Genomic DNA, 574,145 nt, shown 5'->3' with positions numbered 1-574,145 from the left:
AGCGGCCCTCCGCCCGAAATAACTGGTCTACAGAGCACAGGTTGCACCCCGCATGGTGAATTAGTGTCCGGTGCCCGCTCTGGCTCCACGGCACGACGCGCCCGGCCCAGTGCTGCAAGGCCGCACGTCGATCAGCCGCGGCAGGAAGTGCCTGCCCCTGGGCCTGAGCATCAGAAGCAAGCCTGGGCAACGATGAGCTCTGCCTGATCCTTCCTAGCACCTGTTGTGACCAAGCCAGGAGCCTGACCCCGGCGGCCAGGCACGGAGGGGTAGGAGAATAGCGAGGGGACCCCGGGGACGGATGCCACTAACCCAGGCCGCATGGGATGCTCGTGGCCTGCCTTGCATCCCACTGCCCGAGCGACAGGACGGGGGCAGAGGAGAGGGGGCGACCCGGGGGCAGAACATCTCCCGCATCCGGTGCAAGCGTGAGGCACTCACCTCCCCGCCCCGGGCCCGGCGGCTGCACGGAGGAAGCCGGCCCGCCAGAGGTGACGGAACCGGAAGTGCTCCCTCCTGCCCCGCCCCGCGCACACGGAAGTAAACCCCGGGCCGTAGTGGGGGCCGGGGAGGTGGTGGTTTGTGGGAGTTGTTCGCCTCGGGGCTTTTGCAAGCTGGCGGTGCACGCGTTAGGGGGCTCCAAAGTGTCGCAACAGATTGGGGTTTGCAAGGAAGCGGCTTTATTTACGTTTCAGCACTCGGCTATTTATCTAATCCCGCCAGGCAAGAGGAAAAACTGCGGTGGGTTCATATTTACCCAAGTACCTGCAGCGACTCTCCGGTGGGATCGTCCCCGTCCAAGCCAGACTTCCTCACGGTGAGGGCGGCCAAAGTCTGGGGCGGGCTGCCAAGGGACGTGGTGCTCCTCCCACCTTGGGGACCTTCACTGGACGAGTGCCCAGCCGGAGTCATCTGACCCCAGTGCGCTTTCCTGCCCAGGGCAGGGGTCGGACTCGATGGTCTGTTGAGGTCCCTCGCACCTATGAAAACTGTCCTGCAGCTTCTGTCATCCACACTCAACGCAAGACTGCTGTCAGCCCTGGCACGACATAGACCCGACACCTGAATCTGGCAGGGGGAAAGCAGGGCAACCCCAGCAGCCAACGTCCTGCTTCTGTGAAATGTTGTCAGTATATAACCAAGAGGTCCAAGACAGAGGGCCCACGCTGCAGAGGCAGGCAAAACCCACAGAGTTCAGACCAATCTGATGGTGGGGTAAAAGTCCTTCTTGACCCCAAATGTGGTGATCGGTTTGACCCCGAGTGGAGGGGCAAGACCCGCTAGCCAGGGATCTCCACTTTTGGTCCCAGCAGGACTGGCACAGCCCAGTCAAAATCCCCAATCTTGGAGAATGGATCATGATGATGAGCCATGAAGTCAACTGACCCCTCAGCACTGCCCGAGTAGAAATGCTGCTGCCATCGTCAGGCAGTTGGTTTTAAACTTTGGTGGAGCAGAAATCCAAGGGGTGTGCAAGGGCACCAGAGCAGTGGTTCTCAACCTGTTTTGTAGCAGGACCCATTTCTAAACATTGATGGCCAGCCCTGACCCACTGCCCCTCACTGGTCCCAGGGCCCAATGTGCTGCCCCCCACCTCCAGGCCTCAGCCCCCAGTGTACGGGCAGGGGGTGGGTGTGTGGGGTAGGGGATGGCCCAAAGTACCCCCTTGCAAACTGGAACTCTGCCAGTCTGCAAGGGAAAAGCCATGTTTTTCCCTCTTAAAGGAGAATACATTTTTAAAGCTTGTTCATGGCCCTTTCATATATTCTTGCCACCCAGTTTTGAGTCTTGACCCATGGTCTGAGAAACACTGCACCAGAGCACTTCCCCTGGACCTGCCACAGTCCAGCTAGGTCTGTGCTGATCTCTGTACATTCCCCAAGTCCAGTGAGTTCCCTCCTTAGGGGATGGATTTTTTTTCCTCCCTGTCTGTCTGTGCTTTGCATAACCAGCTGCTGTCTGCCTGGTCTGGGCTGCTTCTCAGGACTCCTAGGAGCAGCCTGATATTTCTCAGAGGCCCATTGCTAGCATATTGCTCTGAGTCCCAGTGCCAGGGGCCGGTGAGGTGCTTGTCACATGATGACATTGTGATTCCACCTGGCCACCTCTGCACACCAACCAGTGCTGCAGGGGCACAGGATCCTGCATTATGCTGGTGGCAGTGTTGAGGGCAGACTTTGTGATGCAGCAGGAAATGTCAGGCTAGTGCTCACCCCTGGTTTGTCCCATCATATAAACTCCAGCACACAGTAACCGTCACAACCCAAGGCTTTGGGGGTCTCCAGCTTTGACCTCCTAAGGGGGCTCTGCTGCCCAGTCACTGGGTAGGGCATCAGGGCCTTGTGAGCAGCACCATACCTAGACTCCTGGCAGCCCCAGGTGAACTTTTAGTATTGGGCCCCCCTTTGCCAGAGATAATGATAATAATAATTATTATTTTCACCATTTTCGGGTCTCCTTTCTGTCCAGCCATCCAGTTTGCCCATGCCTGTGTCCAGCCCTGCCTGTGAGTGGGTGACTTGCAGCAGCTCCCCATCAAGCAGCCTGTACAAACATGCGCATGTTACTAAAATGTACTGTAACAAATCCAGGGGCAGCTGGGACCTCACAAATGTCACTGCTCTACACAGCACAGCTGCTCAGAACTGCCAGGAACCAGCAGGGATGGGACGCTGTTCCTAAAAGCAAAGTCCCTTGCAGAATATCCACACAGCCCTATACCACTGAGCTCAGGACACACAGCTGAGCCCTTCTAATTCAGTCCAGCAAAGGGAAGTCAGCCTGAAGAATGGATAGCCAACACTAACACTGTGCTTTTCATTGCATGACCTATTGTTACCAAAGTGGGTACATAGTATTAAACCTGTTTTCCAGTCACCCAGTGACAGAGCAGAGAACAAGAGCTCTTCTCATGCCTATCCCAGTGCTCACATCACTACACACTACTGTAGTGTACTGTAATTGCAGCACGTTTCTTGAGGCATGTTATTTGCCTCCATTTTTCAGTTCTCTGGCTTTCCCACAGACAGCTTGACCCTCTTTTCATGAAATCCTTTAGGGCATCTTAAGAGGAGGCAGAGCATGGAGCATCTGAGTAAAAAGGTGCAGGGAGTTTTTCAGTGTCTTCCATGGCAGGCCTAACTTTTACTGCAGAGAGCACAGGTCCCAGCAGCAAATGCTCCATCCTGCATGTTGGCACCTCTCCTCCTCTGCAGGATGCACTTCTGTACTCGGGCAGGGGGAAGGATGCTGTGGTTGCCTGTTTTACATTAGGCATGGCTGTCAGATTCCTAGCATGCTGCTGCTAATGCAGCCCAGCACTGGGGAATGGAAGAACGCTGCCAGTGGAGACTGCATCTGACATCAGGAAGGGTGTGGATCACAATCCAAATGATGAAAATTCACAAACTGAACTTGGTGACAGGGTAGATAACTAATTTGTAAAAGTGCCAGCTGGACAGACTAACCCAGCTCCCAGATCCTTCCCCACCCCCTCTTAGGGACATTACTACACAGAGTGTTTAGCAAGAGATTTACAGGAATCCTTGATCTCTGAAACTACTGCCCTTAACCCATAGCTGCCTGGTGCTCAGATCTGTTTTGCCCGCACAAATGGATCTGGGTGGGTCGGTTCTCACTTGGGACTCCTCCAGCTTCAAGTGGGAAATGGAGGTTCCCCGCCCATGGCCAGGTTAGGAGCTCTGAGAGGCAGCTGGAGTTTGGGAGTGGGAGCAGCAGCAGGGCCTGTGCAGTTTCCCCAGTGTAGTAGTCGCAGACACAGTGTTGTTGAGACAGAGTCCAGAGGAGAGCCACACACATGATCAGAGGTCAGGAAAGCAGACCTCATGATGACAGGCTGAGAGCCATGGGACTCTTCAGCCTGGAAAAGCATAGGCTCAGGGGTGATCTGGTGGCTGCCTGTAAGTTTATCAGGGGTGCTCATCAGGATCTGGGGCAGGGGGCTGGACTCGATGATCTTCCAAGGTCCCTTCCAGCCCTATTGTCTATGTCTATGAAACAAATGTACAGCCAGGGACCTTGTCAGATGAGGTTATTACAAAGGAAGGTGGGAGTTTGGACTGCAGTTTTCTATGCGGGGTGTCTGCTTCTGGCTGATTTTTTTCAGAATGGCTCAGGAAATAGAAAATGTGGTTTAAGCCATTCTAAGAAAATGACTGAGAAAAAAAAAAGTGCTGTTGTGGTAACAAAAAATAGACATTTTCCTGAGAAGCTCTAGCATCTCTATGAGTAGGAGGAAGGAGGGACTTGAGATTTGGCAGGTGACTACCCTAGTGTCGTGGGTATGCCTTTGCTGTCCCATCATAGGGTGACTGGCTCCTTTAAGGGAAAAGGGTCTTGTGTAATAAAGTAGATGTCTCCCACCTGGACCTAGTGAGAGGCACCCAAGAGCAATAAGCCAGGAAGGGCAGGTGACTAGTGGAGGGTCTGAACAGGTAGGAATAAAAGGGCATGTTGTAGACATGAGCAAAAGCTTTATAGGTTCTTTGTGAGAAGAGAGAAGTTGCTTGGAGGTTTTTGTATGGGGTTCCTGAGTTTAGAGAGAGACTATGATTGGAGGAGCTGTTAAGTAACCAGCAGAAAGTTGCTGTGTCTGGATTAAAGTGGACTACAGGGGGTCTGCCTGGAGTCCCTGCACAGAGCGAAGTAGCTGGGAGATGCCTATACTTCACCTTCACGGCATGAGCTGAGAACCCTTGAATAGCTGCACTATGATTCCTCCGGGGAAGGTAATGTATGGGCAAAGACTGTTTATTTCCCCTGCTTGTTCTTCCTCCATTTGGAGAAATAAGGTGCCTGAAGAATGAATTTGCAGCTGGATGTGAGGCTGAGTGTCTGCTCTTCTGAAACTGGGAGATGGGAATAGCCTGTGTAAGAGGATTAGAGGTAGAGTGGAGCTTCCAGTGTCCTGTTGCTCCAGGGTGGTGAGTCAACACAGCCTTAGAAAAATCTGCCCAAGTTGCAAGCCCCTGCAAAACAACAGTTCATGCAGCCTTTATCTGGCAGCATCACTCACAAAAACCTCTCTGCAGTGAGCATAAGCTACTTTCCTACAGCCATTACTATATTGTACAGTATGTACTACCCTAAGGCTAGAGAGGATGAGCAGGGCTCTCCCTGCATGCTGGGGTGCCAGGCATCAGAAGAAAGAGCAGAGAGCTGTTTCTTCTTCTGTCCTTCTATTGCCTGTATGCCAGCAACAGGGAGAAAGAAGAGGGGAGTGAGTCACCAGTTCCCAGAGAGAATCTGCATGGAGGGCACAGAGAGCCTTGATTCTAACGTGCCCTGGATCTTGGTGGTTTGACTTTGCAAGATGAGTTGTTGTTTTTTTTTTGTTTTTTTTAAGTGGATTTCTAAGTGAGTATTAAAATAGTATCTGAATGCCCTTAGAGATCAGGGTGTTGCTTTTTAGCTGATGTGCAACTCAGTATGTAATAATCCAATATTAAAAGTTGGTCTTTGATATAAAAAAAATGATCTAAGCAGATAAAGGATGGGACAGAAAGCTGAGGCAAAGGTGAAATTACTTGTTCAAGAGTTCAAGCAGGCCATTATCAGAGCTGAGATTAAGAAACTGGGTCTTCCGAGTCCCAGTCCAGTGTCTTGCCTACTGGCTCATGCTTCCCCTCAAAGATCAAACCCATGTTCTGAACCTCGCTATGATTTTTTTGGAAAGTCTTGCCTCAGCTTTGAGGGTCAGTTGCATCTGTATGTGATGTGCAAGTGTCCTCTTACACTTACAGTTTAGCAATAAGATCATCTTAAAACGAGGCCTTTCACTGGAGCCCTCTGCAAGTGTACATGCATAGGAGAAATGAGAACAACGCTACTGAGCAAGTAGCAATGCAGAAACTGGTCTGGGGAAGCAAGAGGAATGCAGCGCTGTCTAGAGCTTAGGACAGGAGCCAGGACAACTGGGTTCCAAGCCATGCTCTGCTACATCCTCCCTATGTAACCTTAGCCAAGTCCCTTCTACCTTCTAGATCCACAGATGGATCTCTTTCAGAGGCTCTCCAAGCACTTTCCAAAGGCATACCGATATTATTCTTCTCCACTTCAGGGTCTGCAAGTGCAGCATGTTGTCCAGCTTAATAATGCATTTGTTAAAGCCTTGTACTTGACACACAGATTTAGGAAATCTAAAGAGACCAAACCATGCATGTAACAAATCCAAACTTGACCCTGAAACCCCCCAATTCTCCTGCACCCCTGGTAACTTTGTGGTGTTTTTACTCTAAAAGCAGGTCTGGGTGCCCAGGGCAGGATATGTGCAGAGGAGCTCCATGCAGCTGTGCTTACTCCCATCACAAACTGCACAGGCACATGGAAGTCAAAATGAAGCATGTGCATAAAACCTTGTAGTTCAAAGTATTCCTTCATAAGTTCCTCAGGGAAGGACCTTTTTGCAAAAGCACTTACTTGAATGATGGGGAGAGAAGTCCCCCCTGGCATCTGATCTTGAATTTGGGAAATGTCGCCCTCTTATTTATGTTAAGCCCCTAGCTGCTGGTTAGGAAGAGTTGAGAACTAATTAAACTGAACTCTGGGTTAGAATAGGAGTCTCGGTAATGATTGGTTACCTTTTAAGCCCAGTGGGTAGATAAATCCCCATCATGAAAAACAATATAGTTGTTATATAGCACCAGTAACTGCTCTGCCACTGATTCTAACTTGACTGCAATCGGACAATTTTTATGCCTGAAGTTAGGTGCATGCTTCAGTACGTGGCTGAATCGGGCACTTAAGGGTGGAGGTCCCCAAAGCTATGATCAGAAAGAAATCTGCCCTCCCCAAGTATTGTTTTCTTTAACGCATGGGAGTGCCAGGTTATTTTGCGTGTTGCATGGTGTTTTAGACCAGGTATTCATTGTCAGAGGAAGGTGATGCTTATTGGGAGAGGAAAGTATTGGGAAATGCAGACTATTAGAGCCTAGGTGGGGGCTGCGCTGGGTGTCCCATCCCTCTTCCACTTCAGCAGTCATCTTTCCCAACACTGAAAAAGGAAGAACAACACTTTCCAGGGATGAAAGCACAAGGCTGCAAGTGATGGCTCCCTGTCCAGCTCTGACACTAGGTCCCTGTGGAAATGGGAAAATGGCTTAACCTTCTGGGGGCCCACTTCTCCCACACGGAAAGATGGGAGAATAATACTGACCTACTGCCCAAGGGACTGCAAGGCTTATTCCATTAAGGCTGTGGAGTGCTGTGAGATGCTAGGATTAAAAACAAAAAAACCCCCAAAACTGCAGCATTGTGCAGCAAGAGCACCAGGAAAGGCTTGCTTGTCCCAAGCAGTGGTATGGGGGCAGCAGTCTGGGGCAAGCACTTGTCTTTTACCACATGGATTAAGTGAACTGAAGCAAGAAATTATTTATGAATCGGGTTAGCTGCACCTGGAGCCACACTGACATTTCTTGCCTCTGGCTTGGAGAGACAGAAGCTTTCTGGTGGCTTGGTCAGCAAACGAAAACAAAAGATAAAAGTATTGGCATCGGCCCCAGAATCTCCTGCATCAGGATAAGTGACATCTTACCCTCTCAGCCAACCTAGGTCCAAAGCTGAGAGGCTCAGAGGAAGGGGGACCTTTTAAAATGTAGACCCTCCCAGAAAAAAGGCAAAAAAAGAGCATTGTGAGATCTCCAGTGCTTGGGAGGGGGAAAGGGGTGGGGGGTGGAAATGTTCTTCCTGTATCAAGTCATTATTGCCTTATTTAGTACCCAAAAAGCATGTGAACTGAAAGCCTGAGCTAAGCGTGCAAGTTCAAGCAAAACCCTCACTCCAGGTGTGTGCTTGCTTTCTGATACCTGGCTGTCACCCTTGTGTATGCCCCTTGTTATCCTGGCGGAGCTGCCAGTGTGTGCCCATAAAGTACACCAAGCGCCCATGTATGCAACAAGGAGGGGGAAGCTGGCAAAATGCATGTGCTGCATTTTTCTTTCTAAAGCTTGGTAGTTTGCCTAGCTATTGCTAGCATCTGAGCTCTTTAAACATTGCTACCAAACCCCTTATGATGCAGAGAAGTCTTGTAAATGGTGGGAAGACGAGCACCTCAGTCAGGTTCAGGACCTTCCTTGGGCACAAGGATATAGTAGCAGATGTAGGGAGAACCCTGGCTTGTGCATTAACCAGCACACAATGCTCACCCTTCCCAAGCATTATTAATGTTACAGTAGCATCAGGAAGCCCCACTGTGCTAGATTCTGTATGTACTAGGAAATGGCTTCTGTCCTTGCTACAATCCAAATACAGGGGATGGGCAAAAGAGATGATCGTGGCCAGGTGAAGTGAATTTCCCATGGGCATGGGGCAAGTCAGGGGTGGAGCGGGAAAGGGAGCCCAGCTCTTTTGACTTCCAAGTCCAGTGCTTTCTCCATTAGACCATGCTGTTCGCTCTCGGACTTGTTTAGAGTTTGGTAGCTGAGGGAGATGCTACTTTTCTCAGCTAGGAAGATGAGACAGGCAGAAGACAAGCAGGCAAGGAGTATCATAATACTATAGTCCAAGTTCTCCCATGCATTTCTGATTGAGATTTAATAAGACGGTTATTATATGTTAAATAAATATTGATTGATTGCTGCTGCCCTGCATTATTGAAGGCTTATGTGCTCAGTAATGGATGCAAACCTATATAAATATCAGAATATTTTAATTAACTGAAATTTTCAATGCAATGCGTGTCTGCTGTGGCTCTCGTGGAACCCTGTGCAGCCTCAGCTGCTGGAAAAAAACTTGGTTATCAAACTTGTCCACATGGGAGGAACAGACTGATGCAGCTGTGGTAGACTAACTATTCTACTTAACGTTGGTATAGACATTCTGAAATGCTTCCCCTATTTTGGAAGCAGAAAATTTATTCAGGAATAGGCTATCTTCATGGTGGAGTAGACCCCACACAGTGGAATTATACCAGTGGAAGCTAGTCTGCTATATCTATGTGAGGGAATTGCCCCCCATATAGATGAGCGTCAAGTAAAGCTAACATGGAAACGTCATGGCCTTGCTTCGGAGGGTAGCTGAGTTCCATGATGATTCATGACTAGCAGTAGGCTTCTTGATCAATGGTATGGGAAATGTGAGGTTCTGCATAAGCAGACCTGGTTTCTGGACTCGGTATGTGACCTCGCTTGCTTGGGCCTCGGTTTTGATGCTGATGTTGACTGGATGATTATGATTCTGCGTGCACAGGGGTGCGTGACACCTTGGGATCAGCTCTCTTCCTGTTTGTCTGTAGGAGCTCTGCTTCCTCCGGGCTGGACTCCAGGTCTTGCTTTGGAAAAGGTGGCAGTTGGGGTACCTGTCATCACTTGCAAAATGGTTCTCAAATCCACTGCCCTCAGACATCAGCAAGGGAGATGGTGCTTTTTTGTTAAAACAGCTTTTATTCACTCGTGTGTAATGGCTTTTACTTTCATGTCAACATGGCTTGATAAGTGGTGGCTGCTTCTGAGTTCTGGCGACTGGTTTTTAAAGGGTTTGTTAATAGGGCTTTGTTCTGAACCCTTTTTTTTTTTCTTCTCCCCCCCCCCCCCCATAGGTTGTAGTTTCTCTTGTGTTTTGTTTTGAATAAAGAGCTGTACAGATGCTTTTAGTACAACCTTCCCCCCCACTCCCAATGGAAGACTTTCTCTCTTTTTTCAGAATCAGAATATAAAAAAAGAAATAGGAACTCGCTCTCTGGCCTTAGTGTCTCCTTTTAAATTAAGATTTTTTTTTTTTTTAAATTATTTTTACGTAGGTAGTGCATCTTTGAATCCCAGCTTCTGCTTCTGTATTGATTTCAGTTTGACTGATACGGGTTTAACAATTGCAGTAGCTTTTGTTTGTGGTGTCCAAGAAGTTTTGCTGATTGGTGTCTTGCAGACAAAGATGGAATATGAAGGAAGCATCTTGATAGCTTAGCACAAAGCCAGGGGGCCAGAATGTCCCCACTGTGCTAGCACAGTGCTGCAGGGAGCTGCATTGCACTGCACGTCAGAACTTGGAGCAGAGGAGGACTGCTGCACTTGGAAAAAGCTGAACTGCATGAAGATATAGCTGAGGAAAGTCGATGGCTTTTTCTGAGCATGTGACAACTTTTAATGCAACCCCCCTCCCCTCCCACCCCCCAGGATATTGTAAGATTAAGGGCAAGACTGAGTGTACTTCCAAATTGGAGTGGCTAAATTCCTTGCAATAACGCTACCTTGACTGAACTCCCTGCTTTTAACTGAGCTGTATTGCAGCGGCACATTGCGCTGCCCCGTGCCCTGAGTGCAGACCCCGAAGTACTGCGTGTTGGCACCAGCTGAGCTCCAGCGCTCCAGGCTGCTCTTCAGCTTCTGTGAACCAGAAGTGTTGTGCTGTTCAGGGGTGGGTAAGGTGGGGTGCGGGTATTTGTGACTTGTTTAGCTGGTGTGTTAGCACCTGGAGGCTGTCAAGAAGTGATAGGGAGGCAGTGCCATTGCAATTACTTTATTTGTCTTACAGGAGTGTCTTGAGGCCACATTGTGCTGGGTGCTGTACATACAGGGTAGGAGACGGTGCCTGCCCCCAAAGTTGTACAAGCTAAATGGACAAGCTAGACAGAGAAGGAGGGAGGAAGTCATGTCGCAAGTGCTCCTCCCAGTGGATTACAGAGCTGTTTTAAATGAGCAGTGTGGTATTGGCCCAGATCCCAGCAGACACAAGTGCACCTCCATGGGATGTAGCCCCTTGCGGTGCAGCATGCCCTAGGCTCCTATGTGATGCGGAGAGGAGTTGGTGCCTTGTAGGACTGGAGCCAGTCTCTGCCATGGAGGACTGCAATCCCCACCATGAGTGTGCACAGCACAGCCTGGGAAAAGCCTGCACTGCTGGACTGAGCCCTCCCCTCTCCAGGATGTCCATCTAGTGAGTGCCACACAGGCTCACTTCCATTAAGAAAATGACAGCCCTTTGGACCAATATTCAAGTAGATGCTTCCTCTGTTTGCAGATACTGCATCGCTCCCCTAGCTTCTCCCTGCTGAGTTAGGTCAATGTAGCACTAGGTACTGGAGCAAGCCAGCAGGCTGTGCTAATCGACCCCTTCCCTGGCACCCTGCCCTGGGGAGCTGGATCCACTTACAGCTGGTGGCAGGGGGTTGGCTGGGAGCTGTCCCCTGTGTTGCCGCTGCCCAGCCACTGGAGAAGCAAGAGACCTACTGGGGGACTGGTTCTCTGCGATGCACCACAGGCCCCCACAGCTCTTGCTGCCAGCTGCTAATGCTCTGCATCACAGCTGCTTTCTGCCCAGAAGTGGTCACTGCAAACCGAGTCCCAAGGCTTTTTTTTTTGGGGGGGGGGGGGAGGGGAGATCTGCCTTCTCAGACTCACTTCTAGGCTCTGAGCCTCCAAAAAGAAGCTCCCTAGTGTAGGGACTGTCTCCTACTGCTGTCCTGTGCCTGTGTGCACCATTTTAACACAGATGCAAACACAATTGGTCTGATCTAGTCGCACTTTACACCCACCCCTTGCAGTGTTGTGCCCCATCCCAGGAGGTAAAGGTCAACACTGAATTTGGCCTCTAAGCTTGTGCACTGTGCAGCGTGCTAGGGCTTGATCTGCACCTGCTCTTACAAGTGATAACGCTGGGCAGCTAGGAAGTGGCTTACCATTGAGTTGTAATGTCCTGCCAGTGCAGAGCAGCAGTGAGATGGGGGAGAGGATGCACAAGGAAGCCTCCAGATGGGCCCAACGAGGCCAATGCCTTGCTTTTTGCCAAAGGCAGTTTAGGATAAGGGCTCTGTGCATGTGGACCTGTTTGGTCTAGCCGATGTCCAGGGAGCGCGCCTGCAGTGGTCCTGAACGGCGGCTACCGCTGGACCCTCCTCGCTGGCTGGCGCTGCAGCAGGCTGCAAAACTGCCCTGGTGCCGCCTCGGAGGCGAAGCGGGGCCGCCCCCGGGGCCGGGGCGCGCTGTCCCCGCGCTCCCAGACCCGGCACCCGGGGGCGCGGCGTGGCCCCTGCCCTCCTGCCCCGGCGGCCGCAGGAGTCGGAAACAGCCCGGGCGGCGGGGCTGCAGCCGAGCCGGGCCCTGCAGATGCCGGCGGGAGGAGGGAGCGGGAGGATCTTGCAGTGTCAGGGCTTTGATCCGCGGTACTCCCCCCCGCCGCACTACTTATGCCAGGTCCTGCCTCCCCGGCGGCGGCAAGTTTCGCGGAGCTCCGCGGGCATCGCAGGTAACTCGGCCGCCTTCCCCCCCCCCCCCCCCCCCCCCCCCCCCGGGGCTTCCCCTCCTGCCCCCGCCTGGTGCAGCCCTACCGCAGTCCCGGCCCCGTGCAAGCCGGCGTGCATGCACGCGCACACGCGCTGGGCACGGGGGCTGGCTCCGCGCCCCGCCCGGCCCGGGCTGTGCAGGCCGGGGGGGGAGAAGTTGGCCGCCTCGGCCGTAAGTGCCGTAGTGCGAAAGCTTTTCTCCTTCAAGCGAGCTGCAGAGCAGCCCCGGCCCCAGCCCCGCGGTCCCCTGCCCCGCGGCCAGCGCCGCCAGTTTGGGGCTTGCAGCTTCCTCCCCCCCCCCCCCCGCCCATCTCTTACCCTGGTCCTGCTTTCCTCCCAGCGCCAGGCCCTTGGCAGGCTCCCGGCTGCCAGGAGGGTCGTGCAGGGGGGCAAGCAGCTGCCTGCCTGGGACTTGATGAGCGGGCAGTGCCAAGCCCGCCGCAGGGGCAGGGGAGCTTGTCCTTAGCTAATGGCTGGGTTTTTTTTGGGGGGGGGGGGGAGTCCCCCAGTGCTAAAATGCCCCTCTAACTGCACTCAGATCTGGAGAGGAGTAACATAGGAGTCAGCTGGGCCACCCCCCTCCCCCATCCCCAGTACACAATTGCGGCATGCATCTGCGGGGTGGGGGAGGGGGAAATATCATCAAAAATTGGGTTTCATAGTACACCCCAAGCAAGCTGCTGCGGTAGAAAGAAGGGCTTGGTGACGCTTAGGCTGAAGTGTCCCCATTTTTGTCTGATGTTTTGGCGATGTGCTTTGATGCCAATAGTGGCATTTTCGGGACGCGTCCTGCCGAGGTCGGAGTGCCTGCACTTGTGTTGGATCAGTGATGGTAGCAATGGCTGAGCCTCCCCTCCTGCCCAGTGATGCGTGCAAGCCCTGTCCTGGAGAAAGAAACTGAAGATCAGAGGCAGGATTCCCAAGGTCACACACAGCCAGTCTGTGGCAGGACACAGGGAGGCCTCTCTCTCATCAGGGCGTCCCGAGCTGCACGCTCCAGGAGGTCACAACTGCAGACATGGTTGCACCAGGAATGGAGCTGTCTGCCGTACATCTCTGGACGGGTCCCAGACTGGGCGTCACGAATAAAGGGTAAGTTCTGGGCAAGGCGTCCCCAAGCCAAAGGTAAAATTGTTAAATTATGGCCAAAAAAAAAAAAAAAATCGGAGGGCGACCGGCCAACACTGCATACCTTCTCATGTCAGCACATTGTTATGCAGTTACTGGTGGAACTAAGCCTTGTCGCTTAGAAAATACATGGGGTTCCTTATTAAAGACTTTTGTAATTCATGGAAAGAGAGCATTACTGGCATGCACTGAGGAATATGCATGGCGAATGGAAGGGCTGTCGTATATTATGCCGGGAGCAGTGACTTTTCTAATGTGGCAGACGTGCTGCACGGTTGTGGAGTGCGGGCTGAGGGTGAAATGCGTAGGGCCGGTGTCTGTGCACGGCTGTCACTGCTTCCTTAACCGAGTTGTGGGGGAAAGAGGATTGCACCAGGAGGAAGAGAAAAGGGCTGCCCGTTACATTAGGAGAATATGAGATGTGCGCTGTATGGAGAGCTAAGAAGCAGGCAAACCTCGAGGAGTCCAGCTTTCTAGACAGACTGCAGCAAATTCACTGGGAGCTGTTCTCTGTGCCTCCCAGCAACACTGGCAAGATGACTCGGCATCAGATGCTGGGGGAAAAGATGGGAGGTCTGCAGAGGACAAAATTGGGCCAAAATCAGAACTGGGGTAAGCAGGTGCAATTTGATTAGAAATCTATCAAAACTGAGGGGATGACACAAGTTGCAGGTGGCGTGCGAGCGATTAAATGCAACTTGCCCCTTCCCCTGCATTGTAACTAACCTTCCCATACCAGGGCAGCAGACAAACGAGCAGAATTGTCAGATTATGTAGGAGAAGCTGCTTTACCTTACACCCTCTGCTGCTGCTTTTTCCCCCATCTGCCCCCTAAAGGAAGAAGAACAATTTGCTTCTAGGTGTCAGTGCAACTGAGGTCTCACAATCAATTGTACTCCATCCTCATGCAGGCACAGCATCCTTTGAGTCACCTTGGATTTTGGCCTGCCACAGGCATTACACAAGATGTTGCGTACACGATTGGCATGAATGCAAGGCCAGCCCAGGTACTGAATTTCATCGGCGCAAGCATAAATTCTGTGCCTCCCTCCAAAAACTGTTGACCTAAAGTTGCTACTAGCTTAAGACACAAGTACAGCTGATCCCAGTCCTTAATGCCGTGGTCTAGTGAGCGACGCTATTGTCGAAATGTTGCAAGATGCTCTCATGAGCTGCATTATTTCAGAGGCTGATGTTATGTACCCATGGTGTAGCCTCTCTATCAAAAAGCAATGACTGATTTACTCCCGGGTGCTAGCGAGGTACGGGGTCCATGCTTGTAGCTGATGCTTCTGCACGTAGCGCAGTGATTCTCAACCAGGGTACATCACACTCTGGGGTGCCCTGAGATCTTTTTAAGGCTGCTGTTCGAGGTACACACACGATTCACAAGATTAACCCAGAGATTTTTACATGGCAATCCACAGTGCCGAAAACACGCTGACCGTTGTGATGTTTCTGAATTCTTTGCAACAGGAGAATTGCTCTAGTATTTTCCTGTAGTCAAAAAACAAGTGAAAACCTAAGAGCTGGCACTTTTCTGAGGGGGTGTCTTGAGTATATCAAGGGGTGCCTCACATTTAAAGAAGGCTGAGAACCACTGGTGTAGAGAGACCAGAACCAGAGCTGAATGATGGCCTGCTGGTATGTTGCAAGATGCTCTGGTTTAATGAGGGCCACTTGCAGCAGGTCTGCTCCTGCATCCTGGCTCCTAGGTGTCTCCACCTCTATGAGCTGATGTGGAAATGGTTAAGGGTGACTGGTTCAGGTAGGAGCAGCCTGCATCACTTTTGGAGCAAAAGGTCATCGGATCTGTTCCCCGTGAAGGCAGATCCCCTTAAGTATTCTGATGCATCTCTGGTTTATGAACTCTCAGCCTAGAGTTGCTGCAGAGACAAGGCCTGCATGGCATGTGTGCGGGCTGTGCACCAGGCTTAAGGGATCCCATTTATTTCTATGTTACTTCTTCCTCCCCTCCCCCATTTTTGACACCTTTCTCCCTCTCCCCAGTACTGTCCAGCCCGATGGTACATGTATATCTCTGCAAATTAAGCATTTCTCAGGAGTGCTGTTGTAAAAGGGGAGGAGATAGCGGCAAACAAGGTGAGGGGGGTCCATGCTGGCAGTGCAGGGGAGGGGATCTTTAAACGTGTCCCCCAAAGCAGAGGGCTATTGGGAATCTCCCTTCCCAGGAGAAACTGCATGGTCAGTTTGGCCCTCCTGACTGCCTGTGCATTCACTGCTTGAAGTCTTGTCTGAAATTCCTGGAGTGGGGCTTGGGGTGGGGTGGAGGGAGATGCCTTTAGTGCCGTTGCTCTCCAGAACCAGTGCAGGTCCCTCCAATTGGCTGCTTCACTGCAAAATCCTGAGCAGCCCTACATGTAAGGGAGCAGGCAGGATATATTGACTGTCTCCACTGCGTGATGTGATGCACCAGTGTTTGGGGAAAAAAAAAAAAATCTTTAGCTGCTGCTATAAATTGCTTTCCATCCTTCTCCACCTGACACAAGCACAAGAATTCCCATGTGTCACGAATCTTAATGGTTTCTCTCTTAATTCCTGGGCTGAATGTAAATATTTGTAAAATGTAGCTTTTCCAGCCCTGGGATCTCTGCTTGCACTGGGGGTAGGCACCTGTGCCGGGCTGAACATCCAAGCTCTGGCTTTGACCCTCTGGATCTGCTGCCAGTGACCGGTTTCCTCACTCTGTGATCAAGAGCTAAGGTTTGCTGAATTGTGGTGAGTTTCCATCTGTAGTATGTCCTGAGCACATGTGTGTGAATGGAAAGCAGGGGTGTTCTAGCTGAATGTGCACTTTGCTGTCGTGAGTGTGACGTTCTCTGCTGCTCTGCTCGCTTGTTCTGTAGCTCTCTCCAGCAGAGATGTTCTTGGAGCGTGCTGCAGAGCTTGCCCTTTGCATTCTGCTATATTACAATGGCAAGCTGCCTCCCCCCACCACAGTTTTTTGGATGTTGGAGAGACGGAATAGAAACTGCTGCTTGCTCCATCGAGCTTGCAAATAGGTAGAGATAAACCACTTAATTGTTTGATGGAAGCGCAGACCAGGACTGTGATACACCTTCTGTGTTTCATAACTGTTGGTGAGAAGTAGCTCTCGATTTTAGAATCCAGTTTAATCGAAGAAACTCTGGCTTCAAGATTGCCCTCTTGACAGTCTCTTTTAAAGTCAGGGTAGCAACCCCAGAGCCCAGTTTAGTTGTGAATGCTTACTCTGCACCATTTTGAAACATGGTCCTTGACTCTGAGAGCTGTTACTAGGTTTGGGTCCCCTAAGATTGAGAAGGGCTTTACATTAAAAGGTGAGTTGCATCTTAGTTCCCAGGGGCTTGGTGATCATGCACACAGGATAATTGGTGCATCTCATACCCTCTTGCTTGAGAGTAGAGACTACATCCTGCATTATAGACAGAGTAGCTGATTCTGATCTGCTAGTACATCAGGGTTGCCCATGCCAGACCAGGAAATGAGGTGAAAGCTTCCTTGTACAGCTCCTGGAAACAAACAGCGCAAGTGCCCTGATTGCTCCAGTGCTCTGGAGGGACTCTGCTCCCAGCTCAGGGAGATGCCTGAAGCAAGCCTTCCCTCCCACTACCCTTGGACCTGAGGGGCAAGAGGGTGTTGGTTGCTGAAGTCAGGCTCCAAAACTCCTTGTGCTGTTGCAGCAGTTGTAAATCAGAGCCAGGATGCAGTCGAGAAGAGTTGGCCCTACGTTGAACACTGGGGAGGGGCACAGGAATGCTAACCCTGAGCTCTGTCTGCCTCTATGCTTGGGGGGCAGGGGGGGATTCAAGACCCCAGGGAAACGGCCAGAAAAGACTAGACCAAAAAAAAATCCTGTTTAGGCAAAGGCTCCTTACCACTCAGTAGATAGTGGGAGTGCAAGTGTGCTCTGGTAGTTTTTGCATAGCCAGAGAAGTGGAAAGAAGGCTTAGTCTCTGAGAACTGGGCCTGTAGTACAGCATTTGTGTGTGAATCTAATAAGTCTCTTCTGTCCTGAACTACTATCCATCACCAGGCAGCACGTGGCGAGGAGGGAACAGGGGAAGAGATGATTAAGAACCAGCGCAGTCCACGTCCATAACTAGCCAGCAGTGTAAGCTCCCTTTGCCCTGCACTGCAGCAGACGGCCCATCTGAAAACCCTTCAGAAAGGCTGCAGGGAGGAGGGGAGGGGGGGGGAGGGGGAGCAGGAGGGCTGGTGAGGGTGGGAGCTGCCTGCAGCACGGCTGAGCCAACCTTCTCCCATGCTTCCCGAGCAGCAGAGTTGGCACGAGGTGGTGCCGGTCTGGTGCCGAGTGTCCTTGATGCGAGTGGTGTGTCCTCTCTGTAGGTGCATCTGCACTGACCAGGAGATGGGACTGCAGCATATATAGGTGTCCCTGTCCTGGCTTTGGAGCTAGCTAGCTCGGGTACCAGTCCCTATGTAAAAGGGGCAGCATGGGCTGTGGCTAGTGTTGCTGTCCCTTCACTGCAGTGATTGCGTCAGCATGGGCTCAAGTTCCTGCATGGGTCTGCTCAGGGGCTGCAGTCACTTTGGTTTGCCTTGCGCCAGGGCAGGCGAGCTGCTGAAGAGCAGAAGCAGTGCTGCCCACAAAGAGGATGCGGGCCACAGCTGCAGGGATGATGACTGCTGCAGCATTGAAGTCATCTTCTATGTCCTGTGACTGCAGAATGCATGAGGTCCCTGCACCTACTGCAAGACAAGTGCCATTCAGCTGAGCCTGGTGCAAGCTTCATGGCCGCAACAGAGGCCACTTCTGCCCTTTCTGATACCTCTTTCACCCCCTTGCTCGCTGAAGCATAGGCTGCTGCTCCCTAGGGGGGATTCTGCCACCTCTTAATGAAATGACATTGGCCTTCTCTGTTCCTGAGCCCCTCCAACCGAGCTGAGGTCTGGATGTGGAGCATCCCGGCATCAGCATACCCCACACTGTCAGCTGTTCTCTGCTCCTGTAACTCTCCTTGCTGGAGCCAGGAGGCTGGGTCCTCTGGAAGCAAGAGAGTCCTTTGATCCCTAGGTCGGGGGCAGCGCAGAGCACGCCGGCTGCACTTGCCAAGAATTTGGGGAGAACATCCTCGCTAGGGGATGTCCTAGTGTGCTGATTCCAAGCTGGACCTCTTGGCAGCGCTGCCTGCTAGCTGAGCACAATCCTCCTTGCTGGCTTTGCTGGGGGGAGGAGGGAGGGAAATGTGCTAAGAGGTTCATGCTTGTTTCTCAGGGTAACTTCATCCCTCAACCCTGAGCTCCAGAGGCTGATGCTCACCTGGCAGGCGAGGTACCACGATGATGGTTTTGGCTCAGGTGGTTTTACATCCCCATCTCCTTGGCCTTGACTCAGTGTAGTTAGAGCAGGGGTGGGCAAAATGTGGCCCGAGGGCTGGATGCAGCCTGCCAGGCCATTTTTTCTGGCCTGCGGGGTCCCTAAAAATTTAGAAAATGAATATTTATCTGCCCTGGGCTGCCTGTCATGCAGCCCTCGATGGCTTGCCAAAACTCGGTAAACAGCCCTCTGCCCAAAATAATTGCCTGCCCCTGAGTTAGAGGGTGAAAGCCTGTCCCTTGCGCTGTGGGCAGGCTGAACCCTCTGAGACTACGGTACCTCCAATGTGAGGATCTCCATCTGCACGTAATTTATGGTGAGGTGGGTATTGCTCTTGGGCTTTCCCTTTTGCTGGCTCCTTTGGCCTTCTGGCTAGGTGCAAGTGAGGCTAGAGGGCCTGAAAGAAGGCAAGGCACACGGTGACTGTAGGTGTCATGATCTCAGGCCAGGAGCCTAGATACTTGTCAGAGGATCTAATATGAGCTGGGGCCAGCCATATGCCCTGTCTGGGGGGGTCAGGATCGAGGTGAGACACTGGAAGGGGAAGGAGCCAGGCTGCATGTTTGCTATCTTGACCTGGCGGTTCTAGAGCAGGCAGCCAGGCTTCCCCGTGTCCCTGAGGCTGGAAGCACCACGTGCAGCTGAGAAGAGGCAATTTTTTCATGTTGCAGCAGTATGGACGTTTTCAGCAGCATCCGGTCCTCACCTCTCAGCTGGAACCAGGGGTGCGGAGGAGGGTTGTACTGATTGGTGCATGTGCCTGGGGGACACGCACAGGGCTCTGAACCTTGGGGCGCATGCCTGTAGCCAGCAATGGGGGGGCTTGGCATAGTGCTGTAAGGCCTGTTACTGGCTGGCTATAATAAAATCCACAAAAGTGTTTCCACTATAGGAATAGGGAGAGAATTCCCCTGGAGTGACATGTGCCCACCTGTCCATTACCTGCGACACCAGGCACCTTTCTAGCTCCCACCCTCCACTGAAATGCCTGCCATGTACTTGTTCACAGTTCCTGGATTTAAATACAGATGGTGAAAATCCTGCAGGCAGCCTGTGGCTCTGAAGTAGTTAATCTTGCAACGGTGCTTGTGTCGCTTCCCGCTCAAAGTCTGGGTAAGTGCCGCAAACGCAGCCAAGATGCTGTATACCAGAGGGCTATGGCCAGTGGGGTGTGTATGTGCCAGCTCTGGATGGCACGCATGGTATTACCACAGAGCTGGCATTTTTTGGGTAACTTTCTATTTCAAGGATTTGACCTAGAGCTGCATGTGATAAGGATGTTTCTGGGAAGCAAAGACTTGATCAGATAGAGGCCTGGAGATGGTCCAGGGTTTTTGGCTGTATAAATTTGCAGGGCATGGCATTTGAAGCCAGCTACTTCAGCTGTGTACACAGGGCTGCGAGCTGCATGCTTTGGTGGCTGGGTTGAGAACTAGGCTCCTTGTGTCCCACACTGGCGGTTGCTTTCTTCTGCTTTCCTGCAGACTCGATGTGACAGCAGATGAGACACTTCTGGAAAGTGGCAGTGTCAGCCTTTTGGGCTCATGGTTTCTGCAGGCCAGGTGGGATGGGAGTATGGGGGAGGTAGCATGTGTGGCTGTTGCTCAGGAGTGACTTTCTGGCTGTCCTGTGAGGGGGAGGGTAGGTGCTAGAGACCAGAGCAGGGGGGTGGTCAGGATGCAGGGGTATCCAGGAGGGGTTAGAAGTGGAAAGGTGGATAGAGTGCTGGAAACCCTCCTGCCTGACTCCCTCTCTATCGTTGTCTCTCCTGAACTAGCCTGGCTCCCTCCATAGTTCATAGACACCTGCATGCACTTGCTGGTGTGCACATCTCTGCCCCATAACCAAGGAAACTGCGCCTGTCTGCCTCTTCCTTTGAAAACGCCTCTGCTGCTCCAGATGTGAAACATGTGGCGGAGCAGAAACACCTGCATCCCCTTGGGAAGCTAGGGTCTGGTAGCCCTCCCTCCAGCACCTGGCGCAGAGCAAGCCTTGGAGAGGAGACCAGGCAGAGGTGTCAGACTTGCAGCAGGGGCTGTGCCAGGAAAGCAGCCAGCAGCCGGAAGAAGAGAAGAAAAGGGGGAAGATTCAAAAGAGCCTTTTTCTCTCCCCTCTGCTGGTGCCACAGGTTTTGTCTGACTCTGTCCTTCCTGCAGCAGCCCTGTGACTTTGTGCAAGGCGCTCACCAGAGCAAGAGGACTGGGTGTAATGCCAGCTGGAGAGAGGGGAGAGTCCAGGTTTCTTGTTCAGGAGAAGTTCAGGCATCCCCCAGCAGAGGGAGGCAGCAGCACACAGGAAGGTAAAGGCTCCCCTGGACCTTGTCTGCTGGGGGTGGGAAATAAAAGTGAAGGCAAGAGGTGTAGGTTGTAGCCAAAGGACAAGGTTCTTTGGGTAAATCCGATATCTTCTATTAGGCCAACTCCAAATGGTTTGGAAAAATTCTTGGTAAGGTTTCGGGCCTGACAGAGGGTGTTTTCTGCCCAAAAGGTTGCTAAGAAGAATTTTTCCAACTATTCGAGTTGGTCTAATAGAAGATATTGGATCTACCCAAAAAATTCTTTACAGTGAGGGCTGCCAAAATATGGAGTATGCTTCCAAGGGAGGTGGTGCCGTCCCCTTCCTTAGAGCTCTTTAAGAAGAGACTGGACATGCATCTGCCTGGGATCATCTGACCCCAGCAGTCTTTCCTGCCCAGGGCAGGGGGTTGGACTCAATGATCTAATACAGAGGCAGCCAATTATTTTGGGCAGAGGGCCACTTACTGAGTTTTGGCAAGCCATCGAGGGTTGCGTGATAGGCAGCCAGGGACAGATAAATATTAATTTTCTACATTTTTTTTTTTTTTTTAGGGGCCCCACAGGCTGGATAGCATGGTCTGGTGGGCTGCATCTGGCTCCCAGGCCACATTTTGCCTGCCCCGATCTAATAGCTCCCTTCCAGCTGGAAAATCTATTAAATCTATGAACCTTGTCTGCCAGTGAAGGAAAGGGGCATCGTTCTTCCTCTTTCAATGAGACGGCCCCTGCTTTCCTCCAAAGGCTGGGGTTTGCTCTCTGATCCTTTAGTCAGTTCTCAGGTAACCCTGCTAACCAGCTTGCCCTTCACCTTTGCTGCTCTTATAGATCCCAGTCCATGCTTTAAGAAATAAAAATAAAATGAAGTCCCTGCCCCTGAGGAGATTAGTCGCATGCATCTGATTAGAAGCCCTCTGCTCAAGGTGGGTAGGAAGGCAGGACTTCCATCGACCTCCCCGCTGCTGCTTCTCCATTACGGTTGATGTCTGGTTGAACAGTGGAATTTCCCTCCTAAGGGAAGGGACAAGTCTGGCTGCTTTGGGGTGTGGGGAGACTTCAGTCATGGATGCATCAGCCTCATTTTGGATGAACAAACCTGCACCCACCATGGGATGGGCTGGTGGCCAAGACCCAGGTCTCCTGTCTCGCAGTCTCCACGCTGTCTGGTGCAGTGGTTCTCAACCTTTTTTGTACCAGGACTCAATTGTAAGCATCAATGACCACTCCAGACCTGCTGCCCTATACCCCAGGCCTCCGCCCCCCAGTGTGGGGAATGGGGGTTCCCAAGCAGCCCCTTGCAGGCTGGAAGTCCACCAACCTGCGAGGGAAAAGCAGTTTCTCACCTTTCTCTCCTTTAAAGGAGAATCTATTTTTAAAGTTTGTCCATGACCCTTTCATATATTCTTGTGACCCACTTGGGTCACAACCCACAGATTAAGAAATGCTAATCTGCTGCATGCGTCTATCTTGTGTCCGCTTGCTTGTCAAGATAAGCTGGGTTTGGGTCTCCTATCGGCTTCCCCCCACCTGCTTCGTCAGCTAATAGCCAGTACCCCTGCCTGTCTGAGCCTTGTCCTTGTGAGTGGCTGTGGCTGTGGCTGGGAAGTGGATCAATGCATTCCTCCAGAACAGCAGAATTAAGATGGTTACAAAGGCTCTGTCCTTCCACAGAGAGAACAGGACTGTTATGCCCTTTCTTCCTTGAGACTGCAAGGTCAGAGTCCTGTACTGCAGGGATCAGGGGAGTGCAGCCAGGGAGTAGTATGCCTACTGTCTTCTGTGTCTGGCTGGCATATCGCTCTGGCTATTTTTTTTTTTCTGTCTAGAAAGTCTTTTTATATCCATCCTGGCAAGTGAGTTGTTCCTTAGCAAAAGCACCGAGCCCTGGCAATTCCAGCTAGGGTCTAGTTTGTGTTGCTGACCCTGGCGCTACCGCAGAACTCTAATTCCTGGGTGAGTCATTTACCACCTTTGCACCTCTGTTTTCCCATCTGTAAAGTGGGAGAGATATGTAATAGGTTACTGGGAGGCCTAATTAGCTGCATATCTATTTTGGTTGGAAAGTTCTGCAGACCCGAAGCCTTGGAGACCCAGAGCTTACAGAGAAACAACTCTTCCCTTTTTGTAATATTAATCAGGCTTGTTGGATATGAAAAAAGGCAGTGAAGCCCTGACCTGGGCTATGCATGTCTGTGGGGTTTAACTACAGTACGGCAAAGGGAAGCGAGTTGTTGCAGTTATCTGCGAGATGCTGTGTTTCCATGTATCGTAAGATGCTTTCCTATTCTCTGTGATCACCATGTGGCTTACCCAGCCAGGAAGGGTAGTGTGATCCTCTTCCACTATCCTCTCCCTTGACTTTTTTATATATCTATTTTTAGTCCTTTGTGCTAAGCTACAAGGGGCGTGTGTTTCTTAACTGCCTACAGAAAGGCAATGAAACATCTGCCAGCGGTGCTTGGATCTAGTGGGGCTGGCGGATAATTCTGTCAGGCATCGGACCAGCAGGCAGGGATCTGAGCGAGCGCACAGGCCACCACCGCTGCCAGCAGAGCAGTTTCATCCAGGGCCTGATTCTTTCCGAGACCACGTCTTGCAGACTGATTTGAAGCTTCCCCTGTTACCTGGTGAGCTGAGAGAAGGACGGGTTGAGAAGGGCAGGAAGCTTTTTGCAGCTGAAGCCTCATGTTCTGGATCTTGTGCATGTTCTTGTCCATCTTGTTCCAGCAGGTCTGACAGGCAGGCAGGTTGATCTGTGGTATAAGACCCCTGAGTGTAAATGGAAGCCAGCCAGGGCTGCCTTTAGGCCAGGAAGCTCAAAGCACTTTCCTTGTGCTGACTCATGCCTCCCGGGTTGAGACTTTTCACAGCCTGCCAGGCTGTGGCTTGTGAAATCAAGTACTAGGTGCTGAGCTCCAAGGCTGGGAATGAGGGGTGGGTATAACCAGGGCTGCCCCAATTGCAAAAGGGAGAGAGGCAGATCTCTTTGGTTATTGCTTTAAATGCAGTGAACCGCTGTCATCCCTGGCACAATCTTGTTGGATTCGGCATGCTAGGCCAGTAAGGGGAGTGGAAGAGAAGCTGTAACCACATGTCACTTGCCCCACATTTGGCATCTGAGCACAAGGCTGGAAATCAAAGCCTGCCCTCCCATGAAATGTGCAGCTTCGCATCACGAGCCTTAGTTCAGCATAACAGAATGAGGACAGTGTAGGGGATATGTTGAGAGCTCACCCCTTGGGGCCTTGACCTGCACTCTGGCCCCTCCTGCTGCTTTCCATTTCACTTGTGATTAGTGCATCAAACCTCCTTTGGATGCGCAGCAGCAACACAGAGTTATGCATGCCTATACATACGAACGTGTCCAGGCTGCAGGTGCGGATCCGCTTTCCTCCGGGGACCCTGGGCAGATAGATGGAAGTGCTCCATAGGCCAGGACAGCTTTAATGCAGGGCTTAGCTCAGCTCCCAAACCATCTCAAGAATGCGTATTTCCCACTCGCCCACATCCTGATATCATTCCTATATCCTCTGTGCACACAGAGCGGCAGTAGCCATGCCCAGATTCCTGGAAGGAAGCATGCTTTCATGTGGCTGTCCACCCAACAGCCTTGTGGCTAAGACTCTTCACAGCCAAGCTCCCACGCACCCCGAGAGCTGCAGAGATGATGTCCTTGCCCCTGAGAGGAACGGCTTATTCTGTGGCCAGTACACGGGTCAAGTGGAGCTTCAAGCTCCAAAGATGGCCTGACCCAGCACTCGCTGCCTTGAGCAAAGATAGCTGTGACATTAAGCCCCCAAGAAATCGGGTGGAGACAAAATTGGAAGGACTAGCCATTTACAGCTGCAAAAAATGCCCCCTTACACCATGCAGCCCTGCGCTAGGCTGGGTTTATGCCCTTGAGCATGTTCTAGCACTCCAGGCAAAGCCCATGGAGAAGCTAAATTAAGCAGTGGGGCTTTCTTCTCTTCCCTGGGGCGAGATGACTCCCTCGTTGTGGCAAGCTGGTGTGTATTTCCTGGAAGAAAGAGGGAAGTCCAAGCTAAAGACAAAATGCCATTTGTCTGAGCGGCGTTAAAGACTCAATCAGGTCTGCGTTACCCTAGGTGAACCCACTGACTCGAGTTTGTCAGTGTAATTGAGAAGGATCCATCCCACTCTGTCTCTCTGGGCTGCAGTCACTGAAGAGCATCAGTCGGGTAGACCACACTCCTTCACCCGCCAGCTTTTTGGCACGTTCGAGACTTATTGCAAGAATAAACTGGTCTCTCCAGGTGAGGAGGCATGTGAACGAGAAGAGGGTGGGAATGGGAGGGGTTAATCTAGAGTTATTACTGAAGTTTTTGCAGTTGTCTAGTTGTTTTTGCCCTTCCTGGCTTGTGTTATACTGGAGGGGCCTGTTTTATCAGGCAGTATAACAGGGCTTCTCAAATCCATTTCCCAAGGAAGCAGAGGACTCTGAAATAGTGCTGTTAGAGCTAAGACCTCATGGGCAGTCTAGGATTTTACTCTTTACCCCCAAGTCCACGTGCAGGAGGGAAAATCCAGAATTATGCTGAGTTTTAGTATTAAAATCTGACTCCAGGAGTCCAGCTGGAGATGCTGTTGACCCCAGGTGCCCAGCATCTATACAGCCAAGGTTGAACGTGAATGTAGGGCAGAAATCTCCTCTGCTCTGCAGATCCTTTTTTATCATTATGCTTTTTTAAGCTCCCTGTGGTTGGTGGGTTCCCCAGCCCTGGTTCCTTTTCCACCAGTAAGAAGCTGGAGCAGGGGACTAGTTGTGAGACTGATGTAGTGACATGCTAAATGGGACTCTGGTTTTTGCATTTCCCTGCTAATGTCCTGATGGGCATTCCTGTTGCACCAGAAGAGACGCACCAAGATACTGAGGTCTATCTGGTTTATGCAAAGGGTTTCTGAGCTCTGTAGTTCCACCTTCCTCGAGGGAGAGTCTTGCTGGTGATCACTGGACCTGTTCAGCATTGGGATGCTTGCCTCCAGTGTCACCAACAGGCAGTGTTACCCCAGCCATGGCAGGGACCATGCCTGCTGGTGGAAGCAAAGCCATGCTGGGTGCCTGGCTTCCTGGCCCCATCCGCTATTGCAGACCACGCCAGCCACTGTTATCTGGTTTGGCTTCCTTTGGGAAGAATCCTGTCAGCTGGATTTATAATGCAGAATGGTTCTCCTGTCTGTCAGGAGATGACCTTAATATGGTGGGGGAAAGGAGCTGCGTGAGGGGAAGCTATTTCTCAGTGGCTGATTTGCAGTTTCTTTACTTGCCCCTTAATTCTTCACATAGGACAAGGCCAGTGTGGACCTATCAAGGGATGCAGGGGCATCTGATCTCCAACGCGTCTCTGTTTTTCTGATGGAAGGCGTGAGAGCTGCTGGTCCCTCTGATAGGTGCAATGTGACCGTTCTTTTTGATTCCTGGTAGGTGGAGTTGCCCCTTGCTTCAACGTGAAGTCTCCCTGCAGGACAAGGGGACAGGGAGTGCTTGCAGCACATATTAGGGGTGGCAGGTAACTTCCCTTTATTACTCTTTCTGTCATTCAGTCTTCCTTTGGTCTTGACTCCCATTGCACATTTCGAGTGTGAACACAGATGCGTGTGAACCATAAATGCATTCAGTAGCAGCAGAAGTTGCTAACTCCGAGCTGGCTGTAAAGACAAAGTACCTAGGCCTGGTCTGCTTCACGGTACTACCTATTTTGATGCGATTCATAGCGTTTTGAGGTCAGAAGGGGTCAATGAACCTGCAACCAGACCTCCTGCATATCACAAGCCGCTACATGTCACCCACCTACCCCTAGAGCGAGTCTGATAACATGGCTTAAATGAGACATTTCCAGACAGATCTCTGGTCCTGATTTGAAGATGCCTAGAGACAGAGGATTCGCCACTTCCCTTGGTGCCAAACTGGAGTTTGTCTGGCTTCAGCTCCCAGTGGCTAGTTTCCTGGCAGTTAACCCAGGGCCAGGTCTTGATGTCCAGACTCTTTGATTCTGGTGAAAATCCAGGTAGAACCTGAAACTTTCACTTGACAGCCTATACGGTTTCTGACCTCTCCTGTCTGCAGACGTGAAGCCAAGTGAACCAGGGGAGGCCTGGACACTTGGGTGGGCAGATGGCATAAGTGAGCGGGGAGGTGTTGCCCTCTTGCCTGTGCAGGCAGCCGGTTTGCACCCATGAGGGTGGGCTTAGGCAAGCCAAAATACCATTGCATTTAGGCCAGGAGCAAATGGATTTGCTCCTCAAAAGAGCATGGCCCACATGGTTGTTTGCAGTGACTTGCTACTGGGCACCAGGGGACCGCCTCTGACTAAACCGGGCAGCTAACCTGCAGTGAAAATACTTTGGCTGCCAAATGCTGCTGTCAGACTTGAGGGGTTTCCCAGGCTGAGCTCCGCAGAGCCAGCGGGGCTGGGACTGTGGTGGTGATACTGTCCTGAAGGCTTAAAGGCATCTGTTGCCCTTAGGAAGGCTGGCGCACTGCCAGACCTCGGGGAATATGCTCTCCGATGCCAGCATGCCCGTAGGGAGGCTCCCTCGCTAAAACATACACAGTTCAAAGAGGTCATTCAGCTGAATTTCCTCTCGGCTGCAAAATATAGTGCTGTGGTTCTAGCAAATCCCTGGGCACTGACCAGAGTCATCGTGTCCCTGGCTGGGGACTGGCATTCGCTGCTCTGCTCTTGAAACTGGTTTGTGTGGGTCTTTGGCTGCTTCCCGCAGACACCTGCTTGACCTCCGGGCTCTCGGGATCCGAGGGAATAGTTTCAGGCCTGCCTGCAAATTTGGCTGATCCGTGGTGATGCCACAGGGGTTGCCCAGGGGACTTTACATGCACTGTCAACGGTGACCGTGGAAGTGAGTGCAGCCGTCCGCTGATCACGCTGGGCCCACGTGCTGGAATCGTCCTTGGCTTGTCTAGCAGCAGCGTTGCACGAGGATGTGCATCTGTGCTGGGGCAGAGACGGGCACGGGGCATCGCAGCACCGTGGGGATGAAAGGAAGAGGGCAGGCAGGACTGCTGACACCTTGGTACTGGCTCAGGGATGCAGGGATTGCAATGGCCCACCACGGGGCTGTGTTTAATCCCTTTTATTACTCTTTTTTTTTTTTATTCCGTATGGGACCCGTGCTTGTTTTTTCCCCAGCCTTGTCCGTTCTTTGGAGGCAGAGCAGGATTAAGGATCAGCCCACGCTCTGCTCCACGCAGAGCAGAAAGCGGCTCCCGGGGGAGCCATGGGAGGAGGTGGATGTGCCTGGGAGCTAAGGTATGCTCTTGAAACATTCAGGGCACCACGTCTCTCTTGAAGGAGCGCTCTGCTCGAAGGCTGCGGGGGTGGAGGCTCTTGTGAGCCAGGGGCACTGCTTCCATTCTCCCGGTCTCTGGAAGATGGAGCATCCCGCGTGAAGTCCAAGCTTATTGATCCTTGGGAAGGAGAAGGGAATCGTGTCTGCCTACGTAGTACTCCAAGGGTGAATACTTGAGGGCTTGTCCCCCTTCAGGCCTCTTCACAGCATCAGCCTGACCCAGGCCTGGAAAACTTCTGAAAATTGTCCCTGACCACACTGGGCTGATGTGGTCCATGTCTTGCCACTGAAGTCAGTTGAATGGCAGTAGGGGTGCATGTAGCCCAGGAGGATTTAGACACCACTTTCTGTGGCCTAAAGATTCGGAAGTGGTGAGACGTTTGGACACCTCTGTAGGTTTTTTGTTTGTGTTTTGGACCCCCAAATTAAGATCCGACCCTTTTTCAGGGAACAAATGCTCTGGATGTCCTGAAAACCTGGCTCCTTTTTTGAAAGTCATCCCCAATCAGGCACCCAGCATCAGTATCCAAGCCTGTTCCCTTGCTCTTTCACACGCTTGCATACTAGTTGGCTTTGCAGCTGGGACATGAATTCTTTTTTTTCTACTTCGCCCCCGCAAACAGGCAGTTAAGTCATCGGCTACTCATCCCCCTTCTCAGTTCCCCTTCTGAACCTCAACTCCTTTCCTTCCGCTGCCCCGCAGCCCACATGCCTCGGGCTTCATCCTGAGAGGCCAGCAGGCACCCTTGAAATCTGACTAAATCTGTGACTAATGGGCGGTTGGCCTGGCTTCTCCAGAGGACCACTGCACGTAGACTGGTGTGTGGCTCTTGCACTGGTGTGGCCGAGTGAGGAGCAGTGTCATGCTGTCAATGGCAATTGCAAAATGTTTTCTTTTGTGGTCGGGTCTAGGGGCTGTGAATGGTGAGTTAAGTTCCAGATTTGTTGAAAATCTGGTGTGCGAGTGTGCGCGGCTAGAATTGAAATCTGTAGTTTGGCAGCCACTGGCCTGTTGCGTTCTGCCTGCAAATATAAGGGAGGTACCTGGGGGTTTGACATAGCTATCATAACTTGGCAGAAAGGCACGGTGCTCCCCAAGCTACTTGCAGGTAAGCTTCCTTGTTCAGACATCCCTAGGCTGTCCCTCTTGGCTTCCAACCCAGAGGCGTCTCTCCCCTATCATCCTCAGCTGGTGGCCAGTGTCTGCGTGTCTCCGTATGGGTAGTATAACTAGAACACCCCGGTGAGTCAGGACAAGAGGAAATGAAAATATGGAAAGTAAAGGGGAAAGAAAGAAGAAAAGAAAAAAAAAAAAAAAGGTGAACCTGCTGAATTGTTTTCTCCAAGTGGCTGTGGTCACGGAGAAAGACCAGGAGCATTGGGGAAAACAGAAGTCGCTGCTAGGTCCGAGTAGTCCTGGTGGCTGATCTTGGCCAATCTCTACTCTGATGAGAGCGGGGAAGTTTTCCTGGGTTTCGTGTAACGCGTTTAAAATGGCCTGTATGCCTGAGAGGAGTTAGGGGCGAGAGCGGGGAATTTTTATCTGGAGGACTCAAAAAATAATGGAGGGTTTCAAAGTGGGGGCTGAGGTAGGGGGGATTTAAACGTTATAAAGTCCTTTCTGCAAATGCTGGTAAATGCTGTGCTTTCTGAAAAATGAGGACATCAGTGGAAACATCACTTGCCCTCTGACTCGATGTGTTGTGGGCACTTTTCACTGAAATGCAGAGGAAGGGGATGTTAGCTCTGCTTCCAGCGTAAGCTGCAGTGCAGCCTGAACTGTGACACTCACTATGCGCACGCGGTGGATAGCGTCGTCTTCCACTTCCATTGAAACTCTAAAGCAGATTAGAAAATAGGGTGTTCATTTCCCAGTAGAGAACTTAGACTGTCAGTCTTGGAATTTTTTTTTTAAATAATCTTTTGGTTTTCAGCAGCTGAAACCTCCCCCGCGTGCTTGATTTCTGGATGAAAATTCACAGGAGCTTGCAGACTTCATGTTCATTGTGTCTGCAGTGAAGCCTTGGCTAGCCCTAACCCCCAGCACATGGGGCTCCTAGCAGAAACAGAGTGTATGACAAGCACTGTCTCAGACCTGACTGGGCTCAGTGGAGACCAGCAGGCTTGTCCGCTCACCCTGTGTACCCTTGGGCTTGATCAAACTATATAAATTTTTCCCACCGGCCTCCAGTAGCGTCCCTCTTTTTTCCTATGATGCCCATCTCAAGCCAGGGAGGCCCCGGTTGATGCGACGGGGCACAATTTTGTTTCTAACCTGTCCTTTGCTCTCTGCAGCTGAGGTGCTGCCTCTTCACCCTTGAGATCCTGCCTTGCTGCAGTATTGCTCTGACTTGTAAGAGCCGTCCTAATGTCTCACCCAAACTTCTCCTGTCTCACCTGCAAGCATTACTGCTTGTCCAGCCTCTTCAGAGACTGAATATTCCCATCTTTCATTTAGTTTGTTACCTTGACAGTATTTATAGACTCTGATCATGTCTGTGTGTCTCTGTCCTGCAGTCTCATCTCCTTCCTGGGGCGCGTGACAGTGTAAGCGCATAAATATTCCAGACCTCGGGCTTGCAGACTGTGCTCTCCTTGGCGGTGTGCTCTGTGTTGTAAACGGGGCTTTCCGCGGTGAGCTTTGGTTTTGGATTTTTATCTGTTCAGTAGCTTAGTGTTGAGCAAACTAGGGCTCCTTCCTTCTGGGAGTTGAACTATATTCCTCATTGGATATGTGCGGGCATTGTTTTTTTTCTTTCAAACTGGAGGCTTAAAATATATATATATATTTTTTTTTTTCTTGAACTTATATCAAGTCACTTCTTCCAAGGGGCAAACTCCCCAGGCACAGGTTGGAGGGGGAGAGGGATCCTAGTGAGATCCTTCAGTGTGACTAAGATCTAATAGTGCAAAACCCATGCATGTCAGGTCATTTGCAAATAAATCGAGCTCTCGAGTATATAATTCTACAGGGCTTTATCTGGGTTTCCCATAAAATGGGAACCGCCAGTATCCTCTCGCTCTACGAGGCTGGAGGTAGGACAGTTCTGTGGGGTTGGCAAATGGGACTACCCCAAATGCAAAGAAACCTGCATTGTGCAAGGGGTTGCTATGGAGGAGGAAGGTTTGTGTCTGGGAAGGCTTGATTTCTAGTCGGCCTGTGGAATTGTACCTGTTGGGGGAAGGAAGAGGAAACCTTTGTTTGTCGAGATGATGAATTGCGTGTGGGGAAGGGGTCTTCATCATTTCGGGGACTTCGGTCACATTTTTATAAGAAGGGGGAAACCCAGGCCCCATCAAGTCATACGGGCCAGTGTAGGACTGGCCCCTGTTGTATCTCAGCTCCAGGAGAGGACTGCCTCTGCTCAAAATCCTTCTCTATGCGCCCAGTGAGGGGGTAGCGCAGGGCAGGTCTGTGCCCTTGAGTTCACAGCTCGGAGAGGAATCCATTTGCTTCCTTTTCAAATAGAAATTCTCAAAACGAAGCCCCGTGGAAACTGTACGTGGTTCCCCTTGTCCCTGTCCTAGCGCTGCTCCCCAAATTGCCCCTGCCGTCAGAGGCTGGTGGGGGTGGGGAGATGACCTTGGCAATCCCTCCCTCGTGCCCTTGAGGTTCTGAACACCAGCAGTTCTTAAGCTGCCTTTCCCCCTGCACGCACGCCTGCACACCCCACGAGGTTGTATTCCCCTTTAAAAGTCCCAGCACATGCTAATATGCAGAGCTCCTGCAGGCTGTGTTGCGGCACTGGGGAACTCTGCTGAGCTGTGCAGTTTGAGCTGCCAGAGATCCCGAACAATGTCATTGTGTTCAGAAGGCACTGCAGCACTCAACTTTCACCGGCGAGCTCCTCGCTCTCCGGCGCGCCAGCGTTTCCAGGGCACAAGGCAAGGAGCAAAGCAAGTAAGTGCTGCAGTCCCTCCATTAAACTCCTTCTTCCCTGAGCCCTGGGATGCAGGTTTAGCTGATGCAGGGCTTAAGCTTTCCAATTCCTGTGGAAGTCGGGGCTTGTCTCTGTGGGCTCTGGGAATGGATGCATCGGGCACTGGCTTCAGCAGCAAATTTGTTCCTGCAAACTTCGGTCCACTGTCACCAGCCAACCCCAAAGGAATCCTAATTCTCCGCATCGTGGCCGGTAAGACGAGAGTGCGCAGAAGGTGGTAATTTCGGTGCATCACCATTTGAGTGTTTTCTCTCCCCAGGTGCACACAAGTGCTGTGGATGACACCTCCTGTGAAAGTGTAAAGGCTTCCCTCCCACCCCAGTCCAATCTCTTACTACCAGTACAGCCCATTGACGAGCCATCTGGTTAGCTAGGGCTGGTTCTGTGCGTCGTGCATGCATGCCGGGAGCTCGGGGTGAAGCAGCCCTTGCTGCAGGAAGGGCTGGCGTCAGAATAAGTTAAGGTGATTCCTGCAGACGCTGAACTTTGCGGGGAGGGGGGTTGTTATCTGTGGCTGCCTGGAAACTCACTTAGGGATGCTGCATGCGGAATTGAATTTAAAAGGCAATGTCTTATGGATTGAGTGGCTGGGCCAGGCTGTGCTCTGGTACGCAGGTGTGTAACAAGGGTGTTACTTGGTGAAGTCGCTGCTCTGAGATCAGGATTTGGCCCTGCAGCTTTATTGGGAAAGAAAAGTTAAATTTAAACACCCACTGATCTGGATGGGAGGGAAATATCTGCATTATGTGCAAGCAGAGGGGGAGGCTGCTGCAGATCCGTCTCTGACGGGCTCCCTATTAATTGGCTGCGCGCACAGCCAGCGCTTCCCCCTGAGGAAGAATGAGGTGCGGGGTGCTTGGCCCCAGGGATCCTCTCTCCTTAGCTTTCCTTCTCCCACTCCTTTTGCACCGGTAGTGAAGCCTGTGTTAGGGTGGGCGAGCTAGCACTGGAGGGCAGGAGGAAGGGATCCCACAGTACCCGACAGATCAGTTGTTCGTGTGTGCGCGTGCGTGTGTGTGTGTGTGTCGGTGTTCAGCTTGGGTCCCCTGCACTGTTGGGTCTGTGATGTCATTGCTGCAGTATGTCTCGCAGTTGCCAGTTTGCTTTTTCCAATCACTCAAGCCTCCGACATGACTGCAAAGTTGTGGGTTCTGCTCCTTTGCCAGGAAGGATCTGCCGTGGACTCCTTTCCGCAAAATGGATCAAATCCGATCGGTGGAGTTGCGCCAAGCGGGAGCACGTAGCCTTCTTGGTGCATGTCACTTCCATTGAAATCGGGTGCTGCCCCTGGAAGGAATTTGGCCCTCTGATTGTATGTAGCGTGATGCATCCCCCCCCCGGTCTGCACGGTCTATCCGCCTCATGGCTGGGGGAGGCTGGCTTTGGTACCTAGCTTTGATATGCTGCAGCTTGGTCTTTCCTCTAACCCGGCAGGCTCAGGAAGTGGCTTTACTTGGGCTTGTCTGGGCTTGTTCAGGCCTGGGCCAGCCTCCCTCAGTGATCAGAGGGATCAGGGTTGATCTAAAGAGAACTTGCCTGGGAGCTTTGCAGCTACAGTGCTGGCTGGGAGGCTCTGGAGAGCCCAGCAGCACAAATCAGACTCTTCTGATCCTTCCTTTCTCTTCAGGTAAATGGCATTTATGCATGAATCTATGGAGGTGGGTGCCTGTATTTTTTGTGCATGTGCTGTCCTGCATAATGGGGGTATGTGCCTGCATGCAGCATGTACTGCCCTGCACTCGGGGAGTGTGTGCAGGGCTGCATGGAAATGGGCTGGCTAGTAGCTGGGCAAAGGTCTGTAAGTCACCCAGGAAGGAGTTACAGTATCACAGATCTAGCCTGTCTTTTATGTCAGGGTAAGGGTCTCCTTTGAGGGTCTAGATCTACCCCCTCACCTTTTTCCCCGCTTCAGATCCACCAAAAAAAGCACATGGGGGTGGGTGATGGAGAGCAGCCATCTTCAGAGGTGGTGAGAATATCCCTGTGGGAAGGCTGACCAGCTTGAAAGCTGTCTTTTTGCCCTTCTCTTTACAACCGGTCCAGTGTGATTTTTGATTGTAGTTGCAGTGGGGGCTGGGGCTGGGGAAGGGAACTTCCCTGCAGTTGTCGAAGTGGAGTAGGAGAGCAGCAGCTCCTCCGCAGTTAGTGCTCTTACCCAGGGCTTCTGGGAGCTAAGGGTGCTCTGATTGCTTGTCCTGTGGTATTTGCCCCTGGGGTCCCATTTACTGCATTTACCTGGGTTAGTGGCATATGTGGAACCGTGCTCGGCCTCTTGCCCATTGCAGGGAGCTGCGTGCTATCCCACCGGCCTTCCAGCAACACACTCCCCTCCCTCCTTCCCTTCCATCCCTGGGGTGTTATCTGCTCTGTACGCTTGCCTCTGTGTGGGACCAGATCCATGGTAATCCCAGCTGTTGCCCCCGAACAAGTGTTGCTGGGCTGTCCCCTTGTTCTGAACCCCGGCACAGCAAAGCTGGTTGTGCTGTCCAGCGGCGGGGTACCCACGCACTGTGCGCTGGGTTGTTGGGAGGTCTTGGGTATCTCCGCAAATCTTCTATAGTCTGGTTGGGTATCTGGGTAGCTATATGCTATATAGGAAGGAAAGGTTTAGCTCAGAGAAGGACTCGAAGAGCAGCAGAAGCCATGTCGGACTGGGGTAAGTGAGTCTTACTCCATTAAAGCTCTTTTTGGTATTAACCAGCTTATGCTAGCACTAGACCTGGTTTGATAGATGCCTCTCCTGCACTTCCCTGCCCCTCTCGGAGACTTGCTTATTGGAATTGGCTACGTGGTTCTTTTCTCTGGTATAGAAGGCATCCCCAAATTTGCTGTCTGCTCACCCCCAAACCACCCTGATTCATCTCCTTTCCAGAGGTCTATCGGGAGGATTTTTTTTTTTTTTTTCCTCACTGTTTATTTTTAATGCCATCTTGGATTTAAAATCACTGCCTCTTAAGGCAAATGCCCACCCTGTCCTTTCATTGCGCACGCAAGCTGGCTGATGCTGGTGGGCCCCTTTGAAGTGCTGTGCTGTGCACCCTCATGGTTTTTTCCCAGGAGAAATCTACCATTATAGGGGTTTGTGACTGCAGGACTTGGGTGCTTGTGGTTTCCTGCAGGGTAGGCTGGGGAGGGCATATGTGTGTGTTCACAAATAGGAAATAAGTGTGCTGGAGCATTTGTTTAGCAAAGGAAAGAAATGCTTATTAACACTCAATATATGACTGGTCTGCCAGCACAAAGCACCCTATGGTGGCTACGTTCATCAAAGGGCAACATTAGCAGTAGCCCTCTGTGCTGCGCAGGAGATCCCAGATTCAGACTCTCCATGTATGCCAAATGGTTTGTGCTTGCACAGACACTTAAACATTTGCAGACCAGCTAAAGAGCTCTTAATTTTGGGCCATGAAGGCTTTATTACCGCTCTTAGGGCTGGCTGCATTCAAGTTGTTGGGTAAACTTATCCCAGCTCTCTTCCCTGGAGAGCTGATGTTGATAGAAAGGCATGGCAAGTGTTTTCCCTGAAGCACAGCATTGGGGTTGGAATTGGGGCTTTGGGGCAGGCCTCGCTATGAAAAGCCCTGTTCTCCAAAGAGCCCTGCTAGCATAGTGGTATGGGAAGAGATGGCCCATTTCAAGGACATTAACCCTAAGGATGCTGCTAAAGTAATGAGGTCTGACCTCTCTTTGCCTCCCGTCCAGAAGTGCAGGGTGCATGCTGTTCCAGGGCCCAGGTCCTCTGAAAAATCAGCCTCCTGCTGGGTTGTGGATGAGGGGTAGGAGTTTAGGTGACCCATTTAAATAGCTACTGAATATCTGGGCAAAAAAAAAAAAAAAAGGGTGAGAGGTGAACACAGAGCCTCTGCAGCAGTAATTTATTAGGCCAAATTCAGCTCTTGTGTAACTAGACTGACTTTGGAGTTACACGAGGGATGCTTTTCTGCTTGTCCTTTTGACTCCTGACTCAAATTCCCTTGTACTGGTTCTGTGGGTTTGTGGTGGTGGTTTTTACGTTCCTCCTGCACACACACACACGCGCGCACACAATCCCTGCGTAGCAAAAATATCCATCTATGGAGATTTTCAAGTATGGGGGTAGGCACTTAGGAGGGGGCCTCACCATGGCTAGCTGGGAAATTGGGCAGGAAAGGAAGTTGTCAGGATACTAGCTGAGAACAATAGTTGATGAATAAACTGTTGTATGGGCTGCTACATTGCTCAGCTTCCACTGCATACTGCCTGCATGCAGCTCATGCTGATAATGGAGGTGAGATAATAGTAGCTTTTGTGGCATTAATGAGATGAATACAATCTAAATTGCCCCCACTATACCTTATCTGCGGGCATCTTATGAAAGAGAATTGTCCCGCTCATCAGCCTTGAAGCAGGAGAGATTGAAGACTTTCTGCCTCTTCCAGTGCAGTGAAATAGTGAAGAGCAAAAAGGATGTTTTTCTTGTAATGTCTTGTCAGCCTTCACCCTCGGTTGCACCTTTAATCTTGCTTAAGAAGTTGCAGGGCTCAGTTGTACCTGCTGGCCTTTGAACCCATGTCTATGGAAAACCTAGGTTTTGTATGTTCTAGGGGAAAATTGAAAAGTACTTGGGTCATATAGGAATCGCGGTTCCATTTTTAAAGTGACAGGCATTGAAGAGCTTGCATCTTGGTGAAAGTCAGCGGGCCTAAGCTATCTTAAGAAATTGCAGTGCTCTTGAAGATGCTGCCTTCTGTGCTTAAGCCAGATCAAGGGGAATTTCTTGAAGACTTCTCTTTTAGTTCCTAGGCAATTACATGCTGACACCCCACCTGGTATCTGAAAGCATTTATACACGGGCTGGGGTAGGGAGGTGCATTTTAATTAGAGGGGCTCTGAGACCTGCTCTAATGAAAGTGCCAGGAGTGTCATGTGTATCGGTGTCCCCATGCTGAAAAATGACAGCGAGGGCACTTTAACTAAAGCTCGTTGAATGGGCTTTAGTTAAAAGTGCCCCTGCTCCATTTTTCAGCAAGGGGATGCTGATGCACGTGATGCTGGAGTGTGCTCTGCACGTCAGAGTAGACCTGCTGCATGTGTATAGGCGCCAGGAGCATCTTCTCCCAGCAAAGGACTGCGAAGTGCAACTACAGTGCTCTGTAATCAGAAGGCTTCAAAGTGGTGGTGGGTGGGTGTGTGTTCGAGTAATAAAAAAAAATTTAAAAAATGGGTTCTTCCTTGTTCCTCAAAACCCAGAGTTGTTATGAGACTCTATAGCGCCCATTTCTAGCAGAGGAACTCATTGGGTTGAGTATTAAACTGCTGTGTCCCGCATACAAGGGATACAGTTGGATCCAAGTCCATGAAATACCAGTTGAGGAGGGGGTTGTATTCTGAAGGTAGAATAAGTCACGTACTGGTGACTAGCAGGGACCATCTCCTCAAGCAGCTGGAAGGAGAGTTAAAAACACGGAAGCCATTGTCTTGTTTCCTGTGTGAGTATTTTGGGTGAAAGGGCTCTCAGAGCTGTGCGACTCATGCGAGGCATTTTTTTCCCCCCATCCTAATGTATTTTAGGAGCAGAGACCCGCACTCCCAATGATGCCCAGCTAGTCTGAAGCAACCTGTTCCCTGAGCTTTGGATCCCTCCCTCCACTGAGAGCAGGAGACCATGGTAAGAAAAGTCCTGTTGTAAGATAAAGCCAACATGTAAGGGGTTTCTCTCTGTTTTGGTTCCTCTCTTATAAGCATTCTCCCCTGCTGGGGTCAGTATTATCCCCATTTTTCCACATAACGGGGATTACAAAGTTCTTGGGTCTTGCTCAGCATTATGCATTGAACAAGTGGCCATAAATAGAGCCCAGGGGTTCCTTGTTCCATCAGCTAGGTACATTTGAGAGGATCAATAAAGTTTTCAGGTCCCATGAGAAGGGGAAAATGAGACAGCCTGTCTCTCTCATGTGCTGCAGTTCCAGTGGTATTTCCTTGAGACCTCCATCCCTTCAGAAATACAGCTAGCCCATTCATTCTCCTCCCTTGCTTGTGCCTGACAATCCTCCTCTTGTCTCTTGAGCCCATTTTCTTCTGATTCTTACCTATGTGACCATGTGTGCATGGAGATGGGAGAATAGCCAGTTTCCTGCACTCTAACCTCATACCATAGCTCCCAGCACAAACCCTCTGATTTTTCTCACTCTGAAGGGTCACACTAAACACTTAGCTGCTATATTGTCCCCTCTTCTCATCCAGTGGCCGTTGGTTGCTGCTGCTATGTGTGATCCTGGTTTAACTTGCAGCATCTGCTAGGATGCCAGCATACTCTGCTGCTGTTCGTGGTTGGAGGGGAGCATTTTTGCTGTCCCCTGTCCTCCAGCTGCTGATGTCTGTGTCCCAGATAGTGCTGCAGTATTGATCCAGGTGACTACCGAAGCGGGGTGCTGGGTGCAGGAGCACCGTGTTTGGTTTGGCATAGGGAGGACGTTAGTGGAAGGGGCATCCACAGGGTGACTTACCCAGCAAGTCCTGAAACAGTTCTTGCCCTGCTGCACTGGGCGCTTTCTGCCAGCATGTCGTATGCTCCTCTGCACATGTGCGGGGGCCAGGCCAAGCATGGGGGGCCCGTGTGCTTCCTGTGGCAGTGTGTGATGGGCACTTCCCAGCAAAGATGCTCTGAAACTGGGGCCCAGCTGGGGCCCGCTCTTGCTGTCTTCTGAAACCCTTTTGTTGCGAGAGAGTGGCTGGCAAAGCTGCAGGGCAGGTGGCTTCTAATGCAGCCCATCCCAAAGGCAAGGGGAGAAGCAAAGTGGAGGGTGGGCCCTGTGGCCACAGCTGCATCTTGACTAGAGAATGGGCCAAATGAGTTACTCTGAGGTGGGTTAGCTTGGGAGGAGAGCTCCGGAGAGACCCCTTCATGCATAAGTACAGCAGCAAGGATGTAACCCAGGCAAACCCAGCGCGGGTGGCTCTGACCAAATGGAGCTTGTGCTGTGGGTTTGCGTGGTGGCTCACTCCAGCCCCAGCCCTGGCAGCATGAGTCAGCAGGGATGTGGGTGGTGAATTCATTGACTCAGATACAGTCACACATCCTGGGGTCCCAAGTCTGCCGCAAGGCTGGGACGGAGGTGAGGCTGCCGACAGCTATTGACTTTGGGCTTATTGCCTGATGATAACTCCCTTGCAGATTGCTTGGTTAATAAGTCACAGAGGCTGAAAGTCCTCACTTGAAAATCTGTAGCATGCTGGCCTTGGTCCAGGCCTCTCCGGGGATTCGGAGTTGCCGCAGGACCCCTGAACAGACTGGCACTCGCTGCGCGCTTGGCAGTTGGAAGAGGCCGTAGAGCCAAGCCAGCTAGGAGAAGGGATGAGCCTGCTTCCAGGGGACTGGGCAGGGTTACGTCCCCAGCCAGCAAGCATCTGCTCTGTGGTGGGAGTTTGCAGGGGCTTCTCTAGCACATCCCCATCGGTCAGGTCTGCTTCTGCTATGTCTGTGCTGCAGACAGACCCTTTAAACGACCGACCTTGACATTGCTGATAGCGTGCTGTCGCGGCACAGAGCTCTGTGTGGGATTCAAACCCACTGGCTTTCCTAAGGTGGGTTTTGCAGCCCGCACCAAGCTCTGCTGCTTTGAGACTTTTCTAGACGGAGCTGAGCGAGCTAGTGCTCGGGCAGCGTGTGCCTACATTGCAGTCAGGTGTGATGTACCATTACTTCCCCATAGCCTGTGTCGGTCAAGATTGCCGGTACCTGCGTGCATGCACACACCTCCCCTTGGGTGAGTGTGCCAGCCCCGTGCTTAGGACCTCCTGGGTTTTCTTCACCTTAGAAGGGGGTCTAGAGCAGTCCTGCTCAGATATGCCAATTTTGGCCATCGTTGGCACTGAGATGAGGCCTGCGTGAATACCCAAATGGATGAGAAGATGGCCATCCTGGCCAGTGGACTAGTTCAGATAAATGGGCAGGTATATGTTAGGGCCTCAGCTGCACTGTAAGGCTGCTCTAGTGGTGGTCCCCAGCCTTCCCTGCAGGATGCAAGGGAAGCAAGTTGCCAGATGCTTGATGGTGCCATGCAAGGTATGCCGAGTCCTAACTTCAGTCCCTTTGTTCTTGGTACTCCGGGGCTGAGACTGGGCTGACCGATGTCATTCCAGGGAGAGATGGCTCTGAACTGCGGGTACTGCCTGAGCAGGTGAAGGCACCTTGCTCACGGTTGGTAGGGCAGGGGTGTACTCTCCTGGGGACTCAGGTGTGCTGCTGGGGACTTAGTGCCCCATCAAGCAAAGTGAGTAGTCATGAGCAGACTGGGCTGTAGGTGGGAGTGCAGCCTACCCAGGACAGCCAAGGAGAGCACTGCTCTGTGGGCCCTGTCCTTCCCCCTCCTGCCCTATGGGCTGCTGGCTGGTTCTTCACATCTGCCTGCTCTGTTTCCTCTCTGATTGCCTGCTCATGTGACCTCTGCCTGCAGCACTGATCTAGCCAGTCTGGAAAGCACCAAAGGGTGAGGCTTGCTGCAAAGGAAGCAAGCTCTGCAGCTCAGGAGCGGGTGCAGCTGGCTCCATAGGCACTTGGACTACTGAATGGAAGCCAGCACTAAACTTGCTCTACTCCCACAGGCTTCTGGTCCAGGCTCTGTCTCTTGGGCTCAGCAACAGGGATACTTACTGACCTGCTGTCACCTCTGACCCCTAGAGTCACCTGGGGCATTGGGTCACTGGGATTCTTGCACTCCAGACTGCATGAGGTCATCGGAGAATTTGGCTTTCTTGGGATAATGCAGCCCATGACAGCATGTGGTTTTTTTCTTTCCCCTGTTTATCTGGTTTTCTATGCCCAAAGCATTTACTTTGGCCTGACTCTAAGCCTTGTGTCCCTCCATGTGCTCACGGAATAATAATTGGCATGTCTGCAGAGTTTCTGCTTTCTAAGCATTTTGCAAATTTATTCCTGCCTCCAATTCCTCCATGAGGTAGGTCATAATGATTCCTCTTTTTTTTTTTTTTTTAACAGATGGGGAAATTGAGGCACGGCCAGGGTGATTAACTAGCCTAGGGCTGCAGGGGGTGAGTGTTGGCATAGAAATGGCTTCAAAGTGTGGTGCGTGGCACATGAGACCCCAGTCCGCTGTGAGCAAAGATTGAAATTCTCTCTTGGGAGCTGTCAGATGTCTAATGTTGGCTGGAGGCCAGTCTGCCTCTTGTGGGGCAGGGGTGGAGGGAGGTAGCTTATCTTGACGGACTTTTCATTTAAATTTCACAAGTAAACAACCAGTTAAGCCTTCTTAAAATGAGAGATCATTGACTTGTCTTAATTTACACAGTCGGTATCATACAGGGCCTGATCAGTTGATCTCAGTGGGGTCTGGGGATCTTTTCCCCGCTGATTTGCAACAGAGTTTGGATCAGGCTATTGGTGCCAATGCAATGTAGCTGCTATGGCAAATAAAGGCTCAATGAGTGTTTAAACAGACTCAGCACCAGGTGCAGCAGTATGAAATCCTGCGCACGTACCCCGCCCCCCCCCCCCCCCGGTTTCCACACTGTCTCAACCTTGACCGTAGAGCAATGTCATTTCTGGGGTGAGTGGTTTGGTTCAGCATCCATAGCCCATTCGAGCCTTGGTGCCTTTACCAATTAGTTTCAGCTCTGGTGGGAATTGTAATGATGTAGGCACCCTGGGGATTGGCCCGAGATAAAATAGAAAATTTAGTTTCATCTAATTTCAGAGCTTTGTCATCATTTTGGAGTTTATGCTTGTTTTTAATAGATATCGCTATAAAACATCCCATTTGGAGAACAAATGTTTCTGGTATCTTGTAAATAAAGAGTTGATTTCATGCAGGGGTTTTGCTGAAACTACGTTGTTCTTCAAGAGTCTGTGCATGTGAATGGAATTGCCAGTGGATCTTGGGGTGGTGGTCGGGTGGGAGGCTTTGAGGCACCTAAAAGTAGTAAATCTGGTTATTCAAGCGTGCCAAGTAGTGTTCGGACAATAAGATGACAGACTTGCAGTCTGAAGTCAAGACATGACAAGGTGAGATTCAGAGTGGAGGAAAAGTGTATCCAGGGAGCATGCAACAGTGGGAAGTGTATGCAGATGCACTGGCTAGTAATCATGCACCTTAAGGATTATGTTAAATACATAAGGTATAAGGCTTATTATTAGTGGAAGATGAGGGATATTCTGTTTTTTAGGAGACACTTGAAAGACAGGCCTGGGCATGTCAGGTCTGGTAAAGAAGGAAGGGATCCGGTCGTCCAGACATAGAAGTAGCATCGTGGCAGGCAGCACACGTTTGCAAAAGGGCTGGGTGCGGAGCCGAGTTGTGCAGCCTGTGGAGGCAAGCAGCTATGGAAAAAGCATTTTCATGAGAGTTACAGCTGTGCACATGAAACCTCAGCCTTGTCTTGCTTTGATGTGGAAATATGATTGCTGCCTCAGCCAGTGATGTCAGAGGTACTGGGGCACTGGCTGGCCCTTTACAGTGGATGCTTTCTGTGCTGTGTATGCGGCAGACTTTAAATATAAAGCACCTGTTAACAAGTGGAGGATGCAGCCAGTCTGGTTAGTCTCTTTGGTATCCTTTTCAGAGAGAGCTTTATTGGGTATCTTGGAAAGGACAGGCCCCTGGACTAGCTGAGCAGGGCATGTCTGTGTTGCTGGGTTAACCTGGGTGCTACGCCCCTTGGTCTGAGCGCCTGCCACGAGCAGCCACAGTGCAGACTCGTGCTTCAGTTGGGATCCTTGCTGGCACTGTACCTCCCCAGCTGTCAGGACTATGAGGGTCCTTACTGGGGCATTACATTTTACCAGTGAACTGTGTGAGCACTTCTCTGTACTTGGGGGCACGTGATGGGAATTGTGGGAAGACGCTGAAGTGCCTGCAGGAAAAGTGGATGGGGGCGAGTTGCTAATGGGGGATGAACTGACTGCCCCTGGGGTGTGGCCAGCATGATCCTGGAGCTGCCCTTGGCTCCTTTTTACCACTGTGCCTTCTCCCCCTGATGCCCGCTGCCAGGCTGGGACAACTGCACCTCCTCTGAACTGCAGTGCCCATGTGGGCCAGCTGGCTGAGACGTGCTGGCATGAGATGGCCTTCCTCAAATAGCCACGTGTGGGCAGAAATGCCAGCAGAGATTGTGGGGCCAGGACCCTGCTTCACACTCTGCTGTAGTCTCCCTTCTGGGCTGCCTTTCTCCTGTTCCTACGTAGGTCCCTCCTTCACCTTGCGCCCTGCTTTGCCCGCTTCTGCCTCCCCTTTCTTTAAGTGCAATCAGACTGGTGCTGTCCGTCTCCTTTCCCTCTGGTTCCGCTTTATTTTAGGCAGTCAGTGACTCACTGCAAAGGTATCTTCCCTGTTTGCATATCGGCTGAGAGCTCTCCCTACAGGAGTGGCAGCTGGGCAGGGTGAGGCTGTTGCCGGAGCGGGAATGCGGACAGCCCCGGCGCAGCAGGCGGAGACAGAGCTGTGCAGCAGGTGGATGCAACTCTTGCGAGCTACCGGTGAGCGTTTGAGTCCCAGAGGTAGGAGAGTAGAGATTAGGTGGGAGTCCAGAAAGACTTTGCTCAGCAGCTCCCAACAGGAGAGAAACCAACCTGAAGAGCCCGAGGAAATGGGTAATTCTCTTCTAAGCAGGGCCCCAAGAAAGCAGGTGCCTCATGGTGGGACAGTCCTGCTGTGGGGTTTAAACGAGCGGTGGAGGGGATGTGGAAGTTTTAGCTTATTTGTTGGGAGTCATCATTTGTCTTGTCTTTTTTAGTAGGCCTGTTATTTGAACATGCAGCTGGGGGAGAGCGCTGGGAGTCTTGTATCGCGTATACCCACTGCTCGCAAAGCCTGTCTCTTTGTGGCTGTTGTAAGAAGCCCAGGAAAAGCTTTTTCCTCCTGCCTGCCTGTCTGGTATATGGGACTGAACTGCCAACCTCTTGGTGCATGTGGAGGGAGGAGATTACAGGGAACTTGCCTTATCTCATGCCTTTCTTTAACGAGGGAGTTTTGTCTTGAAATTATTTTCAAGCACAGTGTACCTTTATAGGATCTCTGGTGCTGGAGTAAAAAAAAAAAAAAGGGTGGCTTAAAATGGTGAGGTCACTACTGTTTCGGTGAGTCTGATTCTGGGTTTCAACCCACAGACTGGGCTGAGGTAAGTGGCTTAAGATTGGTGACTTAACTGGAAATGGGGAAGTACTTGGAGACGCTTGAGCTCTTATTAAGCTTCCCACAGGACCTGGTTGTATCTTTGGAGAAGCACCTGCACTTGATTGCCTTGGAAACCACGGAGCCTCACGCATCGCTGCAACAGGTCTGGAATTCCCCCGTCACTAAACCGGTGCTGGTTTAGTCATATATGATGCCCCAGATCAGTGGTTCCCAACCTTTTTAGACCGTGGACCGGAAGTGACTGTGGACCGGCAGAACGGCGGGCCAGCATGCTGCAGACCAGAACTAACTGACATCAGCCACCCCTCTTTTATACTCGGTATAAAAAAGGGTTGGCTGCCAGTCCGCAGTATACCAGTCACTTCTGGACTTCTGGTCCGGAAGCCAACCCTCCCACAGACCGGCTGCCAGCCCTTTGCGGCCCGGCACTGTGCCGTGGCCCAGAATTTGGGAACCTCTGCCCCAGATCATCCCCATCCTGGCTTCAGTTGAATGACATGACCCTGGGAATGCATTGTTTGGTTAAGCAGAAGTTTACACCCATAGAGGTATATTCCTGGTTGGCAAAATGCCATTACTGCAGATCTTGTCTGAGCAGGTTCCCCGCCGCCTCCCCCCCCCCCCAGCTTCATTGGAATATGTTCTCGCTAACAGAAGCATCTTTTGGTAATAGCGAGTCATAATTAACCTGCTCCTTGGGGATTAATCTGTTGTTGTGACCCGATTGTTCAGGTAGCTCCCTTCTGCTTGCTGTACCACTAGACATACAGTTTGGGCATGGTCAGAACCCCTCATCTCCCATCCAGTATTTCAGCTGGGTAGGCAGAGTACAACAAAGACAGCAATACACTGGAAACAGGATTCAGAAGCAGCATGAGCTGGTGTAATTTGAACCCACAGGGCTCTTTCATCTTGCTCTGTCTTGCGTGTCCTCCCCCCACTGCAAGTCTTGGTGGGCTGCTTTTCCTGATATAAGTGCTACCTTCCTGCTCCTCTGGGTTTGCAGGTTCCACTGGTTCATGTGCACAGTTTAACTGTGTGCAGCTGTCGCCAGCACGGGTTGCCTCTGTCGGTGCCGGGATGCTGATGGGCAAGATGCTGAAATTCTTGCTGCCCTTGGTTGCAATGCAAAGTATGCACCAAAGCGCAAAACTTTCCATCCGTGTGTGACCATGGAAAATGTGGACTAGCGAGAAGCGAAACTACTGCTAGACAAGGCGCCAAAGGGAAAAGCCTCTAAAATTACTCTCAGGGAGCACCGTCTCCAAGCAAGTCTCTTCCAACTGTTACTAATTCCGTCAGATCTTTCTTTTCCCCTTAAGACTTGAAAGCTGCTCCTGAGTGGCCCGCCAGAGATAACCTCCGTCTGGCTGGAAATGAAAGAGCAAACAAATGCTTCTCAAGAGCCAGACCCCTTTTTAAGCGTCACAAATGCCTGCCTTTTTCTGCAGCTGCACCAGGGACTAATCTGTCTTAAATGAGCCTGGCTGTCTGCAGAGAAGATGCTTTTCCTTCACCCTGTCAGATAGCATTTTAAATCTCCATTGCAAAGCTTAACGGCTTCCCTGAGTGACTGTTAACCTGGTTAGGCCCCATTTTTGCAGTGGTAAATCCAATCCAGGGTCCTTGGAGGCATGTGTGAGGAATCCAGCTGTCCTAGTCTCATGCAGCTAAAATCTTTGTGCCACAAGATATGATTGTGTATTCTCTGAAGATATAGATGTGTGTGTGTGTGTACTCATTAGTAGCCTGTGGCAAGGTTCCATTAATAGCTGATAATGGAGATTGTGGGTCCAGCTTTTATAGACATTAAATCCTAATGGTCTGAGAGAAGAGTCGACATGCAATTGTGTGCAGAATGTCTTGAGTATTGATATTCATTTGGAGATTTAGCTTGCAAACTCTTTGGGCAGGAACGCTATCCAACTACATCACTGAATGGTGCTTGAGCTGATTGTGCCCAAGCTGGGTTGATGCAGTTAGGTGCTACCATCAAACAACTGTACTGTAACTTGAAACAGTTGGCCTTTTCTGTCTCTAATGGTGGAAGCGTGTTTGTTTGTTTGTTTGTTTGTTTGTTTGTTTCCCTGTATTTATAAAACTTGCTCACCAAACGTGGTATTTTTACGTGCTTTTCCTTTGGATGAAGGGACTTGTACTCCCCAAAAACTGATTTTCCTTCTTCCTGCCCTGTAGCTCTCTGCAGTCTCCACCTACATGTAATTGCAAGCCTGTGTTGTCTCTGTTCTATGTGGAACACTTTTATGGCTAGTTCCCATTTTATGGCACCCTAAATAGGGTGCGGATGTCGGACCTCTTCCATTTCTGCTGTGATGAAGGTGTTAATTAGGGCTCTGAAGCGGTACCGTTCCATTTTGCCTTGTTTCAATGGTTCGACAAAACAGTGTTTCGTCTTGAATTTCATTTAGAGTCAGAATAGCTGTTCTGTTCCCTCCTGTCAAAACAGAAAGGCTGTTCTGACACTGTTTCGAGTTTCGTTGGGGATGGGGAGGCAGCCCAGCTGGACTGACTTCCCATCCCCAGCCTATGGTTGAAAGGTTTTGACCAGCCTCGTTCTGTTTTCGAGGCCATTTCAACAGCCTTTGTTTCATTCCAGTTTTGCTGTTTCAACCTCAAAATTGGTCGAAATAATGTTGGAATGAAATGGCTGGTGAAATTTCGCACAGCCCCAGTGTTAATCATGGCACGTGTAATACGTCTGGGGGGGTGGAGTCCAACATGTTTAAGCAGACTGGTTTTGCCAACACTAGGTCCAGGCAGGATAGGGGTTTTCCCTTCAAAGGTGTAAGGGTGTTTGGTTATCTGTTGCTTTCAGTTTTTCCTGGCTGCATTATATATAAACTATTTGCTTCCAGTGCTCTTGGCAACAGCACAGCACAACCCCCAGCAGAGATCCCTGTCTGACTGCCAGGAGCTGGACTCTGACTGGTTAGACCTGATTGAGGGAGTAAACTGGGGATAAGTTACAGTCAATTTGCAGAGGGCTACTAGCACTTCAGTACTAAACAGCTGAGTAACATTACGCACGAACAAACATGCATGTAAACCATGCATGCAAGACCTTGACTGGGCTGCCCTTCTGGTGAGGGTTGAGTAAAACGGGCTTTGGGGGCCTGTTAGGTCAGCTAATGCTTTTCTAGGGCAATAGCAGGACTGTCTCAGCTGGATGTTTGTACCATCTTGTGGCAGAGAACCTTGAGCTTTGCAGATGAAGAGTATTGTAGGGGAGCTGAAGTGTTTGGAGAAGTAAAAGATCATTATACTGTGAAGACAGGAGATGCAGTGCATCTGTTAGCTTGCCTTGTTTCCCCATCACTGTCAAATTGTCTCTACGCTGTCTTCTCCAGAGCTTTGTCCTGTCTAGCTTTCAGTGGGACCTTGCCATTGCCCCAGCAAGGCTACTGTAGAGTCCCTTGGCTCTTGCAGCTGGGAACAAAAGCAGAATGTGCTTTGAGGACATATCAGTACCCTTTTCTGTGTTTGACTGTTTGACTCCCCTTTGGTCCTGTCCCTGAACTATTTATTGCTTCTGAGATAACCTGACTTGCTCTGATACCACAGGGGAATATTGCAGTACTGGTTAGGTCATTGTTTAAACAAGGCAGCCGGGTCTACAGCCTGGCTCATCTCTGTTTGGGGAAGGTTTGATCCTTGGATTGCTTTTTTTTTTCTCTCTAGACCAATATGGTTACAACCTGGATACTTTCTAGCCAAGGAGGGGCACCAGGAAGGAAAAAAGCGAGGATCAATACCAATGAGAAGTTCACTTCCTCCATCCTGGGGAAAAAGGCAACAATTGTCCACTAACCAATCCTTTCTTTGTGCAGCCTGTTCTCCAGCAAGCAATGGGGGCTCATGGTAAGTGATATCTTTTATTTGACCAACAAGATTTTTGCAAAAAAAAAATAATTGCACGTTTTCGGACACAAACACCCTTATCAGGCATCGGAGAAGAGATTTATAAAAGTCCTCCTGTGTAGAAATGAAAGAATACACTTGGCTAGAATTCACTCGCAGCCCCTTATTTCTTTTTCTAGGCAGCCTCCTCAGACGCTTCCTAGCGTTTAAGGCTTAAAAGGGCCATTTATAATAATCTGGTCAGGGCTCCTGCATAATCTAAGCCCCAGCATTTCCTTCAGTGACTCTTGCATCAAGCCTAGCCCCTTATTGAACTACAGCACATCACTTAGAACCAACCCAGTCTTGAAGGGAAGAGCCCCAAGCGTGGCAAATACAGCTCAGCTGGGCTGATCTGGTCCAAATACTAATTACATCTGCTGTGCTTATAAAAGGTCTTATTTTTGGCTTGGATTTTTTCTTTTATTCTAGCTTTCAGTTCATGGATCTTGTTCTCCTTCTGTCTGTCAGGCTAAAGGCACCACTGGCACTTGCCCAAAGACGAAATCCAGTTTTACAGGGAACAAAACTGGGTCAGGAAAAAAGGAATCCAAGTTTTTATTCTGATATTTCCCCTAACCTGCCCTCTGTTCATATTCACGCTCACTTTGGCTTGACAATACTTTTTTACCCGGTCTGGTATAGAACGGATGGGAAACTTGCACATCTCAGAAATGTCTGACTACCCTCCGAAAAAAAAAAAGACAAACATTTTTTTAGATCCAAATATGAGCCTCTATATTTAAAAAAAAAAAAAAAAAAAAAAAAGGCAGCACCCCATTGTGCTCAAAAGATCCATGAGTAGATTCTCTGCCTTACAGGGCTAAAACCAGGAGGGTTAGACCTACATTTTAACTGAAAGTTGGCCTACCACATTCATGTGACTCTGGGAGCCAGGACTTTAAGACTGATATCACAAGAACTAGCAGTACTGCCTCCCTGAGGCGCTCTCTGGCTGTGTAAAAGTATGTAAAAGTAGCCTGATCATAAATCAGAATTGGAGTGCTTTTGCTGTTGTCTGCAGGTGGATCCGTTCCCAGCGAGTTCTCCTCCGCTCCTATGCGGAGCTTGGGAGTCGCACTGTGCATACAAGCAAAACCGCCAGGAGTTTGAACAAACTTGCCTCAAACTATTTATGGGGCATCTGGAAATGCTTTGTCATCCCACTATCTGTCTGAGCAGGGCTGTTTGGACCTGGAGGAGCAATTTAGATAAATACGGAATCCAGACAAGTAAGCTGGCTTCTTTCTTAATATTAATTATCTGTAAAGTTTAGAGGCCTTAAGTTGGATTGGAGGAGGGGGGAGGTGCATGGGAGGGCAGGGGAAAGGGTGTCTGTTGATGTATAGTTGGAAATCTCCACCTTGAGAGCTGATCTCTTATTCTTATGGCTGTTTGTTGACTGTTGCTTTTGTTCCCTAGACCCTCTTGCTTCCTGTAGATCAGATGGAGGAGGAAGATGGAACCAACCTCTCATCAGTGGATGCCAGCTGTGAGTGTTTCTTTGGCAGTGTCTTAGCTGGTTGTTGTGAACAATAGACAAGGAAGCAATCAGCAAGTATACTGCCCTAGAAGTGCTGCACATTGTTGGGCCTTCATCGCACCTCGTCTGGTTGCCAAGTAAGCTTCTAGGTTGGAGCCCTGCCCTGGCAGTCCCTTCCCATTCCCTGTTCTGAATTGGAGGTCAGGGCAGCGAGCGCTTTTGCTGGAGGAAGGGACAAAAGGCAGAGAAAATGAGGGAAGCTGTCGGGCCTGGATGACACAGTGACTTGCTTCATGCGAACAGATGAGAGAGAAGCCAAGCAAGCTGCTGCTCACTCCCTCCACTTCCACCCACCTGTGCACTTGTGGATGCAGGAAAATAACATTTCCAGCCATTGACCATAAATGTCAGGCATGTCAGTAGCACTTTTACCCATGAGGGGTTATCTGGGCTGGAGCCTTGGGCTGGTAACAAGGAAACGCTGCTTGTGTTTTTGGCCATAGGGCCCTGGAGCGGGGCAGCAAGAAGCTTTCTCCTGTGGCCGCTGCTTCTTCTAGGCTCTGTTCAGCAGGGGAAACACACGACTGTGCAGCAAGGAAGGTGCTGCCAGAAGTCCCCAGACTTGACTCTGCTGCCCAACCCACCAAACCTGTTGAGCTGCAGGGCTGTGCAAGGGACCTGGTGCGTAAGAGCAGGCTGTGTGGAGACGGGCTGACACAAACTGCCCCCTGCCTTCCTTGGGCTTTTAGCACTGGATTTCGGGAGTGGAAGCTGGACAGCTGTGGCCATGCCATGTTACTCCCTGGCTGTGTAGGTGGGAGGCTGCTCCTCAACCTGGCAGTCTCTGGTACTAAACCTCCCCCCTTGCATAGTAGTTTTAGGGTGTTAGCCATCCACTTTTCCCCAGCACTTTGGGCATTGATCCTTCTGGGGATGTTTGTGGGGTTCTCGTGACATACTGAGGTGGGTGATTGTTCTCCCACCTGCCTATGAGGGATGTGGAGAGGCTTTAGGAAGAGTAAAATCTAAGGTGTGGGCTGAGTAGGCCTGAGAAGAGGAGCCCTCAGAGCAGCCACTTCTATACCTGGATTTAAGCTGAATAAGATAAAGATCTTGTTACATTTCTGTGACTTTTAAGCCCAGCAAGGGGGTGAGAGTGCAGGTTGGGAAAAGCTCTGGCTCCTGCTCCTGTTCAGTGGCTCTGTCTCTGTGATCTGCTGAGTCCTTGGTATCTTCTGGAGATGCCTGCAGGGTTCTTGGATCCATGCTCTCCACAACAGCGCTAGCATTATAACCTTGAGCAAATGACTCAACGTCCCCAAAACTCATTTTCACTCATCTTGACAAGGAGGATAATTGCACCAAACTGTCTAGCAGAGAGGCCTATGAGGCTACATGCCCTGATGGTGGGGAAGCACCCTGTGTTCAGGATGGTCTGTAGAGTTCAAAAGCAGCAGAGAGCATCTCTGCAGATCCTCTTAAGCTTGGACTCTGCCTCCTTAGGGATTGAGAAGGCTGGAGACTGGTATTTTGGGCTGGCACATCACCTCTTTATTAGCAAACTGCCCAGAATTCTGCTTCTCTGAGTCCTTTCCTATTGGCAGAGCAAAACTTGCATTAAAACTCGTAACAAAGTGACAGTGGAAGCAAAGTCATTTTACAGGAACTTGCTGGGGAATGAGGCTTGCTGTATTTCAGTGCTCCCCTTCTCCCCCCCCACCAGCACGCTCTCCCCATAGCCCTGCTGTTCTCTCTCCCGAGTCCCACCAGGCAGGGTGTAGGCCGAATGGAACTGATGAAATGTCTGGAATGTGGGTTGGGGTAAGAGTCAAACACTTTGTCTGACTCTGTGTGTACTGCAGATCCCTAGTAATTCCACACGCTCGAATGGGGTTGCACAGATCCTTATACACTAATAAGTGAGATGGCTGTTGCTCCTCTGTGTTATCTTCCCGCTGTAACATAGGACCTGTGCCCACATGCGGCTGCTTTGTAGGAAGAATGCAGCGGAAGTAAAATGGCATTGTAAATTGGCTCCTTCTACGTTGGAACATCTGGGAAAGCAAAGGACACTGCTCCTTCTAGGCACAGTGTGGGCGAGAGTGTCATGGGCAGGTGCAAACGTGGGTGGATCCGAGCTGTGCAGGGTCCGTCCTATGTGCTGGTACAGCTGAATGCTCACTAGCCATCCCAGATTGGAGAAGTGTTAGTGGAGACTTGGGTCAAGTCATCTCTTTCCCCACATCCCTGAACTCGGACACATACTGTGATGTCTCATTTAGAGGAGAATAAGGGGAGTTGGGAAGCCATTCAGGAATTCAGCACACCAGCAAATGTTAAGGGCAGACATGGGATTTGCATCTTTAAAACCAGTCGCTATGCGAGTTCTGCACTTGCGTCCCATGCAACTGCTCTTTCTAGCTTAGCACTTCCTCATCAGTTTGAAATAACCCTGCTGCCAGGCAGTGCTCCTCAGAAGCCAGCAAAGCTGACATTGCGCGACAAGTCATTTTTCCTATGCTGGTGTCATCGCTGCATAATTCATTCTTTGCCGCCTTTTGTGCTCCTATTTCATCTGTGTTTAAACTGTACAGGAGCCAGACAGTGGAAAAGTACCATCAACAGCTAGTGCTGTAGAGAGTAAAAGCTGCACAAGAAGTTGCCTCTTAAGATACTGCATTCTCCTACATCAAAAGGGAGCAGTATTGCACTTAGAACATTTTATCAGGTGGCTGGATCTCTCGGGCCGTCTTTCTCTACTGCTTTTGTACGTTTTGCTGTAAATGCATAATGATAGCATCATTCTGTTACTCCATAACTGCAGCAGGAAGGGATATCCCTTACCAATCTCCTCTTTTAAATTTGAAATGGAAACTGTTGCAACACTGGGAACATAGTTTAATTTGCTGATTGTGCTGGCCTAATTCCAATGGCGGAACTAATTACATTCTGTTGGCATAAAATTCCCTTTGTTGCTGATGGGCTTTTTGTCACTTGCTGCTCAGATCGGTTGTGTCGTCTTGCTGCAGCCTTGCGATGTGCGTTTGCTAATGGAAACCTCCCTAAAAATGATCAAGCATCTCTGCTTGAGCTGTGCTCACTGGTCAGACTTAATTCAGTGCTGGGCCCATTAGAGAGCCTGTATCTTGCATTCAGCGGACATATACACCTATCCACCCAGGCTTGGGTTGTAAACTAGATTTCATGCAGAAAGTGAGAAGTTTTGCTGTGGGATGACTGAGTTTCCACAGTAAAGATCAGGTCATGTGTCCTAATAACTTGGAACACTCCCTAAATGTAACATCTTGCAATATGATATATTTAAGTGATCACACACAAGTGGCCAAATGGAAAGGACCGACACCTAGAATAGTGGCAGGGGCCTGACCCTGAGAGCTGTGCCTGCTGGGCGGAAGGGGCTTGCAGATACTGAACACAAAAGTGTGCTGTCCCAGGAGAAACCTGTCCGATCCATCCACAAGATAATACAGGCCCTGGAGTGGCTAATTAAAGCAGTTTGTTCACCTGTGTTGGAGATGGATTAGACTGATGCAGAGTCTTCTGGTGGTTGGAGAAGGAAAGTGTAGGAAACTTTTATTCACTGGTTGTCATGAGAGTTGGCTGGAGCCCTTTGTTTGTGCAGCCACTGTATTCAGTTAAATACTGAACAAAGCTGATCTCTGCCCAGTCCTTGGCCTTAGACCTGCCCTCCAGGCGCTGGAGCTGGACTCAGGGTTTTCTTTCAAAGTGCCTGAGCCTACCCGGTGGACAGAGTGCCTGCATCCCCTGTGTTAACCCTTTTCCTTCCAGCAAAGTGGTGCTGCTGGCATCCGTGTGCTGTGGGACTTTTAACGTGCACCCTGGTGGGCAGGCCCATTTTTCCCCCCCCCCCCCTTATCTTATCTGAAAGGTGCTGCTTCTAGCAGGATGGTGCCTTGACCTCCTTACCTGCTTCTTTCTGCAGAGGAGGCTCTTCAGGTCAGATGCAGCAGGAGGACCTGTGCCTCCTGGATCATAGCCTACCACTCCCTGAAGTCCTGGGGGTTTCCTTTTCAGTTTCCATCCGAGGGCAAGCCATGTATACTTTATCGGATTAAACACAGAACTGCAAACACTGGAAAGAATACAGACTCTTTACAACTTGTTGCCCTGGTATGATGCTTCCTTGTTCCTTTGGAAGGAGAAATACAAGCCTCTTGTCTCTGCAGGTAGCACAGACGCATGTGTGACATGCAAAGCTTCTAGCATGACCCTTTGCCTCGTACTCGTGTCTCACCTGCAGTTTTGACCCCAGTCTTGCCAAATCGGCTTGTTCACACTTAGAAGTACATCTTTGTCTTCTAACTAAATACCATACGTGAACTGGCTGTGACATCCCCTCCCTGTATCTTTTGGCTGCTGCTCACGACAAAGAACAAATAATAATGTTTCTCCGCTTCAGAAGGGGAACATGCCTAAGACTCTTCATGGTCATTAAGAGCTTCAATCTAAGGGTTGAGGTGTTTTTGTGTTTCACCCCCTATTCAGAGAGCCAGACTGAGGCTCTACTCATGACATTCTCTTCATAGAGCCTGCAATGTTTATAGCCTTAGCCGGAGCTAGGACTACTGCAAGGGCAGACTGCAGTGCGCACGCTGCAGAAACTAACACCTACCACAATAGCAGAAGAGGCACAAATGCTGGAATTGCCATCCAGCACAGTGCCTGGCCTAGCCTGACCTGTGACTAATCAGCTGCCTCTCAGCTGATGCTGTAAAGCCAGGGATCAGGTGACAGCTTGAAGATCACCTGGTTCTCATAAAAGCCAGTTGCTGGGAAGTGGCTGTCTTCCTCCTGCTAGAGTTCCTGGGCCAAGGGGAGAGAATCCTGTTTACTTGCAACATCCAGACAGCTGGCCTGCATAGCATAATCCTGGAGGGTGGAGACAGACCCTGCAGAAGACCTTGGGTCAGGTTGCAAGGCTGTGAATGATGGGAAAATATGTGGTGTTCTGCAGGGGTAAAACCGAGTCCTTGAAGCCAATGGACTTAATTGGAGGGGGGCTGGAGGAGGGGATGCTTTGTGTACAGATCTGACTTCCTGGCAAAGAGCACAGCAGCGCTGATCAGCAGTCAGCCTCTTCTGTTAACCACCAGAAGGGGTGAACTAACTTTTAAAGGGTGGTTTCCATAACTCCTGCATGGAGGACCTGTCTTGCTAACACCAAGAAGGCTACGATTTGGAGTATGCCTCATGGTACTTTATCAGTGGATTGGGAAGTTACAACACAAGCGGAACATGCAGGCTGTCAAGTGTAGGCATCTTAATAGGCCATCCAGCTCCTTTGGCTAGAAGGTGGCACTCTGGCATGCAAATACTTATTTAATGCACTTACCTGAGGCCCAAAGCTGGAAGGCACTGGGGCATGGGCTCGCTGGCAAATGCTTCACTGCTGTCCTGGAAAGGGATGCTTTTCTGAATGAAAGTTGGTGACCATCGTGGCAACTGGTTGTCTTCTGTTGCTGTCTAGGTTTGTAGACTGGGCTCCATAAGGCTGTGAGTAAATGCAGATGCATAAATGTTACTGAGAGTAAGTGACAAAGATTGTAAAGTAACATTCATGTTAGGATTCAAGTTAGGTCAAGTCCTCTAACAGCAAAAACATGCATATGAAGTCTCACATTTGCACCCCCTTCCCATCTGTATTGGATTCTGCTTTTTCCCTGAAGAACTTCTCCACACCTCTGCAAAAAGTCAACTGCATGCTTTATTCAGCTTCTGCATGTAGCAGAGCTGGACAAAGATGATTGGTTTAAGAATTTCTTCATTGTGAAAACACTTTTGACTTAATCAAAATTAGCAGCAGGGTGAGGCCTTTGTTTTGCAGTCATCCATCAAGGCTATTTATCAGTATTTGAAAAAGGATACGTCTTGGGACAGACTATAATTGCACTCTCAGGTGAAATAGTAGTGACATCTTGGGGCCAGGGAGAGAATTACTGATCTGAGTTCTAACTAGGCACAAGGAAAAATCTTCAAAATAATTGCAACAGAATGATTTGTGGTCTATGAGAGGCAGGCAGCATCCTGAGTCCTGTTCCTGATAGTCAGGTACCTGCATCACAGAAGTTTACTAGTGTGATCTGTGCTAATTCTAATGTCTTCCATTATCTCGCATGCTTAGGATTTAATGAGCTGGGTGGGCAGGCACACTCCCCTTCTGAATAAGCTTTGAGCCTCTCAGTATAGCAGCGTGGGATGAAGTGAAGCTCAGATTTTCTCCTTCATGTCATCACCAGCTAAAAATAGAAGCCAACTGCTCCTTCACGTCCTATCTGGCAATTTTGGTTAAGGTCACACGGGTGGTAGGACTCCCAAACGGACCCATCTTTTCATCATAAAATCAGCAAATAGACTTTTGAACTATGACTTGCAGTGGCCCTGGGTCTCCTCCAGTGCCTTTGAAAATGGCAATATAAAAGCTCTTTTATTGTGAGCGTAGCTGTCATTAAAATAAAGAGAAAATTGGAAGAAATGCTATTGCAGTAGCTAACGCGTCATACTGTTTTTTCTCTGCTTTACTGTATGTATAGATCTCTGAAGGGGGAGGCTTTCAAGGGGAAGTTTGACCTAATCTGCTGATTTATAGCAGATTACCCCATCTGTCTGAACACAACTAAATAGAATGATGCCTGTCACTTACTTTTAATCAGGTTCCAAATATTTCTACTTATCTGAGGACTGCAGCATTTCTTATGCCTGAGAGTAGAAGTGTGTAGTTTGGTCAAAATAGCTGCACATCTCCTGCGGGTCAGAAGATAACAACATCAAAGAATGAAAACCTGCCACCTGGATATGAAATTTTGCTAGCTGGGAGACTCGGGTAAGAAAGGATATTAATAATCCTTTTCGAACCTGATTGTCAGGCCCGGAGGGGAAAGATGAGATTGTCCCAGCCCAAATAATGTAAAAACACCACAATCTTTGAGGGGAAAAATCCTTGGGAGACTCTTAGCTTAGTTTGACATTTGTAGCCCACAGGAATGGGTGGGAAGATGAGCAGAGAGAGGGTTTTCTAGCAGTAAATGCGAGAGTCTGAGCTTTGGTGTTGGAGAAAGGACTTTAATTGGCAATGGATCAATGGACTCAGCATGACTTGGACTTGCAGATCAAGATCAGCAAGAAGAGGTGATGGAATTGGCTGTGGGGCTTGAATCTTTTCTTGTACAGTGCACCGCGAGAGGAACCAGCTGCTCTGTAAGTGCTGCCCCGTGTCTGATAAGCAGGGTGGGAAGGGGAAGTCTGATCTGATGTGTGACATTTTGGAGTGATTAGAAGAAGGGATGAATTTGGTTTGTTAAAAAAACAACTGGCAGCAACGCACGTGTGAAGTGAAGCGGTTCAACTAAATGCTAGTACGGTGAGGGGGGATTGTCCATTAAAAGGGCTGTTATACACACAAGGCTTGCTAAGGTAGGCCACACAAATATCATCTGATTTCCCCTCTTCTGGTCAGAAAATGGGGACACACCAAAGCAAAGGGGCCAGGCTTGGAGGTACAAGGTCACCTCACAATGTTTGATGAGATCTGGGTAATAATCATGAATCTCTGGCTCTTGAATATGTATAATAAGGGATGCTGGCTCCCTTGGAGTGGCTAATAGAGCCGATGTAGGGGAAAGGCTGGGCCAGTGAGGAACCAACCTGACTATCCTGACTGGTCCCCAGTGCACACGGGGACAGGGACCCAGCCAAAAAGCTGGAAAACTGGGTTAGCAAATCAGGCCTCTGGAACAGAAAGTCAGAAATTTGGGTACCTGAGAGAAGGGATTTCTGGGAAACCGGAGTTCACTAAACAAATTGTCTTGCATCCAGGGGCAGAAAGCACAAAAAACAGCTTCTCCATGTTCCTAGGAAAGGAAAGAAGGGGAAGCTTGTTGTGAAGACGAGTCCCAAGGAAATGTGTCCTGCTTCCATATGTGCTGTTCTGAATCGGGAACAGATTCCTGCTCGTTGCTCAATGTTTCCAGCAAACAAATAGTAGGAAAGGCAACCACAGCCCAGACAGTGTGGTTCTAGTAAGTGCTGATGGAGAAGAAAATTACAAAGGAGAAGACGGATTAGGTGAACTCCTGGAGCTTCAAATGGAGTTGTTGGGGCATCAAGCTGTATGCTTAAATGAGGAGGCTGAATGATCTGGAGAGGCACACGGATAAGCATCAGAAGGTGCTATGCTGGTCCCTGAAGGCTTGGTGCTGCAGGGAAACCTATTAAAGAGTCATTCTGTTCTACAGGTAGCAAAGGAGCACTGTTCATGCCATCCAGGAAGAGCACACACCAATGGCTGAAACTGCCTTAGCCTGATGAAGGGCTTTTGAACCCGAAAGCTTGCTTAAAAGTTGTTTCCCAACTATTTAAGTTGGTCTAATAAAAGATATCAGATTCAACCAAAAAACCTTGTCTGCAGAGGAGTAAAAAGGCATTGAGGAAGTGAATTGGGGAAGAATGACTGAGTCTTCAACCAGTGCTTGGGCCTCCGGATCTGGTTGAAAACTCACCAGCACCACCGCACTGGCAGATTTTGTGTAGACTCCAGAACATTAACTGAAGTTAGTTTAGGGTATGCAATTATCTAGCGCACAGATTGCTACAGCAGCCAGCACAGAAGCTGTTTATCATCACTATAATAACTTGTGTTGCTATAGATCTAGGAGCCCTAGTTATGGCCTTTGTGCCACTTGCTGTATAAACAAAGGACAAAAAAATGGTCCCTGCCCCAGAAAGGTTTCCATTAAAGTGAGACGACAAGAGATTGCACATGGATATGGGGGACCAGAAGGAAAGGGTGGTATGGACTGGTTTTGCACTGGAAGTCTTAAGAGTGGGTGCTGGCAAGTGGAAGTAGAGCCAAAGGGCAGGAGAGCAGCTGCTTCTACATCAGGACTAGGTGTATGGCAATTTCCAGAGGTAACTTTCAGTCTGGGCAAGGCACTAGCCATGTTTGAGAGACTAATGGAGACAGCATTGCTTGGCATGTCTGTCTCAACATGTGCACTGTGCCCACATGTTGTCCTGGGGCACTGAACAAGAACTGATTTGGTTACAAGTGCCCTGGGAAACCCTCCGTGCCGTCAACCTGAAACTGAAATCGGAGAAACACAAATTGTTTCCAAAGGAGGTGATTTGAGCTTGGTTGCAGTCAGCCAGTGTGTGGGGGGGGAAGCAAAACAGCACTGCCTGGGCTGGGTGAGAGAGGAATGATTTTAGTCTCAGCAAAGTGTAATTTAGCCTTTTTAAAGTTGGGGGAGAGACTTGTGACTGTAGCTGTGTTGGCATCCTTGTGCTTCAGGGCACAGAAGTGAGATGTGAGCGCTTATGGGTTTGGGGACAATCTTGGGACAAGAACACAAACACTAGGAAAGGGTAGGGCCTAATTACAGCAGAAGTCTGGATTCTCCAGACGGAGGATTGTATCGCCCCAGAACAATTCTGGGTAGTGCCTAACTTGGAAGATTTTTTTCACCCCCTTCATATGGAAGGAGGCTTGTGTTCAGGTCAGACCATAAATCCCTGTGGTCTTGGTTAGGAGAAACCATGCATCTTGAGATTCAGGGGTCCTTAATGGCAGTTCTTCATTTAGTTGGACCAGTTGCCAGTGCTTGGCAAGACAGCAGCGAATTTGCTGCTCAAGAGGAGGGCTGCTCTAGGGAACACATGCCTGTCTTCACTCTGCTCCGAAGTTGCAGAAGTATAAATGTTGTCTGGTTCATCTATTGAAACGATGGATGTGGGGTCATGGCAATGATTCCAGAGCAGCTGGAAGGAGAGAGGATCTTGGTGTCAGCATAGTGGATAAATGGGGAATTGCTTGGTCAGTGCAGCTGCTTTGAAAGGTGGCCTCACCTCAAGCGACTTCAGTAAAAGCTTTCTGGTCACAGTGTGAAAGCTTATAGTTTCATAGCTGGTAGGGTTGGAAAGGACCTGAACAGATCATCAAGTCCAACCCCCTGCCATGACAGGAAAGGATGCTAGGGTCAAACGACCCCGGCTAGGTGATTATCTAGCCTCCTTTTGAAGACCCCCAGGGTAGGAGCCAGCACCACTTCTCTTGGAAGTTGGTTCCAGCTCCTAGCCGCCCTGACAGTGAAGTAGTGCCTCCTGATGTCTAGCCTGAACCTACTATCAGTCAACTTATGGCCGTTATTCCTCGTTACTCCTGGCGGTGCTCGGGGGAACAGGGACTCCCCCAGTGCCTGCTGGTCCCCTTTGACCAGTTTATAGATGGCCACCATATCCCCCCTCAGCCTTCTCTTGTGGAGGCTGAACAGGTTCAGGTCCCGTCGCCTCTCCTCGTAGGGCCTGCCCTGCTGCCCCCTGACCATGTGGGTGGCCTCCTCTGGACCCTCTCCGTGCTGTCCACATCCCTCCTGAAGTGCAGCGCCAGAACTGGACGCAGTACTCCAGCTGCAGCCTGACCAGTGCCGCATAGAGGGGGAGGATCACCTCCCTGGCCCTGCCCGAGATGCATCTGTGGATGCAGGACAAGGTGCGGTCGGCCTTCTTGACTGCGTCCCCACACTGCCGGCCCGTGTTCATTCTGGCATCAATGATGACTCCAAGATCCTTTTCTGCCTCTGTGCTGACAACAAGGGAGTTCCCCAGCCTGTAGGGATGGTGCCGGTTCTCTCTCCCCAGGTGCAGCACCTTGCACTTGTCAGTGTTGAAAACTACCTATTCTCATCCACCCACCCCTGTAACCTGTCCAGATCCAATTGCAGCCTTTCCCTCTCCTCCAGCATCCCCACTTCTCCCCACATCTTAGTGTCATCCATGAATTTGAACAGAGTGCTTTCCCTCATCCAAGTCGCTGATGAAGATGTTGAACAGTGCGGGCCCGAGGACTGAGCCCTGGGGGACCCCACTGCCCACATCCCTCCAGGTCGAAAATGACCCGTCCACCGCCACTCTCTGGGTGTGGCCCTCCAACCAATTTGTGACCCATCTGACTCTGGAGCATCGATGCCACAGTCGCCTAATTTTTAACGAGAACGGGGTGAGAGACGGTGTTGAAGACCTTCCTAAAGCCCAGACAGACTGTGTCCACTGTGGCACCTGCATCTAAAGATTTGGTGACCTGGTCGTAGAAGGCCGCCAGGTTGGTCTGACATGACCTGCCTCAAATGAACCCGTGTTGGTTGCCTCTAAGCATAATCTCCCCCGCTGGCCCCTCGCAGATGTGCTCCTGGATAACTTTCTCAAAGAGCTTCCCCAGGAACAGGGTAAAACTAACAGGCCTGTAGTTTCCTGGGTCCTCCTTCCTCCCTATTTTGAAATAAGGACTGGTGTAAGCTTGGAGTTTACAAATGAACTATTGCCTGAGAGATGGGAGAAACTAGGAAGGGATTAATTCAGAAAACACTACTCCTACATGGTTCACGTGGCAGGACAAGGGACTGTTGCTTCATTTCAGCTAGAGTAACAAGGCTCAGGTTTCGCACAGTTGCTCTTCACAAAGCGCATGCAATCTGAAAGCAAGAGTGAGATGGGCTCCTTTGCACTTCCGAAGGTAAGGAAAAACTAAGGCTGATCCATCTGCCTTTTCCCTTTGTGCTGAGCATGGCTCGGACGTTTGTTTTCAGGATGTTGCTGCCTTGTGGGATTTGGGGCACTACAACAGGCAGTTTTGGTGTGTAAAAAAAGAAATATATGTGAGGACAATTAGGAATTTTAGGATGATGAGTGACTAGGGGAAGTTGGCTGGAGAAATAGTGGTTACGCTGTATTTTACCCATTCGTTTAGGGGGATTCACGTCAATTATGCATCAAGGGGGTGGGGAAAATCCAGCCGACTCCCCTCCAGCCTTTCCTGTGTTGTGTTTTTAACCGGGCTTTCACAATCAGATTTCTATAGTCACTTCAAAGGTGACACCCTCCTCGAAGTCCGAGTCTGCAGCACCTTGGATGTTCGGGGAGGGGTTGGGACGGATCTGACACTGGTTTGGGCTTTTTGCAGATGAGTTTCTAACCGTCTGAGCCCTGAAAATGATCTCGAGCAGCTAAATGGATCGCTTTTTGGACACCATATGATTTTTTTTCTTTGTTTTTGTCTCCGAAGGGGACCGATTTCAGCACTCCTCTGCATTTCTGAACGTACAAATGTAGAGGGAGGCTGCAAGCGCGGGTGGTCTCTCGGGCTTCCTCAATACCCGTTTCTGACCGCTCCCTTTGGGCAGCCGGTACCCGGTGGACTGCCAAACTTCGCGCTCTTAGTAAAAAGCGGAGGGAAAGGGCTGGCTGAGCTGCTGAATCCAAACCGACGGGGGGGGGGGATTATTTCTTTATTTCTAGCCTCCTTTTCGGCTAAAGCCCCGCGCTGCGGGCGCCTCCGGACGGTTTGGTGCCCGCGGGGCCAGGCTGCGCCCTGCTCGCCTCAGGGCCTGGGGGCGGGGCGAGGCGGGGCGGCCGTTGCGGCGGCGGGCCGGCGGCCGGGGGCAGCCGGGGCGCGGAGCTCACGTGATGCAGCGAGGGGCCGGGCCGGGCCGGGCCGGCGGGCAGCGCGGTCCTCCTGCCCGCCCTGCGGAGCCGGCAGTGCGTGCCCCGCGGCCCGGCAGCATGCCGCCCATGCCGCCGCCGACGGAGCTGTACCCCTGGGAGCGCGTCACGGTGCTGGGCTCCTGCGCGCTGTCCTTCCTGGGCTCCGGCCTGCTGGTGTGCACCCACGCGCTGTGGCCCGAGCTGCGCACGCGGCCCCGCCAGCTCCTGCTCTACCTGTCCCTGGCCGACCTGCTGTCGGCCGCCTCCTACTTCTACGGCGTGCTGCAGGACTTCGGCGCCACGTCGTGGGACTGCGTGCTGCAGGGCGCCCTCTCCACCTTCTCCAACACCAGCTCCTTCTTCTGGACCATGGCCATCGCCATCTACCTCTACATCACCATCGTCAGGGGCTCGCCCACGGGCACCGGCCTGCTCTGCTTCTTCCACGCCGTGAGGTGGGTGAGGGCCTGGAAAGCCACCCAGCCGGAGGACCGGTGGGGAGAGCAAAGCTGGGAACCCACCCGGGCTTTCTGGAGCATCCTTGGCATTTCTGTAGCTTTGCTCTTCTTTGGTCCTTGCTCCCCTCTTCCCCCCCCGCCCCCCATATCCCTGTAGGGGGAAATGTAGTGGGCTAACCTCAGGAGAATGCCGCTTGAAAGCCAGGAGGTTGCTAGAAAGACCGCCGGACGGCTGCTTGGCATATTTAACAGGAAGCGAGACAAAGCAGCCCACAGTGCGGCCGGTGTCTGAGTTTTGACAATTTAGCAAGCTGATTTTCCACATCATGTTTAATAAAAGCCTTCATTATGCAACTCAAGCTTGTATAATCATGTGCCACCTCCGAGCTGAGAATAACAGAGTGATCTTTTAGCTCCGTGCGTTGCCAGGTTTTCGTAATCGCTTATGTGGAGACTAATCTAGTTTGGGGGGAATTAGAGAAAAAAAAAAAAAAAAAAAAAAAAAAAGGCCCCTCTGGGTAGGCTAAATCATGGCTTTTCAGGTCTTTTTCCTTGCCAAATGCTCCAAACTGTCATCTCTCATTTTCAAGCAGCATCATTTGGAAGACGACTGAAATGCTGTGTTGTGTCAAAGTAAAACACAGGCCAGAGAAGGCATCACGCCTAGGTGGGAAGCAAGAGAAAAAGTGTTTTTTTGCCCCAGTTCTTAATGAGTTGGAGGGCTTGGACAGAGTCCTGGTGGCTCCAAGAACGGCGGTGGATCTCTGCTGTTCGTATGCTGCAGTGTTTTGGGGTCTCTTTCTTTCTCTTTTTTTTTTTTTTCATTTCCTCTTCAGGCAAAAAGCACAAAGCGAGATGGGGATATGGGAACTGCAGAGAGTGGGTTCCCAGGCCGTAGCAGTCACCTACTGGTTAGGAAATGGGAATAGCAGCCAAAATTCACAGAGCCGGATGCCGCACGGAGCCGCGCTCCTTCCAAGTGCCATGAGAACGTACAAGTCACTGCAGGCTCTGTCCCCTTCTTTTTTTCCCCCCCGTCTTTTTTAGTGACTTACTATGTGGCCTCAGTTTCTCCACGTGCTTAATAACGTCTTACCTCACAAGGCCATGGAAGAGGGATGGGGAGGTTGTGAGGATCAGTTAATGTTTGCAGAGGACCATGCAGAGCTATAAACTAGTTAAGCATTACAGGCACCCCTTCCCCTTGTGAGGTGTGCAGAAGGAGTGTACAGAAGCTGAACTTCCTCTCTCAGCTGGCCCTTGCTGGGTTTTGTTTTCAGGCACCGTATAGTCAAAATCTTGTACTACGCTCTCTCTGCCCTGTTAACAGTCACCAAGGGGGCTTGGTCTGGGTGTAAATGAACTGACTGCTTCCCTGTTGCCGCAGTGGCAGGACCCTGTCTTGACCGGTGGCATGTTCTCGGGCAGTCTTGATGTTTTGGATGTTGTTCCTTGTAGCTGGGGGCAAGGAATTGAAGTGGTAATTTTGGGGATTTCTTGGGGGATGCTGGTGAATACAGGTTTTCAGCTCCAAATTCGCTGGATTCAGGTTTTGATTCTTTTCACCCCAACTCTGCTTTTAGCTTCAGCTTTTTAGAGGACTTGGCCTCTGTGCGCAGCCCGTGTAGTGCTTGTGCTAGCCTTAAAAATCTTGAAAATCCACAGAGGAAGCCTGTGCTGCAGACACACTGGCAGGGACTTGTTGTCTGCCCTTCTCGAGAGACCTCACCCTTTTCTCCTTCTCCTCCTGCCTGCATTCCTTATTGTGGCTTGGGAACCCGATGGTAAAAGCCAAACTAAAGAACTCGTGGTGGGAGACACTGTTTTGGGGGTTATTTTTCAGCACTATTACCCATGCTGAATTATCTTCAGAGCATCTCATCCAAGAGGACAGGTCAAATCTGGAGTAGCTACAGCTATCCACAGGGACACAAGGGCACATAGTTAAACTAAATGGACAAGAGGACACAAAAAGGCCTAGATAAAAGTTAAGTGATACAATCGGGATTTAAAGAGAAGATGAAGTCATTGGGATCTTTGTTGTACAACAGGGGGTACATGTAGATTAGATAGCAGCTAAGGAATCTTTGCTTCTCTAGTGAGACGCCTTGATCTTGCAGAGAGCTCCCACTGTGAAGACTATGAGGCTTTCTGTGGTGGGTGGGATGGGTCTTAGTGCAGGCTTGATTAAGCCCAGTCCTGACCTGATTTGTGGTTAATTAATCCTGATACAATGACATGTGTTTAATAAAACAAATGGTCCTTCCTGTGCTGGTCATATCCTTCTTGATGGAACAGATAGGGACTGAAATTCTCTTCTGACATTAAAATGAATCACTATGAGCCTTGGTTACTTTTTTTAAGGCATGGCAGGCTTGGAAGTTTGTGCCTTGGGTTATCCTCTTAGGTAAATCAGAATGTGTCAAGCTTTTCTTTTTTTAAGGTGAAACCTGCCCAACTGGTTTGCTTCATAGGGATTCAAGTGGTAACGTGCTTTTGTTTTAAGAACCGTTCTGGGGAGTTGCATTGGGCCTGTTCAGTTTTACTTTTATATATGACTATACTGGGCCTTGAAGTGATGGTGTTAGTTTTGAGAGTCTTTGAATACTTGTCCTGGGTACAAGTCCCTGTAGCCTGAACACAAAAATCCAAGTTCATTTTGGATCTCTAAGCACAAGGGGATACAGTTTGCTTCCTGTCCTAAACTGTTAAACACAAGCAGCCACCTTTCAGTGATAAGTGATGCAGTTAGGGGCATGTAGGCATGCATGGGTTTGCTCTCTGTGTGGACATGTCTGCAGACTGCTCTATGCTCCTTCCAAAAACAGTCATTTGTACGTTGGTAGATACATTTGTGGAAGGGCTCTTCTGTTAGTGTGAAGGGGCTCTTCTATTCATGTAAAAGCAAGTGTGAGTGTTGAGATTTATCTATAAGCTCCCACATGCGACTCAGAAAAGGCAAGAATCTCTTGCAGTTTGGTGTGGCTTTATGACGCATAGTTTACAAAAGGCTGTTCGGGGCAGCTTAAGCAAAGTGCAAACACTTGGTGGTTGGTTCACTAGCTTGTAAATATGGTACTTGCAAGCCAGGGAGGGTGTCTACTGGTAGTGACGCCTAGCATAGCTGGACTCGGAGACTTTGCTATATTATTGTCCCCTGCGATTGCTAGAAGGGATGCCTATGGAGTGGCCCTGTCAAATAGACCACGTTTCACTAATATACGTGCATGCATGCATATAAAATAAATAACTAAATCTTCTCATGCAAGGTAAAGGAATGCAGCTGTCATCATTTTAAGAAGGTGGCAGCTGAGGAAGAGAGCAACTGAGCATTGTTTTCACAGGGCCCAGCCAAACCCAGTCTCCATTGGTTTTCATTTAGAACTACGCTGGCCTTTTTGAAGATTGGCTCCTCCGTCATTGCTTCCCTGAAGGCTCTGGGTGAGGGAAAGGGAGTGTCCAAGCAGAATTAGCACCTGGGAATTGCTGGCTCTGAGGCCTGTCCTCTGATCCTCTTGTTTCTACTTTATTAGTGCACACCTTAGCCCATGACAAACTCATCAACTGCCTGAGTTGAGGGGCATCCCTGTAGCCTATGAAACAGGCTGCATGAGCAAGTCACTTAAGCATGGGTCAGCAAGCCACCAGACTTCCTATCTGAGAGCTCCAGCCTTGCTCAGCCTTCCGTGTTCGTTTGCCATTGAGTACCAGGGAAGCTTAGGAGAGTGGAATAATACTATGCTGGACATTTGAATTGAGCCAGATTTGTAGTCGGAGCTGGCAGAGCTATTAATTGTGGGGATACTCATGAATTCACCCTGTTCCCCGCCCCCCCACATGTTCATGAACCCATCTTGATTTAAAATTTTTTTTTTGCATAAGTATTTTCTTATTTTTGAGGCCAAACAACTAGTCAGTCGATGGGGTGTTTTGTGAGCTGTGCGGTGAAGGTCCATACTCCTGGAACGTGTTAGGCTGCCAAAGTCATGTGGGGCTGCATTCACTTCTTGTTTGAGTGATTTAAAAAATGACAGAATGATGAGCAACAAGTGACAGCCTGTGCCAAAATGTGTTTAAACTTTGGAGATTTGCAAACATTTTTGTGGCTTCTTGGCCCTGGTCTGCATATTTTTGAGAAGCTAGTTTGGTGGGCCCCCGCTGGGATAATAGCAAGGAAAACATTCCCAAATGGCAGCCTCGAACCAGCTCAGCGAGTACCAATGCTGATTTGAATTTCTTACTGAAATGTCCTGAATCTGGCATCTGATGTTAGTATTTGAATATAGACTTGTTTGAGAGACGAGCTGAACATTTACGCAGTAGGGAGTGAGCCCAAGCCTGGTTTGTGGGTGGCAGGTGAGGTCCTCTGAGACTTTGCAACACAATACTATCTTGAATTATATCTGGAAAGGAAAATGGATTGGGTGGGAGGGTAGAGAAATGCTCTGTGCTTAATACCCTAAATTTGAGACTGAAACGATTTGGGTTCAAGGTCCTAGCTCTCCCACGGGTACCATGGACAAATCTCTTAATCTTTCTGTATTTCAGTTTGCTAAAACTGAATGACAGCACAGGAGCTTTGTGATAGGCATCAGGCACTTGGCTGCTACTGTCATATGCTCCAGAGAAAACTATATGTTGGAAACATTGCTTTATTCGCTCAGATGCACATGGTAGTTATTATCCCTGCCCCCAACAGCTGTATAAAATGCAGGCTGGCTCACTCAGAAGGACGAGGGGCGTGCGATTGATTTTCAAGAGTGGCATCCCTTGTGTATCCTCTGCTGACTGCAGCTGATCCTGAGCAGCTGCAATGGGGGAGTATGGACCTGGGAAGATAAATAAGGGGGCTTGATTTTTTGCTTTGTTTTCTTATCATCTGGAGGGGCCTGGGGTTGGGGCTTGGTCTGGGCTTGCTTTGGGTTGTTGTGGTTATTTCTTGAAGGATGTTTCCTAAGCTAACTTCATGGAAAGGGCAGATTTTGTTTCAATGTAGGATGGTATTCTAGCACCTGGGCAGTCCAAAGCCAGCTGGAGCAAGAGCTAGGATGGGGTCCCTGGGTGGGAGGTAAAGGCTGTGATGGGCAAGGTGCTTTTGTTGTCTGCGGAGTCTGATGATTCGCACTCCTGGATTTGTGTGTCCTGGCTGTTTCCTCCCTTTTTTTCTGTCCACTTTCTGTTACTTCTGTGTTAATGGCTTTTCCACCGTTGCCTTTACCAAAGACAAGCCCGAATCAATGATGTGCTGGCTCTGGACACCCCAAGCTTAATTTGGACTCGGGTTGGAATTTTCTGCAATTTTGGGCTCATCTCTGCTTCTTCACTATTCCTTCTGTTTGCCCCTAATATTTTTCCCTTGAAGAAACGAGATGATTGGAGCCCTGAGAACTGCACACCTTTCCGAAATGAGTGCTTTGTGTCCAGTTTTTCGTAGGCCTTGCCCAGATAAGCAGTGGGAGGTGTGGATCCTTTCCAGCATGGGTGCTTATGTGCTAAATACCAAGTGGGAACCTAACCATAGGATTCAAGTGCTCGTGTCTGCATGCTGGGTCCCAGCTGACTTGGTTCTGAATTGTCCGTCTCAGAAGTCTTCAGACCAACAGACTGCAGGCAGGCACTTATACGTGGCATGGAGAAAACAGGGAGGATGATACAGCTCACTGCCATTTGCCTGTGAAGAACCAAGGGTGTGTCTGCAAAACTATTGAGTTTGGGCTGGAAGAGAAATAGAGCATGAAAGGTTATACTGCTGATCCCCTGCAGCATGGTATCAGCAAAGGACAGGTTTCTGCATATGACCATCTTCCTATTTATAACTTGAGCAGGGTGAGTGTGTGACATGGCACATGGCCTTCAAGTAGCCAATGCTACCAACTCGGAGCAGTAGAAAACTTAAGGGTATGACTACATTGTGTAGCTTTAAATGAGCTAGCTCTGGTCCTGGGAGCAGTGTCACTGTGGCAGTATAAGCTCATTGTAGGCTGCACAATCTACCCAGGAAATTAAGTACTTAGGTAGTTAGTCTGAGCTGGGCTTGGTGCTGTGGTAGCCCCCTTCTACCATTATCTAGTTAACTTAAAGCTGGCTTGGAAAAACTGCACTATGCTTGTGGCTAGACTGTAACTTTAAACTGAGCTTTCCTTGTCCAAGCGTCTTTGGCTTGGTCCCTGAATACTAGAGTACTGAATGGAGAGATAGCGGTAAGCGTGGTCTACCCTCCCACATAATGTGGTTCTGTGGCCATTATGGTTGTAGCCTGCTTTTTGCGCTATTGTTTTCTTATCCACACTTGGATTTCCTTCCTTCAGATTAGGGATGTGCTGGCTGGACTCGGTGAATCATAATTCAGTAGTCTCTAAGGAAAAGTGGAAGCATCGGGGCGTGGTCACTGCTCCATCGCTGCTCTGTGACACAGTGTGCAGCATTGCTTCTTGGCATTCAGAACTGAAGGGGTAAATCACAGGGTGGCAAGTCTTGCATATGCCTTGTGTCTTCCAGAGCAGAGGGAACCCTGCTCCTAGACTGGATTTGCCGGGAGGTCACCACCTGGTCTGCAAGGGCAGAGCTGGAGTTCAACTGGAAACGGTTGTGTTGTTTACCCTGCTGCCTCTCAGGGTTCGCGGGTGCCGTGATGGCAGTTCCCAACCAGCCCTGTGCTGGAGTCACCAGCTGGTCATCCCAGGAGACGTCCAGTGTCCTCACGATGAGGACTTTCTCACTGCCTGACTTGTTCCCTGCAGCCTGCCTTTGGCTATGTGGCATCCTGCCTTGCCTGAATCTCCCCTCTTGTTCTTTCTCCTCAGCTGGGGAATCCCACTTGGCATCACAGTGGCTGCTGTTGCCTTGAAAAAGATCGGTTATGATGCATCAGATGTGTCTGTGGGATGGTGCTGGATCAACCTGGAAGCAGAGGATCGGGTCCTTTGGATGCTGTTGGCGGGGAAGATCTGGGAGATTCTGGCCTACCTCATCTTGCCAGTTCTCTACATCCTCATCAAGAAACACATCAACAGAGCGGTAGGTACCCTGGCTGCTTTCATTTTGCAAGGATTTATTACAACTGCATCTTTGCATGCTTAGAGGACCTCAGGAAGCTAGATAGACAGGAGCCCCTTCACTTGTTGCTGAAAATGTAGCCGTCTTTGGGGAGCAACGGTGCAGCTGATTTAACAGCACACAGCAGTGCCATACAGTAATTCAGCCTGGGACGAGTGCAATAGCCATCTATAAGCTCTAGAGGATCCAGGACAGAGACAGGTAGAACATAAGTATTGCAATAGGAATTGATCGGGACTTTGAGGGCAAAATCTGATCTTGGCCTAACTGGATCCTGTCTACCCCTGGACAGGCAGAAGTTGGGATGCTTCTCCCAACTATTTGTAAACTGGATGCCCCCTCTGCTTTCAAGAAGGCAGCTTTCCTGGCGTAAGCCAGGCATCGCCTGGTAATGTCTGTGTTGGAAATACTGGGGAATAGGTTTCCAAGGCCGAGAGAGAAAGAGACAAGGAATCAAAATGGGTTTGCTGCCGCCAATCACTAGTCGCCCATCTGTAAACTAGAAGGGACTCTGTGTTCCAACAGCTGTCAGATGCCGGCGTGACCGTCTGGAAACCCAATCCGCACCACCGCCCCCAGGCCCTCACCCCTGTGCTCTGTGCCAGAGATTTTCAGCCACTCTCCCCCTTTCACGCTCTGGGCTCTGATTCCTCTGCAGGGACAGAGCTGAATGGAGGCAATTGTCATCTTGGTAACTGGGTTCAGAGAGCCCACACAGAGCCAGCTGGACTGTATGCTTGCTCCTTTCCCCTCCAGAGCCTTTTCCAGTTGCATTGCACCTTTGAGCTGTATTGAGGCTTGAGCCCTTTTATGGAAGCCCTTCCCTAAAGGGTGCTTGGAAATGGTGGTGAATGCCTGTGCTGGGCCCGGAGCTGTTTGGAAGCCAGCGTGGGTTTACCAGGCAGCTCCCTCCTGGTGTGTGGTGCAGGTGGCATTGTGGGGGCAGCTTGGTTGTGGCAGAAGGCTTACTGGGTGCTTTCCTCCTCACCCCAGTCCTTTCCCACCTCCTACCCCCTTGAGGTGGCAGGAGCTGTACAGGTGGCTCCCCAAGGGGGTCTGACTCCTCGGTGCCATGTCATCTCGGCTGCACAGAACTTTCCCAGGGCAATGACCTGATGCGGGCAGGGCTGCGACTGTGGAGGTGAGCAGAGCAAGCTGTAATGATAAAACTGTGTGCTCTGCAGGATGGGGCAGGCAGGCCTAGGTTACAAGGGAAAAAGTCTTTTGGGGTATTCAGTACCACTGCCCATGTTAGCTCATCAGAGTGGTCTGCAGGCCAGATCCAGGTTCCCTGTGTTCAGTGGGTAGAGGGATGAAAGAAGGGTTGAGCAGATGCCTGGATGCAAGAAGGGTTGAGCAGATGCCTACACCTACAGAAAGTACCTGCCTCTGACCTGGAGGTAGGCAGCAGGTATTGTTTACGTGGTGCTTTGGACACTTGTAGGTACTGAAAAAACAGAGATTGTTTTAAAAGCCTGGGGGTTCTTGCTGCCTCTCACATGCTGAGGGTTACTGGCTCAGGCCTTTCTTGCTGCCAGTTTGTCTAGGCAAGTACCAGAAGCAGTCTGGCTGTTTTAGTTTGGAGCTCTGTCCAGAGTAATTAGCCCCCTTTAGAAAGAAGGTAGATTAGTTTCGAACAAACACTGTGATGTGTGTCTACTGTTTCTGGCACCTGAGCCACTGCAGGTGTCTCTCCATAGTGCTGCACCCAGAGAGAGCAGTGGTGTGAGACGCACATAATGTGGCTAAAAGTATTTCTCCTGCCAGAAACCAGAGCACCGGAGGTGCGGCAGGAGAAAGGGCCAGGCGTGGGTGTGTGGAGCAGTGGGAAGTGTGGATCAGGGTAGAAGCTAGGGAGGATTCAGATGAGTTTAACCAGGGTTAGAGACACTTCAGGATAAAGAGAGGAAGGGCAGTGGTTGCAGCTTGCCCTTGCTTGTTGACTCAGGCAGGTACTTGATTAAATCAAAGTGATTCCTTTGACTTGATTTTCAGTGGGCTTTCCATGGACATGGGAGGAGGGGGCACAGAAAGGCTGAAGCCCTCCCATTCTCAAATAGTGGGGGAAGGGCACTTGGTAATTATGGCTCTAGACTGGGTTTCAAGAGGCCTGGATTCAGTTTCTGGCTGTGCTGTACAGTTCCCAAAGCAGCCCAACCCCCTGGAAGATGGCATGGGCTGTGTTAACAGTGCTCAGAGAAGGTCTGGCTTCCAGCTGCCATGTGACGTCAGTGTACGATCACGCAGAGCTTTTCCAGGGTAATGACCTGATGCTGGCAGGGCTGCAGGTCGCTTCAGGCCAGACTTTCTGGTACAAATCTGCTTATGTCCACTGGCTTTCGTGGATCAGTGCAATTTACACTGGGTGAGAATTTTGGCCCTTAATATCTCTGGCTGCTTGCAGATGTTTAAAAAAACTCCACAAAAAACACTGTGCTTTACTGGAAGCAGAACCATGTTAGTTCAACGTGGCTCCACAGCAACTGTAGTCAATCAGTTATTAGGTAGAAGCAGCAAAGAAGCCCCACCAAAGCACTCGATCTGTACAGACGTCAGACAGGCTGGGTCCATCTAACATAGTACCTCTGCTGGGCACGTGTCGGGCTCTGCTCAGGAGCGCATGGAATTAAACCCACCCCCATTTACCCATCTGCAAAAGGGGAGTAATGCTTGCTGGCAGCACGTGGGATGTGTTTAGGGTTCTTGTGCTCCAGTGGTGGTGGTCAAAAGCATTTGGATAGACAAACAGCCCTTTGGCAATGGTGTAGGCAGTAACATAATGCTTTGCCCTTACCATGTGCTCTTACCTGTAGGTATTGGCTTCACCAGAATGGGTTAATATTACCTGTTTCACAGGGTAAACTGAGGCCTCCCTCTATGCATTACATTCATGCCACAATTTACCTGTACATTGCGGAGCTCTGACTGGCTGGGTCTGAGGACTGCACCCATTTTGAGATCCTGGTGAAATACCCAGACCCAGCTGACTGTGGCCCCAGCTGGAACCATACCAGGGCTGAGCTGACAATCAGCTGATTATCAGGCACCCAGTTTTCAACTCACCAGTGCAGGTATTGTGATCCCAGGCTCACCTTATACTGGCCAGTATGGTACGATTGTTGGGACAGGGTATCGGATCCCATCACACCTTTAAGTGAATTCAGTTTCTGGCTGTGCTGTACAATTCCCAGAGCAGCTCAGCCCAGCCCCCTGGAAGATGGCATGGGCTGTGTTAACAGCTCTTGGAGGTCAGGGGCAATGAGGCTTGTGGAAATGAAAGGTCTTGATCTAAGGCCATGCAACACCTTGGTGGCAAAGTTGGTCCTGGAACCCAGGTTTCTCGGCTGCCAGCAAATCTTTATGGAAAGCATTGCCTATGTTTACACGGCTCTAGCAATGACCTACTTAATCATGTAGCGCCATAGGTATATGCATGCTCTTCCTGCAAAAGACCATGTATCCCATTTTGTGCCTCCTTCACCTGGGAAGCTCCCTTCAGTTGCTTGTGTCCACGAGGGCTGAATTTGGCATTCCCTCTCTCTGCTCTCAGGAGCACAGAGGTAGCTCAGCTGGAGTTACTATGCCTTTCCAACCATCCTGAGCATGCCTTTTGACTGATGGTCAATGCATGGCAGATTGCAAGGAGTTAGTTTGGTTTGGAAAGAAGGCACTGGTTTAAGTATGCACAAGCAACTGGCTAGTAACTAGATATTGGACCTTTTTGACTTTCCATTGCATTCCGCTTTGTTCACTTGTGGCTGCTTCTTTCCTTTGAAGCATGCGGCACTATCTGAATATCGTCCCATCCTAGCGAGAACACCTGCCTTTCAGCCCAGGACGTCCATTGCAGATAAGAAGCTGATCCTCATCCCTATCATCTTCATCTTCCTCCGCATCTGGAGCACCGTGCGGTTCTTCCTGACCCTCTGCAGCTCCCCTGCTGTGCAGAATTCCCTCCTGGTGGTCCTGCATGTGAGTGCCCAGCTGGTGCTTTTAGTGGTTGGGGCGTAGAAGCTGAATAAATTAGAGGTGGTAGCTTTGGGCAGGGTGGCAGAGGGAGCTGTGTGACTGACTGGTTAAGCTTTTTGAAATGGGTGAGACTGTCCTGCCCTGAGCAGTGTTTTTCCTGTAATGCAGCATACAGGATTTGCACCATTCTGAGAAGCTTGGAAAGGGCTTGCCATGAATGAGCAAAGCCTTCTCCTGTCCCATGGGAGCATGGAGCAGCCGCTCTGAGGATCTGTTGGCTAATCCCTTTAATTCAGGTGGCTGCACCACTGGTAGGCACAAGGACTTGGGAGACCTGTTGTGAATTGCTCAAGTCAGTGATCTGAGGAAGCAAAGCAGCAAACTTGACTGACACTAGAAGCTGGTGCCCTGCTCAGGATGAAGTGATTCTGGTGTCTACTGGCCAGAGGAAAGAGCTGAAAACACCATTGTGTTCCTTAGTCCCAGTATCAAAGAGGAAAAAAGATCTGTCAGGGGTCAAGAAGCTGTGAAGTATCGCACTCAAACTAGAATAGTTGGCATGTGACATGAGGCACTGAAGAGGACAGATCTTTTAGGAAATATGACTCGTATCACTCCTTTAGCTTGCCCTTCCCATGGGAGTCCATGGTGCCCACTTATCTGGGGGAGAGAGTGGTTCCCTTCTGTCTCATCAGGCTATAGTAGAAGCTGCTCTCATCTGGAGCTGATGAGTGATCCCCAGGATGGAGCAGCTTCTGCTGCTTTGGTTCCCTTTGTCACGAGTCTTCCTGATCTTCCCTTTTAGGTAATCGCAAACCCCTACCATGGCCTGTCTGCCTGACGACAAAGTCAGAGATCTCCCTCCACCTTCATAAACCAGCTCTCCTGGTTAGAGAAGGAGATGGATGGTTTTTCAGGAACTTCATCGGGGTGGAATAGCTTTGCATTGAAATGCATCATAGGTGGCACTGGCTCTGACCCTTGAGTTCTTTCAGGTTCAGGAACAATAGCTTACCTGCCCTGCCAGTGCAGCAGTTGCCTTGATGGCCTAGGTCAGTGTCTGACTTTGGGGCTAGGGAGAGATGTGTCCGGGATTCATTTGTGGCTAATGCTCTCTGCCTGCCCCTGGCAGGGAATTGGGAACACGTTCCAGGGAGGCGCCAACTGCATCATGTTTGTGCTCTGCACCCGGGTAGTACGGACGCGGCTGCTCTCCTACCTCTGCTGCTGTCGCTACAATGCCTCTGATCAGCCTCCGCAGAACTCGGATGGGCATTACCAGCAGACCGAGCCCCACAAGAACAGAGAAGTGCAAGAGATCGACCGGAGGAAGGCCGTGTTCTCCAGTACCTGAGTCATGGGTCTCCGAACCACAATGGTAGCATCAGTCTTCCTTGGTAAACATCTAATTGTGAGTCCTCTCTATTGCCTGGCCATTGAACACCCTGGCTACTGTGCTTGGGATGACAAGGCCCTGGCAACGTGGAGGCAGAGCAGGGTGAATCCAACTGCTGGTGTAGGAGAGGAAATTCTGCTCCGGCTGCTTCTGCAGGAACCCCATTTCACAGCTTTCCTGCAAGGTTGCAGCGTGTGGTCCAGTATTAACAAATTGAACCACACTGTGCCCCTGTAGGCTGGGAGGCCATGGTATTCCCCTCTGTAAAATGAGGAAGCTGAGGCAGAAATAGACCCCATATCTCCTTGCTCCCAGACCTGTACTCTGGACACTTGGTTGTGCTTTTCCTTAGACCGGGTGTATACACAACCACATGTAAAGAGGGGTCTGTGGTGGGTGCCAGTGTCTGCTGATGTTGGACACTTTTGTAGCCCTGTGACTGGTAGTGGTGAGCCTCGCAATTCTTAGTCTCTTCATCCTCACAGCACCCTTCAAAGTTAGGCACATCTTGTTTTCTTCAGTTTGCAGTAGGGAAACTGAGGCATAGTGGAACTAAATGATTTGCTCAAGGGTATACAGGAAGTCTAGGGCAGAGCAGGAACTTGTACCTAGGTTTTGGGGCTCTAGGCTGGTACCTGAACAGCTGAACCACTAAACTCTCCTCTCTCCTGACTGTCAGGTTTTTCATGTTCAGCCAGGCTTACATAGCCTTATTTAAGAATCCAGTGCAGAGCAGGCAGGGGCTGAGACTTTGCCCATCTAGGAGTCCAGTGGGCTGGAGACGGAGCAGCATCCAATGTGAGGTGGAACAGATCACAAGAGCTTTCTGCCTTTACCAGGGCGATGCTCACTAGGGAGACACTAACGTGCCATGGTCCTAATGGCCAGATTGAGGTGAACTGCCACAGACTGGGAGCTCTAGTCTCTATGCGGGGACAGGACATAGTATATCTTAGCCTGCACCTCTGCCATATGTTTCTACTTCTCATTCTGCCCTGATGAACAGAGAAACCAAAGGGGGATTTTTTTTTCTTCCTCTCCACAATTTTTTTTTCTTTGCATACTCAGCTTTTGCACAAATTAGTTCCTCAGGTGCTGTCTGGGGGCAGAGGGCAGCAGGCTGGCATCTCTTAGTCCATGCCCACAGCTGTTCAAAGGCACCTCTCATTAGTATGACTAATATTAATACTAAGGACATGCTGGGGTCGAATGATGTAATGGACTCGGCATGGGACTGGGAATAAGCAAGTTCTGATGCTAGTCTGAGCATCTCACCTTTAGGCCCTGTGGATATTCCCTTTGTTGTCTCTCCATTGGCATTTAAAAAAAGAAATTGGGGAGGGACTTGGAGATGGGGTTATTTGGTATTCCTGTGGCACAGTGAGACTGCCTTCCTACATGTTTGCAAGAGCCCATATGCTAAGGTCCAGGGAGCTGCCCATCTTGCAGGGTCAGCCATTATGGGCAAAGCACCTGGAAGGCAAGTGCTGAGTTTTATGTAGATGTTATTTGCTGATGGCTTTGGGAGCTTTCTTCTATTGCACATGTCAGCTAGCTTGCTAAGAAGCCAGCACCATAGCCATGCGCGGACCTAGGATTTTGAAAAGCGGGGTGTAGATGGCGTGACGCATCATCACATATAACCCAACATACATTTTTCTCCAGTTAAACAGAAACCAGAAAGTTCCCTAATAAGCTAGGAGGCTAGTGCCGTATTACTCAGTTTGCAAACAAAGCAAAAACAAATATAACTATTGGGATGTCCACTACTTTGCTAGATTATACATAAATTTAAAAAAAAAACACACAGAAAACTAGGCAGAAGAGTCAAAATTATTTGTCATTAATGCCATGTTCATTGTAGTTAAATGTACGTTCCTTATTCGGATTCATAAAACAAAACCTAGCCCTCTTGGGTGCCTGGCCAGTGCCTCCAGTACTTCACTGTCAACCTTTTCTACAGATTGAGTTAATATTATCACACCTGAGGTAAGGTTTTTATAAGAGCTAGAACTCAAAACAGTCTGCAGGGCTGGGAAGTAGAAGAGAGATGTTACCAGGAATGGCTAACAGTCAGCAAAATAGCAGAAGAAAAGATGGCATGGATAGTGCCAAGACTATTAAATGGACAGAGGGTTGTTAACACCTGTGGAGCGAAGGGGGGTTATTAGGAATCAGGGAGGCAATAAAGAGCCATGAAGTCAATTAGCACTGCCTGAATAGAAATGCCACTGCCCCTCCCTGGCAGTTGGTTTTAATGTTTGAGTAGAACAGGAATCGGAGGGGTGCAGCTGCCCTGGATTCACCCCAACCATACTTGAACCTCACATTGTTCATAGTGAATGTTGCATGTGGGTTGGTTAGTGGAAGCTGTGGTATCAAAAGCTTTTCTCCCTTTGTAGGGGAGGAAAGCATAAAGGTGAAGTCAAAGCTGTGCGTAGCCCCCACCCTGAGAAGAGGAAGTAAGCATTTTGATGGCTGCCTCCGAGATGCTTAAATAATGGAACAGCCCTAAGCCCCTTGCTTTCAGTTCCCCTTTCCTTGTGACACCAGAGTTGAGAGAGACGCCTAGCTTTCTGCCATGCAGGGTTTGGGGAGTGCTACTCCTGCTCAGAGCTGGTTTGAAGGACATGGCAACTTAAAAAGATACTGGGTGTCATGTACACTGTGGATCTCCCTCGACAGGCTGCACCAGCACCGACACAAGTGAAAAACCCACACTAGAAATCCCTTGTGTGGGGAGGCCAGAGAAAGGAAAATGGCTCCAGAGAAGCTGGTGCAAGCAGCTTTAGTTCCTTTTGCTGCAGCCAAGCAGGACTTAAAAATAAGCAGCTGGGTGGCTATGTGAGAGGCCAAGGAAGAGGAAAGTGCTGAACTAGCATGCAGACAGGTTGCCCGCTGCTAGTGCTTGGTGCTTCCGCTCAGGGACTTCAGTGGAAGTGGGGCAGTTGCTGATGGCAATGCTCTGTGAAGCCCATGTTGTCTCGGTAAAGAGGGACTTGGACCACTGTCTTTCTGAGCTCATGTAAATGTGGGAAGATACAAAGGGAACCACAGAAAGAGCTGGGGTGGCATAAGTCCATGCTGGGGCACATGGCCACCTGCTCCAAAGTTTGATTCAGTAGATTGGGACATTTAGTAGGAGCAATGTCATGATGGAAAATGCTTGCATCTCTGCCAGCATCGGGTGACTTCACTTTGTACACAGCAGCCCCCGTGCTTCAGGGTCCACAGCATTTTGGATTTTAACTGCGTGCTTTTGTTTCAAACAGGTATTTGACTTGCCACCACGTGCCTATAGAGGGAGCTAAAGACTGGAAGAAAAGGAACTTCAAACACAGGCCATGTCGCAGGACAAGCCCCCGGCTGGAAGTCCTATCCCAGCTGTGGCTGCCTTGGCTCCTTTCTCAGGATGTCCTGGAAGATGTTACTACATCATGCTTCAACTTCGTCCGTCCTTCTCGTCTCATAGGAACTTAGACATTATTCTTGGGGTTTGATTTCCCTTTTTTAGGAGGTGGATTTCTCACTGTATATCCAGGGAGGATGAAAACCATGATGACCTGAAAATGCTGAAGCTTCTGAGTGGACCTGTCTTGGGCATGTGATAGATTTAACTCATGGTGCACAGGGTCTTGAAAGGCACCTTGTCCAGGTCCTGGTCCTCCTCCCTGGGTGGATGGGGACACTGACTTAGCAATGCCTTCTGTTTTAAAATCCTTGGGTGTTTTCCTTTGGTGTTTTTGTCCCTCCCGCAGGGCAGGCAGCAACTCGTCTGCCCTCCTAGATTTGAGGTGTCGTGAGTTTGTATGGCCTCTTGGGGAAATTCACGGCTGTGTGGGCAGTTTGTTGTTGAGGGTCACTAACTTGGGGCGATTACCGAACATGCTCCTTCCAATGGGAACAGCCTGTGAATGGACATATAGATGTGTTGTGTTGTGTATCCTCCAAATCCAGGGTTTATTGCTTCTAAAGTATGATCTGGTTTTTTGTTTAATGCTTCCCTTTCCCTAACTGGCATTTTAAAATCACAGCTTGAGTTTTTAGAGACACTATCCTTTTAAGAATGTCCTGTTTACAGCTCCTCTTTCTATGCACTTTCTAAACTTTTGTCATTTTAACAAAATCTTCTCCTTCCTACCATTTTTTATACACAGATGTTGTCATTCACTGTTGTAATAACAGACAAATGAGCCTGTTGACCTCTCTCTGCAGCTAAGAGTGGGGTGGAGCAGAGAGAGAGAAACTGTGTGACAGTGTTTTTACAAATGACTGGGGTGTCTGTAATTTAACAAATGACTGACATTTTAAGGAAGACAAGTCACCCATGCTGTCTGTATGTGGGTTGCTCTTCCCTATTTTTCTACGGGACTATAAAGCTCTCATCACTGTTGTGAGAGAACCTCCTCGGCTCTCTGCGTGTTTGTGTCACTTGAAATGCCAGCCACCCCCCCAGCACAAAACTGAAGGGCCTGTATGAGCTGAGTGGGTAGCATGCAGTCCGGTCCCTAGCAGGCAGGTGCACACACCATGGAGCTATTCCCACAGCTGGTGCAGCTACTCAGGTAGGAGGCCAGCCCTCCGGCACACCTGCTGCTATTTCTATCAGTTAACCTATTAGCAACAGTGGCAGAGATCTGTTCGGTGGATCAAAAGCTTCCAACCCTGTGAATGAATCTCAGGGGTGTCAATGCAATGCCCTGTGATGGAATTGGCTGTCAAAACCTTAACTCAGCCCACTCGCACAGATGCATTATAAGATTTTTTTTTTAATATAAGCACATTGTTTTTTTCCATAGAAACCTGTGGGGGGCTAGGGTGTCGTGAATATTGGCAGTGCCTACAAGGCATCTGCATCATCTGCTGTGCAGCTTTGAAGATGACAGAGGGAGGGTTTACAGGAAGAGAGGAGGACATTCTCCTGGTGAAGGCAGCTAAATGCTGCTGCAGCAATCTGAACTCTATCCATGCTTTTACCTGCTGCCACCTCTTGGATCCATCTTCCTATGAGGGAGAACTGGTCAGATGAGCTCTCTAAGCTCATGGGTGCCAGCACTGATTTGCTTGGAGAGGTCCTGGCTGGTGATACTGGGCACTCCCCTCCAGAGATATTTGGCATCTCCGTCTGCTGTGTTGAATTCCATGTGACGTCTGATCCTATGTAGTTCTGGAGTGAACTGCAGAAATCAACGCTGTGTTGCAGTGCAAACACGCACTCCCCTTCCTGGGTTCCAGGCACCTGCCAGGCAGAGAGACTGCACCGAGCTTGGCAAAATCCACACAGGGGCCAGACGGGCAGATAAACCCACCAGGGTCCAAGAGGACAGTGTAGGCAGTTGGGCAATCAAGTGCTTGTTCAGAACAAAGTGCAGGGGGAACTTTAATGTTCTGTAGTGCCCTGTCTCCTTGCTGTTTTTTGTCATACCGTCTCGGCTGGATCGTGCAGCCATGCCAGTGAAAGAGGAGGCAGAGGGGTCACGGGGCAGCATACCCAGGAATGGGGTAAGTTTGCAAGGCTGAGAAAATGCTCTTTCTGCTATATTGAAAGGCATACATATGGAGTCTTCTCTGAAGGATGAGGGTTGACGGCTTCTTGATGGTAAGCCCTGCTGTCGTACGAGGTCCTGGTCTAACCTCCCTTTTCTTCCACTGCTCCAGTACTGCTATTACTGTAATAATACCTTTTGGGCTGATTTTGCCCCAGAGTGGGTTCCCTTCACCGTAAATATTACATTCTCCTTGGCTCCCAGCTTTGTGGCCATGGCAGCGGGATTAAATGCAAATAGCTCCCCAAACATGCATCTCCCACCACAGGCTGTTTAGAGGGTGTGGGAATGCTATTGGCAGCTGTAGCAAGTGTCTCCAGAGAAGTTCTCCGCTTTGGATTTGAAAGCAAGGGTAGAGCATGAACACAGTGAGCTTTGATAGACTGATGTGCATATTGGCTGAAATACCTATTATGCAGACGTCTCTGCTGGTAGATCAGTATTAAGCTATATGCAGTTCGTAAAGGGAATGAATACTGAAACCACAGAGGTAATAGTGGTACCTGAGTACTTGTGCCAGGATGGTATCTACCACTCTCGAGCAAAACCAGGACTCTCTGGGACTAGGGGCTGGTAATTGCAAAGGACCTAGGGACTAATAATTGTAGAGTCCCTGCCCCAGGGATTTTTGCAGCTTAAAATTTAAACAGCTGTCTTCTGTAGTCTGTGAATGTCCTTCCTGCAGTAAATGGCTCGCATGCGTGTGTGCGCGCACGTGCAATGCATGTGTGTGTATGAATAGATTCCCTGTGGGGGGAGTTAGTGCTGCTCACGTGCGAGTCCTCGGCACTCTCCTGCTCCTAGTCAAGGGATCAAGGGAGTCTTTCCTTTCAGTCCTTGTGGACAATGTTTTGTGTTGCTGAAACAGGGGGCTGAGAGGCCCATCTGCTGAGAGGCTGTGAAGCACCAGGTGAGATGGCAGGGAGTGAAGTCCTAGGCTGTTGTAAGTGGTGCTATAATAGCGTACCTGGATGCACCCACAGGAAGCCGCAAATAGCAATAAGCTTCTAAAATGTGTGGGCATCCTGAGAGAAGAGAGGTGGTATGATGTTATCAGCCAAGGAAGAGGCTGGGTGCTAAGCTATGACACGTTTGGGTCACTGTCGCGCAGCCCTCCCTGCATCCGTGCGTTCAAAGTTCCTTTGCCTACTGCTTTCTACTGCGCTGCCTTATGGCTGTTCTTCTTTGGCTGCTGATAGGCAAATCTTTGAGAAACTGTTCTGATAAGCAAATATTTGCTGTTTCTTGAAGGACTCCTGATTGCATCTGACCTCATTGCACTGGTTTTTTTTTTTTTTGGTTATATAACATGGTTACGGGTTTTTTTTTTCCTTTGATTGACAGGAAGGACATGAGGTCCCTCTGATAACTCTGATCTCCCTCCTCCCTTTCTTATCCTGTATCTCATTGACTTAAAGGACAAGAGATCTCATTTTTTGAATGGTGTGCAGCAGCAACTCTTTTCATTCCCAGCCCACACAGTGAATGAACAGTCTCTGCCCAGACTTTCTCTGAATCCAGGAACTAGGAATCAAACTCAGAGTGTACTCTCAGGCAGGTCAGGGCATGTCATGGTGGCAATGGGATGGCTTGTGGGCTTTCTGCCCAATGTAAAGCCAGCATCTAAAGGGGTTAATTAGCCTGGAATTTGTTCTATTGCATATGGACTCTCTCTAGTGGTTAGAGAGCCAAGAAATGCTCAGAAGATTGTTGCAACTAATGTTCTGGTTTGTATCTCTGTCTTAATTAATGCTGGTAATAGCTGGCAAAAGCTCTAGGCTCTCCTTGAGAGACGCTGTCGAGTTCTGGGCACTAAACTTTTTGGAATCATCTTTCTTTAAGGAAAGATAAAGCATTATCACACCCGGGTTTGCCTTAAAACAAGGTTTTTAAACTGAAGATTGTTCAGATCAAAGGACCATCCTCTGTTGTTTGAATTGAAGTAGCACTTAATCTCTCTAAGGGCCTGGACAGACTGTCACGTGTTACATTGGTTTTGTAAGCCGATTAAATTCGACCACCAAAAAAGTACAGTCAAAAAGCCCAAGGCTGAATCAATTCAGTCTTTGCAGGTTAGTTTAAATTGCAGAGATTAAACTGAGAAACACCTGAACACACATTCACTTTTGATTTGGGAAATGCAGCCATATACCTGCAGTGGCCCAGGCCAGAAGTCTGGGGGTGTTACAGCACAGCTGTCTGGCACACAGCCAGCACGGGCTGTGCTTTGCTGCTTCTTCCTTCTGCCCCCGAGGTCTCTGGGCTTTGAAGTCCAGACTTAGAGTAACATGACTCTGCAGGGTTGCTCATCAATCATTTCCTCTTCCTGCTTCCAGGTGCCTTTGGGATTTGTAGTCCATAGTGGCAGCCAGCAGTAAGTTTTTAGTAAGGCAGCTCTGTACTGGGGGTGGGGGGAGTTTAACCCCCCTCCCTGACCCCAGAACCCAGCTGGGGTTTGCCTGGTAGGGGGGGCAGGCCCCCCCCCCCCCGCACAGCAAGATTTCTCTGCTTGAGCAGAGACCACAGCCCAGCCCAGGGCTGGAAAGCATGCCAGGATACTGGGGAACTGTGATTTAACTTGAACCAGGAGGGGGTCTGGGATAGAAGTTTCATAAACTGGTTTGACCCAAATAAGTTAAGTCTGAATACTACATTCAACCAGGTTTATCTGAAACCAGTTTCAGCTATTTTGAAACTAGTTTATGTGCATGACCGTCTGGTCTGTTACAGATTTAAGCCAGTTTCTAATGACTTAAACCAGTTTATGTGCAACTTCTGTCCCTATCCCAGATGTGTACGTACCATGGTTACCCCAGGATGGAGGTAGACAGATGAAACCTAAACTGTTATAACTGATGCCAGTTGAGTTTTAACCGGGATTTGTTCAGGGACAATTTTCCATGGGGTTGTGCAAAATTGTCTCGATGTCGTAGGGGTTTCCATCCTCTGTCTGCTACGTTGTTTGTGAATGTGTTGTCTTTCTGTGTACTAATTCTGCTACACCCGAGAGCTGCTAGCACTTGAAGACTGTTCTCCAGCAGCTCAGCTATTGCAGTGGGACACTGCATGTTGTTTCCAGTGTTTGCGTGTACAAGGTAATTTCCAACGCTGATCTGTTTTTGCTGTTGGAAGGAATTCAGCCTGGCAAATCAGCTTTTCTGCTTACAGGGAATGAAACTTGTCAGGAATTTGTCTGTGATTATGAACCAATTAATCCCCTTCCCCAACCCTTTGGTGCTGGGCACTTTCCTGTATCGTTTGTTCCCTGAGATTTCATAGATTTCATAGACATTAAGGCTGGAAGGGACCTCAGGAGATCATCGAGTCCAGCCCCCCACCCAAAGGGCAGGAAGTCAGCTGGGGTCATAGGATCCCAGCAAGATAAGCATCCAATTTACTCTTGAAGGTGTTCAATGTAGGTGCTTGAACCACCTCCGCTGGCAGACTGTTCCAGACCTTGGGGGCTCGGACAGTAAAGAAATTCTTCCTTATGTCCAGCCTGAAACGTCTTGCAGGAGTTTGTGACCGTTCGACCTCGTCATCCCTTGGGGCGCTCTGGTGAACAGACGTTCCCCCAGATCCTGGTGGTCACCCCGATAAACTTATAGGTGGCCATCAGATCACCCCTGAGCCTGCGCTTTTCCAGGCTAAAGAGTCCCATGGCTCTCAGCCTGTCATCGTAAGATCTGTTTTCCTGACCTCTGATCATGCGCGTGGCTCTCCTCTGGACTCTCTCAAGCTTCTCCACATCCTTTGTGAATTGTGGAGCCCAAAACTGGACGCAGTACTCCAGCTGCGGCCTCACCAAGGCCGAGTACAAGGGGAGAATGACATCCCGGGATTTGCTCGAGAAGCATCTCTGGATGCACGCCAGCGTTTTGGTCGCTTTACTAGCTGCAGCATCGCATTGCAGGCTCATGTTCATCTTGTGGTCAATGATGACCCCCAAGTCTCTTTCTTCTGTAGTGCTAACCACCGTAGCACTGCCGAGCCTATAAGGGTGCTGCAGGTTTTTCCTCCCAAGGTGGAGAACCTTACATTTATCGGTGTTAAAACACCATGAGGTTCTCGTCTGCCCATTTGCTGAGCTTGTCCAGGTCAGCCTGGATCGCCCGCCTGTCCTCTGGCGTGGATGCTTTGCCCCAAAGTTTGGTGTCATCGGCGAACTTGGCCAGTCCACTCCTGACTCCAATGTCCGCATCGTTAATGAACATGTTGAACAGGATGGGTCCCAGGACAGAGCCTTGAGGGACCCCACTGGTCACGGGGCACCACGATGAGTGACTGCCATCAATCACAACCCTCTGGGTCCGACCACGGAGCCAATTTCCCAGCCAGCGGATCGTGGTGGAGCCAAGGCCGCAACCGGCCAGTTTGGCCAAGAGGTGATCATGGGATACCAGATCAAAAGCTTTTTTGAAGTCAAGATATATGATGTTCCTCTTCCCTCCTTATCTCTTTTCCAGTTGTCTTGTTTGCCTTGCGTGTTGTGGCTTGTATTCCCTTCAGTGCACCCCCAGTAGCAAGTAGTATGTTGAGCACCCTTTATATCAGGTCTGTCCAATTTTTCTAAGCAGCCCTGGGGCTGACTGCCAAATGCCAGAAGCTGAATGCCCCGGGCACCCTGACCTGCACTATGTGTGGATGCCCTCCCCTCCCACTGCAGCACTGTGCATGTCCCCATGCCCCTCGCCCCCACTGATGCACTGCATACTCCCTCCCTGCACCCCCTGCCTCCATAAACCTGGCCTTACCCTCAGTTCCCCCTTCCTTGCTTAGCTGCACAGGGGAAGGCAGAGCAAGCAGAGGCAGCACAAAGACTCCTGTTGCTGTTACAGCTGGAACAATGGGAGAGCACTGATCAGGCAGGAGCCTGGGCTGCCAATTAGCTCTATTTTTTGTATCATTAGACCCTCTGCTTGCAAAAAGCTCTTGCATCCGTCACATGCACTGTGCAGAATCCCCTGAGTTCCTGGAGTTTGAAATGGACTTTAAGTGAACAGTGACACAGGTAGCAGTTGGTAAATCAGCTGTGTCCAGAACAAACGCTGAGTGGTGCGTGCATGGGGGACAGCCTGGCTCCAATCATCATCTTGTTCGCATGACTTCAATTTGAATGCCGTGTGAATACTTTTACAAGCTGCAGAACAACTCTCAAGTAGAACCACTGGCAGGTGCCAAAAATTGTCAAGGACAGGGAATGGCGAGTGTAAATCGGCGATTCTTAACTCTGGCGGGCGATGTCATCACGGATATGTGTGCAAGCATGATTCATGAAACAACCCCAGAGATTTCTAATAGGAATCCATAGTGCTAAAAACATTCTGAGCTGCTGATCTTGGCAACAGAAGAATTGCTCTAGTATCTTTTCAGTCAAAAAATGAGTGAAAACTAAGAGCTTTCATTTCCCAAGGGGGGCCCTTGAGTCTAAAAGGTTGAGAACTGCTGATGTAATCCTTGCGCTAAGCACCTTACACAGGCAACCGTAAAGCAGTCACTTGGGCAGTCGGTTGGAGGGTCCAGGAGGACAATTTTAGTTCATTAATGCAGAGCAATAAAAGGAGCATGGACAAGAATAATAGTGGTTGTTAATCTAGTCCAGTTATGGGCTATATCTATGAACTTTGCATATCTCTGTTTAACTTGAAGGGGATCTTAGTTAACTAGTAACCAAGTGCTTTGAGAGCCAGACTAGAGAGTAGAGAGCTCACCCCCTGCCCACCACAGGTGACTTGAGCCTCACGCGTGGTGGCAAAAGATCCAAGGAGCGAAGAGGTTAATCTGTTGGGGTGTTTAAGCAACAGGCCAAAGACTCGAGCAGGAGCAGCGAGTTTCCCTGAGTTGCTGTGATCTGTAGGAGGGCCCTGAGCCATCTGCTCTGTGCTCTGGATTCGATTCCTGATAGGGGAGCAGGGAGGCAGGGTGCTGCCCTGACAGTGTTTAAACCACATCCAGGTCCCGTCCCCACCAGGCCTGGTGATACCTGCGCTGGAACAGTTGGGACCTGCCCCTGCCCTCCCTGAAGTGGGTCGTTGCGGGATGAGGCTGTCGGGAACGTTTTGTAGCCTACGCGGCCCTGAAGAGATGCTGCCAGACACTCACTAGGCCCCACGCCAATCCTGTAACCCCTGGCCATGCTGCTGTCTGAGCCCTGCCAACAGCTATTATGTTAACACATAGCAGCTCCTTCCATTGTTTCCCTGGGCAGCCCAAAGAAAGGCTTTCTCCTGGCTGAAGTATTCAGACAAACTAGAGCTGACTAATAACGCCGCCTGCTTGGCTAAGATGCCCAGCCTGCTGCTTGGCATATGGAAAGCCTAGTCTTTAGAGGTGCTGAGCAACAGGAGTTTCCCTTGCAATGATTGGGGGCACCAGGCTTCAAGCAGGGCTGGCATAACTGGCCAACCCTCGCAGGCAGCAGCCCGGGGTGGCAAACTGAAGGGGGCGGCAGGAACGGTGTGCTCACATGCACCACCACGTGCTCCCTTGGGGCCACCCCAGGAGTGTGGGCACGCAAAGAAGTGAGCAGAGCAGCTCCAGTGCAGTTATGCTGCTGCTCCAGGGCTCTGTCTGGTGCCCACCCTCATCCGGTCCCAGGTACGTTACAAGGTTGGGTGACAAAAAATCCTTGCGCCGCTCCTGGCTCCAGAGCATGATGCGCTTTTCTCAGTGCCCTACCAGCATTGGCTGGTGCCCACCAATGACTCCTGTGTCCAGCTGAGCCCTATCGCATCCTCCAGGAGCAGTGGCACTATTGCTCCATGTGAGCTGAGGATCCATTGGCAACGCGTAGGGGGTGCACAAGCACCCCCTGAGATCAGCCACGCACCCCGTGGAAGCACCAGTCACCAAACTGGAACTTCTGGAGATCGGCTGCGGGGTGACCCCCCCCCCCAGCCAGTGATCTGGTGTCCCCCTGGTCTTGGAAGGTACCAGCCGCTCATGCTAGCATCCCTGGGTAAGAAGGGCTGATGGCGAGTGCCAATAGCCCTACTTGCAAGTAGGGAAGCTGAGTCCCAAAGAAGTGAGATGAAATTGCGCCAGGCCAGAAGCAGTCCAGGAGCTCCCAGCTCTGTGCTCCAGTCTCCAGACCAGTGAGAAGCCACGTGCTTTACCCCTCAACATGATCTCCATCTGCAGGGTCTGGGCACTGTGGCATAGGCTCTCTGGCAGCACCAGCCTGCTGCCGTGGGCACATTGCAGCCGTGGCGAAACCTTGGGAAAAGTCTGCTTTGGCCCAGGGTGTCCTGACCATCCTTGACCAAGGGAAGGAAAAGCACGGGCATGAGGGAGCCAGGCAGAGTCCTGCCAAGTTTCTTCGCTGAGCCTAGGAGGGTTCAGAGGACGGATCACATATGGGGCAATAAATAGCACTACTCTGTGCCCTTGGGCACACCCTGGCTGTAGCGGTGGGGGGGGTCCTTTCCTCCGCTCCTCCTCTGCTTTAAAAGCCCAGACTCTGCTTTGTGCCCCGCACGTCACCATGAAGCCAGAAAAGGAGACACAGGAGAGTCCCAACCTGTATGAGAGCAGAGAGGGGGTGAGTTTGCCTGGCTCCTCGGAGCCATGCACGGGGGCAGCAATGCCTTGAGCAGCACCGAGGGATTGTAGCACCTTTTCAGTGAGGCATCACAGGCTGGGCACAGAGCTGGGAGCCTCGCTCAGGCTGACCGACTCCCTGACCTTGGGCAGTCACTGGACCGCTCCGGGCCTGTCCGAGTGGGCAGTTAAAATCTCCGAGTAAGCTTGAATGAATATTGGGTGAACCAGAGGTCACTCTGAAAGATCTTCTCATGAAAGAGCCTGTGTCCTCACAGATGGCCTAGGGGAACTGGGGAACATAAAGGCTCCAAGACAGCGAGGTTAATGACAGCTGGAGGAAACAATGTGCTTGTGAATGAGCATGGGATTTGATTGCAACCAGCACTCATTTATTGTCAGGCTGAGCGGATGGGGAAGTTCTTGATGGAGTGGGCCAGTGGGTTGCTCGTTCCTCAAATGCAGATGATAACCGAGTAAAAATGGAGCAAGCAAGAAGGGAGGAGACTTTTGGTTTTTCTACCAAAGCTTTTTTTCCTTTATGTAAGGTGCTGCTGTGTTTCAGTGGCCAGTTGGAGAAAAGAGGGTTGCGTTAAAGATCAGGTTCAGGGACCGTCATTCAGAACTCAGATGTGCCACAAAGTGCCAGAAGACCCAAGCTAACCACTGACATTTCCAAGGGGAAATCCAGAGGAAGTGGTGCCTACCTTTCTTCATAAGTAAAGGAGGGCAGGAGTCCTATATTTTAAAGCATCTTCTGGAGGTCCCCTCTAATGACAGCCTGAAAACCGTTCCCGACAATGTAACTCATCTTCTTCCCCGCAGAAACTGACCATTTTGCTCACCTTGGTGACACTGGTGTCCACCTTTGGATCGTCCTTCCAGTACGGTTACAACGTCTCCGTGATCAACTCTCCCGCTCCGGTAGGTAGCAAGTAACAGCCGAGAGAGAGCAGATAAAGAGAAGCAGACCCCTACCAGCGAAGGGCACGTGGGTGTGCATGTGTGCAATGCACCTTGCTATGTGAACAAAGTCTAAGCTTGATAAGGACGAGTCCTCCAAAGGAGGCGAGGCATGTGTTAACTCTGGTCTCTGCCTCATGTTTACTGCGTGCAGTGATTTCAGCGGATTAGGCTGAAACACGATCACAGAATTGCACTGAACTGGGCTCTGGCGGTAATCCTCCCCCTCTTCCTTTTTTGCCAGTATGTCTCTTTGTGCCCTTTCTCTTCCCTGCTCCACCATCCACCACAGCTCTGTACTGAGGCTCTCCTTATCTTCAGGAACAAATTGTTACCCTCCGGCAAGGACCACAACTCTCTGCATCTACTTTTGACCCCAAATTCCTATTTTCCTCCACTATCTTTATGCCCGTCTGTCCAATGAATGCCATTATTTCCAGGATATTGCCAAAATTCATCCCCTGATGGCCCTGCCCTCCCCATAATGAATTCCTGCTCTTGCACAAGAAGTTACTACCACCTGTCTTGGCCAGGGGTGCTCAGACCCTGCCCTATGGGTCAAATCTGGCCCTCGGTGCCAGGTCATCTGGTCTGCAGGGCTCCCCTGGTGCCAAATTTCTGGACCTGTGGGGAGCCCCGCAGGCCAGATAGCGTGGCCCTGCACACAGAAGCAGGCGCACAGGGCCTGACCCTGGCGCGTGTGGACAGAGCAACGCCTGATCCTGGCACACAGGGCCTGCACCAGGTGTTGCTGGGCCAGGCAGGGGTGGTGCAAGACCTGATCCAGGCGCAGAAGGCCTGATGGTGCCAAAAGATTGAGTACTGCTGGTCTTGACTCGAGCTTGTCCTCCTGACGCTGCCTGCCGAGGCCCAAGAGGCGCAGAGCCCCAAAGCTAAGCCAGGCACCCGGAAGAGCCAGTCTGTCCCTGGCTTCCTGTCCATTTCCTCCCTAGACGCTGTGTGCCTCAACTTGAAGAAAATATAGGGAATTTGTGCAGAGCATTACTCTCTTCCTGTTGGGCTTTTATAGCAGGAATGAAGGTTTCCATCATGTTTTCTTGCTCCTGAGCCTCTCTTGGATCTTTTCTAGTTCATGCAAAACTTCTACAACCAAACCTACATGGACAGGTATGGCACCTACATGGACAGCAACTTCCAGACGCTGCTCTGGTCTCTCACCGTGTCCATGTTCCCACTTGGAGGCTTCTTTGGGTCCCTGCTGGTTGGCCCTCTGGTGAACAATTGTGGCAGGTAAGTAGCAAAGGCTCTTCGGTGTCATCTGACCGCAGTCAGCAAAGGAGCCTGTTTACCCTGTTTTGAATCAAAGCGGTCCTGCAGGTCTGCCCAGCTCCTGGCCACATCCACTCTGCCGCAATACAACCAGACTAATAGTTACTGAACAGACCAGGAAGGGCTACACCTCCTTTTCCCTGGGTGGTTGCTGGTCAGATGGGCTGGGTGCAGAGGGCCGGTAGGGGACTTGGCTACATGGGCCATCTGGTCGGGACTATTAGACCCTGCTCTCTCACGCCTGTATGACCCCTCATCTTAATAATAATCCTTTCAGTTCCATCTATGTGGGGAGCAGCTTAATTTGTCAGAGTCCCATGTGGTTCAGTTCCACCCTTTGCATTTTATGTCCTTGGCATTCACCATCGCCACTTCTCTCTCCTCAGCCATGTGCTCTTGTGTGTGAAATGATAATCAAGAAGCCTTCAGGAGGGCAACAAAGAAGGGGAGGGTCACAGGAAACACTGGGCTGGCCCCTAGGTTTGATAACCCTGGGTTAGATGCTTCGCCTCTCTATGCCTTTGCCCCATACCTGTAAAACTGGATCATAACGCGTCCTTTCTTGATCTCGTCTGTTTAAAAGATAAGATTTCCCTTGGGCTGGGGCCACCTCTATGTTTGTACAGCCCCCAACACAGCTAGACCCCAAACTCAGTTGGGGCCTTTAGATACCATTGTAGTAAAAATGGTAGTGACCTATAATTGTCACCCGCTTGGTCTCTTCGCAGAAAGGGCACTTTACTGATAAATAATCTCTTCTCCATTGTCCCCGCAATCCTCATGGGGACCTCGGAAGTGGCAAAGACCTTTGAGGGGATTATCCTCTCCCGAATCATCATTGGAATAAATGCAGGTGGGTGAAAAGCTGTATGGACACATAGGACAAATGGTAGGTTTCTCTGGGCCGGGGAGGGGGGGACGTCACATCAGGTGGGTACACGAGCAGCGAATTAGAGTGATATTGTTCATGGTAGTGCTAGGCTTGCTTGTGGTAAAATACTCTATTCAATATTTGACTCTGTGCACAACAGACAGTATTGATGAAGGTGATCCCTGGTGAACAGAAGCGACGAGGCTGGAGCTTGAGTTGTGTGGCAGCATCTCTGTACATGTTCTTCAATAATAGTCTCCTTTTTAAGATGGGCTATTAGTCAACAGCTCATACAACCTGCTACCCTCTGAGTGATGGTCCATTTCCTCATATTTTAGGCCAAATTTATATTCCCTTTTGGATTAAACTAGCAACAGAACACCTCTTCCAGTCTGAAGTCATTAGAGACATGGCCATATGCAGATGTCCATCCCAGGAACTACCTATTTCGACTACATTGAAACTGGTCCTGTTATCAATGCAGGGCCGCTGGGCTCTATTATAGCGGATAGCTATACTTCAGGCACTTCAGTGTAGTGTAGGCTAACCCAGGTTGGCTTTAAATGTGCACCAGCAGGAGTGTGATGATGGTGGTATGGAGCTTGTAGTAAGTGCTTAATATTTAGCCAGCTTCTCAGATGGGTTTTGGTACTGTGAGAAGCTCAGTGCTCCTGAAGTTTTCCTGTTATTTATAACTCTAAGGCAGAGCAGAGTTAAAATCTAACCTGTGTTCCTCTGCCCACCTGACCTGGCCTGAACTATGGAGTCTGCCCTGAGGATGTGACCAGGTCTGGGCTGGATTTGATTAATGTCGTGCCTTTGCAAACATTAAACCAGCTTCACTGGATGGTAGCAGCAGTACAAGCCGTAGTGTAGACAGGACTTCAGGGGCCTGAAGGTATCCACAGCTTTGGGTAGTCACATGGCTCCTGGAGTTGGGGTTTTATCACAAGATGAAAAATACAATGGTAAGAGCTGGCAACACTGGGTTTATGCTGATGATGCCACTCAGTGTGACATACCCAAATGGCAGCCGAGTGCCCCCTGTGACTCAGTACCTACTCTGGCCTGCCACTGGCAGAGATGCATCCCAAGCTGTAAAGGCACAGCCCAGACTGTTTGGGGGCAGCTGGCGGTTCAGAAGTTTTATCAGGGAGGGAATGCCCGCAATCAGATGCACACTCTTTCAGGTCAGGGCTTAGTTTCAGAGCATCTTGCCCTCCAGAGGGTGGAGGAGGAAACTGTATCTTGGATTTGGTTTGGAAGTATTGTGCTGCCCGCTGCTGGCCACTGTCCTGCTAGGAGACAGGTGGTTGTTGCATTTGAGAATGTTGCTGTTAGATACCCAGAGCCACCTGCCAGGAATGCATCAGATGCAGGGTTGCCATGCCAAGATGTGTATGTGTAACTGAGGGCTGGCAGCAGGGCAGGGCATGGCAGAAGAGTTGCATTTACATATATGAGTTAAATAATGGCTGTCAGTGAAAAATCTTGTAGAGCATCAGTAAATATTTATATATATATAAATAAAATCTTGTTAGACTGTCAGTAAATAATATAGTTTTATACATAATATTTACTGATGAGCTACAAGATTTTTCACTGATAGCCATTATTTAACTGATATATGTAAATGCAGCTCTTCTGCTATGGCCTGCCCTGCTGCCAGGCCTCAGTTAGAAGGGATTTAACATCAGCCTTAGTAAAAATAAAACTTTGGTTGTCAGTAAAAAGTTTGCAGTAATAAAATATTTCTTAGGTTGGCAACCCTGCTTGACTACAGTGATGGTTTTACACTGTGCTGAGCTGCCCCTGACTGCACCCTGAATCATTCTGTCTGCTTCAGGCTATTCTCCCCATCCTGGCACAGACACCCAAAGAAGCCTATGTGTAAAGTTTTATAGGCAGCCTGGGACACTGCAGCAGCACATGGCTGAGAGAACACTCCCTGCAGGGTGCTGTGTTGTCACTTGGACACCACCGTGTGCTGCTGTGCTCTGAGCATCAATCAAGCTGCACCTGCTTAGTGTTTTTACTGATAGCTAAAGTTTATTTTTGCAGACTTTTTGCTGACCATTATTTTTAGCCTGACATTTTATTGACAGTTGGCAACCCTGATTGCAGGTTTGACTTGTCTCCATCCTGCTCTGACTCTGAAGAACAGCTTTAGTATTGAAAAGATGGTGGGCCCAAAGCAAGCCCCTCAAAACTTAAGACCCAAATTTTTCTGCTTGAGCCCACTCTAGTGGTTCTAAATGCCCACAGGAAGCATCAAACTCCTCAACTTTATTGCCTTTTTTGCTTTTCAACTGGAACCCATCTGCACAGCAGAGAGACCTGGAAACAGCAGGGTAAAAAGCCTATGCAGACAAGACAAAACTATTGTGCCTGTCAAGGAACTAATCCAAGTCTGGACACACAGTTAGTTAGACCCCATCTACACTATGATTTGAAATCCAGAGTGGAACCAGGCCTCTTGACTCAGTTTGAAACATAGTGTAGAAGGGTCTGACAACAGGCAAAATTCACATTACTGCTACCCCAGCAGCTACTTTTATCCTACTGGAGACAGCCTGGGCAGCAAAAGTGAGCTTTGCTGCCCTGGGACGTACCTTCTGAGGCAAGATTGACATTCAGCTTCCCTGTCCTTGATTGACCCTGATTCTTATTTCAGAGATGGACTAGTAAGGGCACTGGTTGTGATGATGGATTCGGTCCCAGTGACACCTTCACCCTAGCAGAGGAGATAATGCCAAGCATTCGGGTATTTAGTTGCAAGGGGTGGGGGGGGAATACCACCAGCTCTTTGGACATGGCTCAGAGTGATCATCATTACATAGCAGTGAGCTTCTAGCCTGAGCCCACCTTGGCTAGCCCAGAATTGGTGACTTTGCAGTGGAAAGTAAGCTCCAGGTATCTTGGCTGCTCCTGATCTACTGGACTTCAGCTTGCCATCATCCAGAAAAGCATCATACCAAGTCAGCGAAGGTAGTGGGCGCTCACAGGCTGGACTTATCTCTCTTTGTCTAACTAGGCCTGTCCTCTAATGTTGTTCCCATGTACCTGGGAGAGATGTCCCCCAAAAACCTGAGAGGTGCGATTGGAGTGATGCCCCAGCTCTTCATCACCATCGGGATACTTGTAGCTCAGATCCTTGGTCTCAAGAGCATCCTAGGAAATCGTGAAGGTAAAGCCACAAGCCAAGGCTCGGGTCCCCAACTGTTCCACAGGCGATCACTGCTCTCATCAGCATCTCGTCCTTTGTTCTCTTGCAGGCTGGCCGGTGTTGCTGGGGTTGACTGGCATCCCAGCGGTTGTGGAGCTCATCCTATTGCCCTTCTTCCCAGAGAGCCCCAGATACCTCCTGATACAGAAGGGAAATGAAGAACAAGCCAGGAAAGGTACAGCAGCTGCTGCTTCATGGTCCTAGCTAGGTGAGAGGAGGGAGGGGGATGGGTGGCAGCATGGCCTGCATCCAGGGGTGCAAGCTGTTGAGGAGCATGGTGAACCAAAAGCCAGGTTAGGGTGCACTGGATTAGTGGTACCAACAGGAACATGCTACCCCTTTAGCAGCTGGCTGAGGATCTGGAAGCACTTGATCAACAGTAGCTAGTGGAAACGTCCCTGACAGTGGGTACCTAGCAAGCAACTGATTTTGCCTAATGCTACCAGGATAAAAAAACCTTTCTGGGAGAGGAACTTGTCCATGTCACTTCCTCTATTGGCTTATTTGTACCAGGACCTGCTGACCTGTCCCCAGTGTGGGAGGTTGACTGCCTACCACTGTCTACCATGTGGTTGCCAGTCACTCTTCTTTTCCCACCATGAAGAAGTGGCCAACTGGCCCTGTCTGGGACACCCCGAGGCATCTCTTGTGTCTGTTACTCCAGTCCCCTCCCCTTGCTGCGCACCCCTGGGAAGTCCAACTTTTCCCTTCTCTCCTCTCACACAGCACTGCAGAAGTTGAGAGGCTGGGACAATGTGGATGATGAGATTGAGGAGATGTGTCAAGAAGACCAGTCAGAGAAGCAGGAAGGGCGCCTATCTGTGATGAACCTCTGCACCTTCCAGGCTCTGCGGTGGCAGCTCATCTCTATCATTGCCATGATGATGGGCCAGCAGCTCTCTGGGGTCAATGCGGTAGGTGGGGGAAGAAAGGTACCCTAATGCACATGGGGTAGGATGGTCCTGGAGCCCATTTCAACTGGGCACAAGTCCAGTCTAGACCCTGCCAATGGATAAATTAGCCCCACGTCATAGAGCTAACATTTGGGAAGATTCTGCTCTGGAGTTCGGGGTTTGGTCATTGGTCATTTAATGGGGAAAGGAGCCGACCACAGTGACTGGATCCAGATGCGCACCTCTCCAAAGCATAGGAGAGTTTGGGGTCTGGTTAAGTGGCCGTCTCCCCCTACCCTGCACGGCCATGCATAACCACAGCTGTGATTTGGGTTCAGGTCTTCTACTACGCAGACAGAATCTTTAAGTCGTCTGGCGTGGAGGCGAACGCAGTGCAGTACGTCACTGTGGGGATAGGCGCCGTCAACGTGGTCATGACCTGCCTTGCGGTAAGCATCTCCCAGAGCCCTACCACTTCTAATTCCCTCCCTGTTCCCTTTCTGGTTTCAGTCACAAAAACCCCCACAAGCTCAAATCACTTCCCCCGCTGCAGAGCAAATGGCAAATCGCTGCCATGGTGGGGCTGCAGCTCAGATGGAGGTTTAAAACAGCTGCCTTAAGTACTGCTAGTAATGCAGTGCCTGCAGTATGGAGGTGAGTGCAAAAGCTGTCTCAAAAGCTAGGTAAAATCCTTGGGCAAGCCCAGGGCAGCTAGCACAGTTAGCCACACCTGTGCTAAGGTGAAGCTTGCTCTGGTGCCTCTATCCACACTTCAGGACGTGTTTATTATTTACATGGTTTCCAGAATAGGGGGGTTTGTTGCCATGACACACGATTGCCATGGGAACTTCATTGCAGAGAGACCCTAGGAGATTTGACTGAAAATGAAAACTTCTCTATTTTAAAAAACACCAAACAACTAAACCTTCTGGAGAATTTTCTGGACACGTCTATCCCGACGTGGACTCCTCTGGGATTGTCTTGGACAGCCCTGTCAAGAGGGGACCTCATCCTCTATCACCGTTACCCTATTCTGTGGAGCTTAGAGTAAGTCCTGAAGTAGACCTCTCTACAACTTTTGAGAACTCAGTAATTTCCTTCCTCTTCTAACTCAAAGGACTTTGAAACTATGACTCTCACCAGAGGTTGCACAGGCCCTGGCTCAGAAAGCACCACACTAAACTGGCAACTTGTTGGCCTCTTCCTCGCTTTGGGAGAAGGCCTGGTTGGCTCCCTCAAGGTCTCCCTACTTAACCTCTTGTTGTGTCCTCCAGGTTTTCATCATTGAGCTGGCGGGGAGGAGGATTCTGCTTCTTGTCGGCTTTGGGATGTGCTGCATCTCCTGCGCCGTGCTAACGATGGCCCTGAACCTCCAGGTCTGTAGCTAGATAGCTTAGCCGACAGCTGCCGTGTGTTTGTGGACCTTGGAGGGGATGTGAGCAGGGCTGGCATGTCAAAGGCTGCCTCCCCACTTTGCAGGGAGAATATATAAGAACTCCCCTGCACTTAGGAGCAAGCACTATAGGGGACTAATCATTCTGCTGGGAAAGCAGGGAAACAATTGATTACATGGATGGGCTCATTTTGGTGAGAGAACTCAGCAGCTTGCACGCAGTGTGGCTGGCTCTGGCTGCATAGTCTCACTTGATGAGCCACAATGTGCATTTCTTGCATCTGCTCATGCAAACTGAGGGTCCAGCCCAGACAAGGCACTGGGTTCAGATACCAGCACTGCCAAATCCACACTCTCCACCACTGTGAACTCTGCCAAATAGGAAACATCCCCCGGGGCTAGAGGTTCCCAAAATCTCATGGCAAACCCTAGCCTGGGTTTGTTGCTTTAGATGTGAACTGACTCTAACCAGTGACTTACTTTCCTCAGACCAGTGTTCGCTGGATGCCGTATATCAGCATAGCCAGTGTCATTGCTTATATCATCGGACATGCTATTGGGGCAAGTAAGTATGCATGGACCGGTCTGATCTCCTGTGTCGGCACAACTGGGCGGCGTGTTACTTGCAGCGTTAACAGCAACAAGGGGTGTGGACACATGACACCTTTACACCAGTGTAACTTACCTTGGGTATCCAGGGCAGGACAGACCCCCAGCTCACCTAAGGCAGCTGTCTGGCAGTTATAAAACCTCACCAACATGTGTAATTTAGGTGGCAACATCTTGCATTGAGCAAATGATGCCCCGAGATTAAGAGTATAGTTCCTTTTGACTTGGCTAGGGGTAAATTCACCTTGGAACAGATTGAGCTGCATCTGTGTAGAGCTGTGCATCTGCTCCATATTTATACCTGTATGAAGGCAGACTGTCCTGATGCAAGCATCATGCGTCCATCCGGGGGTACTGATCCATAGATCTCTGAATGGCCATGTGACCTAGAAATATTGATGCAGACTGTGTCAGACAGGGTGAAGCACCTTGCATTTGAAACAGGCAGGCCTCTTAACCCTTAAGCTGAAGGAGGATCTCCAGAACATGTGTGGATAAAGAAGGTCCTATTTTTAGAGGCTCTGCAAAGACCTTGCTATGAGAAGGGTGGCTCCTACTGGCTTTGCAGGAATGCGGCTCTCTTGGAGTTATACAGCACAAGTAGGATGATGAGAAGCTCAACGCTTGCCTCCTATAAGCCTCACTCTGTCCCTGGCTGGGCTGTGAAGTGGTGGGAGCAGTGTATGTCTAGCTGGAAGCACAACTTGACCTCGTGGTTTTGATGCACTTGGTGCCTGTCAGCAGGAGCCTGCCAGAGCCATTCTGAATGCTACAACATGTTGTTTTTGTGCTCCAGGAGGTCTTCACTGGCAAATGGAAACTGCTGCCACCTCCTCCCTCCTGCTCCCCCGGTGCAGTCCAACAGGCCTGGAGTGCGGCTCAGTGCAGAGCGCAGGGTTGCTAGCCGGGGCAAGTGCAGGATCTTTTGTCCTCTTTCTCCTGATGTATTTCTTCCTCAGCTGTGAATGTTCAGTGATTTTTGGCCCACAAACAGTTCCATTTGCCCTATTTCCCTTTGCTCCCCATTGCCATTTGGTAAATACATCACTGGGCTTGGCTGGCACTCAGGGCTTTGTGTGACCAAGAGTCTGTTCCACCAGTAGGCAGGAGCAGTGACCTTCCTGCCACCTGGTTGCCCTCGAAGAAGACCATTTACCCCATCAGATGGGTGCATGTTGAGTGTGAGATGAGCAATAGAAAATGAGCTGCTTTACCTCATTATGCAGCAAAGGGGCAGTGCGGTGATCTCTCGCACCATTTTCCAATGAGTACATGTAAGGGCTAATTTCAGTTTGAAAAACCAGGGCTGCCTCGATAATAGCTGTAGGAGTTTCTCTAGACCCGTGGTTCTCAACCAGGATGCCACACAACCTTGGGATAGCTTTAAATTGCTTCAGGGATGCTGTAGGGTGTCACACAATGTTAGCAGTGTTAGGTGTGCAAACCTGATCCACAAGAGAAGCCCAGAGAATTCTAATGGGAATCCATAGTGTCAAAAACATACTGACCTGCTGAGGTCTTTCTAATTCCTTTGTAGCAGAAGAATTGCTCGGCTTTGTTTTTTCTGTAGTTAAAAAGCAAGTGAAAACTAAGCTCACATTTCCTGAGCGACCTCTTACGTTTATGGCGTGGTGCCTCGAGTCTAAAATAAGTTGCTCTAGAGACCTGTAGATAGCAGTTGTCTCCTAAATGGTACTTGGGCAAGTCTCCTAAAGGCACACACGGTGCATTTATTTGTCTGAAAAATGGAAGTGATTAACCCTGTAATGAGATGGCTCTTGTGCACATGACCTACTGCCCTCCACCGGCCAGAATCACAACTCCTCAGTGTACTGAGGCCCACAGGAGCCAAGCCTATCTGGACCAGTTAAGAAAGCAAAGCTGGCCGCCAGGGTGTTGCAGCCCACAGCCGAGTCTGAAAGCGAGAGAGCTGCTGTGTCCCAGCCCAGGTGAAGGCATGCAGCCAGCTCCAGATGGGGACAGAGGTGCAGCTGATGCTGTAATGGTGATAAGGTCTAGTTACCGTCATCACCATCTACTTTTATTAGTGTAATCCTCCAGCTGGGTTATCCAGGCTGGTGGTTCAGCACCTGTTGTCCTCCATCACGCCAAGACTTCTAGGGATTTAAGCAATGGCAACTGCTGTTCAAACCTGCAAACACCTCCTTTCCCTTCAGGCCCCATCCCTTTTGTACTGATCACTGAGATGTTTCTTCAGTCATCCCGGCCTGCAGCATTCATGGTGGGTGGATCCGTACACTGGCTCTGCAACTTCACTGTGGGGCTCGTGTTCCTCTATATGGAGGTGAGTAAAGCCTGAACCCCAAAGTCTCATGCCCCCATGCTGCTGAGCCCCTATCTCAGCATCACCTGACTTCTCACTTCGGCTTTGCTCTTTCAGCAAGCACTTGGGGCTTACAGTTTTCTCGTCTTCTGCGTCATCTGCCTGGCCACCGTCATTTACATCTTCTTCATTGTTCCTGAAACCAAGAACAAAACCTTCATGGAGATCAACCAGATCATGGCCAAAAGGAATGGGGTGGAAGTAGCAATGGGCAAAGAGGAGCTCATGGATATCAAAGCTGTCCCAGGGACTTGGAATGAGAAGAAAGAGGTGGCCATGAACAGTACCCTCTAACCCACCTCAGCATTTGACGGACCCTGTGGTGACCAAGGGATCTCTTCGGTGGGGGAGCAGGTGTCTTACCGGACTTGTGCTTTTCCATTCAGACTGTCTCTGCACGTCTTCTGCAGTAAGAGTATGTCCAAAGCAGGCAGCGGGCTGTCTCTTTAGCTATCCCCTGCCAGCACTAGCACAAATGTTGCTGCTAGTGAATGATTTTTGAAAGGTTAATTTCTTTCCTCTGCGTTTGCAGCTGACTCTGGAGCCCTGAGTCAAACCCTGCAATGTGTCCAGACCCTGGGTCCAGAGGCAGCGCTTCCAAAATGCTATTTAAACGCTGGTTATCTATCGTTCCTGTGCAAGAGAAGAAATAGCATCCACATCTCAGAGGCAGGGAAACTGAGGCAAGGTCTTGGCCGGTCCAAGTGTACGGAGTGAGTCTGCAGTGCAGCCAGAGTTAGTACTCCAGGATCCCTGACCCTCAGCCTGTGCTCTGGCCCATAGAAGATGCTGCTTCTCGCAGTTTAATATACCTAGCGTGGTTGCCTGCACATACCAAGTGCCACATATAACAGTCTGGGGACCAGCCAGAGACCGGAGCCAGAGACGCAGGGCTTAGTGAAATCCTAGTGGCAGATGGTCATTTTGCCACTTGTCGTGGAGCCAAAAACAGAAGGACTATGGCCAGAAAAGGTAGCGAGACCTCAAACTACTAAGTGAAGTGGGATAAGTCTGCACGCCCAGTCTGCTCTGTTCTGAGCAGGGCTTCAACGTGTGTGTGTGTGGGTGGCTCTAATGGAAATGGAGACCAAGAGGACTTGGTGTTTCAGGCAGGTTTTTAGGCTGAGCCTTCCTTCTAACACCAGCACCTACTTCCATGTGCAATTTAAATATTTTGGGCATCTCTTAAAAAAAGATGGTGCTCAGATGCCTAAGCACCTTTCCTATTAGTGCAATCCAGTATTAGCTCTGCCAAGGTGACCTGCATTGAACCCACAAAAATGAGAGCCTGAAATCCTGGCCCAAGGGGACATCCAAAGGACTGGGTGAGAATGAATCTGAAACCATCCAGGCGATGCAGGAAATCAGGCGTGCCCAGGGGGGAGAATGGCGGTCTGTGACCATGTTGCCAAAGCCGCGGTCGATCTTTGATAGACTTCTTGTCTTGGTGCCATTCCATAGGTCCCCTTCTGCTCCTAACTCCCTTCATTCCTTAAATTAATTTGCATTATTCCTGATTTACACTGGTGTGAATGAGAGAAGAATCAGACTCATGAAGTGCCAGTTCCCTGAATCGGCAGCTTTCTACAAAACTTCCTCAGTCATGGTAGTCAGCAAACTATTAAACCTCTGCAGTCACCCATGGAAATAGGTCTCCTTCAGCAGAGGTTGGACAGATCCTAAGATTAGTCTTTCTACTTGTCTTCAGACCAAATCCAGCAGACAGGAACAGCTGCAGCCGTGAAGTGTTTGACATCTGTTTCCCTCTTGGTGGCACTGCGCAATTGTGTTTTTGTAACAAGGAGGCAAAATAACCCCCCCTTTGCTTTTAACAACACAGCACTTCTGGGAAATCCAGCGTGTTCTCCGAAAGCGTGACTGATAATTGTAATGCTCCTTTAGTATCTGGAGGAAAAGCCATGACTTTTTATGAAGGACCCAGAGGACAATTCTCCATCGTTGCTTGTTTGCGGTTGCTATTTGCTTACACAAATATATGAAGTGCATCTCAATTTTCACGTTATGTGCAAACAAATCTTTTTAAGATGGCGTGTGGATACTGATGGCTGCTTGCTGCATTGTGTTCCTTGCCTCCTTTTACTGCCAGCATAATGTTACCCTTAAGCTTGGAAAATGGGAGAAAAATATTGCTAATATGCAGAGGATGAGTTTGGACTCATACACGGGGGTAATTCTAGAATAATGCCGGGGGGATCTACTGAAGGGAGAGGAGAATGATAGCGATATACCATATCCCTATGGTGTGTAAGGTTGCTTGTGAAATATGACATCCCTGCTTTGAAGAGAGAGGAGCTGAGGACCCAGTCCAGCTGATTCTTCTTGTATCATCAGATCCATTCTCGTCTGAATTTAGACCTGGTGGAAGAGGTCAGACTGGCAGCCCCAGAGAGACAATCCCCAACCAAATAAAGCAGGAAGGACTTAAGCTCAGGTTCTTTTCGCCATCCCAGGAAAAGAAACTTATTGCTGGTTTGGGCATTTGTGCCTGCCGAAGATGTTGCTGCCCATCACTAGCTTTAAGGTCCAAATGAAGGGATGTGAAATGGAGGGACTGCAGTGCTGAGAGTACAAGGGCGGTGGGGAAACTGGCCTTGGGCAAGCTGAAGGATAGTGATATGGCTGCTAATCTCTACCAGTAGTCTGCTGTTTATGGATGCCCAAACTCTAGCCTTTCAAAGAGCCATTGGAAAAGACAGGCAGATTTTTGGGGGATTTAAGCAGCAAGCAGGGGTTTTGGGGAAGTGCTTTGGGATAGTCATGTAAAAGCCAGGATGCAATGGAAGAAAAAGTCCGGGATTAAAATGCAGTAAATGGAGTTCTGTCAGCGCTGGTGCAATGGGGAATGAGCGCAGGGTCATGCCCACAATGACCTTTCTCATTTAAGAGAAACTCTCCCCAGTGAAAGAGCACGATGAATGCTAGCAGGATATTCTTCAGTCCCTGTGGTACCTCCCTCCGAGCTCAGCTCCCTGGGTCCCCCCATCACAAGTGCCCACCAGTAAAAAGAAAATACATGGTCTGTCCTGTGGGGCAGGCCATAAATTAATGGCCTGTCCTCTTGGAATAGAAACAAGGGACTTAAATCTCCGGCTTCTCAATCCGATTTGTAGCTTTTCTTTCTGTCCAGAGACCAGGCCAGGGAACGCCACATGCTGAATAAACCTGTTGTTCGGTATCGGGATTAACAGGCAGCACAACGGTGGTTCCCTTCCTTCTGCTCAGCACTGTGCTCTGCTTTGGGGTGACGGATCTCGCTGCGCTAGTCCGGAGGGCAGATACCACTCAGTGTCTGGCTGTTTGGTTTGGCTTGTGGGAAGCTATCGCTCCATGTGCCTGCACACAAGTGTTCATACACGCTGCATTTTTGAATTTCAGCTAGAACTAGCCCAATGCTAATTTAGTGCCTTATTTGCATCATCTGATGGAGATGGAAGCCTGTGTTGTGGCTGAGCAAAATGCTGGCTGCTCTTTCTAGCAGCTGGATTGCTCCCATCGGCGAATGCCAGCTGCATGCACACACCTCTTCAGCTGTGGATTTCAGAGTCTTTTGCAAAGGCTGGGGAAATGCTGGAGAGATGCAGGGCCTGTCTGCAACAAGCTGAAGAGGGAAGCAGTTTTACAGTGCACTAGTTACTCTGTTCTCTCTCACACGTGGCTGCTCTAGTCTAGTGTGCACCGCAAGCAGTTCCCTCTGCTCTGAAAACAGAGTAAACTCCCTCTCACCTACCAGGGGGAGTGAGCATGGAGTGGGTCCTGCCCCTCAGTAAGATCCGGTCACAGCCTGCATTGCACACAGCTGCTTGTCGAAGTACCAGGCCTGCTACTTGGACTCCAGCCCTAGGAGAGTGGTAGGTAGCAACCTGTGGTCTGTCACCTACCGTTCTCTGCGCTGTCTCTTCACACCAGCAGTGTCTCTTGCTGTCCAACTGTGTCTTTGGTCCCAGCCACACTCATCTTTTCCCATCCCAAAGCTTCGGCTGCCACCTAGCGGTACGATCAATAGGCCAGTTAGAATGAGCATCCCAGAGGTTTGAGGGAATTTAAGCATAGGTGGGGGCCCGAGGGCAGAGCGCAGGGAGACCGCATGTCCCTAATTGGGCAGGACAGTCCTGAAATGGGGACATCAAGTCCCGGTCCTGGATGGCATGACTTTGAGACAGAATTTGTCCTGGATTCCTAGTACTGTGCAGTGATCCAGGTTTTCCGTTCACCATGGAAAAATATGGGAAATGGCAGGTTTCCCTTTGCGGACCGGCAGAGCTCCAGCCTGCAAGAGGCTGCGGGGAGCGGGATGCAGGGGGTGCCAGGTGCACGTGTCCGTGCACATACATGCACGTGGCCAGGAATACAGCTCCCCCAGCTGCCTGCAGGTAAGTCTATGGGAGGGCAGATTGAGGCCCCCATGGTGAGGGAAGAAGTGGGGCAGGGGCTGGGCCTGGGGGAGCTGCCTAGCCAGGGCGGTGCGTGGGACCCGGGGCCAGGGCAGGGAGTGGGACAGAGCCATGGGTAGTTTGTCCTGGGGGCAGAGGTGGAGAAAAGTGGCTACTTGCCACAGCATGCCCCCCCAGGGAAGGAGGTATAGAGAGTGGGGCACATGCCCACCAGATTTATGCATAGGACAGGGGTGGATATGGGCTGTCTGCTACAGCCTTGGGGATCCCCATCCTGCTGCCCTCCCCTGGGACCCCATGCTGGCTGTGCCATCATGGCAAGGCACCCCTTGCCCACCTGGCAGCAGCAGGGGTGGTGGCGCTGAGTTGTGCTCCCCGGGTAGCAGGGTGGGGAGCCCACTTCCACCCCCCGTGGGCTCCACTCAGCTCTGCTCTGGCTGTGCCACGGCTGGGGGAGGGGGCGTCATCCTGGGCCTCCCACCCAGCAAAAATAAAAGTCAGCACCTATGACCTCAAGATTCATGTAGGCTGATCCCTGCATGGATGCAGGATACTCTGTTTCTTGGCCATCCCTGGAAAATGCTTCTCCAGCCTTGTCAGCACCTCCAGTGAAGGCACGTCCCTGGGCAGCTGGCTCCATCATCCCGCTGTTCCAAAAGTAAGGCAGTGGTTTTCTGAGACCACATCTAAGTCTGCTTTCTGTTGCAATGTAAGCCCCCTGCTTTACGTCTTGCCCTCTGCAGTGGAGGAGAGCTGCTGCGCTTCCTTGTCTTTAGGGTAGCCTTTCAGCTGTGGAAACTGCTCCTTTCTTCTCCACACTAAACAGCCCGGTTCGCTCTGCCTCTCCTTGCACAACCGGCGTGTTAGCCTCTTTGCTGCTCCTCTCTCCATCTTTGCCACTTTCTCTGCATCCTGAGTCAGTAACAGCAAGGAGTTAGGGATATATGTATAGATGTATATGTGTATATATGGAGTAAGGGATTTATATATATATATATTTCATAGACATTAGATTTCATAGACATTAGGGCTGGAAGGGACCTCGGGAGATCATCGAGTCCAGCCCCCTGCCCAAAGGGCAGGAAGTCAGCTGGGGTCATAGGATCCCAGCAAGATAATTTGTATCCAAGGTCAAATTAGCCAAAACTAAGTTCAAATCCAAGAGTCCAGAACCATAAGTGGCCCTACTACCAGCAAACATCCTCCACCTGCACCTGGGGCTTCAGATGTTTCCAAAACCTTTGGCGGGCATCCTGTGTGTCCAAGAAGGCAGTTTTCCTGAGCCGCCTCACAGACCTGCTCTTCTAATGTGGTTCAGTACTGGCCGAGGTGCAGAGGCTTTAAGCCCAGTTTTTGGAAATGGGAGGCTCCTCCCTTGCTTGCGCCAAGGGCCTTATGGCTAAAGGCAAGCAAAACTAGGGGGCATGTGAACCCCAAGCCTCCAGGCTTGGGCCTGCAAGCAAGGAGTTAGGGATGAGCTAGTAGTTGACTGATTGCTGCAGCTCCTGTCATTACTGGAATGACAATTATTTCCCTCTCTATAGTGGTCTTTCATCCAAGGATCGGCAAGCTGTTTACACCCGTGAATAGATGAATGCTCCCATCAGCCCATGCATTGATTACCAGTACATCCACTGTTTTCAGATGGACAAGGGCTGTCAGGCTCAGAAAGCTGGAGAGCCTGACTGTAGCTGGCACATGGCATCTATCACTGCAATGGGAATTAACCCACTTCTCCATCATGCTCCTATGCTGTAATCTCCACCCTGCTCTTATTGGCAGTCACTCATTTGTCTCTGCCACGAGAGCAAGAGGGAAAGCACAACTGCACGCCCAGGTCAGATGTGGTCTGTTCCAAAGACTTGTGACTTGTGTCTGGTGAAAGATGGGACCCACCTCCAACTTCCAACCAGCGCCACCACAAGCAAACTGGCCAGTGAGGTACAGCTCCTTCAGGGCGTTTACAGAACTCAATGGGAGGGAAGTACCTGCTTGTTGGGTCTGGGCTGAAAATCCTTCACATCACAGATTCACAGAAGTTTAGGGCTGGAAGGGACCTCATGAGATCATCGGGTCCAGCCCCCCTGCTCTGGCCAGGAAAGACTGCTGGGGTCAAATAGCCCCGGCAAGGTGTGCGTCCAGGCTCCTTTTGGCCATCTCCGGGGTAAGTGCCTGCACCACCCTCGCTGGGAGGCTATTCCAGAGTCTGGTCACACGAACCGTGAAGACGTTTTTCCTTATATCCAGTCTGAAACCTCCTTCTAGGAGTTTGTGACCATTGCTCTCATTTGCCCCTAGGGTGCTTTGGTGAACAGTTGTTCACCTATCCCCTGATATATTTGTAAGCTGCCACCAAATCCCCTCAAAGACTTCTTTTTTCTAAGCTGGGTATTCCCATATCTGTCAGCCTTGCCTTGTATGGCCTGCTCTTCAGTCCTCTGATCATACAAGTGGCTTTTCTCTGGGCTCTCTCAAGCTTCTCCACGTCCTCCTTGAAGTGCGGCACCCAGAACTGCAGCAGTGCTCCAGCTGCGGCCTCACCAGCGCCGAGTAGAGCGGGAGAATAACTCCCTTAGTTTTGCTTGAGATGCACTGGTTGCTGCATGCCAGTGTACTGTTTGCTCTGCTAACTGTAGCGTTACACTAGTGGCTCATATTCATTTTATGTTCAGTTATGAGCCCCAGGTCCCTTTCGGACATGGCGCTAGCTAGTGTAGCACCCCCAAGCCTGTGAGTCTGTCGCAGATTTTACCTCCCCAGATGGAGCACTTTATACTTCTCAGTGTTGAATAGTGTCTGGTTCTGGTCCACCCATCTAACTAAGCTGTCTAGGTCTGCCTGGATCGTCAGCCTACCCTGAGGCCGATGATCCAGTTGGAAGGGAGGAACAAAAGGAGTGAGCAAGTGACTGGGACCGTGGGGAAGGAAACCGTGCTTACGTTTCCCTTGGACTCTTGCTCCTGAGGGGATGTGTTCAGGGAGGGAGCTGGGGTGACAGAACCAGGCAGGGAAATGCCAGCAGGACACGGCAGGGCATGCCATGGCAGCAGCACTGCCGACCTCCCGGCAGCCTCCCCTTGGACTAGGGGGATCCCTATACTCCCGTGAACGGGATGGTGCAGAGCCTGCACTCACTTTGGTCTCCTGGGGAGGGAAAGCAGCAATGCCAAGTGGGGAGTTTGGACACCCAGCCACCAGTCAGCTCTGGAGACACAAGAGCATCACCATGATTTGCCAAGTTGCTACCCTGCAGAGCTAGAGCTGGAATGACCAGGACCCTCCTCAGTCATTCATATGTGCTCATACATGCACACACACACACACGCTTTGCAGCCAAGACACTGGATTTTTCTATTTTGCCCTTGCCAACAGGCAGTCCAGGCATTGAGTGCTCACCCCCCACATCAGTTCCCCTTGTCGACCGCAACTCCTTTCCTTCTGCTGCTCCTCAGCCCACATGCCTCAGGCTTCGAACTCAGAGGACAAGTCTCTGCAGGAGTTGGGCCTGGCTTCCCTAGAAGATGCTCTGCTGCAGGACAAGCCTCTGGTTGAGAAGCATCCCAGCACCTGCCCCTTTAGGACAAAGAAACGTATCAGTCCTCAGCATGTGGCATCCCACAAACCCTCCAAACACATTGCGGTGTTACCTCAGCCTGACCTCGGTGACAGAACCAGCAAATCCATGCCCTGAATTTATTGGCATGTGTATTTCACATGCATGGGATACAGCAGCATCGTTCAGCTAAGAAGCCGTGACAGGCCTAGGATGTTGGTGTGACAGACTGGACCGTCCAGCTGCCAGCAGCATTCAAGAGGCAAGGCAAATAGGCAGAGGCAGTCCCTAGTATTCACCCCTTCGCACACGCTGCAAGGCTCAATGTGACATATGGATCCTCTGTACCCAGTGAGTCCGCCCTGAGCAGCTCTCCATACCAGCACTGTGCTCGAGTGTGCAGGCCAAGCTAGCAAGGGCACAGCACTCACCCAGGGGGAGGTGGCTGGTTCCTTCACTGTAAAACCCTTCTGCTTGAGGGCACAAAAAGCTCTTCTCCCAGAAACGCCCCCAAGTACCAGCCTCGTATAAGTCATGCCCATCTGGACTTCTCTACAGGGTTTTCAGGTGCACGCACAGTGCCACACTAATGCAGCCGCGCTGCTTCCAGCTGGGGAGCCAAGGCGCTCCCAAGGAACAGATACAGCCCGTCTCTGCGTGGCATCGGCTCGTCTGAGCGCAGCAGGGCGCCGGCTCGCAGACCAGGGGCAGGGCAGAATGACGGGAGCTTTTTAGCACGTTCGCTAGACTAGGTTTTGCACGTTTGGAAGCTGTCGTGCAAAGCTGAGAGCTTGCCCTTGCTACCCATCGCTAGCAAGCGCCATTCAGCGGTCAGAAGTGAAGCGTGCGTGCTGCTGCCGTCTGCTGGAAAGAAACAGCTGATCAGCAGCAGCTCTCCTGGGCTTGCAGGTACTGGTGGAGACAGGCCTTTAGCCTAAGTGCTCTGATCTAGCTAGGGAAGGAGAATTGGAGTCCTGTGTCTGCCTTTGCAATGCACAACGGCCACAAGATGGCCCTGACATTTCTAGGAGCCTGTGGATTTGTTTCAACACAGCAGCTGGTGATTCAGGGCTCTGCAATGCTCTCTGACTGCTCAGTTTTCCTCTTTGTCACTGATTTCCTTTCAGAGGAATGGGCAATAAACTAGAGAGAAGAGCCCCTGTGCCGCCTCTGTCCCAGCAGGTCTTTGATACCATTTCAAAGAGTCCTTCCTCGAGGATATGATCTGGCTTGACCCGTTAGCCAGTGCCAAGGGCAGGTAGGAAAGGATGGGGCAAGAGAGGATTCAATGCTGAAGAGGTGGAAAGAGATGACACTCTAGGTGTGAAGAGGAAGGAGTGCTTAACCCCCGTGAAAACGTCAATGCAGAAAGAGTGGGTCAATTCTAGACACAAGGCAGGTGGATACCCTGCACCAGAGAGAAGAGGGAGCTGAATGCAGGTGACAAGGAAGGAGGGGAAAAATAAGCAGTGCAAGCAGCAAAAGAGGTCCTAACTCATGAACAGAGGATGATGCTGTGTATGAAGCTGCCGTGGGGAAGTGTCTTTTTCTTCCAGAGGCCAGAAGGACATTAGTCATACTCCTGGTACATGCTCCTGGACAGGTGTGACATTTGAAGTGCTCCAAAGCACTCCAAAAACCAAGGGTGAAGATGTGCGTGCTTGCAGAAGCATTTCAAAAATGGCCAAAGTGCATCCTGAAATGTCTATGTGGCTCAGTGGTCCTCCAGCATCCCCCAGTGCACCATCCCAACAAGCCAGCACTGTGGGAGAGAGGGAGGAGCAAGGTGGCCAGCCGGTGAGCGCTCTCCTGTCCGCAGGAACTGCTGCAGCCCAGAGGCGTGTGCAGGGATGCCTGCTCTCTGGCCCCCTGGCTGGAGAGCTGCACTGTTTCATGTGTTCGTGGCCATTTTAAAGTGCGTCAAGGGTAAGGGGCGCGTGCCCACACAGCACTGAATTTGAAGCGCTCTGAAACGCCGCATGCTTGAAGCATGCGCCCGTCTATGGCCTGTGACACTAGACTGCACGGATTTCTTCACATCTGGTTTCCCCACCAGCACCCCAAAAACAAAGGCTTTAACCCCTGTCTTGCCCTTGCAGAAAGCAAAGCGAAGCACTATGCCAAGTGTTTCATGAAGCTAAAAGCAGGAGGTACAACCACCAGTGATTCAAGAAAAGTAATACACTGTGCTTCCCCTGTTTTCACGAAGCCGGTACCACCTCAACCAGGCACTTGAGCAGAGGATCAATGGCAACTGGAATCTGTCTCCAGCACCACTCCTCCTGAGACGCTCATGGGGGTCTCCCCCCATCCGATGACGTCTCCTCTCAGCTCATTGTGTTTGCATAGAGCAAGTGCTCGAATGTCAGCATGACTGAGAACCTTGTTCCAGAGGTTCACATGGCTCATCCAGCCTATGAACCTGTTGGAGAAGATCCCAAGAAGATTGTCTCTGTCCTTCCCGAGGACAAGGGTCCCTCCAGCCTGGGTCGCGTACCCCTTCTGGATACTCTTCTCCCTCCCTACTGCCCCATTAATCCACAGATCTGCTGTCCCAGAGTGGGATGTCCAGGATACACAGTAGTGGAGCCACTCCTCAGACCTATGGTGCAGGAAGAAGTTAATAAAATGGCCCCCAACCCACAGCCCCACGTCTGACCCCACGGTCACCACCAGCTCATTGTCTCTCTCTGGGGTGGAATAGGAGAGAACCGTCTGACTCCCACGGTTCTGGATTTGGATCCAGAAGCACACGGTGAAGGACTGCAGCACCATGGCACGGAGGGGCCGGACAGTCACGTAGCTCTCGATGTTGTCGGCGGGGAAGAAGAACGCTGGGAAAGCACGAGATTGAGCACCTGAAAAAACCGAGCAAGGGGCAGTCGTTACATATCCTTAAAGGCTCCCTGTGCTACAAGGTATGTTAGGGGACAAGACTAGGGCCTGACCTACAAGCTGCCGGGAGGGACAAGTCTTGTGAAAATGTAAGCCAGTGAGACTCAGGAGTTGTAGTCCTGACTGTCTTGCTGACTTGCTTTGAGCAGGTGTGTGAGCTCCCTCCCCGGCTGATGACAACGTATGCTATAGGGATGCCGTACGTTTTAGCTCTTTAATGTTTGAAAAAACATTATGTGCTGAACTTCGGAGACGGAAGAGCAGAGCGTTGTGGCTGTCTCTCAAAACGTCATCTGGACCAGACAGAGGACCGGGTTCTACCCTCATATGTCCATATAGTGTCCGCTGATATTTAAGGCAGCCAGGACAGAGCAATTCTTAGGCCCTCAGTTCAGGGACATAGGGAGCGATTTCCTGTGCAAATGAAGCTCTCAGAAATAATAAGCAGGTGCTCGTTTCTTACCCCTCAGGTGCACTCCCCCCAGCAGATGTTTCCTCACGTCCTGGAGCAGAGCCTGTATTTGCTCCAGTTTCAAGGTGAGGTCTTCTGGGTGACACAGTTCTAGAGCAATGAAACAACAGCATTTGCAACCAGATCTACAGGTAACAGGCGGACGTTTGTACACGCCACAGGGACACTTCTGGGCCTTCCTAACGCTGGAAACACTGGGGAGTCTCTCTGTCGCGCAGGACCTGTCTCCTTTACAGGGCATGTTGGGGAATCTCATTGAGGGAACAGAGCAGTTGCTGACCACATGGTCTTTTTAAGGGAACTATAGTGCAATAGCAACCATGCAATGGGAAGCCAATTTCTGCTCCCACCAATGTCAATGAGACCACAATTGGTCCTCTTGCCTACCCTGGACCCATGCTCCGTTGGCCATCATTTCTCTTTTTGCATGAATGCATCTTACTGTTCATTTCTTTCCTGGCCTCAGCCTCACCTGGAGACAACCCCACCCCTCGCCCCCATATTACCTTGCTCCACTTTAGCTTTGAAGGAGGCTTCCACCACCCTGTCGTTGAGGGGCTGTGCGTGCCGGTAGTCGTTTCGCAGGGTGTTGTTTTGCCAGTCCAGCAAGGTGTTCTCCAGCAGCTTAATCTTTAAGCAAGACACAGCACAGGAAACAGAGGGGAAATGGATAGATGACTTTTAAAAAGCAAGCTACCCTCATCAGACAAGTGGCTCATGAGCTGCAGATCAGACCCAACACTTTATTGGCAGAACTGAATTGAGACATTGCATGTCAGGACAGAGTGGCATTAGCAAGGCAAAGAAACAAAAGAGTAGAACAGCAGGGAAGCCAGGAGCTAAATCTGCCACTGTCCAAAGGAGCTGGAGGAGGAAATTGTTGTGAGCACCTGCCCATCACTATCCATGGAGGGGAATTTTGCAATTCTTCCTATTGTGTTGCTTGATCACAGCTATCTCTGTCCTCAGCTTCCCCCCATTGGAATGAACAGCTGCCTGTTTCAGATGCAAATCCACCTTGCTCACCACCAACAGAGCCTCTTCACTCATTTTCTCCTGCCTTAAAGAGGCTGCAGGCAACATTATTCATCTAAGGAAAATGAAGACCCATCAATCAAAACCCCCTTATTCTCTCTCTCTCTTTTTTCTTTCTTTCTTTCTTTTTTTTTTTGTTTTCCTTTTTTTGGGTCTCTGTCCCTCACTAAATCCTACTTTCTGGACCTTGGTGAGGTACAATGACAGGCAGAGGCTTGTCCTTCCTAAGAGGTTCTGATTGCTGTTCGAAAGGACAATGCATCCATGGTCACCCATGGACTTCCTTGTGTTCAGGATCAGGAACCTGGAACAACTCAGGTCATGTTGAAGGCCTGGGCTAGAGTGCAGATCAGTCGTTTTCAACCTTGTTTCATTTGCAGACCTCTTAAATTTTGAATGGAGATGCAGACCCCTTCAGAAATTTTGAATGGAGGTGCAGACCCCTTTTGATTTGTAAGTGTAGGCATTCACATAGTTTTGATTGATTATAGTCGTCTTTTGTGGACCCCTTAGATGTAGTCGAGACCCACCAGATAGCTAAAGCCGACAACTGGCCATTAGCTGAAATTAGCTCATCTATTTATACAGCGCACATGCAAACAAGAGAAAATGGATTTTCCCAAAATACCAGTCATTATTTTGTAATTACCATAATCTGGCCAGAGGCTTCATGACACTTCTTTTCTTACGGTAAAGACTCTGTCTCAGCAGCTTGGCCTGCTTTAGTCTGGGCTTTCCTGCCACTTTATTTTTGTAGGGCTCCTTCACTGGTGCCTTTAACTGAACAGGGGGCTTATCAACAATGGCAGCTATACTCTGGAGCTGCAGAGATCTTAACTGAAACCCCTCTTGCTGCCATGCATCTGCAGCCGCTCTTGTGCAGTTGGGCAGGGAAAGAGAGAGAACAGGCTCTGCATCTCCTTATGTCAGACCCACATTTGGTCTACAGAATTCATACTATAGAGGATGTTGCCATTACCCTAATGCCAGGGCTGACTTGTGCTGTGTGGACATAGGGCTGGCACAGTTCACAGCGGCAGAGGGAATGACAGCAGACAGTCTCTGATTCCAGCAGGGACAGTCAGGCCATGCTACTAATGGTGGTGCTGCTGAGGTTCGTTTCATTCCCACCTATAAATAATAAATCGGGGGAGCTGCTCTGCCAGCTGTAGTCAAAATGAGGGTTAAGAACATTCAGCCCAACGCTAGTAACCTGGTGCAAGGCTCGGTGCCCCCACCTAGCACTGCTCTCAGATGCTTAGGTGCTTTTTCTAACTATTTTACAGATAAAGAAACTGAGGCTCCAGGAAGTGAAGGCCTTGCAGGGAGTCTGGCAGAGCTGGGATGAGATCCTGGAAGGCTGGAAAGAGTAAGTGATTCTCTCACTGCTCCATGAAGCAGGCAAGCAGTTTTACCATTGCACAGACTGAGCAACTTGAGTGCACTGGGCGGATTTCAGTGCTGGTCAAAACACCCAAAGCTGAACTTGGCTCAGAGGAGACAGGGGTCTTACCCCTCTTGACCTTGCACGGAGTTAGCCTCTGAGCAGGGCAAGAACTGGTTCCTCCTTGCACCGTGCTCAGGCCTTGAGCTGGCCCTATGTCTATCAAGCAGCATTACTAGCTTTGTTCATAGCCTTCAGTCAATAAGACAGTGGGCACCCTGCCTCCTGCACAATCCATCACAGATCTGCCCCCCTGGGCTCCAGTGCTAAGCAACAGGCCTAGCACTACCTGGGCCATCCCAATATCCTGTGTAGCCAAAAAGGGGGAAGGAGGAAAATATCTGCTGCTCTCCCAAGAATCCAGGAGAGTGGGAAGGAAGGAAAAATGCTGTATCCACTTATACGTGGCCACAGCTCATGGCGATAGCATGGGCCTGGAGTTCAGCCCGCGATATGGGATTAGTGCTGTTCTAGCTATGGTGACAGTGCCATGGTAGCCAGGCCCCATGGCAGAGACAGCCCCACTAACACAGATGAATACCGTGATCTTGGGCACATTATTTACTCTCAGTGCCTCAATTTCCCACCTGTAAAACAAGGATGGCACTACTGCTCTGTCTTGCACAGTTTGGGGCGGTGAGCCTTAACTCACTGCTGCCTCTGCAGAGCTTTGACTTCCTTGGCTGGAAGGACGTACGTCCAGAAGCGAGCATCATTTTATGGCATCACTGCTCCGTTGATATCACTCAGTGACCAAATGCCCGACAGGCATACGCCTCCCGGGACCCTGCTGCATTTAGGACAGCTGGGAAATCACCAGAAAATGGAGAGGGGAGGTTGGGGGCAAAAGTGAAGGAGGAGAAGTGATTGTGCAGCCACCAACAAGTGAGCGTTACCTGTGTGGGTGACAGGATGATGGGAGAATCGAAGACAGTCCAGATGACGCTCTCAGAGCATGGTGGTGTAGTCAGTGAGCCTGGGTACCTGTAGAAGTGCGAGAGGTTTTCCGGCAGCATGGCCCGGACGTCCAGCGATGTGAGCCTCATCGATTGTCCTGGGCGGGGGATGTGGAAACAAGGTGCAGATGGTGAGTGCCGGAGGAAAAGCACAGTGGGGCCAGACTGCTTCCCCACGAGGTAAGCCTTGAGAAGCCGCTTCCCCGACTACCAGGAGATCTTGCCAAGGGCAATGGAAAGGGACCGCAGACATCTCCACACAGCACATTGCAAAGCCCTGCACACAACCAAGCTAGCTCAGGTGCCAGCAGGACAGACAGTCACGTGGCCCTACACATGAGAGTGAACACAGGCAGGGGAGTGCCACATTCACGCAGCTAGACTGCCCCTCGCACCTGAGCTAGCTCCTACTTCACAGGGCGCTGCCTCGTGCCGTGGGCCCTGTGTGCTGCCGTACCGTAAACCATTCCCAGTAACAGGACCTGACAAGGATGGGCTGCAGGATTAACACGTCTTCCTGACTCTGGATGCCTCAGTGATGACGAAGCACCATGGAAAGGCCAAGCACAAGCAAGAAGAGAATTTTTTTCTATGGTTGGGGTCATCCCAGCTCCCTCAGCGGTTTCCCCCAGAAATAGCCCAGGATGGATTTTATGGGCACTGAGTGACACTAGCATTTGCTGGAAAGACCTGACTGCACCGGCGACTTTGTCTGCCGGGGGGATCTGCAGCAGAGCTGGCTGCCTAGCTGGAGAGTCCAGCTTGGTGTGCTCAGGGTTGCTCAGCTCTTGCAGAAGCCAGGTTTTTCTGAGATGCTTCAGGCAGAGTTTTGTTAGCCTCTAAATGCCCATATGGCTTCTACCCTGCTGTACAAGTAAGGTTTCTAGCATTTACAGCTTACCATCCTGCTCCACGTGCAATGTGGAGGCATGACGCAGTCCCCATGACTACTGAGCATGTGGAGCAGGCTGCGTGCTGCCGAGGCAGGTGTGTGGCCCCATACTCGCATACTCTGGGCAAGCATGTGTCATGAAATTATGCCCAGCAAAACCCCTGACTAGATGATGATGGATGACCAAAGCCCTCCCAAGTTTTTAGCTCCAGTAGCGAGTGGTTAGAGTGCCCCCAAGGCCTCCCTCACTTCATCTCAGCACCCAGACTGAGCCACCTCCCCAGCTGGCCTCAGGAAGCTTGCCCTCTCTGCAGCTGAAAGAGATGTGGGCCCAGGCAAGCTGCAGGTGCGTGGTCTTCAGTGTGGGGATTGCTCCTCCGGAAGGGAGAAATCCTTGGGGTCTAACCTGGTCCCTGGAGCCAGGACCCCTTCCCCATGGCTCTCCACCCATTGACTCCAGGGCAAGGTGCAGTGGCACAGCTTCAGGAGGAAGGCGGGGGGAGCAGATGTGTAATGCTTAATCTGGGGGCTGATGCCTACAGCACTCTGCTGAGAAATCAGAAAGCCACAGAGTCAAGCCCTATTGGGTTCAGAGGGCCTAGACCCTGGGTGTCCTACTTCTCTAACCCTTCAGTTAGTGGGTAAAACATGGGGGAAGGGGTCCTGGCTTTTTCTGGGCCACAATTTATCGTAGAACTAATGTTCAGGCACATACAGACAGAGCCTGTCCGACCAGAGCACAGCCTACCGCACATGCTCAGGAGCCATTTGCACACTTGTGTGTCCTCACTGCACGTGTAAGAAGATTGCAGACTCTGCCTAAGTGCAGAAGCTGGCTGGGTGAGTGCCATTTGGGCATGTGAAATGAAATGGGGTTCTGCCTTATATTTTCTCCGATCCAAGAACTGAGGATGGAGGGGGAATCTCCTTGTTTTACTGCCCGCAGCAACTCTCGTGATAAGAGCAGGGGCATCCTGCAGAAGGATCCTTGTTTCTGGGGTTCACAGGAGTGATGCCTCCGAGGTGCAGGGATATAGCATGGCTGAGGATGCCTAGTTATGCAGCGCCGCTTTGGTTTTAACGTAAGTGCAGCAAGCTGCCCAGCAGCCCTCCCTTTTCTCAGCAACAGCCACAGCATACAGGGTAGTTGGTGAGCCAACAAATGGGGCTGCCTGAGGCTTGTAGAGTGCAAATGAACTGGAACAGCCTTAGCAGCTGGGGCTGGCTGGCTGAGTCAGGGCCCTGGCGCTGTCATGCAAGAAGAGGACATGCAAGAGCAGGCTATATTTGGATGTTTCAGGGACTGCCTAAGCCAGTGCCAGCTGCTAGAAGGCTGGGGCCTGCTGCTTTGGAGGTTGTCTCCTCTTGAAATGGTCACTGTGCCCATTCTTCCAAAAAAACATGCTCCGGCAGAGCTAGGGACTAACTGAAAAAAATCGGAGGGTATTTTCCTGGGGATCGGACTGGGTGATTTACAGTGGCTCTTTCTTCGCCTTATATTTCTGAGACCCTACATCTAGGCAAAGAACCCCAGCATCTCAGGCCATCTACCAGTCAAGCCTGGTCAGGTCTGACCCTAATCAGTCCTCTCTTCTCTCCTTGGGCTCGGGCTGCCTTCATCAGTGCTTGCCCCATCCAGCATTCATGGGCACTGGCATCCCAGACCCCAGGAATGGAGGGGGGAGGAGGGTGCAGGGACTTACCTGCATATCTGATTTTGGCCAGGTTGGAAATGAATTTGCTGTAGTAGGTGTTCTCAAAATGTCCGTCCTAAAAGGAGAGGAGGGGCGGGTGAATGATGTGCGGTCAGGTCGTACCCCTGCACTTGGACAGTTCGGCTTGGGAGATTCATTGCTGCTGGAACCCTTTTGAGCATGAGGAAGGGGAAACTGAGGCACAAAGATGCCACAGCTGAGAGTTTTAAACTTGGGAACCTGAAGTTGGACATACATGCAGCTAGCCGTATGTGTGCGCCTGAGTGAGTGATGTGGTTGTCAGGTACAGAGCATCTACAGTCCCTGTTGGCTACTCTAAAGGTTTTGCGGGTACTCAGCACCTCTGAAAAATCAAGCCTGTTATTTCAGTGTTTCAGCAGTGAGTTAGAAGCCCACCACTGGGAAAGTCTGACCTGAAGTCGCACGGTCTCTCTTGGCCTAAATAAATCACCTAAAATCAGCAGATGGACTGAAAGGAAAAACCCGAGAGTCCCAAGCACCAAACCCCGCTCCCCTCCCAGAAGGGGCAGTGGAAGGAAGGACCATCCCCACCACCGTTCTCTAATCGGTCATGAAAGGGGAAAGCTCTTGAGGGCACGAGCTGCCTCCTTATGATGTGTGTGAACGGCATCCAGCACCAAGGAGCTCTGTTCTCAGCTGGGCCTCACAGGGGCTACTGCAATGTGGGCAATACAGCCCCATGCCCGTTCCCTCCCTGTGACCTACCACATACAGGAAAGCGAGCACAGCCAGCCCGTTCGGCTTGTCTTTTGCTTCTTCGAAACTGGAATAGTTGCCAGAGTTGTAATGGACAATGTGCAGCTGCAGGGACAAAATGGGGTCAGTCAGAGAATTGGGACTGATGCCTTCACCACCATCAGCCCTTGAAGGAACAGTCCCGGGCTGAAGAGCTAATCGGTGCCCCAGGTTCTCCGATGTGCCTGCATCTGTGTGAGCATGAAACCAGGGTTGACTTTGGTTTGCAGCCTGCTTGCGTGATGGGGCTTGCACAGCGCTGGCTGGAGAGGTGGTATAGTCCACCGGGGCCATACGTGGGTTCTTGGCTCAGGCTGTTGTGTGACTTGGGCTTATGCGCTCCATCTCTTGTCTCTTCTCTATTCAAGCCATAAGCCCTTTCAGTCATGACCTGTGTCTTACTGCGTTTGTACAGATTATGATGAAGTGAGTTCAGGCTCACAAAAACTTATGCATCTTGGATTTAGCTAGTCTGTAAGGTGCATCTCTACTCTGCCTTCTGTCTGACTCTAGACTAACATGGCTAAAGTAACTACCTCTCTCTGCACAATACACCACCCGCTTGGCCCAATAGTCTCCAGGTTCTACTCAAATGCAGATCGTAGCAGCTGGGCCTGTATTCTTCTGCCTGTTCCTCCCTTTCCTCCTCCACCAAAGCTGCTAGCTGAAGGTACAGTCCAACTGTTAATGCCAAAAGACCCTTCTGTGTATATTGCCTGCTCAGCTAAAACTCATGAACAGCTGCCAGCAAGACTGCGCGTAGCAGCAAGCCTGAATTTGGTCCGAGTCCAGGAAAGAGAAGCCCAAAGGTAACCATGATTCCCTCTTTGCTGTTAAAAGAGAAAAGGGGGAGGAGAGGTGGGGAACAGATCTGACACCCCTGGGTGCAATGATGTATGTTGGCAGGTGGAGGAAACAAACACTTTGGGATTGAACTGAAGCCCACGGGACTCGATAGGAGCTTTTGCTTTAGTTTAAATATTAGGGAAGGAGAACGAGCTCCTGTCAGTCAACCTTTTGCTAACTGTGTAGCTGCAAGTATCAGGGAGACGAGAGCGTTTTTGTCCCTTTGGCTTTCTAGGTGCAGGTTCTCTGCTGCATGTGACCCTATATGACAGAGTCGGGCCATTCCCTTCTCTCAGTTGAACTGTAGTGAAGTGGACCCCCAGGACAAACTGCTAAGGTGGAGATTCATTTCTTCCACATCCCAGAGCACGCATGAGCTTTAGGCTGACAAGCGTGGGCAAGGAGCAGCCAGGCAGAAGACGGCAAGTCTATTCATCAAGGAACCTTTGAATCAGGGATGTTTTTTCATCTGTGGCAGGGTTTTGATTGCTGAGCGCAGCCTGAAAGAGCTCTGAGCAGGGAAATACTAGAGCTTTTCACTCCTCTGTCTCCTATCTTTCTTGCGAGAACCCCCAGCTCGGTCCTCACCCAATTAGTCTGTCGCAGACAATGGCTGTGACTCAAATATCGGGCCAGACTCAAAGCTGTGCATTGCAACAGTAATGCCAGCTCTCATGAAAAAATCCCAGGACTCCTGATTTCCAAGTCAAATTAACTCTGACTCATGATCTCCTGATAAGAAAAAATCCTGAGATTTGATCTCTCTCTGGTGCATGTAGAGAGTGGCAAGCTGGTAAGTCTGTGGAAGGGAAGAGGCAGTATCAAGGCCCCCATGGCAAGAGAGGGAGTGGGGCAGGGGCTAGAGTGAACAGAGCCCCGGGGCCAGGGCGAGGCACGCAACAGAGCTGTGTGTGGCTGTCCGTCTGTGTGGGTGTGTGTGTCTGCCCCTCACTCCGAAGCCACAGCTCCCCAGTCCTGCTGCTGCCTCTCACTCCTAACCCCCAATACCCCACACCCTGCCAGGGTGTGCAGGGACCCTCCCTCCCCCCCCCCGGGCTCCAAAACCCCCCCACACACAGTCCCCCACACCTTCACAAATACCACCGTCCCACATGCACATTTAAAAATAGCATCTCACGATTTACATTCCAAATCTCTTGATTTTTCAGAGTTTGTCTCGTGATTTTGGACACGGTGGGGTTGGCAATACAGTTGCAAGCTTTGAGGGACTTCTGCCTTGCCTTGTCTATTTTCCACAGAGTGCAGGGGTAGATCAAGCATTTTTATGCCCAGAAATAAAGGCAGCAGGCCAATTCTTGTCCCAGAGAGTGCGGAGTATTGGAGTTTTAGTCTTTGCTGCCTGAAACTGTTTGTAGCCACCTGGGTAAGATGGGCGCCAAATGCTACCAGAGCAGAATTCGACGCTCTGCTTGCTCTCCCCTGGACTACCTGGGGCAGTCAGCAGTTTGCTGGGTGCTGTGTTTGTCAACATTGGTTTTCTAGCAAGAGGATTTCCTGGATTTTTTTATCCAAGTGGAAAAGGCAAGCCCGCAGGCAGTCCACCTGTGGGGGACAGCGCGTCTGCATCTGAACAGGTACCTCTGCAAAGTATCTCATTCCGTCTATGGTGTGTTCAGAGCCACTGGTCTCCAGGTCCAGCCCGCCCCAGTGAAGGTGCATCTGGACAGCAGTGAAGCGGCCTGGGAGTCCTTTGGTGATGCGCATGGTGGGCGGCAGATCAATCTGGACTGAAAGGCAGAATCAGGGAACAGCATGAAATCAATGGAAATGGATGCAGCTGGGCCGGGGTGGTAGCCCTCTATGTACTTCAGGGTGTTGCCCCTTCTGCTGAGAGCATCTCAACTGAAGTCAAGGCAAGGTCTTCAGTAAAGCATACAGATGTGTGATCAGTGCCAGTGAAGTCATAGGACTCTCTGCAGCCTGCTAGGTATGGGTTTAAGTACTTCCCTTCCCACAAATCATACAAGTGTTGCTAAGAGCAATTATGCGAGCAGCTTCTATTTAAGTTAAGCAATCATGTGAAGGAGACTGGGACTAGCAAGATCAATTGTGAGTGTGCAAAGCATGGTAGGAAATTCCTCCGGTCACCATTAGCAACTAAGATGTGTCTAAGGGTCTAGGGTAGAGGAAGTGACCTCTCCTGTATCTGTGATGAAAGGAGTTGTTGGTATATCAGCCTGGCATGCCTAATAGATAGCAAGTACTTGATCTTTCCACAACAAACTGCATAAAGTAGCATTAGGGTTGCAGAGGGAACCTGAGAGCAGAGAGGTTTCTCCTGAAACTCTTTCTACCTAATTGTTGCCAGCCTGTTCAGAGCTTTGGCTGTCTGAAGCATGTCCTAAGTTCGGGCTCTGCCTCAGGGAAGCACTACCATGATGACAGTGACTCTGGATTAGAAGGGAAAGTCTCTCCTTTACAATAACTCCTTTTCCCAGCCTCCCTCACAGCAGCAGGGCTGCGGGCCACTTAAAATCCCTGTAAGCAGGTTGTTCCCCAGGCCTTGGTGATAATGAATTAATCCTCAGCCTTTATATGTGCCTTTCATTTGATGGGGCGCTGTGCAGTTTCCTTAGCAACAGTGTGTCCATTTTACAGATGAGAAAAGGGAGGCACAAATGAATTAAACATCCTTGCCCCTGATCATACAGTGGGGAAAAGGTTCATTCCACCTCTTGCAACAATGTACAAACTCAAGGGACCCCATCCCACAGGGACGGGCATGATAGGCAGAAATAAATCAATTATTCTGAGAGAATACGAGGGAAAAGTTTGCGGAGACCATTTTGGATGGTTGAAAGAGGATCATTGGAGTGCCCGATACAGGAAGCACACTGGTAATTATTACACCACACATTACCTTTACGAAAACAGTATCTAGTGAGAGATGCAAATCCTAAATATTTGCTTTCCTGTTGAGGTACCCTGCAAGCCAGAGGGTCACATTGGTAATGTGTGTTCTTTGTTCTGTTTAGGTTGAACAGAGATACCCACCTTGTTCTCCCTAACAGTAAGTCCCAGCAAGTTACAAAAAGCTTTTCATTCCTTAGAAATAAACACAAGCCCCGATTCATAATGTTATGTTTTGGATGCAGAAGGAGAAAGGGTCCTTTGTTCAGGCAGACGAGCTAAAAACATGGCTCTTTCTAACATGCCCAAAGCATCAATATTGTGTTGCAAACAGCTCCATTGCTTATTGTGTAGACACATGCTAACTCTTGTTTTGTAATAAGGGGTATTTACTTTACCAGGGAACTCATTATAGGTTGTTCACTCTGCAAAGCAGGGGGCGAAGAAAGCAGCTGGGAACATGTGCTAGGGATAAAGTCCTGTCTGCTGTGTAGTTGAGAATACACTGCTAAGACAGCGTGAACATACCTGAGGGCCGATTCTCCTGCAGCCATCACCCAGTATAGCCATTTACCTCTGAACTGGTAGAGTCTCACATCTCCTTTGCTCTCATTTGACACAGAGAACAATCAGGTTCTGAGCTGTCCATCTATACCCGCCTGCAGGAGCTCCAGCGCCTGGGCAGAGGTCTGACAGTTTTCATACTGCCACACATCACTGGAAAGCCTGAGCTCAGACTAGGCATGGTGTAACTTGGGATACTGCCCGCTACAGGATGAAAAGTCAGGGCTTCGTGTGCCTCTATGATTGGTCTCCACAGGGGACAAATAGCTTAACGCTACTGCGAGCTAATGCCGATTCATCTTTAGCAAGAATTAGCCTCTGCAAAATAAGTCACTCTTTAGACTGCGTAAGAATGAGCTGATAGGATTTGGGTAAAATGCTCGTAATCGCCTGTGGAAAGGTAGCGCATGTCCTGGAGGGAGGTGGAAGAGGCATGTCAGCTGGGTGCTGAGAATTTCCCAGCATTAGGCCCCATCCCTCAGAGTGCTGACTGCCCTTTATTCCCCTGGATCAGCACGGGGAGGGATCATTCCCTTAAGAAGGCAAGAGCTAAATGCCAAAATGCTTACTGCAGGGATTCCTAGGCAAGGGAATGCTAGGATACTGATGCCCTGCATTGAGGCCAATCCCTGATGCATGCGCGCTGCAGTAGTGCAAATGGAGTTTGTTATAGTGAAATGTGCCCCAGGAATTATACAAGTGAAAAAACCAATAAACTCACAGATAGTACTTTGTACAATTAAGGTCTTATGAGTCCAAGGAGAACCTTCCTTCCCCCTGCATTGCACTCTGCTTAGTCTCTCTTGATGTTGCCTAAGGAAAGATTTTCCAGGAGAAAGATAAGACAAGCCACTCCCTTTGGGTGCTGAAGGGTGGCTCTAGGATTTGGCCTGTGTCCCTGATTTAAAATGCCCTGGGTGATGAAGTGAATATCTGCATGTTGATAAGAATGTAAGAAAATACAACTATGCAATCAGAGCCTGGAGAGCGAAACTGGGAAGAATTAATTTGCAAGTAGAGAAGCTGATAATGCCAGCACCAGAAGCTTCAACAGGAATAGTTGGGGGCCCTGGTTCATTAATGATTCTTAGAAATACAGTCACAGCTGCCTTTCTTTAGAGCCAGCATGTCTCACTGCTCTCTGCTCCCCACTTCATGTCTCCAGTTTTCCTTTGAGCAACGAGGAATGAAAGAAGATAAGATAAGAGTGCTCCAGCCATCTTTTATTAATAGACAGATTTTTTTTCTCCCTCAATGCCAGGACATTCCTTACTAGCTACTCACTTGTAACCCAAGCCCATCCTCTCAAAGGCCCCTAAGTGATGCATCAGGCAGCATTTTACAGTAGGCCAAGTGCTGGGCTGGGCAAGAAGCCAGAGTCCCTGAATTCCAGCCATGGCCCTGAGCTGGGGGGGTGATTACAGGCAAGTCACTAAATCCATTGGGGGCTTCAGTGTCTACCCTGCAGAAGTGGGAACAGCAATATTTACCCACTGCCAGTAGGGTTATGTGATCTGTTCATGTTTGTAAAAGGGCTTTCAGGACTGCCTTGTCCTTTATGTTGTTGTTTGCACCTGAATGCAAATTACCCCGAATTCGAATTTTCTAGTGAAAGCACAGGTGGCTTTGACTCGCTTACCATGGGTGCAAAATGAAGACATAAAGCTCACCGTCAGAACAAGTCCCACTAAGTACTAGATAGTATGAGAGGTCTAGCAACATTCCTAGGCGCTGCTGGTCTTTAGGGCTAGGGACAGAAGTCACACAAAAACCAGCTTAAGTGATCAGAAACTGGTTTACACTTGTAACAAAATAGAAGTTCAGTGCGTGTAAACCAGATTCAAAATGGCTGAAGCTGGTTTAAGATAAACCTGGTTGAATGTAGTATCAGACTTCAGTGATTTAGGTCAAACCAGTTTGTGAAACTTCTGTCCAAGACCCCTTCCTGGTTCAAGTTAAATCTGAGTCCCCCAGCATCCCAGCATGCTCTGCAGCCCTGGGCTGGGTTGTGCCGTCTGCTCCAGAGAGTAGTGCTGGCCCCAACCTTCTACTCCCTAGCTGGACCATGCAGGGGCTGGCTCACTGCACCCCTCCAGCAAACCCCAGCTGGGGTCTGCAGCCAGGGAGGGTGGTTAAACTCACCTTCCCCCCCAAGTACAGAGATGCCTTGCTGGCTTACTCTGTGCTGGCTGTGACTGTGAACTACAAATCCCAGAGGCACCTGGAAGCAGGAAGAGGAAGTGCTGAACAATCCTGTGGAGTCCTGCTGCTGCGAGTGTGGATTGTGAATCCCAGAGACCTCAGGGCCAGCCAAAAGAGAAAGCAAATACGCAGCCCATGCTGGCTACGTGCCAGACAGCTGTGCTCTAGCAGCCCTCGGTTTCTGGCCTAAGCCACTACAGGCATGTGGTTGCATTTCCTGAATCAAAAGTGAATGTCTGTTTATTGTTTCGATCTTTGCAGCTTAGACTAACCTGCAAAGACTGAATCAATTCGGCCTCAGATGTTTTGACCGTCTGTACTTAGCCTAGGAATGATACTGTATGTGCCCTTTTGAGGAATGAAGAACTGCATCTTCTTTCTGTTGCTTATACATATGCTGCTGACAGGGTTTCCCCACCAGGTAGGAAAAAAAAAATCAGCAAAATTTGGAGAATGGAATGAAATGAGGTTACAAAGCGGAAAGCTGAAATAGCTGAAGTGAGGAGGGGGAGGCTTGAAAAAGAAAGACAACACTGTGCATGTCAGTAAAAATAAAAACAAACCAAAACTTCCAAGTGTCAAAAGGTTACCTGCATGTACACACGCTGAATAATCCTCTAAAAGTGTTTGCTCTGCAAGGAGAAAGAGAACTTCCTATCCAACTGGCAGGAGGCAATGCTGCTGCCAGCCAGCTACGGCACTGGGATGGGCTGGAGGGAACACACCTGCTAGTCAGCCATCCATAAGCGGGCTGCAGGGTGTGTTGGCCCAGTAAGGAACACCTAACTATGACAGGATGCCTAAATTAATCCGAGGTACACATACCTCCTTATTAGATCGCTGCCTTGTTGTATTGGGTGCTGCATTACAGTCGTATCCTCAGTGTGGCAGAAGACATAGAGGAACTCGATTAATTCAATGTTACATTGTCCTGTATGTACAGAGATAGACACAGGACCCATATCTACATCTAAGCACGCAAAGTAATAAAGCAACTGAATTCATACAGTTCTTTGATCTCTTCTGCTTGCACTGAATTTGCTATACTGCCTCCTACACTGTACAGTTCAAAGCCCCAGTGGATGTAGCCCAAGCCCTAACTGTTATTTCAAAAGGTAGGACAGCGTCTGGTTATATAATCATTACCAGCAAAGTTACCTGAGGCAGGGTTTGCTGTCCCTTCCAACTTGCTACAAAGGGTGGGTCTGATCCTGCAGGATAATGAGTCCCCAGTCACATCAGTGTAATATGACAGTCAACAGATCTGGAGAAAGTGGATGGGGGGTTCAAGAGGAGCCTAGTTTAGGTGACCCTGGGGTCTCAGGAAGGCAAAGCGGTGACCATAGGACCACTGGACAAACATTGTCCTAGGGCATGCTCAATAAAGAGCATCTCCTTGGCCACTCTGATGCTTATTGCCTTTGAAACGATGGGGGGATGTGGGCACTCAGCCCCGCACAGGCATTCTTTTGTGCAGGTAAGGCAGGGACCCGTGCACTACTTAAGACCACAAAGCATAGCTTAAGTGCATATGGGTCTCTGCACAGGATGCCTTGTGTGGCAGAGCCCACTGTTTCCTCCTCAAAGGGATGGACGGCCTGACCCTCGCTATTCCCAGCACAGGCTGCAGGAGTTGCGGGTGCTCAGTATATTCCAGGATCAGGCCCACAGAGCTCTACCACTGACTTAGGTGAGAGCAAACCTAGGCTATAATGACAAGTCCAAAGGTGAAAACAGCCTGTTCACCGTTAATACCAGGGAGCCTGGCTAGAGCTAGTGGTAAAACTGACAGTGAATATGGCAAGTGAGGTGCCCCAGGTCCCAACTGCTGTTTCCAGGCATTGGCCTTCCAGCTCTTTGTCTCATCAGCAACGATGCCTTCTTTCAGAGTAACTGCCTAGGTCCCTGCCACTTACCAGAGTGCCCGTTGTTGGTCATGGTGAAATTCCCTTGCAAGGGTTCGTTGTAACCACTGAGCTCCAGCTGCATCAACTGCGGGTTGTACCTTACCTTCCTCTTCTGAATATCAATGGGAGATTGGTGCTTGCCAGCACAGTCGGCAAAGTGTCTTCCCCAGTGCTCCTCATCCAGCTCTCCTTCTGCAAAGTGGAAGGGAAGAAGGGCAGATGAATACCACACGGCAGGGAATACTGCTCCATCAGTCATGGCGAGGAGGGTTTCCTCTCTTGCCAGCAAGGCAGCAAAGCCTCCTCGCTGGCCAGTTATGACCCAAGAAACTGGGGGCTAGTTAAAACTGTAGGGTCTTGCCTTTGTCACCATTACTCCCCCTACTTCTTTTCTTTAAGAGATTTAATAATAAAGGCTTACTGAATATAACTTGGCACTTACTTAGCACCTCTGTTTCAATGACTTCTGATTAAATCAATTGACACCCATTATTAATGCAGGTAGGTATCATTAACCCATTTTGTTCATGTGGGTGACTGAGGCACGGGGAAGATTCTCGTGCAAATCATCCATCAAGCTAGAAATAGATCCTAGGCGTCCTGAGTCACCAGTCATCTGGACTACACTATGGATTTGACATTCCCTTTCTTTTAACATTTTAAATGTAAACGTCAATACATTTCAGCTTTGGTTCAATCTAAGCACTTAACACTTGCTCCCCTCTTTTTCCCAAAACAATTGTTATCCAAATAGGGAAGCACTGCTTTAAACTTTCAAGGCCATTTGCCTTGCCTCTGTACTCCTATATTTAGGACTTTACGACTAAGTAGAGCTGTTGATGCCATCTCTATCACTCCTCTGGCTTAGAATCAATGTGGAAATCCATCCCTCCCCTTCAACGGCTCCCTTAAAATTTACAATATATTGATCCACTTTGGCCATTTCTTGCCGGGAAACAGTATACCAGAGTCAAGGTGAAAATCCCAAGGTACTGCTGAAATATCTGACTGTGAAGGGTTATTGCAGCAGTTCAAGAGATGATCTGTTTAATCCTATTAAACATTGTTCTAAGCTCCTTCAGCATCCTCCCAATTTATAATTACTGCCACTGCCCCATTAGAAATCCATTTAGCATTTGCCAGACTTTTTCCCTTTCGCTTCACCTCAGGCATGCCAGTTTGCAGGCCATTCGCCTGGTCCCTGCCATTCATTCTGGCATGGGTGCTGTGGAGCTGCAGGCTCCGAGATGCCAGAGATAACAATTGCAGCCCAGTGCCGTCATTGCAATTAAAGAAGAAAAAAAGTGTGCATTTTACTGCCTCTTGGGTGGCAGCAGGAGTCAAGACCCACCGAAGCAGAAAGACTCGCAGAGTCCTAAGCATTAAGAAAAATTTCACCAGGGCGAACATACAAGCAGGCAGGTCTCGCCTCCGTATCGCTGTTCCACACCCTCTGAAACGCGGTCAGTAAGCAGTCTCTAATGGGAAACCTATTCTTTTCTTTTCAGGACCAACAGAAGGTCAGCTTTTTTTTGTCTTTTGTAGAGCCCTGCAAAGATTTTCTCCATTGTTTGGCACCTATTGTTCTGCCTGACAATATACCCCAACAGCACAAAGGAGTCAGAGGGGCTGACACTGAAAAGAACGGCATTCAAGATTACACTGGCATCAATAAAGGGAAATAAATTAGCTGCCGTGTTACTTTTTTTTTTTTTTTTAAACAGAAAAGAGGAAAAGCCAAGCGCTCAAAAGAACAGGACTGCCTTAAGGAAGCTGGCAGAGCCAGTAGCAATTCAAAAGCAGTAGTTTCTTTTGTGGGGTTGTTACCTTTATATGTCCAGTGCATGATGTGAGAGGAGCTGAGCTGCATAAGAAGCAAGTGGAGGACGGTGCCTGCAATCCTCATGGCTCTTGCCGTCTCTGAAATCAGACCTACGTTGGGGAGCGCATGTCTTTAAAAACCCCTGAAAGCATAAATAACAATTTACTCCGAGCCTGGCCCTTCCAGTCTCCGTCTCACCCTTCTCCTCACCCTGTCAGCAATAACAGCAGACACCACCACCGCTATTACGCTTGGGCCGCCCGCTACCACTGCTAGCGGCGGGTTATTGATCCGCTGTCAGAGGCTGCCAGGTCTAATGGAGCAGAAGGTCACACAGCTCGTGTCCTTCAAACCACCTTGACATGTGCTTGATTGATACTTTTTTGCTCCCTTTTGCTCTCTGATCGTTTCTTGTCAAGGGGGTGCAGCACTGCTGTGAGCTTCCACAGAAGCGTACCTGATTGTTCCCTGAAGTGAATGACTTCATTTTTTCCCCGAGCAAGCTTTGGAGGCAGAAAGAGGTGAAGGGGCTCATTTTCAATTGCTCGTATCCAGAGCAGTATTCGAAATTGGTGGGACCCAGTAGTCATCAGGCCCTAAGGAGCAGGTTTTCAAATGCTCAGCGCTCCAAGGAACTGCATTTTCAACATGCACCTAGTCTACTGGACTTGTTTGCCTGGCCCTACTGCAGGGGCCTGAACATTTCGGAAAATCCAAGACCAATGGGCTGGATTTTTAATGTTATTTGACACTAAAAATATGGGTAGAAGCATAGAAGGATTTCTAAAGTACCTAGATGCCTCACCTCCATTGAAGTTAATAGGGATTAAGTACCCAGACTACAGCTTGAGGCACTTGAATATCTTTAGAAATCTGGCCCCAAGCAACAGGATCATGGTCAAACAGCAAGTGAGAGGCAAATCTGGAAAGCAGGTTCCCTGTCTGCTCTTCTGGTGTCCTATTACCATCCTAAAAATCAAGGCTTCTATGCCACTAATATCCTTTTCTACCTAATAGCCCATCTAGGGGGAAAAAACCAAACCCCTATGGTCAAGAATAAAAATCTAAAAGCAAAAGTAAAATAAAGCCCTAATGCAAGCAGCTCAAACAGGTAAGGAGGTAGGAGATTTCACATAAACCCACCTTCTGGGGTTTATATCAGGCTGCAGATAGATGCCATTTTTCTTTTCGGCTTATCTTTTGTAAGTGAACAGTTAATTTTACAAGAGGCCTTTCCTGCCTCTGTGTTCCACGCACTGTGTATTTGAAGTTTGGGAACTGCTCTGCTGTTGAGTCCCTTAACCCAACATGTATTTTCCCCTTCCCTCTAAAGAAGACATTTATTCTGACAGCTGCACTGAACTGTGTAGGGACTGAACTAATCAAACATGCCCTGCAATGCCTTTCGTAATCCGTGTGTATCCAGTTGGGTAAATAGTCCTTGAAATTAGCTGAGGGAGAAATTTCAGGGGTTTATACCTGTTTACACTCCCGAATTCCACACACCACCACACTGAGTGTGAACAAGAGACAAGATAGGAGGCTACTTCTGCATCAGTGTCTCTTCTGTTATCTTGGCTGGCTTGAAATTGCTATGTTGGGCTGGATAGTGTGTAGGGACAATCAATTTCCCTGGTCTGCGCCTCATTGATCGGCTCCCATTCCAAGCTACCGCCAATGTCAGGAGAGCCAGAGATGGGGTCAGTGGGTATTCATGTCCCAGGGAGCAGGCCCCTGACACGTCAGAGCTGAGGGATGTCATTAATGGCGTGTCTTGCAGGTTGACCTGAGTCATCATCACACTGCTGGCAGTCATATTGAAGATGCCTCCAGTTGGGCACCCAGAAGCAATGGTCTCCTCTGAAGACAAAACTCCATTCCTAGAAGTACCTTGCTTCATGTCCTCCCTCACAACCCTCCCATGCACCAGGGATTACACCGGCTGCAGCTTCAGAGACTATGCTGTGAGGATCACACCCTCATTGTCAGGCAGAGCCCAGTTGGCATTTTTCAATGCTGGCATTTGTTATGGGCCAGCTTCGCATCTTGCATAAACTGGCGTGGCTTTCAATGACTTGAACAGAGCTACAAGGGTCTCCAGCTGAGAATCTAGCACTCTGGTTTTAGGACCTTGATGTGCCCTCCAGGGTAAGTGCCTTGAAGTTTCCAAAAGGTCCATGAGCATTCAGATGGTATCTGTAAACTGGCCCCCTTGCACTCACTGTCTTAGAGATGAGGCCATGTCACCTGCAGCCTCAAACCCAGGGCCTTGGCCAATACAACAGCCTACCCCAACCTGCCATCCACATTACTACTTCTATGGGTTGGATGAGGGTAGGGTAGACCTCCATTGATGCCCAAGAGCCCACCCACTCTCTGGGAGTTAAGTGGCTGGTTCATAACACCTGACCAGTCACTTCCCCTATTTAAGAGAAAGAAGAGCCACAGGAAGCATCTGGGCAATAGGTTTCTTCTAGTTTCTAGGCTGTTTTTGGAGAATCTTGGTTCCTGGCCAAGCTCACTTCTGCATGCGGATTGTCTCCTGGTCCTTTGGTTGCCGACTTGATTTGTTCCTGGACTCTGCTTGCCTGCTCCACCTTTGGCTTTAATGGTATGGTTCTCCAACCTTAATCCCTGATTAGCTACCCAGCTCTGGCACCCACATCCCAGTGCTGACAGTGAGTTGCTTTACACAGCAGTGCAGAGAAACAAATGATGCCATACTCTAGCTCCATTTGCTTTGCATTGAGGCCCGACTTAAGAACAGAACAAACCAATTTGCAAGGGCACATGAGAAGCATATTTGAATCTCGAGCCAAGGGGTTGAGGTGTGAAGTAAGGGCTATGGAAGGAATTGTCTCAAAGAAAATACATCACAGATGGGCAGGTGCAACATGTGGCCTTTCTACCCTGCTCTACAGCATGCCTGTTACTGGCAGGGTGCTAGATGATGTGATGGACCAGTGAACTGTCCTGCTACAGCAGTGTAGGAGCTAGTAATTTTAAAAAAGAACTACTGGTTCCCAAGAACTACTCTGAAAGTAAGACATGGTTTCCCCATCTGGGATGTAGCACACAAAAGCAAAGGCACTTGATGGCACACAGGCCCTCATCTGCACAGTTCAGAGCCTAAGTTTCAGGTCTGGTTTTGCAAGCCAGGCCTGTGATTCACAGGTACAGTATGTTCCCTATCAGTTTTGCATGACCTCCAGTGGCTGATCACACCGGCTGCAGTGAGACAAAAAGGCTTAGAGGTTCACCTGGGCTGTGATCACTGCCCTATTTTGTAGGACTCATCCCTGATTTGTGAGTTATGTGGCTTAGGTAAGGGCCTTGGTGATGAATCAGTTTAGCTGATGCCAGCTAGTTTACGTATAGGGTTACCCGCTGGATAAGAAGCAACAGCTCTGCTACGTGGTAAGTCAGCAAAACTATCTGTAATGATGACAAATACAGTGAGGCAGGGAGACCTCTGAGCTGCCCAGGCTCAACCACAATTTGCTGTGGTGGAGCAGTGTATCTAGTTTAATTAACCTTAATTTCATGGAGAAAACAGTTGCTACACTGGGGCTAGACACAATGGGACAGGGTTTTGGAGCAACTACAAATAACCTGCGTTTCTCCATGGGCATGTCATGGCACAGGCAGGCAAATCAGGTCCTTCTGTGATCCAGTATTTGAACCTGGAATTCAGGCCTCTTTTGGGAAATTTAGCCTCAAGCTTTTAGTCTGCTCCTCATTTTTAGCTGCTCTGCCAGGTTCATGGAAGTTAGACATAGAAAAGCCATATTGCATGACTTAACATGCTCCCCCAACCCACATAATCTCTGCAAGACTGATTCGCTGTATACTATAGTATCATGTGCTTGGCCAAATTTTGCTTTCACTGATGTAAAAACCAGGGAAATCTACTGGAGATCCTAGTCACTCTGCAGATGGACAAGATAGAAAGGCAAAGATCAAATAATCTTACAAAAACATTACTTTGAGCAGAATTCGTCTTGTTTTAAAGCGTGACTGGGCATCCATCACTTCCCTTTGGAGACCATTTCGCCATCTAATAGAGCTCACTACTAGGTAACTGTCCTTCATAGTCAACATAAATGTTCCGTTGCTCTACTCATTCCTCCTATCTACGTGCCCTTGTACAACCTCAGAATGCTCCTCCTCTGGTGTTTATACGCTAAATTCTCATAAACAGTTATCACAACACTCCCCCTCCCCCCCCAGCACACAAATGTGCACTTAGTCATCATTTAGCCGAAGACAGAGAGAGGATAATGTGATGCTATAAAAAGAAAAGTGATAAAAGTACCTCTCCATTTCCAGGAGAGCTAAAGATTTCCAGTAATGCTTTGTGCTATCTATGGGTCTGATTGCCCAAAAAATGGGCTTATATTGCTGCAGAGACCATATCTTTCTGATCCCTCAATTGAAGATTTAGCTTAAATGGAATGTGCTGGGGTATATAGAAAGGCTACCAAGAGGACTATGAGCCATGCACAGGATTGAAAAAGTTCTGCTTTCAGATCAGCACCTGTCTCCCGTGGGAGGGGAGGGGACGAGCAGGGCTGACGTGACAGGAAGGGTGGGTATACTTTGGGCCATGGAACCCAGGCCAGGGGTGGGTAACCAGGAGCTCCTGGCACCAACCTAGCAGAAGTTGCAGAGCCCTGCAAAGGAACTCCCCACCCACACCCTTCTTGCAGCAGTGACAAGCCAGCGGCCACCAATTGCACTGTTTGGAGCACAAACGCTTGCACTCCAGAACCCACATGTTGGGCTCGCAGGTGTACAGAGCCTGGTAGCAATTATCGTGGCAGCGCTCCCTAGCTCCTGACCACTTGTTAGGAAGGCTGTGCAGAGTGAAACAGCTTCTCACCAGCTCTCCAACCCTGTCTGCATTCCCTCTCCCTTTTTCTGTAGGAGGGGCAGGGGGGAAGCAGTCACAGCACAGGAGACTTCCTGTATATCTACCTCTCCCATCAACAAGGTCCATGCACCTATTTTCCTGCCAAGCACCTTACCCGTAGTGTACATGGAAGGTGAGCCTTATGTGGCTATACTAGGGCACAGGTTCTGGCTCTTGCCTCTGGAGAACCCTCCCCTTGTTTGTTCTGGGCTGGTAGAGAGGTTTCTCCTTCCCACACCGTGGAGTATTTGTGCTTATTGCTTTTAAAAAGGGCCTCCTTGTTCCAAAACTGGGTTTTGGTACAATTATTTTCCGCTGAACTTGATCTGGAGGTTGGGCTAGTGCCTGCCCATTGTGTTCCCTCGCTTCAGGGGCCAGAGGCAGAGTCTACTCTTCTTTCCCCCCAGCGGATGTGTCAGAATGAAAGTCACTGTTATCCTGTCTGGAGAGACCACTGATGCATTTACGTACCACCTCCAGGTACTATAGTTGATTCCTCATTAGATCCACCATGCAGAGAAAGTGTGCTTACTATTCTGAGTAAGATCAATGAAAGCAGCCTAGCAAGAAATGCGAGCTCCCCAAACCTTGTCACAAATCCACTTTCCCTACAAAAAAAACTCTCTGGAGTTTGCTGCTGCTGCTACTCCATTGTGGGGTAAGTAAGCCCTTTCTCTCTCTCCCTCTCTCTCTCTCCTTTTTTTTAATTTCAAGTCCACTGTATGTTGAGCAGCTGTGACATCCAGTGGCCAAATACAATAGTTTGGTTTTGTATAGAATCCTTCATACACAATAAATACCATCGCCCTGTATAGCACTTTTAATCTGCAAAGTGCTGTACAGACTTAATTAACCCCTGCCAAAGCCCTGTTGGGTAAATGAGTATGGCCAGCCTCATTGTACAAATGAGAGGTGAGGACAAAGTACTGGGAGGTGCAGGAGTTGACTCATTTGCTTTTTAGACAGGCAAAGAGGGTGAGTGGTTGAAACAAGAAGTTGTTCAGAGTAGGGGCAGATTACGGTTTAGATTAGCACATAAGTGGTGGAGCCAGAGATACAGAACAAAGCAGGTACTTTAGGCTGAAGGTGGAACTCAGTCTCTGAAGCATCTAGGGGAAAGTAACTAAGTGATGGAAGAGCACGGTAGTCCAAGTCAAGACAAGGCAGGGACAGGAAGAGGATCTGAGACCAAGGCAGGGAGAACAAGGGCGTACATTTGATAGGGAGATCATGTCCTGTTCTCCTGCTTCAGCTCTGTTCCTTATAGGTTTGGTATCCTCAGCATTGGCCTATTCTGTAAAGAGGCGAGATTCTGGCTTCTGTTGGCCTCAAACTGACACTTGTGCTACAGCATCCAGTCTCCTACTGGGCTCCTTCCATTCACCTGTAGGTTGGCTCTTCTAAGTCAATAGGCACTTTGCTACCTGGCTTGCAGTTTGGCAGCCTTCAAGCAATCAGCTGTTCCACAGCCTTATTCTAGCTTCAGTATAGTAACAACCTGATGCCCATCAAGCTCTCTTTCTTTTCCACAGCCCAAACAAGGTTTGCACCCTGACTGGGCAGCAGCCAACTGTCTGGCTAACTCTTCTCTGACCAGCACCAGACAGGGTTCCCCCCCCACCACAATCACAGGTGTCCTCCACAAGGCAGAGATGTCCTTGGTGGAAGCTAGCAGAGCTTCACCCCATAAAGAGATAAGTAAAGCTATCAGTGAGGTAGTCTGGAGAGACAGCAGGAAAGTCACAGTTACTATAGCTTGGGGCCAGGAGCTGAGCAGGGAGCTGGGCACACCTGGGTCCCCGCACGCACATGTGCCCCCTCACCTGATCGGAGGCAGCAGTGGGGGCAGCATCAGCTGATTCCCCCTAAGGTAAGTGGGGGCGGAGGGAACTGGCACAGCGGAGCCGGATCCAGTGGGGTAGCCCCCGGGGTCCCTCTTTGCTGAGCCGGCAGGGAGCTGCACTCCCGAGCTGCGCGCGTGAACAGAGTGTGCAAACAGGCACGCGCTGCAACAGCGTGCCAGCGTTCGTGCAGGTGGGCAGGCAGGAAGGGCCAGGCAGGAGACTCTAACAAGGGTAGGGCAAAGGCACCACACAGTAATATAAATAAATATAATGGTGTCGACGCGGAGATGTACAGAGGGCCCCATCTGTCGCTGGGACCCCTCGACACACGAGGTCTCCTGCCTGCCCAGAGCAAAGATTCAGGATGTGACAGGAATGATCCAGGCCATTATCTGGCCCACCGATTACTACCCCACGGTCCTAATCCATGTGGGCACTAATGATGCAGCCAGGAGAAGCCCTGATCACCTGATGGCGGACTACCACACTCTGGGGGCATGCTGAAGGAGATAGGCGCACAGGTGGTTTTCTCTTCTGTCCTACCAGTGAGCAGACGTGGAAGACGACACGAGACCTGCATCAGAGAGGCCAACTTGTGGCTTCGGGAATGGTGTCTCAAGGCGGGCTTCGGCTTCCTAGACAGCAACCCACACATCAGGACGAGAGACATGCTCGGGTGGGATGGGCTTCACCTTTCCCCCAAAGAAAAATCACTGGTCTGGTTACCATGATCCATACAGCTCCTGACCCATCCCAACTAACTGGATAATGAACACGAAAAAATGACTTCCACACCCAGAGGCTAATCAAAACTGCATTGAGGTCAGCGGGCGCTGGATATAACCCCAAGTCTGAATGCACATGCCTCTCAGTCAGCTCAGATGGCAGATTGAGGTCACTGCCGCTGCACAGGGTTTGTGTCTGCTTTTGTAACTGTAACAGGATTGATCTGTTTCTAGAGAGCAACTTCTGGCCTGCACACAAACGTGTGGAATCATAATGCATGTGTGCGCGTGCATATGTGTGCATGCGCACATATGCACAGCCTCTCTCAATCACTTTTCTATTGCACTCATTAACTTCCTGTCTGAGCCTCTATGTGAGAGCTGAAAAGATCACACTTGGTTTAGGATCTTCAACTACAGCCCTGCTAATTATGCCACAGGTGAGAGTTTGATTGGATGAGTAAACAGTCACCCTCAGACGGGGCGTTTCAAGGTTTCAAGGGGATGCAAAAGCTGGAAAAGTGCCTTCCTGTCTGTCCCTAAGGAACTGGGTGAGGAACAGGGTGAATTACAAAAAAGGTGAAAAGGAATTTGCAGGACCATCATCCTACCTCACTTCACGATTCCTGTGCATCAAAATCCACATGCTACAGCCAAAAATAAGCAAAGGCTCCAAGATAAGAGCCTCCAAAAGCATGACAGCCAGAGGAACCCAAGTGATCTGACACAAGGAGTCAAGGAGAGGTGGGTACGTAAATAAAAGAAAACCTCTTAAATAGTCCTATCAGAAGCTTTTACAGGCTGCCTATAAACAGTGTTAGTCTAACATGCAGCATTACCTTTCTATCACAGTTGCTTGCACCAGTCCTAATGTGGGAGGCAACAAGGGGAAGAAATCAGAATTGCCGTGTGCTTCAAGCCGTATCCCTCGTGGTGTTCCTCCAGCGACCCCAGACGTAGTGTGTGATGATGAGCTGGGCCATGAGATCAGGAAGTCTTGGTTACAAGGATGCTCAGCCACAGCAGGAAATCTCAGCTGAAAGGCAGTGTCCAATGGAAACCGCTCAACACGCAGGCAGGCTGGCACTTGCAAGGAGCACTGTGGGACATGCTGGATGACCGTGATACATAAGTAGGAATAAAGTCAGACGCACCTGCTCCTTAGGTGTGTGGCAGTGCCCTAGCTCAGAAGCCCACTTGCCTGCAGCATTCAGGGAGTGCCTCCAAGGTACCAGCTAAGCTCACCCCCTAGAACGCATGTCGTGCTGTGCAACGGCAACTGGCTATATTCACAAATTGGCAAACAGGTCCTGATCTGCACAGATTGCAGGCTTGTGCTAGCATGCTTGGAATACTTACCTAGCTTGCTCCTGCGGCCGCACGGCTGAGGGCAAGCAAAACTCGGGGGCATCTGAACCCCAAGCCTCCGGGCTTGGGCCTGCACGTAGGATGCCTACCAAAGGCTTTGGAAACATCTGAAGCCCCAGGTGGGATGGAGGATGTTTGCCAGTAGCAGGGCGGCTTATGGTTCTTGACTGACTCACAGATTTGGAATTGATTTGGTGTGAAATATTAAAAATTCTCTTTAAAAAAAAAAAAAAGCATGCCTGGAATACTTACCTGGCAGGGGAAATCGCACAACCAAGTTAATACAATTAAAATGGCACTGTGTAGTGGAGGGTGCACCCTTGTCTGCATGAAGACAGGAATCCCTCATAGTTAGCCTCCCGCTGGCCAGCTTCCAGTGGGAGGATCTCGGCTACGCGTTGACTTTATGGAAACAGGAGATTTTTTCCTAGCTTGCTCCTGCAGCCGTACGAATAAGGGCAAGTGAAACTCAGGGAAATTCAAACCCCAAGTCTCTGGGCTTGGGCCTACATGTAGGATGCCTGCCAAAAGATTTGGAAGTAGCTGAAGCCCCAGGCTAAAAAGTTTGGGGTGGAGGATACTTGCTGATAGTAGGGCCACATACGGGTTTTGAATGATTCAGAGGATTTGGAACTGACCTGGCTAATCTGACCTGGTACACAAAAACATTTCCTTAAAAAAAAAAAATGCTTGGAAATCCTCAGCAGGCAGGGATATTTGAAACTGGCTCTCAAAGTAGGGGACCAAATCCTTGAACCGGAGCCCATCAAGACGGCAGAGCACGGGGAGAATAAAGGAGAATAAGATCCTGGCAGCCTGTATGACTTAGCAAATGGGCTGCGTCTTGTTCCTGGGGTAGGAAAAATTCCCAATTGCTTTTACGAGCCTGATGCAGAAAGAACCCACGGAGTTAAATCAAATGTTTCTTCTACCAGACAGTGAGATGTGGGAGGCAGGGGGTTTTGCCTAGTGCCACAGATACCGTATGTTCTGTACCAGCAACAAAGTGAGGCGGTGGATTTGCTCTCATTGTAGCCTCTGCTTCAATACCTCTGCACAAATCAATACCTCTGTGCAAATCAATAAGACGGCGTGCTCAGGCTGCAGAGGAATGAGAGGAGTGTAGCTTAGCAAATGCTTAGATCATTCCTGACAACGTGCATGGAAGGATTCTGCGGGGGTGGATTGATGTGAATTTAGTGCTAGCGGCAGATGCCAGAGCGAGAGGACAAATTGCTTTGTTTAGCTACCAATGTGTTGTGGCCTCGTCAGTATGTGTTTTCTCGAACGGCTCTGCCCCCCTCCTTGATCCTGACCTGTGGGGACCCCCTTCTGGAACTTCTGCAAGCCATTAGTCTCTCTCTCCTGCTAATCTGAAAGCCAACGGCAGTGATGGCTTTGTGTTCCCGTAAGCCCTCTATTCCTGCTGCCCATCTCATCAGCCATCCAGCTCTCCATGAGAAAGAGTTCTATTATTTTAAATGAGCCTGTGGACTATTTCGTTAATTAGCCACAACCCTGCATTCCCACGGAAACCTGTGCCAGTCAGATATCCCACAGCCCCATCGCTGAGGTGCTTAGCTAAAAAAATAGAAAAAATCAGGCAGAGATACATGATTGAGCAGTGACATTTTCACTATCAGCTCTGACTTTTAATATGTTCTGAATGGAGTGGTTGGAAAAAAATCTGCTGATCTAGGAGAAAATTATACCAACACCTGAATAGTGCCAGGAATCTGAACACGGATGCCTGCCCAATGCAGCCTCTAGCTGTGCAGGAAGGGTGTCTTCAGCTGCCTCTTCTCACAGAGGAGCATGAGTCAGTGGAGCAGATGCTGTCCTTGGCACAGTACTAGGGGATGGGTCGATAGGGGAAATCCATGTGGCTGTGATTTGAACCATGCATGTACAGGGGGACACAGGTTCTCAGCGCTTTGTTTGCCATTCACACTTCGTTGCGTGGAATTAGCTTGGGGCTCTGCTTTGGTTTGTGGGCATAAGGAAAGAGAGGCTTGGACAAGAGGCAGTCTGGGAGAGGCTATATTAGGCACCTGTAACTTTATGGGCCATGTCTTATAGTCACTCTTTACTCAAACCTTCCCGTTGTTTTGGTGGGAGCAGAGGGACTGCTGGATGAGGCCGGATGTTATCCATAGGCATTGCTCACTTTTCCAGGACTAAATGATTGCTTCAGATGGCACCTCTGTTCCCGCCAGCCAAATTATAAACCCTAAAAAAATGCTTTCTAAATCCAAAGAGACCTACCATTCCAGCATGGCCAGGGCTTTTGGGTAAGAGCAAGCATATTTCCCTCAGCCCCACAGGCTCTTAAGCCACATCTGAATGCTTAGTGTTTAGAATGCAGCTGCCCAGCTATGGGTTTCAAAGCACTTTATAAAGGTGTGCCAGCATTTTTGCATGTTACACAAGTGGAGAAACTGAGGCATGCCAAGGTGTGCGTTGCAAAATCCCGACTGGACCTTAGCACCCAGTCCCACCCAGTCCTATGGACCTGATGAATTACGCTGTCTGGCATCCAGCTGGGAGTTCAATCCTGCAAGGTGCGGGGCCCTGCCTCAGCATCTGCAGGCTCAGATCCCAGCAGCAGCGAGGAGCTGGCACCTGAGGATGCAGAGACTCCAGGCAATATAAAACACAGCTTAGGGATTTTCAGCGGGATAAATTATAACTTGCCCATAAACCCACATTTTAATTCTGAGTGCCTTTGCTAGCCAATACGGCTTCAGCTCCCAAACTAGATGCAGCATTACAATCCAGTAGCAGTTAACACAACAGCACCCAAAAGCAAAGCTGAGTCTGTAATTCCAGCTATGCACTTTCCTCCAAGGCAGGGGGAGCAGAGAAAGCTGCATGTAAGACTGCAGGGACCCTTCTCGAGGTACCCTGAGCCTAATCCTGTTCCCAAAAGACTCCCAGCAGGAGCAGAACTAGCTGACTCAGGGATGAGGCTGATGGCCTCCAGATGGTGCTATGCCCAGCTTTGTTTGGCCAAAGGAGAAGGGCAGGTCAGCAACCGTTTACTTTGTTTTGAGGGAATTTAAAACTTGCCTCCGTGTTAGGCTCACTGCTGGGGTAGAGCTGTCCCCAAAGCAGATCCACCTAGACAGAGACTCAACCTGAGTCAGCTACAGAAGTAATCAGTATATGCCTGAACCTTCAAGCAATGGACAAGCTTCACACCCTGTCTTGAAGTCAAGCTGGACGCTGCCAGACCAATGTGGAAAGGCTGTTCCAGAGTCCGAGATCCTGATATGAGGACGAAGAGCTATAGTCCTGCACCAGGCACCAGTTGTGCTAGACACAGCATCCTCTTCTGAGAATGCCCTGCCTTGCATCGCATCTAGGGCTTTGAGCAAGAGCACAGCTACCAAGTTCAAACTTCCCTGCATACGGAAGGAGAAGCACTGTCCCAGATAGCTAGGGCTCATGATGAGAGGAAAATGGGAGAGAGCAAACTCCCTAGAAATAGAAGAACTTAGTGGGGCCAGAATTCGTCATGGTATTTCAAGCCCAAGGAAGCATCGATCCCTAAACAGAGCTGCATGTTTCACATAGCAGCATAGGAAGTCCTGATCCTAACAGGTGTGGTAATATTGATAGCAGAGAGGGTGAGAACAAGGGACTTCCTTTGTCCTTTCACAGACTGCATCAGCTGTGATCCCAGCAGTGTAACATTATCCACTTGTCTCATTTTAGTCTTGTGACGGGATCTCTGTAATCTGAGACCCTTTCCCCATTACACATCAGCTTCTCGTCCTGTCCATAGCAGTTATGCTGGGCCTTAGCATAGCTGTGTCCTATAACAACCCAGAAAGACCCCTGCATTTTAGCTACAGTTATGTGACCTGGCTGACCTGATCAGAACACTGAATGTCCTTTCACAGCATCTGATGAAGTGAGCTTCAGCCCACAAAAGCGTATGCTCTCTATACACACACACACACACACACGCGCACGCACGCGCGCACACACACACACACACACAAACATGCACACTTTAATTAGTGTATAACAGGGGTGGGCAAAATGCAGCCTGTGGGCCACCAGAGCATTCTACCCAGCCCATGGGGCCCCTACAAAATTTAGAAAATCAATATTTATCTGCCCCTGGCTGCTTGTCATGCAGCCCTTGGTGGCTTGCCAAAACTCAGCAAGCGGCCCTCCACCCAAAAAAATTGCCCGCCCCTGGTCTATAAGGTGCAAAGCTACTCTGCCTTCTACTTGACTTCAGACCAGCACAGCTATCTATGTCTCTCTAATCAGAACAGCCAGTCCAAAAGTACCCTTGGAAGCAAAGTAGTTGGAAGAGACTGGCAGCTCTATCTTTGCTTATGGATCAGGTATGTCTCAACTTCCGCAGCTCATGCTGGCTCTGGCCATATACTCTTTGGGATGTCACGCAGAAGCTTTGAGTCCAGTAAGGCTTTACTCAGCTGTGGGCTGGGAACAGCTGATAGTGCAAGATGATCAAGTGAATCCTAGGGGGGAAAGTATTTCTCAGCGGCTTTTTCAATGAGGAATGACTCGCACAAAACATCACGTTCTTATTATACACCGTGACAAGGGATCACCATTGACTCCATAAAAAGCAAGCTATTAATTTCCAGAGCTGGGACTCTGCACATTTTGTGCATAGTTCAACATCACATGCCTTTCAAGTGTTATCCTAGTAACAAGAAATAATAAGTACAGCTGGGTGAATCAGTACCATTGAAAATTTATCTGATTACTGTGCTTGTCATAAAATGTCCTTGAATGGAGCACAGTTTCTTCGGAAGTATTTATCACATTATTTTGACAAACAGTTTTGATTCCATAGCATGTGATACTAAACTGTCTTGGGAGATCACTTGGCCCTTAAAATATGCTACTTTAGAAATGCTGCCAAGTTGCAATTGGTTAGCTAAATCAGGTGGTATTTTATAGGTGCGCTCTGTCTGTTTGATGCATGAGCCCACCGTGAATGCACATTAAAATTAATTTATTATGAACACACACACGATTTGGCTTCCAAATCAGCTTTCCGCAAGCATTTGTTGCTTTTGGCTGTTGACGGATAGCGAACCCAAAAGAGCTGCAAGTGCTGTTGATATTGATTTGTTCCAAAATCCAAATACATTTCATAGAACTTGTTGAAGAATGTCTCAGGGATGTATTTGGAAGTCCTATTGGTCTGAGACAAAAAGAAATGCAAAACTCTAAAACTTTTGGTTCAGAGATACCTTTTAACTAAGATATTGCGAAAATATTATCTTTCTTTGTAAGCATTCGGGCACGTGTACCCTTCTTAATTTCCCTTTAGCCTAAAAAGGGTGCATGTGCCCAAAAACTTGCAAAGAAAGATAAAATTTTTGCAATTGCTTAGTTGGTCTAATAAAAGCTATTATCTCTGAAGCCCAAAGTTCAAAGTTTTACATTTCTTTGTGAAGAATGTCTTGCATTCAGAAGCTTGTCTAACTAGCCCAACTACACAGTTGTTCCAATAAAAGATATCAGCCTAAGAAATTCTCACCTCTCAGAATTTATCATGGTTCATCACACAAGGTTCTTTGGGTGAATCTGATATCGTTTATTGGACCAACTTAGATAGTTGGGGGGGGAAATTTTAAGTAAGCTTTCGGGTTTAAAAACCCTTCGTCAGGCTGAGGAAGTTTCTGCAGTTGGTGTGTACTCTTCCTGGATGGGGTGAAAAGTAAAGAAGCCAGAGGCTGGGCTGGTCTGCATGCAAGATAGGTAGTCAGTGAAGATGTAAATCGAGGAGTCAGGGGGTGAGAGAGAGGCTGGGTGCAGGGGAGAGACCACGCTTCAATATTTGTTCCTCATCCATTTTTATGTCTTTGTTTCATAGAGAAGTAAGGCTGGAACAATGTACCAAAGTATTTTCTTTTGTCACCTATGGGCAGTATGTGTACAGTCAACTTACAACGTTTCGCACTTACAACTTTTACAAATTGACACCGTTTCAACTTTCTGGCTTCAGTTTCAACTTTACAATGCTTGATCTGATGCGACACCACGCCACCGAACAAGTTCAAGACTCCAGAACCTGCAGCCAAGACTCCTGAGAAGACTCCAGCCAAGAGCCCTTCAAAGACTCCAGCCAAGTCACCTCAAAGAAGTCCTTCCGAATCAATATGATTACTATTTACAGTCTGAATACATTATTGTAGCTATTTTATGCATTTATAATTGATTGAGTACAAAATTCTTGGTTATTTTTGGTGAAAATAGGGTATTGGGCCTTGGTTCAGGAACCAATCCCCCATTTATAACATTGCATCCTATGGGAAAATCAGTTCCAAGTTACTTTTCTACTTAAGACACAGTTTTCAGGAACCAGCTGTGCTGTAAGTCCAAGGGCTGCCAGTAGTCTGTTTTAAGCATTGCTATCAGCCCCATCTTGAAAACACATATCAAGTACCAATAAGTATTTCAAATACCTATCCACTGCAAAATATATATTTTTAACTGGCTGGTCTTGTTCTCAGGACACAGGCCTCCTGATCCAAAGCGTACTGAAATGAAAATCTTCCCTCGGCCTAAATCCATCATTCTTTACACATCCCAAATCCCCATTGCTAACAATGGTGGCTCTTATCTTCAAATACTTAGGCACAAGCAGTTTTGCAGAGCACGTGCTCCTCAGTTGCTAACAAAGAACGGCTCCCCCCTCGTCTTCAGAGTGACCATTTGGAGAAAGGAAGCATGAACTGTCCAGGGGCATTTTCTTCAAAGACCTTTTAAATTACTTGGCGGTTTTGGTGTTGCCCAAAGAAGATGGTTGTATCTGATTTGTGTTTCTGTGATGCAGCATATTAAAGGGTTGGGCTCTCACATGAAAGGATGCTGCACTGACTGAAGTTCTCATGCATTCTCTGTGTCAAATGAAAAAACCTGCTTTTCAAAGCCAGTGCAGCACGTCATCTCTAGAGAGGCAGTTGAGCACAATCTCGAGGTGGGGAGGAGGGATTGAAACCTGGCAGCCACAGTGAAATTCCCCTTGCCCATCCCCCTCGCCACTGCATTCCACCCGCCAAAATCTTACGAAGGGCTAAATGTCAATGCATGTGTTAGCTGCAAATATCAGTGCCTTATCCTTTGACCATAAGGCCTGCATTTCGTAAGGGGATAACAGAAGTGCAAAAAGGCTTGTTGATGCCATGACAGGCTAAACTCACTGAATCCTCACTGCTGAGCACCTAGCTACATTTCTCCAGTACCCCCCCACCTTTCTTCTCCACAACTGCTTGCCTACGCTTTGTCCTAGCCTCTTCCTTTATCTTCCCTGCAGCCAAAAAGAGAAGGGAAGGCAGGCAGGGAAGAAGTTTACTGGGAATGGGACTTGTTGCAATTTCCTGATTTCGTCCACGATAGCTTGGACCAAACTTACTTTTCCAGTTTCCTCAGCAAAGCGAAACCCCCAAATGCCTTCATTTGGGCTTTTCTTCCATCTGAACCAAAGCATAAGCTTTTGTTTTCAGGGTCCTCGCCCCATTTTTTTAATACAAGTAACTTTAGGTAAATTTTCCGAATGCAAACCATTCCAAAAGGCAAAGTCCAAACAGAGAAACCTTTCCAATTTATTATTATTTACGTTACTAATTTCTGCCCAAAGCTCAGCTGCGTTTGGGGGATAGTTGCAAGCCCATCTGGAGGCCCGAAAGGACCTTCCCCAGCAACTTCTTAGTCCCAGAAAGCCAGGCCTGGCTCCAGTCCCCGGCTGGGCTGTTCCTCCGCTTTACCCAGCACATAACCCGCCTGCCAGGACCCGGCCGGCACCCTGAGGCACCCAAAAGCACCTCTTTTAAAAAGGGGGGTCGGATTTGCAGGCATAGGGCACGCCCCCTCTTTGGGGCGCCGCTAAACCCGAGAGGCCTTTGCTGTGTGTATATGTGTGCATGTGGGGGGGGATATGAGTGCATGTGGGGGGAGGGGTAACCCCTGGCGGCGCGGCCCGCACGCGGCGCGGGGCTTTTCCACGGCGCCCTCACGTCCCGCACGAGCGCAGAGGCGGGGCGGCGCCAGGCCCCGCTGGGCCAATGGGAGGCGGCCGCCGGGGCCGAGCGGACCAATAGCGCGGCGGGCCGGGCCGCGCATCTGCATGGGGCGGGTATAGGCGCGCGGGGCGGGCGCTCGGCCCACTCTCGCGGAGCTGCCGGCGGAGTCAGTCGCGTCGTGTCGTGTCGGGCTTGGGCGCTGCTGCGATCCCGGTGCGTGTGGGCGGGTTGCAGGGAGCGGGGAGCGCGCCCCGGGTAGCGGCCTGGGCTGGGCTGAGCGGGAGGCGGGTGGGAGCAGGAGCAGGGCTGCGCCCTGGGCAGGCGGCTTCCTCGGCCCTCCTCCCGCTTCCTAGTCCCCGTCCTTCCGCCTCTTCAAATACTTCTTCACCTTCTTCCTCTCCCCTCCTTCCTAGTCCTATCCCCCCCGCATGCATCTTCATCCTCCTCCCTGTTCCTCCTATTCCCTCCGCACACCTTCATCCTCCTCCCTGTTCCTCCGCCCATCCCCCCCGCATGCATCTTCATCCTCCTCCCTGTTCCTCCTATTCCCTCCGCACACCTTCATCCTCCTCCCTGTTCCTCCGCCCATCCCCCCCGCATGCATCTTCATCCTCCTCCCTGTTCCTCCGCCCATCCCCCCCGCATGCATCTTTATCCTTCTCCTTGTTCCTCCTCCTATCCCCCCCATCTGCATCTTCATCTTCCTTTTCCCTCCCTCCATTTCCTTATCCTCCCCCGTGCCCTGAATCCCTCCCTCCTGGGTTTCACTTCCCTGCCCACACAGGCACTGTTGGGTGCGGAGCCAGGGCAGGGGCCTGGTGTTGAAACAGGAGGGCAGAGCAGCCATTCTGGGCTGCTCCCCTGCCTCGCATACCAGCTCCTCATCTAATCTGGGCACAGCTAAGGGAGTGATTTGCAAGGCCTGTAGGCCCCTGGGTCGTGCTGATATCAGCCAGGCCAGGCACACCGTAGCAGTCAGCACGTGCTCTTTGCAGTGGGAACCAGACCTCTAGAAACGGCCTCTTATGACTCAGCCGCAGTAATATATGCAGGTTACCCAAGTCCTCCTTTTCCTATGACGTTAGTGGTACTGAGTAGGAGTGCACTTCCCTGTAGTGAGAAGAACTGAGTCATGCTGTATAGGTGGGAGGGAGCAGCTTTTGGGGTGCATATTGGCATGCTGTTCTGCAGCCTGCTTCCTCCAAAGACTAGATGAAATGCCCCTCTTAATGATTAACAGTCCAAGTGACAGTTTGTCTTGGATATTGCTCAGTCCCCTGGACCTTCTCTGTTGCAACAGTAGCTGCCCTTCAGCCCTGGTTCTCAAATATTGAATGTATTGCTTGAGCAATGTTCTCTGCTAGCGGCTGTCGTGAAATCTGACTGTGAAAATAATGAAACGTCCCATTACTTTTGGAACAGGGTGAGAGGTATCTGTCCGTAACCTGATGGGACTCTCCACGGTCTTGATGCATTAGTGAAAAAATGGTGCAAAGTCTCCTTTTGACCGGCACTGGGTTGGTGCAGGTGGACAGGAGAGGAATTTTAGTCATCCAGACTGGCCGTTAATGGCTGCGCTGAGTCACAGGGCAGGGATGCAGGCTTTGAGCTGTACAGGAAGGAAGCAAGCCCTTGTTTCGCTTCCAAAACCACAAATGGAGGCAATGCAGTCCCTGGCCTCCGCTTGATTAAAAACGTGGACGCTGAACAGTTGGGCATTTCCTGACTTCTGCATTCCCTGCCAGACTGGGTGCCAAGCATGGTCCTAAGGGCCATTGCATGGAAGGCATACAAATGAGCAAGCCACGTGCTGTATGTTGAGAGGTGGGATCTGAAGGAGCCCTGGCTAAGGTCGTACTGGTCTATGAATCTTATCTTGTGGAAGCAATGCATCAGGACCTCGCCTTGCTGCATTTGCTCATTACCTGGTGTAGGTGAGGTTGCAAACCTCCAGGAAATCCTGTTCAGCACCAAGTGGAAGTTCAAGCAAGCTGCTGGTGGCTGTATAACAAAACCTGGGCCCTGTAGAGAGGCAGGACTCTGCCATGGACATGCCCTCACGCTTCAGACTGCTTCATCGACTGCTGTCGTATTGAGCAGCAACGAATGGCTGGGTCCATCTTTGACCATATTTCCTTACCAGAAGAGGGGCATTTGCGTAGTGATTTAGCAAGTGCGAGTTAGCCACAAAATCCTTCCCTTTTTTGGCAATGAAGATGCGGCCTAAAAGTCTCTTCAATCTGTTTAGTCCTGAGGTTGAAATTAGCTTAATGGGCCATGCCAGCCGCTTGTGTGATGTACTGTCCCCATGCACCAGAATTTGGGTGGGACATAAGACATCTGAGAGGCTTGATGTGACAGAATTCGGGACACCCCAAGTCCCAGCCTAGCGTGCGTTTCCCTGCCTGCCTTTTCCTGTCTTCCTAATAGGAGAATTGACCCTGTGGATAGATCAGGAGCAACTTAGTTGCCCAGTGTTTCCCCTCCTTTTTTTGTAACTACTAAGATATAAAGCTGCCTCTGTGCAGACTTCATATTCATGGCTCCATCTCCAACCACTGAATAGACTCCAGGAACATTTCTGCTTTCCAAATCCTTTTGTAGATGTTGGCTTCTCTAGAGTCTTTTCTCCCCGGCACACAGCCAGCACCATGAAGTCAGGCAGGCTGGAGCATACCTCGGTTGCTGTGGCGCTTGTTCTCCTTTCCCCTTCACAGCTGAGGTCGAGTGAATCGGGGCAGGAGGCACCTGAGCCACGTTGGGGCAAACTATCAGTCAGACGGCTCTGCGTGGTTGTGTAACGCTGCAGCGCTGGAAACTGCATGGCTGCTGCTAAGGAAGGGGAGGGGCTTTGGGGAGGGCATTTTGTCAAGGACGTTGGAGCAATGTGCCTCCTTGTCCGGGACCTTATGAGATGGCCACAGTGAGAAACGCTTAGGAGAAACAGTCACCTGCTTGTACAAGGGAGAAGTTCACTGCTCCATTTCCTTGTGAACTGACATCTCTCTTGGAAGGTAGGACATCATTTCTTTGATTGAACTGCAGCCGAAAATGAAAGTAAGATGCAGCCCATAGGAGAGCCTAATGAGCTTTCCTGTTTAAAAGCAGCCTCAGTTGGATTATAGGGTTTTGGGCCCTGGGAAAGGAAACACTGCATCATATCAGCAATCAAACATCGGGGGGGGGAGTGTGTGCCCTAAGCTATCCCTGGGGGAAAAGGCAAGGGAATATAGAGGGGAGAGGAGATACAAGTCAGGATTGTCATGCTGCAGGACACTTGTGCAATCGCGTCTCTACCACAGATGGCTGTACAGTCAGACTGAACTTTGACAATCTGTGGCTCTTGCAGCAGAGCAGAAAAAGGTGGGGGTTGGTTTTTCCTCACCCCCCACCCCCAAAAAAAACCCCTCAATAAAAAAGGCTTCTTGTCCCCTTGCTCCTCACTCCCCCATTTCCGAATGAGTCAGACAGCTCACTGAGTTAAAGGGATGAAACAAAATGGCCTCCTTATGCTGGAGCAGAAGTCAGGGAGGGAGATGATCCCCTTCCTTCTCTGGGAACCATCAGTTACAGCCCTAATCACAGTATTTTAGCAGTCTCCTTGAGGCTCTTTGTCCATTCCCAGAAGCAGTGACCCCACCCGGCTGGGATGGAAATGCTTCTAGATAAGGAGTCCTTGTAGAAACTAGCCTCGTTGCTTACACCATTGTACATGGCTGCTTCCTGGAGTTGGTTTTAAACCTGTCCAGCCTTGCATAACTGCAATAAATGGCATTTATTCTCCTTTGCATCCTAGGCTGAGGACACGTAATAGGAGCAGAGCCAATCTGCTATTGTCATGTTACTGATGTGCTGTGCTTCCCCAGCACTAGCAGATATCTTTAAAGCTCTGCAACAATGAAGGCTGGGAGATTTCCCTTTCCTTTCCCCTTGTCAGATGAATTGCTCTCTCCACTGCGAGGTTTTCAGCATCCCAGCTAGAGCAGTGTTACTCTGCAGGCTGCTTGTTATACATCAGGTAGCTTTGGTCCCTTAATAGGTTGAGACATGCAAAGAAAAAGCATGCCAGAATATCTTTTTTTGGAGGCTCCCTTTGAAACACAGGGGAGGGAGACCTGAAGGGTATATTCACTCTAGTATACCCTAGTTAATCTGTGCTGCTAGCTCTGTTTAGGTGGCTGGGTACCAGAAAAGCTTTAAATAGAGACAGATTTTAGAGGACGTGATGGCTGATTTAGTAACTGGAGTAGAAAAGGCACTTACCAAAACTGATCCCTTGATCCATGTAAATCAGCATTTGTATATGGCTGCCCATTAGTACTGTTCTGTACAGTTAGGAGTGAACAAGCGATAGGTGCTTGATGCAGGAAAACAAATGGGGGACATGGATGGAGAAAATAGAAACTCTTATATTCTCTGCACCTGCAGATGAGACCTATACCATATGGAGTACCAATGAAGTGGCTGTTAAAGTTACTTGCCCTTGACTACAATGAATGGGGCTGGCAACCTCTGCATTTCAAAGCTTTTCCATAAGGGGGCTTTACCTACTACCTGTGTGTATCAAGGATGCTTTACTTTTCTCTGGGCTGGTATTTTTCAAAGGAACTCTTGTGTAAATCATTTTGCCACCTTTCTGAAAGCTCTTCAGGCCAAATGAACCAGTTATACTATTTCTAAAACACAGGGAAGAAACTTTTTAGCAAAGGAAAAAATAACTGCTCTTCACTTCTTGTAACTTTTTTTCTTATGTCTACTAAAGAAAGCGAGTAGCAAAATTGACTGTGTTGGTGCCACTTGGTGATGCCACTTGATGATACCACATGGTTCTGTTTTGTGTCTCTCCCTCCTTAATATGTACTTTTTTGCAGGTATTCAAAATGTCAGTTCTCAAGGTCCACGCTCGTGAAATCTTTGACTCCCGTGGGAACCCCACTGTTGAGGTAGATCTCTATACCAACAAAGGTGAGTTTTCTTTTTCTGAACTCAACTTGTGCAACACTCCTGGCCAGAAACAACTCACACCTGCAAGGTGGTCCCCTCCGTATGCCAGGGTCTCCTGGTGATGTGAAATGGGCTTACATGGAGAGAGATTAAGGAGGAAGAGCTAGATGGTATTTGGTTGGCGTATAAAACTTTTTGTGGTATTACTGTTACCTGAGTCGTTCTGGGGGAGGAGGATGAGAGAACCCCTGAATCTTACGGCTTATTTTGGAAGATGTAGGCTCAGGGAGTTTCTCCCTCCAGCCCTTTTGTGTCTATTTCTCATTTTAATAGGCTTCTCTGTAGCGTGGAGACTGCTACACAGGAACCTATCCAGGGAGAATCTCTGGTTTCAGCACCTATCTAGTAGTAGCTGGCAGACTGAGACCAGTGGCTGGCAAATTATCATGGGGTCTCCACTTCTTAGTTTCAAGGCCCCCCCCTCCCTGCTCCCCCAAGTATGAAAGGGTGCTAATTGGTACTCCACAGGCGAGGCTTTCATAGATTTCATAGACATTAGGGCTGGACGGGACCTCGGGAGATCATCGAGTCCAGCCCCCTGCCCAAAGGGCAGGAAGTCAGCTGGGGTCATAGGATCCCAGCAAGATAAGCATCCAATTTACTCTTGAAGGTGTTCAATGTAGGTGCTTGAACCACCTCCGCTGGCAGACTGTTCCAGACCTTGGGGGCTCGGACAGTAAAGAAATTCTTCCTTATGTCCAGCCTGAAACGGTCTTGCAGGAGTTTGTGACCGTTCGACCTCGTCATCCCTTGGGGCGCTCTGGTGAACAGACGTTCCCCCAGATCCTGGTGGTCACCCCTGATAAACTTATAGGTGGCCATCAGATCACCCCTGAGCCTGGGCCTTTTTCCAGGCTAAAGAGTCCCATGGCTCTCAGCCTGTCATTGTAAGATCTGTTTTCCTGACCTCTGATCATGCGCGTGGCTCTCCTCTGGACTCTCTCAAGCTTCTCCACATCCTTTTTGAATTGTGGAGCCCAAAACTGGATGCAGTCCTCCAGCTGCGGCCTCACCAAGGCCGAGTACAAGGGGAGAATGACATCCCGGGATTTGCTCGAGAAGCATCTATGGATGCAAGCCAGCGTTTTGGTCGCTTTACTAGCTGCAGCATCGCATTGCAGGCTCATGTTCATCTTGTGGTCAATGATGACCCCCAAGTCTCTTTCTTCTGTAGTGCTAACCACCGTAGCACTGCCGAGCCTATAAGGGTGCTGCAGGTTTTTCCTCCCAAGGTGGAGAACCTTGCATTTATCGGTGTTAAACACCATGAGGTTCTCGTCTGCCCATTCATGTTTTCCTTCTGCTTTTACTACTACTCCTGATCAACTCATTAAGCTACACGGACTATTGAAGCCCAAGGAAGAACTTCCACCCAATTTCCCCATGATGGACTCTGTTGGCCTAATTAAGCTGAGCATGGACAGTGGGGTTTCCAGTGAGTGTGTGCTCATGGTCACGTCCTGTGCACAGAGCTGAGAACCTCCCTGTGCTGCAAGCTTTGCCAGCAAGTGATGAGTAGAGTTTGGGAAATTGGATGGACGGAGACAAAGCACATTACTGGTTTGACTCTTGCTGCCCTGTGCTTGGGTGTTAGAACAAGCTGATGTGCCCACTAATAATGCTTTCTCTGTCCAAGCTGCTGCCTAATGAGTTTGGAAGCGCTAATAATTTTCTCATGTGTCAGAAAAGTGAGCACTAAATAAGCTTGCTTTTAGTTTGCACAGCTTCCCCTGCAGGCTTTGTGATTACCAGCAAGTCTGAAGTAGACCTTTTTACCCATGTCTCCTACAAACCTGCATGGGAATTTCTGAACTTGAAAACAGGGGCTCTAGGAGGGTAGCCTTTAAATGAACTACCTACCCTCAAGAGGCCTGGTATGCTGTTGCTGGCAGCTTTGTATGTGGCTAGTGGAGCTTACCCTGCTTGGAGCAGGGATGAACATCACTGAGGACTAACTGGGGGAAAGCCCCCATGTAAGCAACAGCCTTCGGCTCTATACTTCAGCAGCCACCAGCGGTGGTTTTGGCTTGCTCCTCTGCTCTGCCTTGCCCTCACTCCTCCCTTTTAAAGGGTACCTCAAGTTCACCTCTCTAGTTTTGACTTCTCTTCAGAAGTGCTCTCTACCACTTCCTGTAGTTGAGCAATCTCTCTTCCTCAGCAGTTAGCCGACTGTAGGCCCCGGGCTGCAGTGCAAGCCTAGGGAAAAAAATCTATCAATGCCTTTTGCTCCAACACTGCTATTTCAGTGTGGGATGTTCCTAGACCAGGGGTGGCCAAATGTGGCCCGTAGGCTGGATGCGGCCTGCCGAGCCATTCTATCCAGTTCATGGGGGCCCCTAAAAAAGTTTAGAAAATTAATATCCATCTGCCCTTGGCTGCCTGTCATGCGGCCCTTGATGGCTTGCCAAAACTCAGTAAGCAGCCCTCCGCTCAAAATAATTGCCCAGTCCTGTTCTAGACACTGCTAGACAGCTTCTTTGCTGTAATTGGGGCTGCATATCTAACCTCTTTCATCTCTGTTGGTCACGGCAAGGTCAGCTCCTGCTCCTTAGTAGGTTCTTTTTGTTTGGTGCCCCATATCTGATGAGATCTGACACTTCCATTGTGCTGATCCATACTAGGGTGGCTTGGTGGAATGAGCACTTACAATAGCCGTAATACATCAATACCTTCTCTTAATGAGATGTCCCAGACTAATCTCCCTGGTGTAGTGGGATGAGGACAGAAGATCGGTGGGATCCAAGTGGACTCCTTATTTCTAAAGCGAGTGATCCCCTGTTTGCTTATGTAGAGCGATCTCAGCAAGGACAGTGGAGTGCCTGGAGCTTATGCTTAGCTTGAGGGGGCAACTCGTAAATGACTAGAAAACCGTTCTGGCAGTGGGCAAATCCATAGCATGACCTACCCCATCAGGACTAGTCTGAAATGGTTCTTCTGCTTTTGCTAGGAGCCAAAAATTGTATTTGCACTCTCTGTATTGAGTAAACCCTGGCAGGGATCTTCTTTAATAGGAATTAAGTGATGCTTCTCTGGCTAACTTGAGGCAGTTGCCAGTCTCTGCTAGATGCCTCCATTGCTTAGTGACATATGGGTAGTTTATCCATCTGCCTATGAGTCATGGAGAGCCTGTGTCTGCTGCAGACACAGAGGCGGCAAACTCTTGGTTGGTTTGTTTGTTTGTTTGTTTTTGTTTGTTTTTGGGGGGGGTTGTTAATCCAGCCCATCTTTCACAAGCCAAGCTGTCTTAATGGGTTAATCATATAGTCAGAAGTTCTATTAGGGAGGAAAGTTTCCTGATTCAGCAAGGAGATCCCAGTGTGAAGAGGGTATCTCTAGTGATGTCGCATTAGTGGCCCAGGCACACGAGGCTCCTTGGGATCCAGTTCCCTCTCAGATGCATACCTTTTTTCTGTTTTAATCAGGTCTGTTCAGAGCTGCTGTTCCAAGTGGTGCCTCAACTGGAATCTATGAGGCTCTGGAGCTCCGTGACAATGACAAGACTCGCTTCATGGGAAAAGGTAAAACCCTGAACTCACTTATTTCTCTGCAGTGTCCAGCCTGAGCTGATGTGCAGGACATGTTGCTGCCAGTATTAGAGCACCAGTTCTTGTGCCAGCTGCCTCCTGTTGGATCACAGCAGAGCTGCTTGACCCTCCATCCCATCCTCCCTGCTGTGCATTAACATGATGGTTACTGGCCTACATGAAGTCATTTTAACAGAAAGTTGGGTTGAATTGCTGCATGGAAATGCTCTGATGCTGTGTTCTCAGAGCTCTAGGCCAGCTAAAGCTGGCAACAGCAAGCACCTTAAATGCATGTGCTTGCCTAGGTGAGTATACAGAGCTCAGCCGCTCCTGTTTAGCTGGTCCTGGATCTCAAGGTATGCAATAAGCTATTTCATCAGTCAGCTTTTGTGTTGCCCTGCATGTGACTTCACACAAGAGAACCCTTTGCGGAGCACAGAACAGGTGCTGAATGACGGGGATTCAAGCCACCCAGTCTAAGAGCTCATTATCCAGATTTGCTAGCTAGTGGAATGATGACTGTGTAGAGCCTGGAGAGAGCTTGTGGGCTGAGTGCTGAAAACACTGTCCCCAGAACCATTTGGTAGCAATCTGTGCAGTCTGGTATTAAGTTGAGGAAGAAAAACTAAAATTTCCTACTGATGGAATCTGCAATCCAAAGCAGCTGGTGGGGATGCTGAACTAATCTTAAAAGGAAGCTTGCCTGTTGTGGTCCAGATTCTCTGCAGATGTTGTCCAGTTCAAAGAACAGCTGCATTTAGTCAACTCCATCTTGTTTGGGGCAGGAGCTTATCTTGCGGAGAGGGCAAAGTTAGCTTTCAAATTGCAGTCTTTAGGATGGGCCTGCAAAAAGTATGATCATGAGCTACTGCAGTCCTGATCATGGTGACTTGGAGGGAACTGCCAAGTGATAACTAGAGCCTGTGCATTTGTGCAGTTTTGTCTGTAAACAAGTGTGAAAGTGCCCACAATCATGAAACACTTGGTTTATAAACCTGTCTCCTTCAGAGGTGCAAAGCTGTTTCTTTCCTGTGGCTGTAATAGCCTGTCAGTTTGAGTAATTAATGCAATCACTTAACATTATTTGCACTGGTGAGGTTTGTACATTGATATCTGTTACTTCCATTACTCTGGGGTGGGGGGGGATCATGTATATTTAGAAGCGCTGAAGGCCTCCATGGTGCTGTTTATTCTACATGTAGTGGGGTATTCCTGCTGTGTATCAGAGTCGGGAGTGATTAAACTGTTGTTGGTTTTCACTTGAGACGTGGTTACTATCCAGGGGGAACTAGATCCAATATAATGCAACATCCATATTGGGAAAGAACTGGGATCTTCATTGGATTATGCTCTTCAATTAAAATAATAAAAGAGCTTGGCCCAAAAGCATAACAATAAACATGGGAATGCAAAAAATTCCCAGCTGGTCAAGACTTGGAGCCCCTCTGGTAGAACAGAAGGACTTGATGTCTCAAATTTAGCCACATCAAGTGCTTGGAAGCACTCCTAGGTAAGGAGGGGAAGCCAGATATTTCTCTGTGCAACTAGGATTTTGAGGGCTTATCTGTTGCTGCTGGCGATTCTGTGTATGGAGCCCCAGCTCTCTGCTTGAAATTACATCAATGTCTACTGCTAGCAAGCCTGTCTGAAGACTGTTGTGTCGGGCAAGGAATGAGATGCGGGAGCAACAGGCTTTCAGATCTCCAATAAAGAATGAAGGGAAATTAGGCTGAAGCTTTGAGCAGATGGCAGGCAAGAGCCTCTGTTAAATAATGCAGGTTGAATCTCCCTTCACTATTCTTAGTCCGTTTTATTTAATGGGCTTGCTCAATGTCCTCTAAACAAAGGAGCCTTTTGTACCAGCTACTAGCTTGCATCTTGTTTGAGAGCCCTCATCACAAGGGGGGGGAGGGGGGTGTGCTGCTGAATTTTTCTATATCCTATGCTGATGGAGAAAAAGCAGTCTATCACATTTTTGGGGGACTGATCTCTTGTAATGACAGGCTCTGTATTTTGCAGGCATAACTGACTTGCTGGATTGTTTTGATTCTGGGTTGAACAGCTGGGCTGATTCTAGCTGTGTACAGAAGTAGCATGGCTGTGTGTGCTGATCCTGCATCTGTCTTCCTCCTTTCATTCATTTGTCCATCAAAGGAAAATGTTGGTGCATGGGCAGCACCTTGTACTGGCAGGCAGCTGCGTCACCCAAGGACAGAACTCTGCTACCTGCACCCATGTGCAGGACATGACCTGGCTGCAGATATTTAAACAAATAAAAATTGGCCCTTTTCTTAAATCCCCATTCCCTTGCCTCCTTTCCCACCCCTGCTACTTAAAGATCCTGGAGGTCTTTCCTGAAAGTTGCCATGTTCAGCCAATGAAGGCCTGAAGTGCTGCAAATTTCATAGTGGATTGTGGAACTGGGCAAGATGCCGGGGGGCATAATCGACCAGGATTGGCTGGAGATGAATAACTTGCGCTGTCTTGTGACCTCTTTGCTTCTATCTGCTGCTGAGGATAAGGCATTCTGCTAGCCTGAGATGGCGGCAGTCCTTCCCAGGCTGGCCTCTGACCTTTTTTTTTCCTCTTCCTCCTCCTGCATGGTCTGCTTTGTTCTTCTATGGGCTTTCATCTCTTCCTTTACTCTTGTCCATTTCACTCTGTCAGGTGTATCCAGAGCTGTTAAGTATGTTAACGAGTTCCTGGCGCCAGCATTGTGTACTCAGGTAATGGATGCTTGTTTCATTGCAACCTGTCACATGGACAGATTTCTCCAGTGCATGGTCTTGCAAACTAACCTTCCAGCAGGCATTCTTAGATGATGGCTATTTTCCATGATATAACTTGCCACATACCTGAGCTCATGGCCTGAAAGCATTTAGATTTGGCATTGAAAACCAAGGTTTGATGGGTGGGAAAGAATGACATGGGGTGGTTGGGGTCAGATTTCTCTCTAGTGATCATCTATTAATGCCTGCCTGGCCTGTGTTTGATCAGTGATTTGATGTGCTTGTTCCTTCCAGGTGTCTCAAAAGCTGTTGAGCACGTCAATAAAACAATTGCACCTGCACTGATTAGCAAGGTAGGAGCATTCATTATTTAACTAACACCAATTAATGCAAATACAGCATTTCCCAGTAGTAACTAGTTTTGCCTCCCTAAATGATGGTCCTTTACTGATAAGTAGCTGGCCTTTGTGCGAGTGCATGAGAACAAGCTCCCTTCTAAGGACAATAACAGCATCCACTCAGTGCAGCTATAACCCAGAGTTACCCAAAATGTCTGACTTAGTCGGTGGCAACATCTGTATTTTGCAGCACACCGATCCACCTTGTGAATGTTCAGTGCACACTCGCTCCTCATGCCAAAAACTCAAAACCCATCTTGTGTAATACTTGGTTCTTAGAAGCTTAAAGACTGGGATTTCAGTTTCAACGTAGTTTATCAGCCTGGCTTGACTCAGAGTCAGTTATCCAAGCCAGCTTATTTTTCCAGTAGCATCCACAGTAAGTGATGTGGTTGCAGTGGTAACAACCTCTGGAGACAAGTCAAAAAAGTTAGAATGAGGGGGAAAGCGTATGCTGGGTGTGAAAATCTGAGTGAACTCGAGTCAGTCATCCTTATTTACAGTCTAAATGAGGAATATGCAGTTTCACTTGTCCCTCTCCTGGGTTGGGGTGGAGATGGAGGTGGGGAGGCTGATTTGACTAAAGTGGGGATTAAGAATTTCCTTCAGAGCTTGGAAGAAATGCAGTTGGGGCTCAGCAGGGGTGGTTGTGGGGGGGGGCGGTTATTACCTGCCTCTTCAAGCTTATCCAGGTTTACTTGATTACAGTTTATACCTAACTAGAAGCCAGTAGCCATTCATATAGTATGGCTTTCCTGCTCTGCCATTGCATACAAAGTTGTCCTCCTGGGACTGTAAATGACTGGGAGTTGCAAACTTTGCACCTCTTTAGGCCTCCAGCTAATACCAGCCCTTGGAATTGAGGCTGTGAAGAAATCCGCAGGCTGGCAGCATGGCTTTATTTCTCAGTGGGGTTTCACCTTGTCCTTCCCTTCTGTAGAACATCAATGTTGTGGAGCAGGAGAAGATTGACCGACTGATGCTGGAAATGGATGGATCAGAGAACAAGTGTAAGTGACACTTGCTCTGCAGACTTGCTTGCTTGGCAGCGAGCGTGTCCTGGATTGTGATGTGAAGGCAGTGAAGTTTCTGAGCAGTAGTCAGAACTGTCCGTGTCCATGTCCCCTACCTGGGGAAATGAGCTTAGCTCCTTGCAGAGGGGCTGTGGGCAATGGAGGCTCAAGCCTGAGACTTCATTCATCTAGTTGGCTCATCTGCTCATCTCCTCACACTGTGAGGCACCCTTTAATGGCACTTGTAGTTCTCCAGGGTGCCCTGGCACACTGGTTGGGAATCATTGCTCTGTGCCATGGCCCTCGCTACTTTACCATGATCCCTAATGGCCCACAGGAATAGTCATTGATAAAGGAGGTGCCTACTCCTTTTACTAGTCTACTGATAGGATTGTGGGCTCTATGTGCTGGTAACCCATTGGTCCATGGGACAGAATTTGTTCAGAAATAAGGAAAGCCCCTCAGTAAATGGAATTGAACCAAGTGAGAGCGAAGAAGGGAGCTTGGCTTGAGACTGCCTAGGTTGTGGTCAGTGGCTCAAACACTGGCTCATTTATAGATTATAAAATTAAAGGCATAATCCCATTAACATAGCTGACTTCCTCTGAGGTGAGGTGGGTTTGATCTGTATAATACACCAGGTGACAGTTTCCCTATTCTGTTCCAGCCAAGTTTGGTGCTAACGCCATTCTGGGTGTGTCTCTGGCCGTGTGCAAAGCTGGTGCTGCTGAGAAGGGTGTACCCCTGTACCGTCACATTGCTGATCTTGCTGGGAATTCTGAAGTCATCCTGCCAGTTCCTGTAAGTCTTTAGTTTTGCTGCTTTCCTGATGTTCCTTTCTTATTTTTGTGGGAAGGGATTTTCCAAAATGCCAGAAGGACAGAGTGTGGCGTTGCAAGATTATGGGACTCTTGCTTCTCACTGGCTACTCATAATCTACTTCCTTCCCCCCGAATGACACCAAAGCTGCAGCAGGGTGCATCAGCACAGTACTGTTGACTTTGGAGAAGAGCTCAACTAATAGCTTGGTCAAAGGGTCTCTTGCTAAAACTCGCTTTCAGAACCTAAACTGTGGTTGAGGGTGCAGATAAAGCAGACTGTCACAAGACTTGTGCTGCAATGTTTTTGGTGCGCTATTTAGGGAAATGAGTAAGCCTTTAGTGCACAGTGAGAAGGGTCCAGGGTGAGTGAACCAACAGCCTGGGGACTTGAGGGCAGGAGTAAGGCCTGTGAGTCATTACCTGCGTTGGCACTGACCTTGGTTAGCCAAGAATTGGACCCAAAGGAGCAGCTGGTTTGGACAGCAGACTGTTGCCTGTGAAGGGAAAGGAGCATCATACGAAACCACTTAAGTAAGGTTTATATTGGTTGTGGCTAAAAATGGAAGGTTCAGTGTTCCCAACAGAGAGCTGACCCTGACCCCTGTTCCGTTCCTTTCCTTTCCAAGGCTTTCAATGTGATCAATGGTGGCTCCCATGCTGGCAACAAGCTGGCCATGCAGGAGTTCATGATCCTTCCTGTTGGTGCTGAGAGCTTCAAAGAAGCCATGCGCATTGGTGCTGAGGTCTACCACAACTTGAAGAATGTCATCAAGGAGAAATATGGAAAGGATGCGACCAACGTGGGTGACGAGGGTGGCTTTGCTCCCAACATCCTGGAGAACAAAGAAGGTAAAAAAGCAGAGTTGAGCTTGGGGAGTAAAACTCTGGTATCACATACCAGTGGCAGCAGGGCTGAACTTGCTTTGGCAGAGCACAGGCTCTAAATCTCTTAGACTATTGTCACAGTCTCTTTGACTGTTGTCCTTGCTGTTCCTTTTTGATGGACTTTGAATTACACGTCAGCTAGTCCAGTCTCCTACAGCTTTCTTGGGATAAACTTGATGTACTGGGTACTATTTACTGCCACTTGCACAAGACCAGGCTTCCCACTATCAGAATCTCCCTGGGCTCTGCCTGGATTGTAACTAATAGAGCCATCCCATGAACTTGTGCAGCTGAACAAGGTAGCTTGGGTTTTAGTGACTCACTGCAACTTCATTCCTGTGTTGCCTTTGTGGAGGACAGCCATGTTCTGCTCAGGAGCATTGTGGGGGATTAGAAAGGGGTAAACATGTTAACATCCATCTTAGTTGGGCGTGAACACTTAGCTTGCACTGAAGAGAATTTGCTGTTGCTGGTCTGCCCTTAACCCTGCCTCCCTTGTGGTGGAGGGGATGTCTTAAGTTACTTTTTGGCAGCATGCAACCTGACAAGCAGAGTGAAGGGGTGGAACAAACAGACCTCTGTTCCAGTGCCTCAGTTGCTGAGGCAGCACAAGCCTCTGGGAGCAAAGCCACCTTTCCAGCAATGTGGAAAGTGCCTTCACCTGTGCCTAGCAGCATGCAGCAGTCATCTGCCACGCAGTGAGGAGGGGAGCCACTTAGCATCCAGTAGGGTGCTAAAGATGCTCCTGTACTACCAGAAAGCTGTTTGCAACAGAGTCCACAGTTGCCTTCTAAAATGGTGTTCTGCTGAGGTGCCTGAGCAAACATCCAGGGGCTCTCTGTATCCCAAAAGCTGCCATTTCTCCTTAACACTAACTGATAAGATCAGTCAATTTTAACTTTTATTCTTCCCTATCCTCCTGCCTTTTCTTCCCCTGCCCCCTAAAGAACTGTGTTAATTATTAGAGTCATCTTGAATTGTTAAGTTCCATCTGGAAATCAGTACTGCTTCTGGCTAATTCTCTTGCAGCTCACTCTAGATTACCACCAACACTGCTTTACTCTTATCAAATACAGTGTGAAGCTTGTTACTGTAAATAATCAGGTGCAGCTGCCACTTGGCTCAATGTCTGGGAGGAGTGATGGGGGTCTTATTTCTGTCTCATGATGATCACCCAGCAGTCCCCTTTTCAGGCAGCCAAGTGGTGCTGTGTATCAAAGGGCTCTGCAGCCAGGCCTCCTGTCAGGAATAGCCGCTTGTATTGTGGGGCTGGGGGGGGGCAGGGAAGAGCACAACTGCAGCCCTTGGGTTGTGAGAGGAAGGAGGGAAATAGAATCCTGTTTTGCCCCACCACAGAGCAAGCTAAATTTACCACTCCAAACTGCTGTAAATGGCATACTTTGCAGGGTCTGGGTGCTTGCCACCACCTACTGTAAACTGTCTGGATCTGGAGGTGGATCCTTCAAGTGGAAGTGCGTTTTCACATTCGTGTCCATGCTCAGTGGTGTTGAAGGCCGCCATGCGGTTTTCTGTAAGTGGAGCATGAGTCCTCTTAAGGTTTAGACGCATGCACAATATTGAAATAAGCATTAAAGTTTTGGAGGAACACACTAATCCAGGCTCAAACTTTTCAGCTCTGGAGCTACTTAAGAATGCCATCAACAAGGCTGGCTACAGTGACAAGGTTGTCATTGGCATGGACGTGGCTGCCTCTGAGTTTTACCGTGATGGAAAGTATGACTTGGACTTCAAGTCTCCTGATGACCCCAGCAGATACATCACCCATGACCAGCTGGGTGACCTGTACAAGAGCTTTGTCAAGAACTACCCTGGTGAGTGGTACTTGCTACCTGGCTAGTGAATGGTGATCTGATAAAGGAGTTGCCAAGGGAAAACCATTAGGCCTATGTGCACTGTAGTAAGATGGCCAAGGATAGAACTATACCAATATTGGAAGTGGAATTTAAATAGCTCGAGAGAATGGCCTGTCATCTTCTGCCTGGGGTTGGGTATAAAGCCATTAGTTGGGTCCCTTGTGGATCCTGTTAGATAGCTTGTAATGCAGACTCATGTCCAGAGAATTAGGAGGGGTGGGGAAGAAGCACATTGGCAGAACCATGAGGCATAACTCGGGGCTTTGCCCCTAAGCTTCTCTGCTTTCATAATCACCAGGCCTTGTTCGGTGGTATTCCAAGTGCCTGCGGATTCACTTATTCTAACTAAAAGGCAGACTTTCTTTCTCCTCTCAGTGGTGTCCATTGAAGATCCCTTTGACCAGGATGACTGGGCAGCTTGGAAGAAGTTCACTGCCTGTGTGGACATCCAGGTTGTCGGTGATGACCTGACTGTAACCAACCCTAAGCGCATTGCCAAGGCGGTGGACGAGAAAGCCTGCAACTGCCTGTTGCTCAAAGTCAACCAGATTGGCAGTGTGACCGAGTCCCTGCAAGCGTAAGTCTCACCCTTGCATTTCTGCCCCTGTTCTTCACACAGAGAAGGGTTAGCCAGTAAGGCCAACAGGGGTTCTTAGCTAATAAAAGCCCTGAAAAGGACAAACATGCACAGATTTCCTCCTGTTGGCACACTGCAGCTGCTGCTTAATTGAGTAGAATCTATCCAAGCAGTAGCTGAAGCTGTACTGTTGATGAGTGGAAATTTAAACCAACTTATCCTTTGAAGAGTTTTCAAAAAGGTGGCAGAATGATTTAAACAAGAGCTCCTTTGAAAAATAAATGCAACACAAGTTGCAGACTAACAAATGACTTTTCCCTGGGTCCTGATAAATGCAGAACTAAAGTATATTGCATGAAATGCTCTTTACAGCCTGTTCCCATTCCACAAGTCATTAAGTGATAATGGGCTAGACAGTCTCTTCCCAGAATAAGAATAACTATTGATAATTAGCAGCCCATTGTAACACTTGGGGCAAAATGTACCAACTGCATGGGAGGAACTTTGTTTGGCACTCATAGCCTCTGGACAAATGTAGACTGTCCAGCAGTGGTTCTGTAGCACAGGCTCTTATTGTTATCTTACTCTCTTTAGCTGCAAGCTTGCCCAGTCCAATGGCTGGGGTGTGATGGTGAGTCACCGTTCTGGAGAGACTGAAGATACCTTCATTGCTGACCTGGTGGTTGGTCTCTGCACTGGACAGGTCAGTATCTAAACCTGAAATGATTTTTCCCTGTGATAGTAAGTAAATGGGCTAGGTTAGTAGCATCTGATACACAGGCTCTTCCACTCCCACCTCCCCCACATTAATCTTGTGTATGGAGGTCTAACTAGAAGCGCTAAAGAAATATACCAGAATTCCTCTCTCTTCATAAGCTAAGAGATTTCCTTGTGGCATCGCTAATAAATCTGTGACTACTCCATATCAGCTGCTGATTCACTAATTGTTTAAGGTCCATCATTAGTCTTACTACTAGTTTTATATGGCAGAAAGCAGGGGCAGCTTAGCATGGTGTCTACAGGAATAAGATTCCCCTCATTTCTAGCATAAGACAGGAATTCAGTCCTGACTTCTTTTTCCTGGCAGGCTCATATTTAGCCCAGTAGGAACTAACTTCCCAATGCTTGTCTTTCAGATCAAGACTGGTGCCCCTTGTAGATCTGAGCGTCTGGCTAAGTACAACCAGATCCTGAGGTGAGGATGGGAAGGAGCATACTGGACCAGGGCTGGCTGGGGGCAAATAAAAATCTAGGCAGTGGCCTTGTTTTAGGAACCAGACAATGTTCATGTGACAGCTGGGCCTCTGGCTGTTCTATGCTACATCTCTGCTGCATCTCACATAGTTCAGGGAAGCAAGCATTACAATGGCAGAACAAGGGATGTGCTAACACAGGCTGAGAACACCTTACTTTAAACTTTAAGGGCATGTAAGAGGATGCTACCATTGATACAGATGTCTACAAGTAAGCAGTTGAGTACTGGGAGTGGGCTTGTTCTGAAACTGCCTAGTAGTGGTAGCACATGCTAGGTTGAATGTGAGGTTTGCAGCAGCAATGTCACAAGAGGAATTTGGACACCGCCTGCACAGCTGAGGACGTTAGTCTCCCTAATGCAGCACTGCTGCATGGGGGGTGGGCTTCACACCAGTTCTGCAGGTAGGCGTGCCATGTGCTCTGCTTGTACTCAAACCTGTTTCTATCCCAAACAGAATTGAAGAGGAGCTTGGCAGCAAGGCGCGTTTTGCTGGCAGGAACTTCAGGAACCCCCGCATCAACTAAGCTGAGCTTGTCAGGCAGCTGCTGTTCCGGATAAAAGCACTAGTCACCTAATTAGCTCGCAACTCCCTGTACTAGAAGGAAGGGCAGCTGAAGGAACAAGACCTGTTTGCAGGTCCTCTCACCCAAGACACCCTAGATGACTTCACCTAGTATGTTTTTCCCCAGCTCTGATCTGTTGCTCTTAAGCACTTCTGCTTTTGTAGAACAGTCCTTGTGGGGGAGTTTCTGTATTAAAAACCATCTTGGAACAATGTATAAAGGCCCCACTCTGACCTCGTGACTGTGGGCTTAAAACACTTTCACCCCCATCTCAATGTGTGGAGCCTTGTAACTTGGCAGTGCAGCCCCAGGTACCTGCAAACAAACAGTAGTGTTCTTGTGAGGTAAAATAAAAGCATACAACAATCCCAGTAAGGTGTGGCTTCATGTTTCGTTTCCTAGAAAGTCTTTCTAGGGGTAGGGGAAGAGATGCATCATAACCTGTGTATACACACACTCTGCTGAAGGCCCTTTCCTTGGGTATCGGCTGAAGGGCTCCTGGCACTTCTTGATTCTAGGTAAAAGACGGCTTGGTTATCTGCGCCCTGCATATTCATGGCTGTGCAGTGAGTTCTCTGCCTTCCTGTGTAGAGTTCACTTTGACTCAGTCACTTCTTGTTCCTGTTGTGGTGAAAGGCTTGAGACCTCTCTCCTAATATCTTGTATGCCATCTTTTCCTCTTCTGTCTCAATCTGGCTAGTGGCAGTGAGCTGGCATTTCTCTTAAGGACTTGATCCACGTGGACAGCATGCTCCAAGGTCTGAGTATTGTATGCCTTGGCTTCTGGGTTTTGTTTCAGTGGGGTCCCTAGATGGGAGGGGAGGGGGGAATCTCATTGGATGGATGCTGCTGTGGTTAGTGGGAACCTCTCCTCTCAAACATGCTGCAGTTGCCTGTATGGCATTTAAAAAGCACTGTTTTTTCTTACCAGAAGGTAACCGCATCCACTACACCTGCCAGCATGGACTGGTGTTCTGGATAACGGAGGTTATTTTAATGGTGCACATACTGCATGACTTAAGATGTTGTAATACTGTTCTCGCTTTCTATCCACTACATCTTGGGATGAGACTCCAATACCTGTAGAGGGGAATTGTAGCAACAAACACCCATTCATACTCCAGCCAGAATGGGTGCCTGGTCCTAATAGACAAGGTTGTGAGCCTTTTACTGTAAAGGGTTGGTGGTTGTAGCTGTGTTGGTCTAAGGACAGGCAGATTTACAGTTGAACAAGGTTCTTTACAAGATGGCTGCAGCTTTCATCCACAGTAACAGACTTAAGCCACCAAGGTCCGCCATCACTGCACTCTGGGATGGGATCCCTTCTTAACCATTATGCTGAGGTGTTTTGTATCCTGAAGCCTGACACTTGATTAAGCTTTAACTTTTAGTTAGCATTTCATGCATATGAATGTTCACAGGGGAGGACTTAGGGTAGTCTTTTTTTTATTGGACCAATTGTGTAATTGGGATAAAGTTAGACAAGCTTTCAAATGCAAGACATTCTTCACAGACAGACTTGGCCTCCTTTTGTGGAGCCAGTTTCCTGCCTGGGAACTGTTGATCACATTGAAAGCTTCCACACAACAAAAAAGAAACAGCTGCTCAATGACTAACCTTTCACCCTCTATCTTAAGCCAGGATCAATACGAAAAAAGCACTTCCACAAGATGCTCTTATTTCCCTTCCTTAGGTACAGGTTGCTGGCCAGGACAAGACTTCTGAGGGTCTGATCTGTGGGTTGTGGGGGACACTATGGGCAAATAAAACTTTTTTTAAGCCTGTTTTAGTATCCTGTAATCTGTACAAAAGGTGTTTGCTGTATAAAATGTTTGCCTGTAAACCGAGGCAAAGAGCCATGCTGAAATCGGACCAGCCACCAGCACATGCAAGCCTCTTGTTTTGCCCTTGGTAAGAGCTGCCATCTTAACCAATACCAAAAGTCCACAGAAAGACTTGCTGGCACCCTTTTTTGGGGTGGGGAGAAGAACAATTTGGCTATTAGAACTGGGAAATACTGGTTTAAACTCAGTATTAAGAATCTTGAGTATGAAAGGGACAGGATGATGACTGGATGGACGTGTGGGGCTAGCTCAGCACTGAGAAGATGTGCTGATCTGATTGGCAGGAGCTGTAAGAAAAATTAGCAAATTTCCCTCTGAATTGATCTTCCTGGCAGGCTGTTTAGGTTAGGGGAGACTGGGAGGAAGGGAAATAAACCCTTCTCCCACATTTGGCAGCTAACAGCTTAATGTTTTAATTGCTGCCAATTTTCATTTGCCCCACGTGCCTGGAATCTGCAGTGCCCTTAAAACAGGGTTTCACAGTATTACTCCACAGACCAGCAAACTGAAGCCAGTGCAAAAAAAGCTGAGCAATCCTTGCTGCTAGCATTTTTTTTTTTTTTCTGAACTGGCTGGGTTTGCAAGGGGAAGATTAATCTCCATCAGATTTACTTTTAATGACTGTTTCACTACTCTTTCCATGTCAGCAATTTAAAAAAAACCAACCCAGAACTCATCACCATAACACTTCACCTATGTGGAGGGCAACAGTGCCCCTCTGTGGATAGTTCCCTTGATTATTGCTAGAAGTCAGTTTTGAGGTAGAATTACCTGTTTTTCATAATAAAAGATAATTGTGTGCATCTATGGTCTTCCAATTAACAATGTGCGTTGGAAAAGCTGAAAGCACTAGAGGCTTATGATAAATGTTTTTACCTAAACAGCTAGATTTGTATGCATCTCTTCAACGTTGGGCAGAGAAAGCAGCCTTTTAGTAATTGCCCTATAAAGCAGGGCAGTATAAAGACCTACAGAATGAGGATTAGAAACATCCTCATATGGGGGACACAATGCATGGATTGTAGCAGCCACCTACCAGCACGGTCTAGGTGTCACCCAGGTACCTCTGCAGTATTGAATCTTTCTCGGTGCTGTTCTCTCTGGGGAGGGAGATTAGCATAGTCTTGTCTTCCAATTCTGGCTCTGCCGCTGACTTCCTGAGTGACCATGGGCAAGCCATTTAACCTCTGTTCCAGTTTTTGTGAAATGTAGCTGGTGTTCTCTCAAGTTACAGAAGCATTGTGAGGAATGAGTAGTGACAGAAGTTAACCATTCCTTTGTGCTGTACTGTTTTGCATGCTAATGCTTTTTTGGCTTGAATGTGTCTCCATTCCACTGTTGCTGCATGCTTGCGCCTTGAGAGATTTCATAGACATTAGGGCGGGGAGGGACCTTGCAAGATCATCGGGTCCAGCCCCCTGCCCAAAGGGCAGGAAGTCAGCAGGGGTCAAATGATCCTAGCAAGATAGGCATCTGAGTGTTTTTTTATTTTGTTGTTTTTGGGGTTTTTAAAGTAGCCAGAGTAGGTGCTTGCACAACCTCTGGGGGGAGTCTATTCTAGGCCCTGAGGTCTTGTACAGTAAAGAAGTTTTTCCTCATGTCCAGCCTAGAATAGTCTTTCAGCGTTTTGTGACCATCGGACGTTGTCTTGCCCTGGTGAACAGGTGTTCTCCCAGTTCCTGGTGCACCCCCCTTATATACTTATAGGCAGCCACCAAGTCACCTCTGAGCCTGTGCTTCTCCAGACTGAAGAGTCCCATGTCTCTCAGCTTGTCCACATAAGACCTGCTCTTTTGTCCTCTAATCATGCACGTGGCTCTCCTCTGGACTCTCTCAAGCTTCTCCACATCCTTTTTGAATTGTGGAGCGTAGAACTGGACAGTGTTCCAGCTGTGGTCTCACTAAGGCTGAGTAAAGCGGGAGGATAACTTCCTGGGTCTTGCTTGAGAGAGGTCGGTAGATGCAAGCCAAAGCTTCATTTGCTTTGCCGGCTGCGGCATTGCATTGCTGGTTCATGTTCATTTTGTGGTCTATCTTTTGGTTGTGGTGCTAGTGAGTGTTGCACTGTCAAGCCTATAAGTGTGATGTGGGTTTTTCCTCCCAAGATGGAGCACCTTGCATTCTCAGTGTTTGATGCCATCAAGTTTTGATCCCCCTATTTCGTAAGCTTATTTGAGGTCGACCTGGATTGCCAGCCTATCCTCTAGGGGAGGGGTAGGCAGCATTTTTCGGCAAGAGTGCCAAAAAAGACCCCAATGTCTACCTTGGAAGGTGCCAGAGTACCAACGTGCCTTTTGAGTAGAGAAGAATGCAGTAGTATCACTGCATTTCTCACTGCTTATAACTGATTTAGTCTGCTTGAAAGGAGACTCGGAGGGCTTTCAGTGTGTTTGAAGAGTGGGGTTTGGCTTTCATAGCACAAGCTCATCAATTACTCTGAAATACCTAAGAGGTAGTTTGTTTTTTCACTTACCCTTGGCCCTCAGCTTCATAGACCCCAGCCTTTCCATCCTGCCCCATGGCACTCTAGTTCCAAAGGGATAGTATGTGCTGTGCAACATGGAGCCAATGTAGCTTGCAGTGGGGCTCCTATTGCTGGAAGATGGGGTGTGGGGGGAGGCTTGAAGTGGTAGCATTGGCTTACCAAAGGCCAATATGGAATACACCAGAGAGCCTCTGCTACAGCTATGCTTCTATAGCTATATCAGTAGAGTCCCCATCATGAAGATGGAGAAATCCCATGACCAAGGTCGCTTTTCAGCCTCTTCAAGGCTCAGATCAAGTATAGTCTATGCCTACCTAACAAGGGAAACCCCATGACCACAGAGGTGGGCTTCCTAGCTGCACCAGGGAATACTAATCCCTGGCATGGGGATGGTACGTGCCAAGGTAATTAAGCTTCCCACTTAGCTGCTGGAGTGAGAAGGTCTTGACTCTAAGCCGGCTTTATGGAAAAGGGAGACTCTTCCCTGGCTTGCCCCTGGGGCTTTACATCTGAGGGCAAGCAAAACTCGGAGACCTCTGGGCGTGGGCCTGTAAGTAAGATGCCCGCCTAAGGTTTTGGAAACATCTGAAGACCCAGATGGGGGTGGAGGATGTTAGCCAGTAGTAGGGCCACTTACAGTTCTGGGATGACTTGGATTTGGAATTTGTTTTGGCAAATTTGACTTGAAATATGGAGAATTAAAAAAAAATAATCCCATGACCAAGATGATGCAATTAAAATGGCACTGTGGTGGAGGGTTTCACCCTTGTCTGCTTGCGGATAGGACTCCCTACGAAAGAACCACAGTTAGCTTCCCTCTGGCCAGCTTCCAGTGGGATGATGTCGGCTGCAAGCCAGTGTTATGGAAATGGGAGACTTTTCCTTAGTTTGCTCCTGCAGCCGTATGCCTGAGGACAACTGAAACTCAGGGGCATCCAAACTCCAAGCCTCCAGGCATCCAAACCTGCCAAAGGATTGGGAAGTAGCTGAAACCCCAGGCTGGGGTGGAGGATACTTGCCAGTAGCAGGGCCACATATGGTTTCTGAATGATTGAAATGGTTTTGGACTTGATCTGGCTAATTTGACCTGGGGCACAACCATTTTTTTTTTTTTTTTTTTTTTTTTTTTTTTTTTTTTAAGCATGCCACTAACAGGTTTTTTTACTATTGGGATAATTGCACTCCTTCTCTGAAAGCAACAATAGTCTTTCATTACCACAACTGTGCCTAAGCCAAGAGTTTTGCTGGCAGAGATATACTGCCAGTGGGGAAGGAAAGTTTAATTTCTTTGTTTCTTCCCTACGTAGCTATTGCCAGTGAAAACTTATGGTTACACCTGCTCTGAGAACAGCAGGTGGCCTTAAAAGAAGTCCTGAAATGGGAAAATGGGTGTAAGAGGCAAAGGATATATGGAGTGAGGTATGTGGGGAAGCTGTGCAACAAAGGGGTCCTAATAGAGTAGTCCAAGGTTTGGTGTGGGCGATGTAACCTTGGGCATTTCTGTTGCTGTGTGCAGTGGGAAAGGATAGGTCTTATTCCAGTAGTATTAATACAGTGTGTGTCTGGCTACTAGCTTACCTTGACCTGCTCACAACCTACACAGGCAAAAGGAAGGCTCTCATCATGTAGATGATTTCACAGACATCAGGGCTGGAAGGGACCTTGGAAGATCATTGGGTCCAGCCCCCTGCCCGAAGGGCAGGAAGTCAGCTGGGGTCACAGGATCCCAGCAAGATGAGCATAGATAAGGAACTGGATAAGCTAAGTGATGGCTCAGGTGAGGCCAGATGTCCATGATAGAGGCACAGTTTGAATCCAGGTGCCCCAGTCACAGCCCGTGGCTCTAACACCAGACCATCCTCTCTCTCTCGCTCTCAATAAACAATAGTTAGTTTTATAAGGCCAGAAGGGACCACCATTATGATCATCTGTTCAGACCTCCTACACAGCCTGAGCTAGAGGACTTGTCTGAATTTTGTTCCCGTTTGGATTGGCGCATCTGAGTCTCACATGGGTGCCAAAAACCCAACACGGTACCAGGTGAGCTGTTCCAGGGGCCATTCCTCTCACTGCCAAATATGTGTTCCTCTTATTTCTAGCCTGACTTCAGCCACTGGACCATGTTAGACCTCTGTCTGCTAGAATGAGGGGCCCATTCTTAAAGTTTAACATCCCAACTGCTTGGAAACTGTGACTGATTTAATTTTTAGTTTTACCCTTTTCTCTCCAGATTAGGTTTCTGGAGCCTTTTCATATAAGGCAAGTTTTCTAAATTTAAAATCGCTAGTATGGCTGTCCATTAATTTGTCAGCCTCCTTGAAGTGAGGCTGAGAGCCATGGGACTCTTCAGCCTGGAGAAGCGTAGGCTCAGGGGTGACTTTCTGGTAGCCTATAAATATATAGGGGGTGTGCACCGGGAACTGGGAGAGCGACTGTTCACCAGAGCACCCCATGGGAAGACGAGGTCCAATGGTCACAAACTCTTAGAAGACCGTTTTAGGCTGGACATAAGAAAAAAAATCTTTACTGTCCAAGTGCCCAGGGCCTGGAATAGACTTCCCCCAGAGGTGGTGCAGGCACCTACTCTGCCTTCCTTTAACAAACACTTGGATGGGTGCCTATCTTGCTGGGATCATTTGACCCCTCCTGACTGCCTGCCCTTTGGGCAGGGGGCTGGACCCTATGATCTTGCAAGGTCCCTTCCAGCCCTAATGTCTATGAAACTGTGGATATCTGAACAGGGCACAATATGCCAATAGCAGCGACAGTGATACCACATACCAAGGTACAATACCCCCTCCCCGTCCTACTCAATGTGATGGTATGTCTGACCTGTATCCACTTTGCCTTGAGAGGGCCTATTCAGCAGGTTTTCCATAGCCACCCCCAAGTCCTAGGCAGTCCCCGCTTTCCAGGACAGATTTGCCCATTCTGTGAGCGTGGCCTGCATCCTTAGTTCCACTTTACCTGTGACCATGCAATTGGTTTGCTGGAGCAGTTCCCTGAGCTTTTTGGGCCTGACTTCTTATTTAACTGGCCTCTTCCCCAAGCTCTGTCGTTCGCAGACTTCATCAGTGCTGACATGTTTCTCTCTCAGTTACCAATTAGAAAATATTCAGTAACATGAGGCTGAGGGCTGATTCCTGCTGGACCTCCTTGGATCCACACCTGCTGGGCAATGATTTCACTTTCTGAGACCTGCCAGCGAGCCGGGGTTTGAGTCCTTTAATGTGCACCCTATTCATTTCATTGCTTTTCTTTGCCCTTGCTCTCAGTGATGAGGCCGAACCATTGAGGTGCACCCGGCAACCCCTAGCATTGGACTGAAACTACAGAATGAATTTGCTTGTGGTCCCGCTTCAGGCATCCAGCAGAAACCTGAGCTGCTGCGCTGTTTGCACTGACTGCTCATGCCCTCTAGCGGCCCCGGGAAGGGATCTCCAGTAAGTCTAACTCAGCAGGGGTGAAACCAGCTCTTTGAAGAAAATTCATTGACTGCAGTTTCTTGTCAACACCCACTCACTCATTCTCATAGGCATCAAGATACACTCCTGCCCCACTCCAGGCAAACAAGGGGTTTCCCTTCATCTCACTTCCTCAGATTAAAAAAAAATCCTCAGTTCTTGCATTTAAGAGTGACTCAAAATTCACATTTTTCTGGGATTAAAATGATAACCATGTTTCATTTTAATCATGAAAAAATGTGGATTTTGGGGGTGGGGTATCCAAAAATTGGGGATTTTTTTTTAATTGGAGAAAACCAGGATCCCAGTCACTAACAGCATGGTTCGTGCATCTGTCCCAAACACAAGGGACAAAAGTGATTGTTCCAGGAAGCATCTGGCTTGTCTCCTGTATCCCAGAGAATGGGTGTGGGGATTGACAGGGAATGGCTCTACTTGGCTGAGATCCATAAAGCCTGAAGCCAAAAGCAGAGCTCAACATTTCTCCCTTTGCCTGTTCCTGTGCGCCTTGGAGTGGCTGTGCTCTTTGCTCGTCACCCACGCCTGCTTGGCCTCTGCTGGCCCCTTCAAGAGTTCAAACAGCAGGTTGTGTTCTGCCTCCTTGTTAGCACGGAGATAAGCTTTCTGGGTATTTTGTCTGGCTCTCTGCATTATCTCTGCTCAGGGTTTCCCCCTAGTCTCATGCTGCTAGCAGGGGTGGCGAAACAAAGAAGCATTGTCGCTTTGTGCTTTGGCAGAAGGGAGGGGAGAGGGAGCTCGGGGAATTTCCTCCACCAGCCAAATTGTTTCTGTTTGTTTCTTTTTCCCTCAATTTGCAGAACAGGCAGCATCCTTTCAGCCACAGACACTAGATCAATTAGTTTTTTCTCAGGAGTGAAAAGAAACTTGTAGGGCAAATTTCCATGTTATAGGGCTAGGAGCTTCAGAGGTCAATCAAAATAGGAAACACTGTGGTCCTGCATTTATGCACTCACCCACCTGTGAGCAGGTGTCAAATGCTACCCTATCACAACCTTTGCAGGGATGTAATATGCAGACAACCAGATGACCTTGCGAGGTCCCTTCCAGCTTACTTTTTGATGATCCTATGACCTCAAGGTGGAGGACAATGGAAACTTGGATTTTGTAGAAGGGGGCTGAACTTTTAATTCCAGCTTTTTGCGGGTCCCAATTCTGATGGGATAAAGAAAGCTGGAACAGGGAGGAGACTGAGACACTGGGCACAGGAGAGGTGATAGGAAAGAAAAATTATAAGGAAGATGATGATTGCCAAGTAGAAGCCACTTGTTTGTGCCAACCTACTTTTGAGGAAAGCGGTGATCTTCGGTTGATTATACATTGCACAGGCTTCTCTCTGTCTAGAAATATACATTAAACTGAACAATGAAGGGAGGGGGATTATGGGTTTAAGTTACAAGGGACAATTAAGGTTCATCAACACATGCTCTTTGCAAACCAACAAAATCGACAAGGCCCAGGAGTTCTCCACCAGCAAAATTACATCCTGCTGACAACGGGTGTCAGCAGCCTGCGCAGCTGAGCTGTGCTGACTGCCACAAAGCCTTAACCACAGTGTCTATAACCATGCTGAACATGATGGGGCTGTGCCTACGCTTGCAGTCAAACCAAGTCCAGCTCTGGTTCAGCAGCTTCCCTTGCTAACACTTCTTGTCAGCAACAGGCAATTTTATCAGTGTAACAAAGTGTACAAGGTTAACCAGGGAGTTCAAAAAGTGATTCGCAGGGAGAGAGCCTTACGCAGAGCTGTGAGGGTGCATCTTTCCTCTGAAAAATGATTTTTGGAAATGCACATTGGTTGGTGCATTTCAAAGGCAGTTTGCTCTTCTTGTGGACTACTTCGTGAGTCGGGGATCACAATTACAAGACAAGGCTGACTTAGCCCCATCCAGACAACGTTCAAACTCCATTAGAGAGCAGCAATTCTCCTCCCCACAATTTCCGTTCAAATAGGTCAGACAGAAGCACCTCCTTATTGGCAGCAACACTTAGTTGAAGGCTACAAACTGAAACATTTTGCAAATTCAGCAAATAATTTCAATAGAGAATGCCTGAATTCTGAAACTATCAAATCTATTTTTTTATTTCTTATTTAAATCTAAGCATTTTGTCTTGGTTCCAGACCAGCGTTGCATTTTGAAAGTTTCCTACATTTAAGTGTAAAATAAATATTTTAAAATAAACACATTTATTTTTATAGTCACAAAAACCCCTTCCCCGAAACAAAATGTTCCAAGTCAAATGAAACATATCCCTGGCAGGTTTTAATTTTTGGTGATGCAAAACATGTTTTAAATTATGTACTACAGAAATGTATATTCAAAGACATCAATTATTTGCACAGCTCTTAACTAGCAGCACTGAGCAATTCTGAGCCTTCAGTGAAGTCATTGGCCCTATTTAATATTTAGTCCCTGTTTCTTAGTGAGCGTTTTACAATTATGCTCTTTAAACTGAAATGTCATCCAAAAGCACAGGTGACTCCTATAGCCAGGCTTGCTTGAAAACAGTGTCACTCATTAGGCCATCAATGTATGAAAGCAGCCACATTTATCAAACTAAAGGGCACAGCAAAAACTTCATGCATCACCATGCCAATACAGCTACGAATGGTCTCTGTGGACGTTTTCTGTGTCTCATTTTAAATACCCGTTCCTCCTTTTCCAAACTCTCCTGCTTTGCAGGATGTTTCAGAATGAGATCTATGGGGGTAAGATCAACAGGAGCAGGAGGTGAATTGAATGCTAATTCTAGGAATCTGACTGTGTGAAAAGATGTCCTTTTAAAGGGCACCAAACAAGTTATGACACATCACTGGAAGTTTCAACCACTAAAAGCCTGGGTGTGGAATGGGCAACCAGTGAACCATGGCCAGGATTGTGCCAGTGGGACACTTCTTGACTGAGCAGTGATTTGGATGGCTGGACCTGGTGTTGGCTTTTGGTGGGGGTGCAGAGAATGCTACTTGTGTGGCATCATAGATGGGGATTTGTTTGTAAAGTCTGTTTAGAAAAGAATATTTTACAGCTGTTGTGGAGAGCTGGTTTTAAATGACTGCAGGTGGCATGACACCTTCCTGCTTTACCAGTTTAGATTATTCATACAGATCTAATGCATTTTGATTGAACTGGCTGAGTTAACATCCATCTGCCTCAAATCCACCTAAACCAATTTTGTACTAAAGCTCTGATCAAGATCAATAAGGCCCTAAGGGAACACTATGATTTTCCAGGATAGCTTCCTGCAGTGACATCAGGTTAGATCAACCTGGTTTGACAATATGCTTAGCCTAGACAGATCCTAAAAGCTGCCTGAACTTACTTAACTGGAAGCTATTGTACCATTTTCTCTTTAGTAGTGAGAAGAGGAGTGCAATGCAGATGAAAGGAGAGCTTTCTCAGAGAAGGAACCCTCCTATTCCTTCCTTCACTGCATTGTGATGGGAGCCAGAGACTCTACTAGCCCGTGTATTCATGTACAAGGGAGTGTTTGAGGTGGGGACTCACAGGCTAAACTCCATGCCAGTTTGTCCTCAGTGTCAACAATACCCTGATGCCAACCTCTGAGTTAGCACTGAGTAAGTGCAGGCTGGGCTCTGGGGTTTTATCCCTATATCATAAAAATATACATAAGCAGGACTTGGGTGTCTTTAGAGGTGGGTATGTGGGGGCAAAGAACCATGCCTTCAATTTACTAGCCACAGGGCCTTAAAAGGTCAAGGGGATTCCATTAAAATTAACTGATTATCAGAACAGAGCTGGGGGGTGGTGGGTATTGAAGCTGAATATTTTTCCATTTGTTTTCTTACTCAGTAATGGCTCACTGAGTTACACTCTTTTTTGTGTTTCTTCTGTTCGCTTTGCTGTTTTCAATGACCTCAGAAGAACAAACACTGGTTGACTGCAGCACTGCTCTTTCCTGATTGAAACTGCTGATCCATCCCATCAGATCACACTCACCTGCTTTAAATTAATCCTGGCAAGTGGCATTTACAGCTCAATAGTATTTGGCTTTGCATCCTATCAATAAACAAGGATTGGAATATGGTAAGTCTCAGCTTCTATATAATATTTAATTTGGGTGCTAGAACACTGGTGGCAAGAATGGCTGAATCCATAGTCAAAAGGTCTACTACACATCAAGGCTAGGGACAGATATTCAAAAAGCCTGAATCGATTCAATCTTTGCAGGTTAGCCTAACTTGGCTAGGCTAAAGCAGTTTTGCAGCCAGACAGGAATCCCAGAAATGCTGGCACATGCCTGCAGTGGCTCAGGCTAGAGCAGCCCTCCCTTCCATTCAACAGAGCTGAGCTGAAGTGGGGGAGGAGGTGTGGCCAGGCCCCGGCAGGCTGCTGTGATTAGGAAGGGGTTCCCTACTCCTGACCAGCCCAGCAGGGAATGTTTATCACCCCTAACTCAGTGCTTATCAGCCCATTAAGAAAACAATAGAGGGACATTACCTGTTTCAACTATCCATTGATTCTGCCTTTGTCCCATGTGCCACAGCTTGGACGTAGCCAGCATGTGGTATACCGGCTAATGCCAAGAGGTGTCTGTGCCCACTTAGCAGAGAGGGGGGAGGGGAGCAGAAGCCAAGCAGACCTCTGCAGAGACTGCTGAAGCTGCAGGCAGGGAGTAGAGGGGAGAGACCAGCTCTGCTGTGGAGTAGAGAGCCCCACCCAGCCCAGAGAGCATGCTGGGGGAGTCTGATTTAATTTAAACCAGCAAGAGGTCTGGGACAGACATTGCATAAATTAGTTTGAGCCAAATCAGCTAAGTCTGATGCTATATTCAACCAGGTTTATCTCAAACTGGTTTTAGGCATTTTGAAACTGGCTTATGTGTGCTGAACATCTGCTCTGTTTTAGGTTTAAATCAGTTTCTGATCACTTAAACCGGTTTATGAGTAACGTCTGTTCCGACCCCAAGACCCAAGGAATGTATGTTTCCTGGTGTCTACAAATCTCTGTAGGCCACATCTGCACCAAAAACTTGGTGTGCTCCATAGCACGGTCTTTAAGCTTGCTGCATTGCTCCAAGTCAGCCGATTTCTAAATAGATGCAATGATCCATATGGCAGAGTCGCATCTTACGCGGGGGCTGTATTCTGAAGTCAGCGCGTAAGGCAAAAATCACGTATAGTTGAAAATCCCTTAAACCGCCCTTCCCACTGGGCTTCAGCGCCGAGCAGCTGTTGCCACCGCGGGGCCTGGATAAGGTAGGTGCAGCGCTGCACAGCCCGTGCAAACAGTGCAACAGCTGCGCCTTCTGCACGCACTCCTCACCCCTCTCGTCCTCTGCTGCCTCGTCCCACCAGGGCACCCAGCTGAGTGTGAGTGAGCTGCCGCCCCCCAGTCATGCCAGCATGTGCAGGCAGTACCATGCGGCGCCGCACTACACGCCATGCCCCAGCTGGCACCCCCAGCAGCCGAGCACATATAGCTGAATTCGTGCAAGTTAAATGTGCATAAGATGTGACTCCACTGTATATACTTGTGCTAATTAGCATGGGTGTGTGCGAATTTGGCACTGTGATTCTGCAAGGTATGGCCTTAGCTTCTCAACAGAAATATACCTTTAGAAAGTCTGTTTTGCTAATTTCTTCATCACTACATAGAGCTAATTCATTTTGCCATGGCCACAGTGATCAAGCCCATGGGAGGAAGTGGGGAAGACTGATTAGTTAATACTGAACAGTGCTTTGAAGATATCAAATGCTAAGGGAAAAAGGGGATAGTCATGGAAAAGGTGCTTGAAATGGAAAATGTCCCCATTACCATTGCTATTTTTTTTTCCTTTTCTTTAAAAAAAAAAAAAGTACATGAAAATGTTTCATCAAAGGTATCAGTGCTGCAAGGCCAGGAAAAGAGCAACTACAATGGAAAGGTGAAAGCCAAAGCCTCCCTCTCCAGAAACAGATGTATAGGAGAAAGGACAAAAATGCAAATCTCAGTCACTGAGGACAAGAAGGGGGGAGGCTTGTAAATCCATTTACTACTTTCCACACTAGAAGTAAAGCAGTGAGTTTACTGTGGAAATGCAGTAAGTGTGCAGATGAGATGTTCCACATCAGCAGTAAAGGACAAAAGTATCAGAGCAAACCTTTGAACAAACAGCAATTGTGTCAGCTCTAGGAGCCAGCAGTGCCAAACAGCTCGATGAAATAAGCCTCTTTCCGTTGATCTGGATCCCAGCAGGCACATCTACATGACACATTTACTGATTAGCTCCGCAGTAAAGTCTCAGTGTCTATATATGTGGCCCTATTAAGCCACAGTAAACTAATAAACATTGCCATAGTAAACACAAGTACTATCATGCAGTAGTGTTATTAGTCCACTGCAACACGTGTGTAGATGCTGATGGGACTGGCTGGAGCATGAGGGTGCTTCGATGCAGGGGCTGCCTGATGGCTCCAACCCACACTGAGCTGGGTTGGAGCAGCCCCGGGCTGGCAGGCTGACCTGGCCCAGCTCAACATGCTGCACTCCCAGGTGCACATGCAAATGGTGCACGTGAGAGCAATAAAATCTGGCACAACCCTAGAGTTTATTCAGCCGTGCTAATTGCAAGTGTAGATGTGCCCGCTAGTGTGCCTCAAAGGCCAGGAAATGCCTGTCTGGCGTCTCCCATTCTGTTTGCTGTCCCATTGCGTTGGCAAGGAAGATCTTGGGATCGCCTGTACTTAAACATTTGCTCTGCACGTGGGGATGGAAAGCTATATCAAAAGATTGTGTAGAGTCTTATTCTCTGCTGCCTCATATGATTAAACCCCTGGGGGCAGACCCTCAGCTGGTAAGAACTGTCAGAGCTTGTGTGACTTGCACTGTCTTCTCAACGGTGTGTGAAAATCATTCAGTTCCTCCTTTCTAGCATAGAGCTGGAAGCATTTCAAGAAAAAAGCCCTGTATCTCTGAGGGAGCTAAGTTTTCTTCCTGACAGATGGACATCTTTGTCCCAGGGTCCTTCTCCTACACATATTTTGAGTGATAGAGGGAACAGAGATGTTGGACAGGACTGAAGAGGAGTTTGGTGGAAGTCTCAGTAACTGGCTAGCCCCAGAAGAGGAAGTGTCATAAGGAGAAGTTGACTCTCCTCACCTCTGCCTTTCCTGGGATCAAGCTTATGGAAGGATCTTTATGATCACAGAAGGTTATAATAAGGCACGATGCTAAAGAGCCTTTCATGAACTTAACACCAGGAAACCTAGATATAAGCAAGTCTCCTACATTTTATTGGTAAGTTTTTTCCTTTCTTTATACAATCTTACTTTGAACAGATCAGGGTTTCTGGGTTGTTAACCCATTTTAGATGTTTGTATTTTTATGCAAGAAAATTATATTATACTGTAATTTGTTTATAGTAGCCAGTTTTACAATAATTTCAAAGTCAAGTAGTCCTTAAATACACTAAGTCATGAAGAGTCAACTAATATTAGTACAAGAAATACAGACGGTAATAGGCTGCATATGTGTGTCTGCCTCACCTTCATTTACACTACAGCTCTTTTACAGCACTGGCAATGTAAAAAAAAAAGACTTAAAGTGAGAGTAAATTGCTGTTATATCCACTTTAAGGACACTTTATCATGCCAGAGCAGCTTAAGGGAGTCTTCATATGTATAAATATATTTAATTATACTTCCTATCTGTGGACTTGCCTTGATTAAATAAATGCTTCAATAAACTAAGGCACTGGTGCCCAACCTTTCTGGCCTGCGGGCCGGATGGGTGGTGCATGTTAAGTTTCACGGATTGCTGTGTTGTCATATAACTGGAGGCACAACAGGCTCAGATATTCAGAAACAAGCTATGTCATAACTAGGACTGAACTTTTTGCTCAATGAGAGTGGGATTTTTTTCCCTTTACGCGCGGCATACATCCTGAACTTTGATAAATGAGTCTCACTAATCATTATGGTAAGCCAGCTTTGGCTAATACTCATTATGCAGAGCCCTCCAGGAAATCGTCTGACTTAGGGAAACCTGAAGCCATCAAAAAGGGAAAAATAAAAGCATGATAACATGTTTTTCCAAGGAAATTAACTTAAAATATTTCCAAGATTTTTAGAATGCTTTCAATCAGAAATGACTAAAGTAGGATTTTTTTGTAAATTTTATTTTCCCGTGCAGCCGTGTCATTAAAGCTATTATTTTATGGAAAAAGTATAAAGATCCAAACACATGCAAAAGCTTCCAAAAAATTCTCTCTTCCGGAGCAAGGGAATTGTCAAAAGGACCTAAGTCAATTAGGAGGTTAAGTCCATTTGTGGAAAAAACAACATTAGGCTTGGATTCCAAGGTATGCAATTTAGGACATTTTCCCCCTCTCTAAGGTTCCTGTGTTTCTTATCTTTGCTTCCTTAAGAATCCTTATCTGGGATTAAAATTTACCAAACAGCAAAGCGCTTATACACCCTATGAAGCATTTGAAGGACCTTGCTCAATTGTGGTGGTTGTTATAGTTTCACAAAAAACATTCTTAGGTCTCTGTTCAGCACAACTCTGAAGGCTGTGCTTAAATCTCATTGACTTCCATGGAACTTAATTGTGTACTTAAAAGTTCAGCACATGTTTAGATTGCTTTGTTAACTTGGGGACTACAAAATTAATGTTAAACTGTGGAATGGTAACAAGAAATCCATATGCAGTCACTTCTGCTCCCGGTACCTCTTTTTCAAATGATTTTGTTACATGATTGCAAACTTTGGCTGAGATCATTCTTTGTACTACTTTTTAATTAATTACATCTGCATCTATACCCCTGTCATGGGCTGCAGGTGGAAGGAAAAGTCCCCACGTGCACATCATAAAGCAAAAGCCATGTAGTGAAAGCATGCCTGTGTTCACAAAGGGAACATCAGTCTAATTTTAACACCCTGCAAGGACAATAATCTTGAGGTTGCTTTCTCCACCTCTGTAGAAGGCCATGAGTTTTGCTTAATAGTCTTTTCTTAGGACCTCTAGGGATGAATGCATCATTCCTAAAAACAGAAAATGCTATATGTTTTTTATTGGAGGACAAAGGAGAAATATTATTTCGTTCATAATAATATCACCTGGCTTTTATTCACAGATCTTAATGCACTTCACAAACCTTAACCTTAAGCCGACAGATTTTATTTTAAAGGATACCCCTGGGAAGAGAGAGAACACAAACCTGATTCCTTTTTTTGGAGATGGGGGAGACAGGCCCCCTGTTAAAAAGCCTCTAGGATTATGGATAGATGAAAAATATACCCTGTTATAATAATCAGTTTACTCAAAAAACAGCTGATGGACCACACAAGCCCCTAAGTCAGGGTAAGCTGTCTGATATGGTGGGGAACTGCCCCTGAAAGCATCAGTGGGAAAACTCTGCTAATATAAGTTACAATGGTTTTGGTTTTGTCTGTCTGTGTGTGCCATGGGGACACTGTATTAAAGATAATTAGACAGGGGTAAGATGCAATAACAAGCACCTACAGTGTGAGGTACCGCAAAAAAAGAGGAGCATCTGTCCAGGTGCAACTTGCATTGCACTTATCCAGGTGCAACTTGCATCGGTGTACAAGCCCCAGGCATGAATTACACCGAGGTCTGTGTTTCTCCATGAATTCAGAATATTAGTTTCTAAGCTGAGCAATGCATTTGCCTGTTTCACAAGAATCCATTTGTTATTTCATAGTGAGGTTAGAACCTGACTTAACTGTCACAGTCAAGGGCTGATTTTTACTTTCAGGATTGCTGAACAAATTTTCTGTGGGTGTTTCTTTTAACTGGTTGAGTTGCGGAGATCTTGCATCAATCCTCAGGGTTCTGGCAAGGGAGGGAAGGGGAGAGGACAGGGGGCTGGTCAAATTTTCCCCTCATTTTGATTTATTTCTTTGGCAAATAGAGACTACTGGAAAATAAGTGACATTTAAAAATAGAATTCAAAAGAGAGAATATTAAAAGAAAAAAACCATATATGTATGCAGGCTTACATATGTGGCTTATTACAGAGCTCACAGCTAATAAGGAGGAGGAAAGAATTTATGTATAAAACTACAAAGAGCAACCATTCATGCCAGAACTAAGTCAATTATCCATGTAAGAAACCTTCGTGGCTGCTGACTGCAGAGATAAGATCACAGTCTGTATAATAAAATGACAGTAAACTTTGTAACTCAAGTAAAGCATCAGGAAAGCATGTGAAGGAACCCAGCATGCTCTCCATTTACCCTAAGCATGTGCTGAAACCTGACAGAGGGCCCTGGGTGGGTGATAGCTTATCCAGCCACAGATACAGCTTGATTCAAAGGGCAACAAAGCGAGTAGGAGTTTTTCCACTGACGTCAGCGGATGTTGGATTAATGCTGGTAAAAGTATGGCACTGATGGCTTTTCTGTGCTCCCCCACTGTCTCAGAGCTGAGTACAGGCAAGAGCTGGGGTTTGGAAAGAAGTCAGCAGGGAGCTGGGCACTTAGATAGACTGAGGCTCCCTATGAGTCGCACAAGAGAGCTACCAAAGACTCTGCCCTCTGAGAAGAACATGGATCAAGCAAGCTGAAGTTCCTTGGCCATCTAAAGGCTTATCCACATGAGATAACTTGGGCAATGGGCCACTGAAAGAGTGGTAACACAGAGGTCTCCTCTGAGGGGTGGGTCTGAAACTCCACCCTGCTCTAGGATTTCCTCTGGGCTGCAGGGAGGCACCTCCTCCACTTGGGATGTCCTGTGCTGACATTAGGACCTTAAACCCTCTGTTTCAAGACCCAAGAAGGGGTCACTCCTTTCTGGCATGCCAGGAAGCAGAACCTCAGATGCTGGGGGAATGTTAATGTTGAAAATGGTGGTACTTATGGACCTTGGGTATCTCCACGATGAGGTAGAGAATCTGAGGATCTATATTTTGGGCAGAGGTACCTACAGAGGCAAGCAGAAACCTAAGGCCCGGCTAGATCCCTTGTGGATTTGGTACTTGGCCTGTTCCGTGCTTCAATTCCTCATTTGTAGAATAGGGATAATGGTACTCTACCAACCAAGGGAGTAGCAGGGAGATTATGAGGGTTTAGGTTGTGGCTGTGTTGGTCTAAGGACATAGGCAGACAAGGTTCTTTGGGTGAATCTGATATCTTTTATTAGACCAACTAAATAGTTGGAGGCACTCAGGTAATAGGGTTCTTATAAGTATCTTAGATGGATCATGTATTATGCCTGTGCAAAGCGGCTAGCATTCACTTCAGGTTTGGCCGATTTGGGGGACAGTGATTCGATTTAGTCATTCGAATCACTGTCCTGATTCAAATCTGCCAAGTCTGATTTGGAGATTCGGCTGCTGCCAGGCCCATCCTCAACCCGTTCTCCCAGCCTGGCAATGACTGCCTTGCCCACCTCTGATCCTGGCTCTTTGGGAAAAAAAAGCTGCAGCTCACTGGGTACTGCCGGGTGGGGGAACGATCCCCGCCGCCTCATGCTGTATGGGGGCTCTGCCATGAGCCCCCCAACCCCCTCGCTTCCACAGGTGCCCTGCCTGGGCCAGCTCCAGCCCTTTAAGAAAAAAAAAGGCAGACTCTGCTCCTGCCAGGGGCAATCCCCACTGCCCCTCATTGCCCTACACCACATGCAGAGCCCTCCATGCAGCGTGGGGCAGTGGGGGCCAGCAGGAATTGCCCCCCTGCCCGACAGCACCTGGTGAGCACTAGGGCTTTTTTTGTAAATACTGGGAGCTGGGGAGGGTGGGGCAGCCATGTGGCGGTGGGGCTGGGGAGCAAGGGGGGCTGGCAGGGGTCCTCCCGTGGTCCCCTCCCTTGCCCCTAGTACTTACCAGCTCAGAGTCTGGCTGCAGCTCCCTGCCGCAGCCACTGGGGACTGCCCGAATCATCAAAGCTCTCTGAAGCTTTGCCGAAGATTCGGAAAGCTTTGAATCAATTTGGACCTTAAAACCGGTCCCCTGATTTGATTTGGATTTGGAGATTCGGCCACCGAATTGGGCCGAATCTCCTCCGAATCGAATCACAACCTGAAGCTTTGCACAGCCCTATCATGTATATTTAAATCAAACATTTACATGTAGAATATACTCAGATACTTCATTGTGGATTCCACTTCCAGCGGGAAGCTGGCTGTGGAGTTGTGTTAACCCTCAGTAGAGAAGTAATGTTCTACACCTGCAGTATTTGTGTTTGCCCTGATCTCTCTAGTGTTGAGAAAATCTAGTATAAGTTAGTCTGATGAGAGGATTACCGCATAAGGTGTATAGCTCCATTTATTATTGTCCACAGTGAATACCCCATCTGTGCCACAGAAAGTACTTCAGGTGTTATTTCTATAACAATCCACTGGCTTTCAGAACAGATTGTGGATCATCACCTACTTCTCCATATGAACTTGCTGCTTGAATTTTCAGGTGTATGCAAGAGCATCATAAGGAAAAGTCCACAGATATGCATGTTTTTGTTTTACAGAAAGCTTCCTAACAAAATCCTAATATTGCTAGGAAATACCTAGCAATCACATACAAGCAACATGTTCATCAGAGAGGGAGAAGAGGTATGATGAACAACATCCCAATATGAATAAATGAAAACTAGAGATAATTTTTAGTTGTCTCTGGTTTTAATTTACTCATACTGGGACATTGTGACGTATGACAAAGAACCTAATTCCTTTGGTGCACAGATATCAAATCTACTTGTGTTCCTCCCTATATGATATGCAGGTCCCATTCCACTCTGCTAAGGGCAATAACATGAACTGCTCCAGCTACATCCAATTCTACTATCAGAACCAGCCATCAAGGCAGTTTAAAGGAACAGGGAGAGCACACAAACACCAGCAGACTCTCCTGGTGCCTGAAGAAGGTGTTGGTGCCTGAAAGTTTGCAAAGAACAATTTTTCCAACTATTTAGTTGGTCTAATAAAAGATATCACATCTACCCAAAGAACCTGGTCTGCCTAAAGGAACAAGAAGCACTCACACAGGTAATTAGAGGCAAAATCTGCCATTAGGTAGGTAGCCTAAGGCTTTAAAAAAATGTAGTAATGCACAAAATTTCTCAGATCACTGCAAAGAATGTGCAGTTTCCTTTATGGCCATGTGATTGATTTCACTGGCCCACATTCTTCTGTGGATGAGGTTAAGGTTAAGGTTAAATAGCCAGTTTACTGTATTTATGGCACTGGTACCTTAGTGCTATCTTTTGTGACTGTGTGATATCTCAGAGTTGCAGAGTCTTCTAAATCCCACTGTCTATGTGACCAGCTGTAGTATTAATCACTCTGCAATAGTTCAGAGTTTTGCTGTTGTGACAACCTTCTCACTGGTACCAAAGCATCATTTGACTGAGTGATGATACACAGCATTTATCTTCAATCCAACAAAGCACTTGAGTGCAGTCTTAGCTTTAGGCATCTGAGCAGTAATGTTGGCAGTAATGTTCTATATTAAGTATTTTAGTCTAACTGCTTTCTTGGTTTCAGCCCTCAATACAAGCCAAAGCCTTCCAGAAAGAGCAGTGGTAATTTCCCTTATTAGTTTAATGCTACTGAAGATAATTTAGACATGTTTTTACTGATAAATAATTATTTATTCATGACACAAGAACAAGTTCCAACTTAGAAAAGAAACTTGAATACATGAGGTACCTTAAACATACAATGTTATATGACCACTGTAGAAACATAATAGACTGATCTCAACTGAAAGTTACTTCCAAGCCAAATATATTTCCATGCCAGTCCCTGCATCTTCTCCCCAGCTCTTCAACTGCGCACCATCGGGCAGGGCCAGCTCTGTGCTTCCATGTGTGGAGGTACAAATGGAGGCACAGAGCCCCCCTGGCCTGATGGTGTGCAGAAGCCATAGGGAGCTGTGGGCCATCAGGCTGGGCTGGCTTCACGCCTTCAGGTGCAGCTCCCCGCTGGAGTGCAGGAAGCCCCACATGGAGGCACGAAGCCAACCCAGCCCGATGGCAGGTGGCTCCCAGCTGCAGTGCCAGGAACCCCATGTGCTATCACAAAGCCAGCCTGGATTGGCTCGAAAGTGCATGCCAGAAGCTGGACCAGGCGGCAGTGGCACCACATCATATGTAGCAAGTATCATATGCACCTCAGTTTACTTGTTTAGTACCATCCTGCCTGATTGCAAAGAAATAAACCAAGGGAGAACAAACAGGAAACAAAACAACACCAAAGATGAGATATGGTCCAAAGGATACTAAAGGTCCTTGAAAAAACAACTGAAAAGGTATTAGTAGTCTAGCTCCTCCATGCACCACAGCTCATCTCTGTGGTTACAACCAAGCTGCAAGATTTCCTCTTCTAGACATATGTCTGGGATCAAAGGAGATATCTTAAACATGCTGACCAAGTGAGAGAGGGGATGACTTGAATGTCAAGCAGTGGCTGGAGTTGAGCTTCTCACAGAGATGAAGAGGAAGAAAGAAGTCACCATAACTATAGGTTGTCTCTTCCAACCTAGGAATGGAAGTAACTGGACTGAATGGAACTTAGTAAAATTAGTGAGGAAAAATCTGGCATTACCTAAGAGGAAATGTGATCCCAGGACTTTATTATTTTTTTACCCTTTGCTCTCCATGTTACATACTTTTGAGGGAATAGAGTGCTTTTAGTTTGAAGCAGTAGCAGCTATTTTTAGTTGTGTTAATCACAGTCTCCTGAAAGAAAAAAGATTACAGGTAGCAAACACAGCTGGGCCTGTTGTGTTAATAGGGAAGGTAAATGGAGTAATGTGGGGTGCTTCCCTCAAATCCAGTCTGGTGGTGGTGGTGGTGGAAGGGCATATGATTCTACCATGAGAGGTATGTAAATAGCAGAACTCAAGGAGTATGGTTAAGATGGTTGGAAAGGGGTCTAATGTGGGGGCTCAACAGACCCCTCTTATACCAGCATAATTGCCGACAACTTCTGTGCATGACTACTGAACTAATCTATAGAACTCCAAACACACAACTGAGAAGTCCCATCAAAATCACAGCATGGGTAATCTTCTGCAGCTAACTTTACTGTCTAATACAGATGCACCTAACAGTGAAGAGAGTCAGAGTGCACGTAGATAATTCCAAGTGGCTAGGGCCAACTTGGAAAAACGATGGCATGTCAGAAAGTTTTGACTGGTAAAATGCTTATTTTTTAACTTGTGCATGTGAATTATGGGAAATGAATAATACTGTCAAGAAGAAACAAACATTTGAGATCTGGTGCTTCCAAACTCTCTTGTGTATCTTCTGGATTGAAGGCAAATGTTTGTATTGATGTAAGTTTGGGTGCAGGCAGAGATGGGGGAGAATCCCATTCTACTGTTGGAAATCAGTAGGTGAAAACTTGTGGACAGTGGTTACATCAGACTTACAGATGTGTGCTCAAAGATTGTGAGGACATGTTGTGCCACAGTATCACCAGTATAGTTAAATAGATATTGTTTATTGCCAGTGCGAGGTGGGTTGTATAGGTGTGTAGCTTAATTCTTGATCTCCTGCTTTTCAGACATCTAAAATTTGTGTTACCTAAACTCTATGTCCTGGAAGGGCACAAGGCAGCACTACACAACCTTAATTATGTATTGACTGACTGTGGGCATTTAATTATTTTTGAGTTAAGTCTAAATCCAAGGAAAGGGAACAAAGTCTTGTACACTAGCTCCAGGTCTGCATGCTCTGTTGGGGGTGGGGTAGAGAGTCTGCTCATTCACAAATGCAAAAAAGCCCCAGTCTTGCCACTCATAGTAAAATGGGCACATTAGATAAAAAGCCTGTCTGTATTGCCTCTTCTGTCCCTCATTTCTCAATGTAGGGCTGCTGATCTGAATGAATTTCATGGCTGCTAACACTGGAAAGCTATAAATGGGGACACACATTTAACTCCATTAGAGGTAGGAAAGCATTTTGAAGAGAGAAAATGGAAAAACAGCAAACAACACAGCATATAAGGCAGCAGTTTAAAACCCTCCAGAGAGTAAACCCATTCCACATATACGCTGCCAAACCCATCAACATAAGCACAAAAATCTTTGAAAATGACATGAATCATAAAACAAGGGTGTATTCTATTCATAGCCTACACACCCTACACAACTGAATGAGATGTGACATCAATGAATATGACCCAGAGCTCATCCATACTGGTTTCCTGTATTAAAAACACAGATATACTAAAAATTACTTATGCAAACCTGGGGCAGGAGGAGTGAGAGAGAACCACCATTTTCTCTGAAACCTATTTTAGCAATGGCTTGAATTATACCTCACCATATCTAACATATTTATGGGAAACATTTTTACTAGGATTGTATTTAATAAGACATACTCCTTGTTGTGGTAGTGCTAGAGGGACATTATAGCCCTGATGGTTCTGAAGAAGCATATTTCAGGGGGTGGTATTTCTTACAGGACAAACTGTGTGGCTGGGGGCTTATCTGAAATCTCTCAGCTATGAAGCTGGTTGGATAAAAGAGGTCAGCTCCCCAAAACATGCCCTTTAAAAAGAGAGGCAAGGATTTCTTAGGGTGATCTTTTATTGGGCCAAGGATGTAAATAGAAGGTTGATGATGCTTGTGTTTTGAGTGCTGCAGTTTTGATTTCCTTCTGTGCTGCTGGCATGCTGCCTGTTAGGTGGCTCTTGTTGGGATAGCTGTTTCAATTTTGTCTTATGTTGGATGGCTGTTATCAGGCATTTCCAGTACTGCAGTATGTTTGGGTCTGCTGCATAGTAGTTGGCCCAATAAAAGATATTACCCTAAGAAATGGGGATGAATGGACTAAAGTGGACAGAAAACTGGCTGGATCGTTAAGCTCATCAGGTAGTAATCAATGGCTTGATGTTCAATTGGCAGCCAGTATCAACTGGAGTACCCCAGGGATCCGTTTTGGGGCTAATTTTGTTCAACATTTTCATCAATGATCTGCAAGATGGGATGAAGTACCCTCAGAGTCAAGTTTGCAGATGACACCAAGTTGGGGGAGCAGTAGATATGCTAGAGGCTAGGGCTAGGATTCAGAGTGACCTTGACAAATTGGAGGATTGGGCCAAAAGGAATCTCATGGGGTTCAACAAGGACAAGTGCAAAGTCCTGCACTTAGGATGAAACAATCTCATGCACTGGTACAGGCTGGAGGCTGCCTGGCTAAGCAGCAGCTCTGCAGAAAGGACCTGGGGGTTACAGTGGACAATATAAGCTGAATCTGAGCCAATAGTGTGCCCTTGGACTACATTAGTAGGAGTGCTGCCAGCAGATCAAGGGAAATAATTATGCCCCCTCTATTCAGCACTGGTGAGGCCACATCTGGAGTACTGCACTGCATCCAGTTTTGAGCCCTCCACTACAGAAAGGATGTGGACAAATTGGAGAGTCTAGCAGAGGGCAACAAAAAATGGTTAAAGGACTGGGGACTGAGGGAACTGGGCTTATTTAGTTCACAGAATAGAAGACCGAGAAGTGATTTAATAGCAGCCTTCAACTCCCTGCAGGGTGGTACAAAGAAGATGGAGCTGGACTGGTCTCAGTGGGGGCAGATGACAGAACAAGGAGCAAGGGTCTCTAGTAGCAACAAGGGAGGTTTAAGTTGGATGTTAGGAAAAACTTCTCACTAGTTGGGTAGTAAAATACTGGAGCAGGTTATGCAGACAGGTGGTGGACTCCTTGGAAGTTTAAGACCTGGCTAGACAAAGCCTTGGCTGGGATTATGCAGTTGGGGCTGGCCCTGCTTTAAGCAACGGGTTGGACTAGATGTGACCTCCTAAGGCTCCTTCAACCCAGTTTTTTCCGGGATTCGAAATCCTGGCCTCTGGCATCACTTCCAGATCGGCAGGGCCGCACCCCCAGCCCCTCTTCTGCTCCTCTAAGATGAGAATCGCTTTCACCCTGGGGTTACCGACTCTGAACTGATTCCGGGAGACACCCACGCCGCGATGTACGCATCCGTCCGAGTTATACCTCTGACATAACACCATCCGATAACAGTGCGTGGACGTGACACCATGGCTATGACACTTGAAGAAAAAAAATCCTCGGAGCCCAGTGTGAATTCGATTCAACATGTAACCTGGGTTTAACGAGGCCTGCTCAGCACCTCCTGGAGATGGGAAGCCCACTGTCCCCACCGCGGGGCCGAGCTGTGCCTAGGGCCTGCTCCCGCGTCCCCCCCAGGGGCTCCCAACCTTCCCCCTCCTCACGCTCTATTCTTTTAAATCACTTCCATTCACTCCCCTGATTGGCCGCAGCCTCCTGCCGGGTCCCGCGCCGGAGCCAATGGGGAGGCTGCATACTGGCAGGTGGCGCCGGGCGGCTGCGCGCCGATTGGCTGCGCCCGGTAGGGGGTGGGGCTACCCGGCCGGCGCCCGCGGCCCCCCCGCCTCCCCCCGGCGGGCGGCGCTAGGCTCCGCCTCTCCGCTGCCGCCGCCGCCGCCGCCGCACATTGTCTGCACTCCCGGCCGCGCCGTGTCTCCCGCCGCCGCCGCCCGCTCCTCCCTTCAGCTGCTGCAGCGCGCCCGGCCCATCCATGCTGTAGGGCGCCGGGGAAGGTAGGTGCGGCGGCGGCTGGTCCCTCCCGGGTGCGGGGAGCCGCTGCGAGCCCAGGTGCAGCTTCCCGGGCAGGGCTGAGGTGCGGGAGCGCGGAGCACCGGTCCTGGCCTGGTCACGGCGGGGGCGAGCTGTTGGTTGCCTTGTCTGGGGAGGAAGGGGGGCGGGGGTGGTCAGCCTATGAACGGGGGGGGGAGCGGGGGGGCGCTGCTTGAACAGCCTGCCTGGAGAGCCAGCGCTTTGTTGGGGTAAAAAACCAAAAAAACCCCACCCGACTGGCTTCAGTCCGGAATGGCACAATGCGAAATTTGGCACGATTGGATTGTGAGTTGTAACATCTCCTGGCAGGAAGTGTGCGTGTGCGTGTGTGTGTGTGTGTGTGTGTGTGTGTTGTGCCCCCCTCCCCTTCTATTTCTCTTTCTAAAGTGTGAACAAGAAGAAAGGCTCCAAGCTCTACCAAAAAGTAGTGGGAGGTAGACAACATTGCAGGTTTCATTCCTGCAACTGGCAGTTCAAGGAATCGCTGGGAAGAAAACAATATGATTCATTGTTGAAGTGTTTCTTCCTTCAGGTTTATTTTTACCCACTGGTTGCAGTTATTTCTGATTTACCGGTTTCTTGTGCTGCTGGGGTTGTGTTTTGTTTTTTTTGTTTTTTCCCCACCCCTGTTCTTGGAGATCAGAAGGCGCAGGGCATTTGAGGGGCCAGGTGGGCTTGCTCCTGACGGCCGGCCGTTGTGCTGTAAATAGGGAGTAACATGCTGAAGTTAGCGAAGTTGTTTTGGGTTGGGTGTGCGCGAGGGTGATCGAGATCAGAATCCGATCTGCTGGTTTTCAGTGTTTGTGTTTTTAGGCAGTATGCTCAGTTTTGAGAGGGACCTGAATGACCAGGGTTCAACTAATAGACGCTTGCAAAATAAAAATAAATCTGATAACTGAGTGGGAGGGGGAAGGCAGTAGGTTATAAAATACGGATGTGGTAAATAGTTGGATTACCGTGCAATATACTAAAGCTTTGAAGCTTTCACAGCTTTCGTATTGTAAGAAACGTTTTTTATGTTTTGTGTATGCTGCTTCCTCCCAGTTAGGCAACCCGTGGTGGTAGGGAGTGGGAGAGGGAAAAGAGGATTGATATAATAATAAAAACATCTGTGGATAAATATTTCGTGTTTTGGCTTTGGCTCCCGAGTTTGCCCTGTAAATGACAAACTGGGGTTGATTTTAACGGCTTGGGTTAGGTGGATAGTAGCTGTGCAGATTTCTGTGTTGTTAGTTGGTGAGGCCTGGAGGGAAGAGAAGGAGGTAGACACCACACACACACACACACACACACACACACACACAATGCCCAGGCTGGAGCTCATTGTTCTTTCTCATGCACTTTCTCATATTTGGGACCATGCTCGTACACAAACACAGCTTTTCTTCTTTTTCTTTTGAGCAAGGGAGGATCCGGGAGAGCATTCTCTACCCTCCACCTCCTCCTCCCATCTTTGGGATGGCCTCTCTGTAACCTTGCAATGGTGAAAGAGTAAATCGGAAACTAAAGGACACCCAAATGTTCAAGCTGTCTTCTTCCCTCCTCCCCTCTCAGGGCTGGCTTCTGTTGGGTGGGAGTATAAAGATGGGTATATAAAGTGCACTCTTCTATCTCATGCACTGCTTTCTTTTTGCATCCCATTTCACCTTCCTTCCCCGCTACACATAAAAGACCCCCAAGCTGTTTCTTAGGTGGTCTTTCTCTAGACTCGTGTATCAGAAATTAAGATTTATTTGGAGGGAGGTGAAAAGTGAGGGGAGAAGAGAAAACACTTTTGTTCAGGATGATACTTGGGGTTAATGCAGGAGTGGGAAGAAATAGAGAGCAATGGAATAATAGGAGGTTAAAAGGTGGTCTAGGATAGATGCATGTCTTGCTTTATTGTTTTTTTTATGGTGAATTTGTGTTGCTTGTTGAATGGCTTGTTTTAACCATGGTAATTGTAAATGGATTACAGTTCTAGGTGTGGTGGCATGATATCCAAGGCTTGCTTCATGGGGTCAGGCTACACAGCAGATTGGGGTATTAAATCTTTGAATGACTCACCTGCACCTTCCACTGGCTGACAGCATTGAGGTGTGCAGATGAGAGGTAGGAATGTGTGTGCATGTGTGGGTGGGGAGGGAGAGATGCTAGTGTACTGGATCCTGTGAGAGGACATATTGAGAGTAGGCAGGCACTACTGTTACAGCTTTCTGCAGGGGAAGGGGGGTAAATGGCATGATGGCTAGAGCACAAGACTTCCATGTTCTGTTTCTGGCTCTGGTTCTGACCCTATGATGTGAGTCTAGGCCAGGGGTGGGCAATTACTTGGGCCCATGGGCTACATAGGCAGTTCTGGGAAGCTGCCCTGGGCTGGTCAGTACCTTCCCCGTCCCCTAACACAACAACCCAGAGCACATGTGCCTTGCGTATCCTTGTCACAGCTGCAACAGCACACAGCTCCAGCCTGCCCCATGGCTGCTCCGGACTTGCCCTGGCCAGAGTGGATCAGCTGGAACCCGTGCGCAAAGCCTCGACCCTGGCCCACCCCGTGCCTGGTCTGGACTGCTCGCCCACACTGCGCAGAGGCAGCGACCAGGCAGAAGCTGCTGCTTGGCACTGGGGGGGGTGTTAAGCAGGGTGGGGAGGGGAACACTTAAGCAGCCCCTCCCTCTCACTGCTGCCAGGCCCTGCTTGCTGCAGTTGCCTGTGCCCAGGCTGCCCTGCGGTTCCTCTCCACTGTTGCCTGTGGGTCACCTAGCAGAGCAGTGGTGGCAGTGCAGAGGAGCTGCAGGGCAGCCCAGGCATTGGCTCCAGGTGGCTGCAGCAAGAAGGGCCTGGCAGTGGCAAAGAGGAGAGGCTGCTTTTCCCTGTGGAGAGCAGCAGCTTCTGCCTGGCCACCACCGCTGCTCAGCGTGGGCAGGCGAATCCAGAGCAGGCGCGGGGCGAGCCAAGCTCTGGGCTGTGCGCGCGGGTTCCAGATGGTCTGCTCGGCCGTGGGTCAGCTGAGTCCAGAGCACAGGACAGGCTGGGGTTAGGGCTGTGCTTGGAGGTCCCCACCAGTACCATGGGGCTGGGGCCAGCAGTGGGAGCAGCTAGAAGGAGCCATGGCTGCCTGGGCCGCCTAGGAAGGCAGTCCAGCCATAGCCCTGCTGCGTGTCTGGGGGGCAGTGGGACGCATCATGGGCTGGACAGTGCCTGGGTCAGGCAAGACCAAGGAACTGTTGTGGGCCAGACAAAGTCCCTTCATGGGCCAGATCTGTCCTGTGGGCTGTATTTTACTCACCCCTGGTCTAGGCCAATTGGGTTCACCACTGTCACTGTCGTGCCAGTCCCAAACTTGCCATACAATAGAAATACTGCCCATTGCTTTGTCTTTCACAGTTTGCCAGTTACCTGAAGTTGTACTGGTATTAGAACAATGGAGGGAGGGATGACCTCCTCAGAGCTGCCATGGTCTTTGAGATCCCTGCTTGAAAGATACCATACAAATGCCAGCAGTTACCAATGCATGGCCTGAAAAGGCCGTTGGAGTTTAGGAGAGGCAAAGTTGCCGTAGGCCTTGATTATGAAATCGAAGCAGATTGCTTTGTACCTAGTCCTGTTGATTTCACTGGGGACTCTTCACAGATGCAGAGCTGTATGCATTCAGGTCTGACTGTAGAGCAGGGCCTTGGAGATCCATACACCAACTCCCCAACTCAAACCTATTTTCTGATTACTGCATTTCAGGGTAGAACCCATGTGATTCATAATGCTTTTATTCCCAATTTCAGGTTTGCTCAAATAACTATGTATACCGTTCCTCTGCTGTTGCACTGTAGTCTATTACATTAATATTTTTCTTAATTATTTTGTTCCTTTACGAGCTTGGATGTGAAATTTGTTTGTAGAACCTTGCAGTAAGGAGGGGAGGTTATCTGACTATTTAAAAAATTGCTTGCCATGGGCATGTACAATTATTGCAAGCTTGCATTACTCATGCTATCTTCTCACCAGAGCTGCTTACGCGTTAAGATTGCCTAGGGGTGGCTTTGATTTCATGGGCTGACTGACTTAGAGGAGGCCATGAGCTTCAGTTATGTGCCTAACATTTTCTTCATAATGTGGTTGTGTAAAGGCAATGCTCACTTCTCAGTAATCCAAGCTGGAACGAGAGAAACAGACTTAATTGGTTATATGATAAAAAAACTCTGATCCTGTGGTGAGATGTGTGGGCAGTCCCCTACCTTTCCCTAAATGTCTGCTTGAAGTTCACTTAAATCATTATTAGGGTCCCTTGTTTCTTTAGAGCTTTTGGGGTTTGCCATTTCTTTGCAGTATGACACTAGTTATCTTTTAAAGAAGACTTGGGGATTATTATGTGTTCTGCAAATACCTGAAACTTGGTCCTTATGCTTCTAAAAATACATTAGAATAAGAGAACCAAAATATTTTTTGAAGCAGATTTTTTCATAGCAAGTCTAACTAACCATCAGAAATATAAACCAATGGTCATTATGGGTTTTCCATCGCTAGAAACTTTAACATAAAAAATAGATGCTTTTATGAAAAATGTGCTTTAGTTGAAGTATATTTAGCAGTTTTCAAGTAATCATTCAGGGAAGTTCTATTGTCTGTCTTCTGCCAGAGCTCTGACTTGATGATGATGATAGTGGTCCTTTCTGGTCTTCAAATCAATAAATTGCTTTCCATTGTTTCTCTTGTTTGATCTCTTTTACTTCATTAGGGTAAAAACAGATTAGCTGGCTCTGTATTTTAAATTTCTGGTTATTTTAACTTTTTTTCTTTTAACTGCCCTAACATGATGGGGGTTGCTTGAGAGTTTCTTGAGAAATGGTGACATCCAAAATATCGCACTTCCTCTTTTGATTTTATGGGAATAAAGAATATTTCCATAACCAGTAAGTTTTGTACTTTTTTGTCTTCTAAATCTAGGATCCAAGCTTAGATTGATTGATAGGACTCTTCTAGAATCAGACATGACTAAAATATATATATAATGCCCATGTATGATGTTCTTTGAACCATGAGTGCTGATGATAGAATAGAAAACAAGGATCCTATTAATAATTTCAAATGCTGTTTTTGGGGCTGTTTCTATCAGGTCAGCTTGAAATTAAGTTCATAGTCCAATGGCTGCAAGTTTGTCTAGTAAAATGGAAAAAATTGGAAGCCAGCTGTGGGGGTAGCGTCCTTGGAAGAGAAGGTCTAGTGAGAGTTAAGGAATAGTTGTGTGATAGGCTTTCTGGAAGATGGATCTGATTATGTTGCTGGTAAATTACTAAGAAAAAGAAAGAAGTACTATTTTGGGGAGAGAAGGGGTACATGGGAGAAGGAACTGTAACAGAGTATTGTACTCCTTATACTGGTTTGCTAGTGGCACTTTACACAAGCTTTTATGTTGTTTGGTAACTGTGTCCACACACTGTCTTCAGAAAGGCTGACGGTATCTCTTGCCTTGAAAACATACTGAGGTAAGGGATTGCAAAAGCAGAGTAAAAATAAACTGAAATATTAATTGACAGTCCTCATTTCATTTGGATATTGAAATTAAACTATCTGTTCAGTTCATCGAGTGGGCGGAAGAATGGATTGACCAAGAGAAAAGCAAAAGCAAAGCTTGGGTAGTGCCATGCATCAGTCTTCTCTCAGTGCAAAACCAGGATAATGACACCTTCTTTGTGAAGTGCTTTGAAATTCATGCATGGCATGCCATGTAAGACTGAAGTGCAGGTGGCTTTGTGAATTTTTCGACATGCTTTCTTGAAAGTGCAACTCGGGAAATGTAGAATAAGTTGTGCACTGTGCATTTATGAAGAATTGTTTCAGAGTCACTTTGAACCCAAGTAATCTTAAAATCATTAATTCGTGAAAATGTTATAGAAGCAGCAGGTCGCCTACAAACTTTGTGCTAGCTAGTTTTATCTTGTTATAAAGTTTGATGTAAATAGAGGAAAATCTGATGCTGAAACAAATGAGCACTAAAATAACCTGGACATGAGCTTCAGTTTATATTCAAAACCAGTTAGTATTGTTAATGCTACACCACTGTCAAGTGCACAAAATGTCCAGTGATAAATGAGAGAACAAAGTCATGATGTTGTCCAGATTAGAAGGTCTCTTGAATCAAATTCAGCCTATTTTTGGAATGTAATAGTTCCTTTGAATATTTCAAGTGATGAATTCCTGTGGCCTTATTCAGTAGTAAAAATGGAGTGGTGAGTTGGGGGGTGTGGAATCCATTTGCCCCTGAGGTTGCTGCTATTTTTTTTTAAATTATTTTTATTTAACTTGAAAATCTTTCTCTTTCTTTTGAGAAGAAACAGCCACAAAAACAGAAAACTACTTACCTTAAGTCTTGCATTTGGATTCACAGGGTTGATCTTTGTAGAAGAACGGAAGTCTTTTTGATGTTTGTGGTAGTTGACGTTGGGTGACAGGGTTTCATGGTAAGATCAGAGTTCATTAGACTGCATGGGGAGAATGTAAAGGTGACTATCTGAAAAACTGTTAAATGAGCAGAAAAAACAAACAAATTGGAACAGGCAGAATATTTCAGTTTGTTTCATCTTGCTGGTAGGTGTTTCATATAAAAGGGTAGGCCCTGGGCAAAAATGTGTGGTGCATGTTTCTGCCACTTCCATTGACATTGTTTGTCGTTTTTAAATTTTTTGGTACAGCTCTCTAGTGCGTGGTTTGTTTGTTTTTTCTTCATTTGTCTGTAGCCGACTTGATGTATCTTGATGCATTAGAAGAATGAGAGTTGATGAAATGTGTTGACTTTGCATTTGATTCCAAAGCGCCTCAAAAGTCTCAGCATCAAAAATGCTAGCTAACCTACTTAACGCTGTCATTAAATATACAGCCTCCAGTCCTACAGTCAAGAGTTGTGTGGGTGGAGTCTAATTGACTTAACTGTTACTTTGTATGTACTTGCAGGGCATTTTCTTTCTTCTTGTGCTTCAGATTGTAAGAGGTACTTGTGTCATTTTGACTTGTATATCTTTTCACTGATGGTGACAAGAAGCTGATAAATTCTGTAGTTTCTGTCTTAGCTAGTATTTCTTCCATTATTGTGACACTGACAGGAGGGGCACTAGCGTTTTCTTAAATGCCACGTTGTCTGAGGCTGCTCAGAGCAGATCTGCACAATGGAGTAGTTCAGATGCTGTTGGTGAATCTGGTCTGTCAGCATTAGTTCTCTTGCTGTAATTACCACTGGTGGAGCTAGTCTTGCAGTGGTGGGGAGATGGTAATTAATATAGCGGCATGGTTTAGCAGAGTGGCTTAAGTAGGTTGAATGACAAGCATAGCATCTTTTGCTAGATGAGGGTTGCAAAGCAGCACGGTTTAGGGCAGTCTGCCACAAGGGTTGTCCCCAAGGTAAGGCTCACACCCTCCCTGAGCCCCATTCTGATCTCCTCCTTGTGTCTGATCAGCTGCTTTGCTTTCTTCTCCCTGCTCTATCTGCCGCTGTCTTCCTGCTTCTTCCCCAATCTGCTGTGTGCCACACACGGGCTGCCTGTGCCACTTGAGGTTGGCCACCCCTGGTTTATAGAACTGAGTGCAGTGAATGGAGCCAAAACTAAGTATGGATTCCCCCTCATACTGTGTTGCTTTCCAGCTTTGGACCTAAGGTAACTAGTCTGTTCCCTGTTTTAAAGCTCAGGGTAATCATAACCAGCATAATGGAGCAATGGGTATGGAGATGGAGGGGCTGAAAATCAGTCATAAACATGTGTTTTAAGATGGAAGACTTCTAAAAAGTGCATATGTGATTTCAGCTGCTAATTTGGAAAGCCAGACAGGCTCAAGATACATGATGCTGATGCCAGAATGCTTCTTTCCCCTTTTCTCTGATTTAGGAGTTTTTATCTATTCACGCATGTTAATATGAAAAATGGTTTGAATCTGAATGAGGAAAGCGACAGTGCATCAGAGACTTCAAGTGCTTTAAGGGCTCTATTTCTCCAAGGAAATGCTCCCAGTAAAAATTCATGGTGCCTGAGCATGACAATCTGCAGATTTGTTTCTAATTCATAAAGAACAGTTGGTGTGTGAGTAGGTCCCAGCAGCATGGTTGCTTTAGGGCCATGGCAGAGACTTTCACATCAAACAAATATAGCTGTGGGGAGGAGGGGAAAGACACTTTTTAACTACAACATAGGTTTGCATATCTTTGAGTACAGAAAATGGTGGGATGAAAGGAGGTCTTTCCCCTCCTAAACTTGCTTTTAAATGTAATGTAATTTCTTTCTCATCTCCCAGCGATTCTTTTCTTTACATGACTTGCGTTCCTTCTGCTGATCCATGGCAGGTTTCTTCTCATGCTCTCCCCCCTCTCCCCCACTTTCCAAATATTAACTAATCTCCCTCCAATGAAATTCCACCTGGACTCTTGTAGTAACTTAATTCCGTGCCCCCTCTGTTTGCAGTAGTTCAGTAGCTGCTATCCCTCCGTCTGTCGTCTCATTCTGGTGCCATTTTAAGAGTGGACTGCAGAATTAAGGCCAGGTTTTACATGTTAAATGCCCATCCCACCTCCCAAGCCTTATAATTGAGAGCCGTTATGACCTATATGCTTAACCTCATCTTTGTTCTAAATTCACCTTATCTTTTCAAGTCCTCAGGCTTTTCTAGGTGAACAAAAGATGCTGTGGAATGCATAATTTAAAGATGTTACATGCCTGACGAGTTGGCAGTTAAATGAGACTTGTGGGATCTCTGCTGTCCTAGAATGATGCATCTTCAGTAATAAAATTGCCATATCTTTATCTAGCACAACCCATTTGAAGATGCTAGGACACTTTGAAAAAACATGTTGAATCCTCATTTTGCAAACGTGTGTGGATTTAAGTCACTTGTCCGAGATCGTTCGGGTACCCTGTGGAAAAATGTAGTAGAGGCCAGGCCTTTCCTGCCTTTGTCCGCAGCTCAAACCATTGAACCATCCTCCTGGCTGGCTGTAGGGAACTGGAGAGCCAGAGGACTTTCGCAGGTGACAGATAATTTTAAAACAATGTGGTGAGTAGAATGCTGAGTTGTTGAGTGCAAGATGGGTCTGAGCTTTAAGATCATCTCTAACTTTCCTCTTCTACACAATACTAAGAACTTGATTCTGGCTTGTTTATGCCTGTGTTACATTCCATCGTGGCTAGCACGAGTCAGGTGTTGGTGTCGCCAGCCAAGGTTTTCCTGCCTTCCTGAATAACTCTTCCTGAGTTGCAGAATCATCTTATTTTGCCTTGTGCTGTACTTGTAAAGAGTTGGGAAAATCTCTCTCTCTGAATGCTGAGTGACTCAACTTATTCAGTTTTGCTTTACTAGTTGCCAAACTGCTAGGACCTAAATCCAGAAGAGACTGTTGAAGGGGAAATGTACAAGCAATGAGACTGGCTCCATCTAGGCTAGAATGGGCTGTTCTTCCCAAAGGCAAGCCTGAGATCAGAAAGGTTTATAAGACTTCAGATGTCCTCGAGATGGGGTGCCTTTGGGTAATCTTGGAAAGGCTTCCTAGGTTGGGAAGCTTGGGTAAGCTTGGAAAGAAAGGCTTCGTAGTAAGCTTGGGTAAGGCTTTTCCAGCCAATCTCCAGAAGCAGGATTACTTCATTACACTAGTAGTGATGGGGAGAATAAAAGACTCTTCCTGACCCAGTAGGGGCAGGTTTAGGTAAGGCAGCGTGCGTATAGGGTTCTGTTCTTGTTGTATACTTTCCCCTGTGTACTTCATACTTTTGGGTGAAAGAATAAATATTACTGTGGTCCAAAGAACTTATTTTTGGGATCACTTTAATCAGACATCATCCTGTGTTTACAAGGGAAACTCAGCAGTGTCCAAACCCCAGTTTGACATGCTGTAATAGTCCTAGCTAGTACCTAGTATGAAGTAGATGTCATTCAGAGTAGGCAGACCGGTAGAATGCACTCAGTGACATCCTGAGACGGGAGAGCAGCACTGCTACTCCTGTATTTCCCCATGAGTTTGACTTAGTCCAGCACCTTGGATGAAGGATTCAACTTCTTAATTAAGTAATACTTCTGTTTATGCTTCATTGTATACCTTTGGGTAAACCCTTTTGAATTCTTTCTACCGCTATCCCTAGATCCTTTTCCTGTTCAGTAATGTGTGTGTTTGATGGTATAGTTCCTTTCTGCAGCTTGTCATGAGCCGATTGTGAAGTGTGTATCTGGGCAGGGGTTTTTTGTTGTTTGTTTTTTTTTCAATGAGTTGCATGAGCTGCTTATCTGTTCATGCTTCTAGTCAGAATAAATAATTTGAATTTATTTCCTACCTCTTTTTTATATTCACTGCACCTCTAGTCTTGTGTCAGGAAATTTCAGCCTTTTGCATGTTCTTTCCACGTTAGCAATTACATGAAGTGAATAAAATTGGTCGCAATACACCTCTGCTTGCACGGTACTTCACTAGTCACTCCTCTCCCTGCTGACTTGCTTCAGTTCCCAAGAACTCAGTTTTCTTACTTAAACTAGTTATTCATCAAATAACTACTTTTATCCCCTTATCCCACTCTCCATGCTGTGCTTGCTCTTCTTGTAAGTCCATCTTCTGTAAAATAGTGTTTCTGACGGCCTGATAACTTATAACCATGGTTTTTCCTGGTAAGACAGCTTTTGAGGCACTAACAAATAGATGTCTTGGGTGTTGTTTCAGAGAAAGTAAGCCCAGAAGGGATCATCAGTTCTGACCTCTTGAATACAGCATGCTATTAACTTTCACCTGCATAGCCTAGCTAAAGCCCAAAGACTTTAGCTAGGCTACATTTCAATCTTCCAAAAAAGGGAAGAAAGTAGACAACAGATAAGATGGAGATTCCCTGTTTGTGAATCTATGACTTCAAACACTCCCTTCACCCCTTCCCCCCCAGCCATGCTGTTCTTGATTAAAATTTCTAAGTTTATATGGTTTCCTAAATCTTCGTCTGATTCATCTTCAGTTACCATCTCTCCAGTGACATCTGTTATGTGGTCCATTGAGGAAGCAGCAGGATCAAGATCTGGGACTTGGTGTTGGGAGATGAATTCTGTTGCTGGCTCTGGCATGGGTTTGCTTCGTGTCTTTTTGGACAGTTGTCTTATTTCCTTGTGCCTCAGTTTCCTCATCTGTGAAATCAAGCGGTTGATATTTTCCTACCAATAGTACACCTTAGAGTTATCTCTAAAGGTAAGTAGTATGGAAGTACAAGTTTTTAATATTGACCAGATACTAGTAAGTTAGCCACAGATTACTCTTGCTGTTCTTAGTCAGTAAGAATCTAGGACAAACTTGGCCAATAATTCAGCTTGTGGACTCTTGCAAAAAATGAAGTAAGCCCAACCATTTCACTGTATTTCAATATTTAATAGGTTGTAATCACAGTGTGTTTTGTGTAATGGGTTTATTCCTGAGCAGTATATTGCATTTTGTTTAGGTGACCAGTAGGCTACACAAATAGTTTTGGTGATGAAACTATCCAAATACATGAGTTTTATTGTAAAACCCAGTATTTGGCAAAGGTAAAACCAGTGGGGATGTGCAATTCTAGTGTGAGAGAGTGGCCCCACTTCATGTGTGTAAACTTGAGCAGCCAGTCCATCCATTTAGCATGCTTTTGCACATTTATCCTCCTGTTAAACCATTTGTGATTTATACTTTCTAGGCATTTTAATACATTAACAAACTGTTTTAGTGACATACAGTAGGAGAAGAGGGGTGAAAGGTTGTATCTGGAAACTGATTATTGCTTTAGCATCGTCTCACTACTTGTATTCATGCTGAGAGATGGAAATAGATATATTTGGAAGTGGTGTGTATTTGCACCCCAACACCCATAAGCTCACTTTACATCTGGTTTCAAATCTTCATTGGTTGGCAGTTATCTTTAACTTGAAACAGACTGGCTTTCTTTTTGGTTGGCTTTGAACTGTAATCCTCATGCCACAGTGTGGATTTTTTTGGCCATGTTTCTTTGAAATCGTGCAAGTGATTCATTGCTTTAGACCCCAAGATGTAAAGTGCTAGCACAGTATTATGTGGCTATACCAAATTAGTTATGAACCCTGTGGTAAAGGCTGCTATGGAAAACGCCTGGCTCTTTGAACGGTGTCAAGCTGGGATAATTTTGTTTTGGTTTTCAACTGCATTTGGGTGAAATACCATCCCAGGGACTTGTAGCTGTCTTCGCTTCTATGGTCAAAATTGGCAAAAGTCACCCTTATAATGTATTTTAAACAAAACAAAGCAAAACAACTTCCAGGATTTTTCTTTCCATGCATCTCAGAGATTTATTTAATTTACTGTTTTTTTAACTACTGGTTTGGTTGAGTTTGCCTTTGGGGTACTCTTTTGTTTGAATTACTTTAACCATTTTTCCCCATTTTAATTGCACATATATGTTATCGGTCTGCAGTAGCAGAATGGGAGCCTTTGAGTTCTCAACTATATTTATTTATACTCTTTGACTCTCCTTTGTTACGTACTCACCCTTTATTCAGTTAAACTTGTTCTTTGCAAAATGTTTGAAATACTGTGTAAAACTCCTTTTGCCCTAATAAAGTTACTGGGATCAGGATTTTGTTTACTTAAAGGCAAAGATGAAGATATAAATGTTAAATGAGAAGAAAGGAGTTACGTTATAGAACTAATAAACTTAGAAAAAGGCATGTGGCACCTAACTGTGCATGTGTGTACACATATGCACACGTGTGTAAATGCATGTAGTTTTTTTTTAAATGGACTGCTTAAGCTAGTATAGGAGCCACTGAATTTGAAATAATTCTGAAGCAAATTCATCTAATTGGGGTGCAGTCCAGTTGGGGGGGGGAGGGGGGAGGCTAGCATCTAATTAAGCAGATCTGGAGGTGAGGGTTGGGCTTGAGAGAGTATATACTTGCCACACATAAAGCAGACTGTTTTTAGCCTTTCCTACCCAGTACATTGCTTTCTGTTGAAAACAAGTTGTAAGTTGTTGGTTTTTTTGTCTTCAACCTGGAGAAGCTGATGCATGTGCTGAACTCCATGTGTATGAACAGTCTAATTGACTTCAATGGGAATAGTCAGCTATTTAAAACTAAGCACGGGAACAAATGTTGGCAGGGGCCTTGTTCAGAATGTGGGAATTAGAGCCAGAGTTCTCGGTATAAAAATGAGCTATGATGTTAACCTCCTCAGGTGCTGTAGCTCTCATCTGGAGGATCCTCTTTTCCAGCAATGAGAGGTTGATTCAGTCTTCAAGGTCACCAGACGTATAGACTGTTGCTCCTGAACAATCTTAAGTTTGGCTACTGTGAAAAATAGTAGTAAAATAAAAACCTTTTTTTGTCAATCTGTGTGTTTATTTTCTGTTCTTTTCAGTTCTTATCAAGTATTCTAGGAAGTTATTTAGCAACCAGTTATTATCTGAAGTGGGACTCTGTGCACAAATTGTTGGTTCCGGGGCATGCGCATCTCAGGAGGGGCTGGGTCACACAGGTCTCAGCTATGTTGAGATTTTGGTTGGCAGCCGGAAGGGTTAGGAAGTCTGACTTTGCTTCATCTGTACAGTCCATAACTTCACTGTCCGGTAACAAAAGAACAGCTGTGATGTGCCCTAATGCCTTTGAACTGAGACTACCACGTAGTTATCATGTGATTCAAAACTTTCTTTGTTTAGCCCAGATATGAATCCACATTTTAGGTTTAGAACTTCAAAGCTTATGGGGTTACCCAGCTACATTCCAGGAAAAGACAGTGGGAAATGATTGGTGAAATCCCTGCGGCTTCTTTGGAAAAACCTAATGTTAGAAACCCAGTGTCATTCAGACAACCACTAATCCACAAATGATTCAGTTCCTCTTTTTTTTTTACCTCAAACCTTAATTTTTTTCAGGTATTTCTAGATTTTTGTTTTTGTCTGCATCATTTTTCTATGTTCCTTTGCAACCGTTGTTTCCCCTGTCATGTTGGGAGTTATGTTTCATAGGTATTTGTCTTATTCAGCCCTTTCATTTAAATTAAAATGTCTTCTCTTTAGTCTTTTTGATGGTTCTTTTCTCGTTACCGTTCCTTTTCATGTCTGATACTTTTGCCTCTCTACCTGCGTCTCTTGTTGCTTTGATTTGTAGTTTTTCATTAAAATGCCTTTTCTGTGGTCGTTAATTAGATTTTCTGTTCATTCAGCTCTTTTGAGGGAGATTGAATATGGTGCTGGAGTCCAGGTCAACAGGTTCTTCACAAAGTAAGGGTGCAGAATGCAGGTTTCCACCGTTCCTGCCGGGATCTGCTTCTATAGGAACTCCTTGGCAGCCTCGGGAAATTTTTTCCCCCGATCCCCATGCAACTCCTACAGCATGGTTGCTATCGTTTACTTTTTTCTTTACTGTTCATCTCTCTATAGCGCTGGATTGCACAACCTCTTAAAACACATTGGGTTTGATGATTTCTTCTATAATTTATCCAGTCCTTTGGTGTAATCCTTTTTAATCAGTAGTCGGTTTCTTGCCTGGTGTTTCCTGCAGACAGCATGAATTGTTTTGCAGTGGGTATCCAGGAGCTACTTGAAACCCGCTGAATGTCTTTGTCTGATGTTTTCATTTTCATTGCTATAGTATGTTGTGGCTATTCATTGTGCGCGAGCAGTAGCCTGTTTTTGAAGCAGTCTGCCAAGATTGCATGTCTTGAACTTAATTTTGCAATGGATAGCAAGGTATCTTTCATGGCTCGTTTAATCCTGGTAATTTTGCGTTTAGCTGCTTATCCTTCATGCGCCAAGTTCTTCATAATTGGGACAGACACAAACAAACACAATCCCTGCAAGGAATGAAATGGAAGTAATAGTCAATGCAAAGACAGCTGATAGGTCAGCAGATGTGCTCTTCCCTTTCGCTGCATACAGTCGACATCAGCTATAATCCATTTAAACTCAACCAGTCTCTTGAGAAATCTGCACAAAACCTTAATCTCAAATATAACAGAACAAATTATTTGTAATTGAGGAAGCATAACAAGAAAATGGCATCTAGAAGGATGACTACACTGAGGCCAGCAATATGATGGTATCACCATTGAGACACAGCTAGCGGGATGGAGAAATCGAGTCCTGCATTTTTCTATTGCTTTTGGTAGCCTTCAGTTCTTTCTGCTTCCTCTTCTGAGGTTCCTTCTCTCCCTTTCCCCTATTTTGTGTATTTTCTGTTCATCTTGGGATCTCTGCCGTATCTTCAAGCGTAGATGGAAATGTCTTTTTAAAGCATGCATTTATACATTCCCTCTGTGCTTAAGATATTTACAGTAAGTATCAGCTATGGTGACAAAGAACTGGTGAGCTCCTAAAAGCCTCTAACTGGAAAAATCTGTATTCAAGTCACTAAAAAAGACTTTCAGTTCTGACAGTAATGCTGTTCCCTGTAAAAATCCATAGGACATTTTTTCCAGTTCCTTTGAATTACTTGCTCTTGCCTGCTTCCTAGGTTCCCAACACTTGCATTGTTGTTGGGGGTGGTTTTATGTTTGTTTTTTTAATACCCTATTACCAGAAATAGGGTATTGTGGGCTAGATTTCATTTAAAAACATCTGTTTTTTACAGCCTCGAAACAAGGTCTTAGATTTCAAAAGAGAGTGAAGCTAGAAGTATTCGAGTCAAAGTATTTTCAGAGCATCATATGTAATTGATATGCCTGCTGTAGTGATCTGATTGCCCAGGAATTGAAACCTTTTGATACAGCTATTGTCAAGGTGGGCTTCTTCAGATGATGTCTTAGAATCACTAGACTGAGATGTAGTTTTAAAATCCCTACCATCAAAACCAACCTCTTGCTCCTTTGTAGTTTCTGCAATTTTTGTTTGACTTTTTAGGTTGAAGATAAAATTACTTGGAGAAAAGGGGCAAACGAGTTCTGACATTTTGAAGCAATGCTGGGCAGTGTGGAAATGGGAACCTGACTTTCTGTTAATTCAACTACAATAAGAATACCTTAAGTGTGTAATTTTAAAAGCTGCTGTGCAACAGGGTGTACAGTGCCTGCATTGCTCTTTCTCCCTGTTTTTCTTCCTCCCTGAGACCTGGCAAGAGTTAACTGTTCAGATGTTTGGACAAATGATTAGCAGAATCACCTTGATTTGAATATCTTTCAGTTAGTAGTAAGTATGGGTTACGTAACCTTTGTCATTTGATGGGGATCTATTTAAGTTTACCTACTTAATGACTAAATATAAACATAACCGAATGAAAGTGTCCTGGACTTGGAAGTCATTGGAGGAAAGCTGTGTAAACATTTGACTGTATTGGCACAACAGCTTGTAGGACAAGTTCATGATCTAGATCTGTGGAAGATGTCTGAGAATTGTTGTGGTCCTTTTAGGAAGGCCTTGAGTCAGAGTTGATGTCTGATGGTGGCATTGGTAGATAAATGGGTTTCAGTACCTCCAATAAGTTGTTCTGAATAATAAATCTAGATATTTGAGGGTATGTGTCGTTCCACACAAAAAGTGGGATCATCTTCTAGTTTAATTTGCATGGAAAGGTAACTCAAGGCAACTGTCACACAGTGTAGCATTGAGAAAGGGTAGCAAATGGTCAGGAACATAGGGGTTAGAACAGGGGCGGGCAATTATTTTGGGCGGAGGGCCGCTTACTGAGTTTTGGCAAGCCATCGAGGGCTGTGTGACAGGTAGCCCAGGGCAGATTAATACTAATTTCCTAAATTTTTTAGAGGCCCTGCTGGCCGGCTAGAATGGCCTGGCAGGCTGCATCCAGCCCCTGGGCCGCGTTTTGCCCACCCCTGGGTTAGAATATACAATGGTAACAGGTTTTAGCTAACTGGAAGAGTTCCTCTGGAGTGTTGGGTTTTGCAAAATTATAATAAATGTGTGTCTGATCGTAATCCTTGTTATCAGAGGAATCCTGTATTGTTACTCTGAATTCAGATACTGTGTGTATGAGAAGGTAACTTTATATCAAACTAAAAAATAGGTAAGGAAGCAGGAAACCGAAAAGAAGCTGAACTCCTTCAGGTTATCATCATTTTTGCCCTTGGTCCCTAACTGCTGGTAACAAATTTGGGTTCCAGAATTTCTTTGCTCAAAGTTGCAGCAACAAGTTCATCCCTTCTGTCTCCTTGAAAATATCCAGGCAAGGTATCTTTCATATTTTGTAAAATCACGTTATTCGCTGTCTTGCATCTCTCGCACTTTCTGAAGTAGAAACCTGTTTCCTTTCTGAATGAAATTTATAATTAATTTGCTCCTGTTAGGAAAGCAGAATGACTTGCTTCAGGGCATTTGATTACTGCAGTATTCAAGCAAGAATTCCCACCTTTCCAGCACTGGACTAGATTCCTAACCTGTTTATTTTAGGCATTGTTTGAAGCATCCATCACCTTGTCATCTGGGCACAGAGGATTCTGGGGTTTTTTTATCATTTGCAGATATGCAAGTTGCTTTGATTGTTGTTTTCCTGTGATTAATGGCCATGAACAATTTCATAGTAATGAAACAAGATGACCAAGCTGTCTACTCAGAAATGCTTTCCTTAATCGCTTGAGCTGTAGGAAAATTGTCTTTGCCTCCTGTAGCATTGGGGCTTGTGGCACAGGGTTGTGTGCGTCTGACAGGCTAGTCAGTAGGTGGCAGCTGTAGAGCTCAGTGATCAAAATTAGCATCCACCATTATATAGTTACAGGTGCATTAGGACTTTCAATGCTGTCTGCAGCATCAGGTGTTCACTTATGTCATGGAGGCAAAATAACGGATTTGAAGGACCTGACATGAAATATTTCATTTCTGTTCCTACTGTGTGTTGAAAGGATGATGTGTGTGTATTCGAGAGAGACTTTAGTTCTTCAAAATTACTTCCTTTTGGAGAATCTATATCCATCTGTTTCTTGCCTGGTCATAGTAGGCAAATACTTGACTGGAAAGCCCAGTGTGGAAAGAGAATCTCTTATTCCTTTCTAAATGCTTGGTAAACTTTTGTTTTTCTTGATTTTTCTGGAAACTAGAGCATGGAAAGACCCTTTCCCCGCCTCTTCCTCCATTAGGTTTTTTTATAGCTGAGGCCGAGATCTTTCAGCTTCTTGTAAAAGGGGAAAATATGGTGTAATGCATTTGATCCTCAGAGGCAGAGTACCTGAAACCTGTTTTAAAGACATTTGGCTCACAGTTACCATACCGAGAACTGGCATCTTCTAGTCAAGGCATTTCGTGCGTTGTTGGAACATTTAATGTGTGGTTCTTCTTTCTTCTCTTGTTTTCCCCTCTCAGCTTCAAAACTTGAAGTTGATATCTACACTGAGAAAATAAAATCTACTGTGCTGTGTATTCCTTATTGAAGGCAAGGTTGAGGAAGTGCACTTAGCACTTCAAACCAAAGAAGTTAAGTTTATGGTTTTGGTCTTTGAGTCACAAGAGTTCATTTCATAGTCCTGGACTGTCCCATGGGAGAGTTTGTCTTCTGCAAAAATAAATATTTACTTTGTGATGCACAATTTTATTGTTGCAAAGTAGGCAACTTTTTAAGAGCTTTAGTCAGTTGTATCCTGAGCCCCAGGCATTGCGCACCTAGAAAACCAAGACAGATTTTTTAATTTGACTCAACTGTACTCAGCTGTGTGTCCAAATACACTGAGAGCTGGCTAAGACGAACCGTTGCAGTTCTCACTGGGGCATCATTTCTTTCGTTGTCGTATGTTTTTGAAAAGCATGTTAGCTTGATAAGTGTGTTGGTTTTTAATATATATAATCAGTCAGGCATGCTGAAGCTTTGTTTCTCATTTCTGTCAAAAGAACCGCACTCGGCCCAATATCAGCTCTTTATACAATTTTGGTGTGTGCTCAAATTTTGTGTTCTATAGTTTAACATTGATTTGATTCTGTAAAGACAGGCATTTGATCCACTTTTGAAACTGGACAGGAATGAAGGTTTTATAGATTTAAAGAGTGTGTTCTTATTGAGTCTTGTGATATCTGATCTACTTTTTTCAATTTGTTCACTTCTTGGAATACTTTTTCGTTTTGTTAATTTAATGGACTTGAAAGAAGATACTGTTGTTTTGCCCAGAGAGTGGCACAGGTTCTTCCACCAACTCACTTTGAAGTATTCTTTCCTGGCACTGGGAAAGGAAAAGAAAAAGAACCAGCTTTACTCTGTCTTTCCTTGTGAGCCACAAGTACGTGTTATATAGAAAGACAGCTTAATGCTTCTGGTTTGGGGAGAATGCATTATCAGTGATAAATCTCATGAAATCCCTTCTAAAAATAAGTGGTGGGTGCAATGAATTCCTTGTAGGGCCTCAAACAACTCAGTGGTGCAGTTTTGCACCACTGGAATTTAGGAAAGACTCGACAGACCTGTAACAAAATCCATTTTTAGAACAGTGTTTCTGTGAGGCAAGTGTCTTTTTTTCCCCCTGACATAATGGTTGGAGAAGGCTGCCTGGATTAACCTGGCATTATGGCAACTCAACAGGTTCCCTGTTTGTTGGCCGTTTGTCTATATTTCTTTTCTGGCAGGACAGCTTCTGTGGCATGGGTGGCAGAGTGGAGTGGTCATGGGTACTGAAAGTATGCTTGAAAAATGTTGCTTTTCCTTTAGTTGGAGATTTCTGTGCATTTGGAACATATTGCTAAAATTTAGCTTTGAAAGTGGGGAGGGAGGAGGACTATTTAAATAGGCAGTCCAGTTTTCCAATTTTTGAAAACCTTCTTTAGATTTTTTTTTACCTATTGAACCCTACCAGAGGGTTTTGGAGAGCTTTATATATTTGATGGAGGACAGGAAACTTAAAAAGGGTAAGAAAAAAACATTGATGTTCCTAATTTGCATTGTGATTTGGTAAATCTTTTTTTTTTTCCCACCCCCCCAGGGTAAAAGGAATTCAGAGCTTTGATTATGAAGCTGTACCATTTAAATGATTATAGGACATGGGTTTAAAAATAGCAAATGCTGCTTTTTTATATACAGTCAAGTAGGGTTCTTGGCTTAAGATCCAAACTAAAACTGGTGATTTTTATCTGACAGCCAAGTGTCTCAACTTCTGCTTTTTTGGGAAGGAAAATTGCTTTTTTGTATTTAATCTCATGGTAGCTTGATATAGTGAAAAATGTTTATAGTGAATGTTCCTTGAAATAGGGGAATGTACAACTCTATAAACATGTTTCAGTGCACTTAAAAATAGTATTTGATGATTAAAGTTAGGCAAATTATAATTTGTGGAAACTAATTTTTCAGTGTGAAATGGTCTGTCGAACACTTCCTCCGCTCATTACTGTACACTCCAATTTGTCAGATTAACAAAGCCATAAATAGCAGGAGCTCTTGCTTTTTCAGCGTGAAAGAATTGGTAAGCACACAACTATATATAGTCTTGTATTATCATTAAACTTGCACTGCATTTATTTGGTATTTCTACTTACTTCCTCCAAGGTCTTCATAGGAGGTTTAGTGTGGTGGTTGAGTGGAAGAGCTAAAGGCAACGTTGACATGGTAGTTAAATTATTTATTGCACATACAACATTTGGTCATGCTGTTAATTTGCCAGTAATAGCATGAGACTAAAATGTGAGATACTAGAGAGCAAGCAACATTTGGGGTTATTTTCTCTAGTGGGGTATAGGGTTGGATTTTATGTTAAGAAACATTGCACACTTGCCACATATTAGTTGTTGATTTGAGTCTTGTCTTGATGGGATGACACTGTTCTTCAGTATTAATGTAACGGTCTGAAAAAATGTGTTTCAGGGAAAAATGCCTAGAAAAATGTTAGCCCACAGAGGAGATAAAGGAACATGAAAATTTAATGGTTGGATTATAACAATATAGCTTCCGTTACAGTAGAGATTTGCAAGTCCCCCGTAATGGTCATTTACTTTTATATGAAGTATGTCAGAGGAATTGTATGCTTAGATAAATAATGTGGTGAAATCTTGCGCTTAGTATGATTGTATTCAACTAGATCTGTTTAGTATTAACTGTGAAATATGTTGCGGCAGTAATAATGGATGCAGTGGATGCCTTTCTGCTGTTATCAAAATCCATTAACAAGTTTTGCTGTGCTTGAATGCCTTTCATTGTTATGCTTTATGGTTCGTACTAAAGCGGTATAAGTAAATGACATCCATTCTGTGCTGATACAAACAGTTTCTATATGCTTTACAAACAATGATGTTGCATTTTGAATAAACATCTGTTTACCTTCTAATAATGGATACCAGGGAGGCTGTGTAGTTGAAGGTATTCCCCCTCCCCTTTGTTTTGTTTTGTTTTGTTTGTAGAGAGTTTTATCTGGAGAGAGGAAAAGCAAATAGACAAAACATTCTGGGCTCATTGTAATGTCACCTGGTTACGTGAGGATTTACTCGAGAAGCTGAGTCTGCTGTGGTGAACGGTAAAGTGTGTGGTATCAGTGTCTTGTGGCTTTTTTGTAATTTATTAATGGAAAAGCTAAGACCCGGATCCCGTATGCTCCATAGCAGCAGAAATCCATTCCTTCCTGCATAAATCCTTCCCAGACTCTAGGCTTTCCATTTTGCAGCATTTTGATCATGAAAAGGACATTCCACATATGAACAGCGTAAATCAATACAGTACAGTCTGCTTGAGTCTGCAGACCGTCTGAATTGCTAGCTGTAAGGCAGGTAAGCTACGCTTCTTATCTCTAGGTGATGGCGACATTAACCATTTCACTGCTCATCTGCTTATCCTGCAGTTCACTGGCAAAAACCTGATCACCTGTTCAGTTAGCACAGGGGTGGGCAAAATGCGGCCCGCGGGCCGGATGCGGCCCACCAGGCCATTCTGTCCAGTCTGCGGGGCCCCTAAAAATTTAGAAAATTAATATATATCTGCCCCTGGCTGCCTGTCATGCGGTCCTCGATGGCTTGCCAAAACTCAGTAAGCGGCCATCCGCCTGAAATCATTGCCTGCCCCGGAGTTCACAGTGCCTCCAGCTTCCCATCATTAATGCATAGTGCAGCCATGTGCTCAATACAAAAATCTGAAAATTTCTGAAAACTTACGAGCTAGGCAAAAGCCTCAATATAACAATGAGAGCAACTCGTAAGGCAGCATTATTCCTTTCTGCAATTAGTTCATGAAGTACTTGAGAATTTACCTTGAGTAAATCGAGCATTTCCAGTTTGTTGAGAGGATCAAAATCAGAGGCTTTGCCACACAACTTCTGAACAGTTAGTCATCATGTGCATCCTTTCATAGGACTGTTATTTATAATGGTCTTTGTCATTTTCCCATGTTTAAAAAAAGAATGGGGGGCATAGTGGGGCCAAAATGATGTTTTAGTGGTAGGTAGGGTGACTGATCCTCTCAGAGAGTAACGCTTATCTCTTGGAAACCAGATTTGTCACTGAAATAAAAGGGCACAAATTAGAAGTCCGTAATATTTCTCTTGATTATTTTGGCAGGAATCTGAGTCAGTGGGGATACGAGATCTTGTTAAAATAACTCAGGATGTTCCATCTTCCCTTGCACTGGTCTTCTCTGAAAATACAACCTGATGCAGTATTAAGGATGTACTGTTGCTCCCCTCCCCTCCCAATAACATCCCCAACTGGTTGACTTGAGTTTCTTCCTACAAATAGATGGAAACCTTTTTGGCTGCACTTTGCACGGTGCTCTGCCAGTATGTTACATGAGCAAGGTAACTGCTTGAATCTCCAGCAGGTCTTGCTGGATAGCCCTTCTTGTATAATATTTTGATAGAAAGGTCTCGTATACTATTTCCCTTTTTCTTTAACCTCCTTGATCAATAGTATTACTTCTCAGTTTAAGATAAACGTGTGTAAGTGTGTGCAGTATCAGGGTTACACTAAAATACTTGGTATTTGCTATGCCAGAGGAATTGAGAGTAAAATTACATGTTAGAAGGGAATATCAATAAATTTAGAACAGTCTTTTGTTTCTTTAATTGAATGTTTTATGTTAAGTTCCACATCAAGACTTTTAGGGTATTTGAATGCTGTTTTTCAATAATGAAGGATTACGGAGGTTTAGAGATTTTCTGGGGTTTTTAAAATATATGCTGTAATTGATACATAATGCAGAAAGCAAAAATTTGGATTCTTAGGGTAAGACTATAAAAAATAGAATCAGCTGCAACATTGTGCCACCCTGACAAGGCTTTGTTGATACATTTTAGTAGTAGATTACATATTGATACCTCTTCTTTCTTTCTCCTCCCCAATCCAGTTTGAAAGCCTTTCATGCTGTCTTAAAATCTTTTCTGGAAGGCTTATTCAAACTTTTGTGACCTTTTTTTTCCCCCTAACCTTATACATATGATCAAGTACTGATGGCGCAGCTCAGTACTCATAGCTTTTATGCAGAGGAGAAAAAAGGTCAAGATAATTATTTTCCTAAGTATGGGAACCACCATTTGTGTTAAGTTGAGCTGTTCTTTTAGGAAGTACGTAAGAAACAATTCTATATGAATTGGAAAGTCTGGAATGTCTTATGGATGATGCAGGATGTTACCCAACCTCAAGCAGGCAATATATAAAGATCATCTGGTGAGATGCAGAATAGCTGTAATTATAATAATAAAAAAAACAGATGTTGGCAACCTTGAGATTATTGCACTTGATTTGCAAATTATGTAACAATTTGATATTTGCTCGAGCCATATGTTAAAATCGGTTATCATCTGTAAATATTATAAACTGTCGAGAATTGTTCTAGAGTGCTGAGAAGTGTGTTCTACGCGCATATTTGTCTTTGGGCTAGGAAGGTGGAAACTCAAGGAACAGGTGTAAAGAAATCAGCAAGGTGTATGTACTAAAGCTGAAATGGTATGAAGAGTGCTTCACTTTTGTAGTGCAATCTATGGTTTCCCGAAGAAAGTATGATTATGTATTGTGAATGGTGGAATACAAGGGTGTTTCGCTTGTGTGTGTGTGTGTTATGTCGTTGGATGGAAATGAGCTGATGCACTGTTTTGATTTCCTAGTCACTGGCTTGTGAGCATCAGCAGCTTTGTGCAGTTCCTTATGAGCAGTTGCTCTTTTCCTAGATTTGAGGTGTAGAAGTTTGGAGCACCTAACAGATCAGGTCCACAGTGAGTTGAAAATGATACAGTAACACATGGTAGTTGAAGTAGGTTTTCAAGGATCATTAGCATATACTTTCAAACCAAAACTTAGGTTTTGTTTTCTTTCTGTATTAAAATATAATGAAACAGATTCTACAATGTGGTTATTCATGACTTACTACAGCAAGTCATGTTTAAAGCAATGAAATATTGTTGGAAACAAAGTAGGATTTGACCCAATCCTAAAATGACTGAAAGTTAATAAACAGGATAGAAGGATTTAAATTTTAGTCTTTTCTCATAATGGGGTGTTTGTGTGTGTCTGGTGGTGGTGGGGGATCCTCTCTTTACTGGCATGTGTGGGCGCACATGTGGTGACAGGTTTCCCTTTTTTGCTGCTCTGGTGGGGTGCGTTTATACTTTTTTACTGCATTACTTCTGACAGGCACTAGCAGACACCTGAAGGTTCAAGGATTTGGGTATCTAAGATTTAAAGGACAAGCTTTTTTCCCCTTTAGTCTAAAAGTCGTTGGAGGACCTGAAAGGATTAAACTGTTTTTTAAATGAGCCACTTGTTCCCCTTTGTCTCTAATTTGCTTTCCCTGATGCTGTACCGCACCCTTTCCCATGCAGAAAAGTCGGAGCATTTTTCAGTATTCTTAAACCAAGACTTTCTTCCTCCCCCCCCAACCCTGGCCAGTTGCCTCTGACATTTGGATACCCAGTTCTGATTAATGCTGTTCTGTTACTGAAGCCCTCTGTGGTTTGTTTACCAAGGTGTAAGGTAGGCTGTGAGTTTGAACAGTTATAATTGCACCAGATATGTGCGTTGTCTCTAAAGACCTGGGTTGTTTTGACTGCAAAGTAAATGGTCATAGTTTTGAATCTTGCAAAACAAGTTACCCCAGACATGTTTAGTTTTGTGTGTCCCCAACCAGAAGCTGCATTGTGGGCACTGACCCTGTTAACTTGGTTCTTTATTTTCTGTTCTAAAAGTGTTTTAGCTCTTTTTGTTTCTTGGTGATGTAGAAAGAAGTTCTGAAAGACTTTTTCCCTGCTTGCTTTTTTATGTAAGGGAAGGCACTTGGATGTAAAATTTTGCTGCGCTGTAATTTTTGCTGGAGGACTTGTACAGATATCTTCGATCCTTGCTTTGAGTCCTGTTGATTCTTTTGAAAAAAGTTAATTAGTCACTGAAGGGAGCTAATAAAAACAATCAACTTTCAAACTGCAAAATCCGTGCTATGTTGACACATTGCACAATATCTTACACGTTGTATACCGAATCTCAGACTGTAATAGGTCAGATTCAACTCTAGTTGCAGCTAAAAGTGATTGGTTACACAAAATGCAGTGGAAGCAAAGGATGCTACGGTATATATTCTCTCCCCCCCCCCAGCTGTTTTTCCAGATATCTGTATATGCAGCTTTTCAACGTGCCTTAATAATTGCCCTCCGTATCAGTTGGAGGAATCGTAGATTGCTAACTGCTGTCCACAAATAACTATTTTTACAGTGGCTCATCTGCCATCCAAATTGAACAGGTTTTCTGGAATTACTGAAATGTCTTCTGCTTCCCTTCCTTTCTCTTCCTGCTTATCTGGCAATCAATCGTGTTGCAAGCTGTAGATCCTTAAGGGTCTTGGCAACTTCCTGGCTGGCTGGTGAGGGATTCCAGCAAGCAGATATTACAGGCATTGGTGAAGAGAAAGTAAATGATCATTTACATCATTTTTGATAATTAAGCATTAAGAAGCAACAAAGTGATCATTGTCATGAGATTACTTATCAAGTAAGGCATTGAAATGTTCTGGGAAGCACACTGATGACACATGAGTTGGATGCCCTTTCTTCTATGATGCACTAGGGAGCATTGCATATATTTTCAGAATGCCTTCTTTGAAAACATATAGCCAGAAAATGATCTCATGAATATGTACATGCTATAATTGACTTATTAATCATACCTATACTTTCAGATTTCAGATGTTAGATTCTGAATTATTTTCAAAACTTGTCTGACCAAAGGCATTATTGAACTTGGAATAACTAGTGACAGTTAAAAATGAAAAGGTTAATTCTTCTTTCCAGAATTTCTTTCAGTGACTACTAGGTAGTAGAGGTGAATTGTAGTGTGCATTATGTCATTCATTAAAAGTGTTACTTCCTGTCCTTTGTTGGCATCTTTGCATTTTTAGTGCAGCCAAAAGACTTTTTTCCCCCTCCGTTAATACAATTAGTGTATCCCCCTCAAAATGATACTACTCTCGCCAGATGCATGTGATCTTTTTTTGAGGTAAGTTCATAATAATGTTTGTTTTTTCCCCTTAAAGAATGAGAACGTAAATATTCAAAGAGTGTCTCTTGCTAGTGTTAGAAATATCACTATCTTTGTAGATTTCTGTTGACAACTTTTTGTTGCCATAACCTTTGGAGAAATTCCAGATTTCTGTTTTGGTAGACTTTCTTTTCTTTTCAGGGTACCAGTTATACAGGTCTTGCCATCTGGACAAGTTTTAATATCATTTCAAATAGCACAGGAATTCAAAGAAGTGAATATTCTTTGTACTTGAATTGAAATGCTTAGTTGAGACATCTGTTTTACTTGTAGATCTTTAAACAGAGATGTCAAAAGGTAGTGACAGTTTAAGAGTTTTAACTCTTACTTTAATCCAATATTATTTTAAATTGATGAACAAAGCGCTTTACTGTTTCAAATTTAAGCCTGCTGGTAGGATTAAAAAAGGGCCAGGCAGGTGCTCTGCCCTTGAGAAAGGGCAGCTGTTCACAGGAATGAAATCCTCTCACCTTTTGGAACTGTGACCCTTTATGCTTTGTTTCAAGCAGCGAGAAATGGATGTACCGCTGTAATCATAAATTAGTTTAATTTGGGACAGTACCTTACAATGAGCCCCTAAAACAGAAGACTCGGACTGCAAAGTGTGATAAGGGAAAAGACCATGTTCCAAAACCAAAGTGTACTTGCAGAGACACGACAAGACTCCTAGCCAAAGTTTTCTGTGTGGGTGTTGAGTGGTCGCATTGGAGTCTCTGAAAAGCTTTTTGGGTAGAATTTCACTGAATGCTGAAATGTTTTAAACTGTTCGCATTTTAAAAAGTGGTCGTGACTCAATGGTCACCAGTGCAGCCTGAGGCTTTAACACTTCTTTGTATGGGGGTCAAGATACACTAGTATATAGGAAATTCTTTCTAGAGAAGGATTAATATGCAAAAGAATTGGAGGTAGAGACAGACGGTTGTTCCTTTCTCCTTTCTGGAAAGGTGATGGCTGCTTACATTTCTTGCCCTCAAAGCCATTGTGGCACATGCCACAATGAAACTAGCGTATGTTTGACAGTACAGTGGAATGGGGCCTAGTAGCCTGGAAAAAATCAGCCAGTGTGCTTAAGGAAAAGGGAGAAAAAAGACAGTTTCCAGAAAGGAGATGTTCAGAATGGTCAAATTCCTTTTAATAGGAAGATGACCAATGCATGGTGGAGAAGCAAACCTGAGAACTGGTCTTCCTGAAGAAACATGGATAATATGGCTGCTGTTATCAAAAATAATTCTGTGCAAATGACCTCATCTGAAAATGATTTAACCTGATGCTTATTTGAACTGTGCTTTATAATTACTTTCCAAACCAGAGCTGCAAAAAACTCTGCAAAAGTTGCCTATGTGACACAAAGTATGCTGTATTAAGCCAATGCCCTAGGAGAGAGAGAGGAAGCAAAGTGGTTGGAAGATTCTCCCTAGTTAATGATGGTAGGTTGTACTACTCGTATAACCTTACATTTGCCAGCCTTTCAACCTGATTATGGGACAGCCTTCAGTTGCTGAAATGAACCCAGCTAGATCTAAAATTGTTAAAAATCTCTTCCAAGTCACATTTTCAGCATGTCTCTTATGGTCAGTGATTTATGCTGTATGAGTTGGGATGATATACAGAAATTTTAGGGCCCATGTGTCAGCACCTCCATTGTTGCTTTGATTTCATGGAGGTTAGGAGTGGAGTTGATTGCTTCCTCATGGTGTGGAAACTGATGCTACTCAGAGCCCCTACGTCTTTCATCTGGATTGCCAAGGTTTTGCAATGGTATTGTGTATGTATTTCTCCTCCATAAGAGTCCTGTAATTTTTTTTGGAGGAGGACAGTATTAAAGCCTTTCTTCATTTTGTCAGAGGCCTCTTGGGTGGTCTCCTGGATTTTGTGATACACCGTAAGCCTCCCCTGTAGAATTGCAAATATGCAGACTGCTTCTAAAATTGCTAAACCGTACTGCTTCTGAACAAAAGGAAGCAAATGACCAGAAGCGCAAAACGGTTTTTGTTCTTCCTTTTTTTTAGGAGGAGTAAAGGGTTCTTGGAAGAATAACCTGTCATTCCTGATGTTGGTTGTGATTTTCTTGTTTGTGAGGATTCATGCAGGAGGATACAAGACCTTCTTAAAGTTAGACATGGATTATTAGCATGACAGTTTCTCTTTTGACCACTGTTGTGAAATGGGCCAGCATGATGACAGCAGCAGGTTCATGGTGGCTGACGTGAGTGATAGTGTTTTTCCTTCCTGAAGGAAGCTTATGTTCTCTGATTGCTTCATGGCTTCCCTAAAGATAAAAATGTAGAAGATATACATCATAAACCTTGATTAGATGCTACACTTGTCACTCAAATTACCAGTTGGCAAGGGACTCTGAGTGGGGATTAGCAGCTGGAGAGGAAAATGGATCTCTTTTCCCACGGTCACCTGCTTGTCTAGCTGGAACTGGTTCCTGTTAATGATATGGGAAATGAAGGGCAACCACACTCTCCAGATGCTTGGTCGCAAAATCCAGGTGAAGATCACGGCTTGGGTTCCCATCCTGAAGAGAAGCATAACGTACAAGCCCTGGCTGCTCACTGAAGTATTCAGCAGTCTAACACCTTTTGTGTGTTCTGCATAGTAACATTGCTGTGAGTGGGCGAGAGGAGCACCTGCCTAAGGCATCAATTCAGGAGGGGTTCTGGAATCGCTCCCCACCCCTGGAGAGTCCGTGCCTCAGCAGCATGGCTGTACTGGGAACCCTGAAACAGTTCCCAGCTGCTGTTGCTTTAAGAGCAACAGAGCTGGGGCGAGCAGAGCGTGCGAGGCTGCGTCCTTAGCCCAGGATAATTTCGAAGCTTCTGACATCAATAAGCCTATTATCCCTCGTTCCCATCCGCTCCTCCCGCTCTCCCATAGGATTTGCCCCAGGCACTAACTTTGCTTGTTATGCCATTGGGTCTGTATACTCAGACAAGTGCTTCCAAACTCTGTTATGTGAAAACCAAGGGAGTTTTGAGTGGGAACGGAGATCCCAGCATTCATGTCCATTTCTTCACGTAACATAGTGAAGAGGTGTGTGTTGGACTTAGCTCCCATAAAATCCACCACTTCTGTAGTTTTATCAGGGACTGCTTTGGTTTGTATTGATGTTTTCTGGCTACCAAAGCTTCCTGCTGAATTGGATAATGTGCCCAAATAGATTCTAGTTATGAGGCCATATTGTTTTCTTGACTTATCCAGCCATTTACCACCGCATGCATATCTATATCTATATCTATCTGATATATCTATCAGTTCCAATTGAAGGTGATTGGAAATCTATTTTTAATCTTGTCAATGGACAGTCAGTGGACTATTTGGTAGTACCCTATGGGTTCTTGCTATTGCCATGATCAGATGGACTGTAGACCAGTTGTTTGGTCTGGTTAAAGTGGGAAGTGTTGGCTCTTCTGAATCCTCCTAAACAGCTGTTCCTAAACATTTGAAACCATGTCATGAATTCATTGGCAGACTTCATCATTGGAAATGGAAATTGCTTTGACCTGGCTAACAGAAGCAGATCTTGATGTTACATCGACATTCAAGGCAGGACACAATCGGCATTCTCCACTTTTAATGAGACTTGGCAGCTTTTGCAGTGTCAACTAAGGATAAAGCTCAGGGTGCTTTTGTGTTCACAGCTTTGCCATTAATAAGTCTTCTGACCTCTATAAACCCATAGGGTTTTCCATATATTCAGCAGATTTCTTTCATAAATTTTTGGAGACCAACCCATTTTTTTTTTTCTTTTCTCATTTTAATGGCTGTATGCATCTTGCAAATCCTTTATTGGTTACTGTGGAGTATCACAGTGACTGACAAGTATCTGCATGTGGTGGCTCAGTACAAGCCCACCAGAGAGAAGGTTGTACAGGAGAGGAGTGAGAAGTGGGACAGATTAGATGAATCCAGACTTGCCCTTGCTGCCTTTCTTTATGAAACATTTTGTCCATTGACGTGGAAACGGAAGAGCAATAATCTACTAGTGGCTGGCCTCGGCAGGAGCGGGGAAGAAAAGTGTGAAGAGGCAAAAGAATTGTAGAGTCCATGGCACTTACTACATTTGGCTGCATTGGGAAGGGAAAAATGCCATGTTTTCTGGCCACAGAAATCGCAGGGTTGAGAGTGAGCATGGGAGTTGTATACCTCTTTGAAGTATTGTTGCAGGACTGGTATGAGTAGGCATCTTGCATTGGCTCATATTTCTGCATCTGAAAGTAGGGATCTATGCAAGTCACAGTGAGGTGAAGGGTATTTCATGGCCCCCTCCTGGCATGCAGAACCAAATTCACAGGCATTTTCCAGTGGTCCTACCCCTTGCTGCTGATTGGGAGAAAGGGTCCCTGATGACTCCTCCCTTTCCTGCTGATTGACAGAGGGCTCCTTCACTCAGTCTACATCACTACCACTTTTTCTTTTGTTGATTTTTTTTGGGGAAATCACAGCCAGTGCTGGATTTCCTGGCAATTGCAGGCATTGTTGCTTTTGCAGTTTCTGTGAAACCCGCAAAACTATGATTTAGATAGGGACCTGTCTATAAGGGCTACAAAAGTACATCTTTAAAAAAGCATTTAAGGCTTGGGAAGAACTGAAAGGAAGTTAATTGTGGCTCTTGAAGCCAGCCGAGGTCTGACCTGCAGGTTGAAGGACCCTGACCTGGAGCTTGGGACAGGGAATTGCAAGTCCAGGGTTGCTTTTTAGTCCTGGCTTGCTGTTTGCTTACTGTGTGTGCATAGGTTTGCTCATGTGTAAAATGGGGGTACTTACCTACCTTGTAGGAGTGCTGAGGCTTGCTTTATGTGAAGCACCTAAAACTTCTGCTTGTAAAGATGCGAGGTGAGCAAAATATAATGTCAGAGTAAATTACTACGATAAAATAGAATGTGGATGTTTTTGTATCCCAATAACCTGCTTAAGTCACTGGGGGTTGCTGAATGAAGGGTGAGCCACTCAGCTGACTGCTGTGGCCCTTATTCAATTTCAAAGGGCATTGCTAAGTTAATCAGCTGGAAATCATCACAGCCCCCTGTAGATGATTGGAAAAACAGTGCCCTTTGAAGTAAAAGCCACATCAGTCAGCTGTAGCACCTAGTCCTGCACAGCTGTTTGTTGCAGCCAGGTATATACTCCCTACTAGTTGGCAGACCCCTGGCTAGTTTGAAAACCCTTGTTGTTTTGGAGGGAGGTGTTTATTTCCTTTTCTTCTTTGTTTTTTCAAGATGACTTCCCCTTCTGGTTTAGTGTCTTACTGAAAATGAGGGTTTGTCTCCTTGGCTGTTGCAGACCTGGACAGAGTTTATCCTTAAACCTTAAATGGAGTAGTTCAATTCTTCCATAACTGCTCACCATCCTTCCTTTCAGCGATTATTAGGTTTTGGTTTTTTTTCCCCCTTTGAAATGACCTCTTTCAAAAAAGTAAGTCAGGATGTCCTTAACAATCTTGGGTGTTCTATTTTGCTTTTAATTAGGGTTTTTTTTAAGATAATGTATTTTAATTTAATTCCTACCCTATTTCTCACAAAATATTAAAGCTATTGCTGTAAGAACATCAGTTCTCCATGAATTGAACTTGAATGCCACTGGACTTGTAAATATGGCATGAGAACTGCTATTTATCGATCAGATTATAACCCCACAGTGGCAGAAAGTAGAAGCTTATGGGGAGGGTAAATGGAGCATGTCCATGGAGAATTTTTCAGCCCTGCTCCTCTCCCAGTGCAGCTTCTAGCATTCAGAGGTTTAGGACTCTCTGATTCGGAGGCTGTTACCCCTATTTCCCATGTTTAGCACCTACTGATCGAGCTTTCTTCCATGAATTTGTCAAAATCCCCTTTTGAACTGAATTGAACTCTGCCTTTGCACTAATTTGTGGCAGTGAGTTCCACAACTTTAATTGCATGCTGTGTGCAAAAGATCTTCCTTTGCCTAGTTTTAAATGTACTACCCAACAGTCTCATTTCATGTCCTCTTGTACTAGTATTGAGAGAGTAACAAATGAATCCCCATTTACTTGCTCCACATGACTTAATATTTTGTAACCCTCTATGGTGTCTCCCCTCAATTGGCTCTTTTCTAAGATGGACAATCCCAGCCTGTTAGGCTCTCCTTCTATGAATGCCTCATGTGATGATGATGTTTGGGTTGTCTGTGCTGACTGAGAGCGTTTTTAAAAAGAAGTCAAATGACCAAGTAGAGTCTTGGGTTTTAAATATAGATAGATACCAACATAAAAAATCAGGGCTTTGTTTCATAGATCGTCTTAGTGACAGTGACTATCCCTTGCCTAAAGTCTGTTGTGGAGCACGTTCAAATCGGTGGCAGTAGGCTTTGGGTCAGACCCTTGGCCTCTAGCGAAAAGCAGACCAGCAACAAACACTTCCCAGGAAGTGGGCTAGCCAGGCACATTGCCTCTAGATACAGTAGTGATAAAGAGTAGCCTTACCATGTTGGTAATCAACACACAAACCTTCTAGGAAAGAGCAGACAAAAGGGCACGATCAAAAAGAAAAATTGCTTGCCTCTGGTTAGTGGGTGAACAGGACTGTGCAAAGCTGATCTGAAAGATGGCTTTATAACACTGTTACAATACGAGTCTTGAAAACAACCTTTGTCCACTCGATTGAGGGGAAACTGTACTAGACTCCTGCTAATTAAAGGCAGTTGTTTCTAGCTTGGCTTGAACTGTGGTGTAACCTGGCCTATATTGTGCTGTTGCAGTAGGAAGTACTGAAATAGCAGTAAAAGAAAATAAAATGGAAAGTAAAGGCCACAATAGTACCAAATGCTTCCGGGGATTGGTGATGGGGTTGTTTTTTTTTTGTCCTTTGAATGAAATACCTGCACTTCCTGTTGGTAAGCAGGTGTTAAGCAACAAAGTTGACCTACAGGAAGTGCAGTTTTTCAGAATACTTTTTAAAATAATAGGAAATCCCTTTACTGTTGCCAATTTACCAAGTTTTTGGACTGCACGGTACAAACATCTGCAGTGGTTTTGCTTTGATTTTCATTTTTGGCCTAATGGCTTTTGATCATGTGGTATGTCGGCCAGTTACACAGCTCATTGAAACTGAGGGGAAGGGTGAGAAACACCAGCAGTTTATTTCTTGGGTATCATAATTTTTATTTTTATTGCAGTATTTATTCAGCAAACAAGAGAAAATGAGCACTAGGTGAATTGCTGGGGATGTTCACGCCGCACCAGTTTATTTTAACCTGCTAATTTTATTTAACTAGGACAGAAATGTGTTTACATGGGTCACCTGCCAAGTTTGACACTTTTTTTATGTTTTGAATTGGTCCGAATGGAAAAAAACTTGACTACTTCCTCGGTTTCATTACCACAGTTGGAAACAGGGAAGAAAAATTATACACGTATATAATTTTTAATGAGGGAGTAATTTGAGTTTCAGAAATACTAAACCAAAGTGAAATTTTTCCCCTTACCTTGTCAAATTAACATGATTGCACGTTTTAGTCCTTTATGCTAAAGAGATCCCGATCTTCAAAGAGAACTTTCAAAAAGACTTACTCGTGTGGCCAAGCAGACTAATATTTTAGAAAGTATATTACCAGTAATAAAAAGGACAGAATTATGGTAGTTTGCATTAATTTTAATAACTTTTTTTACAGCTCTTGAGCCAAGATGTGAAAAGCTAAAGGGAAATATGGTTCTCATTTTGACTGTATTGGATTTATATCTGATGTATAATGCCATCTCCCACATGCTTATAGGCAAGTTGCTTCAAGCCTTGTTGTGAAGTTTGCTGTAATGATACCAAGATTAAAGATGAAATATTCTACCTACCTATCACTTCAAACCGTTTTGGGTTTCACATAATGTTTGCTTTCAGTTTGTGGGGGTGAGTGACATTTATTCTTAAACTAGCCAATTGCTGAACAAGAATGACAGGGGGAGTGGGCGGGGACAGAGCCCCGTGTGCCCTCCCCCATCCGTGCCCCCTTCCATCCTGCTGTTTGGGGTCCGAGCCCGCTCCCCCCTTCCCTGCTGCGGCGGTGGGGGGGAAGGGAGAAGCAGGGCCCGGGCAGGGGGTGGGGAGGAGACCTGAGGGTGGGGAGAAGCTGACCTGCCTGTGGGGTGGGGAGCAGCAGGCCTGGGCCTGGGCCAGTGTGGCGACAGTAGAGGAACAGGAGGAATGGGCTTTGGGCTGACGCAGGGAAGGGGGAGTGGGGGAGGAGGCCTATTCCTACCCTCCCCCACGGCAGGCTGGCTCCTCCCCCCCCCCCCCCCCCCCCCCCCCAGCATCCAGACCCTGCTCCCTCCCATGCCCCCACCATCTCAAAGCAGCAAGGTGGGGGGAGCGCAGCGATGCTAGCAGTGCTGGCCTTGCCCCTCCCCGTTCCGTCTGCTCTGTTGCCACCGCCTCCAGGGAGCGGGGCGGTGAGGGGGAGGGGGAGCCAGAGCTGGCCTTGCCCCCTCCTCCCTGTCCTGTGTCCCTGCTATCCATGGCAGTGCTTTGCCGGGCCACCACCTCCCGGCCCAACCCTGTACTCACACTCTGATTGGTTGTTTCAGTCAGCCAATCAGAGTGCAAATAAAGCATTACGGACAGACAGACAGACTACGGCTTTTATAATATTAGAATTATAAAACTTCTCTTGCAGATGTTTTGCCTTTTGGAGGTAGCCCAGAATTGAATTGTTTAATTTTGGGCATGGATGATTACAGACCACAGGGACTTGACTTTGACTTTACGTCCCTGTAGAAGTGGGAGACGGCATGGACTGAAGGTAGGTCATTTTTGTACTTCTTGATATATGCAGTTGCCAGCTTCTGTATACACCCGTCGATGACCTCACGTAAGGTCACGTGCCTGACCAAAGGAGGAGCAGCCAGCAGGTGTCCTTTCCATTCTGTCTGGATCTGTATGTTGTGGTGGCAACTGGGCATTTGCAATCACCTGTGCAAATTTAGGGCAGTTTCTAAAACATGAGCCAGTAATCAGTCTGAAGTCTGTGGGTGAGTGGTGACTGGGCTTTTTGGGACAGAGTGAAGGTTGGTGTGCAAAATCGCTGCTAACTTACCAAGTATTAACTCACTACAATTTGAGATATGTGTTTGGGGTAAGAGGGGTAGTACGGTTTATTTTGTATCTGAAAAAAATAGAAAAGCTATTGAAAATTATGACGTTCTCTGTTGCAAAAAAATGGGGAGTGGGGAGAAAAAAAACCTGTATCAGTGTGTTTTTATGAGACTCTAAACCATCCATTATTTCTTTGACATAAGCAAAGTTACATTTACTGTCTGTCTTGCGTTAGTCACTGTTTTAACAGGGGAAGAAATAACATCTTTCTAAACAGCTACTTGGGGGTTATTCGATTAGCTTTGGGTTACATCCGTGAGATTTTTACCGTTTTAGATTTCCGTAGTAGTGCAGTTGACATAGAGTCATCAAGAAACCCCAGCGCATATGTAACATAATTTCATTGACTGGAAAGAAAGATTGAGACATAGCATGGGAGGCCTATTGCTGGTGCTGGCTGAGCAGTAGCTGGTGGGTTTGGTTTTGTTTTTTTAATTCCCTTTTCAACCTTTTGTATCTAAGCGATACATTAGCCCGGAATACATATTTTTAGGATTTCTGACGGCTTTCTGAATTTGTCCAAAAATGTTGTTGTGGTTCATGACTGATGTACATGTGTGAAATGTTGGCACCAACTTATGCCCATCTGCGGGCTTGTAGCCCGCTACTGCCTTTCTTTTTTCTTTTTGTTTGCAGTTATACATTCCTTGTACAATTCAGTGGTGTTCATTTTTGTTGTATGCAACTAAGCTTCTTCAGAGAAGATATCAGTTATCCATCTAGTGGGTCTCTGTGTGTTTGGCTTCTTTTCTTCCAAAGGATGTGAAAAATAAAAACAAGTACAGGTCTCTGGTTTTTGTGGTTTTGCTTCAAGAAAAAAAAAGAAGTGGGGGGAGGAAAAAATGGTGTATAAATAGAATTCTTAATAGGTTCCTGTGAAATGTCAAATTTCATTTATCATGATAACCATCAATAATGCACCAGATGTTTTGACTGGATTTAGGTTTGTATTAAATTAAGCGTAGCCAGGGGCCCATGAAGTCCATCTGTAATGCTGCCAGAGCTGGCACCAATGACAACTGCTTTTTGTGCTTTTGGTACAGCTTGTAACTGTTATTTTTGCCAGAGTCTTGCAGTAAGGAATTGCTGCAAAATAACAAGAGGAGTTGGCTTCGTGTAATGAAGCTTACATACTGTAAATGAACAATGTTTTGAACAAAGAGGGTGTGTGTGCGCGTGTTTGCACACATGTATGTGCACAGGCACTATCCTGCTAGCTAACCAGGCACCTCTTCGTCCAGTATTAAAAGTGTGTTTGGGAACATGGTGATTGTTTATCAGATTTTGGTTGCTTTACTGATAGATACTATAATGATAATGACACAAGCAGGAAGAGTGGGTTTTTTTTGTTTTGTTCTTAAATTTAATTTTGTCTCTATTACATTTATATAAAAATATTATAGTCCCAAAGGGTTCAGTTATAGCCTTTGTGATTGCCAAGTTAATGCATCTTGAATTTGTAATACTCCTTGTATCAGAATAACTGTGATTTGATATCAGCTGCACACCCACAAGTGAGGGGTGGGGGGGAAGTAGATCTGCAATATGATTTTTAGAGACATGTGGAAGCAAGAGGATAATTAAGATGGCAAACCTTGTAGATCTAACACCCCCACTCCCTTTTCCCTGGAAAATCACCTACACATCACTGAAATTAGACTTGAAAAGCATGCTGTAAAGCCAGAACAAACACCCTGAAATTTTTATCATAATGTTGCTTTTAAAAGTCCTAAATGTCCTCTATTTAAAATGAAATTCTTTTGTATTAACCTGCTTTCATATGCTAGCTTTCACCAGACTGCAGAATTGCCTGATTTGACTTTCTAATGTAACTGTAATGAATCTTCTGGGAAACGGAGCGATTGAACACACATACTCTGCAACTCCATTGTAAAATATTCCGTCAGTACTGTCGATGTTTCTGATTTTATAAAGGGGGGGAAAGGATCCCTGTCATGTATTAAGCCTAAAACCAAACATACTCTCTTGGGACTCTCCAGGACTCGTATGTGCCACAATGTGCAATAATACCTTGATTAAATATATTTTCAGTATCACTTACATAAATATACTAACTTGATGGTGGGGGGAGAGTTGGGGGGAGGATGGACCCATTGGATTAAAATGAGCTAGGTGTAGGGCAATTATGTTAGATTCCAGTCCAAGTATTTTGAGGGAACACAGTGCATAGAGAAACTACTAGCAAAAAGCCTTGTACCGGGCATAAACAGAATTATAATGAACATTATGTGCAAGTCGCCAGCATGGTGAAATATCTAGTAGCCAATAAATGCAGCATCTGTATCTGTGAGACCATGTGGCCATTTCTCTTCCTAGGCCTTTTAATAATATGAGCATTATTAAAGAGCTGAGGAATCAAAGACTAAAAAACAGGGATTTCCATGAAGCAAGATTGTTGTAGCTGCTATATCCAGAGTGTTTTATAATTGTGGTGATATAATGCTGTTCTATCTGTGTGAAAAAAAATTAAACATTGGAGTTTAATAATTAAGAATTTATTAGTTAAAACCTCATGTTATAATTAGCCAGATGGTACTGTATTGAAAGGCTACTGGCATTAGCATTTTTAAATAGAAGGATCATGCATTTAATACTGTGTAGCCTTGTCTTTGAAGATTTCAATCTTTAAGACCTTTTGAAGTCCAATATAGAAAAGGTAGATTTCCTTTTATTATAATGAAGGACTGGAACCATATTGAAATAACAAGCTAGGTAAGTGAATCTGAACCTTTTGATTCTTTCTTCCTTTCTTTTTTTTTTTTATACTGCATTGACCTTTATATTTCATCATAAAACATCTTTCCTGAAAACGTTCTAAGGAAGTTGGGGAAACGAGGACTGTAGCTGAATTAAACATTTAATTTTTAGGTAGGGAGGATTCGGTCAAACATGGAAACCTCCGATATTTGTTTGGGTAACTTGTGTGTGTGTGTGTGTGTGTGTGTGTGTGTGTGTGTGTGTGTGTGTGTGAGAGACAGAGAGAATATTGCGTGTTTTTTGTCAGGGGGAAGCATTTTTTAATAATAGCAGCTTGAGTGGTGTGATGAAGCATCCGATGGGTCCTCCCAGGAGAGGGTGATTATACTGGAGAGATATCAAACTATGAATCATTTACGCTAACCTCTCACTGAAGCACAGCTTGCATTTTTAATGAAGGATGATTGCATTTCATAAACAGACCTTTAAAAATTAAAATAATATTGATCCTCTTTCATTTAGCTCTATTAAAACATCATGCTATACATCTCTAATAGCTACAAGATAGATTATTGTTAAAAATAATATACACGCATACAACGACTTTAAGCAAAGGGTGTATTTGTTTCCATGCCTTCTCCTGCAGCTAGTTTCATACATGAGCTGACATAAGTGCATGAAGACCCTTTGAAAATATTCTCCTTCGTGTATTTAATGCATGTGAAAGCAAATGTTTTTCAAAATCTGTGATGCTCAGAGTTTGGCACCTGAGAGCCATTCCTTACATATTTTTATCATAAGACACAAAATGCCTCTTATTTGCACTCTGAGCAGTCTGTTTCCTGGAAAGAGAATGTGCAAAGTACACTCGCATATGGTCTGAATTTGTACATTAGAGGCAATTGGTATTATGTGTAGTCTTCCTATTTAAAGTATACAGTAGTAATATATAATTCTTGGTGCTTCTGTTGCGTCTTCCAAGATGACTATCTTAAAAGGCCTTAAAACGTTAAATTAATTTAACTGCATGATGCCCTTGGACGTAAATATTATTCCCACTTTTATAGCCAGGGAGCTCATGGCAGTGAAGTTTAGGTTCCATCTATACTGTAAAAATTACCCTTTGATTTTTTTGTGATGTCTGGGAATAATATATTTCCAGCTTTTTAAAGAGATGTGAGCTCTTTGTGGTGCATAATCGTCTCTCTCTCATCTTTCCATGAATACGTGCTTCATTCCCTGTGGGGACTTTTATATTTTTAGTTCTTGAATATTTTTTGGGTGTCTTTTTTCTAATATCTCAAATTTAATCATCACTTAGACTTGCTGAGGTGGGCGTAACCTTGATTCAGGAACAAGAGTTAAGCTGCGTTGTGGTACCGCAAAATCCAAAACACCAAGCAAACAAACGAAGTTAATGTTGTAGCAACATTTGATAATGGGGAACTTGGGTGTGAGAATGGTGTACCTTTCCAAAACAGGCTGTCTCCAGATCTCTTCTACCCTGTGACCCCCTCTTCAGTATTGTTACTTTTGGAGCTCTCAGATGTGATGTTGGGATCCCGTTTTATTGCTAGAGTTTAGGTAGGGTTCAGCAGGGATATCAGTTGTATTTAACAAAACCATTTTCTCATGCTCGTTCATGGTCCAAGTGTGCAGATTTTGGCTTACTATTTCAACACGGGTTAAGACAGCGGCTGGTGTCTGTTCAGAATTCAATCAAGGTGCTAGTGTATTTGGGTGAATTGATTTTCACATAATGAGATTTATTTGCAAGCCTGTTGCTACAGTCTGCATGCCGCACACTGAAGAAAACACTTTTGTCGTCTCAACTTCAAATTAGTATCTCTGTTTTTTGTCTCATTACGTTTTTACAGATGGTTTGAGCATGGTTGGTTTCTGCTTCTGCTGCTGAAATGTATTTTCACTTAGTTGACTGGCCAGCGTTGTTGCTCAATTATTGAAGTGTAAATGGTTTCTAGAAAGTGGCTCTTGGGGTGGAGATAGGTTCGAGGGCATACTGAAGCAATTGCACCCAACATTTCTGTGCAGCTTCAGCAGAGGAACTGACTCCCCTTCCTTGGCTTTGAGGGTCTGCTCATGTAAGAAGAGGTCAAGCCACCAGTGGTCAAGCTGCAGCCAGTATTAAAACTCACTTAATGGAATAAGTTTGTAAATTACCTGGAAGTTTTTCATAATAGCCAGCAGGGCTGTGCAAAACTTTGGTCCCTGATTCGATCTGGTGGAGATTCGGCCCCATTCGGTGGCTGAATCTCCAAATCCAAATTGAATCAGAGGACCCTTTAACCTCTCCGAATGGAACTGGAACCCTTTGAATCGATTCGGAGCGATTTGGTGATTTGGACAGAGACAACTTTAACTGTTTTTTCTACATACCTCTAGGTATCAGGAGGCTTGTGAGTGCTGTGATGCTGGGGCTCATGGACCATCCCACAGCAGTGCAGGGGGCTCCCCAGCACGCTCTGCAGCAGAGCCAGAAGTGGATCAGAGGCACTTCCAGGTCCACTGGAAAGTGCGCAGGGTGGGGGGGCCCTGCAGCCCCCACCCCCCAGCTCGGTGACTAGTAGAGGCACCCAGAGTCCCCCGGTGGCTGATCACTGAGTCAGGGAGAAATTAAAACTTTAGTTAAATTAAAACTCATTTAATAGAAAAAGTTTGTAAACTACCTGGAAGTTCTTCATAATAGCCAGTCTGTCGATGGGCAGTATAGGATCCTATCTCTTTGTCATAGTTCTAGAAAATGGTTAAGACATTCAGGTTCAATGCGTCCTACATGTTGAAGCCATGGTCAGACAGTGCCTGGTGCTACCCGATTGCTGTGGTGTCTCTGACACGGTAGCCAATTGCCGTGTAGCTGAGACCTTATTTGATCCAGCAGCCTGTGCCAAGACTTGCTTTCCTCCCTCTGGAAAGGCCTAGCTTGATCTCTTTGCCAATTAACGTGTTTGGCTGAGTTTTTTCTCCCTAAACGTTAGAAGATGATATTTTATCTGAAGGATATTTACAGAGTCCTGCAGAAAAAAAATAAAAATATTTTGGCAGAGTAATAAGGATGGAGAACTCCTGTTTAAAGCACAAGAAAAATAATCAAAAGAGGAAGGATTCTTTAGACTTCCATGCAGTTGGAATCTATAGTTTACAGCATAACTCTGTCAGTACAGATAATGTTGAGTAACTGTTTTAAGGCATACTTGTACATGCAGAACTGACCACTTCCATGCTTGTGTATACACATTATTGGTGGTGGGGGAGGGCAGCCCTTGTGTTTGTTGTGATTCTGGGGCTACAGTTCATGAAACTTGGAGATTTGGTAGCCGTGCACGTCAGATCCATGTTGCCTTCTGAAACTAAGGATGTCATCTTTACCCCACATTTCCACTTTGTTCCTGATTCATTCCCTCCCTTCCCATTTGGTGCTCAGTTCACTGCATCTTTTACTTGATCCCCTCTTTCCATTTGCCTCTTTCTGAGGCTAAAGTCTGTGGCTTCCTGGTTCCTTTCCTTCTGTGGCATCTCAGTCCTGCTACTGGAAGGCCAAGGAGGGCAGTGAGTCTTCCCTATGGCTGGATGTTGCATGTGGCTCCCTTTTGAATCACACAACTTTAGTCCATCTGTGTGCGGGGTATTCTTTGCACAAGGTGTAAGTATGATCCCATGATCCCATGGCTCTGTTGGACTTTGCTGAGATGGCAAGTGAAGTTAGTCTCTGAGCTCCTGATGGCCTAGCAGGCAGTGGTGCCCTCAGGCAAATGCTTTTTCTTCCTTTTGTTTCTTTCCTCCATTTATCTCAGATGCTCCATTGCCTTGCGCCATGTGGTGGTTTTCTGCTTGTGCTGGTAAACTGATCTTTATTTCTGATGCTACCCCCTTCTCTGTGTACCCTTTCTCCAATGGGTTTCTGCTGTATAGCCGATGTGTTCCCTAGCTGTGTGAGCAGCTTGCGCATCTTAAAAGCAGTCCTTCCTTTGGAGGGACCCTACAGGGATTTACTTTCTTCTTGCTTTTCTTTTTTTATTTGCAAGGGTATCTGTAATTTCAGAGCACGCTTAAAACCATGTGTGTATTTGGGGGGGGGGTGTTGGTAACAGAATAATCACAATGTTCTTGTTTTTATTAAAATGGTTGCCAAGCTCAAGTTTTGTGTTACACCAGCATTTTGAGAGCAGTTAATTTTGCAGTGGCTGCGGTGAGCTCTCCTGGGAGGTCTTGCCCATTCAGTGAAGGGCTCCCGGTGCCACACTCACCCAGCAAGGCAGCAAGATTCCAGCTGACACATTTGTTTCGAGCCCTGCTTCCTGCTATTCCCACTTCTCCAGGACAGCTCTGATGAAAGTGGCAGTTGACAAAACTAGAAATTGGATCCAGAATAAAACGCTGATCTGTTCCATGTTTATTGAAATGAGAATATCTCTTCATGAGCAGAAGGCCTGATGGATTTAAGCCTAATGTATAGCAAACAGCTGAATTTCACTACATCTTTTCTTAAATTGCACCTGCTAAGAGAACATACAAGCTCTTTTTTTTCCAGAAGTATTTTTAGTTGTGACTGTTCATGCCCAGGGTAGTGGGGGGGAAAGCTGATTTAGTCAACCCTGGAGGCAGCATGGATTTGGAACCACTCAACCTGGAGACTTTCAGGCTTGCTCATAGGTTTTTATGAAACAAAATGTTCATGGATTGCAGTACTCTGAAACTATAGAAACATGAACTCTGACTAGAAATCGTATTAACCTGGGAGCATTCCCCAGCTGACAAATAGCAAAGATTTAATTTCAGAGCAAAAAAAATGCAGATGCATCTCAAATACAAAAATATTATTATAAAATTGTAGCTAGGGATGTGGAAATGTTTCTCCATGTCAGTCGGAAATAATAAACGTAAAAAAGAATGTCTCATCAGAGGTAAAAAGGCAAACAGTGCTGTTTTTCAGTAAAACAATATCTTTCTGTTTGTAAGAAGTGTTTTTGCTTCCTTTGACACATGGCTATAGTACCTTTTTAATAGATGCGCAGTACTAAAGCTGGACTCTGTTCATCATGCCACATGCTGCTGAATTAACTTTTGTATCTAATTTATAAACAAATAAGCTAATAAAAAGACAGCAGGGATTTTTAATTCTGAGGTGGTGCGTGAAGCCAGAGGTGCTGTTCAGGAAATCGCTTTACTTGCTTCTTAGGTGCGGACATCAGCTTGTAAGTTGCAGATGGATACAATGGAAAGAGAAATCTAAAATAAAATGTCTGGTTCATCTTAAACACAAGTTTTCTAGATCCTCAAGGGTCTGGGCTATGCAGAAGATCAGATGTGCTAATATAGTCATGTATTTTACATGGGGGTTGTGTATTTTCTATCAACAGTTGAAGTGAACGAATAAAAAGCAAATGGTGCAGAGGTATTAAAATAGCTATGCTGTGGATTTGTCTCCATCTTGTTTCATTTCCTCTCTTGCCCCCTCCCCCCCCCAGTCTAATTTCTCAGCTCTCATTTTAGTAGAGTCACTTGTAACCTCTTGTGTCTCGAATGAGTTGTAAGCAAATCCGCTTCCCTTTAACATGTTTCTAAAAAGCAGCCAGCATTAGGAGCCAAAGGCTTTAAAACCTGTGATGTGTGTCACTGTTTGAGGGTTTGTAGGATTTGTTTTGCTTGTCCCTGTGTGTGAGCGTGTCTGCTGTGTGTATCTATAAATGAGATCTCCTTCTCGTTTGTTGCCATTTTACATTCTGTTTTTGTGATAGTCTTATAAAATGGCTTTATTGTTCACTGATCAGGTGTATCCTGACATTAATAAAACATTGGCAGTAATTGGCTATGACAGATTCTCAGTGCTCCCTCTTCTCTCCAGTGTGTACAGGCTTTGACAGTTACAGAGGGTGTCTATAGAGCCCCGTCCTCGCATAGTAAAGTCCCTGGGGTAATTGGCTTTGATGGATACTGGTTGCTGCAATAATACTGATCCATGAGCTTGTGTGAGCTGCATAATGCCTGAAGGATTCTGTACCCATCAATATGTCCTCAGCTTGCAGCATTTTTTTTTATATTCTTTCTGTGGCAGTTTATTAAAAGAAATACTTGCTACATTTACTGTGCGTTTGGTATCTACACAGCCTCAGCTGTCATGGTAGATGAAAACGCTAGCCTGGAATTCTGTGCATAACACCAGTGTTTGTTTGAGTCAGCTCAAAGCAGCTGATACAAAGAAAAAGCTTCCTGAAATGGGTGTAAGACACTTTCATTGCACATCTCTCTCTCTCTTGTATTTGTGTAGGTACCACAGATGTCTTTTGAAATGATCTGCGATATTAGTACATGGTAGTTGGTTGGCAAGAGCGTGATTGCTTTTGTTTGCAAAAAATTAAGCTGTGTGACAAAAAGGGAAAGAAACCTATAGAGGGAGAGCGGTGTAAATTAGAAGCAAAGAGTGACAGTTTGTCAGCTACAACCGCAGGTGTAGGCGTGATGTCCTATTTGCTACCCTAACTAATAATTCAGATTTCTTTTGTCATGGCTGCTGGAAACGTCTCTTATTTTCAGTCTTTTTGGTCTCATTTGATATTATTATTAGGACAACTTGAGAAATAATAAATTGCAACAAATCCACCTGGGCCAGATGGCATTCATATGAGAGAGGCCTGCAGGGATTAAACCAAGTAGGTGCTCTAATTAAACAAAACCACACACTTTGCATTTTTGTAGTGCTGCTTTTTTTGTCTTAGTTTATTAGACCTCAAACCCTGCTGTCAAATATATGTCAGACCCATCTTGCACATAAGGACAGCTGAAGCATAGAGAGGTTAAGTGACTTTGCTAGGGTCATACTCTAAGTTAGTGACAGTACTAGAAATGACATCAGGGAAGCCTGACTCATGTCTCCATATTATACTTACTAGCTATCTCTGCTTTTCACAGCCTGATTGAAGTACCCAGGGCCTGTTGAGTTGTCATTTTTGCATCCCACCTGTATATAATGTGTTTATTAAAGAATCCTAGTGAGTCTTGCTTTGTGACTGTAAAACACAATATCTTAAAACATATTACAGATGCAATTCTTCCCTGCCTAGATGGAGATAACCTGCTAGAATTTTTGCGAGACAGTATATTTTGGAGGGGAGGCAGCGGTGCTCCTCTAACAGAGTGACAGAGAAAGGAAAATAGGATGCAACTAAATACGAATATTTAAAGGGCTGTAAAGGAAACTTGGTCAGTAGTGGGTCAAAGGCAGAGTTTGTTTGTAGATGTAAAAACCAGGGAACCAGGAGAAAGCACAGAGTAGGAGTGCGTGACCATTCTCAGCATGGAAAAAGGTTAATAGTACAGTGCCCGGGGATCTCTATTAGGACAGTGATTGAATATATTTAGCTGTGACCTGGCAGACAAGGTGAATAGTGAAGTGGCAGATTTCTTGCTGATACCGCAGATTTGTTTAGTTTGGTGAGTAAAATTTGAGAATTGCGAGGAATTCCCTGCAGGATTTAGCAGAACAGAGAAATTGAACAACAGTGTGGCAAATGAATGCAGAGGTGCAAGGTAATACAGTATGAGAAGGAACCACTTAAACTAACAGTTTGCACAGATGGAGTCTGAATTAGTTCTACTATCTCAGGAAAAATCTCTCTGCCACAGTATAAGACAATTCATAGGAATATAGGATAAGACTAGAGAGCGTGGAGAGCTCTCTCTGGCCATTGAGTCCTGTTCTCTGTGCTATCTGTGTTAGCACCCAGAAATCTAGAGTCCTAAATATTGTGCTATATGACCCCTCGCACATCACAGCTGCAATGCACCCTGCAAGCTAACAAAACTATACTATCCCACAGGTAGAAAGCAAGGGAGAGTAATGCACTGCCAGCAGCTTACTACTGTGATATTTTTTTCTCTTTTCTGTATGGGAGAAATTGAGGGACGAATGAAATGCCTTGGTTAGTAGTATGCAGTTGCAGATTCAAATGTCAAAGTTTCTTTTTCTTTGTAGCCACGTACATGTTATTGTTCAGAAAGAGAGACAAGATAAGATAATGGCAGCAGTAAAATTGTAGAGGGAAGATCTGTGTGGTGTTCTTGCTTACCTTGTTCCGAAATAGAGAAAGGATTCTCTAAAGTTAATGGTAAAATGGACGGATTCCTGTACTTTTGAAACAGTTTACCTGCAGGTCTGCCAATAGGAAATGCGCACAGCCCCTGGAATAATACATGTGTGTTGCAGCAGTGGCAGAAACCTGATTAAAACACTTAATTGTACTTAAGAGGTACATTACCAAATTAACAGTGTCTGAGCCTAGTGCTATTGAGTCCATCAGTCATGCTGAGTTTAAAAGCTTTTTATTTTTTTTTAACTGGTACCTCAGACTTTTTTTTTTTTTACTTGGCTTATGTTAAGTGAAAGCAGAATTTGAGGAAGTGAGCTGCAGCTTAATGTAGTGACTATTTAATAGTGAATAGATACCCATCTTGCCAAATATTTTGGTAATTTTGCTACAATAAAAAGATTTAATATTTTACAGCACTTGCCATTAGGCTGCTTGGGAATTTCAGCTTTCATTTTTACATGCGTTTGTCTAAAGAGGAGAAGAAGAGTCTCTAGTTCAAATGTACAGAGAGGAGCTTGGAAATGTGCATCACAAATGCTTAGAAAGCAGAGGACCAAGAAAAAGAACCTGGGAATTTTTTACTTTTTAAGATGGCCAGGTCATGACTTTTTGGGACTGGGATCAGGATTTTTGAAGGTTTGGGCTTTGTAGTCCTGGCTACCAAGTGTGTAAATAGGCTGATCTAGTGAAGTTATCCTATACTAGGTCCTTGTGGGCATTTGCCACTGCCATAACCTCACCCAACCAACAGCTAAACATGCTTGAAGGCTAAAAGTGTACCTACCTGAAGCAAGGAACAAGTGCATGGGGCTTTAATCATAGCTGAGAGCCAGGTATTTTGTTTGGGCCTCCATGCGGCCTTGTTGTTCCTTGACAGAGGAGTTTGGTAAGTCACCACAGAGCAAATGCCCTTTTTTATGGCTGAATAAATGTATTCTGGGATTTTGAGAGGAGCTATTCTTTTACAGTGCCCAGCACTGTTGCAAGGTCCAGGCCTTTTGAGTAATTTCCAGGTGTGAACTAGTTTACAGTGAAATGAACTTGGGAGGACAAGCTGAACTGGTACAGTTGCAAAACATGCAGCTTGTGGTCTAGCTACAGCCAGTTTCAGGGTACAAAGCACTTGTGATGGCTGGTATATGTGTGCAGATGCAAAAGGTTGCGTGGTCATTCTAAGAAAAGGTTCATTGAACATTTTCAGGGCCTTTATCTGAATCGCTGTTGGGTTTTTTTTGTTTTTTTTGTTTTTAACTTCAGGGATTTTGGTTTACCCTGAGATGTTTTCTTTTTTGTATTGAGACAAGCTTTTTAAAATTTGTAGCACACATACTGTTCAGTAGGCACAGGAAATGATTAGAGGGTGAATTTGTTGTAATTCTTTGGCTGTGGGCTGGTCAGCAAACATCTTAATGCCAGGCACCTAATAATGGCTGTTTAATTAGGTTGTTAATAATTGGGTTTGATTTCTTTTGCTCCTAATGATTCACATACCTCTTGTGTACATCAATAATAATTAATATCAAAACCAGTCCATCCGTGAAAAACAGTCCATTAAATTCTTAGACGAATACACGTTATGTTGTTTAAGTTGCTTAAAAAAATTACATGAGGTTTTCAATTTTTGTTCAAGTGAATCTAACACAGCAGTTCCCAACGCAGTGCCCCTGGGTACCATGGTGCCCCACGAGGTTATTCAGGTGCCTGCACAGGATTGATTGGATTGATCTAAATACTTTAATATCTATTGATCTCTAAATACTTTAATATTCATATTGGCGCCCACTGCTTTTTCTTTTAAATTCAAACATGCCTGTGGGCGCACAAACGTTGGGACCCCCTGATTTAGAAGGTCTGGCAATATAATGTGTTCCTGCAAGGTGGTCCACTCCTGGGTCCTGGCATTTGGGTGTGAACTGTGTTTTTGAACAACCACTTGCGGTGCATGACGGCTGCTTGGTTAGTGAGAATCCTTTCACTAGTGAGGTATTGCTTTAGCTCAGTTAAAAAAAGTCAAAGAAAAATATCCATTCTCACACTTCCAGGGTTGGGGTAGCTACTTGTTGGTCATCTAGAATTGAATTTATGTGGACAGTCTCCCAAAGAGAGTGGTTACTCTTCTGCAGTCACAGCTTCTGTGAGAAATACCCCATGATTTCCCCATCCCCCTTTTCCATTAATTCAAGATCCTATTCTTAGGGGATTCATATTGATAAAGGAACCAAATGGCCCAGCGGGGAACCCCTTTCTTCATGCTTTCTGGTGCAGAGGTCATAACGGCACTTGAGGTGCAGGCATGGGCCCATCTGATCCCATTGTTGAGACGATCTAAACTTGTGCACGTTAAGAACGGCTGTGCACCTAGGAGTAGAGTCCGTGTGAAAGCGCCTCTCTGAGAATGACAGTTACTGTTGGGAACCGTGCTTTTCAGCTCCTCCATCTGCCCCAGACCCTCTGCCAGCCCTCTTGTAGCTTTACAATTGTGTTCTTTTCTATTTCAATGTGGATTTTCTCCCCCTTGTTGCCGTGTAACAGGCCCACGCAAGCAACAAAGGTCACTGACTCTCCAGGGGAAGCTGTGGTGAATGGGAACTGGGTATTCAGTAGGTCTGGTTAAAATACTTTCCCTCCTGCTCCAGTCACTTTCAGGTTTAGCAATATTATGACTCGCTTGAGACATTTTACCTAAAATTGTTACACCTCTCTGGATCCAGCTCTGTGTCTGTTAATGTTTTTCCTTCTTACGAGGTTATTGTTGCTGTGCAGTGATCAATGTGCGTGTCTCTCTTTCTGGCTCAGATTCCCATTCAGCTCTGATTTAGCTTGAATAGTGTACCATGCAACTAAAGAGACTATTTTTAACGACTGTTTTTCCTTTTTATGAGCCAGTCAAGTGAAATCTCAAAGCAACACATTTCTCCTGTGATTTACTTACAGCTTTATTGTTCTAAAGCAGTGATACTCGACCAGTGTGGTGTGGGGTCCCACACAACATTGGCACTGTCAGGTGTGCAAACATGATGTTTACAGGATAAACCCAGATATTTCAAACGGGAATCGATAGTGTTAAAAACATTCTGACCTGTTGTGGGCTTCCTGAGTTCTGTGCACCAAAAAGTGTTCTGTTTTTTTTTTTTTTTTTTTTGCAGCCAAAAAATGAATGAAAGCTAAGAGCTGGCATTTGCCTTGAGTCTAGAATGGCTGAGGACTGCTGTCCTAGGGGGAAAGACGACCAGGAGGCAGTCAAGTTCAGAGGGGAGGTATTGGTAACTGTTGACATTTTCTAGTGAGTCCTCAGCACATACTTAAAACTTCCAAAATGGGATTAATTTCTTTCCTAGTACTTGATTTTTTTTTTTCCAGTGAAGTCTTCAGCACATACTTCAAACTTCCAAGGTGAGGATTAATTTCTTTCCTAGTACTTACATTTGCTGGCAGAGTTGCAAAAGTGCAAATGGCACTTAAGCCCCTACCTTTCATTCATCACTTGGATGATTTTCCCCTTATGTTGTTACGTTCCAAAGTAATTCTTTTTACTCCACCCCCGTTTTCTGTGTTGCCGAACAGTTAGAACATGGCACGCTGCAGAGCTTGTCCCAGGGTCCTGGTAGCTTCTGTTAATGGCAACTAAAGCATTTGGAGAGGGACTCGACATGGTTGATCAAAACGGTAAAATCACTTTCAGTTGTATTGGTATTGTTTTGAAGTAAACCTTAATTTAAAAACATATTGGCATTTAAGGTCATTCAGCCTCTTTTGTATTGCAGTATTGATTTTTAGAGCCATGGTACACAGAATATTGCTTTTTCAGATTAACCCAGCACAGCCTTAGGAATCAAAATCATATTGCAAAATGCTATTCCAGGCTAACGATTAATGTAATTACATGTATATGTGACTGAGACTAGATTCTGCAGCATTAGCAACTTAATTACAAAATGCATTATGATGGTATGCATAACGGAAAATGTGTAGCTGGTATTTGTAAGTTGCTCTTTCAAATGCCACTGGTGAGAGTGTGAGGCAGTTTGGTTCCTCCATGAACTGGTTTTAGAGTTAGTTTGTGGCTACAAGTGAGATTTTAATTTGAATCAGAATGAAGCTTGCTTTGCAAACTTCAGCACAGATGCAAAACTGCTTAGAAAATTTTGGCTTGCAGTTTAGTTAGAGGTTTGGGTGAAGGAGTTCTGATTCCTTAGGGGTTTTTAGACTCTGCTTGCATTCAAATTAGTTTTAAAAAATCTAGATTTTTTAGATGTCTTATGTGGTAACTCCACTGCAGGCAGTAGGTGTTCCTGTCTTACCTGTCACTTGGGAATATAGAAACCATCTATGCCAACTTTTTCCCCCACTTGTTCCTACTTCTTGCTAAAGCAGTGCTTGTAGCTGACAGCTCTGCACGCAAGTCTCATTTTGCTCTGCTGCTTCAACCCATGTCTGGATTAAGATGGACTGCAAATAAGTCAGGGCGGGAGGAAGCAGGAAGTGCCCTTTTATGTAGCAGTGGTAGGACGAGGACCTGTTTGTTTTTTTTACTGTAGGCCCTGGACTTTGTTTTCTGTTTCATTCAGACAATGGAGCGTGCACAGGTCAGGACCAGGCAAACGCTTGTTGCTCCTGAAGCAGTGATTGCCTAGGGGGAGTTGCACCCATTTAACCAAAGATGTAAATTCAGATAAGTTTGTGTAGTTTAGCTAATGCAGGTTTTCTTGTGGACGTTCTTATTTTGGTTTAACAGTAAGTTATAAGAATGTCCACGCAGGGGCAGGCCCTGGCTAAGCTTATAGTTTCTAGGGTTGGAAGGGACCTGAGCAGATCATTGAGTCCGACCCCCTGCCATGGCAGGAAAGAGTACTGGGGTCAAACGACCCCGGCAAGATGTTCATCCAGCCTCCTCTTAAACACCCCCAGGTTAGGAGCCTGCACCACTTCTCTTGGAAGTTGGTTCCAGACCCTAGCCGCCCTGACCGTGAAGTAGCGCCTCCTGATGTCTAACCTAAACCTACCCTCTGCCAGCTTGTGACCGTTATTCCTGGTCACTCCTGGCGGTGCTCGGGGGAACAGGGACTCCCCCAATGCCTGCTGATCCCCCCCTGACTAGTTTGTAACAGGCCACTAGATCCCCCTCGGCCTTCTCTTGTGGAGGCTGAACAGGTTCAGGTCCCATTGCCTCTCCTCATAGGGCCTGCCCTGTTGTCCCCTGATCATACGAGTGGCCTCCTCTGGACCCTCTCCATGCTGTCCACATCCCTCCTGAAGCGCGGTGCCAGAACTGGACGCAGTACTCCAGCTGCGGCCTGACCAGTGCTGCATAGAGGGGGAGGATCACTTCTTTGGACCTGCTCGAGATGCATCTGTGGATGCATGACAAGGTGCAGTTGGCCTTCCTGACTGCCTCCCCACACTGCCGGCCCATGTTCATCTTGGAGTCAATGATGACCCCCAGATTGCTTTCCGCCTCCGTGCTGACAAGAGGGGAGTTCCCCAGCCTGTAGGTATGGTGCCGGTTGTTCCTCCCGAGGTGCATCACCGTGCACTTGTCTGTGCTGAAACCCATCCTATTCTCGTCCGCCCACCCTTGTAACCTGTCTAGGTCTGATTGTAGCCTGTTGCATCCTTCCAGTGTGCCCACGTCCCCCCACATCTTAGTGTCATCAGCAAATTTGAACAGGGTGCTTTTTACCCCCTCGTCCAAATCACTGATGAAGATGTTGAACAGTGCGGGCCTGAGGACCGAGCCCCGCGGAACCCCACTGCCCACGTCCTTCCAGGTTGAGAAGGACCCATCCACCACCACCCTCTGGGTGCGGCCCTCCAGCCAGTTGGCGACCCAACTGACTGTGTGGGTGTCTACACCACAGCCCCCCAGTTTCTTAATGAGAACGGGGTGAGAGACAGTGTCGAAAGCCTTCCGGAAGTCCAGGAAGAGGATATCCACTGCTCCCCCTGCATCTAACAATATGGTGATCTGATCGAAAAAGGCCACCAGGTTGGTCTGACAGGACCTGCCACTGATGAACCCGTGTTGGTTGCCCCTAAGCATGCAGTCCCCTGCTGGCCCCTCCTGGATGTGTGCCAGCCTAATTTTCTCAAACAGCTTGCCTAGGATTGAGGTAAGACTGACCGGCCTATAGTTTCCCGGGTCCTCCTTCCTGCCTTTTTTGAAGATGGGGACCACGTTGGCCCTCTTCCAGTCCTCCGGTACCTCACCAGAGCACCACGAGTGCTTGTAAAGCCGTGCCAGGGGTCCTGCAATGACCTCGGCCAGTTCCTTTAGGACTCTAGGGTGGAGATCATCCGGGCCAGCTGACTTGAATACGTCCAGCCCCTCCAGAAGCTCCCTAACTAATCCTCGCTAACCCGTGGCCCAGGTGTGCCTCCCCCGGGGCCCAAGGGGAGGCACTTTAAAAAGCTTTAAAACTTGTTTGCTTTAACACTTTGTGTTAAACTAGAGCACCTTACCGTCTGGGTAAGGCAGTAGGCCCTTACGCATCCATTAAGGAGAAAACCCTTTGCTCGCTGGTCGGAGAAATATTGTGAGAATGGTACTACGTATAGCAAAAGTGTTTTCAGCAAGGTCCTTGCTAGTGCTTCTTGCAGAACTTGAAGACATGTATATGTTCACAATTTCTGTTTCTCACAGCCCTGCCCAATAACACTGACAGACAGTTGCCCTGCAGAGGTAATGCACAATTTGTTTAGATCAGGGATGCTTAGCCCGCAGCTGGTGAGCCATATCTGGCCCCAGTGCAGTGTTATTCAGCCCCTGGGGCTCCCCATGAGTTTGGAAATATGGTGGCAGGGAAATTTGTGTGCTAGATCAGGCACAAAGGGCAGCACTGGGCTGCAAAGGGCCTGACCCAATCCTGGCATGTGTGGCCCGATCGTGGTGCATTGGATTTGATCTGGAGCAGGCCCATGCCTACATCTGGCCTGTGGGGTCAAAAGCTTGAGCACCACTATTTTAGTTAAATTCCTTCCCCTGTACCTTTTATTCCTGTTCTCAAAATCAGGGTGTTGGTGCTTACTCAAATAGCTTTTGTGCTTGCAAGTACACTAATGAAGTCATGCCACTTCTAACCCTTAACCCCTGGAAATTATGAAAGTGTTGTGCCAATGGCAATGATGCTGTTCCATGCCATCATTGCCCCATGACTGCGCTCCACCCTCCTTTGTCATTTGCTTAAGCATTGCCTATGTAACCTAGAGTGTAAATTGAAAGCATAATGCCTGCTCCATAATGGACAGCCTTACTCCACACAAAGAGCACTTTTGTGTGTGGTTTGGCATAATCCACTTTGGAACTATTTTGAGGTTATCTGCACAAAGGCGCTTTTAATGCGGAGTAGGAGTGTTCATACTGTTGTGGGTCATTTTCCTGTGCAGGCAGGCCAAGCCCTTTGTCGGTTTGATTGCTTGCTTTCACTTTGCATCACAGAATTTTCACGGTATCCCTTTGCCAATTTTGAGAATTACTCGTGCACATAAATACATTAATTTAGTTTGGCATTTCCAAAAGTTAGGGAGCCCTGTGCAGGTTTATTGCGCCTCTTTTGTGGGAGTTGACCTGCAGTATTTGGATTTTAATTATGAATTTACTTTGTGCTGTGGTACTTACCTACTTGTACATCTCCAACATCCTACTTATACTCTGTTTTTCCCTCTCTCTTGTTTCTAATCACTTTGTCACGTAAAAGGAAGCCTTTGGGTGTTTAGTTTTGAGCTCAGGTTTTGCATGGTCTTCCCTTCAGTATTGGGACAAGCCATCCACATAATTTTTTTCTGAATTTTAATGCGAGCATTTTGTTTTCCAGTTGCTTTAACTTTAGGGTCATGTTTGATGGTGCACTTGCATGACTGCTTCCTGTTACCCTCTGAGGCAAGAACTTATTTTGCCTCTCATACAGGTCTCTGTGCATTTACAGTGCGGGGTAAGTAACTGGCACTTCTTTCTGCACCATCTTCATGCAAGAGAAAGGTACTTGATAAATAATGATGAGCAGTGGATCATGGCCTGTGCAGTGTCTGCACTGCAGTGTACTAATGTGGAGGGTTTTTTTTTGCAGTAGCCATTACTCTAGTATTAGTATTGGTTGTTATCACTGTCAGTAGAGGTCACCATCTTGCTGATCCAATGTGAAAGCTACACAATCTTGTTAGCAGATGCTGCTGCACAGGAAAGAAAATTACATAGTAATAGTACGTCCTAGTGCGCTCTTTTTCTAAAGCGGGACAGTTTATTTTCAGCCATGTAAATAATGGTGTAGAGGACGTGACAGTAGCTAAACGTTTTAAAATGTGGATACATATAATGTAACACTTGAAGGATGCTTTCCTAAAGAGCCTCAGTAATGGTCAGCAAGCTGTGTCTTGGTTTAAGAAGATTAAAGAATTAATGTCAAATTACAGACATAACTACAAATAGCAGACACTTGCATGCATTAGGGAAGATGAACAGACAGTTGGCAAAAAGACTATTTTAAGGCTTGGCATAGTACCTTGAGCATTCTTTTTATCGAGAGAAACATTAACTCAGACTTTTTGTATGCTTTGAAAAACAGAAGAGGTTTAACTGGCCATTGAGGAGGTGGTGGTTCTGTGAAAACTTGGCTAAAGATCCAGGCAGATCAGCTCAGTAATTGAAGATGTCAGTTGAGTTCTACATCAGGCAGTTTTCTGCACATGTAAGCGAAGTCCTAGAGAGCTACCAGAGTATTACAGTTTAGGCGTACACGTTGCAGTGGGTTAGTTTTGGGTGCAGATGGTGGCAAAGTGCTCAGGAAGATTGTTTGCATTGCATAATGATTCTGGAATTACGGCTGGATAAAAAAGTTGATGCAAAAGAGAGGGAAGATGCACAGATTTCAGCTGTGGGAGGCATAGCTGGCTATTGAATGTCACGGTATAATATTTGATTTTCATTATTGGAGTAAATAAACTGGAAATCCTTTGATATACATAGGACTGTAAGAACTGACTGTTCCTCTTGAAATGGAATGTGATCTTTGGGTACTTGTAACCTTTAATTCAGAATAACTGAAATGTAATAATGGGTGGATCTCTCGATCTCTCTCTCTCTCATTAAATGACCATAACACTTCAAGCAATTCACAATCCCTCTAGCTGTGCTTTACCCAGGAAATGTTATGATCTGAATAATAAACTCTCTTTGTCCACTATCACTCATCAGATGACCATCATTAATGAAATGTCAGGTGATTTTTGGGGGTGTTAGATTGGGCATGGAGGGGTAGTTCAAAAACTGAAATCTGAAGAGGTTATAGACTTGGTCTTAAAGATTGTGTATATTGGCTCAGGTGCTTCTAGAAACCAGCCTGACATTTTTGCAGGACTCCTTTAACAACACTAAAACATTAGGGCAGTGGCTTTTAAACTTCCTAAAGTCATAGAACCCTTTCATATTGGAAACCCTTTCATATTGCAAAACCCCTCAGAACCTATTGTGGAACCCCAGAGTACTGTGAAATGCCCTTTGAAATAGTGCTTTAGAGTATTTGCAACATGATTGTCCTGTGAAAAGCCAAACTATTTGACATACAGAGAAATCAGTGTTCTTACACTGGCAGTTTTTTAGTTTAAGGTACTGTAATTTAGGTACCATTCACAATGAGAAGTTTTTTCTGAATGTGTCAACATACTCTGTTAAAAGTATAGTAGCTATATTTTATATGTGGGAGGCATGTGTATGCTGCTGTCAAGGAGGAGGCTTGATTTCCTGAGCACTGGAGGATGCTATTATTAGTATGTTCCTATTCTGCAAGTTCTTTGTATAGGGAGAAATAAGCCTTTGTTCTACATCATGCATTATCTACACTCCAGCCTCTTTCCCTGCGTGATCAAACCTATAAAACGTGTTTTAACTTCAGCCAAACTGCTACAAATGACTTAAAGGATGATTTTATTACTCTAGCTGGAGATGGTTTACTTTCACCTCTCCTTAACAGCCCAGAGGAAGGGATAGGTGATAACCTGTAAGGAAACTTTGCAAAGCTAAAGTATACATATTGATGTCATTTAATTGTATTGAATCCTTCAGTTGGTCTGCAGGTAATGCCTTTAAGTATACGGCAGTTTTCTGTTCTGAATCTGAAAGCAAAAAATAGTGTCTTTACAAAACAGCATACCTGTAAAAAATATAAACCAGATTTGCTGGCCTGCTTTCAAAAGGGAATCTGTCTTCAGACAGATACCAAAGATTTGAAGCACAGCCTTTTTAGATCTGCCTTTCCTTATGATAGGTGCTTTCCTTAACCCCTCTCAGGGTTTTGTTGGGATTTTGCTTTTTTTTGTGCTCACCTGCAAGTACATCTCCTAAGGATATAGACTTGTCTGCATCAGACCTGGTTGCGAGTAACTCCTCACACTTGCAGCTGTTAGTGGTTTACAGTGTTTTATGAGGTGACAGGAATTAGAGTGGTGTGAGCAAAGAAGTGCAGGTGTGGTAGCAGTATATTCTTTTTTCCCCCTCCTTGCTAGCAAAGGTTTGTAGCTGTAGTCCCCTCTTTTTCTGAACAGTGAGAGACATCAACTAGTTGCTAGAATTAAAATAACTAAAAATACTAGTAATCCAGTAATGTGTTTAATTAGGTTTATTCTAAAGCTACTATGTTGTCAAAGCAGATTGCTAAAGGTCACAGCTTGAACCGTCTTATTTAGTGGCAGGAGTTGAGTCTGTGTCATGGTACCTTGCACATGGCCCTCATGCCTTTTTGTCTCGTTTTAAATGTTCTCCAGGATAGTTGTTCATATGGTGTTGTGTGATACCTTGATCAAGTCCTGGAAGTGACATCCAGGACTCAGAGGAATCATGTGTGGCTCAAGCTGGAGGTTGAATAAGACAGATGCATTGGGATTTCAGGAAGATGTTTTTGCAGTCGGAGTAGCTTAGTTTTCGGTGTTGTATCCTGGCACTTAGTACAGATTTTTTACTCTTCAGTAGGTCCATGCCAGCTAGGAAAAGACAGTCATCGTTGTGAAGTTTAAATTTCATAGATTTTGTTTAGCAGGCACAGGAATGTCAAGCTATTTTTGAAGACTTTCTTGGCAACCAGTATCCTTTCTGTGCAAAACTTTCAGAGCATATATGATGATAATCTTACTGTAGACTAACTCATTTAGACCCTGTCAGATCCTTCCAAAGGACTCCAGTTTTCATCTGTTTTTTTCCCAGCTCCTAGTTCTGCTGATTGCCAAAATATGGTTCAAGACAGTGGTGAAAAATTGAGTGTTTTTTGGTTCTGCCACTGTCTTACTGAGCAAAAAGTCCTATTTTTGAAAGAAAAAAGCTATTGGGAACTATCATGATTTATAGTTCCTAGGAATGAACTGGCCGAGTGCAAAAATCTCACCAATGCCCTGCTTCTGAATCCCTTTAGAGCAAGCATGAATCTCTTCTTCTTCAAAGAAAGATTAGAAGGATAATCATAGATTTTTCTGAAACAGAAGATAAACCTTTTCCTTGTCGGAGGTCTCCCATGTGTGATACCTCAGCGAAGCTCAAGAGCGCAGAAAGTGAGAGAGCATGATCCTCGGTTTTTTCCAGTTTCCCTTAGTATAAAATGACTGCTGGCCAGCATTGGAAACCTGCAGGAAAAAAGTACCTGCTTTTTTGGTTGTGAACTCAAATAATCTTAACAGTGGTCTAGAAAGGTCCAGATTTGTGCAATTTACCTTCCTCTGAAGAATAAGTTACTGTTAAGAACTGAATGCTGGACTGGCTATCTCTTTTCGGGGACCACTGCAACAGTCTTCATGGATTTTCACTGTCATGTAGACAGTCTGACTTCATCATAGTGATCTGTATGGGGCTTTACAATACTGAGTCTAATATTCTGACTCCCATGATGCTTTGTGAGGTAGGTGTTTTCCGGTGTCAGTGTAACTTTTTTTCCTTTGGCTTGCATCTCTGTACTTTAGGGAAAAACTTTTTAAAGCGGTGCTCAAAGGTTTAGTCATGCATTTCCACACTCTCTCAAATTAGCATTCTGATCAAAAGTGGAATTGGGCTGTCTCACACTGGCTTGACAACTCATTGGGGTTTTCTTATTAGGAAGCTGCCAACTTTATGCTCTAGACTTTCCTTTTAAAAATAATTAAGCCTCCAGCTCTTTCGGTCATGAAGAAAATCTTTAAAAAATGTGAACCATGTAAATGACTCAGTAATGTCTGCCTGAGTCAACAGACAGCCTGCAATGCTAATTCTGAGAACTAGCAGCTGCTTTGTTTACCTCCCTGAAGTGGGAACTCTGAAGCCTAATGAAGATTATTTTAAATTTCAACATATAACTAGTCAGGTGGATCAGAGCATGGCAAGAAAGAAAGACAATGGTATTATGAAGCCTTCACAACTCACTCTGAATAATATCTCATTTTGGCATCTGTGGCACTGGCAGACTTTGAGAGAACATCACTCTCACCCCCACAACACTTGGACGTTCTCCTGAATGATTAGATGGCTGGGCTCTGTTTTTGCAAATAAAGCTGCCAAGGAAGTGGGGTTAGTGGTGAGAGGGCCTGCTTCTTGCTTCAGGCAAGCATCCATGGCAGCTCTGAGCTCACTGTGCTGCTCCTCTCTTCTATCCCGCAGGCAACAAGGGTGGGCCTCCGAACTGGAATTGGACATGAATCAGGACCCAAAGGTTGGCACTCAAATCACTGGATGAAACGTAAAGGTTTCACTCTTTGTCAGGTTGCTCAAGATGATTCAGTAGTCATGGAAGACTCTCAAAGAACCCATGATCCCAATGAAGAGAAACCTCCTACCCTGAAATGTGGCCAGTTTAGGAAAACTGGAAATACTGCTCTAAAAAGTGTGCGAGAGGGCTTCAGACACTGCCTTGTGCTTTTTTTTCTCCAAAGGAGTCATGGCTTGCTCCAAGGAGTTCAAGGAGCTCCTGCCCATTAGGTTCAGGATAAAATATCCATTCTAGCCTCCTTATGGGCTGTGGGGACCAAACTCAGTCTGCAAGATCATGTCTTAATTCTGACTCTTTTCCAAGGCTTCAGATTGAAAGGGGAAAAAAATCTCTGTATAAAGTTGTTTCAGAAAAATCAGAGATGACATGGAATAGGAGCAATTTTGTCTCATCTGATTCTACAGAGGAAACTCAATTAGTCATTGACCAGCATCTAGGAGACCTTCAAATTCCGGAATAAATCAGTCGTGTAACTGGGGAAGTTGGCATCAAGGGGAGGGCCAAAAGAGGAGAGGACAGCCTGGGAACTCATCCTTCTGTAATTTAAGGAAAGAAATCATTCTGTTGCATCCCAAAAAAATGGAAGGTCCTGTAAACTCAGATTGCAGCAATCTGCCTTCCTGTGCATCTGACCAATTAGCCCTCGAAACAGTGGGAAAATGATGGTTCCTACAATGAATTGGACTTTGAAGTCTGACTTAGTTATTCAAGTCCATTTTAAGCTAATTGAACCCTTGGATCCCAAACTGTTGGCATTTTGGGATTTCTTGGGGAAGAATGTATGTTAGATGGCATCCTTCTTGAATGCAGAAGGATCAACTTGAAAGAATTCCTCAAGAACTGCACCATCAAACCCGTGCTTTACTTAAGATGTATAGATGACATCTTCATCATTTGGACTGAAAATCTGCAATCTCCAATTGATTTCCATCACATATTCAATAATCATCACCCTTCCATCAGACTATCTCTTGAATACTCCAGCACCAACATTTCCTCCTTAGACACTATGATCAATATCCAGAATGGTAAAATACAAACCACCATATACAGTAAGCCCACAGACTAACATACATAGCTGCACAGAACTAGCAGTCACCCCAAACACACAACCAAAGCTGTAATGTACAGCCTACACCTCCAATACCACCAAATTTACACTGAGGAGAACACCTGCAATTGTCACCTTGCAAATCTCAAAAGGGCTTTCACTCAACAAGGACACTCCTCTGGAGGGATAGATGGCACTTTTGAAAGAGACGCCTGGAAACCACATGAAGAATTGCTGCAGTACAAAAAGAAAATCCCCATGAATCACGCACCATTAGTTGATGTACTATCCCTCCCTTGAACTATATGGAAAATCCTCAAACAATTGCAACCCATACTAGCAGACCCAGATCTTGAAGAGATCTCAGAACCACCTATCCTAGCCTTTAAACAAACACCAAACCTCGCCAGTCTCATCACCAGAAGCAAACCTCCTATGGCCCAAAACACACTGAATAGATCCAGGCCATGCCGGGATAAGAAATGTAAAACCTGCCAATGTATCTCCCCCCACTCCCACAATAACGACACCCCACAACAAAACCATCACCGTTCCTGGATCATACATCTGCACCTGCAGAAATGTAATGCATCTCATCCAGTGCACTAATTGCCCTGATGGAAAATATGTAGGAGAAACCAAGCAACAACTGCGTCCCAGAATGACCACATACCAAAAATCTATCAGACACAAATAATTTCCAATTACCTGTGTGTCCACACTTCTCAAAAGACAACTGCTCTCTCCAATCTCCCCATTCAGATCTTCAAATGGAATTTACAAAAGACCTTTCATAGACAAGCCTACAAACTTCACTTTGTAAATCTACTGGATATAAAAAATCATGGACTAAATATAAAGGAACTCTCATGGACCTAGGGGAACCACCTTCAATTCCCTCTGTGCTAAATGAAATTTATTTTCTACCTAAGAGGACTTTTATGATCTTTAAATTTTCCTAAGCCTGAAGAAGGGTGCGTGCCTGAAAGCTTGCAAAGAAAAATATTTTTTTTGTGATTTCTTAGTTGCTCTAATAAAAGGTGTCATCTCTGAACCGAGAGTTTTTTTTTTTTTTTTTTTTAGACTTTTGGATGACTAAATATAGACATTGACTTTATGGCACATTATAACTTGCCTGCCATCCAATAACTCCAGGAAACCTCTTCACATTTTACCAGCTACGTTCTATCACCAGGTCAACATTTACCCTTCCTTCCTCTCACCTCCTCCCCCCTGCAGGTCTCACTGCCTCACATTTGCATTTTCACAGACCTTCATTTCACCTGCTGGCTTCTGTTCCATCCAGGAGAGCACAAAATAACAGCACTCTGCCTGAGCCTGAAGAAATGGTGTTCATGCCCAGAAGTTTGGAAAGAACAATTTTTCCAACTGTTTAGTTGGTCTAATAAAAGATATCACATTTACCCAAAGAACCTTGCCTGCTTAGACCAACACAGCTACAACCAACACCCCCAAAGGATAAACCCTTAATTCTTGGTGGCTGTGTCATCAAACCACAATGTCTGTATCCCATCACTCTACGTGGAGATTGAAATGAGCTGTAGAAATATAGAGCGCTGGTGGCATGCAACAAAGATGCAAATGGAAACATCAAACTGGAGCTTCCATGCTGATTGAAGAACTGTTTAGAGCTCTTCAGCAAAACATCCTTGTATTTTTATCTCAGCCAATCAAGTAGGTATTATTCTAACCAGTAAAAAGCCAAATTGGCAACACTTCTCATTGGAGAATTTTGTGCAGTTTGGTGCTGATGAAAATGATACCGTGGACCCTGTACTGGTGTGTGAACTCCAGCATTTGGTCCTTTCACAAAACCAAGACAGAAAGATCCTTTTCTTTTGGTCTGAACTTTAACACAAAAAAATTCTTGGTAACGCTTCTCTTGCACATGGCAGTTTTTTTTGAGGGTCGAAGCTGGGTTTTGTTCATAGTTCTGCCATTCATTTTTATGGTATTTGCAGCATGATTGGCTTCCTTTATGTTAACTCATCCTAGATCCAAATATTCTAAAGATTGGAAGAGTTTCTCAGGGGGTGGACTGTAAAGATTGCCCGTGCTGGAGGAGCTTGCCCAGATTTGGTCTTTTCAGACATTGGGCTGTGTCTGGAGTTGGTTGGAAAATGGGGAATTTTCCTCACGTGAAGCATTTTGAAACTGAAGGTCTTGTTGTTTTGTTGGTTGGTTTTTTTCCCTCCCCTGTATAACTTTGGCATTATTCAGAATGAGACATTTTACATGATAAATGTTTAGTCAAACCTAATTTAGACAGGAGAGCAGTATGCTTTCCTACATCCTCTTTGGGCTTGTTTTTACCTTTAATTGATTACAGACATGTTAACTACCTCAAGTTAATTGCCAATCAGTTAATCTGAGGCGAACAAACTCAGAAAAACCCTGTAGACCTAACCTGAGGGCTTGCTTACCTAGTAAAGTTTTTATCAGATACTGTATAGTTATTCTAAAATAAGAGCGCCTGTGTAGGGATAATAAACGTTAGTGGTTTTGTTTGGCCTAAACCAGGGCGGGCTATTATGTCTGGTAGAGTGCCACTTACCCAGTTTAAGCAAGCTGTTGAGGGCCACATGGGTAGCCCTGCCCCTTGACAGGTGCCCTGCTCCCCTGGTTGCCGTCTTGTCACTGGGAGTCCCACCCCCTAACCTCCTGACCCTTGTCACCAGAAGTCCCTCCCCTTGCCCCCCCCCCCCCCCCCCCCCCCCCCCCCCCCCCCGCGGAAGTACTCCTTTCAGCAAGGAGGTTTGCTATCTTGGAACCAGAAAAATACCACGGTGTATTCTAAAAAGCGAACATCTAAAACGGTCAATTTGATTTCAACAAGAATTTTTTTTCCTGGTTTACATGCGCTTGTGTAGTGTACATAGAGATTGTATATTATAGCTTAAAATTAAGTCTTACTCTTGTATATTGTGGGGAAGGGTGTGGGTATGTGAGGTATGGGGGAGGGTGTGAGTGTCTGGGGGGTATGGGTATGGGGTGAGAGAGCATGTGTGTATGGATATGTGGGGTATGGGTGAGTATGGGGTTTGTGGGAGGTTGTGTGGGGGGAAGGTGGATGGGATGTGTGGGGTTTGTGTGTATGGTAGTGTGAGGGGGTGTGTGGGCAGGACTCTCTGTGTGGGGGGAGGAATTGGGGTGACCACCCCAGACCCCATGTTTTGGGGGCCCCGCAGAACTGGGTGGTGCAGCGGCTTGCTACCTTGCCTCCCACTGGCACTGATGGTAGCAGCAGCTTCTTTGGGTCCAGGGCCCGTGGGATTGGAGTAGGGGTGGGGCCTCATACGGGCTGATTTGCTCTGGGACAGCTCTGGGTTTGGGTGCATATGTATGGTGGGGTGTACATATAGGATTCATCCTACGAATGAACACACTCCTCCCCCCCCCACCAATGCAGCCCTGTGCTCCCAGGAGTCAGGTGGTGCTGAAGCAGTGTGGGGGCAGGGAAATGGCTGGGGGTGAGGCTGGGCTTCCTGGTCCTGCTGAGGCTCCCTTTGGGTCCTACTGCCCCTGGCTTCTGTCATCTTTGCAGCCAGGAGCAAATAAATATTTTCTAAACTTTTTAGGGGCCCCATGTGCCGGATAAAATGGCCCATTGGGCCGGATGCAGGTTGTATTTTGCCCCCCTCTGGCCTAAACCCTTTCCTGATAACAAAATACAGTTAAAGGTTTAGGGTGTAATTATTTCTCTTTGTGCATCCTCAGTTGCAGTATTCTCACTGTCTACCTGGCTGTTTTTGGACTTCATGTTGTGGTGTGCATGCAGAAGATTGAATACACGCAGAAAAGTTATGCACTGGTTGTACATATATACAGGTACATATAGGTGTGTCGTGTTAAATCCTGTTAAAAAAAATGAGCAGGCCAGGAGGAGAAGTGGGCTTAGATCCAGGTTAGAATCCTGGGGAAATTTCTCAACCCCTCAGCTCTTGGGGTGTAAAGCATAGAAAGGCTTTCCTTCTCCTGAGTCTAACACTCACTAGTCATTGGTTTATATAACCAGCTACATTTTCAGGGCTTGGATGCATGCGTGCATCTATAGTGCATGTATAAACATAGCTGCATATGCATGTGGTCAGCATGTAGCTGACTGCTGATGCTCGGTGTGCGTGTACCCACATACATGTCCACACTGCACAACAAAAACCCTATCTCCATGTAAGCTACATTTTTGCCACTTATGTAGTTAAAAACTTACTATATAGTTAGGGACCTACCAAAATCACAATTTTATGACTTCGCAGAAACTGCAATTTCAGGAGGCTCTTTAAAAAAAAAAAAAAAAAAAAAAAAAAGCATGAACTTAGTTAGCACTTTTGGTGGGCTCCCTGGGGCAGGTGTGTGTGTGTGGGCAGGGGGGAGGAAACCTCACCAAAAGTAAAATGCTGGCCACCTCTGTGGAGTCAGCAGTCCTTGTGGTTGCTGTGGCCCAAGGGGTGCTGCTGGCACAGCAAGTTGGCTGCTGCCTCTGCCCCTCACTGCTGTTTGGCTGTGAGAGCTGTCTGTCATACAGCCCTGCCTCTTGACACTAACTGGCAGGGAGGGGCAGGGTGTCAGACTAGAAGATCTGCAAGGTCCCGTCCGACCCTGCATCTGTGAATCTATGTGGACAGCCCTTGCAGCAATCAGTGGCAAGGGGTTGGACCATATGACAGACGGTTCTCGCAGCCAGTCAGTGGTGTAGAGGGTCCCACCATATTCCACCCGTGAAAATTGCTGCCAGCTCCATGGACTGCCCATGAAATCAGGTGGCTTCTGCCTTGAGTTTGGTAGGCCCCTACATATAGTGATGGGACCTGACGTAGGGTTCCAGCAGTTATGCTCCCTGGTATGCATGGCAGGAGGCGCAATTATGGGATCCTGCATCAGATCCCGTTGTTCCATATTGGCAGGAATGCGTTGTGTCATGCCACTTCCTGGTCCCCCCCCCAACTCCAATCAGCTGATGGGGGTCCCAGCTCCGGGAGCACCAGTTAATCATGTCTTAAGTATAACATCTGTCCGGGGCCTTAGAGGCACAAAGGGAAATGGAATTGCATCTCTGGTGTCAGACCATGGGCTGCCTGAGAGCAGGCATGGTGTCAATTCTCCGATTAGTGCATCTTGCACTTTGTGGCTAAACCCCATGGGACGGTTTGGTTCTGGAATTGGCTTCCTCTACCTGGTTTGAAAAAAAAAATGTTAACTTTTAGGGAATGGTTCAAACAATTTGAGAGACAGAGAAATTGTAATTTTGAATGGGACAAGAATGAATCTTTAAGAGAAATTAGAATAACATTGTGTCAACGTAAATTTTGTCACCGTTTCACAAATTGTTTACGGCAACGTGCATGTTCCTACAAAGATGCTACAAAATTAAAAATATGGGGGGGGGTTGGGCTTGTTTTTTTTTTTAATAAGACCAGCTGGACATAATCATGTAATTTTAGCCTGGAATTCTGGTAAGAATATAAACCACAAATACAAAACGCAAGGGATTCATCATTCCTAGAACACAGATAGAATTACGGCCTTCATTTTAAGCATATTTTGTAGGACCTTATTAAAAAACATACGTGGATTGTGATTAATGCCCAAGGAGCCGCTTAAAACCTACATAAAGGTGCTAATAATTGTTTGGAGCTGCAGAAATCCGCTTCAGGCAGTGAAAATCACCTTTCCAAATGTGCCGATTTCCGTTTTTCCTCCCAGCTGGAAGTTCGTGAGGTGTGTTTTTATTGTCTAGTACTTTTGGTGATGTTTCAAGTTTGGACTTTTTTCTGCAGTCTGGAAAGTACCTTTGACTAAGTGCCGGTGAATAGCCTTTTATAGGCTTTAACATAAAATCTTACCAATTGTAGCAGCTTGCAACAATGACAAACAAATGTGGTGTGAATTCCTGGATAATTGCATTGGCCTTGGAGTGCCAGCTTTTATCCTTTGTGGCTGGCAATAAAGAAAGGAAACTCTAGAGGGCGGTGTAATTCAACACGTGCGAGAGCTGTTTTACACTCACAAAGCCAAGGCTTGCATTTTGCTGTGTAAAAGTTGTTCTGCATTCCTTCCCCCACCACATGGCATCTCTTTTTGGTGGAAGAATGAATATTGGAAAGAATACCACTGGTTTGGCTTGGAAACTTTATTCTGGACAATATATCTTAATTATTTAGCTCTGGGGGATTCCTCCGCAAGGCTTTCAAAACATAAGCTCTTAAATGTCCTACCTGGAGTTTTCACACTAACTGAAATCATTTAGATAGTTGAACTAGCTTTTCAGGCATTTGTAGAACATGAATAAAAGGATGGTCCTAACTTTCTCCTTTGTCTGGACAGGAAATAAAATATTGCATCTTGCCTCAAGATAGTCAAGGAGCAGGGGGATTTTTTTTTTTTTTTCTGCTGTGACTTTTTTTCTTTCTTTTTAACATTCTTTTCTAGCAACTAGTCATAACTTGGAATAAAAGGTCTAATAATGTGCAGACTCCGCACTGTGACATCATGTAGAGAGATTTTCCTCCGTTTATAAGTGTCTCGGCACCAGTTTTAGATGTGAGTTTCTTTGTTTCTGCTCATGTGTAAGAGTACTTTGTATAATTTTTTTTTTCCTAGGGTCATATAAAATAAGCATAAAATAGCTGTCCTTGTCAGGCGCAGTTCCTGTTTGGAGATACGGCAGATGCAAAGTGCTTGCAGTACAGGATGAGTCTGTCATTTAAGGCAGCTGGATCCAAGCTGGGTAACAGGTTCCACACCAAATTGTTTCTGGCTTTGGAGGACTAGTAGGATGTGGTTACAATAATTTCTTCTTTTGACTGGGGGAACGGACTTAGCCAGGGAGAACGATAAAAAATGGAGTTCTTGCCATGTACGTGTACTTCTGTTAAAGTGGCATTCTCCTGATGCTTGCCTGTATCAGTAAGGCATCCTTTAGCATTTAATAAAAATCTCTTCCCACTGCACCGCCCAAAAACCATTAAGCAGTATAAACGAGAGAGAGTTAACTAGGTCTCCAGAGCCATAAGTAGCGAGCGGTTCTGTTTTTTTGTTCTTAAACCTGAAATTAGCAGAAGCTCCAGAGACTCGAACACTTATTTTTTATCCATGCCAGCTGATTGAGCAGCATTAGTCCAGTTTTCCACACTTTAACACAGATCTTAAAGGGTGAAAATCACAGTATTTCAGGGAACTGGATGGGGGAAATTTAATACCATGAGACTTGATTTGAGTTTTAATTCAAATATTATTTCTGTAGACAGCGCGCGCCTGGAAAATTTTAAACTCTTGCTGAAGCTTTTTAATTTTAATTAAAAGAGTTCCTATTGGAAATATTTCCCATTTTTATTTTGTCTTTGTCTGCTTTTTTAAGTAAAGGAGAAAGAACATAGATACTTGCTCTGAGGTTGATCTTCTGGACACCCGTACAGAACTTAATTGTATTTTTATTTTTTGAGTCTGGGACTGGAGTGTCTGTCTTGATCCAAGTAATAAGTCAGTTAACTAGGATCTAATTGCTCCTTGTCTGAGATGTCCTATCCATATTCCAGATAGTTCCAGTACAACAACTGGGTAAAAGTGTTCGTCATTTAGGTTGCGAGGAATTGGGCTCCGGAGTCATTTTTTGTCACCAGGTTGACTGTTGGGGTCCTCATTTGTAGCTGAAAGCTTTTGCATTGCCTAAGTGAAAATCACATTTTAGCAATTATGAATCCCTCCCACATGATCTCTCCCCGCCCCCCCCCTTGTTTTTTCATAAGTAATACCACCTTGCACTGCTGTAGTGTCTTGGGGAAAACCGTTCTGCCTCATGAACTAATTTCACCTGGTTTTGTAGGGAGATAAACAGGCATATAAGCATCGTCTGTGACCAAGGCAGAATGTACAAGGTGCGGATTGCAGCTCAGGAGTAGAGCGCAGGCAGCCTGACTCCCAGGTCCATTGCTCTTATCATTGCAGCCACCTCCCAAATCGTAAATACAGGCCATCTTGCATATTAAGAGACATTGCCAATGGGCTGCTACTTACACGTGGAACTCTGTAATTACAATATCCCCGCACATATAGGAAGAAGCATATATGATGATCAGATACTTTGACTAGGTAGTTCAGGTTGATCTAAAACAATCTCTTGGCTTAGTGATTTTCAAGGTAACAGATATCAACTTGGTTCAAGTTGGCTATAAAAAGATGTGGAGGGTGTTTTACATCTGCAAATATAGGTTTTCCCCCCTGCCCCCATCTGTTCATGCGTGCTATGTGTTAGTCGTATTTTTTTTAATTATATATTAAAAGGTACCTGTCTTCATCTTTAAGAAGCATAGTCATTCTGGGATACTATGCCACAGTCAGGCTGGAGCTGAGCCCCCTCTAGTGGTGTGCCAACACTTGCTTGAGTATTGTGTTTTTGACTGTTGCCAGTGACCAAAAAAAAAAAAGTTCCCCTTAATATACAGCAGATAATATAACAAGTAATTTTTTAACACAGACTTAAGAGAGGTTCTGGGGATAGTAATTATTTCGACCTGATGGAAGATTAAAACTTGTCTCCTTTGTCAGATATTAAATGTGGGAAATTGCTGCAGGCTGTGGAATAAAATCCTTGATTTACTGTGCAACTTGGTGAAAGGCTATAATGCAGGAACAGTATAGATTTGTTTGGTATAAAGGCTTCATTTAAGAGGAAAAAAAAAGTGGTCTACTAAACCCTTTCAGGTTGTGATTTCTATTTTGGTAGGCTGAGTCCCAACATGGTGATTTGTACTGTGTAATGATGGTAATTCAGAGCTTGAAAATGGGCTCTCTCTAATTTTGAGCCTTTCTCGGCATTATAGCTTTTTATCGGCAGCACTAACAAGAGCTGATGTGTCTGCAGTATGCGTGGAAATGACTTTCCATCCAAGTTTAAGGTTAAAATTATAATAGGCATGTTTGTTAGCCATTTTGGCATTGAAGAGCGCTTTGGACACTTGCACATTCTTGTTGAAGACATATTTTTCTACTTAACATTGTGAGCAGTTGCTTAATTTGAAAAGCTGTTACTTCTCTTGATCCTGACTGTGGCAAAAATCAATGCACACAGTGCAGTCTGAACTAATAGGAATCAAACTCATTAAGGCATGAAAATGGTTTAATCAACAGTGAACCACCTTTAAAGGCCATTTCAAAATGTGCTAAGGCAGATTCATAGAAGCAAAATAGTAAAGGTTTTATTCCAAACTAGAAATGGTAATGAATTTTACTGACTATCTGCTTCCAAGCTCCTCAAGAAAAAATATATTTCTTATGGCTTTGGATCAGCTGACAAACATGCAGACTAATTACTGTTTTCTTTGTAGTGAGAGCTGTGAAAGGCACTTTGTCTATTCATTCCAAGCCCTAAGCTACATGCTGATTCAAACAGAGCTGCCAAGACCTCTTTTTTTTTTTTTAACCTTGTTGTCAGTTTGGGGTCTTAATCTTTAAGATAAATAATTTTCCCGCTCCATGGATTGTTATTGGTGTCCACATGGAAAGAGCAGGTAATGTTAGAGTAGCTTGATGGAATACTGCATGTGTGTCCCTGTATAACCCCGTCAGTAGATGCTGCCTGATCAGATTAAACCTGAAGTTTTGTTTAGTCATCTAAAAATACCTGCCCTAATAGAAATATTCCCATGAAATTGTAAGAAGCTACAGATATTTTAACAGAAACATTTTTAGCCACGGTGTACTCTGAAGTGTTAATGGCTGAGAGCTTGCAGCATTGTGCAAATGTGCAAAAGAACCTTAAAGGTGCTAGGAATTCATTGCTTTTTCTCTTTTCATTGAGAAAAAATATACCGTTTGATGGTTTTGGCTGTAATAACATTAGATGGCTCTAAAGATAAAGAAAACTTTAGCGTGTGTGTGCACTGCATGAGTAACCAGCAGCCTTCCTCTTCCCCTGGCCCCTCCCCCTGGTTTTCTTTGAAGAGGAATTGCCGAATTGCCATTGTAACAGATGGGGCAGTTTCTTTTGGGCTGTGGGTGAATAGTCGTCAACAGAGGTGCACCAGTACATCGGTCCCATATCGAATTGGCACCGATATAGGGGAAATTGACAGTATCAGCAATTGTTTGGGGATCTTTTTGCCTGATGTGACTGATAATGTGGCCAATAAATGCCCCATGCATGCGCACAGACACAGTATGCACGCGGCCAGGAGTGCAGCCAGTGACGTGGAGAACAGCGTTAACTGGTAAGTCTGTTGTTGGGGAAGGGGTGGGAGGAGGGAAGTGGCATGGGGAGGTGCAGATCAAGGCTCCTGTGGTGGGGGAGGGAGTGGGGCAGGGGCAGGTGCTAAACAGCCGGGGCAGGGCAGGGTGTGGGACAAAGCCGCAAGGGGCTCATCCGGGGGTGGTACAGAGAGTGGGGTGGCTCCCACTGCTGCATGCACCCTGGGAGGGCACCGGGGCCGGGGCGTGCTCCTAGATCTGCACAGGGCAGAGTGGGCTACGGCTGCGGGCTGGAGCCAGAGCAGCTCTGGCCTCTTTCTGGCAGGGGGGGCTGGGGTGGGCGGCAGTGGCACTGCTGGGAGGGGACCATGGTGGGGGGCTCCGGCAAATTTTGGGGTGGCTGCAGCCCCCCTTACCTCCTCTCCCAGCACCACCACTGCCCGCCCTGAGCTCAGCCCGGCCCAGCTTCCTGCTGGGAAGAGCTCAGCACAGCCCCTAGCCCAGAGCAGTAGTCTGCCCTGCCCTGCATGCAGGTCTGGGGGCACACAACCCCCATGCCCTCCCAGGGTGCGCGCAGTGGTGGGAGCCACCCCTCTACCCCCCGGACTCTTCTGGATGAGCTGCTCACAGTTCCATGCCTTGCGCCAGCTCCAGCCACAGCCCCACTCCCTCACTGCTGGGGCCTCCATCTGCACCCCCCATGCCCCTTCCCCCACAACAGACTTACCAGCCTGACACCGGTCTCCAAGCTGCCCGGCTGCATATCAGAAATTGGATCAGTATTGGCTGATGTAGCTCCTTCAAATCGGTCATCGGTATCAGCCCAAAAAATCTCTATTGGTGCATCCCTAGTCATCAAAGATAAAATGGGTCACAACACCGATTCATCACTTGTTGCCAGATGAGAGTTGAACCTTTATCCCCAGAAATTAAGCTAGCATTAATTCTTACTGTTGTTTGGTGGGGGAGGGGGGGAATTCTTATTTTTCCCCTTACCTGCATTACAAGGGGAGACCAGAGACCAAGCACTCAAGTGTGCCTGTTAGGTACACGATGGATAGTTGGGGATGATGAAAGAAGTAATGGCTATGTTATGTACAAACTCTCCTGTTTCTCAGCAGTTTCCCATATGGTGGTAACCTGAAGTTAATTGCTGGGCTGACTTGCGTACTTGATTTTTCCCTCTTTTAAAATTTTGTTTTGATTTGTTTCTAAATTAAATGTATGCAACTTCACAGCCAAGACTAACATAGTTGTTTGTGTTGAGCCATCTCTGAATTTTAAAACCCTCTGTGCCTAATGGAAATCCAAATATAACCTTGCAGTGTATCATTTTAAAACCTTAAGTCAGTCAGTATTGCTGTTCTGGAAGCATGTATCTAGTAGGTCTAAAATGGCTAAATTGTCATCTAGAAGTATGAATAACTCTTTTGACTTCAGCTGTGTCTACAACCAGTAGATGACACTGCAATCAGAGTGAATTACTTAAAGGAGACTTCTGAGGACACAGAAATAACTCACTCAGTTGAATAAAAGCTAAAATGTACCAAAGAAAGGTTTAAACAAAAAAAAAGCAATTCTGGAGGGAAGATTTCACAAAGCTAACTAGAATAAAATGAACTTGTTGCAAAAGCTGATGGCTTCTGCATTGAGCCATATATTTAATTTTTCCCCCTATATGTTTTTGTACAAGCATCTCATTACATTGTAAAGTTTTAGAACAGTCTCTAAATATAGAGGTTCTTAAGGGCCAAGGCAATCCTGGTGTTTTTAGGACTCTTCATGGGGCGCATTTTCATGATGTCAAGTTGTGGAACTCAGTGGAGGGTCAGAAAAGGCTTTTGGATAAAAGAGATTCTGTTTTACCTGGTGCGTTACTGAATAAACCAGTGTTGCTGACCTAAGTGTAGACGTACCTTATTTAGCTAAGCAGCACTTTCTACATCTAGACTGGCTCATGCCCTGTCTTACTCTGGAAGATGGAAACTGTCTCTTCTTCAGTAAGCTGGGCCTAAATATTTCATCAAAATCCCTTGGTTTCTGGAACACTTGAATTTGTCTTGAAATATTAGATTTTAATTGAAGTGGAGGTGGTAGCCCTGTTGTATGAATGTGTGTAAAGGATTTAGTATTTTTGTAGAGTTTGTAAGTTCGGAAAATGTGTTGCAGCTTCGTTATTTTTTAAATGGAGGCCTTTAAGAATCATGAATACTATCATCAGTACTGCAGTCTCTACAACAGCTGTTCTTAAGTAAATGAACAAGTAAATGAGCTGTATGAAGGACATCAATAGATACTCCTGTCCTCTGAAGATGAGAACATGGGATCATTCAATGAACAGGAAAGGCAACAAATTTTAAAACTGATCAAGTGCTGCTTTCCATGAAAGAACACTAACCCGTGTAACTCCTTACCACAGCTTATAATTAAAACTGAGTGCAGTTCATACGATCTGTATCTGCTTAATGGCAGTGATGAATCATTAGTTCATAGAGATGACGATACTTTTGTGGGCGGGTTTTTCCTTGATTATTTGTTATGGGGGTTTCTCAGCCAGTATCAGTGGAAGAGGGACTGTTTGTCTGACCACGTATAGTAATTCCTTGTATGCTGTATGGAACAGAGATATGAAATGGAGTAAATGGGGGAAAACAACAAAGGAGATTTTTGTGTGTAAATCAATTGTTTCTCACCTTTTTTAGGCTCAAGGCAACCATCAGATTCAAAGCACCAACTTGCCAGCTTTTAGCTTTCACTTGTTTTTTTGACTGTGGGAAAAATAATTTTCTGTTGCAAAGAACTCAGAAAGGCCACAGGTCAGAATATTCTTGACACCATGGATTCCTATTGGAAATCTGGGTTTATCTTGTGAATCATGTGTAGGTGTTAGCATTGTTGGGTGTCCAGATATTGCATGGCACCCCATGGCCCAGTCACCCTGGTTTAGGATCATTGATATAAATGATGCAGATCACAAACTAAATGAACCTGAGGATAATGATAGGTGATAGGAACTACGCAGGACTGAGTACTGTAGAGCTTTTTCTACATATCAGAGGAAGAAACGATAGGTGTTGATGCTTTCTGGCATCTGCTCCCAACCAACACAAGCCTTCAGCATGGAGTGAGATTAGCCAGTGAAAGAAATTGTGAAGGCAAGTGGTGGGTTCGTAATTCCTTGTCTTCTAATCAAAACCAGATGTCTTTCTGGAACCAGGCTTTAGCCAAATGGAAATTGTTGGGCACTATGCAGAGGTAACTCATTGAAGGGAGGTCAGTGGGTTACATAACGGTTTCTTCTCGCCTTAAACGCTATGAACGTATGAAAGGGAAGAGGTATATCCCTCAGCAATTGCAAATGGACAATTTGAGCCTGCTGCTGTTGGTCTCTTTCCTATTTAAATCAGCTACCAAAGGAGTAAGAGTGTGTGCATGAACCCCAAGTCTGAGATCATCAATGACTGCAGTTCCAGATTAATTGGGCTGAATTTCTATTAAGCTGGTTTATGCTTGTAATAAGAAAAAAACCCAAAACAAAAAACAGGAATTGCTGGGGAGAAAAGGTGGTCTACAGATTGGTGTGGATATTAGGGTACTACAGGTCCTCATTTGAAAGGGGGGGTCTGTTATATTTATGTGTCCACAAAGTCAAGAAGGTGCCCAAGTTTTTGCTGCTTACTCCTAGTTGAATTTTAGAGTCAGCTTCACTGCATCATCACCACTTGCATTTCCTGACTGTAATAATGCAAAACTAACTCTTCATATTCAGACTGCAGTGATTTAGTGGTGAATCAGATGAGGATGTCTATGTAAAAATAAATAAATAAATAAATAAAAAAAGCATTCTCCCACTCCTTGTTTTCTTTTTTTGTTTAAACAAATATGACCTCATGAAATAACTTGATGAGATATAACATGAGGTTTCTTCTGCACAAACTGTGAAGGAGGAAATGTTATCTTTGCTGTAAAGGAACAGTCTTGTGCTTTGCCACCAACTTCACACTTGGTCTATATGAAGTTTGGCAGGAGACCTTAACAATTTAGCTCTATGTTAAACTCCCATACACTGAAATTTTGAGCCTTGCTTCTCAACAGGGATTAGAAAGTAAGATTGCTATAGTTCCTCTGACAGTTCCCCTTCCTGGTTCTTTAAAAGCCAGTATTATACAGTGGGAATACAATTAATTAATGCTTGATCACTACAGTCCTGGAGAGCCCGCATACTAAAACATGATTTAGTTGTTTGACTATTGTATTTTCCATAATAGGGGAAGTATAGGGTATACAGGGAAGTTCTTGGGGGTGGGGTTGTACATTGATTTCCCTAATGAAGTGATCATTCCAGAGTTGTAAACAATTGCAGTTTTAATCTAGTAAGTACTTGTGTTTAATAGGAAAGGCTGGTATGGGATTATTGGATTGGTATGATTTAATTTCCAAATGGCTTATTGCCAAAGAGAGTTTGATGTAGATTGCTGTTTTCCCATTTTGAGCCCTGATGATGCAAAGTGCCAATGGCCCTCCATGCCCAAGCACACCAGGAAAAGTTGGTGTCCAGCAATGCATACGGTTGTGTCTATCGTGACTAGTGAGGTAGGCTGAGGTTCTTGGTTTGTTGTTGCTTTGGGGTTACAGGGTTATGTTTTAGCCCAGGTTAAAAATGAGAACTTGAAATGTTCCTGGTGAATTAATGATGAAGCACTCAACACCGGAATGGCAGGCAGTACTTTAGACCTTTCTTAAACTCGGGACAAATTAAGGATTGTATTTGTTGATCTATGAAGCATTTGCCCTTTGAGGGGAGAAAGAAGGTAGTTGTTTGTTGCTTTAACATGGGAATTGCGAGAGGTTTTTTTTCTTTCTTCTCAGCCAATTTGTGCTCTGGTCAGGACCAAGACTATTGACTTGTGACATGCATAATTTAACTTTTTAATTAAAATTTAAAATACTTTTTCTTGGTTTCTGTGGTTTTTGTTCCGCTTGCCATTTCTACTGTGCATGGAAACATGCTCAGGTTGGAGAGCATAGGGTGAGCCTTGCCTGTAAGGTTTCATTGCAAATGTGTAACTGGCTGCCCACACATTTGGAAAAAATTATAATTTCCTTTTAGGTTTGCAGGTGGGGTAGAGAATCCTCCCCTACGCCCCACCTTTTTGTAGGGTTTATAGTCTTGCAAAATGGTGGAGGGCTGGCGTCTATTGTGTATATACCATAACTGAAGCAAATGTGAGAGGGAGACTACTGTTAGTAAAACAGATGTTCCTTTCTTGATATTGCACACAGTTCTGATCTTGTTCCTTAACTACTCTTAACTGGGTTTACTATCAAGACTGAAAATGCAAACTTTGATTATGCTTTAGCGAGTTTTTCAGTGTCACCTTCCCCTGGAAATGGATTATTTTTAGTTTAAAATATTACTCTACGCACCCCCTTCCTGTGGACCCTTCGATCACTGCCTGAAGTGCCCATGTCAGCATTCTTTATGGAAGCTAAACACAGATAATGGAAGCAGCACAACAGCGCATTACATGCGAGTGATTTGAAATTGTGGCCTGTTTCTCCCTTTATACCAAAAGAAGGGGACTCATCCTCCTTGCTGTTTGTTACATGTTCACATATACCTATATCTTCACATACCTTCAGGGATTTTTTTTTTATGACAACATTGTAAGTAGAATTCTGTGGGCTTACTAAAATTGCCCTTCTGAAACTTGACAGACTGCAGGTTTAAAGCTAAAATGAAATAGGTACCCTCATGTGTGTTCTGCAACTGCTTAATGATACCTTTATTAGAGATGTTGAAATTAGTTTCAAAGTGTAACCTTTAAAATGTGTTTTCACATCTTAATATGCCACACTTGGCACTTTCAGTTCTTACAAACCAGAAGAAGCAGATTTTGTTTCATGAGGAAGCTGCCTGCCAAGCTTTAATTTAGGTCTTTTTAATGGATTATTAATGAACTTGTGAAGCGTACATGAATACTTTTCATTGACAAAACACTAGCATTAAAATTCAGCAGTTTGTCTGTCAATACCCTAATCAAAGGCTATGCATTGTGTTCAGATGATACTGAAAAAGGAGCTGTTATACAACCGATTGAATACCTTGAAGTTTGACTTATAACTGCTTGAAAACACGTTCTCATTACATTCATGCAGATATACATGTGCTGTTATAGCTTCTGCCTGAATCCATGGTGCGGGTACTGCATTTGCTGACTAAAAATTTTCAACTGCTCAAATGGGTAGGAAAAGCATCTTCCTATGTTCTTGCTTAAACGTGGGTGGTTTTGTTTGTGTTACTAACTTGAAGTTTTTAGGTGGGACTTTTGTCAGCAGTTGAGAGGCAAATCATAGTTAAAAACTTCTCATCAAACCACTAATTCAGGTTTCTGCATGTCTTGTTTTCTGTAGTAGTCCTGAACTTGCACTGAACACTGAAATGTTTTTTTTTCCCTTCCTTTAACATGTTGTTTTAGGAACATGGCAGTAGGTGGCGTATTACATCTCAACTGCATTTAAGAAGGGCTAACTAATAAATGACTATTCATAATAAACAACCTCCACCCTTGTAACTAACATGTAGTTGGATGCTAATGCTGGTTAAGACAGCATTTCTCATACATGTGTATTTTTGAGCAGTTCTGAAACACTAAGATGCCTTTTCTTTTTCTTTTTTTTGTGACTATGCCAGGAACCTGTTTTAGCATAAAGCGTGAAATCTGTTATATTCCCTATACCGTCTGTTCCCACCGGCCATAAATGTTTTGCTTTTCCTATACCTCCATGTAGATGTTTTTAATAAGTAAACGTGTGTTCGTTGGTAATGTGCCTTTTAATAGTCACATGTGTTCATTTTGTGTTTTCCTGCATTACCATCTGTATTCGGTTGTTTTCACCAGAGATGATGATGGCTTTGGAACATAGTGAAAAGCAGGCATTTTACATGTGTGTCTCAACGCTGGATTTGTTTAAAAGATGGGTAGTTTTCTGGTCTATGGGATTTTCCCAGGGAGATTATGAATTCTAAGACCGTATGTGCAAGTGTAAACTGTAAGAAGCATGTCTTCAACAATTTATTTTGTTAGGAACATAACTGTGTGCTGGAAATAACCCCCATCAGATCTGGGCAAGTTATACATACAAAATACCTCATTTCCATTGTTCTCGTTAATCAATCAATGGATTCCAGTGTTTCCCTTCCCTTCAGGAAGAGACAACTAGGGGACTCTTATCGTGCCAAATCCTTGCTCTGAGAGGCCATAAAGGAAGGCATCTGGGGAAAAATAGCATATTCTTTCTAAAAATATTAGATTTATTTACACTGTTTGTGCCAGCTGCATTGCTCAGGAGAGGAGAAACAGAGGTAGAGTAGACCAGTATGATTTTATTTTGAAATTCCAGAGGAGGTCATAGTACATCTGACTTACAGAATACTCTAAAAGAAAATGGCTAGGTATACATAGTATGTGTGCAGCGTGGACGAGGGGGGTGTGTGGGGGGGCTTTTACTGCTAGGTATTGAGGAAAACATCTACTGGTAATATATAAATCTGTCTACATGTATTTTGTCACATCCCAAAAAAACAGGTTTTCTAATGCCCCTCATTTTTAATTTGACTGTCCAGTATGTTTTACTAATTGAAACCATTCTAAGTTTCTATTTATCACTTACAATTTTGGAGGGGTATACATGGTGAGTAAACTTGATGATTTTGAACTGCACTGCTATTCAGGAGAGCTGGTTGCTGATATCGGTACTATAAAAGCAACAGATCATTTCCTGTAGTTCTGTTTTCAGCTTTTGTATGTATGGCTGAAGAATAGTTAGGGCAAAGGCGCCATTGTTTGCTTGGTGTGTAAATGTTTGCCTCTTCGTATGTCTCAAAACAAAATAGGTTTAATGCCAATAAACCTGATCAGATAAATTTACGTGACATAAGGGCATCCATGTTGCACTCTGAACAAGTGCAATTTAAATTTTAAATCCCTTAGCAATCTCTTCCAAAACAGAAAGGGTCATTTTTCACTAGAATAAAAGGTTTAGCTCTCTTACTCTTGATGTTTTAAGATTGTCAGTGCGGTATCAGCATGGAGAAAAGATGAAGCATGTCTCACATTTGGTTGCAGTGGTTAGGGAGCTATTAATAAATAGGCACAGGCCCAAATAGGCAAGTAACAATTCTTGACACAAATAGTCATTGTTCCTGTGAACCTGATTTTTTTTTTCTTTTCTTTTTTTTCTTTTCTTTTAATGCTTTCTAAATGAACTGGACGGAATAAATTCTTGGCTTCTCCTTCATATCCCTGTTAAGAATAAACATTAGATTAGTTCCATCCCCAGGTAACCTTTTTGTAAGACTTTGACATCCCGCGGGTTTCCCCGTCATATTTTTGAGGCTCATGATTTCCATGTGTGTGCACCGTCTTTATTCACTTGCACATGAATCTATAACCAAACGGCTGTCATGTGGTTCCAGACTGTTAAGAATTTTTCAACATTATAGTAGACTTCCTGTTTTTAGTGCTTATCTGACCCTCCTGAGGGAAAGATTAATATAGCTCTGGTCACATCCTGTGGTTATTGTCATTTTTTAAAAGTCTATTGAATTTTCTGAAGTACGTGAATGTAAAAGTGATTAACACACTAAAAATGTTGAGAGCTGTAGTCACATATCTGATCTCTTCTGCATCTTCAATAAAGGAAAATAAATCCCTAGCAAGTTTTAATGTATATCTGTGTGTTTTGTTTTCTGCTACGTTTGTATGTCAGGAAAATCTCCCAGTAAAGGATCTGTCCTATTCTGGAGAGATTGTAAAGGAAGCATTTGGCAGTCATTTCCTTTAGCTTGTGAGAATAAGCATGCTTTACATTATAATAGTTTAAACATACCACAGGCTGTTGATAGAGGTATCATATTTTCCATTCGCAGAGTTACTTCCAGTTAAAATCAGAGGGAAGATCAGGGTAACGGCCATTGTTTAAACTGCTTTGATAAAAGGTTGAAAGAAAAGCATTAGCCTTGCTGCTTTCTTCTCCTTTCCCCCTCCTCCAACAAAAAGCAAATAAAATGGAACAAACCCAGATTTCATACTTGCAAAAAAAAAATGAATTGATGTGAAGTTAGTGCGGACTGTCTTCAGCATTGTTCATTGTTTGATTGCAACCTAATATGCGTCACTTCTACTAACCATTCATTTCATAGCTTTAAATTTGTTTAACTATGTTTGTGTTTGGCTGTCTGATTTATTTTTTCCCCCTCTGCATGTATGTTTTAAACAATATCTTCTGAACTAAAAAGTGCCCTTGTTCAGGGGGAGGCTGTGGGTTCGTGCGGAAAGTTGCTGTGAACAGGTTGACAGTTCTGCTTTATCTCCACCACGAAAGCCAGCAGACACCACTCGTTTTTGTGTTCATATTTTTGGTTTGCAGTGTGCCCACATGCTCAGAAAAAGACTGTTTAACTTCTCTGCTCCTTGGCAACTAACACAGGAAACAAACCAGAGGGGAAAATATTGAGTAAGTTAAATTCTCTGATTTGCAAACATGATTGTATTTGCTGAAGTCTACATCTATCCTGGTGTGTTTTGATTTCTTGAAGTGGAGGTTCTAGCTGGAGTTTCAAGTTATCTTTCTCACTACTTGCTTCCTAGCAACTTGGTCAGATTTTCCCCCAACTGAATTTATTACATTTAGTAGATATCTAAGTACATAAGGGATTTCATCTTGAACATCCTGCCAAGTCCCCGAGTTCCTCGGCTCATTCATCCTTATGACCCTCTTTGTCATTTTCCCCACAACTCTTCGCTGAGTGAGTTCTCTTCCTAACCGCGTCTTGTCCTTTCAAAGTACAGTTGTCTTGGAACTGTGGTTTCATATATCCAACCTGGTCTCTAGTGATTTCTGCGCTGTAAGTGGAAAATGCCATTTTAAGAAAACTTTAAAAAAAATATGTGCTGCTTCTTTTATTAGGGTGCTTTTTTTTTTTTTTAAGGAAGCTTGAAGGATTGTTTCAAGCTTCAGATCACAGGCAGAATTATGCACCTCAGAATATCACCACAGAGATCCCTGCACTTTGGAGGGTCACGAGTCATGACTTGACTTCTGCTAGTATAGAGATGTCTGTAGTAGAAAGAATATATTGTAGATATTTCATGTGCTTATCCTTTTACAAAAAACTTCCTGAGGAAGGGGGATTATCTTTAATTGTCTCCTAAACACACGTGTGAGAGATCCAAGGAAGTTCCTTTTAGTACTTGGGGAAAATGCCGTGTGATGGGGTGACATTACTGAAATAATGCAGTATGTTTGGGCCTTAGACCTGGCCCCAGAGCTGGTGTAGTGTAGGGTAAGCGGCATTGTTAGGATATATTGACTAATGTACTTGACTCTACTGTAGGCAGGGCATGCTGCTTTTAATATATGCTTACCAAATGGGGTTAAAGGCTCAATATTATGACGCTCAGCTATTATGATGCCTTAGTTCATGGATTTGCATACCTCATCCTGGGCTCAGCTACACGCATGCTTTAATGCACATTAAAGTATCACAAAAAATATGCTTTCGCTAATACGCATTAAAATAGGCTAATGTGCCTTTTTTCTAGGACCTCACAATGGAGGTGCCTAAATTTAATGCACATTAACAAAAGAGCATTCATGAACGTGTAGATGTGCCCCCTGAAAGTTGGTTACTCTGCATTTTAGCTGCTGCTTGTGAAGTGAAGTGAATGTATGGACTGTTTCTCTTTCAGAGGCAATTACAGCCAAGAGCTTGTCTGTAAAGTTTCAGCCTAAGTCAAAGCAAGAAATGTTTCTGATCAGTTAAAAAAAGTTAGTGCTTTGTGAATTACCTTGTTGGTCTCTCTGAGCTCTTTGGGGAAGAATGTTTTTTTCTCTTTTGCTTTGTATGTCAAAATGCTATGTGCATCCAAAGGTGCTGTATAGGCATCACAGGCAAGGTTATTTGGGTAGATGTGATATCTTTTGTTAGACCAACAGAGTAGCTGGAAGAAAGTTCGTGGCAAGCTTTTGGGCGCAGTCACCCTTCTTCAGGCATAGGGAGTCTGGTATAGGCATCTCACATACGTTATACAGGGTAGCTTTTCAAGGGCATATAAGTGGGAGTTAGGTGCTGGGCTTGCCCATTGCAGCCGAAGAAATCTCCCTCGCGCCTCTGATCTAGGTGCTTGTGCAATCAGTTATTGTTTGAGTGCTTCCCGCAAGCCAGTCAGGGGCCAAGAGGAAGCTTGAAGGCACGAGCACTTTTGGCTGTTACCTGTCAGGCAAATGCTAATAAGCGTATTACCACCACTGTTGCAAAATATGTTGACGGTGCGTGCACCCTTTCGTCTTCCCCATTTTTGCATTGGGAGATAATGTTCGGAGCGTGATTTAACACACTGTACAGTCACTAGAAATGAAACGTTCCACTTTCAAATGCCAGGTGACAGTTACGGCGAAGCGAGCACTTGGAACGCTCAGGAGTAGAAAGGTCTAATTGCCTGAAAATGAGGTTCGGATTTGAGGATCTGGGATTTTGACATGTCAGGTAAGGCCTCCTTTCCCCGAGTATCAAAGTGGTGTCAAAGTTAATAGTTAGTTTCAACCACTTAAGGCTCGGTTTCGGTCTTTGTAGCAGGGTGGAACTTGGTGTTCAAGAGCCAAAGTACAGGGGAGCGGGGCATGTTTTTCCTCCTATTTAAAAGCCAAAAGTAAAAAAAATATATATATATATTTTTCCCCCCTCCCATTTCTACAGTCTTTGTCTACAGGGTATATGTGTGTGTGTATGTGTGTGTGTGTGTGTGTGTGTGTGTGTGTGTGTGTGTGTATACATACATACACACCCTGTAGATACAGACTGTAGAAATGGGAGAAAAATCAGTGTAGGAGGTTGTGGGGCTTTTGCCACAATGGAGAGCTTTTTAAAAAAGGAAAAGCATTTGTGGAAGCTCATAATAGACAGAGAGCACCAGGTGCCACGTAGGAATTTTAGGGAGGTTAAAAACGGCTGATGTAAAAATTGGCTGCTCTACATTAAATTAAAAAGAATGGCAAATATAGCGTGTGCTGAGTTTAGGGACCGTCTGCTTTAAGATGACAGCTGACACACCCTTCCATCTTGTACCACAGGCACGTCTCTAATCATGTTTTAACTCTGTCCTGTGTTCTGCTGTAGCCTGGGACACTGTGCCCATCAGATGAAATGGTGTTTCCACCATGTTAGGGTAAGGGTGGGTGCTGCAGCTGGGTTCCCCATAGAGATGATTTTGCAGTTTAAACAGGACTTTCGTGTAACAATACAGTAAACTGGCTGTGTTGACATTAGTGGGGGAGAGGGAATCACTTACTTTTTTCTCTGCTTCCAGTTCACCTGGCATAGGTCTAATGGCAGTCATGGAAATGTAGATGGGATTCCTTGTTGCTTCCAGTGTGTTAAATTCTTCAAACCTGCTCAAGCTAGGCAAACAACTGTTCACCAAAGCGCCTCAGGGGAAAACCAGGAGCAACAGTCAAATTCCTAGAAGAAATTTCTCAGACTGGATACAAAGAAAAACTCCACGGTTCATGTGACCAGACTCTGGAATAGCCTCCCAGTGAGGGTGGTGCAGGCACCTACCCTGGAGATGGCCAGAAGGATCCTGGACGCACACCTTGCTGGGGTTATTTGACCCCAGCAGTCTTTCCTGGTCAGAGCAGGGGGGCTGGACTTGATCTCACGAGGTCTCTTCCAGCCCTAAACTTCTGTGGATGTGGTATGTTCTTCAAACCTGGCAATTAGGCGAGACCTTTGCCATCTCCTCTCAGCCTTATTTACATTAAGGAAATGGCCCATTCTTGACAGCAGGGGAAGAATTACTTACTTGTAAAACAGGATTGTGGCAACAGTTAGGAAGGGCCAAACTCTACATCAGCCATTGTAAGAAGTGTATTAGACCTCTAATGGAAGGAAGTGTCTAGGACACTTTCTGTGGTACTTAGTGTGGTTGGGCTCTGACATCAACTGCCGTCTCACTTTCCTCCGCCACTGCGGAGGAATCTGCAGTTAACCATTGTCTCATGTCATTTTTAGTGTAAATTGTTAGCCATAAGCTGTCTCTACTTTAGGTTTGTTATTTTTAACCAGCAATTTCCCATTGTTACTGTGACTAGGAAGGTATTGAGTGTTAGCACTGGTGAGAAAGTTTTGGCAGAAGCAGAGGGCAATGACCTGCGACAATGCCAGTACAGTACCAACAGTGGTAGCAACAATAGAAAGCCATTGGCAAAGAACTTGATGTACGCAAAGCTATGAGAGCCATATTAAGTCTGTTTTCAGAAATAGCTTAACATGGATTTAATGCCCTGTGCTTGGTGCCTGTGTAAGCCAGACAAATCATGTTAAACCTGCTCTTAGAAAACATTTGTCAAGATCAGGTGTCTGTTTATTCTCGAAAATGGGTTTAACACACTGTGGTTGGTATAGTCAGGCAGCGTGTTAAATCTGTTTTGAAAAGCAGAGCTGTGTTTTCTGGACAACTAAGTATAGACTGCTACTGAGTGTCATGTTGGGATCTGTTAGTGGGGGGGGTTGTTTTTGTTTTGTTTTTTAAATGTACTCTCATGTGATCTGTCTGATCAGTTTGAGGATTCTCACTTTAAGTCTGCTGCCAAAGTATATCCTTATCTGGTAGACCTTAAACTGTTCCATTGGAGCAGTTTGTCTAAATGGTTGAAGTATTTATGCATACCTGATGATAGCTAATTCTCTCTGAAGGAATTTTAAATGCCACACTCCTGTACATCTAGTGGCTTTGGGGTATGTCTGTAGTTAATGTTCTGCAAATTTTGTAAAGCTGTCGCAGAAGTTATGAATTATTTCTTTGCCCTATGAATAGTATGTCTAGGAAACAGTGTCTTTTCCACCCTTTGAAGATAGGCTGTACATCACAGCTCTTTTAAGTGCTGTCTTTCACAAGCTCAAGCACAGTGGTAAGGTGTACAAAGTGTTAAAGCACTCACAGAAATGTTACCCAAAGAACCGTGTCTGCAAAGTGTTAAAGCACTCACAGAAATCAACAAAAAGGTGGGAAATTGAAGTTAAGGTTAGCTTTCCACTTCTTAACTGTGTGTGTGTGTGTGTGTGAAAACACTTGTACAAATAGGAGGAGTTAATGACAGTGTGTCAAAGCCTTGTGTGTGTATGTGCGTGCATGAAAACACTTGTACAAATAGGAGGAGTTAATGACAGTGTGTCAAAGCCTTATCTTTGAATTTCCTAGCTTTGCTGGTTTGTGTCACAACCTTAATGTTACTTAAACTAAGTATTCTATTTAATTATAATGCTTATAATAAAGTCAGATGTCAGCTCACTTGGCTGCATGCTTAGGCCTGTAGAATGCGGAGTGCTTTGCTTGTAACTGCATCCGTTGTCTCCTTTCATTATCTGTTAATGGTACTCAACATGACAGGGTTGTTTTGATAAATGGAGAGTGCTGTGAAACCTGGGCTGGAGTTCTCCCTGGAGCGGAGTTTAGTCCCTAAATTCAGTTTAACGCAGGAAAACCGTGTATACTAGACCAGGGGCAGGAAATAGAAGATGCCCTCTTTGAATCCCGTAAGCTACGGACTCTGGAGCTGTTAGATCCGAGTCTAGTTCACCTTCTGTAGTCCAGCGCAGGGTGGTTCTTCTCAGGATACTTTTTCTAGATAGTTGGCTAAAATAACAAGCATAGTTTTTTGATTTAACGTATCTAAACGACATGCTGTTATTTTTGTCTGTGCCTTTTGTCTCGTATTTCCCCTCTGCAGGTCGCATGCCTTGAAATGATTTACACTGGATAGTTTCAAAAACAATCCATGTTGGTGAAAACTTGAAGTATTATTGCCAAATGAGGGAACAGGTTCAGGAGAAGCTCTGGTCTCTGTAAGCCTTGGGGTTTGGGGAAATAGAGAGCACCTGTTTCCAAACAGGTTTTGAGTTGTTGCACTTAATTAAAGAGATTACTAAAGATTTAATTCATTAGTAAATTAAACTGAATTGCTGGTGGAAGTGCTTTTGTTACTTATGACCTTTGGGTACATATTATTTGTCTGTTTATAAAATGAGGCTGCTGCTGCCATTATTTCACAAGGATGGTGTGAACGTTGGCCAGCCGGTTCTTGAAATATTGGTGTGCGTGTGTAACGTCATCACTGGAATGTATGTAATTGCTCTCATTCAGGAATTTCCGAGGTGTACAAGACAGATTAGCGTTAGATCCATTTTAAAGGTGGGAAGACTGGCACAGAGAGACTGAGGCTTACTCCAGATTGTGCCTGCAAATCAGGAATGTGGCATAATCCTGTTATCTTCTGAAAACCACTGGAGGGTGATTACTCTGGTCTTTTTTAACGTCTTGCATATAAACTGAGTCCAAATTGTAGAGTCATTTATGGAGCTGAAGGACTAGATTTCCAATGCAGGCATTTTGAGGACTTGTGCTCCTAATCAGTTTGCTTAGGATAGAAGTAGCAAGCATCAAGGCACTTGTGAAGATCCCAGGTAAACAGGAAGTCAGTGGAACCAAGCCTGAATTCATTTACTGCCAGAGAACACTTTCTTTTAGAAGTCATTGGAAGTCCACTTTTTCCTAAGTGGACACTGGAGAAATATGTTCCTTTTCATGGGCTGCTGTGTGTCAGGCCATACACTATTTGATTAGAAAAGTGAAGGGAGGATAAATGCAGTGTGGCTGCTTTGTACTTGGACTTTGGGATTGATTTCAGCTCTGACAGGTGTGGAGCTATCACAAAGCCACTTGGTTATGAAGCTTATTTTCAACCAGTGCATTCCCCCTAGGATGGGCTCCAATTGAGAAGCTAATGTACAATGGATCTTGCAACAGAGCCAAGCTTGCACTACACACCACCTTCGATTTGTATTGCTCACAGCAGCTTTTCACGGTGGCAGGGGTGTTGTACTTCTTTGTGCATGACCTGTGTGAGTGGTTTAGGGAGCTATTTTGAGCAAGCACAACATTTCTAAATTTTCAGGTTGCACATTTTCATTTTGCAGAAGGCTTTGATGTGAAAGCGGTGAGCACCATACCAATGCGTGGGTGTGGATATGAACCCTCCCCACCACTCCCAGCTTACAGCATCTGGAAGAAATGAGACAGGAGAGCAGACTTAACCTGATGGGGATCTTATATAATTGTGTGGGACCACGGTCTTGAATGTCTTTTTGGAGTTGTAAAGCAGTGACAAAGAGGTTAACAGAGGCTAAAATATTGCTCTGTAGCTGTTTATTTGCTTGACAGAAAAAATGCTGTGCGCTCTTGCCAAGAAAGAGACTTCTTGCAAGTTGTGTATCTCATTCAGAAGGGGAGACCCTAAAGGGTTTTGCCCCAAATAAAGTTGGCATCTCCCAGAGCGGCAGGATTTGCTGTTGGTGCCTGAAGCGTCTCAGGCTCTCTGCGTCTGTGTTGTTGCGTGAAGTGTCTGTGCTCAGTTGCCAGATTCAGAGAAGTTCCCCGTTGGTTTTAAAGCCGCATGGCAAGGCGCGTGTATTTATTTCATTATTAGACCAATTTCTATCGAGTCATTTTAAAAGAACAGATGGATCTTTATTCTCTTGTTGGGGGGTGGGGGGGGAGGAAGAGGGAAGAGATGGTGGAGAGGGTTTTAACAAAATGGCTCACTGGTTGAAGAAACTGCAACAAAATCCTAGGATAGAAACGTCTCTAACGTGACCACACACCAGAGAGGCGTCTCTCATCCGTCTTCGCAAGGCGCGGGGGTGTCCGCGGGCGCGTTTCCCCCCACCCCTGGATCTCTGGATTATTATTTTATTTGAATCTGCATCCCCCCCCCCCCGGTGTGTTGTGATCCGCGGAGGGAGGGAGGGAGGGAGGCGGGTTGCATTCATATTCCCGGCCGCCGGGGATGCTTTCTCCTCTCGCCGGTGTTGCCTGCCGATGCGCGTCCTAGCGGTGCCCGGGCTGCCGCGCATCGCCGCCCCCCGGCTGCAGGTCCCGGTCCCGGTGGCGGCGGCGCGGGGCAGCGCCCGGCCCGGCTCCGCGCCGCGTTTTGCGCCCCGCCGCCTGCGGTCTCCGGGAGGCTGCGCTGCCCCCGCCGGTGTCTGGGCGAAAGAAAAGCGGCCGGTCCCGGGCATGTGGAGGCGCCGGCAGCCGCGCAGCTGAGCCGCCGCCGCGCAGCGCTGCACCGCGCCGGGGGGAGCCGGGCCGCCCCGCTGCCAGCCCAGCCCAGCCCAGCCCAGCCCAGCCGAGGGGGCCTCCTTTTGTTCACCCAGTGCCTCTCCGCCTCCTCCCCCCGCTCCCTCCGCTCCTCCATGGGCTGCGGCGGTGCCAGCCGCCCCCTCCTGCCGAAGAAACGCTCGGGCCGCCGGGGTCAGGCCGGAGCAGCTGCCGGGACCGCGGGGGAGGCGGCTCCGCCCGGCCGCGCTGGGTGAGTGCGGGGCTGGGGGGCAGGGGGCAGAGGCGCAAATAAACCCCCACCCTCCCAGCCTTGACCCAGAATGAAAGCCTGGGGCTGCTTCATAAAATCCCAGCAGCAACAGCAACAAATGCACCCCACTGGAAGGAGGAAACGCTTGTCCTTGTACGCCTTTTATTTAGCCCCCCACCCCCTTTCTCCTCCCCCCTGCTAGTCCACATTTTTCAGAGAAAGTTGGCCGCGCTCGGTAGGCGATGCGATAGTTTGTGTCGGCCCGAGGCGGGAGGCCGGCGCGGTCAGGTCACGGCCGCCCGCTCCGAGGAGCGCGCTTAGCTTTGCGCGCTTGAAATCTTCCCCCGCCCGGAGCTGCGGAGCGGAGCACGCGTTTGATGAGAAGTGATTTCATGCGAGCCAGGTTAGGACTGGAGCCGGGGTGTTTTGTTTTGTTTTTCCCTTTCCGTTTTGATTGATTGGAAACCAGCCCCCCCTTCTCTGGCCGAGGTGCAGGAGCGTCTCGGAATGCCTTTCAAGTCCTCCTAATTGGGCGCAGCGCCGGGCGCAAGTTGTTTTTATAATGTTGACTCAAATCTTGTTCTCGGATGAAGTGGCAGGAGACCTGCTTGACCACTTTCTGTTTCCTGAGAGAGAAACCAGCTCTGCTTCTGTTTTCCAACCGGGTTTAAGCCTCTCTTGAGTACATGTGGCGCTGCGCTGCATGGGGCATTGTGCGAGTGCATAGGCTCCTTTTCAACCATCTGGGATTTATTTATTTATTTAAATTTGTGCCTGCACGAAAATGTAGCAGTTGTCAAGGAGCCTTATGTATTTATTTATTTATTTTTAACTTCAACTTGATCCCTGTTTTTAAACCTGGGCTGAAAAGTTGAGACATTTGGCGGTCTTAATACCTAATCCATGGAGCCTAAACGCTCTACATCCTAGCAGCGCGTTTCTGGGAACTCAAAGTTAAAGTAAACAGGATTTAAAACCCTACAGACAGAGGCACACTATTCCAATGTAAAGCCATTAATCTGTGGGCAATTAGTTCCAGACTTGCAACCAACTCTGCATTTTTGTCAGATTTCTGTTCTTTAAAGGCACTTGCCTTTCTGAATAGTTATATTGCCTAGTAAACTATCACAAGGCAGACATTTTAGATGCTTTACAGCAAGTTAAGAATTGTGTGGGAGCAACATTTAAAAGCTTTTATTTGTGTGTGTTTTTTCCCAACCCTGTAATTTAGTAGTGTTTAAACTATTTTATAAGGATCTCTGGGAGCAGCGAAAGGTGGTTTTGAGTCCAGAGCACTTGAGTGCTTATTGTACTCTGGCAGGCTGGGTGCTTGGCAGGCCGTTCTTGAGATGTTATTTGATCTGGCTGCACGATAGAATTGACTAGGATTACACCATTTTTTTTTTTTTCCCTGTGGCTGTTGAAAGTGATGCATCAGCGAGTGCTGTTCGGTAGCATATTTTAAGACTTAAACTGCATGTATTCACTTTAAGCAGGTTTCCAGAGAAAGACAGTTCAGCATTTGTCTTGTTTTGCGGTTAGGATTTATGAATTGAGGCAAGGGCTGACGTAATCCATCCTACCACTTCCTTTGTGTGTATTTTATAGTTGGTCGTGCTTTTTGTTTTACTTTAAATAGCTGTGACTTTCTCAAATACTTGTGGATCTCCTTTGTGCCGTTGCCTTCTGTATAACCAGTCAGCTTGTTCGTGAATTATGCATCTTTGAAGGAACGGTTCCTTCAACTTGTCAGTAAGGTTCAGTGAATTGCTTGCACGTTATGTAGACTAGCTTTTTATTTTAATTAATGTGACTCTGTGTACAGCTGTTATGTCAGAATGCATTGACTTCCTTTTGCAGTGCAGTGTATCATGTACTGGAGGTTATGGGGAATTGCTTGGTGGATCTTCCAACCCCCTCCTTGCTCATTTTTATTCATGTGTTGGGACAAGACAGGCTTTTGTTTGCTGGTATCAGTAGCTAATAGCTCATTTGTGAGAGACCTTTTGTTTTGGTTTGGGTGGGGGAGAAGGAAAGAAAACAAGAAGCTGTTTATTAATAGACTTTTCATAAACCTGCCTGTTTTGGGGTCAGAGGGTTATGCTAGCTATTGTGTTGCTTAAGAGTAGCCAGAAGGAACCATCCATTTTGTAATGCCATAGGAGGTCATTGGTTTTGTACTGTGAATGAATTACTACCGTAGCAGATATTCTGCGTTATTTACACATGTGTGACCCGGAGGATTTTTAGAGAGAGAGAGCAGACCTACCTTTGGAGTGCAGAAGCAGAACGCCGGACTCTTTTGCCGCTGGAGTACTTGTCTTCCTGGTCCTGACAACATTTCTATTCGGTGGGCCAGAACTTCAGCTGAGGTAAATAAATGGGCATCACTCCACAAAGCCCTGGTATTATTTATGTCAGTTTATGCTGTCGATTCAGCTCATCACGGGGCACCATAGGTGTGGGATAATATACAAAGTTTGTGCTTGACATATGGCTAAGTTTTATGAAGAGGGTGACTTTTTTGGAGCTCACACGTTATGTATGTGTACTCTTTTCTGTGCAATTTTTCCACTCGCCTTGGTGCTGTAAACTCTTAAAGGAGAGAATACAACAAGGGGTTGAGACTGATCAGCTATGTTTTTGACAATATTGCACCTCAGAGATGCTCATTTTTCTTTAATGCATGTCTTGAACTGTCTTTGATGGCAGGTCAGTCCCCCATACGATGAAATTTGCAGTTGGTGGAATGCACCCTGAATGAGAGGGTAGTTGAGATAAGAGCCTATGGGCTGATGGGAGGCGGGGGTGGTGAACAGTTGGTAAAGCCATAAAAGCAAACACGCATGAAATCTGTTTATACATAAGGCCAATGTGGTGCCCTTATCTGAGACCCAATTAACTGATAGCAGTGGGAAGTGCAGGTGGTAGGAGTGGAGGTGTGATGAGAATATGATGCACTAACGCTAATAACAGTGAATATTCCACCACAGAGCAAGGGGTAGATAGATGTTCACTGCAAGAATTAACCAGGGCTCTTCTGTGCTCAAGCTTGGCCCGTTAAACTTTGGGGTTTAGTGAGCCCGAGGCTTTCGCTTGGGCTGCCAACTCTTGAGGGTGCAGGCTAACTCACTTCTGTACTGATTTGTTGTCCAGTGTCTTCCCACAACTCCCTGCTGTGCCTAGAAGGACAGACAAGTTCTCGCACACTTCCTTGAGAAGGAATTGGCGTGTTGGCTTATTGCAAAAGAAGTAACCGTGAGAGACACCATGCCTCTGTAGACGTTCAAGACAGGCATGCATGGTTACAGCGGTAATGAGGACATGGCAGCTGGGGCATAGGTTGGCTTTGTGGCACTTCACAGGATGGCTAGACAGACATGTGGGCTCAGACCCAGGTGCTGACTGCTTGAGTTAACTCTGCCCTAAGGACAGAAAATGCTGAGGCCAGAAAACAGTTTCCTAGTAGATACCTAAAATTAGGAGCATTTTGCATGTTGAGAACAAAACTTAATACAGGGTCAGTGTAAGCCATGAAGCCAGCGTTGAAACAAGGTCAGCTCGCACCAGTTTCCAATAAGAACAACAAAATGTATTAGTCTCCAAAACCAGAAAAACTGGGCTGGAATATTTGATAAATGCTTCGTGAAAAACCTCCAGATAATACTTTCTGCCATGTGCAAAGCTCTGTTTGCTCCTGGCACCTGAATTTATCCACCGTTTTTGTTTTTTAATGGATGGTAGCGACAGTGGCCTGAAGGGCACAGCTGGGCACAGCATAGACCTTTCTTACGTGGTAATGTGTTCTTCAGTAAGTGCCAGCTGGAAGTATTTCTTGTATGTGGTACCAGTCCATGGATTCAAGATGTTTTAAGGTGCAGTCATGCTCTAATACGGGTTGTCAACCAGAGGTGCCTGTAGTCCAGGGAGGTACTTGGGAAGACCCCAGGGGGTACATGGCAGCTCTTGGTTGTGCTCTTTTAATACTAAAAAACTCCCTATGTCGTATCCCTTCCCCTTGGGAAAACCTTTATTCTCTCCCATTAATTTTTCCTTTCTTTACAATCATTGTGCCAGCCTTTTAAACAGGGTTTGTTTGTTTTTTCTACTTTGCTTTTGAAACGCTCGATCTTGTCTGTTTTGAAATGTCTTTCAAGAAAGAAACCTATTTCAAATGATACTTTTCTTATATTATTGCCAGGGTGCCTGATCTAGGGTTGCATTAAGGTTATACCCATGGTCCAGTGGAATACAAGTGTTTTGAATGTTGTAACGTGGTTCTTTGCCCACCCTGGACAGGCTTCTTTTCAACTGAAATTTCCGATAGCCTTGCTAACATTCAGACAACCATCACCCTATTTCTCAACATGCAGGGAAGATGCCATGTGAGTTTTATAATGTGCATTTTAAGAGAAATATTAATTTGATCAGAGAAACTGCGTTAGGATCGTGTTTGGCATAATTGAAACTGTAGCATAAGCAGGCCCTCGCTTCTCTTTGCCCTTTGTAGGTCTGGTTCAAAGTTTACCATTGCATTCCTTGTGAGAATGATCTCTGCTTTCAAAGAAAGACTAAGGTTGAATTCAGGTAGCAGCACTCTTTCTGCGTTTGAAGGCAGGCCTTTCTGTGTGTGACAGATGTGCATAATGCACATCTTTGATCAGGTGAAAGGGAAATGATCAGTATGGAGAGTGTACTTTTAACAAAGGTGGAAGTATAATGTTAAATTTTCACTGAAAAAACTCACAACAATTAGAATTTGTTCCTAAGTTTGCCTGAGGTAGCAGTTTGAGTTTTGACCTTTGACTGCAAAGCAAGAACAAAGGGTGTTGAAAAATGTCAATGATTAAAACAAGCTGGGCTTCTTTAGGAAACTTTCATGTAGTTCTGCCAACAGAAAAAACATGGTCATTGCATAAATATTGTGTTACGGGAATAAATAATATTTGATTGTGATGTGTGAATTTTGTTGGTTATAACTACACATTTCTCATCCAACGGTGGGGTTAGAATTCTGGCTTTTCCTGCTGTTAGCAAAAGCACAGGGGAAATGAGGGCTGTAAATTTTGCATTAGCAGTGCGACTGCACACTTCCTCAAGGGGGAAGTAACAGTGCAAATTTCAGAGGAATGATTCAGTGCGATTAGGCTCTTCTGTGAAAACGGACATAATTCAGATGCAACAATATAAAGTCATACAACAAACCTGAAATGTTGTAGTATTAATTCCTAGAAGTTAGATACCTCCAGATTTTCCTGTCTCTTATTTTAGAAATAAGATATAATCCATTGTGCAAAGCTATGGGCAAGGGGAACGTAATTTTTCAAAGTTAGCTAGTCCTAGAATAGATGGGCTGCAGCATTTCCATCTATAATGCAGTGATTTAATTTTTTTCTCCCTTGGTGATACAGATTTATATTTCCTTGACTAAAGCAACCAAAAGTGCCCCTAGTATTGACATGCTGGTCACCTTGTAATACAGTTAGATGTTTTATGAAAAGATCAGAGTACTTGAAGATATTAAAGTGCAGTTCTGGTTTTCTGGCTGTTTAGTAAATTGTATATCGTTGCAGCTTTTGGGAGCCTGGACTGTTTACTCTTAGAACTGTAGGCAGTAGTTGTTAGGGCATTAAATCATTGGTATTCTTTAGTCTTGTTTGGAAGGTCTTGGCCTTTTTTGGTGGGGTGGGAGGAGTGGTATTTTGGCCACTAAATTAAATGGCATTGTTCCTTCTCTCCTGCCCAGCCCCCACCTCCTTACCACCATTACTCATTTAGCTGGCAAAATGATAGCAGCCAAAGGTTACTGCAGCTGGTAATGAAGTTGTGGCTTTGGATTCTTTTGTTCCTGATTAGATTAGCTGACTGAAACCTCCCTGTTCAGTTGTAGGAAAATTATGTATTTACCTAAAATAGGACCGTGTTACTTCCTTTGACCCTGAGAAAGTTCACAGCCTCTTTGTTGTTGCCAGCTCATTCTCTTTCATAGGTATGTCATTTTGGGGAGCGTAGAAAGTAGGCATTTTTCCCAAAGCAGGTTAGACCTGAGAACTTTGTATTTGTGTTTATTCGTGGTGTGAAGATTTCTGGGTTTAGCCACTGACTGATGACTAAGAGTGTCCGCAGCAGGTAGTTATGTTACAAGATGGTATGAAAGTGATTGAGCCAAAACGCAAGAGGCTATAAACCTCAAGCAGTAAAAAAAAATCCTCATCCTTAAATCTGACATAGTAACAAATCCCAGCAGAATTTACTTTTACAAGCAGTCAAAACATACTGTATTTGCTCCATTTCCTATTGAAATCTAACAAAGGAGCCAAAAATCTGATTTCCCTTTCCTGATAATAAAGCTATTCCTTTGAGATGAGAGCTAGGAATAGATTCTTATACAGCAGTTCCTTCTGATTTAATTGAATGCTCTTAGGTAATCTTGTATGGAAGTTTAAGTGTGTGCGCGCGTGCGCACGCGTGCATGTGTAAGGCCTCTAACTGCATGTTTTTAATATTAGAATATTGTAATTGGTTTAAACATGAAGTATCCAGCCTCTGTTTTTATAGTTAAAGACTGATGTAAAGGAGTTAAGAGCAACCCAAGGTTATTAGATCATTCAGAGACTGATTACCCTTTCACAGTATAATAAAGTAATTATGAATAGTGCATGAAAATTGGCTGCAGTCTGTTTCAACTTATTACCGCTGCCTGTCTTTTTACAAGAAATTGCATTGTCCTCTTTTGCATTGTTTTATAGTTAGCATATTCAGAGCATGCAAGATGTTTGTCACTTGGTTGCATATGCTAAAGACCACTTAAAAATATAAATTCAACCCTTTGATTTAGTTTATTTTTTTGTTTTTGTGAAGCTTCTTGGTTTCTGCTAATATTTCACTTTGAGTCTGTTACCTTTAGAACAGTACTTGCCACAGTTGCTAAGGCGGTCTTTAGTACAGTACATCCTGGTTTCAGTAAAGATATCTTTCATGAATGGATATAGTAGGGGAAACTGCAAAATCAGCTGTTGACAAGGAAATTCTATGCAAATACAAATTGAAAAACTGGCATTTGGAAAGGAGAAAGAAAACAGTGTTCTTGCATGTGTGTAACTTGTATGTGATCCCATACACCATTCTGTTGAGAAGTTTTCTGTGTTTTAGATTCATGTTTTTTTCTTTCTTTTTTTTTTAATACAGCTTCCACCTGTATTTGGGAGGTGGGGGAGTGCAAAAATTGTGTCAACTAAATTGTTGGATTTGATGCGGGTGCCGCTAAGCTGGTCCAACTCATTGAAGATACAGGGTAGCTTTTGCACGAGGGTGTTGACTTAAAGTTCAGAGCTGAAAATTTGCTCCCTAAGTGTGTTAAATGTTAATTCATAGTACGTGAGCAAATATTTTTGGTCCTTAAAATATGGTGATAACTGATATTAATTGAAAAGATCAAGTATAAAATACAAATTCTAGATTTTTGGGTTTGACTATGCTCCTGTACCTTTTCTAGGGGATGACAGTAGAGGTGTACATTTGTACAGAATGACTGTTTTACATTTAAGGACATATGCTGTGCTATCCAGGATGCCAGAGCTGTTACTGTTTCTCACTTTTTGTGTTGCATTCTTTATAAACAGTGACTTTTAAAATAATGTGATCAGCAGAACTGTGCTATGTACCCAACTCTCTGGTCATTTTGAATATAGTTAGTGATAGTCTTGGCTGGAGATTAGTCATAATCATTACATGCCAGGCAATTAAAATGCTGAAGCTCTGAAACACTTGGACCATTTATTCTACTTGTGACTGGTGCATTAGCGATAATACACATGAAGGTATTTGTTTACATTTGCAGCTACAAAACGCTGAGGGTCCTTTTACACACAGACTTCTTCTGGTTTCATAAAACCAAAGCAGTTTTAAACTGAATTTTCAAGGGAGTACTAACCTGATGTAAACAGGGTCTGCACTGATTCCTTTTTTTCTTTCTTTCTTTTATTTTTTTTTTTCCTTAAGGATATCCTCATAGAGTTGCTGTGGCTTAGCTAAATTGCTTTAAAGAACACCACCAGGTAAACACTGGCAAGTCAAAAGAGCAAATCAAGCCCAAGTTTACCCTTTTTGTGCTGAAAACGTTAAGTTTAGGAATCGAGACTTGCAGGTCTGCTGAAGGTGTCAAATATACCCTGAAAATAGTTAACAAATTCAAAATGTTTTGCATTGCAGTCATGGATGTCTTCTTTTGGAGCTCAAGAGAACTCTGCCTAGGCCAGACATGCTTCATAAACACTAGTGTTATTTTCTTCACATTTGACTTGTTAATACAGCAGGTTTTGCATTTGAAATGCACCAATAGCTTATTAAGTTTGTTTTTAGTTTGCTTGCAGGGAGCTTCTGGAGAATATTAACTATTTGTCAGCAGTAGAGGAATAATTTGTTTAGTGCTGGAGACACACGGGGCAGGTGATAGCCAAAAGAAGTTTAACTCAGGATTATCTTGGTTAGGGTATCTTGGTTAAGATACCCTTGGTTAGGGTATCTTTCCACAGTGGCAGTAATGTAGCCTGTGAGGTTGAACTGAGGCACGATCATTGCTAGTTGAAAACTTTTAAGCTTTCTCAAGGGTTTCTAAAATATTCAGGTCACATGTAGCCAGTGATTTATTTGCAAGAGAGCTCAAGGTGGTATATTTGGGGAGGGTGGTGGGGGGAGTCAGCAGGGTGCTTTGTTGGGATTCCACATAAAAGTTGGCACCCCTTGGAAATACTTAGTGTCCAAACCCGCATCTCTGGGTTTTTTTGGACGGCCTGGGTTAATTTTTATGCCAGCAGTTGATCATATTCAGCTGATTTGTGCAAAACCCATGCAACCCCTTAAAATGTTTCTTAGCTTGTAGCTAATAAGTCTATATTTTTTCTATTGAGCTGAGAGCTTGATATCTGGACCGGCAGCTATCATTCTGCAGTGTGGCTGGTTGTTACCTCTCCCTCTTACTTCCTGCTGATACTCTCATGCTATACATCAGAGGTTTCCAAACTTTTTCTTATTTCGTACCCCCTTCCAGATTTACCAGCTGTTTTCTTACCCTTGACAGCATCTATTTTATGTTTTAACCCCTTAAATGCCCTTAAACCCCTATAATGAAAATTAAATCTGCCATTATACAGTTTCTCCTGCATACCCCCTGAGATGTTTTGCATACCTCCAGGGGTACGTGTGCCACAGTTTGGGAACTTTCTCACCCTCTAAAATCAGCATAGTTCCAAGTTCATTTTGATTCCTAGGGAAGATTGCAATCTAGCATATGCTGAGAATTAGTCAGCCAGTAATAAATCTCAACTGGACCTGTAGATATCATCTCATGGGAGAGGTTACATGACTGTTAGAGAAACGGGCTAATCCAGGCAGAGCCGAGTAGATTTAATTGGGTCCCAATTGCTTGGATAACTGGCACTTGGCTAATTTTGTTCTGTAACACCTAGAGAGCAGTTCTAAAGACCTGAATTTGCTCTGGATTAGGTTAATGTGGTAGGAGAAAAGTTTATGATTTGAACAGAATTCTTCGATACTTCTTTTATACTTTTTGTTTTTTGTCATAATGCTTTCACACAGCAAATGATTGAAGCTTCAGAGAGCTCTTTAGGCACATTTGTACAAGTGTAAAACAATCTCTCATGAAACTTAAATAACTGCACAATTGTTGTTATTCGTCCTCTGTTAGGATAAAAAAAATACCGCTATCATAATTTGTATTTTAGCATAACAGGACAGAAGAACTATGCTTTGCTGTATGGGAAGACCTGAAGGGAAGGATACTGTGAAACCCAAAAGCTTGTGTGTCTATCCCAGCCCTGCAGCTTGTGCAATAAACTATATCCCACAAGAAGTCTTGCCTCTCATTTCACTGCACGTGTATTTGTAGGGTAAAGTAGATCCTTAGTCCTTGGTTAATTAAAATTACTTACTTTAATATTTTTATTCCTATTGGCAGTTGTGTAATATCCATCCAGAGCTTGTATGTTTGAATGCTTTTAACATAATTCTCTTTATTTTTTCCAAAAAGCATTTTAGAGTGGTTTAGCACATGAATGCTAAAAATACATCCTGCATGTGGAGCAGGGGCTTCTTGTTGGCGTGGGAAAGTCTTTGAGCAGCGTCTCACTTTTTGAAGGTACTGGTGCGATTTCACTTGTGATATGCAGCTTCAACATTCCCACGTTTGCTTGTGCTGCAACATTAGCCTGTATTCATGAAGGCTGAGAGCTTTCCCTCTAATTTATCACTTTAAAAGAATGAGTCTCTAAACTTTTATGATTTTTTTTTTTGCACATTTTTGTGTGAATTCAGCACTCAGTGAAATGAGATGCAAATAACCCTGGTAGGCAAGGTACTGATCTACAGTTAACTGTGCCTCTGTCCTTCCCTGCTTGTTAGACTTACAGCCATCCTCTACAGAGGCCTGTGATTGTACTAGACAGTGTGGTGGTTTTATGTGGATCTGCACAGTTGCATTAAGTGACAGCACTTGTTTCACTGGTGTCTTAGTGATTTGTACTGAAATGATCAAGAGGGATATGGCTTATGGTCCAATCCTGCAAAACATTGCACTCAGCACTTTGTAGGAGCAGGCCTACATACGTTAACCAACTGCATTCCCTGGGCATGTTAGATTTATGTGACCAAACTGCTAGAATAATGCTCTAATAAGCTCAGTGGAGAGGCTTGTAAGTAGAAAGTACATGTAATACCTAAAGGATGGCCCAAGGGCTAAAGTTGGCTCATGGTATCTTAAAGCACATCCTATAACTGCAGGTTAAGGACAAACTCATTGCTTGGAGCTTTTTTCTGCCTTCTTTCCCACCTACCCCCTCCGAGTCTCATAAATAGAAACTGCCAATTGTGATGTTATTACTTTCAATAAAAAAGTGGATTCAGATTCATATACAAGTTAGTAATAGCCTGTAGCCAGTTAGTAAGTTATTAATACAAACCTCCATATGGCACAGATTGGTAACTAATAATTTGAAACCTGACATACAGCAGTGTGCACTATAGACTAAAAGTACCCTTAATGCACACATGCTACTGAATGAGCATCTTTTCATAGGCCCGGCTTTTTTGGGTCTAGCCAGGGAACTGACTATTGGCGTGATAGCAGCCATGCTTCCTCACAAGCCAGCTGATTTATTTATTTTTTTTGTCCTGGAGATTTCACACACACCTTTTGCAAATTGTCTGATAGCTGCCAGATATGACTGAGGCAGGGCTCGGGAAAGGAGTCTGGAAGACAGTGGGGTGAGAAATTACTTTGGAGGTCGTTGAGCAGTCTGCCACGTCATGTTCATGCTTAGCTTTGAAAGTGGAAGGAGCTTTGAGTAAATGCAAACTTTTGTCACCTTAGTGAACTGTCTGGCAGATGTCTCCCTGGAGGAGTTTTGCCCCAGATTTCCCACTACTGCTGGAGGGAGTGCTAGTGTAGACAAGCTTCAGCTGCTCATATGCTCTTTAAGCTCTATATTGTCTAATCTTATCCAAAGGGGGCTTAGACATTTGAAGACCTTTCCTACAATAGCAGTCTTCTTGTTGCTACCACCAGGGGAGCTGCAGAGATTGAAAATTTTGGAGAAATGGCTAGCAATTGAACAACGGTGCCATTGTGCTTCCTTGCTGTAGTTTGTCAGGGTGAAATAAGCTGTTCAGTCACCTTTTTGGCAAGCTCTGTGCTGTTTGTTAAAGCAAGTGTAGATGAGTACAGACACAATGCTTTACAGACATAACTCCTGCCAGGGAAAAACTACAGATTAAAGGAACTAGACTTAAAACAAAAAACAAAACAAAAAAACCCCAAAAACCCAAAAAGCAATTGAATCATAATCAGTTTTGTCTAGTATAATTTGTAGTTTCATAACATGTCTCTATTGCGAGTTCTCTTTGGAGTATATTGCATTTGGTGGACTAATCTTGAGGCCTTGAAATCCTTAATCTGGAAGCACAGGTTCAAACACTGGTGTTAGACTTTCTTCTGAAATAGTATTCTGTGTGATTCACATGTATGGAAAGACTGAGATCTTTTTCTGGTCTCTACAGTTTTTTACCTACACAAAAGCAATTGTATTGGGGTCTGTATGAAGGAATGGGTGCTAGTCCTGGTGTCTGCAGCAAATTCCAGTCCTCTTCCACATGCATGCGTTTTGCACAGTGCTTTGAGCTGGTTTGTTGCAACCCTTGTTATAAGAGGCACCCTTTCAGTGGTCCCAATGTTGTGTTTGTCGTAGTGCAATGGGAGCCAACCTTTTGGGCATGTATGCCACAAATTAAGCCCCATTCCCCCACCCCCAACCAACTCCCCCCAAGTGCCACTCGGATCCCTATACCTCCTGCTTCTGCCAGTCTGTTGCGTGCGAAGCTGCCCGTACCACTTGTAGTATGTGTTGCAGATTGACCACCCCAGTCATAGTGGATGCTAGTGGCTGATGCTTAATGTTCTTTTAAGGATCTAACTGACCTCCTTGCTAAGCAACTTATGCAGCAAATTGAATTTAAGCAAGGAAGGTGTTCCCATGCTCAAAAGACAAGGCTCTTTGGCTAATCTTTCACAAGCAGTTAGGACAACTGGGGGCAAGATGCTTTGGCTCAGCATATATAGTTGATCTTCCTTCTGCTTCCCTAACTGTTTGTCAAGATGGGCATCAACCCACATTGGGGAGATGTGTGTTAGTCTTCTTGTGCTTCAGGCTTGAGCCAATGAGAACTGGAGCAATTTTTAATTGTGCTGCTTTTTGGAATTCGCATCAGTATCCTGAGCACTTAGACACAGCTGGTGTTCATATATAGATTAAAAAAAAAAAATGCTGTTTCTAAATGTACCTAATCATTGTTAATTTTGTTATGTTTCATTGTGGAATACACATCCTGAGCCAGGCATGTTTTAGTCAGTGTTGCTAGGGGCAGGAAACTAGGAAGTGTCACTGGATAGTAACAAATCTTGCCGTGCAATGTCTGTGTCCATCTTGTCTAATGCTTAGTGCAAAGAGCCTAGATCGCTTAGTGTGGTGTTGACCAGAGATGATTAATATGTGGCACGTGGGTGATTGGGGAAGGGGCAAGGCAACACAGTGGCAGAGCAGGGACAGAGTCGAAAGCAGAGCAGCAGATTGGGCAAAGAGTACAGGGTAGAGAGCTGAAAGCAGAGCAGCAAATCATGCAGGATCAAAGTAGCACTTGAGGGTGTAGCTGTGTAGGGCTTAATTTTTGGCTTCCCTGCAGGAAAGGTTGGCCCCCAGTGGTGTACATAGTGGAGGAAGGGTGGTATTTTTGGGCAAGTCATAGGGAGGGGAATCTCTAGGCCTGCATTGTTTTGTATCTGCCACAAACTGTATGACCTTGGGCAAGTCAAACCTGTCTCTTGATTTCTGCAGTGCACCTATCTTGACTTCGTGTTGCAAGCATACAATGAACAAAACAAGCAGTATTTCCATACCCTGTGTGCTTCAGCTTTTTATAAATTGGGCTCTAAACTTCCCCAGGGGCTTGGAGCAGCTTTAATGAATGGATGTTTGCATATAGTTTGAAATCCTAGGGTGGAAGGTGCTGTAGAAATGCAGTGAGTGAATTGTTATGTATGTTCACTGTAGAAAGAACTGATATTTGAGCTATAAATCTTTGACACCTGATAGAGTGTGCACGCGCTCACGCAGGCATACATGCACGCACACACACACACACTCTCTCCCCAATGTGCTCTTTGAATAACATTCATATTGCCTCATAGCAGAAACTGATTATGTAGTTTCAGCCAAGATCAAAGGTCATGCTTTTGATAGCAAGGTTTTGTTATTTTAAATTCCAAGTATTTATGGTACTATATTCTGTAAACGCAATAAAGGAAGTGAGATGTAATTTAATATATTGCAGTTGTTAGGCATTATGAAATTATGAAGAATATGCAGACCCAGTTTGCTGTAGGCAGCCTGCAGTATGAGCGACGGATCAAGTCTCCATTTCACACATGAATAAGCAGACTTAATCTCATGATTACAACAGTGCTACTGTACTGGGGAAGAGAGGGCTTTGTAGGAGGAAAAAATTCTGACGTCTGCCCTGTCATTAACCAAAATAGGCAGCTCCTCAGAGAAAATGAGACTGATGTAGAAAATTAAAGAGAGATCTTCTCTAGGCATAAGTCTCATTAGGGCTGCAGTGTATGTGAGTGTATTTAAAGAGTGGACTCTCACTGCTCTTCAATGTCGTCTTTTTCTCCTGGCCTGGGGTTGATTTAAGAAGTGACATTTTTGATGATGGTGTGGATTTTTCCTGAAGATTTAATACTGCGGTTATTTGGTTGAAATCTCATAAATATTTCTCTTCATTTCTCGGAGTCCACTTTGTTCAGTTAGGAGTTCTTAGTTTAATTATAGCAGCATCTGAGTGGACAGCCTTGTTCAGTGAACTGATCAGAGGGGCAGCTCTGTCGTTTTTTCTCTCCACGAGTAACCCAAGTAGCGCAGAGACCTTTTAATGCGATTGTTTATATAGCGGAGGGTTGCAGCATGGGATCCTGTGTCTTTCCAGTGTCTGCAGCTCGCTCAGCGTTCTCTCAGAATAGTTTGGTCTAGTTTTAGCTTGGATGCTTTAATTGAAGATGCTTGGGAGGTTTTCTGGTTTCTGGAAGACACGAGGATGAGATGGCGGGAGCTGAAAATGTTCTGTTACAGAGATTTTGCTTTTTGCATGCACGGAACTATGTGCATCCATGTAAAGCATTAGGGTGGTTGGGTAGGTAACTTTCAGTTGAAGCCCTATTTACAGGGGAAAGCAGGGGAAAAAATAAAAACTGAAATATATTAGGATTGATTTAGACCAATATTTGTAGTTTTTCCACAGTGTTGTGTCAAAATCGAATATTTGCAGTCGAATTTAAAGCTAAGTTGCGTACAGTGCTGCCTATCTAGCCAGTTTGGAAAGAAGTGTGTGAGTGGAGTCCTAGCCAGGGTCCTCCTCAAGGTACTTGGTCACCATCCTTGTGCTTCTTAGCAGACTCAAAATACCAGTGACTAAATAACTTCACAGACGAACATTGATCTATTATGTCCTAATGATTTTGTTAATAGCATGTAAAATCTAGCTGAGGTTTGCTAGTTCAGGCAGGAATGTATAAATAACACCCCACTGTTAAATCAGACAGACGTACTGTATTCCTTTTTCTCCCTAATTTTTGTTTTTAACTGCTTTATGTAACTCTTTAAATGGATTTATGGCAGAGAGACTGCCATTTAATTGAGAGGAAATATGCCTTAACTTTCTCTGACAGCTAAGGTAGTTTATTTAGTTGATGTTAGTGGCAGTTGTGTAACATGAGTTTCCTATCGTGTTTGGACTCGTTTGCTGCTTTCTTCCCCGTTAGAGTTGAGAGGACAGTGGGCACTTAGATTTTGTCTGTGTGGATATGCTATAGCGTGGGTGTCAAATGTATTTTTCTCCTTTTCTATGTGCTTTGTAAGTGTTTTGGTTCTGAAATTTTAGCCTCCCGGATACAAAAAAACCATGGACTAAATATAGACGTTGGATTTATGACACGTTATAACCTGCCTGCCATCTGAGTCCCCAGGTACCTCTCCACTATTTGCCTGCTACATTCATCCCCCTTCTCCCCCCCCCAGCCTCTCTCACCCCCTGGCTCTTCAATTTACATCTTCACATTCCATCCAGGAAGAGCACACACCGACTGCAGATGCTTCCTCAGCCTGACGAAGGGTTTTTAAACCTGAAAGTTTGCTAAGAACATTTTTTCCAACTATTTAAGTTGGTCTAATAAAAGATACCAGATTCACCCAAAGAACCTTGTCTCCCTATGTTCTTAGACCAACATGGCTACAGCCTACACCCCAGTCAACTTTGTTGCACTTTTACTGAGCACCAGGGTGTCTTGTGCAAGGGCTTAGGCTTATGGCTGCTGGTGGTGGGGTATTTTCTGCTACCACCTTCTTTCTTGGTTCTCCACCCTAATCTTACCACGCAACACTTGCATTGCACGATCTACCTTGGCAGTCCAGTCAGCTGAATCATTCAAGGTAAGTGTTAGCCTAAACCTACTCCTTGCAGGAGAGGTATGTAACCTTAATGGCTGTCTCACATGGATTGTATATGCTTCCCTGTGTTCCTGGTGACTCTTCCTTTTTTACACTTTCCTTTATACAGCTGCACAGAATTTAGACTAGGAGGACACTTTTTGTTGACTTGAAATGAGATCAAATCCCCCTCATGATGATAGCCATTGTAAAAACAGCAGCCCTTTATAGATTGCTTAAGGGTTTTTCTCTCCTGAATGATGTTTTAAAGGCAGGGGAACAATGTTGTGTTCTATGAAGATTTAGAAAGGGTTCTCGTTTTCTTTAAATCTTGTCCAATATTTGAATTGTCTTCACTGTTCTTATCCATATAGTTCTAATCATTCTTGTAAGACAGGATGGTTCTTTAGGAAGAGTAGTGGTAGATGGTTCTTTAGGGAAGTGGTCTTTGCTAAACTTCATATTTTTGAACCCTGTGCATGTCAGTAGGATGGAGAGATGGATTGAGAACATCACCTTGAACATAACTAGAAGCAGCATAATCTCATGCACTGAGCAAATATGGGACTGGGAGTAGGTATTGCCTATGTCCTATATGGGGAAGAGTCATCAGAGTGCCAAAAATACCTGCACCCTCAGCTTGTAAGAAGTTGGCCTGCCAGGGGCAGACAGTGAGGGAACTGCTAGGGGTCTGATATTTGTTGTGTCAGCACCGTCCCAGCCCCTTCCCCAAGGAATGCATATCAAGCAAAATGCCTTTGTGTGCCATGCTCTGGCACGTGTGCTGGGGGTTGCATACCCCTGTTCTGTACACAGCTCTACCACTTGCACACTGGATGGCTTTGAACAGACCATTTGTCTAGCCTACACCCTTGTGTTTGTGTAAATGAAATGAAGATCATTCTTAGCTCAATTTACAGGACATTGGGGCTTCCTTCAGTGCATTAGGGATGTGAAAACTTGGTAAATACAAACTCTGGGATTACTGAGGCACGCGGGTGTGTTCATTCATCAGTTACATGATGTGGAAATTAAGTTTTAAAAAAAAATATAACTCACTTCTTGCCACGGTGACTTTTGAAGATGACCTTATGAATATCAGCTAATGCAGTGACGTCTTCATGAGCCTGCAGACAGCTCGGTAGCCTCTGTAGCTTCTCACTCGCTTGCCCAACAGTGACATTAATGAGACTCGTCAGTTTCACCGTTGGTATCGAGAATCCCTGTGGGGAGCAGAGAAACTATCAAGGACCATATTGATTGTATGCTGCTGCTGCCTGCCGGGGCTGGAGTCGGGGAGAGAGACAGACAGACCTAGAAAGTGGCTGGGGAGGTGGAGGCGGGGAGGGTGGGGGTAACAGAGAGTAGAGGATGCTTTCATCTTTCCTCTGTGCTTTTGGCTTCCAGGAAGTTTTGCAGAAGAGCCTCTTGCCCTCTCTTGCCAGGAGGCCTTTAGGGCAGGTAGAAGAAGCAGACAGCCCCTTATGCCTTCCAGCAGCCAGACGAGAGGAGGAGTTTCTGTACAGAATCTAGGGGAAGCACAGTTTTGAGCATCTCAGCATTGGGCTTTGCATCCAGATACTGCCTAGACCTTACTGCCAGAGTCTTTCGCTCTCACCTTTCATAAGAGATCGCTAACAGACCTCTGGTAGACTTCGAGCCCTGATTAGTTTTATCTTGTTGCCAAAAGCAGCTCTTGGCAGTATTTTATCCTTGCATGTGACTGTCTCTGCAAGAGGCATTCTGTGTGGCACAGGAGCTGGGAAGAAACTAAAAATCCATAGGAGAAAGAAACTTGACAACTACTCCTCTCCTGTAAGCAGTCTTTGATAATCACCACAAGGGGCAGATAAAACTGGCTGACTGCTTGGAGAATATTTGAAGAGATTTCAAACATCCTTGAGGAATAAATGATTGGAAACATGTGCTTCTAAAAGCTTATCCTCTGCAGAAATACAGAATACAGAGCCTGTCATTTTCTGTTATAAGTACGGAGGTAATTTATCAATTTTATGGAAATAGGGGTTTTGTTTTTCTGTTGAAAAGAAATGCACTGCTAACATTTCCCCACATGCTACCCCCCCCGCATCAAAATTACATTGAGAAAGGATGTACTTATGATCTTATCCAAACTGTCATCGCACGTAGCCCATCTGTCAAACAGACCCTCGACCTGGATTTCAGAGTGATGGCATAATATCCCGAGTCAGAGCAGATCAGTACAAAGGTAGAATTTGCAGTGGAAGAATGCTGATGCATAGAATAATGTAACCTGTGATTTAGAAACTTTGGCAGATCTGGGCATATTTGATAAAATGCGTAGTTCAGAAAAAGGAGATCTTCTGCCTTTTTCTCATGTCAAATTGGATAGATTGCAGTACGAGTGGGAGAAATAAGGTCAGCACCTGTCATGAGCAACACCTCCATCTCTCCTCTTTCCAGGAAAGATTATCTGTTAACTGTGTGGGAGAGTTGCTCATGGAGTCTGTCCTTGTATTCCCTGTTCTCTCACCAGCCTCTCTCTTCATACCCATTTGAGGATGATTAGTAGGGAGTGGTTTGAAGTGAACAAACATGCTTTTAATTGTATGCACTTAGAGAGGGCTTACAGGAGCCACATACTGTAAATATGTAACTCTAATTACTACTTGTGGTCAAATCTCTCTACCAGTGTGAGCATTTCATAAGCTTAAAATGGCAGCGAGGGAAGTAGAGGAGACCACTGACATGGAAGGTATTTGATTCTTGGAGAAATATATTGAAACAAAAGCTGGATTTCTGTAATCCTGCCTCCTTTCAAAGGCATGCTTGCATCCAGCCAGTTTAGAGCTGTGTTGCATGAGTGGCAAGACTCTTCTCACAGGGTAGAGACTTGTAAGAGCCAACCTTTAACATTTCGTAGCAAATTTGCTCCTGCTGCAGTCTTAAGGATGTTCCATGACCATCCTTATATGCTTAACTGATGTCTTCATCACTTAAACTATACCCGTGACCCTTGTCCCAGGTAGGAGGGGAATGGCATAGTGCACTAGACATTTCACGGGACACTACAGAACTGAAGACTGGCCTGCTTAACAGCTGTATTCTTGTGTTGTGGGGCAGGCCAAGCTGAGAACATTTCAGGAGATGTCTTTGATTTGGTGATAAATCAGGCTAGCCAGTGATATTAATAAAACCACATTTTGAAAACATCTCAGTATTTAAATCTGTTCATCTGCTTGCTTTTGAGTCTTTCTGGATGTTTCATAGCTCCAGAGCTAAGAGTTCCCTGTAGGAATATATTGTAAGAAGTTGATGTCTGTTGAAATAGATTTTCCTCCTCTTTTTTACAGTAGATTTAAATAATAAGTATGCAGATTAGACAGAATCATTACTAATTCATATCTATTTTACTGTTGCTAACCCATTACCCACATGATACTTAATACTGGCCCACATAATTCTGTTGATGGGATTTTCTCTTAATCAGATCATCATTTAAAACAGCAAACCGCTCAAAATCACTGTCCGATATGCAAAACCTGGATTTGTTTTCAGTTCACCATCCTGGTGAAACTGCTTAGTAACTTGCTGTGCACTGGAATTAAGCATATATAGAATATGCTTGTAGATAATTCACGGCTTTAGAGTCTTCCCCATTTATGGGCATGTAGACGTGCTTCCATGGGGATATCCCCCATTACTGAAAAGGATGACTTCAGCTTGCAGCTTGAATGGTTGGAACTGTGTCTTGAGTCTTCATCCAGCTCTGCATTGTGGGTTGCCAGACCAGTATTAACAGTCTGCCTTTTTAGAGCAGATGTACGTCTGTCCACAGAGTCTAAAATCCTGTGCTGCTGTAGTACAGTAGAGCCTCTTATCCTTCTGCAGTAGATGGCTGAGAGTGCATGGGGATGAGTTCTCCTTCCTGCTGTTCTGTGGTTGTCAGTCTCTCCTACTCCTGGGTGTTTGGGCTCTTGCTTATTCACCTTTTATTAGTGATGTGGGAGACACGGGTTTGTCAGTTCTGAGTGAGTCAGGTGTACCACTCATTCTGGCATGCTTGTGGGCTATGTCAGCCGGTGGGCTATCCTGGCAGCCTGTGCACTGAAGTGTATTCTCTGGCCACAAGTTTCCCATGCTGTCCTGCAGGCTTCCGGTATTATTTCAGAATAAAATTGCTTAGGCATAAGCAAATGACCTCAGTCATTGGCCTGGGACCTACCTGTTCCTTGCAGGATTGCTTTATAGGCCACCTGCCCAAGAACCAAGGGAAACCTGTCTACTCCTTTTTCCTTTCTGGGTTGCTTCCCTGCAGTTATGTTCCACAGATTGAGTGCTTATAAACTGGGTCTGCTCTAGAGACCGGGGGCTGCATCTGATTTGTTGTAAACAGAACTTGGTCTGTCTGTCCCGTGACAACCATTGAAAACTGTGGATCCAGCTCACTTTTCCCTTCAACTCCCAACTTCTACCCTTTTAGCTCAAGAGAGAGGTAGTTAGCTAGTCTGAAGTCAGGAAGCGGGAAGGATGTATGCATGCCTTATAAACCAACTAAATTGGAGGGCATAAGCTTTTGTAAGCAGCAGCTTACTTGAGTGCATTGAAGGAGAGTGCTTCTTTCTTGTTTAGGGAAACAAGCTGGGTTCATAAAACATTGGAGAACATGGACATGGGGAAAAAGAGGGTGTTAAGTACTCCAGAAGAGAAATGGGTAACAGAGGTGTGTCTGTCTCTTGCTTTCGAGGCTCTAAAAAAAGTATTTTTTATTATTATTTTTTTTTTAAATTCAGCCTTTTATTTTTATTGTTGCTGACGGTCTTTCCTGCATGGGTAGTGAAGGAGTTGGGAAACTGTCATACCTATGGCTAACTTCCATTTTTGTCCTTTTGCTCACTTGTTCTGATCGGGCTGAACTAAGATCTTTTGAGAGCCATATTTACTCTGGCCTTTCAAAACTTCCCATCTCACCAAAGTTAGAACTGCTGGAATCAAGGCAAGTCTTGGTGTTTTTCCTTGAACTAAGGTTAAATTGGTAGCTGCAGCCAATTACTTAGTTATGGTAAGGTCATTTGAAACCCATTCTTGAAGAGTCTTGCTAATGAATACAACCCCACTGGAAGGCGGACAACAGCCAGACTTTCCCTTTTTTTGCTTCCTGGTAGCTGATGCATGAAGAAAATCGTGGTATTTAAAACACCACGTTTCTGAGTGCCACCGCATCTTGTTGCTTTTTCTCTTGATGAGCTTCCTCTCTAGCAGTTATTCTCAACCTTTAGACTCGAGGCACCCCTCAGTAGCCTTGAGGCACCCGTGAGGAAATGCCAGCTCTTAGTTTTCACTTGCTTTCTGACTACAGAAAAATAATAGAGCAGTTCTGTTGCAAAAACTCAGAAAGAGCACAGCAGGTCAGAATGTTTTTAGCACTGTGGATTCCTGTTTGAAGTGAATCATGTTTGCACACCTAACAGTGCTAACATTGCATGGCACCCCTTGGTACGCTTGAAAAGATCTTGAGGCACCCCAGAGTGCCATGGCATCCTGGTTGGAAATCACTGCTCTAGAGGAATATTCCCAAGCTCCTCAAAGTAAAGGCTTTGCCGTGTTCACCTAAATGCTTCCTGGGGTGCAGATTCTTCTATTGCTGTAGAGGAGAGGCCAGGCTATGCTCTTAATTTGCCCATTAGCATCCTTGTTAATTCCTGCGCATCTCCCAGTAGGCAAACAGTTCTTACTCCCTTTCTTTAACTGCTCCCTGGGCAGAATGGGTTCAGCAGAGCACAGCATTCATTTTTCACATGTAGCCTTAGGTCAGGCATTGTCCAGTCTGAATGTTTGACTTTTGCCACCTAAATTATGTTGTTTTTATCTGCAGTAGTGCACATAATGCTGCTTCAGGAACCCTGCGATGCTGAGCCACGTGCTGTGACTTACTTTTTTCTAATGTATCTGGGCATGGTTGCTATGAAAGCCACTTTCATCCCTCTTCCTCATGAACTTGGCATTCATGCTTTACAATATCTGAATGTCCCTTATTTGCTCATGTATACAGCTGTAAGTGTCTGCATTTTACCAATTCCTTTTCTAACAAGTGCCTATTCTAGGCTGCACAGCCTTTGCATGATGTAAAGATCCAATCAAGCTTCTTTTTTTTTTTTAAATTCCAAGGGAAATTGAGGAAAGCCCTGGCTATTAACTTCTTCTCTTATATAAGCCAGCCCCGAGAGAAATGGAAAAAGCTTGAAAAATGAAGCTGAAGGTAAAAACAAGACTCCATATTTATTTAGCATCTTTCATCCAGAGGTTTTAAAGTGCTTTATAAATGCTAGTGAATTAAGAGTCACCTGTGAGGTACAAGGGTATTATCCTTTTGTTTTTATAGAGGGGGGAAACAAAGAGAATAGATTATGTCCAGGTTAGCACGGGAAATGTCAGAACCGGAAGTAGAACCCGAATGTTGATGCTTCTCGCAAACCATGTTATCCCAATTCCTGTTCAGAGATGGCTGGGTAGGTGGGTAGATTGGAAAGTACAGTTTTAATGGCTTGTCTACATGAGGCAATCATCTGCAATAGCTATTATGGCTGTAGCCATGTGGCATGAGCCCCACGTGGGCACACTTACTGTGTGCTGAGGGTGCTTTTGTGCAATTCACTTTGGTTCACTTTCCAAAAGGACTTTGGTTCAAGTGAAAAAAGCACTGTTTGCCTGGAATAAGCATCCACACATGGTGTTGGTGCAATTCCAGGCTCTAATACTTGGCACTTTACAACTTCAAAGTGCTGATGGAGGAAGCTGTGTTTAAGGCCACAGTTCTCTCCAAGTGGAGGCCTCACTTGTAGCTGGTTAATGAGAACACAACTAAATTGGACAGATCAAAGTACTGTATAGAGAAACAGCTTTCTCCTAAACAGATGAAACTGGAGTCCTCTTGTGTTTTACTCTTTGTTTTTAGCTGATGTATGCATCTGAACAAGCTTGGATTCCCTCAGCACAATACAATTCAGCTGAGTGCTGTTATTCATAAACGGGCTTTTTGGATTTCATTAATACATGCACAGGTGTGGCTAGCTTGTGGTTACATTTTATTCAGTGCTTTTACTTTTAGCGAGACCGACCCCCCCCAAAGCACCAGATTTATGGCTGTAATGTTATGCAGTGCTTTGTGGAATTAAGTAAAGCTGGTTCGATGTCCCAGAGAGCTTACAGTTTCTCTTCTTGAGAGGGGATCTGAAAGAGCTGAAGTTAGTGTGGAGAAAATGCAATAAAGTGGTGTCAGCTGTCAGAATCTCCTAGTTTTATTCTTTTAGGTAATGGTAGTTAGACATAGTTGCTTGGCTCACACGGCTGTGTAAGCTGGATGAATTTTTCCTGTAATTTTTTGACATCAGAACATGACTTGAATTGGCATTGCTCTGTGTTCGCATTCAGAACCTGGTCTTCATTAACATCTTTTGAAACCATTTCCAGATTGCTTTTTCCGAGTTCATTATCAGGAAAAAAGCCATCTTGCGGCATAGTTTAAAAAAAAAAACTTCCTAGTGGGGAAAAAAAGGGTTGTAAATTCAATCTATGCCAAATGCTTGATGCAGTTAAGGTGGCAGAAATGCTAAATCTGGAGAAGTGGAGGATTAAAACGGTGAAGTAACTTAAACCTGCACCACCGTGGCAGGAGCAACGACATCACTAGTTCAAACTATTCTGAAGACAGCATAGGTTTGTAGGCTTGCTTACAGCACGTCTCTGTTACTGAATGGTCTGGCTGATTGCCGAGCTAAGTATTCCATTGAAAGCATATTAAATTTTAAGGGAAAGAGGGCAAAGTGCCACTCCTGAGCTCTTTTGCACCAGTAGCCTTGAATTTGTTTGTTCTCCTATGTCAAAGGAACCCTTTGGAAGAGCTCTTGTTCCTCATTCTGCCCCTGCTGCTGATGCACGTGGGGCAAACAATTGGGTTCCCACCTGGCCATCAATTGAAAAGCATTGTTTATAGATTGTTACAGGGTTTGGCTTGAAGGATAACCTCTTTTAAAAAGTCTTGCTGGATGTCACCTGCTGCAGTTTGCTTAGCTTCGCTTCAGTTTGGTTGCTGGTTTCCACTTGCGGGTCTGCTTTTTCAAAAGACATTTGGTGGTTTTGAGCATCTGTAAAGGGCCCTATCCAATCTGTGGGAAAAGTGCTGAGTATCCGCTCTGGAAAATTAGACTCCTTTTCAAAATGGGAGGCAACCAAAAATCACTGGGAAAAAAAAAAGGGATCAGCATCCCTCCTTCTTTAAAAAAAAAAAGAAAGAGGAAAAAGTCTGGTCTTAAAGTTCCATGCCTGTCCCCAGGGAAGTTGAGCCCATGCTGCTAATCGGCTTTATAATCAAAGGTGGAATTTTTCAAAATGTAAGCTGTTTAGAAGCTACTCCTTTGTGCGCTGGCGGCCAGCAGTATGTGCGTGTTGGAAATACAGTGCTAATGCTGCATTTTCATACTTGCAATTCAGCATTTCAGCCTGTGTTTGTATGTTGCAGTTCTAAGAATTACTTCTTTTTCCTAGTGTTCAATCTTTCCATGCTTACACTTCTACAAATTGTCTGGAGGGCTTCTCTTATCTTTTGTTCTTGAAACTTTAAAAAAAAAAAAAAAAAAATCTTCATGCATTTTCAATTTAATCCTTTGCACTTTCAAAGTAAGGCGTGTAAACTTCTAATTCTCCCTTGATGACAACATTAGGAGAGTTCTGTCAAAGGAACTCTAGTTCCAGCAGTTGCAGCACGTACCTCCTTTAATCTGGCATTTGCTGAACACAGTGCCTTTTTATCTTGCAATATGAGACTAAAAGCTTACAGAAGAATGGTCCTGTTGTGTTTATTAAGACTGGTAACACATGACCAATACAAATCTTGTTAAAAGATTTATCTGTCTGGCTTGCTTAAATGAGAAGGAGCTCTTCTCCATATTTTTAGTTACCCTGAATGCTTAGTTGCCTTTTATATTGGTGGCTCTTAGTATTTCTGTTGGACTTGCTTTCACATTATCTTTAAAACCTGACTCTCTAAGCACATAAACCTCTTAACTGGTATTAATGTGCAGAGAGGTGGTATGTATGCCTTTCCCTCTGATGATGATTTTGTAGGTGTATAGATCAAATTACTGGAGAACTCTGTTTACCATATTGATAACTGCAGTTTTGTGGCATTAAAATAACTTGCCCGAGTCCACATCTGGCCATAATTGCTTGTTGCTATCCTTGGTATGTCGACTGGATAAACGGGCGTTTTCACAAATGGCGATGCTTCATTTCTTATTGGTCCAAAATGCAGGGGATGGGAGGGAGGGGGGAGATGACAGAGCCCAGGCAAATGTCTGATCCTTGGCATTTATTAAAAAGTAATCAAAGCTAACTTGTTCAGCTTTTGTTTGGTTTTGTTTTTATTTCTCATGTTGTGATAGCCTAATCTGTGCTGAACTAAGTTCTCATGAGATGCTTTTATTGCACCAAGATAATTGCCGGAAACATTATCTTGTATATCCAGTGAAACTCCTTTTTGTTCTACCATTTCTGTGGAGTCTATTTTTTAAAAAGTGGGATTATTTTCCTTGCCATGGGAGTGGCATGGCACTGCTTTCCCATCTGCTGCCAGGAGATCCTGACTGCACACATCCACTGACTAGCTAGTTTCCCAGGGTGGGTAACCTTTCCAAGCTTGTTGGCTCGGGACCAGGATTCAAAAGAAAAATCAGGGGGCCATTATCTTTGATAACAGTGGCTTCGGTAGTGGAAAATTGCTTGCTTTCTCCTGCAGATAAAGCTCATGTCTTTCATGGGAAGTTTTGATCCACAAACGGTACAGTTGTCTGCTTCTTCCTAGTAAGTCTCTTTAGTTCCTTAATACCCATATTCCAGAAGATGGAGTGAGATGATCTCCACTGTGCTATGCTGTGATTGTTCTGGTTTACCTCCATTATAAACTGAAATGGCTATAAATTTGGAAGATGCGGCCTGGTCTTTGAACTTTTGTTTGCATCTGTATCACTTGTGTGTTTCTACACTGAGGCCTGACTTGGTAAACTGATGTCACCTGTTCTCACCTACTCTAGGTGCCAGTATGTTTTGGCATCTCAGCTTGAATTGGAAGGCTAGCTTCTTAAAGCAGGAGTCTAGCACAATAGAAGATGCGAGGTAGATGGCACAGTTCATATGTATAACATTGATTCAGTTCTGCTTTTTGGAGAAACATATATAATGAAATCTTTTTGTCCTAATTAAGCGTTATGCCACTTTAGGCTTGTTCTTATGTTTGCTTGTGTCCTTCCTGTGGATCTGCACAAGTGTCGAGAGGCATATACTTCTTTCCATAATGGCATGCAGATGCCACGGGGACTGTCATCAGTGCCTGGTGGATCATTGCAGGAAAGGCTCTGGGGCCTGCTCTCGTTGCCAGCCTCATCATGTGATTGGTGCTTGAAGAGGTAAGAAAGCTTAATGTGCTTCTGTGATGGAAGAGGGGGGCTTTCCTACTACCATGTTGAACACGGGCGTAGTAAGCTGTGTTTGCTTCTTGTGTGCTTCTCTAGGGTTTAGATATGGGAACACTTTAGAAAAAGTCATTCCTGTGAGTGATCTCCTGTGGCCTGGAAGGTGCCCTTGTCTACATGCAGTGGTGGGCGATGCGCCAGTTCCTGATGGAGAGGCTACTGGTGGACAGAATGCTATGGGAGAGGTAAGTACAGAGCTCTCTATTTATGGTGGGGGATGAGAGGGAGCATTGAAGTCAGCTTGCTTTCATCTGTATGGTTTGACAAACATCCTCTTGTTCATCTTTTTTCTCCCTCAGGCCTCAAGAATACAGTTGATGCAGCTATCAAAGCCAGGCAAACCCTGAGCCCTAGGACAAAATACACAGGAATGTATTGGCTTAATGCTGTTGCATTCTGCATTTGTATACCTGCTAACATTTATGTTTTCTCTGTGGTTGTGGATGTCTTATCTGAAGTAGGTATGCTGATATAGCATATCAACATTTTTAGCTATGCTTTAAAATAAAACTGTTGGAAATAAAGCTTTTCCTTAAGCTGCCCAGTGTCATCAATTCTTTCTTGGGATTGGCGGAAGGAGCTGTGGCTAGTCTAGTACTCATTTCTTCATGGACTTATTGGAAAAGAAGAGAGCAGTACTAGGCAGAATAGGGTTCACTTGCTGTACTTGAGCCATCCTGGACCCTTGTGCCTGTGATGGGATTGGGGATGGATGAGGGGCTGGGACTGCACTGCCTCTGCTACCTGACTCAACTTGAACCGAAATAGTTCAACTTGAACTTCTGTGGGTGGAGGCATGGCTGGATCTGGTGCAGTTATAACGGTGCACTGTACGTGTACACAGAGTATTTTGTAGGTATTTCACATGCCTGGACCATCACCATTCATGGTAACATTTCATAATACAGGCAGTGTGTTAGTTCCTTATGCAGCTTCCTTTCTCTTCACGGGCATATTTGGTGCCAGTCCACACCTTATACTCCTTCACTCCTGGACCAAGACAGTGTTTTCTGTTGGAACTCAAATTTCCCTTCCATCATTTTTGGTTTGGGAGGATTTATTGTATTTAACAAGTGTGTAAGACTGTTTGATTATGCCTCAAACTTGGTAATGTCTCTTACCTCTTATTAGGAGGTAGGAAACAGTAAACTGTCATTCTAGCAAGGCCTCGTTTTAAATGAATTTTGGTTTAGTTGGCCAGCTTAATATTTATACCTTCTTAGGGAATGAAGACCTTAGTATTCCTGTTGATGCAGCCATAACCATTGCTGTTTGGCACTTTCATTATAAATTCTACTTCTAAAGGTTTTTAAGGACATATATATTTGCTTGAAAGACATCACACTTTTGGTCTTTTCCTAGGGAAGAAAATATTTTAAAGGAGTACTGTCAATTTTGGGGAGTTGGCTTCCATTTTTTAAAATAAAGCAGTCTTCTGATAGACCACCTGTGAAAAGTAATATTTTCTGATTCTTTTTATTTAATTAAATGGTTATAAGGGGACTATTTTCTTCCTTTTGCTGTGTTCAGGTGTCAGTATCACCAGCTTTGCTTTCCTCCTACCTTCTCCCTTTTTCTGCTTCTGTCCCCGTGCCTTGTGTCTGTTCATTTTTGGTGTTGATGCAGCTAATTGTGGCATGTCTGTTTGCATGAAGTGTGTAGATTGTAGATGTGAGTGACCAGCTAGACAAGGGAAGGACGACAAGGCAAGTGACTAACAAAATTTGCAAAACTAACTTTACACATAACACTGCCAGATGCACAGAACAAACAGGGAAAACTTAATTTCCATAATGGCTCTTCTGTTAGTCCTGCAGGTTGTTAATGACAATAGTGTGCATGTGGTTACCTTAAATAAGACATCCAGAGATGTTTGCTATTTATAATGCTTTGTTTCTCCTCATTCAGAGGGGTGCATGGTCAGACTTTTCCTCCAGCCTACGGACTTTCACATTCAGTGTGGTATCCATGCCTGTAATTTTATAGGATGCCGGTGGGACTGTTTCCATGAGTAATTTTTTTTTTATATGGTCGTGAGCATTTAGACTATGGAGATCATGCCATAATTGCTGGTATGTTGATTGATGGGGCAGTGTAAAGGTACTCATTCCTTGCCCCAGCCTTGGTCAGGCTTTAAATACTGCTTTAACTTTGTAGTGCTTCACACTTGGCAAGAGAGAGAACCTAGAACTGAAAATCAGTAAGTAAGAACTTGGGGTTGGGAAATGCTTCGATCTGTCATGTACCAGTGCTAAAACTTCATTTTCTGAGAGCAGTGTCCAAGGATTTCAAAGAAGCCTTGCAGACATTGGGTAAACCACAAATACCTCTGTAAAAATAGTCCTGTTTTGCAGGCGGTGAAACATGGCCCTAGACAGTCAAATAGTTGGTCAGTGTTGGGCTGAGAAGGGAACCCAGGAGTCCTGACTTAGCATGACCTTCTGCTACAGCAGAAAACCCTTTTCAAAGTACTGACCTGCTTCAGTGACTAGGTTCAAGCTATTTTAATTTTAAAAGATTTTTTTTCTCAGGCATTTATTCTGTATTCTTCTTTGGGACGACATTTTGTTTAGTTCATTAATCTTACTAACTGGTTCTTAGCTGGGCATCTTGGAAAGCCCATGCTTTCCCTTGCAACCTTTAGAACAAGGAATGGCCTGGTGTTTGGGGAAGAATGTGTTTTTTGTCTTTTTGTTAACTGTTTGTGGTTACGTAGGTTGAGCAGTGTTTTGTATTGTATATTTTAATTCATGGGATAGGCTGCCTATGAGGAGTTATTTTTTTTAATGCAATCAAATGTTTGCATGTGCAGTAACCACTCTTTTTTCAAGACATTTGGTAGAGGACTGCATTAAGTTATCCCAGCACAAGCGCCATCTTGCTAGTATAAACTCCATCTGTATTAGGAGTGCCTTTCTAGTATAACATACAGCTGTGGTTGTGCTGACCCAAGTGTTACTAGTGTAGACCTATTGTGACTCTCTTATCCTCATTTTTAAAATGCTTCTGTGATTTGAACCTCTGCAAGGCAAGTACTTGACCAAACCAATCTTTAGCAGATATTAAAACTCCTAAGCCTTTGATCGCCCCAGGCTGCAGTAAATCTTTTATCTTCCTGAGTTTAGTTGAGGCACTTTTTTTTGTTTGTTTGTTTGTTTAGATCTCCAAAACGTTTGGAGCATCTGTCTCCGCTGTACCTGGTTTTGTAACTTTAGGCTTGTGCTATTCAGCATTGAAAGAGTGGAGTTAGGGAAGTGCCTGTGTTGCTTTTTAGGCAACAGCCATGTGATGGGTAAGCTGCAGTAAGTTTCCTCTAGTTACACGTCATACAACAGTTGTGGTCAGTGCTGGGATTTTTGCTCTCTCCCTCCACAGCCTCTCCGCTCTCCTTCTATGCAGCTGGTGTCTATAATTGAGTAGGTTTGATGGGCGACATTTGCATGACTGAGGTTGAACAGACTACAACATAATACACTGGGTCATTCTAAGTGAATCACATTGATCCAAAAGGGGCCAGCCATTGAGAGGAGAAAGACGCTCTGGATTGGGTGAGACTTCACACGTTCAGTTGGGGTTACTGTGGGTTGCTGCTTCAGCTACTTATATCTTATCTTGTCTGCAGAGGCAGGCTCAGATATGTCTTGAATTAGCACTTTTGTTCATTCCAACAGTTTGTCTGCAGCTCAAGTAGGCACTTTCTTTCACTGTTTGCATGTTGTTTACTGTTCAGTAGGCGTAGAAGTGAAGCTTTGCTGCTTTTTGTCTTACATTTGCGGGGTAATTACATTGTTAAGAGGGGGGGGCCTCTCCTCTGATCTCCTTTTCTGTGCTCTGAATGGGGTTTGCTTATGGCCGTTACAAGTGTAACTTTTGTATGCTGTCAGCCATGCTGCATGGGTTTGAGCACAGTGAACCAGGATGGGAGGCAGCCTGTCTTGTAGGAAATCATTCTGATCAGGTACTCAGTAGTGAACCGGGTCCAAGCATTGCAGAATGCTTGCCTGTTCCTTCTCTCTAGCTTTCCTTTGTGTGTGGTTGTGCTGCTTGGGGATAAGTGGAGGTATCCCATTGCGTATATAAAATGTACTAACTTAACTAGACACTAGTCTCCTGACTGTCAGGACCTTGCATAAAGAATTCAATATTTTCATAGCCAAGTGAAATGTGCTTTTCGGAGAAGTCTTGAATATCTTTAAAAAAAAAAAAAATCAGTAAGATTGTGGAAGCATTCCTTGTATACCCATCTCGGCTATGTGAATAACCTTCTTTAGTCTGCGCTGTTTCTCTTTGTGAGTCTCTAGGAAATTCCCCACAGATGAGGCAGTAACTTGGTATTGTAGGTGATTAATATTCCTGAACCTGTGGTATTGTAATCCGAGGTTCTTTTCTGTTAGGTGACGATAGAGGCAGCTGCGTTGATGGCTGTTTTGTACAGTGGGAATGAGGAGCTGCCAGTGAGTAAAATTACAGCAAACCCAAGCTGTAGAGCTTGCCAAAAACCACTAAGATTTTCAATGTATTTACTTCTACTGTCCTAATCCAGCTTTAAACATCTGTGTAATTACTGTTTTTGGCAATATACGTGATGTATTAGCACAGTTTACTTTAGTGAACAAAAAACACAGCGCATTATATTTTTGTAATAGTGTTAGTTTTATGGATTCCATATCATCCAGCCGTAATTATGTGCAAAATGATAAAAGTGCTTAACCCGTTACAACATCTGTGACAGATGAATAATGTGAAGCAAGCAGATTAGTTTTCACTGCATATATGTTTCAGTGAAGGGTGATTAGGCCAGAGCATGGCTTCCAAATGAGGAGAAACTCGTTTTGGAAAAAAGCTTTAGGGGCATGCATGTATGTGACTTGCGGCACCCATGTTACAGATATAATATGTCATTTTAAATTGGATCATGGAAGGTCCTTGCTTAACTTTTTAGTTCTTTTCTTTTTCCCAGACTATTCGCTCCACATGTTGGTTTCCCAATTCCATCTATAAATTACCATTCTTCTACTGGGTAACTAGGTCAATGCTTTTTTCTTTTTTTCTTTTTTTTGAGAGGTATTGTAGGCTTTGGTAAGAGGAGTGTTGACATTTATTGCAAAGGCATAAACCATCCAGGGACCTTTGAAAGATGTTTGACTCACTGTTCATGTAATAAAGGATTAATTTATTGAGTGTTTCCTCTGGGGGTGACCATAGTTTAATCTTAATTAGGTGCTTGCTGGTGGATCCTTACTTACCTACTTTTCTGGTTTTCCCACACTTTCTACACAATCAAGGTCCTGTAATTTCCTTTCCCTCATTCCAGTAGTTATGAGACTGCTCTATGTGGGGTATTTATTACATAGAAAAATAAAAATAGATTCATTGTGCAATGGGAGTGTCAGTCTAATCCCCAAACATTTCTGAAATTGTGAATCATTCTTAGTGAAAAGCCTAGGAAACAAGATCTGTTTTGGGAAAGGGGTGAGTAGTGCTTATGGTGGTTTCATCACCTGCCTTCTAACACTACTTAACTGTATTGAGTCTCAGTTTAGATGGCAAGGCTCCTTCACTGTTAACATAATTGCTGGTAAGAAAAATAATTCACATAGGTTCTTCTAAAACAAGCTAGGAAGGAAGTGTAAACATTTTAACTGGAAACTTTACAGGTAGACAAATGGATGCTTTACGTGAAATAGTTGTACCATATTTACTCAATTAGAAGACAAGTAAAAGCTCCTTACATTCCAGTTGGGGGGGGGGTGGAGCTGTAGCTAGAGCCACAACTACTACTGCCTCTCCCCCTGCCCCCCATTCCCCTCGCTACCTCTGCATGCCTACCACTCCTCCCCTAGTCCCTCCCCCCCCCCCCATCCCACCTCCTTCCCTCTCCCCCTTTGCTGCACTCCTCCTTACCTTTGCTCTGTGCTGGCAGGCTCCATCCTTGCTATGGCCCAATGCACAAAGTGTGGCTCCAGCCCAGCCCCATAGCAGTGGCATGGAGCTGGCACTGCTGTTCCAGCCCAGCTTCGTAGAAGCAGTGCTACCTTCCTGCTGCTGCTACTATGGGGCCAGGCTGGCTCAGCAGTGTCACTCCTTGCTGTTCCTATGGGTCCAGGCTGGAATGGTGCTCCATGCCCTGGGCCCAACAGGGGCACACAGCAAAGGTAAGGGGTGCGGGTTGAGGGGCAGGCATGGGGAGAGACTTGGGGGTAGGGGGGAGGGTGTGCATGGCAAAAGTGATGAGAGGATGGGGGAACAGGGGAAGGGAGAATGTGGGCAACCTGAGGTTGCAGAGAGGTGGGGGGAAGGTGCAATATGGGATAATTGTGTGTGTGGGGGGGGGGGTGACAGGCAGCAAGGCGCAAACTGTCTACCTGTCTCTGTGCCTGCGTCACTGCCTCCACTCCGTTTGCCCTGTTGCTGCCCCCAGCCTGCCCTACTGCATGCTCCTCCCCCTGCTGCCCCCTACCCTCTGTCCTGTTACTGCCCCCCTCACCACCTCTCCCCCTATTACTTGCAGTATTGGGGTGGACAGATTTAACATGATCTTCCAGTAATTAGATTCCATACCCGGAAAATTGTAATAAATTTATACATTTTCTGTGTGTAGAATCTAATTATTGGGTGGTGTTGTCTTACCGCCAGGGTAGTTTTGTATTTGAGTAAATGCAGTATTTCCTGCAAACTGATTATAATTTACTAAACAACCCTGTAGTCAGAGACTTGTTTTCTTGGATTTATAGCAAAGGGTTGGGGCCAGTTTTCTTCAATTTGGTCTGAGAGATTGGGGGGGGGCAGGGGGGGGCGCGGAAATGAATGCCCCAGGAACTTTGTGCTGCAACTGTAGCTTGTTGTAGCCCTTAAGCAGGCAGTCCTAGTGAAATTCCTTATCTTTACTTCAGTTTTCCATATTGGGCAGCTGGAACTAGAATTCTTGGTTGCTTTTTTCCTTTGGTGCAAAATAGGTTGCCTTGTCCCGTAACGGTGATAACAAAGTATAAATTGCAGCCAGGGAAAGCGGGTCTGACACGTTCCCTTCGTAAAGCAATTTACAAGCAGCTATTCAAAGTTCAGTCTGTATTCGATGCATTGCTGACACTCGGCTAGTGTCCAAGTGATTCATGTGAAATCTGGGTCCAAATCCTGCTTGAGCATAAGCAGCCCAAACTAAAGTGGCACCTGTCAACCTTGGCTGGATTTGTTGGTGGAGGCTACTTCTGTTCTTGTCTCCAGCTGCTGTAGTCAAAGATGAGGAGGCTGGAAGGCTTCAGGGTATAGAGAAAATAAATACAGAAGAGTTCAGTAAGAGCAGTTTATTACCCTTCAGTTGTTGCCAGCCTTGGGCTCCTTGCTCCTCCCAGTAATAGTGAGGATTTGTTAAATCCTGCTTTTATTCTTCCCGGGAATTGAGTGGACAAGTTAGCGCCCTTGGTTCCATTTCCTGAGAAGTGGAAAAAATTTACCCAGGCTTTCAGCGTGTTGTAGCATCAACATCTGCTCCCTAGTTCAACAGGATCTTGGCAGGAGATATCTGGTTTGCTGAACTTAAAAACCGTGTCTGTTGAATGTAATTTGGAAGTGTATTTCCAAAAGCAGGCATTCCTCACCCGGGGAGGAAAAGGAAGATACTCACCCAGAAGGAGTTTCTGCAAGGAAACTTTAAGGCTGGGGCCCCTAAGCAACATTGAACAGGTTATGAGACCTGAATTCTGCAAATTGGAAGATGGGCTTCTGCTCTTGAGAAAAGGAAGGAAAAAGCTGCCAAAGCTACTTTATAGTCACTTCACTGTCTAGTCCTGAATTACTAAAAATTGGGGCTAATCCCAATATAAAATTCAGTGCCATCTGCTCTGGGGGGAAATATATAGGTTATCTACTAAGTATGTCTTCAGGGCGCATATTCCTGAAAGCAGATCTCACAGTTATCACTTGGGGAGGAAATAGGTCATCTTTGTCTCTGGAATCCATAGTGGCTGTTATTGTCCAAGAAATGTGAAGGTGACTTTCAGAAGGTCACTGGATCAAGCTACATCCTTATTAGTCACTGCTGTGCACTTGTGCTTATTGTATGGCTTGTGAGAGTGGTTCAAGGATTAAACCAGCAGAAAGAAGAGGCTCTTTCTTCATGATGAGCTCACAGAACTCCCCTCGTACAAACTACAGCAGCTGATTTAGGCATCTTAAAGGTTTTAGGCTTCCCTGCTGGTAGCAAGACATGAGGTTTGATTGAAGATTCAGGTCTCCTGTGAAATACCGCTTGATAGCCATACCTTTTCCTGTAAGGGCAGAGGGTTGTGTGGAGCACTTGCTTACCTGTGTAGAGCATAACGTTCCCTTCCTCTTTTGACCTGGAAGACAAAGCAAGGCAAAGCCCTGACTAGTCTGTTTGTCTTCTCTAAAACCATGGACCTAAACTGCCTTTTGGTTTCAGATTGGAGAAGGCAGTGTCATCCTCCCATAGGAGGGATGGGAAGAACAGGAGGAGGCACCAAAGCCCTCCACATACTTGCAGAAGGTCCTCTACCCTGCGTGTCTGTACTCACCTCGCTGCTTGTCCTTGGGGATTTGAGCCAGGGGATAAGAATAACCATGGACAGATGGTTTTAATCAATCCTGGGACGCTATCAAATAAAACTCTAATGTATGTCCTACATTCTTATAATAGTCTGTGCTGCTTCACCATACAGAGACTATTTTGTCCGCTGCCTCTCATTTGAAGAGGCTTTGTGCTAGGGTTATCAGTTGAAAAGCAGAGGTTTATTCCTTGCGTTTATGGTTTGTTAAGTTGCCTCGGTGGAACTAGCCAGTTTGGGGCATAACGGGACTAAATCGGTTTGCTGTCCAAAATAAATTTTATACGGCTTCAACAGAACGTGGTTTATTTCAGCCACGAACCCAGGAGAATTCTTCGCTGTCTCTGTACGTGCAATATATATTTTACCACATCCCTATAGACTCTTGCCATCCTTGGTACCTGTGGCTTTTCGGGACAGTTGACATCTTCATTGTTGTTTTCTTCTCACTGGACTTGCATTAGATCCCCTTGTGTGTTGTCAGGATGATGGCAGCTGCAATAAGGAGGAAAGAAGTTGGAATAATTTCTTACCTGGATGATTGACTCACTCAGGAAAAGCCTGAGAGATTCCAGCCCCAGCCAGAATCATGACAGCAAAAGCAATTTGTCTCTCTTCTGGGTATTTCCATTGCTGGGAGTACTAGTCAGCTGGGACAAGAGTGGATTGCAGCCTGTTTTAAGAAAGTCATGTAGGATCTAGGGGAGAAATTTCAGGCACACAGAACCAGTCGCTGTTTCTCAGGTGACTTTTTAAAAATTGAAATGGCCTTCTTTTATTTTTGCCGTTTCAAATGCTTAATGTGTGGGGCATTCTGTCCCCAAGGATCCTGGGTTTTGTACTTGGAAGTAGTAACATGGGCAAGGTTTCAGACTGGAATAATTTAAAGCCACAGCTGATCCACCAGGGAATAGATCTCCTTGGAAACTGAGACACGGTCACTTGTCCACTTCAGCTGGTCAAAGCCAATTGACGTTGCTGGGTTCAAAGGCCACATCTGAACCGGGAAAATTACAGTAATTTACAATTGTCAGAGCTCCACTGTCAATAGCAGTGGTAGAAGCCATAATATAAACAGGACTTGGGGACCTTTACCGCTGGTTGCTGACTGCTGATTTGCTATCTGTCTCCAGACGGCAGCTGGATAATAGCCTTTGATTATCCCCAGTCTGACTCTGGATTTGATCTGTGTAGCCTAAGGTTCCTCATCCTTGAAAGCTGTCCATTTCCTTAGTGTCTGCAGGATTCAGGCTTGCGGGACCGGGGAAACCTCCCAAGCTCCAGAAACGCATGCCTTGCTCCCTGTTTGCTTCTCCTTGTTCAAGGCACACTCTAATACCATTTACTTTGTGAACATTGTATACTGCATTGTAAAGACCCAATAATATGGGGTTTTGTCTTCAGCTTGGGCTCTACTTGAGTAGTTTGTAGACCCAGCAGCAATTCAGAGGTTCACAAAAAGATATTTCCTTGAGTTTTTAAGTCACGGTTGTCTCCTCTTCCCCAGACTTTAGCGGGTGTTTTTTCACATTAAATATGGAAGAAACAGGTTTGCTGGCTGCAGTTCTGTTGGGATCGCACCGAAGAACCCAGTGGCTGCTCTCTTATAGTTTCATAGTAGGCGGGGTCGGAAGGGACCCGAGCAGATCATCGAGTCCGACCCCCTGCATTGGCAGGAAAGAGTGCTGGGGTCAAACAACCCCAGCAAGGTGATTGTCAAGCTTTGTCTTACAGCCCCCCAGGGTAGGAGCCAGCACCACTTCTCTTGGAAGTTGGTTCCAGACCCTAGCTGCCCTGACAGTGAAGTGGCGCCTCCTGGTGTCCAGTGTGAATCTACCCTCTGCCAGCTTGTGACCGTTATTCCTGGTCACTCCTGGCGGTGCTCGGGGAAACAGGGACTCCCCCAATGCCTGCTGATCCCCCCTGACTAGTTTGTAACAGGCCACCAGGTCCCCCCTCAGCCTTCTCCTGTGGAGGCTGAACAGGTTCAGGTGTCATAGCCTCTCCTTGTAGGGCCTGCCCTGCTGCCCCCTGATCATGCGAGTGGCCTCCTCCGGACCCTCTCCATGCTGTCCACATCCCTCCTGAAGTGCGGCGCCAGAACTGGACGCAGTACTCCAGCTGCGGCCTGACCAGTGCCGCATGGAGGGGGAGGATCACCTCCCTGGACCTGCTCGAGATGCATCTGTGGATGCAGGACAAGGTGCAGTTGGCCTTCCTGACCGTGTCCCCACACTGCCGGCCCATGTTCATCTTGGCATCAGTGATGACTCCAAGATCCTCTTCTGCCTCTGCACTGCCGAGAAGGGAGTTCCCCAGCCTGTAGGTATGGTGCTGGCGCTTCTTCCCCAGGTGCAGCACCTTGCACCTGTCGATGTTGAATCCCATCCTATTCTCATCCGCCCACCCCTGTAACCTGTCTAGGTCTGACTGCAGCCTATTCCTCCCTTCTGGCGTACCCACATACCCCCACATCTTAGTGTCACCAGCAAATTTGAACATATAAGCAACATCTTTATTTCTTAAAGGTAAACTGTTGTTCTCAGTGTGGGTTTGTTGTATTGTAGGACAGGTATTTCAGTGACGTTGCCTCATTCTTTCCACTCCCATAAACTACATATTTTTCTTCCATGGAGCTTGAATTTCTTGTTGAAGTGGTAACCTTGCAACAGCTGAAGCTCTTACACTTCGTTTCACTATCCTTTTTCTTTAACAGTGAAAAGCATTTTCCTGGTGACAACAGTTTTTGCCATGCGGCGGGGTCGCGTGAGCTGGCAAAACCTCCCTAGAGATTCAGCTCCCTTTTGTTCTTGCTTTTTGGTAGGGATTTCTTCTAGGTTGCATTTAAATGGCAAAGTTGTGTCTTTAAAGGTAGGAGTCACTTTGCTTTTAAATGTCAGGGGATGTTGGCACATAAGTGGTGGGCAACTTAAGGCTCTCAGTCTTGAAGTGCTTAAATCATCACTGTGGCCATGGATGCCCATACTGGTGAACTTGTGGTGCGTGAAGCAGTTGTGATCCAGAAAAGCCATGAACTACTAATGCAGTCCCAAGATGTAGCTTAGACGTGCCCCAGGTGTGGCAAGCTTCTGTCCCAGAGCCAGTCATGTTTCAGAAGGCCACGGGTTAAGTTTTGTTCATATATGGCCCCTCCTGGATACAGCTGTTTGACTGGGTGTACTAGCTTTTCTAACTGGTTAGGTTCCACCTCAGGTTGGGTTGCTGTATTAACTTTTCAGACCTCTGCTGCCCTGAGGTCTGGGCACTAAATGTTGCCTTTCAGATCTTTGTGCGTGGATGGATTTTGCCTCTTTCTGCTCAGATACAGACACTTCAGAAGCCCCCTGCCCTGCCTTGATGCCTATAGCCATTATGGCCTTGGGACCATCAAGGAGGCGAGCTGCTCACTCATCCAGCAGCTGAACCTGGGCAGAGATGCAAGACCTCCTGGGGCTCCAGGCAGAAGTGAAGATCAAGCAAGCCCTTGGGAATAACCACAGGAATGTGGATGTCTACAAAAACCTACATCCAAGACAGCAGCCAAGGGGCCCCAGTGTGCTCCAAGGCTAAGGATATTGGGTATAAACATAATGAGCCTTGTCTGCTCAAGACACTCGGGGGTCAGTTCTACCACAACTCTATGCTACAAGGAGCTGGACTGGATCTTATGAGGGGAGGCCAGCATTAGTCTGCCTCATGGCAGATTTATGGGTGGATGATGATGCCTTTGTCAGCACTAATGTTGAAAAGGTCTCTTGGAGTCTGCAACTTTGCCAGCCAGAAGCAAACACATTTTTGGAGCATTCCAGGCCAGCTGCGGAAGCCCACTGCCAGTCAGCCAGTCTCCTCCACCGTGTCCTTATCAGAAGCAGAGACGTGGATGGTAAGTACGTCTGCCTTTTGGGTTGGTCATTTTTGCATGTCAGCATGCAGTCCGATAGTTGTTAGGAGAGCTACTGTCATTGGCTGTCGTGACCTAATGCTCCAACTAATGCCCCTGCAAACAGATGTGTGCATGCTTGGGGCTGTGCTTCATGCCCTTCCCCTCCTACCCTACCTCAGGTGTGCCAGACTCAAAAAGCAGTGTTTTGTGGAACAGCTGTCTTAAAAGGCAGTGTGCCTTTGGGATGAAACCTCTTGAGCACATGTGAGCAATACCCTCGGCATGTATGCATGACACATGCCCAGGCCCAGATTAACTGGGGTTTTTTTTTTTTAAAACATAAAAATAACATGGACAGCTGCCAGTCACAGATAAGCATTTATAGCCTGGCAGACCTGGGTTGTGTCCGCTTGGGACAACATATAGGAAGTGCTCTAGTGAAATTGCATCACTGCTGGGGATGGCTGGCTTGTCTCCGCATCCCACATGGATAGCTGTTATTCCAATCTCACAGAACCTCTGGTGCAAGGCAGGTGTCCCCCTTTTACGTTCAGACTTTTATTGTGTTTTCACAAAGGGCATCCTCCAGCAGTGGGTGTCCCTTTTAAAACTGCAGAATGATTGCCAGCATGATGCTGGCACTTGCACAATCCAGGGTTTATGCCAGCAGATTATGGCCCTTGTTAACTATGATTTGCTACTGCCAACCTTGCAGGTGTGGTCAGGCAGCTCTCTCTCCTCCCTGAGAGGGTGGCCACTAACTAGGATGCTGAGAGCTAGGGGGAAAGATCTTAAATTTACCAAAGGCTCCCAGGGCTGGGAAGAAGCTCTGGTAATGGGATCTCATAAATTGTGTGAGGGTTGAGCTTGGTATCTGAGACTTTGGAAACCAAGCCTGAAACGGTAACTCCTTGTATATTTGCTTGCCTTCCAGGGCTGGCATCTGAAACTCCCAGGCCCTCCAGGAAGGAAGCAGTGACGGCAGTGGAGCACCTTGCTGACTGGAGGGAATACAGGAAGTGATGGAAGGAGGAGATGGCTAACTCAGCCCATGAGCCACAGCTGCAGCACTGTCGAGACAGTGCACACAAAGTGATTCTTGGACTGCTTTCTGAAGAGGGTGGAGCATGTCATTCTGGGTGTTAATACCAAGGAGTTGTCCTGTCTGGAGTCCAGGATCAGGGCCCAGTGCTCAGCAGTCAAGTACTGTTCTCTTGCAGAAGTCAAGTCCGCTGCAGCTGCTTAGCAGCTCTCCATTCTGGTTTGAGCAACAGGACCCCTGCCACAGCTTCATGGCTCATAAGAAAAATAGTTTCTAGGCACCAAGCTGATGACCCTATCATTTTGCAAGCTGCCCTTATTTTCTGTTACTCCAGTATACATGGACCCTGGATTTGGATTGGAGGGGTGTGGATCATGTAGTCGCACTCCATTCTTCAGTCCTACCCAGCACAGAGATTGAAAGTTTCTCCTTTGCACTAATGTTTTTCCTGCAGTCTTGGAATTTCCTTCCCTCCTTCCTCACATTTGTTGTTTTGCACTTGTTTAAGCCCAAATTCTGAATCTGTTCCCACGTTCCCTGTTTGGTTTTTGCGCCTGTTCTTAAATAAACTCTTTATTGGGGGGAGGGGGGGGGTTAAAAGCTTCATTACTCATTTCATCCAGTAAATACAGAAGTTGGTTGAGTGGTGGTGTTCCTGTGCAACAGTTCATTGCACGTACAGTCAGGCAAGCCAACAGCATCTGCCCTGCTGACACCTGAAGGAGCCACCTGCACAGCAGACACTAGTTTAGTGAGATGCGAGGTACCAATACACGCACAACGCAGCCACAAGAGAAGTGGAAAAAATGAAGATGTCCCATAGGCCTGCCTCTGCCTGCAGCCAAATGAAATGCTCAGAGCAGCTGGGGTATGTGGAGTACAGAGAAACTGGCCAAATGCAGCACCAAAAGAATGAGGACTGCAAGCATTTTCCTGGCATTCAAATTCTTAGTGAGGCTGCGGCACCCCAGCGTGGAACGTTGGTAGCAAACATGTGGGAGCTTGTCTGCGTGAATACATGCCACACATGCACCGCCCACGTGCCTCCGCAAACTACCAACCAGAGCCTCCTGCGTGAGGTCTCCTTGCTGACTGTCAAACCAGTCAGTATTCTGGTTGCTTGAACTACTGTGCCCACCTCTGCATCTGGAGTCACGTACTTGCTCAGGCCCTTGCTCTTGCAGATGTTGTGCAAGACCGAGCAGATGGTTAAAATCCTGGACAGGGACTGGCTCAGTGCCACGTAGGCTTCAGTCACCTGAAGATGCATTCAGCTGTTATCCTGCAGCTGCTTAGTCTGTAGTTAAAATGGTTCCTTTCTGCGTAGTTTAAGGCTTCATAAGTGATGGTAGCATCAGATAGGTAGGATCACTGAATAGGATTGTAATACATGTGGGTGGGTGGATGGGGAAGGCGGTTGCAGCATTTATTTGTTCTGTGAGTTCTGGCAAACCATCTCATCCAAATTGGGGAAATCAAGGGGGGATTGTTAAAAGCTGTAGCACTGTGTTCTTTCCAGGCTGCTTTGCATTGTTGTGGGTTAACCCCCTGCATTGCTGGGAGGTCTGGTCAACCAAAATGGAGAAAAGCCTGGTGATCTGGCAGCGGTGGGGAGGGAGCAAGTTTGGGATATCAAGATGAGATGCGTCCATGCTTCCACTCTCGCAGTGAACTATAGATCTGCCAGAAGGAAATTGCTGTGAGAATCTTGACAGCTTGGAGCCTTCTAGGCTGCCTTCTCCAAAGGTCCTGCCTTGCTCTATCTCAGCTGCCCCACGAGGTAGCACTGCAAAGGACAGTTGTTTACCAACTTCGCTGGCTGTTGTTAAAACTTGTGGCAGCTGTTGCCTTTTCCTTACTTTAATTTGTGGCAGCTTAGCACAGCCTGCTTGTCTGTGTGCAGCTGCCGTGATGCTATTTGCTCCAGGTGTATGCCTCTGGCTTTGCTTTTCATGGCTTACTCATTCCTGTGTTCATAGTTTAGGATACTGTGAATGGGAGACATTGTGGAAAGATCTAAGGTAGAACTCAAAGGATCACCCGTGCATGGTGGCCGATCATGTATTTCCAAAGCTACCTTACTTGAAGGTGCTTCCTTTCCTGAAAAATTCGGGTAGCAAAAGTCTTGATTGAAGGCAGCAGCTTGCTTGCCTTCAAGTCTTTCTGAGCTTTATAGGAGGAATAACTTTTGTTTGAAATGTCACTTCTGGCTATAGTCTCCTTAAAGCTGCAATATGTAGTTTCCTGGACTTTTTTTTACATATATGCGAGTACAATTAATTGCTGCCCAGATCCCGTTACTCTGGATTGATAAACTATAGAAAACATTGAATTTCTTCCATTTAACTTGTATGTACCTGCTTCTTGGATCTACTTCTTTGGAATGATCCCATTAAAGTTAGTATGTTTTCAGGAAAATAGTATTTAATGATGCTTGTATAAATGGCTATAACTGTTCTAGTAAGCAATTTAAAAAGTGCTTATGGATGCCTCAACTGGTGCAAATTCTGTTAGAGGCTTTCCAGAAGAGGGTGCCAAAAATGTTAACATTGCTTGTGCTGCTGGCTGCCACTCAAGGATGTAACATGCAACCTGTCAGTCCAGATTGTTGGACCTGAGTGATTTGGAAAGCCATTTGAAGGTAAAGTCTTGGCTTCTGGGGTGAGCAAACGAGAGGCTTTCAGTATATCATAGAAAATGAGGGTTGGAAAGGACCTCAGGAGGTCACATCTAGTCCAGTCCCCTGCTCAAAGCAGGACCATCCCCAACTATATCATCCCAGCCAAGGTTTCGTCTAGCCAGATCTTAAAATCCTCTGAGGATGGAAATTCCACCACCTCTCCGAGTTCCCCTATTCCGGTACTTTTCTACCCTCCTCAAGAGAGAGTTTTTCCTGATATCCAACCTGAACTTCATTTGCTGCCACTGTAGGTTGTTGCTCCTTGTTCTATCATCTGCCCCCACTGAACAGTCTAGCTCCAAACGTGGCAGCGTTCTTTGTCACATTTTAGTTAGTTGAATGGAGTGAGGCAAGTGTGTGGTGTCTGAGGCTTGAAGGGGGGATTTATCACAGAACGGATAAGTGACTGATGAAATCTGCACGGCGTTGTTCATGGCTGTTTGAGGATCTTAAACTATGACATGCCATTCACTTATAAATACTGTTGTAACTGCATGCACTATTTCCCAGTCAATTTGTAGTTGGGCAACAGGGGACCTCAACGTATAATCTGTTATCAGTGTTAGGATATTATAATGGGAGAGACAAAGACAAGAGGATTAGATTCTTCCTTCTGTTAAAGAAATTTGTATTTTGTTAGGAAAAGAATCCCAAAGACTGCCTATTATTCTGATACCTGCAAGCAACTCTGGCTGATGTGCCCATGACCCCCTTGTGGTGTGAACTCATTGGATCCTGAAAGCTTTCAGGGTCAAATTTTAGTTCTGTTTTGGAGAAGAAGCTTTCTTAACAAGTACTTGGGAGCTGTAGCAAGTGGGACATGATTCTGTCTGCTTTGTGGGGCATTGTGCTGGAAATATAGGAGCATAGGCCTGGAAGGGGACCTCCTGAGATCAAGTCTAAAATTTGAAATCCAGGCTACTAGGTAAAGCTTTTATTGTCCTTGCTTTGAGAAGAAAGGTTGTAAACCTGGTGTCTCAGTCAGATTTGTGCTCTAGAAACCTCCCTCCTGCCTACCCTGGAGTCTTTTCAGTTGCATTTGGTTACATTTTTAGTTAGTTCTTGGGATAAAATGGTATTTAGTCTAAAAACTGCGATTCCACCCCAGACATGTCTGTATTTTGGCAATAGCTATGAAATGGTCCTTGTCCTTGGTTCTGCAAAGAACTCTGAAGAGCTTTTGTGGGGGTGGGAGAAAGTTGCTACATCTGCAGCATCTGAAACTATAATTTATCATGGAATTAATTTGAGTTATTTATAAAGATGTAAAATACAGGACAACCTGAAATAATTTTCAAAGTCACTTTTTTGACTTTGAGAACTGTAGGGCGGGGGAGAAGCTTGGGATTATGACAGTATTCTGAGTAATAACGTTTCCTCTTTTTTTTTTCTCTTTCAAGAGCCTTTTTAAAACACTGGGGTTATTGGAGTGGTCGAATTTTTCCTGGATTTGAGTGAGAAATTCAGAAGACTGAAGCCCAGGCTCACTGTCTACCTTTCACGGAGGCCCAGCCGTGAGAGGACAGAAGAAGGCACGTGGCGAATCATGACAGCTGACAAAGAAAAAGACAAAGACAAAGAGAAGGACAGAGACCGAGACCGGGACAAGGAGCGAGACAAAAGAGACAAAGTGAGAGAGAGCGAGAACTCGCGTCCTCGTCGGAGCTGTACTTTGGAAGGAGGCGCCAAGAATTATGCCGAGAGCGACCACAGTGAAGACGAGGACAACGATAACAACAGTGCTACCACGGAGGAGTCTACAAAGAAAAATAAAAAGAAACCACCGAAGAAGAAATCTCGCTATGAGAGAACGGACAACGGTGAGATATCGTCCTTCATCACAGAGGATGACGTCGTCTACAGGCCTGGAGGTAAGGAGCTCTAAATACATGGTAGTTCGGGCTGTAGTTGCATAGCTGCTTACCATGTCTCTGCTGCAGTGTACGTGGTGGTCCTAGAGGGGAGGGTGTGCAGTCTCCAGTGGACACAGGCAAACTTTCTTGTCGCATGCTTTCCATCTCTCTCACAATTCTGATTGGGGGTGAACTTAAGTCCTATTCTTAAGAAAAAGACCCCTTTTCCTTACCATTATGTTGTCTTATTCTGCGTCGGTGCTCTCTTTGCTTTTCCCATCTTTTTTTTTTTTCTTTTGCATCCTCAGTTCACATCTCCATTCCTTCTTGGCTGTCCTTTCCATCCAATTCCTTCTACTCCCGTCTGTAACTGGCCACAATCCAAAATGTCAGGCTTGCAAAGGGAGTTAAGATTCGCTTTGGCCTGGCCTCACTATAGTGGAATACATTATTCTGCAGTCATGCTCCTTGTGGGTACTGTTCTTGAACAAAGGTGGCTTCAGTTCCAGAAAGTTCAGCCTGCATTGTAGACGAATTAATTACTCCCAGCGCTCCTTCCATGAAGACTGGCCTTGAGCTGTGTGCCTTGGGAGTCTGTTATGGGACTGCCAGGCTCCATGCCGCAGCTTCAGAGAGGGGACGAGAAATTTTGATGGCTTCTCCAACTGTGGTTCTATGGGCTTCCAGCTTCCCTGCTCTGGAGCTGGGAGCTAAGCCCCAGCTGAGTTGGCAATATGTAAGCACTCCTTTGAGAGACATGAGATCACTTGCCAGAGTCTGTGACTTGAGTCCAATTACTGCTGCTCATATTACTTGCTTTTAAAGCTCCATTGTCAGCTTCACAAGCCATCTTCACGGGAGGAGGTGTTTATAGCTGAGGCTGCTCTAGGCAGTGAACTGCAAGTCAAGGGATCTGGGAGCCTAGTCCTCATAATGCCATTGGCTTGTTTTCCTGACAGACTTGATCACATGATATTTCATGCAGTTTACCCGTTGATTAAAGCAAGTCATATGTGCTGGCCTTCCCAGAGCTCTCTGGTTTTCAATGAAAGGCTGTATATTCTCACTATAAATATTTGTTCCATGTGCAAACATTGGTATCTTATCAAGGTTGTTTCAGGGCACAATAGAGGGGGGGTACGTTTCATTGTACCCTGGGTATCTTTTGATGTGCTAGTTATGTGAAACCCTGCAGTGATTAAACTAAGTTTGCTTTTTTCAGGGTTTAATTTTTTTTCAAAAATTAGCCCTCCCTGAGGACCCTGTCACGCTGTGCCCATTGTCAGTTGACCACTACACAGTGATATTCCCCAGGAAAGTGGTTTGTGTTGGCTGGGTTTTTTTTCTTCTGGTTGCCGTCTTCATTTTGAATAATAATTTTTATTTGGGGGTAAAAGAATTGTGCAATCTTGATTGCATGGGTAATTGCAGTTGTTTGTTTCACCATAAGGGGTATTTATTCTTGTCTCTGCTCTCAAAAGGATTAGCTTCGGGGCTCCACTATTTTTATCCTGCTCTTCTGTAAAATCGGCAGCATGCTATAGTAACACTGCTGGAGCAAAACAGAAACTGACTCCAAAGGAAAACAGTGGAAGCTAGTGGTGGGAAGCCTGTGTAATTTTCTAATGGTCTGTTGCATTTCTAGAGTACTAAAACTTTATGTGGAAGCTGGTGAAACAGCTGTAAATAGTGTAAAATGTTGGTACTTTTTTTTCTAACCTGTCAGTCATCTGTTTCTTTTGGTTGCTGCAGTGAGTGTGGCCATTTGGGCTGTGCGAAGCTTTGGTCCCCGATTTGGTTCGGCTGAGATTCTGTCCGTTTTGGTGGTCGAATCTCTGAATCCGAATCGAATCAGAGGACCCTTTAATCTCTCTAAATTGAATTGCAGCCCTCTGAATCGATTTGGCGATTCCGACATAAACACAGCTTTAAATGTTTTTTCTACATACCTCTAGGTAGCAGGGGCTTGTGAGTGCTCTGGTGCTTGGGAGCGTGGAGTGTCCCATGGAAGCGCAGGGGGCTCCCCAGTGCGCTTGGCAGCAGACCTGGAAGTGGACCAGAAGCACTTCCAGTTCTGCTGGGAAGTGTGCAGGGGGGCTTTCTGCACTGTGCACCCACTCCCCCCCCAGCTCGACTGGTGCCTTCTGGGTCTGGGGGTGCTCCCAGGGTCCCCCTACAGCCAATCACTGAGCTGGGGTGGGGCGGGACAGCCCTCTCCCCAGCAGCCCCAGAAGTGGACCAGAAATACTTCCAGTTCACTTCCAGGTTCTCTGTCAAGCACATGGAGGGCCCCTCCACGCTCCTGTGGGATGCTCCGTGCGCCCCAGGATTGCAGCATTCGCAAGCTGTGCTGGAACCTCAAGGTATGTAGAAAAAACATTTAAAGCTGCGTCTGTCTGAATTGCTGATTCTCCGAATCGCCATCGAATCTTCAGAATCAATGAATCGGATCACTGTCCCTGATTTGGGCCGAATCAGAATCGAAAAGTGCCCTCTTCACACGCCCCTAGTGACCAACTCCCAGATGAGTGGGGTGTGATGTGTTTTTTTTGCCTTGTGTATAGTCGAGTTAAAGGGTTTAAATAATGGTAGGTTCTTTTGGAAGTAAAGTTTTAAGTTGTTTTTCTTTTCTTTTCTCTTCTATACAAACAAAAAATAATCTTTTTTTTATATAGATGCATCAACTTATCTCCAAGGAGCACACCTCAGACATGCCAAATTGAAAATATTTATGACACTGTTTGCTTCTCAATAGTCAGGACTTTAAATTAGGAAATATTTGACCAGTGGAGGAGCAAGAACAGGGAATCCACAGAATTCAGCTTTGGGGTAGCTTAACTCCAGTGGATTGGGAACACTTATGGTATATTAAGCACAGCTTTTGTGTGGGTTTTGTGGTGAAGTGCTTTAATGCACTGGCTTTTCATTGCTGAGTGACCTGGCTTAAAATGGAGGTAGAAAATCAGTTTGTTTTGTCGTCTTAGTAGTTCATATAATAGAACTGGGAAAAAATAGGACACTCACTATAGGTGCCCTCCACTGAAAGTATCAGTAATAGTCTGATTTTGGGTAGACATGTTTTGGCAGGAAAGCAGAATTTAGTACAAAAATGCCTGCGTTGTGTCTGGGTCCAGTGATCATCAATCTGATTTTCTGACTAATTCTCAAAAAGAAAGTGCTTTATACTCTGCCTGCTGGTGAGGGTGCGGGGGAGCAGGCATAGGGGAAGAGGAAGTTGCTGGCAAACAAGCTTCCTTTGAATTTTTTAGGCTGACAGTTTTAAATAGCTCCTTTTAGACGCAAGTCCCAAGCCATATACACACAACTGTTAGTTTTGTGTATGCATCCTGCATATTCTATAAATATTTGTTGCGCTCCCTTAAACAGCTGCTGCTTGCAGCCGCTATTGACGTATAAAGTTGTAGCTTTTGAACAGGGGACTCCAGGATCATCCACCAGTTATAAGGGTCTTTTTCCATTCTAGTGCAGGAGGATTTTTTTATATCCGGTTTTAGCGCCTGTGGCTTTCAAAGGAAGTTTTCTTTCTTTTTTTTTTTTTTTTTAATTTCAGAAAAGCCATAGGAATGTAATGAATTTAGGAAAAGCATTATTTTGAACTCGCACCTCAGTATTCACCAGAGAATCCACACCGGAGCAAGAAGCCTATAAAGGCTGTGAATGTGGGAAAAGCATCAGCGATTGCTCATGCTTTATACGCTGCAGGAGAATCTACTTGGAAGAGAAATCTTATTTATGTTTGGCATGTAGCAAAAGCTTCAGTTAGGGCTTGTACCTTCTTATTCACCAGAGATCACACAGTGGGGAGAAATGCTATTTATGTACCAAGTGTGGGAAAAGCTTCAATCATGGCACAGACCTTTTTGAATCATCAGAGAACCCACACGCAGTGAGACCCGTCAGCTCTGGCCAAGCATCAGTCAGACCTTATTAGCCACCTGGGAGCACACATGGTTGACAATGTCGGAGAACAGTCTGCTCATACAAATAAAGAAACCGCACTTAATTGAACATTATTTTGGGAGGTGGCTGTTGGAAAACAAGTTCTAAGGGAGTTTGGGTGCTTGGGACAGCAATTACATTTAGATTGTGATTATCTGGAAAAAGCTGCATGGTGTGGCAAAAGGTGCGGAGTCAGGGAAACCACCTTGCAGCGGAAGCGGTCTCCACCATGTCAGTGTGGGCAAGTTAACTGAAACCCTTTATGCCCATTGTCTCTGTAGGATAAGTGCTGTACCAGCCAACCTTCCAGGGAGGTTATGAAGATTATTTTGGTTGCTCTTGCTCTGAGATTACTTGATGAAAGGCGACCTAGAAGAATGTAGCTGTAAGATTACATAAGAGATTATTCTGGTTTTGTAATGTGAATAGCGTAAGTTGAACAGAGTCTGCTTTTCAGTAATTAAAATAAAACACAGTTCCTAATGATTACATTCTGGTGACTTGTCTTTTTTACCCCTTTGGTCATTTCTCTCTGTCTCTCTTGTTTGCTTCAGTGACATTTTTGGATAGCAGTAAAAAATCAGACCACTAGAAATCCCCTTCCTGAAGAGGCATGAGCTTAGCTACCCTCTTCAAAGCTGATTAGCCGTCTGCAAGATATTATAAATAACGTCTTAACTGGATTGTCACATCTTAAATGGTATATTTCCAGCGCTTACTGTATGGTCACAAAGAAGGTTAAGTGCAAATTCAGATTTTATTTGGTAGCTTCTGATTTGCATAAGAGTTGAACAGAGTTGGGCAAATTCATAGGCGTTTGGGTTGGTTGTGGCAATTGCACTGTTGTATTGTGCCGCCTTGCCCAGTGAAAGGTGTTGAGCTGCCTTGCACTTACAGGATAGAAGCAGACGCCGGCAGTTATGGCACAACAGCTACACTGTAGTATGTCTGTGAATAAACCTCACAGTAACTCATTTGGGTGCCCACACCCTTCCACAGTAAGCAGTGCATCACAGGGGTATCAATTACTTGGGTGACCTCTTTTAATGTGCATCTTCAAACTTAAACCTCCTGTTAGTCGCTTTTCAGGAAAGCAGTTTAATTTTGTTTTATCCGAGGTCAGCTCTGATCAGTGTAGGTGAAGATCCCATTGCTCTTATTCTATTCTCCTGGCAGTTAGTTCCTGTGTCTTTGGCCAACACTTCTTCCAAAATCAACCTTGCTGCTGTTCAGGACTCTTATCAACCTATTTGTTTTTCTGTCATCTTACCCCAGAAGTAGTTGCATTTCACTGGTGGCAGGCAGAAATAATTAACTTTTATTGTTGGGAAGAAAGGGATTATATAAGTGTATAGCTTATTGTTGAGTATTTGAATGAACACATCTATACTTGATCTTGACTAGAGCATTTCTATATTCAAGTGCTGCTGCTTGAGTCTGAATGTGATGTTTAGCCTTTGTGTTTTGTTCGAAAATACACAAGTCCATACTACAAACTTGTTTGACCTTGTTGTATTTTCTCCCCTTTCCCTGTCTAATTTACTTTCTCTTATTTCCTGGCAGCTATTACCCTGTTTTTTGTTGAAATGACTGTTATGGTAACAAAATGATTTATTGCAGAGAGTGCATCCAGGTTTGCTTACAGGCTTCTTCACCGTGGGCTATTGGTGGTACAAGTTGACTTGATCGGGGTTGGAAAATTATGTATTTATTTTTTGTTTCCTTCATATCCATGTAAAAGGTTTATATTTCATTTTCTTTCATTTCTAGCACAGATTGAGTCCAGCTAGATGAGACATCTACCTAGACATAGATAGCCATGTTCTAACAGGGTTGACTTTCCCATACGGTTTGCATCGACATGCAATATGGTTAACACATGGTTCCTATTTGTGTGGGTGTAATTTGTTTAAAACTCAGAGTTTAACAGCTCTGCTTGCATGATTGGCAGACTGTAAGCAGCTTCAAACATTGATTTTTTTTTTTTGCTATGTGGGCCAGACCTCCTCACTCGTTACTTTGGTTAGTCGGCCAGTCTTAACTCTTGGTTTTTCTGCTGGAGGACATCCCAAAGTTCATTACGTCATGAGGAAAAACACATGCTGTCTTTTGTATTGGCCATCAGCAGCTGGCACTTTATAGGGCAGCTCCCCAGATTTGTTTGTTCTTTTTCCCGTGTTTCGGTGCTTCAGACTGTTTGGCAATACACTGGGTGCGGAAAGACAAGCCCAACCCTGGGTATGGAGAGGCAATAGGGCTGTGTGCATATGTTGAACTTCATTTGGCAGTTTACCTAAGTATATATAGCAGTTTACTATCTTGTTTGTTGAGAGAACGGAACAGAAAAGCAGCTGCTAGCTTGTACCAGCTGCCCTTTTTTTCTTAGAAGGGGGTAGATGCCTACTGGGCTTATTTGTATCCAGTCTGTCATCATGTGTATTGCCTCAGTAAGTTCATAAGCAAAGAAAGTCATAGGTTTAAGTGGGCCATGTTAGGTTTTGGGGTTTTTTTCTTGAAGAATTTGAAGCTGCAGTTGATATATAATGTGATATTCCTGATTTTGCTATAGGTAAAAGAGGGCACCGTGTGATGGAAAACAAGTAGTTGGATGGTATACCCTTCACCTGAGTGTGAAAGTCTGGCAACTTCTTATTTAGCTGCTTGTTTCCAGAGGGCACAGACATAAAAGAACACTGAAAAGATATTAAAAATAGCCATGCTGCTCTTCTGGACTTGTGGCTGAGGGGGTGGAGCACATGACACGTTCGCAGTATAATAAATTGGCTTTACCATGTAGTCAAAGTGGAGCAGACGCATCATGCAGAGCCCTACTGCATAGTAAATCTTTCAAGTCCATGGTAAAGTTACCATTTGAAAAATGTGAAGTAACTGTACTATGTGGGGGTGTTACTGTGCACTAGGCCTGGTGTCTGCTTCTAGGAAGTTCCATTGGGTGTGTCTACATGTTCAGTTAATGCAGCTGAATAAACTCTGGTGCAGTTTGTGCTGGAGTTTATTGTGCTGCATTTGCACATGCACCCAGGCAGTTGAGCCAGGTTGGAACAGTTGCGGCTGATGGGGGATACGGGGGTTAGCCTGCCAGCCCGGGGCTGCTCTGACCTGGCTCAACATGCTGCAGAGAGGCTGGCTGGGGCACGAGGGTGCTTCAGTGTGGGGCTAGCCAGCAGGCAGCAGTGGAGCACACTCATGCCCCAGCCACCCCTGTCAGTGTCTGCATGTGCGCTGCGCCGGAGTAAATAATGCCACTATAGGATAGTGCTTGTGTGCGGCAGTGCTATACTACAGTGGAGTTAATTAGTTAACTCCATCCTAACAGCACCGTGTAGATGGTGATGTTTTACCGCAGGGCTAATTAGTCTCCTTGCGGTAAACAAACCCATTCAATGTTACCGATCCAGAGTGAATTACTGCATGGTAGTGGTTACATGCCTGCATGTGTGTTCTTCAGCTTTCTAATTAATCTTCCTCCGGTCTCTGGACAGATGACCTCGGCACGTGCGTGGCTTTGGGTGGAAAGGGATCAGGGTTCTAACCAAATCAGGTTGCAGAAGTTGTTGATTAAAGTTTGTGGCTCCAGTTGCAAGTGGAAGGCCTCTTTACCTCTAAAGGTTTGTGGATGTTTTTCCAGCTTTTGAATGGGCCTCTTAACTGAACACATTTTATACGCCTGTCTTGATAAACAGAAGAATCCCAAAAGCATCCCTTTTCTCACTTGGAAGGTCAAAAGGGAATGCTGCTTTTAGAAAAACCTGGTGCCTGACAAGGAAGAGTTTTTTTTTCTCTGACTGGGTTGTAGCCATGTTATGAGTATAAGAATTTGGTTGGAATATGATGGTCCATTTAGACCCATCAACAGAAAAACAAATTATTCTGTATATCACTTGGAAATGAGGGCAGTGTTTTGCTGTAGCTATCCAGAAACATTTAAAAGGATCTATAAGGATTAAAAGGATTTGTAAGGATCCATTCCAGCAATGACATCAGGAACTACATAAACAGCAAATGCAGCAGAAGAACTGCAGGCATGGTAACAGAGGTGGTAAATGTGTTTCTACAGGAAGAATAACACCTTTGGCCACTCTCTGTTATCTTTGAGGACATTGTGGTCATTTGGGTTGCATTAGCTCAGATCTTGTGCTAGGAGATGTCACTGTTGGTAGGTGTTCCTAGAATAATCCAAAATCTGAATTCCAGATTGAAGAGATGCTAAATGAAATACCATTTTTAGCATAATCAGGGATGTAGTAGTGCAACACTTGGTATAAATTGTGTAGGTAAGAATACAGACTGCTAAATGACTCCCTGCTGATCCCATGAGAATCAGTAAAATATAATCCAAGGAAAGTTGCAGCTTGAATAGACAACTGTGGTCTGGTTGATTTGAGGCATCTCTCTCTCAACCAGAGCTCTACCAGTTCCGCAGCTCGGCATCATAGTTCTAATATCAGAAAACAGGTTTCAGACATCATAAATGTCCTAACATCTTACTGACCATAATGGGCAGGAGCCTGTTTTTCATATTTCCTGAGAAACAACAGAGTCTTGGGCCCTTAGCTAGCCTTGGCTTGCACCTTGCAAGAACGGACCTGCTTGCAATTCATGGTGGCCCGTGAAACCTCATGGATGATGTTTATGGCATTGGAAGGCAGGTCTTCCTTGATCTTGTTATGAGAGAAGGTAACCTGAGTGGAACATTTTGAGTGCTACTGCCTCTGAGGATATAGGTGACGTTAGTTAAGGAATGAGATCTAACAAAAGAAATTTAAGCGCTGTTTAAGAGGAAGCATTACCCCTTAAGCTATTGTCTGGGCAGGCATTGGACGACCAGAGAGATGCTGAATTAACAGGTCAGAAAAGTACTCTTGTGAAATACTGCCGCAAGGTTGTCACTAGATGCGTCACAGCAAGATCTTACAGATTTTCCACTTTGATATATTCTGTGATTATAGTTTATGTGGTCATTTTTCAAAGCAAGCCTTATGAAATAGCCTGCGGTCCACTCTGGCTTGCTCTGGGAGCCTGGAGGTGTTGGCTTATTGCACTGGTCCAGTGAGAAAACAACAGAAGATGGCTGGTCAGCTTTTGTTTGCATTTCTAGGCTTGGCTGTAATGTCTGTCCGCTGGACTGCATCAAATAGAATTCCAGTCGCAGTGGAACCCGAATTATATTTACCGAGCGTCTAATTGGACTGAGATTTCCTGCAGTTATGTTAAAATCCACTGCCCTTTTGCTTAGCAAGCAAGCATTTGAACTCCCAAACTCCCGAGGTTTAGCTTTTGCTGGCTCAATTAATTGTTAAATGTTCCCTTTATTATAATTATAGATAGATGCTTTGCCTTGTTGTAACTGAGGAAATTGCTGAAACAGTTGTTTTAATCTGAATTCCTCTATCAGTTTTATAAAAACTCTTAATAAAAAAAAAAGAAGGGGAGGGGGAAGGGAGAGGAAGCAGTTTGCTTTTGAAGTGGGCTAGCAGTATCCGAGTTGGAGAACATTAGTGAAATTGAAATGCAGGAATTTGGCACTTGCCCTGACAGTGATTGGCTTGCATTTGACATTGACCCATGTGTTTGTCATTTTTCCAGATATTGCCTTCTATTTATTTTGACACCCTCACCAGCTGAGAGGCAGGCATGCCAGAATTAAAATTATATATATATATATGTACACACGCACACATGCTCGTTCTCGCTCTCTCATATATACTCTCATTTTCTAGGAAATTTAACTTGCTTTTCAGTAATTTTTTTTGGGGGGGAGGGGAGGACTCCCTGTGCTGAGAATTTAAATGCTAGTTTCTTTGCTGAGTCATCTGCATAAAATGCAGTGGGATTTATCATCCCATAAGGAGCTATAAGTGTACCTTCAGAAGCACTTAGACTTGCAGGCAGACTTCTCCCTTCCAGTTTAGGCTGCGTTGCCCTGATCCTTCTTGGGGATCTGCATGGGTGAACGCTTAGGTCAGCCCAGATTTCTTTGCGAGATTAGCACTTTAATCTACATATGTTCTAACCCCATCTGCTCTCCCTACTCTTCATGTGTCACCTCTGTTACTGAAATAGTAATATAACTTCTAAAGAGTTTGCAGTTTAGTATCACATCTTCAGTTGCTGTGAATTATAAACTTCAGAAACCACAGCTGCTTGGGAGTTGACAAGCATTTCCTTTATTTTTCAGATGTATACCAGTGCACCTTTAATCGCTTTGAAGCACATGAACAATCAAAATCATCATCATAAAAAAAATCAAACAAGCCCCCTCTCAAAGCATTCTCCTCCCCATTACCACTTGAGATTTTCTATTTTAAGAGACCATCATAAGGACAACCCTGTCTCAGTTAAAACCCTTTTCTGTTGATCCACCCTTTTTAATAATGCAGAAGAGAGGGAGAGAGGGTCTGGGTAAACAGCCAAGCCTTGCAGCAAGCCAAGAAGGTCAACAAACTGTACAAAGGCAGCCCAGAAGGTTTCTCCTTGAACTGGATTGAAGCACGTAGAGATCGCTGGCATTTCCAAGCCCTGTTAAGTTTGGGCTGCTTAAATGATTTACCACTGGAGCTTTTCATAGGTAGCAGTTGTTTGTAATTTCCTTTTCATTTTCAAGACTTGAAATGTTATGAGAAATGTGTTAATATAGGTGACTAGGTGAGCAATCCTAAGGCTTCAAAATAATTTGAATCAAGGGACAGAATGCATTGGCAATTCATAGGTATATGGTGCAGGCTTTCATGTTTCTTTTCAGAGGGCATTGATTCCTACCCTGCCTTCATGTTTTAATTGAATATAGACAGCAAACTGCTTGTTAGACTTGTTTACTTACGAACCTCTTTTGCAAGGAGGAGCACTGTGGTGCTATTTCTGTATGGCCCATTAATATAAAGAGAATGAAAACTGCATTTCCAACTTCTGAAGTTGGGTTTGTTTTGTTTTCCATCTAAATTCATTGGGCATTGTTTTCCCTCTTTTCTGTATGTGGGGCAGCTGTTAATGCTTGACAGATGGAGTCCCACTTAAGGCTGATCAATAGAGGTTGATCCAACAAACAGTTTTGTATTTGTTTTTGCTTTGCTATCTGTGCGGATCCTCAGACTGGGTAATATAGAGGGGGAGAAGCAGGGGAGGGAAGACATTGGGAATTTGTAGGGAAAGAGGGTTAATGTTAATCTAATGTGTCATTTCTCATACTGTCCCTTGTACATTAATCTGTAGAATTGGGAGAGTGCTTGATGGGTTTCTCATAGCAAATGAGCCCTGCACAAGTGCGGCGTTTTAGATGAGGTGATCGCTCTGTGTGGGCATTCGTCCCCTTTCAGGCGTCTTCATCCCTGCATGTCTTATCACAACAAATCAAGAAGATGTTCCATCATTGACTGTTATAATGAAACCTTATTAAAAATCATCTCTGTGCTGCAAGTTCTGTGCATGTGTGGTGCGTACACCAAAAAAGCTTAGACTCCTAAAAATAAAATATCCTGTCAAACTAAGGCATTTTGAGTTTTTGCAAGGTCTGTAGGGTGAAGTTTCACATTAAGACCTTATTGATACGTTTTTGGTACATGGCAGCAGCAGTAGATATAATTGAAAAGCCATGGTTTAATTACCATAGGTACTCATGGTGCACAGATACCAGGGGCTTTGCAAATTGCATTAGGGAATTACTTTTGCAGCTGATGAACATAGGAAGATTGCAACTCCTACTCAGAATAACACTTATTAATGTGGAATATAGCACGCCATTATAAAACTGGGCAAATGGAAATGTGAGGTAGAAATGCTACTGGGATTGAGTTTGAATCATTGTTCCAAGGGTGGGAGGGAAAATCTCTGGGCATTTTTTGTGGAATGGAGCTGCTGAATTGCTTTTGTAGTTGCTGTGCTTGATGGCCTTGAAGATTTGTACTTCACTTTTAAGCCTTAATAGAAAGTTGCACCTGTTTTGGTCAGCACATCATTCTGAAGTTTTGTGGGGGGAGAAGGCATTTCTTCTCTGTAAATGGAGTTAACTGGAGACAGTCCTGCAGTTCAGCTTCAGAATGCAGGTTTTGGAGAAGCCATGGTTTTTCAGCATTTCAAGAAAAAAAGATGACAAAGTGTTGGGTGTTGATTGTAAACATTCCCCTACACTTACAACTCAGATACAATCCTGGAAGTGCATGAGAACTAATGAGTGAAACAGGCTATAATTAGTGAAACTGCTACTCTATTTTCAGTGTCCAAATGGAGTGTGAAATGCTAGAGGTAAATACAGCTTAAATGGTGAAAAGGAATTTATTTAAAAAACGTTCACATCTCAATGGTGTCTGCTCAGTTGGTTAACACTGGCAAGATAAAATTGAAATGAACTGAATGGCATACCTTGTTCTATAACCTAGATGAATGCTACTGGTCAGAAGACTGGGTGAATGTGTTCACCTTTCTTCCTTAACAAAAATTAAAAAAAAATTGCACCAAACTAAGGATAAGCAAGGGTGGGGTGTTTATGTGATCATGAAAGAGGCAGCCTCAGTCCATCTGTCTGTCCAACCCTCCTATTGAGCGAAGTGACAGCATTTTGTCAGCTATCAGCCAGAGACATTTCTTTGTCCAGTCTTCCTTTTCCCTTCAGAGGCCAAGGCGTTATGGATGCTTTCCTTTTACCTTTTGCTTCTGGTACTCTGTTGTGGGAGGATTTCAGACCAGAAACCCTTCCATTCTCGATCACTCGGGTCTAGAAAATCTGTGTTCATCTCATCCCAGCATCCTAGGGTTTGTTTTTGATTGGTAAGGTCTTCTATTCCTTTCTAAACAAAGATGTCTTGTATTGCCTGCTATTTCCATTGAGATGTTTGTTGCTTATTTCCAGCAAGGTAATGCTCATCTTTATTGTAAGTATGGTAATCCTTGTTTTATGTTCCGTACTGTAGGAAAGTAGGCACATGTCTTGGCAGGTGTCTAGGATATTAAGAATTTTTTTCTTTAAAAAAAAAAAGAAGAAGCAAAACAAAAAACAAAGGCATCATGTTGAAATGCACTTCTGCTATAAGATCAGCTTTACAGCAGCTGCACTAATTTGTTCTTTATAAAAAAAAAAAATCTCAAAGCCATTTACAATTTAAACAATAGCAAAATCTCCCATTTCATTTTGGAGAATAAGTGTAGCACTCAGGTTTTTAGATACAAATACCTTGTTTAAAACTACTAGGATTGATTATACAAATGGCAGGTGGATGGCTATCAAATTGCAAGCCAACAGGGAGAGTAACAGCCAGGCTTCCTCACCATAAATGTCTGTATTTGCAGCACAGTGAGCTTTGAAGAGACAGAGAATGCAGCTATTTTAAACACAGAATAATGTGGAAATCTTCCCGATCAGAGATTTCAAATCACTGAAGTGATGCATTCATTTAGTTCTTTACTCCAAAACACCTGTTTCTGCTCAGAGCTGCTCCAGCAATTGAGAAGATAGGTTACTCTTTATCTGCTTGCCTAATCAAGTAGCTACATCTATCAGCTGTTCAAACTGGGAAGTTTTTATTATAAAAGCTGCATTGATGTCATAGGTGGTTTTGAAGATCTTAAAATGCTTTACAGATAAACTGTATTCATCCTCTGAGGTAGAATAATACCCCTTACTTTTAAACTGGACAGGGAAGCATGTAAGATTTGTTGGAGTGTGTGCTCCACTTGGGGCATGGGACCTAGAAGTTTCAAGTCCCTCTTCTGTCCTTATGTGCGGGTTCACATAATAAACCACAAAGATGTAAAGGAGAGTCCTTATCTGCTGATTAAAATTTAAAAAGCATGGCAAATACTTTATTTACAAAATGATTAAGTGACTTTCTTAAAGGCATTTTGGTGTTTCTGGTCAGTAAAATTCAAAATACCCATCTGTAGTTTCTCCTGTTGGCAATGACTGAATATTCAGTAGATTGTCGAGTCTGACCCCCCTGCCCTGGGCAGGAATGAGTGCTGGGGTCAGACAACCCCAGCCAGGTGCAAGAGTAGCCTCCTCTTAAAGACCCCCAAGGTAGGGGAGAGCACCACCTCTCTTGAAAGCCCATTCCAGATTCTGGCAGCCCTTACCGTAAAGAAGATCTTCCTGATGTCTGCTCTCCGTCAGTTTGTGGCCGTTGTTCCTTGTTACTCCAAGGGGTGCCCTGATAAACAGAGCATCTCCTGTTCCTTGCTGCTGTCTCCCAGCGCAGTTGTAGGCAGCCGCAAGATCACCTCTCAGCCTTCTCTTGCAGAGGCTGACGAGATCCAGGGTCCTCAATGTCTCCTTATAGGGCTTTGTCCGCAGGCCCCCAACCATGAGAGTGGCCCTCCTCTGAACCCTCCTGAGGTTATCCACATCCCTCTTTGAAGTGTAGCGCCCAAAACTGGATGCAGTACTCCAACTACGGCTTGGCTAATGCCGTATAAAGGGGAAGTATCACCTCCTTGGACCTGTTTTGTCATGCACCGTCTAATACATGATCAAGTGCAGTTGTCTTTACTGATTGCTTCATCACATTGACAACTCATGTTCATCGTGGTGTCAGCAATGACTCCCAAGATCTGCTTCCACTGCTGTGCTGCTGAGAAGGTCATCCCCCAGCCTGTAAACGTGCTGGTGATTCCTTCTCCCCAAGTGCAGCACCTTGCACTTGTCCTTGAACTGCATCCTATTCTGTACTGCCCACTTCTCCAGCCTGTCCAGATCCGCCTGGATTCGTTCCCTACTCTCTAGTGTGTTAACTTTACCCCATCATTTGGTATCATTTGCGAATTTGGACTGAGTGCTTTACACTCCCTCATCCAAGTCACTGATGAAGTCATTGAACAGCACAAGTCCAAGGACCAAGTCTTGTGGGACTCCACTGCTCACGTCTTTCCAGGTTGATACCGACCCATCCACCATCACTCTCTGGGTGTGACCCCCGAGTCAATTTGCGACCCACCTAACCGTGTAATCATCTACGTCACAGCCACTCAGTTTATCTGTGAGACGAGGATGAGATACCGTATTGAAGGCCTTCTTTAAAATCCAAGTAGATGACATCTACCTCAGTTCCTGCATCTAAGCATTTTGTGACCTGGTCATAAAAAGAAACAAGGTTAGTTGGGCAGGATCTACCTGTTATGAATCTGTGCTGGTTGCCCTTCAGCATTGCTTTCCCTGCTAGACTCCCACAAATGTGATCCTTAATTTTTTCAAAGGTTTTCCTGAGGGTAGAGATGAGACTAACCGGTGTATAGTTATCCAGATCCTCCTACCTCCCCTTCTTGAAAATAGGGACCACGTTGGCCCTTTTCCAGTCCTCTGGGACCTGACCTGAGCACCATGTGTGCTCAAACAGCTGTGCCAGTGGCTCTGCTATGACACTGGCCAATTCCTTCAGCACCCTTGGATGAAATTTGTCTGGGCCTGCTGACTTAAATGCATCCAGCCCCTCCGAGTGTCTCTCACTAAGTCAGTGCTAACAGTTGGTAGGCTAGTTTCCCTTTTTTGCCTGTCTGTGGGCCAACTGGGAGATATGTCCTGATCTGTGTTCAGGAATACAGAGGCAAAAAACTCCTTGTCCCCCCCACCCATCTGTCACTAATTGTCCTAGTTCATCCTGTAGGGGTCCTATGCTACCCCGTGCCTTCTTTTAACTCCCTATATATCTGCAGAAGGACTTTTTGTTGTCTTCAATTTTTGTTGCCAGCCTAAGTTCCATTTCTGCTTTGGTCTTTCTGACTGCCTCCCTGCAAGTGCGGGCCAAGTAGGTGTACTCCACCTTGGTAGCTACTCCCCGCTTCCACAGCCCGTGTGCCTCTCTTTTTTTGCCCCTAGGCTTTCCTGGATTTCCCTGTTCAGCCAGGAGGGTTTCTTGGCCCCATTGCCCCCTTTCCTGCGCAACAGGATTGTCTCCTTTTGTGCCTGTAGGATTGCTCCCTTTAGGAATGACTGCCCTTCCTGGATTCCCATCTCTCCAATGTTTATTTCTATAGCAATATGCTTGATATCTTGGATAAGTCCTGCGTATCCCATGTTTCCTCCATGGAAACCTATTTGTATTTTCACACTTGGAGAAAGCTAGAGACTCTGCTAGAACACTCTCCTGAAGTTGCACCGTTGCACATTTTATTGTCAGAGCACTTTTCATCCAGAAAAGATCCTAAAGCACTTTATAAGCCGTGGCCATAAAGAATCATTCAAAGTCGGCTCCTTTTGGTGCGGGCGAATCATAGCCAGGTAGATGTTTGGAAAGTAGCATATTTTACAACACTGGGAAGGGAGTTTTGGCTGACAGTTTTGGAGCAAATGCCTGCTGTCTCTTATGAAATGCTTACAGAGTCTTTGCTATCTATGTAAATCAGAAAGAACTGTTTTTTGGGGTTTTTTTAAGGCCACACATACCGTAAGTTTTATCTGAAGGAAGAGATGTTGAGTCAGGCCAGCTCTTACATTGTTTGAAAGTTAAACGAGGTTTCAAGGTAATTATACACATTTAGCCCTACTATCCCTGACTTCACTTTTTATTTAAACACAAAATCAAACCTAAATAACCTTTTGCTGTGCATTTAGTGACTGAGCATGTTGAACATCTATTGATTTTTGTCTGTCTTTTTGCAGCAGCTGAGTTGCTTTTTGTAGGAAAATCAGAGGTGTGCGTCAGAGCTGTAAACCAAATACTACTTTAAATTTTGTGTTAGCCTTGCAGGGGGAGTCCTATGAAATATTGTGGGCATGCATAGCAAGTGTAGAAAAAAATAATTGGTGTGGGAAATCATGTAGCTTGATGCTTGAACTGCAGAACAGTTGCTTTTATAAAATTGGGAGCTGCAGACTACAATTAACTGTCATTAATTTTGTTGAATAGAAATATGTTCAATTTATTGTACAATCAGGAGCCAGGCTTGAATGAGTTTCAATAGATGAAATCTAAATTATACTGACAGTCCATTAAACAGCAGCAGAAACCTTTAAAGAAAATGGATTCACTATGATACCAGTTTATAATAAAATCATTTGCCAAATAAGAAGTACAGCCTAGGCGTCATGAATACTCCTGTGTGTTTCAAGTGAACACTGCAAATTGGTTGAACCATTTATTGAAGAACAGGGCTCAAGCACATTGTTTTCTGACAAGGAGCCAACAGTGTTGCTTGAAATCTGCTCAGCAGGAAGTGACACTAAAAGATCAGACTAGCAATTTGTTTGTTGTCAGCCATATGGGGAAAAGAGGTAACTTTTATACCTCCCTACCTGTCATTGGTGATATTTTTTCCCTTGAAAGCCATGCATATAATATTCCCAGCGCATTCCTCTCTTTGTATGTGTTTCTTAAACCTTGGTTATTAAAGCAGCATACTGTTTGTAGCGGCTGTAGTTAAAGGTCTGTTGGTGTTTCCATTTTCAGCAGATTGATAAGTCAGCCTTATTTGGAGAGAGGGCAAGATTCACTGAGCATGGAGAGACTAAATTTTTTTGGATCACTTGAAAGGTACTGTATTGTAATACTAGCCTCTGCTCAGTCTGTATTTTCTGGTATATAGAATGTGTTTTTCCTTCTTGCTACACAATAAAACTGATTTTAAGAAGAGGGAAAAGGCAGCGCATTTTGAAGGCAGTGTCACTTGATTGTGAACTTGCCTCCAGCAGATGTTTGTGTCCTCTTCCTCATAATTATTTTATTGTGCTGGGTGCATTCATTGTGTGTGTGAATATAGTCCTTACCCCAGAAGTGAAGTCCCTATTAATAAAAACCACTCTGTTTACTTGCCTGTTTTAAATAATATGCAAGTCTGCTCTAATGGTGAAATGGTAGCTTTGATTTCCAGGGCTTCTCTGAAGACTCTGTCCTTTTAGGATTGCTCAGACCAGCACATAATGTGAACTTTATTTCTACTGCAGTGTTACCTAGCTATGCCACTTTTGGCCAAGCAGTGCATGCAGGCCCCTGTATGTGTGTGCATTCATGTATGCACATGAACTTGTGTGGGCACCTATGCATGCCCACAGAAGATGGTCCCTCACCCCAAAGAGTTCACAGTCCAGATACGCAAGATGAGATGCAACAGGTGGTTGTAACATGCAGGCAGGGGAAGCATAAAGTTACAGTGAGATCCCTACGATTAGCGTAATAAGCAGTGGTTGTTACAGCACATCAGCTGGATGGCCCCAGGGCTCTCAAGTGGCGGCACATGTTCTGCTGGGGTACGGGAGTTTGATGTTCCATCCATTTACTTGACAAGAGATTTTTAAGACGGTGGCATGTGAGCTGCTGGGCTAGCCATTGTCCTCATTTTTCTTTTTTATTAAAGTTGCTGAGAAGGGTGAGGGCAGGATTAGAAATCAAGCCTAATCTTTTCAGAATGTTAGATTCGTGAAGTTAAATATTTGATGGAAGGCAAAAATGAGAGCGCTAGGGATCCTAAGAGGAAACGGGGATGTCAGTGCAGGGAAACGTGTGTATATATATTGGAGCTCAAGTTGCTTACAGCTAGACTTTGAAATGTAAGCTTGTGACTTGAAATGACGGGGAGGGGGGGAGCCTGTAGACATTCCTTGTTGGTAGCTTTCAAGGAATAGCTTTTCTGTGGAAGAAAATGCAGGACAGAAAGCTTAAGGCTTTTTTAGGCTTGGATGATGCAAGTGTTGACTCATATTAGCTAAGACCTGAAAGGCTCCTAATTGTGGTGGTGTTTACTACATGCGTTTACTAGAGAGGGAGGAAGGAGCTTCATGTACTGGGAAAGGCGAGGGGTTTTGTTCTTTCCTTTACAAAAGGTTTCCTTAAGCCCATATGTTCCAGCTTTGATTTGCAAAGGGGCACGTGAGCATTCTGGTAACCTTTTGGCATGGAGACACCTGGGATGATCACCCATATATTTAAAAGCATAATGTATCGGTAGCATGTGTCATGGAAATGTTTCCTGGCTCCAAATTGGAGGGGGGAGATTTGACAGCTGGTAATTCAATCTGTAATGGTTTGCGTGAAAGAAGGAAGAAGCCAAATGCACTGGTGGCAGAAGACAAGTAGTGAATCCCATCAGCTGTGCTTTATGGCTTTCTTACGTTGCAGCGATGAAGGTAACGAAGTCTCTTTTTTTCCTCCGGTCAACTCAGCCAAGGCACTGCCTTGGAAGCATGCTGGGTAACAAGACATAGGCCTGAGGAGTGTCTGCCCCCAGCAGCTCTCGTCGCCCCGGCTGAGAAGACTACAATCTGTGCCTGCAGGCCAAAGGCCTAGTGCCCCGTGTCTCTACCATCAATGTAGTTTTGTGCGAGGGATGGAAGAGAAGCAAGGATGGAGTAGTGGAGGCCTGGGAACTAAGTACTGTAAAGGCTGTGAAAGTCTTTAAATGTAAGGATAGTCGTTCTGAAGTGGTCCCGGATAAGAATAGTGTGTCAAGGAGATGCTGCAGTCTGTGCTGCTGTGGATGCCTCTCGGGGCACTTTGCGTGATGTAGGCAGAGGCATTCTGCAAGGCAGGGCTGAAGACAGCTGGGGCTTGAAGAAAGAGGTTACAGTAGTCAAAGCATAACAAGGAGTAAGGAGCAGGTGTGAAGTCAAGACAGTGTTGTTCATGGGCATTTATTGTGCTATCCTTTGCATTACGCTTTGCAGGAGACTTGGCGTGTTGAAGCTTCTGTGCTGCTGCAGTGTCCTACAGCTGCAAGATATCAGTAGCTGTGGCTGAGTTAGTCCGTTGCTTGTCAGGCTCGATTCTGGAAGGACAGACGGACGGGTGATTCACTCAACCTAGAGGTGTAGACGCAAACTGAAATGGCTGATTTGCTATTTTGGTCTTTTTTATACAAATGTCCATGTAATGAGGTATCACGTAGGGTTTCCTTGGATGTTCAGTTGTCTTGTGGGTTGTGCATCATACAGCAACTAGGTGTGGACAGAGCATTGAACTGCTTGATAGCAAGGAACATTTCACTTGGCAAATCCATTTTTGGAGAGCAGTTAGTTTTGTAATGACTTTAGGACTGTGTTAAATATTTCCTGAACAGAAGGTCATCACACTTTAGATAGTGGGGGCAGGGGGAAAAAGAAAAGATCTCCCCCCTACTCCCAAAAGTATCTTGCAAGAACAAGGAAGTGTCTGAAATGTGGGGCTTACTGGGAATCCTTAGCTAGATTAGTGGCTGTTGAAGCAAGTGGCCACAGTGTTCTTTGAGTTGGCTGTTAAGAAGATTGCATACAGGTTCATTGTGTGCTGCAGCATGACAGATGGCTTTAGTCTATGATTTCCTGGGCAGAGAATACCTATTGCTCAATTTATATAAACCTGTTGATCAGCAAAGTGGTTCAGAAGCACCTACATTTTGACAGCGTGAGGGCACTCCTGTTTGGTTTGTTTTTTTTAGAGCTGCTTTCTGACTGTCTCTTCCTCCTGAAGAATGGGTCGTCATTTGCAGATGGTGCCAAGTGGCCACAAAACTGAACGTGAGAAAATGTCAAAACTGGCAATTCCAAATGAAATGGGACCCTTCATCCTTGCTGCATTTCATTGTGTAAAATTTTACAGGGATTTGAGATCAGTGAAAAATGGGTGCACGTAACCAGGTGACATCACACAGTGAGTGACTCCATACTAAACTTGTGTTTTGTTGACATTTTCATACTCTTAAGTTGCGTCTACCTAGGGATGTTACATGTGAAACAACTAGTTCAGTCTTCTTAATATCCCTGATGTGCATACATATATAGCCACATCCCCACCCTCATCCTGTTCAAATTATTGGGCATCTCGGGCTGTAGTAGTCTTCCTTGGGACAGGAGTAAACCCGCTTGCTGTGAGTTTCTTCTCTTAGTTTTGTGTGGATGACATTCCTAATTATCCTGCTTTTGGTGGTCCTCCCAACTCCCAGAGTCCATTGCTTTGTGGCTGTGTCAACATGTCTTGCGTTGCTTCTGTGTCATTCTGACTGGATGTCATCTCTCTTTTTAACTACTACTTCGTGGTGCAGGGCACTTTATTGTTCGTGTACCTCTTATGGCAGGCATGCGTCTTTCACCTTCGTTTCTGTATGGGTCCTTCAGAAGTCCTGCTCATTTTCCCTCTTTGAAGAGCTGCATCTGAAAAAGTCACAGGCATGTTGGCATTGATAAGACCCTTGGAGCAAACGAAGGCAAGAAGGCATTCTCATGGCTTGTCCCAGCACAGAATCAAAGCACAAAAATGTTTTGGCTGAAGTACTTGAAGGCAAGGGACCAGAGCAGGACCTATGGTAGTGTTTCTACTAGCTGCCCATGTGATGGAAAAACAGATGATGTTTTTGCAAGTAGTGCTACTGCAGGACCAGAGAATGAAAACTACCCTCTCAAGAGAGCACCTCAGACATCAAGGCAAGCAAATAAACCCCCACTGAAAATTATTCTGACCCCACATATGTCCTGGGATCCAAACAAAAGAAGAATATCAGGAGAGACAGAAACTGTGACCTGTCAGATCTGGACATCATGCAAGAACCTGATGTGGACAGGCATGCCGAAACTAATAAAGAAAAGAGCTCTACCATCAGCCGGCCTGACAATGCTGCAGCAGGGCGTGGTATCCGTAAGCAATGTGTGTCCTTATACAACTGCACACCAGGTATAAATGAATTTGTTGTGGTGTTATGTCTCTCTTCAGGGTAGATCTGCAGGAATCGTTTTCTGCTGGTTCAGTACTGAACACCTTCCTGTAGACTTTGTAAAACATTTTTCCTTCAGTCTCAAAAGGAGCCCAGGGGTGGGTTCCTGAAGGCAGTGTTGTGACGAGATGGTTTCCTGGAGCTTCCTCAGGGGACTGAAACGGAGCACAATCTCCTGGAAAGGGACTTGATGTAGACGAAGCCTAAGTCAACAGCTGTGATGGAGCACCTTTTATTACAGAGATCCAGCACTCTGCCCAACTTCCCAAACATCCTGCAAACTCCTGGGAACGTACCCTTTTGAGGCCAGTGTCTAATCCTCCAAATCATGGGGCTCTCCCATGACATTCACCCCTCCAAAGGAGTTGGAGAAGGCAAACACTTTTAGCCATATCCTTGCAGAAGCTTGAGAACTCTCCTTATTTGACTGTGCTCCTATTCCTGTGGTCTGAGGTTGGCACCATGTTGTTTGGGTTTTGCTCCTTGCAGGAAAGCAGTGCGTTACCTATGCTTTTTAATAAGAGTTTAATAACTGCTTTTTGGCACATTACCTGAAACATTTCACTGAGGTGTAGCCAACCCATAAATGACAGAGTAAAATTAGACAAGTATGGTACCTTCATTACTGAACATTAATTGGTTAGGGATGCCCTCAGCTTCCATAGTAGGAATGCACTGCGGTCCTGACCTCGCTTCTGTGATTAGAGGCATTTTTGTTGGGGTGCCTTCCTGAGCTTTACATAATACTCAGAAAGTCTGCTCCCATCCCTCCGCCAGAATATCTCCCTGACTTCAACATGCAGCAGACATTTACCACTTGATGCGCTTAATGAGAAACATCCCCCCCTTTGCATAAACTGTTGTCACGTGCCCATTGATTCTTTAGACATGGGGTGCTTAGCCTTTGGTCAGCATGCCAGTCCAGCCTGTGGAGCCATAGTGTTCAGCCCACAGGATCCCCCACAGGTTGGGCAGTTTGTCAGTAGGGTAGCAGTGGCAATACTGCTTCCTTCCCCTGCTTCCAAATTCCCAACCCCTACATGGAGAATTGGAGCTGGTTCAGGCCCCTTCTTCCTGCATGACCAGGATGGGGCTGGCCCACGCCCCGTTCTCCCTGCGAGGCTGGGCCTTGCCCAAATCACCCCCATGTGGTAGGGTAGGGATGGGACTGGGCCATACCCTCTTCCCCCTGTGCGGCTGGACGGGACCCTGTCACACCCACTCTGGGAGCTGGATTGGGGCCACCAACCGGATCTGGCCTGCAAATGGACAGGGCGTCTGGCTCACTAGTTGAAAAGGTTGAGCGCCATTGCTCTTGATAGCCATCCCTAGGGGTGTGCGGGGCCTGGGGCATATCAGCCTGTGCAGGGTTAGGGGTGGCAACTGCCCGCAGAAGCCAGTGATTCACCCCCCTTCTCCCCCCCACCCCCCGCAGGGTCGGCCCTTGACGCACACTCCACTGGCCTTCTCTGATTACTCAGGATAAGATAAACTTGTTCGTGCTCTTTAATCCAAGGAAGCACAGTGCAACGTGGATGTCCCAGGATGGTGGGAAGAAGTACAGCTCCCTGATTATCCTTAGTAATCTAGGGAGAAAGCGTACTCATCTGTTGGAGCAAATAGTTAGAGTGTGGAATGATCCTGGCATTGTGGTCCCTTGCCAAACTATTCCTTTCCAACGCTGATGAATATTCCAAAATGATCAATAAGACTTTGCTGCCTAAATAAGGGGAAAAGCCCCTTCTTATTTATGAAGCATCTGGCAGGTGTGGGGGGCGAAGAAGAGGCACGTTCCAAATGAGTAGCTCGTATGTAGTTTGGGAATCTCATCCATAATAAGCTACTGACAAGTTTGACCTAGCAAAGTAGCGCCTTCCTCACATGCTAGCTGCCATGACCACCATCCCAAGACTTAATTTACCAACACCAAACTAGTTTGCTTGTGAAGAATAGCAGTTGGATTTGGCGACCTTCCGTGTCATGATGACACCAAGTCTCTGCAGGGGTTCAGAGCCAGACCCAAGTGCCTGCACCGTGCTTATAATTCTCCTTGTATGAACGACTGTAACAGTCAGGGATCTCGGGAGCGCTTGACAACAGCTTGAAAATGGTGTCGGAAAAATTAACGGATGTCAGGAAAGGAATTGTGCAGGTTGCTGTCTGACCCCAGTCCCAGAATGCCGTAGTGTCCATTAAGCTAGTCTGTGTTGCGCTGTGAGTAAATCATGGACTTAAATGGTACAACGTCGCACCACGAGATATTTGTCCAGAATACCAAGCAGTTAATTTGAGTAAGTGCAAAACTATGTACGTGCAGCAATTAATGTACCTTTAAGCTGGGATATCAGGGAGGTGTGAGCTTTTTCAGTCTGATGTTGTTAAATTGCTTTATGTAGAGCAAACAAACAAGATCCATGTAACACGCCATTGTAGACATGGCTATAATGACGGCTGGAAAAGCAGTGTGGTGCGTGACAGTTTACATGCTTGCTTCTCGGGGGGTGCTGTGACTCAATTGATTATGAAGTTTGCAGAAAGCTTTTAAATTTTGGTGTCATGTATGTGCGTTATTCATTACTAGGATTATGGGTCTTGCACTTTTCATTCATGGCCCTTTTATGGTCCATTACATAATCATATTTTGGGCTTTTAAAACTTGCGCTGCTGCCGCAGCTGTTCCTGTCAGTTTAGTAAATGCACCATTCGGTTTGGGAAACTTTGGAAATGCAAGTTGTATACCTGGTGGCTAGAAACAACTCTGCATAGCTCCTTTGAGAGATTGAGGTCCATAATACAAGAACATATTTACACTTCTCTCTCCCTCTCCCTTTTTTTTAAAGTGGATTTTAGTTTTGTTTGTTCTTGACCCAACAGATTGCCACCTCCTGTATGAATCTGCTTGCAGCACAGTAGGCTGGTCATGCTGAAACTTGCTGCTAATTTGTTTTGTTAAAAAAGGCTACTGGAAATGAGCAGTGGCAGACTTTTAAACATGCGTAGCTTGGCTAATTTTCCACAGCCACCTCCTCGGTGACATGAAGCATTTGCTGAACGTGCCGATTTTTAAATCATTTGGCTGCTAACCTCTTTGTGGAGTAGGCTGTAGGAGAGGGGGAGAGAGAGATTGTGTCACTTGCCCTCCCAACCACGTCTACCCCACTGCTATAATTTTAGGGCAGTGTTAAGGAGGCAGGTTTGATTTAATGCGACGGGTGTGGTTGTTCTCTCCTCTTCTGTCTTTTCCCTTTTATTATCCGAGTACAGTCCTCTCACTGCTAAGAGAGCTTGAAGCTCACGATGGCTGAATCCTGCTGGTTGCCTGCAACTTCAGTGGTGTGTCCTTGTAGTTGGGCTCTGGCCTCTTTTGTGGCATACGGCTACTCTGTTTTTTTGGAGTCATCTATAAGCTGACTTGCATTTTGATTTACAACCGGCGAACACCTGGTGAGAGACTGGGAGGGAAGGGGGGGAAGCAGCTGGATTGAAAGAGATTCTTTGGCCATTTTAAAACAAAAGCAAATCTTTTAGAAAATGCCAGAAGAGGCCAGGACTAAACTTGGCTATGAGAGGCAGCAAACATGACTGACACGCTCCACCATTAAGCCTCGCTGTGAGCACCTGGGGAATCCCTCACAATCCGGTGTGATAAAAGCACCGGTTCAAATCCAAGTAGATTTGCAGGCATTTCGTCAAACGGCTGCTTCCATTTTATTTTGTGAGGGCAAAAACGCATCTCAAACCTTTTACTTAACATTTGTGTATCTGAAACTGGCCATCGCCATTTTTTTAGCTAACAGAAATAGTTAGAGAGAACCTCTTTTTGGTTTGAGACTCGCACGTCAGATTCCAGTCCAAAATGTCAGCGTTCAAAACCCCTAAAATTAGGTGTTTATAATGGGAGTGTCGACTCAAAGCACAGCTATAATTTTCTTCTCACTTTATCTTATAAATGAGTCAAGAAGCTAGGTCAGAACAGGGCATTCTTTCAATTTCTGTTGTCAATTGGAGACAAGCTTGACTGATGCCGATAAAATTATGAATTCAGACTGCTCCAGATTCTAATCCCTCTGTGTTTTTATGACTCTTTCCATAAAATAAGCAATAGGTTTTGTAGCTCTTTTTTTAGAAAAAAATCCATTGTGCCAAGCTCATCTGACTTTATCAAATGCTGCCACAAAATGATTAACAGTCCAAGTCCTGATGGATAGAGACTGTTGTGATAAAGTAGCCTGCTTTACAAATAATAGTGTTGGGTGTAGGAATTTGACATATGGATTTACAGGCTTTGGATCAGTCAGTTGCCATGGTTACTTTATAAACACTCAGCAGGAAGTGATTTTTTTGTTCTGTAACAAGGCATAAGCATTTAAGGAAACGGAGGAAGGCTGCTCCCCTCCGCCAGTCCAGATACAGGGCTATTCCTCGATGGGGGGCTATCGCTCGAAGGATTTAACCAGCCACCGTTGGTTTTGTTTGCTGCGCTGTTGATGCAGCCCATCCTTTCTCTTTGTTCTGCAAACCTAGGCTTCCATCTTCCTTGAGTGGATTTAATTTTTCATGCAGATTCAAACACAGCATTTAGGAAAGAAGAAGAGTGTCTTAGAAAGGAAGAAAATGATCTGTCCATAACTTGAAGGCTTAAAGGGGTTTGATTTTGCTTTTAATCTGAATAACACTTCTCAGATGAAACTGCCCAGGGTCCTGGACACCTGAGCTCTCACTGTGGCCGGAGGTTGTTATAGGTAGCCCTCTGACCATCCAAGCGGTAGAGTTGTTTGATACCAAACAAGTCCTTTAGGGATGTGGGCTGCTATGAGTGGCACTTGCCAGTTTGGAAGTTACTTGCAGTGCATAAGGGAAGGTGACTCTGTGTGTTTAATCCTTCATGGGTTTGGATGCAACCCTGAATTGCAACCTCTTGGAGTCAGGGGTCTTTTCCACTTTAGATGAAATACTGCTGTTGTACTCAGGGCTCGGGAGGTTAAGGAGCCTACTTCTTGCCTTCTGTAGCTGAGCTGAGCATGCAGTTCAGCTTCTGCTCATTGTACCTTAGTGCTTGACGAATTGAAGGAGGTTAATTTCCAGCATGCCCTGGAAAGCAGCCACTGCTATCACTGTCCCCTTCCTGCCCTGCGTCTCTTCCCCTGCCCTCCAACCCACAACCAAAAAAGGTTGATTTTCATCAGACAGGTTTTGCCTAGATTGAATCATGTGTCTGGGCCTGGTAGAGCTGACGGGAAATGTGTTAACCTCATGTAACACTTCCTTTCTCAACTGGTGCTTTTTTAAAAATTGGCTTTTGATATGTAGGGGAGGGAGCAGTTCTCCACCTAGGCCCATGTGTAATCTGCCTGGAAATGTTGAGTGGTGGTCTGGACACCAAAGTTTTGGGAATATTTAGGGTATTCATGGGAAAAATGGTTGGTTAGTCAGTGGAAAATTCCCTATTACCACAGTTTGAGCGAGATGATAAAACTGGGCTCCTCACCACTTTGTCCTGGAATATACCCCAAAAGTAGTAGAGACTCTTAAAAACTGGCATCTGTCGTCTTTCAGCTTAGATGATTATGTTCTAGCTACTTAGACCATGTGTAGGCAAGCTTTTCTGGCTGGAGTAACTCCCCCTGGATGAGATGCGGGCGGGCAGGCGCTAGGTCCTGACCAGTGTTGCTTCTGGTCTCTGCAGCAGTGGGAGGAGAGGCAGCCGCCAAAGTCCTCCAAAGCAAAACATCTGCCGGTTGAATCCAGTGGCTCTGTGGACTGAATCCCATAGGTTGACAATCCCTGACTTAGACGCTTCCTGCAGCTGCAGTTTAGAAATGCTTCTATAGGATGCTGTTGACCTTTGTCCCACCCTCCTCCAAAGTCACTGCGTTTCATTGGGAAGAGAAGGAATTCTTCAGTACCACTTGGTTATTTAGAAACCAGTAGTATTTACGAAACCCCGTGTCCTTCAGGAAGAATGGCACTGCATCACTCTGAAATATGTATTATTTCAATTTATGGCAATCTACCCCCAACCCAGCTATTGGTTAAGCACATGAACTAAAAAGAGAGATTGCTTTTTTTTCTTGTATTTTTCTTTTACAGTTATTAGCTTTTGAAGGCAATAGAAAAAACACTGCTTTTATCTTTCAGCACCTGAGGTTTTTGGGCGGTTTTTTTTATATAAGACCTACCCTTTTTTTTTTGTAGAAGTGCATGCAATTTTGTGGAGAGTGATAGATAGGGCAGCTGATGTGTATAGCATATTCCAGCATCTGAGCAAGTAGTTATCCATGGGAGTATAAATGAAAAGAGCATAGTGACTTTCCATGAAATATTTGCTTGGCTTTGGGAACAATATCTCTGCTTTCTAGCAAGCTGTGTGGATTTTCCCATTTCTAAAGTCATTACCATTAATCAGGCAGTTCTTTCTCCATTCAGCGCTGTACTTTTTTCCCCTCAGTCAGTGCTTTTGCTGTGATTCTTGCCAGGATTGTGTGTGTAACACAGCAGACCTCATTTTACAGCAACCTTTTAAAGTCCAGTTGTTAAAAGCAAACACAAATAATTACTCAGACACTGTCATGTCAAACATAATTTGAGGAAGGTCTGCTCTTCCCTGCGGAAATCTAATTTAGTTTACTGCATTCCAGCTATGATTGGTTGTCTTGGTTTTCTTTACAATTAGAAAAGAAAATACGCTTGTGTTAGGTTTTTAATAGTGGGTGAACCACAAGGGATTCGCTTAGTTTCCTGCCTTGTGTTGGTCTGGTTCATAGGTTATGACCCGGTCATTATACTAGCTAGATTCCAAACAGTCTTATATGAGTTCATTTGTTTTCCTAACAAAGTGTCCATTCAAATCAAAGTTAATTTTTATGCAACTATTTCTTTACTTATCATAATAAAGCATCTAGCTTCTATTTTTAGATGAAGCTTGAAATAAATTACATGTTATGCTAATGAGCATTATGGGTTTTTTTTTCCCTCCCGGTCTAAGCTGTTTTCCATAGAACCTGTTTTGTATTCTTGCTTTAAAGCACAGAAGTTTAATTGCCATTATTTTAAAATCTTTCTTTTTAAAGATTGCGTGTACATTGAAAGTCGCCGGCCGAACACCCCATACTTCATCTGCAGCATTCAAGACTTCAAACTGGTAAGCAATACTTCTTGTGATTTCCTGCCCCCCCCCCACCTCTGCCTATAGTCTTTCATTTCTCTTAATTCTTCCTTGATGAAACTTCTAGCAACTGCTTTGTCACTCCTGAGGCAATAAGCTGCCCTGGTGCAAGCAGAGCCAGCTGGTTGCTTGTGGCATACAGAATTGAAATCATAGACATGGGGTTGTCAACCAGGGATATGTGTACCCCTGGGGGTACTTGGGAAGCTCCCAGGGGGTATGCGGTAGCGGCACGGAGAAGCGGAGGGCACTCCCTGTTCTGCCACCGGCACGTCCAGTTTTGCCCCCCACCTCCCTCGTCGATCGGCTGCCACGGACTCCCTGCTTCTTGACCAGCCGCCAGGGGTACACCAACCAAAACGGGTTGAAAACCCCTGTCGTAGATCATTTCACCAAAACTGTATTCTAATCGTCATAGCTACCCACTTAGTATTGCCTACTGGAAGCTACTGTTTTTGGCTAAAAACCTGAATTGGATAGTGCCTAGATATTGCAATATGCCGTTGGGTTCCATGTAACTAAGGTGCTAAAGATGGAGATGTGCAGGCTATTGAGTGTTGCCTGAGTGTTGCTTTTTGGGAGCCTGTCAAACTACTTTGTTATTGACTGACTGTCACTTGAGGACTTAACCCCATCTTTAAAAAAAAAAAAAAAAAAAAAAAAACTTGCTTGAATCCTGTTTCAGTGCTTTCCATCCTTAAATGAATCTTGCGTTCATGGGCACATGTTGGAGAACAGTTGGAAGCTTGAGAGAGAATATTTTCCATACATAAATTATGTGCTTGAAATAAGGTTAAGTCCCAATATAAGTCATTAGTAGGCTACACATTTTTATTACAGTGAGAATACTGATGGAAACTTCCAAGTGCCTTGCCTAGATGTTACAAGGGTGGTGTCTAGATTTTGTCCCTTCCTTGCAACCGCCAAGATGCACTGTGTACAGTGAACTTAAGAGAGAATGAGGTCCTTAACTGAGGATCTTTTTTGGTTGCTTATGTGTTACAAATGTTTGTATCATTAAAAGTTAAAATAATAAATAATTACCGGCACAGGGTGACACATTTAGTTTAGATTACCCACCATCTGTTTCCATTAAAGGTTTCCTTTCCTTTTCCTGACTCCTCCTACCCTCCCCCCCACCCCCCCGCTTCTTCTGGTTAATTTTGCAAGGCTGTAGAGCAGGAGAACATGTTCTTTCCTTTCCCCTGTCACACTGATAGCTTCAATATTGATGTCCATGTGATATTTTTTTTTCTTGCCTGGAGTTCTCCATTATTTACAGTACTCATCTTTTTAGGTAATTTTCACAACTTGGCATCTCTGAAACCTGGCAGTTGCCTGCTTCCTGAACAAGTTTTTGTTGTTGCTTTCACATTTGCTTCTTTTGCTGTGATCTCTAACAAGTATAATGCTGTTACACCATGAAAAAAAACTTGAGTGGAGGGGAAAAAAATGTGAATGTTGGCTTTTATCTACCAGTTCTAATAATGCGTTAAGCCCCATTTGTACAATTTTTGCACATTAGCAGGTGCCTTCATGTTTGAACAGAATCTCTCATGAAATGCTGAATTACAATGTGATAGTTGCCATTCTGGGCAGAAGTTCCTGCTGAGTTACAGTAATTGCTCAGGGTATTAACAGCAATAAAAGCTGAAGCTTCTGTTGTCAGTAGTGGTCTAGTACAACATATTAAAGCTGTCTGCAAAACAATGTGGGAAGCAGAGTGCAATATGTTTTGATACCTTTTTTTTTTTTTTTTTTTTAAATCTCACATAGTGTTGTGTCTTATTCTTCCTCTTCCTCTTCCTACTCGCAGAGTATATAATGATATCAATTCTCGTGATCTGTGTATGGAAAGAATATAGCTTATGTATGCTTATCCTCCTATTCACAGACTCTTTAATTCCCCTGATGAGTGTGTCACTAAAGTCACAGGCATAATGATCTTCTAAAAAAGAAACCTGATGTTGGTTTGACTAACAGAATGGATTTGCATTACGTTTGCCAAGGTTGGTGTGACTGATGTGGAGGAAAGGGTAAGAGGTACAGGGGAAAGGATACTTAATCTCTTTTTCCCCATGTCAGATTCTAGCAAGAAAACACAATCTTGTTTTGCACTCAGTAAAGCAATGCCGAGTGAAGCGGGGAATCAAAAATCAACAGCTTTGAAATGTCACCAGCTAATTAAGTATGTTATCGTCTTGGTTATCATAAAATAAAAGTGGGTTTGGCTGCACAGTTAGGTTATTCATTTAGTAACTATCCCTTTCAACTAAGTGTTCATTGTACAGTCCAGGCATAGGACTCTCTCCAGTTTCTTTTGCTGCAAGAAGGGATGGGAAAAAGAGGGAGCTTTGTGTTTTACCACCAGCGATAAAGTGACTGCTTTAAGATGGCAAAGCAGGTTGGAGACAGCTGAGCGTGGATTTCATAGCTAGACGTTCGGTTTAGCACTGAGCCAGTTAGGTTAGCCAGTTATCTGCAGGCCATTATGTACTCATGAAATGTACCCAGGAGTTTAAATTAGGCTCTGACCTTCATCTCAGCTCTCAATTCATCACTGAATCGTTCACATTACTACACAGTCTGACACCCAGCAATTTCAGTCAAATATCCAAACCTTCCCCCACATCAAAAATAGAAAGAAAAATGGAGGGGAGGGGAGGAGTGGGAAAACTACCCCAAAGAAGAGTTCAGATGTAATCTTGAATTGGTTGACATCTTAATTTAACAGACTTTTTCCCCCTTTCACTTTAATAAACTTTTTATCAGAATGACTGATGGCGTAATTAAAACTTTTCTGCTGTTTCACCTCTGCTAATATTGGAGTGAATTAGCAAGAGACGCATAGGATGAGACTCAGCTTGATAGATTTGTAGGGACTGAGCTGCTGATACCACCTTCGGAAGTGATAAGCTTGCATGGCAAGTGCTAGAAATTATTTTGGAACAGCATCTAGTCTCCTCTCCAGATTGCACTGCTTAGAAGAAAGAAACCAGCGTCATCCTCTTTACATGCTCTTTCCATCTCTCCTTGTCATAGCATGCATAACAGTATGTTTTCTCACATTACTATATTACACTTACACTACAAGTCCCTATTTTAACACATCAGTTCTGCTAAACGAGATACTAGAGGAACAGCTCTTTTCATTTCCTGAAGCACAATTACATCTCACCAATGGCCATTAAATTCCAGTGATAAAGCTTTAGCTGCTACTGTTGTTCTCTTTGTAAAATGTCTCTACTGCTATCCTGTTTATGATTTTTTGCTTCATTTGGAGAACAGCACTGAATAAAGAGTTGTTTTAGTCTCTTCGTGAACTACTTCTCAAGAGATAGGATAAAATGGGGTAGTAGTAATAAGTTGTGTGCATGTGGGGGGAGCGGATGGGACATTGGTGTTTTGGTTTCCTGGAAGCTGCTCCCATGGTAGGAACCAGCTGTGGCGTGGGGGTACAGGGGAGAGAAACACCCAGGGACCAAAGGTCCTGCCCCAACTCGGGGAGGATAGTATGGCCTAGCAGGTCAAGATGGGGCTGCCTCAGGGGATTGGATTTCCCAGCGTGCTGTTTAAAGGCTTCTCACTTGAGATGTGGAGTGAACATTTCAAGCTTATTCTTCTTTTGTACCTAAAACTCAAGCCAGGACTAGAGGTTGTAGGTGATGGGAGTCAGAGGCGCTCACAAAGTGATTTGGCAATTCTAGTAAGACTGTCGAGCAGCGTTTTGGATCATATTTGTGCTCTTCTGTTTCTGGCATTCCTGTGCTGCCTGTCACCTTCAGTATTCACGGATGCATAAAAATAACCCTTTTGAGCTGTGAAATAAAGCATCATGTACAACATGGTCCAGGGTGGGCAAAATATGGCCCACCAACTGATTATATTCGTCCCACAGGTGAGTGGCTGCAAAGTCATGGGATCCAGCCCGTGGGGAGCTGGCGGCTCCAGCTGCTGATGGGCAGGCGCCTACATCCCAGCCCTGTCCGTAGCTTAGACCAGCTTCCAACACACACCTGCGTCCTGCTGGGCAGGCCACCTCCCTCTCGCTGATGCAGCTGCCTGGAACCTGCTGGCAGCGTCCACAGCTGATGCCAGTGCCCACCTGGTGCTGCTTCCGGCACGTGGCAGGAGCTGGTGTAAGGTGTGGACAGGGCCAGGACTTAGTGGATTGGGGCATGCAGGGATGGTTTGGGTGGGGAGTGGGGAGAGAGGAACGGTTTGGGCAGGCCCAGAGGCGACGCTGGTGGTGGCGGTGGGGAGGAGCTGCAGGACGGACCTGATGCGGTTTCCAGGCGGCTGCAGCGGTTGGGGGGCGGAGGGGGGTGGCTGTGCGCACTGCCAAGTTCTGCTTTTTCCTGGCACCTAGCAGCAACTTCTGCCTATCTGCTGCCACCTCTGCATCTGGACTGCCAAAGGTAGGCAGCAGCTGCAGCCCCTCCTCGAGGATAGACTGTGCTGGCAGGGCTTCGGCCAAGCTGCCTCTGCTAAAGCTGCCGCCCACCCACTGCAGCTCCCCTCCTGCCTGCGGCTCCATCCCACATAGGGAGTTTTGGTGAGCTGTTGAGGGAGGGTTGTTGACCCAGCCTGCTACAACTTCGCAAAACTCCCTATGTGGTCCACTGGCCCAAATAATTGCCCTGGTCTAAAGGTAACCGTATCATTTTTAGAGCAATATGTGAAATCCTGGCCTTATCCAAGGCAAAACTTGCGCTGACTTCAGTGGCATCAGGATTTCATTCTTTTTTAGAGCAGTAGCTGTTTAAGCTTTGAAGAATGCAACTTGTATCTGTAACTTGGGAATACTAGTACTAGCCGTCTCCATTTTTTTTTTTTAATTCGCTTCTAAATGTACACAACCAATAGAATATCTTTGCTTATGTTAAATAGCTGCTTAACGTGGAAATAGCTCGGCTGCTTTCAATGGGGCTACTTTTAGGGGATCAGAAAGTCAGTACAAGTACAAGAATTTGACTCTGTCCCTGTGTGGTGGATGTACAGTAATTTTTAAAAGTGAACTTGTAGTTGGGGATCACCGTAAATCATGCTGGAAGTGCCCCCTGCAGCTTCTCCTTTAATGTTTTTCACTTTGCTGGTTGCCCTCCCTGCACCTGATTGGCAGAGGGGTCCCACCAGCTGGGCTGTTTGCTGCTGATTATTGCTGGGGAAGTGAAAATTGGGGCATATGTAAAACCTCTGCCAATTTGGGGGGGCACCATGCAGGGGATTGGGATCCCTACTTATAGTAGACAGACCCTTCGATTCAGTAGTCATGGTATTTTCTTTTGCAGTCTGTTTTAAATTAATTTATGCAGTCTTTGATTGATGCTGGATGTTCTAGTCTTAACTCAGGACATTACCTTCCTTTTACGGTATGCTGCAGTTAAGATGACAGAGGATGGACCTAGAATATTATCATATGGCTGCAGTGAGAGGTAAAAGTGTACATTAATATTTGCTGTAGCTATGATACTGTAAAGCTAGCTATCCTCTGTTACTCCTAGCTAATAGCATAGCACAGTTACCGCAAAGGCTGAATATACATTTGGTGGGAGCAGACATGAGTGAACATTTCTATCCCAGGCTAGTCCCATTTGGAACTAAGTTTTGATGTGTAATGATAGTAAGTATAATGCCTTGATCTACTGCGAACTAGATTAAGTAGGAGCCATTGCATTTTTGGGAATTGGTGCCAGTAAGTAAGTAGTAGTGATGATGGCTTTTATATTCTCTTGGTGTTTCTGTAACACAGGTTGTCCCTCTAGGAATTGCACTGCCTGTTACCAGTATGTTCAGGCATCATTCATGGTTTCAGGTGTTCAGGAAAGAATCAAGGTAAGCTGTAAGCTAAGGTGGAAGAGTGGGTTTGGGATAGAGGACGGAAACAGTATATTAGACTATTTCACAAACCCCATACTAGCATGTTTGTTCATTACAAACATGTCTTAAAATCTTGAAAAATGGAAATGCATAACACTCTTTCCTCTCTGTACTTGGATAAATATGCATTGATTTGGTGTTGAAGGGCTGCTTGTGAATGCCAGGCTGCTGGCACTGAAGTGTTTATCTTTCATGTAGGGAAAGAAGCAAAAAGCATGACATAAATTTTACATACTGGTTTTAAGCTTAAGGGTTTTTTTTGTGTTGTGTTTTGTTTTGTTTTTTTTTAATCTACTGGTTTTGGCATCAGGCCATAATGTTCCCTTTCCAATAATCCTTTGTGCCTCTTTCATGGGGTCTTTACTTTTTCACCTACTGCAAACAACTCGTTTCGGACTGTTCTGTTCCTGAGAGCCTTTTAAAAAATGTAGTGTGGAGGGTGTTTCATCTTTGGGAAATATTAGATGTCACAGGAGAACACCCTCTTCTCACTTAGCAACGTGCGTGAGAGCATTTATAGCCAGAGAAGAACCAAGAACAATTTCTGTCCTCCCTAGATGCTCTTTACTTTTCTTGAAAACTTGAAGTACCTTAGGGTTACACATGGCTCATGGGCATATGAAAGATTAACATTCAGACTGGCTTCATAGAGTGCCCTCTTGGCTTTCTGTGCATTAAACTAAAGTTGTGGTCAAGGAGTCCAAGCCCTGAAGATTCACAGCTCTGTCCTGCGCCATTCTTCTTCCAGTTTAGATCTAACATACATCCTAAATGAGAAACAACAGACTGGATCCTGGGGATCTTCATTTTTTTTTCTCAGTGTTTTCTTCTTTCTTCGTATCTTTCTAAAGGCCTGACTCAGCTGCTGAGTTTTGACTTCGTCTGGAGTTGCGAGCATGTAGCGCTTAAGAAAACGAGACTCTTAGTATTGTGCACACAGTAATATTGTGTAATTCCACGTGGCTCAGAATCACGTCTTCAGCTCAGCGTGTGGAAATGAAGGGGTTGGCGTGGCAGTGGCAAACGCATTTACCTTGCAGAAGTGGAAAATCTGGCTGTAGTTATGCTGTAGTTTAGATTCCCTGACGCCTTGTTGTGGTCTTGTGTTATATTTTTAGGATGGCTGTGGTCTTGGGATTCAGTTTAATGGCTGGATTTTACAAAATTGGTTCAACATCTGAGATTTGTGTTATCCTCTCCTATTATGCACACTTGTGTCTTCTATAGATGCTGACTCCACAAATTCTTTTGCAAGAAAAGCTTAGATGTGTGTATATTTATCTTAAACTGAAAGACTCTGTGGTGCATCTTAACACAAGAACACTTGTGGGGGAAAAATGTAGTTCTGTTTGCACACAAGTTTGCCATAAAAGGGCATTTGAGGGGGAGAAAGGCAATCCCTTCCAAAAGAAAGAAAGAAAATTCCTCCTGTATGAAATGCTACACATTTTTCTTATGACCCAAGTAAAGATTTGGGGGTTGAAAGAGAGACCAGGGAGAGTTTTTTTTGAAGGGTAATGCTTTAAATCTTTTATCTTATTTACACTGTTCTGAACCTTACTCAAAAAGGCCACTGGTAGCCAGAAGCTGAGAGCAAGTGAAAACTCGCACTTGCACATTTTAGTTGCCGGTTGCCTGCTGAGAGCTTCAAGTGCTAGGTTAAAAACCCAGCTGCAATAGTGTAGGAGACTTTTAACTCCTGAAGTCTGGAGAATTTAAAGATGGGAAGGAGGGGCAGAAAGAATATTTGAAAGATGTTGCTTTTATTCCTTGTTGCCATGTATTTTCAGAAGGCAGATGAACAAATGTACTGGGCTAGTCAGTGCTGTGTACTATGGTCAGGTACCTTTTCCCACCATCGTAGCAAATGTCCTTTCCCCACCAGACAGTATTCTTTCTCTGCATAGTCTAGAGTGTTTTACTGAGTTTTCCATATCTGTGATGCTCACTAACTAGGATTTGCTGAACTGGTTGTAAATTTTACCCATTACATTGATTTCGGCAAACTTTTTGTCTTTGCATTAATTTTGTGCAACTGAGTCCCTGGGATTGATTACCAATATTTCTCGGTGAGCAGCACAGTGTTCTGTTTACTGGAGATTTAAATGTAAAGATGATTGGTAGTCCTCTCAGAAGCCATCTCAACTGTGTTTGAAAGGGATTCTATAGGAAGCCCGTAAATCTTGCGGCAGTTGACACAACGCAGCATAAAGGTAACTTTATTGATTGTTCTTTGAAGTCGAGGAGTGCTGCCAAACCCATTTTAGCCTGATCTGAACCAGATCCAGTTGGCAAAGCTTCTACCATGCGCTGAGATCTAATAAATTCCACAGGCGCGCACAGATCTAATACAGTGTAATGATAGAGCTGCTGGAGAAAAAAATTGATTACAGGGTTCCAGACAATATCATTAACTTTTCTTGCTATAATACACCAGATGTCTTCACTAATAGACTATTTTTTGTTAATTTAGCTTTTATAGGAGAGCATTGATTGCATCATAATTTAAGTTTCTCGATGTAAGTGTTCAGGTGTAAATTTAGCATGGGCATGTGTGTGCACACTAATGACGGCATAAACGTCCAGGTGTTAAGAACGTACACATGTTCACTTGCAAATATGCGAGCTGAAATTAGATTTATAGTGCAAGAACCTGTAACTTTTGAATTAATAACTAATAAGCGGATCTAGTGAATGTTGTCTTTTGAAGAATAGTCGGAGAGTGGGGAGAAGGAAGCCAAAAGATAGGAATGGAAAATATTTCGTATGAATCCCTTCTTGATTGGACAAGGATGATTTTTTCCAGCTGCTTGCAATACCAGGTTGTTTAAATACAAATTACATGGCAGCAAAACAGACGTCTTCTCCAAAGCAAAAAGATGTGCGGCGCTGTAAAACGGGCTTCAAGTGAACATTTGTTTTCTTTGTAATGGAATGTGCTGCTGTACCGCAGCGTGTAGTTCATTTTTGTTGCACCTGTGTTTCTCTCCATTAGAAGAACAAGATGCCCTTGTATGCAAGTTGGATCCTTTACAGTACCCATTCTTAGCCAGTACGTTTGGTGTACTCTCAAGGCAGCAGTTCTGCTGGAGTGACACAGCACAGAAATGTAAGAATGCAGAGCACTGCTGCGGTGGCTCACTAGCTATTGCATTTATGTTAATTTTGCTGGCGTGTTTTCTGTTGTTGAGGATTGCACCGTTGAAACGTTAAATTGAAAGGGTAGTTCTTTGGAATAGGCTGCCATCTTCTCCACCCTTCCCCCCCCTCCCCAACTCTCTTCTTAAATTACTAAAGTGGCCACAGCACCTGTAAATGATTTGCTTGTGAAGAGTAATTTCTGCCTGGTGGGGGGGAGGGTGGGTCCATTTATAAAGGGCATAGTTGCATACTGTAAATGCTTTCCTTGTTTGCTTTGTTGCACAGATGTGGAATTGATTGGACACTACAGATTTAAAACCCAAGCAGCCCTTGTCCTTTATTCGCAGGGTTGTGAGAGATGCTTGTGTGTACATAAGTAACTTACTGCGTTATTTTGTACAGAGACTACCGCCAGAGCTCGTCTCTTAGTTTTATTTTGTGCCAGCCCTTTTTGTTGTGTTGGCTATGTTTTGGGCCTTCGGGGCTGAGGAAGTGGTGCGTGGACTTTTGGTTAAGTATAAAGTTATGACTGACCTTAAGTCTACACTCTCAGTTGATTGTTGTTTTTTTTATTCTTTCCCTCTTATTTACTGCCTCTTGAAAAACACCGATGGTATTAAACCCCAGCTAGCTATTGAGTTTTTTTGCCAAAAATGTAATCAAAACAAGAAAGTACCCATTGAAACAACTGACGAACGCGGAGTTGTAAGCAGTCGTTTATGAGCATGGATTAGGCAAGGATTACGAGCATGGATATGTGGCATCAACTTTGTTCTTTTCTCTTCTACTTGCATCTTTTTTTACCTTGGGAGAAAAAACATTTCTTTTCTTGCACGTTGCAGTGCACCTTGGATATCGTGGGATGAAGCTCTCTAGATGCTACTCTTGGCACGCAACAGTAATGCCACTAGATAACAGGTATTGCTTGGTAGATAAATAGTAAGGGAAAGCACTGGAATATGTCACTGTGCTGTTGTGGTGTTAATTAATGCCTCTTAGTAATAAGTAAATACAAGGGAGGCAAAAGAGGAACAAAGTGGGTTGTGAGAAATGAAGGTGGGTTAATGGTTCATTTGAAGTGCGGAGGTCATTTTGCTGGTTTTCTACACGCAATTTTAAGGCCTACCAGCTTTTAGGTTTCTTTGCTCATATAATTTAAGGGAAGGCAATTCATGCTGGAATGCTCCGTAAAATATATCCCATTTTCACATGTAACCACTTTTCTGAGACTTTCTCTTGCTCTAAGGATATATTATTGAGGATATTTACTTTAAGGGCTGCCTCCTGCACTGCCATCTGCTCCTTTTAACTTAATCCTATAACACTCTGTAGTCAAACTCAATTTATGATGATACAGTTGTTTCTACAGCGATGCTGCTGTCATAAATGCCACATTTATAATTTCCTTTTAGGACCCAGAACAAAAAGGGGGTTTGTGTTGTTTTGTTTTCTTACCTTCTACCATACTCAAGTTCGTATTCAGCAGAGCTAATCCTAGTGGGGTGCGGGGCCCAGGGCAAATCAGCCTGTGTGGGGCACCCTTAACCCCTGCAAAGGGGTTGGGGGGCGGAGGTCTCCGTGCTTCTTCCACGGCACGGGGCTGAGCAACCAGCTCCAGGAGGGACCCGTTGGAGGGGCCACAGCTGCTCTGCCTGGCTCCACGGGGCCCCCCCAAAGTGTGGGGCCCAAGGCAGTTGCCCCGATTCATCGTACCCTAGGTACGGCTCAGATATTCAGAAAACTTACCTAAATATATTCTGGCACTACAGCCTTATTAATGCAAACTACGTACACACTGGAGCAGTGTCACTAGGCTTACTCTTGTGCTGTTTGAACCCTAGTTGGAGCGTGTGCCTTTTTGAATTTTTTTTCTACAAAATTAAGGATCTGTACTTTTGCCACTTTGGAATAAATAGTGGGGAAGTCCAGTGTCTCTTCCTACCGCTCATCAGAACCCTTGGAGCCTGAAGGCCTCGTCGTCTGTCTTGTCTCTCTTTTCTGGGGAAGCGAGCCCGGTTTCTCAGCGTCCCATAAACTTCCCGTAATAATAGTCCCTTCTCCTAACTGGAAGTCCAGGCCTTGTCAAGAAGAGGTCAAATCGTGTTAGATTTAATTCTGACGCCTTTTTCCCTTCTGAAATACAAGAGGGAGGATAGGATTTCGAATCTCTTAAGAGTGGGTCTAGGATTAGCTCTGCCAATAGTATTTCCCTTCCTACTGTCTACCTCTGTATTTTCCCTTCATAGGATCTGAGAAAAGAGCTCAGATTCTTTCTCAGCATTAAGGCCTCCATGTTGAAGTCCTCTCCTGTTTTCCTTCAGATCAGGCCGTTCAGAGGGGTAGCTGGTTAGGGCACCAGTTGTCTCCACCAGTTGGTTGTCTCTTAGTACTGGGGTTTCCTAAACAGTTTTTGGTAAGCAGTCTCCAGGAGTATAGATCTCACCGTAGCAACCACAGGCAAATGCAATATATGTTTGTGGCATTTTTCTTTTAATGCTGTCTCAGATGAAGCAGACAGACCTGAATTACTGCTATTCAGGCAAATGCCGTCCACAAATTTTTGGTAATAATACCATTAACTTCTGGATGGCATTTCTTCCCTGATCACATTAAATTAAATACAGTTAAACCTGCCTTGATGAACATATCTGCACCAGTATTTGAGTTGAAAATCCAAAATGAGACTATACTAACTTTGTTCCCTTTCCTCACCCCCGCAAAAAAGGAAAAAAATGATGTTAGCAGAGTATTTTTTAGCTGCCTGCTTTGGGATGTAGGAATTAGCATTGTGCCTGCGAGTCATGGCCCGTCTACTCCAGTATTATGTCCTCTCCAGGGCATGACTCGCGTGCTTCAAGGAGTAGTTTAAGAAGAGACTGCAATGACAGTTCTGGGATCACTTGGCTACAGGGAAAATTTCTTCCTAACCCTGCCTAATGAGAGGTTGATATATCTATACGGCCACAACAGCAGTAATAGCATTGTAAAATATACATGCTAGTTAATAAGTATATGCTTTTAATACGCAAAACATTTGTATTGGTGTGTCCAGTGATGGTCCCTTTGTCCAGTTTAGGTGTCTAATGTAATGAAGGGCTTTGGTTGCCTTAAAGTAAGAGAGAGAAAGTGTGCATGTGTGTGTGCGCAGACGTGTGTGTGTTTCTGTAAAATCTGGTAGCAAAAATCAGCATTGGTTGGGGGGGTGGGGAGAGAGAAACCGTCATATGCAGGTATGGTTCCTCTCCAAAGCAATGAAGTATAGCTAACCACCTAGCAGAGCCTTTTATTTACATGCATCCTGAATCTAAAAGAATGGATTAATTAAAAAAAAGACAATAAAGAAATATATCACGTAAACATACAAAAAAGCAAGTGGAGGCATCCAGAAAATGAAAGAAGAAGTACACCTGCTTTCAGCCACACAACTTACAAATTAGGGTGTTTTTGTTCTTTACTTGCATTTGTGGGATATTGAGAAGAAAACGAGAAGATTTTGGAAAATGTCAAAAAATTGCTATTATTGATGGCCAAAAAACAGAAGCATAGCTGGTGGGCTGACTACTGAGGCATATGTGACTACTGCATGTGTTAATGAATCTGAAGAAAAGAGATCCTGCAAATCTGCCTTTTAACAGTATGATTCATGGCTTTTCTTTAGTCTGAAATTCCAGTTTGATGAACGAGCCTAAATTTGCTTTTTAAGGTTTTCCTTTTATTCTTACCAAAAAAAATTTAGAAACACCCAGCAAATGGATTTTAGCAGCATGCTGCTGATTTATCATGTTTTGATTTGATTTGGTGTCCTATTTAAAATGCTAATGGGCTACACTTTGAATCTGAGCATCAGAGAGAAACTTGCAGTGCTTTTAAAACATAAAAAAGTGGTGCATTTGCCATACAAAAGAAAACATTATTAGTTGTGATGCAGTTGCCCTTTGTGCCTGTATGTTTACTTGATTGAAGCATCTTGACTGTGATGCTTTCTCCTTGAAGCCTGATTTGAATGGAGTATACAGCTGGATTGCCCCAGGGCCCTGTAACAATTTATAGTCTGGAAGGAAAGGCAGAAGTGCATAAAAAGACAGTTGTGAAATGCCGCTAGTGCCCTGTAATAGAAAATCTGTGTATGATGACCTTGGCTAGAAGGGCCTGTGGGATCATTTTGCTGTGATCCAAAGGGTTATAAAATGGAAAGAATTGTATCTTACCTGGGAGGGGAAAAAAATTAAAGGAAATCTGGCTTTCTGAACTATACAAGTCCATTCCTCCTCCCTCTTTCCCCATTTTAGCTGTAATGTAAAATACTGGATCACGGTTCTTATCTGAATACTTTTATGATAGATGATGCTTTTGCATGCAGATTTCCTTGGAGGGAGAAGGCAGGGAGGTATACTCACAAACACGTATTCATTTAACAGCCTCTTTCTGCCTGCAGATGAATTGACCCTCTGTTCCTGTACTGCACCAAAATAAACGCGTGGCTAATTTCCTCTGGCCAGTTGTGAAGCTGCTTGACCTTTCCAGTTTGGTGTGGAAAAAATGCTGGTTTCCCCCAGATTTGATAAAAATAAATAAGATTTTCCCCCTTCCCCTCAGCCTGCTCTTGGCTGTATTCTCTTTTATTTCTAAAACGGTTGCTACAGCAGATGTCCCAGGATTGGCACGATTACCACCCTCATCAAGGATAAGTCTGCTATTAAGATACTGCACAGACTTGTTAATAAAAGAGATGAACGGACGAGCCATTTGAAGCAGCATTAAATTATTTAGAATAAAAAATTTAGTCTGCAAATGAGGATTGACTGCTACCTTTAATGTGAGGCGCTTGAAATGCAGCCGTGGTTACTGAGGGGCAAGTAGGGAAAAAAAATCGCCGTGAAGATATGGCGGGGGGGTTATGAAGAAATGAACAAGGAATGACAAAGAATCAGAGGTGACAGTTTAAGGATTGCATGGCAGGAGCAGCGCAGTGATTAAATTCACTGATGCTGTCATTGAGCTGTAAGGCTGAAGATAACATTCTCTCCCTGTGCTGAAAACAAGAATCAATACAAACTCCTTGACAGGGGCTAAATTATTAAATAGAGCCTTTCTTACAATGTTTCATTATCTGGGATTTACCTCAGCTGGTGATTTGTCAGCAGTGCAGGGAGATTTGCTGGGTATTTTGTATTAAAATTATTCCAGCTGCCTATGAATCCCTTTTGATAATTCCCTTCCTTTTACAGAGCTCTTGATTTACTTTTGCCAAGATGGCACTTTGTATTTTTATACCAGTATTAAACAGAGGATTCAGTGATATGCAGGCAAGGCTAGGGCTATTTTTTTTTCCCTTCCCTCCCTTCTCTGGTAACAGGTTGTTGTTCATATTAAATACCCGGTCTCCTTTGGTTGCTTTTAAAATGTTACATTAGCACAGCGAATTGAATGGTTTCAAATGCAGTGATTGAAATTGCGGATACGGGGGAAGGTACCTGCTTGCGGTGTGTCCTTTTAACCAGTGCAGGAACCAGCAGTTTTTAAATAGCTGGTGTACAGCATATGAAATTTGAGTAGAAAGAATCTGCAGACGGGTTTTTGATATGGACTGGGATGTAAAATTTCACTAATGACTTTCCTTCTGTTAATTAAAGATATCAGTCTAGGGTCTCCATTTTCCTGCTTGGGCACTGGTAGTGTTACTTGCAGTAGTGCAACTAAAATTAATCCCGTGAAGGTGGAAATGTCTTATTTAACACTTACAAGATCATCTCTGGAAAAGGGAGACATGTTCCTAGTTCGGGGATTTAATACAGAGGATATGAATATTTATAATCTGGGCAAAGTCACTGAAAATCAGGGTTCAATCCTGGTTCCTTTTTAGGGTCAAATCCCAGTTCCTTCTTCAGTCATCCGACATGGTCGGGAGACCTTGAGAATTCAGGATAAATCTATTTAAAAAAAAAAAAAGCCGTCATTTAGGGAGACTTTCCGTCGGACCCCCCCCCCCCCCCTCCCCCTGTCTTAGCTGTCACCTGCTGATGAGTTTGCATCGCTGGGCACTCAGAAGGCCAGTGCGTAGAAATTTCATTGCTGGCTTTTTGCCAGCTGATAAATAAAAAGCCCTTCTGGAGGCTATTGAGGAATCACCCCCAACTGCAACAAAGGAGCTGTGTGAGCTCTTTCCCTGGCTCCAGCGAAGTCCCTCCCACCGTAGAAAAGCCATTTGCACTTCATGCACTGCTGCCAGTGGTGAGCTGCCAGTTTGCCTGCGTCGATCTGTTCTGCAGGGCCTGACAGAGAACATGGCGAACTCTGCCTTGTAGCAGCAGCTAACGATGGCTGTTAACGCGGAGCAATTTTCTGATTTAAGCAATTTATTTAAAAGCTCTTTGGAAAAGTCATCTTCTATGTGTCGACCCAGAAAGGGAGGTCTAAGAACGATGGGAACTTAAATAAAACTGAACTTGAACTCCAAGCTCGTTCTGCGGTAGTCTAATACAAAGAAAAGAAAAGGAGAGAAAAGCATGGGACCAAAACAAATTCCATTGAGATCCAGAATTGTTGCCTAGTTCATAAACTTAGGGCAGAATTGGACACTGGAAGAAAGGGGAGGGAGGAAACAAGAAAGGTAATTAAGCCTCATGGTGATGGAATATGATTAGAGTACTTTTGTCCTACTGTGTTAGCAAGAGGGAGATACGTGGCCCTTAATTTGTCCACGAGAACACCACTAATGAAATGGCAGCAGTTGGCTGTATCTGTAGAGAGCTCGCTCTCATTTATTTGTGTCCATTGGTCAAATCTATTTGTCCACACTTGTATTATGCAAACCTCTTCCTCGTCACTGTAGAGCACCCATCCCCTTTTGCCTTCTGATTCCCTACTGCCATATTTCCTGTGTTCGCCCAATGCAAGCACTGCCATTTCCTACACCTGGTGTTCCCATAATTGGCTGCTAAATAAAACAGTAGCTATCTGGAAGACAAAACAAAAGCAAACAAAAATGTGTTCCTCGTGCATTAAAAAAAAAAATTAAATGGTACACTTGCTGTTTTACAGCTATCGAGAGCAATTGGAGTTGGAACGAATTTAGCCTTGTCTTTTAGTGTTGAATAGCGAGGGCATCTGTCATGTTTAATAATGTTTCTGACCTTTAGGATTATTGAAGTTGAAATTTTCTCTCTGGTCATTGGGGGGTACTTGAGCACTGTCAGATTTTTTGTGTCTGCATTAAGTCTCCAAAGATACATTGTTACACTTCATAAGTCACTAAAGATAATTCATTAGAGAAATTTGTTTTCCCACTCTCAAATTGGTTTTCTTTACAGGGAAAGTAAAATGTCACTGTGATCACTAAAATTTAGTGTTTTTTAATTCTCGCTTGACTGTGTTTCCTGGGAAAGGATCACCTTGCTGCCTTGCTTTAACTTGCTGTTCAGGGTAAACTGATAGCTTATCTAGTGAAAATGCTCACATGTAGTACAGCTTGTGGATGTGTAAGACATACTAAGCATCCTGCCACCAGCTACACTTTTCCTAGCCATGACTTCATTGGGCAATTATGCTTCATTTCTGCATGCTCAGAGCTGTGAAATTCTGCTTGAGGGGGGTGCATGTAGGTGTCAAAAGGCAAGTGCCCTCCTGTGCTTATACAGAGTATTAACATGGTGACTACATTGAGAATAATTCAGAATGTACAAAACAAACATTTTTTCAACTGTTTTTCAGAAGTGAGATTTTTCCACATGCAGTTCTCAATCATGCTTTCTGTACTGGTGGTGACAGCAGTTTTGTCCAGTTTGCACCAGCATTTCATGTTTCCAAAGCCATTTGGTGGTGGTGGGGGAATAACCAGTGGCTGACACTTTTTCATGTGACACTTTTCCTTCACTAGTCCCAGTTGGGGAGAAGAGAGACCAGTGGAGTCCCCAACTGAGGGATACATGAACTCAAAGCATATAGCAATTGTATTCTTTTGTCCTAAATCAAAACTCAGGCTAGAGGATTTTAACCCATGTAGCTAAGGTGTGACCTAGACCTGTAGCAAAACAGCTTCCTCCCCATGATTTCCTCACCTCTCTACCCAGGAGAACTTTTTACAATCTTTTCTTCAATGCCTGATGAAGGGTGTTTGTGCCTGAAAGCCTGCAATTGAATTGAAGGTTTTTTGTTTGTTTGTTTGTTTGGTTTTTTTTGCAAAAATCTTGTTGGTCGAATAAAAAGATATCATCTCTGCTACAAGTCCTGATTGCTTTCACCTCTAGTGGGATGTGTAAGCAGAGGAAGACACTTAAAGGTACTTGCCTTGTTGTGCTTAGCTCCAGATGTGATTAAATTCTCCTACAAGCCTTTCCTGCTGTACAGTCCCTGGAGTAGGGAGGAACTCCTGCAATGCTGCACAAAGCCAACCCGTTATCCCTCTTCACGTCCCTCCTTAAAACTCTCCTTACTTGGAAGCATATAAAAACCTTGCCAGTAGCGAGGCAGCAGGTGTGCTATGGTTTTCATACTGTGACCAAAATCTATCTGTTCATATCTGTTGCTTTTTGTGTTGGGCCCGCAAGCCCTTCAGGGCAGGGTTTTTGCTGGTAGTCTTACAGCACCCAGCACATTGGGTCCATAGACACTACTGCAGTACTGATAATCAGTGCAAAGAAACGCCTGTTTCTTAAAAATGCTGGCTGTCCTTTGTTAAGGGATGTGCAGAAATTTTGGCAACTTTGGAGAGAGGCAGATTGAGGTTGAAGATGACACGACTGGGATTTAGGAGCTGGCACAGGTTTTTGGGGATCCCTGACCTGTCTTCTGGGCTCCGGAGTTGGTGTGTGAACTGCTTAGACTGCTTGGAAGCGAACTCTGCCCTGAGCAAAAATATGTAAAGTTGGGTCCAACAGGTGACCCCTCCCCCCCAGGATTTATGTCATTTTCTGGTGAAATTCTCTTCTGTTCAGAAGCCCTGCGTGCTGCTGGCGCTTTGTTTGAGGGTGCAGATGGACATGGGGGAAAAGTCATCTGCACTTGAGTAAACAGGAGGACCAGTTTTTTTTTTTTCCCCCCCTAAGTTGGACCTGGAGTAAATGTGAAATATTGATGCGCTGCATGCACATTTTTTGGCTTCATAGTCACTGAAGAGTGAATACTGATCTGTGGAGAATTTAAACTTGTAATTTTGATTAAAGTGATTGATTTTAAATCAGCCTGTATTCGTTTTGGGCCATTAGAGGGTTTTTAAAAGGAAAATAACTCTTTAATTAAATTAGCAGTGCATGAGTATCCTCCTCCACTTCCTAAGCTGAATTTCTTTAATGGTATAAAAGAAAAACCTGTGTCGACTTTTTGGTGACTTGTTTGCCTACATACTTCAATCAGAATACAGACACAGTTAAAATCTTTATTTATATCCCCACTGCATTTAAGTAAGGAAAAAAAACTCTTTAATTTTATTTTGTCCTTTCATCTTCTATTCCCCGTTTTCTGTACATGTGTATATTAGGTCTCTCTTTGTAAAGCATTTTCTTTTCCACAGCCAGCACCCTCTACACAGTGCTCTCACACTTCATGTGAAGGATGCCATCCATAACAAACTGCCTTTTCCCTTTCCTGTTTTAAATGCACCTCCGTGCAGAATGCTAGAGCTAATTTCAGCACAAGGTATAAGCAACAGCCAAATGTAAGGATCTTTTTCGGAAATTGCATGCTGACATAGCTAAAACTTTGAAGCAGTAAAAAAGCAGGCAGGTGTGTTCCTGCTGGAGTAAGTTGATCAGAACTGAATGCTGGTTGGGGAGGGGACTTGTTTTGGGTGTCCTGTGGCCTAATGAATAGTGTATTGGACCGGGTCTCAAGACCTGGGTTCTGCCCAGATATGCCACCAGCTTGGTTTTAGCTCTCCATGCTGTGCCTTAGTTTCTCTGTGAAGCGGGGATCTCTGTTGAGCTCTGTATATGAGAAATGCTATCAAAAATCAGGGTGGTGTTGTTTGAAGTGAAGATTTTCAGCTGAAATTTGAGCAGCTTGTAGGCTCAGAGTACTAAATGATAAAGCCTCACAAGTGAGAGAACCTGCTTCGGCCCAAATGGTGGATAGCTGAAGGAGGCTGCAACTCAGAGTGAGCTGAACGTGGCAGTTGCATGAATGGCGAGCTGGGAGAAATGCAAAAGAAATGGCTCAAAACATGCGCGTGAAACACGTGGCCTGGAAGTGCCGAGTGCTGCGTATTGTTAATGTAGGGAATATGCACGGTTGCTGTTCTTAGTAGTGGGAGGCAAGAGTGGTGCTGATGGTCCTGTGGATTGTCTTCGGTAAGCTTCCACGTTCTGATCGTTATCGTTTAGTGCAGCAGACAGGTTTTTTGTGTTTGAAGATTCGTTCTCTCTTCCTGCCTTAGAAACCTGACTTCAGTACTCAATGTCTTGATGCAGATCTCAGATAGCGGTACAAATGGCATGTTGTTTGCCTAGGAGACTGGGAGAACTACATTCCATCACCTGCTGGTGACTTGAAACAAGTAACTCCTTTGTCAGAGAAGAGATGTGGGTAAAACGGGCTGAGGGTGTAGAAGAAATGATGGGAAACTGCTAGAAGAACACATGAGGGTGAGCTGTGCCTGCCGTCTGACTCATGTCCTCTCTCAAACCCTCTGTCATTGTTAAAAACCATGGCTGCTTCCAGAAGAACAAATACTTGCTGTGGCCAAAAGGGGATCCTTTTCACCTCTATTTGACCAGATGAACTGAACCTTTTACCGCTCTTACTGGCTTGGTTACCATCATCAGTGCTCGTGACCTTTTAAATCAGGTGGTTCTAATCAATTCTGTCGCGGGCTACATGGTAAGAATGGTTAGAAATCCAAATTGGTGAAAGATGTAACTCTTTGCATGCTTAGCTTTGTATTGCATGAAGAGCATGAAATGTGCACTTTGGAGCCTCCCTAAGCCTCTGATACCTTGCTCCTTGGAGACAGGGAAAGCTAAGGCACTTGGTTACCATGTATAAAGTCCTAAATGGTTTGGACTTGGTTACCTGTGGGGTCTCCCTCACTGCGCTGCTGTCAGAGGGGAGATCAGAAGAGGCATTTAATTGCAGTGCACTTCGTGAAAAGGAGAAGCAGTTGCTATTTGAATGGTCTTTGTGAGATTGGCTTTCCACAGACCACTAGAACCTGGGCTTGTTAATTAGCTGGGCTTGCTGCCAAGCATATTGTTACTTCAAAGTGTTTAGGGAAGTTGGGGACTTGTAAGAGAGGGAGGGGTTGGAGATGGGGAAGGATGATCTGGTAGCCTGTCTTGATGTGACTGGGTAAACTAATGATCTTTGCATGTGTTAAATAGGGTAGTCTATAAATTGGCATTTGTGTAATTGAAAACTTGACTAAAAATATTGCTTTGATTAAACCTAGATCTTGAAAGCATGCTTAATCATGAGAAGTGGCAAGATGATAGGCATCAAATACATAAAAGGTTTCCAACCTTGCTCTGCTGGGGACACGATCCAGTGGTTGTAATCCTCTTTGGATTTGCCAGCTTGAGAGGGGCATCATCCTGCCCTTTTTGTTGTGAGTTTTGGGGTATTATTGTAGAGGCCTAGATATGCGGGCTAGCATAAGCTTCTGGTGAAAACAGGTCGTTCTTCCCTGCTGCTGCAGTTCCTCATTTTTTTTATCTGCCGGCTGATGTATCCTTTATCCTGCCACTTTGGATAGCCAAAGACAGGTACATCGGTGAATTTTTTGGGTTGCAGTTATTTTGTTGTTAGATGCTATTTATTGCTGGACTGCTAACCCAAGACAAGATGGGCAAGAAGCATGCCCTGCCTAAGACCAATACTTTCCCTTGCCGGAAGAAAGGATCCATAGCCCCAAGACAGGGCTTTCCAAAGAACTTAGTTATTATCAGGTAAGGCCCCCTCCTTCCTAGCATGAGACACCTGCCATATGACTAAGCTCTTCAACAATTTATTGTTTGTTGCACCGGTGAACTTTGGGTATGGCGAGAGATTAGTAACAGTAAGAGGAATTTCCTTTTCACTTACCAGTGTCTCATGTACTTGTCATATCAAGCTTCATTCCTTTGAAGAGACTGAATGTTTATGAAACGTCCTGGGAAGTCCTTCTACCTCCAGTGGGTTTAAATGAGTCACAGATGGTGAAATTAGAGCCGCTGACCTTCCCTCTTCTGCAAATATTTATACGTTCCTCAGATGTACCCCTTTACTAATGGGGTTATCTGCATGTCAAGCAGATGGCCAGTCAAAATTCTGCACCTCCCCCTTGGTTATCAGGTCAGCTTCCTTCATTTTTTCTAGTCTAACTTGTCATTGCCTGAGATGAATGAGTCTTTTGTAGTCCTGGTTCATTATTTTTTTCCATTCGTTAGGCCTTTAAAGCCTTTGGAGATAACGGAGGTTGAGAGGAGGTACAGGAAGTGCTGTACGTTTAACCTAGAGTTGCAGAGTTCTTAAGCCATCCTTCTTGTGATTCCAGAGAGGTACTTTGGTGTAAGAGGCTAGATGGAGAAACCCACCCCCTCACCGGAGGGATGTGGAAGGAAGATGCACATCTTTGATGCTGCATCCCTATTGCAGAAGTGTAATAGCCACAGCCCCAGTCCATCAGGCTCTGACCGGCAAGGATACAAATAAGAGAAGCCTGGAGAGACGATGGTTCTGTTTCCAAGGATCTCCCTTTACTCTGTAGACACTTCATTAAGAGCTTTCAGGTCTAGCTTTTCCAGCCTTCCTGGCAGCATCTTGGGGGAGAGCTACTACACACCCTCTTCCCTTTTACAGTTAAGTTTTCAGTGCAGTGGGTTAGCCACCATTCTTAGTGAGCGCGAGGCTTTGGCAGGTCAGATACCGAGCGAGTCCCATACCACATTGGACTCTGAGATGCCACCTCTGGCAGATACTGCCCTATGATGGTTGAGAAAAAAGGGAATCTCTTTGACTTCAGTTTTTGGAGTCGAAGGAATCCAATCAATTTATTTAAGCAATTTGGAGAAGATTTTTTCCTCCTCTGACAATACTTGAAGGCCGACCTTTGCCCTTCTCTTCACTGCACGCTGTTTCAGTAGAAAAGCGAGTGAAGAAGATGCAGTTAATCAGATGTGGGTAGAACCAAACTTTTTACAGCCCTCTTCAGAGATGCAGCCATGAATGTGCCATGGCCGTTGTTCTTTATAGCAAGCAAGCGAGCATTTTGGGACGCCCCGATTCCATTTTACAGCTTAAGTGGTTGGAAATACTTTCCTTCTGCAAACTCTGGGCAGAGGATATTGTTCAGAAGACGATGCAGAATAAACTGTGTGCAGCCTCACACGTTTGACAGCTCTTCCAGTGCTCAAAGGATCCTTGGCTAGAGTAAGGCCACGTGGCATGGTAGTGAAATGGCAACCCTGTAGTGCCGCTGCTGATTTGTGATAGCATACTGTGCAGCATGGTGTAAGACGTAAACACGCGTGGCGTGTGTAGGTTTATGATATGTAGAAAAACAAAACTGGGAAGAGGGGGGTAAAAGGGGAGTTTCAACATAACCTTCTAAGAAGGCAAAGGAGATTCGGCATTAGTACATGGAACATCTCTTTAGAGAAATGAATTACAGCTGTTTACACCCTAGTGGCTGCAAACATGGCCTGAATATTTCATTTATAGAAAGATTCAAGTAATTAAGATAAAAGAATATACATGCTTCACCACTGTGAAGCATAAAGACATAATTTATGCTCTGTATCTACTGTAGTTATGATTAGTGACCTCAGGCTGTTGAACTTCCTCTTTATGGATTGCCAAAATGCTGTGACTGTTTTCAAGGGAATTATTCTCTGTGAATTTAAAGAGAAGAAAATGGGCCTGCTAACGAGGACCAGCTTCAGTCTGTGCTTTCATAGGCTTCATGTTTAAAGAAAGCAATTAGGTGCTCTGGCCCTTTGATATATTTAAGCCATAGACCCACTGAAATGTAAGGAAGGTACGTAATCTATAATATCACATGCTGGAGGATAACGATCAAGACATCTAGTGCAAAAATGCAGTTTCTTTTAATAGGTTTCATAGCATTTCTATTACTAAAGTTATTCATTTCCAAACAAAAAGGAAGCTGGCTGTTTCCAGGTGTTAGTTTCCCTGCCCCTGTGTTGTGCAGTGTTGCTGGGGGTTTTTTTTTTGTTTTTTGTTTTTTTCATATTTGTTTTACAAAATTGCTCCGAACTTAAGTATTACAGGTTCTGTGTGTTCTGTTCATGATCAAAGGGTATCATTATGGCCAAGATATACTGTGATTGAGAGCAGCTCTTTGCCAAGCGAATTTGATGGGGGGGAGGGGGGGGGAAGGCCATGGAAATTGTGACACTTTTAGGCACTGCTTCTGTGGCTGCTTTTTCCTTTTTAAAGCTCAAAACATTTTTTCTAATATAAGCGTTTGCGTTTTGAAGCGGTTTGGACCTCTCAGCTAAAATCTTTGCACTCTGAAGTGCAAAATTCCATGAACTGTGGTAAAATATCATCATAAATCTTTCATCTGGAAAATGCAGCTGTCGTTACTCTCTCTGCTCGCTTCTATGTAACCTGCTACTCAGTGTAATTCTGTCTACCGCATCATCTCCACCTCTGATTAGGCAGGGTATGTCCCTTGCACGCCCTTCCACCCTGTGTGCTGGCTGTTTTTGGTGCCCAAGGGGAAGTCGAACACAGTAAATGTAGTTGGTGTTAACATTTCCCTTTTGGTGCCAACTATAGGGGGAGAATTATAGCAAGGGTGCTGTTTGTCAGCAGAGGTGCTGGGCCAGGCATGCAGGCAGCTGGGAGTGTATTTGAAGCATGTCTGCATCCAAGAAACGTTAACTATGTAAATACATAAAGCTGCCAAGGCCCAGTTGCACTTGATTTTCTCTTACGGAGCGTATAAAATATTCCATTATTATTGTACCTAGTAGAAACTTCTCTTTCCTTAGCTTGAGTGCTGTGGCTTTTCATGCATATAAATGCTGAACAATAGCTTGTCATAACATAAATTATTGTGTCTAAATGGAATCATTATTTTTTTTCTCCACGTTGGAGCACTTGGCACCTACTAGAGTCAGGTCTTCCTGCCTCCCGAGTTAAGGTGCGTGTCATCTGGAGTCATAAGTGGCATCAGGGCTTGTACATCTGATCTGTCAGCTGTTTTTCGCTGCTTAAAGCCCAAGGGCATGTGAGTTTTGAATGGGCTTTATAATGTAATGACATTGTACTTTCAGATGGTTGCTCTGCTTATGTGGGAGGAAGCCCTGTTGGAGGAGTGGACTTGTTGCCTCCAAAATGGAGAGAGTGCACAGAGCTGTCCATGTTCTAGGATGCACCAGGTCTTTTAACCTTCATTTCTAAGTCAGACTCCTTCATGCATTTTAAAGGCCCTTGTTTTAACTGTTAAATTAATAAAAAGTTTAAAGAGAGGTCTTTTTTTCCCCCCTTCTAAAAAGCACTGGGCAAGTTCTGTGCCAGGGGAAGACTCTGGTTTGAACAGTCAGCTCACTCTCTAAAATAAACATATAGGAACTTTTTTGGGGAAAGTTTGCATAATGAAAGTTATTTTTACTTGGGTTTCTTAAAGAGGAAAGACCCCTCCTTTGTTTAAGGTACTCCACCAGCTTCTGTAATTCTGAATGATGGTTATACACAGACATTTTTCATCAGGGGTCCTGTTGCTTTTTAATAAATCTTCTAATTGTTGTGTCGATTAGCTGAGTATAAATTCTTTTGTCCAGAACAATGAAAAAAGATAAACCTACAAGAGTTATGTGGTCTGCTTTCTCACCAGCACTGGAAGTTTGGAAAAGATCTGTCTTTTGCCAGCGTGCCTAAATAACTTAATGCAAGTAGTATACAAGGGCTTTATGGGGAGTTATGTTGCGGAGTGTTTGACATCCATGTCCTTGGCTCATATCTTGCCTAGGCTGGTAAAACTGCAAGTTATCCATACTTGGAGCTATCTGAGTCACGGCCTTGTTCAGAGAGGATTGAAGAAGTCACGTGTTTAGCCCAGTACCGTTGCATCAGGCTGACTGGATTGGCACTCTGCCCATGGCATTTAGCTTCATGCTGGATAAGTGCAGCTCATTGTTGTGTAGGTGTGGGTACATTTAAAAAAAATGCTTCTGATTTGTAGACTCCTTTCAGTGCGCTTTATATGAGCTAGTGGAACATCATAACATCTTGGACACGCACTTTTTTCCCTGTGGCATTCAACACTTGGGAAGAGGTTGGATTTTTTTTTTTTTTTTTTTTAAATTTCCTTCTCCCTTTTTTTTCTCCTTCCTTCTAAGTCTTCCTTGGAACATTTTCCTTTTATACCAGGTAAATGTGTCCATGTTGTTCTCTAGTGTAGTTATTTGTGGATTTAACATTTTCAATATCTAGTGATTTCCAGATGAATGGAGACCATTTTTCCAATCTACTGGTTTAGATTAGATTGCAGCCTGTGGACCCTGGTTTTGGATTTATTTATTTAGTATTGATTTATATATAGATACAAAGAACAAATACCTAGTCTGGTGCTGTTAATGCCAACTATTGATGTGGCAAAAGATATTAACAGTCTTCTGTAGAAATTTCCTCAACAGTTAAGTGTCTGGTCTCTTGCTTTGTTTAAGGTTGCTTAAATCTACTCTACTTTTCAATAGTTCCTTCAAGTTCTATAATAATTATTTACACTGTTTGCTTAATTAAGGTCATGACTTCATTTATCTGCTAAACACCGTGTTCTTTTAATGCCTAAAACACAAGCGTCTGTGGAAAGCTGAGCTTTTATCTGACTTCAACAGGTAACTTTTTTTGTACAGAACAATGCATGCTAGTGATTACAACAGATCATTTTCATTTGTGTTAACGAATGTCAGTTCTTTAAATGTTTATGCCGTCTGACAAACTGCAAAAAGAAAATGTTTGCTTTCCAGGCATTAATTTTTCAAATTGCCTTTGTTTCTCTGTATTACCAGCTGTTGGCAGTGATTGCTAATGCTGGTGAAATATCCAAGTTGTGGGGTATTGTGTTTTATAGCTTTTGTTTTTGTCGGTGTGTGTTTTTAGTGCCATTTTCACCAGTGCAGAACACTTGAGTAGCATTGTTTAAATATTTCTACTCACTCTAAAATACCCTGATCTACTAGATAATATTTTAGCAGCTATCTGAGCACTCATCCTCTCTGCTGGATTTGCAGAGTAAACTGTCGTCTGACTGTTTATCCTTTCAACTCTGGTAGCTATCTTTGTTAAAAGGGCAAACCCCTTAGTGAGATGTTCAGGGAAATGTGGCCCCTTGATATTTAAAAGGTGAGAAATCTATTTAAACTGTATATGATGGCTTCAAACAGCCCCACTGCTGTGCACTGCTTGTTTTAATGTAAGTGATAGATGCTGTGGCTGGTTGTGCTCAGCAATTAGATGTGAACTATATACAACAAATGACATTTAATGGCAAAATGTCAGGCATACTCTGAATGGGATCTTCACTTTACTGTTGCCTTTCTTTAGGTTTAAAACTTAAAACCCTTAATGGAATTTAATTACCAGAGTGTATATTCAATGATTAGTTAAATGCATTTGTAATACCATTAGTTGTTAGGTAACTGTTTGCTTATTGTGCTTGACACTGAGTGTATTTGATTTACAATGCCTATCGTGTGCAGTGCAGCAATAGAAATGCTAATAAGGCAGCGTGTTAAGGAGGGTCGCTATCAATACTTTGTCAGCAGCTTGCTGCCAAATTTGCTTCTGTGGAAAAGACATAATCTGTAATCAAAGCGGAGTTTGTGGAAGTAGCAAACAGGAGCAAAAAATGCCGTGATCAAAAATAGTTCTTATTGCTTTCCTTAATAGTGATTTTAATTATAGTCTATTAATGAATCTCACCCTCACTCCCTTTTTGTTGTTTTGTTATGCAGCTTTCATGATACCTGGAGGAAGACAAGCTGAGTTTTGCAGCACCTTTTTGTTTTTCGGTGTTACGTAAAACAGCATAAAGGCATGCACACGTGTGTGCGCACACACACGTGTGAAGTTGCAATAGCTTAGTGTGGTATGAAGGTTTTATCAGTGTGAGTCTCGGGTGGCATCCTGTGGATATCATTGTGGACAGGTCATTGGAAATCTGTGCTCAGTGTCCAGTGGAGTTTACACCAGGGAAGAAAAAGCCTTACAAGAAGAAACCAGACAGAAGAGAATACTGAAAATGTTATAAATGGCATCAGAAATAGTTAGCTTTCCATTCCTGGAACACTATGTTCAAGTCTGGTCATGCTATTTAAAAAAAAAAGAAAAAAAAAAGAGCATTTCCCCCACCCCCCAGATATAGAAGAGCTTAGAGTGAGATGACTAACTATTGGAGGTGCAGAAAGAAACATTGGTATGAAAAGGGTCTGAAAAGATTAAGGGTCTTTAGAGGAGCTGAAAAGAGGTTGATATTAAAATAATGTAATGGCTAACAAAGGTAGGGGCAGCGATAATGATAGCCAGCTGTTGTATATCACTTTCTGTAAGTAGAACTCAATATTCTGCAGAGGAAAGAGAAGTACTCCTGTTTTACAGAGGAGGAAGCCATCATTGGGGAAGTGAATACTGGATCCTGAATACTGTTCCCAATTCTGTTTACTTTTTTTAGACAAGAATAAGGTGATATTCTACAAAACAGAAAGGCTGGAAATTTGAGCTTAGAAGAGGAAAGTGTGTTAGAGCAACCCAATTATTAACCATTGAAATGGGTTACCACTAGGTATAGAGGGCAAGTCTGAAAATTGCTGCAAGTGGATTGCGTGTGTGTGATTTAATGAGAATGTCCCCATCTTTGTTAGATAGTTGTAAATGAGCATATGCTTTTGAAAGGGCGTGGGCTTTACCCGACTGCTAACGGAGCAAGGTTTGGAAGAAAAATTCTGTTTTGGTTTTTTGGGCTGCTCTATTTTACATATGTCCACCATGTAGCTTCATGTACTTTTGATTGATGTTTGATTCTGATTGAAATTGGGAAAATAGGCCTTTGATGTATTCGGTGCAATGATTCCAATGTTTTCATGCACTTTTAATGCAGGTATGTGTATGTAGTCATGTTCAGGAATGATATGGGGTGGGTGAGTGGGTGTAGCTGTAGGCAGACAAGGTTCCTTGGATAAATCTAATATCTTTTATTGGACCAACTCAAATAGCTGGAAAAATTCTTAGCAAGCATTTGGGTTTAAATACCCTTCCTCAGCCTGATGAAGGGTATTTAAACCCAAAAGCTTACTAAGAAGAATTTTTCCAACTATTTGAGTTGGTCTAATAAAAGATACCAATTTACCCAAAGAGCCTTGGCTGCCTATGTCATTAGACCAGCACAGCTACAACCTACATCTGTGTAGCCAGAGGTAGTTTAAACATTGGCTAAGCCTGCAGGTTTTCTAAAGTGTGCACTCACTGGTATGAGAATAAAACAGATTATGGTAAAGGCTGTATAGCTCACAGGTAGATTATATAGACTACTGCCTCTCTTCTCCAATAAATGAGCAAGTCTTTAGGCAAAGGTTTTTTCTTTAGTGTATTAAAGAAGCTTTCACTTAAAAAAAAATGGGGGGGGAAAGGTGGACACACTGTCTTCAAGCACCGACAGCTATAATTAAACAGGCTTGTTCCTGTGTAGTTGTGTGCTGTAACAATGTGGTTAGTGCATGCTTCTGCTCAGCTCATCTGACACCATGCACCGCAGAGTGGAATTCAAAGAACATAAAAGGGAAACGGAGCAGAAAGATACCACAATGGGATTAAATGAGATAGTAAGCAATGACCCATGCCTTTGTGAAATACCTAAAATAAAACTATCATAAGCTAAGTCAGTTATTTTTTTTATTTTTTTATTTTTTTTCTAGCATTGCTGCTTTTTCTTGGCCAAGATGAAATTATCTTTTGTTTGTGATGTGAGATTGCAGTGGGTTTTAGAGGCTGTCATTTCACCTAGGTATCATTTGTTTATACAAAAAGAGACTTCTTGCTGGATCTTGCCTTAGTGACCAAATGTGTTTCCTGGGAAGCTGAAAGTTTATAGGAAAAATACTTTGTTTTAAATGGAACAGAAAACTCATCTGATTATCACCTTAAATATGTTGGTGTGTCCTTTTCTCCTTGAAAATGTGAGTTTAGCTATATACAATCTTGTGTTTATGCATTGCTTAATGGTGGTAAGGCCTGGCCACACATAACATCTGGTGTTTGATATTGTGAGGCATATAATGCTTTCAGGTCCTTCTCATAGCTATCACAGCACCAGATGAAAAAGAGTGAAATCAGGGTTACTTTGAGACGATATAGTTATCAAGATTCCTGGGAGGATGTTTGCTCACCTGCATAGTAGGTCTTTTGAGCTCTTATGTTATGTGACTACTGTACAATTAATTTGGAAATAACTCAGGCTAGAACACCCACAGCATACGTATTTTTTGGTCACTGTAAAAGGCCATATTTTAAAGCAACGTTGATGCTTACCAAACATGTTTTTCCTCTGTAATTACAGTGTGGCAGCAGGGGGAAGATAGAAGGGGCTAAATTGAGATGTATTTGTTTTCCTTGCCCATAGGTTGGACTTTTCTGTGGCCCACAGTTTGTTTTCTGCACCTTTGCGGCTTGGCCTGTGGATAAATAACATAGCAAAGGCCAAAATAACAAGCTAGGTTTCCAACTTGGAAAAACAGGCTGTAGTGCTAAATCAGGTGCAAACTTCAAAGGCAGTTTATTTTTGAGGTTGAGGTTGGAATAACTGAGCTCTGGGTTCAGAACACCCCTAGGAGGATCATGACCATCTAGAGCGTGGGGTTGGTTTGACGGATTGATTTTTCTTGCTTGTTCAGTTTATTGTGCTGCCTCAATTTGATCAGTTCTAGTCTGTGCTTGTTTTCACTTGGCTTATACGCAAGCCCTACACACGTGGCAGAGGATGCAGTTCCACAAATACCTTGTAACGTGGAGCAGCAACTTAAACAGCGGCTTTTTTGGAGCACTCCCGGTTGCTTTGGTTTTGGTAGATAACAGTATGCTTTGTGTCGATCATTTCCTAGCCTCGTTCCTTAGAGGAGAGCACTGTGAAAAAGCGGTGTATTTACTTGAAAACCTATCTTGCACCTGTTACCAGCCACGTTGTATTAAAATGGATTAAAATCATTTTGCCATTGGCCCTTTGTGCGACTTTATTTTTAGCATTTCTTCAAGGTCGGATTAATAAATCTAGCTCAGAGTTCTACTTTGTTTATGGTCTTTTTCATTATTGATGCAGGTCTGTGCCATTTTGGGGTTGCAGATGCTGCAGAAGAACGCTTCCTCGCTGAGCAGGTTTTGTCTTGGAATTCTCTTTGTTCTTCTTAATGTGCCCCATCTCGTCTGGCCCCTCGTCTACCAATGCACCGATTGACATCCTGTCATTGACTTTCAGCATAATCAATGCCAGCTTCACCCTTGTGTTGAGCAGAACTGCTGACACGCATCCACCTGGTTAATTCATTTACAGGCAGACGGAGAGAGGACGTCGTTCTGAATATACCCAGCCCAGCCTGTGGAAATGGAGAGCGGTGGTGCCTAAGGATACGCTCTTGAAATAGGGGGAGCCTCTAATCCACACTAACCAGCATTTGAATGGGTGCTGTTCTTGCCAGCATGCTAGAGGTTTTTCTTAAATCACTGTTTTTGGCATGCAGAGCTCTCTTCCTCCTCACAGAAACTTTTTTGGACCGAGCCGAAGATGCTGCATAAGGGGACGTGTGTTCTGCCTTCTCCCAACGATCTTGGAGCCCTTTCATAAATACTAAGCTTGCCAACATTTCCCTGCATGGTGTGTAAATCATGGAGTCGTCAGTTCGAAACATTGTAATTGGGCCAGTCCAAGGTTCTCCTTTGCTAGTTTTAGCCCTTGAACCATCTCACTGAAACTTTCTTATGTATAACAGTTTATGAACTCCTATGGTTGAGGACTAGTTCTACTTTTATTTGTGCCTGGTGCATCTGCTTCCATAAAAAGATAAGAAAGCTTGCTTTCAGAGGGCAGAAATTAAGAGGCTTGTGAAAGGTAGTCAGTAATATAAAGAGCCTATAGGTAACATGGTAGCTCTAACCTTAGCTGATTTCATATCGGTAAAAGACCCAAGAGGGGCACAGCAGCCAGATTTTTTTTTTTAAAGTTACTTTGGCAAGTGATAGCTTTTTGATTGGAGTATTTCTTTGAGAGAGAGCATCCTGTCTCAAGGGACAGCAATGGCCTCAGTGAGCTTAGTATACGGCACTGCTTGTGTAACCCTTGATGCCTTTTTGCTGTTCATAGCTTCAAAACAATGAGAAGATCCTTCTGTAGCTAACAGCACACAAGACATTTCCTGTATGTGAGGCCAGGTCTGTTCTATAGACTTCTTCTGCCAGCACAGCTGCTCCAGTGGTGACTGTGGAGCGGCATGATCCCTGGCCAGGGTAGCTGGCAGAAGTTTGCTAGGTAGATTCAGGGATACTGATGCACATGCACTTTCTACTGATATAAATTGTGTTGCTCACAGGAGCTGATTTCACTGTGTCCGTGCCAAGTGCAACTAGTAAAAGGGGCAAAGCTTCCACATGAGGAGCATTGCTACCCGTGTAGTGCACAAGAATGACCGCATTGGTGAAATACTTCTGTAGTGTTAGATATAACTTAAGGTGTTAGACGCCTGTGTCTGATGAACTGAAAAAGGTTTCTATTCCATATCTACAAGGGTTGGTTTTGCACGTGATGGAGACAGAGCACGTGCATTTAGTTTTTCTCAGTCCTATTTTAAGGCTGATCTTGATTCTCTTAACCCCTGAAATAAAGAAGAATTTTTGCACTTTCAAAGGCGTAGGGTGACACCTGTTGTGTGTACACACGTGTGCATGTAGTTCGAATTTTTCAAAGCATACGCACCTTTTCCCTGCTGCTTTATATTGGTGATATATTTATCCATAAGCACACACGGTAGAGACACATGCATGTGTGTGTATGTATTATATGTAAAAATAGCAATGATGTAAATATTACAAAATGCAAGATGTAGTTAATACAATTTTAATTAAAAGTGTAGCAAATGGAGAAATCACTATTCCCAGTGCATAGCGAAAACTATTTTTAATTAGGTAGCTAGTCTTACAGAACTTCCTGTTTCCAAAAGTGTGGTGAGGAGTTGTATAGGAGAGTATAAAAGTGAGCATTTTGTGTAGAAGGAAGCAAGGAGGGTGTTTTGAAGAATTAATGACAAAGACTGCGAATTAATTTCCGCCATACTGAAGTGGCTTCATGAATTCTGAAAGCAGTTTCATCTATTAAAGTTGTGGGAGAAGGGGCCACGAGAGACATTTTTGCTGTAAACAGTCACACAATGTCAAGAGCAAGACATTGTGAAAAAATCCCATATTGTTTTGTCAATAAATTATTCTTTCTCCTACATAGATCACAGAAATGGGACTTCGCCCTGGAAACAGCAATATTTGATACCCCAAGCAGCTTATTCCCAGCTCAGCTCACACTTCACTGAATACACTGATCGATTATCCGCGGCTTAACCAAGCCTTCTCATTTCCTGCCTTCCATTACGGCGCTCAATCAAGCCGACGGTTCTTTGTGGCCTGGCTTGTGCACTGAGATAAGCCATCAAGGCATGTTTCTATTAGAAAAGCTCTTGTAGGTGGAACAGTCATTAGATAACACTAACAGGTTTAAAGGTTGCAGTCTTTGTGTTGGTTCAGGTTAAGAGGACAGGAGCCAAAAGGCTGCCTCCTTGAGCTGCTGCATTTGAGGTGCAGGGAAGATTAAACAGCATATTGCCATATTTAATACTCTTACTAATAGAGTTAATTCCCTTCTTCCTTGCAGAATCCTGATGGACCTTCTTTTTTTGGGCAAACTTATTCTGTTTACTAACAATAATTGGGATTGCCACTAACATGCATGCAAAATTGATGGTAATTGATATGAATTCCTAAATAAATTATCTAGTGCTCTACCAAAGTGCGTATTTTTTTTGTTTTAAGAGTGAGTTGTATGTTTTAAACTGTTTGTTTGTTTGCTTGCTTGCTTGCTTGCTTGCTTGCTTGCTTGCTTTAATTTGGCTTATAAGCCACTGTTCAATATTTTCATAATTTAGTCAAGAAATTAGAGTACAGAAAATACCTGAGCAGACAAGGAACCGTGACCCAGAGGACGCCTGGAACCCACCCACATACCCTTTCAGCCTCGAACAGGAGGAATCTGCATTTTTGCCATTGTCTTTTCAGCTTCTGACTCCTTCCCCCCCCCTTTTTTTGTTTTCAGAGGGTTAATAAGACCATTTCTAGCTTTCATTTGACAATTAACATATACTAACATGGTTCCTTGTGTAGCAGGAGGGAAAATATTGGTAGCAATTCACTGCACAGACGCACACACACGGGGAAGGGGGGAATCAATCAGTGAAGCAAGCAAAATCTACTGCCTTTTGATTAGCAGCAGGTTCTTTCTCTGTTGTGAAGCATAATTAGAACTCTGTTTCCTGAGACATAAAATGATTCCTTTTCAGGGACAACCGCTGCCCTGAGGATCCTGGTCGATTTGTATTTGTTAACAATAATAAAAGATAATGTCCATATAAAATCTGGCGGCTGGGGTCAACATTTCTGTACATTGCAACGCGTAAAGTGTTTTGTTTGAAGAGAGAGGTCATTATTTAGATCCTTCCCACATTAAAATCTCTTTTTCTAGACTTAGCCTTTGTGTAAGGGCTTTCAGGGCTGAAAAGGAATCTCAGAGGATATTCCTTTTCCTTGTTTTTCACCTCTCTGAGATAGCTACTGCTCACAATCTTGTGTGCCCATCTGTCATCTCCAGTGTTCAGTATATTGGTTCCAAAGCTTGTTCTGATTTAGCATAGTATCTCAATAGGGCAAGTAATGGAGATCACTTAAATCCTTGGAGAGAATCTGCAGGACATCTGTGACCATTTGAACAATTTGTGTGTAAAACCCTGGGAAGATAATGTGATCATGTGAGATTTTAATATCAATAGCAATTACTATGCTGGAAAAAAACCACATTAAAAGTGGTACATTTGCAATTGTTAAATGAATTCTGTTGAACCCAAAAGAGATGCTTTTTTGTAGACAGTTTGGATCATAGTTCAACCTTGTGGGTAAAAAGAAGGAAAAGACAAGCTGATTTCATTGTGAAATTGATTAGCTATTTGTGTTGCAAATTGGCCATTTTAGTTCACTCGCAAGTCTAGTGTAATTGTTATTTTAGGTATCTGCAGTTGTCGTGGAAAGGGCAGTAGATGGTCTAATTTTGAAATATTCCAGCATTAGTCTGCTCAGGGAGGGAGGGAGGGTCAGAGGGGAAAAATACCTTTTTGATCCGGCAAAACAAAACTTTCAAGGCTTTGCTGTTTCCGGTATGCATGCTGATTCTAAATTCCATATATTTCTGACACTGTAGTGCTCATACGGAAAGTTTTTAGCTGATATATGTAAAATATGTTCTGGTTAACAAGAGAAAGCTTGCTCTGCTGTGCACATGTGCTTCCACAAAAAAAAAAAATTAAAAGGTCCATCATAGAAGTTGGCATCTTGACACCTCACGCTGCAATGTACTCTGTAAATGACTATAGTCTTATTGGGGAAACTTGGCGCGGAAAACAGCTTGTCTAGGAATTTCAGTGTAATGGAGGATAAAAATCTAAGTAACAAGATTGTAACAGACAAGCTGTATTTCCAGTGAGATTGGAAGATCAGGTTGAGGAAAAAACATTACTGTTGGAGAATAGATATCCAGAATGATTTTCAAGATTAAGCTTTTAAATTAATTGGTCAAAAAGTGGCTGTTACTATAACAAAGTACTTAAAGGAGAACTGTGATTGAAAAAAATATTTTATGATATCAGTAGAGTACAGATTGCAGCACATTAATATGTCAGCATATTTTTAGTTGCATCATCTGTCTAGGGATTGAGATATACACGGTTATTTGCACGTCTCAGTTGTAAACAGCAATATTTTTGTTGGTGCTTTTTGCATGTAGGTGGGATGTTATGCCACATAAGTGCACCACATGATACAAAAGGCTTGAAAGCAAAAGTCAGCATTTTGAGATCTACGCTGGTCTTCCCTTTTGAAACATAGATTTGGGCATTTGCTTTGCGTGTGTCTGATGGGCCAGCAGCTGGTAGTTTTTCTTTTCCGTTCTTTCTTTTAAATTACATTTTAAATGCCTCCTTTATTGCAGTAACTTTCCTTTTTGTTTCAAATCACAAAAAATCATATCTTTTTCTGTATCATGAAAGATCTCTGTGAATCTGTGATTTGTCCAGAGGACTTGGATTTGCAACTCTTCATCTGGTCATGTTATGAAATAATTTAAACTCCATCACCTTCCACATCCTGTTTTCTGTATATTAAAAATGTGTTATTTCCTATAAGTGAGCAGTGTAGGATGATTCAAGGCTGGAGGTTTTTCTGTGGTGTGAAATCCTTCTAATTTTTTCCATCTAAAATTTTCCCCGGAGAAGACTTCATGCTGAAGCTATCAACCTTAAAGGAGTCAATAGAGTTGGAATCAATAAAATCTGTTGGCGGGTTTCAGCCCAGTGCAAATCATCATTTCCCCGGAAAGTTCTCAAGTCACTCTTTGTGACTTGAGAACTTCCTGGTCAAGAGTCGGAGTTTGAGCATTTGAACTATGCTGTAGTGTTAAAAGGCCACTGCCTTGTGGAACATAGCGGATGAAATAGCACCCGTCCAAGTGCTGCGGTAGACTGAAGCTGAAATTCCCAAAAGAGACACTGAGCTCCTACTGCTAAGTAAGGTAGGAAACCAGGATGGTATAAACCACCTCACCTGACATGTAGATGTAATTTCCTTTCTAGCAGAAAACAGGGCATATTTGTATCTTAATAGCCTAACTAAATTAAATGTGTGTGTAGTATATATAGCAGGAGCTTTTATCGGATGCTGTGAAATGACACTTACGGAGTAGTGCACAGAATGGAGAGAGTGATTTGAATGGAGAGCGAACAAGTGAGGAACCCATAGGAACAAAGGGGTCACAAAAGTTAATCCAGGTTATAGGATAAGACTGTGTTGTCCCTGTTTAAGCCATATTTAGTACAGTCTAGTTTGGGTGATTTCTTGTTTCACAATTTCTTGTTCAGATCGGTTTTGAAAGGTCAGCAGTAGAGTGTCCAGGGGTGTTAAAGTGTTTTGCCCCAGGACTGCATGTCTTTCTGGAGCTGATGTCAGGTTGGTGCTCATTCATTCATTCACGTACAGATTGTCCCATCTGTCCAGGAGGAGTTGGAGGTCATTAATGATGCGTCGAAGGTGTTCAAAGTGGGGGCTGTAGGTGACAGCCAGTAGGTCTCTGTTGTCCTTCTCCCAGGGTTGGTATTGTAGCAGGTCAGTGCAAAGTCTGAGTCTGGCTTTGCTGGCTTGCGTGGGGACTGTATTGTAATTGTAGAGATCCCTGCTCCAGATGCTGAAGGTGTGCATCCCAGTTGGTAGGAACGGAGAAGATATTATTGCCATGAAAAAATTGGCTGTACACCAGGGGTGGGCAAAGTCCAGCTTGTGGGCCGGCTCGTACTCCATTTCCCACTAGCCCCCGCCCACATCGCTGCAGCCGGTTTCCCTGGAGACTCCAGGAACGGTGGCACTGATAGCTCAGGCCGTGGTTTCCGTGGAGATGGGCACCAGCAGTGCTGGCGGGGAGCTGCTCCGGGGCTGGGATCTTGTAGTGGCGACAGCGTGGTCTGGAGCCAGGGCAGAGGCTGGGGCATGTAGGCAGCAGATTGCGGCTCTGCCCCGGCTCCAGACCACACCGTCACTAGCGCAAGATCCTAGCCCCAGCCCCGGAGCAGCTCCCCACCCCGCCAGCACTACCGGTGCCCGTCTCCATGGAAACTGTGACCCCACGCTGTCACGGCACCGGTGCTTCTGGGGTCTCCATGGAAACCAGCCACAGCGACAAGGGCAGGGGCTGCTGGGAAATGACGTCGAGTCACCAGCTGGATCTGCCGTTTTGCCCACCCTGCTGTAGATGACGGGTGTAACGGTGTGCTTATGATGAAAGCTGGTGGCTCGAAGGTAGCTGTGGCAGTTGGATGGTTTCTAATACAGCGTGGTGGCAATGTAGCCATCACAAAACTTCACTTTAGAGGCTAGGAATTGAATTTGCTGGGTGGAATATTTCAGAGTTAGGTTGATGGAGGGGGGAAGTTGTTAAAGACCTGATGAAATTTCTGTAGATCCCTTCCCACGCGTCCTCTATGTGCCTTGGGTGTATCAGGGGCGTGAAAGGGCAGCTACGAAGGAAATGGGCTTCAAAGTCTGTCATAAATATTTTTTTGCATATTGGAGGGAATGGTGCCTACATGTGCCCATGGTGGTGCCACTCGATTGTTGGTCTAGGGAGTCCCCAGTCCTGAAATAGTTGTGCGTGAGGACAAAATGGGAGAGTGTAATGGAAACAAAAACAGTGTCCTCATTGGCGATTAATGGTTTTTTTTTTAATGGCTTATCTGTCCTCATGGGGGATGTTGATGTACAGAGACGTGACATCCATGGTAACTAATATGGTGTTAGCTGGAAGCTTGTTAATGGGAGCCCGTATGGGAGTAGGATAGAGTCAACGCAGCCAAAAACTCCCTCCATGATGGTGCCCGTGCCGGTGCCAGGGACAATGGGGTCCTGAGTTGCCAGGTTTATGGATCTTAAGTAACAAGTAAAAATCACCTGACCTAGGCTCCCGGGAGGCGGAAGCAGTAATCCTCTCCTGCGTTTCCCAAGATAGACTCTTCCAGTTCCTCTTGGTATTGTGCTATGCGATCCTCTTTCAGGAGTTTGTAAAACTCCATATTCGAAAGTTTAAGGATTAAAAAATCTTTTGCGAAAGTGCTTTGTCCACAGCAGCAGTGGCACCCCTCCTCCCCCCCTTAGCCTGTTGCATGGTAAAACCTGTGTTGTTTTGAAGGCTGAGTAAAGCTCTCTATTCTGCAGGACTGAGGTTGTAACATGAATGTTGTTGTTGTGGGGGTTTTTTTGTTTGATTTGGTTTGATTTGATTGATTTATTTTGCAATCTCTGAATGGGCATGGAAACAGAAATGGTTTATACGCAGGTCCAGAGTACAGCTGTGGGCCTCAAGTGAAGTCCTGGGGCTGTCCTTCTTGGGCTTTATATGGGTCTTATCTGTGGCAACAACGTTGATTGTTGCGTGGCTCCTTGTCCTGGAAATACTTCCCCAGTCTTAGGTGGTAGAAAAAAGCCTGGAGGTCTCCATACAGCTGCACCGTACTGAGTTGCGTAGTAGGGCAGAGTTCAGATCAATGCTATGGGTGAATTCGTGATAACACTTGATAATACTTTGCACTTACGTAAACGCTCCAAAGCACTTGAATCCTTACAAGACTCATATAAAGCATTTATCTTCATTTTCACATGGAAGAAACTGAGGCGTGGGACTTGCCAAAGGAGTCAGAGAAGGAGCAGAGTTCTACAACATGCGTTGCTACAACCCAGCAGCAAAGCCAGAGGAAGAGGTTATATTGGAAACCCTTCCTCTTTCTCTTTCTCTTTCTCTTCATTTTTTTTAAAAATAGTGTTTTTTTGAAAAGTGGGCTGATCCGTCGCTGATCCATCCATCCAAATGGGGTCACAACATCAGTGGATGTGGTCACAATAAACAGGGATCTGGGTTTTCCATTCACTGTGGAAAAACTGGATTTTTTCCTTTAACAGGATTTTCTGTTAAAGGAGAAAATCTTGGATTTCTCCTTTTTAAAGGAGAAAAATGTTGGGAAATGTAGGTTTCCCTTTACAGGCCAGCAGCATTCTGCACAAGCAATGTGGCAGAGGGGTGTGGGAGCACAGGCACCATGGCAGAGGGACCCAGGGCGGAGATATCAAGGGGGTACCCTACCATGTGGCAGGGTGGGCATTTGTCCCCCGCAACATTTCTGCACCTACAGCGAGGTATGGGGCTGCAGCAGGACCAGGCCAGCGGGCAGGACCCGGCACAGGGGGGAGTGGCGCGCCACCACGGCTGCCAAGATGAGGCACTGCAGCAGCAGTGGCATGGAGTTGTGCCCCCAGCTGCTGCTGGAAGGGCAGGGGAGGTGCCTTATCTTGGCAGCAGCATGGCACTGCCTCCTGTGCTGGGTCCCACCTGCTGGGCTGCAGAGCCCCCAGGGAGAGGGTAGCAGGGCTTGAGCGCTGCTGGGGGGGAGGGTGCTGCGGGCCACAGCCCTGGAGCACCTCGTGGGGGTGGAGGGCTGGGGGTTGGGAATGAGGGGCCACACTGAGGAAATGGAGTCCCGTTGAGGAAAGGGGGCCGTAAATGGGGTCATGCTGAGGAAAAGTTTGGGAAGCACTGGCTTGAAAGGTGAGATGTATTGAGATCTCAATATGTTAATTGCAGAGGAAATGACCAACAAAATTAGAAATGAGCTACAGTCAAGGCTTCATCTTTACTTCTTAAACTTTTGTTCTCTTTAAATCAGACCCGCAGATTGCCCTGGCCTTTTCCAGAGTCTCTTTAAATGCTGCTTTGGGGGTTTGGAGATTGCTGCCTCCTGTTATTCATGCTGACCTGGATCTCTGTGCCACTTCTTGTTGAAACTGTTAAGTTGTAATAAAGTAGCTGGGGAAGCAGTGAGGATGTAGACCTTGAATATATATATATTTTTAAGTCTGGAAAATGAAAAAAAAATACAAGCAAGAGAAACCAGTGGACGTGGGAAAGAATCCTCGGTAGATGGACGTGAACAAGTATTTCACATCCTTCAAAGAACCTGGAATACCGTAGTTTGTATTAGGACCCCTTCACACATGCAGGTAAAGGTGCAATGGGATCTAATGCACGAGCTATGCAGTCATGCCTCCTGGCATGCCACATGTACATCGCACCTTCCTGCCCTCAGCTGAGCGGGCTTCCGGCCACATCTGCTGCAGTGTCTCAGCCGTGGGGGCACTCCACTGGGATCTCCCAGTCCTAGGGGTGCATGGTGAACCCCCATAGCTGAGCAATCGCAGCAGGTGCAGGACTCCCAGTCCTGGGGTTGTGCATGGAGCACCCTGCGGTTGGAAGCCGATAAGGCTGATGGCACTGCCAGTCACAGGGGCAGACCCTGCTAAACGTTCAGATTAAAGCTGGACAGCAACCAGCTATAAAGTTAGGACACATTTTTGAGGTCTAACTTTATAGCTGGTTAGACCTTTTTATGGTGTGATAAACACTTTGTACTTATAGCTGGTCTCAGTTAATTGTGCAATTAACCAACTAATTGTGTAATAACTGTAATGTCTAGAGGGGGCCTTAGTGTCTGGGGCCATTGTGTGTACTCAGGATGAAGCTAAATCTTTAAGTCTTCTGGCTTCCTGCTGGTAAAAAGGTCTGTGGGTAAATATGCCCCTTTTCTTTCAGGCTTGCCCCCAAACTTTCCTCCAGTCATTTTCTTACTTTGTTTGTCATTATTTTCAAATTGGAAAATGATGTCCCGGATTTCCCGGGTGTGGCAGCTTGTGAGCAGCAGGAACAGGGCATTGCACCAGTCACAGATTTGTTTAAAAACAAGCCAATAAAAACCCCTCCTGGTTCCTTTAGGAAAAGAACGGACAAGACCCGCATGCCTCAGTGCAAGACATTGCATTCTGACCTTCTCTGGTATTTTCTCTCCAAATATCTCAGAGTGCTTGGTAAACACTAACTGACATCGCAACACCCCTGCTACAGAAATCATTTGATAATTGTGTTATGTCCCTTGGGAAACTGAGGCAGAGAGAGAGGTTGTGTGACTTGGACAAGATTGCAAAGAAGATCTGTGCCCAGATCTGGAGCAGAGCCCAGATATCCAGACTGCTGGTCCTATTATGTGTTAACATGACTTCTTTGCCCTTGATAAGCATAGTGGAGATTAAACAAGGCTGTTATGATACCCTTCTCTCCATATCCCCACTTGTGGGATGTCCCCTCCTGCAGTGCTGCTGAGCTCTAGGAGTTTTCCAAAGAAGCAGCTCCCTTTGGGATTACAGCAGTACCCTTCACAGCACTGAGCGGGCTGAGCTGAGGTTATGCAAGGCCGTGTACTCTTAACTGCCTCACTTCCTTCCTTCTCTGGCTGGCTTTGCTGTGTGCCAGGAAATCTTTTCCTTGTTTGTTTGGTCCAAAGCTTGCCTACTGACTTCTTGCTCTAGTGCTGCCTCTGGTTTTTAAAGTGGGCATTTGCAGGCAGTTTCTGTTCTGTTGCAGTTTTAGATATAAAGGGACACGGGGGAGGGAAATGGATTTAAAGAGCAGCATGTTTTATGACCTGTCTTTGTGGTTGTATGTGTAACTGCCTGCTGTGCCATTGAGGAAGGCTCTTCCCCAGAGAGTTGTTTCTCATGCTGGGCCTTCTTGTGGTTTGGGCACAAAAGTACAAGTACACTTGACTCCCAGCTGCCTTTCTGATGGCGGTCTGTGAAGCGGAAAGGGCCTTGTGTCCATTCCTGTTTCAGGATCCTGTTTTCATGCTGCAAAGGTGGGAGAAAGGGAACAGAAGTCTTCAGTGCTGGAATTGTAATCTGCATCCAGCACTTTTCCAAAGGAAGGCTCTGAGGTCCCTGGCTTTTGTCATCAGCCTGCAGGTGCCAGGGTACCTCCTGTGCCCGAGGTACACATGAAGCCCTTTTCTAAACAGGAGTTAGGTAACAGGTCTGGTTTTCTTGGGGCCACACACTTACCCAGCCACCTTCCTTCTGAAGGTAAACCCTCAAGGAGTAAAACCACCTAAGATATACATGTATTGCTCCAGCTTAGGTAGAGCAAATGTGGAATCCACTGGCTTTACAGATTCTGTATTGCATCCTACACCAGCCTTGTAGTCAGATGGTCTCATTCTGCATTTTACTCTGCAGTCACTTCTCCTAGCATTGTTGGTGCCTGCCACTTTAAGAGCGGAGCCAAGCAGCCAGCAGGTGCTTGATTGCGGCGACCATTTTAGATCTCTGGCTGCCCATATAAATGGGGCAGTTTGCTGCTGGCAGCCTAGGCAGGAACATTGCCTGGCTGCAAGGCTGCATAACAATCCTGGAGGAAAGAGCAGGAGATGTAGGGGATGGCTAGGTGGCTTCTGGTCCTGGGCATGACCTAAAACTGCACCCCGCCTGGTGGGGCTCTCAGTGGCGCGGGAGCCCCTAGGAAATGCCAGGCTAGTTATCATCCTGGTGAAAGGCGGGTAAGGGTGCCTTAACCCTAGCCTTCACCTTCAGGTGAGTCATGCAACATTGGAGATAGTAGGCCAAGCATGCTTAAGGCCACCTGAGCACTGTGGGGAGCAAGAATATGTGCGTGTCCGAGGCCTAACAATGAGGCCTAAGCTTGGTCTGCCGGTAGGCCAGGAGCACTGTGTCATTTGGATGCCATCTGAGAGGCTTGGGCTGCGGTGTAGGGGAGGGACGGTGCCGCAGATAGTGTCCCCTGTTTTTGGGGCAAGAATGGGCAGCCTCTCACCTTAATTAGTATCCTAATTAATTAACAACAAGGCATGGCAGGCGAGTCAGGTAGGTGGCGTGCCCAAAGGCAAGTGGGGAAACTAGCACCGTGAATAGTTGGGGAGTCCCACTTTGCTACACATTGGCTAACTTCTGATATAGCCTGTAGATGGTCTTGTTGTAACCCAAGAAAGCTTTTTCTTACTCAGATGTTTCCCCAGTTGGAAACAGCCTTCTCTTCTGGGTCAGCAGATAACAGCCTATTCCCATGCTCTGCCGTCATTTCATTATTAGTTTTTTTTTGGACTATCTGGTGTTTTTAAAGTATTTGTCCCAAGCCTGTCTGTCATCAGTCAGTGTGTCCTTATCTGCTGTACCACCAAATGTCAACTGTGAAGTCTTCAGCTTTCCTGTTCTTGCTAGACTCCTTGGAGGACTGGTTAATGTGTCCACCAGTCAGAGAGCCTTTCTCACAAGAGATCTCAATTTTGATGTTGGATATACCTTTTTAACCTTTAAGAGAGTGCTCAAAGTTCTGTCCCTTTAGAAGAGAGTGTTTTAATTTGCAGTTATATTTGCAGGAGGAACAGGTTTCAGGTTTGCCGCTGACCTCTTTTTTTTCTCCTTCTCTCTGAACCCCTTTCATGGCCATCTTTGGGGGGGAAAAAAACCTTAGCTTTTGCAGTCATCCAGCATTTTTACCTAAGAGCATTCAGTGTTCCACTTATATCAGGCCACTGATATCCCAAATTAGCACTGGGGAAATGTCCTTTCTATCTGATATTTTGAGAGCATTGATTTTTGGTGTGAACTGGTTTATGGTGTTTGGAAAGTCACATGAAGTCTGTTTAGCCCATATTTATTTAGCGGAGCGCTGGTACAGATTATATGCATTATTCACAATGGATTGTCTCAGGTTGTTTGCTTGCTCTGTCAGGTTACCCTCTGGAGTGTCATCTTAGAAGCCCGTGGGACTGCTACTTGCTTTCCACCGCTACTCACCTGGGCGTATGTCATGGCTGGGGACTGTGCAGGGTAGTTTCACTGTTTCCATCCAACTCGTCATGCATGCCACCTTCTTGAGGTTTAGAGCATTCACTAGATCCCATAGATGGAAATATGCAGAGGCCACCTTGAAGGAAGGTTGCTTAACTTTTTTTTTTTTTTTGAAGACAGTTGCTTTTGCACGCTCACACTTCCTTTCAAATATCAGCCCTTCATGCTTGGGATGTTTTGTCCTCTGAAGGAGACTGAGTTGGTAGGAGATGACTTCTCAACCCCTGCTTCTGTGGGGAGTGGTTGGGAACCTGGAGGAGAAAGTTGGTAAAGCTTTGCAGGAATAGGGCGGTGTACGTGTCCTCCAACTGGGAATTCCCAGAGCGAACTCAGAGAATTGATGTTACTGCCTAGTAACCTTCCTTTCCCCCTCACTGCTTGCACGCAACTCTCATTAGCAGCAGTAAAATGATGCACTTGCATTAAAGGGACAACATAACCTTTAGACCCACAGTTATGCTTCCTTTCTTTCTAAACTGAGAGACATTTCATAAAGGCTAGGCAGCCTAGGTTTTTATTTCAAGGTAGTCATGTCAGTCAGTGATCACTTATCTTATGGGTTTGAAAGGCAGCAGGAATTCTTGTTGCCTCCCAGACTTAGTTTGTTCATGCATCAAACACATTTTTTTATCTTTGACTGCAGGTGTGCTATTCCTCTAAAACTGTAATAAAGTCCAGATTCTTTTATAAAGCCTGGACACGTTTTCATTGCTGCTTGTGGGGTGTTTTTTTTTAATGTTTCTAAGGTTTATGGTGTATAGCATACAGGCTATTATTGCTGTGTGTGGGTCCATTTTCTGACACAATGCTGCCACTAGCTGGCTTTTTAATGGTATTACATGTGTTTTTTAATCACTGGCTTGGAGAACTGTGTGTAATTGGAAGACCTGTGTGTTTTTGATTAAATAATCACAGACATTGCTATCATAAGCGAATGTGGGCTGGAAGGACAGCAAGAACTTCCTGACGAAAAAAATCCATGTATGATTTTAACTTTAAATTTGCATTTAAGGGCACTTCTGGAAGTGGTGCGAGAGCCGCAGTGCAAAAAAATAAACACTCTGCTTGCAGTTGCCTCACTCTGAAAGAATGTTAATTTTCCTTTAGGCCTTGCTGTGTTTCCTTAAGTGTTCAGGAGTGGTGGAAAGGACTGGTGAGCCACGGTTTCAAAGGCTCACCGGAGCTAAGACTCTGTGTGCAATCACTTTTTCTTTAAAAATTATTCTCTTATTGCATGGTATTTGCATTTTAATTTTGGGTTAAGAAGGGGCTAACAGTAGTTGGATTGTTAAACAAAGTGGGACCAATTCAGTGAGGATATGGTTCTGGGTGAATTTCAGAATCTGACTTTAATAAAGCATTTAAATATGCTGACCCTCTAAATGTTGGGATTAATGTGCAACGTCTCATTCTCCTGGGCCAGAAAAAGATGCAAGAGGAAATCTACAACATAATGGGTAAAGCAGCCTCTCTGGGAGGGTTTCTGGGATCTTTATCTTACTGCTGTTCACAAGTAGCCCCGCTGGAAGTGATTCTCTCTTCTTGTGTCTGGCTAAACTTGCTTCTGGTTTGTCAAAAGTCGATGGATAAGAAGATGACATGGTGCTGTTTGAGGCTAAGGATGCTGCCACCTCATTACTTGTATGGTTCTTTTTGTTTAGATTTTTTTCGATGGTTTGGTGTGTTTAGTCGGGTGCGCATAGCCCAAGTGACATGGATGTGAATGGCATGCTCATTTTCTTTAGTCTTATTCGGCTTGGAAAGCACACGTGCCACAAGTACTGCTGCCCCTGGGTTTCATTGTCATGGAAATATTTTTGACCCATTTGATTTTGCTTAATTCAGATTTAGTTCAATGTTACTTGAGTTCTGGAAGATTTTTGTGGCAGCCAAGATCTGAATTCCTGTTCAGTAATGCCTTAGACTTTCTTTTTCAGAGTAAACGGGACCATCTGCTTATGAATGTCAAATGGTACTATCGCCAGTCTGAAGTCCCAGATTCAGTCTATCAGCATTTGGTTCAGGACCGACACAATGAGAATGGTAAGTTATGCTCTGTAGTGTCAGCCGTAACTTATTTTTGTACAGGACTTATCTGGAGTCGTGTGGTTATGTTGAGCAGTCCGTGGAAAGCGTTTGGACCAGGTAAGGAATAATCAATGCGAACAACACGCTAAAATACAAATGATGATGTCTTTTTGTGTCTGTGGTCTACTTCGTTTTGCATATCATCCCTAGCAATAGCTGCAGGTTGATGCATCTCAGCTATGGTTTATATACTATATTGTAACTGAATTAATGTCCTACTTGAAAAGCTAAGTGTGATGTTGTGGCTGTGATAGTCCAGGGAACGTACAGTAAGCAAGAGGGTTTTGTTTTGTTTTTTTGGTAATATCCTTTTATCATCAGTAGAAATGTTAAACAAGCTTTTGGAAACTCTCCCATTGTGTTAGTCCAATAAAAAATATTACTAAAACCACCTTGCTGCTTTACTTAGAAAGAATTTGCTGGTAAAATTACTGGGCTTTCTTGAGTGCTTTTGGGGTATCACAAAATAGTTACCATTTAGATCAAGTTGCATTAAGGATGAATCAGGAGCCCCTTTTACTTTGGGGTGCCCCTCCCATACTATAATGTGATTTTGAATTATTGCTTAAATTTAATTTGGCTTTATCCTATTGTGTTAAGGCTTGTCAGATAATATTGTCAAGGAAATGCACATTGTAGTATTAACTGGTTTCCCCCTTCTTTGTTGCATTAAATAATAAACCATTGGTCTCCTTAATGGTGCCTGAAAGAGGAATGCTTAAGGCTTCCAGGATCATTTCCCCCCTCTCCCCCCGACCATCTGTAAAACTTTGTTCACTTTTGCAACCTGGGAAGTTCTTTGAGGCTGTCTCTAAAACGGTGAAGATCTTGGGAGGTGAACTGTTATATACAATTATGTTTTAAATGTTTAAAATATCCGCACAGATGGCACGTAGTGTTACAGATCTATGCAGATTTTCTCCTTACTGGTGACATGACAAAGAGCGCTTTTGTGTGCTTCAGTATTTACTGGTCCCGTTTAAATATCTAACATTGGAGTTGTAAGCATGATGGGAAAGCCAGCATGTTTTCATAACTTTAATGCTTTGATTATGTAACACTGTCTGCATATAAAGTATTTTTATGCGTTTAAGTAGGGATTGTAAAGATGTCATTAGTGATCCAACACCTAAGGTTGCATTTAGGATTTTACTTGGGACTGGAGTTTTATTCCCACTTTAAACCAGAAAGCAAACGTTCTTCACAGCTCAATGATACCATTCATTGCTTAGTGAAGAGAGAGACAGGACTTGGTGAAGGTTTGAGGTGAAATCTGCTCAGGGGCATAGAAGTTTAAATTACTTTAAAAAAAAAAAAAAAAAAAAAAATTAGAGTTGGTGACTTGTGATGTTTCTGGATCAGTTCCATAATGGATGTTGTTTTAATAGTTCATGCGTTTGGGTGGTGGGAGAGAGAGGTGGGGGGTGAGGGAGGCGGAGGCAGAGAACTAAAAATAAGTTGTCTTTATAGGATAGTCATTGAACAGAAACGAGCAACACCCCATGTTAGTATCATTAGCATTTACTATTTTTTCTGTCTCTGCCGTAGAAGGTGATAGAAATGTTGATCAAAAAGGCTCATGTACAAAACTGTGTATAATAGACGTGGCAGATGTGGGGAGAGGGGCCGCGGAGGAAGGTGCTCACCCAGTAGAGCCTGATAGACCAGGCACTTTTTTCCAGTTGTATCCAGACAATCTGTTTCTCTCCAGCACGCCTCTTAGGAGATGCAAAGTGGTGGGGTTTCTGTGAGCGAGCCCTTTGTAGAATTTGGGGGAAACGTTGCTACCATGCCTGACTGGTGCAGCAAGTACAAGTTTTTTTATCATCTGTGAGTCCCTCAGATAGGCCTATAGTGAGAACCGTAGAAAAACTGTATTAAAATGATTAAAACATCAGGATAATGTGGACATATTGGCAATTCTGTGTGTTTGCGTTAGCCTCAGGCTTCAATCTACAAAGAGCCTGGGAAACTGCAGAGGTAGCTGGTTTGGGATTCTGCAGCCAGTGTGTCATTTTCTTTTTGCAGACTCTGGACGAGAGCTTGTTATCACAGACCCAGTGATCAAGAATCGAGAGCTCTTCATTTCAGATTACGTTGACACGTACCATGCTGCTGCCCTGAGGTAAGTTGCAGAGGACCCTGTGCAGCATCCCAGAGAAAGATTGTAAAATTAACACCCCCCCCCCCCCCCCCAACCAAATGAAAACCTGTTAGCACAGAGGAAGAGCTGCCTTTTTGAGTCTTTTCCAGTTTGGGGAGCATTGGCATACTGCTCAGCTTCCTTCCCATCTCAGGCAATAATTAACTTGCGTTATCCGTTTTCATTTGAAAAGAATCCGCGATTCTAAAATCTTATTTTAATCTCGGCTAGTCTGTGCTGCTCAGAAGGTATTGTTTTCTGTCATTGCAATTGTAGATTATTGCTAGTTGTTGCAGAAATAGTCACCTTCCCTCCTCTCTGTTTCATTTTACCGTTAACAATAACCTCCCTTTGCAAACGTGACTGTTAGTGCAGCCCTGATAAATTGCATTAAAGACTTTTGCTCTGAGGCAGAAGTCATTGTTGAAGCTCAGTTGAGAGCTCCATTAAAAGCTTGCCATAACAGACAGGCGGTAGCAAACCTCTGCATTGGTCTCTCTGTACTATCTGTCCTTCCCCAGGGTTGCTGCTCTCTTTACCCAGTTAGATTTTATCTTAAGTGGCTAACCTTTGACCAGGCAGAGAAAAGACACGATTATTTAAAAATGTTTTCAAATAGAAACACTAAGACATTATTTTTCAGCAATTTTTCAGCATGCCAAAATGCGCATGGATATTGTCAAAATGTGAACCGAATAATCTCCCAGATGATAACGCTCAGATGGTGTTTCACTCAAACCATCTGGAGACATTTTCTTTGTTCAAAGCCACTTCGCTGAAGCCACTTTCTTCAAGGCAAATTAGCTGCAACCTCTGTTGTAGGGGAGGGGAACAAAAATCTTTGATACGACTTATTACAGGGTGTTAGATAAAGTCAGAAAATTCCTATGGCGTAGTGTAATCTTCTCTTGAAACTCCACAGTGCTTTTTATGTCTCGAGGAAGGTACCCTTCCAGTATTAAATTGGCATGCTTAGAGAGGATAGCAAGCTAATGTGAGGCTGGCTGGCTTGATGGAACCAGGCTTGAAAATTTAATTGTCAGCTTAGACACTGAGGAAACTGAAACGTGTTTGGAATTTTCCCTGAGCATATTTGAGACGCTCTTGCGCTGTGTTCCCTCTCTTCCCCCATTATAAGAGAAAGCTAAACCTAAACAAATATTCTAAAAAGCCAAAACAAAGTGATAACAGAGTAAAATGCAAGCAGTTATAGATTATTATTTTTAAATCTGGCATATCAGACTTGTGCTACAAAATACTTCAAGATTTTGAAATGACTGTTGTGACTGCATTTCCTGTTGGCTTATTTAATTCTCATTCTGGCTTCCCCCCCCATTTGTGACAGTGACTACATGTATATATTTATGAGCTACGTTTTAATATTAACCCCTTTGAAAAATGCAGCAGAACTTGTAGGGGGTCACGTTTCTAAATGCTGACATTCAGGCAAATTATCTGTTCAAAAAATCAGGAGCCGAACCAAGTCTTTCCACTCCTCCTCTACCTAGTAGCATTTTATTACCATATTTTCTAACCAACAACATGACCTGTAATATAATAGGCATCTTGGTTTTGAAAGGTGCACTATAAAGAAGAAAACATTTTTCCAGAGTTAGTTATGGCGGCATAGAGCAGGGACAGAGCCTGATCTTCAGCTGACTCATCCACTCTTTCCTGCTTAACTAAAGCTGAAACCCCAGTTGTTGGTGAAGACAAGTTCCCTGCATAGATCTGTGCTTTTGAAAACAAGTAAAGTGTCTCCAAGGCTGTGAAACAGGAAGAGAGAGAGAAACCAGAAGCAGACAGTAAAATTGCACTAAGAAAGGTTAACTTGATTAGTTGAACATCGAGCCCATTAAAAAGGAGAGAGGATCTTTAGTACCACTGGAGTGAAGAACAATGAGCCATTAAGACAATTTACTCCCTCAGCTGCCTGAACGGTACAGTAGCTACTGCACTGTTGAAGCTGTCATCAAAGCTAGGTGCTTCTGTCTTGGGCACAAAATCAGCTTTCATGCTTAATACATTAGTTTGGGGCAGGGGTGATTTTGAGGAAAAAGGTATAGGTTGTATGGGAGGAAATGCAGAACGTGCTGGTAATTGTCACAGGTGAATGCAAGATGCAGATATGAGACGACTGACTGCTCTGATGATCTTACAGCTGAAGTAACAAAAAAAAAATACACTGAAAACATGGGGAAGTCTGGAAGTACTGACTTTGAGTTCTAATTTAGTAATAAATTAGATCATTACCTTACCCTCCACAAAGAGATGGCTGTCCAAGGTCACACAGTAAGCCAGTGTGAGAATGGAACCAGTGGTCCCAACTCCCAGTCCCACGCTGTACCCAGCATAACATTTTAAGTGGAAAGTGTTTGTGGAGCCCTATACCAGTGTGTCCTAAACAAAGTACCTTTTACCCGAAATGAGTAGCAATACCTGGTCCTGCGTATGTGAAAGGTTGTACTGTTTTGTACAGGAGTTGGGGTAAATCCATATTGTGTGAGAAGCAGATTTGGTTTCTAGTTATTAATTACTGGTTCAGGTGAATTATGCTAAGGCATTATATAAGGGAAAGTTAAATTTCTTCTGCCTTAAAATCTTAATTCTTGCAGAAAACTCCCACAGATTTTAAATATGGTAGTTCTTCTGCTCTCCTCTGTCAGAGTTTTCTATAGGGAAAACACTGAAGATCTTGCTACCGGAAACTGTGAAAAAAGAAAGCAGAAGAGCTGCTTTTTTTTTTTTAAATCTTTGTTTCTGTTTACAAGAAATAAAGATGAAACTAAGTGATGAATAGGATTGTCAGTGCGTCAGTCAGGCCAAACAGTTGATCTCAGCTGTTCCATTGCAATTTGACAGCAGCTGTCCAAAAATACATTAGTGTTATGCCCCTGGAGCAGTGGTTCTCAGCCTTTTTAAACTCAAGGCACCCTTTGTTAGAATCGAGGCACACATTGATACGCCAATTGCCAGCTCTTCGTTTTTATTGTCTTTGACTGCACAAAAATACTCGTGCAATTCTGGCACAAAGGTCTTAGAAAAACCATGGGGTCAGAGTGTTTTTAATACTTGGGGCATTTATACGTGTGCTCGGGGAGGGGGTTGGCTTTAATTAGAGTGGCTCAGAGAGCCTCTCTAATTAAGGTGCCCGGAGTGTCGCATATGTCAGCGATCCTGCGCTGAAAAATGGTGATGGGAGTGCTTTAACTAAAGCTGGTCGAATGAGCTTTAGTTGAAGCACCTCTACTGCCATTTTGCAGAGCAGGGATGCTGATATACGTGTTGTTGGAGTGTGGTAATTAGCACTCTCCAGCAGACTTGATTGATTGAGTCTGCTCTGACTCATTGTAATTACAGCATGTTGGAGCAGCCTCAGTGCATGTGTATAGGCACCTGTGGATTCCCATTTGAAATATCTGGGCTTATCTTGCAAATTGTGTTTGCGTATCTAACAGTGCTAACATTGCATGGCGCCCTTGAAAGGATTTCACAACAGCATGATGGTTGAAAATTACTGTTCTAGAGCATGGCTGCCAAAGGAGTTGACTTACAAGGAGGCAATCTTAGCATCCAATTTTGCAGCCCTCTGCTTGTCCTCTGTTCTCTTGAAGAGAAAAATAGAGGATATAACAGCATCAGGTTTCATATCAATAGAGGACAGAGGACAACCGGACTGTCCTCTATGATGGCCACCCTATAGTAGAGGTGCAGGGCTGGGGCAGCCACTCCTCTGCTCCATGGGTTTAAACAGTAGACCACCACTGCCCTAGATGGACCACCAATTAGTTAGCTGTGGATGCCGTTATGTCCTCTCTTTTTCTCTTGAAGAGAGAATTTTTTTCTTGAACAAAAAAATAGAGGACATAACAGCATTGAGTTTCGTATCCATAGAAGACAGAGTAGCAGAAAACCGGAATGTCTTCTATGATGGCCACACTATCTGGCCTGCTGGGCTCTGCGCAGATTCAGCAATTTGGCAATAGGGGGAGTGCCAGTTAATATTGCTCTGCCCTGCTGCCATTTTTTGAATCCTTGGAGAGCCCTTAGCGGCAGATAACACCGTTTCGTGGGCTGGATCTGGGCCATGGGCCGTGGGCTGAGAACCCATGATCTAGAGGAACGAGCGGTCAGAATAATTCAAACGAAAGGAAATGCTCCATATTTTCATGTTAGATTTTAGTACTGCTGAAAAGAAAGTCTTGCGACTCAGTGTCTCCACTGGTGTGCAGACATCTATAGAACACTTGGAGGATCGCAGAATACCTGCAAGCCCGTGCTACTCTCAAACACTGCCAACGAGCGCCCAAGAAGGAAGAGGTGCCCCTTTATTGTCTTGGTGCTGGTCTGAGCCTTAACTTAGAACAAAGCAGGAAAGAGCTTTTAATAGCAGATTTAATAAAGATGTTTTTTAATTCCTTGTGAATTTTTATAGGTTAAAGAAAAATATGGGTCTTTTGGGGGAATATTGATCCTATATTAAATCTGTCTAGGCAGTCGTTGGACAGAAGGAATAAGATTTGCCTGGTGTTATTCCCAATGAAGTGACTGTGCTGTGGGAACTCCTTTTTTCCATATTGTTTACAGTGTAATAATAAGAATTGCAGTCTCGCAAACTGATGTGAAAATTTATCTGCTGCAACACGAAAACACACTCCAGCCTCATAAGAGTGGTGATTAAGACTGATGATTTGCTTTCCCATTTAAAAAAACAAAAACAAAGCAGGCATACAGTTTTTCAGCTAAGTGAATAGTAGGGTTTTGTAGTGCTTCCTTACAGAGTTGGTTAAAAAAAACCCAGGAAATTATTTTTATACGTTGCATTTGGGGGCAGATTTTGTATTTGAAGTGTATCCTGTTCATTTGTGACTGCCTCAGATTGACTTCTGGCTGTACAAAAATTAATAAATGTTTGTCAAGTACCTTTTGAGGGCTGTATAATAACTGAATCTCCTTTCACTGACATCAGTGGAATAGTTTGCACGGATGTTGGTGACATCAGTGTTGAAAGTGCACATGGCAGCTCTGGGCTTATCTTCAAAATAAAGAGGTACTTATTTAATTGAACCATTCAGCCTGGGATTCTAATACAATGTATTCTTTCTTTCAGAGGGAAGTGTAACATCTCCCATTTTTCTGACATATTTGCTGCTAGAGAGTTTAAAGCCCGAGTGGATTCATTTTTCTACATATTGGGCTACAATCCAGAGACGAGGTAAGTGAGGCAACTCCTCATCCCACTAAGGGAAAGCTTTACTGTAGACTTGTGTGGTAGGAATATGGTCTGTATCACAGGAAGGAAAAGTCAAAGCCTAGGTATCAAGTGTGGTACTGAAGGAGAAACGTGTCACGTTTGCAGAAATGCACTGTTGCATATAAAAGATAAAACAGCAATTTCTAATTGAGGAGTGTGGCAATCACCGATAGCACTTATTGTTATGCCCGCTAGAAATACTACTGAAGGTTTTATCTGTCATCGTTTTCCTGGAAAGACTAGCAGAGATCTGGGTAGTAAGAGAAGAAATATCTTTGTGAAAGGGGGAAAATAAGATTGGGGGAAGGAAATATTGATACTGTCTATGTATTGAGCAAAAATAAGCAGTGGCTGGCAAGGCTCCACAGGAACTCCTGAGATTTAATAGGAGAGCGAGCGTGCCTTCAAAGTATTTTGTCAAAAATATGGTTAAAAGGGAGTTCTTGGGAGAATTAATAAGAATTAGCAGGAATCTGCAAGTCCCCCAGTGGGTTTATAGTGTATTGCTAGTAACACCAACACATTTTTCTTGTAAACACCATTGAAATTACATATCAATTGAAAGATGTCTCTGTGATTTTCTGCCAGTGAGGAAGCTCATTGTAAACTGGGTAAGAAACTACCTTTAGGCCAACTATCCTGACCTTGTGCCAATTTGGAGAGAGATGGACAGAAATGCACATCAAAATCTATTTAGAAACAGGTGTGTGTCAGAAGGAAGGTGCATTCAGCATGCTCCTGTCATTCTGTGTAGCTCTCTGAAGCTACACAAAATGAGAATAGTATTGTAAACGTAGGTGATGCTTTACACGTGCTGCCTTGAAGAGCTAGGAGGGACCTTGTCCTGCAACCATGTACTTCCAGGGGGAGTGACTATCAAGCAGGTATTATGCCCTGATGAAGGATGCAGTTTCCTTATGCAGAACAGTTAACCTGTAAAACTTGCTATCATGATGTTGAGGGCAAGTAAGATTTAAATAGGGATTAAGCATTTATGTAGCTAATAAACGCATCCATTGTTACATTACAGATTAAAAGCTTTAAAAGGGCGCAGATCTTCGCTTTAGGCATGCAAACCCAACTGCAATCTGTCTGCAGTTACCAAGATGCACCCTCTGTGGGCAGATCATTGCATAATTGTGTCATGAAGTTTCCTGTACCTTTCTGTGATGCATCTTACACAGACCACATGTCTGAGTCTAGGTATCAGACTGTCTGGACCACTCAGTTGACTCGGTTTAGCAGCCCCTACGTTCAGAAGGGATGTTTGCAATAACAGGCCTTGAAGTGCTGTGTATCCTGGCAAGGGGCTCTGGAAAATGGCATAAAAATCATGTGATGTGTACAAGAGTCTTCTAATTCGCTTGTACTGCATTTGAGAACATAAACAGCTTTTCCTCTGTTTTATTTGAGCAGTATAAATTGACAAGGGCTGTTTTATTGTTGTCATGATATACCTTTTCTGATTGACATTCAAGGGGTGTTGACTTAAACATCACCCTTCTCTACTTCATTTTTGGTTGCTTTTTTAATGGCTTTTAATTTTTAGTGGGAGGTGTGAATATCAGATGAAATATTTCTGTTCTGGTTTGATAGCAATTGATGGCTTCCCTTGAGAAATGCCACTTGTGTGGCCCAAAGCAGTTCAGTGCAGTTTGAAACCCTTCTCTCTGTATAGAGCTAGCAGCTGCTGAGTTTCTCATGGTTGTTTGAAAATGACTGATGCTGAGAAGATGAATGGTGTAATGACACTGCATAGCACTGTTAGACTTGTATAGTGCTTTGAAAAAGTAATCGGCTAATTACGTAGAAAAGCCAGCTCTCCAAATGTACTTTTTGTCTGATTGGATCCAGCTAGAAACTCTTTTGAAATGCTAGTTTCTCAGAGCATATTCAGTTTTCGTTCGGTGCCTTTTAGCTGTTGTTTACACATGAAAATTAGGTTCAGGTTTGGCTTGAATGTTTTGACTAATTCTGATCTAATCGCAACTTCAAATTTCCAAGTGTTTCACAGGTTCTTTTACCTCAGCTAACCAGCTCGGAGTAGAGCCTTATTCAGGCAAGGTAAAAGCATTGCATGGCACCTCTGCTAGGATAAAAGTTATGGGTGGGTTAAGATGAGTTAGCAAAATCCAACTTGACTGTTGGGTAAAATTCAGCTTCTTTTTTTCAGGTGGTAATGAATGTTCAACAGTCTTTTCAGATGCAGTTAAAAAGGCGAGTCCTGTGATCCGATTGGGTCCTGTTTGTAATGCAAATGGATATCATACAGTAGCCCTATTTACTCACATGACCCTCTCACTCAGCTGAGCAATCCAAAGTTTTGGAAGTTTGTGTTTTTTTAATCATAATTTACAAAGAAGTGTATGTTTACTTTCTTTCTTTGGTGTTTAATCAAGGAGAACTAGTCCTGAGCTAAGGGGTGTCTGACTTGAAAATAGTTTTTATACTTTGTTTTTAGACACCGTCTGTATAATATTCAACTCACACTTGATACAGCATGTGTATTTGTCTTACAGGGCTTGTTCTATTGACTGCCGAAGACAAGTTTCTTTGTGCTTTGCCAGAACTGAGACACAGCTCAGCCTGCTGAGAATTCAGCTGGTTTTGCTTGCTCTTGGAGAACCATCCAGAGCAAGATAACAGGAAGCAAATTCTCATTTATTCTTTATGGTGCAGCAGGCAGTAAAACCTTTGCAGGGTGTATACATCAAAAGTGCACCATAAAGGTGTAAAGCTGTAGTATTTTAAAAGAAACAGCCAAACTTTTCATGATGGAGGAGTGATTGATGAACCCTCTTGTCTACGAGTGTCCACAGTGTTTTAAAGGAGAGGAAGTACGGTTCTATATTTTCTTTTTAAGAACCTGCTGAGTTGGAATTTAGTAAGGTGAAAAATCAGGGCAGCCTTATTGATGATCATCTTGTCCTTCCAAAGGTGACTTGTGTTTTCGAGTTGCTTTTTACTTCACGAACTGTATCTTGGGACAGTTCTGTCCTGTGCATCCTTGTAAGTGATTCCATGTTGCACTTTACTGGTTGACCGCAGGTGAATGGGGAAAAACAAATCTCAGAATAAAAGGTTAGTCTTGAATATGTGTAGCAAAGTCATCCACCTTCATATTGACTTCTTAAACAAGTCAGTAGATAGGTCTGAAATATCATTCCAACACTCCTGGATCTGGAATGTATCCACTGAACTTATATAACAAACTAGGAAAGGATGTACATGTCATGCCAAGCACTTCACAGTAACAAAGCTAAATAAAGTATTTGTTAGAGAAGAAATGCATGGGGGAAGAGGGAGGAGAAAATCTGTACAGTAGTCCTTTTATTTTCATGCCCAGTGACATTTCAAAACCATTTTTAGAAACATGGTTAGTATGTCCATCCAGAGAAAGTTACAGCTGTCAGTGGGCTTTGCAATGTTAATTCTACCACATTTCACTTGGCTTCTCAGAAGCACCCAATTTGATTCAGAGTTGGAAATAGGAAAGCTAAAAGTTCAGTGGCTTATTTAATTTATTAGCTGTTAACTACAGCTAAATAAGCTAACTTTGAAATTAGTCAGTCACATGAAACATTTGCATTTTCAGTTCTTGTGAATGTGTGTTTGCTTATTTCTAAGCTCCAGTTCTGTAGCGTGTTCCCTGTCCCAGGCTGTGGCCAGATTCTGTTCCATGTATTGGGCATCTACATGTCATCATTTTACCTGGTTCAAGTCTCTGAAAATCCATCAGTGCACCTACTTTTGTAACTCGCTGTCATCTTACCTTTAAAAGCAAGTCGCCAAAAGGCAGCTAGGAGGAGGAGGATGCACCCACCATTTTGCATTAATTATTTTTCTGGCATTCAAACAGGGAGGAATAGAATCACACTTTATTCCCTTACACCCTTTTTATGTGTGCAATAAGTGGGCTAGAATCTGGCCCCTGGATTTCCACTGAACTCTTTGAGGGTCTACAAATTTCAGGATCTGGACTGCTCTTTGCATTACCAGATGGTTAGTGATGACCTCCTATTTTTTGCTAATTACATTTGTATAAAATTGTTCAAAACCTGAGTTACTTTGAATTGATTAGAATACCTTAAGTGTTGCACTGAAGTTTCCGTGGTACTCTTTGCTGTTGGATAGAAATACCTTCATAAAGTTAGGGTGTCTTTTGCTTTGTAAGTAACTAAGCTTTAAATTCACCCGGAGGTGTGCGTGGTCTAGGGGATATAGCTCATATAGATGTCCAAGCCTAAATAGAGGATGGGTTAACATATATTCCTTTCCAAACTTTGCTGTCTATAGTTGGTCTCTCTCTCAAGCTTTTGTTTTGGAAATTTTTTTTTTTTTTTTTTTTTAATCTCCAGTGTTGTTTCCCCTTGTCAGAGCCCAACTTTTGCTGCTCTGTCTGAACCTGTGCAGGCTGTTAGCGTGCAGGCTGTTAGCATGCAGGCCAACGGAGGTGATGGAGCTGGACTTCTTACAACGTCTGAAGTGCGCGTGCGACAAAATGGGTTTACAAAGCTCACAAAGGCTATTGAATTCTACTCAAGAAGCATTAATAGGCAAAGCAAATTGGAACTGATGTACCATTTTACAAAAACAGGCACTATGCTGGCCTGAACTAAGCAGCCATTCTTGTCGTTTATGAGCCGGAATTCAGCTCAGCCTGTAAAAACAAGAAGCAAAGCACACTGTTGCACTAACAACTTGACTTCTGTTAGCTCTGTGTTCAGTGCGCTCCCTCCCAGTTCACAAAACCACTCATTCCTCCCTTGGCCTTTTGTCCAGCTAGAGAGAGAGAGCGTGCAACGCAATGCATACATGTCTCTGAAGAGAGAAGAACAAATTTGTTCTGGCTCACAACTTAACGCTCTTTTATTTTGATGCTCAAGATCTGTGGCTAAAGAGCTTCATCCCCAACACCAGCTTCTGCCCCTCAGGCTGGAAGCTGCCTTGCAGGGCCTGGACTGCTCTTAACCATCTCAGAATGGGCGTTGGACAGTTTAAGGTGAGCATGCACTCTTGGGGCATCTCCAGTGACACTGGCTGCAGCGGTGTTGCTCAGGCTCAGATGGCTGACCACATCATATATAAATGTCCTAATGACCCCGCCTTTGTGCACCCCAGGTCTTATTGATGTTGGCCATCCTACCTGTTGCTGGCTTTCTGGCCCTCGCACTTCCGGCATATGAGTGTGGTGACATTTGCTTCGTTATCACTTGGTGAAAGACCAGATGAAGCCGAGGGAACACCCTTACACCCAGTTTCATTGTTTTGAGGGTGTAGGTTATTAGTGAAAGTGCGCCAGGCTCAGTTTGGGATCCCTGAGCCCTTTGGATGCATGCATACTCAAATTGTATTTATACTTGGGAAACGGAAACATTTCTCAGCATTGTTAATGCCAATTCAGATGAAGTGTTCCTCTTACCCTTCTGGAGAACAAGTCCGATTCACTTTTCCTGAAAATGGCATTGGCAGCTGAAGGAAGCACTAGGTCAGCAGACTGCCTAAATAACACTTATATTGTTAGGGTATTATCTTCCATGTTTCCTGTCATGGATAAAGCTTGGGGCTGTGTGTCACGGTGTATGGGTTGCTGGGTGGGGACTTAAGACTTTCTGTTTCCAGGTCTGAAGCTGACTCCCAGTGCAGTCTTGGGCAAATCACTTGGCTTACCTTTCAAAAAAGTGAGAATGATGCTGAATCATCTATTTACAAATTTTATGGGAGAAACTTGCTATCTGAGTGCTCAGAAGGGTTAGGGGCTCACATGTAATATGAATGATCAGAATTGAAATCTCTTCCTTTTCAAGGTAAAATTGGGAGGCCTGAAGTACAACGTTTGAGGTGCGTAGGCAGAGAGGTCGGGGTCCTTTTAGAGGGGGGGAGGAGTTGATCACCTGGCAAGGAGAGTTGGGTCAAGAGCAGTTAATGGAGGGGGCAGTGCCACATGTCTTTTCATTGTGCTCTGCCATCTTGCACTTCCTCATAGAGCTAACAGTGAGCTCTGTTATTCCACAGCATATGTGCTGAGCCCCAGCATGCTGCCCGTCTGTCTTTGTACTGTATCAAGTACATGAACATAAGGCATTTCAAATCCTGGAAAGGCCCACCTTGGATTTCACTTCTTGTTAACCTGCTGAAGCATGTGGACAAGTCTAGCTGGAGTGTGAACTTTTGTTTGTGTGAGCTACTCTGTACTACTTGCCTGTATGTCTGCTCTTACCTTGCAGTAAGTGGAAGGTAGCTCACCCCATTGTAATTAAGGATAAAGGCAAGAACATGTATGCTCCAGTGTAAACAGTGTGTGAGTGTATATGCATGCTTAATTGGGTGGCTGTGTCTTAAATCGTCTATTGGCCCCAGGGGTCATTTTGTTCAATATCTTCATCAAGGATCTGAAAGATGGGATGGAGTGCACCCTCAGCAAGTTAGCAGATGAAACCAAGCTGGGGAAAGTTGTCAGTGCATTGCAGGGTTGGGCTAGGATTCGGAGGGAGCTCAACAGATTGGAGGATTGAACCAAAAGAAATCTCATGAGGTTTAATAAGGACAACTGCCAAGTCCTGCACTTGGGATGGAACAATCCCATGCACCAGTACAGGCTGGGGACCAGCTGGCTTAGCAGAAGCTCTGCAGAAAAGGACCTGGGCTTACTGTGGACAGTAAGCTGAATCTGAGCCAACGGCATGCTCTTGTTGCCACTCTGGACTGTATGAGTGAGAGTGTTGCCAGCAGATCAAAGGAAAAGATTATTCCCCTCTATTCTATCCAGTGTTGGGTGCCCCACTACAGAAAAGATGTGGACAAATTGGAGACAGTCCAGCAACAAAAATGGTTAGGGGGTTGGGGGGTGTGACTTAAGAAGAGAGGCTGCGGGAATTGGGCTTATTTAGTCTGCAGAAAAGAAGACTGGGCATGTCTACATGTACTGTTAATGCACAGAAAGCTTTGTGTGAGAGCATGTCTACATGTGTACTTGTTGGGAGCAGTTCAGGGTAGGGAAATGCCTTTGCTGCTCTCCATACGGCAGCCAGGGGGAGCTCTGGGCTCCCCCAGGTGCCAGTCCCAGCCCTGAAGCCTGGGGCCGGAATAATGTTCCCTCCTCTGCAGCTCTTTGCTAGCCCCCTGCCCCAATTAGCCAATCGGGGCAGGGGCCTGGGAAACAGCTGTGGGCTAGGGAGCTCTTTCCCAGTTACTTGGCCCGGTCTGCTGGTGAGCCAGCTGGCAGCAAATCCCTGGCTGTGTGGGGAATCCTTGCCCAGTAGGGTGCTTGCTGCCATCTGCCCCACTGGCGGGATAGCTTCTGCCCAGCCCCTGCCTGAGCAGGGAAGGAAGAGCTCTGCAGTCCCAGCACTGCTCAGCTCCTCTGCTGTGGGGAGCCGACAGCCCTGAAGCACCGGGATGGCGGGGAGGGCAGAGAGGGACCTGGTCCCTGTGCTGATCAGCTTCCGGCTCCTGGGGGGAGCCGGGAGCTGAGCAGTGCCAGGACCAAGGCCCGTTGCTGGTGTGTCTGACTGGGAGCAAATTTGCTCCTGGTCAGCATCTACGCAAGCCCTACTATGCAGTATGTACTGCAAAATTAGTGTAGTATCTGTAGTATGTACTAGGTAACTGCACAGTAGACTGACTTACTTGTTCAGTAGTTTATGCACATAGTTACACGGTGATGATTTACTGTGCAGTAGATTAGTCCAGTGGTTCCCAACCTTTTTTAAAGCGTGGACCAACAACCTCTGGATTAGTTTACTGCATGGTAAAGCTTCTTGTGGAGACACATCCACTGGGAGGGGATTAAATAGCAGCCTTCAATTACCTGAAGGGGGTTCCAAAGAGATGGGAGCTGGACTATTTTCAGTGGTGACAAGTGACAGAACAAGGAGCAATGGAGTCAAGTTGCAGCAAGGGAAGTTTAGGTTAGCTATTTGGAAAAATGTTCTCCTGATGAAGGTAGGAAAGCAGTGGAGCAGGTTATCCAGGGAGGTGGTGAAATCTCCATCCTCAGGAGGTTGGACTAGATGATCGTCTGAGGTCTCTTCCAACCTTAATTTTCTATAGTTTTTCAGCAGAAAGCATGAGTGTAAGCACCCAAGTACTTCATATTGTGTTCGTGGAGTATAATAACACTGTGATAATTCCAGCAGAACTAGACTCCGGCACAGTAACATGACAACTGGCACAGCTTGCTCTTCTGCTACCACAGCTAAGCTGTCAAGAGTTTGGAGAGGAAGTTTTACATCCAATCTCCCTGACTCATGTGACCACTGAAGCCCGTTAAGGAGGCACACACTGCCTTCTGCGCGACAAGATAGCACAACACTGGGAGCAATGCTGCCAGGAAGTTTTTAAGCATCTCCCCCCATCCTCTTTGCTCAGATTTCTAGCAGCAGTCCCCTATCTGGAACAAGTACACAGGATGGCACAAAGGGGAAGTGACTGGCAGGAAAAAAATACCAAGATCATAACCTTTAATTTCCCCTTTTGTCATGCTGGTTATGGCAGATGGATGGACCACATCCTTATTTCCTCCAGAAGTCACAAAGTATGCACCCATATGAAAACTAGCAAGAAGAGAATAAGTAGAGACAAAATGTGCTGGGTCCCTGAATACATCAGGTTCCCATCTTTCCTAAAACCTCTGTTTTTAAAATGTATTGGTTCTCTGTAGGCTTGGTACTTGCCACTTTGTTCCAAGATGCCCAACAATGTTGTGAAAAACACCATTTCATGTCACAAGATCATTGCCATCTGATTGCATGAAAAATTCTGGTTTCCAAGTACAGTCCAGACTTCTACACAGTTTGCAAAGCCTAGGCCAGCTTTAAAGAAGGAGAAACGTAAACTGTAATAGATGAACCCCATAAACTTGTGAGATTGAAATGCAGGCTGTACATTCAAAGAGGTAGCAGGGAGGGGGGAGAGATCAGTTGATATACCATGAAGGAAGCGGCAAGTAACATAGCAGAACTGGACATAAACAGTGGCACATTTTAACCGCATGCTGGTGAGAATAGCAAGTCACAGTCTACTATTACCAAAGAATGTGCTTTTATATACCCACACATCTAGCTGAATTCTAAAGAGAAATGATGCATGTGTTTGTCACGCTGAGTTGTCACTAGTAACCTCTATGCTCCAATTCAAAGCAAGTTCCCCCCCCGGCTGCCCCTTTGGACTTACGATTTTGGCATCTCAGAAATAAATTTATTTGTAGGAGTGAGCAGGAAGCAGGCACTAAATTCAGGGCAGAGGAACACTAGCAAGTGCCCATGAGTTAACCTTGGGTGCAAACTTACAGTACATCAGTTTTGATTCCCTTGTTCCCATTACAGTTATGCAGTTTGCATCACATGCCCAAGTGCCTCTGATTTTTGTCCCATTATGTTTAATTCAGCAGCAAATCGGAAGCTACAGATTAAAATCTCAGTTTGCGCTTAAGCTTTTTTTGAAACCATGCACTAAGTATTGGAAATATCACAGAATTACAGGAAGATAAGTTTGGAAGAGACCTCAGGAGGTCATCTAGCAGGACTATCCCCAAGTAGATCATCCCAGCCAAGGCTTTGTCTAGTACTGGCTAAAAAACCTCTGAGGATAGTGATTTCACTACCTCCCTGGATAGACTGTTCCACTGCTTTCCTACCCTCTGCAGGAAAAAGTTTTTCTTAATATCTAACCCAGGCTTCCCTTGCTGCAACTTGAGCCCATTGCTCCTTGTTCTGTCATCTTGTCACCACTGAGAACAGCCCAGCTTCATCCTCTTTGGAACCACCCTGGAGATAGTTGAAGGCTGCTATCAAATCCCCCTTTTAGTTTTCTCTTCTGCAGACTAAATAAACCCAGTTCCCTCAGCCTTTCCTCATCAGTCATGTGCCCCAGCCCACTCACCATTTTTGTTGCCCTCTTCTGGACTCTCTCCACCCTGTCCACATCCTTTCTGTAGTGGGGGCCCCGAATTGAACTTAGTACTCCAGATGTGGCCTCACCAGTGCTGAATAGAGGGGAATTATCACTTCCCTCAATCTGCTGGCAACGTTCCTACTAATGCAACCCAGGATGCCATTAGGTCTTTTGGCAACAAGGGCACACTGCAGGCTCATATCCAGCTTATTGTCCACTGTAACCCCCAGGTCCTTTTGTGCAGAGCTGCTGCTTAGCCAGTCAGTCCCAAGCCTATACCGGTGCATGGGATTGTTTTGTCCTAAGTGCAGGATTTTGCACTTATCCTTATTGAACCTCATGAGATTTCTTTTGGTCCAGTCCTCCGATTTGTTGAGGTCTCTGTGAATCCTAGCCCTAGCTTCTAGCATATCTACTACTCCTCCCCATCTTGGTGTCATGTGCAAACTTGCTGAGGGTGCACTCCATCCCATCTTCTAGATCCTTGATGAAGATGTTCAACAAAACTAGCCCCAGGATGACCCCTAGGGCACTCCACTTGATACTGGCTGCCCACTAGACACCGAGCAATTGATTACTACCCTTTGAGCCCAACAATCCAGCCAGTTTTCTTTCCTCCTTAGAGTCTGTTCATCCAACTCATATTTCCTCAGCTTGCTTGCAAGCAGGTGGTGGGAGATGGTATCAAAAGCCTTGCTGAAGTCAAGTTGTATCATGTCCACTGCTCCCCCCCGTATCCATGGAGCCAGTCATCTCATCATAGAAGGCAGTCAGATTAGTCGAGCATGACTTGCCCTAGATGAATCTATGCTGACTGTTCCTAATCATCATCATCTCCAAGGGTGTAGAAGTGGATTCCTTGAGGACCTATTCCATGATTTTTCCAGGGACTGAGGTGAAGCTGAACAGTCTGTAGTTCACCAGATCCTCTTCCTTCCCTTTCTTAATGCATGTAAATACAGTATTTGCCATTTTCCAGTCATCTGGGGCCTTCCCCAAGTGCCACGAGTTTTCAAAGATGATGGCTAGTGACTGCAATCACATCAGCGATTTCCTTCTGCACCCTGAGGTGCTTCACATCCAGTCCCAGGGACTTGTACATGTCCAGCTTTTCTAAATACTCCCTAACCTGTCCTTTTGCCACTGTTAGGTGCCTGCCTCCTTCCTGAACTGTGCTGTCAGGTGCAGTAGTCTGGGAGTTGACCTTGCTGTGAAGTCTAAGTTGAAAAAGGAATAGTATTTTAGCCTTTTCCACATCACCTGTCACTAGGTTGCCTCCCACACGTAATAAGGGACCTGCGCTTTCCCTGATATTCCTCTTGTTGCTGACATACTTGTAGAAACCCTACTCGTTACCCTTCATGTCCCTTGCTAGCTGCAACTCCAGTTGCACTTGGACCTGCCTGATTTCATCCCTGTATGCCCGAGCAGTACTCTTATACTCCTGCCTTGTGGTCTGTCCAAGTTTCCACTTCCTTTTTTGTGTTTTAGCTCATTGAAGAGTTCTCTGCTAAGCCAAGCTTGTCTTCTGCTATACTTGCTAATCGTCTCGTGCAGTGAGAGAGTTTATTCCTGTGCCCTTAAAAAGTGTGGTGGAGGGGGACAGCACAGGGCCTTGAACTCCTAATTTCTGGGCTGCTAGCCTTTTGCCCTAGCTCCTGCCCCACTCATGACAGCCTGATCTAGACATGTGCCCACTTGTCCTTTGGGAACTGAACAAGTCATGTTGTTGCACAGTCCTCCAAATGGCAGCTGAGGGGTAACCTGTCTGGGGTTGTCCACTACTGTAGTATATGGTTGGGGCTGGATTTGAATAGGAGTTCATGAAAGGCTGTGCTCTCTTGTCTTTCTCCAGAATCACTGAATGCTTCATTAAAATAGAAATCAGCCACACAAAAAGGAGATAACCCTTTCACTGCTTTAACCTTCCTGTATTTTTGTCTACTGTGTTAACTGAGTGAAAGCAGATTAGGGATCTGTTGGAGAACCAGTTTCCAGAAAAGGGTTAAGATGATATAGATACATATATATATTTTAGCATTAAAATATTAATTCCTGCAACTTTTGATTAACATAATCCAATGCTGAGGTAAAGCCCCTTGGAGATCAGGAGTGCATGACTCGAAGGCTTTGACTCTTTCTGGCCTTTTCTTTTCTTGGGAAACAAGTGTGCTAACTTGTCCTAGTTAATAGTAGGTAACAAATACAAGCTAAAATCGTAGTAAAGACGTCCATTGGTAAGTCAGGTTAAGGGCTATGAAGAGGTTCAGTGTATACCTCAGTCTGGTGGGAAAACTGGAGTTTTTCCTTGTGTTAACTGCCATAAGTTAATTAAAAACAGTAAAGAATATACCTTCCCCGTCCCCCCACCCCCCCAGTGAAGTCAGCAGCAAGTAAAATGAAAAGAAATGTTTTGGAGCTGTTCTTTCTTCCTTCTTTCACTCATGCTACAGTATAACCTCATAAACCTGGAAAAAATTTGGAATTCTTGAAAATCTGACACTTAACCCCCCCACCCCCCCCAAAAAAAAAAAAAACAACCCACAACAACAAACAAACAACAAAACACCCCAAAACATTACACTGGGGAGTAATGGCAGCTGGAGCAGCAGAGAGGAAAGCTTGCATGTGGCGGTTACTGCTGCCATTCACCGCCCTGTGTCACCACTCCGCGTGCGGTGGCTGCTGCGGGACTGGCCGCCTGTTCAGTTTCAAAAATCCAGAGTTTTCACATTTCTGGCAGGTGCTCGGTCCTAAGCGTGCCGGATTTATGGGGTTATACTGTAGTCGTAAAGTTCAGTTAAGTGGCAGGGCCCTGCAGCGTTCACTGACACATTCCTTTCTGAAGTGATTCAGATAGAAGGGCACTGCCCTGCAAGTGGCAGAGACTGGGTGGTGCTTTCTTCTGGTGAACCTGGGCAACGGAGAAACTGCATAAATTCAAGCAGATCTCCAGGGAAAGGTGCATGAGGAGGAAGGACTTGAAGCAAATTGGGTAGTTTTTTTGTATCGCTGATGTGTGCATGTTTGGTCATGCAGGTAAAGGGCGAGGGAATCAAGCAATCTAACTTGTTTATTCTTGACTCTCCCACTGTCTTGGTGGTGTGATGACTGGAAAATCGCTTAGCATCTGTTTTCTTTTTTCTTCATTTGTAATGGATCCATATGCCTATCTCATAGGAGCACTGTGAGACTCCCAGGATGGTGTAAATCAGTGGTGCTCAACCTTTTAGCCCTATGTATAGGGTCTTTCCATGGGGTTGGTATTGTATCCAGTCCAGAGTGGCCCCACGAGTGCCCCAGACTGTCATTCAGCTTCCAGAGCCACGCCAATCGCCGCTGCTGCTGCCCTTCTCCTGCCATCAGATTTTCAGACCCGTGAGGAGCTCCATGAGCCAGATGACAAAGCCTTGCAGCCTGAAGAGTGAACACCACTGGTGTAGATAATGAGTGACATGATTTCTATTCAGTTAGGTTTTTCAGTGGTCACCTTTCTGCACAGAACAAGCAGCAAAGTGTCCTTCATCTTGTTCCTCTGCCTGTCTGTCTCTGCTTCTGTTTGCTGCTTGTCATGGTATTGTATGCAAAGTTATATCAGCCACGCTAGTGCTTACTTGGAGGTAAATTGCTGATCAGGTAATTGATTCAGCTGGGACTTCTCAAGCTTTCTGGATTTGTCAATATGCTGTTCGTATTTCCTGTTTGGAATGCAGTTTACCTGTCACTTTAAAGTAGCTGGAGAATGTCACATCAGACTGAATTGCCCCTTTTAAGAAACACTGAAAGAACATGTTGAAGTTGTGTGGCATGTTTTAGGCAAAGAGATAAGAGGCCATCTCTTCCTTTCGGCACAGTCACGTCTGAAATAGCGTTCACTTCTGTGCACCTCGTAGCCAGAAATGAATTGACATCTTGATCTGGGGGTACCTGGATGGGGTGGCTTAATGAACGACTTGTGTTGAACGATGTGTCTAAAGACGAATTTGAATGAGGAAAGAGCTTTTGGACCTTTGAAAAGGGGGAAGTGGGTTGGGTAGAGCAGACATGCAGCTTTTCACTTCCTCTTGCTCCCTCAAGGGAGAGAAGAGTGGAGTGGAGGGCAAATATCTTGCATCTGAGGTGAGATGAGCAGTCTTGGGTTTTGAAGGAAGGTCTGAGTAAGCAGAGAGCGAAATGGTTTTAGAAGCTTTTCTGGGGGGTTCTTAACTCAGTGGCCACATTTCCGTGAGCGGTGGACTGCACAGTTGTTTCTGCACAGTCGGTCCCATCACTGCATGGCTTCTTTCCAGTGCTACTGCGCGGTAGGAATGAGCTACTACACAGTAGCATTGTCACGTTTAGTGCCCAGCAGTACTGCTGTGCAGTAGCAATGGGCTACAGCGCAGTACCATATCATGTAGATGTGCCCTAGGGGCGTGTGAAGCGGGTCCTGTTCAGTTCGGATTCAGATTTAGCCTGAATCGGGGACAGTGATTCAATTTGTTGATTTGGATTACTGTCCCTGATTTGGTTTGGCCGAATTCGGATCTGAAAATTTGATGCTGATTCAGAGAATCGGCGATTCGGACACAGAAAAAACTTTTAAAGCTGTGTCTGTATACCTTGAGGTAGCAAGCATGGCTTGTGAACACTGCGATGCTGGGGCACATGGAGCATCCCACAGGAGCACGGGAGGCCCTCCACATGCGTGGTGGCAAAACTGGAAGTGGACTAGAAGTACTCCCGGTCCGCTTCTGGGTCTGCCAGGGAGCATGCTGGCCCCCCCCCGACCCCTTGGCTTGGCAACTGGCTGCAGGGGGACCACCCCCACCCCCCCCAGACCCACGAGGCACCAGTCACTGAGCCAGAGTGGTGCAGGACAGCCCCTGTGTGCTCCCTTGTGGACCGAGAAGTGGATGGGAAGTGCTTCTGGTCCACTTCCAGGTCTGCTGCCGAGTGCGCTGGCGATTCCCCCATGTTTCTGTGGGGCGCTCCATGCGCGCCAGCATCACAGCATTCACAAGCCCCTGCTACCTAGAGGTAAGTAGAAAAGACATTTAAAGCCGTCTCTATGTCCGAATCTTTTCAAATCTCTCTGAATCGGTTCAGAGGGTTCTGATTCGATTCAGAGAGATTGAAGGGTCCTCTGATTTGATTCGGAGATTTGGCCACCAAATCAGGCCGGATCGAATCGGGGACTGAAGCTTCTCACAGCCCTAATGCGCCCAGTTTGAGATGAACTGTAAAAACATTGCTAAGTGGTTTTGTTACTTACTGAACAATATGTCTGTGAGCTAATGCATATTCACTGTATATGTATTAATTTAAATGTAATTATGTCCCCTGCAGCAGAAAAGCAGGTGTGGCTTTGGAGTATCTCAGCAGCCTTGAATACATTTGTTTAATTTCCACATGATAAGGATACAATCACAAAGCAGAGAGATGGAGTGGAATAAAATAAATACAGTGTGTGTAGGGGGGTGACTTTTGTGGAAAAATTTGTTCCTAATTCAGCACAAACGCAACCCTTTGGGATTCAGGCAGTGCAGGCTGAAAGCACTAGTTTATTTTCCTGATGATGACACTTTTTCCTTCTTATTTATCTAAAGCTTTTACACTGTCACCCATCAGAATATATTTTGCTTGAAGGATTCTCAAATGCTTTTAGTAGTAGCGAGACTTGTAGCGAACTTCGGGAAGCTTCTGCCTCTCCTCCCTTCTCTGCTTGCCATAGTGTTACACTTCTCTATTTTGGGGTTGTCAGAGATGAGCAGAGCATCAGTTGGAGGTAATTTTAAGTGTCTGTGTGTGTGTCTATGTCCTTCCTGTTAGGGCAGAAAGAGTTTGTTAGAAGTGTTTATAGTGTTTTCTTGAAAAAATACACGAGTTTCCAAGATACAGAAGACAGGTAAGTGTTGCCTTAGTCTCTCTCCAAAATACAGAGGAAGACAAGTAATATCTTTTATTGGGTCAGTTTTATAGTTGGGAAAAAACCCTTTTGGGCACAAATGTTCTTTCAAAGGAGACTGCCTGTGAACCTGGTTCAATAAAAGACATCAAACAAATCTTGCTTCACTTATGTTCCCACCGTAGCTACAGCGCTCTTGCAACACCATTACTTTCGCTATAGAAATAGAAGTTTCTGACTCCAGACCCAGTTTGGTGGTGTGCATAGGAGTGTAGCTTGCCTGGGCTATTCGGATGCATGGGTTGGGGTTTTCAAAGGAGCTGAAGGTAGGCTGCCAACCAGACCTCATGGACTTTCATGCCACCTGGGTGGATGCATTAGGGCATTTCATTAGCAGAACATCTCCAGCCTTGACTAGGGCACATCATCACAGTTGAACTATCTTAGTGTGAAACGATAGTGGAATAGAAATTATGAAGGAGTTATGGTTGAGATTTTTTTTTAAAAACTAGGTAGCCAGCTAAATGCTAGTACTCAGTTTGTGATGATGCTAATTTAATTGTACGGATTTGTCTTTAAATAAAAAGGGTAGCTAAAATACTCCATGAATAGCACGCAAGCTTATATTTTACATCAATATTATTTTGTTGATAGAATACGCCTCATCTGCAAGATTCCTCCTGGCTGATCGTGCCATCTGAATGGCTCATAAGAGAGGAATCAAACTCATTTTGTTTGTAAATATATAGAAATAAAATCAGCGGTTTTGAACTATGACTCATAAACGGGATTCTTAGGGAGCTGGTTTTTAACACCTGCTATGTTTAAAATAACATTAAAAGTGCTAGTTGAGACGGCCACAAAGCAATACTTCATTATTCCTTTGTCTTCATCTTTAATTCACTTTGTGTCTGGTTATTACTGAGGGCTCCAAATAAGGTCTGATCCTGTACGTATTACAGTGTCTAATGCAGTGGAAGGTCTGAAGGGTGAAATTATCACCTTAGCTCTTAATTTACTTGCCTTTGTGCTTTGGATCAAAGCTTCAAAATGAGCTTTCATATTGTGTGCGTGTTTAGCAAAGCTTAGTGACAATTTACACCACATAAAGTGCAACAGAACCGTCAACAGATAAATCATGTGGCATTTGTAAAAAAAAAAAAAAAAAAAAAAAAAAAAGAAATATTGAAATGGGAAATTAAATATGGCGCAGAAGATGCATAGGGAAGGTTATACCTGTTTGAGTGAGTACTTGGACACAGTACCACCTTTCAGATTACGGCAAATGATCTTGTTCTTTGTGCTGTACAGAGAAAACACTCCCAAATGGTGTGGCATACCCTTGCCTCCCCAAGGTAGTAAATTGTGCTTTTCAAGTTAGCATTGCCATCAGTCAGCCTTTGCCTTTTATGCCCTCTGCCAGCACCGTGTTATATTTTGTATTCTTGCATCTCCTCCTCTCCGCCAGGTGCTTGAGGTGTGCATGTGTAACTGGTTTGGTCATACACTTAGTTGTGGGTCTGGAATAGGGACAAGCTATTGGAAACTGTAATGTTGTGGTAACACTGTCCAAAGTACTGTTCCTTGTTAAAGCAGTGATTGTCAATTGAGGGGCTGTGGGATCTTGTTAAGGGTGTGGCAGAAAATTAAGTGTGTGAACATCTACTTGTGATTCAGAAGATAAACCCAGAAATTTCCAACAGGAATCCATAGGGCGAGGCGCATTCTGACCTGTTGTCTTTCTGAGTTCTTTGCTACAGACAGCTTTTTTCCATAGTCAAAAAATGAGTGAAAGCTGGCATTTCTCAGGAGGTGTCTTGAGTATTAACAAGGATGAGGACCACAGTGTTAGAACAATGATAATGATCATTGCTTGCATTAGAAGGCCCTGGATTACTTTAAAGCTGATAATTTGGATACCATAATGATGGGTTCATTATAAAACCTTGCATTGATAAATACAAATATTATTAATTGCTTACTCATGGGCTCTGTATATTCAAAATGTCATTCAGACGTGAGCTAGTTTAGTCATGATGGTAAATCACCTCAGTGTTTCCATGCCTCAGTTTTCCCTTCTACAAAATGGACAATAATATGAGTGTCCTCAAACTTTTTATCTTGTCACAGTGCTGGGCATTGGACTAAAGGGCTGTGCTGTATGTTTGTTTTATCCTTAGAGGAATTGAACTTCTGTCCTGTACTGAGAGGAACTGTTACCCAGATATAGCAACTTGCTAAAAATGGCTACTGGAAAAACATCCTGCAAGAAAAGTTGGGGAATGGCTGAGAGGAATTTGTTTGGTTTAGTGGTCTTTAGGAGCTGTATTTTAAAGCAGCCAGCTGGGAGATTGTGATGGGGGACATTATGTGATAATCCCGTGCTAGTCTGTATCTGTGAAATTTCCCCCAAATTATCTTGTTTTAAATATGAATTGCATTTCTGTTGTGCAATTTCAAATCTCATGATTTTATTTCATATAAATGAGTCGCTGGGATATGTCTTAACAGTAATTGAAGTGCTTAACAGGAGACTATGCAATAGTTTAATTAGTTTTGATCCTGTTCTGTTATATTCCTGGAATCCTTTAATAAACAAACAAAAAGCCCATTAACAATTGGTTTGCTAGCCATTTAGCAAATGTTCTTTTATCATGTTCATTCTGTTTTCAGCAGAGCTGAAGCACAAACCGGTTCCTCATTTCCTGTATTTTAGACACTGCTCCAATTATTATAGCAATAAAATAATTCCTCCAGTTAAATGGGCATCAGCATCTTCAACTGCTGTCAACACAGCTCTGGTAATTGTGTTTAAGTGAAATCATTATTGCAGAGCCAGTAGAAAGGAGCATGGATGAACCTGGTGTAAATGTATTTTGGGATGGCTTTGTTTAAAAGATGAACCCCATACACATATAAAGTAGAGATGAATTTCACTATTGGGTTGTCACTTCAAGGCCATAATCCTTAATTTTGGGGTCTTAAAAAGGCCCTTCATAGTATTTTAATTTGAGATATGAAGTTGTCTCAAAGCTTTAGATACTTTTAAGTGATGAGGGCCTCTGGGAGTTACTTCATCTGTGACCCCCTTTGAAGATGTGTACTCATTTGAGGGTAAAAACTGCCACTAATTTCAGTAATGGAAGAGTGCAGTTGAAATGATGACACTGGGAGCAGTAAACACCCTGGGACAGAGGTTCAGATTCTTACAAAGTGAACTTGGCCCTATATCCTTCCAGGATTGATGCACAGTGAATTTTATGCACAACTCTGTGCAAGTCTTCTGGATAAGACCTTAGCTGAGATGCTTCTGCCTTGCATGGATGTTAAAAATCCAAAGGCTTTTGCTGGGGAAAACCTCTAAGAGAAAATGTCCTGGTCATCCTTTGTGGTTGTGTGGGATGCGGTATGTGCCTTATCTTCCTGGTTGCTGCCTTTAGGCCCCCGTTTTGTAATTCCGGGTTTTGTTTTTAAACTCTGCTTGGGTTCTTTTTGGTAGCCAAATGGAAAGGAAATGTCAAGGATGAAGTTAGCTTGAGAATTGAGAGAGAGAGGAGGAGGGAGGGAGTATTTTAAGAGATCTCAGCTCTAGTTATGAGTCTGCTACTACCCTGTTAACTTGTGTCTGTTGTCCCATCTGTAAAATGGGAATAATGCTTAAGCTTTGATTAAACAAGCAACTTAGGTAAAGGTATGGTTAAAGTGATGCAACATCCTGCCTCTTCTACATAGATGCAGGTATATTGATATGAAGGTATTTCATAAAGGGTTAGCTATTCCTGCACAGGGAGAATAATGGTAGTGGTACAAGCCTACAAGGAGGCACCTTTATATTAACATAGCCGTGCCCACGTCAGGCCTTTTACTGTTATATAACTGTTCTGGTTACAGAATCGGCCATTACCGGTAAAATTCAAGTTGGCACAATCACCTTTTGTAAAGGGGCTTGAGATGCTTATTATAAAGGTGATGGTGGCATGCAGAGATCTTTTAGAGTGCTGTCTAAAAGTACCTAGATGCTTACAGACTGACAAATAATGAAAAAGGCTTTAAAAGGCAGCTTGCTGCTTTTACTTCCTGGCAAATGGCTTGCGTATTAAAATGTTCGGAGGTGTCTGCCCTTTTTATGGGTCTTAACAGTGGCTGTCATTTGTATTCGAGACTTTCTGTTTAAAAAACAAAATTGCAATGCAAAGCTGTGGGTTTCCTAATCTTTGGTGAATTGTGCCACCATGTTATGGGTAAGCTGTAAAACAGATGCCGAAATGCAAACCCGTCGCCTTTTGGAATTGTTTTGTTCCCCGGCGTTGCCCGTCTCAGATCCCCTAGCCAAGGCCCCACTTCCCCGCACACTAGCTTGGTATGCAGAAGCTGCAGAGTCTGTTCACTGTGCTTTATTTACGGAAACAGCAGGGTTGAGATTGATTGCGTTGTAAGACAGTGTGTGGATGAGGGAGGGTCACAGCACATGCTCAGTCCTGTCAGTCCGAGGGCGAAGTTTCTGCGTTGTGCGTGCAGGCTTAGGTCATAGCACAAGCTCAGTGAAAGCTCTCTGAGGTCTCTCAGACTGCATGTGCCTCCATTTTGAGTTGTTAGAGTGGAAAAAGGCAGAGTTTTAGCTGTAAGTAGAGGTTCAGGAATACATCTAAACCCACCAGAGCCTGTCATAGTCATGGATGATCCATTCAGCCCCTGCAGGTAGGCTACATCACTCTGGCCTCCCTAACCAGTGATGATTTTTGCTGCTATTTCTGACTTCTGCAATGTTTATGAAATCATTTCATTATTCTTGCATGTTCTTCAGAACCTTATAATCACGTCAGCCTCGCTGTGCAGCTGTATGTTTGGTGCATGAAAGCAGTGTATCTACTGGCTCAGGGATGCACGGACCTGAATGCTGAAGCTGTGCGGATCGGGGTTTTTTTTTTTTTTTTTTCCTTCCCTCCCCCCCTCCTGGTGCAGTTTTAATTTCACTTGCGCTCTCTGCACGCCAAGTCTGTGGCACGTCAGTAGGGAGCTGCAGAGCCAGTCTGCGGGTTGCAGCCTTGTCTATGTGGCTAGTAGGAAATGTTTGGGCCTGCAAGAGACTGTTTAGATAATGTTGCAGGGAGGGTCGTAGATCGGCAGCCATTGGTTGCCTTGAAGGTGGGTGGAACTTGTTTTGATTGAGAGCCTGTTTGCCTGGGCAAATGATACTTCTGATGCTATTTCTTCAAGTGTCTAAAAGCAAATAGCACAGTTCTGTGCGCCTGTCGCATTTGTGCGAAGCAGCCATGTCGGTCTCCAACGTGGGCTTGCTCTTTAGAAATCTTCATTAAGAGAAGTTTGTCATGTGTCAGTTTTGAGAGCTACACCCACATCTGCTGTACTGGGCTAATGAAATATTTGTGTAAGAATGCAGACCGGGGGAGAGGAGGGGCTGTATAAAATAACGCCACTTGTCCCTGCTTAATCAGATGCAGTAAATGCTTGATACCTGGTTTGGAGGTCTCCGTGCATGACTGGGCGGAGCGATGGGTGAGTTGTCATCAGTGGAAGTTGGGGGACATTGGGGTGTTCAGGGAAATGAGGGGAAGGGAACTCGATTCTGCAGTGCAGTCTTATTGGAGCACTACCTGAGCTGGTGCAGAGCTTGGTGCGGCGGGCAGCGTTGGTGTGATATGGACCTCTGGCTTGCCAGTTAGCTTGCAGGAATGATCACATCTGCAGAAGGACCGGTGCTTCATGGTGCTTTTTGGTTTGTGGTAACTTCTCTTTTCCAGTTGCTGTTTGCAAGCACTGTATTCTGGAGTGCCTGCATGGTTTGGGACAGGGGTAATTGCCTACGTGGCCATATACCTACGAGATGCCGCACTGACAGTTCACTGGCCTACCTGGAAGATAAGCGTGTGTGCAAACGCTGGCATTGCAACAGCGCTTAGTGCCTGGCTGCCGGTCTCACCAGAGGCCAGGGACCAAATGGGCTGTGAGTTGTCCTCTCATCCAGGCCAGATGAGTGCAGTGAGCACAGGAAGGCTTTGTTCCTTCCACCTCTCCTTGAACAGTGTCAGGGTGAAATGAAACAGTGAATGTTTAGTAATAGGTGGATATCGAGGATTTGTCAGTAACTGAGGTTGGTGTAGTGTTAGAAGCTACAGGACGCGCATGATTTTTGTCCATTCTTCTTGTTTGGCTGAGGACTCATCCTTAATCTGGGTGAAAAGTTTCATAGACATTAGGGCTGGAAGGGACCTCGCGAGATCATAGGGTCCAGCCCCCAAAAGTTGCTCTGGAAAGGTACTTCTGAAGCAGTGTCCACCTTGTGTGGACCTCTTGGTTAGCAGGAACCTAGCCTTACTGTCAGGGGGTACTTCCTTCAGGAGGAGTGAGGCAATTGCTTGCCCTGTCTGCATCCCTAGTTTTCATGCTATACCTATGCCATAGATAACAGAAGATTTTTGTCCAGGGTAGTCTTTCCAACGCCTTTCCTCATCACTTGCATTTAAAAACCAAAATGGGGTGTCTGGAAAGGTTCTGGGCTCTAGCGTGGAGCTGAAAGCTTGGCCATGTTTGTTTTTAAGGCGTATCAGGTTAATTTAAACGAGCAGAGGTGGAAGAAATGAAAACCCCTTTAGATCATAACAAAACATACTTGTCAAACAAAAATGTTGCATTTGGCAAAACAAAAATCTGCTGAGAATGGCATGCTGGTAATCCTCCTTTACGTAAGCACTTGCACGTGGCGGAGACCTCCATTAAGTTGGGCTTACCCAGATCCTGCAGTCAGAGGAGGCTCCTTGCGTTGGGTGCTCTACAAACACAGAATAAACTACTATTTATTTTTTTTAAAGAAGGAATGAATTGAATGCCTTTTGGGGCTATGGACAGAGGTGCCTGCTAATCCACTTCAAAAGCCAGGGGATCTGAGGAGTGTGCATCACCTGTTACAATACAACTGTTAGATTTGTGTGCTTTTGTAGAAATACAACTTAGCAAAATCAGGGTTTAGGTTGCAACAGTTCTCTTTTTATTCGTATCCTTTCCAGAAGTATACAGATGGACCAGTTATATCATAACACGTAATATCAACACTATATGTACTGATAGGTAGAATTGTCTCCATCTATACCCGGAGCCACCTATTGCTGATATATAATGCTCTCTATTCTTGTGTGTGATGCTGCACTGTTCTTTGGTTTCTCTGAGCCCTTGATTCATCCTTTGCTTCCTCCCCCACCACACAGATTTCTTCACTACCTTTCCTGTGGTGGTGATGATGGACTGCCATTTTGGGACAAGCAGCACTCCTGGTAGGTTTGTGGCTGTGAGTAGGAGTTGGTATGCTTTGGTTGGGCAAAGCTCGGGGCCGGTTTGGAAACTTTCAAGTTCCATCCCTGCCGCTGACTGTGTGTGTGGTTTAGACTGCCTCATTGGGATCTCTTGTTGCTTCTGCAAAAAGTGAGTAAAACCTGTCACATGGTGGGTTGTGATGCTGAACCTTCAGGTTGCAGAACTGCCGTAATGACTCAGCCAAGTTCAGGTCCCGTCCTGCTAGGTGCTGTTCAGACAGACAGTGCAGAACACTTTCTGCCCAAGGAGCAGTGCAGTGTGTGTTTGTGCAGTAGTTTGGAAAGATTAGCGTGTGAAAGGGAGAGTTTTTACTGAGCCCTAAAGATTTCATAGCTGAGTACAGTGGGTCTGTATTTTTTTTCCTGTTGTATGCCTTGGTTTATGAGGAGTTAGTGGCTGGTAAATCAGTAAGGTTATAGGTCCTTCCCCCCCCCCCCCCCCCCCCCCCCCCGCCCTCCCCTGCAGCTCTATATCTCAAAGTTGAAATTTGTTTTTAATTAAAAACCTTGTCCCTCCATGTCAGCATATCAGTGCCTGCAGTCATCCATGCTTTGCTTACGTCTCCTGTTCTTCAAGCCTTGCATCAATGTTGTCTGCCTTCTGACCAAGGGCTACAAAGCAAGACTGAGTGGTGTGGGCAGGGTCCTGAAGTGGTCAGAGGGTTTATATTGAAGAGATGCCAAACACCTCCACTCTCCCCACTATATTTGCTCAGTAGAAGCTGAACAGGTTACTTCTGAATCTGTTGCAGACTCTGCTGACCAGGTAAACTAGACCAGGCCTGCAAATGGGAGTTCACTTTCTTGTGCGGCACAACAGAAACGTCACGGTAGATCACCAGATCAGCCCTGTGAGCTACCCTGAGAAGTGGTACAGAGCTCGGCTCCTGCATCAGTGGCGGTTAGGCAGAGCGGGGACTGTAATGACTTGAATGAGTGATCAATCTTTTTAGTGAGGTGTACAGGGATGTTGACCTCTTAAAACTAGATTGATATAAGCCTGTTTATCCTGATACATCTGTGTCCATATTAGGGTGTTTTATACTCCTGTAGTGATTATTTTTTTTCTGAACCAATACAATTGCAACACTATAACAAAACTGTATGTATGCAAGCTGTTAAAGTGCACCAGGAATGTTCAGTGAAACCAGATCACTTTTTTCCAGTAATTCATCGGGATGACGGCATTTGGAATCCTCATTTTAAAGAAAATAAAATGAGTACTAACATTTGGAAAAAATAAAGGAAACTTCAGAGTAGCTCTTATTTGCCAGCAAAACATTAGCCACTAAATTAGTATCTCATTTAGTTTTAAATGCTGCTTAGTGTTTGTATTTCACTCATCTCTCACAATGGAAATGTGGCGATCAATTCTGTTTAGGACCAGACCAATTTTCAGCCCTCCGTATAAATCTAGCTCAGGAATAAACCCAATTTATATTCATATCCTTATTGATACCCCCGAAGATGAGGTCCTTGCCCTGCATGGTTCAGGAATCTTTCCAGCTGCTTGTCTTTTTAGAGAGCCCAACGGGAATGGTCTTTCTTCCATCTCCTTCATGTCCTGACTCCTGTAGCAGTCAACAGGATGGAACTTGCACTGAAGGCAAAACTGTCGACACAGGTTTGCCTGTTCCTGTTTTCAATTCAGGAGGTGCAGAAACTTCCATTTTGATTTTTTAATCTTGAAACATTTTAAATTTTAAAACCAGAGGTGCAATTCCTCACTTAAATGCAAATGTTCATGCACATAACAGCTGCTTCATTTTTTTTTTTATATAGTATCTGCTGTTAAAACAGGATATAAAATTCAGTTTGAAAAATGTCATAGACTTTTAATCAGCTTCACTTTCCTGTTGTATCCTGTGCATGAAGAGAAGAGAACTAATAATTCAGGAATCTCATGTCTGATGGCATAAAGTCATAACCAAATACACTGGTTGGAAGTTGAAACTAGACCAATTCAAAATGGGAAAACTGGATTAAATTTCAAAGTTATGGGAGTTAACTGTTGAAATAATTTTATCAAGTGTCTGTAGTGGCTTCCCCAGTCACTCAAAGCCTTTAAATGCAGGTAAAATTAAAAGGCAGTGGCCATATTTTATGGCCTTAGGCAGGAATTCCTGAGTAAGGTCTTATGGCCTGTATCATGCAGGAAGTCAAACTATACATTGATCATGATCCCTTTTTAACTTAAAATCTATTCATCCTTAAACTGTGTCACTTGGATTTCCAGATTTCTGATTGTTTTTGTTTTGAAAACTGTTAATAGATTAATAAAAATTGAGCATGGATAAAGACATTCCTAATCAGACTTAGGTCTTTACATTCCCACTCCCTGTCCTATCTATCCACGCTCAGACTTTTTTCACATTGAAAAGCTGAAGCCCAGTCAGCCCTGTTTTGTGGGGAGAAAATTAATTAAGTCTCCCTTTTAAATTAGAGCATTGTTATAAAAATATTTAAAACAACCCTATTGCTTCCTCCCAAGCCCTGCCATGGATGTTGCTTCAGAGTATTTGAACTTTTAAGGGCAGTGTTTAAGTACGGTGAGGCAGTTGTTGCTGTACAGCAACAAGTGTGTGTTGAGCTTTATAGGAAGAATGTGGGTGGTGTAGAGTATTTTGGGGGGCATAGAGGATGGCAAGAAACATGTGAGACTCTGTTTTTATAGAGGTTTAAAATTTAAAATGGAAAGAATACCATTCTAGTAAGTGTGTCTTGCCAGTGATATACCCACTATGTCTGTGGGTCCATAGAAACCTGTTGAAATCCAGCCACCCAGGTAGCAGGGAATGAGGATAATTATTCTCCCTTTCATGGGATCAGGCCTTCTGGAGACACAGAACCCCTTCCTCAGATTACTTATAAAAGTGCTTCTGAGGAACAATTTTTTTTTTGCCTGGAGAAGCAACCACTCACAGGAAACGATAGATGTTTTCAGAGCGTTTCCAAGGAGAGCATGTTCATCGCCCCTTCTCTGGATCAGTCTTCCCAGTCTTGTTCTTCATCACATTTAGCCCCAGTGATTAGTGGGGACCTGCTTAACTTGTGGCAAGACAAAACCATTTTCACGGCTGCTTGTGGCAGGAAGGGCTTATTTTGGGGGCATTTGCCAGCATCCCCCCCCCCCCCCCCCCCGGACGCAGATTAGCAGAGAAGCCCTGCCACTGCTGCAGTAAGTCTCAAGCTCATGAGAGTAGCTGCAGGATTGCTGTGTTGTCTAAGTATCATTGTAAGGATTAAGAGATCCTAAGACAGCATGTTATATAAATAATATGCTGGGATTTTTTGTTTTTGGGTTGATTTCCTGCGAAATCGTGACCGATGGAATATTTCCTGTGATTGTGGACACTGTCATGATCGCGGATACCGAGAAACTATGAATTACTATAAGCAGATCCCTAGTGATCGGGAATTGCCATACTCCATCATACTCTGTCCATTGAACTTACTGTCCAATGGAGACCAGCTCCAATACTTCAGTGAAAGGTAGATGAGATGCAGGAGTCAGCATTTTACAGAATAGCCTTGGCTGTAGAGGGAGCTTCTTGCTAATCCTGATTGACTTTCCTTGATTTGTATGTGGGAGCAGGGACATTTCTAACCCTCCTTAGCATGGGAAGCCCATTTATTTGAATAATTGTGGATGCACTCATCTGCATTAACAGCCAATTTGAGAGAGAGAGAAATACAGACTATATAACTGGTGGCAGTAAGTGGTACTTTTTACCCCCTTTTCCAGGCCATTAGTAAGTAACTTTAAATACCACATGCTCTAGTATGAAGCTACTGAGTACCCCTGAGTTCACTTTTGCTGCTTAAGACTGACCCTTTATTCCTCCCATGTTTTCTGTCACTTCAGCTGGTTTCTAGACTTTACTTCTCTTGCTTCTCTTGGATCCTTTGTTTCTCATATTGATAAAATCATCTGGACCCAACAGCTTGTACTTCCTCTCTCCCCAGAGACTTGAATGAGTTCTTTTCATCCTCTCCTCTCAATATTTTTCAGGGTGCGGTGATCCACTCCTTCCCAGGCCGCAACCATTTTAAATTAGCTTTCTGAAACTTTTCCCATGTGTGGTGTGATGTCTTGGCTTACTGCCGTGCCCACGTAGCACTGGAGAGTGGCTTGTGGTAGGCAGGTTTCTAACAACATTCCCGGAGACCTCCCAAGAGGAACCAGTAGACTCTTGGAGAGGCACACTGAGCCTTTTTGAAGCCCCTTTTCTGCTTAAGCTTTAATTTGCTTAATTATAGATCATCTCAGCACACAGAGATCAGGGAGGATTCTGTCAGACAGGAGATCAACTTAATCTTCAGAGACAGCCAAGATTGCTGTTTTGAAAATGGTTTTGGTTCTTTCAAGACGCACGTTTTTATTAACCGAAAAGCTTATAACCACTTTTGGCTAGTGGCACAGTTCCAGGGAGCCAGTGGCACAAGTTCTTTGGCACGATACGTGTTGCAGAGGAGAAGGTCCCTGCGTGCATGGTGACAAAGGTGCGTATTGAGTATGAGATGAAGGTTGTAGTCCCTCTGAGATCACCACCTCTCCATGGATGTAATTCGGTGTAATAGGCGTATGATTGATTGTGTACTGTGCTTTTATTCAGAGGAGACCGGGCATGTCCCTGTAGCAAGCAGCATGCCTGTGACTTGGCCTCCAAGATCAGCCTCGTATATTTCCTCTCCTTCCTTCCGAAAGTCAAAAAATAGAACCTGCCCCAGGAGCTGTGGGTCTAAGTGTTGACACTGGGATTCAGACGAGCTTATCTTATCAAGGCTGGGCAGTGGAGAGAGGTGCTATGTGTGCTTTTTCCATTTGCCCCTCAGTCCTGATCGGCAACTCAGCCCTGTGCTCCCAGTCTGGGGCCCTGCTCAGCCCTAGCAATGTAGTTCAGTTGTGATTTGCAGCGCCATTTCTGAGCCCTCTGCTATACTTCAGACCTGCTCTTCAGCACCCCATGGTGCCTTAGTCCTCCTCACCCCAAGCAATATAGGCTGGGAGTGAAAATGTCCCTGCTGCTCCCTCACTGCCTCTTTTCCTGAGCAATGCCCAGCGATCTTGCCAAGCTCTGCCGAAGTGGGCCTGGTCGGCTGCAAGCCAAAAAAAAAAAAAAAGACTAACCCAACAGGGTTAAAACTCCTGCTTTGATCAAAGTTAGACCTGAACTGAGATCACCCTCAATTCCCCTGCCCCTTCTCTCCATCCTTTCAACAGTGGTCCACTAACGCTTAGCACTATTCTTGTACCTTTGAACTTCTTTCATTCAGTGGCACCCCTTGGGTTTGAATCCTCCAGCCCTCCTGGTGTCTTAAAATGGCAAGGACAATGCGTTATTCAAGCAAACATCCCATCTCTTCTTTCTGAGCTGTTCAGAACAAGCCTCTCCTGGATTAGAGAATGCCAGTGCTTTGCCCTGCTCTGCTACGGATACTTCTGCCTTTTTGATATTCAGTCGCAGGCTTCCATCTCCTTTCTGTCCAGCCCCTGTTTACTTCATAGAATACAATGTTGCCATGGCAACAGGTTACTTTTCAAAGGGAACATCTTGTCATTATATTTAATCCACTGCAGCTGAAGAGGACTGAAATATTAAGTTGTTGTTGCTATGGATACTGCTTTGTTACATCAGTTTCTTTTGTGTCAGATTTCATATACAGTGTTGGGTCCTGTTTTCCCCCCCCCCTCCCCTTTTCTATGGAATAAACAGAGAGCGCCTTTCCATTATTATTGTAATTGCTCTCCACCAATATAATTTGGCTTCAAAGTTTATGATACATTTTAGTTTCCATCGCAAGAATTTTCTTTCCATTTGCAAAACCTTTCCTGGGGCGGTGGAAATTGGCTAAAAAGCACCCAGTGGATCTGTGCATTGCTGCAGGGAAGTCAGCTGCGCCCCGCTTTTACTGTACAGTGCCATCAGAAAGAGCTCTCTGCCCTTCCAACGAAATAGGTGGCATGGCAGTTAATTTCTCCCCTTGCCCCCATCCCACCTTTGCCCCTCCAGGAAAAAAAATGGCTCTTCCATTTCCCCACATACCTTTGGGGCACATGGTATCTACTGAGGAAACTGGTAGAGGAATGGCAAACAAGTAGCAAGAAAATACAGGAAGAGACCTCATATAGAGAGAGATGTGAATAACAGTGGTTGAACGGCCCTGCTGGCTCCCCCCCCCCAGCGCCATATGAATGCACTTAGGAAAGTGGGAGCAAAGTTTTGGATTCGGTGTATGTTAGCAATTATTTGTAGAATGCTGGAACATATAACATCCCAAGACTTTTATATGAAATGTTTTATTATGTACTGTCAGTGTAAAGCCAATGAAGGAAATGGGCAATTAGAGAAGAATTGCATTGCTACATTTCTTTTAGAATGAATGCAAGGTTAAAATATTACCGGGTTTTTCTCTAGGGCCTTTGGCGTGTTTGGAAGTTATCTGTAGATTCATATCCACGTTAGCAGTTTTGCTTAACGAGTTTTTGTTTTAACAGTGTGGAAAAATGAGTTTGTGAAACTGGTTGTAGGCCATGAAAGCAGTGTCAGTCTGGAGCACAGTCGGGAGTGTGTGCGCGTGCACATGCGTGTATGTACATTCATGATACAGCTTTTGCTGCAGTCAGACATCCTAAATTTTGTCCCATTGAAACTTGCAATTCCATTTCAGTTCTGGGTTTCTTCAGCAAATCTTGCTAATCCTGTTGGACTCTGTGATTGCTTTTGCAATGTGATAAAAGCAAATTGTGTGTTCTCCACTGAGCGCTTGCACTCGGGTCTCCAGCAGCGAGCAGCCTCTGCCCGTTCCCCTGTTTTAGTAGCTGCTCTGGGGATGCATTTCCTTTTCTCTTTAAGCTTCAGTTCTGCTTATCACCCTGAGACCTGGCTCAGAACAGGCATTTTTCAGATGCAGAAAGGGATCTGTGTATTTTTGACAAGGAGAAACCGATGCCTCCAGAACAGCTTAGCAAATTTTCCAGCTCTTTAGTGCCTGATACTCGGAGCATTTATTCAGTTCTGATACGTGCAACAGCAGCTTGACCCCATTGTGCAGGAGCGATATGCAAAGTGGTGTGTGCACCTTGCAGAATGAGTGGAGAAGCTAAGACCCTTGTGCTGATTGGAGCAGATAGGCTGAGCAAGAGCATGGCCAAGGCTGCAGCTGAGGCTCTTTTACAGTGCTCTTTTAAGACCCCATAGAGTCCCTCTTGCTAGACCTCTTTCTGGGCACTGAGCCATAGTGCAGAAAGGTGCTTTGGAATAAAAGAGTGGATTTAGCAGCTTGTTTTTCTCACTGTACCAAGCTGTGGGAATAAAGGCGCAGGATGGAAGAAAGATTAGGCAGAGCAGCCCTTATTCTGTCTCCCTGAGAATATTGGTTCCTTTTTTTATTGTTGGTTTTTTTTTTTAATACAAAAATCTGTTCATGTTTCTTGCTTTTGGTCTGGGGCACCCCACCTGACAGACAATACCTCAGCAAGTGGGGAGTCTGAGTGAATCTGACCCTCAGACACAAAAATGCAGTTTTATAATGAATTTGACGAAGGAAGTGGGAATGCCTGTTTTCCCATTATAAATCCCTCTTCTCAAATCATTTTTTAGGTTGATTTTTTTTAATTGCAGCAGGAAATAGCATCTTAACAACAAATAAAAATGTACATCCAATTAATTGGGGAATTGCTTTTAAAAAAAATCTCATTTTAGATGATAGGTAGCTTATTCTGAAGCCATGAAACGAATGAATTTGAAAATGTGGGTGTCCTATATTAAAGCCATAGTTCTGCAAATATATACCATGCATATCCTGAAGAGATGCCTTTGAAAAGGGGAAATACAGTTTTGACATTTACTTACTTCCATTTGGATTCCAGTGGGTTGGGTGGGGGGGAGTTTTGACACACTTTTTTGGTATGTATTTGTGGACTGTAGAGAAGGAAGCATTTTCTAATGATGTTAAAACATGGGACCTGGATCTGAGAGTAGCCACCATATGTGATGGCTTTGTTCTCTTAGTCTCCTCACTCTATTGCCATGTTTTCCCACGTATACAAAAGAGAGATATGTAAGCTTCCCTGTCTTACCAAGACATTGAGGTTCAATTTGTTAATCTCTGAAGTACTTTGAGATACTGGCATGGGGGTTGCTCTAAAAGTGCATGTGGCCACCTCAAAAATGCCTTTGATTCTTAATGGCCTTTGTGACTTCTGATGATGCTAGTCTGTTTGATCGGGATATCTGTGTTCTAATACAGGGTTAAAATCTACTGTCTGGGTTTTCATTTATAGTATTTGAAGAAAGTTTAATTTACCCCATTTTGCCTAAAGAGGCCACTGGAAAACACAGGAGTAGTAACTGACCTCATGTACCGGTATCGTTCCCTACGATAGCTAAATAATAAAGGTCCATCCTTGCTCTTACTTTTGGCAGATGATTCAGATTAAGCTCTTCCATTTTGCTTCCCAGTGAGTTTAGCATTTGTTTTAATATCTTGCAACTACTGAAATAGTTCGCTCAAAAGTGCGTATACCTGCATTTAAATAACGATGGGTATAGTTTGTGGGAAGACCACAGGGACTGCTGTGTTTTCTCATAGTGTATATTCCCAGTATATACAGGAAGATATATGAATTAATGCAGCACATAAGTAACATACTGTTCTTAAAATGAGACCTTGCAGAACTTCAGCCTTTGAGACATTTAAAGCTCTCTGAACTTTGCTGTATTCCTTAATGCTTCTCTAGGGGTCCTGCAGCGCAATGCAACCTTCCTAGCTTTGGCTGCATTCGGATCCCACAGGTACATCTGTAAGCAGGAACCTTTATTGAGTAGACTACAGACGTCATTTTTCAGAAGGCTGAACACCTGAGACACCAAGCAAAATTAGTGGCAGTTCTGGGGAGCTTAGCTTTCCTCAAAATTGAGCTGCATGTGTTAGAATAGTTTTGCCAAACATGGCCCTAAAAGGTGGGGTTTTGCCAGAAACCCAGATTCTCAGTTTTGGTGCACCTGTCCTTTTTAAGACACATTTCTGATATAACCATCAAAGAAGAGAGGGGAGAGGTGAGGATGCAGATGCAACTTTCTTGGTTGCTTCCAGAAGTGAATAAAGAAATCATCTCCATGCTGTCAAAATAAAGTAAACTTTTTTCATTCCTGAGCCACTTCCGTAAGAGCATAATGCTTCCGTAAGAGGGTAGAGAGAGGTGGTAGGAGTTTTCTTCTAAAGCATATGATGTTGGCACTTAGGCTGTTAACAGCAATGGTGCAATCAGTATGTTGCTCTTTAGAGCATAAATCTCTGATGCTTACAGACTGATTAAGGGCAGTCCAGGATTCACTGGAAGTTTGTTGTTTGCAGCTGGTAAGCCCTGGGACTGGGATGCTTGGGATTTGAGCGCCACAAATTGGAGGTAGGCAGGTTGACTGACCATCATCTCTCATCCTTCTTTCACTGCTGCCTGGATAGGTGGCACAAAGAAATGATCCTGTTAGAGACTTGCTAATGTGGTAGCTGCTTGACCAAAAATTCCAGATGCGTCCTCATTGGCTTTTGCCATTTGCAACATGTCCTGCCCTGCTGAAGAATGTGTCTTCTGTTTTTTGCTTTAATGGTGCATTATTTTTGCTGTTTTTCAGTTTGCATTGCAAACAGACATCAAAAGGCTTTTTTTGTATGGATAGCGGATGTGTGTGCAAAGCTGTGTTACTTGTGACTTTTACTTACTGATTGCTGCTCTTTTTGTCTTTCATGATAGGAGGCTGAACAGCACCCAGGGGGAAATCAGAGTTGGACCCAGCCATCAGGTAAAAAGGGTTTGATTGCATGTTACATGCTTAAATGTTCCAGTGACCTGTTAAAGCCATTGAATTAGTTCAAGGAATATGGACTTAAAATTGTGAATGTTTCTAAGTAGTTAACACGGTTACATAGGTGAGCGTTCTTTACGATCCTTTGTCACCTTCACTTCAGTCAATGGAGGTGTTTTCTAGTAAGTGCTGCTCTTGTAATGACTGTTCCCAATGCATGCGACTTCAGTATGGAGTTGGACTAATAGAATCTGGTCTGCTATTGGAAATGAGGAAAAATCAGTTGATAAGGCATGTTACACATTGAAAAATGAGTGTATTTAGTTGAATTTAACATCAGTTAATCAAACATTTAAAAAAGGAAACAAGATTTACCAAAAGCTTAAAGTTTCATATTGGTTCTCTTAGTGTTCCCATCATCGTATTGCCAAGACGGCAACTTGTTGTTAGCTTTATTGGGTAAGAAGTTTGCCTTTGGTCTCTTTCCCTTTTTCATGAGAGTACGCCAGTTGGAACTGTGGATAAATGGAAGCTCCATTAGAAGCAGAACAATGCATTGCAATTTGTCAAATGCAGAGTTTAGATCTGGAAAGCCAGAGAACTCTAACTTCATATATCTGAAAAGGTCCTTCTAGGCGGGGAGGACTGCGAGGGAAGAATATACATTTTTGTAGTGAAGGAAACTTTTTATAATACTGTGTACAGTCCTTTCAGGAACACCTACCTGTTGATGTGCTGTGTAATGATTTCAAGTTTAGCTTTTTACCTTTCCTCCCTCTAAGTGTAGCTCCCCAGGAGTTTGGCCATGATAGGGGCATTAGATGGTTCTAGGGCCCTTGGAGCAGGCCCTAGACTCTGTTGTACCCTGTCCATCAACTGTTCTGTTTCTTCAGATCCAGCTGAGAGCGGGTGCCTGTGGTTCTTCACCTCGGGTTTCTGTGCTTTGCAGTGTATGTGGCAACAACACAGCCTTCAGAAAAAAGAAATATTGTTTATATTAAAAGCAGGATCAAAGGAACACAGAGAAAAGAGGATTTTAAAATAGCAGTCTACACGCATGTCTATCTTGACTAGTCTTACTGTTCCAAAATAGCACCCTTATCAGGCCTGCCTTCTTCAGACAGTTAAATATGTGCCAGTCTCTGAGCCTGGCTCACCCTGATGTCTTGACTGCTTCTTGAGAGTGCCATTTAAAACCTGGCAGTGTTCATTTGATGTCCTGCGTTAAGCTACCTCTCCTTCTGTCCTGGGAGTTTAAGTCTGAGCCATTCTTTCTCCTCCCCTTGTTGATTTTTTTTTTTTTTTTTTTTTTCCTGACAGCTTCCTATTAAAGTCAACCGATATATTCAAAGACAAACCCCCTAAATAAACAAGTCAACTTACTATATTCATAACTTATTAAAGAGCAGGTCCAAATCCATCATAATGGCTGTAAGGGTTAGTGGAGTCCTTCTTGTAGACAAGTCATGAACTCAACAAATGACAGCATGTGCATATACTGTCACTAAAACATTTTGTTTTACCTCTTCTTATTGCTTGTCGTAGTGGGTACTGGACAAAATCCTGTCTATGAGGCGTGGATTTTAACCTTGCAATAAGTTTATTGGTGTAACCCACTCAAGCAGTTGTAGTACTGGTAACTAGGGCTGTGTGAGGCTTCGGATCTGGAGAAGCTTTGAACACTTCAGCATTCGAAGCAGCATGTCTGGATCGAAGCACTGGCTTCATTAGGCTTTCCAAAGCAGTTCAGAGCTTCCCAGCTGCTTTGGAAAAGCTTTGGAGCCACCTCAGAGATCCGGCCGTTTGGTATAATAGGGAATCAATGAACTATCTATAACCGTGTTGGTTTTTTGTCTGATTTGGATGAAACTTGCAGGGGTGGTAGCCTCTGCTGAGAGCATGGGCCACCATCCCTGCAGCTTTCACTCTGCTGCGCCTTAACACACACAGTGTTACCCATGTCACGAGTTTTGCCTGTTAGCAGCTTGAGGTGCAGTTTCCCCCAAGCCCCTGCACTGATTTCTTGAAACTTGGCAGACTTTGTGGCCTCAGCAGGGGCTACACCCTGCAGTTTTCACCTCCCTGTGGTGTAACACACAGGTGCAGTTCCCCCCGAACCCCTGCACTGATCTTCTTGAAACTGGGCAGGTTTCATGCTCTCAGCAGAGGCTGCCACCCCTGCAAGGTTCATCCAAATCGGACAAAAAACCCAACAAAGTTATAGATATTTCATTGATTTCCCCATTATACCCTATGGCCGGATCTCTGAGGCGGCTCCAAAGCTTTGGAGCTGTTTCGGCCGGATTGAAGTGGGAACCCGGTCCGGAGCTCCGGATCGTGTTGCTGGCATACGAAGCGGCTGGATCCGAAGCTGGATTGAATAGCTGCCTACTTGCAGAGGCCCTGCTGGTAACCTGCCCATTTTCAAACCAACCCAAGTGACAAAGGACTTTTCTCACTGTTAATAATTTGGCTTCACAATATATTAAATTAAAAAATGAGTTGGTAACTTTGGGGCGCAAGATCTGAAAGATTATCAAAAGATTCTTCATGTTCATGCCTTTTTCACATATAGGCTTGTATGTCTCATTTGCCTTTTGGAAGAACTTTATGATCCAGTTGATGTTTGACCTTCTGACCCTGTAAAGGCAGAGGCGGTTTAGATGTTTATGGTACAGAGGCTGTGATGCCATTCTCTGAGTGCATTACAGGGTCTGTTGCCTGTGGGAAATGAAAAGAACTGGGAATCTATTTAAAAAAAAAAGCAAACTGAACACTACTGGTGCCTCAGTCAATTTGGGCTGTTAAAACAGAGTACGAAAGTGGGCTAGGATGAATTTCATAGAATCGGGGTCAGAAGGGACCTTGTAGATCTTCAAGTCCGACCCCCTGCCTGGGCAGGAGAAAAACTGGGCTGAAATGACTCTAGCCAGGTAGGCATCAAGCCTCTTCTTAAAGACCCCCAGGGTAGGAGAAATTTGTACGATGACATTTCTGAAGAATTATATAAAGTCAGAGATTGCTCTCACTGATTCTAGGTTGTTCTTCTTCATTAACAGTAGTGACTAGTATGTGGCTATTTCCTTATCAGGTTTCCTCCGAAATTCTCATAGCCCTTTGTTACCTCCTTTATTAGCTGCATTTTATAGGTAGAAAAACTTAGGCACAAAGAAGGGTTAGTAATTTGTGATGTGGTTTTTTGGTTGCCCAACTTACGAGACATGTAAGATCCATTCTCAGACCTGCTTTGTGCAGCAGCTTCAGTAAGAGTTGTGGATATTCGGCACATGCAAAAATAAGGTTCCAGTTGGGCACCTGAAACTAGTAGGCAATCAGGACTCGTAGTGGAGATGATATCTTTTATTAGACCAACAAGACTTCTTTGCAAAAAAAATTCTTTTTTGCAAAAACCTTGTTGGTCTAATAAAAGGTATCATCTCAATTTGTAGTTTTCAGATGAATCTAGCAGGTCAGGTTTATAATATATCTAGCTGTCCTGTAGTCTTAATCAACCTGCTAATTCAGGTTGGTCATTGAGGATATGTACTGAGGATTTTTAGATGATGGAAGACATGAAGACTGTAAACTGCTTTGACTTCACTGGGTTTTTAACTGAAGCTATTCATAGTTTCATAGTTCGTAGGGTCGGAAGGGACCTAAGCAGATCATCTAGTCCGACCCCTTGCCATGGGCAAGTAAAGGATGCTGGGGTCAAATGACCCCAGCTAGGTGGCTGTCTAGCCTCCTTTTGAAGACCCTCAGGGTAGGTGTGAGCACCATTTCGCTTGGAAGTTGGTTCCAGCTCTTAGCCGCCCTGACAGTGAAGTAGCGCCTCCTGATGTCTAGCCTGAATCTACTCTCAGTCAACTTATGGCTCTTTTTCCTTGTTACCCCCGGTAGTGCTTGGGGGAACAGGGACACTCACATAGCCTGCTGGTCCCCTTGGCAAGTTTATAGGCGGCCACCAGATCCCCCCTCAGCCTTCTTTTGTGAAGGCTGAACAGGTTCAGGTCCCGTTGCCTCTGCTCGTAGGGCCTGCTCTGCTGCCCCCTGACCATGTGGGTGGCCTCCTCTGGACCCTCTCCATGCTGTCCACATCCCTCCTGAAGTGCGGAGCCAGAACTGGACGCAGTACTCCAGCTGTGGCCTGACCAGTGCCGCATAGAGGGGGAGGATCACCTCGTTGGGCTTGCTCGTGATGTATCTGTGGATGCAGGACAGGGTGCGGTTGGCCTTCCTGACTGCATCCCCACACTGTCGGCCCATGTTCATCTTGGCATCAGTGATGACTCCAAGATCCTTTTCTGCCTCTGCACTGACGAGAAGGGAGTTCCCCAGCCTGTAGGTGTGGTGCTGGCTCTTCCTCCCCAGGTGCAGCACCTTGCACTTGTCCATATTGAAACCCATCCTGTTCTTGTCTGCCCACCCCTGTAACCTGTTGAGATCTAGTTGTAGCCTGTCCCTCTCTTCTAGTGTGCCCACGTCTCCCCACATCTTAGTGTCATCTGCAAACTTGAACAAGGTGCTTTTCACCCCCTTGTCCAAATTGCTGATGAAGATGTTGAACAGTGCAGGCTCGAGGACCAAGCCCTGGGGAACCCCACTGCCCACATCCCTCCAGGTGGAAAATGACCCGTCCACCTCTACTCTCTGGGTGTGGCCGTCCAGCCAATTTGCGACCCATTTGACTGTGGAAGCCACGGATGCCTAATTTTTTAATGAGGATGGGGTGAGAGACAGTGTTGAAGGCCTTCGTAAATTCCAGGAAGACTACATCCACCATGACCCCTGCATCCAAGGCTTTTGTGACCTGGTCGTAGAAGGCCACCAGGTTGGTCTGACAGCACCTGCTTCGAATGAACCCGGGTTGGTTGCCTCTGCTGGCCCCGCCCAGATGTGGTCCTGGATAATTTTCTCAAAGTTCCTCAGGGTTATATTGAATATTGAGGTTGAGGATTCCCCCATTTTTTCTTACTGAAGGCCAGACCAGGGACAGATCCAGAACTCCTCCTCTGCTGGTGCTCTTATCAGTAGACAATACTTTCTTTTTACGTAGATTGCAAGATCCCAAGAGCAAGAGCCACCTCCATGTCGGTACAGAACCGAGTGCTGGTGGCGTTGAATCATGGCATTTGGGTTCCTAAGTTCTGTCATGAAAAATAATGTTTTGTGGTTGCATCAGTGCCCAGCATTACAGTTCACAAAGGTAGATAAAGAACAGCCCAGGAGTCCTATCTGAATGCCCCAGTTAGTAATTTAGTAGTCTTTTTTCCGTTTGTTTGACTATTTTATGAACTGACCCATTCAAGAGGTGCTTTCTTGGGAAAGCAGTGATGAGGAAACTTGTGTCTAAGGCAGTCATTCTCAGTCCGGGTGCCAGGGGCACCCAAGCTTGCTGTGAGACCCTTTGAAAATGTGCCATGAGATGTAAGGAAATAAGCAGAGGCGTAGGCTCAGTCCTTGCCTGACCGTTCACCTGCTTATACTACCTGGCACATCTGGAAGGAGGGTAAGCAGCATAATAAAGTTAGTTTTTGAAATGGGGTGCTGCTCAATTCCCAAAAGTTATGGAGGTGTGCCTTGAGCCTAAAAAGGTTGAGAACCGCTGTTGTAGGGCATAGAACAATGCTAGTTCATTGAAAGCACCTAGGGTGCTGAGAACAGGTGCACTGAATGTGTTGGTCTCATACCAGTCTCCACTGGAAGCAATGACCGTAAAGTCTGCTTGTTTTTCCACAGCAGAGAATTGCAGTGACCTATCCATTTTTCCTAGGAAAGAAGTAAAATAAAGTACAGATTAAAGAGGAGAACATGAAAGACATCTAAACCTGTGACTTGTAATTACTGGTTATGTATAAATATTGCCTTTCAAATATGTTTAGCATTGTAACTGTAAGAGGTAATTACAGGGCTTAAAAGCTGTTTCCAAAAAAGCTCTCAACTATCTCATCCTATTGCTATAGATGACTAAAAAGATGCTAATTGGGTCTCTGGATACAGTGTAATACTTGTTTAATGGCAGAGTTCATTTCACCAAGCTATCTTGCTTTCAGCAAATTTCCTTAGGTCATTTAGAGGTTTTAATGATTTACTAAGAATTTCTTTGTAAACGCACTAAATGTCAAATGTGTGGGTTTTTACTGAGGAGTTAAAATGGAATAGATACCTCCCAAGGTAGCTGTGTTCTTGCCTCCTTTCATATTCGTATATTTTGTGCATACATTTTATCCTGCCAAACAGCGGTTAGAACAGTTTCCCTTTGACAAGTGGAAATAGCTTGTTTGCCCCTGCAATTGAGGTTAAACTATCCCACAACGTTTGTGCAGGCGCTTTGATTTTTAGATGATGGAGGACAATGTACCCAGTATGAAACATTTTAAAATGACTCCAGGCTGCAGCACTTCCATTGAGATGCTTATGCCTGGAATATGTGGTGCAAAGGCCTCGCTGCAAATAGAAAAAGAGAGGAGCCTACCTCTGATTGTTTGCTGGCAGATGTTGCTGTTTAAAAGAAGGGGTGGGGGGAAAAGATGGCAGGACCAATAGATCCAAGTGAGTTTGGCTCCCAGATCTACAACTAATTTCCTTGGAAATCTGCAGCAAGTCTCTTCGCCTTCCTTTTACCTCGGCTTCTCCTGTAGGTGCATTTGGGATGAAAGCTGCTTCCCTCACAGAGCTCCTCGGCTTAATCAGAATTAAGAATAACGATCACACTAAACTCTGTCTCAATTTTCCTAGGCTAAGCTTCCAGATCTGCAGCCATTTCCTTCCCCGGATGGCGACACAGTAACACAACATGAAGAACTTGTGTGGATGCCGGGGGTCAATGACTGTGACTTGCTCATGTATCTCAGGGCAGCAAGGTAACTAAAGCCAAAATGCCCCTAGTTCCCCCAAGAATCTCAAGCTGAAATGTGGACTGTAGCACATGACTATTTGGGATAAAGTCACCCTATTACAACCTCTTCCAACAGAGCAGGGATTTTGTCATGCTAGAAGGTAGCAAATTTGCTTTGTTGGGCAACTCCAAAGGTTTCTGGAGGCACAGTCCTCATGCTGGCCTGTCCCTTTGGACTCGGGGTGTGTGTGTGCAGCATAGATAGTGAGATAGTAGCTGAAGTATGCAGAACGATTAATACTGTAAATGCGGTGGATAAATCCATTTTTATAGCAGAGAAGTTCTTTCCATAGTAAATATTCTCTTGTCAGCCATAGCATCTATTTCTAGAATTTAGTTAAATATTAGCTAATCAGTCAGTTGAAACATATACTGACACATGAAGATCAGGTTCCAAAAATAGTGGGCAGGCATTAAACTGGAATGTGAGTGGATAAGAAGTCATTCTTCAATTGTAATAAAATAGTGACCTTGTAACCTACTCTTAAGCCGGCAATCTGGCTTAGAATTAATGGAACTAACATTGTCATGAGAAGTCAGCTGGCCAAAACTGTGCCTTTGTATGTATTTGTGCTAATTGAATCACCTTGCTGATTGGGCCTCAGAGTGCTGTCATGTGGAATTAAATCATGATGGTGTCAGCTTAGGTTGAATTTGAAACATTTTTACACAGTTATTCAATACCAAAAATAGCCTGATACCAAAGGCATGCAGCGGGGCAAAAACAGTTGGCTCTTCCTAGTGATCACCATGGCAGGTGGGTCTGTGTTACGTGGCAGAATTGCAAGGTCCTGAGAAGAATGTTTTACCTGCTTATTGCTTAATGTGTGCAATTAGAGGATAAAGTATTTCATTTTTGTTTCTTTGACTATAAAGGAGCATGGCAGCTTTTGCAGGCATGTGTGATGGAGGATCCACAGAAGATGGCTGTGTTGCAGCATCTCGTGATGACACTACACTCAATGCACTCAATACAGTAAGTATGTAGAAGTACGGACTCAAAGACTTCCCTCCTGTTGTTGCATCTGAGGGCTAAATAATGCATTTATATAGATAAAATATTTAGTAGCTTTTCACTAGAGCCATGCTATGAGCTCATCAGTAGGCTAGGGCCAGATTACCTCTATGCTGTTGAACACCTTCTAGGAAAGTTTGCAAAACCTAAATACTCTCAGGTGGCTTTAGAAAATGAGTTGATAAATTAATATTCTGTGTTTTTAAAATCTGCTTTTGTGAATCTTCTTGGATGAATTAGTTCCCTCTATAATGTGTCCGTACTGTGCCTGACCCAACCATTGTCCCTTTCAGTCATCTTTCTGGCTTTTCTGAGTGAACAAAACCAGTATCTCATTGAGAGGAACTCATTGTGCACTCATTTGCCCATTGTCCAAAGTAGTGTATGTGAGGAGACTGTCCTTTCTCACCTCTCTCAATGCATTTTTCATGAATCTCTGCTTGGAAGGATGTGACTAGATCTGGGTGCTCAGCCCCTGACCAGAGCCAGATCTGGCTTGTGGAACCTTGTCATCTGGCCTGGCGGGCTACCCAGGGGTCGGAAAACTTAACATCGAGGGAGCTATGGTAGTGTTAATCGCACTCCCCTGCGGCCGTATTTCCAGATCCATGGGGAGCCCAGCAGGCCTGATAATGTGGCCCTGCATACTTGATCAGCAGCATGGGGCCATGGTATTGTGGGGCCCAATCCAGGTGTGCAGGGTCCAAACTTGACAGATCCGGTCTGTGGATTGGCTCCGTTCCACTCATCTAATTTGCCAGGCTCAAAGGTACTGCTGGATTTAGATCATCTTTCTTACTTTTCATGGTCATAGATGCATATATACATGTATACGTTCTCTGTTCTTAAAGTCCCGCAAGTATAGTTGAGGTTATAACTTCTAGCACTGGACTCTATCAGTACAATACTTCATTTCATGTAATTTTGAGTTTTAGGTTTAATTTGGTAGCAGTCTTTTATTCCTGCCCTAAAATAGAAGCTGAAAAAATAGCCATCATGCCAAGACTTCTCTTGTTGATTTTTCTCAAGCTAAATCATCCTGGTGTTTTGAAGTTTCACCATGAGTGTTGCCTGCCTTAAATGTTTTTCATCTCTGCTCTTTCTTTTTCTTGGGTCTTTTAAAAAAAAACCCAAACCCATCCCAAAACAAAACAAAAAAAACCCTGAGAGGTGATGGCTTAAAATTGGCACTGCCTTTGTTTGCGCTCTCTATTCAGAGTTAGATCTGTTGACTTTAATGACAGATTACTTCTGTTTTCTTTAATATCCTTAGTCCTGCAGAGCAAATCCAGCAGGAAATGAGTACCGTCAGGTTATTTGCTGAATTCCAGTACTTCACACCTATGAAAGTGCACTGACGAAGGTGCTGGGGTTTGTGCATGTGTGAAGTTCTAATTAGACAAGACAGAATTTTTTAATGGTGATCACGTGAGAAGTGGAAAGAGCCAAAGTTGAATTTGCAGGGATGCAAACTAGAAACTGGCAGCTGAGCGGATTTTATGTTGAATTACCAAGAAGTGGTAAACGTGAAGCCTCATGATGTAGTATCTGACGAGGTACTTCTAGAAAGATGAAGTGCATTTTAGGAAAGGTTACAGTGAATGGAGGGGACTCCAGGTAAGGATTTGTTATTGAAATAATAACACCAGATTTTCTTTCTCTTCTTTTTTAAATTCATGCAGACACTCTGTATTTTTTGTTACATTGTATATGCAGATCCAGAATCCTGTCCTGCCCACCACTGCTTACTTTCTTAGGTTATGATGGGTTCTACATTTGCTGTTACTACCCGGGAAATATATCTGGGAATCATTGTAGATGGCTCACTAAAATGTTGGCTCAGTACTCAGCAGCCATCAAAAGGCAAAGAAAATGTTTGGAATGAATAAATAAAAGAGGAAATATCATGCCCGTTTATGAATCCACTGTGCATCCGTACTGTGAATATAGAATAAAGAAAGAATATAGAAGAACTAGAGGAGGTGCAGAGAAGAGTAACAAGGATGATTAGTTGTATAGAGGGACTTCCATATGAGGAGAGACTGAAGAAGCTGGACCTATTCAGGCTAGAAAAGAGATGCATGAGGAAGGACATAAGGGTTTACAAAATTTTAAGTGATGAAGATAAAGTACATAGGGATTAATTATTTGCTGGCTCTCATAATACAAGAATTTGGGGTTATAAAATGAAACTAGTAGATAGTACTTTTAAAACTTACCCAAAAAAAGACCTTTTTCTTACAGTGTGTAATTAAAGTGTGGAACTCGTTGCCACAAGATGTAGTGGAAGCTGAAAGCTTAGCCAGATTCAGAAAAGGATTAGACAGATTCATGGAGGAAAGCTGCATGAGTAGCTATTGAGAATGGGAGTGAGGGATTCAGCTTCTGAATCAGAATTTCTTAGACACTAAGGGCACGCCTATACACATGCAGGGAGGCTGCTCCAATGCACTGTAATTACAGCATGTCGGAGCAGACTCATTGCCGTGCTCCAGCAGACTCCAGTGTCGTGTGTGTCAGCATTCCCGTGCTGAAACATGGTAGTGGGGGCATTTTAAAGTGCCCCTGCCATCATTTTTCAGTGCAGATGCGCTGATGCATGTGACGTTCTGCGGGGTTTAATTAGAGTGCCTTAATTAAAGTGCTCCCCCACAACTCCCAGAGCACACCTGTAAATGGCCTCAGTGCTGGAGGCTGTAAGAGGGGAACAGTGGGGAAAAAAACCTGGTTAGACCCTGTTCACTTTACATTTCAGCATCCAGTCTTAGTCACTGTGTGACACAGGAGACTGGGCAAGATGGACCTACAGTCTGACCCAGTGCGTTCTGATTTTTTTGGAACAATGTTATAAGCTCAGAACCCAAAAAAGTTAACGGACAGAGTTTGCCAGTATGTTCCCTTTTATTGCTGAAGAACATTTAGTATCAGGTAGCACATCTGGGGTGTTTCATGAACCTTTGTCATCTCTGAGAAGCAAATGTTTTCTGCAAGTATTTCCAAACATTTAACTATTTTAAATAATATTTATAAAATGTTTTGATTACAAACTAGGGCGAAGTAAAGATGAGAAGCAAAGCAAGAATTGTCCCAACAGCGAGCTTATATACTTTTTTGAACTTTGGAGACACATTAGACAAATGTGTCCATGTCTTCTATGTCAAATTTTTCTTTAACCATGGCGCACATGCATACACTCACAGAGTGAGCCTTCAGGACAAGTTCACTTCTATTCCACTGAGTGAAACTACTGACTCAAGACCTTTATCAAGCCGGGCATATCTCTGAACCAGGCTTAACCAATTTTTACCCAACAATTAGGCATTTTCTTACCTGTAGCTAATTGGAAGACTATTTTGATGAATTCTCTTTGCTCATGAAGTAACCCATCAAAAAATTCCTACATTTTGAAGATAGCCTGACTGGTATAATTTTTGCAACCGCTCATGATGAGCGAGCTATGCTGTGTTTACATTCACATTCAAGCTGAAGTGTGCATTTTTATTGTGAAGATGATGCTATCTGTCTTATGTTAGCTTGTGAAAACCATTTAGAAGTTTTTTTTTTTGGACATTTTGCATTTCACTCAGCTTTGACAGTGAAAACAGACAGTGGTGTTCCCTGCCTGGTTTCATGCAACAGGCCAGAATGTGCCAGTCCTTGGGTTTAAAACCTTCCATTACAGTATTTGTTTAAGAAAAAGCAAAGCTATTTAATTCCTCTTGTTTTTACAGAGTTTCTTTAAAATGAAAAAGACTTAAGCAGCATTCACACTTGAATTTTAGTTGCGACTTCTTCCCTGTTTGGCTGTAGTTACATCCTAGTGTCTTGACCCATTTTGGTATTGAGGGGAGGTTCAATGCTCTTCTAATACCTGGGTTCTTCCTTGGCTCCTCTCCTGAAGAGAGCAGTATGTAAACGATTCTCCGGTATTCAGTAACTATTGCAGTTAAAGGCTGTATTGCGCATCCTCATCAGTTTCTTAGCTATTTTACACTTTATTTCCTTACTGTCTCATGGGGTGGATGCCATCTGGTTCTGGTAGCTTACTGCTCTCGAGTATTTTAAGTTGTTCTGTAACTTTCTACTTAGAGACTCAAATCTCCGTTAAGGCCAATAATCACCAAAGAGCTCTTGGAATTGGAGTTTTTCCCCCTTGTCATCTATAATAAAAGACTAATGCAGCAAATTCATTTAGCTTCACTGCTTCGCTATCTACTTTAATTACCCCCTCTAATCCCTCAGGGGTCCAAAGAACCTGTGGTTGCACTTGCAGTCTCCTTGCATTCTAACAGACATGAATTTGTCATGATATATTTGGTTCACCTGTTTCTCTGATCGCTTTCCCTTTGTATTTGTAATATTCACTTTGCCTGTCAGCCTGTCTATTTTGAGTCAGTTTGTTGATAGCACAAGATTTTTTCTTAATTAAACACAAACCCCTGGTTTACTTCTTGGTCAGGCTAATTTATCCCTCATTTTGCACAGTATCTTTTTAGATTACTTGGAGTACAGATGTCATCTGTGGCTTTAATGTGGTGGTTTACATATCTCCAAGCTAGATCTTTACACCTGGCAGCTGCAAATCCTCCTCTTCATAAACTTAAAGTCTTAGAGGTCAGCACTACAAAGCTGTCCTTTATTGATCCATTATTTGTATGGTAGTCATGGATGCCCGGAGAAGTTCTTGTAGTCACCTCCCACATTAATTTCAGTCATCTCCTAGGAAGGACCTTTTCTCTTGTGGGCATATTGTTCTAACTTTTCTTCCTCTTGATATCACCTTTTCAGCCATGCTTTTAGACTTGGTAGTTCCAACTAAATATCTTGGCTGCATGTTAGATTGGCTTGCACTCCCAGAAAGAGCACACCAAAGCCTTGATCTTTATGCCTTTTGATAAATCACTAAATTTTTGTGCTGTTAACTCCATTATCTCCCTTGAATGCGAGTCTTGGAGGTACGTTTTTGGAGAAGCCTCTATACTGGTGTGGGCAAAATATGGCCTGTGGGCCAAGTCTGGTCCTCCAGGCAATTCCAGCTGGCCCACTGAGTCCCTCCATAAGCCCTGGCCCTTGCTGCCCCCTGCAAGCCAGCGCCTCTATGAAGGAGGTGCACCTCTGGGTGCTAAGCAGCCAACCCCTGCCCTAAGCCAGGAGGTACTGGCAACTCGGTGGCTGTTCCCAGCCTCCCTGCCTGGGAGAGTGGGAATTCAGGTAAGGGCCTCACTGGGCCAGGGCCTCCGACTGGGGCAGAGGGGGCTGGGAGCATGGGGGAGCCATATGTTACGGGGTCAGGCTGGGCTGGCCCCCCACACTGCAGGAGTGCCAGAGCAGTGGGCTGTGAGGCTGGGTCAGGCTGGCCCCACATGCTGCTGCCATGTGTGGCCACAGACTTGGACGGCAGCACGGGAACTGCATGTTATGGGGCTGGGTGGGGCTAGCCTTGCACCCTGCCACCAGGTGTGGCCAGGGACCTGGTCAGGAGTGCTGCTTGAGGGGGTGGGGCTGGCCCAGCACATTGCCATCATTTGCAGCCAGGGACTTGAGTGGGAGCTGCATTACAGGGCTTGATGGGGCTGGCCCTGCACGCTGCCACCACCGGCTGGGGACTGGAGTGGGAGTGCGGAGAGCTGCGTGCTATAGGACTGGGCAGGGCTGGACCCACTTGCTGCTACTGTGTGTAGCGCCAGGGACTTACACACTCCAGAGACTCTGAACTCACCCCCCCCGCAACCCCAGACACACCCACATCCTTCCTCAGCCCCCACACACACTTCCCCCCCACCCCTGTCATGCCCATACACACACACACACCCTGTACGCAAGATGCAAGAGTAAGGCTGTATTTTGAGCTGTTATGCAGTCACCTCTAGATACGCTATGCAAACACATATAAATCAGGACAATTTTATAAAAATAAAATCAAGGTAAGTTATTGTAGATGATTTTTTTTTTTAGTATATGATTTTTTTTCAGGTTTCAAGATGACAACACCCCCCAGCTCCCAAAAGGAGTACTTTCAAGGCAAGGGGAAGGACTTCTGGTGGTGGGGGTCAGGGACAGGACTTTTGATTCCAAGGTGGCAACCTGGGGGTGGGGCACTTACCAAGGAGCAGGGCTACCCCTGTGGCCCTTGACATCTCACCAGAACTAGTTAAATGGCCCTCCAGCTGAAATAATTGCCCAGCCCTGCTCTATACGAATGCTGTGCATGTCATCTTTTAGAATGAGCAGTGGATGACTGTATAGAGGCCATATTTCAGTTTTTTGATTAAAGATGCAGTTTGAGTGACAGCTGGATACTATCAGGTGCGATTATTTTCAGGAAAAAAAATCATTTAATTAAAAGCAGACTTGTAAGTAGCTGGGGACTCTCTATAAGGCTCATTTCAGTTGCAGCAGGTTGCACTTCATCCAAATGTATGGTGTCCTGGCAAAGGCTGCTTTTCATGCACCAAATGAAAGGCTTTATCACTCACCACTGTCAGTAGGACTTCTGCCCCAATTCCACTCGCTGTATGATTGTACCCTACATTATAAGATTCTGCTGCTGGTGCCTCAGCTGTACCGAATCACATATTCTTGATGCGATGCCCTATTCTGTCCTGTTCCAACACCCGCCCGCTTATAAGGAAGCCTGATATCCATTTTAAGTAACTTTTGAGCAGCTTATGCTGAACTAAGTTGCTTTTTTGTTTAGAAATTATGGTATGTAGCCCAGAAGATTAATGGAAAAAAATTGATATGCTATGATTTCTTATTATGGAAATCCAATAAACTTCAGAGCAGCACTTCATATAAATCAGTCTTGACAAGCTCCTTTGCTAGTGTTTTATTTATGTAATAACAGGGTGCTGTTGCACATGGAATGATTTATTGTTAATTATAGCAGATAGAAGTGAAGATGAGGGAAGATGCCATGCAGCGTATATTTTCTAGTATAACAACTCCTTCCAATGATTATTTACTTAATAGCATGGGTAAATTTCAGCTTTCATTCCCTGGTTTTGCTCTCAGGTTTTCATGCTGCATTTTTAATATTGCTCACAGCAAATCAAGAGCAGTAGAAGTTTTCATTTGGAGCTCATTGACCTCCTAATGTGTTTTGGCTGTCTCACTGGGGGGGTGGGGAACTGTGCCTTTTGAGTTTTATTAACCATGCTTCTATATTAAATGCTGAGAATCTCCTTGCTAATGCTGTAGAATGAGTTGTAGAGTGAGTGAGAGTTGAAACTAGCTGACTTAAAAACCACTTGTTCCTTAAAGGCTTAAGGTTTTATAATTTTTAAAGGTATTTCTTGCTACATTAGTGTCAGGTCACATTATTAATTTGTAAAGTGCAGTGAGAACATTGATGTTCACAAGAAGTTCTTGTTCTCTAATCTGGCATCCAACTAAAATACCTCAAGTCTTTTTGTCAGTGAAATGGGAGGTAAAGAAATATTTTAGATTTCTTGTAACAATATTTCTGTCTTACCTTGTGCTTTGGAAAAACCCTTTGCTGAAGGACAAGAACTTCAGTACTAAGTGAAATAAAATGTCCTAATTTCTGTTTTATTTATTAACAAGACCTTTGACCCCTCTCAAGTCAGCAGGGCTGACTGAATGACGTATTCACGGAGGCAGGATAGTCAAAGAGTAGTAGGACTGGAAGAGGACCTCCAGAGGTCATCTAGTCCAACCCCCTGCCCAAGGCAGGATCATTGCTATCCAAAACATCCCGTAGAACCGTAATCTAAACTCTACATAAGACTACCCTAAACCCTGATGCAACGTAGACCTAACACCCTACGTCTGCTGCAGTTCCACAATATAACAGGGGAACCGCAGCAGCTAATGTCCTACTTCTATAAAATGTTGTTAGTATATGCACAAGAGGCCCTGGGTAGAGAGCCATGCCCCACACTGCAGAGGAAGGCACGCCCTCCCCTCCCCCCCACAGTCCATACCAATCTGACCATGGGGTAAAATTATATCTTGGCCCCAAATACGGCAGTCGGTCTGACTGAGTGGAGGGGCAAGACCTTCTAGCCAGAAACCTAGAAGAATCAGCACACCCCAGTTGAAGTCCCCAGCCTTGGCTGTAGCCAACACCCATTAAGGTTAATTTGTTAATATTGCAAATAATGGTACTTTTCATTTTAACATCCCTTTTTGGCCAAAACTTTGTGAAAACTAGGAGATATCTGTCTTCCAATTTGACAAAGAGGAATCTTTACATACAAGAGTTAGGATTTGAAACAAGTCCTCATTTGAAACTGATCCATGTCTGTTGCAAGCTTATGTCAAAATTTATAGTTCTTCACTTAGAAAATAATCTCCTGCCATTTGTCTTTCTTAACTAGGTCAGTTTAATTAGCTGTCTTAACACTCTTATAGTGTGCATTATTAGTCAACTCACAACTTAGCAGACCACTCCCGCAGCACATTAAATATGAAAAAGCCATTTGAATGTGTGGATTGGGATTTGCTGCTTCCTGCAAAAGGAAGAGAGAAAAACATTGTTAGAGGAGTATTATAAGATAGCCACATTGAATTAATATACTTAAGATTTAATGATTTTCCTTGCAGTCCTAAATGCATGCATACAGTCAGAGATGGCTAAATATTTGTTACCTACCATTTCTGAGATGGCAGCATTTCAGCGTCAAGATATCTTGATCCATCTGTAGCATCAGATGGGACCACAGAGGGCAGTAGTCCTAGCTTTCAAGTGAAAATTTGAAGATGGGCAAACTTGCCATCCAGTTTGATCTTTTTACAGACCTTCAGCATGTAGGGTAAGCAAGTAAATTAGTCATTTATATTTGACCTTTTATGACGTCTCCTCATTTCTTTTACATCTCTACCAATGCCAAGTTCAGTACTTAATTTTGCCAAACTTTCCCTAAAATTAGGGAACTTGATACGTGAACAACGCCTGTCTTTCTGAAACTGCAAAGTTATTTGGAGGGATGCTTATAGTAGAACTGTCCTTCTTATCTTGACTTTGTTCTTGCTGCTGGTAAGGCAGTGAAAAAGATGTGCCAAAATGCACAAATTTGGACTGTCGCTGTTTTGTTGGGTCAGCTCAAGGTGGGGTTCTTTATTTTTTTCTTACGCATGCTGCTGTGAAGCGCCTTTAAAAGGTATGTTCTATTAAAATTCTTGTCAGTGTCAAAGGCAGAATTGACAGTGAGTGTGCCTTTATTAGCTCACAAATCAGCAAACATAAAAGAACAGATTAGCAAGATCACCAGAAAACATACAGCCATCATCTTAATAAGAAGGAAGATCTGAAATTATCCTGCAGCATTGGGAAGACGCATCTCAACTGCATATGGATTCATTTTGTACATACGTATTACAAATCCGAAAGAGTATTTGCTTCCAAACATAATAGGATGAGCCCTCTTCTTAATACCTGGAACCCTGTAAATCATTTCCGTAATTAAAATTCATAAGCGGTAACGACACATTTTACAGCCCTGTCTACATATTGTGTGTCCATGTAATTTACTCCAGTTTAATTTATACTAATGCACTAGGCGTCCTTTCTCATCTTTTTTTTCTCTGTGTGTTTGTTCAAGATGGATTTTTTTTTACATCATAAATAGAAGGAAATGTTTTTCATTTGAGCCTTTGTGCAATTGGTAGTGGGGGAGCAGTGTAAAAACTTAGTGTTTGTGGGGGTTATTTTTATTTTGCATTAGTGGAGAAGCAGTACATTAAAAATAGAGAGTAACACGGCTCTATTCTCATCTTATCTGTCTGCAAAACACATGGACCGAAATAGTCTCATGCATTTCTGTCAAGTTGGTAGCCCCCAAAATGTTACCTGTAATGCACGTGCCAGTGGTTTGTTGAGGTCTGGTAGGTCATGTAACAAGCTCCTCATCCCTTATTTTCAGCATCTTAATAACAAACGAAGCTACAGCTATCTTGCATGCTTTGCTGATATTGCCCTCTGTGTACGTAATTGCGGTCATTGCCCCAGGAGTGCTGGCAGCCTGTGAATGGGAGAGGAAGAGGTCTAAATGATCGTTGGAAGGCAGGCAAGCCACAAGACAATCTCTGAATTGCAGTGTGATCCATACTCTGAATCCCTGTGTTAAGTAAATTCAACCTCTGCCATTTTGCCAGGTGGATCCATGAGAAGCACTTCCTATGCTCTCAAGAACGCTTCAGTGATGTGATGAGTGTTCTTGACTCCTATTAACGGTGCCAGCAGTGGAGAGTACTTAGCACCTTGCAGGATTGAGGCATGCTGCTGAACCTAAGGCATATAACAAAATACAAGCTGGAGATTCGTATTCTCTCCTATCTTCTCTCTCCTTTTTTTTCTTCTCAATTGTGTGCCAGCTTGCTTTAGATTTCAGAAGTCCAACATTGTACTTCTTGGTCTCTTTTTCAGATGGCATAATAAGGGAAAAGATCTGGGCCTCCGTGGCTATCCATCTTCCGGAGCTTGTTTTGTGACGGAGCCTTGCCTCTGTCTGAGCTCGGAAGCCAAGAATTCTTGTTGCTGTTGTAGCTTTTATTTTTCTTGCAGGCTAGCAAAATCCCAGTTGCATCCCAGAAATCTTTCTCTGAAGAGAACTCCTATTTGATGCTCTCAGATGGCAGAGGACTTGGGGTTTTTTTTTTCTGGTTTGTTTTTCTTGATGCTTATTTTGTATGTGAAAGTTCAAATCCTGCAGTCCTAGATTTGGTGCAACTCCCATTGATTTGAAGTAGGGGCTGGCTCAAGTTAAAACGTCAGGATCTGCCCTTTAAAATCCCACCTTTTTAAAGTTTGATGGCATACAAATGAGTGAGACCTCATTTCCTCCACCCCTTTACCATTTCCAGTAGGAAAATAGTATTGTGGCTGTGCATATAATTCCTCAGCAGTTTTTGCTGACTGTCTCTTTCATAATGCTGTGAATTGGCAGAGCCGAGCAGTAGTATTTTTGCATCGCTTGCCTTAGTGTCGGGTGCCTTTTTAAGTAGTATCCTGACATTTGCCTACCAACTAGACCACCCATGGCATGTGCTCTAATAGCTAGTCCATTTACCTCTCCATTTGCTTCATTAGTGGCTGCATGAAGGGCAGGGTTTCTGCCAAGTTCACTGTCTTCAAAGAAGCACGAGCTGCTGCTGTCTGCGAGATTTGCCTAAGGAAGGAACGTGGAAGCCGCTGGGGTCTCAGTACTACTGTGGCACATAGTGCCTGAAGCTTTGCCCTCCATTGGGAAGTATTGCATAGCTTTTTGTGAGAGGTTATATTTTCACAAGACGTTGTGGAGATAATAGTTTTGGCACCCAAGGTTTGGATACATGAAAGCAGGCCGGCCAGATTTTTAAAATGTTGGTACGTGAGAATATGTTGCAAATGCATTGTCTGAACTTGCGAAACCCCACAGCATCATCCAGGAAGGAGCCTGTAAATGCTGCTGCATTGATTTCAGAAAGAAAAATGCCTAAGCAAGAAGCTTTAAAAAAAAAAAAACAAAAAAACCCAGAAATTTTCCTCTCTGCTCTGTGGTAGAAAGCTGGTGTCCCAGATCTGCCAATCTCGGGGGGAAAATCTCTGCATGGCGAATGCTGCACACGAATATAGTGCCGCAAAGCAGTAAGAGAGCATTGGGGGTGAGTTGCTGAAAAGATTCTCCACACAATGATCACCGATTGGTTTCAAATTAGGAGAAAAGTCTCTTGTCTCTTGTGGATTCTGTATTCATCCAAAAATGAAAAATTGGATTTGTCATTTCCTTTTTCTCCTCTCCTCCTCCCACTGACCCAAATGACCATTCAGAGCTTCCCAGGGTACTTTTCTCAGGAAATCCAGGGCAGGAAGGGCTTAAGTTAGATTAGTAACACTTGCATTTTTGTTCCCTCCTTGTTTTCAGTAGGATGCCAGTAGAAGGGCAGCTCGAGGCTTCTGCCGTGTCTCTGGTCCCAGTTCAGGATGCGTTCTCACAAGAGGGGTCACGTTTTCGGAAGACGGGATTGTTCACAGGGGAGCACAGCATGTTCACAAACTGCTTCCCCCTCTACCCCCCGTCCCCCCCGCCCCCCAGTTTTGAAATACTGTTTGTCTTCTTAGATGATTACATCCTTCTTCCCTGCACAGCCTGCAGCAGGGGGAGAATATGGGGATTCCCCGTGTGTTGATAAACTCGGATGCCGTAGTGCTCTTTAGCTGTAGGACAGCAATGAAGATGGGTGGCAGTCAGATACGTAACATGGCAGAACAAAGGAAGGATGTTTAAAATGACAGACTGCGCTGTCCTGAAGAGTGACCCCCCCCCCCTTGGGGGGGCGGCAGTTGTCATTTTGACATGCCTGTTGTTATTGTGGAGGGTTGTTAAGAGCCAGCTGTTCCTTGTTTATCCTACTAGATGAGCAACATATCTGTACTTACTACCAATCCCTCCGTGCATCAGGAAACGATCACATACTAATAATATGGGCTGGTTTCTTTTTATTAATAGGACTGTTCTGCATTTTCATAACACAGTATTACACAGCAACATGTCATTCTGAGTGACAAACGTGACAGTGTAATATCAGCTTAGGGAAATTCAGTTAGAAGTAAGATGTCACCCAGACAAATTACTGCCTGTTTTAACTTGCCCTTAGACCAGATTTTCTTGCTCATTAACTACAGAGAAGGTTGAAAGCATAAGAAAACTATTTAAATATATGTTAGCAATAGCATGCGTTGTTATTGCTGGTTTTCCTTCTGGATGAGTCTTCATTAGCTGGATGAGTTATTCTCATGGTTCAGGTGTGGTAGTGTAACTCTCCAGGAGCTATCATTGTTTGCCTGCACGTGTTGCTGCAAACACTTCGGCTGCTTTTGGTGCACAGGATCGTTCTACCACTTCAAAGTTTCTCTCCTTCTACATGTTTCTCTTGGGGAAAACCATCTGTGTTTTGTTTCTTTGTAAGAGAACTCAGTATTTAGGGACAAATAGGAAAGCTGTTGATGAGTAGATTAAAAGGACAGAGTCATCTTGCAGCTATGGTTTGCTTGAAATTATTTAACAAGTATATCTCTCCATACATATAGACTTATCTCTGTCTGTCTGTCCCTCAAATACCTAGAGGTTTTTTTTAAGGCAATATTTAAACTTGTGTTGCAAGATCTTTCCGTAACAAACTCTTCAGTTGACCTGATGGCACAATTTACTAAGCTTGTCAAATGAGCAAACAAACCCCCTCCCACTCCTCACCCCCCAGAAAAGCACCTTTGCAGAGGCAGTGCCCCCGGCTGGTGTCGGCCCCCGGCAGTTATGCATTATTTAGTAGTAGTAATGTTTAGAATTGCACTTGTGTTTCACAAATTGATTTCCCAGTTCTTGTGTTTAGAAAGTGTGTATAACGAAAGCATCTGTTTTGTCATCTGTATCATTAGCATTTAGATCAGCATGATGATCAGAGCAATACAGATGCCTAAAATAAAACAGAAATGGGGGTGCCGTGGAAGTTGCTTTTTTGCCAAAGAGTAGGAGAGGAAGATTGTATTTCCAATCTGTTGCAAGTCCTGTGAGCCATAGATATTTAAGAGACTAGAACTAGTTTTATTTTTCTTATAGTGAAGTACTTGTGCAGCGATGTTTCTGCTCACCTGTTGAACCTTTCCGTCAGCCTTGAGCTCCATTGGCAGGTCAGGAAGTTACCATCAGGCAGTTATAAATTGGGGCTTGTCAGCTACAAGGAGGTCTGTTGGGTAAGCAGGTTTCTCAGGTGCCGTCTTCCTGCATTGGGTGGCTTGGCTTCTGAATTGGTTTGAGATGCTGTTGGGCTCGGGCACCAGAGGGAGCCCTGTGGAATGACATTGATGTCCACATTACAGAAAGAAGTTTGCCTGTTCTTCAGACCAAGCAATGCCCTGCATGTTTGCAGCAGGTGGGGAAGACTTCAGATTTTGAGAAGGGGAAAATAGCCCTGGATGTGTTATTTTTGGGACCAGTCCTTAATTCAGTGCTAAACATGCTGGGTGAAAGCACACCTGTTGGTGCCTGGGAGGATGAGCACTGGAAATAAAACTGAAAAACTTATTTGAAAACTTCAAATAAGTATGTTGCAGTGTAAAGCATTGTATGTATGACAGAGAAAAGTCCCGGTGTCTCATAGCGGATTCTTTGGCGATTTGTACCCTGCTTTTCTAGCGTTTCTCCCATTATGCCTCTTAAAGTTGTCTGGCAGTCATGTGACTGGAGGGAGCAGGTTGAATTAAGATCTCTATTAGATTAGAAAGCAAGAGGATGCACTGGCAGAGTCTGCTGCTCTGGCAGCAGGAATGCATTTGTCTTTCCACCCCTGACTTCTTTCTGATCTTCTCCTAGCCCCGCTCTCTCCATTTATTGCTCATTGCTGCACTGAACACTTGGGAGTCCTGTAGGAGCAGTCCAGCGCCTTGAGCAATGTGCTTTGTAGTGAGAGGGGCAAACTCAGCCAAATTTTGCTCTTCTCCAATGTCCACAACCTACTCAAGACTTGAACAGCCTGGCATTCCCCATCCCTCCTCCCTGAATTCTGGTGCTTTTAGCGGACCTTTCGGTGAAAGGATCTGGGTTTGTGCACTTTCATGTAAATAACATGTAAGATCTGATTCGTGCTGCATCCTCCCTTCAGCCAAAGAGAAAAACTTAACTATGCTGATAGAGAGAGCTGGTAGTAAAATGAGGAGTCTGTATAGACCCTCTTCAGTGTGCTACAAAACAAAGCTCTCTTCCTCATGAGCCTGTCAAAAGATGGAGGGCAAGAAAATGACCCTTGAAGATGGGAATACTTGGCATCACATTTTGCATTTTCAGCTTGGTTCATTTAATATTAATCCAAACCTAAAACAGGACAGCAAAGTAGTGATGGCATTTATTTAACATTAGGGCACAAGGGTGAGCCTTCACATTACAGATGTGAAAACTGAGGCGAAGGATTGAAATGAAGCAACCGAGACCACCAACTTCATCAGAAGATGAGCCAGAGCTTGAAATCAAGAACCCTTGGAGCTTCCATTATTAGCCTTTATTCGCCAGACAGCTCAGCCTCCTTACAGAGATGGATGTAGCCACTGCTGTCTGAATAATCACTATGACTTTTATTTGGCTTTTCTGGGTACATTTCAAATTAGTTCAGCAATGCTTTATCACAGAATAGTAGCAATTTTTCCCGAGAGCAACAGGCTCTGAAATCTAACGGTGTACTTAATGGACTCCAATTATTTAATATTGTAGTATGAATGCAGCCTAACTCCAGATAGGCTTTTCGACGGGGATCATAATGACTGTAATTGCAAAAGGATGCCTTGCTGAAGTAGGAGCTGCCAGATGCAATGCCATTCTGATCTAAAAAGGTCACAGTAAAAGGGACATTTAAATTAAGTTATAAATTACAATTGAAGAACAATATTTTGATGTGCGAGACCGGAGATGTCAGAGTGGTGAGATGTAATTCATGGGTTCATTACAGAACAGAGGTGCCTGACAGCTGAGCCATGCCAAAAGGAAAATTTATTTGCAACATCACGCAGACAGAAAATGGCAGCTCAGCTGAGAAGCTGGAGTAGAAACTTGAAACCTTGTGGTAATGTGCAGAGTTTATGCTAATCAGTCTTGCCTGAGATCCAGAGATGTTTAATGATTGTTGTAATATAAATGAGGCATTCAGACATGTGCACATGCAGAATTTTCCTTTAATTTAAAATTCTGTGCTTTGTTATAAAAATAAATAAATAAATAAACGTCTACATTATGAAGTGTAAGTATATTTTGTTAATTCCCTAGTTAAGTATTGTGTGTATGCGTAAGATTGCTGAGGGTTCGGAAATTATTTAGACAACAGGATTAGCACTCAAAACAATGATTCCATACATGACAGCCTTTTGGGGGATAGTAATTTAGTGTTTATAGCAATACCTTGAAAAGTTCAGCTAGGAGTTAATTAAACTGTAGGCAGTCATCATTAGCTATTATTTATATGTTCAAGTAGCTTGCCAATAAAGTGCTTATATATATTAAATTACTGAGAGTAATAAGCAGAGAATGATCCATCAGCCAGATTGAAAGTAGTGGATTGAACTCTGGCAATTATACAAAAACATTTTTTTTTTCTTTCTGCTGCATTCTGCTTCTACCAGTACTAATCAGGGCATTTTCTATATAGAGAGTTAGTTTTCTGGAGGGTGTTTAAAAAAAACTCATTGCTGGGGGTGGGGTGTGGGGGGGGGGTGTTTTCCCTTGCCTGGTTGGTTTCTGATCAATTTGCATGCTGCTTCTCCTTTTCCACCACTCTTTAATAAGTAAAGAGCACCAGCAGAAGGGCTTGGAGCAGAGTTCATTTGGATCCTTTCAGTTGGTGCTTTGGGACTCTTACGTTGGTCTGCTAACCTTTCTGCGCTTTTGGAACTGTAACAGCTGCCTGTTAGTTCAGTCCATTTTTCTGTTCTAGTCTGATTCTTCTTTCAATGATTTGAGCTGTTCTTCGGTAAAGAGAAAGGAGAGAAGGCAAGAAAATATGCTGGATTTCTTCAGGCAAAATATAGATTCTTTCTGAGTCACCAAGAGCTTTGGGCAAAGCATAATGTTGAAGAGGGAAGGCAGGGTGGGGGGGACCCTGTCACTTAATCACTATAAATTTTTTGAAGGGAAGAGGCATGCTTCGTTTTATAGCACGTGCGCGCACACATCATGCAGGCTGATGTGCCATAGCAGCAAATAACGGGTCCTTCTTATTTTCAGACCTACCTATTCCCGTGGCTGGAGTGCAGACGAGAAGGAAAATCAGTGTGTGCCCAGTAGAAAAGGCAAAATGTTGTTTTCAGGCTTCTAAGTGGGAATAGTCTGCTTTGGGAGGCTGACAAAAGTGCTAAGAGCAGTTTCAAGTCAGCAGTGCTATTTGAGTATTGGTATTTAAGCACAGCAGGTCTGGCTTTCTCATCATATCATTTGACCTGTAGCTTAGGAAAGATGGACTTGGATCATTGTTGCACTTGCAGAGAAGCACAGCCATTGACGTTGACATTGATGTAGGCAGTTGAGGCAGATTTATAAGCCAGTGCTGTGTTGTACATGGGAAATTTTATCAGTGGAGATGCATTTTAAAGCAGTGGTTTCTCCTAAGTAATCACACAGGTAATGCATCTCCCTGACTTAAAACAGTGTGAGGTGGTATTGATGGCTGTAGCATGTTAATGCATCTCTTATAGCAGTAGCTTTCAGAGATCAAGCAGCTGTTGGAGGCTGACGCACTGTTTTCTGCAGTTATTCAGTGAAGGCATGTGCATTGTCTTCATTGTAATTGTCAGGAAGAGCATCTTTCTTTAATAATCTTGCAGTAGATAGCTGAAAATTAGCCACGTGAACATTCATCTTAGAATGCCATTTTTGTGCTCGTGAGATGTTGGCCACGGGCTCTCTTGGTTGCCTACCATCCTTCTACTTACTGTAACTTAAATTGGTGGCAGTGCTTCCAGCATGCAGCCAGGTAAGAAAATGTGTCCTGATATCAAGCTAAAACTCATTTTAGCAAACAGACACAGGTCTCTGCTGGAAGTGATTTTTTTTTTTTTTTTTTTTTTTTTTTTTTTTTTTTTAGAGGATGTTTCAAACTGTTTGTAACAAACCTTGCTCAGCTGTAGAAAGAGAGCTCGGCAGGAAAAGGAACAGGGAATACATTTTTCTCAAGATAAGTTTAAAAAATGTACCCTTTAATTTTGAAGCTTGGGAGGTCATATCAGCTGATGGCTTCAGAGGAACAGTAATGATTCATGCCAGCTTTCATCTATAATTTGTGAATTGCTTCTTTAGAGCAACTGATTAAATGTGAATGAGAGGTTCATGGCCTGGCTTTGAATGGCCTGATAGGCAGAGATGCTTTAGCACTCATTGACATTAGTGCACACTGCTACTTCTCAACATTTCTGGACCTTGTGCCGTTTATTTTAGGTGTTGAGATGTGGTGAGCACTAGTTCATCATTAATGTGGCCTTCCTGTCTTGCTCATTTAAAATTTAAGTTGAACAGCTGGCAAAATAACTCAGCCAAGATACTGTGATCTTTAATTGGCTATGGTTCAGATATTTGTCCTTTACGAATACAAGCTCGTTTTTAGTTTTAGGCTCAGCTCGGGCCACGGTTGGATTGATGTTCTAGACTGTCACCGCTTGTTCCATGGGCTATGTGACAGGACAACAGAGAGGCTAATAAAGCAGATGGGAAGGTTGCTCATGCTGCTGGGTTGTGTGCAAAATCCACCTTTTCTTCAAGTGTCCTAGCATGAACTTACCTAATAGATCATCATGGCTCTCATGAAACTCTTACAGTCTATTCTGTGCAATCTGGCATCCTTTTATGGCATAGGGTTTTTTATTTAAAGAACAAACTTGGTGTTTAAAAGAGCAGTACACACACAGATGCTCCCGCTATTTAAAACCGGTGAAGGCCAAGCTGACTTGACAAAAGCTAGGAAATCAAAGTGAAGACTGACGCTTTGTGCCCAAAACTCACAGCTGTGCTTTCTTTTCACAGCTGCATGAGCCATGTATTGAGTGTCAACCTTTGCTTTCAGTTTCTCAGCTTTTGTCGACTTTTGCCACAACCTTCACAGGTTTTAAACATCCTGCTTTGTCAATTGAAGATGCATCAAAGGTTCTGGAGCCGGCTGGCTTTGTTATATCAGGGATGTCTGTTCAATTGAAATCTAGATACGACATTGTTCCAAGTCAGTGAAGAATACGTGTACGGACGGTTTATTTAGCTGCAAATGCCAGCTTAGTAATAGGACCATTTGAGTTCATTCCTTCCATAGCTTTGTTATCAGCACAGTAACCTCAGTCTCAATGCTCAAGAGCTTTCATAAAGAGCTAATTGATTGTGGGAGCTATCCAGATCTGGTCTCTGGTAGATGGTATGTATGCTCAGTTTTGTTACCTATTTTCCCCCCCTGCCACTCCTCGTCTTCTGCCTGCCCTTGTTTTTTTTTGCCATGTGGTTCTTCATCAGAAATCGCTTTTAGAAGGCTTGGGGAGGTTCTTGTCTGTGTTTTTGTGCAGGCCCTGTCATGTGCCACGTGCTGTGCAAACACAGAACAAAAAGTTAGTCCCTACCCCAGATGGCTTGCAATCCAAGTATGGGACAAGAGATAACAGACAGCAGTGTACAAGGAAACAGTGAGAGCGTAGTGGTCAGCAGTGGACCGAGCGCACCAACCCTGTACCCGCTGTTGAGTTTAAATGTTTGTTATTTGGATTAGATGAGAGATTTATGAACAGCTGAGGTGAATGGCAGTCAAAGGCTATAGCGTATCATGCCACTGAGTTTGGGGCTTCTTTTTTTTTTTTCCCCCCTTAAGCAGATCTCTGCTTCAGAATCAGTGGGACACCATGACGGAAGAAAACTAATGCGCGGTTTGGTTACGGTAGTGGTGCCAAGTTAGTTTCTGTCTGATGCTGTGTGTTGTGCATGAGGGTCCCAGCCTGGATCAGGGCGCATTCAAGAAAAGAAGTTTTTTCATAGGCAGTTTTGAAGAGTTCAGGGTTTACAACAACTCCTAGAAATGTCATCTGTATGGAGGTTGTGGACACTGTTGGGGCGGCAGTATAGTGGGGTTGGGAACACAGCCGGACAAATGTCATTGCATTGCGGAGGAAGAGGCAGAGGCCTTGGGAAAGATCTGTGTTTTAGAAGATGGTGGGTGTGAGGAGCTCATAGGGCCTCTTCAGCCCCAACCCCCTCCCCGCTATGTGTTACATGAACTGGCAAACTCTTTTGTGCCAGTAGCTTTGGTGAGCCCATTGCTGGTAATCCAACTCCTTAGGCAGCAAAGCTAACACTTGTGTTGTCTGCGAAGTTTCCGCACCAGTCATTTCTCTCTCTTCTGGGTGTGTGCATGGAGAATTGGTTTGTGATCATCCCTGCAATACTGCCTTTCCCTTTTTAGTACATTCTTTCGAAGGCGCGGAGCAGCAGACTGATTAGCTGTCGTGTTCCTAAAATCCCACTGTACTTGAAGGTAGCATGCTATAGATTTTTATCATTTCCATGTTCTCTGTCTAGAGCTAAGAATCAGGGGTCTGTCCCTTGAAATCTTTGTTGAAAGAAGGCCTGTCTCAGCCCGGGTATTTGTTCTCCATTACATCCCTTGATCTCGCTTTAGTTTTCACCAGCAACCTTGGCCAGCCCTCAGCGCATTTGTTGGTGGTGGAAGGTAGCCACGCCACACAGAAGGGTGGTGTGTTGTTGAGAGAGTACCATAAGCCGTTTCTGTGCACCTCCTGCAAGAGGTTTTCTTTCCCCTCTCCCTCCTTATGTGGTGCTCCAGGAACTTGTTGTTCTTTGCTGTGCAATGAAAATGAACGCAGTCTTCTGGAGGAGTAAGCTTCGTGCTCTGTCCCCGAAGCACACATGACCTCCAAAATGCTGGTTCCAGTTGATTAGATAAATATGAGACCAATATTGCTGCATAAGATGCCACTCCCTTTGAAGACTGTTGGGTTTGGTGCCTCTTTTTTCCGTGGAATTTCTTGCGTTAGAAATATTAGAAAATGCTAAAGGGAAAATTTACGATCTGTTATGGTTTCGACAGTCTTCTGGGAGAGACTGGAGAAAACAGAGAGCAAGTTGACTTGTTTTAATGTTCTCCCTCCCACTAAATAAAACTGAGATTACCCTTCAGGTTCTGCAAATTTCACTTATTTATTTTTACTGTTGATACAGTAAGTGCAATAAGTCCCATTCTCTCCTTCCTACTCCCTTTTCCTTGGTATTGATTCACCTCCAGCTCTGTTTATTGACATAATTTTGTTTTTCTGCTTTTATTATTTAGCTACATGAAAGTAACTACGATGCCGGAAAAGCCCTGCAGCGCTTGGTGAAGAAGCCTGTGCCCAAACTGATCGAGAAGTGTTGGACTGAAGACGAAGTGGTGAGGAGTGATTTATTCCCTTCTGCCATGCGGAAGGATTGCTTATTTCTTCCTCAGCTCAGAGGTCTTCTTTAAGGCAGCTGCAAGGAGCCTATTCCACGGGGCGAAGCTTTCCCTTCATTTCTAAGTGAGCTGACCCTTAATCGATAGACAGTAGACACGGCCCAGTTAGTCCAAGGAAAAATATCTTTCCACTGTGGAGATGGGGAGATTACTCTTGCTTCCAGGGGACATCCCGTGACAGATCCAGCAGCACTAGAGGTCTCAGGCTTTCCAGTTCACATCCTGCCCAGTATTGCTTTTGGGCTGGCCTGGCACTTTATTTAGCAGTTGCAGTCAGAGGGGACATATGCTGGGACCAGAGCATACGACATGGTTTGTGTTGGTTTTTCCTACTTCTCTCAGGAACCTGAGGGAACAGAAGGAAGGATCGCAGTCTTCAGTTCATGCTGCTCGATGCACAGTCAATAGTCAGTGTTTCTCCTAGGTGCGGTTTATATAAGGATTGTGACCTCCTGCTGAAAAATAGGGACCAGCACAGCTATTGCTGGCTGGATCTTCAGGGTGACATGAACCAAACGGGGATCCTCTGAAAAGTGGTGTTGTCTGGCTACGTGCATCACATCTAACTTGTCAGGAGATTTCCTGGTCCAAAATGGTACTGAATACAGCGTGTGTATTTTATATGCAATTTCCAGAGTCAGGTAAGGCTGGGAAGAGTTGGTATGAGCAGGTAGACCCAAAGCAGGACAGAATCCCTGAATGAGCTGAATGCAGGCGTTTCAAAACCTCACAGCCATGAAGATCATTGAGGAATCTGGGCCCAGTCACCTTCATTTGTAATACTCGGTTTTGTACTTAATAGTTGTTTTTTGTGGTTGTTGTAAAACCCTATAATTGAAATGGGAATGGCAGTTCAAAGTTTGTGGGGTTTTTTGGTTTTTAATTTGCCTACACTCTACACAGAATGGAGAAATGTTCATTGTATCCCTTATTTAATGAACAGCCTTTGCAGGGGAACGCTTGTATTCCAACAGTGTTTGATTTCCAGGCACTGCCGCATTGCAACTGTTTGCTCTTTGCAAAACTTAGTAGCAGTATGCTACTGCAAGAGATACTTCACTGTAAACAGGATGAAACTGTCTCATCTATTTTAATCCTCAAAGATGAAAGAAGGGCTAAGAGTAAAGGGTGCAAGTAAGTTAAAGTAGATCAGTGCCACAGAGTTGTTTTGCCCTTTAAACCACAGTGACGTTAGTGTCACCGCTGAGGAAATACATATTTTTAAACAGTGACTTATAATTGGATAGTGTCCCTTTAACAAACTATGCATAGTCATGTTTGGTTTGATGAGAAAAGGGTAAATGCTATGTTTCCTAGCTAAGCAATTAAACACCAGTGCACGTTAAGGCAGGAAGCTCAGACGGTTGCCATTTTATAATTATTAAATGTATTTATCTACAAACAGTGGACAACATTTGCAGTTTGTACCATGTGCAGTCTGTAAAGTGTACATCTTCCAACATGTCACGGTAGTCTTTCCAGATAAATATCTTCCGGTGAGAAATTCAGTGTTTTCATGGGTTTTCTTTTGTTGCTTTTTTTTTTAACCAAACATGTAAATGGAGGAAAAATTCCTAGCGAGAGAAGCAGATGTGAACCAAAGAACATTTGTTTGTGGGAGAACTTCTACACTAGTTAATTTTCTAGATGGAATTAAAGCGTGTTAAGAAATAATCTTGTGGTGGGTGGAACATAGTCTTGTTAATCAAGTTACTAATTAAGCTGGCACCAGAGTCATAAAATAGAACTGATTAATAACGGGTGAAATTTTCCTAGTCTCTTAACATTTTTGAATTATTCAGAAAATGGCTGGAGAGAGATTTTAAAGCTCTAGATGCTCTGAAAATCTTGCGAGAAGTTTATTCTAGCAAATTATGTGCCTGCTGCTCTCTCCATATATGAACATTTTTACAAGAGAGAGAGGTAGGTTAGGGGTAGGCCAGAAAACCCCCATATTAAAAGCAGCCTTGTTCTGAAATCAAACAAAAGACCTTTGTGGTGAAGGAAATGCCTGAAGCCATGAGGTGAAAGAGGATCTATGGGCTTTCGGGGGAGGGATGGTAGTGGAGAACAAGGAGCAAACGCCTAGGAACACAAGTCCTTAATAACACCTCGGATGATCTTGTCATAAGCGGGGCATTTTGTTTAAAGCAGGAACCATTCATACAAATACTGCTGAAGTTCTGCTCTTTTTTGTGCATTTGTACTGCGAATGTTTTATCCCCGCTCTCCCTCCACACATGCTTTTCTTAAAAGGGTTAGCTGTGTGGTGCCAATCCCTACTTTCCTATTCAGAAAATGCTGTCCCCTTTTCCTGTCCCCTGTCTTTACCAACAGGCTGGAGTGGGGCTCTAAGTGTCGTCATCGTTGCAGCTCAGGGTTTTGATCAACAGTCAGTGTTAAATGATGGAGAGTGGAGCCTTACAAATAAGAAAAAAAGCAAGGTTTATTGAAAAATGAAACATTACTCCCAAACAGTGAACAGTATGAGTACAGAATAATGATCATTAACTCTATAAATCATTGTCAGTCTCGGCTCATTTTATCGTATTTGCTTCTTGTTCTATTCCATCCAAGTTTCCAGAAATGTTTGGCAGCCATCCAAGTACGGCAGAGCCGGAGATCAGCCTGTTCTCTTATTTATAGGGAGCAGAGCTCCACCCTCGCAACCTCAGAGCCCTCTTCTCTCGGATTGACATCTTGCAGAAAGTTCCAGGTTAAAGCACCCGGCGCTGGGGCATTTCTTCCAAGGGAAAGGAAGTCCTGCGCTAGCATTTGCAGGGCTCCTACCGTACATCGTATGTCGGGGCCAGAGCTGCTTCAGAAATCTCCCACAAAACTTTTTTTTTTTTTCCTCCCTCCCCCCACCAGAAAATGCCAGTGCATTGGAAGCAAAACTTTTTACAGAAACAGATTTTGACAACAACTTTTTCAGGAAGGTTTCTCACATCCAGGGTAGGAGACAGGTGGGGAGGAAAGGTGATCCACCCGGGACAGCCAGCCATTGCCCAGTAGTTGAAGGTGCTCACTGCGGTGTGGCCAGAGTGAGGGGTATATCCTGTCTCCACAGCGCCAAGTGGGAGATTTGGTGTTGTCTTTGACCAAATGAATATTTACTGGCACAAAGTGGAACCTCCCTGAGAGACGTTAGCTAGATGCCCAGTAGATAAGTGGGTGACCACCTGTCATCAGATCCATGTTCCCACATTCCTGGCAGATGGCTTAACCATGGGGTTATCAGCTGCTCTGCAAAGTATTTTTGGCAAGGTCGCGTTTGTGTTCCAGTGCAGGAGAAAAACAAATTTGGGGAACTGCAGCATTTTTCGTGACGCCGCACGCTTGCCTTTTCAGCCAGCGCCAGTCAAACTCTTCAAGGCGACTCAGCAGTGAGCCTCCCGGATTGGTCATGGGGAAGCAAAGCAAACCAGAAGAGTATAATAAAGGGGTTTGAATGGACTCTCTCTAAAGCTACATCCTACAGTCTCTTTCTTCCCTAAGGCAGAACACCCACAAACTGGCGGGAGAATAGTTTGAGTCAGAGCTGCAGGATGCGAGAGCATCCATTTCTTTTCCAGGGGTTGACTTACACAATTGCTCTTGTCAATGTGGCCGTTCCCGAGTATGTGCAGCCTGGCCTCCCATAGCACGCAGTGCTATTCATGATGTCAGCAGTGCTGTCTGAATAGCTCACATTTGTTTGTTAGTTAACTTCTGGCTCGCTTGTGGACTGTTCCTTGTCCAAAGATTAAGGCCTCCTCGTTAATTAAAACAACTTTCTGCAGTCAGTGACTGAATTATCCAGTAAGAGCTGCCTGCAGCAATCAGAGTTGATTAAAATAAAGGATGGAAGTTATGTTGTTTTTGCTATAAATGATGCGGTTATAGAGGTTTAGATCAAATTAAATGGAGGATAAAATTGACCAGTGATTGAATTAAGTGGAGGGCTCTGTAAATATGAAGATGAAGGTTTTCTCATCTCCCTGATGTTTGTCAAACTGTGGCTATTTTTAAATCTCTCTCCTTCCAATATGTAAATTCGTGAGCATGCTGTGAAAACCACAGTCTGCCTTATAAAAGTGGCTGAAGAAACTACTTTACTGTTGCATCAGTATGAAGCCTCAGCAGCAGCTGCTTCCTGTTTATACGGGTTACTGTTACACCTGGCAACATAAATCTCCAGCAGTGACTTGGGTGGGGAGGGGTCAGTGGCACTTGTAGCCCTCGTGAATCTGCTCCTACTGATGAATTGTCAAATCCTTGTCATGCCGAGCTGCACATCAGCACCTTCTCAATAAGCATTTAAAAAGACCTGTCATTTCACCGGGTAATGCAACAGAGTCTCACTAGAACGTCACCTGGTGGGTCTTGGTTTGGATGGAAAGCTGTGGCTTTCCAACCAGGCCTTTTCTTGCATCTGGGGAAGGTCAGGGAGCTCACAGCGGACGTCCGTGTCCTTCATTTTGACGTAACAGCTGGCTGTGCCCTCCTACAAGCTCCATAACACCGAATGTCATGCCGGACACGTGCCACGTGCTGCTTAGTGTTACAGCAAGGTTGCACAGTAGGTGGAAAAGGGGAGCTGCGACTAGATCCACTAGAGCTGTTCTAGATATGCGCTGCACATGATATCTGCTGTGAAAATGGGGGTGTAAAGCAGCCAGATGTCTTACTTCCACTCTCTTAAGCCATTTAATCCTGAATCACTCCAAGACCGGTATTTTTGAGTGTATCCTATCAGATCAAAACAGCAGATGTCAGGTTTAATCATTAAAAAAAATATATATGTGTGTGTGTATGTATGTGTGTGTGTGTGTGTGTTTGTATATATAAAAAAATATATATATAGAATAGGGAAACATTCTTAAGCCAGATTATAGTGCTAAACTGAGCTCCTTTTGTAACCTAGTGCACACAGTTAGGGTGAGTGCAAAGGCCCCTCTGAACAGTCAGTGGGATTGGGATCTCTGCCTCCCTTTTCTTCTTCCCCTTGGTTCCTTTGTGGAAAATCTCAGCCTTTGAAGGTAAGTTTTACGACCCAGAAAATAGGGAGCCAAAATACAGTGGCTCCAAGTGGGACTTACAATCATAAGTGTTAAAACAACGCTGACTTTGCAGGGGACTGACAAGAATGGGGCAAGAGCCTTGGGCTCAAACGTTTTCAGTTGAAAAGGAAGAGTAGTCTTTGGGGAGCAGGGTTGGTTAATTTTGCAGGTGCGATTCCTCCTGTGTGAACCAGCCCCACGGTGGTTGTTTCAAAAGCCCTGGTAGGATGTGGTCGAAACTTCCCACAAGAAGTGTGATGGGATTCCTACCATCTTGGGTGAAAATCTGCTGAGAACATTTTCTAGGATTTCAGTGCCATTTGGTCTCAACTTCAGCCCATGTCTGATCAGAGCAGGAATTCCACTTTGCGTACTTCCAGTTTGTACAGGAAATGTATCAGAGAGGTACAGCCCACAAAGGCTACGTTCATTCCAGCTTCGTTTATTTAGCAAAATGGCTTTTTTTTTCTTTTGTCAAGCATGTCTTGTTTATAGAGGTGAGCAAGGAAAATAGTAAATGGCTGGCTGTTCTTTGTGTCACCAGTTTTAGCAGATTTGCACTTAAATTCTTACCCTTTATTTGGAATGCACTGTTCTCCTTTATAGCCACAGTCACTGAAAATCGATAGGGCTTACAAAAGAGCGAAATACAAATCAGAACGAAAAGAACCTCTAGTTTATTAGGTTTTTAATTAAACATGATGAACACATTTTAAATAACACAAAGGCCCCAGGCTGAGCTGCATCTAATCGAAACAGATTAAGTCACCCGTCCACACTCGGATAGTTATTAATTCTGTTTATTTATGCATGCTAGCTGAAGGCAGAGTTCACTGCTGCTGTGTTGCAGTTTATTGCACAGGGATGCTTGTGCTGCATGGCACTGGGCTCTTAATTAGCATTCAGATGTTGGTTATGAAGAACACTGGTGAGGCTAATTGAATTCTCAATTTCAGATTCAGAGCTGGGGTTTTCCTTGCAAAGTTAAGAGAAACTGAGATGAATTGCAGTTTTGCCCTCCATTGAGCATTGCACCCTTTGCTTCCCCACCTCCCTCCTGCCCATGCTGAATTGTAAGGAGGGAAAATGCCAGGTGTTGCTTAAGGTGAAGGTTTGTTCCTCGGCTTGCTTTTCCATGCAGTGCTGCTGATGACACGCTGACTTGCTTGATAACTGTAGCTTTTATCATGAAATATGCTGCCCTTTAAATATTTTACACAGCTTTATTTTACACAGCTTTTGATGTAGCCTAGTAGAGGTAAACAACCTAGATTCAAATAACCTCTTAAATTTATATCCCAGGATAGTTAAGCCTTGCTGGCGATAAACTTTAATTGGCCGTGTATGCAGATTTCCAAGTTCATAAATTTAAAATGTCCACACCTGCTGTCAGTTTTTTAAAGCTCATTTGTCATAAATACAAGTGAAAGCCCTTCTTCCAAAAAAGAGACGACATGGCAAACTAATTTCCCGACACATTTGTGAATATTTGTAATCCAGTGAACCGTCGTGGCTGGTCAAGAAATTACTTACACAAAGACACACACACATTTATTTGCTTGGCTGCCTTGCCTGAAATCATCTACAAATGTCTCTCATCTGCCCTTTTTGGAATATCTGCTCAAGAAAACATTGTTTTCATTGCTTGCTCCTTTGAAGCCAGACATCTCAGATATGCTAGAAGACAGAGCTGCTTACTAGGGCAAAAATACCATGAATTTTATTTACTGTTCATGTGGCAGCCATAGACAAGGTAATTCACAGAAAATCAAAGTACAGTCCCTGCAAAAGCAGGGTGGAGGTACAAAAAAACACAACCCCCCCCCCCAACAACCAACCCCCCCCCTCCCAAAAAAAAAAAACCCAACCCTACACAACCCCCCCAAACCAAACATGGGATCTTTGTAAATGACGCTGGCATTGCAAGTCTGTGTTTGAGTGATCAAGTGGACTTAAAATGTTAAGATAAGTCAAGTCACTGTTTGGTTTTAATTTTGAATCTGCAGAAAAGTAAACATCACAGCTTCATAATGGAATGAGAGTTCCTCCTATCTGCACGCTTTCTGGGCTTCAGATTTGAATCCTGCTGTCTAAATACTGCCACTTTGCAAATGTTATTTTAATCAGCAGTCTTTGGAAATGCATTGAAAACTGAACCCTGAAACACTAGCTGCCTTTGGTCAGGAATATCAAAATGCAAGCAAATGTAGGACCACAGTCATTTTAAGACATTGAGTCATTAAGACTAAATAAGGATTGGGGGGCCGTGAAAACAGCCCAGGATAGTTCATTCTAAGGATAGACAACGTAAAACCTCATCCATTACAGTATTTTAAGTAGCTGATAGAAGACAAAAATCTCTTTTCCCCCCACAAAAAATAGCTACTGTCTGAATGTAGTTAGAGATGATCAATGGGGTTTCATTCTTCTGTAGGTGATAAATACACAGAAACTCTGTAAGTTCAAAAACAGTATATGTCCAGAACTGAGGTGGGCTCAGCCCAGTCTAAAGACAGGCTTTATACAAGAGGCATAAATCTTTTGGGTTATGATTAACTTGCATCAGCCTTTGATCCAAGCCCTTGTTTAAAGAGATCAATATTGCGCATACAGCACAGAGTTTATTGTCAAGTCCTTTCGGAAATGAGACAGTGAATTAAAAATCAATTATACGTGCAGAAAAGTTTGTGTAGGGCAATCAATTTTGTCCTTTAGTTTGCAGAAAGATTCCAGTGTTTAACCAGCTGTAAAGAGGAATGAATTTTAAAAGCCTCCAGCAAATGAGATGGTACAAATGGGAAGAGGAGAAAAAAATTCAAAAAAAAAAGAAAAAATAATTTCAGCATTTCATGTTCAGCAAAGACTGCCTTCAGGGATAAATCTATAAATCCTGCCAGTGACCTTGGCTTCAAAATGGGTGACTTTTCTGCTTTTGCTAATCTTGATCTTTCTACAGCTGCCAGATAAGTTAGACTTGCCTTAACAATATTGTTATTTTATATATATATATATATATATATATATATAGTTTGCTTTGTTTAACCACCATATGTTTCTTGATTCATCGTCTCTTGGCCTCATGTGGAATATTTTTATCTATTAAGCACTTACCATATTGCTGATCCCCAAAAAATGAACATAACAAATATTTGTATTGGCCAGATGCCACAGCTAAGAGGGCTATTTCTGTGAGAGGACAGGAAGCTTAACCTCCAAACTCCAAATCGAACTCTTCTGTAAACTAAATTATTTCTAGGTGTTCTGTGTAGTATGTTTTTTTTTTTTTTAATTTTTTTTTTAGCTCAGAAAAGATTTGTAATATATAAAGACAGAGAAAGACGTTGACATTTTTCATTTTTGCCAAAGGGGAAAATCCGGTGCTTGAAAGATTAATAAATACTATAGCAGCTGATTGTCGAAACCATGTTTTTCATCTCATTTTCAAGGGCATCTAAAAAATGGAGATCGCTTACACTTCCTAGCAGTCTCGATCATCTTTCTGTGTTCATTTAAAAATGAGAACAAGGCACAAGGGGGCCTGAGAGATTGCATTTGTTCTCCCATAGGCAAAGTGGTTATTTTATAAAAGAAGAGGGCCAAAAAACCTATCCTTTGTAGTTCCTTAGCAACAGAGCTCAAGTCAGTTTAGTGTGCATGTGTATAATGCATATTCTATGTATAGAAACATTTAGCTGTGCAGCTCCACCGTGTCGCATTTGAAACAAAGACTAGTCACTCTGGGCTTGGGCAGAAATTCCATCACAGCAGTAATGAAGAAATAGAGATCTAACATGCTAGATGGGCTCAGCTGCCTTCTCCCTCTCTTCCCCTCTCCCCATCAAATGATAGTCTTGTCAGGGACACAATTACTGTCTTTACTACAGTGCTGACCTTTTTTCAGTCTTCAGTGGCTAGAGGTTCTGGAATCTGTTCTAAATCAAATGCTCTTTTCTTTATTTTGGTTCCTCTCCAAAAGTGGGGGACTGGCTTAACAGATTGAGTTATAACATTAACACCAGCTACATCTATGATTGAGTTTTCAGCCTTCTGGTGAAGTCTTTGGAGTTAATACTTCAGCAGTAGCAAGACATAAATTTAGTACTATAGGAGTGGTGTCAGCACCTTTCCTTATGTTATGAGGGTTTTTTACATTAAATTTATTAAATAAGTATCTTTTTCTAGAATAGTTTAATTAAAAGGGGTTTTGAATCAGAGGCTTTCTTTCAGTTTCACTAATCTCTCTATTCTCCTTTGATTTTTTTTTTTTTAATGTATTTGTACATTCCTTTAATTTCCAAATGCTGGAATTTAAAGAAACATGTAAGTCATCCGTGTGTTGCTGGTAACATGCTGGGTTTTAAAAGACCTTTTTTTAATTAATCTACTTTTCAATGTTTTCTTTATCCAGATTTATAAAGAAGTGTGAAAGGCAGACCAAATAGCCAGACTCAGCTTTCTCTCTAAACCAGGTCTCTTTCTGGTTCACATGCACTAGATCTGTACTGCAGTGTTGAGGTTGCAAACCCTGCATAAGGCTGCCTAGTTGTGTGAAAACAGTTTGCCGTGTTTAAATTGGAAAAAGAGTAGAAGCCTATCTGTTAGTCTAGCAGTTCTTTAAAATTATTTAAGTCCAGGAAGCAGCAAAACTTAAATTTGGTGCCAGTTTTTTTTTTTCCGAGGAGGCGGTGTTCAAAACTAGTTATGGAAGAAGGAAAATACATTGCTTACTGGTGAAAGCATGACTGAGAAGGGTTTGTTCCTGGCTTCTCCCGTGACTCAAGATATCACTCGAGTGCTTCAGCAGTTCACTTCTCCTGCAGGGGTGTTCTGGGAGTTGGCTAATTTGACATTAGACACTTGATTGTGCCCTCTCTGGGCGCTACTTTAATAAAATGGAATAAATGGCAATAAAATGCTTTGATATCCTACCTTTGAAATATGCCATGGAAAGAGCATAATGTTAGCTCAGGTAATTGTGGTAGATTCAGAGTTGATAATTAGAAGCAAGAACATGTAGTAGAAGTGCACAGTATTATTTTTGGGATAATTTTGGTGCATTCCTAGTTGGTAATAGGCTCTGAAGCTTTTGTTGTTAGATAGCTGTTTCCAGTCTAGCCCTGTCAATATCATGACTGCAAATGGCTACCTCGTGATGGCTGCCCAGCCGCCTGTGGAAAAGAGTTGCTAGTCTGTCCATTTCCGACGACCCGGGTATGCACAGCAAGGGAACCTTCTTCCACTGGTCCTGCAAATAGTTGTTTAAAAAAATAAGATGAGATTAAAATAGGCCTAGATCTTACTTGTCTCTCCATCATGGCCAAGACATGATTGCTATGTACATCTCAAGATCTCTTCCACTCTTCCTTGTACCTTTGATCTTACTGGGCCAGAAGGAGTCTTGTTTTGCATCCTGATTTATGGAGTCTTCTTGGCTTCTTGACTTGGAAGATGCTGGTTGATTCTGAGATGACTTGCCTTACAGAAATGGAGCTTCTGCTGCAGCCAAAGTAGCTTTCTGTGCTGTAATGGCATGCTCAAAAATGGAAGAAATGGTTTCTGTGGAGTGTGCGTAAGAGTCTGTCTCCATATTCCGTGCCCATATATATGGTCTGCTTTGGGGCACTTGCTGTACTTCAAGTCTCTATGCCTTCCCGTCTTCTCCCTCAGTGCACCTTTTCAGTGTATCATCTTTAGGTGGATAGTTCTGTTTTTATTCATCTTGCTCTCAAAAGATGCCTGACCGATCCATTTAGTGTCAGCAAAATGGAATAGATTTCTCCCAAGTTCTCAGGCTCCAAGTGGCAACTCAGGAAGAGGCCAGCATCTCTAGAGGTACCATAGATGGACTGCACTAGTTTAGAAAGGGCCTTCACTCTTAAAGGAGTGGGTGCATAGCAATATTATGTTCTTAGAGAGCTCCAGGTTAGAGAGAGGGGTGCCTGCTGCCACCTTGTGAAAACTAGGCCTGTGTGAATAGGGAAGTATTCAATTCGGATTTGGCCGGTTTGGAGGACAGTGATTTGATTCAGAGATTTGGATCACTGTCCCAAATCGATTTGGCCGAGTTGACTTCCAACGTTTCAGTGCCGATTCAGTGATTAGGATCAGCTGGGGAGAGGCAGGCACAGCTGGGCAGCTGCAGGTTCTCCTGCGGCTCCACCAGCTGTGCCTGCCCCTCTCTGTGCAGGGGGAGCTGTGGGAGAAGCCCCCATGGCTGCCCTGCCCAGCCCCATCCCCTGCCCAGCCCCAGCCAAGTCCCAGGACTTAAAAAAAAAAAAAAGAAAAAAGCCCCACACTCACTGGTTGCAGCAGCAGTGGTTGGCAGAGCCCCTCCTGCACAGTGCGGGCCAGTGGGGGGCAGCAGGCATAGTGCCCCTTGGCACCTGCATGGCAGTTGTTGCAACTGGTGCCTTCCGAGTCTTGGGGGGGGGGGCACAAGATCGCCAAACAGGGGAGGGGGTCCCCCAGCAGCTGATTGCCAACCAGGGGGGAGGGTGGGGATGGTCAGCAGCTAATTGCCAAGTCAGCAGCGGAACCAGAAGTGCACTTCTGTTTTCGTGCCTGGCACTTCCAGGGGGTGCACGGCCGATATCAGGGTGAATGTACACACCCTATGTGTTGTCAATGCCCCCACTGCCATGTGGTGCGTAGGGGTGGGGCTCTGGCCACAAGCTCTCAGAGGCCCCAGTTGCTGCTGCCAGAGCCAGTGAGTGCAGAGCTTTTTTAAATTATTTTTTATTTTTATTTTTAAAGTGCTGGGAGGCTGTTCCAGGGAGGGCAGCCATGGGGGCTTCTGCCACGGCTCCTCCAGCTGTGACTGCCTCTGCCCCAGCGGGGAGGAGCTGCGGGGACTGTGCCCTGCTGCCGCTTGCTCAGACGGCATCGGGGGTTGGGTGTGATGCAGGCGCGGCTTGCTCCAGGCAGCAGCAGGACATAGTCTCTTCTCCCAGCACTGGTGTGCCCGCATCAGTGCTAGGAGTGGTGGCTCTGCCCTGTCGCCACTTGCCAGCTGGCACAGGGGGGTAGGATGTGGGTGCAGCAGCGTTGGGAGCGGAACCTGCTGTTGCTTGCCCCCTTCCACCTGGACCGAGCTGCGCCCACATCCCATCCCCCCTCCCCTGCTTTGAGTGCTGCTGTGCCTGCATCCTGTGCACCTCTGCCCCCCTCTCCGAGGAACGTGACCTTGGCCCCGGCTGGGCAGCTTGTCCCAGCCCCCGCCCCAATCCCTCCCTCCCCCCTCCCCCAAACCCCAACATACTTACCAGCTGGAGGCAGCTGTGTCAGCTACCTGTTTAGTTTATGGACGAAGCTCTGAAGCAGCCAAGTCTTTTCCGAATCAATTCGGAGCTTTTAATTGGTCTCCCGATTTTGATTGGGATTCATAGATTCGGTCCCTGAATTGAGCCAAATCCCCTCCAAATCGAATCAGCTACCGAAGCTTCTGACAGCCCCAGTGAAAACTGTACTATTTATTCCCAGTTATTAGGTATTTGAGGAGTTTAGGGGTGCGGGGAAATAGAATTGAACTGTTTAGTCTGACCTGGACCCATGGAAAGAAACTGGTTTCTCTCCCCCGTCATTCTCATCTGTGAACAAAAAACACAATGGCATGAAACCAGCAAGGATTGTGGACGGTAACAGCTCAGGAAAATCCGTTGGGCCTGAGCTGGTTAGGTCATGCAAGTTCAGGTTGTTGGCAGCTGATCACCAGTTTTGGCTTCTAACAGTTGTCACATGGGGATGCAGAATTAGGAAAATCTGCAGTTAAACAGAATTTAGGAAGGGAAGGGAAAGAGAAGAGAGCTGTGAGTGGACAAGCGGAGAGTCTGTATTCTGTCGTGTGTGAGCTTGTCATCTTTAGCTTTCTGATTTTTTTCCTAATGGACTTTGTGAGCATTACAGCTTCAGAGAGTTGATTTTTTTTCAGGCTTCATGCTCTAAAATGCTCTGCCTTGGGGCAAAAGGTTGTCCTTGCCATGGAACTTACCTTGCCAAGTTGCAGACACTTGTCATAGGTTAACATTAGTCTTGAAATAGCCAGTGAGGTCATATGCTAGTTTAACGATGCAGAGTTGGCCCCTCTTCAGAGACTGGGCTAAATGAACAGGGAAACTATTCCCAGTACACCGACTTGCTGTCAGAGGGATCCTCTCAGACTAGGGACACTGGTTATGGGATGGGAATGCCTACTGAGTGGGGAGAGACTGTGGCAAATGGCACCATGACATCCAGAGAATGAGAGCAAGAATGAGAAAACAGTAGTCCTTGAACTGATCTCCATCATTCCCGAGAGTCAGGCAGATAAACTAAGACTCTTCTCAGCAGGCAAAGCAGTACTACAGGCTCAGGTAAGGCACTGAGAAAGCCATTGTGTTTAGAAGAAACATGCCTGTTTGGCATTTTTAAAAGGCACATTATACCCCACATGGTGCCCATACCCAGCGGAGTCAGCTGGGACACTTGCACTTAGCTTCTGCATCATTTTCCATAGCAACACCTGCTATCAGTGAGGTGCAACTAAGCTACTTTTTCTTTCACTGAAAGATGAAACCATCTCTCCCAGGTTGTCAATGGCTTCATTCTCTGGCTTCCTGTGATAACCCTCATTATCTGCTGAGTTCCCTAATACTTTTTGATGATTCATGTAGCCGGGGTTCAATTGACACATTGGTGTAAACAGTGTGGAGGAAAGGGTTCTGGCAGATAGCCCTTCGCTAATCCAGATCCCTGCCTCAAAACAGGCTATCGCTTCACACGGCCTCCTCCTGCAGCTTTATCCTTTCAGGCAAATGTATTAACCTATTTTGAAGCCTTTCTAGCTCTCCTGGTTAATCATGTCTAGGACTACGGTTATATGTAATAAATATATGCAGTACAGTAATTCTCCCTGGGGGCTTGTTGCCATGCCTGGCACAGTCCTGTTTTATTTTCATGCTTATGGAAAGGTGGCTTTTGTCCCGAGAGCCACTCTACTGGGAGAGATGGTCCTTGTTACGCTGTATATGGACCCAAGTGATGAGGATTGCTTTGCTTCAGGACTGGTGAGCAGAGGATTCTCAGCACCTGGCGAGATTAAACTCCATATGAAATGAGAACAGAGGAGAGAAAAGGAATGGTACTTTAATCAGAAAGCAGGTGTGGAGCTCAAACCAAGCTAACAATCCCTTTTTTCCTGGTGGGATGAACAAAAATGTGTGAGCTCCCCTCGTGGTGCTGCAGGCAGCAGTTGATGAGCATACATTTATTGCCAGAGCAGTGCTTATTCTGCTAAGATGGATGGGGCTCCATGCAGACACACGAGAAGAAACCACATTGCTTTTCTGGCCCAGATAGAGATAGGGAAGGGAATGGATCCGTTTGTGCCAAATCCTAAGAAACAGGAATTATTGGGAAGTAACTTTTCTCCCCCAAGCTTGGCTTCCTACAGGGAATTATTAAACAGTGAGGAGTTAGAGAAAAAAGAGAAAATGGAAGCGGAGGAGGGTAAGAGGGGCTGAATAGAAAGGAAGTTGACTCTGTAACTGGATTATGAAGGAGGGGGGTGCCTAGGAATACCATTTCTGTGAGTCCTATTATAATAAAGGCTGTTTTGAATTATAGCACTTTCCTCTAGCTCAGAGCTCTGACTTCAGGGTTGGGAAAGGCTCATTTTTAACTGGTGTTTCAATTCTCTGATGATTGTGCAAACAAATATATGTTTAAAAAAAAAAGAACAAAAGCAGCTTTTTCTGTTGTCACTGGAACTGCTTACAGTCCTGCCTGACAGCTCCTCGGTGACTTATTTAAAATGGACTGGTAACTGCTGCAGCCAAGAACGACAAAAAGCTTTTTCAAATAGTATGGCGATGTGGTCCTTATTTAAGAAACTCTGATTACTGTCACAACACGGATGCTCGGTGCACTTTTGCTCTCAGGACTTATCTTTTTTGCACAAATATAAGTAGCATGAATCCCAAGATGCACCTCATTTGCAAGTTTTGTGTGCCTGATAAATTTTATTTTTCTAATCTTCCCCATCAACAGCAGCAATTTTTTTAATCTTTCAGATGACATAAAAATGCATTTTAATGAAGCAAATTATATAGCTTTGTCTCCTTTTGCGCCTAAGCGGGGCGGCCATATTCAATTAGGCTGAAAAATGATCATTTGTTCTATTACAGGCTGTAACAGAGCGGGTGAAAAAACTGTGATCCATCACCAGTTGCTCAGCTTTATGTTACTTAAATCACTTGCCATTTCTGTCAGGGGCTCCAAATCCTCTCTGGGAGCCATTATTTAATTTAAGTTTGTGGAGGTGTCATTCGTTGGCTAATAGGCTTCTTCTATAGTAGACACATAGAAACTAAATATTAATCATTTTCTTTATCCGTCCAAGGTTCCTAATTAGTTAGAAGGGTAACAGAGCCAATAAAGCTAACGATTTTGCTGCTGTAGGAAGACTTTGACAATATGAGGGCTGAATCCTGAAAGGTGCTGAGCACCTGCCACTGAGGTTGATGGCGTCTGCTGGAGTTGTGTAGGGCATGACCCAGCAGGTTTTTTTTTTTTTTTTTTTACAAATTACTAACAGCCAGGACAATGCAAGGGACTTCACTGGTCTATAGTGGAGCGTTTGATGCGAGGTTGGGGGTGCCTTTCCAGAAACACATTTGTTCCAGACTCATGGCACCTGCCTGCCTGGCTTTTGAACCCTGTAAAGTTTTCCCCATCCCAGCTGAGGAACGTCTGCACTATGAGTTGCTGATCAAACTTTTGTGCGTCTTATATATGGCTTCCGGTGAGCCCTGGCCCTTCTTGCCTAGTGTTGCACCAAAGAGAGCGTTCTCGTGACCAGCCATTGTGAAAGCTGAATTAAACGTTACTCGTTGGTGCTGCTCCTCCAACTCAGCCTTTCTGTTACATGCACTCATGGTTTTGCATGTACTGTGGCAAAGGCCCAAAGTGTGTGTTGCCTCTGGGCTTGTGGTTTCACTTCAGCTTTTGTTGCCGTCTTGATACCTCACCCTGACTCTTCTCGACTTGTGCCTGATCCACTGCATGCTTTCTCTTCCTCCTCTTCCCCACCCCTGCTCCGAGCATGCATTCAAAGTATCCTCTTAGATTTATATAGCTTTTAGGCTACACTGGGAGACTGAGCAGGCAGTAGCTCATGCATTTAGAGGAGCCAATAAGCATCGCACCATATTACCCTTTGCTGGATTGGAATAATTTCAGGCACTCAAACCAAGCATTCTGTTTGTTAGGAAACAGGAGGTGAGGGAGTCATTTTTGACTCATTTCGGTACATATTTTAGACATGAATTTGTTGGTAGAGCAGACCTGGGCAGCATCTTCCAAGTGTGGACAAGTAATTTCAGTATGTAAAAATAAATAAAAAAAACATACATCAAATGTGTACTGCCTTTTCAAGTTCTGTCTGCCAGTATTCTCTCCTATGCTCTAAAAGGATTACTGGTCCCTTCATTTTTGCTCTTAATTTTTTTTCCTGTGATTTGTGGGTGACCTTTTCATATCTAGCACAGCTTTTTCCCCAAACTAGATGTTTTTATTCAGAGGCCCTTATACAAAAGCAAAGGGAACTTATGAATCATCTGCTTTTTTTTAAAAAACTACTTTTATATATTACTGCCAAGTTCACTGCATGAGCCAACATCTTCCTTGGTAATTGGATGGCTGTTGCAGGAGTATATCAGTCACTTTGCTGAGATCTTAAATGCTTCTGACAAAAATATAATGGATAATTGAATGAAGATCATACAGCGTCTTTCTCATTGTGTCACATAAGCTCATGTGGGAACTGAAGCCTTGTGCAATGGGCCGCACTGGTAAAATAACAACAACGACAACCATTTTTGATACTTGTATGCTTCTGTCTGCTTTGTTGCACGCACCCTCCAGGGTGTCCGGGGCCTCCAGTCCTGCTTCTGCTGATGTCTGGCTAAGCTTCCAAAATAGCCAGCGACACAGGACCAGACCCTGGGAGCAGATGGTGGCTGCTGTTCTGTATCTTTATTTGAAGTAAAGCTATCTTGGGTCGAGATTTAAATATGCAGAGTTCCTCAGTTTTAAGCTGCAGCTCCAAGAACTGCACCTTGGAAAGAGCTCCTTTCTTCCCACTTTGCTAAACTGCAAGGCAGGGCTTGAGTGATTTGGGTCTGTGGAGTTTTTAGCAACTGAAAGAGATGTATGGAGCACAGCAGCTTTTCAGAGCAATGCCATCATGGTAGAGGCCAAAGCCCTTCAGGTCAAGATCTTAGAAGGGGCTAGTGATTTTGGATACCTCTTTTTGGGTGCCCGGTCTGGCATTCTTAAGTGGAGGTGGGGGGTACAGTTTTGTCTCTGTGGACTAGTCAAATCCTTGAACTCTGCTTGGGCCCAGTCTGACATCCATTCTTTCCTATTTAGGTAGAGACAGGAATACAATCCAGATCTGAGCCTCAGTTTGGCGTTATCCACAAGGCTACCCTTCCTTGGAAACAACATTTGTGTGATGCTGTTTCTGTACTGTCATTTCTGTAGTATAATGCAGAGTGGCACAAAGCGCCCCTAGGATTACGTGGGAGGGAGAGTAGTTTATGTTTGAAATAAAGAATGGTCTTTTCCCTTTGAAGAAATGCTTCTCTCAGGGTAAATGAGCCCACATGGAGTGCTCTTCTGCTGCAGCTAGCCTACCTCTGGTACCCAATCTAGCTCAGCTCTCCCTACAGTCCACAGCACAGATGAGCTGAGCGAGAGCTGAGACTCATTTCACCTGGCCTCTTAAGTTTTCTCCCTGCACCCTCCCTGAGGGACACTCTGCTCCCCATCCTCTTACCAGTCTGCTGCTCTGCTTGGGGCTCCCTTCCTTGTGTTCCCTACCTGATCTCCTGCTCTGTTTTCTACACCCTGCCCTGTGTTCCCTATCCAGTTCTTGCTCTTCTTTCTGCTTCTGTGCTGCCAGTCCCCTTCCCTATCCTCCATATGCCACACACAGAGGCTACCCATGTCACTTGTTGCAGGTTAGCCACCCCGTCTTAAACTAATCCCTTCTAATTCTTGAGTTTGCAGACCAAAGCTTGAGCTGAAATCTGGGCAAGCTTTGGTTATTTACTTTGACAAGTCACCCATAGAAAAGAGAGATCTGCATCTCAATTTGTCTGATTTCCTTTGGGGTTCTTGCCACCATTGTGTCTAATTATTCTTGGATTTGTTCTTCATCTAAAGCCAAAGAGCTTTTAGAGTTGTTTTGTTCATCTTCCTCCTGTCAACTGCAGAAAGTCACTGTTTGGAGACGGAAATGCCGTCTTGAGAATAATTGACAATAATGGTCCAAACCCCAGTGGAACGATATTTCTAGCGGAAGCTCCCGACTGCAGAAATATTATGTTTGAGTCCTGAAAAGATCACACAGTATATTTCAAGTCATCTGAGTGCAGCTTTTTTTGTAGGTAATGTTACAAATTGAGGGAGAGGGGAGGGGGGGAAAAAAGGGTGTTCATGACAAAAGAGAAACTTCAGGCTTTCTTTGTAGTGTTACTTCAATACATAGACATGCATTTTAGGAATTCAGTGTGGTTTGGGTAGCAAGAGAAAAATCTCACAGAAGGGGGAGAGGAATGAAAATATTGTGCTGGTGTTTAAGTAAAGAATCCAACTGGTGGTTTATTTTGTGCAGCCCTCGGGTTGATTAGCCTCACGCTCGGGTGTTGCTGATGGGTTGGGGGTTGGTTTGTGTATCTGTGCTCACCCACCCATGTTATTGGTTGGGACCAAAATGGCTGTTTTAGTATCTGTGATATAATAGAGGTCTGGTTTATGTGTTTGCAGGCAGCGTGGTGTTCCCTATTATACTGAGAATTTGATAAAATCCTGTAGTTTTTAAAAAAATAAAATAATAACAAAGGGAACATATGAAAGTGCCCTTTGAGTTGCTAGATTTGGTACCTAAGAGAGGTAATGACACAGGAGAAGAGTCTTCAGCTTTGTGGAGCGTGGCTGTTCCTTCTTGACAGTGGGATGCTTCCCGGGAAGAAGCTGCTGTAACCTTCAGCCCTCACTGGCAGCAGTAGGCAGGGCAGTGCGGCACTAACTCGTTGGGAGAGGCATGAGCTTCTGTAGGCTACAGCCTACTTCGTCTGAGTCTATGGACGCTTTGTTAGCTTTGCTGGAAGAACTTAAAGAAGTTGAGTGGGTGAGAGGGAAGGGCGATCTTCAGACCCGCTGGAGTTACTCTCTCAGTAATAAAAGATGTAGAGTGGCGTTACTGTTCTGGACATTTGTAAAGGCTGCTGCTCTGTTTCCATTCGTGTGCATTGCACCTTTCCTATATTTTTCCATTTCTGTATTTGGAATTTTTTCCTTTATTAGTTCCTTCCTCTACAAAATTAGCTAGCAGTTGGAAGCACCAGTCATAAGAATGCCCCCCCCCCCAAAGAAAAAGAAAAAAGGAAAAAAAATCCCTGTGTAGATAAGTATACCAAATTCATACGTCTATAAAACCAAGCAGCAAGCAAAAAGTAGATAGGATTTCTGTTCTGACAGTTTACAATTGGCGAGTCTGGCATGTTTAACTTCCACGGCTGTTAACCTTATTAGAGAGAAGTATTTCCAACCCAAATCTCAGATCTGCAAGTTGGTAAAAGGGTGGTAGTTGTTTGAGTTTCTTTAAAATTGTGGCTTAGTTTCAGCATGTTAAAAGCTGCTTCATCTGGTAATTCCCTTTTTAAAAGACTCTTTAAAAGCAGCTCCAATCAGGAGTGAATCTAATCTGAATTAGAATCAGCAGCTTTCTATTATTGCATTGTCTCTTGGCAGCAGTAAATTATTTGTTCTGTTTTTCTGGGTCACAAACACACCAGCCCTCCTCTGTTCTTTTTCTCTTTAGATTGCCTTTACAAAAATACGTGTGCAAAATCGCACTTTCACAGTGTTTTGGCTGCGTTTTTGCAGCCAAAAGCAGGTGTGATTTACAGCAAGGTAACGAAGAAACATTACTTCACTGCGTAAAACAAACAAACAAAAAATATATCCCCCCTTTTTTTTTTTGACAGTAGAGATACAAGATTAGTTTCTTTTAATTCCTCCATATGTGAAATGGGAATAATCTCTCTCAATGGTGCTGTGAAACCTAATATGTTCACTTGTTCCGGATGACAGCGTCTCTTCAAAGGACTACAGATGAGCAAACTGTTAAGATGAAGTTTTTTTGGGTTGCACAGTGCAATCAGGATCCTGGGGCTGGATCTGCCCAGGTCGACCGTAGGTCTTCTCTGGGCAGGGACCATCTTTAGCTGTTATGCAGGAATGAGCCTGTCATGGAGGCTGACGTAAGCGGGTGAGCTGGTGTGTCCACTGGCTCTTTCTCAGGGGAAATGCTTAGCCTGTCAGTAGACTGATGAAACATTGCTGTGTGCGTCTAATACCAGCAGCGCCCCGTTTGCAGTGGGGATACCAAAAATGCCAGTCCGAGGGGTTCTGCATTTTCAGCCTCAGCAATAGCGAACGTGTCTAGCTCAGGTCCCCGTTGGAAGCCCAGCGATGCACCGTTGAGCCACCAGGGGGTGATCTCCTCGGTTACGGCTTGGAAGAATTAATGTTTTTTCAGCTTATTCTATTTGAAGAAAACAGATTGCAGACTGAGCAGCCTTCAAATAAGATGTGCCCATTCCCCCTCCCTGCCTCTTCATCTTCCCTGGCAACGTCAGGCCGGGGACTGCAGTAACATGCCGACGGGTAGCAGGGCTGGTAGCCATCCACCAAGCATGCTTGCAAAGAACCAGAGGTGTTCACCAACTCCTATTTACTTTCCTCCAGCTTTAAAAAGTCAGCTTTTTACATTTGATTTTCTTCCACTGCTTTTTATTCCTTCTACCCCCCCACCCCCTTTTTTTTTTTTGATCTGTGCACCAGCTTCTGATGTGCCACTGCAGGCTGTCCTTAGATCAGGTTTCTTGGCGTGCTGTTGACTTTATCTCGCTTACCGGATCACATTTCTGTTGCCATACACCGTGTGATCGCAGCCTCCCCACAGCTTTTCAACAATTAGTAATTGAGCAGGAAGTGTGTGTTCATTACAATAGCCTTTTGATTTTGATTTTACAATCACGCAGTGTTTAGCACAGAGCGGAGGCGGGGGAGGCACTTCTCTGAAACACATTTTTGACAGAGAGAAGTCTGTTGTTTCAGCCACTTGGCTATTTGTCAGCAGTTCTCAGACTTCCCTCTTGTGTTGGTTGCTTGGCAACCTGGGGCTGGAGCAATCACACCGTGGCCAGTGCATTTCCAAGAGCAGGTTGGTGGATGATTTATCGGCGGGGCTGCGAGCGCGGTGAGCCCAAGAGGCAGGAACGGACCTTTTAACGGGAGCCGACATGAAACATGAAGGCCAGGAGAGAGGCAGGCTCAAGAGCATTGTCTGGGGAGGCGCGATGAAAATACCCCGAGTTGATAAATAGAGGGTCCGCAATTAGAGCAAAATAAATGCTCTTCATTTAGAGATGATTGATTTTTTTTTTTTTTTTTTTTTGTGGTCGGTGTTTTGTTTGTTCTTTTGAGGTGTAACGTTTCTCGTCTAAGATTTCATATGGAAAAGAGGTGCGCGCAGCAGGGAATGAATAAGCGCTTTGGAAACCGCTTTGGGTGCATCTCGGCGTGAAATCTCTCTCCCTGTAAAAATAGCCTCCCTGAAACACTGATGGTACAATCAAGCTCGGGCTAGCACATAAGGTTAGCCGTGCCCTGACAGCCCCTGAGCCCACGGGTGACGGACTAGTTTCCCTTCTTTGCCAGCCTTGGAAGAGCCTTGCAGCCATTGTGTCGCCTTCAATATCATGTTCTCTTTCAAACGGACTTTCCGGTTGATCCTTCGCGTTATGTAGGGGGAAAGGAGGGGAAATTTACCAACTGGCATTTGAGGAGTTCGCCCTGCGGCCAAGCGAAAGCCCTTTCCCCTCTACCCACTGCCTCCAATGAAATATGCATTCTGAAATTTGGATAACCTTTAGCAAAACGCCCCGCTATAATTTCTTGTGCTAGGAGGTGAGGCTTTTCCCATTATAGTTCTAATGTGGGCCAAGTGGCAGATGAATAATCAGTGACAGGAGCAGCATTTTAGGCAGGAAGGAGCAGCAAGGGGATGATGAATTTGGCTTGACCTCTTAAATAGCAGCATAAATACTTTATTAAAAATTCTAAATAAATGTGTTTGCAACTGGTAATCCCACTCTGCATGCGGTCTCATTTAGCCAACTGTGTATGCAAATGTGCTATTAATGTGTTTGCGTTCAGTATAAATATACAAATCTAATCTGTTTATATATGTAATTTACACACAGCTGTGCTCATGCTCACTTAATACCAATATTTTCAGCAGGCGAGAGGTATCATGGGAGATCTATTGTTCCAAACAAAAGCTTAACAGTACAGCACCGTGGAGGGGGCTCATTACCATCCCAGGATCCCCTGGCGTTCCCTTGAGGGAGTCTGCTTTAATGATTACCAGTCTGCGTGGATGGCTGTAGCTAGATGGAGCGCACAGACTCTGGAGGACCGGGATGCACCTTGTTTCTGCGCGGGACTTGTAGCACCAATTTTTCGCATTTACTGTTCAGGCAGGGTTTATTGCTTCACTTTGTTTAAGGCAAAATGCCCCTGGAAAATCGATCTTTTGAGGAGAGGAAGTTGATTGTTCAGTATCTTTAAACTCTATCATAGATGTCATTGTCTTCATTCTCTGTTTGCCAGAGGTATTTATATGACCCTGGAGGCACGGTGGATAATGTTGGTGGAATATTCCCTAGGGACTTCTAATGCTGTTTTAGGAGATTACCCTATCATGTGACGCAATTAAAATGCTAATATAAGTATATTTTTAAATTGTGACCTGTTCAAGAGATCTGTTAAGTATCAGTGAATGTGATAAAGTGATTTCTTTCTCTCTCTCTTTTTATTTTTTTTAGTGTACCATAGAGATCTACAGGCCAAATTCTGCCCTGGGATAGCCCCTCTCCCATTTATAGAAGTCAAGCAAAAAAAAATCAGTGGACTGGCACCCTTATGAATCGGGGCGAAATATAACCCAGCTCCATAATTTGCAAAATTTAGAACTAGGCCTAAACTGTTGTGCATGTTTCAAAAGTCAAGAGCAGAAATAGAGAAATGTTGGATTTTTTTTTTTTTTTTACTATACAATGATCTTCATTCCTGCCAGCAGTCCCCTCCTCTTCCTGTCCCTGCATGTATCCATGCACATACATGTGCTGGTGCCCCATCTTGAGCTAGGGTCTTGTGAAGTCTTCCGTGACATCATTACAAGCCACCAATACGTACACAAGCTTTACAAATGAATGCACAGCTCCTAAATTTCTGCGGTACAAGGAAATCTGTTTTGTAACATGATGAGAGAAGAAGTTTCGTGCACGTTATAGTTGTTGGTGTCCGCTTATTTTTAATGCTGGTGTAGAATTAAGTAGCGGCAGCTGGCCCCGCAAGCGTAGCTGATGTTTCCCCCCATGCTCTGTTCACTCTACTTAACTTGCCTGGGCTGCTTCTACTTAAAAGCACACCAAAGCATATTTGCTTGTCTTTACTCTGTGGCAATGCCTGTTGGAGACCAGAAGAAATGACAGAACTTCTGCACAGTGAACATCAGCTGAGCCCCCCTGTTGAGACAAGGGCTTGTAACAGTTTTCTGTGGCTTCCTAGCATACAATCCTGTGGACTCCAAGTCCTAGTCTTCATTGACTTGTGCTCGTGTTATCACTGTTCCAGCAGAAAAGAGAAAAAAGTTCCTCAAGACCTGACCTAGAGCCCAGCAAAACATCTTTGAGGGGATCACGGCAGGCATGGTGACTGGCATTCTTATAGGCATGCACAGCTTAGATGGCAAAACTGGGACTAGCCATCCCTAACTTGAGCATGGTTGGGGGTGGGAAGGTAGGGTGTAATGTTAAAAGCAAAGAGAAAGGAACAATGAAGGTTAAACATTTCCCCCTAAGATCTACTGCCACTGCTCTTGGCTAGCTGGAGATCTGTGCTCCTGCCTGCTCTGGTGGCATGGGCTATTGAATCGAGTATGAGGATGCTCAAAGGAGGCTTAAAAAATGCTCCTGTTAAATAAGCTCTGTGTGAGCATACTGTTAACCAGCGAAACACAGCAGGAGCCAGAGTATCTGATACTAAGAGTAAAATTCCTGCTTACTCGAAATTAAATTTTAAAAAAATATTAGACGGAGTTATGGTTACAACAGGAAACAATAAAACGAAGGGAGATCAGATGAGGTTGAAGCATATCCTGTCCTCCCAGCAGCAGGGCAAATTAAAGGGGCAATGCAAGGGCCTGAATGTGGATTTTTCTCGATTGGTTTCTTTTTCCCAATGACACAATGTTGTAAGGGGTCCCCGCGCAGGTTGGCTGTATGTGACGCTTCTTTCCTTGTCCTCAAGTACCATGGCATATTCTTTGCGCACTATTACCCTCAGCAAAGATATAGAGGATACATATTCTGGAAGGCCCAGAGTCATTTAGTGCAAGCCTCTTCTCCCCATCTCCCATCCTCATGTGCTTTCTCCAGCCTCAGTAGCCCGCTGGCACCTGCTGCCCATGCCAAAGTAGGGCAGTCTCAAGCCCCGTTACCTCCTTGATGGGACAGAGAGTGAGTCTCTCCACTTGCTGCTTCATCATGTGGCCTCACTGGGCTCCATGTCGGGAAGTTTCTTGTCCCAGCTGCTGATTCTCTGAGACACTTGCCCCCCTACTATATCCCCAACTCTACAGGTCAGCAGGACTGTGAGCAAGAGGGCCAGCTAAGGAGACGGGGGGGTGGGGGGGGGTTACTGGCAGGAGCATGGCAATGCCAGTCAAAACTGACTGCAAATAGTTGTCCTCAAGAGACCTTGCCTTTCAGTTGGCGTAGCCCAAGCTGGTGTGGGACCCTTCAGTGTTCCCAAAATAACTTATGTAAAATTGGCCTCTTGCGAGGTGAGAGCCTCCAGGGAACTACAGCCATTTATCCCTTAGGGCAGAGAAGAACACTGTACTTTTGCGGTACTTAAATTGTTTTCAATAGGACTCGCTGAGATTTCTAACTTGAGCAGGGTTTGGCCTTGCATTTAGAAAGTAAATTGATATCCTTTAGGATGAAAAAGGCTGTACAGAAATTTTGGATGCTTTGTGCTGCAGCAAGGTTTGCTTAGGTGAAAAACGTTACATACCTGATAACCCCAAGCTAAGATCTTCAGGTACGGGATTGTCTGGTCTCCTTTCGATGTAAACATCATTGGTATTTCTTTAGAAAAACAGTGTCAGCATTCTGGTTAGACAGCAGTACATGTGATACCATCCACCCTTCTTGGCAAATGTCTTTTATTTTTAATGTGTCCACATTAAATTCAGTTTATGTAAAAATACGGCCAAGCTCTTAATAAAATGTACCCTGCGTACTGAAATTCAGCCAAGGTGCATATACGATGTCTGCATGCTTAAGAAGTTATTGTTTTGGGCAATCCAGAAATGTGTTTCGCACACTAACAGGTTTTTGCAAATGCAGCTGGTCCATAATTCCTCTTTCAGACTAGGCAAAGCGGTGGGTTTCATTTTTCATCTTGTTAAATTGGTTTAAGAATTAAAAGATGGTTTTATGGGTTTTGTGTTTATACGCTGGTAACTGTTAAGACCATAAAACTTTTTTGCTGCTTGTTCTTGTGAAACCTGTTGGGGGCATAGTAAATGGAGATGACCAGGTTAGTTAGCAAAGGCTCGGAAAAACATCGCTTAAATGCTACTTGCTTATAGCAAAACTGGTTCACACTGAAACTTGTTATAACACCCCACATCCCCCCTATTGTCAGATGACCATAATTTAATGAAAAAAGTGTTGTTTGAGGCAGGAACTTTCTGTTCTTGGTCACAGTTGAGAGAGAAAACATTTCTGAAAGTGTGAGGGGAAAATCCTTTCATCTGTTCTTTGAGAAAATGGTTTTGGGGTGTGTGTGGGGGGGGGGGGTAGCTTTTGTGGCATGCTAGGGCATTTCTTTTCTTTTCCTTTTATCTAGGGAAAATTTTCCAAAAGTGGAAATAACATTTCAGTAGAGAATGGGTCACTTTCTAAGTTTGAGGTGAAAAAATAACTTGGATCTAAAACTGGCTAAAAAACTCACTACAAAATTGGTTCAGAAGGTATTTCTGAGCAAGTTAATGTTTCTGTAGAGTCTTAAAAGTTTGCATTTTTGAAATTCATAGGGTTTGCAACTGAATCTGTAAAATTAAATATACATGGGAAGATTGTTGCCATTTTGCATAATATGTTGTTGGGTTTATTGTACATTTTTAGACCTTGCACAGCCCAACCTGCTTCATGTTTATGCAGTAAACCAAAAACCCCAGCTGCCCTCAGTCCCAGGTTAAAATCTGGGGTGCTGATTTTCATCAGGCAGCAGCAAATTTTCCCTGCCAAGCTCTAATCCCTTGATAATAGAAACCCTGACGCATAACCTTAACTACAGCATCGTAATGGCATTATCATCACATTGATAAACATGCCATCTGAGCTCGGTTAGTCAGAACATAATGGCTTTGTGTATCTTGTCATGGTATTTGTTTCTTGGGATAAAATATGGGACCTACAAGTAACACATATGCAAACATTAACATGCTTGTTCCTAGTGCTTCCTTGGTTATTTATAGCCCCGTGTTTACACATTGTAGCAGGATACTGTGGAACCTAATAAATTACGTTGGGGGAGCTCAAATTATACAACGGCATTAGGAGACCTTGTGTTCTGACTAGTGAATAGCCATGGCAACCATTTCACAAAGCATATCTGTGTTGTCTATCCACCACAACTGACCCAGTAAGCCACCGAGGTTTCCTAATGCTACCGCGCAACAATAGGAAGAATTCTACTAAGGGTGCTTAGCCTTCATTTAGATCCTGCCGCACTCTTCATTTTCCAGGTGCTGTTCGAATGTTAATTGTGTAACGCATATAATTGTTGCGTGCATTCGATACAGAAGCTAAAATTTGCACGTTGCATTTTTAACCAAAAAAGGGGCAGAAGTATCAACGGTTTGTAAACCATTTTGCTCCAGATGCACCTTTTTTTCCTTCTTATCAAGACTCCTCCCTTGCCTCGGCACTTGTAGGATCAAGACTCGGGTCTCCATCGTTTTAAGACTTGTGTCTCCCATCATCTTAAGAGGCTCCCTCACTCCACCACTTACAAAATTCAGCATTCCCAAAGCAGTGGGGCAGCGTCTTGCGCTTTGTTTAAAAAAAACACATAGGAGCAATGGGTTATTCCTGACTTAGCGGTGAATTGAAAAAGTAGGCAAAGGCAGAACCTGTACAGAAAGAGTATATGGCCGTTTAAAAAACAAACAAACAAACGCTTAATTTGGCCCACAGCAGACTGGAGAGCAACAAGTTAAAGTCTAATTCAGTCCTTTTGGCAGCAAAATGTGCATTTCAGAATGGCCTTAACTGTGCGAGAATAGGGTAGGAATAGGAAAGTGGCTGCAGGTGGACAGGGAGCAGAGATGCAGTGTGAGCTGGCTAAAGGGACTAGAGCAGCGGGGCCTTGAGCTCATGGCACTACAGGCTAGACCAGGGGTGTGGAGATGGTCCGTGGGCTGGATCATACCTTGCATGGCCTTAGCTGCCCTTGGATGGGAGATTGGGATCTGGTGCCTGGCACCAAGCCCTCCCTGCCCTGGACTCCCAGTCCAGCACATGGGGCCCAGGGCTCCCCACAGGTCTGGAAATTTGGCAGTGGGGGGTGGTACCTACTGCTCCTCTACTGACAAATTTTTGGACCCATGGGGAGTCCTGCAGGCCTAATGACCCAGTGGTAGGGGCCAGACGTCGCCTGGGGGCCAGGGGCAGAGTACTGCTGGACGAGAGCAAGAGGAACAATTCAGCAAGTGAACTGAAGTAAAAACACTTAAATGTTGCTATTCTACAGGGTTTTTTTCCCCTCTCTCCTTTTATCTAAAATCTGGAGCTGTTTCATTTGCCCAAAGATAATTTAGAAGAAAAACATTTGGGTTTTTTTTGTTGTTTTTTTTGGGGGGGTGGGGGGGGTTGTTTTGCTTTGAGGTTTTTTGCTTCTGTTTGCACAGGGGTATTTTGTAGTTGTAGGATGTTCATGTGGATACAGAAATGATAGCACATCAGAACCAGAAGCCCACTCGCTCTTCTTTGTGTGGCACACAGACTGAACACCTGGCGCTGTCATGTTTAATGGGCAGCCACTGTTTTCATTTAATATGCACTATGGGGTGTTCTTTTTTTTTGGTTGCTTTTTTAGTCACTGCATGAGAAATATAAGGTGGTTTCAGTTTTGTTCAGCAGCAATCTGCTTATGGCAGGGAAACTGTAATTAAAATTAACCAGTTTGTTTTGGAAATGGGCACTGATGGGTAAATATGTATGTTAGCTATCTTGTGGCAACTTTTTGTCATAATTTTCAAGCCAGTGCAATCACCTAAGTCTGACCTGCATAATGTAAACTATGGCATTTCACCCAGTGATTTCTGCAGGTAACTTGTGGTTGAACTGGAACATCTCCTTTGGAAGGACATTCACTATTGATATCAAGACTGAAACTGTACTGTTCACCATGCCAATTCCCTTTAACAAGCATTGTGTCAGGTTGTGTGTTTCCGATGATTGAATGATGAAGCCATATCAGATCATAAGCGTGGACAAAGACGTGCATGGAACACAGAATAATTGGCAAGGTTTTTCAGAATGCCCCTAAACTCCAGACACGAATCCAGCTCCTGGAAACTGGGCATAGTCCACATTTCCATTCCTGATTAGGACTGCTGGTATCTACAAGTAAATGAGATCAACTTGGGACTGATGGAAAGTTTGATCAAAGTGGAGGGAAAATGTGGAAAAGTTGTTCTGGTAGTTTTGTTTTGTTTTTTTTAAGCATACGAAATTGCAGAGGTCAACTCTGAACTCCGTTTGGAAGTAGCTTTATCTTCTTCCTTGGTAGGAAAGCTCCACCTTTCATAAACAGAGAGTCATTTTGTTATACATCACAAGCAGGTAATGTGAATGGAGAATGTAATTCATCAGGCTTTGGGGCTTTAGGGTACAAGTATACTATATCCAAACCTTGCAAGTGGTGATTAAACACAACTGCTGAAATCTCTTCTTGCGCTTCAGAAAGGAGGCCAAGTCTATGATGGTATCTTTTGGTTCTGCCTCCAACATTGCTTATCTATTGAATCGTGGCGATTCTGTTAACCTAGCTATATTAAAATCCGCCCACTGTTGTGGAAAGGGTTGTATTTGGATTGGGGAAGGGCAGTGGATCAGATGGCTGAAGATTATGAGCCAACACTTGCTACTTGTATTGCGAGGCCCAGCTGATCCCTTGGAAGTCAGTTCCATTTTACAGATGGGTAAACTGAGGGTTCAGTGGTTATTTGCCAGGGGTCTCACAGCAAGTCATTGTTAAAATAAGGAGCAGAACCCAGCTTTTCTCTCTTCCAGCCCTGTACCACGGGCCAAGTTGCCGCAACATTTTACACTGGTCCTTCCCTTCTATAGGCAGAGGGTCCGGCTAGCAAAATGCAGCTGTTCAATGAATGCTCTTTGGAATGATTTTCTTCATGTTTTTATTTCTGTAAACTCATAATATGGACCTTCCCTTCGTACTCTGTTACCTGGTGCTGCAAAGGCAGCATACTCATGGTACAGCGTGCAGTAATGGTGATGTGAAAGTCCTTCCCGCCCCAGGGGCTGCCTGCGTATGATTTTGTTGGAAGCACAAAGTGCACTTTGGGTTAGATGCTGGCAGATGATACTGTGACTTGACTGATCTTCATCCCATGCAGTTGGTTATAGCGATGCGTTGCATTGCGCTGTGGGATAGAGGCGTGGGTGTTTCAGCGTTCTTTTCCTTCCATTACTCCTGCCATCTTTCTCTGCTGTAAAAGCATGTAACAACATAAGAAGCGTGGGCATGGTAGGGGAAATAAATGGGCCTTTGGCAACCGAGCAAAGCATTGCCGTTTTTGACAGTGCGAAGCGCCAGTGAGAGCAGTGGTCAGAGAAGCGCTCGGCAGTCACTCCTGGTGACATGCAATAGATGGTCTTGTCGGAAATCTGGTGATGGGTGGAGGCAGGTTTCTTCCTTTCACACCGATTCCTTGTTTAAGAGCCTGGATGCTTTTATTACTTCTTTCTCTTGCATTTTCACTGGCATGGCTGACCCAGTGGCTTAAAAGACATAGGGGCAAGTGAATCGGCTCGCTTACAGGAGTTTAATCCCAAAGTGCCAGTGGCTGATGGGTGACTCCTGCCTCTGCTTAGGTGGGTTTCCTAGCAATTGACCCATAGCATTTTCACTACCATGGAGGGTTGGGATTCGGGTGAGGTCGGTCCTACAGCATCACTGCACGCAGGGGCGTGGGAAGCAGGGCGGGTATGGAGATGAGCGGCATGATGCCCTGCTCAACCACGAAAGGCCGACTTCTCCTCCGTGCTCCCTTGCTGGGGTCACCTGCCCCCCCCAGTTATCTTTCCCGCTCGGTGCAGGGGGCTGGACCCGAGGATCTTCCGAGGACCCTGGCGGCCCGCGCGTCCCCTGCTCCCCGGCCTCTCGCCTAGCACGCTGCTGGGTGCTTCCACCAAGATTTGGCCTGGGACACCCTCTGCCTGGGCACTGCCTGAATGTCTCCCTCCCCGTAATCCGGACTCGATACCTTTTATTAGACCGCCTGGACTTTTTTCCACAAAAAACATAAAAGCGGGATCTCTTATCAGTCCCTTCCAGCCCCCGCCCCCCACGAACCCCACGGACGAAAAAAGTTGGGACGCTCCTTCTTGCACGCTTCTTCCCCCTGAGGGTTTCCTCCGCCGCCGCCGTGCGCCGGCGGCCGCGCCGCTGCGGGTGGCGCCTGGCGGCCGGGCCGGGGCCGGAGCGCGGGGCGGCGGATCCAGGCCGTCTCTTGCGGCGCGCCCGCGCCCCTGGCAGCTCCGCGCCGCTCGGCCCAGCACGGATCACATGTTAAGCCGCCGCCGCCGCCGCCGCCGCCTCCGCCTCCTCCCCCTTTTGTAGTGTCAGAGCCCGGAGTGACAACCCTCCTCCTCCTGCTCCGTGCATGGCACCTTCCCGCTCCGGACCTGTGGCTGCCGCCGCCCGAGCCAGGTCGCGCCTCCCCCGGCCGGTCCCCGCGGCGGGGGGGCATCCCCCAAAGGATTTCCTCGCACCTCTTTTTGGGGGGGGGGTCTGCCTTCACACCAGCTTGCAACGCTTTTATTATTATTATTTCCTCCCTCCCCCCGTGCGCAAGGAGTTTTGCACCCAGCCGGACAGCTCCCCCTGCCAGCACGGGCATCCTCCGCCCTTGCCTGCCTGGCTTTTCCCAGCCAGAAAGAGCTGGTCTTCTCCCTTATTTCTTTTTTTTTCCTGGGCAGGACCCGGCTGCACTCCTCCGGCCCCAGGGAGGTTTGGTGGCATCTCCAGGTCCTGTCCTTTTTTTTCTTTTCTTTTTTTCTTCCCCTCCCTGCCTTCTCCGCGTTCAGCTCCCAGAGCTGGAAGTTGGATTTTAGAAGCGAGCCCACTTAAGAGATTTGTTGGGGGGAGGTTGTATTCACTGGTTTTCTTTTCTGTTTTGGTGGCTTGATTTCTAAAGCCCGGTTTCTCTTCCATCTTAGTCTCCGGGTGCGTGCACATAGTCTCCCCCTTTTATCCACCATCCTGGAGCAAAGAACATTCCCCCCCCCCACCCCGCACTGTTGTGCTGATTAAGGAGATTTTTCTTTCTTTTTTTATTTTTTTCCCCCCCCCCCTCTCTGCTGATATCCGATTTTTTTCATTATCTTTTAACACAGAAACGCTTCATTAAGGGGCTGAGACAGTACGGAAAGAACTTCTTCAGAATCCGAAAGGAACTACTTCCCAATAAGGAGACTGTAAGTACGATTGCACTTTATGTAACTTGCCTTTTTTTTTTTTTTTTTTTTTTTCTTCCTCCCCTTCCTGCCACTTCTCGCTGTTTGATCTTATGAAACTGTTTCCTTTTAACCCTGAATCGAATCCCCGACTCAGATGTTTGGAAGAGAAGGCCACAGCTGACAAAGGTGACTGCAGTTTTTCAGAACTGCAGTTTTTAAGCATCGGGTATGGAAGAGGGTCTCTCGTAGCCTTGTTACTGGAAGGAGTCGGCCGGTGGTGGTTGGGGGGGGGCAGTATTTATAGAGGCTAAATCTAATTTTAAATACAGGCATTATGTTGGGATAATTCATTTATGTCACCAACTTAGGCTCAAATGGCAGCGGGTAATTAACAAAAGCCTAAATCAAAACAAAATCTAATTGAATCTGGAAGAAGGAGGTATGTGGCGGCTGCTTTTACGATCTGTAGGATTTAGTTGTTGCTGTTAACTCTTTGCGCTCCTGTAACATTCGGACAGCGAGTCTCTGACTCAAGTTGCTAAATTGATTTTCAGGCTCGTTGCTCCTTTCAGACTTCATAACAGTCCAGCGCAAAAAACCCTTGCAGGCGTTTGAGCAGGAAGTTAGCTGGGGACGGACCCTTTGAAAGAGCGCTTGGGAAGCTCGGGGAACAAGTTTTCCATTAGTCCTAATTGCCCCGCTTCTCTAGAAGCTTCGGTTTCCGTGCTGCAGGTGTCATTTAACTACTTGCAAGGTGGTGTTGGGAAGCAGCCTGCACTGTTGCCCTGAATTTATGATAGTACAGTGAAAATGGAGTTCGGTCTGCTATTTTTTCTGGGTGATAAAGAAAGGATTTGTATCTAAGTGGCACTTGCCATATTTCTGTAAACATCACCGGAAGAATATATCGTGTGCGTAACAACGTGGTGAGAGAGAGGAACATTGTCATTGCGAGTACTTCTGTTGTACATTGTGGGACTGCTCTAAGACATGGTTTCTTTTTACTCTCCTGAGAGGTGTGCCCGTGACATTTCTATTGTGAAATCCTAGTCCCTGATGAGTAAAAAAATTAATAACGCCACTCAAGGCAAAGAGAAAGGGGAAGGGGAAAATGTTTCTTGGGGAGTAGCTCAGTCTGTAGAGGCATTAACTGGTTTTCTGGGAATGTTAGGAAATACTTATTACTGTATCAGATGCAGTAACTAGATTTGGATTTGTCTGTGGGTCGAGATAACATATTAGAAAGGAGGTTGAAATTCTCTAAAACCTCACAGCATTTAACACGTCCAGCATGAAGTCTGCATAAACAGTTCTCCCTTTGGTTTTCTTCAAATTAACTCCCCGAAATTGTATTCAAGACAGATTAGCTTCTAGGGCAGAAAAGCTTTCTGCTTCAAGTGAAGTAATTGATTGTTCAGTCTATTTAAAAATATGCCTTAATTTCAGCTGCATCTGTTATGACATGTACTTTTAAAAATAACATGCATTCCTGCTTTCCTAAAGAGAAACAATTAGAGCAAAGAAGGAAAGACAGATGGAAGTCTGGAGAACCGGGGGCATGCATCTGACCCTGCTTTCCTGTGCTGTGCAGTCTGACTTGCTTTTGAACTTGAATTTCACAGACCTTGTGTCCTCTCTCAAAGTTCTGCAAAGTTGCAAGCTATGTGAAATTTGAGACAGGCCATCACTGTTCAAGCATTACATTTTTATTGTGTTAGGCCTAAACTTTTAGTACAGGGAAGATTAAGCATTAAGTCCAAGCAATTTGACGTAGCATGTAGATGGTATTGAGCAGGCTGTTTTAGCCCCTAGTGGTAACTGATCTACAAGTAACCTTTGACCTACGACAGATTGTTTAATCTGTGTTTCCTATTCCTGCCCACAGGTCTCCCTTCTGCTTTTTCAGTGCTTGGCCTTGCATGCCTTATTCAGGCAAAACTCTCAGTAGAAGTTCTGCCTGAGTAAAGAGTTCACGATCAAGCCCATATTAGCTAATGTTCGACTCCTTGAGTGTGCTGTTTTTCCCTTGGAGTGGAACAAGGACAACTGCCAGTCATACAGCTGCAGATTTAGGTCTGCGGTATCTTTCTTTCATCAGAAAGGGCTCCAGAGTCCTCTCTTGCTATTGTTCCCTTCCAGTATGAAATAACATGCCACTAACCCTGAAAATGTCTCTGCCAGTCCAGGCCACTAGACCACGATGAGGTATAGAGAACTATATGGGCAAGACAACTATGCTAGCCGTACCTGACTTCTGCAAGGCCTATTTTGAAAGGAGTTGGATCCATTCCTGAAGTGACCTGCCCCAGGTGAAAACAAGGTTACAGGTCCTACAAACTCCTAGTTTGTCAGAGCCGGTATCCCCGAGTCTTGGAGGATGAGGGCCAAGGTTTTCCCTTGACTGCTATGAAAGTTGTCATAAATCTTTGCTCATTAAAGTCTGCAAAACGGATTTGAAGGCAAACCTTCCTAGTATCATTCCTCTGTCACGTACACCCTCGTGGATGCCTGTGTTCAATTTGCCTGTAGAGCGAGAGACTTCCGGCTAGTGCCCATTCTGGTTTTTGTACAGACTCTGTAGTTGAATTATTCCAAGGGATAATTCAAATAAGGGAGAACTTACGGAAACCTTAAGGCCCCCTTAACTGGCCAGAGCAGTAGAGAGTGGCACTGATGAGAATTAAGAAATGAACATTCAGGCCTGTGTTGACTCTGCTTCATTTCCCACAAGCACACTAAAGAAATGTCTGTTTGAGGGATGCCTTTATTTCTTCCCCTGTCCCATGTATCATGCACCTTTTAAAGCAAATCTTGTATTTACCAATTTGTGCATTTCAGCTGTGACAGTTTCATCTAAATGAATAAGCAGGAAGGAAAAGAAGATCCTGATGAAAGAACATATTTACTGTATATCAAAGCTATGTATTTAGATCTTCTCTCTCCCAGTTTATTTCAAAGCAATTATGTCTGAGAGAGGTTCCCAGTGGGCGTGTGCATAAATAGCTTTAGCATTCTCCTCCAGCTTTTATGAGCAAGAGACACAGGAACTAAAGCTAGTTCTTATCTGAGCATGCCCCCTGCTGAAAGGGAATGCTGAAGTTGATTAAAGCGAGCTAACAAGTTTATGGAGGTTTAGTTGGATCAGTAAATGTTAACCTTGTGGTACCCTAGAGAAGGAGTCTGTATGTAAATTTGGTTTAATATCATTTTTGTAATTTAACTTCATATTTCTCTCTCCTTTCTTCTATCCATTTTTTCCCCCACCTCCTCATGAATATTTTCCCTTTCACTTCTGTTTAATACACTGATAGAATGAAAACATCAGTTCTGGAATCCAGGACTCCTGGGAGCAGTGTTTTTGACTCTTTCTCTTCCCCCACTACCTCCCCAATATAACATTTGCAGCCCTCCCCACCTCCCAAAACCCCATTTACTTGTCACTTATGTCTAAGTCATTTTAGAAAATGGTATTTAGGCCCTAAATGGCTTAGAGCCTCTGGAAAATTTTACTTAAGGTTTGCAGATGCAGAGAAAGCACTTTTGTCCATTTTCCTTTGGCTTGAACTGAACATTTTCTGTATCTGGTACTTTTGTTAGAGGCTTTGTTTGAGAATTTGTAATCCCCTATTACCAACCTTTGTTTCACTCTGCATCTCCCAGACGATAGCATTAAGTTACCTGAAATGTCATAGTGAGAGGCCTGAGAGAGAGACTTCCAGGCCTGCTAGACTGGAAGCATATCATGCTGTGCCCTTCTGAAGTAGGGAGTTCGCTGCTGGGGCTATACGAGTGGTAAAGAGAAAGGCAGAAGGGAGGTACACTCTGGAATCCTTCCTGTTGGGAAAGCATTGGAGTTGAAAAACAGGCTAGGCAACTTTGCTATTTGGCTTACCAGAAACTGGGAATATCCCTAGGTTGGAACGGGGGGAGGGGCGGGGGGAGAGAGAGATGCTGTCAGGTAGGGGACATGGTCAGATTTAGTGCTCGGGTCATTTTTATTTAATTTAATTTTTTTTGTTTGTTGGTCTTTGCCAGTATGTGGGTAAGACACTTAAGGGCAATGTTTTTTCATCAGAGTGGTGTTAAGGTGCCTCTTGCTTCCTGGAAAGATGCAGAATCTCCACTAAAACCTTGTGGAAATGCTTGCCATCTCACAGGGTCAGGCCCTAAACTTCTTGTAGCTCCTCTGAGCCCGCTTTAAAAGGTGAGTGAAACTTACCTTTGGGAAACGTACCGAGATCCTTAAACGAGTGTGACTTTTACAGAACGCAGCTTGTTTTCCCCATGATTGGGACCCGTCAGGCTGTGGCACAACAGTCCTTGCGTGGCTGCTGAGTGAAAGGTATAAAGAGGGGATGGCTAGGCTTTGTGGAGGGCACAGTGTTTAGTCCACATGGGCCACTGAGGCTCAGTTGGCATCTTCCCTTTAGCTTGGCCAGCTAGAAGGGACAAGACAGAAGGCAATTAATCTACCCATTTTGCTTCCTGGCTGATGCTTTTGTGCTTAGTCTTTGGAATCCACAACATTTATGAGAGTCATGAAGATAGTCTGTTCCCTTAGATCAAAACACCTGCAATGTGTCCTGTTACTTGTACACATAACTACTGAAGATGCGTTATCCGTGTCTTTAGGCAAACTATTGGCTTATCTGGCAGCAATCTTTTTCTGCCCAAATTAAATGCTGTTGAGACTTATGGCTGAGAGTAACTATATTGTGCTTGGTTAGTAATGGGAGCAAAAATAACTGCAATGTGAGTCTTAGGATAAAGTTTTATTTAATTTCAGGTTGGGGGTTTAGATGAGCAATTTTATTCTTGCCTCATGAGCGCTTAATCTAGTGTTACATAATCAGCAGTATTGGCTTCCTGAGCCACTCTTAAAAAAATCCAGTGCTAATGTATTGCCGCAATGCAATGGCAGTTCGGAAAGGTCACCACACTTAACACACACAGGCTGGCTCAGTTTTTGTCCTCTGTACTGTCAGTTTTGTAGGCAGGCTTGCAAGTCAACAAACAGCCCAATATCTGTGCCATGCACTTGTAAGTAAATTAAAGGCAATGATTCTTCCTTACCATAACTTGTTCAAATAGCAAATTTCCTTTAATGAAAAGACTGGAGTAATTACTTAGGTGAGGACTTTTTTTTACTCCCTCTATATAAAGTGATGACTTAGTCCTGCATCAGCTCTTTCACATTAAAATATGGTGTTATAACTTATTTTCACCAGTAGTGAAGTTTAATTGTGTATACGTGGCAGGGGCATTATTACTCACTGTCCTCCTTTCCCACAGGAAATATATTTTGTTTGGATGGTATATTCCCCTAATGGTGAGATATTAATATACAGTTGGTCCTGCCACATTTATTTCCTGACTTGCCTTTGCTGCTGGAGCACAGAGCATTTCCAAAAGATGAGCTAGGCAAGCTCTTTTTTGTTTAAATGCCATACCTTTTCCCCTAATAACTTCTTTTAGCTCTGATGCAGTCAGAGCTGAAATTTTCCATTAGAGTTTGAAATGACTGCCAATATAAACAGCCACCGCTTCTTTTGGTTTCAGCTCTCCTCGTCGCTTGCTAGTGCTTCCATCCTATGGATATTACAGTAGGGAGGGTTTTATTCTTGTTAAAACACAGAGTAGGCTTCAGTCTATTAAATCTGATGGCCTAACACTTTTCTTTTTTCTTTTTTTTTTTCTGCAGTCATAGCAGATCTCCAACTGGGCTTTAGTCCAGTTTGAACAACAGGCTGCGGGAAGGGTTAGTTGATTTTCCTGCGTAAGGGAAACGGTTGATTCGTTTGCATAACAAACAAACAAACAAACAAAGTTCAGTAGGAAACATGTTGGCTTGTATGTGGGGTTTTTTTCCTCTCCCCTCCCCTCCCCGCTCCCCCCAAACAGAGTGACTAGCTTGGCGGGTTAATGGATCTCAGTATATTAGTATCTCATGTCCTCAAGGTATTCCTATGCGTGTCAGCCAATCACGCAGTGGTTGACTTTGCGCTAGGATCATTTTTATGAAATGCTCAACTTGTAGAAGCCAAGCTCAAATGGAGATTACAGTAGACTTAAGTGGTATTGAGCTAAGAGCTGTTTACAGAGACCAGGTATTTATCTATCGACGGTGTTCAATAATGTGTATTCGCTGTGATTTGGCTCGACTTTACATGGGCAGACATTTATGATGGTTAAACGTAATGCAGACTCCGCCATTTTATTGGCTAGTAAAACAAATGGAAGGTTTGAAACGGTCTTAAAAAAGACTTATAATTTTTGATTACCCGCAGTGTATACAAGGTGTTTATCTCCTCTGAACCTGATTTCACATCTTGGAACAGAGCTGAGTAGAAATGCTGGTTTTAAACCTGGGCTATAGGCAGGACAGGAGCTTGGTTTTGGCCACAGTTCTTATTTCATGGTTTATGTCCCATACGTCCTCTTTTTTCTCTTTACGAGCTGGAAAGTATCTTTTTTTTTTTTCTGTTGTGACATAACGTATCCTGAAGGCATTTATCACTTCTTGTTTTAAGTCCTTTTTCTGAGCACTGCCTTTTTATATTAGATGGTTCTCGAAGCTCAGTTTCATGGCCCAGTGCCACCAGTATATGCTCACTTGTTTGAGGACAGTCACAGCTTTTCATAGGGCCAAAGCCTTTCCTTGCAGGTGGATGCATCACTCCCCTTGGGTTCAGTGGATGCATGTAGATTAAAGGCAGAATTTGGCTTTTATGCCTTGATGTATTTTTTAAGTCCATCTCATGCTTTTACTCACTCCTCCCTGCACTTTCCATCATATTAATGCTTTAACGGTATTTTGAAACTTTGACAGCTCAGGGTCAGGGCAGTTTCTTTGAGTTGCTTGCTGAAGAAACCTTCCTAGGTGAAGTGCCCAGAGACCATAAAAATAGAAACTGGGTTCGCTGTGCCAGTTGGACTCTGCAGTTTTGTTTAGCATAGACAATAAATCAGCTTGATTACTTGCACACTGATTCTGTTTCCTAGTTTACTTATGAGATTGAAAACCATTGTTTATTTTTCTCTGCAGGTTTAGAGGTAGTTAAAAGTAAAATATTGTTGCAACAAAAAGAGAACCATTAGCCAATTGCATTTTACTCTGTCACAGAGCCAATGAGCACAATTTTTGCTTTGTTGGAGAAAATACATATTGGGAGATCTAAGCCAAGAATATTTGGGAAATTGATGCAATATTGTCTGAATCTTTCTCAACAATTTAGAGAGAGTGGTGCGTGTGCGATTCCTGCTAATTCTATTACACACACTGTATTTTCCTTACCTCCTGGTTGTAATTCACCATCCTACAACGTTTTATTGCTAGGGTAGTTTAATTTCTTTTTGAATCTTGAGCTCTTGTTCTCTACCTGTGCTATAGGAACAGGCTGCTCTTTGAGCGAAATGTTTTCCTTCCTCAACAGCGTTTTTGATTCAGTATCTTCCTTCTTGGATGAAAAAAGGTGTTAGCTTTTCTTTTTTTGTAGCAGCTGTCAGACTGTGCCATGTCCTCCAGTGTCAGCTGGAGGGTCCTGTGAATCTCAGGTTCATAAAGTAGGTCTCTCCTTGGGTATCTACACAACTTCTTCCTCTTTCCCTGTTGAGTGTCATGGAACCTGACAAGAGCCTTTTCCAGGGTGGGTGGGAGTGACAAGCCCTTCATTTTGGTTTGCTTTTCCCCCTGTACTTCAGGAACAAAGGTTGCTTGAGACCTTGGAGGTTGTTTTCAAAAGAGGGGGGGAAGCCTCATGAAGGAGCTGGTCCACGTGATCCATCCCATCCCAGAAGCCTTGACTCAGTTTTAAACTTTGGATGGCAGGGCAGGGATGTAGACTTTGAATAGCTAAGTGGTGCTTGGAGACACCCCTCCTTTTAGGGCTCTGTGGTAGTTTGTATTTTAGAAAATTATCTTGGTGGCTTGTTAAAGGGAAATACAGATGCTGTCTGCCAAACCTCCCGGGTTCAGTTCAAGTGACAATAGGAATGAAACCACTATGCTAATACTATAAAATGCATCTTAACTGAGCACCTTGCAGTTCTTGTATTCACGCTTCATGTACGCTGTCCTAGTGAGGAGGGAAGTGTCCTTAGCCCCATTTAACAGAAGGAGGAATGAGGCATGGAAAGGCTAAGTGCATCTCGGAGTTCACAAAAACTGTCTCTGGCAGAGGAGGAAAAATCCCTAAGCACTTTACCCACTAGAACAGGGCTATGCAACTTTGAAGTGGCTGGGAGCCACTTAATCCATAGGTCTCACCAGTTGGTGCTGCGTGCTTTGGGCATCAGCTGGGACAGCAGCCCCCCAGGCTATACGTCATGTGTTTCCCCTCTGCTGCGCCACGCTTCTGACCTTCAGGTGTCTGGCTACAGGTTTCTTCACTGCACTACGCTACATGGGTGGTGTGGGCTGCTGGCTGCCCTGTCACCCTGCCTTGGGGCAGAGCCATGCAGTGGGAAGCCAAGGAGAGAAGGGGAGCCCCAAGATCCCAGCTGCTGTTGCAGTGGGAACAATAGGGGCAGAAGTGATTGGATAGGAGTCTCTGAGGTCCTCATATTTAACCCCTCTTGGGCCATGTGCAGCCCACAGGTTGCCAGTTGGACAGCCTTGCACTAGAGTATTCTTCCCTTATACCAGTCCATGTTCCTAGCCTATGCTCCCATGCTACACATTTGGTTTTACCCATTCAAGTCAGAGGGCCTGGCTGTATGCAAAATAGTCGTCTTCTTTTAGGCATTGAATTTATCTTTTAGACTGAAGCAGACCCTTGGAAGAATAAATTGAAGATATCAAGAAGATTCCTGACTTACAGGAAGAACATGTCATAAGCTGAGCAGGTCTGCCTCAACTTGCATACAGCCATTAAAAGCGAGCACTGAGGGTTGTTGTCATCTAAGACTTCTTATTCTTATTTGTCCTCCTGCATAGCTAGTGGGAATAACAGCAGTTTGGGTTGGTATGTGGACTGGACCAGGGGAAGAAAATTCAGGGCTTGACCTAAGTTCATGAGTGTAGAGGCCATCGATGCACTTGCTTGGTGTATTCAAAACATCGGATTCAGGTTCATGCAACTCATCCCGCTCTCGGGTTACTGATAAAATGCACACAATTATTTCAGCATAATGACAACTGGTTCAGCATTATTGCTGTTTTGAAACTGTTTGCTCAAGTAGCAGCTGCCTTAGCTATAACTGTTTTAGTTTTGGCTTTGTGTTTGGAGCAAGTTTCACCCTAGTTTATATACCGGGAATTTAATGAACCAGTGACAGGGTGGAGTTTTTGCTAGGCCTGGCTGCTGCTATATGTATGTAGAATGTACTAGCTTCCAAAATTTTCCTGACCGTTATGCCAATCTGAAATAATGAGGTTTAAGTAGCAGTGCTGAATAGCTTACAGAAGAGGCCAAAGGACTGAAGTGTAAATGAAAGGGGAATTTGGCCCAGCTTATTAGAAACGAGCCACCAAACTATTACTCAGATGCAGCATCTCATCTTGCCTGTCTCTGTGCTAGACCGCAGGGTGCTGATCTGTGGAGGAGATTGCCTTCAGCCCTGAAGCTCCAGAAGTGAAAATATATTGTTGTGACTTCTGACCAGTCTGGGATCCTGCGATGACAAGAGCCTTGGAGTAGTTAGGAGCTCTTAGCAGCTGAAGGCAGCCGGCAGTTCCCTTTCACAGACATGCCTCACTCAAGTTTTCAAAACGTGTGGTTCGATGAAGTGCGCGCATTTGGGGGCAAGTGATCCTATGCCAGAAACGGATTATCAGATTTTGGCAGCAAGTAAACCACCTTTTCATGTTTCTTGCCCACCACACCGGGCATGAAATTAACTTTCTTCTTCTACAACAGATCATTGGCCTTAATCATTGCTTCCTAGCCCAGATGCTCCATAAGAACCATATCCGCAGTGTTTTCTTGGCATAGAATCAGCCCCCCAAATACATTATTCAGTCCTAAATATTCCTGTAATATGCTGCTATAACTGTGCTGTGAGAGCGAGACAATAATAATTTTAGTAGGCAGATGCACTCATTTTGTCCTTTTTGTTTCAAACCAGCTGTAAAAAGCGAAAGCAGAGCTTGATTACTGGCTTTTTTTCCCCTCCCCGCCCCCCAGCCAAGGAAAACTCCCTGGAATTATGTAGCTTTTGGAATAAATTGGGAGTGGAGAGCTGTGGGGCAGTGTTTTTTTGTGCTTGAGGGGGCTGTGGTATGAGGGAAATTGGGGTGGTTGATTGAGTTTCCAGAACACCAAGATGGCATTTAGCCCCAGAGATGTGTTGGTATAATGCAGCCTGCAGAAACCCACCGTTCTCCTCTCTCCAACTTTCCCTCCCAGGAAAGTGCTTGCTTCAGGAGTACGATAGGAGTCAGCTTCTTGTTGCAGTAAGTGGGTTATGATTGATCATGGGAGTGGCGCACTTCATTGCATCGACATCCACCCCTTTCATTGCAGCAGGCTGCTAAGAAGGGTGAAGAGACGAATCCCACAGGATGTTTAGTTCTCGTTTCCACCAAACCCAGTAGGAGATTAGATTGGATTTGCCCCACTGGCATCAGTGGGAGCATGAGCAACACTTTAGCAATGATCACCTTGCCAGATTGGGCCCAGCGTTGCCAGTGAGTTTGTATTTTGTGCTTCCAGTAGCCAGGACTCCCTCTGCTGGCTCTGGTTCTGCATCTGTGGTCACTGTCTCCAGAAGTGCACACATTCCTTCCTGCTGGCAAGATGATGCAGCTGTGTAGCGGAGGGGGAAAAGCAGGATGTCTGCCTGTTGGCCCAGTTAAAAAATAAAAGGACTGAATTATTGCTAACCCCAAATATTCAATAATCACAAGTCAGGTTTCCAAGAAAGTTATGACCTTGGCTTGGACATCCTGCATTTTTAAACATGTGAATTTTTATGTGCATCAGTCTTTTGAGCCCCTAGGATTCACATTTGCAACCTCTTTGTTCTCTCCTGCGATCAAGAGGGCTCTTATTATTAATTTATAATAGAACTTGAGGTTCTCGTCAGAGGTTGGGGCCACCGGAGATGGTGAGACTCTCAGAAAGAACCTGTGAGACCTGGTGATGCTGAAGGTGGGGAATCTTTATTTCTTTCTACCATCTGGTGAAGGCAAGGATTGGCAGGGAACCTTCCTTTCCCTGCTGCCTTCCCCCTCTGCAACTTCTGAGAGGTTGCGGCAGAGAATAAAACATAAACTCTCACCCCAAAGTAGGTGACAAATGCCTTCTTGCCACAGCAAGATCCATCACTCTCTTTGTCTGGACACAATGTTTTCATTTGATTTTTGCTTCCATTTTCTGTGCTCCTGCCCCCCTCCAGCTCCTATGACAGGACCTGAATTATTACTTGCCGTGCATCTCAAACCTTACCCTTTAAAGAAAAGGAGAGTACATTCCAGGTAATAAAACAAGTCTCTCTCTTTTTTGAGCTCTTGCATCTTGAGAAGTCCTCCCTGTTGTTTAATTCTGAACCTGCTTTGTGCCTAAAGCCGGTTCTGAGTAAGCGCTAGCGCATCCCACAGGAACTCTTGATTTATTTTGCTAACTCTGCCGTTCTCTCTCAGTGGTTCAGAAACCTTTAATGATCTGTGAAGCTCCAAGACTTCAGAGCAGAACAGTAGTAGTTTTAAGAACCTCCTCTACTACATAAAAGTCCTAACACTTTCCACATGCTGGGTTTTTGACCTCATGAAAGGATGACCTCCCACAAATTTGGTTTGTATAGCAAGGCATCCTGGGCAGGGGCTTGCTAATGCTATTGTGAATTTTTTTGGAGGGTGGGGTGGGATATGGTTGTAATGAAAACTCTGGGCTCCTGGCCAAGGAGTGTAGGATGTGATACAGTGAACATGTTTCTCTTGCCCTTTGTTACTGTTCAAGCTTTGATTAGCTTTGTTTCCAGTAAGCTTAATTATGTTCTCTTTTATTTTTTTATGGCTAAGGAGGCAAGTCTTGCCAAAGTTGAGTCTCTTTTCATTACCTGAATTGCAGCAGTTGGAGGGAATTGGAGAAATAAATCCTGCCAACCAAAGAACCCCACCAAAGACTGAAAACAAACCTGTGCTCCCTCGACACTTCTGCTTTCCCCAGAACAGTGGAGAGTGACAAACCCCACCAGGCTTTTGTTTTCTACCCCGTGCATCTTCCCCACCTTTGGTGTTAGAACAGACGGCCTGAAAGTCAACTCTGAATCTGGATCAGAAGGGGAAAAAGTCACTACCAGCCAGTTGACTACTTGGCTGCACTCCTCTTTCCTTCCATCGGGTACTTGAAGATGCTGACCTGACGCAACATGCTCTTTTCATGCCGTGAAGTCAGGTTTTCCCACGTCCCTTACAGAGTCTTGTATTGTCATGCGTGGCTCTGTTTTCGTACTCCCAGATGGGCAGCACAGATGAGCAGCATTGTACAGGCTAGAGAATAATAGGGCATCCTGAATTGTGGGGCACTGGAGAAGAAAATGTACTAGGAATATTTGCAGAGAGTACTCATCCCAGGGACAGCGTTGTCGAAACAGTAGCACAAATGGAACAGCTACAACTTATTTTTTTTTTAATGGTCAATTCATCTGTCTGACAGGTGAATGCTGTCACCTCAGCATCTCAACCTTTGACTGTTTGAGCACAGGTTTTTCCCTGCTTTTGTTGTCTGTGATAAATGCTGTGTCCTCCCTGTTCCTCAGCCCTAGGTGAAGGAGTAAAGAAAGTTGGTATCAAGTTTTTAAGAGCCTAGAAATGTGCTAAATTCATCTGTTGCAGGGGGAGGAGGAGTGAGGCAGGGGTAGCATTGGAGTCTTATTCAATTATTATGACTTTTATCGTCATTTGTGTACCAAATGGGCTGTGCTGCAGTGTTTCTTTCTGTTAGCGTGCCTTGCTCTTTGGCTTTGATAGCTGAACTTGCCTGATTTCCTTGTGATTCATATGACATGAAGGCCACGCTTCCTGCTCAAAGTTTCCTTTGATTATGTTAAACTAATAGAGCTGTGGTGCTTAATGGTTTATGGTTCTGGAAGACCAGAACTTACTGAAACGCACATTCTTTCTGCGTTGGGACCCTGGGTCTGACCTGCAGTTTCATCGTGTGTCTTATCTGTGATTAAATAAATGTGTGCAGTGCACCTTACCCAACTTAGCTGGGGAAGAGGCCTCTTTTATACTTTCCACTGATCAGTCAGATCCAACACACAGAATAACTCTGTGGGTTGCATTTCTGGACTTTCACCTTGGTGCGATGAAGTGATATGGACAAAGGGCCTTCCACCTTCAGTGTTGTGTTAAAGTTTTATTGATTTAACAATTCCAGCATATGTTGTTATTCTGTGGCATTTGATGCGATAGGGTTTTTTTTGCTGCCCAGTTTTAGAAGTGCATTCCTTTGTTGCAAAGATAAGAGCATTTTGCTGCTCTGCATGGGTACAAAGGATTGGGTTGCTCTGTTTGCATGGTTTTTAAAGTGAAGATTTCTATTTTAGTTTATAGAAAAATCTGTGCTTCTCCTATATGTAAACTTTTCCTCTAAGAAAAACCCATGCAAAACTTCTGCCACTTGAATGCCATGAATTTCTGTGGTGTTCCACCATCAGAGAAATTAACTCTTCATACGGTATGCGATGTAGCTTAGAAAAAGAAAAGATCTGATTCTTAGAGAGAGTTGTATGTGGCAGCTCTGTGCCAGTTGTAATTGTGGGTTGTGAGCTGGCACTTACTGTAGTTAAGGCAGCGAGAAGGCTTTGATATCTCAGGCCTCAATTGTGCAGGGATGCTTAGGAATGCATTTAAGTGTGTTAATTGTTCCACTGAAGACTGTGAAGTCCATGACACTGCTTGCTTGCATCAAACTGGTGTAATGGCAAGGCTTTACTGAAAACTGCCGTGAAACCTTCCCCTTGACCCATCCCTCTTTTATAATAGAAAGAGTGCTATAAGCTTTTGCTTTGGATGCCAGCTCATGAGTCATGCCCATCTAAATAACTATGCTGGCATGTAGGAATTGCGCATCTGAAGGCCCTGACTGCTTTACTAATTGGTTAAACTTAGCATCTGTCTGAATAAATTTAAGCTAGATTTCATTGCATGCCTAAGTTTCTAGATCTTTCCCTTTTCTAAACCAGTGTTTGGATTTTATTTATTTGTTTTGAGGAACTGAAGCTGTAGTTTTGACTTTTTTGAGTAAACTTGCACAGAAAAGCAATAAGATTTAAAGTTAGGTTTCATTATGCTGCTTATTTTGTGAGTTGTCCCCTTTTTCAACCATAGGATGACAGTCTGTACAGTGGAGATAAGCAGGCTTTCCTGGAGTACTGTTTAGTGTTAGTTTGCTGTTTCTATAAAAGGCAGATTGAAATGGATGAATGAATACCTGGAATCACTTTCTCCACAAAGTAGAAACTCTGTTGGTTCCAGACGTTTGCCTACGCTCATGCCCATTACTATCTGGGAATCCATCTTGTGTCCTTTGCTGCCAGGAAGACATGCTTGTGTGGCTTATTGAGAAGTTGCTCCCTACTCATCAACCTCTGACTATTGCAGCTTTAAGAACGTGGGGGGAAAGCTTACCAGATTCAACACCTGTTGATCGCTGCGGTTTGGCCTGACCCTGAAGTCATGCATATCCTTGTATGCGTGGACCTCGTCTGTCTAAAAGGGTCAAAAAAGCCAGGTTTGGTTTGGCAAATGAAGCCTAGTTCTGTAAAATAATCCTACCCCCGGCTCCTTTTCACATGAGAAGTCACCTTCCTTGCAGTTCACAGTGAGGATTTCCATTCTGTTTCATTACAGAGGTGTCCTTGAAAGACAGCGGGGAAATAAGTGTTATGTGCTGGCAAAGCTTTGTTTCCTCCGTGTTGTTTTGCGTCTTCTCGTTAATTATTAATGTGAACAACACTGGCTTGAAGGCTTGCTAGGTACCTTGGCAGCTCTTTTTTCCCCCTGACCCTGCACAGGATCTCTTCTTAGGCCTGGGATAGTTGCCTTCTGAGAAGCAGACACTCAAGTAGTAGGTTGCAGCTACCTGCATCTTATTTGAGGAGAAACATTGAATACCTGTTAATTAAATCCTTTAATTGGGTAATGGGGCTGCGAGAGGTTTGTGCTTTCTCCTTTTGCTTTGAAGCCCTTTCCTCAGGACTTCGATAAGACAGCACCTTCTAAATAATTTGCTGTGGACCAGGCAAACTCCTGGCGTCAGATGAGAAAAAGGGTTAATCACCTGTGCTAGGTCCTTGCTGGTGACGGCGAATACACGTCGCAAATTTTGGTCAATGTGAATAATCGGACCAACCACAAAAAGGCCAGTGAAACTCTAGGAACAGCTTTGTTCACCTGCTCGACATCTGCAACAGTTTTAATCATGGAATTACTTTACCTTGGACGGTTAAGTGCTCGCTAGTATGTTTGGTAAGATAAGCAAGTGTTAGTAATACAAGGTCTTGAGTACAGGATAATCCCTTCTGTGAAATTCTGGCTGAGACGTGGGGGGGCAAGAAACTGCCACTTTAGGTGTGCAGCCAGGTTCTTTTGAATAGGGAAAAGCGAAGCAGGTTGATTTTAATTAGTTTTAAATTTGATGGTTCTGGGAATTGTAAGTATTAAGTGGCATATTCCCAGAAGCCATCTTGGATCGGGTACAGGTCAATATCTTCACTAATGGCTCAGAGGATGGACTCTAGCGTATGCTTTGGGGACAACACCAAAGTAGGGTGCGTAGCAAGACACCATGGAGCGTTGGATTGGGTCAGAAGGGCCAAAAATGTGAAAAGAGGTTGGTGATCAGTTGTCTTTTGTTCAGGGAGGACAGACCAGCAAGTATTAGGCATAAATTGCAACAAAGGAGATTTTGGGGGAGTGCAGGGAGAGAAGGGCGTGTGGTCAGCACTGGCAAAATCTCCATCACTAGGCATTTTTAAATTCAGGTTAGACAACATTTGTCCAGGATAGTTTAGATGGAGATAATCCTACCTTGACTAAGTGGATTGAGTTTAGATGACTTTCTGAGGTCCCTTCTGGGCATGATTTTCTGTGATTCAGTGAACTTAAAAGAACGGTTGAGCATGTTCTCTCTGTTGCTCCAGCTACAACAGCAGCCCGAGTCTCCCTCCTGCCCTCCATCCTCTGGTGTCTGCGTTCTGCCCCCACCCCAGGGCTTGGTGCAGTATGCGTGGTGCACCGTGGGGTGCTCCAGGTGAGGCCAGGGCTGCACAGCTGTTGGTGGAAGGGCATGTCCATGTGGCTCCATTTATGCTGCTGGGCATCCATGCAGCATGTAGCCTGTAGTCCTCACTGGTGCAGGCTGAAGCACATGCAGCCCTCGGTTGCTCGGTAGGACAGTCCCAGAGTATGTTAACATCGCATATTATTTGGGTCACTTTTCAGAGTGCTACTGTGGTAGGATCCTTCGTAAACAGGTTACTGTACAGGCAGTCCTCTGACTTACGACACAATTGGTTTCCTGAAAAGCACGGCTTAAGTCGAAACATTGTAACTCGGAACCAATTTTTCTCCCAAGAAACAATGTTATAAATGGGGTATTGGTTCCTGAACCAAGGCCCAATACACTATTTTCACCAAAAATACCTCAGTATTTCATACTCGATCAATTATGGATGAGTAATGTAGCTACATTAATGTATTTATATTGTAAATAGCAATCACATTGATTCGGAAGGACTTCTTTGAGGTGACTTTGCTGGACTTTTGGAAAGGCTCTTGGTTGGACTTTTTGAAGGGCTCTTGGCTGGAGTCTTCCCAGGAGTCTCGGCTGCAGGTTTTTCTGGAGTCTTGTCTGCTTTCTCAAAGGAAGTGTCCAAGGAAGTTTGGACAGATGTTCTCCAGGGAGATGAGCGCCGCAGCGAACCATAGCCTGGCATTGGATCAAGCGTTGTAAAGTCGAAACTAACGTCGTAAAGTTGAACCAGGGTGTCAATTTAGAAACGTTGTAACTCGGGACGTTGTAAGTCGAGGACTGCCTGTATTAAAAATCTGCTAAGGTTCAAGTTTCAAGTGAGCTCTTGAGGCTCATCCCTTGGCACATGGAGACACAAGAGGCTGGACATTGAGAAGGGGACCCTGAGATTTGTATTAGAAGATGCTTTCTTAAATTTTTGCTATGGATGTAGTCTGGGTATTTATAAATAGAAGTCAGGAGCGATTTGGAAGAAACTGTGCATATACCTTTTGTTTTAAGGGTGCACAGATTGTGGGGTAGTTGCTGTTTTATAACTACTAGTACAACAAAGTGGAATAAATCCATGGCTGCATCTCGCAATACATGTTCCTTGTCCTATCTGCATTATCTACTAAATGCTTAAAATGCCTGTAGAAATGTATACGTCTGTACAGGAAATAAGGCTATTCTCTCTCCAAAGCCAAGTTCCCTTAGTCAAAGGCTAAGGAGGAAATCACCCATTCTTTCGGATCATTAGATTTAATTTTTTAGCATGTGAAACAACAGTAGGTTTCCTATGCCATCAACAGCCCTCCCCCCCAACCAAACCAAACCAACATGGGACCAGTGAAATAAAATAATACTTTGAGAGCATCACATTTCAGGAAGGAATCTCATCTGCTATTGCTTCCAAAGTTCAAGGCTTGGTAGTCAGATCGCCCTCCTCCTTCATGCAAATACCGTAAGACGCTTCTGTAGGGAAGTCAGGTTTGATGTAGCTCTTGTTCATCACACACAGGTGCCGGATGGTAGCTGTGCTCTCTGCTCCTGTTCTGCTAAGCTCCCTTCCTTATTGCAATACACAATTAATTTTTTTTCCAGTTCACTGTGTCTTCTCATCTCTGTCCTATTATGGAGAATTGTTATAGGATTAGGATGAGTGTGGCCTCCCGACTTCAACCAGGCACTCAAATATGGCTTTCTTCTGAGGAGGCTGCACACCTAGTAGGCAGAATATCTGCACCACAAGTCAGCTGCTGATAGCAAAATAAAATAATTCAGAATGGCTTTAATCTGCAGAAGATGACAAACTAATGCTGTTGAACTGAAAGCCCCTCCACTCCTCTTGTTGTTGCTAGTATGTCCCATAGGGATGATGGAAACAATGATGGGGAGTCATTGTTCATTTAATGCAGGAGTGGCCAACCTGCAGCACTAACGTCACAAGTGGTACAGGCAGCCTCTGTGTGTGGCACATAGCAGATCAGGGAGGGGACAGGCAGCACAGCAAGTAATAGGGCAGGGAGCAGAAGGCAGAGCAGGAGACTGGGTAGGGAGCACAGAGTAGGGAGCAGGCAGGGTATAGCAAAGCAGCAAACTGGGCAGAGGAAGGGGATGCTGCGGGGTTAAGCTGTGGCATGCCAGTCTACAGATTGGTCTCCGCTGATTTAGTGATCGATATAAAGCAGTGCATGTTTCATGGCACCATGATGCTTTTGCCTGGTTCGACAATGGCGTTTTTATCACTAGCCCCATTAACCAGTGATCTTGTCCACGTGGGCAGATTGACTGACTGGCACACAACTACAGGGGAGCAGAGTTATTATACTGTAATAAAGTCATTTTTATTCCAGAAGGGTGCGTCTATATAGGCATAAGAGTTGCGATATAATTACACCGTTATGGTCCTGTTGGTCACTTCGTGGGTAGATAAGCTGGTACAGAGGTAGAGGAGCAGACAAGGCTTGAGATGACTCAAGACTGAATATCAGTTTCCGTCAACTTGCCCTGAAAATTGGCTAATAAAACTACATACTTGCGTTCAGGGAGGGGCTGATGTCAGACTCAAGGAGCCTAATAACGTGTGACAGTATTACGGTCTCTGAAGAGGAAGTTACAACGTTTTCAAATGTACAGTTAATGTTAGGCTTCCAGAGATCCTTCATTAATACACCATGAGCCACCCAGTCCCTTTTATCTTTAGATGGAGCTTCTTTTAATGTTAAAAATGTGGAACTAATTACCTTGTGAATGCTTGGTAATCTTCTTTTCTAACGTGTGCCAGTGAGGTCATGTGCAGTGTTCCTCACATCCTGGCGATGCAGTCGTACCCCTTGGAGGTCATTTGTTCTGCTTCCTATCCTTGCTCTTGAAAGTAAAAGTGTCCTTGAAGGAAAAACTTAACTGGGCCCTTCTTCGGCAAGTAAAATATGTTCACATCTAAAATCTGTAGATAAGAAACCTTTGGCCAGGTTATGGTAAGAGATTAGTAGCAGGTGTCCACGTCTGAGTTTCTCTTGATGTTGTAATTTAGCAAGGAGAATTTTTTTTTTACTACGTTTGCATCTCGGTGTTGGAGCTGTCATCCAGTGTTTGGCTCATTAATTAGACTCCAGTGTTAGACAAACTTCTCCTACCCTCTCTTCCACTATCCACCAGCCGCTTCCCTGTTTCCTGGGAAGGTAGTAAAGAACTGGGACAGGTGACCCAGAGAGGCGGTGGAAGCTCCATCTGTGGAGGTTTTTAAGACCCAGCTAGACAAAGCCTTGGCTGGGATGATCTAGTTGGGGCAGGGTTTGGACTAGATGACCTCCGGAGGTCCCTTCCAACCCTAATTTTCTATGATTCTGTGATTAACAGGAATACTGGGGGAGAGCATAAGTAGCAGTGCTGTCAGCAATCCTCTCTCTTTTTTTTGTATGACTTGACTGAGAGCTGGACTTGCAGGATGTTCAGCCCAGAAAAGACTTGGGTGATGCTGATGTAGTGGATGAGGCAACAGAGCAAGTTGCATGAAGACTCACTGAGTGAATATGATGTTCAAGCAGGATTTGCAGTCTGGGAGTCTTGGTACACACACATCTGTTCCTGGTTGCTCCTTTTCAAATCGGTGCTTGGTGAAGCTTGTGGCCATTTCTTTTGGATGCAGGTCTTCCTGCAGCCCTCTGCTTTTGTAACCTCCGGACTGGAGTAGTGTATTGTGTTATAGGGCTGGGCCTCACAACCGTGCAGTACTCTGCCAAAAGATTCACGGAGCTGCTGCTCTCATAACCAACAGTGTGGCACTCTGGTTAGGGCAGGACATGGATGCGAGTAGTTTCTGAGCTAAATGCATTGCAAAAGAGGTGAGCTGTGCAAGGAACATCCTTTTTTTATTCAGTGATGTGTGTGGGGCTGGAGAGGGAAAAGCTGCAAAAACGTTCAGAACGCAACCTCTAAAAGTGAGCAGCCTGTTAACATATTGAGCAGATAGCACTCACCACAAGAAAAATGCCTGGTGGCAGGGGAGGGGAAAGATGCTTTCCTCAGCTGTTCGTCCATGGTTAAGGGGTAGGCGTGATTATCCAGACCCCTACCACCCAGTATGAAGAAATCCCTAGGCACGTACTTTCCAGGGCAGCCACTTTGCCTCGATCGTTGTCGCCTGCACATCTAAATTGTGTATATATCAGACGGTACACATTCCTCGTACCGTGCCAGTTGGATGTCATTGCATAGATCCACACGGAATAGAAATCCTTGGGAAAGGGCTGTTGAAATGTTACATTCATCGCAGCAGTGCTAGTCTGTGTGTCGTGCAGCCCTCGGAAAGCTGCTCTGCGAGTGGCTGAAACTTTAATAGCAAACATCCCTCCAGGGTTTGTAATTTTCCAGACAAGATGGCCGAGTTGATAGAAATGTTTTCACCACAACCTTGCAGCAGATGTTTGCCCTGGTGCCGGCTTAACAAATGTTGAAGATAATTCATTACTGCCTCCTCATCCCTATTCAGTGGACTCCTTAGCTGATGCATTTTATAAATATTTTGTTTCAGGCTGTAATTAAAGCTACTAAAACGAAGGAGGGCTGGCGGGGGGGAGGAGCAGCGGTCTGGACCGGGTGGACCATGGGTACGGTTGCAGCAGCTGGCTGGTGTTGACAGCAGAGATCAATTGTTTCAGCGTTGCAGTTTTTTCCAAAGGAGGCATGGTGAGGGGAAGGGACAGTGAAGGCGCTATTGCCTACTTTTGCATTTTGGTGTATAGGATGTTAAAAAGGAGCTTTGGATGCAGAATTAACAGAGCTGGGTGAATTTGTTTAGTTGCTTACTGGTGTATGTAAAGCCAAGTTTGCAAATAGCCTGGAATTGGTAGAAAGAAGCTTCTTTGTTGGCTGTGAATCTTTTTTTTAAAGCATCAAGTCATTTTCCATCATCAATTTGAGATCCAAATGTGTGTCGGTTCAGCACAGTTGCTGTGCCTTTTTTTGTAGCTCCATGATTGCAGGGAGGCTGAATCATGAAACGAAGGCTGTACAAAACCTGGTTCACTTCAGAAATTAACTCCTTCGCTCAAATCTCAGCCCTGCTGCTTTTCACTTTCTTTTATTTTAAAGGGTAAGATTTAGTATTTGTATTATCCAGAGGTTGAAAGCTGTCTGTCTATCTGCCCTGGTGCTTTAATGTCGATCAAGTGCGGGATAAACTGGATTCCACGCTCTGTTACTAAAAGGAGCAGAGACCCTCAGCTTTCATGAACACGATTGTGAATGCTCACACTTTCAGGACAGTAGTGCCCTGTACTGAATTTCATCCAGTTTTGCAGAAGTGAAGAGCTGCATGCATGCCCCATTACCTTTCCACCACCATTTCCCTTTCTTGATTTGCAGATATGAGGATATATTTTGTTGGCTTGGTTCTTTCATTCCAGGATAACTTGGATATTGCTATTACTCGTGTCATTGCATGGCATACCATATATTAATTAGGCATCCTCAGCTTCCCATATTAAATGTTGGATGTTGTTCAGTGCGCTGCGTGTGTGTGTAAACATATGCATATTCATAGACATATATCTATTCATATGCATATATGAAATATAATAAAGGCCCCTTAATACTTCATGCAAAATGTTTAAAGGAGCAATTCCACCAAATGATATATCAGTTTCTGTGGTCTGTCCTGCCTCTTGTATTTCCCCTCCTTTGTTTTTACTATTAGTAATGTTTGCATGAAAATAACATCTGTGTTTTCCTTAATTTGCTGCTCCTGTTTGCTCCTACCTGAAGACACCAGTCTGTTTGTTCCCTTGTTATTAACTCTGCAACAGCTAATTGTGGTGGCTTAAGCACAGCAACTCCCAATCATGTTCTCATTGCCTTTACTAGGAGCAGGACTGAGCTCCGGTTAGTCCCTTATGTGAGATATAAAGATGGAGGACCAGCCAAATGGTTGAGAAACAGAGATCCGGCATGGTTTTTAAGCAATCACTAGCTATAAAAGATGGGAAGGGAAAAATAGACAGGGCCCTTAGGTATTTCAGTGATGGTTGCATTAAAAATGCCCATGTAACTAGAAAGATATGCAATACGAGATACAGTGTGGAATTATTTCTAATCGGTGTGTGCATATAAGATATAATCATAATTTACTTTACAGACCAGTGGTATATTATCAGATCAGAAGAAGTCCATAATTTTTTCTAAGTGAGCAGTGTTTGGGGCCCAGGTTTTGTTTTGTTTTGTTTTAAATCTGCTTGAAGGGATGTTTCCACCAGAGGCACAAAATGTCCGAGCTGCCTGTGATTGCAAGATGGCTGCTTGGTACAGATGCATCAGCTTGTTGGGCAAACCAGTATAATTGTATCCAGAAAGTAGCATGCAGTCTTAGTCCATGGTGCTTTTTTTACAGCCTGGCAAGGGCTGGGACTTGCTGTTGGCAGAACAGGATGCTGCCAGCTCTGAAACTGGGCAGTCACAGACAGGGAAGAGTGAAGCAGAAGGGGGAGGTAGTTGGAAGGCAAAATATGGCTGTTAAATAACTTGAAGTGACGAATTGTTTGAAGTAGCAGGTGCCTTTAAGAGCGGAGGTGGCTGTCACTGCCATGATTTGCTCCTAATTAATGGAGAACTGCACACAAGGCTGAGAGCATACTTAGCTTATTGAATATTTCATATGGAAATCGCAAGGAGTCTGTGTTCAGAGAGGCTGCAAAACGTCAACCAGAGAAGCCCTTTCTAACATGCGGCTTTGAAAACATGCTTCTCTTGGATGCATGGTGAGCTTAGCTCAGCTCTCAGTGTGTAATGCCTTTGCTATTTCTTAGCGTGTAGATCCTCACTTAAAAGATTTGTCTTTCCTTCCTAACCCTTCCTTGAATTCCTCTTTATCAGAAGCAGGTGGCAAACAGGTATAATCAATACTGTTCCCCCTCTTCAAAAAAAAAAAAAAAGGTAATGAAACATTTTATAGGTCTCCAGCTATTATGCTTTACTACTGGATGCTTTGAAATGTCCTCTGCTGTGATGTATAGGCAGGGGCTTTGTTTCTTGCCTGTTTCACAGACCTCCTCTCCTATCTTCTTCAGAACAGCTTTCTTGGCTGGAAAATTGTTAAGGCCTCTGGACTTCCATGGATGCCCAAGTCGAGTCCTAAAGCATGGATGTATTGTAAGCGATACTTGCAACACCGTGCCGTTTCTGTTTTCCTTTAGATCTAAGCAGGGGGGTAGTGAAGGAACTCCACCCTTTTCAAGAAGGGAAGTCAGATGGCAGCTCTGTAAGCTGTAGAGGACCCGCATTTCCTACTACGTGATTGCTGGAACTTCTGCTTTCTAATGGTGAGGCATAAACTCACTGTGAAGATGTCAGGTGGCATGAAGAATATGCATTCCCTCAATCTCAGCTGCTTCAAGATACTTCCCCTTTGATCTGTAGGCAACTTCGGTGTCATCCTGACAGCAGCCCCACCCCTGACTTCTGGGAGGACCCTTTGGTCTCTGTCCTTTAACTGAGACGTCCAAGTTGGGGTTTCTGACACTTTTGCTGCATTTGCTGTCTCTCTCTCTCTCTTTTTTTTTTTTTAAGCGTTAATGTGTTCTGTGTTCATGTACAACTCGTGGGCCAGTTTTACATGGCCTCCAACTAGATAGGGATGCAAAATGAGCACTGTTTGCATTCCTCCATCTTTAAAGTAATTGCCTCCATCATTGAAAAGATGGTCCTGTTGGATGCTGATCAGTCTGCATTCAGATGTTTAACTAGATGGCTAGAAACAGTCCATTCAACATCTTTGTCTGCATCTACAAATGAGGCTCCTTGATTTTTTTTGTAAATCCATCCTTTCTCTCCTCTGCATTAAATGTCACTTATTAGCAGATCCCAGGCCCTCTGTCACAACATAACGTGCTTGTTCTTCAAAAGAAGATTACATGACAGGAGAGAGGCTGCTGCATTGTCAAAAAAGGTGGGATCCAGTTGCTTAAAATGAAAATACAAACCTGAGAGCAAAAATGCAAAGGCAGAAAGCATCCAGACAGAATACTCAGCTGTCAAAGGCTTGTGCGGAAAAGATAAGAGCAGCAAAACCCCGACATGTGCGAAAGAAAGGGATAAGTAGGAAAGAGAAGGGTTTTTGCAAGATGTACCTGAGTGCTGGGGGTATTTTAATTTGCAGGATGTTATTGATGCTTGTAAAATCACAATTGCTATTACTTGAAAAATCTGTCACCAGAAAAAACAGGGGAAAGCTTATTTGGATGATTAGAAAATCATGAAAAGTGTTTTATAAAAATAACTCTCCTCCCCACCCCCCAAAAAAGGGGGGGGGGGGTCCAGCTTCACCATTGAATATATGCGAATCGACAAATATCAGTGACCTGCATTCCTGAATGTTAAAAGAGGGAGCTAATTTTGATTGTACTCCTACCTAGTAGATAAAGGTCTCAAGCAGATGTGCGTGCAGTTCTCTCCTCTTCATCTCTCTCAACTGAAGTTCAGTTCTGTGCTTTTGCAAACCAGGATTAATGTAAACTCGACCAGTTTTTGTATAAATAAGATCACTTTATTCTCTTGGATGCCTTCACTCATCTTGAACATCAGAGCACTCAGCCCAGGAAGCAGTTATCTGTATCAAGCAGAGGTATATTTCTCTTTCCTTGAGAAATGCCGCCTGTCAACATTGCCCAGAAAATAAATCTTTATCCTACCATGCCTGTGAGATTTCTTTTGACACATTGCAACAATTTCATATTTTTCAGGAGTTGACTGAAGCTGCTCTCTGTAACGGCAGTGCTTTAATAGGAAGCATGCCTGTCACATGCCCCTATCTATGTGGGACAAAAATGTAGTGAGGAGAAACAGGGGGCATAAGGCCTCCAGTGGGCCTTCAGGAGCTTCTTATCCTTCCTCTTTCAAGAAAGACCTTGAAAAGTCTTTGAGAAGAGTGGCAGGAAGAATGACAGCAGTAGGATGGTCTGTGGGTAAGAGTAGCTAGCCTGGGGCTTAGGAAACCTGAGTTAATTTACCTGCGCTACCATGGACTTTGTGCCAATCACAGAGCCTAAGATTTCCATCTGCATAATGGGGCTAACAGCTATAAAGTGCCATACCATACTATGAAGTGCCATAGGATATATCGATACAGCTAGGAGCAGACCTTCCTACAGCTGCAAGCTAGCTGGCATCAGCTGTGTTTTTCTAAAGTAACCTTTGTGCCTTTTTTACTGGAGTGAGCAAGTCAGGCGCAGCAGGCAAAGAGCACCGCAAGAAAAATTGTGTTCAAAAGTTGCAATTATTAGCATCCACATGGAAGGTGAGCTTGTGCTGTGTGTGTTGCCTTTTGCTGAGCCTGGCCTAGAGCCTAAGCGCTCTGTTAAATACAGATCATTTTGCAGATGGAAGTCTTCCATAGTTAAAATGGTAAAATATGAGCCTGTCTTTCCACCAAATGTACCTTTGACGTCCCAGGTTTCCAACATGTACGTATAACATTGGGGATGTCACTTGGAAGGGACCTATCTGTCTTCAGCTTTGAGAGCACCGTGTGTCCCTAGGCATGGTCCTGTTTTTGAAGAGGTGTCAATGGAACTGTCCTAGCAATAGTAGAGAGATTATGTAATGCATTTCTACAATCCTAGAAACAGAAAATGAGGGTGGAAAGGGACCTCAGGAGGTCACATCTAATCCACCCGCATGCTCAAAGCAGGGCTATTCTCAACTATATCATCCCAGCCAAGGTTTTGTCTAGTGGGGTCTTGCTATGCTATGCTAAGCTATACTTTGTAGTGTAGTATGGCACTATGGTACAACTGAACACCTTTTCTTCCTTCGGCAACTTTCCCCCAAGACAGCAAGTAGATAGGTATGTGTCTAAGTACATATATCTATATGTGCACAAGTCTTCTTTGGAAAGATTGAGAGCCATGTTGCAGGGAGGAAATTATTAGGTTTTGGCTGGGGAGCAAGGCGGCAGGGTGGGTTGCATGGAGAAGCACTGTCTTTGTCTGTTTGTTTTAAAGACAGCTTCTTGAATTACTGATGGGTTTGGAAAGGTAAGAATGAAGCTCTGGGTAAGTGACCAGATGATGTCTTGAAGGTGTGATATTGTACAGGTGTGTGACTCATGGCATCTCTGTGTCATGCATTTATCACATTCATGTGCAGCACATTCTGCACCTGTGACCACATCTGCCCTCTGGTCCATCTTCCTTCTATATCCTGAAGCAAAAATTAAATGCAAGAAGTTACGACTTCCTCGGAACTGGTCATCCCGAGCTCCTGATATACGTCAGCAGAGCCATTGAGAAAGAGGTATCACCTAACACACTCCCACAGTATGTCCCAGAAGGTCAAAGGCCCTCCCACAGCCACTGCCATTGACGTCACATTTGCTTGGCTAACGGGGGAAGATTGACACTCCTGTCTTCGCCGAGGCACTAAGTGGAGTTCTGGGGAAAGTTGGGTCTCTGCTTTTACCCGGATTTCATACGAATGTTGTCATGTGCGTGATGCGTGAGCATGAAGAGGATTTTGATCAAAACGTAGCACACCTTTTACACAACAAGGGATGCTACAAAAAGACTCAATTTGCCCCCCAAAAAAGCAATTTTAAGAAGAGTCGAAGGGAATTGACAGATTATGGTCGGATGACGCTACTGTTGCGGTCTCAGTGGAAATCGGGCTTGATCTAGGTAACGACAAAAAACTTGAACCATGTAAGGACAAGTCAGAAAAGCAGTTCAGCAAAGGTACAGAACCTTTCTCTGTTTTACCCTTCTAACTTCTGAGAATCGTGCGTGGGTCACGAGCTAAGATTAAAACAGCAAAATAAGGCTGAATCGTAGCTGATGGAGCACATGTTCCTTATCTCTCTTTTACAGTTTAAAAAAGAAGATCCAGATTCCTATCCCAAACCTATGCAAAGGAGGTTACACCTCAGTTCATTGAATCAAAACAGTGGGAAATTTATGAAAGTTAAATTGCAGAAGATAGTACAGTAGATATAATGATAGGCATCTGTGTGTCTCACAAGACCATACATTTACACTGAGTGAAGCATCAGTTCACAGAACATCTAGCAAGTGTGGCTGTAGAGCCCAGTTCTTGAATGACAGTCTCTTCTGCACTTGTCACATGTGAAGTTCATATCTAACCAACCTGAATGCAGTGCTGGGTTCTTCCTAAGGTTTCTTCTTTGCTCTGCACGGTGGGCTCTTCTTTCCTCAACAGCCTTCACTGCATGCTTTTCATAGACTGTTTCCAAGTGCTTCAGTCCTCGGCAGTCTTTGATAGCATATTGCTTTACTGTAATAGACTGAATACTTTATAAAAAGAAAGAAATCAATATAACATGCATCAATATAAAAATGTGGTCCACTTAGCAAGTTAGTAGTTAGGTGTTGTTGGAATTTACTCCCAGAATTGTAATGAAAAAAATTCATTCTTGAAAATGTGTGTCTCTTTTAATGTTTCGGGCACGAGAGTATTCTTACTAGCAAAATCACATAGTACGTGCTTTCATCAAGGGTTTTGTATGTTATGTCACTGTTTGGGGTTCCTCCAGTGCAGTTGGTCACAGGTTTTCAATTGACCTAATTCATCTTGCAGGTTTATGATTAGAGAATGTTGGTCTGATGGCGATGGAAAAGCAATATGAAATACAGGGCGGAGGTTGAAAGTCTAGGCTGATAATTTAGTCTTAACTCTCATTAGTTTATGCATGTGAAAAACTAAATGCTATGAATTAGGGCTAGAGTAAACAGTTTCCAGCCTAACTAAATCTATATTTGCTTTGTCTGGATTAAACGAAGACCTGTGAATGTCACCTTTTTTCGTAGTGGTGATACTCTTTTAAGCTAATGTTTATTAGAAAATGGCAGTTTTTTATCTCGCATAATTACGTTCTCTTTGCAAGGGTGTATTCAGGTTCGTGACTGAAATGCTAGCTTCTCTTCAAGTACAAACTCTTGTTTGGCGCCACTGTAATTAAGGGATATATATACTGAGGGCTGACTTGTGGTGGTGCAGCTTTGCAAGCCTTCAATCACGAGTGGAAAGCAATGCAAGAGGCTGAGCCGTGCCAGAAAGCAGGAACGTGCGGAAGAAATGCGAAGGGAATTTTGATGGTTCATGGGGAAGAAATAGGAATTCCAGCACACTCTGGTCTGTCTTTGATGGGTGTTTAAGTGGCATGGGCAAGATGCTGCTTTGAACAGCTTCGCTTGTGAACAGTCAGCTTCTGATTTGCCTTGCTGCTGTTGATCAGTCTTTTGGGTAGAGTTGCAGCCCAGCAGTTTAGAGAAATCTTGTGACTGAAGCTTGTCAGTTCAGTAGCAGATTTTCCCTTAGAAGATGCATAAGGGAAATTGTATCCCAGGAAGTCTCCCTCTCTAGTGAAGCCAACAAATACCTGGAGAAACTTTCTTTAAAGGTGCTGATTATAAGTGGTTCCCTTTAATCTGTCTCACCTTGATAGTTGCATGTATGCAAGCCTTCAATTAAAAGGATGCCTCGGTAGGGCAACAACACCCTCTATTAGACATGATTGAATACCCCGCTGCACTCAGGGTAGGCGGTACGTGGCTCAGCCAGTTTTCAAGGCATATTGATACTAGGACTGTGCGAGGCTTTGGACACAGCTTCAGATCTGGAGAAGCTTCAGACGCTTCGGGGTCCGAAGCAGCGTATCCGGGTCAACGTACTGCCTCGTTTGGCCTCCCAAAGCGGCTCGGAGCTGCCTCGGCGATCCGGCCGTAGGGTATAATGAGGAAACAATAATATATCTATAACTTTGTTTGTCCGATTTGGATGAAGTTGGCATGGGTGGTAGACTCTGCAGAGAGCATGAAGCCTGCCAAGTTTCAAGAAGATTAGTGCAGGGGTTTGGGGGGAACGGCACCCCAAATTCTTGAAAGTGAAGCTCACGTCACATCTAGGTGTTACAACATAGCGGGGTGAAAACTGTAGGGGTGGTAGCTCTTACTGAGATCACAAAGCCTGCCATGTTTCAAGAAGATCGGTGCAGGGGTTTGGGGGGAACTGCCCCTCAAGCTGTGGACAAGCGAAACTGGTGCTGTGGGACTGACTGTGTCCGTCTTGGGGCGGGGAGGGGAGACACCGCTGCAGGCCTGGCTGCTGAGCTGCTGTGTTCCCAGTTACCAATCAATCAGTCATGATTCACTCGGGGACCAGGGACTCAATATTGACCAGCTCAATACACAGGACCTAGCTACTACATAACGACTTAACGAGCATCAATTAGCACCTACAAAACCAGGCTAAGGAGAGGAAAGACTGATACAGACAATCAAGTGCCCCAGGACAGACAGTCTTGGCACGAGATTTGTCCGTCAGCAGCTAGGGGTGCAGGGCCCCAGATCCCCTGCACCGATCTCCTCGACAGTTGGCAGGCGTCACAGCAGGGGCCACCATCCCTGCCGCTGTCACCCTGCTGCGCCTTAACACTCGCAGTGTCACCCATGGCACAAGTTTTCCTTGTCCGCAGCTTGAGGTGCACTGCCCCCCAAACCCCTGCACCGATCTCCTTGAAACTTGGCAGAATTTGTGGCCTCGGTAAGAGCTTCCATAACGCACTGCCGTGACACGAGTTTGGCTTTGAAGAATTTGGGGTACAGTTCCCCCCAAACCCCTGCCCCGATCTTCTTGAAACTTGGCGGGTTTCATGCTCTCAGCAGAGGCTACCAACCCTTCAAGTTTCATCCAAATCGGACAAGAAACAACAAAGTTATAGCTTTGTCATGGATTTCTCCCTTATACCCTACGGTCAGATCTCCGAGGCAGTTTCGGAGCCACTTTGGCTGGATCGAGGCGGAAACCCGGTCCGGAGCTCCGGATCGCATCGCGGCCATCCGAAGCAGCTGGATCCGAAGCCGGATCGGATTGCTGCCGACTCGCACAGGCCTAATTGATACAGTGTGATCATAGCCACTACGAGTTATTAAGCTCCCATAGTTACACCTGAACCCAAACTATTTGGTGGTTGCATCAGTGATGCAAAAGAAATGTTCTGGTGCAGCTGCACATGTGAGCATCAGAGCCTTGGTCTGGTGTGGTGATAGCATCAGACAGGTCCACTGGATCGGGAAACTGTTAAAATACACAGCATTGCGTGATGGGAATCACAGGTTGCCAGGAAATCCTAACGGGTGATTATGAGTGAAGCAGTCTCCTACTTCTTCGTACGAGGTACCGATTGGGGTCAAGGTTATATTTTTGACAGCTTTAAAGTTCCTGACTGGCTTGTGGCCTTTTCACTCAGAAACGTTCAGCAGAAGAAAACGGGCTTAGAACTGTGTTTCTCAACCCGTGGGTCACAACCCAAAAGTGGGTAGCAAGAATATATCAAAGGGTTTGAACAGACTTTAAAACCGGAGTTTCCTTTTAAAGGAGAAAAATGCAGGAAACCACCGGTTTCCCCTTGCAGGCTGGTAGAGATCCATCTTGCGAGGAGCTGCTTAGGGCTGGGGGGAGCAGGAGGAGGCTGACCAGATAGGGGGCACCTCATGCACGTGCGTGTGCACACACGGCACGTGCAATGTGGCATCCAGGCAGCATGGAGAGCAGCTCCTGCAGCTCCCCGCAGGTATATCTGTGGGGCAGGGGGCATGGTGGTCCCAGTGGTGGTGGCAGCAGTGAGTCTCACTGCCCTCCCGTGCTAGGGCCAGCATACTGGGCTGGTGGCTCCTGCCCATGCCTGTCTGGCTGGCTATGTTGCAACCCTGTCCCTACTGTGGGTGCACAAATATGGGGGGGGGCACATTGCTCCCCATGCATCAAACACCCACTCCCTGCTCCACACAATGGGGGCTGGGGATGAGGGGCAGTGGGTTGGGAGTGAGGGGCACTGGGTTGAGACTGGCCATCAACGTTTGCAAATGGGTCCTGGAAAAAAAAAAAAGGTGGCGGGGTGAGAACCAGTGGTTTAGAAGACTGTGAGCTTTGTTTGTAGATTCCCGCAAACCTGAGCGGGTTCATCGATGCAGTAATACTGAGTACCTGTCTGAGGCCCCTGACAGACATTAAAGCATTTGATGCAGGATCCCAACAATCAGGCTTCTTGCCATGCCACATGTGCATGGCAGGAGGTGCAATTGTGGGAACCCCCGTGAGTTCCCATTACTGCTGATGAAAGGGGAGGCCCTGATCCTAGGCTCCTTCTGCACCAGCAAATACCAGTCTCAGCTCCCAGCAGGGGAGCGTGCCATGCACTCCTGCTACTGGGAGCCCCAGCAGTGGAGCAACTCAGATCGGCTGATCGGGCTCCCGGCTGCAGGGGTGCATGGTGTGCTCCCCCAACTGAGAACGCTGATGAGCTGTGGGGCACTCCCAGCCTCTGGTGCACGCAGGAGGCTTGAAAGGCTCTGGTGTGCTCCAGAGGCTGGGCACTGCCCACAAGTTCAATTGTAGCTGGTTCCTATCATGGCTTTAAACTTATTACAACTTTTATGTAATAATTTTATGGCATATTCCTTGTTTTATCACACCTTTGATTGAATGAGCATGTGGCCAGGTCACTACTTAAGATGTGATTATCCCGTTAATCATGTTTTTAAGTATAACGTTTGTCAGGAGCTTGGAGGAAATCAGCTTGACTTCACTTGCCTGATGCAACTAAATCTGTTAAACTTTAATAAGATGTAAAAAGCATTTTAAAGAGAAATATTTAAGGGCGATTAAAGAGAGATCTGAGTTAAGCATGTGTCATCAAATGTTGTAAGCAATCTGTAGGAATCTAGAGTTTGTAAGGAAAAATACAGGGCAGATCCTTCGTGCAATGACCAGAGTACTAGACCTTGCCTGATTTTCAGTAACAGAGTTCCTAAGGCTCATAGATCCAGCCTGTGCCTGGGGTTTCACTTCAGGTGAGAACTGCAGTGTTATTTGCTATATCTGTTGTATCGCTGGTTGCCTCTGGTCATCCTTAACCGATGGGACCGGGAGCCAGAAGAGATGCAGCTGTTGTATGCTGAATTGCTGTACTTTATAAAGAGCATTGCGCAGACCCAAATGCATGAAGATGCCTTTTCTGATTTCTCGGCTGCATTAATTAAGCTCTGTGCATTGGCTGAGGTCTTGCATTTTGCCCCATCTTATGAGCAATGGTAGTTTTTTAGAAGACAGAATTGTCTAGTTGTTGGAGAAGGGAGTTGGAAATCGGGGTCTGCGATCCATTCCTGTCTCTTCCTAAGCTGCACAAGAAGTTCCAGGCAAAATCACTTCTTTCTCTGTCCCAGATTCTGTCTTGTGAAGGAAGCAGAACACCTAATTCCCAAAGATGCAGGAAGGTTTAATATTTGCCAGAGTTTCAGAGAGCTTCCAGAAAGGCAGTGCAGAAGTACAGTCTTAGTATATTTTTGCACTGATGGATGTTGCTTCATGTTGGCTTGTGGGTGGAGGAACAGTGGGGAAAGGTAAAACTAATTGAATTCTGTTGCTTCCAGATCTGTGGGCATGAAGATATTTTTCTGAAAGCATTTACCTCCCCCCTCTTTACATCTCACCTGTACTGGGTCAGTCAGGCTATAGTGAACCGTCTGAAAATGTCGTCCTAATGGTATTCTACCTTTTATACTATTTGTAGCAGTTTTGTTTTTATTTCAATACGTTTCCCTTACTTAGGTTTTGTTTTTTTGTTTTTTAAAGCAAGGAATTTGAGCCCGACTGCTGGAAAAAGTGACAACATCTGAGGACCAGCTGCTGTTGTGGCAGCGCTTCTTTTTGCTTAGCATGCTGCCTGGAGATTCCCCTTCCTATCCATCACACACCACTCCTGTGGTACCCAGGAAAAGATTATGAATGCCACCTGGTTTCCCTGGAAAAGCCACTAGCTAAAGAACTGGTTCTTGGACAGGAATGTAAGGAACCAGCTGCTTTAAGCCCTGGCAGTTTCTGATTCTTAGTTTGCTTAAATTCAAGAATAAAGAACGAGGTGATGTGTATATATGAGGAAAATATAACTTTTTCACAGGAAGCCTGGTGCTTCAACTGCAGAACAGACTGAATAGCAAAAAGAGAAGGCCTCAGTCTCTGCACCCAGGCTCGTAGAGCTTGCTTGGCCAATTTATAATGTAGGTGGTTTGTGAAACCGTTTCAAACAAACCTGGGTATGGCATAGATGGCTCCGTGCTCTGCTACCCACTCTCCCCTAGCGTTGTGGGGCTAGCTGCTCTGTGATTTGGGATTTTTGGGTCACGGAGCTCAGAATCTACCATTTTCTCACTTGTCATCACAAAGTATTTATTTATTTATTTTGTAACAGCTTGCAGTGACTTGTTCTGAGCCTAGTTTGCAGCTGCTCCTTCCGTCTCCCAGCTGTCACGTGCTTGCTCCCCAGGGTAACAAGAGGAGGAGAGTCTTACTGTGTTTGTGAGGAGTCCCATTTCGTTTTCAGTCTTCCATGGCCTTCATTTTAAGCATTGCTCTGACGACGGTGCTAGTGCTGAACAGCTCCCCTACAGGTCAGTCCGCGGAGGGAAAAGCTATATTTCAGTGGAGATCCTGAATGCATTTGACAAGCCAAGCCGTTTGTGGTTCATTTCAGATGTGTATGGAAAACCTGAAACATCTGTTCCACCGATGTTTGAAGTGCAGGTCAGTGCACAGGCCCATCAGCACTGCGTGTCAGATGTTGCTTCTGTCTGCAGGGTCTCTTTTGAGGGTAGGTGGGAGGTTATTTTAACTACCTACATGGATCAGGGGACCTGAACCATTTTTATGTGGCAGTAAAATAAACACAAAGGCTACAAAATGTGAAGTGCCTTGAAAATATTGATGGCTAATCCTCGGTTATCCATTTTTTGTCCTGTATCCAAGGTGAAGGAAGAAGCAACTGGTCTCTTGGAATTAGCAGTTACTCATATATCCCAGAGCTCTTGGTCCCTTACTTTTCTGGCTTGCTTTGTGTTTTCCCATCAGCTGGTACGTATCTCTTCAACAGATGTCAAACGTCCAGGAAGAAGCAGGGTCAGATGGTGGGCTAATGCAAATAGACGTCTCCTCTTGAGAAGAGAAGTAGGAACAAATTTTTCCAGTGTGACAATAATAGGAGAAAGGGAGGAAAGTCTTCCATCAGTGGGAATCTACTCCCAGTGAGAATGAGGTCAAGTTTGAGCAAGCGAATATCCTGGTATTCAGAAGATGTAGTCTTTTGATATTCTGCACTGCACAGGCAGAGATCTAATTTAAGAGGACCTTGGGTACATCCAGAGAGAGAGAGATTTGTTGCATCAAGGAAGCCTGCTAGACACTTAGCCTATTGCTGCTTAATAATACTTTGCCCTTCAGTAGCACCTTATTTAACTCCAAGTGCTTTACAAACAATAATTATGTAGCTCCTTCTGCCTTTGTCAGAGCTGGTGTTTATTACTGAGCGTATGTTGTACTGGCACCTACAGAAGCCAACCACGATTGGGCTGGGCAATGAGTTTATGGTCTAAATAATTCAGACAAAGTACGGGGGAAGGAAGATTATTACAGATAGAGGAAGATTATTATAGATAGGGAACTAACTCTCAGAGATTAGGATCTTGTCTGCACAGGGAATTACACTGGTTTTAACTATAGGTGAGAATTTAAACAGATATAGACACAGCCAACCCCCTTCTGTGCATATTCTTATTTCAGCTGGAGCAGTTTAAAGTGATTTAAGGAGCAGGTTTTAAGCTAAGTCAGCATAAGCCAGGTTCACACCAGACTCCGGTGTTCACAATTAGTTTTCACTCGATGAGATCAGCCAGTGAAAGTAGACTCGTGCAGGCTTGCGTGCAGGCAGAACCCGAGTGATTTGTCAAGGGCTGCAGAGTTGAGAAGGAAACCTAGAGGCCTGTGCTGCCAGTCCCTTGATGTAGTTACTTCATCACGTGTCTTCTCCCCACCATCAGAGGCAAAAAGGAAATAACTCCCAGAAGACCATTTGAGCAGATGCATCTTAATGATGAAGACCTGAAACATCTGTATGGAGTGATGTTGGAAAAGTTACCTGAGGCAATGTGACCAAATTTCTGATGCTGACTTGAAACAGGAATGCATTTCAACTTAGCTCGCTGTAGAAAGCTTTAGCCATAAACTTAGTAATGCGGGAGTTCGAAATCAGCCAAGGCAAGGCATGAGGCTGTCACTTATATAGACCGCAACTAAAATAAAAGTATTTTCTATAATTAACAAGGCAACAGTTGTCTGCAGGCCAGTAAAGCACCGCGGCAGTCACGCCAGTGAGTGGTGTTATGGAAAAGGCCCCTTGAATTTAGACACCTTATTTGGTTGGATCTGTAGGATGGTTTAGGGGTCTGATGCTGACCCTCGGGGTAATTCAGAAAGCTGGAGATAACGCTGCATGCAGGACTGCTGAGTTTTGTAGGAAATGCAATGGAACTGTTTTCGGGAAGCAGCTTGTGACGTTGTGACCTCCAGGGGGGGTTGATCTCCTTTGTAAAGGACTTCCCAAATTTGTAGGAACAGCACAATTAAACTCCCAAGACCATTCAAGGATGAGGAGGCATCATTGCGCATGATTGATAACCCTGAGGACAAACCCTGTTGGTTAATGCCGTCTGCCCCACTTTTCAATGCTCTGGTAATGGACCAGTCACTGTTAAACTGGGATGTGAAAACCAGCCGTAAGGAGCCTCTCCACGTAGGCGATTTCTGCGTGCTGGTTTGTGGTGCTTTTGAAGTCACAATTAAAGCTGCATCTCATCAGTTATTCTCCCCTTTGCTGTGGTTCGTCTCCAAGAGCTGCCTGTTGCAACTTGAAAACCCATTGCTTTTCACTTGAAAACTAATGGAAAAACTCGCCTCACTTCCAAAAGCCTCGGTATCCTTCTGACTGTGTTGGGCCAACAGCTTGTCTTTGAAGGTGTGAATATGTCTTGCCCATTCCAAATATTGTCTTTAGACTGCTAGTGTCATGGCAATGTATGATTTTCTGGCTCAACTGAATGAGGTGTTTGCAAAGCACTAAAAAACCCCTTCTGTCCTAGACACTGGAAGGCAAATTGGTTTTTTTAATTGATGTAGATTTTAATACACTGTTTCTTGAATTTGGTAACATGAAGGTTGGTGTGCTCTCCCTAGTCCATCTTGTACCTTTGCCCATTGCAGTGCTTTTTGCATGGGTGTACACAGTAGGATGAGTATAAATAATGGTGGCGTGTCAACCTTAACTTGCAGTACCCTGGGTTTAGTAAGCTGTAAGTACTGTTTTGCACTAACGACTGGGAAGCCTACTGTGAATTAGCTAGAGAGCAAACAGGGCTACAAAGCCAGAGTATGGCAACAACACAAAAATATTCTTTGTTTTGATGTGTACAGCTTAGCTTTATTTATAAAGATGCATCTCAGCGAACTAATAAAATCGCTCTCTTTCTAAGTAATGAAGTTTTAGTAACTCGAGGCCTCGTTGTAAGTGCAGCAAAATTAGAAGGAATGCAGATTAGCCCATTTTATACTTCTCTTTACTGCAAGGGGGCTATTTTTAGTGCTGCACTGAACGTAATTAGAATAGTGTTTTTAATGTTTTATTTTAAAAACAGTATGACAGTGAGAGAGGCTGTTGCCCTTGTGGCTGGTGTGTCACCCTCTGCCCAGGAAAAAAAATTGATCCTACGGTTAAATTAATTGGAGCTGACAACAGAAAATAGCGCTTAGTCTACAAGATGTAATGACCAAAGTCTCTCTGTATTTTTAAATCTCCGTTTCAAAAGCTGATTGTACTTGATAATTTCCAGCCCCCATATAAAAGCCATAAAATAGAAGAAGTGATGTGGTTGAAGGAGCCTTTTTCATTTTCTGGCAGCCATTACATCCCTCCAATACAAAAACATTTTTCTCTTAACAATCCTTTCCTGAGCTCAAAAATGGATTTCCCTCCAGCCACTGTCATTCAATTATCACCTCGGGAAATGCACAGATATAACTGATGATCCCTTTAAAACGTCCTGCAGTATTCCACCCCTCCCATCCTTCATCTTTCTCCTCGCTCCCGTCATTAAATGTAACATTGCCGATGTATATTTTATAGGGTGACCCTGACGGCTGTCACTTTGAGGCTGTGCAGAGATAATAAGATTGCGCATGTAATGAAGGGCAGATAAATAGAAAAATGTTTACGGGATGGAGCCATGGTAGTTTTAACAGCTTTATGGCTGCCCTCCCTCCCCCACCCCAGCCCCACACCTCTTTTTGCTGGTAGCCGTGGCTTAGATGCAGGGTGGAGAAAGCGGTGAGAAAAGGGACATGGCTGTGTAGTTGCAATGAAATGCTACTTGGCCTGCGCCTGAACTCCAGCAAAATGAAACCAAGAAATAATGAAGTATTCAGCTTGTGCAGAAAGGAAGCAGAATCGAAGGGATGAATACTGAGAAAATCCTGTTCCATGTTCCATGCATCTTGCCATTAAGTTTTACATGTCAACAGAATTTAAGGGGTGGCGGAGGGGATTGCAACGCAGTGAACCGCCTCCCGTGAGCTTTTCTAGGTTCTTGTCTATCCGGGCATTGATCCTTCTCTCATCTCTGCCGTTGTGTGCAAGCCCGCCCTTGGGAGTTTTTAGCTACTGGCCACAGAGAGAAAAACGGTATTTAGCTATTTTATAGAATAATCCAGAAACCTCAGCTTTCTGCTTGGGGCAGTAAATGGGCAAGTGAAAGCCAGGCAGGCTCCAAACCCATACAGACCTCCCCTCCTACCTTCACAGAACCACTGTGTCTCCCATCACCCCCTTCACTGCTGTATTGTACATCAGCTGCCTGCCCCACACTGCTCTGCCATTTCATTTTCACGGGGGGCCAGGTAAAGGCGGCAGAGGAGGAACTAGTGGGACGAGTATGTCTACATGTATATTTTTTGGAAAGGCTAAGAGGATAACGAGTAGATGTTTCATACTGAACAGCAGGCAGGGAGGAACCTGTGATGTGTGCCAGTCTGAGCCTCCCTATGAAAAGAGATGCCCCGTCTCTGCAGGAGCTAAATTATATTCTCTGAGCAGTGTCAGCATGAAGCTGCGCATATGCCGCACTGAGTGTCGCTTGAACACAAGCAGCCAACATCACACCGGTGTTGGGTCCTGCTGCTCCGGCCACCTCCCCCCCCCCCCGGTAGCTCTAGGTTTGGCAGCAGAGCCCCAGCATGCCCCGCACAAAGAGCGTCTGGGAGCCGGGAGCAGAGGGCTAGCTCCAGTCCCTGGCCTGAATCACTGGATTGACTCAAGTTGTAGGGAAGTTCAAATAAATAGATCTGTTGTGATGCTGCACTCGGAGCCCCAGCCTGCAAGATGTGAACACAGCTGCAAACGGGCTTATTAGATCTGAAATCACTCCGCAAAATCCAGGAATTGTCAGGCAATATCTGGCAGCCAAGTCCGTAACCCCTTCATTGTTGGCAGTCACGTCCGACTGCCATCTTGTGTTGTGATATCCAGTTAATTGGGCAGCTCAGCAGATACGTTCTGCCAGACTTACCTGGCGGCTGAGGCAGCAGTTACGCAGGCTCGTAGAGCTCTAACTGACACTATTAAAGATGGTATCTAATAATTAGTAATGGATGCAGCCAACAGCCTGTGGGATCCTTTGGGGATTAGGGGACTCTGTTGATTAACAAAGAGGAGACTCTGGAGAGAGAAGCTTTAATTACAAGAGCCTGCCTTTCATTCTGGCACTGTGTACAGCTGGAGAAAGGGACAGCAGCCTCCAGTCCCAGCTAAGGTTTAATGCACCCATTTGCTCCACGCTATGATTTGGTGAACTTTTGTTAAACCCAGGAGTTGAGTTCCTGGAAGGAGGAGAATACTGTCATAGGACACTCGGACCATGAAACATCTTCAACTGGCTAAGTATCTGGCCTAGTTCATCCTGCCAATAACGTAGCTTTGGTTGCAAACACTGCGCACTAGTGGTGACCAGATATCACCCCTTCTTCTAACTTTGGTGCAATTTTAGGTTCTTTTTAGTCAAACTTATATATTTCTTTCTCAATTTCTTAGAGCCAAACACCGAGAGTTGGTAAGAAAGAAAATACAATCACCCGGACACCGGCTAGAACGAATGAGAGAAGGTGGCACTGAATTCTTTGCAAGGCTAGTGAGGGATAGGCAGGCAGCAAATGTGCCATGTGTAATGCTGGTGGACTTTGGTTTGTATTCTGAAATGGCTTGTAGCCCCTCCTGACTTGGATTGCCAGGCCCGTTCACATGGCTTGTGTTTAATCGGCAGGAGTGCACTTTTCAAACAGAAACCTCATGTTAGTAATAAAATATGGGTCAGTACATTCAGCGCACGTGAAATAACTTCACAGTGGAAGTCATTGAGTTTTACTGTGGGCGGGCAGGCAGGGAGGAGAGAAGGAAGTTACAGTGACTTAGGAACGCAGAAGATGATCCAGAGATGTGGCTTCTGTTTCCAACCCTACTACTTGTGTGACCTTGGACAAGTTGCTTAACTTTTTGGCGTATCGTTGCCTTATATGCAGCACAAGAACAGAGCTGTGAAAAGGTGTGGCATAGCTCGTACATATTTAAAAAGCCTGTTCTCCTCTGACAGAAGGTAGTGGGTAACTATGGTGCATCACTCTATTATTACAAAGCTATGCAGGATCTTTTAAAATTGCAAGGATTTTTTTTGCGCAATATCCCCTTTTTTGTGACACCCCTCCTCTGTTCTGATGCTATTCTTGCCGTTAGTAGTTTTCTCACTCTCCACTTCTCAGCCTCTGCCTCTTTCTCCTTTTTCTTCACTGGTGCCATTACCTTTTTCTGATGCTTTTTCTGTCTCTGTTCACACATGCATGCAGACCTACTGATAACCTGGAGTTTTCCTCTGTCCTCCCCATCCGGCAGACTTTTGCTTTTGATGTAGTGGAATACTAGGCGGAAATGCACTCCAACTGAGATGGTGGATAACATTTCCAAAACTTACCTGCGTGCCAGGTTCAGAAGCGATTTAGGTGGTGTTAAAAGCCAAAGAATGTATAAGCATCTACGTGCCCAAGGCACTTTTCGAAAAAGGAACTGGATTGAACTGTTTTGGGCATTTCTGAAAATGTTATCATCCCCTAGTTGTTTGTTGTATTATAGGCCTAATCAGGGTCACCTGTCAAACAGGGAGTGCATCTTCCTCTAGTCTGTACAGGCCAAGCAGCGCTAAATAACAGCAGCAGTTGGTGAATGTAAAGTTGCTTCAGATTGTGTTTTTCCCACTGCAGATTTAAACCAAAAAACAGATGGAGCCTCAGTTGGGCTCCTGAGTAGATCTGTGACAGCACTTGTGTTGGGGAGAGATGATGGCATAAAATTGCAAAGGGAGAACGTGGATTCCTTTAACGTCCGCTCCCCTTTCTGCCCTCCGCTCTCCCACCCTGCTGCCCACTGTCACCTGCAGTTTCAATTACAGGGGGGAATCAACCAGTTGACTTTGCTGGTTGGTGGAAGGCGGAAAAGGGCCATTAGGGACCCTGAGCCTGCCGCGTTCTCATGTGGCAGGAAGGAAGGCTTGTGAGTGGAGGATGGGGGAGACGAGGGAGCCAAATGACAGGTTTAAAAAACCGAATAAATAGGTAGGGGAACTAGTCGATAAAATATCTTAAGACTTCTTAAAAATATCTTACTGCGTCGTGCGATGTGCAGGAAATTCCCTGGGAGCCATTTTATGATTTTTAATAATATTTTTAATAATGCTACAAAAATTCTATTAGGTTTTTTTAAAAGCCTGTTTTATAATTTCAATAAGATGTTTCAGACTATGCAGTATCCCTGTGCACCCAAGGTGGGCATTAATCAGTGCTGCTGCACAATCTGTTGAGACTTATTGCTTAATTAGAACACGCACAAGCCTATTTGTCACTGTTGACAATGGCATGAGGACTAAGATTTAAAATGGTAAAAATGCCCAGGTTCAACCCTTCGTGAAGCTACTTTTGGGGAAAAAAAATAAGGAAGGTTTCCAGACACGGTTAGACTCGGTCTTTTCCGACTGGCTCGGACTTCTCCCGGCTTTGGTCCATCGTACTCGTTGTCTAACACCACGAAGAGTAGCTGTGCCAGGAAAAGATAGGTATGAGCTCCCCTGTTGCTGGAAGTCACTCGTGGAGGACAGCAGCATGGTGTCTACCTGAAGATATTTTCCTGTTGCAAATTAACTGCTGCCATTAGTGAAACATTTGTAGGAAACCATGGTGAATAACTTGTCAGAGGGTATAGCTGGACCTGGCTGGCTTTTGGGAATGGTTGCACAGAACCAGCACTCTCAGCTGCCAGCCTCTGGCTTTTGGGTTGGCTCCATAGCTGTGCTGTAGTGAGAGCTGATTGAATGAACTTTGAGATCCATTGCAGATTTTTTTTCCTACAAATTCTGTTCTGCGGTTTTTGTTTCTAATTTGTGTGGGCAAAGTTGAAGGCACCAGTAGCCGCTATGTAACACCGAGCAGAAGCAGGTTTTCCCACTCCCCCCAAAGTGGGAACTAGTGAGATTACGTTAAGGGACTCAGGCTTGGGAGGTCCCTTCCTACCACTTAATGCCCAGCCCAGTAGTGGCTTCATAGTTAGTAGGGTCAGAAGGGACCTGAGCAGATCATCAAGTCCGACCCCCTGCCATGGCAGGAAAGGATGCTGGGGTTAAACGACCCCAGCTCGGTGATTATCCAGCCTCCTTGCGAAGACCCCAGGGTAGGGCTTCGCACAGCCCTAGTGAACAGCCACCTGTGGACAGCTATGAGAGAAACAGAGGTTACTACACTTTCCTGAGCTGCTCCTGAGAAGCAGGGTCTCACCTGCTCTTTTTCCCAGCAGCTACAGCTGCTCTCGGACGTTCCCTTGGAGGGAAGAAGAATGAAGAGTATGGGTGCCAGTAAAAGCTTGCTGGGGTGGGGGCCAGTAGGGAGAGCTGGCACCTGTTTTGCTTAATCCGAGCGTGGTCCCGGATTCAAACAACCAAGAGGTAACAGTGCCGTTGCTGATTTCCAGAGCTGTGCAGTCACCAAGAACCAAAGCTTATGTAGTTGGGGTGGTCCTGCTTTGGGCAGGGGGTTGGAGGAGATGACCTCCTGAGGTCCCTTCCAACCCTCACTCCCTGTGATAATTGTGCAGCACTGGTGGCTGGGTTTGTGCTGAAAGCATCTAGTAGAACAGAATTTCTCAACCTGTGGGTCGCAAGAATATATCGAAGAGTCGCGAACAAGCTTTAAAAAATGGATCAACAAACTTTAAAAATGGATTCTCCTTTAAAGGAGAAAAATGTCTTTTCCCTTGTGGGTTATCAGACTTGCAGCCTGCAAGGGGTTGCTTGGGGCCCCCCATGCCCCCACACCCACCCCCTGCCTCACACCCTGGGGGGCTGAGGACTTGGGGGCAGCCAGTCAGGAGTGAGGGGCACTGGGTCAGGACAGGCCATGGATATTTACAGATGGGTCCTGGTACAAAAAAAGGTTGAGAGCCACCAGGGGCAATGTATAGGGCGTGCACGGAGGTGCATGTGCACCCCCTGAGCGTGCTGCGCTCCCTGTTCAGCCAGCGGGCGGAGGGGGCAGGCGGGAGCACCAGTGCACCCCCTGCAAGCACCAGCTGGGGACCGGGGCTGCCAGTAAAAGCAGCTGTGCTGCTTCTGGCCGCTTTTTGGTGAGATCAGCTGTGGGGGACCCCCTTCCTCCAACCCCTCCCAGACCCCAGCCAGTGGGATCGGCTGCCGGGGGGACCCCCCTCCCCCTCGGTTGCTATCTTGAGGCACCAGACACCCAAGAGAGCCACTGCACCGGAACACCCCTTTTGCTAAGTTGTACCTTTGTAGTCTGTTGTCTTCAGAGCACTTCCCTTGGCATTCGGGCATTGAGAGTAGTTGCTGTAATGACGCTGCGGTGGGGTTTGGTGGGAGCCGAACCACTGGAGACAGCACTTTTAACAGAGGACCTTGCTAACAGAGTGCATTAGCTGGATTGATTTGACTTAATAAAATCCCAATGCATTCCAGAAAGCTTGTGAATTCATTCAGTCCACAGCTGAACAACCCATTCCTCTCTTCCCCGCCCCCCCCTCCTTCCCTGCTCCATGTCGGGGTAGCCAAGGAGAGCGGTGCGGTTTACCTTTTTTGTTTAATTGCGCTAAAGCTATCCCCCGTGCTTTTGTTGGGTTTTTTTTTCCTCCTGGCATAGCTATGCTCCGGGGAAATTAAACAGCAATTATTATGTTTGCTCGCTCTGTTATACCATAACAGATACTTGAAGGTAAGTTGATGTGTTCATATGACTGGCTGCGCAGGAGCGGTGCCTGCTACGGCAGGGCTGTCGGAGCCTCTCGGATTCAGAGCTGCGCACACGGCGCTAATCCTTTGTTTACCTAAGGGAAGACTAACCACAAACACAGGGCACAGCTTGTACTGTGGATTTTACTTTTGAAAACCGCTGATAAGAAGTGAGAAACCAGGACGTGCAGCACTCACTTGCTTTCATGTCAGATTTTTAAGGGCGTGGAGTAGTTCATAACGCCGGCCCCAGCGTTTTATTGTTGTGTAGGTCAGGGAGCTTGATTGAGTTGCAGCATAACGCAGGAGGGCAGGGAGAGAAAATGGTGGCAGTGGAGAGAGAGAGAGGGAGAGAGAATGGTGCCTCGTGCCAAGGAAACAACCTCCTAACAACTACAAATGGCCTGTGTTGACGGTAGCCGTAATGCTGGGTTACAGAAGGATGTGAGCAATTGAGCTGCTCTCAGATCTCATGCGAAGCCTCGGCAGAGCTCGGGAGCGCGTCTCCGAGCTCTGTGCTGCTGGTGCAGCAGATCAGTGCCTTTTTCTTTTCGTTTTGTTCCTGCTGTTGTGCTTGTTGTTTGTCTGTGCAGCCCAGGGAAGAGCCTGGTGCACCTTTGTAAACCCACGCGGCCCTTGGCGGGGTGGAAATAAGGAGGCTTGAGAGGGAAGAAATTTGAGGGCTTCTGCAGCATCAGGAGCACTTTCAAATGCCATACGAGTTGGGGCACCTGTGCCTGGCCTCCCCGGTGCAAGGTGATGTCTGTCATGGGGAGGAAGGAGCAGAGTGGGGGGGGGGGGGGTTACAAACCTGCTGTCTCTGGAGTTCAGAGGCCAATCAAAAGGCAAGGCCAGAAACCCTGGTCAGTCCCTTGAGGCATTTGCCACTTACAAATTGGATATGGGGGAGCCGCTTCCTTTCCTGGCCGTAATGTCCTTTTCCTCCCTCACTTTTGGCTGCGAGGCTCTCTCTTGCCGATCCTGCTGTGAATACAGAACGAAGCCCTCTTTCCTTTCCCCTTCCTGGTTGTCCCCCACCATGGAAGGAGGCTCTTGGCGGCCCCCTCTTTCCTTGGACACGCAAGGCCACGTACCTCCTCTGCTGTCACACCTGCAGGGAAGTTCAGTGGTTTCCACATTGCCAGGTCAGCTGGCACGTCACTCCTAGCTCTGCTTTGCTCAAGTAGGGAGCATTGCTTTGAACACGGTTGCAGAGCCCTGGCACAGAGGAAGCCCGCTGTCCGAGGCAGGCGTGTGTGGAAGCAGTGCCCGCTGCCCACAAAGAGCTCCACGTCTCATCCTTCTGGTATAACCTCGGAGCAGTACAAAGTGCGTGTCAGCTGGGTGACCCACAAGTGTGGCAAGGAAACTGCTTGGAAAGAACGACATGCAGTCCAAAGACAGTGCTTCATCGGTGGCACCATGAAGTCGACACTTTGCTTGCGGAGGAAAATGGTTGGGAGAACCTAATGGGGACACACCTGTGTTTCCGGAGGGTGAAAGACTGAGTGTGCATTTGCAGAGAAGAGAGAAACTAACTGGGTGGTGGGGTCTCCGGAGGTCATATGACGATATATAATCGCTGATCCAACGTAGATGGAGAGGGACCCAACACCCCAAAGAGACCAAATTCATCCTAGACATTTGCCTTGCATCTTAACTCTGGGACCTCTGAGCTTGGGATGAGGAGCCGGTTTTTGATGCTAGATGCCACTGATGGGAGCAGGCTACCGCTGCATCTCATTAGGGCTCTTCCCCACGTGGACTGGAGTTGTGGGCGAGTGGCACAAAATGAGAAATCAAGAAAGGGATGTGGAAGCGAGCAGGCCATGGGCTCTGCATCAAGGGGGAGCTGAAGAAAAACTCCACCTGTGATGTGGCTGGTGGGCCGTTGAGTCTGAAAGCTGTGAGCAGGCTGGGTTGGACCCACTGTGACAGGTGGCACCCAGCTGATGGTTGTGGTGAGTGAAGGAGGAACCTTTCCCCTAAAATAATCTCACACTTCAGTTGCACACCTCCTGTCCAAACGCTGCCCAAACTGTAACCATGCATATGGAGCACATTTTTCTTCCGCTTGTACTAAAAGAGCAGCTTCATTAAACAAAAGATTTGTCTGTCCCTTGCATGGTTGCTTCATTGAGTCATGATGTCTTTGTGTCTCGCTTGCACAGGCATTGTGCACATCTACCTATGAGCTGTCCTACATACTTTGCATTTGCAAGCCAGGATGCCTTTGGAGCTGGGGCTCGAGTCACGGCTGTGGTGTCCCACTGCTGAGGATGTGCAGTAGTTACTCGTGCTCTGCCCCAGCATGACGGCGTTGGCTGGAGAGCTTAATTTAGTTGCAGCAACCACAGGAGGAAAGAAAAAAGCAAGAGAAGAGCAAGAATGAGAATGGCGCCTCATGCAAGAGAGAGAGCCTCCTCGTAATGACACGTGACCGATGCCAAATTAGCAGCAGCGCTGGGTTGTAGAAGAAGCAGCAGCCGAGTGCTTAAATGGCATGTCAAGCCCCTCATCGACTTGACTTTGCCTTAAACGTTTCCCCCCTTTCCCCTCAGCCAGAGAACTGCCCACAGGTTTTTTTTAATGTCTCATCACTCAATCCTAAATGACGCTTGGAAATTTGGGGATGCAATACACTGCTGTCTGTTAATTTGGAGAGACAAGGGGGAGCATATTCCTGCCTGAGCCACTATCCCAGGTGGTGGGCAGTCCTAAATGTTCGGTCCCCTTATCTTGGGTGAATTCGGAGCATCCACTGTTGGGACAAAGGCTTTTTTTCTTCTTCTAAGAATAGACTTTAGTATTGGCAGATTGGTTAAGAGCATCTCCCTGGGTTAGAGCTACTCAGAACAACCTTCCCCTTCTCCTGTCTTGCATCCAGCCTTCCTCTTCCTCTCCAGTGCCCATGCACCTAACCAGCTGAGTCCATCACGCACTTAGCAATTATAGTGCCGAGACGTGTTGACTGCAAGACCTTGTTGTGAGGTGAGATCACCAGGAACAAAACGATCATTACAGGCCATTCATGTCGGCAGCATTTATGCTCCTGTGTTTGCTTGCAAGCAAAAACAGCAGCTAATTTGCAAGGCTGCCTTTTGTAAAAGAGTCTTTTGATCAATGATTGCCTGTGTTAATGTTTCAGTAGGCTATCGATTTCTGCAACAGCTTTTGTTCCCTGAATTTATGTGAGATGGGTTTCAGCAGCGCACACTATGCATGTTTGATTAAAGTTCAATTGACTTCACTGGCGGTGAAGCTGGGAGCTGTTTCATTCCCTGTTTGTAGATCCAAAGCTTTCCCGACATGTTCTTTTGTTTGTGCTCAAGCTCCTGCCACCCATGCAGTCACCAATATGCTGTTCCTAATCCTCCCAGATTCACTCCACTCCAGCATTTAATCCCTTAGGTAGACATTATAGTATTTGATGGCGAGGCAACTAATAAAACCTGGGATGGAGTTTCAGCGTGTGTGGTGCACATCTACTGTGTGCGTGTAAAAGTAAGACTCCTCTGCATCTACTACCTCCTTGACTCTAATGCCGGGTCTGTGTCAGGAGCTTGAGTCACTGAGTCATATAGCTGGATCTCTCTGCTAATGAACCCTAAGGATAAAACGGTGATTAGCTCTTAAGATCCACCCATGCTTTAGAACTGTCCAAGTCAGCTTTTGAATTAACATTTCAATTTGAACCTGCGTGCAAGTTTCCGACTGCAAATTTGGGGGTGTTGCTTTGAAGTCAGGTGTCTGTTTCTGAAGTTTTATCCCCAGATACAAGCAGTTTAAATAAAAAAAAAAACAAACAGCTTAGTTTTACAGCTCAGTGTGTGCATAAGTAGTTAAACTTCCCTTGAGAGGTGATGGGTTTGCCACATGTAGATATAGCCCAAGTTTGTTCTCATTCCTATTATATGATGCGAGGGGGGAAGATTGATTTGAACTCTTCTGTTACTGTGTATCAGAGCAGAGGTATTAGTCTACTGACACAGGGAGGTGGGATTTACTGACTTCACTTGCTGATCCTGACACCAAGGATTTGATATAAATCAACTTTACAGGTGAAATGTGGCTGATTTTGTTTGCAGGAAGCTCGCTAGCTCAGGAAAGCATGGCATAAACTTCCCATGGAGTGTCAGTCACCCACTCTCTGTTTGTCCTCCCATCGCTAGTGCCGAAGAGACTCAGAGCCCCTTTCTCATGAGGTCAAAAACAAATTTTAAAGCCGTTGCATGGAATTTAACAGGAGTGTTTGCACACAGGGATGAGATGTCAGGACCCCTGTCCCTGCCTCAGTCACAGACTTGGTGTGTGTACTCCATCAGCTCCCGACCCGTGTGCCTGCATTTACCCATTTGCAGAAGAATGGCAAAGATGCCTGCCTGCTTTCATTTCTAGGGATTCATTTTTTAGGAGAATAAGTAGGGGTTTTTTAAGATTTTTTTTTTTTTTTTTTATTCTGCCAAATCAAGGCACTATGTATTATGCTTTTTCCTCCCATCCCAACTCTCTCCCCAAGTATTACTCTGAAGATAGCAGACTCTGGGGATCATTTTCATTTCAGTGGATCTGCAGTGGAGATCAGGTGGTAGCTGCCCTCCAGAGCAGTCCCCTCCATTTGCCTTTTCATGGCTGTCGGTACAGAAGATGCTGGTTGTGCTGCTCCTGCTTGTTCCAGGCCATCGGCAGTTTGGACAGAGGGTGTGTCTTTGCAACAGAATTAACCTCCATCTACTCCCAGCAAAGAGTGCTGAATTTGGCGGACAGAGCAAGCTGACTGAGGTTGTGTGATTAGATCACATGTAAGGCAGTTCAAAGAGCCCCTTTTTGCGGGCAGTTCAGGCATGTTTGTTCTGATGTTGATTTTTCAAGAGAGTGGTTAGAACGGCTCCATTTCTCTTGCAACTTGAAAGAAACAACACCTTTTACCTTAGAGGCAGACAAGTCGCCAGGAAATGATGGGGTTTCAAAGTAAAAGAAAGGAGATTAAAACCACATGCTGTTCTTTAGCTTGGCATTACATCTGCTAGTTTGAATGTCATCTGCCCCGGTTTTTTGACTGTAAGCCAGATTCATTATATATGGAATTATCACCAGCTTCCCTAGGTGTGTTCTTTTAACTGCCTAATTAATTTAGATGTGAACACATATATTCAGATTAACATTTGGTTTGCTTTAATGTGGTTGAGTGTTATGGGTAGATATTTGTCGGCGTGTTTTCATTTTAATTTTTAAGGTTTTTTGAACAGGAGTGTTTTTAGGTAACTTCATGGGGGGATTTGGATTGTTGCGCTCTGTCTGTTTGAAGTGATCACACTCTTGTTGACAGTGCCATGGGATCTGCAAGGAACGTCACTAGTAAGGACATGGCTCTTACAGCTCATTGGAAAGACTCTACCTCTGGCAGCACAGTGTCCCCTAACACTTGGCCGAGGTATTGCCTCAATGCTTATTCAAAGGAAAGAGCTCCCCTTGCTGTGAATGGCCAGTGCTGGCAGTGCCAGGATGGGGGCTGTAGATTTTGCAGCCCAGCCTTTAAAAAATTAAATGCATTTAACTTCCTCTTAAATAAAATATTTTTCTCTTCTATCCAGGGGGACATGTGTCTGGCTGGAAGCCTTTTACAAACATAGACATACATGCATACCCTGTCCTTCTCTGCGGAGGGGGAAGAAAAGAGCTGACAAGTCAGCTTTGCATGCCCCTCTAACATATTCCTTCTGTGTTTGCAGGGAGAACTAATCACCTTCTATTACTATTGGAAGAAAACCCCTGAAGCAGCAAGTTCCCGAGCCCACCGTAGGCATCGGAGGCAGGCTGTGTTTCGGAGAATTAAAACTCGAACTGCTTCCACTCCAGTCAACACTCCCTCCAGGCCCCCCTCCAGCGAATTCTGTAAGTGGCGGCTAAAAGCAGTGCATTTATCTTTGTTTAGATGCGTGGAACTGCAGTAATGTAATGGCTCTGTCTTCAGCTGAATAAAGCAAGGAAATTGAATTCAGGCTGTTCCCATACCATTACGTCCGAGTATGGCAGGAGTCTGTGATCAGCAAGTGATGTTTCCTGTCATGTGCAGTGTGGGGCTCAGGCTAGAAAGCCTGAGTAAGGACAGATGTTTCTCTGGCTCTGAATATCCCTATTTTTGTCCTGGCTGGAAGCGTTGCATTTTCCCTGGAGTTCTACTAGGCACAGGACTTAGACAATAAAGCAGTCCCCACCCTCCTCCTCCCCTGCCCAAGCCTTCTTTCATGACCGTGCCTTCTGCTACCATCAGCATTGCTGTATCTTACCATATCTCATCGTGGCCTTGCTTTGAGGCAGAAGCACCTTAACAAAGAGTCACTGCAAAGCCTAGTGCAGTTGAACTTGTCACTGAGGTTATGACACGACTGACGTCAAGACGGTTGCATAGAATTTATCATTGTATAAAAGGCTAAAGCTTCCCTTAAACTTTAAGCCTTTCAGTGGAATAAATCCAGAGCATTTCTTGTCTTTTGCAATGAAAGACGATTGGCAAAATCTCAGAAATTGGACCAAACTTACTGGAGTGCTGTTATAGGGAGGATGGGGAATATGTGTGTATGTGTAGTGGGGGAATACAGGAGATGGTTTTTAAGATGCACCAAAGCAAAGTATTATCGGTTTCTGTACCTGAAAGTTGAAACAAAGGCATTGGTCCTTCACTTGGATCCAGGATGCACAGCTCCCTCAAGTTCAAATGAGTACAAGGCTGCACACAGGCCCACGTCACTGCAAGAACTGAACCAACCTTAGCTCAGTGGATGAGGTTTTAGCCTGGTGTGAACTTTTCGGTTCAGTTTCAGACATTTGGAGGAGTCTGAATTGGAAGTTACGATGCTGCCAGCAGTCATTGTTACCATACTATGAGTAAATGAATGGGACCTTGCCTTGATTAGAAGAGTGTAAGGGGTTGATGACAGACTTTAATGGAAATTATCATAGCCTCTCTCTCCATATAGCACACACATGATAAAACTTATTCTCTCAGAGCCTTCAGGGAAACACCATTCTTTCAGCAAGGGCTTTCCTTAAAAGTAAAGATTTGACCATGGGAAGTCACACATTAAAACGTGTTTTGTGACAGGGCCCTTCTGCTCCTGACAGGTTATAGGCACATGTGAGATGGTGAATTTTTAGCATGTGGCTGGAAGATGCAATGCTCTCAGCCAGTTACTTACAAGTTCCCATAGTACCCAGTTGGTGCAGATTCTTTCTAGAGGCTTATGAGGTTTGCACACTTGCCATTTTAGGCAAGGGTAATGTGCTTTGCAGCTGGTGATGTTTTAATGAGGTGACTGCTCTCCACATGTAGGGTGAGCCTTACAATTGGAAGGCTCTGCAAATCCCCCAAAACTAAGATGTATGAAATATAATCCAGCTGTCAGATGCATTCTTTAAGGAGCATTTTCCACAAGAATAATAAAGCATCCCATATTTTTGTTCTGCCTTTTATCCGGAGGGGTCACAAAGCACTTTACAAGCTATCAAACCACATAAGGACCATTTTACCCACCAGTGAAACCCAGCCATCCCTGGGACAAAAATCAGCAGCTGTGGAACCTATACAGCAATGCTGTGCATCTAATTTAGTTAAAAAAAAGAAAAAGTTCTTGTGCATGTGACATTGCCAGGTGGGATTTCGGTGTGGTGGCTATTGTCTGACTGGGAAGTTGGCCAGACTCTTGAGTGAAGCGTCCCTAGTTTTGAATATTACTCTGAGCCACCGTTCCTCCAATCCGCCCTTCCTGAGGCCTGTACACTTTGTTTCATGTAGTACAGCGCCTCCACCTGTGCCATGCCTCTGGGCAGCACGGGTGTTGGTTCAACCCTGATGCCCAGGGAAGTGTGCCAGGCACTGGATCAGAAGCACTGTCACTTGCATCACTTAGCATATTCCTGAGATCTTTTTAAATGTAGGTACTGACCAGGCCTGACCCTCCTTAGCTTGTGAAATTTGATGTGATGGCAGCACAAGGTGGGATGGCTGCAGGCCAGCCTAGGAAGCTGCAGAACGAAGACCAGAATTCTCATCATAAATGGTTACATTCAGCCAGCCAGAGCAAAGTGAGAACTCATCCTGATTTTTTTTTTCTCTCCCTTTCCTTCTCTTTCTCTCTTTGCTTATTCAGTGGACTTGAGCTCAGCCAGCGAAGATGATTTTGACAGCGAGGACAGTGAACAGGAACTGAAGGGCTACGCCTGTCGTCACTGCTTCACAACCAGTATGCACTTGATATATCGCTGTATCTCTTTTCCTTGTGTTGGTGCCTATTTAACATTGGTTCATCCAAGCAAAAGCAGCTGTAATGCACAGAGAGCTGTTCTAAAAATGTAGCGTTGAATCAGCTAAAATATGCAGCATCCCAGCATAGAGTTAATCGTGATTTACCATTGCAAATTAGTATTGCAGTGACAGGGGAGGATCCTGGAAGATAGACATTTATACAGTGAAGCCGTCATGTCTAAACAGAGTCCTTTATCTAATCCATTTACCATACAGCAAATCAATATTGAGCTGTGACTGTCAGATACATAACTTGCATTCATGATGCACCAAGGCTTTTCTGCAGCAGCTTTGCTCTTATAAGTACTCCTGAAAGCTCTCTGATGCTTGTACATATGCACTGAGCATGCAAGCAAAAGCCTGGAGGTAAGTAAGGGAAGGGAGAGATGAAATGTTCGTGCTGCATTTATCTCGAAGAAACCAAGACAGACCTCAGAGAACTAATAGCTCCCTAACTCATAGTCCCCAAATGCAGCAGCAGTCTCTCTTGCGCTCATTTTCAAAGCAGCAGTTGCCTGTTTAAATAAAGAAATAGTCTGTAACCGAGCATGGAAAATGTTCATGGAGACATAAGCCAGCCTGCAACAAGGCAAAGGTTTCCAGTTGCATTGCTGGGAAAGGTGGGTATTTGTGTTCCATATCTGATATATTGTACGTTTCCAATCCTCCCCCATCACTTTTCCAACAACAGCCTCCAAGGACTGGCACCACGGTGGTCGAGAGAACATCTTGCTCTGCACTGACTGCCGCATCCACTTCAAGAAGTACGGGGAGCTCCCGCCCATTGAGAAGCCAGTGGACCCTCCACCCTTTATGTTTAAGCCTGTCAAAGAGGAAGATGATGGACTCAGCGGAAAGCATAGCATGAGGACAAGGCGGAGTCGAGGCTCGGTAGGTCTGCATTGTCCATGTCCTCAGCATCCTCTGGGAAAGAGAAGGGACAGTGTAGAAAGTTAGCCCTGTTACAGTCAGAGCTTCCAGCAGCACTCTGTCTCTCCTCCCCATCAGTTCCTTGCTCTGTTAGCCTGCCAAAATGCAGGGCTGATGTCTGTGCAGAATTTGAGGCTTGTCTGAAAATTTGACCTTGAAGTATCTCCTTGGGGAGGTCTAGTCAAACCCTGTGTATCTTAATGTTCCAAGTCTAAATCTCTCTTTCTGTTGAGTGGGTCAAGGTAGCAGCCCCTTCAGAATAATTCTATTACCAAAATCTGTGACAGCATTTGTAGTGCTACTTCTTTTCCCTAGCTGCGCCCTATCTGAGGTAACCCTTAGATGCATTCTGAAGGGAGCCTTTTAAAAATGTAAGTACTGTCTCTCTGCCCTTGGAGAGAACTCACCTTACAAAGCTGGCCTTAAAACAAAATCTCCTTGCCCAAGTATAGAGCAGTCCTCAGAGTCCTCTACACAGTGGTTCCATCATAAAAAGGCTTTACACATGGTAATGTATCTGGAGCATTGTTGAAGTGCTGCCACCTGTGGGGACCCAAGGATTGACCAGAAACTTTCATGGTTTGGGGGCTTGCATTTCTGGCAAGTCGCACGGATGGGTCTGTCAAGCAGTAACAGATTTCTCTTTCTCTCTCCACCTTTTTGGTCATGTTCCTGTTGTCACAGCTGCTGAATACCTTGTCAGGTGATGCTGTCAGCTCAAGCTGGCTTCATCATTTTTATGGTAGCCAGTCATCCAAACAGCTGCTAAATTAGGAGGGGACAGATGAAACGGTATTAATTATTGCTGCATAATTGACTGTGATTCTTTGTTGCGTAGCAGGAACACATTGAAGCTGTTAGTCATTGTTGAAACTGCTCTCGGCTGTCTGTATGCCTAGCATCTTTAGGTCACTCCCTTATCGGGCTTGGTTTATGCTAGCGGATTTATTATTTTTTAAGGTGGAACATTAAGGAGAAGGGCGCTTGCCTGTATGAAGAAAAGCCTGGTATGTGGACAGCAGCTGTGGGAACATCATCTTAATAGTCTCATTTCCAGCAGACACAGCTTAATAACATAAGCAGTATTTGATGTTTTTTGGTTAGCAAGTTAAGGATTTGCCACCTCCTGTTTCAAGCCCAGATGAGCTTTCAAGTACAGGCTTAAAAACATGTAGAGCTCAATTTTCTGTTTCTCAGGCGCTGGGCTGGGATGCACGCACCTGTCATAACTTGGGGAAAAAAGCAAAGGTTGATAAGATGCTTCCTATCAGGTGGTTTTTTTTTTTTCTCATTTATTTTCATTAAACCAATAGATGTCTACACTACGTAGTGGTCGTAAAAAGCAGCCAGCCAGTCCCGATGGTAGAGCCTCACCCATTAATGAAGACATCCGGTCCAGCGGCCGCAATTCTCCCAGTGCTGCCAGCACCTCCAGTAATGACAGCAAAGCAGATTCTGTGAAGAAGTCCACCAAGGTAAACTTTGCCTGGGATTTTTTTTCCTTCTACAACTCAGGACATTGGTCTGTTTTCAGTTCAGTGAGTCAACCTAGGGGCTTGGATCAAATCAGAGATCTAGGCTGGATAAGTAGGATTCCTGCTCTTTTCCTACGTGCACAGGTCTGCAGGCAGGCAGAGCTAAGCAGTTCCTTGCTCAGGTGTTTGGGTAAGGGGATGATTATACATAAAAGCACACAGACCTCATGGTGATAAGCATCATAGACATATCTATAAATAATCTCACTGCCGTTATTACAGGCATTTATGCCACAGTTTGAGACCCAAATTCAACTCTGACCCTCTTGCAAATGTCCGTGAGAAATGTTATACTCAACACAGGTATCTAGCTAAAATGCTCTTAATTTATTTACTAAAGGAAAGAATGCCCCATACATGAGATTGCGGCTTCTGTTGTCTTTTCTGCATAATTACATTCCAGCTTATTTTGGGGGAGAAGCTGACATTTTTTACTTAAAGGAACAAGGGCCCCTACAGGAGACAGCTAAAAAAACTACGTTATGGGAGGAGTCTTGTCACTGCCTCCAAATGGGAAAAGGGGACACAAAACAGAGTAGGAATACATGGTTGGATTTCATGGCATTGGAAGGTTAACTGCAGGGAGCATCAAGGTCACATAGAAGGAGTAAGGGTGTTTAAAATGCAGCTTGTGGTCTGCAGAAGGGAGTAGACAGTGATGTGTTAACATTTGCAAATAAAATCCAACCCAAAGAGGATCAGGAGGAACCTGAAAGAGACCTGACCAAGCCCAGGGGGTGAGCAGCATGACCAAAAGACAGGTAAAATTTAATGTAGACAAATGAAAATGATGTGCCGTAGAAAAATGTGGAATTTTTATGCACTTCACAGTGATCTAAATTAACTTGATTAACTCGGGGGAAAAAGGCCTGGACATTATTTTAGACAGCTCAGTGAAGATGACTTCATTGTATAACTGTTCACATAAGAATTATTTGGAGGATTAGCAGGTGTAAGTGGTGGGTTACGGAGTCATAAAGAACATATCATAATGCCATTATAGAAACGAATGATTTGGTCCCATCTGGAAGTATTGTACTGCATATTTCATAGATTTCACAGACATTAGGGCTGGAAGGGACCTCAGAAGATCATCGAGTCCAGCCCCCCACCCAAAGGGCAGGAAGTCAGCTGAGGTCATAGGATCCCTTATGGGTCACTTCCTCTCCAAGAAGGATATTGCAGAAGTAAGGGGAATTCAGAGAAAAGTGACAAGAATGTTTAGCAGCCCAGAAGAAACTCTAGTGTTAAGAGAGACCAGAAGATTGGGATTTAGAATGGAGGCAAACAAGGAAGACGTGATAAAAGTACATAAAATAATGGACGATTTCAGAAGGCAGAAAAAGGGGGTTCTCTTCTCCCTTTCTTCTGACGTAGAAACAAGGGGGTGTTAATGAAATTGAAAACTAGGAGATCTGAAACCAGTCCAGCAGTGTACTTTTCCGTGCAATGTGCCTTTGCTACTTCTTGCCTTAGGATGTTGAGAGCTTAGCAAAATGTCAACAGATTGGTCAATGATATGAAGAGCAAGGCAGTATAAAGGCTTATCAACATGAGGAAAAAGCCCAGCATAGCTACTTCAGTGGTAGCTTTTCCACACTAACTCTGTGTGAACTCATCCCCACTAAGAACATCTCCGTAGTGACTCAGGGCAGAACAATTCTTGTGTCCTAAATGCACTCCCAAGCTATTTTCCAGTAGCTTCTCTATAATCTCCCAAGGCAGGCAAGCCCTAAAGAAGTTGACCATTTTGGAAAGGCTATCAAACTTCTGACTTTGGGTCCTGAGCAGCTCTCAACCTATTAGGACACAACTTTCATGGCAGGCAGATTTTCTCAAGTCAACTTCCTGAAAGTTTCCCTTCCCCTTTCTCTACAGCAATTTGTGCTTGCCACTGTCAGCAACAAAATAATGGGCTACATGGACCTGGGATCTGACCCTATGGAATGGCTCCTGAGGCTTCATTTTGTATTTGGACTTAAGTATATTCGGTAGAAACATGAGTTTTAAAAGCAGTAGCCTGATGAGATGCTTTTAAAAGCAGTAGCCTGATGAGATGCCTCAGTTGCGGTGCATTCACTCCATCCCAGTAGCCTGCAGTATGCAGGAGATGCTTGCAAGCTGCTTCTCAGCTTATCGTCCTCAAATGTAAAATCCTAGCTCTGTTTTGGGCGACCTGTGTAAATTTGGCCTCCAGAGGGAGCTAGCTGGGCTGGCAGGCGGATGAAAGCCCATTCAGAAACAGTTTCTGGAAGATGGGAAATGTATTGATAGCTCCAGAATACAGATTCCTTTCCCTTCTCCCTTTTGAATGGGGAAAGAGGTATATTGGATTACCACTAAACATGGACTAATCAGCCTCTGATCAGCTTCCCTGTATCTGCAGGCACTTTTTTATGGGCACAGAATCCTGCCAGAGTGGGCAGGGTCTCCTTTTAGCTCCACTTTTACTTCCTTAATAAACCATGCCTTTCTGTTTTTGGCAGAAGATAAAAGAGGAGGCATCATCCCCCCTCAAGAACTCAAAGCGGCAGCGGGAGAAGGCAGCCTCTGACACAGAGGAGCCGGACAGATCAAACGCCAAGAAGTCCAAAACTCAAGTAAGTCTCAGAAAGGAGCAGCGTTCTCCCTGCACACAGGCTGCTCATGAGCAAAACTGGCTGTCCCCTGTCCTTCCCCATCCCCCTTCCTTCCCAGGGAAGGATAAAATCAAAACCCCAAAACCAGCAACAAACCAAATACACAAGATTGATTTAAGTTACTTCAAAGTGCCAGAGCAGCACATTGTAATTGAATTTGCAGCTGGAAAGCAGCCTACTCCTTAATGTGTTCCTTCTGCTGGGAGAGGAAGGAAGCACGTGGGCAGGGACTGGACCCGGGCATCTTGTCTCTTTTTTTTTAGCATTGGCATACTCTTCTGTATTGGGGCAAAAGTTGGTTTGATCCCTCCGTCCCTTCCCTTCATTTTGTTAATAAGCCTATGTACAAATTTTGTTTTACTTCAAATTACTCTCCTTCCTCCACTGACTTGCACTTCCACATAGCAATGTACAGCTCAGACTATACCGAATTAACAAAGCTAGAGACCATTTCAAATAGGCCCAGTTGCACCTTAGCAGCTTATTGCACCTGCAGTCTCTCTGGGACCTCCAGTTTAAAATAGTTTCCAGTTTCTGTCTGCATGAACAGAAACATTCAGGAAATCCATTTAAACCAAGAACTGCTAGTTTAACTTCTTGGGGGTCAGAGTGATGATTAATTTACTGCAGGATAGTTTGGCTCCACATGTAATTGCCCAGGTTCACTCCCAAGCACTGGCTTTGGCCGTGAGCCCCACATATTAATGTTGCCCATGCCCTGCGAGGTTCCTAGGGGAGGCTGCATGTAATGGAGTGCATCTGGGTATGACCGTGACATGCTGGGGAGCAGGCAGCATCCTGTAGCCATGCAGGAGGCAACACGGAGCCCTTTTCCCCCTGTCTCCACAGGAGATCAGCAGGCCCAACTCTCCCTCGGAGGGCGAGGGTGAGGGTGAAAGCTCCGATAGCCGCAGTGTCAACGATGAAGGCAGCAGTGACCCGAAGGACATTGACCAGGACAACCGGAGCACGTCACCTAGCATCCCCAGCCCCCAGGACAATGAGAGCGACTCAGATTCATCAGCTCAGCAGCAAGTGCTCCAGGCACAGCCACAGGTGCTCCAGGCACAGAACGGCTCTGCCCAGGCCCCACCTTCCACCCCACCGATATCCACCCAGCTCCCCACATCAATGCCAGCAGTGTCGAGCGCCCCCTCTGCCGCTGCCGCCCCCCAGGTTTCGCCGTCAGTATCTCAGCCTCCCAGCCAGCCCCAACCCCCAGCACCGCCACCACCTCACTCTCACATACAGCAGGCTCCTGCCCTGCACCCGCAGAGACTCCCCTCACCACACCCACCACTGCAGCCCCTGAGTGTGTCGCAGAGTCAGCCCCAGGCTGCTGCATCAGCACAGCCCCACTCGCAGCCTCCACTCCATGGCCAGGCCCAGCCTCCCCCTCACGGCCTGCAGGCCCAGCCTCTTCTGCCTCACCCTGTACCTCCTCAACCATTCTCTCTCCCCACGCAGTCTTCTCAGTCTCAGGTTCCCCTTCAGACACAGGCTCCTTCTCACTCTCACGCCGCTCTGCAGGTGCAAGCACAACCTGCCCTGCAAGCGCAGGCTCCCCTGCAGCAACCCCAGCCTCCACGGGAGCAGCCCCTGCCCCCTGCACCCATGGCCATGCCTCACATCAAACCGCCTCCCACCACCCCCATTCCTCAGCTTCCTACTCCACAGTCCCACAAGCACCCTCCCCACCTTTCTGGGCCTTCTCCATTCTCAATGAACTCCAACCTGCCACCGCCTCCTGCTCTGAAGCCACTAAGTTCCCTGTCCACTCATCATCCTCCTTCTGCGCACCCTCCTCCATTGCAGCTGATGCCCCAGAGCCAACCGCTGCAGTCCTCTCAAGCTCAGCCTCCGGTTCTGACTCAGAGTCAGAGCCTTCCACCATCGGCAAGCCACCCCTCCTCCGGGCTCCATCAGGTATCCTCCCAGCCGCCCTTCTCTCAGCATCCCTTTGTCCCTGGGGGACCACCTTCCATCACCCCCCCATCCTGCCCCTCCACTTCCACTCCACCTTCCGTGCCTGGTATCCCCTGTCAACCTCCTGTCTCCACGTCGGCGGCTTCCAGCGGAAACGTCCCAGTGGTCACGTCCTGCACATTGCCGCCTATTCAGATCAAAGAAGAGGCTCCTGATGAGGCAGAGGAGCCAGAGAGCCCACCACCTCCACCCAGAAGTCCGTCGCCTGAACCCACTGTGGTGGACACACCAAGCCATGCCAGCCAGTCAGCCAGGTATGGAGGGCGTCAGCAAGTTCTCTCAGGTGCGCTTGGCCTTTCCACTCAGCAGAGCGATTGCTAGGCTTCCACGTGTCGCTTGCTGGGCCAGGCAGGGTTCAGTGTTGCAGCCTCAATGCTGCCAGCCTTGCAGTTGGGCTTTTGCTCTGTTAGGACATCTGGTTGGCCCCCAGCCATGATTAACACGTGGTTGAAACTGTGCTTAACAAGAATCTTGTTGCAACATAGTTGTTAGGAGCATAGTCTCCCTAACTAGTGTTAAGCCCTCTTCCCTGCCATCCCTTCAACAGCCCAGTTGTATAAAGCACACCAGAGGCAAGATCCTGAGTCCCCTGCACCTGAGTCTTGCTGTAGGAACTTGTGGATTGTGTAGCAGGAACCTTGCAGTTATGTGCTGTCTCCCTTTGCCCCCCCAATGTAGTTGTTCACTACAGAGTTCAATTTACGTAATGCCACCCCGTGATTTTTAGTCTTCAGTCTAACGCCTCTTTTTGTACATAAGACGGTGAAACCAATTACCTACTGGCAGTTTGAGTTGCAGGAGATTTTCGAAAGCACAACGAGAAGTTAGCCACCCTGCAAGCTGGATACATAATTCACATTTGCGCCTTTGGAAATCAGTCCCTATCTCTGCAGCATGATTTATCTTTCACCAATTTTCCAGGGAAGGAAAAGCCCCAGTCCAGCACAGTTTGGACTGTAGTTTTCTGACAGGACATTATAGGTCTCATTTGGGAGCAGAAGCTAAGCAAATGCTGCTCCTGCCAGAGGCCAATCTGTAGAGTAACCTCATGGCACAGTTCCTGTCTTGGCATTACTGTAAATCATGAGTGTTCCTTAATCCCACTTTGATGTGGAGCTGTTAAAACCCAGATCTGTTTCTTTCTCAGGCCTAAACTCTTTCTGCACGTGTCTCTCTCAGGTTCTATAAACACCTGGACCGTGGCTACAACTCCTGCGCAAGAACGGACCTGTACTTCATGCCTCTGGCGGGATCCAAATTGGCCAAGAAGAGAGAGGAGGCAGTTGAGAAGGCCAAGAGAGAGGCAGAGCAGAAAGCAAGAGAAGAAAGGGAGAGGGAGAAGGAGAAGGAGAGGGAGAGGGAGAGAGAGCGGGAGCGGGAGCGGGAAAGAGAAGCGGAAAGAGCCGCGGTAGGTTTGTCCTTTGCATCACGGGGTGCGGCAGAGGGCTGGATTAAAAGGTGGATGTAAAATGTCGTGTGTGCATTTGCCCACCTGCCTGACCATGTAGCGCAGGACAAAGTGCATCCTGGAGGAGATGGCTGGGTACATGCAAAGTTCAAGAACAGAAAAGGGTTGGAGGCAAGCATGGGGGCTGTTGACCGTGGCATTGGAAGGTCTCCTACCTGGCTTGTCTCGGGCCCCTCCCACTCCTAGTGCCTTAATGGGAGAAAGTGCAGTTTGGGGGCTCAGCAGGGCCTGGGGTTCGTCCAGCATTTCGAAGATGAGCAGTGATACCCAAGTGTAGTTAGCATCTCCTGTTGTGGGCCATTGGTTCCTTAGTGATGCAGGCACAGGATGCCTGAGCCTACAAGGCATAGCCTTTAGTTGCTGCCTCTGCAATTCCAGGTTGGGCTCTGGAAACGGGGCATAAAGGCCGTGTGAATTTGCAGCATACTTGACGGAACAGCATCCTGGTTTCTGACGAAAGGCCTGACCGCACATTTTTAAAGCTTTTACAGTATAACCTCTGATGGGTTTTTTTGTTTTTAAACAACTTTACTTTGGTTTTTACCACCAAACCCCTGGAGCCTGGTGAGAGAGGGTAGAGCATGTCAGGGTTCATTGAGGGCTGGGAGATCGGCTTGCGGTGGCCTCATAACAATGCTGCTTTGCTCTCGTCTTTGCAAAACAGCCCATGAAGATGGCTCTTTTCCTGGTTTGCATATGGGACTTCTCACAGGTTTGAGTCATGGCAACTGCACCTCTCACATGGTCCATAGTAATTAGAAGCAGCAGCTACGTATAGCTGCCAAGTCCTTTCACCTCCCAGGATAGCATACGACTTCCCCCAACCCCTTGCAGGGGTCTCAGTTTGAAACTGGTACAAAACCTGAATTCAACGAGGAATTCACTTGGAAATGAGATTCTTTGGATAATCATAGGGTCTCTTCAGGCTCCTCCACATGGCACACTCTTCCTCAAAGTACTGTGGGAAGCTTCAGCTGCTGCAGGTTGTGGAGTTCTGCTTCCTTCAGTTTGCTCCTTTCCAGAGTTTGGTGGGGGGAGGCACTTTGGAGGGTCTGTCTCCACCCATTACTGCCTGCAGAGATGTGCAAGTCTGTAGGTTTGCTGAGGCTACAGAGCCCGGGGGGAAGAGGGAGAATCGGGTCCGTCCCCAAGGCACAGGGGAACATGAAGCTCTGGGATGAGTCATTTGAACATACCCGCTCTGTATTCTGAGCCACTGTGAAAGTGGGAGCAAATCTGCATTTTTGTTTTTTGTTTTGTTTTGTTTTTTTTACACCAAGGTGGTTGGACTAAAGTCTCTCTCCCCTTCTTCATTCCTTGCAGCAGAAGGTATCCAGTTCCTCCCATGAAGGTCGTCTCGGGGAATCCCAGCTCAGCGGACCAGCCCACATGAGGCCTTCGTTCGAACCTCCGCCCACAACCATTGCCGCCGTTCCACCATATATCGGTCCGGACACACCTGCATTACGGACTCTCAGCGAGTACGCCCGCCCTCACGTTATGTCACCAACCAACCGTAACCATCCCTTCTTTGTTCCCCTGAACCCCACTGATCCGCTTCTGGCCTACCACATGCCCGGCCTTTACAACGTGGACCCAACCATCCGGGAACGGGAGCTCCGAGAGCGGGAGATCCGGGAGCGAGAAATCAGGGAAAGGGAGCTGAGGGAGAGGATGAAACCTGGCTTCGAGGTGAAGCCCCCGGAACTAGACGCACTGCACCCAGCTACCAACCCCATGGAGCATTTTGCCCGGCATGGCGCACTGACTATCCCCCCAACGGCAGGACCTCACCCTTTTGCTTCCTTCCACCCGGGTTTGAACCCTCTTGAGAGGGAGAGACTCGCACTGGCAGGCCCTCAGTTACGGCCTGAAATGAGCTACCCCGATAGACTGGCAGCAGAGAGGATACACGCTGAGCGGATGGCCTCGCTGACAAACGACCCGTTGGCGCGGCTCCAGATGTTCAATGTGACGCCTCACCACCACCAACACTCACACATACATTCACATCTGCACCTTCATCAGCAGGACCCGCTACACCAAGGTGAGCCTAGGGTCAGGGCAGTGCTCTTCCCCAGGGGGATGGAAGCACCTGCTACTGCAGTGAATGGTCTGCCCAAAACAGTCATGTCCCAAGACTCTGGAAGTACACGAGCAGTGAAATCTCCAGCTCTTTCGACACAATGCTAGTACCCGGGTCTGTGAAAGCGTGTGACACGGGTATGGCTCCACCACTTTGTAGCATTGTTTTTCATCTGTGTATAGAAAAGAGAAATTGGTTGTGTTTGATCTCCTGTCAACATACAAATTTCTCGACCACACGGGAGGGAAAATCACAGCAGAGGAAAGCTAGACTGTAACCACGCTGAAATACATGAGTTGTTTTTGTCAGTTAGGCAGTGCTTTTCTTCATAAGTGATGTACTAACCCTGGTACTTTGCACACGGGTTACTTAATACGGCCCTGTGTTGCGACTGAGTTAGAGGGATTCTCCCATTGTTGGTCTAAAATAGTGGTTTTCAGCCTTTTTAGACTTGAGGCACCCCTGGATAGACTAGAGCAGCTGTTCCCAATCTGTGGTACAGATACCATGAGTGGTATGCTTTAACAGATTTATTATAATTACTTTATAAGAGAAAAAATTGCTGGTGGTGCTTAAGGTTGTATTGTTTTAAATTGGTGGTGCGCAATCTGTCAGTTTGGGAACCACTGGACTAGAGGACCCCCTTTGAAAATGCCAGCTCTTAATTTTCATTCTTTTTTGACGAGAGAAAAACAATAGATCACTTTTTTTCTGTTGCAAAGGACTCAGACGAGTTGCAGCTGCAGGTTTCTGTGTGAAATCTCTGGGTTTATCTTGTAAAGCCTGCTTGTAAACCTAACAGTGGTAACGCTGTGTGGCACCCTTGAAAGGATCTCAAGACACTCTAGGGCCTGTGGCACCCTGGTTGAGAATCACTGGTCTAGAGCATGGGCAGTTGATTTGGTGGTAGCAGCCATGGGCACCTCAGTGTAGACCGAACGTAGGCACGTATTAGGTAACCCAATGGATAAAACCCCTTAGGCTTTATACCCCATTTAGCATTCATCCCCTGTGAGCCTCCTAATGAGCCTGGGAAGCACTGAAGGTTAGCACCATGGTGTCATGGGAACATGAGCTGTCACCACCCAGAAAATGAGGCTTGGAGTGGCATTACTGTGTTATAAATCCACCACTACAGCACCATGGGATACAAGCCCATGCATCTGAACACACAGCTCACGTTTCTGATTTCTCTGAGGTGTGCATATACATCTCATTCACACTGATCACAGGGTGATGACCGTAAGTACCTCGGCTGTCTTGGGAGGTGATTGTTGGTCTGGAGATGGACATTAAGTCAGTAACCATTAAGTTAGCCAAGTTGTCCCTGCCCAACCAGCAGCGTGTTCATTTACCAATTCAGAAACCAGGGTGACCTGATGCAGAAATCCAAGCATACATTGGGTGCTGTAATATGCAGTCAGACAAGCATGAGACCTTTCAAAGTCAGCAAGGAGACAGGCTGGCATGTGATGGGGTGGGGAGATTTAGTAGATGCTATGATAACTTTTCTAGGTTTATGAAAAGTTAGGAAGGTAGAAGTAGATGAGAGCACCAGGGGCAGTGGGAAGGGGAAGTCTTAAAGAGTCAAAGATGCCAAATGAAGCAAACTGGAGAAGAAGGCTATGCAAACTGTCGTGGTGTCCTGTTGGGGTTTCTGGAGGAGGCTGTGGGTCTGTCATCACAGCGAAGGGCTACAAGACTCTAGTCATCCTTCTGTTTGTCCTGACTGCATCCGTGCATGAAACCAATGTAAGGGCTGGTGATGAGTGACGTAGAGACGTTGTAGTTTTCAGCTGTGGAAGTGTTTAATTGGAAGTCATACTGATGATTGTATGAGATGGTTTATCTAGGGATGATCCTGCCTTGAGCCCAGGGTTGGACTGTATGACAGACTTCCTAGGCTCCCTTCCAGCTGTCTTGTTCTGTGATTCTCCAGCTTCCTAGCTGAGAGGGGTCTGCTTTATACTGTTAACTCCTGTTGGTCCTTCACCCTGCTACAGCCCCATCTTTCTGCCCTGGTTGCTGAACCTCCAGGATTGCCCTGGAGTCTCTAGGAATTAGATATAAATCTCCAGGAGACTGCTGAGAGTTACCCAGGAGATAAATGATAGGGCATTCATTAAAATAATATTAAATGTTGAATCTGATTTATACAGTAGTCCAGTGGGTTTTTAAAATGTAATGTGCATTTGCTTCCCTGATGTAAAGTTATTAATGTCATTACATCACGTGATGAAACCTCCTGGAATAGATTCGACCAGAGTTTGGCCATGTAACTGCAATCCACTTACCTGTATGGACTGTACACCATGTTATGATGGTATTGTAGCACTCAGGAAGTGATGAACCCTCTGCACAATTACGGGAAATCACCACTGTCTGAGGAGTGAGCTGGGTGTGGGTGCCTCAAGCCAGCACAGTGGCAGAGTTGTGTAAGGGCAGCCCAGGCACACCAAGACTTGTTCTGCCTGTGTCTTTGGACCACAAGGCCCTTTTGGCCCCATCAGGTGTGTATAGAGCATCAGCAGAAGGAACACGGACAGGACTGTCGCATTGACACATGCCCGCGTCCGCTCTGTGCCACAGAAGAGAGTCCTTTGCAGGCTGGCTATAGGTCACCTGGTAGATGGTTCCCCATCAGCTGAGGGAAAGTAGCTTGGGGAAAAGCTGTGAAATGGGTAGCTCTGCAGATCCAGCAGCCCTGCCATATGAGCTGTTACTAGAGGGGGGCTGCAGCCATTGCAGGCCACGCAGACTAGTAACAGGTGCAGTAGTCAGTGGTAGGCCTGAGAGAATTGATTTCTTCACTCCCTCCATATGCCATCCACCCAAATATTTGGGCACCTTGCAGCTGCAGGGAGTTTTTTATGATGTCTGTCATCACAGAGCTCTTTTATCTAAGCTTGCCACGGAGAGGGGTTTAGGAGAGATATTGTAATGGGCCTTGTTATTTTGAAATGTTTTTCAAGCACGTTTTAAGATCCTGAAAAAGGCCTGCTGAAGGGACTTGGTACCTAGTTAGCTGCCAAGACAGGGATTAGAAAGCTGCTCGTTTGACCGAGCCTGTCATTACACAGGTAATTTGCAAGGTGCTCGACTGAATGCAGATTTCCCAAATTTTCTGAGAGCAGATGGGTGAAAGCAGGTTAACTGAGGTAGTTAAACCAGACAGCAAAGGATGCAGCTGCAGGCAGGTCAGAAATTAAAGTGATTCAAGTACATGGCATACGGTTCCTTGGACAGCAGGCTGCAAATGTACTTTTTGGGCAGACAAATACAGCATGACGACTCTTGGAGCACATGCATTAAAAGAGAGAGCGTAGCCGCTTTCAGAGCTGGAGAAGGAATGAGAGCTGCTGCAGGAAGAGCTACACTGTGCATTAAAGAAACCAGAGGATGCACGCTTGTGTTTCTATAGAAATATACCCCAGAGAGGCGGTGTTGGTGCTGTACCTGAAGTCACTGGCTGGCTGCACTGTGAGCTTCTCTAGATGCTATCTTGCAGATTGTGAGGGGCAGGGTTGACATTGGTGCAACTGAAGTTTTACAGAGTGTTAACAGGATGGATTGAAATCAGCTGTATACCTCCAGATCCTGAAGTGATGAAATATGGTCATTTTTCAAGGTGAAGTGGTTAATATCTAATTTGGAGCATGCTCCCACCCCTCTTCTCCCAGGGCTTATACCTCTGGTTAATTGTCAGCTAATTAGCTATCAGGAGTGAAACACATCTGTGACTAACATGGACGCTGCACAGATGTTTGTTCTTGGACATGCACATTGCTGATGCACTCTCAGGCCCAGTCTAAAGGCCGCTGTGGACAAACAGCATAGTTACTTTGGAGAGTATTTACAATCAGTTGTGGTTTATCTATGCTTGAAAGTTAATCTGGGTTAAGGTAGGGTGGGAAGTTAAAGCACAGGAGCTTTTCTAGAATAGCTTCACGCTAGTGTTTTCATAGATTCATAGATACTAAGGTCGGAAGGGACCTCAATAGATCATCGAGTCCGACCCCCTGCATAAGCAGGAAAGAGTGCTGGGCCTACATTACCCCAGCTAGATACACATCTAGCCTTCGCTTGAAGACCCCCAGGGTAGGGGAGAGCACCACCTCCCTTGGGAGCCCGTTCCAGACCTTGGCCACTCGAACTGTGAAGAAGTTCCTCCTAATATCCAATCTAAATCTGCTCTCTTCTAGCTTGTGGCCATTATTTCTTGTAACCCCCGGGGGGGCCTTGGTGAATAAATACTCACCAATTCCCTTCTGTGCCCCCCTGATGAACTTATAAGCAGCCACCAGGTCGCCTCTCAACCTTCTCTTGCGGAGGCTGAAAAGGTCCAGTTTCTCTAATCTCTCCTCGTAGGGCTTGGCCTGCAGGCCCTTAACCATACGAGTGGCCCTTCTCTGGACCCTCTCCAGGTTATCCGCATCCTTCGTGAAGTGCGGCGCCCAGAATTGCACGCGGTCCTCCAGCTGCGGTCTGACCAGCGCCCGATAGAGGGGAAGTATCACCTCCTTGGACCTATTTGTCATGCATCTGCTGATGCACGATAAAGTGCCATTGGCTTTTCTGATGGTTTCGTCACACTGCCAACTCGTGTTCATCTTGGAGTCCACTAGGACTCCAAGATCCCTCTCCACCTCCGTGCCACCCAGCAGGTCATTTCCTAGGCTGTAGGTGTGCTGGACATTTTTCCTCCCTAGCTGCAGCACTTTGCATTTCTCCTTGTTGAACTGCATTCTGTTGCTTTCTGCCCACTTGTCTAACCTGTCCAGGTCTGCTTGCAGCTGCTCCCTGCCCTCCGGCATGTCCACTTCGCCCCATAGCTTAGTGTCATCTGCAAATTTGGACAGAGTACATTTTGGAATAACTCCGTGTATAATCAGGCCCCGAGAGTCAGTTACTGCAAGCAGGGAAGTCACCGAAACACAATTCACCTGGGACTATCACTAAACAAAGAAGTGAGCCTTATAAGGAAATGGGGAAGAAAGGATCAGTCGTATGGCCAGGCCACCCTGCCGTACAGTTGCTCAGCTTGTATGCGCTTTGTAGCCAGCAGAGAACTGGGACAGAAATGATTATGGGGCTGGGCTGTGCTTCCTGCCAATTTGCCATATCGCTGCCAACCCTCAAAATTTAAATGCATGGGATTTGTCAAGCTCTGATGGGTAAATATTTTTGTGGTTTTGTCAGTGTCATGTTTTACTTTGACTTCGTGAAGTGACAGTGGAGAAATTGCCTGCAAGTGAGAACAAGTAAGGAGGGCAATACTGGTTTCTACCCTCCTTCTGCACCCCTCTTCCCCCACTTTTCCCAGCAAGGTGCAGGCAGCTTCCCCGGAGGTGACACTGCCTGCCTAGGGGAAAGAAGGCTTTGTCAGCTTTGTGTCTGTCAAGAGCAGTGTTAGTGGAGGTGCGAGTGCACATCTAAACCTGTGTCCCGAGCACTGTCAAGGATCTCTTGACCTGCATTTGTGTATAAGCATGAAGCAAGACATTTCTTTCATGAAGTTGACATGAAAATCATGGGAAGGACCCCAGAACATGCAGGTTGGAGCGTGGAGGAGAGGCAAGAATGAAGAAGAAGAACCGAGCAATGCCAGGGTTTATGGTGCAGTGTCCGCTGTCATTACTGAGCATGGGCACGTGCCTGGTGCAGAGTTAGTATAACAGCAGGTTCAAGCTTGATCTGTTTTCTTTTGTAGTTTCTGTTTGCAAAGGATGGGAAAAAGCATCTGGCTCAAAGGGGTGTCTGTTTGCAGGGACAAGGGTTGTACCTAACAGTGAATCCACCAGGCTTGCGTGTCAAAGGAAAATACAGTTTAATTGGGGGGTGGTGATGAAAAAGGAGAGCGAGCAGAGATTTTGCAGGACAGGTATTGACAAAAGCAAATATCTTTAGCCATGATTCCCATACAAGTCCTTGGGAAAAGTGGACTCTCAGAGCCATGTGGGGCTGATTGGCAGACTCACTGCTGAAGCCTGAGGTGGGAAGGGTGCTAAAAGTGAAAGCCTTAAGTGGTTTTGCTATTTGATTTTTCCTGTTGCTTGGTAGATTTGTTTCTCCTTGTTGAGGCTGAAAAGCCCTGGGTTGTTGCTTTAACAATTAAGGCTGTTTGGCAAGCAGATGTCACTTCAAGCACTTGAAGATAGAGAAGTGGGTTTCAAGTCGAATGGAGCTAAGCTCCTGGTAATTACACATCAATTAGGCCAAATACTGCTCCAATTCAAGTGGTAACATGGTTTTTGATCCCTGAACAGCAAACAATTCATTTACCTTCCTTTTCTCCTTCTTCCCTAGGTTCAGCAGGACCTGTTCACCCACTGGTGGATCCCTTGGCAGCCGGACCCCACTTGGCACGCTTTCCCTACCCACCCGGTACCATCCCTAACCCATTGCTAGGGCAGCCACCCCACGAGCATGAAATGCTTCGACACCCAGTCTTTGGTGAGAACACTTCACCGACCTTCCTACCAGCAGCGCTGTGATCTGAACCATGGTGGCTTTTCTCTGGGTCCAGATATACAGTGGAGGGATTGGGAACTCTGAATTCCCCTTTGGATTTCTTCCACTGTTTTTTGAGCTGAACATTTTTATGCTGTATTTCCATTGAAGTCCCCCCCCCCACCCCAAACACACACCTCATTACCAGGCCTGGAGCAAAGTTCTTGTGGTGTGTTTTCAGGAGGCCATATGGTACAGTGGTTAGAGTAGGTGCAAGTCTAGAATTCAGGATTGTATTCCCTGCTCTACCACCGACCTGCCGTATAAACTTGGGTGGGTTCCTTTACAGCTCCGTTCCCTGTCTGCAGGACAAGAATGAGGGTAACGCTCTGCTTATCTGCCTCATGGGGATAGGAAGAGCCAGTTTGTGTCTAAGTAAAGATTGTGTCTCTTGCAGGTACCCCCTACCCGCGAGACCTGCCTGGTGCCATCCCACCTCCAATGTCAGCGGCCCATCAGTTGCAGGCCATGCATGCCCAGTCGGCAGAACTGCAGAGACTGGCAATGGAGCAGCAGTGGCTGCATGGGCACCCCCACATGCATGGTGGACACCTACCAAGTCAGGAAGATTATTACAGGTGAGAGGCATCAGCAGTGCTACAGGTAGCAGCTTTCTGTTTCTACTTTCCCTGACTGGTTCCCTCCAGCCTGCAACCTACCTAGCCTATTAAGGGTGCTGGAGATGACCATGACGTGTTCGTTAAAGGTAATGAAGCTTTTAGGAAAACCTAATCTTGGATGCAGAGGATCAGGCAGACATTGGGCATTAGATCAGAATACCTGGGACATGCAGTAAATTAGCTGAATCCTTCTCTGTGGGATTAACTCTGCTTTCAGTAACCTTTGTTATGACTGCTGTTTGCTGCCACCTCCTTGTGAGGGCAGGGAAAGATCCCAGAGGCTTTCACCACTATTGTTCATCAGCAAAGACAGACCTGATGAAGAATGTCTTGCTTTCAAAAGCTTGTCAAACTCTCTCCTAACTACACAGTTGGCCCAGTAAAAGATATCACCCTAGAAATCCTTACCAGCCAATAACAAATTACTGAAAAAGAACAGTAGGTGAAATTGTGCGAATAACGTGCACATAAGAAGAGTGGTAGAACAGCGCTGGATGAAGTTTCTCCCAAAATTATGATGGGGATTTTCTTCCCAGTTGCCCTCTTTGGGTGACCCCTTCTTGTTTTGGCTGCTTTGACGGTCTGTCTGCTAAGAGAGGACGGCTGCTGCATTTAGCAGGGTTGCCCTCGCTATAAGCACCGTAAGCGGACAAATGAGAAGCATGTTGTACGCCAGTCTCCCATCTCCTTTAGTGTCCGAGCTTTGTCTGTGTTATGGGAATTTGACATTGGCTGACAGTGCTGGAGGCAACCAAGCTGATACTGAAGGCAGTTGATCCGCCAGTATAGATCAGGACAAAGTTTGTTTCCCCCTGTTCTTGGGCTGCTCCTGTCCATAGTTGATGAGCTTGATAATGTCAAGAAGGCCCCCACAGAGGAAGAACCTCAGTTCCTAAGACAGACCGTCGCCTTCACCACGATGGTTGTCCTTTTGTTCTGAGCAGCCAGGCCTCTTGTCCCCCTTCATGACATTTGGATGCCACTCCACACTGCTTTTGTAGTGACGTGTAACAGCACGAGCAACTGCCTTGGTGCAGCCTCGGGCTGCGTGCCCTTTGTCTGCTAAAACGAGTTTTCTTTCTTTTTCAGTCGACTGAAGAAAGAAGGCGACAAACAGTTGTAATAAATTATTTATTTGTATTGCCGGCTTATGGAAACCCCAGTCCTTGGGAAGGAATGGAACATTTTTACATACAAATAAGAGCTGCAAAAGCAAAAGAATATCTTATAAAAATTTCTTTATATATTTAAAACAAAAAGAAAAACAACCCCCCCCAACAACTAAAGACTTATCAGCGTAAATAGTGTTCATTTGTAGAGAAGATTTCTCAAGACTGGTGTGGGTCTCCCTGCATGACAACCTATTCAGAAGCCTATTGAAAAAAATACAGGACTGTATGGAGTATTCAGAGAACTTCCCTGCAATCTTGTTTTTTTTTTTTCCCTGTTAGTTTTGAGTAGGTGCTAGAATCAGGCTCACAACACAAGTCACTGTATGTGAAGAGACACTCAATGCATCTATATCTATTAAAAAAAAAAAAACAAAAAAAAAACAAGGATTGCAAGTGGGTGACATAACAAGCTCTGAATCCAAGTGCTATAATAATAAAAATCTACTTTTATTTTAATACATTGTAGGAAATCTTCATAATTTTAAAGAAAGCTCAGTTCTGCAGCATGGCTTTTTAAGTCTGTAAATAACTTTTTTGGGTAGGGGGGAGGAAAAACGAAACAAAACTCCGCAAATGTTAATCTTGATTTTCAGTAACATCACGAATTGTGAATTCCTACCTGGTATTGACAGAATACAGAGTTGATTTTTTAATAAAAATAAATATATATAATTATCCCTTTAATTAAAGGGAAATGATGGGTGTCAATAATTTCAAATGGGCAAAAGCTTGAAATTTGGTTTGGTATCAACTATAAGCATTAAAGGGAGTTGCAGGGATAATGTTACAAATGACTGTTTCTGTTTTAGGTATTTTTTTTTTCCCCATTAGCATTACACCTGTTTCTCTTCTGCCATGATTTTGATTGATTGAGTTCTGTTTCCCAGTGGTACAGATGTCCCTTGGAACTAACTCCCCTGTTCTGTATCTAGTATAGGGGTTAACCTTACATTTTGGCTATAATATGTCTCCTTTCTTTACCTTTTAAAACAACCAGGCAGTTGGATCACCTGGTTCAGTTTGTTCTAAACTTCCCTTTTTTATATGTAATAAGTAGCAAGAATTAAAAAAATATATATCTTGTCCTTTTAAAAATGATCCAGAGCTCTGGCTTTTGGAAGGCAGGGTTTTATATGCATGGACAGGACTTTTCTTTGGCCAGGGGCTGCTTTCTCTAGCTTTTATATTGATAGGTTTTTAATGAGGAGGACAAGGCAATTGGATCTCCTGATCAGCTCTGTGTAAAACTCTTCCACAAAGTCCTGTCTTCATTTCACTTTAAGTGAAGGCTGCCATTCCCTTTCCTTTAAACTGATGCACAGGTTTATGCATCACTTGGTGCTTGGGGATTAGGCGAATCTATGTACGGTAAAGTTTGCCAATTCCCAAGACAGCAGGTTTATGCCTAACAGCCCTGGTCGGCTGGTAGCTTGTGTGTATCAGTGGATGGCAAATGCAGAAAAGAGAAAGGGCCCACGCAGTAGAGCAGCAGGCAACACTTTTGCATGCAGCTCTGCTCTGTCTGCACAGACACGCGGCTCTTGCTGTTGCCTGCACCCCCTATCGAACTTGGTTTTGTTTCTGCTTTAGCCCTTGTGCTTTTGCCAAGGCCGAGGGTAGTGGATCCAATGGACATCTTAATCTGCTGGCGTCATTTTCTACTGGTGCACAACCTTTTCCATTCTCTCTCTTAACTCTCGAGGGCTCTGTCTCTGCCATTGTAGACTGTTATATGTGGTGGTCGTGTCATAGGAGTGTACAAAGCCATGTTAAATAAACTTGCGGTTAATCGTTCATCCTGGGTGGAGACAGCAAGGTGTGCGCAGTACTGTAACCACCGCAGACTAGCGTTAGTGCATTATGGTTAATGGTTGCACTGATGGGCAGATGACCACCTCAGTTTATAAACTGAAACCTTCATGGGGGAATTTCAGTTACTGTCCACCCATCATTGTGAAAGGGGAGGAAAAGGCTTGTTGCAATTCTGGCTGACGGTCCTCCCCCCACCTTGGCTTCCAGTTTCTTTTAATTGTTTTTCAGTCCCTTTAGGGTTAGTCAGTCCCATCAGAGCCCCTGTGTTTGAACTCTGGCGTTCGGTATCTGGGGGCTCCTATAGACGTGCCGGAAATCCAGCACATCGGAGCAGACTCAGTTAATTAAATTTAATTACCACACTCCAGCAGACTCTAGTGCCGTGTGTACCAGCATCCCTCACGCTGAACACTGGTGGCGAGGCGCTTGGAACTAAAGCGCGTTTGATGAGCTTTAGTTCAAACACCCCACCGCCATTTTTCAGCATGGGGGATGCTGATGCATGTGACGCTCGGGTGCTTTTAATAAGTGCGGCTCACTTATTAAAGCGCCCCGCACGTCTCCCAGAGCACGTGTAAAAATGCCTTGGGCTTTGGATACCGAGAGCTTCAACACAGAACCAGTAAGTCTGCAGTTCCTCAGGTTGTCTGCTGTGATCAGGTGAAGAAGAAATAGCACCTGTCTAGTAAATACCATTTTGAAGCTCACCTTATGGTAGAGGTGCCACCGCGATTTCCCTGGTCAGAGGAGACAGAGCATCCAATAATACTGAAGGGTGGAATGAAATAAATTGAATTTGAATCCCACCCCCCAACCATCCAGGGTTGTGGGAGGCAGGAATACCACCCGTTTCATTTGACCGCCCTGCCTCCTTATTTTGTTGTCAGTTCTGTTTTTACTAACAAAAAGATGCTGATTCATTCATTGTTCTTTCTCTCCCCCTCAGTTTTTCCAAACAGCAAACTACTACTTTTACAATCACTGTTCGGAAGCAATTAGTTGATCATTTTTTCCGCTCATTCTGACAACCTTTTTTTTTTTTTTTTTTTTAAACATCCCTGAGCACAGAAGCAATGAAGTCCTTCCTTCTCAAATGGATGATTAACTGCAACTTTTATCTGCAATGGCTTTTGAAACCATCTTGGTGTTCGATGCCCTGTTATAAACCACCCAAATCTTTTGGTTTCCTTTCAGAAAAATCTTTTATAATTATTTTTCCCCCCTCTGTTTGGAAGGTTTTATTTTTTAAATTTTGCTTTAGTGTTTTTGAAACGTCTCTCTTGTTCTATGTCGTCATGGTTGAGCTTGTTTCACTGCACCGTTAAGCAGAGTGTACATTCTGACTGCTACATTTATATATATCTTGAAGCTTACTGTATATATGAGTAGTTTGCCATGGGATAACACAGTGTAAACAGAGTAGAAACCCAGAAATCGTGACTTCTGTGTTCTCTCCATTTGAGTATTTTGTAATTTTTTTGAAATATTTGTGGACATAAATAAAACCAAGCTACACTACAGCAGCCAGGTTTTGCCTGTATGTGGAATGTGTCTGTTACTTGCTGTGAGTGGGAGAGGGTGTTTCTGCCTGGTGTAATAAGGGGGACCAGTACGACGGTGTTGTCCAAACCTCCAGCAGAAAGCAGGTCTGTCGCTTCCCCTCCTTGTCTGAAGCCGTGACTGTCTTTGGTTATGGTGGTTAAAAGGGGCAAGCGTGATGCTGCATACAAAGGCTAGCGTCCTGACCAAATTTCAAGATGCATAATTGCATTTTGTCTACCTGAGGCTACCTGCATTCCCCAGGGAAAGCCTGGCATAAAATTGACATCTGCTTAGGCTAAGCAATGAAACGGAGAAGCACATACACTTCAGGGATATTTGAAATGCTGTTGTCGTGCATGTAATAGAGCTGTACTGTGCCACTGATGTAGCTATGATCAAACTGGTTGTTAAATCTGAGTGAAGCATGAGAGGGAGATCGCTGCATCGGGTTTGGTGGAAAGGAGGTGACGGCTCTCTCATCTCCCCTTTACGTCAACTCCTAGGCCAAAAGGGTGTTTGAAAACCTCCGCTCTGCTTTAGAGCACAGCTTGCAAATGTGTTCCTAACGCAGTTTGCCCTTGAGCACTGCTTCCACACTGTTCTGTCTTGCTTAACCCAGTTTGACCACCATCAAGTTTTAAATGTGGGAGGCTTTGTCAGGATTAACTGGGTTAATATGATTTGGACCAACCAGCAGTCTCTGCTATCCCTAACCAGAGCAGCCAGAAAACAGCAGAAGTTTTGCAGAGAAAATTCTCAAAAGAAAATGTTTGCAAAAAAAATTGAGTAGAATATTTGAAAATCTCCACATATAACTCATACCCCTGAGGCCCAGCTGCCAGCCCCTCTTGGCTTTACTTTCTTGCTCTGAATGTTGCTCTGAGAACAGCAGAGAAAGGACGTTTGCCGCACTGGCGGTGAGTATTGGGTAGCTCATCATCTGTGCCTAGTGATAGATGGAGTGGTCAGGCGTTTGCGAGATTCCTTTGTTCTTAACAATAGCCCTGTCTCAACACAGCAAATTCAAAGGTTGGGTTAATAGTCATTATAAATAGGAGGCATTCTGCTGTGGGTTTGGTTTGTCCCATCCATTTCTTTTTTTTAGCCTGAGGAAGCCTGACTTGTTTTCCCTTCTGCCTTGCACGGGAAGGTGCAGGTACTACGCAGCAAAGAGTTGTGCCGTGTGAGTATACACCGCTGTGCGCTCCTTTTGTGAGTCTCGAGCTCCGAGCACTCGGGCTTCCGCCGCCTCTTCATCACTCATGAAGCTGCTAACTTCAGGGGTGTTTACTCCTGATTTTGCATGCAGGTGAAGGGAGTAGTAGGCACAATAGTTCATGAGATGTGACTGGGCAAACCATTACTGACTTAAATGAGCAAGCACTGAAGTGCGCCCTAGCAGTCACAATCTTTCCTTGGCACTGTAATCTCCAAGAGAGACTTCCTTAGGCTGTAGATTCCTCATACACGTCGGGGCTGAAATAGAAGTGACAGGAGAGGCATTCCAGTGGCAGCAGTAATTGTGGGGCTGAGGCTGCATGATAACTAACTTTGTATTTATTGCCTGCTGAAGAACAGATTTGCTTTCGAAGTGCATACCTTGGTGTGTTTGTGTTGGCTTATAACGAACGGCTCCTTCGCCTCGATTTTTAAGGGATTCAAATGCTCTTTTATGAGCTGCTTGGGCGTTACTAGCTTGCAGTTCATGGTTCTTAATAATGCCCCCGCTAGCTCATGAGAGCTTTTCACAATGCCAGAAAGAGAAAGGCAAGGGGAACACTTGCACAGCAAATGTTAGATGATGAGGGAGACAGTAGGACTGCAGTGTCTTCCTTTTTCTTCATAAAGGCTTGATTTTTTCAGAAATGCAAACCTGCCCTGACTCTAGTTCAAGCTCATGGGAATTGTGAGTGTGCCAGGAACACTGCTGGCTTCTGGGCCTTGGGCAAATCATTTTTACCGGGTTGCTTCAAACTTCCCCCATCCAGTGAGGATGCCTCCATTTGAGTCCTCCTCCATCCCTGAAAAGTGCAAGTGTAATTTTATTGAATAAAAAGGAGGGAAAGTTTGCTGTTCTGTGCCCTAGTTGCAGAATTTTTTTTATATATATATATATATATATATATATATATATAAAAAAAAAAATAAAAATTAGAGATACTTTCCACAATGGGTCAGATTCTGACATGAAGCATTTCTTTATCACAAACTTACTGTCATGCGTGTGTCCTTTGCAGCATGGGCCTGTGCTGTAGGTGGGAAGTACCTAGTTGTCTATGGCTGCTTGGAGCAGGAGGAGCAGCATTTGTGACTTAAGATTGAAAGGGAGGCTAAAGCTGCATGTTTCAAGCAGCCTTTCTATTTATT

The 574,145-nt window shown here is 45.3% G+C and overlaps 6 protein-coding genes, 2 long non-coding RNA genes and 1 pseudogene across 23 annotated transcripts in view; 6 read left to right on the top strand and 3 right to left on the bottom strand.

Annotated features, from left to right (window-relative positions):
* H6PD (hexose-6-phosphate dehydrogenase/glucose 1-dehydrogenase) overlaps positions 1-512 on the bottom strand; it is a 23,254-nt gene extending 22,742 nt beyond the window's left edge. The window contains exon 1 of one of the 3 annotated variants that reach the window (XM_090024145.1): positions 442-512. Coding sequence is in view for 1 of the 3 variants with exons in the window: in XM_090024142.1 (XP_089880268.1) it covers positions 313-417 (105 nt within the window). In the remaining 2 variants the exon portion in view is untranslated. The other 2 variants (XM_090024143.1, XM_090024142.1) reach the window with 2 other exon arrangements.
* A 37,319-nt stretch (positions 513-37,831) lies between these two features.
* LOC149854583 (uncharacterized) lies at positions 37,832-49,866 on the top strand. Its single transcript, XR_016438765.1, has 4 exons — positions 37,832-37,909; positions 48,090-48,269; positions 49,333-49,540; positions 49,731-49,866. It is a non-coding gene; the product is annotated as an uncharacterized LOC149854583 (long non-coding RNA).
* A 12,386-nt stretch (positions 49,867-62,252) lies between these two features.
* GPR157 (G protein-coupled receptor 157) lies at positions 62,253-79,602 on the top strand. Of its 4 annotated transcripts, none has more exons than XR_016438710.1 (5): positions 62,259-62,759; positions 69,566-69,779; positions 73,596-73,790; positions 74,920-75,198; positions 78,456-79,601. XR_016438710.1 is itself a non-coding variant. In XM_090024065.1 (5 exons), exons 1-4 carry the CDS (start codon positions 62,287-62,289, stop codon positions 75,139-75,141), a joined length of 1,104 nt encoding a protein of 367 aa, XP_089880191.1. In that variant the 5' UTR covers positions 62,259-62,286; the 3' UTR covers positions 75,142-75,184; positions 78,456-79,601. The 4 variants fall into 4 exon arrangements, 3 of the variants coding, with proteins under 3 accessions (XP_089880193.1, XP_089880191.1, XP_089880192.1); XM_090024065.1 differs by having other exon boundaries at positions 74,920-75,184; XM_090024066.1 differs by having other exon boundaries at positions 74,920-75,165; positions 78,456-79,600.
* A 662-nt stretch (positions 79,603-80,264) lies between these two features.
* On the top strand, positions 80,265-101,869 carry LOC149854581 (solute carrier family 2, facilitated glucose transporter member 5-like). Of its 2 annotated transcripts, none has more exons than XM_090024063.1 (12): positions 80,265-80,685; positions 89,094-89,192; positions 90,322-90,482; positions 91,250-91,374; positions 94,427-94,579; positions 94,668-94,793; positions 95,345-95,532; positions 95,850-95,960; positions 96,786-96,887; positions 97,394-97,469; positions 99,691-99,818; positions 99,915-101,869. In XM_090024063.1, the coding sequence occupies exons 1-12, from the start codon at positions 80,632-80,634 to the stop codon at positions 100,149-100,151; spliced, it is 1,560 nt and encodes a 519-aa protein (XP_089880189.1). In that variant the 5' UTR covers positions 80,265-80,631; the 3' UTR covers positions 100,152-101,869. The 2 variants fall into 2 exon arrangements, with proteins under 2 accessions (XP_089880189.1, XP_089880190.1); XM_090024064.1 differs by lacking the exon at positions 80,265-80,685 and adding an exon at positions 85,129-85,932.
* A 6,079-nt stretch (positions 101,870-107,948) lies between these two features.
* CA6 (carbonic anhydrase 6) lies at positions 107,949-128,474 on the bottom strand. The gene is made up of 10 exons (XM_090024608.1): positions 128,410-128,474; positions 128,205-128,297; positions 126,387-126,569; positions 120,433-120,581; positions 117,958-118,053; positions 117,220-117,286; positions 114,565-114,722; positions 111,696-111,819; positions 111,181-111,279; positions 107,949-110,680 (listed from the first exon to the last, which is right to left on the bottom strand). The coding sequence occupies exons 2-10, from the start codon at positions 128,281-128,283 to the stop codon at positions 110,067-110,069; spliced, it is 1,569 nt and encodes a 522-aa protein (XP_089880734.1). The 5' UTR covers positions 128,284-128,297; positions 128,410-128,474; the 3' UTR covers positions 107,949-110,066.
* Positions 128,475-145,160: 16,686 nt separating this feature from the next.
* On the top strand, positions 145,161-164,080 carry ENO1 (enolase 1). Of its 2 annotated transcripts, none has more exons than XM_090023628.1 (12): positions 145,161-145,279; positions 149,938-150,031; positions 153,493-153,588; positions 156,618-156,676; positions 157,662-157,731; positions 158,402-158,535; positions 159,182-159,404; positions 161,075-161,272; positions 161,690-161,891; positions 162,486-162,594; positions 163,028-163,086; positions 163,601-164,080. In XM_090023628.1, the coding sequence occupies exons 2-12, from the start codon at positions 149,947-149,949 to the stop codon at positions 163,668-163,670; spliced, it is 1,305 nt and encodes a 434-aa protein (XP_089879754.1). In that variant the 5' UTR covers positions 145,161-145,279; positions 149,938-149,946; the 3' UTR covers positions 163,671-164,080. The 2 variants fall into 2 exon arrangements, with proteins under 2 accessions (XP_089879754.1, XP_089879755.1); XM_090023629.1 differs by lacking the exon at positions 156,618-156,676 and adding an exon at positions 156,262-156,320.
* Positions 164,081-189,865: 25,785 nt separating this feature from the next.
* On the top strand, positions 189,866-571,756 carry RERE (arginine-glutamic acid dipeptide repeats). Of its 9 annotated transcripts, none has more exons than XM_090023239.1 (22): positions 189,866-190,020; positions 321,847-322,317; positions 350,946-351,016; positions 396,514-396,619; positions 398,693-398,789; positions 403,918-404,022; positions 436,928-436,976; positions 443,718-443,842; positions 444,754-444,853; positions 465,683-465,781; positions 497,715-497,795; positions 546,906-547,068; positions 549,324-549,416; positions 550,170-550,369; positions 551,722-551,883; positions 554,430-554,543; positions 555,432-556,822; positions 557,748-557,976; positions 559,363-560,083; positions 566,429-566,575; positions 567,030-567,210; positions 568,342-571,756. In XM_090023239.1, the coding sequence occupies exons 2-22, from the start codon at positions 321,993-321,995 to the stop codon at positions 568,373-568,375; spliced, it is 4,593 nt and encodes a 1,530-aa protein (XP_089879365.1). In that variant the 5' UTR covers positions 189,866-190,020; positions 321,847-321,992; the 3' UTR covers positions 568,376-571,756. The 9 variants fall into 9 exon arrangements, with proteins under 9 accessions (XP_089879365.1, XP_089879362.1, XP_089879366.1 ...); XM_090023236.1 differs by having other exon boundaries at positions 559,360-560,083; XM_090023237.1 differs by lacking the exon at positions 189,866-190,020 and adding an exon at positions 277,246-277,720 and having other exon boundaries at positions 559,360-560,083.
* LOC149854578 (U4 spliceosomal RNA) lies at positions 286,243-286,320 on the top strand (annotated as a pseudogene).
* On the bottom strand, positions 454,178-461,922 carry LOC149854577 (uncharacterized). The gene is made up of 4 exons (XR_016438782.1): positions 461,605-461,922; positions 458,484-458,680; positions 454,707-454,878; positions 454,178-454,300 (listed from the first exon to the last, which is right to left on the bottom strand). It is a non-coding gene; the product is annotated as an uncharacterized LOC149854577 (long non-coding RNA).
* Positions 571,757-574,145: the final 2,389 nt, after the last annotated feature.

This window comes from Crocodylus siamensis, chromosome 12 (genome assembly GCF_052110815.1).
Source record: "Crocodylus siamensis isolate JL-2025a chromosome 12, ASM5211081v1, whole genome shotgun sequence".
Classification (NCBI taxonomy): domain Eukaryota; kingdom Metazoa; phylum Chordata; order Crocodylia; family Crocodylidae; genus Crocodylus; species Crocodylus siamensis.
Note: the sequence above shows the minus strand (reverse complement) of the source record. Positions and strands in the feature narration are given on the sequence as shown.

Excerpts from the sequence above, each read along its gene's own strand:
- CA6 (XM_090024608.1), bottom strand. The coding sequence starts at position 128,283 with ATGAGGATTGCAGGCACCGTCCTCCACTTGCTTCTTATGCAGCTCAGC. Across the intron at positions 126,570-128,204 it reads CATGCACTGGACATATAAAG|AAGGAGAGCTGGATGAGGAG; the intron begins GTAACAACCCCA and ends TCCACTTTGCAG. Across the intron at positions 110,681-111,180 it reads GGGGGGAGTGCACCTGAGGG|GTGCTCAATCTCGTGCTTTC; the intron begins GTAAGAAACGAG and ends CGGTTTTTTCAG.
- RERE (XM_090023236.1), top strand. The coding sequence starts at position 321,993 with ATGACAGCTGACAAAGAAAAAGACAAAGACAAAGAGAAGGACAGAGAC. Across the intron at positions 443,843-444,753 it reads ATGTATCTCAGGGCAGCAAG|GAGCATGGCAGCTTTTGCAG; the intron begins GTAACTAAAGCC and ends TTGACTATAAAG. Across the intron at positions 554,544-555,431 it reads CCAAGAAGTCCAAAACTCAA|GAGATCAGCAGGCCCAACTC; the intron begins GTAAGTCTCAGA and ends CTGTCTCCACAG.
- ENO1 (XM_090023628.1), top strand. The coding sequence starts at position 149,947 with ATGTCAGTTCTCAAGGTCCACGCTCGTGAAATCTTTGACTCCCGTGGG. Across the intron at positions 156,677-157,661 it reads CACCTGCACTGATTAGCAAG|AACATCAATGTTGTGGAGCA; the intron begins GTAGGAGCATTC and ends TCCCTTCTGTAG. Across the intron at positions 159,405-161,074 it reads CATCCTGGAGAACAAAGAAG|CTCTGGAGCTACTTAAGAAT; the intron begins GTAAAAAAGCAG and ends CAAACTTTTCAG.
- GPR157 (XM_090024065.1), top strand. The coding sequence starts at position 62,287 with ATGCAGCGAGGGGCCGGGCCGGGCCGGGCCGGCGGGCAGCGCGGTCCT. Across the intron at positions 62,760-69,565 it reads TGCTTCTTCCACGCCGTGAG|CTGGGGAATCCCACTTGGCA; the intron begins GTGGGTGAGGGC and ends CTTTCTCCTCAG. Across the intron at positions 69,780-73,595 it reads AGAAACACATCAACAGAGCG|CATGCGGCACTATCTGAATA; the intron begins GTAGGTACCCTG and ends TTTCCTTTGAAG.
- LOC149854581 (XM_090024064.1), top strand. The coding sequence starts at position 85,846 with ATGCCGTGTGAATACTTTTACAAGCTGCAGAACAACTCTCAAGTAGAA. Across the intron at positions 89,193-90,321 it reads TGATCAACTCTCCCGCTCCG|TTCATGCAAAACTTCTACAA; the intron begins GTAGGTAGCAAG and ends GATCTTTTCTAG. Across the intron at positions 91,375-94,426 it reads CATCATTGGAATAAATGCAG|GCCTGTCCTCTAATGTTGTT; the intron begins GTGGGTGAAAAG and ends TTGTCTAACTAG.